Here is a 533432-nt window from a genome sequence, read left to right as displayed (position 1 = left end):
TACTTTCCATTTAGCATAAAGCATATTTACTCAGGGTTTAGTAGGAGAAAAAGCAGTTTGAACTGGTTCAGTTAGGCCAGGAGCAAAACGACTTTGAAATTATAATACATAAGGCTAAATTCTTCTTGCAAAGTTGGCGCAAAAAGCGAGCCAGCAAACCCTCCAGCAGAATGATTTAGGCCCTGCTGGGTAACATTACACACAAATGTCATTGACTATTTCACAGAGTCTATTTAACATTTATCGGGGCTAGTCTGTAGTGTGTGTAGTGTGCACAATAAAGCCCAACTAAAAGACCTGAACTAACATTTATTAATGTGGTGTAATGTGAAGAAAAGAAAAAAAAACAACTATAAATGTCTATAAACCCAATTTTGAGGCAGTCTGTAAAGTAATACAGGCATCAGTGTGACTGAGCACATCAGTTCAGTGTAGGAGACATAAAGTACAGCTTCTAATAGACTGTAACTCATAATTTAAACAGACATATGATCTGTCTCAGCTATCGGATTATTAAGACAAACAAGGTTGCATCGGGCAATCTGTTGCTGTCACAGCTGGGACACCACAATAACCTGGAACCTCTCATTTCTTGCTCAGATATGGAACAGACACATATCATTTTGCAATAATGACCTACATAGACCTTCTCTTTGTGTGGAGAATACAAATGGAAAGCTTGACAGAAAATGAAATCAGAATTGGCAAGAACATTGTATGAGTCACTTTCACTAAAGCCATGATGAACCATATTCCTAGTTTTATCAAGTGTAACCCCCCCAAACAGGGCTTCTAAACATGTGCAATCAGTAAAATATGCATCTTTAGAAACATGTTGTACTGCAGGAAACTACTACAACAAAAGCAATTTTTTAAGCAAATTCTATCTCGGGATATCGTTTGTTAATGTCAAGCTTGAGCGATAAGACCAAGGCTGCATATTGCATCAGTGCTCATTATCTCTTCCCGTGTTACTACATTTTTCACTGGCATGTAAACACATTCCCACTAATGTATGTACTGTATGCTTAACCCTTGTGTTGTCTTGTGGTCGACCATGCACTTGTTGTCTTTCTGGGTCAAAATTAACACTTTTTTGACTGTTTAAAAAAAATATTTTGGACACATTTTCTGACGTTTCTGACACTTTTTCAATGTTTTTGTCACTTTTTTGTCGTTTGATACTATTTTTCACTAACACCAACTTATTACCAATAGTTGTACACGTATTTTTGGAATTCATGGTCAATAAATCTCATTTATAGGAGATTATACCTAATTTTGAAATGATGAATGATTTTGACTAATATTAGAGGAACGTATGTTGATGGAGAATCACAGACGTGTGTCAAAATTTAGTCAGGTATTGAAACCATTTCAATTCTTTCAAATGTTATACATTCTTTTCAAATGCTATAAAACTGAATACCCAAAATTCAATGAAAGTAGTAATCGAGTACTTGCAATTGTACTTAATTTTTGGAGTAATGAGGACAACATGAGGGTTAACATTTAAAATGTGTTAGGTGTGAATGAAAATGAGGCAAGTTTGAAAATTAAAGAAGCAGCAACTGCACACACATTTCCATGCAACCATATTTACTTTTTGTGATATTACTATTCAAGTTTCTAAACATCACGATAACCGTAAACGTGTATCCCATCACCCCTCAGTTTAATAGTACAGTATGTATATATCAGAAACTTACGCCTGAGGATGTTTCTCTGCTCCAGCTCCTCTGTGGTGGGTCTTTGGCTCAGGCGCCTGAAAAGAGAAAACTGTTTTCACATACTTTTCTACGAAGAGCAGATAATATTTGATTTAAACATCACACTGACTTTAGAAAAGGGAAAAACTTTCTTTTACACCCTTTTCTTGTTGTTAATTCAAAGGCTGTGTGCCACCAGCCTTTCCACCTTATCTGGTAGAAAAGGCCAAACTAAACTTCAGCACAGATTTTTACTGTGCATCATTTGTACTAGTACACCGCCCACAACTACACCAAAAAATAATTAACAGTCTCTGTTATTACCCCACAGCTCCGCCAAATCTAATATGAAAATTCACACCCAGCTACATTTTCACAGCATGTTGAGCGTGTGTGAATTTGATAGTGTACCTGACTAGTTTGGAGCCTATTTTCTGGCGAAGCTCATTTCTCTCCGTCTCGGAGCTCCGCGGCAGAATGTTTTTCTCTTCCAGCTCTCTCTTGCTGGGTCGATTCCCCAGCTTGATGTTTAGGGTGTCTCGTCGGCGGATCTTAATGGCCAGAGCGCCTGGAACAGAGACGTAACAGGGAGAACTAGTCACAGGCTTCTTAGGGCCTTGAAACAACCTGCATGGACAATTAGGATGCAACCACAGTAATGGCAGCATGTTTACGTCCACTGACAATCCAGATTAGCCTATAGCTAAAAATGTCAGCCGTTTAGGGGATTCTAAAGCCGGCATTCTTAGCATTTACTATCATGACATCCTTAAAGTCACTATGGTCTGTTCTTAACGTTTCAATGCTTAACTGAACCCTAAATGATACTTAAGAACACTGGTCGGCCAGATTTATACCACAAACTGCAGGTGCACATGACTGTGAATTGTTGGAATGCACAAATTGTGTGAAAGTACAAGAGGAACCTAATGAACAAGTGACTCAGTGTACTCTGAAGAGCATGCATCACTGTGTCAAATGTAAACAAAAACCTAGAGCTGCTCGTTATTTCCAGTTTTTAGCCAGCGTTTACAAAATAAATTAATGCCATGTACAAACAGTCATGAGGAGCTTCTCTAAACTGCGAGTTCTGCAGGTGACATTGGCGTTTTTCTGTGGATCTCCATTATTGTGTGATGTGTTACAAAACTAATGCCATACTGGTTGTGTACTCATCTTCCTCCTCGTCTTCCTCCTCGTCGCGGTACAGGATTGGTCCGTCAGAGTCAGAGTCGCTAGTTTGGCTGTCTCTCGGCCTATCAGGGATCACCGTCACCATGGCCTGCTCCATGTTCACACTGAGGCCATGTGGCCTTTCAGCGTGGCCGTCTGCAGACCTGCAGGAAAAAACAACAAGACAGTGTGAACACACATATTTGTTGAAATAGGACAAATCCTGAGATCTGTGTTATTGCATACAATTATTTAAAATGAGAGATTTATTGTCAATCATCATTTCAGCACTTGTGTGACTACAGTAAGACTACTGTGTAGATATGTAATATACTGTGTAGATATGTATATACAAATATATTAGGGGTGGGAATCACCAGAGGCCTTACGATACAATATCATCACGATACTTATGTCACGATACGATATTATTGCGATTTTAAACATATTGCAATATTCTGCGATATATTGCAATTCATTACCTTTTTTCCAACTTCAAATTTTTCCCAATTTCAAATTATGTCCCCAAAAGGAAACTTTGTCAACATCTGTTTTATCTAAAAAGATACATTACTCTGTTTGTTCATCTCTCTTCAATTGTATTGCTGCAAAATGGGATTGTCAAGCAGACAAACTGAACAACTCATGTCCTTACTACATTTTTACCTCCGGCTGTTCTCCACAGCAGGCTCTGTTTCTCCTTTCTTCTTTTCTTCTTCTCCTCCATCCCCTCCCGTTCTCCCCTGTTTCTCCCCATGTGAGCTGCTGTCCGTCCCTCCCTCTGAGAAGGAAGTGTCCTCTGTAGCAGTGTTGATATGGGGAGGCAGGACAGCCGGTTCAGGAGCCATGCCCTTGTGGGTGTCCTCACTCGCAGTAGAGGCACTGGGATCAGATTTAGACTCTAGATCAGGTTGAGAAGCAGCCTGAGTTCCATCTGTCTCATTGCCTGAGGCTTTAGATGAGGCTGGCTTGATGTCTGAGGAAAGGGGCGAGGATTTTAACTCCCCAGGCTGGCATGGAGTCTCTGCAGGGGCCTTTTGGGGTACGTGGGAAGAGATGGGAGTGTTTGATTTCCGGTTGCTCCTTGCATCAGTCCCCTCAGTTTGTGCTGCAGAGTCCTTAGATGCACGAGAATGAGGGATGGAGGTGGGGGTGTTTTTTGTTGTTAATCCTGTCTTCTTTGGATGGGAGGATTTGGCTGAGGTGAAGCAGGAGCAGGAGAAAGAGGGAAGGGAAAAATTAGACTTTTTCTTTCCTCCAGGTACTCTAGTTTCCTCCCACAGAAGAAATGCAGGTAACGTTAACAAAAACTCTCAATTGTCTGCAGTAAAGTCCAGCTCAGATCACATTAATTTTCTTCTTTCAAAATATATACACTGTTAATAATCTTTTTTATTAATAAGAAAGGTAGGGAAAAGAAGGTGTTTGAGGAAATATCAGAAATGCTCCTTTTTGTCTCAGCTGTCTGAAGGGGCGTGTCTGTGTGTGTGATTGACAGCAGCTTGCAGGCTTAGCTCCGGTGGGGGAACAAGAGAAAAAGTTGATAAACTGCAGCAAACAAGTAATGGGCAGACAGCATGTTGTTTAAAGTATAATTGAAGAGTAAGGACCACACCAACATCTAATCATGAAGCTAAAAAATATAAGTTTCTCTTTTAGTTTCTGATTTTAACACAAACGAGAACACCGCGCATATTTACGGAGCAGATGTGTATGCTGTAGCAGGGAAAAAAACTAACTTTAATTTATGTATGTCCATAGGGCTGCAACTAATGATTGTTTTAATTACTTAATCCATTATCATAGAATATTTTTCAAATTAATCTTTTGATTGTTTAGGCTATGAAATGCCAAATAATTGGAAATATTCTTGAAAATAATAAAAAAAAATATTCACATTGACAATTTTCCGTCATTGACTAATCAATTGATATGCTAATCATTTTGGCTCTAATCTACAGTATATGTATTCAAAAATTAGTAAGAAACTAAGCAGAAAAAAGCAGTACAAAACCGCTCTATTAAAACTTGGTGGCAGCCATTATATTCCAGTATTAAAATAACCATTTCTAATGACATCATTAAAACTGTAACAAATATAGTATATCTAAGGTAATACTGACTGAAGTATTCCTATAAAAAAGTCTGTGGAGGGTCTTTGTGTACTGGTGAAAGCAGCCTGAGGAAAGGAATGTACTTAAAATACTATTCAAACACTAATGAAACAACTTTTGGCCCACTTCCCCAATAATGAAAACAAAAATGCACAGAGCCCTTCAGGAAAGACTCCATGATCATCACATGCAATATACTGGCTGTGGTCTCTGTGCTGCTTAGTTCCAACATGCTGTAAGTTACGGAAGTACACACACAAACACTGGATGAAGGGTGATGATCATGCCCTAGGATCATGCCATCAATCAAAACCACATGAGCTTGTCGGAGCTCATTTTATGAGGGCCATGCTACACTGATCTCAGACACACACACACACACACACACACACACACACACACACACACACACACACACACACACACACACACACACACACACACACACACACACACACACACACACACACACACACACACACACACACACACACACACACACACACACACACACACACACACACACTGGGCGTTTACAAATACATTTTACTTCTGCTTTTCTAATCAGGAAAAGACACTATCAAGAGGGAGAGTCAGGGGAATACTATTTTGTATCCACTTGACAGAAGCCTAACTTGACAGATAGATAGATAGATAAGACAGATAAGTTAGATAGATAAAATAGATTAGATAGATTAGATAGATAGATAAGATAGAGAACATAGATAAGTTAGATAGATAAAATAGATTAGATAGATAGATAAGATAGATAAGATAAATAGATAAGATAGATTAGATATACAAGATAGATAGATAGATAGATAGATAAGACAGATAAGATGGATAAGATGGATAGATAAAATAGATTAGATAGATACTTTATTGATCCCCAAGGGGAAATTCAAGATTGTACATGGCGCTGTGATGTACAGGTGCAGACAGCTTTATAGTGAATCTTCACTCCCTTCAAACATTCAGATATACAAGCATATTTTCCATGCAGAGAGGCACGCAGGCAAGAACACTGACAGGCAAACTGACTTCATTCCCAACTAGCTGAACTTACCAATCCCCCGACTAGTGTTGTTAGTGCTCCGCGGGTTAGCTTTAGCTTGAGTGGATGGGACTGTCTTGCCTGTGGTTTTAGCAGTCTTTTTATTCCCAGAAGCTGCGTCTTTGTGCTTGGTTGTGGCTGAAGTGCCACCCAAAGGTTTGGAAGAGGCGGGAAGAGTGGCACTTTGCTGTTTTTTAGCTTGAACGTCTCGAGGTCGCACCTGTTTTGCCCGGGCGAGGGATTTAGTATCGCACCTCTCTGAGCAGATAAGTGGAAGCAGGAAGGTTAAAATAGGGATTGAAAGCGAGATAAAAGACACACTTCTGTGCAAACAGATGCACAAATGGACTTGCAGACGAGCAACGAAAGAGATACTGAAAGATAAGAGGTGAGTTGGACAGAGCTGTTGATAATGAGAGGCAATGTTTGATCGGTTAGTCTTGGGTATCTTTTATTTGGGATTGTATCAAATTAATAATGTATAAGGCTTGGGATATGACAGGAAAAAAAAACACCCATTAATCTTCCCCATCCTCCACTGTGAAGGCATGTGTGTTCAGTTACTGTATTCACAGTGCTGTTGCCTGTGCCTTTCTGATTATTGACAAATTAACAAACAAATGGCTCTGAGTTCAATGCTAACATGGTTGAGATAAGAACAGCACAACACTTAAGCAGCATCAGACAGAAGAACAGTAGCCGATCTCCCGAGGGAGAGGGAGGCATTAGGAGATGGCTACTGCTCTGTTCAGACTGTGAATGCTTTCTACAGGCTGATATAATGGGAATATCTATTTGAACACATTAGACCCTGCCAGAGATCCCACAGAGGATTTAATGTCAGCCAGAAAACTGCTGCGGATACAAATGTATTCCATTGACACAGTTATACCAATTTGTATACAGAATATCTCCATGTTCCAGAAAAAAAAAAAAAAAAAAAAAAATCTATGAACTTGGAGCATATAACCCGGTTTTATGCTTGAGGCGTAAAATATTTTCATGAATATTCTTGGTAAAACTGGAGAGAAAGGGCCTCTTTGTAACTCTTTTTTTTCTCATCCTCTGATTTTGCCACTTGTTTTTTCCTTCTCTGTAGTTACGCCAATTTCTTCATTCACCAAACATTGTGGCAATATCCATATCTCTGTGGTGGCTTTCACATTGTATATAATTTATGCTTAATCCAAAGTGTTGTCCTTGGGATAAATGTGCCTGTATTCACACAGTAACAATTAGCCACTTCTAATTTTGAAAATGAAAGTTTGTCAAATTCAAAAACAAGACAAACCCCTGGATAAAGTAATTTCTCATTGACGTTCATAACATACCAGTGACAAACTATTATTCCAGGTCTAATAGCGCATTCAAACACATTTGTATTCGAAACTCGGATTTTCCGAGGTCAAAGTCGGAAACATGCCCCCTGACCTCAGATTTCCGAGCTCGGAACTCGGACAACCTCGCAGTAGCCCAAGTTCAAAATCCACTGAAAACTGTATAAAACTGTAATACTGTAAAGTTATAAGCACATCGGTCTTATTTGTCTCACTAAATCAGTCGTTCGCACAGGCATGTTCAACTTCTATCTGTGGACATGTTACGCTGTTTGTATGCACAAAAAACGGCGTAATGCGTTGTTATCAACTGGTATTGCTAACAATAGCTAACCGGGCTAGAGCCAATGAAAACAATGAAAATCCGACTTTTAAATAGAACGCATTCAACTCGGGTGTGACGTCATTCCCAGCTCTGGCTTCCGAGTTCCGAGGTAAATGGAACGCGTTCTATATCTATGTGGAATGCACTATAAAGCCTCAACAAGTACAGAGATCCAAAAGTTAAGGACACCAAGAAGTAGGGTTGGGCATCGTTTGGATTTTAACGATTCTGATTCCAATTCCGATTCTTCCTTTCGATTCCGGTTCTTATCGATTCTCGATTCCGATTCTTTATGGGGTTGAAACAGGTCACATGCTTATTTCACAAGTAAGAGGAAAGTTTTATTTGGATTCAATGGTGGTTTGCAGTTTTACCGGGCTTTTTCCAACGTAAAATAAAGCCACACTAGAGCGCCGCTTACTGTGCTCCATGGCTGCAACACAAGAAGCGCCTGGCCGCTACGGAAATCAAAACTTGCGCATGTTAAATTTGGAATCCATGATCAGAATTGTAACCAAATGCCCAACCCTCCCAAGAAGCCAGAGATTACAGGTCACAGAATGACAAAAGCTCATGTTAGACACAGTAACTCATCCAGAAGTTACCTGTTTTGTCCTCAGTGTGGACGGGCCCGGTGGCCTGTTCCTCCAGCGCGGTTTCTGGAGACTCAATGTCAACTTTGACCTCCTCTGATGTCACACTAGACGTGGCGTGGCCATTCAGATTTTCACTGCTGATCGTTTCATCTAGAAGAGATAAAAACAGTTAAGAGCATAACTGAAATCCTCTGCTTTTTTCTTTTAAAGAGATGTTCAGTTGCTCGAAAGCAGATAAAAGCAGAGGTCAAACCTTCGAGATCTGCATTTACTGGCAACAGGCAAACATAATCACATTGAACAAAGCTGGAGTTCAAGTGTAAAGGACAGTGAAAAACAGGCAGAAAAACGGATTTAAAATGTTTAGGGCTGTGTAATTACAGCTCCATCACGGTCAAAATCACGTCACGTCAATTCATTTTGAATGCTTTATGGCAGCATGATTTTGCTGTTTTTCATTCCCAAAATAATAATAATGTCTGATATTTCGCATTTGACAATAACTGTGGCGTGTGTTGATTCGGCAGCCAGTAGCTCCCTCACAGTTTGCTTCAGGTTTTACAGAGTTTGTTCATTGAATCCTTTGTTCTATTTTATTGCCTATTTTATTGTTTCATTCTATTCTAATTTAAATATTTCAATATTTGTTATACATTTTCAGTGTGTCTAATGTGGCGAGAGCTGCAACTGCATTTCACTGTGCAATCCTGTATTGTACATTGACAATAAAGCTGAACCTTGAACCTTGGATAAGTGTAAATGAATAAATGAATAAAGAAACATGAGAATGAATGATCAGACAAACCTTGGTCAGGGATGAGAACTCCTTTCTTGATGAGCTCCTCCCTCGTTTGTCTGGTGGAGATTTTTCTCTCAAGAACTGGAAGGTTAACAAAATCAAGGCCTTTTATCTAGTCTTTTAGCTACAGTAATCAATTCACACAGAATTCTACAAAAAGCATTGCTCAACAGCTACTATCCTCTTCTTATTGCTAAATTGTCATTTCATGTGACAGCAGCACCGCATATCGAGTCATAAATGAGGAACTAAGCCAGGAAACTAAGCCAGTTTTTCTATAAAACCTCTTGAAAATAGGATCATACGGAATCAATCTGTCTTGCACACAGCTGAGACAGAATGAGCATGCTCAGAGTTGATGTCACAATTAGAGCTAAAATAATTGATTATTAGTGAATTAATCAATTAGTCGATCAAACAAATAATCTGCAACTATTTAGATAAACATTTTCAGATTTCAACTTCTCAAATGTGAGAATTTTGTGCTTTTCTTCGTCATATGTGCCATTGAACTGAATATATTTGTGTTTTAGACAGATTGGATACAACAAGAAATCTGAAGAAACCACCACCCTCTGGGAAATAAAATGGGCATCTTTTACCGTTTTTGACATTTGCTTGATTTTCAGAAAAGAATAATAATGCCGCGTTCTATTTACCTCGGAACTCGGAAGCCGAAGCTGGGAATGACGTCACACCCGAGTTGAATGCGTTCTATTTAAAAGTCGGATTTTCATTGTTTTCATTGGCTCTAGCCCGGTTAGCTGTTGTTAGCAACCAGTTGATAACAACGCATTACGCTGTTTTTGTGCATACAAACAGCGTAACATGTCCACAGATAGAAGTTGAACATGCCTGTGTGAACGACTGATTTAGTGACACAAATAAGTCGGAAGTGCTTATAACTTTACAGTACGTTACTGCAGCTTTTACAACTGTTGATACAGGGGGCAGCCATGTTGGATTTTGAACTTGAGCTACTGCGAGGTTGTACGAGTTCCGAGCTCGTAAATACGAGGCCAGGGGGCGTGTTTCCGACTTTGACCTCGTAAAAAACGAGTTCCGAGGTAAATAGAACACGGCATTAGATGCAGCCCTACACAGCAAGCTTAGATTGGTTTTGTACACTCCATAAAGACAAATAAGATTGAACAATGTTACATTTAGATTTCAATGTCCATGTTTGTTTTCATTTCAAAATACATGGTTTAAAGTGCTCATATAATGCTTTTTGGCTTTTCCCCTTTCCTTTATTGTGTTATATATCTTTTTTGTACATGTTATAGGTTTACAAAGTGAAAAAGCCCAAAGTCCACCCCAAAGGGACTTACCATCTCCAACAGAAATCACTGTTCACAAACTGCTCCAAACAGCTCTATTGTAGTCCAGCCTTTACTTCTGTGACGAACGTGCGTCACTTTGTAACACAAGTGACGCACATATGTTATAATTCTCGTCTAGCTGCTAGCATGGCACTTCCTCATACTCTGCAACTGACAAGCTAGCAGTACTTACTGCACATGTGCGACTCCCAACAAAGATGGTACAGAAGGGAGATGTCTCACTCTGTAGCTAAAACAGAGAGCTCAACACACAGGGTGAAAAGAGGAGCTGCAGCAATGTGCAGTACAACAAATATATGGTGTTTTCTGAAAATTAAACCACATAAACCTATTCTGGTACAACCTCTAAATACAATTATGAACCTGAAAATGAGCACAATATGAGCACTTTAAATAATAGAGTTTAAACATTTCATTAAAGGCTACACCTGGAAGCCATGAAGAAAAAGAACGTCTGCTTTTTGTATGTACTTCTGTCCATTTTTATTTCCCAGCCAACAGTTCAAGAATGAATCAGTGAGAGCTACAAACAAACTGATCACACTAAATGTTCAGCAGAAATCCAAAAATGCAAGCCATGATGTTGTTGACTGAGGAGCCATCATTTGTTCATACGTCATTAAAATATGCACACAAATGCAATCTCACACACACACACACACAGTCCTACCTTTGGAAAGATCCTGGAACTTGTCGCTGGTCTTCTTTTTCCTCCACTTCCAGGGTTTGAACAGTTTTCCTAGTGATGACAGCTTTCCTCGCGGCTGTCGTGATGCAGGGGCATTCTGGGTATTGCCGGCACTGTCGACCACCACGTCACAGCTGGCCAGTGATGATGATTTCTCCAACCCATCAACTGCAAGACACACATGCAAAAACATAACATAAGCAACGACTGCAGTTCCCTATATGCACCAGATGAAGGTCTTGTGATACATGGAGATAATACACATCATATCATATAAATAAACAACATAATGTATTCTTGACTTAAATGTGTTTGGGAACACTAGGTCCAGATTAATATTAAGCAAACAAAGCCTTCTTTTCACTCGCTCTGCAAATACCTGACTAGTTTCATTATTATCCCGGTTATTACATGAACTATGGGAAAAATCACAGGGTAACTCATGATACACTAATATCAGGATATCTTGCCCACATTGCTATTCAGGTCCCAATGCTTCTTTTATGTACTACACGAGTTAATTTAGCCTACAGGATTCAAGATATTTAACAAGATAGGAAACAACAGGAAAAAAAAGCTACACAGAATCCTGACTTTTGTCTAATAGTTATTGCTTTTGTCTTGCTAAATACTGGAAATAATTATCTCTGTATGGCCCTTAAAATGAATAAACTATTTGAAAGGACCCCTTCTGGTTGAACTGCTCAATGCTCATAAATATATATATATATATATATATATATATATATATATATATATATATATATATATATATATATATATATATATATATATATATATATATTTTTGATTTAAAGGATTATGGTAAGCGAAAGAAAAAGACTGGGAACTATGGTCATGGACTATATCGCCCTAAATTACTGCATTAATCACTTGTTCAATGGCTAAATACTGCAGGAATATTATTTCTAACTCTTAGCAGCTAAGCAGCTGTGTGTTCTTGTATATATATATATATATATATATATATATATATATATATATATATATATATATATATGTGTGTGTCTTGGCTAGATCCCTGTCCTTCCACAACTCCTCCTCTTCCTGTTGAAAGATTAGAAGTCCTGTGAACTCCCTGGAAGACTGCAGATACTGTGTGTGTGTGTGTGTGTGTGTGTGTGTGTGTGTGTGTGTGTGTGTGTGTGTGTGTGTGTGTGTGTGTGTGCGTGCGTGCGTGCGTGCGTGCGTGCGTGCATCTTACAGAGGAAAGAGAGGTGGTGTGTGATTCTTCAGACCAAAGGAGAGGAAGGTTTTTGTTTTTCCAGCTACATAACAGCCACTGCTGAATCCCCCAAGCCTCCTGACTGTAGGGAGCCCAACAGGCTTTAACAGTTTATAATCTCTGCATAAACATTTGAAGTACTTTTTCCTTCAATTTCAAAATTTGTGCCCTGAAATTACTAAATTAATTTCCTTCCTAAAGGTATGTCAAGTTATTGTAGCTGCTAGGAACTGAAGTTTGTGTCACTGGCTTGTCTGATCAGTTAGGTGTTGACAGCAGGTTAGCAACTGTGTTTCAGTGTACAGGTGCCCTCAAATGACTGAATTAAAAGAGTACTCCACTGATTTAGCAATACACTCCTATAACATATTTGGAATGCAGCAGAATCATAATTAGTCTTTTATCGTCTTTTTCCTTGTTAAAACATCCATGGTGTTATGCTAGTAGAGGCTAATGTAGCCTCAAGCTACAAGCCTCAAGCAGAGGAGCGTCCTACAGAGGTTAAATAGTTGTACTCCTGATACCTGCAGGGCTTTATACTGCAATAGTCATCCTAGAAATGCAGGATTTAAAAATGGGATGTCTCTTTTTGCACAAACCTATGGGATTTGTTGGCTGTCATCTTTATTTCTACTGATCAATCTAACAAAACATACTTGCCCCTACCATACTGCACTGACTGGCTTCTTATGTCTGATGTATTTGTGTTGTTCACGTGTGTGTGTTCACGTTAATGTTCAAGATTTAATTTGGCAGTTTTAACAAGTACTGTACATTTAATTACATACAAATTAAATAGATATTCCTATTACAACAATATCTACAACACTGTCAAGGATGTGGTGTGTGTTTGTGTGTGTGTGTGTAATTATCTTTGTGAATGTAGTGTCTTTGAAATGCTGACCTGCCCTCATCTCTTCTACAAACACACAGACACAATATTTGACTGAATCATTTCTTTGCTGTAGCTGCTGATGGTGGGTAAAGATGTGACTGTTAAATATCAGCAAAACAACTGATCTCAGCTCATGTCCATCTCAATAACTACTTACAGAAACATAATAAAGGTTGGCTGAAAAGGCAAGAGTGCAATGTTTTCTATTCAAAAGGCTTAAGCAGCAACATAGTCAGCAGAAGAACAGCTGACAACACACTCAGCAAAGTTGGCCAGACTATCCAGATGTTCAGCACATTTAAAAGGGAATTATTAGTTAGGTAGCCGTTGCCCAACAGCACCAAAGCCAGTTTTCAAAAGGCAAATAAAAAGAAAGCAGTTGAACACATCTGATGGAGCTAATCCGTAGCCTAGCCTTCAGCTCAATTGAAAACAATCAATACCCTGTTGATTGGTTGGTTCTCACCAGCACCGACGGACTGTTGATGCCAATACTAGATGTTGTTCGGCAATCTGGTGCTTAATAAGCTTTACTGAGGGACATGAGCTGAAAGTGATGAGTAAACACAAACTGCCTCTGCTCTGACTGCTGTTTACTAGAGATGGCAGATCAACATATCGTTTCAGTAAGATCATCCTATATATCACATGTAAACATAAGCTTTAAAGCATTTGGTGGTCTTCGTGCGAGCCATGTTATCAAGAAACAGATGTTTCATCAGCCTAAATTATAAAGTGGGGCTCGAATAATGAAAATAAATAGAATGCATTTACTGCAGCATATTCCTTTTGTCAAAATGCATGCTGTAAAATCATTAAGCCATGCAGGTATGATTGATATCTAAAGGATTTAGCTCACATTATGACCCTGACTGTTGAGGGATGTAGCAAAAGAACATTTACATACACAACAATACAATTAAAAGCACAAAAACCAAGAGCGAAGACATGGAAAAGTGCAGTGCAGAGCCCAGTGCTTTCCCCTGACACCAATTTAATTCTCTCTCTCCCGTACACAGATCTACATCCACACACACACACACTCATTTCCTGTTCCTGTGTTGTTATCAAATCGCAACAATAGGTGCATTTCAGCAGCTGCTTTGTGCAGCTTAATGATGGGAAAATCAGTAACAGCGATTATTATCACCATTAGCCCAACTATTAAAACCTCTAGTGGGAACCAAATAGGGACAATGGACGTCTATTACTTGCAGAGCAGGGAAGGAAAAAAGAAAGAAAGAGAAATGAAAGAGAAACAGTGTAGAGGAGTACAAGAAAGATTATAAAATAGGAAGAGAGAGATAAAGATAGTGAACTAAGTCTTTGGAAAATTACAGGTGGTTTCCAGAAAGTAATCATCAATGGACTTCTGCTTCTTGTCTTTCTGAACAAATCCTTTTATTGGCTATTATAACTGTGTAAATAAGACAGTTGACATTTTTGAGGTCCTTTGCTATTTCTATTTTTTAGACACACATTTATCAAACAGGAATAAATAGGTATGCTACTTTAAGAAAAAGGGAAGATTTGAGACTGATGCGTGACCGGTAGATTGATGGGTCAACAAAACATTACAAAACATTAGACTTTAACACAAGAGGCTGCAGTCCCGTTTCCAACTGACAGTCAACACTTTTTTTTTTTTTTTAAGTATGACCACGATGGTTCCCTAACCATGATGTGTTAATTATTGTAACCATGACGACAAAGGTCCCCTAACCTTAAGGAAGACCTTATTTAAACCCAAACCAACCATGATCTTGACTTGACTCTAACCAATTAACTTTTGCACCTAAACCTTAATCACAGCAACCCCAGTGCCCCTACACACCCCACAACCTATACAGAAATCAACGGTCAGCAACAAAAGAAAGTGACAGCATGAACCACCATCAGTAAACGGATAGCTAAAGAATACAATATAGCTTAACTTCAAAGCCTGAGAAAAACACATGTACGTTACAATATGTCAAATGAAATTAGACTGCACGTCCTCATCGATCGGGAAACAAAAAAGATGAAATGAGGGCAATTCAGGGCTTCAGTTAATCAATTTGCTGATTATCCAACAATAAGTATAATGCAAACCTGGGTTAATTATAAAATTGATTCATCACATAAGTTATGATATCAGTCTAGTGTCTTTAGAGAAGTGGGTGTGGTTAGCTGATGGACATGGCCAGTGCTGGCATGACACATGAGGGGTGTGTGTTTGTGGAGTCTGATTTAACCCGGCCAGCTACAGGTGTGTGGAGATTCATGAAGGAGGTTGATTCAGACAGGAGCAGCACGCGGCAGGCGGACAGCTGCAAACCACACGCTTACACACGAAGAACAACAAAGACTGAAAGACTTTTCTTGCTTCTTGTTTTCCACATCACGACTTTTTTGAAAATACACATTTTAAAACCTGAGGGAACTTGCAAAAATTGCAGAAACTTGCAAAAACTGTGGTTTGATGAAAAAGAGAGAAAAAAAAAGTGATTCCACCAACACCCTGCTTTTCGATGATGTTCACGTCGTGTAATTACGTCACTTCATAATGTCACTTCATAATGTCACTTCATAATGTCACTTCATAACGTCACTTCATAACGTTCCCATGGCAACAGGGGGAAATGGCTGCTCTTGTGTGAAGTAAACAACTTTCCGCTAAGATATATGACTTTTTTGCAACGAAAATGCGGGGATTATGAAATCATGCAAGCCCCGCATATTTTGCGCGGAAATCGGCGATTTATGCGTCGAAAGTGCGGCAAATTTGAAAAAATGTGGCCCCTGCATAAATATGCAGACTTTGGCTGATTATGCATTAAATTATGCAATCGCATAATCGCGTTTTTCTGGAGGGACTGTCTTAGGTAGGGAAGTATACTCTCATCCAGGCAAGCACAGGTCTCATTCTCACGTTAAATGTATTACGCAGGGAGAGGAGACCAATACCATTAATGTTACGAGCTAGGTTAGCCTAGCTGTGTTCCTTTGTTCTACGAGCCCAGGTTAGCTTAGCCTTGTAACACATACAAGAACTGCAAACAGCAATCCTGGATTTCAGACAAGACAAATCCATCCAAGAAAAGCTAAATAATACTGACTACAGCTTTTTAATCACAGGAGTGTGACTTCAATCCACTTCAGGTTAACTCAGAGATAGTATATAACAACTGCTGGTTTGACTCAATTCCACGCTGCATTTCACACAGAGGCATTTTATTTTGAAACGGATGACTCGTGATGTCATGCTAGGAGGGTGAGTCAGGATTTGGATATATAGCAGCTGTGGAAATGAGTGGGATAATCAAAAACACAACTTGAGACATGACAGACATTTCAATGAAGTAATCACACACAATTTATTTAGTGAACTGTTTAGCCCCAGTTAAATAATGGTTACAAAAAATAGATGTAATGTTAGGGTTAAAGTGTCGATGTATTGTGACAAAGCCAGCATGTTCTTTTTTTTAGACGTTACAGCAGGAACATGTGTTAAGGAGGAGGGGAAAGGGAGAGGCTTCCTTCCTTCACTGCAAGTCACCCGCGAGGGAAGAACCATACGTCACGGACAGAGGAAGAGGGATGTAGGGGGAGAGAGAGGCAAAGAGAGACAAAAGAGAGAAAAGGTGGAGAAAGAAGAGGAGAGGTAGAAACTGAGGTAAAAGAAAATGTGGGAAAGAGGAGGGCAGAAACACAGAAAGAAAGAAGAAGAAAATAAGGCAAAAAGAGGTGTGGGATGAGAGCGGAGGGAGGGGCGACACTGGGCATTAGCTGATGTTTTAACACTTGGGTCATTTCTTCCAAATCTTTCTCCAAAGCAGGCCAGAGAAACACAGTAGTTTAACTCATGATACTCACAGGACCTACTGCAGCAAGGTGGATTACGTCAGGAGTAACAGACCGAAAAGAAAGCTGACAGGAAACTGCAGCTTTACAGTTTTAACGCACAGTCATAACTCATTAAGGCTCAGAGTATATCAGTTTTATCTTAATGATCTCTCAGTAAGACCCTGACAGAATTACTTCCCTTTCCTGCTCTTAAAAATGTAGATTCAGCACTTATAGTACAACACAGCATCATAATGCAATCCATAATGCAGCCACGCAGAGCATATAGATCATTATTATAACCTTAGGTTCCTATGCATGTTGGCTTAAGTGTTAACAGTCTGGGTTTTACTTGAAATGCTGACAGTGTCATAAAAGAGCTCAGTTTTGTTTTCATCCGGAGCCCTTCGTCCCTTCCTGTGCCTCACTGCCTTAAAGCGTTCCTATAAAAAATGTGAACAAATGTGAAATGTTTACTTTATGGCTCATGGGCACATAAAGCGCAAAAAGCCTATGATACGTCAATACTTTAGTGTTATTTAGTAGCTAGTAGGCTACCTTCAGTTTCAGACTGGACTGCTTTTTGACAACTAGTACAGTTTTTTTTGGAAACAACTCAAATGCATCAATGTTAAATGTTGTCTTAACACAAAGCATCAGTCCAACAACTTTAAAATGTTTTGATATTTAAAGTTAATTTCTTGGAAACATCAGCAGACAAGGAAAATCTCACCACAGGTCCAATTAAATCACATGACACAACCTTCCTCTGCAGGTGGAGTCACGAATATGACAAGTGGGTAACTACAGTAATAGGCTATAGTGTTCATCTTTCTGAGACCTGGAGAATCTAACCCAAGCACTATTGAAGATGACACTTTCTTTTTGTTTTCTTCATTTATTCAACACTCTCCATAATGTATTGGTTGCAGTGTTTCAAATTGTTGTGATGGATATTGAACAATTGCTGGTTTACTATCGCGTCAGGTGGTAAATTGCAGCGCTCGACAGTGAGAATTAAACCTGCGTGAGGGTCACAGACACTGAGATTAAGAATGATGTGTACATGGCAGGAATGTCCAACTAGAGATTTATAAAACTGTGACAACTTGACCTGAATTGATGATTCTAGAGTTGAAATAATTAGTGTTATTCATCCATTAGTCAGATCAATCAACAGAAAAACAATGTAATGTCAGGATTTTATGCTTTTCTCTCTCTCATGTGATTATGTAATGTCTTTGTGTTTTGGACATTTGGTCGGACAAAATAAGACATTTGAAAACATCACCTTGGGCTGCCCAAAACTGATTTTTCTCTATTTTCTGACATTTTACAGGCCAAACAATTAATCAATAATTTAAAACTTTAATCTGTAGAATAGTAGGCTAATCAATAACAAAAAATAATTGTTAGCTGGAGCCCTAGATTCATCTTTTCTGTAATTTTTCAAGCAAAAATGCCCAAAATTAAGTGGTTACAGCCCTATCAATCGCTGGCAAGAGCTGCTTTTGTCTAATTTATATAATTGTAAACTAAATATTTAAGGTTTTGAAGTGTTGGTGGACAAAAAAAAAAAAGACAATTTGATAACAGCATCTTGGGCTGTAACTGTCAAACCTAAACTATAAGTGATGACATTTTCTTTACAAAAATAAGCAGCCCCACTTGATGACTTTGACATGATGTTGTCGTGGTTCATAGGGTCCTGCATGTGAATGAAAGTCCACCTAGATTGCATTGAGCTGGACAAGCTTCAGATTCTCCTCTGGGCAATCAAAGGTGAAAACTAAGCGGTTCATCTTGACTCATGTCAAACTGGTTGCTAAATACATACTCTCATAAACTAAACAGTGCACTTCATTACCCAGCAGAAACATGCAACTCTTTGGTTACGCAACACATAGCCTGCTTTAACACTGGCAATTTCACCAGTTTTACAACAGTTGGGTAACACAACCAGCGATAGGATTTAGAAACAAATAGGATGCAAGAGTACAATTATTAATTAATATAACATCTAAGTTAGCTAACTTCCTATTAGCATGAAACCGTTTCGCGCTTTGTTTGTGTTGAGCTGTGAGGAAGTTTCGATCCATTATCCGACAGAAATGTTAAAAGAAACAAAGCAGAAGTGAGCAGACATCCTTAATAAAAAATAGCGAATGTGTGTGAGACAAGAGGGAGGCACGTACACACACATGTACACACAGTCACTCACCGCTCGCAGGCTGTGATACGGCAGACACGGCAGTCTGACCCATATTCAGATCCTCCGGGCCGGACCGAGCCAACCCAAAGAACCACCCGAGATCACGGTCTTCTATCGCCGCTTAAATCCCCTCCACAGCCGCCGAGTTGGTTCATTTCAAAAAAAGAGTTTCAGACCGTGATGGCTGAGTCGCTGGAAACTTCACTGACTGAGTGAGTCGCTACTACGTCGTTACTTCCCCTCCCACCTCCTCGTCCTGTGAGCAGCTGAAGAATGCCTCTCATTCCTCGGCGCAGATTAGAGGCGCTGCTGGGGTCACAGGGTGAAGAGGTCTGACACCTTCAGCCACTAGTTAACACTGGTCTAGACACAGTGATGGAGAAAATATTTTAATATTTTAGCCTACTTAAGTAAAACTACCAATACAACAATGGAAAAGTAGGCTACTCCACTACAAGTAAAAGTCATGCATTCAAAATGTAGCCTACTTAAAGTATCAAAAGTAAAAGTAGCCTACTCCACTAGTAAACGTCCTGCATTTAAATTCAGCAATGGAAAGTAACTAAGTACGTTTACTCAAGTAATGTAGCCTACTAAGTAGCCTACAACTTTGAGGTAGCCTATACTTTACTTGAGTATTTCCATTTTCCTCGACTTTATACTTCTACTCCATTACATTTCAGAGGGAAATATTGGAGGTACTTTACTTTTTACTCCACTTAATTCATTTGACTACTACTAGCCTATTTTACAGATTACGATTTGACATCATGTTAAATCATATGATGATCTTATTAAATATAACCATTTGGCTCGTGAGCCCTTCGCAAAAGCTGTCTGGATGGGGTCCTTTGCCACGTTTCAGATGTCTGTAAGTGATTTCCCCTCTAAACTTCTCAGATGGTTTCATTTAAACAGTTTGAGGCCCAAAGATCTCCAATTAGCAATTATTTAACAAAAAGACAAAGATTGGAGAATATTCAAAATAATACAAACAGAACAGATTTGGGTTTTTTCTTCTTTCCTCTTTTGTGAATCATCTCATCACCCCTCCAAATGTATCCGGTAACCTTTAAGAGGGGGCCGACCCCTGGGTTGGAATCCACTGGACTAAATAACCTAAATGTATATAAAGTAGTTACTTTATCTAGTTTATAGGCTACTGTACACCTCAATCAGCTACAACAGTAAAATGCTGCTTACACATGGATGTATCAGTATTTACAATTTTAAAATCTATTGTCATTTTAATATAAAGAACTGAAAAGAAAGAAAGAGGAACTTCTATAGTTTTGGTTATAGTGTCACTTACTGTTGGTAAAAATATATCAGTCACTGGGGACATTTTACAGAACAAGTACTTTTACTTTGACTTTACAGTAAGTGCATGCTGTTGATAATACTTAGAAGGGAAGGCGGGATGATGTTTGTTAATGTAAAAAGAAAATTAATTCATTATGGTTTCAATTAATCCTTTGGTCGATAAACTTTCAGTATAAGGTGGAAAAATGCCTATCACAACTTCCTAAAGCCCAAGATGATGCCATCAAATTGCCTGTTTTGTTCTAACACCACTCCAAATAACCTCAAAAACTCAAATGAACAATAAAAGCAGCTCATCCTCGATATGTCTTATGAAGAAGAAGAAGATTAGTGTCAGTGTGTCTCACTGTTGGTTGATAGACATTGCACCAAGACAAATAAAACGTGTGTGGCTTTAAAATGAAACATTTAAAGACATTTGTGGGATCAGGCTTGGGAATCGACAAACCCCAGTGTGGCACAATAAAATAAAATCCCAGTTAATGATGAATTAATTAATTTAGGGTTTGCACAGTGTCTGTGGCTCCAGAGGAGGGTCAGTATAGTATACGTTCTACCAAAAAAGGCGTTTCATTTTGGAAAAAAGGAGATGACAGTGAACCCTGAATCTAGCTTTGAGTGGGTCAAATGGGAGCAAAGGCAGAAATGTGTCAAGGTTTGTGAGCATGGCCTTTAAATCCTTTGATGGTAAGAAGGAAATAATGTCTGTTTAATGTTGGACTTATGAGCTCTCACCACTCAGTGACAACTGTGGCAAACCAAGCCAAACACTCCTGCACCAGACTCTCAATATGGGAGCCAACTAGAGTGTGTGTGTGTGTGTGTGTGTGTGTGTGTGTGTGTGTGTGTGTGTGTGTGTGTGTGTGTGTGTGTGTGTGTGTTTGTGTGAGAGATCCACCATCACTGTCAACAAAGTGTCAGTTGAGGCCTTTCAGAACCCAGCTTGACAGACGTGGGTGGCCAGACTGCAGTCAGCGCACAAACACCCACGCCCCAGTCACAGAAACACAAACACACATAGCGTGACATCACAGGCGTAATTTACTTAAATTGATTTATTTGAATTAATCAAAACTGGCCAGTTCAACCCACCTCAAAAACCTATTATAATTTCCTTTACATAAACAAAGACATTTGCACTATAACTTAATGCAGAAAAGGCACAAATTGTTGCAGAAAAATTCACCACAATGCAGAAAATTCAGTGTTTGATGACCAAAATTTCAATTTTGCTCAAAAGTGGAGATCTCAACCCCACCCCCCTCCCCCCATGTTGAACATCTGCAAGTGGAATTATTTTCCATTAAGGACAATACTGCCATCTAGTGTTAACAGCACAACTCAAATGACTCAAGATGATTTGTCATTATGTATCTCTTAATAATTCTTATTGTAAAACCTTTGTTTCTGCTTCTCCTTGTCACTGCTGTACACCCCTTCTTTTCTCCCCTATAAGTCATCAAAGCATAATAAGCCACAAACAGTAACATAAGCATGTATAATCACATAAGAGAGGACAGTCTTGCTATGGATTGCTTTAATAGGAAAAATGAAGCCCGCAGCGAACTCTAAACAAAACAAATTTGGCAAATTCACACGGGAAAAAATGGTGCGATCAAAACAAAGCAGCCATTTGGGCACACTGAGGTTGCACAGCCTCATTCATCATTTGTTAATACAGCCACTTGACTCATATGCAATCAATATATATGATTGGCTGCATCTTTTTTACATTTGCACTTTAAGTGTGGCTGATTTAAATCTTCTGATTCCAAATGGACTCACATGATCATTAAACATAAATATCTTGAGTATATGAAGCATGGTGTTTGACTGCAGTTTGAGAGCCTTTGCAGAGACTCCAAATCCACTTCTGTTTGTAGTATACAATAATGCAAGCGTTATACACATTCACACCTGGGAGCTGCCATGACGGCCGCAGTCTGTCGTTAGTGAATAAGATGGAAGTGGATAATTGAGACAGGAAGGAAGTCAGGACAGGAGGATGGAAGTACTTAGTAAAGTTAATAGAGAAAACTCTGACTGTGTTAGTATTGACTGAGAGGTAATGCCATTAACTTGATGTATCAGCAACATGTACTGAATTTGTTGGAGGCTGCACATGTTAAAGGTGTTACATTCTCAGGATGAGTCAGCTCATGATCTGTCTTCAATATAATATCGGTGAGTGATGATAATCAATGGTTAATTGATGATTGAGTTTGATGCAGTCCAAGTTCAATGCTTTGATGTGTTTCATTGATGTACACAGTTTCATGTCAGCTTATGTAGTGGGTTTCAGCATGTGTTTTACATATTTTTATAACTGTGATGTCCTTATTAAAATATTTTTTTTTTAAATCTCCCTTCAGAGCCACAGAGGACATTATACAACTGTTTTAGCAGGCTCAATACTACTTCCCATGAAAAGTAAACTGATTTTCATGTGTAATTTGATGTTGTTTATAAGGGAACTTTTCAATAACATTTTAGTTGCATCTCCTTTTTTTGTGCTCATATTTTTGTCTGTTTTAAATTCTTATATTACTTTCAGCACTGTCCAAGTTTTCTTCAATTTGTTCCTTTAAATTTAGAAAACTACAAATAGTGGTAGTGTTGAAAGTCATTTTATAGATAGATTAAACTTTCTAACAGACTCAGTATTCCATCTATTTACTTGTATTCACTTTAAAGGAGAATTCCGGTCGATTTCAACCCGTAGCTCTGTTGTTTGTAAATCAGGAGTACTGTCAGTAGTGAGAAAAACGAAAACAAACGGTGCCGCCTACACTGAGTTATCCTCCTGCTAGATTTTGCACCCAACAGTCTTAAACAAGGCTTAAACAGGGCAAGTTTTAAACGGGTTTTTAGCCTCTAAACGTGTTCGAAATGCCATTACTAGTGCTTAGCCATGTGCAGTTATTCCTTACGAGGGAACACAGCGAATTTGACGGCAGTAGATGTGACAGAAAGGCATAAAAGTTGTGTTAATCCTTACCTCTGTTTATGTACTGCTTTCCGGTCAAGTCCTCAACAATCGAGTGCCGATCTCATTCAATCCAATAATCCAAAATGTATTTTTTCCACAAAAAAACGATTTGCCGAGGTCCTGTCCATAGTAATAAGCATGTATCAACAGGCTGTAACCTGACACCGCAGTGAAGCAGAGCTGACCTGCAGTTCAAGAGTTCAGGAGATTATTTGCATAGGTAACCTAGCAACGGTGGAGCCTGCCTGTCGGCAGAAGCAGCTGACAGACGGAGCTTGCAGTTAGATCAGGACTAATATGAGAAAATGGTTCGAGTTTGTGCCTTTCCAAAATTACGGCAACCAAATGAAGAGATATTTGAGCTTGAGCTTTCACCGTCTACAACCTCCGCAGCCGGGAGATTTTACGGTTATGGCTGGTTGCACTTCAGCTCCCTTGATAACATTAGCTACATGAGAGAGATTACCGTGTTTGTAGCAAACATTGACTTCACCGAAAAGAGCGCCAAGTCCCGGTATCTGAAGGAAAATGACATTCCTAAAGCGAAAAGACCAGCTGCAGACAAATTGGAGGTAACGTCTTTATGATTTATACTTTCCAAGGCTATTGTAATTCTCACTTTTTTTTCTGTGAAAAAATGTTTCACGGTGTTGGTGAATTCTTGAGAAAAAAAAAAAAACACTAAATGTTGTAACTCCCGTTACTGAGACCCGTGTATGATATTACCGACATGTAATTAGTAATGAGTTATATTACTGCGTTACAGCAGAAATGTATATATAACTGTAATTGCCTTACACCCAACACTGATTATGATAGATGCATCCTCAAAGTTACTGTTTTGGCCATTGAGTCTGACTACAATGCTCTTTCTCCTTCTTACTTATTTAGGGGACACCATCCAGTGACATAGAGACAGAATTAGCTGCAGTGCCACAGTCAACTCCCAAGAAGGCGTCCAGCTGGTCATCCAGCCAGTTTCAAAATAGTTATTTCAAGTCCACAGAAGAAAAAACCCTTACTCCGTCATGGACAGAGAAGAAGGCGACTGCTTTGTAACATAGCCCCAGTTCCTCTGCTGGATAAGAGTGAACTGGTTGCTCAAGCCAGGTCACATTATAAGAGCATGTTCTAGGCCTAGGAAAAGAGTACTGAACTATTTTTTCTTTGTACACTTCAGACTATGCTGCAGCATGATTATGTATAATGGGGGGAGGGGTGGGGAGCTTTGGTTATTTCACTAAAGAAGTGAGGCATTTATTTATAATAAATAATAATACATTTCATTTATAGAGGGCTTTTCATCATACTCAAAGACACTTTACAGTAAAAAACAGCACATTAAAAACAGATAAGCAATAAAACCAACACATACAACAAGCATATTTAGAAGCAATTAAAAACAATAAAAACAGTAACTATCAGGTGAGAAATGTAAGATTATTGTATGTGGAAAGCTAATCTGAAGAGGTGTGTTTTGATTAGTGTTTTGAATGTGTATACAATTAAAAACAAATGTACCTAAGCTAGACAGTCACAAAAGCCTGTTGTACTCACTCATTAGACAGCTGGCCATCAGGTCTGTCCGGTTAGATCATCCTTATAGATCAGATGGGGAAACCTCTGTATGGGCGAAACAATGTCCGTTGACCCGTCCAGACCAGGCTGGATCCTTACAGCACAGGCTTTCTTCCTCGGTGGTCATTGCGATACAGTATCCACACAAGCACCACCATGTACCCGCATCAAGTGCAACCAGCCATAACGGTAAAATCTCCCGGCTGCGGAGGTTGTAGACGGTGAAAGCTCAAGCTCAAATATCTCTTCATTTGGTTGCCGTAATTTTGGAAAGGCATAAACTCGAAGCATTTTCTCATATTAGTCCTGATCTAACTCCAAGCTCCGTCTGTCAGCTCTGTGAGCTCCTCCCTGCTTCTGCCGACAGGCAGGCTCCGCCGTTGCTAGGTTACCTATGCAAATGAGCTCCTGAACTCTTGAACTGCAGGTCAGCTCTGCTTCACTGCGGTGTCAGGTTACAGCCTGTTGATACATGCTCATTACTATGGACAGGACCTCGGCAAATCGTTTTTTTGTGGAAAAAATACATTTTGGATTATTGGATTGTATGAGATCGGCACTCGATTGTTGAGGACTTGACCGGAAAGCAGTACATAAACAGAGGTAAGGATTAACACAACTTTTATGCCTTTCTGTCACATCTACTGCTGTCAAATTTGCTGTGTTCCCTCGTAAGGAATAACTGCACATGGCTAAGCACTAGTAGTTGGGTGCAAAATCTAGCAGGAGGATAACTCTGTGTAGGCGGCACCGTTTGTTTTCGTTTTTCTCGCTACTGACTGTACTCCTGATTTACAAACAACAGAGCTACGGGTTGAAATCGACCGGAATTCTCCTTTAAGATATTGACCTGATGACCAAAAGTTTGAGAGAGAGAGAGAGAGAGAGAGAGAGAGAGAGAGAGAGAGAGAGAATCCTCTGTGGCAAGTACTGATCAAACAAGTGCAGGAAAAAGCTCCCTCTGGATTGCGTTTAGATCAATCTGATGCTTTTACTGTAAATCTGTGCAAGAATACAGTATCCAAAATGGAGATCTTTGGGGATATACTCAAAGTCAAGAGGACGGACTTCTAGGATTTCTATATCAAAATGACACTTTTCAGGAACTGAGTCCTGTTTGTCCTCACACTAAATAACTGAGAGATCAACTGAGGCAGGCTGACCTTTCCATTGACAGAAACCGGAAAAGGGAAGACAGGAGAGGGTAAGGAGGAGGAGAAGGGCCAGAAGAAAGGAAAGGAGTCATCAAATATTAAGTAGTAGCCTCAGCGGAACAAGGGGGTAATAATTGTTTAAGTGCTACTTTTCAGAGACTTACTCCCCTCCCCTTGATTTATTTATTAAACTCAGTTACTGCCAGGGTACAGTCTCATAATATTGTCATGCCAAAGGACAGGGAATCTATCTGTGTGTCATTCGAGCTGATTTGCTAAAATGATTTTGTGCATTCAGTCATTGCCTAAAAAAAGAAAATGTTGTTGCCTGTCACAAATCCAAACTGCGTTTAAGGGTTACACCAGTGTCGTTTCCATGTTATGGAATATGCTAACCTTTTCAAGGGTCAGGGACCGGACATCTCTGCACCATTCTGTCTGTACCAGACTGTCATAACAGTCAAGTGTGACTCAGCAAGGACCAGGCTCTGTTATACTGTACAAGCAAACCAAGCTGAGCTGAGAGGGACTACTTCTTCATGCTTGAATGGTCCCAGTAAACCCCAGTAAAGTTAAATCTAATCATACAGTAGCACTGTGAAGATTCATTTGTCCAAATCATAGTCTGTCAAATACATATGATTTGCAAAATGGGTCAAAATGGCTTTTGTAGGATTGTTAATGAACTGTAAAATACACTGACCATACTTTCTATCTTCAGAATGTATAAGGATTCTCTGTCATTTGATGTTGCTCCACAATTAAGTATTAACCTTTTTTATTATATAAAAAAGGTTAATACTTCAGTATACTGAAAACGTATATTCTCAATCAGCTTTTAGTTTCCATCCATAATCTGCAACAGAAAATGTAAATTAATGATAATTTCCATACATTACTGTAATGCAAATATTAAGAGTTGGGTAGATCGAGATACATAGTTTGTGGCTCTAATTTTCCAGTTGGGTGTCAATAAACCATTGCAGAAAAGAATGTGCAACAAGATAAAGTAATTAAAACACTTTTTAATTTTTGCAGTGTAGCCACCAAATATAAATCACTGACTGAAATATAACTCTCATCTGTGTCCAGAAATTGAAATGCCTGTGGCTGTGGCTGCTGATAATCAGCTAAAACCGTGACTTAATATTAATGTATATATATATAATGTGTATATATATATAGTTCCTGCACATGATCCAACTCCACACAGTGAAAGGAAGCCTATATACAGTACCTAAAACCAACCAATATTCAATCATTCCTCCTCACAAACATGACTTTGACCCCTCTCTCCACCTTCATAACCCATACATCCCTATTAAAAGGGTATTTACTTTATAATATTAACTGTGCAGTCTTGTATTGCAATGATACAGTAGTGGTTACTGTCATTTCTCTTCCTCTTCACATATGCCAGCCAGCTTGTCTGAAACCTGATCTCCTGTTTGTTGTATTCTGTTTGGCACAACCCATAAGCCGCCAGCATTGCTAAAATGTTGCCTGTATAAATCAATAGTTGACATCCTGCCAGACAAGCAGCCAGAGAGCTTGAGATGCAGCGAGCTCCAGAGAGACAAACAGAGAAACAGAGAAAAAGCAGGAGGAAAGATTGATACTGTAGTTTGGGGTCTTTTATAATAACCACAGAATAAAGGCCACAGCAGAGGGAAACAGTCACTATGTTTCATAAAGAAAACACAAGCCATGGCTACCCTCTAGAAGTGTGTGATTTGAGGCCATAAGAGGACAGCAAATGGGGAGCGTAAACAAACAGCAGCAAGTATTTATCTCTACACCTTCATATTCTAACTATATAAGGCCATATCAGATTTACTGGAGTAAAATCACAAAAACAGCTGTCCAAAGCATGTCAGTCATGTTTGCCCATGACATGGTTTGTTTTAAAGTAGACTGCCACTGGCTGATGATGGTTGCTTTGGCCAACATCCAGCTAGCTTTTATTGACTGAGGTCTGTTACCAGAGGGTGGCTCAAGAGGTCTGGGGCAGCACTGCAACCTAACTTTTCTTGGTTTTATAGTCTTTGGTTTTGACACATTCATCCTATGTTTACAACAGCTGTTGGGAGGGGCTTTATTAGATAGTGGATAGACAGGAAAGTGGGGAGAGAGAGAGGGGATGACACGCAACAAATTTGCAACGGATTTGAACCCGGGCCGCTGCAAAGGACTCAGCCTACATGGGGCGCACGCTCTACTGGGTGAGCTAGAGGCCACCCCCAATAGCTGTACAACTCTAAACAAGAACCAGCAATGGAAAAGGCAATCTTATTAATGTAATAATCCTATGTGCAGATTCACCAACCAAGATGAAATACATTTAAGACTAAGATGATCATCTCTAGCCGTTAAGCCATTCAGTAAATAAAGATTATATGAGAAAAAACAATTGAGTTAGACAGACCTACCTATCGAACAAGTAGATCCTTCTGCCAAGCTAGAAGTATGTTGTTTTATCAGGGCACCTGTGTAATTTAAGTGTGGGAGAGAGAGATAGCATTTGTCTGAAGTTCCAAAGAGGGTAACTTCAGTCGCCCTAGAGGTGGATGTGCAGAGAATTAAAGAGCTTCTATTAGACTGTACTCGTGAAAAATGTGTCTCCAGTTTGTGCAGGCTACAATGGCAAATCACGTTGGCCACATGCAAATACGCACATTGTGTCGTCTCACCTTACATTGTCTCTAGAGCGCACACTCACACAAAACATCGTAGACACACACACACACACAAAACACACACACACACTTGCATCACATACAGTTTACAGATGCTGCTTTGCCTTGCAAAAGGCTGTTTCTCAAATTCACAACAACGATAATTTGTGTACCAATTGCGACCACATCTCCATCAACACAGACAAACACACCCACAAACGAGTGCGGATTAAAATGGATTTATTGCTGTAAAGCTTACCTGAGACAACAAGAGAGAAAAAACAACTGGAGTCTAAACATCATCTCTGCCCTACATTTCTGGCTTTCTTTATGAACACATGGCAACAGGGCTTTTTTCCTATTAAACACTGTGATATGTTATGACAACCTCTGCAAACAGTAATTAAACTATATTAGATAACATAGGCCCGATATAGTCTGCCTGCCTCCTTCAGCTGAGTGTGACACTAACCGATGCACCAGCGTATCATTGTCATTTATTCAAGATAGCTACCAGTCGAGCCCACCTGAAATAATTGGCCTTCTCTTTCCTCTGTAGAAATATTAACAAAAAATGCCATTGTGTTGTCTTAGTCTTTGTCTTTACTGTCAGTCAAATAATTGATTTCAAATTAATACTGTTGGTTTATAAAGCACTGAACGGTTTAGGGACAAAACACATTTCTGATCTTCTGCTACATTATGAACCAACCAGACCTCTCAAATCGTCTGGGACAGGTTTGCTTTCTGTCCCCAGAGTTAGAACTAAACGGGAAGCAGCGTTCACTTTTTATGCACCACATATCTGGAACAACCTCCCAGAAAACTGCAGGTCCCGCCGCAAATCTCAGTTCTTTTAAATCAAGGCTGAAGACTTTTCTGTTTGACTCTGCCTTTTATTAAATCAAGTAATTGTTCATTTCTTATACTGCATTGTAACATTTATTCTTGTTGTTTTATACCTGTCTTATTCTATTTTAGCTTGTTTTTGTTTTCTATATTCTTTAGTGTCTTTTATTGTTTTTAATTATCCTTTAATGTTTACGTAAAGCACTTTAAATTGCCCTGTTGCTGAAATGTGCTATATAAATAAAGTTGCCTTGTCTTGCCTTAGTCATATAAGAAACTATAATGCAACTGTGTGCAGACTTACAAAACCAGTAATTGCTTTTGAAGTTACACGCACAATCACCATTGCCTCATAAGCATTGCCAAAGTGTCATGAGCAGAACTAGTTAAGTGAAGATATAGCCAACCGTAATGTTATTAAGTTTTCTACTTATGCATTAGCATCTTATTAATATTGCACAGTGTTGTTGCTTGTGTCTTTAAAGTAGTTCCTGTACATAATGCATGACTGTGTGTTGTTGTCATTGATATATGGAACATGTTTATTTTAGATTTATGAAATGAGGCAAAAGAGTATGAGGAAAGCCTGCTCTGCATTTCTCTGTCAGATACAGTGACAGCCAAATGATCTCTGACAACAATGGTCAGATGCTCTTACAAATAAGCTTATGTTGTAATAGTCAAAGTACACGTACACGTTTAAATGCGCTATGACCCCCTTTTTAATTTGTTCAGATGAGTGGTCTTTACAAAGCTAACATCAAACTAAACACTGTAAGCAGGCTGATTTATAAAGGCTGAGGAATTACAACCTGTGTGTACAATTTACATGTAAAGCAATCACCGGCTAACAGGGGACAAATAAATAAGGACAGTGAAGAGAAGAAGAGCAAGTGGTGGAAATAATCTCTTTCTGTGTCCACCGTGCCTTCTGTTACAATAACACAGACACAGAAAGTCAATGAGACCCATGCACATAGAAAGAGAAAGACACAGCTAATTATATGAGAAGAAAACTCACCGTCATGTTCCATGACTTGACCCAGGGAATATTATCAGCAGTGTGAATTGATCCTTGCCTCTTCCCGACACACCACCTCTCTGCCGCCCTCCCTCCCCCTACTGACTCCCCCTCCTCCCCTCCTCCCTTTCTCACTGTCTCCCTTCTTCTCCCCTCCCTTTCTCTTTCCCTCGCTGTCTACTTCCTCTCTCTCCACTGTCTGCTCCTTACTCGCCCCTCCTCCCTCCGGCCTCCCCTTGCTTCAATAAAGAGCATTAAAAGTTAATGTTTGTTTCCATCTGAGTTTGTCGTTCCCCCCTTCCAATCTGTGTCTCCTCCTGCATTTACTGTGTCTCCATCTCCCTGCCTGTCAAGTTTTTATTCCTTCCTCTGGCTGCTGTCTGGCTCCAGCTCACCCATTTTTTTTCACTCTCCCTCCTGTGTTGAGGTCCCACAGTGACGTAGGGAATAAGGAGAGGAGGGGAGAAAGAGAAAATGAAAATAGAAGGGAGATGCATCAAATAAGCAGGTAGTGTGCTGTACAGGGGCGATTCCAAGATTTTTTAAGTGGGGTGGCACAGGGGGGGACCAATAATCAGTCGGGGGGGAGGCCTGATGGGGCATTTTATCAGAATACAGCAGAGAAACAAGTCTGCTTGGAAACATAGGAAATATTGGATAGGATAGTTTTCATTTTCAACTTAAATTGTATATCCAATAAATAATACACATTTTCTATAGGCTCAGTCTGCCACTTTTTGAAAAAAACAATCCCAGTGCTGGTTCTATGGTATTAGAATTTTGGATAGTCATTATGGTAACATTAATTGGTCATGTGACAAGGGATGGGAAAATTGGCAGAACAGGCAGCCAAGTGACAGTACTCTGATCCAATGGAAATCATAATTGTCAGATTGACAGCAGTCTAGCCCAATGGATTGAGGGGGAGAGCCATATTTTAGTGGGGGGGGGCTGCCACCCCATGCCCCCCTTCTAACCCCGCCCCTGGTGCTATATGTTTACTGGTCTTCATCTAAATATTTATTGATTTATTATTTATAGATAAAGATTACCTCAAATTATCAACAGGATAGTAAAGTGTTATTTAAAGTAAAGTTGATATAGTAAAGTTATATTTTAATTGAATCGTTTATTCTATAAAAAAATGTCCCAGAGCTCAAGGTGAATTCTTCAAATTGCATGTTTTACCCAATCAAAGGTCAACAACCAAAAATATTCAATTTACAATTATTTAAAACAGCAAAAAAAGTAACCTTAGTAACTTATATGTCTATTTGAGATGCTGGAAGCAGAACAATAATCTATAATATATCAAAATGGTTAGTGAATAACTTTCTGACCAACTGATTCAGCCTTAACTTGTGTTTTCATACTGAAATATGGAAGTTTTACAAAGAATTTAAAATCAGAAGTTAAAACTCAACTTAAATTTCAATCATCACAATAATACATCAGTTTTTTTTCCTTTCATTAAAGGTCCTGGAAACTATTTAAAGACTAATCAGCTTCTTACTATGAGTGATGACATTTTACATACAAACAAACAAAACTAACTAGTTTGGTTATTTCACATTTGAGATTTCTGCATTATCATCTAGGTTGTGGATTCTAGTTTAAAGTGGGCTATAGGCTGCTTTGAAGAAGCAGGTTTGTTAACCTTAATTGTTTCTTAATAACACAATATTAACTATTAAGTAGAAAAAATTAAGATTTGAAGTTTTTCAGGGGCTTTAAATCCGACTGCTGAATGGAGAACACATCTGAGGACCATGGTGACCACAGTGACTGTGCTGTGATAAAAACAATGAAGATATTAAACTCATGGATCATAAAACACAGCATAAGTAATAATCACAATGCTAAATAATTAATAAAAAAAACTCTGAGATAGACAGGAGAGATAGAAAGAAATCAATGAGATAGAGAGCGCAAGAAGGCACAGAGGAAGACAGATGGTCATTTTCTTTCTGTTTATCTGCCTCAAGTGTTGCGAAGAGCCACTCAACATCTTAAATAAATCTGTATCCCAGCGACTCGTTGATGCTGGATGCCGCAGTTCGCTCCATAGCACCAGATTGCTATTTTAGTATGTAAAATAAATGTAAAAATAAATAAATAAAAGATTTTTTTTTTTTGATAGGACTAAAGTTCCACCTGTGAAAAGAATACATGGAGCAGGACATTATAAAATTCACTGATGGGCTGAAAACATGTATGTATGTATGCCAATGTAAACACAAGTGAACTGGACGGAGAACAGACATAATGTCCACACAACCATTACATTATTGGTTTATCAGTGTTTTAAGCTGCCAATGTCTCCTTCCTTCCTGGAAGGCACTAGGATTAGGCAATGGTTATGGTTAGGGTTAAGGTTAGGTGCCTTGAAGTCAATGGTGGCAATGCTGCCTTGAAGTCGATTAGGCAATGGTTATGGTTATGGTTATGGTTATGGTTAGGGTTAAGGTTAGGGTTGAGGTTAGGGTTAGGTGCCTTGAAGTCAACGGTCACAGCACTGCCTGGAAGAAGACGTTGGGAGCTTAAAACACCATCAAGCACATTATTGACTGCATATCAGCTACAATCATGCCATATGGTTTTGTGCTCCTTTCCTCTCCTATCTATTTTATTGTAGTTTTCCTGTTTTATTCCTTCTAATTTCCTTTTCCTCCCTTTTAGCTTACCCTCTTTTATTCAGTTTTTCCTATTATCTAATGTGTAAAAAAATCTTAAACTTTAGAATATTATGTTTTTTGTTTTTGTCCACAATGTCTCTCTGTTTCACTGGCTTTTTTTTTAATTAACCCAGCATATCTTTATTACATTTCCATCACGCACATACACTTACTGTATACACAGCATTATTTGAAGCTGTGCAGCACAATGACATCCTGTTCAAGGCGTTTGAACAAATATTAATAGAGTTAAAGGCTTAGCTAGTAACCACACAGAGTTACTGATAGACAGAGAGGGGAGAGAAACGGAGAAAGTGATACTTTAACTATCAATGCAGTCCAATGAAATGGCTCACAACAAGCAAGAAGAAAAACAACTGGCTCATCAACTCCAACAACACCCCCCCCGCCCCAGGCTAACCCTCTTTTCTCACCGTTAAATGTGTTAAATTGCGTTAAATCAAATTTTACCTGTTGTTTGCCTTCCAGTATAATCATGTAGTGTAATGTATTTAAAATGAGATCAACAATAAGGCCAACAAGTCCTCCAAATTAGCCGACAAAATCAGTTTGTAACTGCCCTTCAGAACAAGACATAGAAGCATCAGTTGCCCTGTGGCCTCCAAAACCGTTACACATCACTGTTCAAAACAAAATATGTTTTATGAGCCAACACCACTCTCGTTAAAGTTTGGTTTGGTTTAGGCACCAACACAACTCGGTTAGGGTTAGGGAAACATCATGGTTTGCGTTAAAGTTGTGTTTTTGTTAAGGTTAGGGAACCTTTGTCGTCATGGTTGAAATAATGATATTATAATAATAATAATATACAGTATAATATTAGCATGCTAACATGCTAAACCAAGATGTGTTACATAATAAACATTATAGGTCTGCTAAACATCAATACAGTAGAATTGTAACTCTGAGCATATTCTCATGCTGATGTTAGCATTTAGTTCAAAGCACCTCTGTGCCCGAGTTCAGAGCCAGTAGCATGGCTGGAGACTCCTGGAGTTGCCTAGATGCCTATTGGAATCCATTGTAAACTTATTTTTTGCTAAAAATGAATTTAAACATGTTTTTGAATCTTTGACAAACCAAATTAGTTATATTGAAATTCCGTGCACAGGTCTGCTTATCTCCAGCTTTTACAAACTGGGCCATCTGCAAAAAATATTTGAGATTTTACTTCAGAAGCAACAGCTGAAGGCTGTGACAATGTGTGAACACAATTATAGCTACATACGTAGGGTCTTTAATTACTGAGGAACTTATGTTGAACGTATGTCGGTGGCAGTTACAGCAGCTACAACAGTGGCGGAGGATAGGCTGTGTGTGGGCAGTGAGGGGCTGCTCTCTGCACTCTAGAACATTTTAACAAGTAGTTATTGCAGACTAAAAGGGTCTGTAATCAATGTTATTTCGAGGAGAGTACCCACAAGGAGCATATAGTGTACCAGCAAGCTGACACTCCTCTGTTGTCCTCTTGTTCTCTTCAGCCTATCAGCTGTCCTCTCCTCCTCCTTAATCTGCCTGTCCCTGCATTCCTTTTTGCCCCCTCTCTCCCATCATCCCTGTTTTCATCATTTTACCTTGTCCCCACCAAACTGTCCTCTCCTCTTTTTCTCCCTTACTGTTCTCTTTTGTCTTAATAGATCACTTCTTCACCTTCCTTTCCATTTTTTCTCCTCTCTTTTTCAACCTCTTTTCTCTTCTTCCCTTTCACCCCTTTCTTCTCTTCTTTCTTCTTGTCTCTGCCTGTGTAATTACATGAGCGATATAGCGCCCATCCGGAGGATACTATTTACAACAAATAACAAAATAGCATCTCAGCCTACAAATGATCCCAAATTGATTTCTTCACAAATACATACACAAATGCACTTGTGCAAGTGCACGATTTCACATGCAGAGCTGCAATAACGTACCATATTCTTATACACATTACAATAGTGATAGAAAATAGCATTAGCATCACTAAGTTAACACATATGTGGCTATTCAAATTTTATGTTCTTTTTTTAAATGCTTAAGAACGTTCAATTTACAAAATACATCTCATCACACGGTCATTCAGTAGCTGTTCTCGAGTTTTCGATCATATCACACGATCTTCCTCAGCAGATGGTGCCATTGTAGTGAGATTGTTTTTGTCAACTGTTGCTTTGCAAAGGTCAAAAAATTGGGCTTGAAATCTAAATAAATTATTTGATTTGATTTGATAAGGTTTGAGGGGAGATATCCTCCTCTACACACTTTTGTGTCAAAAAACTGCTGATATATTGGTGATAATCACTGCACCAAAAGAATGAAGAGGACAAAAAGAAAGATTAAATGATTCAAGCTGGGATGGTTTGTTGATGCTTATCAAACAGTTCTGAGAGTTCACTTTTACCGAAACTGGCCTACATATATTTGTTTATGCTTCCTGTTCTCAAGTCTGTGGGTTGCATTTTCTTTTTGGTCTCGTGTTTTCTTAGAATTAGTTTTTTTTAAACTAAATGGACATGAAAAAGACACCCCTCCCTTTACTTATATATACTTTTTGGTAATTATCCCCACAGGGGCATTTTTCCCATGGGCAAGATCATCAGCAGGGTCAACTACACTGCTTTAAGTAAAAGGTCCCATGACATGGTGCTCTTTGGATGCTTTTATATAGACCTTAGTGGTCCCCTAATACTGTATCTGAAGTCTCTTTCCCTTAATTCAGTCTTGGTGCAGAATTACAGCCACTAGAGCCAGTCCCACAATGAGCTTTCCTTAGTATGTGCCATTTCTGTGTCTGTAGCTATTGAGGAGGAGAGAGGGGGGGGGGCAAGGTGGAGGGTGGGGGTGTGGCCTTGACCAACTGCCACTTTGCTCGTTTGAAAGCCATGATGTCTCTCTCTAATGGGTGGGCCAAATTCTCTGGGCGGGCAAAGCAGAGAAAGGGGAGGTAACCTTGCTCCTTATGACCTCATAAGGAGAAGATTCCAGATCGGCCCATCTGAGCTTTCATTTTCTCAAAAGCTGAGCAGGATACCCAGGGCTCGGTTTACACCTATCACCATTTCTAGCCACTGGGGGACCATAGGCAGGCTGGGGGAACTCATTTTAATGTTAAAAAACCTCATAAAGTGACATTTTCATGCCATGGGACCTTTTTAAAAAAAAAAAAAAAAAAAAAAAAAAAGTACTGTATTTCATTTGCTTTTTTTCCCCCAAGAGAAATACAGTTTAGAATAGATCCTCATGTCAGATTGTATCTACATTTCAGATCATTTCAGACATGTAGCTAAATGAACCCAGCATGCTCTCCCTCTGTCCTTTAACCTGTGGGATGGATGGGAAAAATGTAATGTCACCATATGTGTGAGGTGCAATTTTCAGGATCTCTGTAAAAAAAAAGGTAAATTAGCACCCCCTGTTGCTTGATTTACAAACAGTTCATTTTACTGTACATTAAAACAAAGTAATTTAGTGAATTTAGTTCCACTGTCAAATCTAACATTGTGTTCAATCCATAGCACATCACATATATTATATATTTATTAGTTATGATATATGCTATATATTTAAACAGATTTTTCAAAATCCAAACTGACATGAGACATAAACAACTTTGGACAACTCCTTTCCTGTAATTACAACTTAACCAGTCACAGAACACTGTGGCTGAAGACGAACAGAATAACTGCAACTTTTAATATAAGTATCACTGTAATGTCACAAGAAATGAATAAGACTGCAAAGAAAGTCCGCCCTCATGGAACATAGCAGTAGGCTATATTAATAAACTTCATGCCTGCAGTACATAGTGTAGGCGTCGGGCAGAGAGCACCGCTGCAGACAGAGTTCGAGGCTATAAAACACTGAAGCTGGGCTGATAGGAAGTGGTTCTAACCACTGAAACAATATTTCTATGTCAGGCCTCAGCAAAACTGTGAGACTGACATTTAAATAAGACGCTGAGGATGCATGGTTAACACGGTGGCCAGTCTTATAATGCCTGTGAAAAGGTTGCATTGTTTTACAACTTTTTGACACTTTTAACCTACAGAAAAAAAGTCAAAGTTTAAACTATGATTCATACACATTGATGCAAACGGAGTACAAATATGGCACTGGATTATTGATTGCATACTAAGTGTATTAGTATTTAAAGCAGGTTTTGAACTTTTCAATACTGTGGATTTGTTTGAAATGTTGTTTGTACTTCTTGCCAGGATATCCACAAACCAGTCGCTGGAAATTTCAGCTACTGGTGTATTCAACCTAAAATCACTACACCTTGACTACCCACATGTGATCTCCATCCATCCCATTGTATGACTTCTCTGGTTGCACCAGCAATGATGTTGGTGTGTCATAGTGACAGAGTAAATATTTATGCAATTAAGTATTGCTTTTTTATATTAAAAAGAATTAACTCTACTGATAATCTGTATTGTACACGAATCAATCATGAAAAAAGTAGGAGACAACCCTTTACAGACACTGGAAATACAGTAAGGAAATAGAAAGACATTTTGTGTTTTAACCTAATTGTGGCATCCAGAGAAAAATGTGAAAGAATGAGAGGGGGGGGAAGTTTCTCTGTGCAGGAAGTGATCTGCTGCTTTTAATAGTCATATAGAGATTCTGTTTAGATAGGAGCCATAAGGCTATAGGGCCTATAACTTGCTACAAGAATAAGAGCCATTTTATAGTGGCAAAGACAGACAGAAGCAGTTGAGTTCTGATGTCTTAGGAATTTAATTTAAATGAATCAAACAGCACCATATGGTAACATTAAGTAAAAAGTTAACAGTGTAGTTCAGTTTTGGTAGTTTAGTTTAGTTTTAGTTTAACCTACCTGAGCGGGCTCCCCGGAGTCTGAACAGCATTCTGGAGCGAAATCCGGAGGTGTCACTGTGGGAGCGGAACCTGGGATAAGGCCACGGCAGAGAAAAATGCTTCATCTCCGGGTGGCTGTCCCCCTCCTCCTCTTCCATGGTCGCCTCCTCTGTCAGCCCGCAGGATGTCAAGAACAATTCAAGAAAAACCTTAACCTCAATAACATCAGCAGCAGTGAGCCTACCACCCACCCCTCCTCCTCAATTCACTCAAACTTTTCTCCTGCAGCAAGACAAACCGCTGTGTTTGTTAACGCCCATCGCCTCTGAAAAACAGGTGCTTAGGCTATATAATGTGAAATCTGAAATGTGATCTGACTACAAAGTGAAGACTTGTGAAAGGTAATGGTGGCTGCACGTCCATTATTTGACTGACTGCTTAACCAGTTCTTAAATCAAAGTTTGAGTGGATCAGTCTAAAATGACACATTGGCTATATGGTTAACCGGCTGTATGAATTTGCATCATTGCCCATTGCTGCCATTTTTGTTTTGCTTGCATGAAAAATCAATATCTTAAAATGTAGCATGTAGCTTATATGTAGCATGTAGCCTAAGCCATCTGTTGCTCTTTTTTTTTAAATTATTATTATTAATGTCAAGGCATTATCTTCAGTAGCCTATGTGAAATACTCAGCTAGTCTTGCATTGCCAGACCTATCTCCACAGCGCTGTGGCGCAACAAAGTAAAACATTTAGGCCTATTGAAGCATCTGCAGGGCGCCAATATTCTCTGTCGAAACAGATACAGAAGAACAGCATCATCGATCATAGACTGTCTATAGACAAAATAAGGTGCGTTTGCTTGAAGGAGGAGGTCATTTTTAAAGTGGATTACTAACATTGACAATAGACAGACCAAACGTTAGATGTCACTAAATCACCACTCCGGTAGAGACCACTGACTGTAAAAAAAAGAAAAAAAAAAAAAAGGTAGAGACATTCTGCTCTGTTGACACCCGATGCTTGTCTCATACTTTACACCTAGGTGGTAAAAAAAAATAAGAGCACTCACTCAGATCGCCTTTCCCGGCACCAGAACTTTTTGATGTTTGAATGGGGCAGATTGCAAATTAAACAGATGTTAATATTAGTGATCCCCTTTTTACATAAAAATATAAATATGAAATAGAAGAAGCAATAAAATCCAATGTGAAGAGGTGTGTCCTCTATGTCCAGTGTAGTAATACATTTTGGTAATAAAGTTGAGTCCCTGGGTCAGATTACATGGACGTTACTGAATAAACTGCCATTATTTTCTATTTATATATTGTGTAAAATAAACAAATTACACATTAGTAATGAAAATAAGTGTGCTACATGAAACTACTTCAGAATAATTGTTCAATCATAATTTACAATGCTACACTGGCAAGTCAGCATTTACGTATTGAAACAAAATCATTGTTTTTTTGTGTTATTTTAACATTAATACATTGATGATCATTAAATAAGTGCTCACAAAAGTGCTTATCACAGATATAAGCCACAAAGTGCTTTATAGGGCATAACACAAAATACAAGACAAAAATCATAGAACATGTACAAAACACACAAAATGTACTAAAAGTACAAAACTATAAACACAATACATAATGAGAACACAATATAGAATTAAAATGACACAATACTACATAAATACAAATGCCTGTCTAAAGGTAGTCTTTATGTGATTAGCACTTATACTTTCATATAAAAAAAAATGTTTTAATTGTACTACTGGCAAGCTCCCGTCTGGTAGAAGCAGGGTAGGAGCTACAGAACACTGTTAGTCAAAACAACCAGACACAAGAACAGTTTATTCCTACAGACTGTATGAACTCTTAACCCCAGTCAATGGTGTCAGGATCAATCCCTGGGCAATAACCCTGTAACACCAACTATCCACCTTTCAGTAAACATAATTTAAACATATAAAAATCTGTCAAATATACAGTCAAAATGTCGTACCTTATAAGCAAGCTAATAATAATTATTTATTCATCCCAGCACGACTTTTGCATTGCCCTAATCCTATTGTTTATAATCCTCATTGAGCTGTTTGTTTACATTAGTACATGTGCTCTATATGTGTGTAGCTTATGCATACACATACATTATGTGTAGTCAATGTTTATGTTTACCTTGGTTAGCTTTGTTGTGCTTGTTTTTAGCTGTATTTGTGTCTAATGTATGTATGTACTTTGAGATCAACAAAAAGCCCGAGTTAAATACATTCCTTACTTTGCCATTAAAGCTGATTCTGATTCTGATTCTGAGGCTGGTGTTCCCTGTGAGGTGGTAAACTACTACCATCCACATTTTGTTTGTCCTTTTAACCACAGAGTGATCATCTTCATTATATACAATCTACGTTCCACACTCACTAGCAGCAGCAGCAGCAGCAGCAGGAGCAGGAGCCCTGTCTGTACTGGATCAGTGGAGATGGGCTGAGGCAAAGAGGACAGACCCAGCAACACCGAGACCAACGGCCGTTGAGAGTAGCAGTTACAGAAGGGAACCCGGGTAAGCTGACCCGTAACGTTTACCAAAATTAGTTACCAATAATTATCGTAGCTTTGTTGTTTCATACAGCTAAAGTTGCCGGTTATATTTTTTACAGGACTGGCTAAGACGTTAGCTAGCTAACTTAGGTTATCGTGTGTAGTTATGATAAAACTTGCCATAACGTCAGATATTACTAACCCAGCTTTGTCTTGTTGGTAGCAGGTTCAACAAAACAGGAGTGGCAGTATTTAGCTAGGTGGTAAATTAATATAATGTTAGATGTTTTGTGATTCGTTTTACAAGTTTGTGGTGTGAAATAGTTAGCAGGCTAACCTCAGCCATATCTCCCACTTCACTTCAGGCCAGAGTCGCTGATGTTGTCAGCGTGTTGTGGTAATCTGACGTTAGCTGTAACGTTAGCTACGTTAGATAGCTATTGTCATTACAACGCTAAATGCTATTTTAACGTTGCGTGGAATTTGGTAGCTAGCTCGTTGGTTAACGATAAGTCGTTTGTTTTAGTAACTCAAGTAACCTACGCTAGTTATCATTACCTAGTAGGGCCATGGATGTATTAGCTAGCTAGAAAGAACGAGTAGGGCTGGGTACCGAACTTCGATACTTTTAGCTAGTCACGACCGAATTGTCTCTATAATATCGATTATCAAAAAATGCCTTGTCATTGACTACCACATTTTTTAATAGTAGTAAGGTTAAATCATCAGCGTTTGTGAGCCAATAAGCATGCAGCATGCTTGTACCAAGTTTTAATAACGCTTGTGATTGGCCGTCTAATGTTACATGTTGAAGGGGCATGCAGGAAAAACATTGGCTTATGTGGGTGGTGTTGTATTTTGAGAGGCTTGACCAACGAATCTCTATAATTTAAGAGTATTACAAGCATGGATGTATTATATTAACGATTACAAGCTGCGGCAATGGTAGGATATACCAGGTATACATTTCCTGCCTCCAAAATGGGCGTGTCCTCGTTTGGAAGTGTAATGAACGTCATGTGGATGGATGAAAAGTTGGATTTGCATAATTTATTAATATTTTTTTTGCTAACATTAGATATTTACACAGCTAAAAGAAGCATTACGGAAATTAGTTTTGTTAGGGAGTTTGCAAACATTAGTTGACATAAGCTTATCTGTGTTGTCGGATCATGAGACAGTTTGTTCCTGAGACAGAAACGGATCTCAAACACAGTTAATCTGCTGATTTTTCCATCTGGAAAATGCCATTTAATTGTCAAAATTAGGGATGCACCCAACCCAGAGTTCTGGTTCGGGTTCGGCCGAACTTTGGGCTTTTTGACGGGGTTTGGGTTCTGCCGAACCTTTAGAGCTTTTTTCCACAAAACCGAACTCTACCAAAGAGAAGTAACAAGAGGCGAAACTCAATAGAACGTTCCATTGCAACAAACGCACCCATGACCTAGCAGCAGCTCCACCATCTTGGACTGAACGCAACAAAACATTCTATTGAGTTTCGCCTCTTGTTATTTCTATACTCTTTGACTCTAGTTGACGTAATGACGCTGCCGTTCATTACGGGAAGATGTTTACGTAGGTGGACCGTTCAATGCAGCTGTGAGAAAGTGAAAATGGAACAGAAATAGTGTTGTTTGGCAGTACTTTCAGTCAAAAGAAGGCCATTCAAGTTGAGCTACTTGTTCAATTTGCAATGCCGATTTTTCTCATGGTGGCAAGGGCCCTAAACAACACACAACATGGCCGCTGTTAAAACATTTGGTATGACACATCCAAAAGAATACGAATACGAGAATACAAATACGAGTTGAGAATACAAATACGAGTCGTGAATGAAGGGATCTACAGACAGCAGCAAGAATGCAGAATGCAGCAACTTCAGGTACGGCAAAGGAAGGACAGTCATAGCTAAAAGCTTGTGTTAACCAGATGTTGTTTAAACCTGTTTTACAGTTCTTTTTATAGATTGCTTCTGACTGGCTAGTAGTCCTTACCTAGCTACTGCGCATGTGTGACTCCCAACAAAGATGGAACAGAAGTGAGATGCCTCACTCTGTAGCTAAAACAGAGAGCTCAACACACAGGATGGAAAGAGGAGCTGCAGCAATATGCGGTACAACAAAAATATGGTGTTTTTGGAAAATTAAACAATGTAAACCTATTCTGATATAACTTCTAGATACAATTATGAACCTGAAAATGAGCATAATGTGAGCACTTTTAAGTCTCCAAATTGCCTCTGGTCCACTTGCATTTGTTCCTCAATTCTTTTTCTCATAGAGGTTTTCTTTTATTGGTCATATGCATAACTACGACTGTAGTGCACAATGACATTAGTTCTGCGCAACATCTTGATTAGTGATTGGTACGTAGGCATGAAAACAACACAAGCTTTCTTCTCCACAGGTATTCACAGCTGTTGTGTGGCTTTCGATGACACAGCAGTACTCGAAAAATCATGAAAAGAAAATATTGACCCTCTTGGGTTATCCAGTTGGTCCGTACTGTTGTTTTATGACTTGTTCTGTGTGACCAGTTGGCTGCCATATGACGTGGACAAAGCCTTCCTACAAATGCAAAGATTGAGTTTACTGTGGGAATGTTTTGACCTAGAAAGAAGTCAATAATATCATGCCGCCTTTGTCCTTTTTCAGAGTTGGACCTTTAAATTTGCTTGTCTTTGCTGTTGATGTATTTGAAGTATTCTGTGTTTGAATATTTAAACATCATATCCTGGCTTCAGAAACCCAGATATGCTACCAAAACCCCTCTCGAGTATAGAACCTGGGATACTATGTGTATTTGTCCTTAGCACAATGAATGGGTTAAACAACTTTGAAATTAGCCCACCAGTTTTACTTGTCATTTAATTAAAACCAGTTACAAGTAGTAGGCTATTGGTTAGTCTCTACGATTAACTATCAGTAGTAGTAGTTGCCTGTTCACCTTGTTGGGAAGTTGTTGCATTATCTCTTAACATCTCGTCTGCATCACTGCAGTGCATGAGCATGTATGCAGTTGAACTTTTGCACCTCATTTACAGGATCACTAAACTCAACAGAGATGCCTCTCACTCTCACATAACAATCACTATTTGTGTAGTGTTCAGATAGTCGCTGCTCAACAATGTGGCTCCTTTCTCGTGCCTGTGATGACTCGGCTAGATGCAAGGCTAACCGAGATGCTCTCAGCTCAGAGTCCATGCACAACAACCAGGCCTTTTGTCCCCTGCTTTGCCCCCATCCACCCACACAGTGCTCATAATGTCCTGGAGAAAGAGCGTCTTTATCTTTGCTTTCCAAAGACTCATCTCAATCACATATTTTAGTCTCAGTCCAAAAAGACAGCAGCTTAAACAGGCTAATGCGACAATATGCCTTCAGTAATGCTGCACCCACCCACACAGGGTTTCACGTTGACATGCGTGCGTTCATAGTCATACTCGTTGGACTAAGTGGCTGTACTGTAATCATTTACTTTTTTGTTGATTTTCAGAGAGCTGTAGGTTTCTGGGATGTGTCAGACTTCAGCGGGTTGAATATTGCACCATCTCTCCCGCGCAGCTCCTGAGGGTGTTTGTGTCGTTTCTTTGTGTCGAACATGACTGAGCTCAGTGGTGTATATATATATATTTTTTTTTTTTTTGACCATGCTCAAGTGGGTGCTCAGCTGTGGAGGGAGGGTTTAAAAGGGGCTGGCCAGAGGCTTGCCAAATCGGATGAGAGAACAGTTGGGAGAAGACGGGAGAGGACTGCAAAAGAAGAGGGAGAAAGAGAGCAAGCTAGGGTGGCTGAAGAAGAGAGAGTGACAGTGTGTAGTGAGTGTAACAAGAGGAAAAAAGAGGGACTTGGAGAGAGTGGGTGAGGCTGATATAAAAGGATAAAGGCGGGGTTGTGGTTTGTGTCACATGATCCCCTGGCAGGCTGTAGCCTAGTGAGCTCCAGGTGGCAGAGAGACCAGAGATACAGAGAGAAAAAGAAAGCAGGAGTGGGTCACGCTATCAAGGCTCACCACAAAGACAACTGAAATTCTACATTTGCTCCCTCCCTCCTCCCACTTTTCACCTTTCCACTCTTTTCTTTCTGTCCTTCAGCAATTATTCCTGATCCCGCTTGCCCCCTCTCCTCTCCTCTCCCGGCCCCAGCAGGCCAGGGAATGTCCCGGCAGCAAGATGCCTTATGTGGACCGACAGAACCGCATCTGTGGCTTCCTGGACATAGAGGAGTTCGAAAGTAGTGGCAAGTTCCTGCGTCGCTACTTCATACTGGACACGCAGCAGGGAAGCTTGGTGTGGTTCATGGACAACCCACAGGTAATTACAGAGGGCTGTGTTAGCTTAGCTTTAAGCATCATTTTCGGGAACAAATCCTTTAGGTACTGTAACTGCACAGACTAATGTTTAATTTGTTTTTTTAAATAAAATTGGACACTTTACAGACAGCTGCATGCCAGCTAACGTTAGTTAGTAAACAGTGTGGATGATCATCTCTCATGCAACTGCAGGCCACTTCTAGCTAAGCTGTCGTCATTCATTATGAACACAAAACTAAGTACGGGCTAAATGGAAAAAGGATGGAAGAACCTTATTACGTAATTATAGCTGACGGCAATTAGGCACATATTACAGACACAGGAGTAGGGCAGGGCTAATGGTGTGTTTGTGTTTTAGCTATCGGCTGACATTTGTATAAATCGGTTAGAATGAACTCTGGTTAAACTCTAAACCTTGCATTAGTTGTTAGTTTTTCTTCTAGTCATCTAGATGAATCCATGTATCCACTGATATTTGGAACAGTGGTCATGATTTTCTGCTCTATGACCCTCAGGGTTATTACAGTGTAACTCCTCTTGGTTTGTCATGCTGGTTTGAAAATGCTGTATTTTTAAGTGCACTGTTACATGAAGTATTCATAAATCACGTAGTGCAGGAGGAATTTTAAATAATTCAGTAAGTCTCTTTCTTTTTATAGATTGAAAAAGCTTAAATTTTAATGATGTTAAATCTGGATCCCGTAGTTTCAGAAGCCCAGCAGGAAACTGAAATAAACGATCATGGAGTGCATTCAAAGTATACTGTACTCACTCTGTAAAATTAACTTGCACTGCAGAACTTGACTTCATTCTCCCACCACATTATGTTCTGTCATAATCCACAGCTACCTGTCTTAAAACATTGGTGAATGATCATTTTTAGCTTTCACTTTTTGCATACATTGTTCTTTTTACCATCTTCCTACAGAACCTGCCTGTTGGTACAGACTGTGTTGGCTCCCTCAAGCTCACCTACATCTCTAAAGTAAAAATAAATATTACCACTGAATCATATTTGGAACTAACACGATGTGATTATGCATAAATGGAACCCATTTACAGTACTTGGTTGAATTGGTAAACTAACAATTGTGAGGTTTGTTCTCCTTTAGGTCAGCGATGCCACTAAGCTGAGGCCTAAGGCAGAATTCTGCTTCGGTAAGAAAACACCGTTAATCACAGTCTTGCTGTCAGTTTTTAATGTCTCCGCATTAAAAATACTAATTTGATAGTTTATTGTAGGTGTCAAAAAATATAGACCTATTTAGAAAGAAATCGGTGATTTTCCACTTTTTACAGCTTAAATCCTTTTTTCTGTACTGGCATGGTGTAGCTTATGTGTGTTGGACATTATTATTGACAGTATAAATCAAAATAAATGGTAACCCAACTTGTCAAATCAACTTGCATGCAGTACTTTGCAAACCTCAACAGTATGGTCTGATTAATCAGCCGAGTACACTTAATACAATCAAAGGGAGGAATGTTCGCTGTCCTTCTCTGCCCTCTAAACTTGGTCACTGCTCTCCATATACTTTCTCCACCATGGACCAGGCAGCCTTGTTTAACATTGTCTGTTTAGCCAACACACCAAGATGCAGGAGGCCACAGCAGTTGATTGTCTGAGTTTGTGTTGATCCGGTTGAACTATTTCATGATTGTTTGTGCCTTTTTTTTTTTTTTGATTTCTTAACCCTAACCCGAGGTGGTTGCGTTGGCACCTGAGACGTTTTCTTGGATCATGTTTTTTAAAATTTCATAAATTCAGCGACTCAGCAAATAGACGTTTCTCCCAAGAGTCCTGTCTTCAGAATTGCATGAAGAAAGCATGTTGAATACATTCCCCACGCCACAAAACATTTTAAAATCTTCATTGTTTACATCAGCTTGTGGTCTTTTTCTGTTATACTGGTGCTGTGTGCATTTCTAGATTTGAAGGTACATTACAGCCAACTAATGTTGATACACATGCTCTGCAAAATTCAGAATCGTAGGGGTCGTACCCAAATTAAGACCTCAGAAAGGTGTGAGGAGAGGGAGTTTCGGAAAGCTTTTCAACCAACCAAGTTGATCCCTTATCCTACTAGTGAATCTTTTACAACAAAGATATTGTTTTATCTTGACATTTATCCTTGTCTCTTTAACCTGTGTGGAATGAAACATGTTGCATACATATGAACCATCATCAGGTTATTTAGCAGTAAACTTCCATTCCCTGTTATTGTTTACTAGCCCCTGTCCTCCTCTTCCATCTGTTTCCAGAGCAGGAAATACTAGTGTGCTGACCACCATGACTGTGAGTGTGTCTGGCTGTGTTTGCGCACCAGTTGCCTTGTTGAGGTTTTGACAGGATGCCGGCATCCTAATCGGAACCTGATTCAGAGATGTATAAAGTTATTTTTAAACTGCCGTTTGTGCGCCACATGTTTTTCTAATATCTATGAATCCTGCTGCTCCCCCTCTTCCTGCATCTAGAAACTGGAAACATGGGATGATGAAGTATTTAGAAATGTTGGACGTCACATTTACAGATCTTTTTACAGTAAGAAAGTAGAGACTAGGGATCGGTATCATTAGGATTTTATTGATACTACTACTCTTATTGAGTAGCCAGCAGCTAAGTTGACAAGAATTTGTCAAATTTTAAGATAAGTGGCAAACAAATCTAAACTGTTACACTTCATTCAGAGAGCTTTTGTCTTAGCTTGTTTAAAACTATTTGCTATTAGCTGAGCTAGTGCGCTGTGCTTGTGTAAAACATGTGTGTCTTATCCACCGCTTGATGAGAGACTGTGTACAGAGCAGATTGATTACATGACTGGAACGTTATGTACAGTTTTTAACTTAAGCGAGGCTATAAACTTACGACTATGCTAATTTAGCTAACTTTAGCTATCAGCGATAACGGCACCTTTTTACTTGCGGAGCGCTTGTCTGCCTGTCTGTTCACATGAGGAGCACACCCTGTACTGGGCCAGAGTCTCTGTGTGTGTATTGAGTACAACCCCGCCCCTCGCACAACGAGAAAGGTTTGTGATGCTGCCATTAATTGCTCGATAGCCTAATTACAAGCTGTGGAAATCCCACTCCCTAATTGCTCAAGTTCCGATAGCAGAACCAATAACTCCAGACCTTTTAAAAATACGGTTTTTACTAATTTAGAACCGGTTCCTGTTTAGACCTGGGTTTTGGGGGGCATTCCTAGTAGAGACTTGGTTAATGACTGGTGTGGGTCTGTACCTTGTGTGGGTTTGTGAGAGACAACATGAGTGCATGTGAACTTTGGTGCTTGGCTGCATTTCTCAGCAGCACACATTGTTTTATAATGTGTAACTATGAGTCAGATCTGATACCCCTCCTCCTGGATTTATCTACCCAGTGCCCAAGAGACCATTACACTTTTCCCACTACCAAGCCGTTTACTGCTCCCAAACATACAGTGGACACATTTGAAGGTTAAATGAGACCAGACAGAGATTTATTTAGAGGGAAGTGGGAAGAGGGAAAGAGAGAGTGAGGTCTTGCATGTGTCTTAAGACCTGGACCAAACACAGAGAACAAGTAAGAATGATCCTCATTGTGCCACAGTTTGACTCCCAGTGCCTTTTTAGAACTCTCCCCCACCAGATTTACCAGTCCAGCTTTAATGTAATTCATTCCCATAATGCTGAAAGGAACTAGAGGAGACACAAGGGTGGTTTGAGCTGCAGAATTGAAGGATTTATGGCAGAGAGAGAGAATGAGAGACTTGAGTTCTTTCAGATCCTAAATCCTGATCCATAGATAATCAGTATTTATATTTTGGGTATATATAGACCCAAAAATGTCTTTGCGATTGAAAATGGGGTTTTCTAATGTTCACATGGGTGTGAAAATGTGCAAGAAGATTTGATGGTTGGTAGCCAGGGGCTTTTTTTTTTTTTTCCGTCATGGTAAGAAATGGGTAGGACGGTAGTGGCAGACTGAGGCAGCTGGGTCATCATCCACATGGAGAGGGAATGCTGCTGGTAGTGCGTAGGAGAGTCCCTTGGCTCTGTTTTTCACTTCCAGAGAAATCTGTTGCAGTGGATCTGTTCTAGTCTAGTGGATCTGACACTCCATTACATTTTCTGTACAAGAAAGGCCATAAGCGCAATTAGTCAACCCCCACTTCATAGTATTTCTTGGTACATGTAATGCTTATTTGCATGTGATTCATTAAAAAAAAAAAACGCATAATGAATCAGCTGGTGTAGTCTAGAGAATGAAGTCTGAATATACTTTTACTATTTTATTGTTTCCACTGCTTTTTTATGATCGGTTAGTCATCAATGCTGGGATGAGGAAGTTCTTCCTGCAGGCCAACGATCAGCAGGACCTCGTAGACTGGGTCGATGCTCTCAATAAAGCCACCAAGATCACTGTAAGTCAAACACACACACACACACACGCACACAGTGTGAAATGAATGAGTGGACTGTCAAAAAACTTGTTGCGTTGGGATAAAGGACAATTTCCATTGTTCTCCAAGATGTGTTGAAGACTTGTCAACTTCTGCATACATAGAGGTTACAAACTGTATTTTAACTATAGAGAAAAAGAGTATATTCAACCCTACAGCTAATTTCCACAAAACCCCTATTTCTGTTTACAATTTGTGTGTTTAAGTAAAAATGTCAAACTTCTCAACTTTGATCTGCGTGTCTTCTTAAGGTGCCAAAGTTGTGTGATGGACACCAGAATGCAGAGAATCAGAAGGCTTTACCGGATCTAATAGGGCCCAAGAAACAAGTCTCCTATAAGACTGAGATCATTGGAGGAGTGCCCATCGTCACTCAGACCCAAGTAAACATGACACGAATGCATGCACATAAAGCACACGCAAAAATGTATTTGATTCAAAGATTCCGAAGCCTTTCAAATGAAACACAACAGTGACAAACTGTAGGCAGAACACTTCATACTGATTTTACTTTAATACTGTCTTTAATGAAAGTAAGCAAAATCTATATTATTTTGAAAAACACAACTTTAGCTACAAATACACTTTTGATTTGTAACTTAATTCCCACAGTCCTTCTTTTATATTGTCACACAACGTTTTTAGCTGAAATGATTGCAACTATTTTGATAACCGATGAGTCATTTATCAAGCAAAAATTCACCAAAGTTGCTGGTTTCAGCTTCACAAATATTATAATTTGCTGCTTTACTACTTTATCATTTTAAAGTGAATATTGGTTTGGGACTGTTTGGAAAAATTAAGCAATTTAAAAACATCACCTTGGTCTCTGAGAAATTGTGATGACATTATTCCCAACTTTGATTAGCCCTCGGGCTATGCAAAAATCGGTGTCTGTTTTTTTTCTTTTAAATGTTGGTACTTGCAATTACAACATTTTGCGTCCTTTACCCTAAAGCACGATGGGGGTGATGGTGCAGACAGAGCGGAGCGGGAGGCCATGCATCGCTCTCACAGCCAGCTGCCGTACTTCCTGGGCAGGCCGACTCAGGAGCACGCCGCCATCAAGTCAGGCTACTGCGTCAAGCAAGGAGCTGTGGTGGGTACCTCTCGCTCTGTTGGGTTGAGTTGGTTTCACTTAGACTTCTGGTACTGTTGAGAGAAGTTCATCAACACAATTGGAATTGTGACTCTTACAACACCTTTCAAATGAGGCATGTGGTGGTGACCTGCATCACTGGCTGCATACAGTGCAACAACACACTTTCTGAAATGCACTGCATTTAGCAAGCCTCCCCGTCGAACCTGGGCCCGCTGCGTCGAGGAGTAAACCTCTATATATGGGTGCCTGCTCTACCAGCTGAGCTATCCGGGCGCCCGAATGTAAAGTCTTTTGACTTGTGGAATGTCAGATGATGAGATTTTAGCTTGGTTGTGATAAAAAGTTGCCTACAGAAATGCTGGTTTGTACAATTCTGTACCTAATAAATGCCTAAAGTATAATTATCTTCCCCCTCCATATATATAGACATTGTAAAAATGTGTAGAGGGATAAGTACAATTAAAACTGCTGTCATTATTGTTGCAATTTGGCATTGTGGCATATTTAACAACTTGTTTGCCTTGCAATTATACAAAAGATCTGAACATCTTTTCCCTTTTCTTTCCCAGATGAGGAACTGGAAACGGCGATATTTCCTACTGGAAGAAAACTCAATGAGTTACTTCAAGTCAGATTTGGTAATTAACTTTGATTTAGTTATGTGAAGCCTTTAAGGTATGTTTTTATTGATATATGTTGATTAAATTCACCCCCACAGTCTGAGGCAGAGTAACCGCAAATACACAGTCCCGAGTTCTAACATGTTTTATCTGCAGTCTGTGGAATTCAATGCTTCACAAGTCCTACCTTGCATTGTCCCATTCCCCCCCACCACCGGCCTTTCTTACTCTCACACACGCACACACACGCACACACACACACACACACACACACACACACACACACACACACACACACACACACACACACACACACAGACTGTCCTTGGGATAATGCTGCACGTCCCATACCCTGTCCTTGTCCGGGTCTGCCCTTATTTGACAGCTCTATCTGTCTATTTGGCTATCAACAAGCCCCAAGGACACAAACTCTGTCTGCTGTATCAAATGGCCGGGTCGGGAAAGTTACAACTATCAGGGTTTTTAGTTTGCAGTCTGCTACTTTTAAGAAAGTTCACTCTCTGTTGTCCCTATAATACAGAAAAATCACGCAAGACAGCCTCGCTTTTAGACGACCTATTTAAAAATAGCATTTATAATACACATGCAAATGGTAATATTTATCCTGTGTATTTCAATTGTTGATCTTTGTCTTCTTTTAAATAGTATGAACCTTTATTTTCTTGCCTTTTAGGAGAAAGAGCCCCTGAGAATGATCCCGCTGAAGGAAGTTCACAAAGTCCAGGAGTGCAAACAGAGGTATTTAACATGTCCCAGCATTTTTGCATTGTGCAAAAAAAATGTCTTTTGTCCAGTAGGATAAAGATATAGATGAGGTTTTTATGATCTGACTTGTTTTCCACTTTTGTTGTAGTGACATCATGATGAGAGATAATCTGTTTGAAGTCGTCACCACTTCAAGGACGTTTTACATACAGGTAGGATGTTTTCTGTAGTCAAAAAGAATGTACGCTTGCTTGCTTGTCACCATGTCTACCAACAGTCTGTATACCGTCTCACTCCCTTCTTTGTCACTCACTGTCCTCTTCTTTTATGTTTCCACTAGGCGGACAGCCCAGAGGAGATGCACAGCTGGATCAAGGCTGTCTCAGGGGCCATTGTGGCCCAGCGGGGGCCTGGGAGGTCTGCTGCCACAGTATGTATCTACACTACAGCACACTACACTACAGCACCTCTTACTCTCACCATAGTATGGATTCAAGTCATTAGAAGTGGACTTGAATCTGACTGGAGTCTGAAATCTGATTGAAATTTAGAGACCTCGAATATACCTGGGGACAAGGGAAATGACTTCAGACTCGACTTGCATGTGCAGAATGTCACAAGACTTATTTGTGTTGTTTCACTCGTGATTTATTGATTATGGTTCGCCGTTTCTTGCTCTCACAAGATCTCATACAACAGCAAGCTACAGAGATGCAGAGAAAATCCTTTTTGACTTCATCTCAAACAGATGAAGAGTAGCAGAAATGGTAGTTTGGCATTATGTTTCAGATGACTTGCCCCATGAACTTTATTATTGTATTTTAAATATATTAAGCCCAGCTGTTTTTAGTTGTGGTTGTATCATACGAAAACAAGATTGATGAACCTAAATTCTAGGACTGTCCTCGACTAAAGATATTCTTAGTCAACTAACACTTATAGGATTTTGTCGACTAATCGATTAGTTGATTTAATTGACAGAGCTGTGCGCTTTGAGAGGTGGTTAAGACTAGAAAAGCACAATATAAATGTAGTTAATTAACCATCTGTAAAACTGAGTTTCTCCACAATTAATCCTGCAAAAACACCACTTTAAATCTTGTGTTTACCATAAATGTGTTCAGAAGTTTCCTGAAATAAATAATTAAGCATGAATAAGCATAAAAAATGACTAATCGACTAAAGAAATCTTAGTCGACTAAGACCAAAACGACCGATTAGTCGACTAATCGACTAAGAGGTGGCAGCCCTACTAAATTCTGCTCTGTCTAGTCCACACCAGTAGTTTCAAACTCCCAGTATTTACACTGTAATTTGGCACAGCCTGTTTCCTCATCCCTCCTCATCACCACCCAACCGCAAAATATAGATTTTAGTTTTTTTTGGCCATGCTGTGATATTAGATAATCAACAGTCGACAGGAAATGAAGGGGAGAGAGATAACGAGCCCTAGCTGAACGCAAACTGGGGACGTTGCGTTTTATATTTAGCGCCTTAACCCCTGAACCACCCTATGCTATCTTTTTTAACTAAAGTAGGTCATCTGAACGTTAGATACTCACTCAGATCACCAAATCTGTCTGAGAACATTACCTGAGTTTTAGAAACCCATTAATTAATCAGCAGCCTACATAGAGCCTAGCGTAGAGACAGGCAGCCAGACTTGAGCAGGTGACAAGAGAGAAGTAAACCAGTTCCGTAGTCCTGACGGCAGAGGAGAGAGTGTCCTCGGTCGCAGTTGGTCCCTTCTGGTTAGACTGGAATTATTCTCAATACCTCTGCGCTGTCTGATTCTCTACACTTCCATGTTTCGTCCCTCCTGTGTCCTTCTCTCTCTTGCTTGTATCTCACCCCCCTTTTCCTCTCCTCCTCTCTCTCTACCTTCTCTTTTTTCCATGTCTTTGTCACATTCTCTCCACCTCCTCCTCTCCCTGTGGGCAGACAGCCCATCTGCTCTAATACTGCTTTGCACTGTGTTGTTGCAGATGCGGCAGGCCAGACGGCTGTCGAACCCCTGTATACAGAGGTATACGTCTCGAATCGGGGAGTGCAGCAGCACGTATGTCAGCTCGTCTAAATCCCCCCTTTTAAACTATAAGTTCACCTTTTTTTAATACTGTTTTCCACTCACTGGCTGGCCCTCTGTGGTAGACATTATAAGAGCAGATCAGATCTGACGTCCCATCTGATGCTCCTTTTTTTTCCAGGAGCCAACCACAACCTCAGTATGACTGTGATAACCCAACAAGCTTTCCTCCCTTCACGCCCTCGCTGCTTCTCTCATCCACCTCTCGTTCTCCTCTGCTTTCCTTTGCTTTTTGCCGCCCTGTCACTTTAAGCTCAGCTTTAAAGTTTGAGCCCATTTTATTCAGTGCGGTCAGACAGTTCCCAGTTCAAAAAAAATCTTGTTTCAAAAAAATGTTACGACTTGAAGTGTGCTTGATTTAGCTTCTCTAGCATGTGATGACTGTCGCCACGAGCATGGCAACTGAAATCAAGACCACCTTAAGTCATTCAAATACTAATAAGTAAGATTTTTGTAAAATGACTCCGACAACAGCTGCAATATGACCATCTAATTATCGGAAAGACCTGCGGTCACTGCCTGCCTCCCTTCCTCCCTTATAACTTTACTTGCACAGCTTCTACCTGTCCTCGCCATTATTGATGATGCTTCTTCAGTGTAAAAAAATACATAAATAGAAATATACATCATTTCATGCACAAACATACACTTGTCTCTGCATGACCTAGCTGACCAGCTAAGCTATGAATACCTTGAGCCTATTTCTATCTCTGTCTTTATTACTGGGTACATGTGTCTTTCACACCTTGTGTTTCTCTTCCCTTCATGCATCTCTGCAGTCTGCTGCAGCTGTGTACCTGTCTTAGATGTGTGACATCCTGCTTGTCTCTCCTCCTCCCTCCTGTTCGCTGCCTGTATGTTTTTTCTCTTTCTCATACACACGATGATACTTGTGTCCATGTTGACTTCCTATACCTTCTGTGTGCTAAATGTTTTAAACAGCTTTAAAATGAGGACTTGTGAATGCTGAATCCACATGTCCATAGTTACAAACTTTTCATAGTGGTGTGTTGATTCATATGTGAATATTTGGGTTTGTACAGGGGCAAGGGGCTCATGGGATGTCTTCAGTATGGTATATTATCAGATTTTCTGTTTAACTGCCCCTAATTTTCAGCATGAGCTTGATTTTGGACCTTTTGAATTCAGCATACAGTAAAGCATCTCTCAACACGTGTGCGGCTCTCTGCTCTTGCCAGGAAACGGATTCTTAAATCTTGTGATGCTTAAGAGATACTTTGTGGACTTACTGACCAGGATGTTCACAAGCCTGTAACGTTACAGGGTATGACTGTGGTGCTGTGGGAGAAACTGTGTGTCAAAATACATCTTAAAGTTGACACAGATATTTGTATTGGATTCTTGATGCTTCATAGTTGGGATGTTTCTCTAACCAGCTGTTCAGTTGCTACCCCTTTTTGCTTTCACTACCTCTGCTTTGTTTTTTCTATCTTCCCATGCTTCTGTTTTGTGTTTCAGAGATTGAAATTTGACAATGAAAAGCTGTGAAATAATGAGCAACAACCATCACTGCTCCCTAAGGCACCCTGCTCCTCCACTGTAACCTGTCACACTACCAAATCTAAAACCTGCTGACACTACTACCACGTCTCTTCTACTTCTTCTACTACTACTACTGCTACTTCTGCTACTGTTACTACTGCTACTACTTCTACTACTGCTACTACCACCATCTCCCGTTTCTAGCAATGCTACATTCTTCAGCACCTACAACCTCCAGTACCAACTCTGCTAAGGCTGCATCAGGCTCCACATGCTGGTGCTAATTCCAAGTCTGTAACTCACTTGTGGTCTCCTCCAATAAACCGCAGGATATCAGGATTTCACGTTGCTTACTAACAACCTCTCTGTTTTTTTTTCTTGCTTTCTGTTTCCTCCTGCTGTTTCTGCTGCAGGAACACGGCGCCCGTTCCGCTTTCTACCGCAGCCCCGCGGGTCCCCCCGTCCCTCGCTCGCCCATATCTGCCATGCCACCTTGCTACCCAGAGTGGGGGGCTGCTGTCACGTGCGGCACACGCTCGCAGCCTGGCATGGGACAGCGAGCACTTCATGAGCCTGCTGCCACGGCCCAGTCACAGCCACACGCCAGCACGCCTGTCCCTGCAGGAGACGCGCCTGGCAAAGTGACCTGCGAACCACCCGTGACCAACCTTACTAACTCTGAGGAGTCACCGTGGCGACGGCGGAGCAGCTTTGAGCTCCACATGCCTGAACCACCCCTGGACCCGGATGACGCTGACCTGCCAGTGAGCCAGGTCTGAGTTGTTAAACTGCACATTCAAACTCGCTTTTCTGGTTGGATGTTGAGAGAGAGAGAGAGAGAGAGGAAACCATGCGCAACAGGTGTTGGGGCGAAAAAAATAAATAAAAAATAAAAAAGGGTGGGCATTGGTATTCAAACCAAAGCTGTAGACGGATGAAAACGTACTACGTCACAAACTCATGTTTTTGAGCTCCTCCGTCAGTGCCGTCAGTGTGCTAAAGAAACAACTTGGGTGGCCACTGAACAGCGCTCACGTGCCAAAGACGCCCCAGTCTTCTCTCACACCCCCTCTGCCTGCCTGCTGTCGCATTCACAATGGTGTATTTATTTACTAAGAGTTGATGTTGTCAAACAAAACTACACATTTTAGTTAACTAAAAATGATGATTAGAATTCAATGACAGAGCTTCATTTTAACCAGTAAAGGCACAATGATATGACGGAGGATTTTTGTAAAAACCACTTTGTGCCAAGAAAATAAGGGAGCTTTCAAGGTTGCAAACTATTTCCTCTCGTCTGAAAAGTGTGTTCAAACCGAGGACTGGCTTTTCTTCACCTCTCTAATCTACTAGTTTCAACTGTGCGGTCCAATCATACCCTCAGTATTCATACACCCTGGATTTGTCTACTATTGTTGGCCAGCGATATAGCTAGGGGTCAAGCCTAGTCTTAGATCAAATCCTTGAATGATCCTCTAATTCAGAGATTCTGGACTGGTCTACGACTAGATGCAAAAAAATCTATAGATTTGTATATCATTCATTGTATATGATAATGCAAGACCAATTGTATCACAGCCACAGTTAGTCAACTATTTTTTTTTTTATACAGTTGCCAAGTCTTTGACTGAAATTTCTCTTTTAATTTTTTCAATATACGGTAGGGATAAAATAAATGAGATTTTAGTTGACTGTAATTGACCACGAGCTGAAATAGCTTACCTGTAAATCTACGGTGAATAGTTTTTACAGTTAATCACAGGTAAATAATGGTATGAAAGTGAGAGTCCTTTGCAAAAGAAGAACAAATGTCTACGCTATCACAGTACACACATTGCTTCACAGCCTAAATCAGCCTTTTTTCCCAAACTACATTTCAGCATTCTAGACTTTATGGACTCCCGTTTGTGACACTGGGTGACGTGGGAACTAAACAAGAAGTACAGGGAGTACAATTGTATACATTTTGTAATTCATAGTAATAAAAACTTCAGCAATAGGGCTGGGTCAGTTAAATAAGCTTCATGTCCTGACAGACTGGGTAATAACCGGACCAGAGTTAACTAAACCTGCAGTTCATTGTTTGAAGATGAGTATACTGTATGAACACCATGCAAACATTTTGAATCATGGGTTTAACAGAAAAAAACAAACATTCAAGCTCAGACACTTCCTTTGCATGTTAACATTTGATTGATTCCTCCGATAGTTTTTCTGTTTTTAGATTTTCTACGGCCTCTCTGTGTATTGTGTATTTGCAGAATAGAGCTGTGTGCAGCGGATTTATTTTTTATATGCTTTTTAGATGTTTCCTGATATTATTCCGTACCTGTGTTGCCAACCCAGCAGCAGGCAGCTGCCTCATGGTTTTATTTCAAAATGTCTCACTGTAGTCCTGCTAAATAATACACACTAATCTTTTCTTTTTTAAGTGCCTGCTTCATTTAAGCCCAACCAAGTCGAGCTGTATTACCCCTTTTCAGTCTGGTGTAATTGGTTTGAATTGTCTCTATTTATTATGTGGATGACTTGAAACAAATAAACACTGAAAATGTGCACAGGTTTCCTTCATTATTGTGCTCCTCCTTGTGAAAAATTAGTCTGTGAGAGTAAAGTGAGAGCTTTGCAGTGACGCTAGAAAGAAAGATTCTCTACTCATCAAGGCACCCTCTGCCCTCTTGTGGTGAGAGAAAAAAAACTTCACTCTGGTTCAACTTCCATTAACAGGCTATGGACTCAATGAAAACGAAGTGCTGTACAAGTCATGTGTTATGTATTCATCAACGATAGAATTATTTAGTTATCAAAGTGGAAATGAATTCCATTAGTACAAAACACCATCTACAAGAATGGAAGATAAACCTAAAATAAAATACATGAGAAGCATTAGTTTTACTGGAAGCATGCAAACAAATTAGTGTAGGCTGGACACACCAAGCTGGTAAGCAAATAAAATAGACTGTGTTTCTGCTGTACTCAGCCTCTTATTTCTATTTATTGTCCATATTTTACCACCCAACACATTTGTGTGTGTGTGTGTGTGTGTGTGTGTGTGTGTGTGTGTGTGTGTGTGTGTGTGTGTGTGTGTGTGTGTAATGTGATTACAAAAACAAACATTACAATGATGGCTAACTGGCATCACTATCAGTAGGAAATATCTATTTTTTTCAGCATATAAACAGTGATGAAAGACATATTAGATCCTTTATTCAAATTAAAGCAACAATACCATACTGGGAATGAGCTACATTGAAAGTCTAGCAAAATGTATTTGAAGTGTCAAAAGTATTCATAATGCTAAAAAATAGCCCCTGCAAATACTATTATATATATATCATAGTATTGGATTATTATTACTGAGTTCATCCTATTATTGTAGGTAAAATGTTATTCTGCACTAGTAACTGAAGCCAAGTTGCAATAAGTACAATACTTCCCTCTAAATTGTAGTGGGGTCAAAGTATAAAGTAAGTAGTACGAAATGGAAATAAGGTAAAGAACAAGTATACTTACAATTTTTATAATTATATTTATGTAGTTACATTCTACCACTGCACATACAATAAGCATTTCCTCATGTATGTCTGGGTATCCTTCATAAGCTCTTAATGAGGTGCTAGGGTTACACTTTACTTGAAGTTTTCTACATAAGAGTGACATGACTCTGTCATGAACGTGTCATAAAACATAAACAAGTCATAAATGTTTATGACATAACTCTTTTTTAGTAAGTGTCATTTGTTTTGTCATGACAAGTTAGGGTTAGGGTTAGGGTTCATGTGTCATGACAGTGTCATGTGAGTGTCATGTATTCATGACAGTCATGTCACGTCACGCTTATGTAGTAAAGTGTTACCGGTGTTAGTTACATAATGTAGCTTCTGGCTTAGTGTGTAGATGGATTTACAGAGTGAGGTCATGGAGCAACAGTGAATATGCAAAGCCTAACCCTAACACTTTTAATCAGTCAGATAACCAGCTGTGAATTATTCTAGGCTTCAGTCTATGTTTGTGCAGTGTATTGTGGATACTGCATGTGTAGGTGATAAGGATGATGTCAAATGGTTCATAGTAAGAGGAAAAAAACAACACGTAGGCCATAGCTGGCTGGTGTCTTGAGGTAGGAAGTAGTGTATAATGCAAGTTCTCCTGACTCCATCTTCACATAGTACATCTCAGCTCCTTATTGGAGGATGCGAGACTTTGGTGTGGCTGCAGACATGGAAATTAAGCCCCATTTGGACTCTCTAGGGCCTCACAGTCAGAGACGTCATTGCAGACTGGAATGGAGAGATCACACAGACCTCAATGAAGTCCATCCTTGGTTAAACTCACTGGCCTTGGTTGGAGGAATGCATGGGTGTTCCTTATAGATGAGGTTGTTTTCATCTGCGGATTTTCCCACCATTTCTCGCCTACGTCCTCGTGCTCCACGAGTGTTGCCACATAATGGGTCTGATGATGCTGTAAGGTCTTATTACTGCTGCATGAGTTTCATTCATTTTTAGATCAGTCAACGGTGTGCGCCGTTATGCATCTAAATGACATGGTGCCCTCATTTAACTAAAAACAATTAGTCTACCTTGAGTTCTGGGTTACAAGTCTAAATTGTGCACTCTCACTGTTTCCTGTGCTGCACAAGGCGGTCCAGTCTTTGAGAACATATATAACTGCCCTCCATCCCTTTATGCCCCTCTCTAATTGCCTTTTGGATACAGAGGCTTGTTTTACCCAGAGCTCCGGCACACCGCAGGGGCTTCTTCCCTCAACCCTCTTTTTCAACCATTCCCAAGCAGCGGTTTTGAGATGTGCTCCCCTGCATCCAGCCACACCAATTAAACCAAGAGCCATTAATACAACCCTGTTCCCTTAATCAATCACATTATATTGAGTTGTTTTATGACACTGATTCATTGCCCGAACGTTAACTGGATTCTTTTACAACTCACCGCAGACATACAGAGATTTCTTGTTCACCACCACTAAAATTTGGTCCCTTGGTACTTGAAATGTGTGTTATTTCAACAAACAATCAACGTAAAGGTTATTTGATGTTTTTTTCCAGAGAGATGTAGTGTTAGATTGAGTGTGTGGCACAAATGGTTATTGTAAGAAATCTTTAGATTACTCTTTGATTGATGATACACTTGAACTCGGATGCAAAAAAAAATATTATTTGGATGTCCCCATCGGATGTTGTTCATTTCCCTGTTAGCTAAGTGCTTATAACCCATCGAGCTGGGATACGACCATACGCGATGTTCTCTTGCAATTTTCCAATCAGACCACATGTGGCTGTTTATAAAGTGCTGCATTAAGTCCACAAATCCCACAATCCACCCAACTTTTTTTCCACCACTGATTATCCTAATTAGCCATACGGCTTGTTTGGATGCCAGTGACTAATTCTTAAAGGGAGTAGTAAAGAAAAAAGCAGGAAATAGGCCCACTGGATGAGTTCTGCGCAACATATTAAACATCTGGGTTGTGCTGCCTGGCTCCTTTCACTACTTGGTTTTTTATTTGTTTGTAAATAACTAAATCACGGTCAATGCCAATATCAGCGCCTAGACAGAAATGTCCTAAAGCTTTTCTCTGAGGTGGCCTTGACCTTTCCAATCCCCCTTGGAGGGAAGCAACAGAAAGGAGAAGTTACACACAACTTGGTTACCTTTTTGCAATGCTGTTACTTTAAATATTTACAGTTTAGTGTATCTTAGTGTTAGCTCTTAGATACATACACATCTACATACTACATCAATTCCCACGCAGGCTTTTTTTCTGCTCTTTCCTCTGTTTTTATTTTATCCTCCCGTTTCTTGAGATACGTCAATAACGCAGCACTTCCGTTCAATACGTCACGAAACGCACCAATCACCAAGCTTGTTGTGATTGTCTAGAAAGTGAGTTGCGTCTTTGATGCGGTGCCAGCAAAAAACGTAAACTCGCGTAATTGGTTGCGCAGTGGAGTTTCTGTTAAATGCCTCTCCCGCTGAAGTGACTCCCCCCTCATTACTACTGAGCTCTCTCATCCCATTACACTGCAAGCAGAGAGCGAGCATTTTGAACTCTTTTAAACTTTCTATTTAACTTTTAAAACGTATTTTAGTTTAGTTTGAGAAACATGTTTTGGTCACTCCTGTGCGTAATCGTAGCGTTTGCGTCTGCGGACACCCAAATTTCTAGCCGGTATGTTATCGGATGTCCTGCTCGGTGTGACAAGTCGATGTGTCCTCGGCTACCAGCGGACTGCCAGGCGGGACAAAGCCTCGACGCCTGCCACTGCTGCCCGGTGTGCGCGTCCGGCGAGGGCGAAGCTTGCGGGGGCATGGGGAAGCTAGGGGACCCGGTGTGCGGAGAGGGGCTGGAGTGCTCGGTTCCTGGCGGCGTGGCATACACTATCACGGTGAGGAGGAGAAGCAAGAGTGGGACTTGCGTGTGCAAAGCCACCGACCCGGTTTGTGGAAGCGATGGGGTGTCCTACCGGAACATCTGCGAGCTGAAGAAGGTCAGCCGCCGGGCGCAGAAGCTGCAGCAGCCACCTGTTCTTTTCATTCAGCGGGGAGCCTGCGGGAAAGGTAACACTCAGGTTGTTTTTGTATTTGGAGTATTTCATGCTGAGTTAAACTATTGTGAAACAAACACCTTACTTTAAGATGCCAGTCACAGCGCGTCCAGATTGGCTAAAGCAAATCTGTACATTTTTCTTTATTGTGTGTCATTTTACCTTCACTCTTCACAACATCACCCCTCAAATTACTGGACATCTGTGGTTTGAACTTCACACAGATGTTAGAGCATACAGTTGCGTTCAGTGTGGCACACAATCCCCATGTGTCTAGGATAACAAGAGCCACCATTCAACTGTGTTTCTCTCTTGTTTCTGCATTACAATTAGACTCGATTACTTTTTACCCGGTTGAATGAAGTCATGAGCTTTCTCCTGATATAAAGAGTAGTCATGCGACTATAATTCGTTTGATTGTTATACCATACTGTTCATGCCACTGCAGTCTGCATTAGCTGAGCAGAAAGGAATTTTCAAAGCCTGATAAGTAGGATAGGTAGGCAGTTATTAAACAGTACTGAAGTTATACATTTGTAATAACTGGTATAAGTTAGTGTTTTAGTATGGACATGAACTTTTTAGTGTCATGTGAAAAGTATTTCACCCTAATCAGTGGAGCCCAATAATAAACAGACATCTTTCTTCACGTTTGCTGCTCTATGAGACAGCTCAACTGAGAAAGCACATTCTGAACAATTTAATCAGTGAGTCATTTATCATCGTTAATGCTACATGTGTGTGATATATCTTAAAACATCACATGACATATTCAGGAATGAATAAAACACTTGCACACATGTGAGGTTACAGGTGGTAAAGACATTGTAACAGTTTTTGGTGTGTGTGTGTGTGTGTATCTTACATATGACCATCCAAAGTGTGCACCACATCTGCAGTTGAAAACTTCTGAATGAAGTGCTTCAACACCTGTTGCCTCAAAGACCTATAACTTACCTCAAAGCTTGGAACCTTACATTCCCCCCCCACCCCCCCTCCAGAACCCCCCCACCCCCCCATCTCCTTCCACTCTGTTCTTTTTCTCTCTCAATGTCTCTTTCCCTCTCTGTCTGTTGTCACTCATAAATCACACTTAACAGTCACATGAAGGAATGCCTGGCGCTGATTCAAAGCCATAATTCTTCCTCTGTTGAAGACAGTTTAAAACAGGCAGGAGACACGAGGAAAACACAAAATTAGCAACCCATATTTTTGGGAAAGGTTCACATGTACATCAAAAACTGTCTGGGCATGGTGGTAGGGCAGACTGTTTAGCCAACATTTGTTTGTCAGTCATGTAATCAACTTAAATAGTTAAATCATGCCCAGGAACTTAACCATGTCTGGAACAGAGCAAGACTGTGGTGAGTCCTATTGATTTTCCAAGGCACCCAGTGAAAATTTCCATAGCTGCAATAAAACAAGTCACATCCAAGCTTTTGGTGAATAATGCTGTCCGCCTAGCATCTCTCCTCCTGTTTTAAATTAACTTGTGGATGTGATCAAGGCTGTAGAATTATAGTATTGCAGGACAAAAAGAGAATCATCCCCCTCTGAGCGCCTTTACCTACCGTGCAACTTGGCCCCATGTTAAAAAAAACATATGCAAGTATAATTTGCATGATGTCATTTGGTGTCTGGACTATAAAGTCGATGATTATGCAAGTTGTTCGCTTTGGCATAGAAAATCAGTTCACATATTTTTGCGACCTCTGGGTCGTATTTGTTTAAAATTTCCCAATTTTCTTCTGTTTTTATGGCATTTTAAGCCTTTTATTGATAGTGATAATGGAGAGACTGACAGGAAAAATGTTGAGAGATAGAAAGGGATGACTTGCAACTTACATGGTGTGCATCTACTAGACTACCAGGACACCCCAAATTATCCATTAGTGACACAGAACTGCATACAGGGGCCACTGAAACAATCTAAAAGTGTGTTAAAAGGTGGAGCTAGATGAATAAAGGTGTGAGCAAGCAGATAATGCCTGCAGAACTTTCTTAATAATGTCTTCAGATTTTAATCCAACTGTAAACCCAGTGCAGTGTGTAGCTGCTGAGTGTTACTGCTGTAGCTGATGTTGCAGAATGTACTCTATGACTCCGGCTAGTGACATGTGCTGAATATGCACATTCTTCCTCAGCTTGTCTCAGCCACTCATAATATTAAAAGATAATATTTGTGCATGTGTCTTTTCCTTTTTTATGTTGTTCTATCTCTGCTCCTGTATGTCAGTCAGTCTGTTTTCCTTATCTATCTCTTCCTGTTCATGATGCCTGTAATTCTCATTATTCAACTCATTATTTCTTTATTTCTCTTTCCACTCTACCATCTTCGCTACAGCCGCTTTATTAGGAATCATTCACTCTTATGTTCTTGTGTAGCTCATCTAATTCTGACCACATGTTTGTATATTCCCTGATGTGACTTCTGAAGCACACCATACCATCTGCACTGTCTGCCAGTATTGTCACTGTTGGACTGTAATAAATCTGACAAAATGTTGCATTGAGTGTTGCATTAACGCTAGCGCGTTAAGCGCTATAATCCCTGAGCTTCTGAATCTTTATATCAAAATATAAAGTTTGAAGTTATTAAATTAATATATGTTAAACTCCAGGGTTTTGTGTGGACATTTATAATTTGACAGTACGTCTGTGTATCTCTTTGATCCTCACACATCATTTTCTAACAAGAAAATGTGAAATAGTTTGGATTGGGTTCTAAACTTACTGTTCATATGCTGCTAAAACTGTCCTGACTTACTCAGATATGTGTGTTTTTCTGGTTGTATTTTGTGCTGACACCCTTGGGTGAAGTCCCTTGTTTCCCTTATTATTATTAAGTTATTTGAGTTCAATTTAATTAAAATGAGACAAATTGAAACTTAGAAATGGAAAAATGAGGTTAGTTGGAGTTACTCACACAGTTGCACAGTGGGTCACCTCAAAATGTTGCCAATGTGTCATTGTCATTGTAATAATAGCAGCAAAGTTCAACTGTATATTTCTTAACTGCAGAAAAGCAGAGGCTGATCAAAACTAAATGGCTCAAAATGTTACACTTTAGTGCCCTAACATCCACATCTGTTGAGTCTTAAAGATGTGTAGCCAACGAGTCAGTGACTTACTGGAAATGATTTGATATAGTAGTACACATTATAACTAAGTGAGTGTGGTTGCCATGATGTTCAAAGCTTTACATTTTTTACCAAAAGAAAGATTTTCTTCCTTTTCACACATTTAGCATATGGCTGGTTCTGGTAGGCCTCGGTTTGCCCAACAGTAGAGAACCAGTGTGTGTGTAAGTGAGTGTCAGTGCATGAAGAGGAGCTTATCTTACTGTATTCACATCTAGTTTTTGTCTAGTCTAGTGGATCAGAAAAAAACTGCTTCCGCCTGCAGGCGCGAATAAAACAGTGGGTTTTATGTATGGGAAAAATTGAAAAAGAAAAGAAGCTGACATCTTAAACAGGGAACCGTGTGGTGAAGGTCAATGTGTAGAAAGGGGAAGGGAATGGCTACATGGGGTGAGTCAGTGAATTTGGCAGTCCTCATACATAAAGTGCCAGACTGTGTGTGTGTGTGTGTGTGTGTGTGTGCGTGCGTGCGTGAGAGAGAAATGGCAAGAAAAGAAGAGCGCCTTTATATGAATTTTCTTTTTTTAAATGTTGTGTTTGAATGGTTTCCCGTCATTGAATGCTTACTTTGACTCTAGAAATAATCCTTTATACATCTGATTATTTTTAACTGATGCTAATAAAATATTCTAATAAAGTTAGGATCTAACCTTAATATGTCTTCCATATGGGTGGATTTTCCCTTTATTTGACTAAAACTGACTTAAATTACTGCAGAGTAGGAATTTAATTATCTTCCATACAAGTCTTGAATATGTTTTTCATCTTTCCCCTTTATCACCTCTGTGCCATGGTATAGTGTCCTTAAAATATACTCACCATCACACATCATCAGTCAATATCTACTGCTCTGCCTCCTAGTAGAGCGGGTGATGACATCACAAGGATTTGTTTTTAGCCTCTATAAGGGATTGATCTGCTTTCCTTTACATGTCTTTCTTGTGGCGACCCTCAGTGCTCAATTCTGAATTTTGAATCTGAATTCAAAAGATTACTCAAGAAAAGTAAAGTATTATCAGCAAGCAGCCCTCAATGTTTTTATTGACTTGTGAAGCGCTTAGTGACCTTTGCTTTACTGAAACATTTTAAGCTTTCTTACTTAATATCCAAACTTAAACTTAAAAGCCACAATAGCTTAAATATATAATTTTTGCATACAGTGGGAAAGCCAATTATCTGTTTACTAATTGATGGTACCTGCGACCTTCTAGAGTCGGCTTCTGGCAACAATTTAGTATTGATAAATGTTACAAAAGCAACATGTGGATTAGACACTAATCAGAAAGCTCTACATTCTGACTTTCTCTCCACACTTCAGCAACATTCAGAACTTCATAGATAAGGATCAATTAGCAGTTTTTTGGCCTATAAGGAGATACCTGCTCTCTAGTCAACTTAATTCTACAACATTAAAGCCTTTCTAAGCTCAATTCAGCAGTAAAATAATCTCCCACAGTGTATAAATCAGGCAACAATGGCTTGGCCAGACTCTTTACTGTAATGTAACTGAACTGTGCACAACATCTGATTCATGATTTCCCAACTCTAACAACTCCCCACCCTTGGGCCTTTTATTCTACTATCATCAAATGGCATTGCATTTATAGCAGTGTGTCTCTGGAAGTAAATTTTCCCATGTGTGTTAAGAGGCAGCACTCACTGTAACATGGTGAAGTGGAAAAGAGAGCCTGCATGGACGCTCCAGAAACAACACAGGTTCTGGACACTGGGCCTGCTATCTCTAACTATAATCCTATCAGAGCTGACCACCAACCTCCCCAGGTGTGAAGCTATAGCATTGGAAAAATGACTTAAATCTTTCCATTGCTTCTCTTTTTGACTGTGGGGAGAAACTTATGTGACATTTATCAGATTTAATGTTGGATTTGTAGCTTTAAATTCAACAGGGAAAATATATGTGGAGGTTTGGAGAACCTGTCTTTTCTTTTGCTAGCGGCATGGCTCCAGGGATATCAGTCCACCCCTTCAGACTAACTATTAGATGGATTGTAATGAATTTCTGTACAGACATTCATGTTCCCCAGATGATGAAACCTACTGACTTTGGGGATCCCCTAACTTTTTATCTAGTGCCACCATGAGGTTAACCATGCCATTTTGGGCTTTTAGTGAAATGTCTTGACAACTATTAGCTGAAATTTGGTACAGATATCCAGAGGATGAAACGAATGAACCAAAACCAAATAACAGCAGAAGTCCCCCCCCTCCCACTGCGGGTTGACAAATGTTTTCATACTGTATAATTTAGTTGCATTCAGTACGGCAAGACGGTGCTCATTCCATGCTTGTGTTAGCTTAAATGCGCCTCAAGTGGAAAGTCTCATTCTTTTTTCTTAACCCTTCGCTGCAATCAATGTTATTGCAGGGCTTATGGGGGCCTTTGAATTTTACCAGTTCCACTAGGAACGATTCTCTAGGAGAATGTAATGACTGAAAATTGTCCTTGTGATGGTTTGAGGTACGTAGCAATAGCATTAAAGGATGTAAAGCACACAGGGAAAGGTCTAGGGAGTCTTGATTCATAGCTTTGGTTAAACTGTCTTCTGGGTAGACCTTAATTACCAGGTAAATCAGTCAACATTTCCTGACTTGCCCAACACTGTATAGATGGTGGGATGGGTGAGTCAGTGAATTTGGCAGTCCTCATACATAAAGTGCCAGACAGTGTGAGTATGTGTGTGTGTGTGTGTGTGTGTGTGTGTGTGTGTGTGTGTGTGTGTGTGTGTGTGTGTGTGTGTGTGTGTGTGTGTGTGTGTGTGTATTAGAGTAGTATTATATTTGTGAGGACCAGTTTAGTCTTGACAAAGGATCTGTTGATGGTTTAAGACTTAAAGTAATTGTATACAATCAATCATGGGAAGATAAAGGTAACGGTCAAGGTAAATCATTTATAAAGTATTTATTTGGGAGGTTTACAGCCAGGGTTACGGGTTTGTAAATCAGTGTGTGTCAGACCTGCCTAGACAGTCTCATCCACAGATGAACTGTCATCTTTTCATTTCCCCTCTGTGTTATGATAAAGGGCAGTTTTATTTGTTGGTTTTCTATTCTCACACAGCTATTACATCATTCAGTATTTCAGTACATCTTTTGTTTGCTTTTACTCATCTGACATCCTGGCTTGTGTGTGTGTGTGTGTGTGTGTGTGTGTGTGTGTGTGTGTGTGTGTGTGTGTGTGTGTGTGTGTGTGTGTGTGTGTGTGCGTGTGTGTGTGTGTGCGCTGTATTTCCAGCTCAGGACAACCCAGACAGCCCAAGACACAAATACAACTTCATTGCCGACGTGGTGGAGAGAATTGCTCCGTCTGTGGTTCACATTGAACTTTACCGCAAGTAAGAGCCGTGCACCTGTGTGCGTCTGTGTGTGCGTGTGTGTGGGACAGACTGAAGCACACTACAATTTACACCCCACCTGTGTACTAGACCACACCAGTTGGTAGTACACCTTACCCTCCACTTCTCTTTCAACATATTTTCTTTTCGTCTCACCAGCTTTCAATGCTCTTTTATCTCTGCTTCTTATTCTTCTTTGACACCTTGATTCTTCTGTCTGTGTTGCCTCCATCGCATCTGTCACTGTGGCTTGTAAAGTGGTTATTTGAATGTCTGCTGCTCTCTGATTTCCACGTCTCCATCTTTCCCTCACTCAGATCTGTCTCTTTTCTTTCTTATCTCCTCTGCTGTTGCTGCCTCAGTTTGACTTGAAAGCAGTTTTTCATTAAGGATGTGCTGTATATTGATGCAGCTGTGTGTTTGTTTCCTATTCTGTTTTTAGGTATGCCTAATATTGCCAGCTTACAGATACCTTCCTGCCTACTGTTAATATATTGTTTTATTAGGTGTGCAGACACTCAAATACTTTGAACTTGGTTTGCTTTCAACTTATTAAGTCTTATACTGCTGTCACATCATTCATGGTTTTGCTGTCTCCTCAGTTTGTTTTTCTAGAATAAGATACCGGTTGAAAGAGTGAAGTGAATGAAAAATACTCTAATCCCCTCCTCCTCCTCCCTCCCACCATCCTCTCTTCTCCCCCATAGGATGACCTATTCCAAGCGGGAAGTGGCGGTGGCCAGTGGCTCTGGCTTTGTTGTGGCAGAAGATGGCCAGATTGTGACCAATGCCCACGTTGTGGCCAATAAGCACCGGGTGAAAGTGGAGCTGAAGAGCGGTGGCTTCTATGATGCCAAAATCAAAGACGTGGACGAGAAATCGGACATCGCCCTCATCAAGATCGATGCACCGGTCAGTTAAAGTGCCAGACAGTCAAGAGGCCAGCAAAGTAAAAAATATATATAGTACAGTGGTTATTAGAGACAGCTAGAAAGTTGAAATGTTGATAAAACTAAGTGCTTGAACATGTTTTCTGCTCGCTTTTATTGCCAAAGCCAGGTCTCCTTTAAAGGAAAAGTTTGACATTTCTTGCAGAGAAATGAAAAGATCAATACTCGGGTGTGTCTGTTCTCTTCTTTCATTTCTCCCTCTGTTTCGTTTTTAGCTCTTGACCCAAAGAATTACATTTACTCATGTCTAGTCACAACCACCATAGCACATCAATACAAAACCATGCTTTTGACCGCTGACTGTTTTGTAATTAAACTTTTGGGAAATTTGAAGTCTGGGGGATTGAAGACTAGCATGAAAGTGTTCTAAATCTAGGAGATTATTCAGCGTGCAAGTGAAGTAAAGTGAGAATGCAGGTGCAGCCAAATAGGTCTTTAAAAGACAGCTGGCTGGCAGTCGGTCCAGATCCTGTTAGTGTTCAGACAAACTCTTCTCAGGAGCAACTTGCAGAGATAATCACGAACCCGTGGTCAGTTTAAAGCCCATGTTGATATTTAAAGAAAAAAAGTTAAATATCTTTCTACACTTTGCTGCACAGGACATATGTCTGTATTATATAATGTCTACTGGACTAGAGGTTTTCCACGTTACCTGTTAATCACCGTCAACAGTCATGTGAAGGAATGCGTGTCGGAGATCCCGGGCCTATTGACTGGGAGTCATAGCAGAGCAGAGTGCATTATGGAGCTCACTCTCATGGCTGGGTGACGCAGCTGAATAGATGTCCATGACAGCAACACAAGGTGTATTACAAAGACCTCCAATTTTGAAAAGAGATTGAAACATTCAGGTTTTTGTTCGGCCAACAATGTGAGCGAAGAGTGCAGAAAAGAGCAGTGACAGACGCTTTGTTTTTGTTCATCCTTTAATAAAAGCTGTTCTGTCTGTAGATGACAGGCTGGTCTTTAAACGGGGGGATTTGTTTGCATCTCATATTCAGTGGGTACAGCCTCTGCAGACTGCTGCAGATTCAGGAATGACTGATGCTTTATGTTGTAGAAGCATGACAAATAACGTATCATCTTAGTTAACAATAATGCATGCTTCATCATTGCAGAAGTCTTTGTTTATTGTTTTATTGTTTATTATAGTGCATGCAGAAATATTTTCCAGTCTTTCCAGTCGCCTAAAATGTATTGGTTGCATTCCACTGCATGACACTATGACTTAACTGGTTGGTAAACAACAGGTGATTGTAATAAAGCATGTTAATTGTAAACAAATGACAGCCAGATATATCCAGGGTGTCATACTGGTAGAAAACACATTCACCATCATGAGTATACTTGTTTTGTTAAAGAGTGTAAGTCATTGTGTGACATTGAAGCGGATCATCCAGGCCATGAGTCAGTGATGAAGCCCCAGAAGACACGTGGGCCTTCTGGAAAGGACACATGATTTAGATGGAACTGGCATTTCTGCTAATGAGGGGGAGTTGGCGTGTGTATGTGTGTGTGTATATGTGCGTGTGTGCGTGTGCGTGCGTGCGTGCGTGTGGGACTAGCGAAAGTTGATACAAGGCGAAATTAGAGGATGAGTGAGTTATAATGAGAGGGTCTGAGGGCAAGTAAACTTGTCATTTTGGATTACATTTAAAATGGTATGTATAGTCATCCAAACCTATAGCTACTGTGTGTTTAATTTCAGTACCGTAGTAATAATGTAAATTCCAGCTTTAGAATATATTCTTCCATTTTGGAAGAAGGACAGTTCACTGAAGGTATAGATAATGGAGTACTGTCAAAGCAAGTCTCAGATAAAATCTGGAGTAATTGAGGGCAAGTCCAAGTCAAATTAACTTAAAATGACAGTTGACAAAGCAATCTTCACTCAAGGTCCACCTACTTGCTTGTTTCAGTGCTTTCGACTGTATCCCGCAGTCTTCTTGAGGGAAGACGAAGTCCTGAAAGTGCTCAGAGCAATAAAGAATTTGAACATCTACACTTAATGACAACTAAGCAAACCTCATCTGCAGGTGAAGGCTGTGTGATCTGGTCAAAAGCTCCAAAGATAAGCGAGTAAGTGGACCTTGAAGATTAATTTGTTTTTGCTACTAAACCTGAAGTAACAGTGAATGCAACACTGTGGATCCACAGAGAATGAAAGACGAATAGAAGCTGTAGAGTTGATAGCACTATAACAATATGACGCTCATCAGGATTTAAAATGAAGTCCGCCTACACATTTTTTTCGTCTTTAGTTTAAACAGTTTTTTGAGAAATCTCTGTGTCCTCAAGCATGAATTGGGCTGTTTTGTAGCAGTTTTGTGTCAGTTTATAAATTCATATCCTGACTGCAGAATATATCTCTCTAATCTTCCATCATCCTCTCCCTCATTCCCGCTTGCATTCGCTCTCTGCTCCTTACTCCATTCATCTTAGTGTTCTCTTTGTTCAATTAAAGCTAAATGTCAACATCAGCACTCCAGAAGCCGCCACAAATAATCAATAAACAATTGTACCAGTTTACGAGTGAGAAAGTTTAAAGTTAGGTTTTCCCTGAGTGTAAAGACTCTTCTTTCTCTTCCCTTTCTACATGAAATGGGAGTTTATTGGTAGCAAGATCCAGGCTGTACTGGGGCTGTGGTCCACCCCTCAGCTCTGGGGAATACATTAGTCCGTCTACGGCAGCTGGAACTTCAGAGGGGAAGGGAAGGGGGAAAAGTGCTGTACTCACTTGTTCCTGTGTAGAGAGTGTGGGGGGAAAGAGAAAGCAAGAGGGAGCGATGTGGTCAAGGCCTGGAAAATGGATCCATATGTCTGGAGGACAATGTGAGCTAATAGGCTTAACTGTGCATTGTGTGATGTGGCAACAGCACAATATTGATATAACTCATTGGGCTTCAGCTTTTTAAAGGCCTCTCATTAATCTCAAAAAGACTTGGACATGGTCACATTCACTTGGAAGTGCTTGCAATGATTTGGACGCGTTCAGATTTACCTGCTTTCACTCTGACTTGAAAGCTTGCTGACTTGGATGGAAATTTCATTAACCTTGGGTTTAAGTGCTTTGGACTGCAAATGCAGCTGAATGCAGTGCACACATTGATCCGTGGCTTTGTTCACACTGCAGCTCAAAAGTTCTTTTACATATAGGCACGGCCAGGCCTGTCAAGCTTTGGATTTTTTGATAATTGTGAACTGAATAAATGCCATGCTAGAATGAAAAGCTTCCTATTCCAATTTTCAACACCAGAGGTAGAGTAATGACAAGTTTCCTCAAAAAGAATTACATCCCACTGACTGAAACTGTTGGATGTAACCTAACTATAAATACATTAGCCATTAACTAATCCCTTATGCTAAAATCAGCTTTACAAAATGTTGCAGTGCAGCGGGGAAAACTGGTCTCATGTTTCCCTTGTTTGGACCTTGCTATTATTGGAATATGTTTGTGTGTGTGTGTGTGTGTGTGTGTGTGTGTGTGTGTGTGTGTGTGTGTGTGTGTGTGTGTGTGTGTTGTGTGTGTGTGTGTGTGTGTGTGTGTGTGTGTGTTTATGATCAGAGAGGAAAGAGAAGGAATATGCCTTTGTGTAGCCATGTGTTCCTGCATTTATCTGTTTATCAGCAACATTGGGTAAATGTTTCCCCAGGAAGTAAGATATGTCTACATTTCCCTAGATGAACAATACTGAGAGACAAACAATCAATCAATTATTCAAATGTATGTGTGTGTGTGTGTTTCTGTGTGCACATGGATGGTTTTGCAAACCTGCTGGACAGGCAGCAGCCTTGCCCAAAACATTTTGGTGTTACCGGTCGATGCCGTCACTTTAGATGTGTATGAGGCATGATAGAGAAGTTTCAAATGAAATACGGCTAGTCAGATGGTTGATAACCCACAGTATATTTGAGACATTTACTGACTATCAATGAATGTTATTAGAGACTAGGCTATGATGCGGGCACAAAACCTCTTAAAGGCGATTATGGGCAAAGATTATATTATCGGACCCTGCTTTAAGGGTTAGTTTACGCAAAATTATGAAAAAGCACATTTTCAAATTTGCTCCTACTGGCACATAGTCAAGCAGATATTAGTTTTATTTGGCCAGGTTTTGTAATCCTCCTCTAAAATCCAATGCACTTGAGGTAAATGGAGTTTTGTTTGTGTTCTTCACATTATTAACATTTAGAAGAAAAAAAAAGATTCAGCAGCAACATGTCTTTCCCGAAATAAGTTTACTCTGCATAATCCACAGATCTGACTGGGAAACTTTGTTTTCAGTGTATTACTTTCTACTGTAGACATTCTCCCTATGTAAACTCGTGTCAGTGTGTTCTCCTCATTATCCAGAGTAAAAAGCGATGTTGCTTTTGAATTTTTAAAACATTTTTAATACTGTGGGCACCATGGACAAAATTCCATTAAACTCCGCTATACTATGAAAGGCAGATATCTCTAAACCTGGACACATTTGAACTTGAACCAGTAGAAAATATGTTTTCTTGTAATTTCTTGTAAAGAATAAAAGTTGTGCATTTTATTATCAAGTAGCTCATTTATTACAGGCGTCATACTCCACCATTTGGGTGTAGGCTTAGTGCATCACATACAGGCAGGGCTATCCCTCTGGTTTTTAAACTGGGATCCAGGGTCCCTCTGAGTAGCTTAAGCAGATTCCAGTTTGCTCCCCCAACCATAAACAGAATAGACTAGACTACAATATAATTGCCCTAGACACATAAAACCTACAGGAATTACAATTACCAATCACTCTTGCCCACTATTGTCTGCAGTGAAACGTCCATCTATTATCAAAATCTCTTCTCCCGTTCAAGGTCACTGCAGGAACGTATCCTGATATAAATGAAAATACAAGTATGACCTAATACTTTAGGTAAAAGAGAATTGTTGGTCATATACTTTAGGCAGTCTTCCTGGAGCAAATGAAGACCTCATCTCCTCTCATCACTGTGAATTGTGCAGTTCAAAGTTTTTGTGGTGTCTAGCCAGAGTCGAGACGCCCTCAAGTCCTCTGAGCTCTCATGCAAAACTACACAGAGTGGAACATACACACGGAACTCAAAGACATATGTTTGCTCTTACTCAGACTAAAAACCTTCCCAACAACATATGGAAACCATAGTGGTTTCCATACTGGTGTCAGCAAGGAAGTGGTTTAGCCATGTTGATGTTACCTACAGTGCAAGGAATTGCCCAGTGGAGCAAAGAGTTTATGTGCTGGCTATGGCTTTGTGTGTAAAAATCATGGTCACAACATTCACCTAGTACATATCTTTTTTCTGTCTAGCAAACATGCACAAACATGCATACAACACACATAAATGAGTCACATACACACCATACAAGCACACACACACACACACACACACACACACACACACACACACACACACACACACACACACACACACACACACACACACACACACACACACACTTGGTGTCCCCTCTCAAATCAGTCTGAACTTCTGATCCTCTGACTTGATGTTACGTATGAGCGTGCTGAATCCTGCCCCATTTTGATCGGAATCAGCACAGCCCTGAGGGCACACGTTCAGACATCAGCAGTAAAACCCTATACCTTAGTGTACTTATGAATGTTGCAGGGTGGAACTTATGAAAGTATGCTCTTTGCTTTGAAGTCACCTGTATGAAATGAACAGGAAAGTGTGAAGTGAGCTCAAATAGCCTGCAGTTTGGGTCACGCACTGACCCAACCGAAGCAGCTTCCTAGTCTAAATGTGTGTATTTTTAAGTGGTCTGGCTGTATATCTAAGCATTGCCAGGTGTGTGGGTTTTAATTTACAGACTTGAGTTTGTGAGGGTTCATGCCCTGGCAATCTCCTCCCTCTCTCTGTGTGTCTGTGTGTGTGTGTGTGTGTGTGTGTGTGTGTGTGTGTCTGTATACGTACACATGTGCCTCAGAAACTATAAAGCAGCAGTCCATCCAATCTTGACTGGAGTTAAAGTTTGCACCTGGTCCACGAGTCATAAAACAGTAGTTAGTGTAATGGCTTCTAAATGAGCCTCCAAACGACCAAAGCTGTAACATTAAACAATGACACATCTCTATAGCAACTCTGCTGCTATTTTCAAAGCGATCTGTTTGCTTGGCTGCCAGCTTATCTGTCTCACTGTCCCTTCGCCATGGTGTCCCCAATAACTTAAATGTGACAAAACCTGTCTGTGCTGAATTAAAACTCAGCTCAGCGACAAAAGATGGAAAAAAAACTATTTCCTTGGTTTAGTCCTCCCTCCTTTTAATCTGATGCCCCACTTCTCTGTTATCTAAACACTCGAGAACATGGAAAAACATGGTTTCCCTTGTGAAAGCTTACATTTTGAGAAAGTAGATGCTGTCCCTCGTAGACGTTTTCAAAAACTATGCAGCACGTTTGGTTTATAATTTTTCTGAGATATTCCTGAACTGATGATGCTCTTCTGGGTCCATAACCAAAATATTTATTTGGTCATAAACTGGTTTCTGCCAATGCGCGCTACATGCATCACATAATATCAAACAAACTTTGACTCATTCGCCTCACATTCTCAGACTGTTTTCCCGTGGTTTGTGGTGTTTGTTGTTCCCCTCTTTCACCTTGCCTCTTTCATTTTAACCCTTGTGTTGCCTTCCCGTCAACCTTGAAAAAAGCACTTATTTTTTTGACGTTTTTGACGTCGACGTTTGCTTTTTCCAACGTTTTTAATTGTAAAATTTTTCTTCTACACATGTTCAGCGCTTATTTCTACGTCCCATATGTTCTGATATGAAACAAAAATTGAAAACGGGTCAATTTGACCCGAAGTCAACACAAGGGTTAAGTGTGGCTATAGCATCTTTGGGTGAAGTACGAGTGCAATCGTAACCTTCATCCGAAAATAGCAAAGTGAGTCACTTGGGTGGTCAAGGAGAGGCGGACTCACATGGCGAGATGATTTTCCACAACCCATTCCAGATTGCTGACTAGTCACAATTAGTAAGTGATATGTAAGCTAGGGGTCTTCCAAAAGGTTTGTCAGTCTGCATGTTGAGTGTTTGTTCTCCCTCCTCACCTAGGCGCTGTTTGGTTGTCAGCGCACCGATGCATTTTGCACTCTTTGAACATGGTTTTTCTGAATGCATTGTGATTTTGTGTGGGTTTGTGAGAATTCTGCGGTTATTACTGTAAACTCTTTCAGGACACCATAGGAATGACTGCAGTCAAGCTTAAAACAAAGCTTCTCCTCAAAGTTGACATTTTGGAGATGTATGGTTTTCACCTGATAGCAACAGTCGCTATGGCACCACCAGTATCACTAACTGTTATCATAATCATGGTGGCCGGTTGGGGGGTCGACTCCTGAATGTCTTGGCAGTGACTCACATTCACCTGATGTCCCTCTCTCAGCTGTGTATGTTTCTCTTGCTTGGGGGATTATACTGTGTCAGGTGTCTGTGTGTGTGCACCTGCCAAATGCACGTTTTCTGGTTTACGTACACACTTGCCTGTGTGTGTGTGTGTGTGTGTGTGTGTGTGTGTGCCATGTTTACCTTTAACATCCCCACATTGTTCCAACAAACCACACAAGAATCAGGAAGACGGCTTCAAACCTTTGTGTGTTTTATATCTGTGTGTGTGTGTTAGGTAAGGTGGAAAGTAGGGTTGAAAGGTTCTCTTCCTCAGTTACTGGCTATCAATATCTTTGTCGTTTTCTATTAATAACTTCACCATAAGGGTCGGGATAGTTTACAGCAAAGTAGCCTATAATACGCTGGTGACTGAATCAAAAGTGTTAAATGTTTTTCTACAATCCAAGTTTCTATTTTAATTTACACTAGTTTATGAATCAGGTGTCTGCTGTCAGTTTATTTCTTTTTCATCCACAGACTTCTATAAACACAGAGCAAATGTATTCATGCGTTGGCAGCGAGGGGTTATGTTTTATGACTGATGATAATATGATTTGTGATTTGCCTGCTATGTCTGAGTGTTTGACTGGGTGTGCATAATTCTCATCTCATCCTTTTGTTTGTGTGTGCCAACTTGTGTTGCTGTCTGTTACCTTGCAGCCTCCTGTGGCTCCTATTTATAACCCTGAGTAAACAAAACGGATAGATAGGAGGAGCACTCAGGACAGGTCCTTTAGTCTAAGATAGTGCTCGCCTGCCGTCAGGGTGCACAGACTCAACGTGATGTGGTAGCGCGTGGGTTTGGACTGTGGACTTCCCAGAAAAAAGAGATGATTTCACTGCATTAGATAAATATATCCTGTCTGTCTGTAGAGGCCAGCTCTCAGTAGCCTGGTTTCCAGTGCCCAGTGTAACAGGGCTAACCAGAGCTTGAATTATTCCTTATTTACCATATATCAGTACATTTTCCAGCATCTGTGGCCTGTTGGCACACACTCACTATTAGAAATTACACATTACACTTTATTTATTTTTTAAGATCATTTATTTGGCTTTTTGGCCTTTATTAGATAGGACAGCTGAGGAAACGAAAGGGGGGAAAGATGGGGGGATGACATGAGCAAAGGGCCACGGGTTGGATTCGAACCCGGGCCACTGCAATAAGGACTGAGCCTCAGTATATGGGGCGCACGCTTAACCAGGTGAGCTACCTGGGTGCCCCGGCTGAGTTACACTTTCAGTTATACAAAGAAGCTTTTGATTTTGATTATTAGCATTTTGGGTTGAGTTGTTTGGCGTCACTTCTTACTACGGTGGAAAAGGAGTAATTGTTTTTGTGTGGGAGCATTGCCATGCAGCATTGAGTGGGTTGTGTTTAGAAGACTGTTAGTGGTTTTGCTGTTATTATTTTCCTGCTGTCCACTCATAAAACACATGATCATGAGAAGTCCTAAAAGCCTAGTAGAGTAATTGCAGTTAAAGCAATGCTGAGTTTGTGATTTTCTTTTAGAGCTGTACTCATTAAAAAAGTTGAAAATACCTTTGAAAATGCCTTTTTTGATGCCAGTATATCAGTCACCAAAACATATTAATAGTATATGAATTTCCTATTAAACAGGTTAACAATCTCACAAAACATGCTTTTTTCACATCCAGAATGTAGCCAAATGAAGCCCATTCGTTGTTCCACATCTGATCTCATTGTTCTCAACCCTTCAACTAACAGGCCAAGTTAGAGATGTACATAGATAAGATAGATAAAATAAGATAGATTTTTATTTTCCCAAGGGAAATTTGTCTTGGACGAACGAAGAGTATCTGCTGTTTAGAGAATTAAACACAACATAGTGCATAAATACATACATTCATACAGTGTTGGGAAAGTTCACTTTCTACATGAACTAGTTCAAAGTTCAGTTCACAAACTTTAAAATGAACTAGTTCAATTCATAGTTCATACTTTAAATTTTGAACTAAGTTCACAGTACCAAAAATGAACTAGTTCATAGTTCTTTTTTTCCATATGTTGCTGCGAGCTATTATTTTTAAAAATTATTGCCACAGCCCATATAGAACCACAGACAGCAATTATTTTATCAGTTTTAACACTGAAACTATGCGTCAGATTTCATCTTCATATCCAATCAGTTCAATGTGCCGTTTCAGGTTCGCTGTGGATGTGACTGAAGTGCGGATTTTCTTTTTGAAAGCTGGCGGGCAAAATTTGCAGAGAAATGGCCTTTAATTAAGGCCTGTTTACGGTGTGTTTTAGCTGGGTTTTTGCCTGGAATACTATAGAAACTATAGAAATCTAGCACCTTATTGAATGAAGTTAAACTGAGAAAGCGTGCCGTTCACAGACACCAGAATGAACAAGTTCATAGTAACGTTCATGAGGCAGCAATACAGTACGTTCAGTTCACGTTCGCCCAAAATATGAACGAGTTCATGAACGCGTACATACATAGTTACATGGCATCTTCTAACCGTATACATACACATATAGTTCCCAGTATGTATATGGTTAGAAGATGGCTGTGTCTCATGTGACCTTGTTATTTGTAGACGCTGTGACTATACAAATCACAACATGTAAATAGGAAAATGTTGGCGTTATTTTGTCACTTATTGGGAGTAGTAGGCTAGATTGAGCCGGCTACCTCCAGGATCTGTGCTAAGCAAGGCTAGTGGTGGGGGCGTCAGACAGTTACGACATGCACGGAAATTAGAAGGATATGTATGGATTTATCTAACTCTGGGGGAGACGGTGAATAAGCTAAAGTCCCAATAAGTCGGCGTGTTCCTTTAATTTAATTTTTTTTCACTTTATGACTACTGGTCAACATGACCGTTAGTTCTATCCTGCAAAGCCTCACAAATTGTTCTTTATTCTCAGTTACTTTTCCACTAATGTAAACCCTTTGTGTTTCTCATTTGCAGACCAAGCTTCCTGTATTGTTGCTGGGCCGTTCATCAGACCTGAGACCAGGGGAGTTTGTGGTTGCTATCGGCAGCCCGTTTTCCCTCCAGAACACAGTTACTACGGGAATCGTCAGCACCACTCAGCGAGGGGGCAGAGAGCTGGGCCTTCGCAACTCCGACATGGAGTACATACAGACTGATGCCATCATAAATGTATGTGAATAAAGATGCATGCATATGCTATCTTTCTCTTACAAACACAAATAATAAGTGACATATCTTTTTGGTTCACAGTACGGCAACTCTGGAGGACCTCTAGTAAATCTGGTAAGCCATTTTATATTTCTATGGCAGACCCATTTTTACATTACCATGACATGTTAAAAACCATAAAATACTTTGCAGTTGTTTGTTACCAGACACTAAGTTGAGGTCTGCTGTTTTAGGATGGCGAGGTGATTGGGATCAACACGTTGAAAGTGACGGCTGGCATCTCCTTTGCCATACCCTCAGACAAAATTCGAGAGTTCCTGGCAGAGTCCTACGACAGGCAGTCCAGAGGTATGAGCTCTCACTGACACAACTTATTACGTTTTCATTTTATTGCTTCTATTCAATCACCAAGACAAACTGTAAGAGGCACATTTTGAAATTGGCTGCAAGAGTTGTACCAAGATCCAATGTGCACATACAGTAAAGGAGCATATAATTCATCATGCCATATGGTTGTTATTTTTCATCTCTGTGTGCTCTCTTGAGATATATTGATTACATTTCTAGCTTTATGAATCTGTGCCCAGCATTACCTAATAGGATTATGACATTTCAAATAAACCACTAAGAAGAAAATGCCAGTACATGTCAGGTTGTAATTATATTTTATTGCTTTTCACCCTTTACCTCACATAGGGCCGTATCTTGCACGCAGTTGACTTTGTACACCGACGCATGTATAATTTCTATTTTGCACCTGACGCACAGCAGACTTTTCCCTCCACAGATGCACGTCGGTAAGTTAGGGAATGAATTTGCGCTCCTGGGGGCGGTTCAGGGATAAGAGGAGTCGTGTTCAGGCGCAAACGTTCCCTGGTGCTATTTTACAGTTTCAGAAAACAATTCCACCACAGATCAGGAAAAACCTGGTCTAAAGTCAGTGGCATCACGGACAGCTCCCGCTGGCGTGCGCCAGGCAAATCCGCCGTCATAATAGCAATCAACCATGGAACAAGCGCGTCTGCTGTTAAAGGGAATGTGAGATGATGCTCTGATTGGTTTATTGCACGTTACGCCCAAACCACACCTAGCTACTTCAGACCAACCCATTTTAGATTTGCGTCGGGTGCAAGAAGCATTTATCCCGCCGGTATAATAGCAACAGCGCCCGAGATCCGCCCACAAAGCTACTTTTCAGATCATTAAAATAGGGCCCATAGTGTTTTTGAACAATTCAATTCAATTTTCAATTCAATTCAATTCACTTCAATTCAATTCAATTCAATTCAATTCAATTCAATTCAATTCAATTCGATTTTATTCAATTTTATTTTATTTTATTTCTAGTATCAAATCATAACAAGAGTTATCTCGAGACACTTTACAGATAAGGACTAGGTCTAGACCACTCTATAATTTACAAAGACCCAACAATTCCAGTAATTCCCCCAAGAGCAAGCATTTAGTGCGACAGTGGCAAGGAAAAACTCCCTTTTAGGCAGAAACCTCGGGTGGTGAGGAAAACCTCGGACAGACCCAGGCTCTTGGTAGGCGGTGTCTGATGGTGCCGGTTGGAGGTATGATGCAGCAATTATTCATATTAAAGATAATGGAACTATGACTAGAAATAGTAATTGTAGTATTTCATGGCGTAGCAGGGCACTGCAGGGCGTAGCAGGGCACTACAAGGCATAGCAGGGTGTAGCAGGGCATAGCAGGGCACCTAGCAGGACCACGGCGACAGCTGCAACCATGATTTAGGTGCCACCCTAATCCAGGGAAAACTGCGGGGCAAGAAAACATAAGGGCTACTAATAAACTCCCCAGCACACACGTGTATTTTATATGTGACTGCCAACATGGGTTTCTTGATTTGATTTGTCTATATGATGAAATAACCAGGCTGCTAAAACACATGGAAGATGGGGTATGTAGATGTGCACATGTGCACACTGTCCTGCAAGATATGTCAAACGATCTGTGATCCACTGTCTGCTTTAGAGTAATATTTCTTAGCTCACATACAGACGAAAATACCCTGGAGGATTTTTATTTGTTGGAGTTCAAAACAAACACCCTAATAAAAACTAAGAACCTAGACTGTTGCAGGTGAGAGGATGAATGATTGTATCTGTATTGTGTTGTTGTCTATCTCTAGGGAGAGCAGCTACTAAGAAGAAGTATATTGGTGTGAGGATGATGACTCTCACTCCAACGTAAGTTGCCAGTGAAATAGTACAACCTTCATTATACTGAGACAATGGGAAATGATAGCTTTGATAGCTAAACTCTCTGTCCCCTTTTCTACCTCTAGGCTGGCCAAAGAGCTGAAGACTCGACTCCGTGACTTCCCTGACATCACCTCTGGAGCTTATGTTATGGAGGTCATTGCAAAGACGCCAGCTGCAACGTAAGGCAGATATTTAGCCTATATGGCTCCATAAGAGTGGGCTCAATTCAAACTAACTTGCTTATAACATCATGGTTTTCTTTTTTTTGTATTTCACTTACGTTGAATATTTATTATTTTATTGAATCTGCCAAGGGACTACAGGCTTAAAATAGCAATTGTGCTATGGTACAATGCATCTCTCCTTGTTCTTATACAAGGTTAAAGTTAACTTGTGCATTGTCCCTGTTTGAAATAACATATACAAATAACAAATTTCTCAGTTATGGGAAGTTGTCTTTGGCACTTTATTCTACGCATGTGCACTTCACTCTCATCACTCTCCATGCAGCTCCTGCTCCCCTCTGGCAATGCAAATAGACAGTATATTTTATTTCTCTCTTCAAACTGTGTGCACGTAGACACACACATACACACACACACACACACACACACAGACAGACCGACAGACAGACACACACACATACACACACACACACACACACACACTAAGCCTCCTACACAACTGTCTTAGTAGAACTTAAATTCATGGCTCACTCTGGCTTGCCTGGAGTGCTTGGCCCTCTAAAAAATATCCCCCTCCTCCCACAATCGCAGCCCACTCCAATCAGCCACCTCCACAACTCCAGCAGAGTGGGGCTAGAGAGACGCTGAGGTCAGCCATTTCCTTCAAACCTCATGCAGGGAGGTTACTAGCTGCACTGTGGTTTCCCTGCGCCTGCTCACCCAGCCCCCTTCACAGTGGTGTCCCCTACAGGGCCTTGTCAGAGTTTACTCATTGCTTGAATCACCCTGCTTTTTGCACAAGAACATTTCTGTGGTTCCTGTGTTATATTCTAGCCTGCTGTTTTGTGTTGCTTAATGGCCTTTGGAAATCTTTACCCTGCTGTAGAGTACTATCCATTTTCTCTGTTGGAGGTGTAAAAGCAAGCTGAGCGTAATGAGGGGAATACTGAGCTGCAGTTGTTTTTATCGATGCTGTTGCAAGTGAAGGTGTGGTGGTCTGTGTTGACATGTGGCTGTGATTAAGCAGCTGTGTTGAGAGTCCGCTTTTGATATCACTGCTGGTTACTGCCTTAGTCTGCGTGTGATTTTAGGTTTACTAGTTGTTGTTTTTTTTCATTATGGCTGTATGTTTGGCCAACATGTTTTAATTTGCTTAGCGCGCTAACCTGTGCTATCATTCCCATCATGATTGTTCCATCGTTAAAATTCTTACAACAGATGTTATGTTGATTCAGATTGTGCTCACGGACCTTGGCCAAACTACAAGTTCGATATGTTTGTACAAAACACTAGAGACACATTAGGATAACTTGAGTTTAACTTATGTGATCTTTTACATCTGTAGGCCATTACATTAATCTACTGTTTTAATTGTTTCTACTAAAATCTTAAAACAAAATTATAGTTGCATGTTATGCAAAGAGAGGGAAAAATAGTCATAAAACCAACAGAATTTATCGTTAAAGGATAAGGTTGTTGTTGGGTATTTGTTTTTATTATTGTCAACAAATGAAAAGACCAAAACCAATAATGTGTTAGTCATCTCTCAATACGCTCAGCTGCAAGCCCATTGGTTCCCACTGAAGATGAAAATCTTTAAAGGTCCCATGGCATGAAAATTTCACTTTATGAGAATTTTAACATGAATATGAGTTCCCCCAGCCTGCCTGTGGTCCCCCAGTAGCTAGAAATGGCGATAGGTGTAAACCGAGCCCTGGGTATCCTGCTCAGCCTTTGAGAAAATGAAAGCTCAGATGGGCCAATCTGGAATCTTTCTCCTTATGAGGTCATAAGGAGCAAGGTTACCTCCCCTTTCTCTGCTTTGCCCGCCCAGAGAATTTGGCCCACCCATGAGAAAGAGAGAGACATCATGGCTTTCAAACGAGCAAAGTGGCAGTTGGTCAAGGCCACACAGCCCCCCCTCTCCTCCTCAATAGCATTTAAAGCTACAGACACAGACATGGCACATCCTAAGGAAAGCTCATTGTGGGACTGGCTCTAGTGGCTGTAATTCTGCACCAAAGCTGAATTTCGGGAAAGAGACTTCAGATACAGTATTAGGGGACCACTAAGGCCTATATAAAAGCATCCAAAAAGCAGCATGTCATGGGACCTTTTAAAATGGTTCATGAATAATTTAAAACAGCTGGGCACTGTATTTTTTTTTTACCAAACATTACTTAAACAGAAGTACCTGGACAGAGTATGTGGCATTGTCTCAAACTAAACTACAGTGCCCATGTCAACAAGTGCAACGGTTAGGCTCATTGATGTGTTTTTAATAATGTTTTGACAACAACGCAAGAATAAGAACAGAGAAATGCCATATGTCAGCCTTTACACACACAAATAACACTTTATAGTTATAGTTTTAGGACCAATTTATAGATGGTTTGGTTTATCATGGAATTTGAAAATATAACATATCACCAAACTTAAACTTTACATTCTTCATAATAGTCTTTGTATACTAAGGCCACATGCAGAACAGCATTAACCTTTTGTTGTTGTTTTTGTGGCATCTTTGCATTTATTACATAGTACACAGGGTAGAGCTGACAGGAAATGAGGGTAGATGAGTGATGGGTGATGACATACAACAGACGAACTTAAACTGGTGATGTCGAGATCAGATGGTCAACATCTTAAACCAGCAGGATGCCCTCATCACTGGCCTTCCAGTTCCATACACCTCCTTAATGGCTAAAACTGTGCCAGAATATCACATCGCTTTACTAACAAAATCAGAAAACAAAAAAGCTGTTATTTGTTGCACAACATGTACTAGCCATTTATGAGGCCATCAATCACTCAACTCTTCTTCTTTTTCTCTCCCACAGTGCTGGACTCAAAGAGCACGACGTCATCATCTCGATCAACGGCCAGAGGATCTTATCAGCGAATGACGTCAGTGCTGCCATCAAGCGGGAGGGCACTTTGAAAGTAGTTGTGCGCCGTGGAAATGAAGACGCTATCCTCACAGTTGTTCCCATGGAGATTGACCCTTGACCCTCCACAAATCACACCACAGGAGCTGGAGCTAGGTTTTACTTATTACCAGTGGACCTTATATTTAAGAGGGGCTTCTACTGACACACCCTCTCCCTGTGGCCGAAGGCCAGTGGCGCCACACATCCAGGAAAATTCTGGCTTTGCCTTGAAAGGATTGGCTTTACAGATGCTCTAAAATGAGCACTTTGTTCTCCATGTGTGTTTCACTTTTAGTCTTCAATGCTTTGATCAACGCTACTACTGTTTGGTCACAAACATAAGTAGTTGATTATTGGCATATTGTTTTTATCTGCTTTCTCTTGTTTTGTGCCTTTTTTTAATATGGACTTCTGCTCAATCAGGTCTTCCACTGCAATTTTAGCAATTTAGAGACTCACTGGGCAAATCTGATTAATATAATTGTTGTTTTCTAACTCCTTTTTCAAAGTACTGTAGAATGTTTTTGTTGATTATGTAATGTGTACTGAGAAGAAAATAAAGGGTTTACCTTCTTTTGTTTTGACACTCACCATGTTGGCTTTCTCATTTTCTTTCCATCTCTCTTTCACTCAATTTCACACACATTTAAATACACTCACATTTTGAGATGGACTGCACCCAGGCTGACATTACAATATTTTCTTTGTGTGTGTGCAGAGTTTGCTCAAAGGGGACATAAAACCAATTGGGATCTGGTTTAAATTTGATTTTATTGCCTTCATATGGGCTTGATAGCAGCGTGGTGTGATTTTTTTGGGCCAGAGGTCTGCTGGCTAACCTCAGAGACAGGAGTGTGAGCCAAACAGAGATCCGACCCACGATGCAGTGACCACAGATGTGAGGCGCTCGCATGAATACATTTAATGTTTTGGTAGAGATTTTTGTTTACCACATACATTTTGGATGAAGATGATCAAGTAGATCTCATGAGAACTACAGAAACCAACACACACTACAAACAGCTTCAAGATTCACAAGGTCGCCGACCGAAAACTTTCACTAAATGTGAAAGCTGCAGTGGAAATGAAAAACGCAAATGAAAGATCTGCTATGCTGCACTGTCTACAACTATATTAAATAGAACTTAAACAGCTTTACAAGACAGAGTGACATATTTTGTGATTCAGCAGTGCAGCTACCCAGTTTTTACATATGCATTTCAGACCACGCCTCTAATAACCAGTAGATGTTTGTGCTTCACACCCCATTTTCCATTCCCATACACCACATGGAAGCTATTTTACAGATGCCTTCCCATGACGTTAAGCAGCCCACAGGCATGCATCATAACCACACAATATTTTCAGGATGAACTGGTAATTCAAAAATATTTTGACTTGATCACATACTGAGCACCCAATTGATAGATGTACATTACCGGTCAAAGGCCAAAGGTGCATTTTTTAAAAACAAACTAGCAAAAAAAAGTACAAAGACAGAAGCGTGACAGCGAGTGTTGCTGCCATCTCATGGTTCTGTGTCAGTGTTGCAGTCTCTCTTCTTAATTTAATCCATCCGCCTATGTTGCAAATATTCCAGGCAGATGTTTCACACAATTGAAGTTCTATGTTTTTAATTTCACTTGGCAGTGGCACCGATTCCTGACTCATTTATTCCGAGACTGCAACACTTTCAGAGAGATTACAGTATATGCAGCACTGGATTTAGCTGTAAAGTTTGCCTGTTGGATTACGTAATTCCAGCCAAACTGCCAAGAGCTCAAAACCATCAGTCACCCAGGGCATGGCTTTATTACTTCACCAACTCTGAGCCTTGAGGTAGAATGACAGTCTCTCCGTAAGCCCAAATACATGCAGATGCCAAAAAATGTTAACACTGACTGAAAATTGTGTGTTTTTCATACTCTTATCTTGGTCCAAATGTTTCATAATGACGATGAAACCTTTAGTCATTTGGTTCATTTTGATCTAAGAGAGGAATATGTTGATGGATTTGCCACTTTACCGTTGATATTATGGCATGATATACAGTATAGAGAACAACTGTGACCCCATGATACGATTAAAAATATATAGGGCTATACAGTAGTAGGTGTTCTTTTCTTTTCTTTGGGTGAGATGGAGAATTTCAAATGCCCCCCATGGGATATTAGTATGATTCTTTCTCTGAACCGAGACCAGTCATTTCCATAGAGCTGACCCCATATCGCATCTCTTTAAGGACTTTCATGCTTTGAAAGAGATGTCTGTCTAGGCTGAGTAATTTGGGACCACTTTGCCCTGCAGACCTGAGCTGTTTATAACACACTATTCATTTATTTGACACCATCTGCGCCCCAGACCAGTGCCAGTGTTTGTGATCTATATGCTTTCTGTTTCCAGCATGCTGCAGGTGTTTGAACATTCAGTCCAGTAAGCACAATGATCAAATTTGGCTGTATAGAATTGTTTTTCTATTGATTCTATAAGATATGCTTTATTTTATTTTATTGATTGATTATATTAAAGTAGTAGCCTATGCTTAAAATATATTTTAAATGTTCTATTGTGTTTTTGATAGGGCAATCAATAAACAGAATCACTTAGTGATGCGATTAAAGTGACTTGAGCATGAAATAGCTTGAGTAACCCAAAGTAGTTTTTTTTTTCCCTTTTCCAGACCAATTCAACCATTTGGCGTTTAAAGGTTTGATTCACTTAAATTACTGAAAAAAACAACAACAGTGTATTTTCTCCTTTTACAGTCTATGATTTTCAGATAGTAAGTCTAGTGGTATCTAGCCATGCTCAGTTCTGCTCAGTTTAAATTGCCTATGGTTTTGAGATATCAGTATCAGCCTACTCCCAATACAATGGAGGTTAATAGAAATGTGAGCACACAAGATCACATAAAAAATGAATATATAAAATGGAATTATATGCCCTGGTTACATGTGAATAGAATGACTAAGTAAATATTAAGAAATATGCCTATAAATCCAAAATGTAGGTCCCTTATATTTTAAACCGTGCATAGTTTAAAGAATATTAAAATCATTTTAAACTAAAGGATTTCCATGAATTATCTGGAAATTGCTTAATTTAGATAATCTGATTCCATCATTGTACCGTTTCTCCTTGGCACGTCTTCAAGTTTAAATCAACTAATGTGGACCTCCAGCGCCCCCTATCATTTATTATGGTTTCACTTTTTAACCAATCAGAGTCAAGTTTGCTGACAGCGTCTCAAAGCACAAGAGAACCTGCCTGCCGCTGATTGGCCATTTCCCTTCTTGCGGCGCACTACCGAGGGGTCTTGCCAAGGAACGAAGAGGGAGGGGATATTTTAATGGCCGTCAGTAGCACTACCAAATGCAAAAAGTCCGGATTATCCACTATATTTAGACAATACTAGCTACGGGTGCGTTTTGCCCGCTTTTCTTTGGTAACGAACATTGCTCTTGGGGGTTGGAGATGTGTTTCTAGTGTTGTTTCTACTGCAGTAAACGGACTTTACCCGCTTGATTCGTGCGCGAGTGGGAAATCAGGCCCAACCGGCTGGCTAAAACACAAGCGGACGTTTAGCTAGTCGCCGGAGTTGAAAGGTAACAGTGTTTGTTGCTATTCTTTTGTACTCACAACGATGTTTAAACCTTAATATCTGTATTGAAATGTGTAAGTGAAAGGACTTGATCATATTTAAAACACAACATTTTACACATTTAATGCAGAAGTGTGAAATGTAAACAGGGGACTAACGTTAGCATAGTTTAGCAGTGCCGAAGCTAATGGCTAACTTTATAGCAACTTTACAAGCAGAGCAGGCCTAGCTAGAGTTAACAGACGTACGTTATATTTACTGCCCTGTCACTGTGACATTAGGTAATGCAATTAATTCAAAGTTTTACTAAAGTTAATCCATTTGATAATCGTATTGCACATGCAATCGATAATGTTATTATGCTGCATTCACGTGCTCCTCGGATGGTCCCTTTTCCCAATTTGGAAAGTCGTTCTTTCGAGTTCGGTGTGTTATTTGTTGTTTTATTGCTCAGAGCGATCAAACAATAACGTTAGCGGTTTACATGATATATTTCACTTTGAATCTTTATAATAGGGATCTTGTCCCAGACTTGTTGCTGCACCAGTACATTCCCTAAAACCACTAAAATATTGATTTAACGTTACCAGACTTGTTATCATGGTTAATGCTTATAAATAACACACACTAGGCCACTCTACGTGGACAGCAACTCACGGTTACAACCTGATACTATATTACAAATATGTGATGTGAACAAACGTAGCTATGTGCAATATGTGAAGTGTCTTAACCATTCCCAACATTTATGTTGCTGCGTACTATGACGCCAACTCGGAAAGTCGTGTATAAGACAATTCTCCCTGGTTGTTTCGTAATTGTAGACTCATAGATGTACAGAATAAAGATTGATTTAAAAAAAAAAAAAAAAAAAAAGTGTTTGAGACATTTCGCCGACTTTCTGAGTTGTTCCGATTTCAGGGAGCATTCACGTAAATTCTCCCAGTCTGGAACTATTTTTTTTCGATAATTTATTTCGACACCACTTGAATGCAGCTTTCTATGCAAGCTTTGCATTTTGAGCTAGCGAGCTATCGTTAGTCATTTAACTTGGTGTTCTATCAACCAGAACAAGCCAAGGTAATTAATCCAACCTTGCCAGTGTGATCGTGAATGAATGCTTGTTCTTAAACGTTGTACAATGCTGCGTGTTTTATTTTCTCTGCTTCTGTTCACAGGGAATATGTAACATAAAGCAACCGACATGACATCCAGATTTGGTAAAACATACAACCGCAAGGGAGGGGAGGCCAATTCGAAATTTGATGAGGTCTTCAACAATAAAAAGCCAACACTGACCACCAAATGGGGGGAGACCACTTACAAGGCTCAGTTGGGGGGCAAGAGGCCTATTTTAAAACCTGAAGTTTCTGAGCTTTCCAAGAGGCCCAGGCTTGAGGACAGTGACAGCGACAGTGATGGAGACCCATTTGGGTTTGACAGCGATGATGAGTCCAAGACTGTAACCTCTCACGTGTCCCAGTCGAAAGTCAATGAAGGGGCTGTTACAAAGTCGACCGCAGTGCAGGGAGGTGGGACAGCCACTGTTGTTACTTCCGCACAGGGCTCTGCAAGCTCAACAGCCACGTTCACAAGTAAGTAATCAATAACATATAAACTAGACTAATATACCCAACATTGCCCCTGATTGTCTTGATAGTTAATTTACTATCTGTAGCCGACCTGTCATGCCATTATTTATCTCCACCTGTTTGATAGTGTCTGCTGTCCATTTTGTGGCAATGTCTGTGTTTTCATATAACCATTTGTAATTGTCTTCTCCATTCACAGCCAAGCAAACATCTGAAGAGAGGGTTGTTAAAAACAACCAGACCTGGTACAAAAGTACATCAGATAGCAACCAGAAACCTGCATGCAAGGCACCTTTGTCAGACACAGTGTCTTCTAATGATCAGAACCTCTCAGCGCCAAAGAGGCCCATCTCCTCTCCGAATATAGTCACCTCCCTTAAACTTTTCACTGATGCACCAGGTGGTAGCAGAGACTTCCAAACCTCTTCCTGTTATGATGAACTGCCTTTAGAAGAAATGAAAGGTGCTGAGCTGGAGCCTGCCTCAGAGCCTCCACCAGAACAAGTGGACAACATCCCCCCTTCCCCATTTACCCTAAGAGCCTCAAACTGCAAGAAATACCAGCGACCCACCAGACAAAACAAAACATCCTCTGAACCAGCGGAAAACGACAGCAACAAACCCACTGAAGCAGCGAGTGCCCAAGATAAACCCAACAGTGTCCTTTCTGCTAGCGCAAGTAGTACGGCTGCCAATGCTAAAACGGCAGCCAAGCCTGTAGGCAGGGGCGGCGGGAGGGTACGGGACTACACTGTTCTGCACCCTTCCTGTCTGTCGGTGTGCAATGTCACCATCCAGGACTCAATTGAGCGAGGCATTGATGAACTGGTCACGCCAGCTGTCCCTGCTGACCTTGGAGATGCAGGCCAGATGAAGAAGAAGTCAGACGCTCCTCCCCCCAAACCTACCAGGTAAGTCATTTAAATTTCTGTGTGTCTTAAAGGTCCTTAGTGGTCAAAATTCAGCCTTGGTGCAGAATTACAGCCACTAGAGCCAGTCCCACAATGAGCTTCCTTAGTATGTGCCATATCTGTGTCTGTAGCTATTGAGGAGGAGAGGGGAGGGGGGCAACGTGGAGGGTGGGGGTGTGGCCTTGACCAACTGCCACTTTGCTCGTTTGAAAGCCATGATGTCTCTCTCTCATGGGTGGGCCAAATTCTCTGGGCGGGCAAAGCAGAGAAAGGGAAGGTAACCTTGCTCCTTGTGACCTAATAAGTAGCAAGATTCCAGATTGGCCCATCTGAGCTTTCATTTTCTCAAAGGCTGAGCAGGATACCCAGGGCTCGGTTTACACCTATCGCCATTTCTAGCCACTGGGGGACCATAGACAGGCTGGGAGAACGCATATTAATGTTGAAAAACCTCATAAAGGGAAATTTTCATGCCATGGGACCTTTAACAATCTCCGTTGTGAAGAACATTACTAAAAAAAGTTGTCTTCAAAGTTGGTATCTTTTACCACATCAAGATGTTGGGTCTGGGAACTCCCCATTGGCAGGGCTCAATCTGAGGGGCGGGATAAACGGTTGTCTTTCAAATTCCCTCTGCACTCATAGCCAACCAGAGCAACGCTAGTTGATAGATTAAACTTTTGCCGTATCCGGTCGGCAAAACGCCGAACACATTTTCGTTTTTTAAGAATGACTTCAGTGCTTAACTCCAAGTCTTCCAGAGTGGAACCGTCGCAACTCTGCCGTCCTTATATCAAGCCCGCCCACCAACTCTATACACGATGTGATTGGCCTGACCAGAATTTGATTTTTCCAGCTCGCAAGCCAACGGAGAGTTGCTAGATTGACCCTGGCTGCAAATTACATTTGCTGCTACTAGGGTGTGTCTAGATTTCTAGGCTAGGTATCTTTCTTAATTTTGGAGATATCGACAAAAACATCCCAATTTTCTTAGTTTAATTAAATTAATTAGTTATTTAAGTAATGTTGTGATATTTATCAGCTTCCATAAATAAAAGGATTTTGTAGTATTACATTTTATAGTACCTTGCATACAAAGTAAAATGAGTTAGCCACTAATAATGAACATCACTTTTGTATTGTACTTCATTGTCACGCAAGTCTGAAAGCTGTACACAATGTTTTTGTTAGGTGGATCAGTTTGAAATATTACAGGGAAGGAGTAGACCTATTCCAGATTGGATATAGCACAGAGAGAAAATTGGTCAACAATAGTGATTCATTAGTTAAGTCCTATGGCTAATACCTAAGTCTAAAACAAAACTCAGAATTGCAGAGGATAGCAAAAAGATACTCTGTACATCTAGATTTTAATATTGATGTCATTGCATACAATGTCACATTACCCACCATGACTGAATTGACTTAAATTATATTAAGTAGAAAACAATTATTTTCAATTTAACTGTCTATGTCAGCTCTTTGGAGACACTGCCATTAGTGTATGTGGGCTATTGTTATAGTATGCATCATGTTTAAGTGGTTTCTGAATGGTTACATTGTGGTGTCTTCGCTATAAACAGTTGTCCAACTTTAAGACGTTTTCTCTTCATTGAGTTGTACTTTGTATTGTTGTTCATAGTTGTTTTCTTTTTGTTCAGCTTCAATGGGTGCTTTTTAATTTTTTGTTTTGCTTTGTCCTGCTCCAGTTTCCCTCTCTTTCCCACATCCTCAGTAAAAAGCAATACAAACAAACATGAAACAAATCCTCTCACTGTATCGTCACAGGTTTAGACCCACCCAGACAAAGACCAAGAAAACCAAGACTGAGACCAAACTAGAGTTTTTTGGCTTTGAGGACAAAGAGGACCAGGGGGGTGAGGAGGGTCCAGAAGGTGGCATGGCAGGCAAGAGTAGCTACAAGATCAAGTACTTTGGCTTTGACGACCTGAGCGAGAGTGACAGCGATGAGGAGAGCTCTCAGACCAAAGAGAAAAAGGCCAAGAAGGCGGCTGCAGCCTTAGCTGCTCTGAGCTCCGGTGTGGACAGCCCTCATACAAGTGACTCTCAGGACAGCCAGGCCAGCAGCAATACAGGTGAGCTGATTCTTAATTTATAGATATATTGCTCTGGTTTATTGGCATTTCTTTAAAACAGTCACAATTGTCTTGGGCAACGCTAAGCGCCGGACGGAGCCACAGTGCCGCTGCAAAATAGCCTCGGGAGAGGAACTTGTTTAGGTGGAACATGTGTACGTTTTAGAGGTTGTTTTAATCGTGCACCAGAAAACTCAGATTGGACAGTTAGTCTAGCTAGCTGTCTGGACGTAATGAAATTACAACACAAATGCAGCCCAAGGTAACGGACATTCGGCAGAATTTCCGGCGGCACCTGAGCAATCCCGGAAGTGGAACGTCGTGAATATAGACTACTTTTAATTAACCTCTGTGCAGTTTTGGTGATCTCGTGATTAAGATATTTGTAGCCTGACGAGGAGCTTCTAAAACATGAACTTTTCCCCCAAAACTTAAATCAAAATAATTGATAAAGCATCAGTCCCTTCATACTTTGATGCTCGTTTCTCGCCATCAACAATCTGGTTTATCCAACAGATGCTTTTGACTTCTCTGATGACTCCAGTCCTGGCGTCGCTGAGGGGCAGAAAGGACGCTCAGGGAAGCCAGGTGACAAATCCAAGGACATTGGCAGTGGACTCAAAAAGATCTTCAGTGGACCCAAAAAGGTATATGAGCATGTTTAGAAATATCTGTCTTTCTCTGCCTGCTTTTAATCAAAAGTAACTTTGTCATCTAACCGGCCTTCATGACTTACCTCCTGGCCAGGGTTGATCTTTGGGTCTGACACTGCTTGGCTTTGGACAGGCATTTCTTTTAATGCTATAGATGTTTAAATTACATTTACATAGCAGAATACCCAGCTTGTCTAAAATAGACTGAGATAATATGAGAGAGGAGAGCATTAGAGAAAAATTTAGCAAGGGGGCGGGAAATAAGCTAAACTGAAACCTAAATTTATTTGGTTGTCGTTTTATCTAATCTTTATCTAATTTTATGAGTTCAGCTGTAATGTGTGCTAGAACTAGAGTTGCAGACTCGAGGCTCTGAATGGAGATGCCCAGCGATTAACTTGTGACAGCAGTCTCGCATGAATGGGTTAATTGTGTGTTCAGTAGCACACAACGTATGTGGTCTTCCAGTGCGAAGGGGGTTTGAATATTACCTCTTTGATCAGGCTCATCTGCTATATCAGAATAAACCAGCTTTGATTTGTGATATTTTCTGTAATGCCCATATTTGCTCTGCTTATCTAGATCATGTTTTGCCGTAGCTTTGGGTTATTTGTGGTCTGTCTTCCTAATTCTTTGTGTTTACTGCTTCTACATCATCGACAAAAATCTATTCTCAGTGTTGTCTTTGCAATATATAATTGAGTCGCACAATCTGTCATTTTTAGGGAATGTTTTCGGACTGTTGTGCTCCATTCAGAGGCTGCTGTTGTCTCAATCCATTGTCCTGATTGCAGCATGCAGTGTTTGTGTTGAGTTGTGCTAATTCACAATGACGTCTTAAGCTTTGGGCTGGAATGGTTAATTAACATGAAAGTGTTTCCACATCATCTTTGTTCATGTATGGGTGGCAGTGCTTATGGTCCACTAACATAATGGTAACATAAAGGTGTTATGCTTTGTCTGTTTAGATAACTAACCAATTCTTAAATTCTTACTGGTTTCCAGTCCCCTGCTAAAGCTGTGTACAACGCTCGCCACTGGAATCAACCGGAGCCTGAAGAGATCCCTGTGCCTCCACTTTCTCGATCTCAAACTGCTCCGGTAAGAAATCGCTCTCTTGACTGGTTATTGCTATTGAGTTTAGCTATTATTTTACAGTGTGTGAAAAGGGTAAGTTTGTGATGTTTAAAGTTCTCATTTGAAATGATTAAATTAATTCATTTTGACACAAATTACAAAAAAATAATATTACAGGGTATTATTTTAAACAAATATGAATAACTAATACCATTTATTTACAGAATTTCCCATTCCTTACTGTCCACAACCCAGGATATTGTTTATTGGTCTCTTAGTAGTCAACAGTTAATTGCTCTAATCAGTCTTTCTGTTCACATAGTTATTTTCCCAGACGAGTGAACCTGGGTTTATTTGTATATTCTGTGTTAAATTTCCCCCGTGGAAATACACGTTTGTTCAGAGACAGTCTAAGCTGGCAACTGTGATTTATTTGAAGTAGTTTTTAACTAAGCACTACCTCATCTGACATCTGTTAACAACACTTATTAAAGACTTGTGTGCTTAACAGACTATTCGGCTATGGTAAATCTTGCGGACATGTCGTTAAACAGATTTTGTTACTTTGGTATGAGCCCCATTTCTCCGCCTCTTTTCTTCCTCAGGCTGTTTTATCGTGCAGCAGCAAGGACAGCAACTCTCATAAAGATGATGGCTTGTTCAAAGCCCCTCCACCGCCGCCCAAAGTCATTAAGTCAGAGACTCTCCCCACGCGACTCAACCAGGATATTGTCACTGCGCTCAAATGCAGAAAGGAGCACAAGGAGGTGAGTCCGGAGCACACTGAGCAGTGCCTTTTGCAGCATAATGCTTATTTGTGTTCAGTTTTTACTACATTTGTAGCATGTAGCTAAGAATTTAATCTCTCTTGTTATGGAAAAGCTCAAGCAGCACAACTCATTTCACATACTTAAAGAATATTTGGGAGACCTTGATAAATTACACAGAAGCATTTAATAGACACTCAATTGAGGAGAAATTAGGATCACACAGTACAATTTGGGTGCCATCCCATCTTCTGACGTTCCTGTCTTCCTGTAGGTGCATTTAAGCTCATGCTGAAAGCGTGAAGTTTAGCTAAGCCTTTTAAGGTAAACAAAGATATTGCAGGCGCCGTAAAGATAGATGCTTAACCCAAAGTCATAGTTGAGCCTATCTCTCTCTGGGAAGTATGCTACAGTGTGTCAGGCCCCTTTACCCTGTTTTCACCGAAATCTAAAAGTCCTGAAACAAAACATTCCGTTATCATGCAGCTGCCTACGTTCCCTGAATCTGCGTGGACACAAACCTATTTATACATTATACATAGCTTGGTTATTAGAGACTGACCTTATACTCTCGTGCCCTGACCTGTGACCGATAAATGACTTGATCTTGTCTAAGCTTTGTAGATTGGAGGTAGCTACGAGGACTGTAGCTGTTTAATTTAAACTGCCCTACAGTGCACACACACACAGCATGACTGTTAATACTGGTAAACATATGGGGCCCTATTTTAACGATCTAAGCGCACGGTATGAAGCGCATGGCGTAGTTGCGTTTAGGGCGTGTCCAAATCCACTTTTGCTAGTTTGATGGCGGATAAAAGGGTCAGTGTGCCGGGCACATGGTTCAAAAGTGTTATACTTTGTGGCTTAATTAATCATAGTTGTGTTTTGGGCGTAACATGCAATAATCCAATCAGTGTCATCTCCCATTTTCTATAAATGCTAGGCGCATTTGTACCTTGGCGCATTGCTATTATGATGGCGGATTTGCTGAGCAGGAAGGAGAGAAGAAACTGATCTGCGAGAAGTGAAAGCGTGCGAGCAGATCATAGCATAATACTATTTCACATTGTAATATTTTCATTTTTAATCTTTTGCATGTTTGTGTGCTGCTGCACATCCCTGTGTGTGCGCCTAGGCTTGCGCTGTTGACGAGTCTAGGCACATTTTAATAATGCGCTGTTAAAATAACAATGAAATGCTGCGCTATTGACTTTAGGCCAGGTTTTTGTTGGTCAGTGGCGCGATCACTTCCCGCTGCCCCTAAGATAGCAATACGTCAAGAATTCACAGTCCTAAAATAGCAAAGACACTTGCGTCGGGTTTTGCGCTGCTCTGCGCCGGGTGAAAGATAGGGCCCATAGAGTCAACTGCTGAACAGCCCCGACTCCACAGGCTGAGCTATTATTGATGATGGGTATTAGCACAGTCAGCTATTGCTGGTAATGGAACCAATAGTGGGGACTTTAACAATGAGAGCAATTCTCTCACTGTGTTTGTGCAAACTTTGATTGTGACTCTGGACAGATGCACTCCTCCCCAATACCTGTCATTAACCCCATTCCCCTTCCACCAGCTGTACACGGTGGTGCAGCATGTGAAGCACTTCAATGACGTAGTGGAGTTTGGAGAGAATCAAGAGTTCACAGATGATTTTGAGTACTTGGAGACAGGGCTGAAGAGCAGTCAGCCACTCAACACAAGATGCCTTAGGTAAGTGGAATAAACACTTAGTGCTGCCCTTTCTTTGCAGTTCTACAGAGGAGCACTTAGATGCTCCGACATATTTATTTTGTAGTGGCATTCTGATGGTACTGATTTGTATGGGTACCAAGTACCTCACACAAGTTGATTGAATGGTACAAGCTCCTGTCACCTAATGTTTGTTCATATCACCTAGTGTTAGCCTAGCCTATTCATAAAGCAATTACAGGAACAGCTGCTTTAGTTGATCAAAGCTTTTGAAATTTGATTCTTAAATAAAACAAAACTGATAAATATTCTAACCAAGAGCATCCGGAGGAAGAGATACAAATTAAATATGTTTAAAGAGACCACAGAAAATGTAAAGTGTTTTTTTTTATTTATTTTTTTACTCAAATGTCTTGTTCACGTGCAATATACCGTGTTTTTGCACTTCTTAATGACGAATCATCCACTACATTCATCCACCCTTTCTCTATTTTAACGGGGTTTTTTTAAATTATTTTTTTATAAATTAACACAAAAATAATTAGCCCTATAGAGGTAGTATGTCTACCTATATTTAGCTTTGCTCTCTGCCCTCTTCTGTTTATGCGTCTCACTTTTATTTCCACCATGTTGGGGTAATATGCTGAGATTGAGATTAAGCTTGTTTTTCTGTAGTCTTGATAGATCACATGGCTACATTTGGCATACCTGCAAACTTGTCGCTTTTCGGCGAAAATCGCCGTTTTGAATGGGAAATTCTCATCCATGTGAATCGTGTAGATCCGAAGAGTTTTTATTTTTTGGGGGGGGTCCAAGACCCGAGACCGGTGCTAATTAAGCCCGTGCTTTAACGACCGTTACCTACCGGGCCGAACAGCAACTCTGGTATCTGTGCCTTATTTAAATTCCACTTAAATGCCTGCGCTTCTCTCTAATGCTCCAGAAACGGACGTTCGAGGAAATTGAAACATTGCTGCATGGTAACGTTAGCCTACCGTTAGCTAGCAGCTTGAGTAAACACGGTTAAAATGCTGACGGCTAAACGGTGAAGTGTGTCTGTATTTCACTGGAGAGGATTCCAACAACAGTCTATAGCTGCCGTTGTCTGAAAAACACAGATGTTGCGTTCACTTGAAATTCGCCTCGCCAGCCTTGTGCTGCATTCGAAGTTGTTGTAAAATGATGTCACCTTTTTCAGCCCTTCTGAATTTGCAGGTATGATTTGTTGTGAAAACAAAATCCACTCAGGAAAGACCACCTTGATTGTGTTTCTATTCCTGTCTCACTGCAGTATAATCAGCCTGGCCACACGGTGTGCCATGCCTGGTTTCAGGATGCACCTGCGGGCCAGAGGGAAAGTGGCACAGGTCTTCAAAATGCTCAGTGATGCTCCACAACACCCGGTCAGTAAAACTCTTTTTCTGTCACCTGCTTTTTCAATTTCACATTGTAATCTCTCTCAAAACATTTTTTTTTCTTTAACTAGTGACAAATGGTAATATGTTTTGCCACTTTTAAATAATAGTTGTTTACTTAGTAATTTGTAAATATATTCTCTTAAGTTTCAGTTCCAAAGTTTATAATCATTGTGTTTTTATGGGAGTTTGAACCATGAACCTTAGCTGGTGCTGGTGTCAGGGTTAGACGAGAAATAGACTGACTCATCTGATTCAACAAGTACAAATCATTTTATTTCCGAAACTAATGCAGATTTTAATGTAGTTATTTTTCTTTTTGTTGTATCTTAAAAATGCACAAGTCATTGTTTCATATATACACTGTATACTCCATTCTTCAATGTATAGCATAGCCAGATGTTTTTTTCTGACAAGACATGCATTGTTAGTTTGTACAGTCAACATTGTTGCTAAATTGTCTCAAGCCTTAGTAACAAGCAATGGCAGTGTGATCTGCATGTTACAGAGCAGCAGCTTTACACTATACAAATGTTACATTTAAACTGAAGAGTGAATTTTGTTTTAGTATCTTGATCAACACCTCTGCGATATTTGCTAATGAAGAGGGTGTTCAGTGTTGAATGTCTACATGCTGCAGCTATTTAAAATTCATAACTTATTAAATTCAAATAAAATCATTGAGGTTTTCTGTACAGTTTTAGTTATCCTTGAAGTGTAACCTTTTTTAGTGTGCAGTATTTCTGCATACTTAAGACTTTTCTCTGTTGCAGCGACACAAACACAAGTGTTTGAAGCTAAGTTTCCTAATTTAGAGAATGCTGTACTGATAGTGGACAGGTATTGAGAATTTTCCAGCTGGTCCAGGGTGTTCAAATATAGACATATACGTATGTTTGCTCTACACCACTTTTGTAATAGCCTTTCTCTACCATTCTATCAGAACCTTGGTCTGTGCACGGCGTCTCTGATGTACATTCTGAGTCGGGATCGTCTTAACATGGATCTGGACAGAGCCTGTCTTGAGCTTATGATCAAGCTGCTAGAACTGGACCAGGACTACTCTGCTCACCAGGATCAGCTCACTGCAAAGGAGGTGGAAAAAGTCAAGGAGAAGATCAGGAAGCTGTGCGAGACCGTGCACAACAAGCACCTCGACTTGGAAAACATCACGGTGGGTTGTGTGTTATCATATAGCGTAGTTATCAATAAATGTGCTCATGTCCTCATTACACTGTCAAATGTTTAGTTTTCCCAGTAGGAAAAATGTTTCATGCCAAATTAAAGTATATGCGGGATATTTCAGATTTGACATGTTTTTTTTTCTGTGTAGACGGGCCACCTTGCCATGGAGACATTGCTCTCTCTAACCTCCAAGAGAGCCGGGGATTGGTTCAAAGAAGAACTGCGACTACTGGGCGGTTTGGACCATATTGTAGACAAAGGTAGGCGTGTAGGATGCATTGTACGTAGGTGAGCACTTGTACTTGTGTATACAATTTGCTTTCCAAGTTCAAGTTTCACAGCTGTTGACTTTCATGTGTTTGTCAGGATGTGTAATGTGCCTTTTGTGTTTTGTGGTACCCCAGTTAAAGAGTGTGTGCAGAACCTGAGCCAAGAGGATGACAAGGAGAACCTTGTAGCGTCTTTATGGGGGGCTGAGAGGTGTCTGAGAGTACTTGAAAGTGTAAGTACTGCTCTGTTAAGTTGCGTTTCCTTTTTTACCAAAGTCATACAAGAGTGACACTCAAGGACAAGAGTAATTGAGTACTGTAAGGTGGATGGCAACAGTTTCTTATCAACTCTTTCACATGAAATGATTGATGAATGATCAAAGGTCCGAACCAAACAAAGTTGTTTCCCCTCATTTTCTGTTTGTCTCTTTTTCAAGCCGTTCAATGTAGTTTTCCCCTCCTATTGATTTTATTTCTTTCATCTTCGGCCAACAGGTGACAGTGCAGAACCCAGAAAACCAGGGTTACTTGATTGCCTACAAAGACTCACAACTCATTGTCTCCTCTGCCAGGTGAGCACCCGATACAGCTTGGAGCTATTATTGACTGGACACAGACACATGCTGAGACACTGACTAAAATACCATCAGTTTACCTTTGTACTTTTGTCTCTGTTTCACATTGTCCTCGGAGGTGTTATGGCTCTTTTTAATAAAAACATGTTCACCTTTATTGAAGTAAAGGAATAAGTATTAAAGCTCAAACCTTACAGTAATAGACAATTGCATAACTATCTCCCTGATTACTGTAATTGTTAGCATGTGAGCCAATAAAGATTTATCAGCAAATTTGGATCTGACAAAAAATGGGTCTTTATTTCTGTATTGGTGGACCCACAATTCCATTTAGGGTTGTCCATATAAAGGGAATCTGAGTTTTAAAAATCATCTGTTTATGTTCATCTCTTCCTTCTCTGTCCTTCACCCTTATGCTTGTTTTCTTCAAAATGGGCCTAATTTCTGCCAATTAACTTGGTTCTTCCTTTCAACAGAGCTTTGCGGTACTGCGAGGATATGATTCAGCGATACAGCAGGGCGTTAAACAACAGCTCTCTGTCATTGTCGGGTGCAGCGCTGCCCCACTGCAGCTTCAGTAACGTGGGCAAGGCTGTGGAGGACTGCATGAGGGCCATCATAGGAGTGCTGCTCAACCTTACCCACGACAATGGTATTCTCACTTACTACTTTATATTTTGTCAGGCTTCAGTTGCTTAGTAGGATATTGACTAGTTTTGAGCTGTGGTTAATAATTTATTATTTTTATCTGCAGAGTGGGGAAGCACTAAGACAGGTGAGCAGGAACAGCTGACCGTAACTGCTCTGAATTGCGTTCTCCGAGTTCCACGCTACATCCCCCACGAGCAGCGCTTTGACGTGCGAGTACTGGTAAGGCGCTCTTGAACCAAACAACGCCACATAATTGTTAAAAAGATATTCTACCAACCCGTGTTTGCTCTATGTACGTCTGTGCCCGTATGGCCGCGTGTCTTATAAGTGTATTTTGCTGTGTATACCAGGGTCTGGGTCTGCTAATTAACCTTGTGGAGTATAGCTCCAGAAACCGCCACTGTCTGGTGGACATGGAGTACACCATCGATGACACCTGTCTGGAAGACAGCCTGATGCAGCCTGCTGACCAAACCCAATCTGACACAGCGGCAGCGTCGGCACCGCCAAGCACAGCTGAGACTCAGGGAGACGGAGCTGTCAGACCCAAGGCCTCTGGTGCTTTGGCTGCACTGGTGCAGGTAGGAGTTGTGCCAGGACTCATTAATACATATTTTAACAGCCATTGTGTTTCTTTTTGTCTGGGCTACAGGGTTTTTCTTCATCATTTCTTTTGAAGTAAGGATGTGCGCAGAAACAGTGATGAGCAGTCTTGAGGAATAATCAATGTATTTACTGTTCAAAGACAACTTTGTATTGTATGAACAGGTGAGACAGTGTTTCACATGTTTTCTCAGGGAGACAGTTGAGAGTTGAAACATTACTCTGATACTGTAATAAATATGGATGATACTATATTGCTGTGTCATTGTTTCAAAATTCCCCTCTGTGCTACATGCCCTACTACACAACCATAAGCTGTACTGTTGACTGCATTTTAAATAAAGTCTGAAGTTGCATACATTTTACAGCCTAAACACTGTAATAAGCAAATCGATGCACACTCATTTGTGGATTTGAAATCCAAGATAAAAATGTTTTGCTTCATTGATATTGCCTTAACCAGCTCCCTTCCCAACTGACGAGTTAGGTTTTCTAAAAAGGGACCTTTGAGATCAAAGTAGTGATTTACTTTAAAATTACATTTCACTGTCAAGTACGTTTTTGGCATTCCTAGTTGCTTTCTGACATAGCCTTGAAAAAATGCACGCTTAACTGCTATCCCTTTATTCCCTTTTTAAATTAGTAAATAGTTACTTGGCTCCAATTTAAAAAGTTTGTGTTTGGAGTTCACACTGTTTGTTTGTTTATTTCTCTCTACATCGCAGCTCTTCCTGGAGAGGGAGCGCGCTGCCATCCTGGCTGAGGCTAAGACTGACGATCTCATCAGTGAGGCGCCCAAGCCGGCACTGGACCAAAGCGGAGAGTGGCAGGAGACATCGGGAGAGATCCAGTGGGTGGCAGCCGAAACCAACGACAGCCAAACTGAAAAGAAAGAGGAGGAGAAGAAAGAGGAGGAGGATGAAGAGTTGGATCTAAATAAAGGTAGACATTTTGTGTCTGAAGTTGTGCGTGTGTGAGAGGAGCTGTTTTTAGCTGCAGCTAAAATCATAATCTAGATACATGTGGTTAATGTTGCAGTAATGATTACTATATGGCCTTAACCTTTTTTGCTTCTCAACTAATTAAGGAGAAAGAATTTGGAGACAGCAGGGTGGGGTTTCTTTCTCTTCCACCAAACTGCATTATACAGTATATATCCACTAGAGCTGAAGTGATTAGTTGACTAATCAATTAGTGATGATTGGAAATTCAATTATCAAAAGTTCCAGTTTCTCAACAGGCTTTTTTTTCCCAATCATTTTCTGATGTTGTAAAGACCAAATGATGAATCGAGAAGGTAATCGGCAGATTATTCTATTATGAAAATAATCATTAGTTGCAGCCCTAATGCCCACGGTATTTCTCTGCAATTTAGCTGTTTTATGTTGTATAGGAAACATAAAAATGAATCACTCCATTGCAACCAGTGAATGCACACCATTAGTGTGTTCACAGTATACACCTCATATACTGCATAGCTATGTTGTTCATATGGTTGAATCACAAGTTGTGAAATGCAATCCAGTGCTTTACCTTTTTGCTGTTCCATTGAATGTGGCCACCAATAATCACAGTAAAACAATTACGACTTAATGGCACTATTAGTGACTTCCCCCTGAATGTTTTAGCCGCATTACCTGTTGGGTAACTGAGCAGTGAATTACAGCCACAAAGTCCTTCTCACAGGGATGTTTCCAGCCAACCTACTCTCACCATGAGAGTTGAAACCCTCTTCTCCAAAAGAATAGGTATCTGTAATTGCGCATCTTTTTCTTTCTCCCTTGTGTTTGCTGTAGCTCTGCAGCATGCAGGCAAGCATATGGAGGACAGTATTGTTGCCTCGTACACTGCTCTGCTACTGGGCTGCCTCTGCCAGGGAAGCCAGGTGAGAATATCAGACGTGTATATATGATTTTTAAGATTATTTTTCCTCGTCAAACATATTCGTGTCTTTGCTCACCTACCTTTCTGTCCCTCTCAGACAAATGCAACTACTGTAAGAGAGCATCTCCCTAAAGGGGATTTCTCCATCATGACAGAAATGCTGAAGAAGTTCTTGAGTTTCATGAACCTCACTGTGAGTATGACTGCCAAGACGGACTTTCTGACCTCAGCAGTCCTATACATTAGAATGAAATCATAGTGTAGTGCTATAGTGACAAGTTCATTCGATTTCCAAACCAAAAAATAAGCCATCATTTTCACGCTGACATCAGAGGTACTTCTTGTAAGCACCCACAAATGTTGATGCAATCCTAGCTCCAGGCATATTATATTGAAGTTACCAAAGTCCCTTTTAATTGGACTCACTGTGGCCTGGATCAAATAAACATTTTTGAGGGCCAGTAATTCCACATTTCCTTTTTAGTTAAGAATATAATTGCAGGGTTTGAGCTTGTTTTTCTCTGCACCTTCATTCAGCTCCTTTCTGAGTAAACCCTAGACTTTAGATGAAAATGGAAGCTTTTATTTCTGTTTATTTCATTGACGCAGAGATTGAGGAATGCATAATGTCTGTAATTCCTGTAAAACCAATATATGAAAAGGCTATCTAACTTTTGGCTCATTTCAAATATCTCAATAGCTGCTTATCCAGTCTAAAAGCACTTGCCCAGCATCTAGTGGCACTTAGCTTTCATAGAGCTTTTGTGGCGGTAATGTGCCATTATAATACGAAATGTGACCAATAAATTGTTATCGATTAAAAATGATTAGTGTGTATCCAAGCAGCATAATTCAAGTAGTAATACGAAGGATCATTTAAAAATAAGTTGAGCATTAATATTAAGCTGAACAGTTAAACAGTCACAGATGTGCATTTTCCAGCAGCTTTGAAAGTGACACATTCTGTCAGAGCTGAAGACTGGAAACATCTGTTTCATAAATATTGCCTTTTCAAGTGAACAGAAGCTCAAACATCCTCCAAAGACCCTCACTGTGCCTCAAGACCCCACAAGTACAGTAGTACACATTAGCAAACTCACACTCTTCTTATTGTTTTTTCTTATTCTGTCTCTGCACACAGTGTGCGATGGGCACCACAGGACAGAAGTCCATCTCACGGGTCATTGACTACCTGGAGCACTGTTAACAGACAGCCAGACGGGGAACTCTCAGTCTGCACGTTTAAAAGGATCCCAGAATATACTGGTGCCCCCTACCCAACAGGAGCCACACAAGGTCATTGGAGACTCGGCAGCATTGCTTTGACTTCACCAGATCACCAAATGCTGTGATCACTCTGAATTGTTACAGATAAACCCCCCTCTCTGGAGCACAGCCTGAACCAAAGCCCTGCTAGCTGACAGACATGCAGATTTCTTCCGTTCCACTCAACTTAACGCCACATTCAAAGTCAGAAGATTCATCCTCGGGTTACTGGGAATCAGCCAGGGGCTAGGCTAAAGTTTAAAAACACTGTAATGTTTGGAATGTCAGACTTGAAGACGGACTCAAAGAAGACCTCTTCTTAAAATGTCCCAAAAGTCACAGGCCACTGAGGTGAAGTCTCCTGTCCCACTGCCTGCTCTCGATTCCTGGTAGCTTAGCTGGAGTGTGAACCTCTGAATCAAATTTTATGGATCATTGCATTTTAATCTTTACTCATCCACATCAAATCAATGGGTGAAATCCTTGATTAGCATGAAAAACAATCAGTTTCATGGATGTTAGAATGATGTCTCTACGTGTAAACTGGTGTGGAATGATTTTGTATGCATACTTTCATTTACCTAAATTGTTGTAGTTGGTTTGAATGTTTAAGGGAAGGAGAGTGTTTTTTTTTTTTTTTTTTTAATCTTTGATTTTTATGGTCTCATTCTGCAATCTGTGCGAGTTTTCTTATGTTTTTAGATTTTTCTTTTTTCCTTGAGGGCATTTTTTTCCCCACACTAATTGAATGAAATACTTTGAAAGAAATCAGGACTGTGTGACATACCGACTTTGATAGCATGTCCTTTATTTGACTTATAATGGCACTTGGAAATGACACGCTATTGTGAATTTTAGATTTTCCTTCTCACCCATTATCATTTTGGTCATATTTTATACTTTATACTTTTTAGCTTATTTAAAGTCCAATTAATTCAAGAGTATGTAATTACAGTATGCATTGAAACTCACAGGTATAACAGATGTGATGAATTACTCATAAAATTGATGGTTGTGCTTCCTTTTTGAATTTGTAATGAAGTTTTTTTTTTTTTTTTTTTTTTTTTTTTTTTTAAATGTATTTAATTTAATGCTTTCTCCTTCTTTGTAAATGCCTAGTGAGATGCCATTTGTGTCTCAAGTTCCACACCATGATTCATTAAAATGTATCCCATGTGACACAGCTCAGTGGTTGGACATGATTACATGTATGTTACAGAATTTGCTTAATATGGTTTCGGCTTGAACGTGCAAAATTTCAACAACTTGCATTTAATAAAATAAGAAATGCTTTTTATTCTCATGTTAATTGGCATGGGGTAATTTCCTGATGGTTTCTGTATGTCCAGCCACTTGTAGCTTCATGTTTTTACTCTCATGGTGTCATGATGTGTATGCATTAGACAACCTTCATTAAGCTCCCATTAATTTATTCTTTTATGGTGTCATTTTACCTGTAATGATGATGCAGATGATCCTTCAAAACTCTTGTCTTGTACTGCTCACATGTACTTATCACTGATTTGAATGACAGCCATACCTGTATAAGCAGATTAGTTTTATCTGGTTTGTAGGGCTGCAGTTAACATGGTTGAAACTGTGTTTACTGTTAATTACTTTGCAAAACTCTGGTCTGAATGGAATTTTAGAATGTAAATACTCCTGTATATAGTGGTTAATGGACATTTAAAAATGAGTAGACTACTTTTTTCCCTGAAGCTGATATTTTTATTTTATACAATATTTCTGAGTTGTCATTTGAAAAAAACAAATTGCAGGAAGAGGAAAAAAGAATATTTGTACCCGTTTCAAGGACATTGTCTTTGGTTACATGTAAAAAGTTGTATCTCAAAAAGAAAAAAAAAAAACAGTTGCTACTTTCAGTACACTCCCCTATGTGTTTTCTTCCTTGAACTGTTTGAACAACCGGAATCCTTTCTTTACATGCATGCGTGCAAGCAATCCCTGTTTCTTTCTCATCCCTGACAAAGTGGCTGGGATGGAGCGCGAGTCCACAGCCAGGGATGGTGTACACATTCAGCAGTGAGTTTGTGGACACGGCCCCTCAACTTAACTGACTGCTGCATAATGGAAACAAAAGATTCTTGTTGCAGTTGCTAGCTGAGAGACAAACTTACAAATAGCTCGGGGAGCCTGGGTCATGTAGTGAAATGCTATCTGGCAACACTGATTCCACACAGGCGACAGCTGTGTTAACTGCAATACAACAAGCGGGGGACAAATGCAGGCTTTAAATCTGAAAAGCCAGGAATTGTTGGGTAACACGTTTGTTGAACGGTGCACCAATGACATGTAATTATGCCTGGTCGCACCACATGCATGTATATGATTAGACTGAGGTGTTTGTGCAGTTATTAAGATCACAGGAACCTCTGCCTTTCATCTGCCTCTACACATTATACGTGATGGTTCTTCAGTTGTAGGAAGACAAAGGCAGAGCGGTAGCAAGGAGGTGGATGAGGGTAAACACTCGGAGGAAAAACAGCGCTTCCTATAGGTTTACAAGATTGTCCTCCACTGAGAGAATACGAGTGAGGGCAGTGGGGAGAATGAGGAGAAAAAAGGATGCAGAACACCAGATTAACGTTTCCCACCTGCCAATCAAAAGAGCTTGGTTAAGCTGCACAGCCTTAAGGGGAGAACTACAACTAAATGATGCGGCTTCCCCAGCATCCATCCTTTCATCTCCCTCCGTCTCTCGACATGTTTTTCTCTAGCTCGACTTTTTTTTTTTTTTTTTTTTTTTTTTCCAGCCTTTCCTCTCCCCTGAGCACATGCTGCTTTACTTTTTCATAACCCGTTTTCTTGTTTCTATGGTTTTTATTGCAAGATTTACTGCAGCAAAAATTATCTTTCTTACTCTTTGCAACTCCTTTTTGATGTCCTCTCTCATCTTTCCTTTGTTGTGTGAAGTTTGAATGGGTGATGAGTCTACAGGTGTAAATATGCCTTTTCATCTCTGCCTTTTCCTCTGAAGGCAGAATGATACAAGTCCTCAATGCATCACTAGGTGGTGTGAGTACTCAACCTCTGACCGCAGTGCCTGAACAGCTGAAGTGGAGTGCACAAACCCACATATATTTTTGTGTACTAGCACGCACACACAAGTATCTTCTCATCAGTGGTGTTGCTTACTGATTTCCCCTCAAGCTGTAAGAACTCTGCTGTCTTTGGAGAGATAAACGGCCTCGCAGTCCCACTCGTGCACACCCTGCAGAGTGGTGAAACATTTACGAAGAGCCTCAAGAGCTATTTTGCTGACCATCGATACCCTTATTCAGTAAATTTAAACCAAGCTGTCAAACAGCGAAAACATTTTTCCGCCTGTGCACCAACACATGAAACGCAGACTGGAATGTGCAGAAGCATTCGTCTCTCAAATCTGCAGAAGTTTGAGTGCTTTTGATGATAGTTATGTGGCTGAAGATTAAAAAAAAAAAATCCTTCAATCTGCTTTTTTGCTTTTAGAAAAGTTCTATTTATATCTAATGTGTATAATATGTGATTCTTCAAGGTTAGCTCTTTTAAAAGATTAACTGGAACAGAGAAAAGCTATTTTTTAAACAGTACTGGATAAGGTAAATAAAGTATAAGGCTGGCAATATATATATATATATATATATATATTAAAATCCCATAAAAAGGCCTAACCCAACAGTGTGCGTCTTTCTCAGTACTTTCAGACTTCCCCAGTCTGTTGCTCTAAAGCTGCGTTCACGTTGGATGGATGGGAAAGGTTCCCATGGTAACGACTTGCCTCACAGAACCACTCAGTACAGTTTTGTGACTGCAGCGTTGGTCATGTGAGAGTTAAAAATAGTGTACATTAATAATTTAACGCTATATCCACTAAAGTTTGGTTTAATCACATTGAACAAGACACGTTGGCTGATGCAAGGTGTCTGCTTGGTTTTCATGCACTTCCATATAAGTGCGTTCCAAGTTGGATATTGGAACTTTCCCAGTCAGAGTAACAATTTTGAAGTTGACGTGAATGCTGTTTACAATTCTGAAGCTTACGATAACTCAGATATGGCACAAACGCAGCATAATCCCCAAGCCCAGTGGTCTCTACTCTTAAAAGCTACTCACAAATTATTTTTAAATTAATTTCCTAAACAACCTGGGCTTTTGAAAATGTTATTCAAACAGCATAACTGCACTTGTTGCGGGCTATTTTATGTTGCAGATTTGGTGCAATAGCGAGTACTTATCGCAACAGAAGGGTAAATGTGGGCTCTACTCAAGCTACAGTGCATATGTTCAACGTAATGAAGGGACATGTCAGCCAGTGCCACAGTGTGGCTAATTGGTGGTGGTCATGGTTGGTTTTCATGGAATTTTTGACAATAAGAAAAATATAGAAAATCACTTCAGTATATTAAAAAGTACTCACACAGACTATCTTCTTACAGTGTTATATTATTACCTTATTGGATTATTAATACTGACCCCTAATAGCTGTCAAATAAATGTGTGTAGTGGAGTAGAAAGTGCAATAGTTACCTCTGAAATGTACTGTAGCCAGGTAGTGTATAAAATAGCATTACTTATCTCTGAAGTGTACTTAAAGGTCCTATGGCATGAACATTTCACTATATGAGTTTTTTTTAACATTAAAATGAGTTCCCCCAGCCTGCCTATGGTCCCCCAGTGGCTAGAAATGGTGATAGGTGTAAACCGAGCCCTGGGTATCCTGCTCTACCTTTGAGAAAATGAAAGCTCAGATGGGCCAATCTGGAATCTTGCTACTTATGAGGTCATAAGGAGCAAGGTTACCTCCCCTTCCTCCGCCCATGAGAAAGAGAGAGACATCATGGCAGTTGGTCAAGGCCACACCCGAACCCTAGCATTTAAAGCTACAGACACAGAAATGGCACGTCCTAAGGAAAGCTCATTGTGGGACTGGCTCTAGTGGCTGTAATTCTGCCCCAAGGCTGAATTTGGGAAAGAGACTTCAGATACAGTATTAGGGGACCACTAAGGTCTATATAAAAGCATCCAAAAAGCAGCATGTAATGGGACCATTAACAACAGTGCTTGAGTAATTGTACTTTACTATTATTGTTCATTTCCCCCACTGCTGTTAAAACCAAGAGCAACTCTTTTCCCTCTAACTCCTGCTCTTCAATTTGTATGTTAAGACAGATTAAGTCAGAAGGTAAACAGTGAGGCTGAACTGAGCGTATTATCTTGAAACTGCAAGAGAACCTAGAGCCAACCCCGAGCCAACACACTGTCAACTGAATGAAGAACTTTGCACTTGACCACACTGCAGAGCGGTGATGGACTTGGGATTCACTGATTTGTGTACGTCTTGGATTATTTTGCTTTTCCTACAAAGGATTTATTCAAACAAACAGTTTGTGTCCACCAGTGCTGCCCTATTCGGCTGCCACAGCACACCGTGCTATGCAGCCTAAATAGATGTTTTCACTGGTGTTTTGTTTATTCACACACGTAAACATTTCCAGGTATACGCACAGTGATTCAGGCGTATGAAAAAACACACAGGCCTGCAAAGACCTCGCAATGAAAACAGCAAACAAAGGCACAACAGTAAGTACATGTGCGCCCCTTCAAACACAGTGCCACTAATGCATTTACATCGTAACAAAACTAAGCCAGTGCACATCCCTCTCTGCTTATACATGTGCAGGTAGCTCCTCTTGTGTAATCTCACGCCTTGAATCATTGAGTGGCAGGACAGAAAGACTAAGCAGCCAATCTGTATTCCTGGGTGTGCGTGACCTGCACTCTAACGGATGGTCTCTGTCCACAGGCGAGCCAGATGAGGAGTAGAGCACAGTGGTAGTATTACTACTCCACACTGCCTCTGACTTTTGCTATTCTCCACCTCCAGGCTCAGTCTGCCTTCGTTCTGTCTGTGGCAGCAGGGTGGGGGCTGATGAGTGTTGTGTGGGGTCGTCAGGGTTGATGTTTGTGTGCGCGGGTTTCTGTTTGTGTGCGCGTGTTTCTGTCCACCTGTGTGAATGCATTAAAGCTGGAAGCTGTTTTTGTGTGTGTGTGTGTGTGTGTGTGTGTGTGTGTGTGTGTGTGTGTGTGTGTGTGTGTGTGTGACTCCTGACTTTAGCTTAAGGCAGGCTCATTTGAGACAGACATCATTGCCAACTCTTTCAGTTGATCTCACAAACATATTCTGTATATATTCACAAGAAATTCCCACAACATACCCAAACACCCTCAGAATACACATCAACAAATCAGCAGCTGAATAATAACCTATTTCTGATTTGCTCTAGTGTTTTGAATATTCTTTTTTTTCCCCCTTCTTTTTTTTTTTAACACAACTGAATCGGAGGCTGGTTGCCGTGTGAAAGCAGGCTAAGTGTGTGGGTTGGGTAAGAGTGTTATGAGGAGCTCAGGGACACTTGCTCATTCACAGCATCTGTGCCTGTGCGTTGGTCCTTACAGTCTATGGTTGGTCCTGATAGCTTAAAATCAAGATAATTATGCAGCAGAGGGAATAACTCAATAGCAATGAATGAGACATGTAAAGATGTATCCTGCTGTGAAAAACATAAATGTTCAATGCTGCAAAACTGAAGCCAACCCAATGATGCCTGCAGAACGTTTGCCTGTACTTAATTTTTTGGCATTTTGTTATAGCACAATCGTGGAGCCTAAGAAAGAGGTGGATGACATGCAGCAAAGGTCCCTGGTAGTTGAAATTTGAATCAGGCAGTTTCATTATGTCTTTTCTTAGAGATCATTATTTTCACAGTTGTTGAGGTCCCTAGCCCTCCATGGTGCCCGCCTGTACTTATAATATTTCCTGCCACTTTTAACAACTGAAATACACATTTATTTTCACAGTAGATAGTAGATAATAGGGTTCAGCACAGTTCCAGGTTCTCTTCAGTGGAAGCTTCTTTTTGTCTACTGGAGCTATCATTTTTTTAAAGGGACACTTCAGTGATTAGTATTGAAATTCTATGAAGTTGAGGGACTTAAAGGAGACATGTTTTTAAAAAAGAGGAGTAAAAATCGATGCACTAGAGGCCAAGATATCCTGACCTTGAGTCCCTATGTATCAAGCCCTAAAAGACTGGATACTACACTTGCAACCAATAGTGCAAGCACAGATGACTCATGTGAGGTCCAAACATTTCTCAGACTTGACATAGCTCCTCAAGAGGAGTTAGGATTTATTTGCGTCAGACGTCTACAAGCTTGTTAGCTTATGTTAAAAATGTTAAAAAATAAGTTCACAAGCTGACAGTTAACATGTTTGTATCTTAGTTGCAAGCGCAGGAGAAAGAAGTTCACAAACTCAGTAGCTTAGTTTGCAACAGTACAATATGGTTCACAAGCTTGTTAGCTTGGTCGCTAATGGGACAGTAAATCTGCTTTCACATAGGAACTCCGGACAATGTTTGGTGAATCAGGTCCCGACATACAGTAGTCCGGAGTTGCCCTTTCACATATGTAGCACATAACAGGAGATTCTCGGCCTTTACAGACAGAAGTTCCCAAATTTCGTTGTCTCTGCAGTTAGACATTTTCGCTGCTATCTTTGTGTAAACCCCCATTCTTCTTCACCCTCGAATGTTTCTCTTCGTCTGGTTTTGTGCGAGCCAATAGAAACGTCATCAACACGCCCACTCGCTTGTGGTGAATACTCTGCGCAATGAGCAGCTCTATTCACACATGGGCTCAATCGGAGATTACACAGCACTAGGATTAGGCAATGTTTAGGGTTTGGGTTAAGGTTGTTGGGTTAATGTATATATATATATATATATATATATATATATATATATATATATATATATACTATATATATACTACTATAGATATATTACTGTAGATTCCTTTCTGTTTTGTAAATATCTTTTTTCCTACCATGAAACTACATACTGTCACATACTGAGTGTCAGTGTTCACATATTAGAGTTTACAGTTAGAGAGCTAACCTAAGGATAAAAAGCTGTTGGGTGCAGCGCAAGCTAATTTCCAGGGTGTCAGTAAACATGTCGTGAAGGCTCTCAGTCATTTCAGCTATCTAGGAGAATGTTTTTTGTGAGATAGTGTACCTAATGGCAGAGCAATACATAGATGGAACAACTGTTGTTTTTCCTGCTGGTTCAAAGAACATACATGAGTCTAAATGCAGGTATCTAAACACGTAGCCTGTGTACTGTTAACTAATGAAGTTGTAATTGTAAGTGACACCAGATCCATCTGCATGTCTCTCCTCCACTTTACTCTGTCATGGTTTTTCCTCTCCCTTATATATGTCTTTCTCACTTGGCCTGGCTGTTTTTTGTTTGTTTTTTGTTGCTTGAGATCTAAGTGATTAACTGCCAGTGTGAAGCATTTGAGGGCATGCCAGCCCAACTAGCAAAGACCCCTGTGGCTTCAGAAAAGCAAACCAGATCATCAGCAGCACAAGCCTCTAAACGGAGTTTGAAGACCTCCTTTTTTCCGATCTAATGGTCCCTGTGATACTTCCCCTGAGGCTGGCGTTCAGTAAAACATTCAGTGCAGCATTGAGAGATGACAAGTCAAAAAGGGCTTTTGATACTGAAGCTGCATTTGTGTGGGCAAATTTTTGGTGGTTATCAGTGGCAACATCTCCTAGAAATCCTACCCCTTACACCCAGATACTTTACCAACACAGAGAAGAAGGCAGCTCACTACAGGTGCACATAAGTAGAAAATAAATGTGTCAGTGTCTGTGTCAGGCAATGCTGCTCCAATTGGCAATTTTCTTTTGTGTGTAGGAAGTAAATCAAAACTGAAAGACTCAGTCTTTGTATTATCTTGCATAATTCAATCTCTGACTAATTTGGAAGGAATTAATATTAATCCTTTCCAGTGTCAGGGTGCCCTTAAAGGCTCTAGCGTCTGGTGGATTACAGGGAGACACACGCTGGGAAGAACATGCTATTATCCTCTTCAAGTAAAACATTCAGCATCACAGGAAAGATGTCTAAAAGGTGCTTTGCGATGTTTGATTTGAAAGCCCTTGAGTGTCCTGGCTCTTTGGGTGGGAGGTGTAATAAAGTAGCTTCACACGTTCCTCCAAATCCAGAGAATTGTTAGGTTATATGTATAACTGTTTCACAACAGCAGCCATAAGTGTGAGTTGCCACATAACAGGGAAACATGTATACATGGGCTGTGAAATGAAGGCTACAGATTTTGTTTTGTTACACTACACTCCTGGGATAATTTATTTAGCACTTTACACTGCATCTGCAGAGGGAATACGATTTCCTGGAAGATTTGCTTAAACCTTTCAATGTAAAATGTGTAAAGGAAATAAGAGGGAGCCATTATCACAAGCCTAGTGGCTAATTTCTTATTTTTTTTTTTTTTTTTTTACTTTCTATTAAGATCAGTTGAAACTTTTTAGGTAACACTTTACTTTAACCCCGCTATTTAGCATTTCTGAGCAGTCGATAAACATTTAATACATTGTTAATGATACGCTATGATCTAATTGTAAACAGATATAAGGACAGTTCAAAGTGTTTATTAATGTTTTTGTCAGCAATTGTAACTTCTTCGTAACTTGTGTATAAACAGTTAATGAATCGTTGATAACAGTATAACAGATGTAATCATGTTTATGATTGATTACACACAAACAAATCCTTACAGTGTGTTATAAAGCATTTATTAACTGTTTATATATGTACAAGTATTTAACAGAAGTTTATCATGAATATGTTTAAAACTCATACAGACATGTTGCGCTTGAGGGTTAGTTTTTTTACCTTGGAAAAAGTAGTTTTAAAAAACATGTTTTATTTCCATTTAGTAGAGTTCTCCCCAGAGCTTTTAGCAGCATCTCTTGACCTCAACAGTTGTGATAAAAATATTCATAAATAGTGTTTATAAATGTTAAATAGGTGGAGTTAAAATAAAGTCAGGTTTGGTAAATACCTGCATCAAAGAATGAATTAATGGTAAATGCAGCATTGCATTGAATGAATAGCTGTGAAATTGCAACCCAGTCTCACGGCAGTTCGTGAAATTTAATCTATTGATTTGTGTACACGGACACGTTTATCTCGGGGTTTTTTCGTAGTGGTCAGCACATTATTTAAACTAATGTATTTCAATGGTAGGCATCTTTCGTGATCACAGCATGACTACGGTAGTGAGTAGTATGAAATGCCGAAAATCCGTGCAGGGAGGTTGGATGAGGTGGTGGATGGGTCAAACAACACAGGACTTTCACCCCGGAGACCGGGGATCGTGTCCCAGCGTGGGACCTTAACTTTCCCCGTTGTTCTTTTCCTAAATCCAACCATCCCGTTGTTGTTGCGCGTCCCCGAGAGACCGCGGATCGTGTCCCAGCATGTGATGTGTCCTTTCCCCGTTCTTCTTTTCCTAAACCCAACCTCCGTATAGACTCTTCCCATTACGTGCTGACCACCATGAAAAAAACAACATAAACGCGTCCGTGTACACGAATCAATAGGTTAAAAATAATATGACCATTTCACAAACTGCCGTGAGACCGTGTTGGAAATTGTTAACATTATGGAAAGTGGAAATATAGGTAAACCTATTCCTTGTTGGTGGAGGACAGCAATACTCCTGAGATGAATCTTGTCGGCTACAAAGGTAGAGGAACAAGGAAGAGGGGAAAATAAGGGTAAAAAAGAACTTTGAAACTTTTAGTTGAGAAATAAAATATAAACCCTTTAGCCCCAGAGGGTGAGGAAAAGTTTGTGGTTATGCTTTGAACAAAGGAAAACATCGATCGGGGATTATGTTGTCTCCTCTGTCGCTAAGTGAAATATGTTTTGCATTTTATTTTGCCTGAATGGGTTTGCTGCTGGACCGCTTAGGATTTTCTTAACACTCTAAACTGAACTAACCTGCAGAGAGATTTTACTCAGAGAAACTTTTTATTTCAGGACCTTGGATTTCCCTTTAAGCTGATGACACTTGCACACAAGCAGTTAATTCCCTGTGAGAGTGTTAACAGTTTAGAGCAGGCAAACTTTCTGGCCAGTATCTCCCAAGTGTGGTATTTTGCTTATAGTCTTACTAGCTTCATGACAACACAAGAACTTATTCAGAGTATTTGTAACCCCACTCCTTATCACTCCATTTAAAGTCCTGCAAACAAAATGTATGTCTTTGCAGGCGTCATCAAAATCCAAATGTGTTCTAGTTGTATAAAACGAAATCCAGGGAGAAGGTACAGTGTTTCTTTTTTTTTTTTTTAAATAGCTCTGTTGTTATGCTCATTGTACAACACATACACACGTAAAATATTGGTGTGTTTGCCTGAGCCTGAATGGAGTGAAAAGATGATTAACACCCTATAGGCATGTTATCCTCCTCAGTTCAGCTTTGTTACCTTCTGTATCTTCAGGTAACTCATTTTCCAGTCTTCGCTGCATGGTCAAGAGCACATTATGAGAATATTTAAAACTCAAACTGGAGAGCACTTCCCTGCCATCACAAGTAAAGCACAGATCCATTATAAAAAATAACTCTAACTATAACTGTCTATTGTATGACCTTGGGCAGCTGTAATTCAAATTTGTAAACATGGCTGACTTCTCTCAGGGCTATCAAAAATTTAAGATTATAATCTGTGATGGAAAATTGACAACAAACAGAGTTTAAATTGTAATTTCCCCACTGGGGGATCAATAAAAAGTATTTAAAAAAAAAATCTTCTCAACTCATACAATTATTGTATAGATTTATGCTTTAACACATCATTATTTATATTTTTAAGCCATGGTGGTGTCCAAATTTTAAACAGCAAAACATGCCCATATATAGTGAAAAAAAACATTGACATTAATATTGAACTTGTTAAGCACAAACACAGTTCATGAGCAGGAAATAAAACAAATGGCACAAAATGTGTACTTAGAGGAAAATCTTCGTAATGGTGTTAAAACAAAACTATTGGCCATGTGTTTGTAGTTCTAAGTCCATTTGTAGTGTGTTTTAACTTGATTTTGAAAGACATTTTGTTTGCAACTAGTAGTGCTGACAAAAATGCATTTTCAGTCATCTAAAGCAACATCAGTGTATGGCTTCAGTTTAAAAAATAAAAACACAATTTCCTTGTTAGACTCAACAGTTTGCACCAACAATCATGCAGGGAGAAATCTATCACAACCACACACTGTGTATAATGGATCATAACAGAAGCAGAGATGCCAGTTTCTCCTCCAGCAGCATCTGTAACAGACCATGATGCAATTGAAAAGACATGCATTGTTTGAGTACAAGTCTCCCTTTTTTTATTGAAAAAAAAAAAAAAAACTGTCACTCTCTTGGTCTCATTACTGTACCTATCTGTCTCTCTCCACTTTGTAACCCACAGCTAAATTCAACAATTTTATACATTTTATGGAAGTCAATGTCTGAAGTGGAAATGTAGGCAAGAATTTTTCAGGGAATATGAGGAAAATTCATCCTAGAATATACTGAGCACCACAGATCTGTGGCATGTGGTACTCTCTGCGCACTGTCATCCTCTGCAGTGGGGAGATAATTGAAATAATGTTCACATTATAATGGAGGAGCTCTTGTGGATGGTTGAGGAGCAGGCTGTCATTTTTTTATGTGCAAAAATTCAAACGTGATTTGTTTTTGCAGTTTGTCGACTGTACTGAACACACTTTATTGGCATCATAAGTATGTTATCAAAAATAATGAGCAACTCTAACTGTGGTAAATGTGCTGGTTGCTGTGTTCTTTTCATACTCCACCATGCAGATAAATATATATTAACCAATAACAGACACCAACTTTTAAAAACATCCAGGGTTGGACTTGTCTGTGGATATTTGAACTACATAGTACAGTGTGTTATGACTTTGAGCTAAATGCTCACACTCACCATGACATGCTGATGTTAGGCAGATATAATGTTGTTGCCATCTTTGTTAGGCATATTAGCATGCTAACATTTGCTGATTATCACTAAACTTACAGCTGAGGATGATGGAAATGTCAGTAGTTTTGTAGGTACTTTGGTCATGAATAGAAGTATTGCACAAATTGAAATTTTGACTTGATGATGGCCTTATATGAACCGCTATTTCAGTTCCTTTTGAGGGGGGCATGGATGTCTAAACCAAATTTAATGGCAATCCTTTCAATACTTGTTCTGTCAAGACATTTGACTCAAATCCATAAATGTGAACCTCATAGCGAAAAGTTTGGGATCCAGAGTCATTAGGGTACATGACTGTTTGTACAAAATGTCATGGCAATCCATCCCAACAGTTGATATATTTCAGTCTGGACCAAAGTTGTGGAGTTACTGGTGACATCCCTAGAGGCATGCTGCTAGTGTGGCTTAAAATGGGCTTTTTCAAGTGACCTTTATGCCTGTGGGCCTGTATGTCATCATGAGCTAATAAAGGATCATATTAAATAAAGATGGCCTGGTCAACTCAATACAAGAAAATATATCACAATGTATTTATAATGCAATGCAACAGGCAAAGAAACAAGTGTGAAAAACTGACAAATGCTGAGGGCTGAAACACATTTGTTTTTGGTTGCTGCCGTGCAGTTTAAAAGTATGGATGAACAATCAACTGCAGCTGTGTCATATACTAAGGTCTTTTTTCAAACTGCAATGCACACATGCTAATTTCTAATAGAGTTACAGACTTTCTGTGCATTATATCTTAAATTCACTTTATAGTTTTCTTTAACAAATGTATGTAAAAAGCCTGGAACACTGGAGGTGATCAGTGATTAGGAGAGTTTTCTATTCACCTTATAGCAAGAAATGAACATGAAAAACATTAACTTGCTCTGCTCCACTGTTGCATTACTCCATAGAGACAACAGCTCCGGGGATCTTGAACCTTAGCAATGAACGCTTTGAATGATATAATCATTTAGGTCTGAGCCATAAGACCTCAAGGGTGACAAAAGAATGACAAGTGAGTCTACTTAACATCCCAAACACATCTCGTAAAAAAATCTAAATCTAGAAGGGCACTCAGAGAGCACAGAACAGAGATGGGGACTAGAGTTTGAGATTCAGACTTGAGTTGCACTTAAGTCACACACACAGTGACTTCAGACTTGACTTGAAACGTGTCCTCAAAAGACAAGCATTGGCCATCTAATGTTAGCTTGCTTCTTGCTATAGCCATGACCTACGGGAGGTTAACTCAGACTGTTGTTATTTTATGAAAAGATGAATGAGTGTTTATTTTGTTTGGACCTTTGATTGCCAAACTTGTCGTAGTAGATTTATGCAATCATTTATGTCCCGCTGGCTGCAGTGCTTTTAATTCCTTTTAATAGCTATGCAGTGTTCTAAGCAGCCTGGATGGAACGCAGCAACACTCATTATAACTATAACCACGAGAGACTTGAGACTTGACTTGGACTCTATCTCAGAGACTTGAAACTTGACTTGGTCTCTAGCTCAGAGACTTGTGAGTATCTCTGGCACAGCCCTTCGCCATTGCCAAATGTCCTATCTCAAAAAATAATTGTGTTTCTGCCCTGTGTTTTGAAATCGCTCCAATGTTTAATGGGTTCTTCCTTGGCCCATGCTACAACCTTCCACCAAGTTTCATTAAAATAAGGCCAGTAGTGTTTCCTTAAAAGGATACTTTGACAACCAGCTTTGTATCATAACAATGTGGCTGGTACTGGGTGTGGAAATTAACTACTAACTAGATTGTTTGTTACCAGCCGGCCGCTGTATTGATTCTGTGACGTGCTCGCACTACGTCACCCACCAGCTGGAGCATTTATTGGTCCAAAGTGCTTTTTTGGGTGGCAGTAGCTCAGTCCGTAGGGAGTTGGGCTGGGAACCGGAGGGTCGCTGGTGCAAGTCCACGTACGGATCAAAGTAAGGAGCGTGGATTGGTAACTGGAGAGTCGCCAGTTCACCTCCTAGGTACTGCCAAGGAGCTCTTGAGAAGGCACCGTACGTCCCCAATTGCTCAGGGTGCTGGTCCAGCATTAGCAGCCCACTCACTCTGACATCTCTCGATTTGTGCATGAATAGGTTCTGAGTGTGTGTATGTCTATTTCAGGCATGTTTGTAGTGATTTCTAACAAACACTGGGGATCAGTTCTGGTAGGTGTAGATGTTTTTACATTTTGAGCAAAGGGGAATACCAAAACTTCTTTTCTCTGTTTTCTCTGACAATGTAGCACTAATTTTAAAATGTTTGCACCATTATAATGTATAAACAGCCCAGTTTTGTGAAAAGCCCATTTTTCCAGCTGTAAATTTCTTTTTTAATCTTGCTGATAAACAAGCAAACCAAACCTAAAACATAACCTCCTTGGCGAAGGTAAAATCTTTGCTTTTGGTGAAACATTTATGTGAAAGGAAACTCTAATATGTACTCTTCCTTTCACACAATGAATATCAATCATGAGTAGGTCTTATCTGCTTGTAAGGGTAAACCTATCCATTTTCAGAGTGTTTCCATCAATGATCAACACAGGGCAACATGGTCATTGCTAACACTTTGCCGTACCTTTTATAAGAGTCGAGATGAGTCGGCCAGGCATGAAAACATTATTAAACTGAGGTTGACAGTGTTAAAGTGTTTTTGTTGTTCTTATCCATGCGTGACTAAAAACATTTGCATGGTAAATCCAGAACAACAATGTGGGCCTCCCTTGCTCTCGCTAAGCTCCTGCTTGTATTAAAAAAGCCTGGTAGAATTTGCAAAGTTCACTTAGAGTTTCTACATCTCTGCTCTGATTATTCACACTTGTCCAGGCAGAGCTACACCTGAACCCCAAAAAATCCCAATCTGTCAGCATGTCTTGTTTCCCCTACATATTCCTCTGACTGACCCTTCTGACCTGTTCTTCACAAGTATGGTTTATGAAAAGTTGTCTGAGTGTTCTTCAAAGTGTAAAGCCTCTATGTTCTTACGGTCACATGTATTTGGACAGAAAGAAATAATGTGTTAAAGATTGTTATACCCTCCTGCCCTCCTTTCAACCTGCACACACACACACACACACACACACACACACACACACACACACACACACACACACACACACACACACACACACACACACACACACACACACACACACACTGTCTTATGCACTATTACACACACACACACACACACACACACACACACACTGTCTTATGCACTATTAATGCTCTCATCTCTTTTAATTACCCTCTCCATCAGAGCCTCAGCTCAGCAATCAGCCAGGGGAACACGTGTCTCAGGGGATCACCGGCCCTGCCTCCTGCTGGGATGCTGCACTTAATTCCTGGCCTGCCGTACTGCTCGGTTGTTGGTTCGCAGTGATGATGACTGCGCATAGTGCATAGACTCACACTGTGACAGCGATAATGACAGCAATGCTGTTGAACAATGAATGGCGTTGCGAGCCCTGCAAATCAGATATTGAACATTCTGTTGTTGTGTGAAGGACCAAACCGATTTGGATTTTAAATCTGCGGGTAACACCTGGGGAGGATATGCATTAGTCCTCTGGTTTGGTGCAGCAGTCGATTCATTAGCTTTTAGAACGAGACAGAAACAGAATGTACTCTGCACTGCGTGAAATCACTACTCAAACAGGTAATTTCATTAATGTAATAGTAAGTATCTTTAAATATGCAATGCTTTTCGAGGTGTTCAAAACACTTGGCATGTTTCACTTTCATACAAAAGCAATGTGGACGCCAGCCTTAATCAATAGATCCCCATGCTTTCTTAAAGACATTTTTCTTTAAAGCTGTTTTTCAGGATCCAATAAAGAGCTGCCTTACATATACTGTAACAAAAAAGTAGTTTTGAGGAACTGCAAGCAGTTTGAAGTGTATAATTTTTGCCACAATATACCATTTAAACCAAGCAGCAACCTCCGGTGGTAAAAATGAATCTGATGCGGAAGTGCCATAAGTTGCAGTTCATTGAGTGGCCACTTGAGGCTGGCTCCAAAAGGGAGTCAATCCCCTAGAACCCCATGTTAAAATGCCCAACTTTACAGCAGAAATAAACATATTTACATCTTGGTAAATAAAGCGGTTTTGGTCTCTACAGTACAAAAGTACCTTTCACTTGCATTGTTTCTGGTAAAGGATGCTTGTATTCCAAAGCGAGACTGAACAGAGCAGGTTAGACCTAGCCTAGACCGGCAGGGGGAGGGTGTATATTTGCAGACACGGCACTCCTTCTCTTCTCTGCTTCTTTTCATAGTCGTTAGACTCATCTACCATATAATCAAAGTAGAGGGAGACAGGCCAGTACAGCCCAATCCGGTTAGGGAGAGTTCTTGCCCGACTTGGGCTCCTCTCCTTAACCTGTCTCTCTTAATTATGCTGTTATAGTTTTAGACTGCCGGGGGACTTCCTTTGACACACTGAGCTTCTCTCTCCTCTCTCTTTCCATCTGTGTGCTTCCATGTTCCAGAAATGCTTGTTACTAACCTAGCTCTGAGGAGCTTATTCCCCGGAGTCCATATGTATTCTTTTCGCCCAGCATGTTTCCTTGGATTAGGGTGGCCTCTAAATCATGGTTGCAGCCTGTCGCTGTGTTCCTGCTGCGCAACCTGCTATACCCTGTTACACCTGCTACGCTCTGCAGTGCCCTGCTACGTCCTGCTGCGTCCTACTACACCCTGCTACGTCCCGCAGTGCTCTACTACGTCCTGCTGCGTCCTACTACGCCCTGCTACGTCCCGCAGTGCTCTGCTACGTCCTGCTGCGTCCTACTACGCCCTGCTACGTCCCACAGTGCTCTGCTACGTCCTGTGACGCCATGCTATACCTTGCTACATCCTGTGACACCCTGCAGTGCACTGCTATGCCTTGAACTACTACAACTACTATTTCTAGTCACTGATCCATTATCTTTATTGTGACTATTATTGCCACTGTTCATCACACCGCCAACCGGCACCGTCAGACACTGCCTACCAAGAGCCTGGGTCTGTCCGAGGTTTCTTCCTGAGAGGGAGTTTTTCCTCGCCACTGTTGCACTGAATGCTTGCTCTTGGGGAATTACTGGAATTGTTGGGTCTTTGTAAATTATAGAGTGTGGTCTAGACCTACTCTATCTGTAAAGTGTCTTGAGATAACTCTTGTTATGAATTGATACTATAAATAAAATTTAATTGAAGTTTATTTGGTTGAAATTCAAGCAAAGTTCTACATCAGGCAGACAAATCCAAAAAGAGAGCAGGCAGTTAAACAAGAACAGAAGTTGGACTGCTATGGCTACAGTAGCACAATAGACAATCTGGTAACGGTCCATTGTGTCTGAGCAGTAGCCATAAATTGTTAGCCTTGTGAGACCGTCCTGATCTCGCGAGCTCCAGTTTTCCACTCGCAGATCAGTCTGGCATCTTGAGATAGAGAAAATTTGGAGCCGTTAGCCAAACAACCGGGCCAATCAGCGTTGGTTTTGAGGTGGGTTAGGTGGTGATAGACAGATGGTTTATCCAATCAGCTAACCAGTATTATCAGACAGCGGTAGCCCTAATTCTGTTAGCCGCTCGCTAATGCTTTTTTTCTCTTGGATCCTTCTTTTGGAATATGGACCGGGAACCTGAAATGGTGACTTTTATTCCTAAATTCTCGTTACACAAACGGCAAATATCCTTTACCGACATGTTGCTTGCATGCTGAGCTAACAAACTATGCTTTGCCTGCAGCAGCAGGGGCGGGCTTGTGGTTGTATTTTCATACGCTTCGTGGATCTGATTGGTTGATATGGCCGGTCTATCACCAACATAGGTGATAGACAGATGGTTTATCCAATCAGCTAACCAGTATTTCCGCCCCTTCCCAAAAGTTCTCCAATGGAAAGTTCCCAGATGGATATGCCGAGCAAATGCGAAGCAATCCATCTGGCGGAGTCAGGTTAATAAATTGTAGCTAATAGCCATCTTCACCTTTTCCTCTGCGTTTACTCTGATGTTTACATTTGAAAACCTTGACAGGCCGGGCTAGCAGAGTCAGCAAGAGACAAGACAAGCAACTTGTAGTCAATAGATGGCTGCAGAGATGGTCTTGCTAGCTTGAGGTCATTTTCTCCACCAAACAAATGAGGATTAAATTTGTGAATTGGTGACTTTAAAATTACCAATAGTCGTATGATCAATATCTGTATATATATATCAATAATAAGGTACTTGAAAACAAACACTTCAGTTAATGAACCAATTTTTCATCCTAAATCTTCTGACCATTTTCTAAATTAATCACTCCTAATTAGCTCTGAATCAGCTGCTTAGTGGCACACAAGGAATAATCAATCATGACTTCCTTATTGCGCACAAATCATTTTAAAATTATTTTCATGCTGTCTCAAATGAAGCAATGCATCATGTTTAGTTTTTAAATCATGATTTTATGGTTATCTCACTATTACTAAACATCTCTGTATCCCCCAGAAGTGTATCATCAAACTGACTAATTAGTTCCTCATTAGTTTTTCTTTGTCTTGACTGCTCAGGATTTAGTTTACTCTATTTTTTATTGTGTTACCAAACCTCTCTTGCAGAGTTCAGTACTAACAGGCTCCCTATCAAGATGGATTGTTGGATTTGTCTGTGTGATTGTTATTTTTGGCTGCATGCCTTTTCTTCACGTTTACAATTTAATTTTAAACCTCACATTCATTTTCTCTCTCTCCCTATCTGTCTCCTTCTGTTTTATTGCTGAACTGTCACTCAGTATGCTGATCACACCAATGCTCAGTCTGGGCCTCACCTGAAGCCATTCCGCACTATAAGACCAAAAAAAAGTGTTCAACCTCACAGGGCCTTCGAAATACATGAAATATGTAAAAATCCAATTACTATCAGTGATGAAAAGAAACTCGAGCTTTAATGTTTAGGGTTCAGAAGCAGTGATAATAATTTCCACCCTGTGGTAAACTGAGATTTGATTGAGAAGAGACAGAACCCTCCTCCCCCTCCGACTCACTTAATGTTGAAGTGGAGAATCAGGGTTTAGGGGGGACATGCAGTGATCTTCGTCAAGTTTTCGCTTCAGCCTCTTTGACAGTGATATTTTTGTCAACCCATTTTCCACCAATCAGGACGCTGCATACTAAAACCATGTTTCCATAATCATAATAATAATATACAGTGTTGGTCATCTTACTTTAAAAAAGTAATTAGTTACAGTTAAAAATTACTTCTCCCAAAAAGTAATTCAGTTAGTAACTCACATTGTAAAAGTAATTAGTTACTCAGCAAAGTAACGGTGATGTTATTTTTTATTTTTTATGTTCTATCACGCTATTACGTTTTATAACATCTTCAAATATGTTTATATTAACTGATTGAAGAATAAAAACACTATACACAGTATTTTAGAACATTTGGTATTTAGGATAGCTCTGAATGACTCAGACTCCACAGTGGACAGGGGTAGCATGTTTTCAACAACATACCTTGCAATCATTGTGTTCAGCTCGGCCTTGGTCACCTGTTGCTGACCCGAAAAATTGAGCGTTGCTTGTTTTAACAGAGTGGCTCTGTCTCCTTCGCTGGAGCTCCTGCTAGCTGCGTTTGGGCTCGGGGTTGGGTTAGCAGCAGCAACCAGTGTCGCGTTAGCATGTGTTGATGTGAGGGGCTTCATAAGATTCGAGTTGCTTGAGGCAGACGTGGATAAAGTCTTTTTTCCTGGGCATAGCGTGCATGTTACATAAACATTCTTGTCTTTAATTTCAATGAGGGAGAAGTAGTGCCGGTACTTCCAGTTCGAGAAAGCTACCTTTGAATTTCCCTGGCTATCGCCATTGTCGCTGTCTTGTGTTTAGTGGTAGTCAGAGCATGCAGTGAGACAGCGTGAGCAGGGCATCCGCCCACCCAATCAATCATCATCGCATTTGCACCTCGCGCTTCCTTCAACCAAATTGTAGTAACGCGGCACTTTACATTCTCAGTAACGATAACGGCGTTGCAACGATGGGAAAAGTAATTAATTAGATTACTCCGTTACTGAAAAAATAACGCCGTTAGTAACGCCGTTATACTTAAACGCCGTTACTCCCAACACTGATAATATACAATAATAATAATTAAAAGGTCCTGATTATGAGAAATAAATGTTATCAAATGTTGCTATGGAATAAAACTACAGATTCCCTGGATATTACATTTTGATGTGATGTTATAATTAAACTTAATGTTGACATGGCACACTAATAAACAAGAAATGTTGAAAAGGGCACTTCATATCAAAAAGGTTGCCGACCCCTGTCCTAGAGGATGGCAAAAAAATTTAAATGCTAATAGTTACAGAAAATCTTGCAATGGCTATAAACAAGTGAGTTGTATACTTTATTTCAAATAACTTACAAGACAAAAGGCTTCATGGATGAGCAATGTTTGTAAACATTCCCAATTTCAAAAGCTGGATAAAGCTGACACCATAATCATTGGGGGCAAAAAATAGTTGAATCCACTGGTTAGTGGTGATCTTCTGACAGGGTAAAATGGAACACAAACACACACACACACACACACACACACACACACACACACACACACACACACACACACACACACACACACACACACAGGTGTTTTCATTTACTCTGGCTGATTAGATCTATGCTCAAGTTAAGTAATAACACCTGTGAGGTTGTAATATGGATGTGTGATGCTACATTTACACGTGGCCGGCTATTTTCATAAACGGACATTTCAACCTGTCCGTTGTCAGAAAAGTGTTCGTTTATATGTACTAGGGCTGCAACAACGAATCGATAAAATCAATAAAATTCGATTACTAAAACAGTTGGCAACGAATTTAATTATCGATTCGTTGTGTCGCGCATCTATTACGCCACCTAGTCGCGGAGATAAAAAAAATAATTCAGTTGAGCGTGGAGGAAAAGAAAAAAGAGCAGAGCGGGGGTAGAGGAAATACGGAGAGAGACCGGAGACATAACGTTGTTCTGAAACACTCGGCGGAGGCAGAGAAATCAGTACGACCCAAGTCATCCAAGGTGTGGGAGCATTTCACACTAAATAAATCAAAAACATGTTAATTGCAAGATAAGCAAAAGCAACACGGCATGGCACGGGCGAACCACAGTGATGAGTCAGCACCTAAAACGTAAACATGTTGGAGTCCTTGATGAGGAGGAAGGGAGTTCAACAGCAGGGTAAAGTCACTACACTATCCTCCTTCAGTTCCGTTCTGAAGTGAGGAACGTACCGTCGCTCCAGTAGCTCTTCTGGTGCTGCTGTTTACTCGTTATCCAGCAGACTAGCATGACAAGCTAGCGTTAGCTCGTTAATAAGCGTAATAAAGCAGGGGTGGTATAGTTTGCAAGACTAAAGACACGGTTTTATTCACTCGCCTTTTGTGGCCCACATTTTTCAATCTGTTGTCATGTATATATTATGTGCTTTGTCCCATATCAGTTATTGTTGACAAATATATTAGTGTGTGGCGTATAAATGAACTTAACTTGCACTTACTACAATGATGGTAATACTGCTGGCACTGAACAGATGGCTTGCATGTAAAAACCATTCTCTGCAGTTCATTGACAATTTTAAGATTTTCTGGGGCTGCAGACATCTTTTTAAAGCAGATGGACTCTTCCTTAACAAGCCAGGAGTAAAGCTGTTCACCTCTAGCCTACTTTACTTTCTGCGCCACACATCTGCTCCCTTTGCCATGGACACGAGACAAGATGAACCAAAACAAGAGGAAGACACAACAAAGTGTGGCAGTGATCCACTACAGCCCCCACCTGAGCAAAGATTTGACCATGGGAGACCAAAGAGCGGAGATGAGAAATCTCAACCCCCCATCTCACCCGTCCAACACTCCTCAAACCCCTTTGACAACCACGAAAGCTTTGAGGACCTCTTTAAGGATACGTCGCTCTCCCCTCTTTCCCCCATCCCCATATTGGAGTTCACTGACCAGATGAAGCAGCTGGTAAATGCTGGAACCAAGTATGCCCCCCTTCCTTCTCCCATCGTAAAACGCCAGGCACCTATCCCTCCTCAAGGACGGCAGTTAACTCCTTCTCCCCAAACGGATAAGGATGCTTATGTGCAAAATGCAGCAAGCATTAACTGATATGGGCCGGGTCCAGGCTGCACGCCTAGTAGCACTCATGACTCTTTCCAAGACAAGCCTGGGCCCTGCTTATTAGATTCTTCCACAATTTATGTTGTGATAGGTAATCGAAAAAGAATGGTAAATAAGCACGTAACTGCAAACTTTGCAAATTTAGCATCCATTCCTCGTCAGCCACAGTCTATCCCAAAAAATGAAAACACACTAACACTAGCACTACTAAACGTTAGGTCTTTGGCGGGAAAATCATTTTTAATCAATGATTTTATTATTAAGCACAATCTTGATTTTATGTTTTTAACTGAAACCTGGTTGGACCATAATAACAGTGCTGCTGTTCTCATTGAGTCAGCCCCCCCTAACTTCAGTTTTATGAGTGAGAATAGAGTGAATAAGAAAGGAGGTGGAGTCGCCATTTTGTTTAATGACTCATTCCGATGTACGCAATTATCTTATGGAAATTTTGCTTCTTTTGAATATGTGGCTCTTCAGCTAAGATCCTCCCCTCAAGCTATACTTCTAAATATCTATAGGCCACCTAAATGCTGTGCAAACTTCTTTGACGATTTTAATGAACTGCTGTCTATAATCTGTATTAACTTTGACCGTGTAATTATTGCTGGTGATTTTAACATTCATGTTGACAACCCCCAGGACCGAGGGACCAAAGAACTGTGTTGTGTTTTTGAGAGCTATGGACTGACTCAGCATGTTACACAGCCCACGCACAATAAGGGGCACACACTGGACTTGATTATCTCAAAGGGTCTAAACATTTCCAAGGTTGTGGTGACTGATGTTGCTCTCTCTGATCATTCCTGTGTTTTCTTTAACGGCACTATCTCTGTGCCAAAAAGTGTTCAAACAAAGTTAATCAGAAAACGGTATATCACTGAAAACACCAGTGAATCATTCATTCAGCGTTTCTCCTCTACACCCGCCCTCACTGGGGCCTCAGTGACTGAGCTTGTAGATAATTTCAACTGTAAAATTACGAATGTTATTGATGCTATTGCTCCCACTAAGGTCAAAGCTGTCTCTGGTAAGAAAAGATCTCCATGGAGAAATTTTATAGTTGTGAGAGCAGAAAAAAGAGAGTGTCGAAAAGCTGAACGCAGTTGGCGAAAATCTAATCTCCAGATCCATTATAACACTTATAAAGACAGACTTTGCATTTATAATCTGGAACTAAGAAATGCAAGGCGGTCCTTTTTCTCTGACATTATCGCCAGAAACAATAATAATTCACGTGCTTTGTTTGCTACTGTTGATAGATTAACAAACCCTCCAGTACCAGTAGCATCTGAACTGTTGTCTACCAAGGCTTGCAATGACTTTGCCTCCTTCTTCACAGACAAAATTCAGAAAATTAGACAAACAGTCAGTGCTTCCATATCAAGTACAGGATATGTGTTGTCACAGTGTGCACGCAAAACAAATTCCAACATGACACAATTTCATACGATCAACCTTTAAAACCTGGAGGACATTATACAACATCTGAAAACCTCTTCCTGTTGCCTTGATATTCTACTAACGGGTGTTTTCAAAAATGTTTCGAATTGTTTGGCTTCTGATCTTCTACAGATTGTAAACACGTCTCTGCTCTCAGGTATCTTCCCACAGGCCCTGAAAACTGCTGTCAGGTTTTCGACCACACCACAGCACCGAGACGGCTCTTGTTAAAGTCTTTAATGACATCCACTTAAACACAGATAGTGGCAAAATTTCAGTCTTAGTATTACTTGATCTCAGTGCTGCATTTGATACGGTAGACCATGACATATTGCTTGACCGATTGGAAAACTGGGTTGGTCTTTCTGGCTCAGTACTAAAGTGGTTTGAATCCTATTTAAAGAATAGGGACTACTTTGTATCTATAGGTAATTATGAGCATACAAATATGACGTGCGGAGTTCCCCAAGGCTCAGTTCTGGGGCCTCTTCTGTTCAACATCTACATGCTTCCACTGGCTCGGATTATGGAAAACAACAAAATAAGTTACCATAGTTATGCGGATGACACACAAATTTACATAAGCTTATCGCCAGGGAACTATAGCCCAATACAACAATTAAATAAGTGCATTCAACAGATTAATGATTGGATGTGCCAGAACTTTCTTAAATTAAATGAAGAAAAAACGGAGGTGGTTGTTTTTGGAGCAAAAGAGGAACGATTGAAAGTCAGCGCTCAGCTTCAAACGACAATGTTAAAAAAAACATACAAAGCCAGAAATCTGGGTGTAGTCATGGACTCAGACCTGAATTTTAAAAGCCACATTAACATAATTAAAAAATCAGCCTATTATCACCTTCAAAATATTTCAAGGGTTAAAAGACTTATATCTCAGCAGGATCTGGAAAAACTTGTCCATGCTTTTATCTTCAGTAGACTTGACTACTGCAACGGTGTCTTTACAGGTCTCCCTAAAAAAAAAATCAATCAGACAGCTGCAGCTGATTCAAAACGCTGCTGCTCAAGTCCTCACTAAAACCAAGAAAGTGGATCACATCACTCCAGTACTGAAGTCTCTACACTGGCTTCCAGTGCCTCAAAGAATTGATTTCAAAATACTTTTACTGGTTTATAAATCACTAAACGGTTTAGGGCCAAAATACATTACTGATCTGCTACTACATTATGACCCAACCAGACCTCTCAGGTCGTCTGGGACAGGTCTACTTGTTGTCCCCAGAGTCAGAACTAAACAGGGGGAAGCAGCGTTCAGTTTTTATGCTCCACATATCTGGAACAAACTCCCAGAAAACTGTAGGTCCGTTGCAACTCTCAGTTCTTTTAAATCCAGGCTGAAGACATATCTTTTTAATGTTGCCTTTCTTTAAATAACCTATTTTTAACTGCTCTTTCTTTAAAATTCTTATACTGAACTGTACATTTTATTCTTGTCTTTTAATGATCTTAAATTGTTGTTAATTGTTTTAATGCTTTGAAATTGTTTTTAATTGTTTTCTAACTGTTTTTAATGTTTCACGTAAAGCACTTTGAATTGCCTTGTTGCTGAAATGTGCTATACAAATAAAGCTGCCTTGCCTTGCCTAATAATTTAATGAATAAGTGTGTGTGTGTGTCTGTCTGTATCTGCTATTTGGGTTACTTACCTTTACACAACTATTAACTAAAACAACAAGTATGTATGTATTGAGTTGATGTAAATTAATGCTTTTTTGTTTTTTTATCCGATTCATCGATTAATTGAAAAAATAATCGACAGATTAATCGATATTAAAATAATCGTTAGTTGCAGCCCTAATATGTACCCATGTATATATGCCGTCAATGCAGTCAGGAGCATGCCAAACCTGTAGGTGGCGGTGTAACGAGAAGCTCAAGCCCACGTTAGCCAATCAGAATCCCGACAATAGCAACAACAGCAACCAATCACGTCCTCTTTCTCTCTCTCGGCTGCCTAAACCTCCATTTGTCTCAGTTTACTTGCAAACGTGCAAACGAAATTTTCCAAAATCTCCACTTTGGCCGGAGTTTTTAGAAATAATCGTTTTCTGTGATAAAAACGAGGTTTTCATGTAAATGAGAGGCCAAACCGCAGGAAAATATCTGCGTCTTCCCTTCCTGTAAACGGGGCCTAAGAGATGTTAAGTATGGTATGTCTCTTTATCTTATTTTATTTATCCTTGACAAGCTTTAATCTAAAAAGGGACACTGTATCTTAGGCAATATCTGGCCAAGTGAAATAGAGCGCAGGACTCTCTGTGTTTCTTTTTGAAGGTGTTTCATGCTCTCTCTACCATTCAGAGTGCGTCTGTTGAACAGAGATTCATACTGTCAAAATGTCGCACATCTTTATCTGTCACTGCAGCTTAACTGTCTTGACTAAACTCACATTGCAGTGCTGTTCTCAATGGAGTATTTCCTGAAATATTGGTTGTGATTTGGTTGGCTCTGTGATTCTTGCTTACCTCCCAACATCCCTGTGAACCCACCCACCAATACTCCCATGCATCATTTGCAAGTATCATTTGGAGAAGGCCTACGCTGCCTATGTGATTTGCAAATAAGTACAAAGAGAGAAATTCTGTTGAAACAATCTGATTTCAGCTTCATATTTAAAATGGATTTTTAGCCATGGGTGACAGGAGAGAGGATACAGTATGTTTCTTGGGAACTGTTGTTATGTTGCTTCTAATATTCAACGCACATCAGGGGCTAGCTAAGATGTAGAAGCAGGCAGCCATATCCTCTTCTAAAACGTCTGTTTGTTTTACTTCTCATTCCAAGGCTTTGCCCCTCCACTCTCACGCTCAGATCCCGAGCTCCCAAAGTGAAAGCGGCACAGCAATCTCTGGGCTCATTGACTGTGGGGCCTGAGGGGCTTTGTGGTAAAAGTCTAGGCACGTATTAGCTCTGCAGTGCTGGCTGCCCCAGACTGGTCCCTGGCCACATAACCACAATCTCATGCCTACTCAAAGGGCCTCTGTGTTGGAATGTGTCGACACGGAGCCTGGCCCCTCTGGAACATCATCCATGGGATATGCAGAGCTGGCAGGTTGACGGACAGGTATGTAGGCACAAGGTGGCTGGAAGGCCCACTGCCTTCTCGGATCAAGTTTAAGAGGCCTGGGTGTTGTTTTTTTATTCCCCTCCATCGTTCCCTCAATCCAGTCTCATTGTTGGTCTTTTTATGTGCAAATTTCTCTATCCAATCTCTTTTTGTGTAAATCTCAATCCATGTGCAAATTTCCATATACTTATGTTTTCTTTCTGTGTGTCTGCCCTACTCTCCTCACCGCTGTTTCTCCTTTGCTGCATGCTATTCCTATGATTGTCTCTAGTTGCTGTTGCATTATAATTAATTGATAAGTCCCCAGTCTTCCTGTCATCTTCCACAGTTTTTTCCTTCCGTCTTTCCCCCTCTTTCCACCTCTTTCCTGTTATTTGCTTCCTCTCTCTTCATTCCCCAATCAGCCCTCTCCTCCACACTTCCTCCAATATCTTCACTCTCATCCCGTCTTCCACTTGCACACTTGTGCCTGTTTCCTTACCTAATTAGAAATCCCCTGTAGGCTTTTAGTCACAAAGCAGAATATTTACTGTGAGCAGTTCAGCCAGAGGTTTCTTGGTCATGTAAGGGGACAGGGAGAGTGATCAGCCTGAAGATTTAGGCTTAACATCAATAATTCATTACTAAGTAACAGTGTGATTTATATTACCCTTCTTACTAATAAAGTACTGTAATGTAATATAGTTTACTTTTTGGATATCGTGTTAAAGTACTGAGCAAAAGCGGCTGGCCTTACGTATAGAATTTCCTAATTTAATGGTCGATTCATTGCACACTGAATATTGTTTCCATACAAAACATAATATGTACATGCAGGCTTGAACTGTTACCTAGCAACAGCTGTTGTAAGTGGGTGAAGACAGATGAGTGCTGGGAGGACAAGCGCTGGAGTTGGCAAATTTAAGAATGGCTGAGGATATTGGGTGCTCCCAAATGTGGAGATACAGTCATTATTTTGAATTGACTTCCTAGAGATGCAGTCATTTTAGCTGGAAGTTGTACAATGTAATATATTTCCAAGTCTGGAAGTCTTTTGGTAGTTATTAGCGGTTAACTTTATTATAATGTGTGCTTCATTGAAATATCTGAGTTTGAGTGCGTTTTTGTTCAAAGGTAGTGATATATAAATATGATTTATACTTCAGATTTTCTACTGACTTGAAATGATTTATGTCCTTCAGGTATTTTCATTGAAATGTAAGTCTGCAAATTGCTGTTGTCTCTGAGCATGTACACATTGTGAGCATAACTTTTATTCTATTTTCACTTCTCATCCATGTTGGCTTCAATTGTGTTCAGAGTGAAATCACATTTATTAGTGAAAGGAGATACAAGTTGAAGTATTTTTTATTAGTAGTGTACCAATAGATTACTACCTTCCACTGTTTTTCCCAATGTAAGGCAAGGTCATGTCTTTATACAGAACATTTTCCTGGTTAAATAAAGGTAAAATAAAAAAAAGAACATTTTATACATAGTGGCAGTTCAAAGTGCTTTACAAACTGCATAATAGAATAAATGAAACAATTAAAACATGGATTGTCAAGGTATGAAAACCCGACTCATCTTGGTGTAAGTCAGTTAAGGATCACTGAGCAATGCAAATCATCAACAAGTTGTTGATTGTTGAAACCTTTATATTGATTATGTACATTTTTTTAAATGATTACATATCACAAAAGTAAAACATACATGCTAACTGTACTGGTGAGAATGCAGCAAATAACCATTATTGCAAATTGTTCCAGCTGGCCTGGTAACCCAATAGTTCCCCTGTCCACATTCCTCATTACTCGCAGTGTTTAATCAGATGAGTGGCAGGTGACAGAGGTTAAGCACAGAAAATTGGATTGACACAAATGGAAAGAAACACTCTTCCCGAAGGGATCAGAGTGTGTCATGATTGCAGAGTGATGCAATTAAAGGATTCCCAGCAGAGGACTTAACTTCTGTGCTGGAGGCACTTAACAGGAACTGCTTCAGGAGCAGCACCTCGAAGGGAATGGCAGATTAGAAGCAGCTCAGCTTTTCATGTCATAGGTGTCTTGCAGCATGCCTGTCATACCTGAAAATAGACCGTCGTTATAAGGATTGGAAAAGCATGAAGAAGTCAAGTCATTTTATTTGTATAGCACATTTAAATGAACAACAGTTGACCCAAAGTGATTTACAGGTGGAGCAGGGAAGGCAGAAATGGTATGCCTTAAAGATACATAATCAAGTGTGCAAGGTTCCATGAATATAGTTAGGCAAAGGTAAAGTCATGTAATGTAACATAGAATAAAACAACAATGGAACAAAATTTCCAAATACAAAAAGATAAGAAAAAGTTGAGTTCAGTTCATTGCTCTGAATCTTTAAAAAAAATAAAAAATAAAAAAAGGAATCAAAGGGAGTTAAAAGCAAGAGAGTAAAAACGTGTCTTCAGATTTGATTTAAAACCGGCAATTGTATTACAGGATTTGATATGGGGTGGGAGGGAATTCCAGAGTTTGGAGGCTACTACAGAAAAGGCTCGGCCCCCTCTAGGGCGGAGATTCTGAAGCAGTGTTTGTATTTATTTGGCAGTTGAATTCAAATAACAATGTCCGCGCAGCATTGCTTACAGCACCTTTTAAGGTCAGTGTGTGCTTGATATGAATGAATATTGAAATAGTTCGTACTTGGTGCTGTCAAACTATTTGTAAGAATAAGAAGCATTTATATTTGTACCAAATGACTGCACTCAAAGGCGGGCAAAAATCTTGCTGTGATAGAGCGGGCCTATCATCGTACAAGTGTGGATAATGGTGCGCACTTTAGGGCAATCTCTTCCTGAAAGCATTGATGGTGTACACACGAAGAGTGACCGAAGTAACTGTGTCTGAATTATGAAAAAAGAGAGAGATGTTCAAATGCTGCTTCCCTGCTTAATTTCACACATGGGGCCTCATTTATAAACGGGGCGTACGCACAAAAGAAGACATACGCCGCTGTCTACGTAAGAATTGGGATTTATAAAAGGAAACTTGACAGGAAAATGTGAGGTGCTCCACGGACACTCTGACCCAGGTGTACGCACAGAAACGGGTGAAATAAGAAACGGCGACACCGACGACAGATGGATGAAACACGTGAAACTGTGTGAATCTGAGACCATTGTGTAAAACAAATCGAAATTCCCTTTATTGATGATATGAAGAATTCACAAAGCCATTCTTACAATTAATATCCTATAAAAACACCTGTTTGATCCATCTGCGGTGAAAAATAGACAAAATAAAACATGATACTATCATGAATTCAAACAAATATTTATACAAAGAAAACTCAAATGTTCTGTAATTATATTGGCATTTTATGGAGTTTATTCTCATGAATAATACGATAAACAGGACAAATAGACTGATGCTGTTTTTCAATGACTCCGCCTGGCGGAGCACATCGTTTTAATATGGTCATCATATAGCCTACACAGTATCATAGTGTTTATACAGTGTTTATTTGTATGGCTTTAGATCTTTGGCTTTAGTTTTTATTGTAGGTCTAACGCATCTTTTAACCATTGTGAAAGGTGCAATAGAACGTTTTTATTGATTACGTGCTCCTTGCGCAGAACTATTTGTCATTTACAATTGGATTCATTCCGACACCATTAGCTTTTAAGATACAATCCAATGAATGTGTAAAGGCATGTCATGCGTAATGACGCACAATGGCTGGCTTTGCACTGTTGGGAGATGTGACAAATGGAGACCTACAGCAAGAAGACTTGCTGGCAAACGAGGAAGAGAGGCCTCAGAGACGGTTCCGACTGCCTCGAGCTGTCCTGTTGGATCTCTGTGCTGTTTTGGACCCAGCGTTACAGAGGAGCACTCGGAGAAACCACGCCGTACCTGTCCCACTTCAAGAGGGGTCAGCTCTGGTGTCCCGTGGAAAAAACACTTTCTCGGGGTAGCGCTAGGCGTTTTGTTGCATCAACTTTAATACCGGACCATTTCTTTTTAATTTGGGCCATGGTCTGACCTCTGAGGCTGTGGCATTAACTGTGTCTGCAACATGTTGTCACTCTACAGCTTTTTTGGCTTCCGTAATGCCTCTTTTCCACCTCAAGAACTACAATTTCACATTGAGTGAAAGTCCTTTGTTTTGTTGTCCTCTGTGCGCATAATGTCAGTATGGGTGAATATTAATTTGGGGCATTTCACTGACTATTTAAAGTGATGGTTCGGAGTAATTTCACCCTAGGGTCCTTTGCACCATGACCTCGAGCCAAACACCCCCCCAGAAGCTTTTTTCACCTGGGTCTAACATTGGGAGAGTTAGCGTAGAGTAGCGTTATCAGCTGAATAGCTTATTAGCCGAGGGGCTAATGGACCCACGTTTGTATCTCGTAAATGACCCCACTAATACTGCCCGAAATGATACCAAACTTCTACACTAGTACAAATAGGTTATGCACTCATAAAACGATGGATTGGAAAGTTTGTAAGTACACCAGAAGTTTATGAACACTTGCCTGCTCTCTTCTGCTAGCTGCTGCTGCTACCTGCAGTTAGACGAGTGCTTAGGGCCGTCTACAAATTACTACACCGAAAAGAGATACAACAAAAATATGTATTAATTTAATGATTAAATAAGGTAATGTCTCCAAACTTATTTCAGTTATTACTTGTCTCCTGCTAGTTATACTACAGCTCTTAATTAAAAAAAAAGTTAAATTATAATTTAAAATATTTTTGTTGTATCTCTTTTCGGTGTTGTAATTTGTAGACGGCCCTAAGCACTCGTCTTACTGCCGGCAGCAGCAGCAACAGCAGAGAGCAGAAGAGAGCAGGCAAGTGTTCATAAACTTCTGGTATACTTACAAACTTTCCAATCCATCGTTTTATGAGTACATAACCTATATGTACTACTGTAGAAGTTTGGTATCATTTCGGGCATTATTAGTGGGGTCATTTACGAGATACAAAAGTGGGTCCATTAGCCCCTGCGCTAAGCTATTCAGCTGATAACGCTACTCTACGCTAACTCTCCCAATGTTAGACCCAGGTGAAAAAAGCTTCTCGGGGGGTGTTTGGCTCGAGGTCATGGTGCAAAGGACCCTAGGGTGAAATTACTCCGAACCATCACTTTAAGGGCAATTATGGGTGTGACATAAAGCCGCCAAACCTGTGTCACATTTGGAGTCGATTGTGATTTATAAAGGGAAACCGGCGTAGGACGTGCGTGCGCACGGTTTTATAAATCTGAATATTTCTGTGCGTACTTGCATCCTATGTTTCGTCCGTACGCCACTTCTGACGCGAATTCGCCGCACAGTTTTATGAACGAGGCCCCTGGCCAATCACTGCATGAAGTGGCCTGTCTGGTTTAGAAAGTTGATTTCTTGTATAGGGTATTGAAAACATCACTATGTGATTTATTCTGGCTATATGGTCAACACCCTTCCTTTCACATCTCTATTCAGAGCATGGCTTTGTGTTTGATGTATAGTAGTATATAGATCTTTATAGTTTTCCCCATGTCAATACTCACGCCTCTTTCACAAAGCACTTAGATTTTCAATTTGTCATCTCAATGTAAAAGCTTCTGTGCTGACAAAAAGGAGAAAAAAAGGAGAAATGAAAAGTATAATTTATAAAAACATCCATTCAGTTTTCTATACAGTTTTTATTACATATTTTCTATAGGGTTTACTTCTCAACACAATGAGCTCTGCTGTTTTGTACATTCATGTGTGGTAATGCTGTGGACATTTGCACAACACATGCATGCCTGTAACATTGGTTTAGAATACAGATTTTCTTTATAGAAAGGCAGCCAAAGCTGAAGGATAGTAGTAGGTGTATCATGTCAGATTTATACCTTGTCTATCATGGATGGGAGGGTGTTTTCATGCTGTTCACCCAACACCACAGCAGACTATCTCGTGAATAATGCAGTACCTTAGGTGGAAAATACAGCCTTGGGCCTTTTTATTTCCCTTGCAATATGATTCTTCAGAGAACTTGTATTTAGGACAGTTTGTAGTGGATTGTGAGTAATACTACAAATTAGAGTATTCCAGTGTGCCTTGTTAGGTGTTCTTTTTGAATTACACAAATCATTTTTACATGCAGTACTGACTAGTAATAGCCTACACTTAAGTGCTAAATACAAGCTGAAACATAGGTTTAAAGTTAAGTCAAGGCACGAAAAGTCTTTACTACTGTGTAAAAGGCATCTGCCCTAAAATAGTTCAATCACAAGTCTCACAATGAGAGACTGGATTCAAATCAAAAGATCTTGAAGTCCTCTCATATTTTGTGTACTGGCCAAGTCTATCTGAGTCTGCATCTAAAAAAAATAAAAAGATGTTTTTTTTCCTCCTTTTTTTCCTCCTCTTCTGATGCAGTGAAGAACACGCCTTCAGCGCTTCCTCAGAATTCAGAAGAGATTTCCGCTGAGTAGCTCGACCTCACAGCCTAATCACCAGATCTAAACTCTATCAGAGCTCTAGGCCGCACCAAGATGCATAAAACCCCCTCCTGTCCTTGCCTCCTACAGCCCCACATGCCAGCACACAATTAATTCATAGTGCTGGAATCCTTGGATGGTCCCAATAGTACAACTCTCATCCCTTGCTCTCATTTTCTGTCCATATTTGCATAATATCAGTTTAGTTTGTAGTGGCCTATTGGGGAACACAGTCTGCAAGTTTGCATAAATATAAGGAAAATAAAGCACATGCATTCTTCAAGTGATGTATACAGTCAAAGCCCCAAAATGACACATTCTGTGTAGACTTTCACTGAACTTGATATAAGGGAAGTTTTTGTATGTGGAACTATTTCTAACAGAGAGTTGCTATTAGAGGCCTGTCTCAGTTAGTAGAATCATGTGTGTGTAGAAGTAGGGTGTTGATGAATGTAATCACAGATAGGCAAACTGGCTGTGGGCTGAGTAGGTGAGTGAGTAAGTGACAAAAGCTCTCTGCTTTTTCCTGGATGAGTAATCATACAGTCCTGCCACACTCCGCTGGCTGCTTCTGAGGAGCACAAAAAAAGGATGGAGTCACAGTCAAGAGGAACAGAGACATAGACAGACAGACAGGGAGAGAGAGATGAAGAGAAATAGAGCGAGAATGATGAGATGGGATGAAACAGTGCAACAGCGCAGAGGAGAAGATTAGGTGAGGGCCAAACTAAATCTAGAAAGCAATCTTCCCGGCAGGCATTTACAGTGGAGCCAGAATCTGTATTACCAAAGCTTGTACGAATGAGTACTGATAGAATCATAGTACATTGCATGACTAAATCGGCAGCTCGGTTCAAATGTCATTAATACCAATAGAAGACAGATAAGAGGAAGTGGGACAAATATGCTTGATTCTCTCCATTTGTTTTATCCTTTTCAAACCAGAACTTGAGGATCTGTGATCCAAGTGGAGGTGTACATGGTGTGTGTGTGTGTGGGGATCATGATGAAACTGATCCCCCTTGGGACCCTTTCTGCAGACGGAGTAATCAAACCATCTCCGCGTGACTGATGAGTGCTCCTGTGCACAGAGCATATACTTACATAGCAATGGGATGTGTTTCTGCGGTCACGTGTTGTCTCACCCACCTCCACAGGGAGGTCAGGGATCAAGACTGGCTTTCAGAGGATCATCACTTGAGCTTGAAGAAATTCAGTTTCTTGCTCACACTTTTTTATATTCTCTACTCACTAAGTCAGTGGTTTCCAACCTTTTTTCGACCCCCACAGCACTGTCAGATGAGCTCAATTTACCCCTTCCTTCACATCACCTCACATGTTCCACTAATTAATAGACTCATTTGTTGTTATTGTTGGTCTACTGACAGCTAGTCTTGCTTTGCCAGACCCTCCTTCAAAGCGCGCTGAAGGAGGGTCTGGCTACTCCACATAGCATTCAGGGATGGGAGTAAAACGTGCTCTGGTTTAAAGGCATTTCTTTTAAACCAATCAGAATCATCATGGGCGGTGCCAACCTCCGCACATTGCCGCTGCAATATAGTCGTGCGAGAGAAAACTCCAATTGGACATTCTAGCTAGCTGTCTCGATTTACCATGCAGAGATCTGAGGAGCAGTCAACAATAGTCCACATAAATCCACCGGATTTAAAATTCTGACACAGGGAAAGCGGAAGGAAACGGAAAATGCATGCACTCGGCGGAATTTCCTGCAGCAAAGGAGCAATCACGCAAGTTGAACGCGAAGGCTATAGACTAACCAAGGGGGTAAGCTTCGCTTCAGAACTCGAACCTCCTATGGCGCCATTTTGTTGCTACAAAGAGATCACCTCCCGTTAGCATTCCACTGACTAGCATTCATTTTGACGTCACTTGACAGCGAATAACTTTACATCTGAAGCGTTTAAAGACTCTATTTGTCCATTGTTTATTTCTAAAGAAACACGACTATGTATAAAAGGCTCCATTACCTTGTACCTCACGTTATGGCTCGGTAGCAGACGTTTTTGTAAAAATAGGCTAACAATTGTGTCACATAGTAGGGGAATTACCGTATAGTACAGGAGAAGGTCGCAGGCAGTTTTGACTTACATGAGCTGTTTAGGTTTAATTACTAATGTTAGCTATCATTTTAGTTAGCAATAATTAGCCTGTGCCCATGTTATCTCCTTACATATACCTACGCTCTCCGTCTCTGCAAGATTGGGAATGATTGAGATTTCTCTTGGCACAGCTACCAGAAGACTTACAACTTTCAGACAGGTTGCTCACGTCACATTTACGTTGTCTCTCTCAGTTGGAGGCTGCGCAGTAACGCTCAGCGCTCACCGGAAAAGTGCTTCTAATATCCTTCACTGGTCTCTGTCCAGAGCAACGGGATCTGTTGGTCCATTCTTATATACTGTCTATGAGACTAACTGACAACTGACTCTGGACGTTGGGAGGTGTGGTATATGAATCATCTATCTATCTATCTATCTATCTATCTATCTATCTATCTATCTATCTATCTATCCATCTATCTATCTATCTATCTATCTATCTATCTATCTATATATCTATCTATCTATCTATAATTGCAGGAACATCTGTCTGTCTGTCTGTCTGGGTGTTAAGCTTATATCTCTCATACCGTTAGACCGATGGATTTCAATCCTGACAGGTGTCTTGCTATGGGCACAATTAAGTGCAGTGCCAAGTTTGACGTTGTTTGGATAAGAAATGCAAAATATATCGTTAAATATATAGGTAAAAGAAGCACACATTGGCTTTTGCCGCTCTAGCCGGTGGCCACTCCCCCCTCTCACACTGAGTGAGCAGGAGCAGAGAGAGAGAGAGAGAGAGAGAGAGAGAGAGAGAGCAGCGGAGCTTTGGCAGCAAAAATGTGTGCAAAGTAGCACTACTTTGGACTGTCTTTGACTTTGAATAAACAAATGACAATTCCCGAATTTAAGGACGTTTCAGAATCCCACACATGCAAAGCACAACCAGCTACAACAAGTGCAGACAGAGGGTGATGTCACTTATAGGCAGGCTATCTATCTTATAAAGCGAGACGTATCTGTGTGTGTCCCTGTTTGGAGGGGACGGTAACCTGCACATCAACGTCTCTGACTCTTTTCCTGCTATTGTATTAAATTGCTGTGAGCTGGCAGAACATAACGTAGCCTAATCTCAAGGAAATGATTCCTTCAGAGCGCTGTGCAATGCAAGACAATCTCAAAGCTGAACCGGGCAGATAGCCTACATCAGATTTCATCAGTCTCTCCCTGGGTCAGGTTAATTAAGTCACCAACATACCCCCCGCAAATCAAATCCCCTACTTCACCGTTAACCATCAAGCCACTAAACCTGTATGGAAATAAACACCTCTGCTAAAATGTTCCATTTCTTAATGATCCGACAAGAGACATCTCTCTCTCTCTCTTTCTCTCTCTCTCTCTCTCTCTCGCACATACACACACACACACACACACACACACACACACACTCCGGTTCTGGTGGTTGATCGCAGATATGTGCTGATTAGCTCTCATAACGGGCCAGGTGGGTAGCGCACTGCCATGAGTCCATGACTCTAATGTCTGATTACTCCACATTTTAATTGTGATATTTTGTGATTATTCTGATTCTGCAATGTTCTCTGTCAGGTATAGAAGCACAATGTCTTCCTCCATAGGCGCCGATTTATGTTTTCCTCTGTGGGTGCTCACGGGCGCATGCGACTACGCAAGTAGTCAAAATTTTTTTGCATTTCAGAACCTTAGGAAATGGACAGTGGCCGATACAAACACACTATTAACTCGATAATAAAGCCGTAAAGTTTCAACTCAGGACAGCGCCACTTCTCACAAATACAGATAGGATTGGAGATGAGAAGTTTAACTGACCACCAACTACCGCTGACATGACGGAGCACCACGACCGGCAGCTCGCGGTACACTGTATCCAGCGAACAGTAACCGATTCTGGGGTAACTACCACCAACTACCGCTGACATGACGGATCACCACGACCGGCAGCTTGCGGTGCACTGTATCCAGCGAACAGTAACCGATTCTGGGGTAACTACCACCAACTACCGCTGACATGACGGATCACCACGACCGGCAGCTTGCGGTGCACTGTATCCAGCGAACAGTAACCGATTCTGGGGTAACTACCACCAACTACCGCTGACATGACGGATCACCACGACCGGCAGCTTGCGGTGCACTGTATCCAGCGAACAGTAACCGATTCTGGGGTATCAACCGCGATCAGCTTCGTGGGAAATTAAGAACTCTCTGCACTGGTGGTGGATGTCATTGATGCACTTGCATCATTAGCTTTGCTTTTTTAAAAACAAATCTGTTCATTTAATTCTCACTCTGATTACCTAATGCACATGCACACACTGTGGGGGGGGGTGGAGGCGTTTTCATCAAAGAGACGCTGTGATTGGTGGACAGGATATGGACTGACAGCGACATAACCAATCAAATTATGACAGACGCTCCACTTAGCACCAATTGCAATGTTTAATTTTAAATAAATGTAGCCTACTGGCAGTCTGGCACACGTGGGTGCTCAGTGGGTGCTCGGTATTTTCCGTGGGTGCTCGAACTCTGGAGCACCCATGGTATCGGTAGCTATTTCTTCCTCTGATGTAGACATAGCCTACACTAAGTCAATAGATAGTAGGCTATACAGTGGAGTTGCATATTAAGTGGTTCAGGGTCCTTCTGTAAGTCATTTTGGGGTACACTTTGGTTTTGATAAATTCTACAAGCAACACCACAAGCCAAGCAATCAGCCCGTTTTCAACGGGCACAGCACTAGTAATTTCTAATTTTACAAATTAGCCGAGCTACTCCACAATCTTTCCAGCCCCCCACCTGGCAACTGCAGACACTCTCCCTGGGTTAGTACCTCTGGTTGGGAATCACTGCACTAGATCAACCTATGACCTACTGCCTCTCATTATTTGCAGGTGTGTCATTAAAAACATTTTTGCAGTTATTTGACCTCAAAGTTGAATGAGTATTTACAACTTTCCCACTGAGCTGCTAATTAGCTTCTTCATCCCCTTATTGAAAATGGACTCCCACATCCTAATCAAACATCTGTAGCAGCTTCCTAATGCAGTTATGGAAAGATCAGATGGATGCTTTGCTTGCATATTCTAATTATGTAAATAAGAACAGCATGGTGGTGCATTTCAATATGAGAATTTCCTGTGCTAATTCAATTACACACGTGTCTGCAACAAAAATACTGATGATTAAATGAATTAAAAACAGTTATAAACTATTACATTTGAAGACATCTCATTTTTTTTAAATGTTTTATGCATTAAAACAACTTGGATGTTTACATTTTGCTTATCAAAGAAGATCAACTATATATTTTTCAGATAGAATATGTACAAATCAGAACATTTCTACATGTCTTTTACCTACAGCATTGTAAGCTGTTGTTATTTTTATGTGCCTGTAATGCTAGTACTTGGTAAGGATTCACGTGATGGAATTAGACATGCAGGAGTGTGCTACTGACAAATTAAACTTGAGTAAACAAGTCATATACTTTCAGGGTTGCAAATTTTGAAAAGAATATTCCAAAGCTTTCAATTTTAGTTTAAGTTATGCAGCAAACTACTGCTTGTAAATCTGCTTTGTGGAATCTTTTGAAATGTCAAATCAAAAACAAAAATGGAGTTGTGCAGGAGATCAGAGGGTAGAAACTTATGCGAGACGACTCACCATGAATACAAGTGAAAATATGAAGTAACAAAGCTTATCAACACATAAAAGTACGACTGTGGGAGACAAACATGTCAAGAATGAAGAAATACAGAAGACATGAAGCTCATTAAAATACAACTCCAGATATTTTGCTTGCTTTTTTGTGTGTATATTTGTAAGAAATAACACAATTACATACTGACAAATAAAAAATATATAGTGTTTTATGTTGGTCCAGTGAGGTGATGCATTGTTTTTAGCCAAGCTACAGCATGGCTCTGTGGATGGCAATGTCAGTCTGTCAGCTGGTCCACTGCTTTGGTCCAGACTGAAAATAGCAACAACATTTTGATGGATTGCCATTAAATTTCGTTCATAAATGCTTTTTGCCCATTACTTAAAGTTTATGGTCATATTCCTGCAAAACTATTGACATTCCCATCAGCCTCTGCTGTACTTTGTGTTACGCTAAAAGATGGTGAACATAGTGAATATTATACCTGCTAAACATCAGCATGTTAACATGCTGATTAGCATGTAGCTCACTACGTCCTCACAGAGCCTTTTAGTCTTGTTACAAAATAAATATAAGTTAAAAAAAAAGAGGGCCTTCAAAACGTCTTACCATGTACACCTTACATTGTGCAATACCACCACCGCACCAACTGATAACTCTGACACACTCTCCCTGAGTTGCTGTATTGCACCCTGCTGAGCATCAGACATGATCCCAACAAACACACACACACACACACACACACACACACACACACACACACACACACACACACACACACACACACACACACACACACACACACACACACACACACACTTTGCAAAACCTTCACTGTTTTATTCAGTAAAGATCTTTGTCCCCTGGCACCTTTTTTGTCAAATCCTCTTGTCGTGCTCTTGCTTTTGAAGATCTCATTTCTGACCCGGAGTGATGATGATGTTAATAATAACCCGGTGTAGTGTTATCATAACCCTGAATAGAATACTTGAGGCCACAGACTCCCTTTTCTCCTGTCCAATTTCTGTGGTGTTTTTGAAGCAATTTGCTATGGGGACTCTGCACTAGAGAAGACAGGCGACAAAATGGACATAATGACTGGCCTAAGGGGAAAGACAGAGACAAAGAGCACCAAAACTGTTAGACATTTTTAACCTCATCAACAGCGAGGCCACATCTAAGGGCAATGAGGTGACTTGAGACTGATTAAAAGATAAAGGTTACTAAGTCTTTAGTCGCATGTGGCACTTATCTGTGGAGACGAAACCCAGAGAAAATATGGCTTAATTGAGATAAGAGGAGCACTTTGATGCAGATGGTGGAAGGGAAATGATTGTCATTCATTTGATTATAGTCCGTTTATTATTGTGCTGTTAATCTGCTCTTGATGTTGCACATTCCAGCCTATTCGGTAAATCTAGATCACATATACATATAACTAAATCCTCATGTACAGGCAACTGCTTTCAAGTAATAAGTTGCTATTGGAAATTCTTTGCTGTGCAAACATAAAGAGGATGATTACTAATATGTCTCTCTACTATCATACTTGAGGTCAAATGAAGCTAAAGGTAGAGAAGGTGAACTCACTAAATGGCTAATTACATTTCACTTTGGCCTGCAAGTGATCTTTTTGACACATACACCCACACACCATACAGTAGTACATGAAAGAAGGTGAAGTACTCACGCATTAACTGACTTAACATTAACACACACACTAACTAAATATGAATAACTCAATGTGTGGGTACATCAGGTGAATGTGTCATTTACTTACTTACATACATTCAGATACACTGAGAGTACGGATGCAATAGTGCAAATAGTTTTTATATTTTTCTTAGTTACAGAGTTTATTTCTGTTTCCCCTGATGGCACCTAGAAGAACACTTTTTCAAAAGCCAAAAGGAATAGCCGTTATTGTTCTCACTGTGATTTCAACACATTTCTGTGAGATTTCATTTCCGTTTAGTCTTGTCTTTATAGTCATTTAACAATTTATACATCCATGTGATATCCCTGCAGCATGTATATCCTGATACCCCATGTTCTCCTGAAAGAAATTATGTATTTAACTTGATTGTGTATAACAGGGTTGAGGTTATAAAAGTATTATTACACAAGGCGAACAAAAGATGGAAAAAAAATGGTTAAGACCACTGAGTGTTAACAATTGTTTGGTAGATAAAAGATGGAAAAACATGTTAAATCCTGACCACTAGTGGGGCAAAAAATGTAAAATCCGGCCCGATGGTGGAACCGAAAGAAAGGGCAAAGTGTTACCTGAATAAAAGGGTTTATTAACGGTACTGTGGTTGTTATAGGACATCACAGACACAATCATTACAGATCAAATGTCTGGAAATTCATCCATCCATCCATCCATCCATCTTCGTCCGCTTATCCGGTGTCGGGTCGCGGGGGGAGCAGCTCCAGCAGGGGACCCCAAACTTCCCTTTCCCGAGCAACATTAACCAGCTCCGACTGGGGATCCCGAGTTCCCCCAGGCCAGGTTGGAGATATAATCCCTCCACCTAGTCCTGGGTCTTCCCCGAGGCCTCCTCCCAGCTGGACGTGCCTGGAACACCTCCCTAGGGAGGCGCCCAGGGGGCATCCTTACCAGATGCCCGAACCACCTCAACTGGCTCCTTTCGACGCAAAGGAGCAGCGGCTCTACTCCGAGCTCCTCACGGATGACTGAGCTTCTCACCCTATCTCTAAGGGAGACGCCAGCCACCCTCCTGAGGAAACCCATTTCGCCGCTTGTACCCTGGATCTCGTTCTTTCGGTCATGACCCAGCCTTCATGACCATAGGTGAGGGTAGGAACGAAAACTGACCGGTAGATCGAGAGCTTTGCCTTCTGGCTCAGCTCTCTTTTTCGTCACAACGGTGCGATAGATTGAATGCAATACCGCACCCGCTGCGCCCGATTCTCCGACCAATCTCCCGCCCATTGTCCCTCACTCATGAACAAAACCCCAAGGTACTTGAACTCCTTCACTTGGGGTAAGGACTCATTCCCTACCTGGAGAAGGCATTCCATCGGTTTTCTGCTGAGAACCATGGCCTCCGATTTAGAGGTGCTGATCCTCATCCCAACCGCTTCACACTCGGTTGCGAACCGATCCAGTGAGTGCTGAAGGTCGCAGGCCGATGATGCCATCAGGACCACATCATCTGCAAAGAGCAGCGATGAGATCCCCAGCCCACCAAACTGCAACCCCTCCCCACCCCGACTACACCTCGATATCCTGTCCATAAATATTACAAACAGGATTGGTGACAAAGCGCAGCCCTGGCGGAGGCCAACCCTCACCTGAAACGAGTCCGACTTACTACCGAGAACCCGGACACAGCTCTCACTTTGGTCATACAGAGATTGGATGGCCCTGAGTAGAGACCCCTCACCCCATACTCCCGCAGCACCTCCCACAGTATCTCCCGGGGACCCGGTCATACGCCTTCTCCAAATCCACAAAACACATGTAGACCGGTTGGGCATACTCCCAGGCTCCCTCCAGGATCCTTGCGAGAGTGAAGAGCTGGTCTGTTGTTCCACGACCAGGACGGAATCCGCATTGTTCCTCCTCAACCCGAGGTTCGACTATATCGGCCGAACCCTCCTTTCCAGCACCTTGGAGTAGACTTTACCAGGGAGGCTGAGAAGTGTGATACCCCTATAATTGGCACACACCCTCTGGTCCCCCCTTTTTAAAAAGGGGAACCACCACCCCAGTCTGCCACTCCTTTGGCACCGTCCCAGACTTCCGCAATGTTGAAGAGGCGTGTCAACCAGGACAGCCCCTCCACACCCAGAGCCTTGAGCATTTCTGGACGGATCTCATCAATCCCGGGGCTTTGCCACTGTGTAGTTGTTTGACTACATCAGTGACTTCCGCCTGGGAAATCGACGACAATCCCCGTTATCCTCCAGCTCTGCCTCTAACATAGAGGGCGTATTAGTCGGATTCAGGAGTTCCTCAAAGTGCTCCTTCCACCGCCCTATTACCTCCTCAGTGGAGGTCAACAGTGTCCCATCCTTACTGTACACAGCTTGGATGGTTCCCCTTCCCCCTCCTGAGGTGGCGAACAGTTTTCCAGAAGCACTTTGGTGCCGACCGAAAGTCCTTCTCCATGTCTTCTCCAAACTTCTCCCACACCCGCTGCTTTGCCTCTTTCACGGCAGAGGCTGCAGCCCTTCGGGCCCTTCGGTGCCCTGCAACTGCCTCCGGAGTCCTCCGAGATAACATATCCCGGAAGGACTCCTTCTTCAGTCGGACGGCTTCCCTGACCACTGGTGTCCACCACGGTGTTCGTGGGTTACCGCCCCTTGAGGCACCTAAGATCCTAAGACCACAGCTCCTCGCCGCAGCTTCAGCAATGGAAACTTTGAACATTGTCCACTCGGGTTCAATGCCCCAGCCTCCACAGGGATGCCGAAAAAGCTCCGCCGGAGGTGTGAGTTGAAAGTCTGTCGGACAGGGGCCTCCTCCAGACGTTCCCAATTTACCCGCACTACACGTTTGGGCTTACCAGGTCTGTCCAGAGTCTTCCCCACCCCTGACCCAACTCACCACCAGATGGTGATCGGTTGACAGCTCTGCCCCTCTCTTCACCCGAGTGTCCAAAACATACGGCCTCAGATCAGATGAAACGATTATGAAATCGATCATTGACCTTCGGCCTAGGGTGCTCTGGTACCAGGTACACTTATGAGCATCCCTATGTTCGAACATGGTGTTTGTTATAGACAATCCATGACTAGCACAGAAGTCCAACAACAAACAACCACTCTGGTTTAGATCAGGGAGGCCGTTCCTCCCAATCACGCCTCCAGGTGTCTCCATCATTGCCCACGTGCGTTGAAGTCCCCCAGCAGAACAATGGAGTCCCCCACTGGAGCCCCATGCAGGACTCCAGTCAAGGTCTCCAAGAAGGCCGAATACTCCGAACTCCTGTTTGGTGCATATGCACAAACAACAGTCAGAGTTTTCCCCCACAACCCGCAGGCGTGGGGAGGGAGGCGACCCTCTCGTCCACCGGGGTAAACTCCAACACAGCGGCGCCAGCCGGGGCTTGTGAGTATCCCCACACCCGCCCGGCGCCTCACACCCTGGGCAACTCCGGAGAAGAAAAGAGTCCAACCCCTATCCAGGAGTATGGTTCCAGAACCGAGACTGTGCGTAGAGGTAAGCCCCACCAGATCTAACCGGTAGCGCTCCACCTCCCGCACCAGTTCCGGCTCCTTCCCCCACAGAGAGGTGACGTTCCACGTCCCCAGAGCCAGCGTCTGCCGCCCGGGTCTGGTCCGTCGAGGCCCCTGACCTTCACTGCCACCCATGTGGCATCGCACCCGACCCCAACGGTTCCTCCCACAGGTGGTGGGCCCATGGGCTGGAGAGATGGGAGCCACGTAGCTTGTTCGGGCTGTGCCCGGCCGGGCTCCTTGGCAAACCCGGCCACCAGGCGCTCGCCGACGAGTCTGGAAATTAATGCATACATTTTCTGAGAGTCACAAACATCCTGATCTAACTCTGTGTAGTATCAGAACTTGATCCGAAGGTCTAATAATAATTTTAAAAAAACTAAGTTTTTTTTTTATATATAGCTTCATGGTTTTCATGCCATTTATGTGTACGGGTAGCCAGCTGGAAGTCAGCCAGCTCGGCCAGAGAAGGACGAATCATAAGACACAGAGTTCCCAAAGTCAGACTTTGAATCCTACAGATGGGTAACCTGACTCCGCCAGATGGATTGCTTCGCATTTGCTCGGCATATCCATCTGGGAACTTTCCGTTGGAGAACTTTTGGGAAGGGGCAGAAATACTGGTTAGCTGATTGGATGAACCATCTGTCTATCACCTATGTTGGTGATAGACGGGCCAAATCAACCAATCAGATCCACGAAGTGTATGAAAATACAACTACAAGCCCGCCCCTGCTGCTGCAGGCAAAGCATAGCTCGTTAGCTCAGCATGCAAGCAACATGTCGGTTAAGGAGATTTGCCGTTTGTGTAACGAGAATTTAGGAATAAAAGACACCATTTCAGGTTCACGGACCATATTCCAAAAGAAGGATCCAAGAGAAAAAATTGGCCCGGTCGTTTGGCTAACGGCTCCAAATTTTCTCTGCCTCAAGATGCCAGACTGATCTGCGAGTGGAAAACTGGAGCTCGCGAGATCAGGACGGTCTCACGAGGCTAACAGATGGGAGCTTTAACAATTTAAAGAAACATCCACCTGCAGAGGGGGGCGGATTTCTATACCGCAAGCCACACTTTCCAATAACCTCGTTTATGTCGCCCTGAAAGACTATAGTATAAAGTCAGTGGCAATTTATACTCCAAGGCTGCTGTTTGCATTTATGTCACCAAATGGACTAACTGGCGATTGAACAATGTGGCACAGCATAGAATGGCATAGCTAATGGGTCCTCATTGTTGGACAAAATGGTAAATTGAAGGTTATTGTCTCTGGCTCCTTTCTTTAGTTATAGCAGTAATAAATATCAGCTCAGCAGATATATAACATGAGCAAGAGTGGCTCAATAACTGGCTGGCCTCTGGGGAGGCATTGTCTCAGCCAGGTCTTGCTTTAGGCTTTATATCAGGTATAGGTAAAGGAAAACATATGCATAGTCTGGCACCCATCATTACACTCCCCTACCCTGCGTGGCAGTGTGCATCTGGTGGAGATGGATGGTGGTCTCAGGAATATACTAGTGCTCCGATTAAGGATCAATGATTCCAATAAACGCATTTAAACTCTAAATTGCTCTAAATTTTAGAGTATTGCACTTTGACAAATTAGCAAATACCCTTTTCAGCACCAGTGTTTTTTTGCCGCCTGGGTACCCTGCTAAAATGTATTTTAACGCACAATTGAGTGGATACTGGTACAAACTGATCAATACTGGATTCCAGAGGTAGATACAGATATTTCACAGTCTTAGAAATTACACTACTACTTATATACTACTTATTTGCAACATAGTGAACATATCTGCCTAGTTGCACAATGTGCATGACAATGTATTTCATTTGTTTTTTCTACAAAAAAACAACTTTGTATATCCATGTTTAGGCACTGGCAGCATTCTATAAAGATTAGGGAAAGATCGTGGTTTTGGTTTAAAATTAAAAAAAAGTCAACAGTGACTTAAAGCACAAGGCAGGACATGTTTATTAACATTTAACCAAAAGCACGACCTTTCCCTAATTGTTTCCCTAAGTGTCTATAATATTTTTATAATACCAATGTATTAAATGACAAAGTGAAAACAATGTGACAGTTTCAAAGGGGTCACTTGTAATGATGAATACAGAGCATCCCCCAAATCTGTAGCTTCCCTTTGCTTTATGGAGCTTTATAGTGAGTTTCAGCTCAAGTTATTTTCTTTTTTCACTCTTGCCGCTCTTACTGTGTCGCTGCAGCATGCAGCTATTTTCAGGGCCACCGACATTCAATTTAGTTTGAAATGAGATATTAAAAGTCCTTTTTATATTTTACAGGTTACAGTCAGGGTCATCCTGAACAGGATGGCATTGAAGATTTCAGCAAACCTCTGAAAGACATAACATGAGGACATTTTATGTTTCAATGTATTTTGATACGATTTTCCCTTTTAATTTTCTTACGTGCAGTACAGTAACTTTAAAATCTCATCCTCTAAGAGAGATGTGACCATTGGCTAGCAACTTGCCAACAAACCTTTACATCTTTACAGCCAGCTTTCCTTCTCATATGAAATAGTCTTAGATAAGTCAGAAGGTTCACTGTTACAGGAAAGAGTGACACACACTGAGTCTCTGCTGTGTTGGTTGCGCTCTTTATAAAGAACTTTACTGGATCATCGCCTTTTCTAAGCCATATCTCAAAAGATGTAGCTTTTCCAGCTCTAACATTTCATTTTGCTACACAGTAGAACTGTGAAGTGTTTTGCATGGTGTTGCAGACATGATGTATTAATAGACGACTCTCAGTGATCTATCAATAGTACCCTGACAGTCAGTTGTTGGCTTGGTTATTTTTAAACTTGTTTTCAAACAGAAAAGTGGAGCAGAGATATTTGGTGTGCTTAGATGTGTAGAAGTTCAAACTGAAAATAGATCTGGATATAAGGAAAACACACACACACACACACACACACACACACACACACACACACACACACACACACACACACACACACACACACACTTACCTCTTACCTAACTGCTTTCCCCACTTACATACTTGGTATGTGTATGAGCATTTCTTTATGTACGTAAATGTGAAATCAATAAAGTTGCTGCTTGATCTGTTCACTGGTCACACACATGTGCTTGAAACTCACGTTAATGTAGCTCAATATTTTTTTTTCTTTTGAAAACTAATTTTATATTTAAAAAAGATGGACAGGTCAATAATACAATGACCCTCATGTAACGTACGACACAGAGTTCACTCTCAATTAAATACTTTTTATTGTAGGCTACACATCAAGCCTGGCAGAAAATCAATAGGATATTATTCCATATGTGGTGCAGCTGGGTAATAATCTAAAATATTTAAGTGTGCATTTATACTATTGCGAGGCAGTCTGCAGAACGTAGCTCACTCACTATAATGTTTACATGACCTAAGTGCTGTCCTGTAGCTGAGCTAAAAGATATTTAATAAGCTTGCAGGATCTGGCTCTCCTAATGGCTTTTCTTTTTCCCCATCATATGGTCATCACTCAGGTTAGCAAGAACAGATACACACCTTAAAACACACTGTGTCCATCTGGTCTGAATATAAATTAGGCCCAGTTAGTAACACTAAGTGTTGCTGTAATTGATTCTAATGTTCTCAGATTATACTAGCCCTGTTCGAATACATGCTTTAGTAATTTGGTGCGCTCTCTTTTCTTTGTCATGGTGGAGGTTGTCGTGGAGACTGGTTGCGACAGTTTAACCATCCAATAGACCCCATTAGAGAGAAAGATTGGAGGTTAAAACAGCCTGGGCTTGACATATCTGCACATGGCAGAAATGTTGTTTTCCCAAATTGAGAAATTTAATTCATGAACATTTCATTCCTATTTTATTTAGAAGCCACCCTTTTTTCCTATAAGGCATGTCATATTGTGCAGGACGAAAACACAACCTGCTGGGAATTGATTAAATCTTTATACAAATGCCACCACTATAACTGGATGAAATGCAGGTTCAAATTTCTGCTGCACTGCAAAATAGATATATTAAAGATTAAAATATAGAAAACAAGTCAGTTTAATCTAATAATTTATGAAGGCTGGAGGTGTGGTTGGCCGCTGGTCTTAGCAGCAGTTATAGCAGGGGTCACCAACACGGTGCCTGCGCGCACCAGGTAGCCCCCAAGGACCACATGAGTAGCCCTCAGGCCTGTTCTAAAAATGAAAATTAGATATTGATATTATCTGTTTCCCACCTTGTTAAGTCATTGTTGATAATTATTATGAGAAATCATTAACATGATCAGTGTCTTCACATAGATGAGTATCATTAATCATTAATAATAATATATAACTAAAGGCAAACTGAGCAAATTTGTTATTTCAGAAGAGTGTATCAAACTGGTAGCCCTTTGTATGACTAAATACCCATGAAGTAGCTCTCAGTTTTAAAAAGGTTGGTGACCCCTGAGTTATAGTAATCGTATATAAATATGGCTTTATGTTAATGGGGCCGTAACTGGCAATCAGGGAGATTTATGAAATTACTACGTTTATATCTCAAACATAACAGTTTTTTTTGGCCACTTGGGGGCCTTGGAAACAAATTTACACAACATTGACATATTATCACCTTTTTACATTGATACAAATTGTGTAACTTGTTAGCAAACAGTTGCTTATTTACATAGCAGTTACAGAGCTAATTTACATATTTATTTGGAGCTGTGTTTCTGGCCACCTGCCCGATGTAAGTCCAATATTCACTTTCTTCAGCTCTATTTTTGGTCTCTATCAACTCCTGAGGGACATTTTTAACTCTTTAGCTTCTAATTGCTCAATTTGGTTCACAAGCTAGTCCATGACTTTGTCTTTTCCACCAAAAACTGCTGCTTGCTGCGGCCAAAAACAACGCTATAAGTGTTTGTGGGATTGGCTCAAACTCATTGATTGAAAATATCAATCTTTGGCTTCACCGACAATGCTTGGATCAATTAAAGGAGGCTTGGAGCAGGTGGGTACTCATCACGTGTCATCACTAAAGAAGAAGAGTGCAGCATGAGCATGGGGTAAGTGTGGTGGAGTAGACAAGTGCTCCTCATATTAAACCTGCTAACAGACATGTCAAACTGTTATTTATTAATTTCCCTGCATCATTTGGCCAATCTTATCTTCTTACACTGCCCCTCTGCAGTTTGTTCTCAGTTCTCTCCCAGTTGGCCTCTTTTCCTCTAACTTTTTTCAATTTCAATTCCTCCATTGCCCTGGAAGCATTCTTTTTGTTATATATTAAAGAGATTGAAAAACAGCGAACCATTTTTAATTAAAAATAGTGTCCTTTGATGTCCTTTTGTGCCACAGCTGGTTCACATCCTTGCGCCTAAGATGCCTGCAGAGCCTCCATAAGCTCCTGAGACCACACTACACCACATGTCCACCACACTAATGGGAGAAAAAAATGAAAAAGCAATTTATATCTCAAAATGGCCTGTACATTCTGCTGTATCTTGTATGAATTAAAAAACAAATCTTGACACCCACGTTGAGACTAAAGTACCCCAAAAAAAAAAATCAGTAATGTACCAATCAATAATGATGTGGAAGAATCACATAACTATGTGCAAAGTGTTTCTAATCTACAAAATAAATATTCTCAGCTCAGCAGTTCCACACAGCTCTGCGTAGCCTTTTAGTCTATTTTGGATCATTATTTTGGTTTTCTGGCCCGCAGTTCCACTCTCATCAGCATCATCACTTTTCAACAAAAAGACTCCAAAAACTTACTGAACACTACCTCTCCCAATCATTTATTTCACGTGTAAATACTGTATGTTGAAAACAGCTACATGAGTGAAATGCTAAGAATGTCTGCACAAATATAGCTTATCTCTTGTGGTAGTGTTGTGTGCATGGTTTCTCCGACAGATGAAGACCTAACCCATCGTGTATTTGATCTGAGGATAGACTTTGTAGCATATAAAGCCCCGGGCAACACTTTTAAGAAGAACAGTTCTCTCGCTTTTTTTTCTTACACGTGTGTGTGTGTGTGTGTGTGTGTGTGTGTATACTGTATATTCTTCTTTTCCCATGATGGACATTTCTTCAAAGGCTCAAAGTATATTACACAGTCTTTGATCGCATTTTGATCTGCCTCATGAACATGAGATGAAGGAACACATACATTTCACTTTATTTGCTGTAATTGCAGAACATCAACCAGTCAACAGGAGACAAAAATAAGTTATTTTATACTTCCGCGTCTTGACAGCCTATATTTTGATTAATGTTTAAGGATGTAAAAAGTTATCCGACTTCACCTATTTAAACTATAAGGCATCGTAGAATGTTTGATTTTTGTATTAATAATCTGTAATGAAGCAAATGCAGTGCTAAAATTGCATGTGAAACCTCTAATCTGGTTAAGCTCCCATCAGTCATGAACTAGTCTATATCCTGACGTTCAACTTCCGGGATTGCTCCCGTGCAGCAGGAAATTCCACCGGATGTGTGGATTTTCCGTTTCCTTCCGCTTTCTTTGGGTTGGAATTTTAAATTTGGTGGATTTATGAGGACTATTATTGACTGCTTCTCAGATCGCTGCATGGTAAATTGACACAGCTAGCTAGACTATCTGTCCAATCTGAGTTTTCTCTCGCACGACTATTTTGCATCGGCTCTGTGCCGTTTAGCGCCGCCCATGAAGATTCTGATTGGTTTAAATAAATGCCAATAAACTAGAGCATGTTTTCCTCCCATCCCCGAATGGTATTTGAAGTAGCCAGACCCTCCTTCAGCGCGCTTTGAAGGAGGGTCTGGCAAAGCGAGACTAGTCATGAACTGACTAGTTAATTTGTTCCATGAACTGACTAGTTATTTGTTCCCTTTGCAGTAAAGACCTGACATGATTGCTAGGGCAATGCAAACCTAACAAACACCACATATCTTGGTGTGTAATTAAGTCTCTTCCCTGTAGTGATGACTAGATAGACAGAAGAGAGGTGTGAAATCTCCTGACCGTGTGGGTGGGGACTAGTATTTTCACACTTACATTACATTATAAATTGATACACTTGTTGATAATTCATGTGCAGTTGTATAAGGGTTTATGCCAATATTAAAACTAGGTAACCAACTAGCCCATAGGGTAGGTACTGTAATATGCTATTGCAGGAAATGCCTCAGTGTCCTTCAAGGATGATTAAAAAAAAATATCCAAGACCAACACCTGCCTTCACCGATGCCTCTCCCTGCGGTCGGCCCTGGCAAATGTAATGAAGTACATTAGTATTCACATACACATGTTATGACTCTTCATGCATGTATACTGTATGTAGATACATATGCAGTGGTGCAGTGACCATTATAGTTACACATATCAGCATTAAATGATGGACCATTAATTATGTATATAATGAAATGATGAATTAGTTTAGTTTAGTTTAGTTTGAGGGGTGGCTGTGGCTCAGTGGTAGAGCGGTTGCCTGCCAATCGGAAGGTTGGTGGCTCGATCCTTGGCCTTGCAGTCCCATGTCGAAGTGTTCTTGGAACCCCAAGTTGCACCCGATGCTGTGCATCGGAGTGTAAATGTGTGTGAATGAGTATCTGATGAGCAGGTGGCACCTTGTACGGCAGCCTCGTCCACAGTGTATGAATGTGTGTGAATGGTTCCTGTACAAAGTTAAGAGTGCTCTGAGTAGTCGTTGAGACTAGAAAAGCACTATATAAGAACAGTCCATTTACATTTGTTAGAGAGGATTAATCTAATTGTGTAAACAAACAATCAATCAACACCAGATAAGAATGTCAATATGATTTGGAAAAAGTTAAAATTCTCACTTTTTCCACAATATCTGTGCATGACAGCTATGGTATTTAAGGTATGTGAAAGACCATGAATATGTCAAATAAGGATGGATTAGGCCACTAAAACACTGGTTGAGGTTAGAGAAAACATGTGACTGTGCAGCTCTGTGACAAGACTCCAGCATGAAAGGCTGAAGGTTCATGTAATACTTGGAAAATACCACATTTGGTCTGACCACGTGTTTATAAGTGTCCGAACACCAACTGCCTGAGATGCAATAACTGTTTAAATATGGTGATAATGGTGTGATAATGAATTTTCAGAAAGTCTGTTATGGATGGCTTTTTTAGTGTTGCACTCATTTGTATCACAGAAAGTGACAAAAAAAGAGAGCTTGAGAGAAAAGATAGAACCCAGTTTACTGGCTTTCTTCTGCACACCCGTCCAATCACTGTATGAAGTGGGCATACATGTAGGATTGTCAGTTTTGGCAAGTTACAGAAATGGCTACTAGTTTGAAAATAGAAAAATCTGGGGGGTGGAGTTAGAAGGAAGTGAGCTGACTAGACCTCTGTAGCCTGCTCCTCATCTCTGCTTAGGGCCTGAGGCTACGTTAGCCACTATAAGCATCACACATGTTAAAGAAGCGAGCTTGTGACCGGTAGGTCGTCGATTCAATCCCCAGACCGACAGGATAAAATCTGGGTGGGGAAAGTGAAAGAGCAGCGCTTGCCCCTCCCTCATTACCACCACTGAGGTACCCTTGGGCATCCCCTTAACCCCAACCGCTCCGGTGGAGCTGCTCAGTGGCCAGCAGATCAGACTGTGGTTGTACAGGGCAGCTTCCAGGTATGAATGTGTAACTGTGTGTGGTCAGGCTGTTCCTGCAAAAGAGAGGTTGCCTCTCCTGAACCTTTCCTGAATAAATAAAGGTTAATAAAATTAAAAAAATAAAACACACCCAAACATCCAACTAAACTGTAGGTAGTGGAGTTGCATTGTGGGTAATGTAGGCACCAGGTTTTGATGATGAAAAAGAAAGCATGGAATAAAAAAAGATGATATATCTGGTTGTACTGCAATACTTTTTTTTATAACTGTCCATTGTGAGTCTAAAAGGAGTGCAAAGCTACATCAGTGGAGTACCCTTTTAAGGGAAGATTAGTTCTCCTAGCCAAACCCTCCTTGCTGCTCAGATTCTTTGAAAGCTGCCTCAAAGAGCAGAACTGTTTCTACCACTAACTGTGGAAACAATTTACTATAAATAGTCAAGTCCTTGATGTGTGTCTGATTGAAACAGCGTCTTCACTCCAAAATTCTTCGTCCATCTTCAGAGCTACAGAGCTACACCAGTTTTCACTCTTTGTTTCCACTATCTCTGGTCCCAGAACTTTGTCTTTCTTCTCATTTTTAGGCTTCAGGGTTCCAGTCTCTTTGTTGTCTGCTGGTATAACTGTACTCCTATACTTGACTTGCTCCAGCCCTATCAGCAGGTTTAGATAATATATAGATTCTGCAAACAGCGGCCAATGAGCACACGGCTCCTCTTCTGCTGCAAGTAAGCTGTTCTAACATGGGTGTTGACATGGTGGCCTTCATGAATGTGTGACTACTCAACATTTTCAGTCTTGATTCACTGACCAAGGATTGTTTATCTATATATATATATATATATATATATATATATATATATATATATATATATCTTCTTTTTTTTAAACAAACATGTCCACACACAGTCACACACATCTGCGAACAGATACTGCACACAACCACTAGAGCCAAGAGAGGTTCTCTGTTGGTGGCATCCAGGCAGGTTACAGTGCAAGTCTGTCAGCTCAGACTGAGCCCAGGGTGCAGTGCTGCACAGCGGAGATAGCATGCTCAAACGCACGCATGCACGCACACGCACACACACACACACACACACACACACACACACACACACACACACACACACACACACACACACACACACACACACACAGTTGGTACTACAAGTTTGGACAGTTTTGCCTGTATTTGTGTCCATAACAGGAAAATTCTCTAAAAATGTAAAAACAGATTAAAATCACTAAAGTGTGGCATCTGGCGACTGTTTCTGGAGGGACTTGAAGCAGGCACTTATAGTGATTATTAGGGCTGCACATGTACAATAGTGTCGTCGCACATGTACAGTAGTATCGTCGCACAATAGTACCGTCTTTCACGTGCAATGTTAACGCTACAAATTTTTTGCTGCTTGATAGAAAAGAAAACTTTCACTTTCTACTTTTATATGATTGTTACCGGCCGACCTTTCCACCTTAAGTCAGGTGGCCATGTGGGCAACGTGTGTATGTGACGTAACGTTTGGCTGACGTGGCTGGTTATGGGAAGTGTGTAGAAAAGTACTGTAAGTGTAAAGACACAGTGATGCACATGCTTTTTCATGGGTAGTGAAACTACAGTAGTCCGCTGCAAAGACGAAATAAATTACTGTTCGATTGCTAAACGACAGTGGTCACAACTGGAGTCAAATGTGCAAAACTCTAACTCCAGTCTGCACAGCAGCAGTTCATGTGGACCAAAATCTAGTTTGTTTCTCATTGCTTGAACACAGTTTTCAAAAATCTATACACTTATCCCATGACTTTAACAACAACGTGCAAAACACTGTGGATTTACAGCACTTTGTTCAAATGCTAACACACTGCTGTCAAAACTGTTAACCACACATTCAAAACAGAATAGATTTCAGTCTGGTGCCTATCAAACACTGCTGATTGCAATTTTAGCTGAAAGCCTAAGTAGGTGTCTTATTTTAGACTAGTTAGTGAACATGTATACGGTATTTATATAGAGAAAGATCAGAAAGCCTTTTTTTGTATATAAACACCAAATAAGAATGAAACAATTATACACTGTACTGTTTGAGAGAAACAGGTAAAAGAGCAAATATACCAATATGTCCAGATAAGATGTCTGAGGTTATATACACGGCTATAAAAAAAAGTGAAAAACACATATATATATATATATATATATACAGGCCAAGTGGTTGTCAAACCTTTTTCTGTCATACTGCTCTTTGGAAGCAGAAAAAAACAATTATGCCCCTCCAACCACTATAAACCTGTTTAGTTTTATGAGCCACTAACAATGTTTGGGGAAATTAGCAACAAAACGTGTCAAATTAAATTGTCTGTTTTTCCTTTTCTTTAGTTCTACTCTACCCATTTTTCACCTTGGTCGTGCCCTTCCCTGTAATGCAATGTCAATAATGGGGCATATGTTTCCACTCCCACAGGATGTGTGTTGCTCTCAGCCCCAAGTCCATTCATGGGGTACAGTAAATAGTGCATTTTGGCATTGGGGGCGTTTTAAACCATGGATTGAATATTGCCCAGAGGAATAATCTATATCAGGCTTTGAGTGCACAGGCAATACTTGTTAGAAATATCAATTTATTGTTGTTTATTGTTGGCTCTTCATAGGATTTTTTGAAAATAAGAAAAATGTTGTTGACTATGTGCACTTATCTCGTTTATTGTTTTCTGTGTATTATTTCAAATTGTATTTTATGTAATTTCTAAACTGTATTTTTAATGTATTTATTATCTAGCCCTCCTTCCCTTTCCCTAAGTGGCTATGCCACTTGTCAGGCCGCCATTGTAAATAAGAACCTGTTCTTAATGACTTAGGCGAAATAAAAATAAATAAATAAAAAATGTAGTGTTGTGTAGCACCGCTGATGACTAGCCTGCAAATACCTCATCATTTACCCACTGCAGGGATCCATTTGTATTGCTTTTATGTGGTATATCAAGGTTACATTTGTTGTGAGAAAAAGCTTAGCTTGGCTGTGAAAATGTCACCCCAGTGAAAGTCAGATTTCATTTCTCCCCTATGATTCAATGACAGGTTTCTTGATGCACTCAGTTCATAGTCTTTAATCTTCTCTCCCAAGTCACACATCAAGCCTCTGATGGTGAAAGTGAAATGAAAACACCATAAATTTAATTCACTCACTGCTGCATGTCTGACATTCAAGCAAGCATGTCATGAACTCCAAAGGTTCAGTTGAATCCCTGTTCTCTGCAAAGACCTTTAGAAATGGAGGCTCTAAGGGGACAAACTGTAGCTTGTCAGCCCCTACGACCTCTGTTGCTTCTTCTCTCCCAGTATTAAGCTTGTACTGTATTTCCAGCATGTTCAAAGGTTGTTTTCCATCACTTAAGCTAGTAGACATGGCTTTTGTGGATGTGTTTTCAGAATGCAAAGTGAGGTATGTAAGTCCTAAGGAGATGTTTTCCTCTCAACTTAACAGACTTCTGTCATATTTACTCTTGCATGACCTCTCTTCTTGCTGCCTGTGTAGAATCCACCGAGCTCTCGTTTACCATGCCTTCCTGAATAGCAGCTTTGGTCAAAATGTGAATAAGCGATTGATGCGTAGCCATTGACTCAGAGGTGAGCGACCACCCTCCTCTCCTCTCACCTCAGTGAGTCATGTTGCATTAACCTCGTCGCTGTTATGTGCCTTTATTCTATCGACTTAAATTCCCCACCCTCATGTATTTTTAGGCCCTCAGCAATTCATCACGGTGCACAGCAAACACAGCTCCACATATGGTAAAACTGATGCTCATTAAGGTTGACATAATCTTTTTTTTACTCCCTTCTCCTTGGTTTTAACTCAGCTTAATTGATCTTGATGTAAGGTATTTGTTTGTGGTCAGTTTACTTGAAAAATATTAAATAATCCCAATTATACCTTATCGGAATATCTAGAAGCAGATATGTGACAGACTGTGGTAAAGATACTTCTGCAATATCAACTATATATATATTTTTTAATTGAACCTTTATTTAACCAGGAGTAAAAGACTCAGTGAGATTAAAAATCTCTTTTTCAAAAGTGTCCTGGCCAAGATAGGCAAGAGCACAAATAACAAAATTGCAGACATAAAACAAATATATAACAATTTAAAATGACTACCCATTCTCACTCCCAACTCGTAAAATACTGATGCTTGGTCAGTGGCTCTCAGCGTCGGACACTGACGCAAAAATCACCCTTTGGCGTCTGTATGGAACGCACCGGGCATAGCAGCAGCTTGACCACAGCGCTGTAAGATGACGTAGTATTAAGAGCGACAACGGCAGCGAGTACTATGAAAGACCGAAAATCGGTAGATCCTAAATTGGATCTGCTAGAGTGGTTGACGTAGTTAGGTTTAGGCATGGGGAGTGGGGATTGGTTAGGGTTAGGGTAAGAATACCAGGGTACTAAACGTACATTTTGTAACTCCACCCACGATCTTTTCCTAAACATAACTGTCCCGTTCTTGTGCCACACGTGAGTTAAACGTACGTCCTGACCCAGAGCGTCGCCAAGTGACGCCAAGAGTCCTGACAAAGTGCGCCTAAATATGACGCTAAAGGACACTTTTTGCGTCAATAACAAACGCCAAAGGCACCTGACCAAGTGTTGCTTTTTGACGAAATAGGAGTGAGAATGTGTTGTTCTTGACGCGCGATTAACGCATTCTGTGATTTGGGGCTCTGGCCGCTCCATAGTTTGGGAAATCAGGAAATGATGCAGCAGTATGTTGTGGATGGCTAGCAGAAACAAAGCTCCTTGAGCAGAAATGGACAAAGAAAAGGCTCTTTTGAATGGAAAGTTCTGTTTCAAAGCCCTTCCAGATGGTTCTCCCGACAAAACTAAAGTCACTTGCATGTACTGTCTCCACTTAATGTGAATTGAGTTACCACCGGAGTATGTTGAGTCTTAAATTACACTTGCTGGTCAAGCATATGACAGATGCAGAGAACCCTCCTGCCCCTTGCCAAAGGCAGGCCACGTTGGATAGTTTGCAACAGAGACATAAGAAGTATAAGAAGTACAAATAAGCAAGAAGTACAAGTTTAAAGTGGGACACTACATGTACTACACTGTGTTAGTATTACCAAGTAATGTTACATTCAGGTCAACATGCCCATCTGTTGTTGCCTCATGGGCTTGAGCTTGCCATATTAAGCTTTCACCATATCTTTTTGAGCATTCAGTCAGTTGAGGTTATTCTGGAAAATATTCTAGAGAGTTTTTGTCATTGTTTTGGATTGTTGCAATAATAATAAACATTTGCATAAAGTAAGCATATTTGTCCTCTCCAATGTTGATAAGAGCATTGAAAACTTGAAAAAACCTTTCAAAGAACATTTAGAACAGATGAAAAATCTGTTACTATGGAAAATCATGCGATTAATTGCAATTAAATATTTTAATTGATTGACAGCCCTAATACATAATTGAACAAATGTACAGAAAACAACTATAAAGTGAAGTTTGTTGGTTGCAGAAAAGTTTGCAAGTGTAATTATACACTGATTAACAGCGGGTAATGTGCTAGTAGTAGTGTATTTATACCTATGCATAAGATATGTGTGTGTGTGTGTGTGTGTGTGTGTGTGTGTGTTCACATATATGAGTGCAGACGGGCATGGTAATAAGGACATGGACATTCTGTACTGTTAATTGTGTATGTATTCATGAATTTGTCTGTGAGTGTGTGTGTGTGTGTGTGTGTGTGTGTGTGTGTGCGCATCTGCATGATAGGTTGAAGGAAGCGGAACAATTACTAGCCCTCTACGTAACCTCTGAAGCCATGAAATTGTATTTTATGACCACATATCAGGGGCTGTGAGGGTTGGTGGTGTGTTGTGGTCTGTAGTCTTCTACAGAAAGTCAGTGTATAGTAGCTGTCTCCTCTGTCTCCAGCAATGGGTTTTGCAGAATATGTATGAGTTCTTTCATAATCTGTCGTGTCCTTTGGCAGGAAGGCGAGGCCGTGCTTATCTCCTCCACGTTCTGTCTGCTGCCCACAAGACACCTGGTACCTAATTTGTAACTGCCAGGATGGCCTTGACAAGGGAAGTCAGATTTGAAAAGAATGTAGCGTCGTCATCATCATATGTAATCATATGGTCTGACAGCATTCCTATAGGTTTTCCTTTTTCTAATTAGCCAGAAAGAGCAAAATCTCCATCTGGAAAATTACAAATGCAACATACATTGTATCTTTCTGCAGTAATGAGGCTTATAATAATGTAGTATTTGTCTAGTCTTGTCTATGTAAATGCTGAAACCGTGAATTTTAAATGTCCGTAAAACTTGTAATCTCCTTAGTGAGCTCCCCTCCCATCAATATAAAACTTCAGAAGGATCTCAGGGTCACTCTCTCAAGCAGCAGAATGACCTCCTGAACATTGTAATTTCTTAAGGTTTATGAAGTATGGAATATCACATTTAATGATTTAATGTATCTAAATAAACAGAGATCATAAAATGCCAAACTGGCTTGTAAATGGTTATTGGCCAGCAAAGAGGGTGTTGTAAAGAAAGCATCTGTCATGGTTTATGTGTTGCAACTTTGCATCATGGTGTCACAAAGTAGTGATGCTTATTATTAATAAGGGAGGCTGTATTTAAAAAAAAAAAAATAAATCACATTTAAAGGCCTCCCTAATTGGTCTTGCATCGTTTTCTTACACATGTTGCAGTAGACATTCTGAGCATAATAGACTTTTCTGTTAAGGGCTGGTCTGTTAGACACCTGCCCTCGGAGTCTTTCTTCTATTGTCCCGTCATTCATGAGCTCTAAAAACACCAAACACGCTCGGCTGCACTGAAGGATCTCTTCTAAAGGAAAATTCAATGAGCTTTGTCTCGTTTGTCACTTCTTCTCCCTCCTCCTTACACTCACCACCTCCTCCTTCTTCCCCCCTCCCTATTTACCTCGCTCTCGACAAATGGAGTGATGATTTGGAAAGTATTTTGAGCCTCAAAATCGGCTTAGTGACCAGCTCTTTGATGGATATTCCAGTTCTGATTGCCTGACCACAGTGCCATATAAGGAACCTCCCTTACCTCTGAGAGACTGATGCTGAGATCAGGCTATCTGGCTACAGTAGGGGATCAGCGATTACTAGATAATGAAACTCTCATGCAGACGATCATGCAGACATGCATGTCCACCAGAAAGCACAGGCTGCCAGAACATTACATACTCGCACTCACACACAACTGTTCCATGACTTAGCAGCTTTTCTCTCTCAATTGCCAGGTCTGGAGGTGGTAATGGTGTTCTGCTTCTGCTGGAAGGGAGAGTGGAATAGTGAGAGTAATTTCGCCGCTGGCTTATCAAACACCTCCACAGTCAATCTCTGACTCTCACCAGTGTCATTGCTGCATGGAGAAACTCTTTTCTATATGTGTCCTCTTGATCGTCTTTCTAATGGGCTAGTGGACCGCGTGTGTCGTGGCCAATATTCTACAGAACACCTGTTATACATAGTGATCTTGAAAGGGCTGTTTTGCTTTAAAAGGAACTCTTAGAAACATCTTTTTCCACCTAGTACTGGATTTATGCATTTTCAATATGTGTCCTGTAAGCGAAACTTTTTTGGAATTTTTGTCACAGAGGAAATACTGTTCTACTGGTGCACTCATTGCACGGTCCACAGTGTATAAATCAATGCCTAAAATGTCACTGATTTGAGATGATGGCACAAAGGGGGATCCTTTATATTAGATTTTATTTTAGATTGATGGGCTTGAAACTGATCTCATCTCACACAAATTTAAATCTAGAAGATTTTGTAAGATCTCTTTTGGCTTACTTCACACTGCTGTATTAAAGCCAGAGATGTTACACAGGGCTTTTCTCTTGATTAAATACTTTTACACTTTTATGCAGGTTCAAATATGCAAAATGTCAGAAGTTAGTGGACATGCTAATTGCTTTAGCGCCATTCATTTGGCAAGCTTGCCTCAGCCACCTCACAGTAACGTAGCAGAGTGCCTGTTAGCTGTCTGAACACAGAACATGATGTCTTTTGAAAAGTCAGCTCATTTGCATTCTATCTCAGGGGGATTTTCAACAAAGAAAAATAATGAAGCACGGTATATCATAACAAAGAGCACTGGTTGAGAACAAACACACTCCAACTCACATACCAGCAACCACACACACACACACACACACACACACACACACACACACACAAAACCACCCCATGCCACACCTACACTACATCCACACAACAAATCGAACAATTGCAGAAAATGAACTGGCAGTCTTGTTAGTTATTTGCACCTCTTCAAACTATCTTCTTTTCTTGTAAGACTTAACAACTCCACTCGCAGCAGAGTAGTGACTGGCAGGAATTGGTCCTTTATATTTGCTGTTATGGTGGCGCAGTTGGTATTTTTCTTTGTCTTCAAAAATCAGACAAATAACCACAATCAGACTTCGATCTAGCTCTATCATCTGTCATTCAGTGCACTGATGCACACCAGCTGTTAAAGAAATCAATCCAGGGTGCGAATTGACTTCAATCATTTTTGTATCTTAACAAGATTATTCATACTTTAAAAAAACTAATTTACTTGAATATTCAAAATAGTAGAATATTTGTGTTTCTAGGCTTTACCTGCTTATTTTGGGGTCTTTGTAGGCAATTTTTCACCTGCTTATACTTTGAGAACAGACAGACAGTGAGTTGCAGACCAGCTTCAATGTAAGTCCATCAAAATACCAAACGTTTTTTAGGCCATCTTGCTTTCATTGGGGTGTTTTGTCTGGTCGTACATCTTCCAAAGCTCATGTTTAATGGGATTTGAAAGACATTCATTTTATGTGCTGTTCAGTTTTCATTGTTTAGTAATCTTTCCCCACTGAGGAGCTGGTGGTTATCATGTTTCAACTGCAAAATGAAAAATTACTGAAATTGGAGTCAGAAGGTCTCCCCATGCAACAGTAATAAGCAACGCATCTACATGCAGCTGTCATCGAACCACGTTTATCCCTCAGTGTACCAATTAAACAGAACAAGGGGTTTATATCTGCACATTCAAGATTCTGCCAGCGATCCACCTCTTTGTATTATCGGCCTCAGCTGACTAGTTGTGATTTGACCGCCAGGAGATGATTGCTGTCTGGAGAGTGTGTGTGAGCTGTGAAACTGTCAGGGTTCAGACTGGTGCCTTCTTACACAAGCACGCACGCACGCACACACACACACACACACACACACACACACACACACACACACACACACACACACACACACACACACACACACACACACACACACACACACACACACACACAAACAACCCTGTACTTCTTTACTTTTGAGGACCCTCATTGATATAATGCATTCCCTAGCACCTTACCCTAACCAAAACCATCACAACTAAATGCCTAACCCCTACCCTTACCTTACCTTAACTGAACGTAATTTCAACCTGAACCTTAAAACCAAGTCTAAACCCTGAAACAGGCCATTGAAGTTCTGTCCAAAGGTGAGGACCAGCCAAAACGTCCTCACTTTCCAAAAATGTCCTCACTCTCAAGGTCGGTAGAAGTATACATACACACACACGCACACACACACACACACACACACACAAGCAAAATAGGATACAGCTGGGATTCCATCACTTCTAGAGAATATACATTGGAAGTGAACACTGGAAGTGCACTAGAGCACTGAAACACGACGATGGCTCAGTACTGTACTGGTTAAACTCTATTATCCTCTCTGTCTCTCCCACATCCACACACACACACACACACACACACACACACACACACACACACACACACACACACACACAGCTTTCTTCAAACTAACTAAATAATGAAATAACATTGCTGGCTGAAATATTTTGCACACAAATCCTTACTGCATAGATCAGGATATTTGTTTTTTTTCTTCTATATCTACATTTTATATGCATTTTTATCTATGGCCTAATGATTACATTGTGTGTCCAGGTTACATTGAAATATAAAGAATAAGCATATTTTAAATCAGTTTTCTCCAGAAGCCTTACAGTTAGGCTAATTTGGCCATTTTACAGCAAAATCATTTATGCGATTGATTACAGTATGTGCCACCGTTTGGCTTAAACTGAACGCTCAGATCACACCAAAGTATTTATTAAGAATGGTGATCAAACAGTTGTCACAGTACTCCAGTTAAACCACGCTTTAAACAAAATTTAATTGACAACACAGAAGCCTTTTAGAATCAAATATTCCCCTGGGCAAAAGCATAAATGAAAAATTCACAAGCCTACACACACACACACACACACACACACACATAGACATAGACATACACACACACACACACACACACACACACACACACACACACACACACACACACACACACACACACACACACACACACACACACACACACACACACACTCACACACACACACACACACACACACCCTTTTTTATTTCCCTTAACCATATATACACAATTTCCCTGTCACAGTCATTGTGAATAAATGCTGTTATCATCTGTCAGAAAATGCAAGTTGCCTGCAGCTAAAGTAGACATGGAGATAAAATAAAATATCCTCCCACAAAAAGCCTGGGGCAGGCCAAAAAAACAAGACACCCGCTGTCACACACAATGTTTAAATCTGTTTTATTACACCCCGTCTGGTACAAATATCAATGTACTGTATGCTATTTACACCCCTGTGCATTTACAGTACCTTTGCATATATTTACACACAGTTATACTACTATATACCACTCATGTATTACACCTTTTTGGAATATTATCGTTGCAGTGTCCAGTATTTGCACACTTCAGAGAGATGCTGATACATACACGTGGGTCGCGATATTTTTTAATTAATTGGCTCGCCCTGACATTCTTACCCTAACCATAACCAATCCCACTCCTCTTGCCTAAACCTAACCAACCCAACCAGAGCAGACAAATTGTACAAGCCATTCAGGGATGAGTCCGCTAATGAATATTCATGAGTCTTCCCCTACCACCCTGCAAAAAAAGAATTATCAAATCCAAAAATCAATATCACTTCACCAGGGAATCAAACTCCCAACTCCCAGACCTAAGCCCAGTGTTCTAACCACTCACCTATCAGTTCTTACAGAATGTTGTACCAACTGTTTACCACTTGGTGTCTTCAAGCCTCGGTTGCTAGGTAATCATACTGTATACAAAAAATATGTACTAACTAACAAACTAACGGTTGTATGCTTTCACTGAAGACAGAAAGCGCAACTGTAGTATCCATTTTCCGCTAGAAATTCAATTGTTATAAACTTTAGAGACAAAACTTTCCTAATATGCCAGTTTCTGCTGTCAAGGAAGATGAACGTCCGCCACGATTTCGGTGCGCGCGAGCAACGTGTTTTTGTTGTTACGTCACAGGGTGTGAATAGCTCAGCTGTGTGGCTGAGGCTATTCGTACCGGGGGTGCAAATAGACACTCTGTAAAGTATTTATATCATATTTAACATGTTCTTTACAATTTCCTATAAGTATATTTACACACCACAAGGTAAAGACATTTTTCCTATGTATATATTGAACATAAAAAAGAAATAAATAATGTAAGTAGCCAAATAAATAGATTTTATAGTCAAAACCGTATTTTTGTTGTTGTTTCATTTGGAGGACTTTCTGCGGTCAAGATATCTCAGCTTCTGCTGCTTCAATTTTGACTATAAATGTTTTGATCAATGTTTGCAACTTTCCCCAACTTTTCTTAAACTTAATTGCTGCAATGCCCCTTTAAACCATCATGGCCAAAATGGTTCTGTCTCATTCACTGATGCGCATGTTCAGAGAGCACAGAAGATAATTGTATGCAAATGAAAGAAAGGAGTGCTGCACCTCTCTCCTTTGAGGGAGCCGTTGCTCCTATCTGCAGGGGAGCCTCTTTTATTCTGAATGACAGCTGCACCAAGTAATGCACATTTATCGGACCATTCATGACTTTGTCATTACTGTTAAGTCTTAGCAGCGTGTATTTAAAATGATCTAAGGCCTCCCTCAGCGGGATAATATCCTACTCCAATCATGTTTGTGTCACTGAATGGATCGCTTGGCACCTCGTCATCAAATGCGATGAACAGTTAACGTAATAGGCCCGCAACACTAGACTATATCATCTGCCAATTAATTAATCCAATAGAGCCTGGCTAGGCCTATTAAATCCCATTCTAATTAATCAGATGTCACCAGGATACTCTGTCACTTACCCCAAATTTGAAGGATAATTACCCAAATGAAAGAGAGTAATATAACTGCAGAGATGTTTTTTTAAATATATCCTTTTAAATAAGGAAATGAGGCATATTCCTGCATATCTTCAGTATGGAAGTGACAGATTTACGAGGGTGTTAATAAATCTTGGTTGTGTGTGGTAACTGGCTGCAGAGGGACATTTCTGCAAAGTAACTCTGGTAACTATCATGATGGGCTTCAGAAGTCATGGAGTGGGAATACATTTGGAGCCACTAAGAGGAAATCCAATTTGGTTTCATATCATTAACGCTTATTGTGTTATATTTTGCCATAAGGCCCAAGGCTTTTACTTCTCAAAATTAGGCTTTGGGGCCAAAGGGGAGAGAAGAACCCTGTAGAGTTAAAAGAAGACCAGGAACTGAGCTGAATACTAAGACTTGTGTCATCTCTACCTCTTACGCACAGCATGAGTTAGAGAGAAAGATCTCTCTCCCAAACACACATGTGGATGTGGCAGTGAGAGGACAAGAAAGAAAAAGTGTGATATTGGGACAGCATAAGAGAGAGAGGAAAATAGCAGAGAGAGACAGACTCTTTGCTAGTTCACTTAGCAGGGCCAACTTTTCAGAGCGCTGAAACCCATCCATGACTTCATTATAAATAGATTAAAAACTGCTTGTTGCTGTCTTTCAGGCTTCTCTCTCTCCTACTGGACTGTAATATCTGTGTAATAATTGATGTTTTGTGTAATAATGTATTTGTTGTACACAATGATAATGACCACAAGCACTGGCTTTCACCTATGGAGCTTTTCTCCAAAATCTCACCACTACTAGCAACCTGATCTCACAGAATTCTGTGAAATGAACACAGCCCCTTAACTCAAAATCTGTGGCAGTTTCACGGAATCGCAAAACATTCAGTGATAGGCCCACGGAAGAATTCTGTGGAATGAACACGGATCGCCGAAAATTCCGTGATGGGCCCACGGAAGAATTCCGTTAAATAAACACGGCCCCTTAATAAGGAAAAGGTCATGGGTGGGCTTACGGTTCCGTGACACGTGAGAAGAACGGGACGGAAAAGGAGAGAGCGACTTTAGGAAACTTGAAATCCGGGACACGAACCCCAGTGTCCTGGGTGAAAGTCCTGTGTTTGACCATCCACCACCCCAATCAACCTCCTTACGCGGAATTTCGGTCTTACATACTACTCGCTACCGTAGTCGCTCTTAATATTACGTCATCTTCTCATTGACTTTACATTGCCATTTTTTTTCGTGGTGGCCACACAGATTTTTCACACATTCTGTGCCACCACCACGTACTGCGCTGTTAACAATTTGTGATCATTTCATGGAATTCTGTGCAACCAGGCTGACTTTAGTTAACTGCAGTACATTGAATGGTGGGTTTACATAGCAATATTTTATATTGGCTATACTAAATGGTTGCTAGACTACCGCCTGCTGCTGTTTTTTTGTACAGCGCCCTTTAGATTCTTTTGTTTTGCATAATAGCCACAGATATGGAGAATGTTCATAAGCGTTTGTCTGCTAACATGATTGTTCTGTGCTTTCAAGCTACAAAATGTGGACAAATGGAATAATAGATGTTTGCCAATAAGTAGCAGAGCTTTTTAAATTTCAGACAGGGCTTTTCTGTGTCTCACCGCTGTGTGTGTGTTCTCCTTTAGTTAGTTTTCCTTAAACCTACATTGTGTACTTTTTTTAGTTGATTCTTAGCAAAAAAAACCTTTGTTCTATCACAAAGATGTACTCATTCATGTGTAATTACTTCCACCAACTAATCAAAGTATTCTCGTAAGCGTAGAATCGGACATTCAGAATCATTCAGAATACATAGGAGCGACTCGCTCGAATGACGGCAGCCATGTAGCGCCTCCATCTTTAAAATACATTAGCCAAAGAGGGACATACCTCCGCATTTCGCCCTCTTACACCTATTGGCACCGTGATGAATGCCAGGGGTAGATTACTCGCCAGGGAAGCGAAAAAGAGAATTAAAATGACAACACAACAGGCAAAGCAACAAGACCAAAGTTAATATTGGAGTGGCTGGAACAGCTGCGTGTAATCGATGGAGAGAGCATTCGGGTTCAGCCACCGTAGGAGGAAGGGCTAGAAAGTAATATTCAGTTGGTTGTCATATGCAATTTCACCGCTAGGTGGGAGAAATTCTTACACAATGTAGCTTTAAATACAGAATATAATAATGAATCAGATTGCTCTTAAAGACAAAAAAATAAAAATAAAATCTGAGGATGTTGTTGTGCTCATTTGAAAAGTGTACCTCTTTGCAGATATATTTGTAAGTGTGTTTCTACTAAGTGGCCCCCCTCATCCACTAATGACTGTCTTGCAGGCACAGCTGGAATACAATATAGCTGACACAGCATTGCTCAGGGCAACCAAAACAAATGGCTGAACAGTCACTATTAGGCGTATAAATTGTAAACATCTCTGCAGTCAGAATTAGTGCTGGATAATAAGGAGGCTGCGTTGGCTCAAACAACAAGTTCTTATTTTGAAATAAATTCATAGGCAGATTTTCCACATGAATACCATTATTTAAACACACAGAAACATTTTGATTCTTGGACCTTCTGGTGCTTTTGGTTTGTTAATATGGTGAAACATTTCTGCAGACAGACAAAGAGATAGAATGACTGACAGACAGGCAGATAGGCAAACTTACTGTGTATTTACAGTACGGTGTCACCACAGATTAGTGTTAACAATGAATTGTGGACGGCAAAAACAGAAACACCGACCACACTGGTTATATGTGCTCTTCCTCTTTTATTTTTAATAGGAGTAACCACAATCCACTCGCAGTTGGACACCAACATGACGCTAAGGCACATGGTTAGAGAAGAGGGGGGAAAAACAAAGAGCAGAAGAGCTGTTTTTTTTTTTTTTCCACTTGTCATTAGCAGGCTCAAACAATAAATCCAGCAAGAACAACCCCTCCATTTTTCAAACCACAATTGATCATACAACCAGTCTATTCTGTAGGCTATTCAGTGCATATGTTTTGTTTTAAAAATTCTTTTTCCACATGTGTTCTTTGTGGGAATAGAATAGAGTGAGACATGAATATAAACTGTACTGTATGAGCATCTTGTTAAAGCTAGGTGTGGTTCTGATAAAAAAGGGTCTTTCCGAGACTAACATAAATTATGGGTCACATCTAAAACATGTCTTTTGTCTGTTTTGTGTCATATTATAACAAGCCTGCAATAAATGAGCAAGACCATGTTTGAAGGTTGCATACTTGATTTAGACTGAATCCACTGGTATATTTTTCCAAATAATAATTTATATATTTATTACCTAGTACATATTTCATTAGGTTCAGCACTGTATAATGTTGAAATATATAATGATGTGGGTAGTCAACAATTCACTCATTGAAATGCAGAGTCTGTAAAGGAGGTTGTGCTTATTCTCCCATAACATGATTAATCTATAATGTTACCTCAGGCTGTGTATTTGGAAGAGAGGGTCTTGCTTATTCACCTCTAGTACTGCAGACCCATATTGCTATTCCCTGCACAGTTCGGCTTGACATGAATGGATTTTTCAACTTGTCTGAGATTTAATCCTCCTCCAAATTTGTGCATGGGCTTCATCCAGTACCACCATAGAATGGACAGGGCCAACTTCATGGTGAAAGACTTTTCAGTGAACTTGTGATATTAAAGTGTCATATTTTACTAGCTCTTACAAACTACTTTTTGAATATGCTAACTTACTTCTATCTATTATCTTTATCTATTGTTTCTATCGTTGCAGAATGCTGGTGCTGCTCTCAATGCATCCCTCACTGGTAATACTTTTAGTGACATTGACATACTGTATGTAAGCCACAGCTGCTGCAGTAACTAGTCTAATTATGTTGACTAAATTAATTTGACTTCTGGCTCTGTCCAGTTCTCTCCATAAACCACAAATATGTTAGGCTTAAAGCTAACGAAGTGATTAAACTCAGATTTATTGCACATCACTAGGTATCAAATCATGGCTCCATGTGCAAGGATAAAAGCAAACACAATAAACACAGTTAGTAATTACCCATTACTGTGTAAGAATGAATGTTTTTGAATAAAGACTGTTAAATAGATTGCTCCTCTTGGACTCAAAAGCAGTTTCAGTGAGTATACAATAGCACTAATAGTACTACTAATCAATGATGACAGAGACCAGCTACTCAGGAGCAAGGCATGTGTACTTCACTGTGAAAAGCAATCACAGGCAGCAGTGTGCAATGTCCCAAGCCATGCATAAGAAAATAATTTCAGAGATGGGAGTCCTCTGAAGGAACTGAGGACCCAGAAGTCAAAGACACTATTCTGTGGAAACAATTAATCATGCTAAGACTTGTGCTTTAGGCTTTTGATTAGAGAAGTGTATTATTTCGGAAAGAGGAAAAATTATCACAGAAGAATAGCAAGAGGCCATTGTGTATCAGTGGTACTTATCTATTCATGGTTGACAGGTTGTTGTTGTTTTTTGCTTTGATACCTCTGCACGTGACAGCTCCTCTTTATCTAAATTCAATTTTTGGCCTTGTTCCAAAAAAGAGGAGAACAAAATCTGTCTTTCTGTTTCACTTCATTGCTCATAGCCATAAACATTAATGACTCAGGTTTGTGTGACAATGAAATTCCACCTTCATCGCTGAGAGCAGGCGTGACCTACCCGCCAATGTCTCGGTGACTGTTTGCAACACTTTTGAGACTAACTTCTGTTGACACCCATGGAGATGCACATGTACGCTCCATAACTGGAGCTGAAGCAGCAAAACACTGACAGATGCCAACCATTTTTATAATTTGTAAATAATCATTTAGGGACATTTTTGCACTAAGAACAGAGCCAGTATGAATCTCCTTCATAATGATCCAAAAAATTGGTGATTATTCATTGGGTGGCCTACTTTCAATGAAAAGGTATTCCCTCTATCGTATTAAATCTGCTTACTAATACATAGAACTCGCCTACTTATGGTGCGCTATTCATTCAAATATCTGATAAATACCTTTCTATATGCAGAGAATAAATATTAGAGGACGTATATTATTTTCAACATCTCTCTGATACATGGTAGTGGCTAACATAGGATAAGATAGCAAGACTTACCACTTACACTTGCATATCCTCACTATATGGAGCCTCAGCTTGTTCCATCACAGCTCACATGTGAACCAGAAACAATCACGTGATGCTATATGTATTTCACATGCAAGATAAATGTTATTGGACAGCTTCATTGCAGTTTATAGGTGGTAGTCAGATGAAACCCATTTGTATTATTCTTATGCAGATTTTGCACAAGTTTCACAACATGTATTACACAGAAGAGGAGAGAGATAGAGAAATAGCAGATTTGCATCACATACAAAGAATGAAGCCTTTTCAAGAGCTGTGTGAATTGCCATTTAAGTACCCAGTTAAAATGAAGAATTGTATGATGAAATCTCAACAACATATTGCTTAATAGATAAATGAAATTACATGATTTATTCCCCTGCTGGGATGTGATGAATTGTTAATGGAATTGTGGATGCCTGTCATCTTAAAATCCGAATCTCAAGATTCATGTTTCTGTTTTGATTCCCTTGGAATGATTCTAGATTGAGCTACTGTGTCATGGGAACAGTAATTGCGATCAAAGGGCAATAATTCCTACGTTCCTTTCCTTTTTTTGTCAAATCTATTGCTCCATATAAACTCACACGTGGCACTGATATGTGAGTTAGCATTATATTCAGACATAAATACTGTTATGTTGCACTTTACGGGCACTTTGTTCTCAAAAGCAATGTGTTTTAGATTGCACTTTCATCTTCCCCTTAATCCTATTTTTTTTATCAATCTAAATCACAGAAGTTCCATGAATCGTTATGAAAAATGTAAACGTTTTGCGCAAACACAGCTGCAGTATCAACATATGGCCAGCAGGGTTAGTGTGTGATTTTTCAACAACGTTGGAGGCATGGATGTTTATTTCTCTGCTGCAATGAAAACAAGATGATTACCATGATACATGTGAGACTTTGACGTGAGAGTGATGTGGATTTATTTAGTTTTGTCTATGAAAGAAAGAAAAAATGGGCTGCAGTGTGGGTAAAATATTATTCTCCCAGTTATGGTTTGCTTCCAATATTGAAATCAGTCCTTGGAAAGAAAGAAAAATCAACAAATAAACAAGCATTGAGTTATGTAGTAGACTGTGAGATCGCGGACTCGCTCTGCTCTACAGGTGCCTTTTTTCTTGGACTAGTGCGGATTAGTGAGGGAGCTGTCCTCTGCTGGTGGTGCTGAAAGTTTATGCTCTGCGCATCTGACAGACGTAACCAAACAATTAAAAGATATTTCCGTTTTTATTGCAGTCACGAAAAATATCCTTTAATTGTAAGATTATGCCTATCAAGAAACTCCGTCTCTTGCACGACTTCTTCCTCTTCTTCACAGCTCTGCACACGCCTGGCATTGCTCAAACATAACTGGGACCCAGTAATAATTACTGGCACCCTGTAGTCTAAATCACACACAACAAACTATCCTTAAAATGAGCCCCAATGCCCTAATCCCGCGATAAATAAACAACAATAAGGGCGTCAATTTTGCTAAAGCAACAATCAATTAATCGAACAAGTCATGCAGCTATAACACAACATTGGGCTATTTGTTCCTCTGTAAAATGCTCCTCCGGTAACTCAATGTCAGCTGTGCCCCGGTTCAGTCAGGCGTTGTGGCTTCCGTCACGTTTGTCCCTCATCGATCAGCCCTCGCCGAGGAACATGGTTTGTAAATCCTTTTCTCTGCCACATCAGCTGCGCTCCGTCGCCACTGAAGTACTACGCTGACGATGTGCCTCAGCGGCTCTGTGCCATCATATCATCCCAGGAAAACGGCAACTTCTCCAAAAGTAAACTGTTTACCGCCGTCGACTTTTCATCTCTCGAGCCAATCTATGTTTGGTTTTGCGCGTGAGCTTTGTCACGCACTTGTCTTTCTTTTCAGTATATAGGCTGATAGACTTTTTGTTACCTCCAATCATGTGTTTAAATAGGATATGTGCTCTCCAAGCGTCTTTCTCCGGCTAGTCCAAATCCTTTCTACCCAGCTTGTCGGGACAGCAGCTGAGTCGTGAAGTCTCTGCAGTCACGTGATCGAGACCGAACTGAAGTGTGTGTGTGTGTGTGTGTGTGTGTGTGTGTGTGTGTGTGTGTGTGTGTGTGTGTGTGTGTGTGTGTGTGTGTGTGTGTGTGTGTGTGTGTGTGTGTGTGTGTGTGGGTGTGTGTTTTAGTAGCATAGTGTGTATGTGAGCGTATCTCCGTGTGTAGTTAGAGGGGTGTCCCTCCTCCGCATTTTTTGCTGCTTGCCACGCTTTAGACGCTGGAGCGCAGGGAGAGAGGCGAGAGTGAGAGAGGTAACGCCGGTCTCTCTCATTGGGCTACCTTCAGTCATACCTCGGGTCCCCGTCGGTTCTTCCTCGTCTTTTTGATCCCACCTTCCTGCGGTCTGCTTGTTTTTGTTGGTTAAAAAAAAAGAGGAAAAAACTGATCATTTCTGTAGGGTTTCATGCGGGTCTGGTCTGCCAGGAGGAGAACCGCGGTTCTGTTTTGCACTGGGTTTTGATCATCTTTTTCTTTGGGTGCTCCATTTGGACAGTACAGGACAGCCGAGCAGAGCTTGGATGAGCCGCTTCGCTGAAATCCCGAGATGGAGTTGCTGCTGATCTGCCTTTCCCTGTGGATATTGCAGTGCAATTCGGCCAAAGCGGACTCCATCATACATATCGGTAAGTGTCCAATAAAACAACACGCTGTTTGGTTATACAGGTGTAAAGACAAAGCGTGCGGGGATAAAGCTCAGCCAGTGCATACTGTGTTGATCGCAGGATTTTGGTGAGAGGGCGGGATAAATAGTCAATTCAGCTTGTATTCTGTGTTTAAGCAAGACTTTGACTTACATGCGAGTTGAAAAGTTGGTGTTTTGTAAGTGGCCATGACCTTTACTGCCCCAGTAATTTTCTTGTTATGTATTATAGTTATTTAGTTTAGCCTATTTCTGCAGGCATTTCTTACACTTTTCGATGGCAAATAAACGCATTAAATTAATGCTGGCTTCAGATCTAAACCTCACCACTGTCGGCCTCTAAATTGCAATTTTGTATTCAAAACACGGAATACAGTAAGAAGGCCTACCGTCGAAGCTTTGACGAAATTAATGTCTAATAGCCAAATGGCTGAGGCTTTTTTAGACCAAGCTACCTCTTGTCTGTACCCGACAAGCCTCAACTTTCGCCGGAACGTGACTGCAATGTCAATAACAAGACAGAGGGAATGTCAGTTGAGTTTCGTTTTAGAGATGCAAAACGCATAGAGCCTCCTTGTTCTCAAACTTAAAACCAGAACTGCCTTTTTTTTCAGAAATGGAGGAATGCTTTAAACTCATCATGATATTCAAATTATTCTGTTTGTCCCTAAACATTGCATTGCATTTCACAGTTTTAAAATACATACATGATCCACACGCACAAACACACAAACACACACACACACACACACACACACACACACACACACACACACACACACACACACACACACACACACACACACACACACACACACACACACACACACACACACACACACACACACACACACACACACACACACATTGAGTAATTGCTTGGTTTGTGTCCCCTTTTCATGCACACAGCTACGTAGCCACTTATAATATCTGTCTGTAATCTCAGATAAAAATATCAATGTCACTGTGAGCAAATTCGTCTCGGTGCCCCTCCGCTGCTGCTGTAGCTGCTGCTGCTGGTGTTCACAGTTTACTGCAACAGTCTGGCAAGCAGCAGGTGCTCAGTCACTGGCTTAATACTGAGGTGGGACTCCATCCAGATAATATTGGCTGATGCCTCGCATAACGTTAGGGTACCCCAATTATACTTTTCATTTCCTGAAACCTTTTTTGTGATATAATATGTGCGTCTCCCAATAGCAGCTGATGCCATAAACAGATGAAGAAAGAGGGAGAAAGAGGGGAGGGGGAGAGACAGAGAGACAGTTAAGCTTCAGCATGCCTCCCACACTATGCCTATAATGCTTATTGGCTAGAGCGCCATCGATCTAGGAGACACGACAGCCATTTATTTTCTAATTCTGGCTACTTTATGCATGAAAGTAGTTTTTGTGATGTGGCTGTGTCGCTCTCCATGGTGCTGAAATCTTGAGACGCACATATTGCACAACTTCAAGGCGAAATAAACCACAAGAAGATATATTTCACTTGCAGTTATAAAAGTATGCATCCCTTTGACCTGTTTTGGACAATAACATTAAAAGCTTCTATCTAGTATGTAATATAGCGATGGTCCATTAATGAAGGTACAAGTCATTTACTACTTCCTCCACCTTCAACTCTACTTCACCTCTTTGCGTTTTCTCTCCACATAACCTGTGATTATTTAATTCAACAGGTGCCATATTCGAGGAAAATGCTGGCAGAGATGACGAGATTTTCCAACTTGCCATCTCAGATCTGAGTCTGAACGATGACATTCTGCAGAGCGAGAAAATCACCCACTCTGTGAAACTTATCGAGCCAAACAACCCTTTCCAGGCTGTGCAGGAAGGTAAGCGCTATTCCCCCAATCGCAATACATTTCCCCTGCTATTTGATTTGATTACTTGGGCCTGCATGGCACGTCAAAAAGGCAGTCTCCTTTGCTCAGTCGCTTTTAGTTATGAGCAGGCAAGAAGTCTGATTGTAAAAGTCTTGACTGCCTTGATCTTGCACGTTTTTTGGGCCATGAGCGGATGTTGTTCATTTCACATCAGTCAGTGTGGTCGCTCGGGTATATTGATGATTATCCATGTACCTCTGTGAGTACAATGCAAGGGCTCTGTGTGTGTGTGTGTGTGTGTGTGTGTGTGTGTGTGTGTGTGTGTGTGCCATCTGCAAAGTGCTGTGCCACTGTACTAAAGCAAGGTGTCTTCTGTGGTTGAAAAGCTAGGTGGAAGCATTGAGTTAGAGCACAGCAGCTAAGGATATGTTACGTGAAACACAAATCATTTGATCAGATGATCAAATATAATTCCAGCACCAATACTCACTTCTGTAATTGCAGGAGAGAAAATATATATCTAGTTTTTATGTCTCCTTTGAAGGATGAGCACTGCAATCTTGTTCATGCACATGTATCACCCTTCAGCCTTTTTCCTTGAAATGTCTGAAATGCCTCATTTGGATTCCGCATGAGTGCTTAGAATGTACACACCTCCACAAACCAGACAGGAAATTAGCAATGAAATTATTTTAGTCAAGGTCATCTCTCTCAGCCATTGAAAGGTGCTGCCATACAGTTCACTGCAAAATGTGATTACAAATTCTTCCTTAATCATTAAGACTTTAATAGGTTCATAGGGACCTTCAAATTATGTTTATGTTCCCTGCACTTAGTTACCAGCCTGTACTTTTCCCCCACAAAGTTGCACAAAGGCCTTGATGAGTCATTCATAGTGCCCCTGCCAGGCACAGAAAGATGATATGTCATTCCTTTTAAAGGAAAAAGCACTTTATAAATCCCTCAATAGTGAAGTTGCATTATTTTTGCTATAATTATCCCATGTCATTTAGCTGTGGTCTTCAATGACATCACATATACAGTATCTAGTATTATAATTCACATTACTTTTGTAAACTTAAATCCTGTGGGCTCACATGAAGCAAAGTGGCATTCAGGCTCTTTAAATAAACCTGAAGTATACAGAGGAGATAATCCAGGTTACTGCTGCAGAGATAAAATAAAAAAAGATGGCTAGTTTACCAGTCGATGTTGCGTGGGATACAAAAGTATAGTAATTAAACGACTTTCCAGCAAAAAAAATATTTTTTAAACAAATCAAGTGTTTACAACTAGACTTGGTGGAGAATATACACACTGAACTCATATTAATGATCTTAAAGTTGTTTTATTGACAATTATAATTACATTACATTGTGTTATAACACAATGACATGCCTGTACAGAAGCCTAAGGACATACAGACGTTGTTAATGGTGCTGTACAAAACATTAAAGATGTGAATAGAATTTGTAACTGCAGAGCTTTTTATTGCTCATTGAAAAGTATTCAGAGCTTACTTCCTCTGCTTGAATTGCCTTTCGTTAGCCTTGATTGGGTATCATTTAACATGATTAATTACTGTTTACGGTTAGGCTCCTGATTATCAAATATTCACAGAAGTGGGTGATTAGGGGGCATTCAATTTCTGGTGAGAGTTTAATAATGTGCAGTCATTGACGTGAGAATCAATGGGTGGCCCCGGACTCTTGCACTAGACACAAGGCAGGGTTGTGAGTGTTGAGTGACAACTGGGATAAGTTGACCTTTTGTTTTGCTCTTTTGTTCACTGCCATCCCACGGTGACAGGAGCTTGGCAAATAGGGAGGGGTGGGTGGATGTAAACAGGGAGTGAACGTGTGTGTGTGTCTGTGGGGGAGGGGAGGGGGGGGTGGATGGAGAAGATAGTGGCTGTAGAAAAAAAAGAAAGGCATGGAAATTATGGGTGAGAAGAGCAATGAGGATCTAAAATACCCGTGAGTACCAGTAGAAAGAGGAGAATTATGATCAAGACCTGAATAAACATGAGTGGGCAAAACGAGAGCATGAGGAGAGTTAAGATAGGAGTGAGGTGATGAGGAAAATTTGCCAGCCAAGTGAGAGCAGTAGTTGCAGCGTCATGTTTGTCCTTTGGCTTTCTTTGTCCTTGCACTGGTTGAACATATATTAACGGGGATGTCACTCCGAACACCATGCACACAGAAACACTCAACTATTCAGTTCTTCCCATGCTCTTATCGTTTAAAGATGACAGCTCAAGGCTAGATATACTGCTTGACCACACAACTGGCAGATACTGTCCTATTTTTAGGCTGGAGCAACTGGAGAGGATGAATAGGGTGATTTTAACACCGGGAGCAAAAACTCAGAAGAATATCTATCTATTTTGGTAATAGCTTATCTGATCACAAGGTTTCATCAGCTTGCAATACTGTCACAGAAAAAAAAACATGTGGTTAGTGGAAGAGCCCCACCCCATATTTATTACATTTCCCCTCAGTTCTTGTACTTTATAGAGATTAAGATAAGGCACTGGCAAGGATGATAACAAATAGTCAAAGTCATGTTTTTTAAAATTATACACATTTGTCTCTGGAAGGAATGGTTGTGATGACTCCCATAATGTGGCTATGCACAATTTAACTGCATGTACTGCCATTCTGATCAATTTTAATGTTAATGCCTCACTTATCTCGTAACAGCCAGTCATCACTCGGGAGAGCCAGTCTGGATCTTACAGGGACGAGAGCATCAGCAAAGTCTGTAATAACCTGAGAAAGTTGAAGTTCAGAGCATGACCACAGCCTATTAAGGTACCAGTGTCACACTTGGACAATACAAAGCTCAATGTCTCAAGAGTATAATATGTCTGATGAATGGCATCTCTGAGTCAGGCTGTGACAATGGTTTAAAGAAACGGAATGCACATTTGAACTAGTTTTTTCACACATTTCGAGATGTGTCACCCCAGATTTTCTTCCCACCTTGATTTAAAAGTAGAGGTTTGTCCTCTATAGGTCAGATAAGTATGCATAAGAAACAAAGCTTTTATAACCATTTCTGTCTTGCATTTTATTCAAAGGAAGTGGCAGAAGGGGGCAGCAAAGCTGACAACCTTGTTGTGTGATTATGCAAATCCAAACCTATGCATATTTCAAGAAAAGTTTACATTTGGATTTTGTTTTGCTGTTTTTACACAGAGGATGTGAGCACGTCTTTTTTCACATAGATCATTAGTTCCCAAATTAGGGTATGTGTATCCCCAGGGGTACGCAAAGTGACATAGGGGGTACGCAAAAAAGAAAAATTCATATAAGACTGCGGGGTTGGGTGGTACATAGCTGAAGGTTGAAAGTCTAAAGTGGGGACTGTAAAATGTTTGTGAAACACTGACATAGATTACCAAATAAGGTAAGACTTCCCATATTGCACTAGCACTGAATCATTTCATCTCTCAGAGCAGGTGGAGGGAAAGGATTGTAACGGGATGGGGTTCAACTATATTGTTGTGCAACATTTGGGATTTTTTCTGGCATCAAAGCATTTAGGAGATAGACAAAATAATGAAAATACCTCGTATAAAGGTACACTGATGCACCATAAGCAACTAACAAAGAGCCACAAAGTCAAATCGGCATTCGAGCTGCAGGTGCTTGGTCAAAATAACAGCAGGTCTTAACAAGAGTCTGCAACCATGTTAGCAGCTCTGTTAGGAAAAAAAACTAAAACTAATCAAAATTGATATGCTGGACATACATTATATATGCTTTTTACAAATTTGTGATATTCAATCCATTGTGGTCCACCTTTGTAGCAGTAATTTTAGGAGGTATTAACATAGTTTTGTCAAACCCCTGCAGGTTCCCAGTTCATTTTAAAAACATACATTTAGAACAAAGCAGGTAAAAAACATAGCCATCTGGACACAGTTAGGGGAAGTAGTTTCCTGCTGCTAGTTTCCTGCAGTCATTTGTTGAGTATTCTGTCCCACTGAATCCTCTTCACACACCACACCACCATTGACCCTCCGTTTTAATCTAACCCCTGCCAAGGTAATATCAAGGAGGATTTTATTCTTTGCTCTGTCTGTCCCTGTAAGTCAATAGATGTTTAAGATAACTTGCAGTGCACTTCTTTTTTTCTCTTTTTCCTCAACAAAAAAAAATTGAAATAATGGTTCCTTTGAAAGTGTTGGCATGGGTAATGTAATATCTTCCATCTGATTGTCTGCTTGACAACTCATCATTTGCCGTGCTCTAAACGTGATGGAATGCTGCCATTTCACTATCATTGTCCTGGTGATTTTAATAATGCTGCATAAATCTTGTTAATGGATTTTTGTTTTTTTTATGTCTTTTTACCAGCTCTACACAGAGAGAGGGGTGGGGGGTGGGGGGGTGATCAGGTCATTTTACCAGCCACTGTTAATTACCCAGTGGTTATTTTAATTCGTCATAAGCTCCCCAATGGGCTATATAAAGGCCTGCTGGTACCCTAATCAGCTAAGTGATGTTGCGGCAGAAGTATACCTTTTACCATTTAGTTCCTCACAGTGTAAGCCCCACTACTCAGCATCCTGTCAGCTTAACCTTTGTTGGTTGCACACTGTTGGTCTAGTTTGTGGTAAAGAAAACGTTTAATTGTTGTTTAGAAGAACAACTATTAGAAACGCTGAGTATTAGGCCTAGTCTTTTTAGCCATTCCATAATAATAATAATAATAATAATAATAATGCAGTAATTCCAGACTAGACAGGCTACTTCTGCTGTTGCCACAGGGTAACTGGAAAGATTAGCTCAGACAGTTTAAAAAATATGATTTGGTTATAAATACATCCACACATTTGCATTTAAGAAGTAAATAAACACATAATAGACTTACAAACTGGTGTAGCTGATCTTCATTATATTTATTGTCAGATTAACCAAATATCTACCATCTACGATAGGCTGACTCTACAGGGCACGCCTCCCCCTAGAGCCCACCCAGTCGAAACTGATTAGGTAGCATATAAGCAGAACATTTATTTTATATGAAAAGTAATGCAAAAATTGTTGAACACCAGTGGATAAGGATTTGTCCGGATTTCGGTTGAACGAACGCTGAGACACACAAACAAACACACTTGAAAATGGATGTCCTGCCTCCTGATAGCCTGAAAAGTTGTGTCTTGAACTTGTGCCATCCTGCTTGGTTTAAGCTTCTGATAACACAGTGAGAGATGCCCACATTGCTGCTGGGCTTGTGTGGACTGTTCTTGCATTTGTTGTGAAAAAGTGCAACGAGGAATGTGTGATTAACAGTATATCACAGGGCTTGCATGTGTTGGTATTGTATTTGTGCAAAGTGCCATGTTTTTATGTGTTGTGGATATTATTGCAGTGCTGTATGTTAAATGTTGTGATTGTTTGGTCCCCTGCTGATTGCTTACTCTACATTACTGTTATAGTTGATTGTTGCGCTGTCTGCTTCCTTACAAATCATCTTATCTCCTGGAAGAGACTTCCAAGGCAAAATTCTACTTCTTTGTCACACTGCACCTGTTATGTAAAGGACAGTGCAGTTCTGTGGATTACAAACTTATACTTGTCCCTCTATACCTGTGCCATTCACACCATACAGTGTGGATAACACAGGGGAGGCCCAATGTAACCTGTAGTCCGCTGTGGGCTGACACACGCACAAAAGAATATGTATTCATCCAGCTTTTTTTTTAGAATAGCCAGAGTCAGCGATGTCTGGCAACTGCTGCAGAGAGGGAGAGAGACGAATGAAGGAGGGGAGACAGAGGGAGGTCATGGCTGTTAAATGCTGGATCTGCTTAGTATAGGCCTACAGGTTTTGTCCTCTGTGCTGCACAGGAACAGCCGGTCAGTATTACTCTCCTGCAGTGGGATATCTCTCTGTCACATAGTCTCAATATCTTGAACAGATGTCTCATTTGGCAGTTCTCAAAGTACTCTTGAAAGGAGCACAGAGACATTTCTAAGTATCCAATTATAAAAATTGAAAAAAACATGAAGACTTTGAAAGATTCTGGCTTTTGAGTCAGAAGGCTTGGTCTGCTGATTAACTTCGAGAAAAACGTCAATTCACTTAAATGCCACGTCTGATCTGTATTCAAAGGAATCATCGGCAGCGTGCTAAATGTCACCATGAGCAGGGATTTTAGTAATCTTCTAATTTAAGTAAACAGGGCCAGTGTTGTGTTGAAGCACGGAGACAATTTTTTTCCAAATACAATATAAATAAATAAAGAGAGTGAGAACAATGCACTGCTTTGCTCGCTGTAATATTTCAGCAGATTATTTGCAGGTATTTTAAGAAAGTTATGTTTGATTTAAACAGAATTAGTGTACTGAGCAAATTAGAAAGTGGCAGTCATGCTGGGCCTTTGTGCGTTTATGTATTCATCTCACTCTCCATGCTGCCAGCAGACAGCTGAGGGCTGATTTCAAAGTATTCTCATCGCTTTTCACACTGGCATGTTTGATTGAGGATGTTCTGGGGGTCATTGTGTATAAGGCTGACTAATGGCTTCTGGGTGGTATGATGGTTGTCTGTCTCTGAAGGACAAATGCAGGAAAAACACATTTGAAAAGTGGATACATTTTGAATACAAATCTTGATTAATGTGCAACAGTTTGTTCCTCCTGTGGTGTGCATACATTCCCTAAATTTGGCATCAGAGAATATTATTTGGGTCATTTAGCACTGTCAGACAATGACATCAAACTAGCAGGCGACCAAATTCATCCTGGCCTGTTCCTGTAATTGTTGTTTGAAAGACATTTACCACCTGTATTGATTTTACAATATGACAGCAGCATCTGATGTACGAGGAATGGCTTAAAGTTCAAAAAATGTATGGCTATCAGAACACCTGCTTGCATGCCATACATAACTCTGCCTGTTACACATACACATGACCCCACAACATATGCTTTCCCTTTCACAGGTCTCTCAGCCCCATGTCTTATTCATGTTTCTGTCTTCTCTGGTGTGACAGATTTATAACGAGCTGTACAGAACACTGTGACAGATGTTAGTGCATTGCCACGACCACCAAACAGCCCCCAACCACTGCTGAGGATTGGCCATCAATACTACTCTACCTGGTAGAGCGAGAGAGACTGAGTGAGAGAGAGAGAGAGAGAGAGAGAGAGAGAGAGAGAGAGAGAGAGAGAGAGAGAGAGAGAGAGAGAGACAGAGACAGCGGATGCACAAAGGAGTCCTGTCCAATCAGATTGATGCTGATGAGCCCTCCGGCCTCTGTCCGTTCCGTTGTAATACATCGCAGTCCCACATGATACAATCATAATTTCTCTTTGAACACACTGTTATGCTTGGACTTTATTGAGCTGCTGAGATGACAGCGACTGGGAGGGTGGCAGAGGTAGAGTGGGTGTATGAATGGTCGGGGAGGATTTGCTTGTTTGTGCATCGTGATATGAATATATGCCTTTATGTGTGTATGCTATGATGTATTGTGGTGGTTTTAAAGACACAGGTTTGCGTTTTTGGATGTTTTTGAAAAATGGTGTTGGTTTGGTGGGAGGTAGTGTGTGGTGATAATAGTCCGGGAATGGCAGGTTGTAACCCCCCCCCCTCCACTTACTTCTGATGCTGACTAGCTCAAAGGAAAGTGTGCATAATTTACTACCCACCACCTGCACCATTGGCGGCAAGAAGACTTCATTCCAGGAAGGAAGACAAGGAGCAGAAAATCAGCCCCCAAGAAAATCCTTTTAGGGATTCAGCCAAAGAAATGCTGCGCAGCTATCTCTGACTTCACACTCTTTTCAGACAGACGGAGGAGGAAGATGCAGGGGGTGAGTTGTGGGGTGGAATTGGAGTCTTAGTGAGGGTAAAAGGGTGAAGCAGAATGAACTGGTGAGCAAGCGTGATGTTGAGGGAGAAAGCAGGATGATGGAGATGGCAGAAGGTAGAGGGAAAGATAATGCAGGGGAAAAAAGAAGCAAAGGCTGTGAAATTTGGGGCCTTATGGAAGACAAGAGGGGCGAAGTCATTCGAAACTGCAGACTCGGCTCACTAGCCTCATTGATGAAGAGATGCTAAAATGTATTTGGGAGCCATTGGTTGCATTACTGCCCACAGACACGGATACCGATTGGGACCATCTGTCACAAGACTCCCTCCAAATTCTTACTCGCTGAGTCTCTGACTCTCTGTCTCTCTCTCACTGCCATGGGCCTCTACAATGCCCAGGCAACATGGATTTTATCCAAAGATGAGGCTAAGCTAGTGCATAAGCCCTCTCTGAGTGAAATCAAAACCCAGCTTAAACCTCATGAGTGAAAGCCTAAAAGAGTGTAGAGGGCGAAACATGCAGGCATCACTGAAAACTGGGTCAAATATGCATCCTAAGATGTAATTCAAACAGTTTGGCTAAGGAGTAAGTATGTTACTCTATTCTACATTGAAAATCATCACAAGCCATTGCAATATAACTCTGCTTTTTTGAACTCATAATTAATAAACATAATGATATATTATTTGACTCACTCGTTTATCTGCTCATTCATCTTGTGTTTTCCCTCTTACTGTAACAGTACATGATCCATAACAGCTGTTACTCTCTTTTACATGGGATGTTTAACCTGTTATTGCCTGTAAATGCAATTTATTGGAATAGTGAGAAAATACACACCAGAGCCCAGACAGATTGTCTAAGCTGAAGCTAACGAGATAAGTCTCAGATAAATAATTATTTCGAAAAAATACATATACATATTTTAGTATTACAGTTGTAGGCCATGGTTTGTCATGTTATCTATCTATTACATTACCATTCTGTTGTACTAACCTATTACAAGTATGTGAGTTATCCTTAGGTCCTATCAAAGCTAGGTGTTATTGTTAGGTTTTAATCATCACTAGAACAAGCTTATGAAATCCCACGCCACAGAATTAATTGAATCTGTCTTTTTCCTTTAATTATCTTAATGTAAAGAGCAATTCATCAGATGGCTTTATTCCGCAGAAAACAAAACACACCAACGTGACCAGCTCATGTGTGTCCCTCCAACTGATGACAGGCATTTTTCTCTACAGAAGTGGTTCCTAAAATCATGGCACCCTTTCATAATGATTTTTGCACAGAGTGTAAATACATATCCTAAACTTTAAAGTAAAAATCATACCATGAAAATGTACAGTATATATTGCAAATTACTTTGGTCTGATGTCCATTGTGATGGCCACCCCTGCTATCAGCTCAAGCCACAAAGGCACTCCACAGTGCTTTGACATTTTAGCTCTGAGCTAGGAGCACAACCCAGACTCTTGTCATCAGTTAAACGTGTGTTCAATTTCATGGCAATCCATCCAATATTTCTTGATACATTTCACTAAAGAGCACACATATGAACCTCATAATGGCACTAAAGGGAATGTCATTGGATCATCAAAGTCAGAAGGATACACCATCTGGGAACCATGAATGTCTGTACAAAGTTTTGCGCCAATCTGTCAGGTATATGTTGAGATATTTCACTGGATAATTGAAATATTCGACCTGATTGGGATGCTTGATGAAAGGTTGGAGGATCACCAAAGTAATTAGGATTTGCATCAACAGTATCTGTTCTATATTTCATGGTAAATCATCTGGTAGTTATTGAGCTATTTTAGTCTGGGGAACTGATGAACCAACATTGTCATTCTCTAGTGTGGCTAAAGATATATAGATAACAAATAAATCAAAGAAAGCTATGTACAATATGTCCCCGTTAATTAGTGCGTAGTAAGAAAATTGCAAATTCATGTATAAAACCACTTTTGTTTTTACATGCCGAGACATATTTAACCCATTTGTGCAAATGTTAATGTTGTGAATATTTTCCAAAATCCAACCTTTGTCTCAAAGAGATCTATTAGCCACCTTCATGCAGGGTAGAGTCATGGTATTATTGAAGCAGTATTCCGTCCACTGTATATGCATCCTGTTGTACAAGCTGTCATCAGCATTACTGTTATCTTATTTGCTGTGTCTGTACAGGTCTAATGCCTTCACATTTAGAGGGTAAACTGTGTTGTGAAAATAATATAGGGTGCTGGATCTTTTCTTCACTTTGTCAGTTGATTTTTTTTGGTAGTTGTTTTATTAGGTTGAACCAGACTTTTGATTTGGGAAGGAAAATGTGCTCACAGTGACAACGGTTTGACTATCTGAACTTTTTTTTCACAACATAGAAGAGGTTTCAAGCAGGCACTAATGCTTCTGACTGGGCCATTTACCTTTAACCTCAGCTGGATAAAGGTTTTACATGATAAGGAGGAGCACTTCACTCAGAGAAAGAGTTGACGAAGAGAGTAGCATTAATGTGCTGTTTGCCTCGTTAAGCCTTTTCAAACCCAAGGCAATGTGGATGATTCATTATTTCACTTGAAAAAGACAGCAGGTTCATCATCTTGCATTATCATGTCATCCTGAGACATACAGTCATTTTGTTTGCCTTAAACAACATGTTTGCAAAGGATTTTGCTGCCACAGTTTTCTGCTGTCACTTCAATCACTGCATGTTTATTTTTCCCGCAAAGAAATGAGAAGCACATTAGAACTGTGTAAATAATTAGAGTATGCACGTCATAGCATTTACTGTGTGTGTAATTGAGTGTGTTTTACCTGTCATGTTTGGTACATTTTTGTGTACTTTGCCTTGAATGTTGACATATTTGTGTGTTATTGTGGGCAGGGGTGTCGGACTGGGGGATAAATTGGACTAAGTATACAGGGCCCTCATATGAGACGGGGGCACACAAAAATGCTGGAATGAATAGCTGTGGATGCGGGGAGGGGTGCATAGAGGATGCCTATGTACAGGGTCCAGAATTTTGTGCCATCTCCCTGATTATGGGGCTCAAAATCACACCCCCAAATGTTTAGAAGTCCAGATAGACGTGCACAGAGTTATAGTGATGCTTGTTTGCAACTTTAGGGGCTCCGTAAACAACACTGGTCCCCTTAAGTAGTACTTACAGGACAGGAACTACAGTCCCCTGCTTGAAAGTCCTGTGTTTTGCGGTCGATTCACCATACCCCATCCCCACACCCTCCCTATGTGGATTTTCATGGTCTTATACTAGGTGCTCCGGTCATAGGTAGTACGGCCACTAGCTTTTGCTGCCTTATGAATGGTTCATTAGAACAGCCTGAGCAATGTGACTGGCTGAGAGAGACTATTTAATCACCACATCCTCCGATCTACTGTATATTCTACTTCACATACATGAACAAAAGCCGATGCCCACACAGTCTATGTGCCCAAGACCTACCGCTTTGCACTTGCGCTTGCAAGGTTAAAATAGGGCCCATGGTCTTGTTTGGAACCAGATATTGGTTTAATTTGCCTTTGATAGTTTAACAATGGTAGATTTTATGACAAAACCAGTTGTTGTAACTCACTGACTCTTATGGCAAAGTTACACCACCATGTTGTCATACCAGTTGTGTCCTCAGAGGGCTGGTCCCGCTAGACTTATAAATAACTGACCCCATGCTGGCCTAAGATAACTATATGATAGATACAATGCCGAGCAAAGAGCCTTCTTAAGTGTGTTCACAGATGGGGGTCAGTCATCAGAAACGGGTAACTTACTGTGATCGTCTAGCCAGGGTTAGCCATGTCCTCCAGATAACTGCATACATTTAATAATTAAGCTCAGGATGTAAAGGGACGTGACGAGTTGCTTTAAAAATTATAAGCATATGCCTAGAATCCCACATAAGGGAATTGCATAATGCATTTTCTCATCCATTATATGCCTCCCATGTATATATTGGACACAGTGTCCCGATTCTCTGTATGGTTCTTGAAAAAGAGTGATTTACCAAGCAAAAAACCTGCAGGTCTAGTCTCTAATGCCATGAGGAGGAGAATTTAGCTTAATTTTATCTAAAAAACATAAGCCTTTAAACAACCAGATGGGATCGTATCATCAGTTCAAACAGCAGATTTTTTCATTGCAATTATTCACAGTCAGTTTGCAGAGAGATAAGGGAAAGGAGCACAAGAACATTTTTCACACTGGAAAAAGCAAAACCCACCTACTAACTTCCAAACGATGAGGTGCTTGGCCCTTAGGTATGGTGCACTTAGTAACAAACCTCCATCCAGATAGAAATTGGACCCCCCCTCCCGCCCCAGGCTAAAATAACTCTGGCTCTAGTGAATTTTAGCAACTTAAAGCCCTAGTTTTTATTGCCTTCACCACTGGCACAGCAACAAACTGAGTCCTGGGCAACAACAGAAAAAAAGTTTAATCAAATGCTCAGAAGAACTACATTTTCATGAGGTCAAACACAAGACATATGACAAAAACTTTTAGTATATACTGAGTCTCCAGCACAACAACAGTATCACATTCAGGAAAAAAAGATGCCTTAAAAGCAGTATGAAAATATACAAAACAGATGAGTAGGAAGACAAAAGAAGCAGATCGCCTCAAGGGGAGTAGGAAAGGAAAAGTGGTGGAGGAGGAGGTGGCAGCAGCGATTCAGATCATCTTTATCTTTCCCTTTTCTCTTGGACAGCAGGAGAATGTCTATCAAGACAAAGTCATCTTTTCTGGCAGTGCTAGCTTCCTCCTAGCAACGCCCGGGCAGGCCGTGCAACCAGGAAGAGAGGCTAAGAAAATGAGGCTTCTCCCCATTGAATAGTTGTCCCTCACTGAATCACCCCACGCCCACTCACTGCCATAACACAGCCTCCTTTTAACAGCACAAAAATGGAAGCTCATGGACACAGTCGCATTCATTCCGGCACAAACAGTGTGTGTGCTTTTGTGACAAGCTTGTATGTGGTTTGTGGGAGAGTTTGTTTGTTATTCCTGCATTGGCAGCATGTTAATTAATTGCAATTCATCAAAAACCACATCAACAAGATGTCAAGATAGCATTATGCTGTATGGTCATGATGCACTGTACTGTCGTCTTAATAAGGCATGTTTCTTATATCAGATTGCACTTCCATTGAAATCCACAGATTGGACTGAGCAATCTAATGCCTTGATCCAATGCATCGGTTGATATGGCAACTGCTCCCTTCTTGAGAGAACAAATTGTCCCCGTCCACCTGTTGATGACAGAAAAAAAAAGACTGTGAGACATATGAATGGAAATCTGTTGTGTTTTCAGGCAAGATAAAAATCAAGGCAGGAGTGCAAGGGAGGCATTATCATTACCACATCCGTCATAGGCATAATTATACTCTACCTCTCGATAACTGAATAACCACATGATAAAAATCAGTCACTTGAAGGGGGATGTTTGGAGTTTCTTTTCTTTTTTTTTTTTTTAAATGCCAATGCCGACTCACAAGGGAATTCATATTCTATTTGTCATAATGATTGCGTACTAACTAGTGCCCTCTTTTCCTTTAAATTAGCCACTCTCATTTCACAAATGCTTGTTATAATGCAATCCTGTGTAGTGTATAAAACAGAGATGGTAGCAGAGGTTAGTGACAGGAATATTCAGCTTTGTTCTGTGTCATGATGAAAAAGAAAGAGAGTGAGCAGTAATGACCCTCTCTCTTTTCAAAGCCCAGAGGAGAGAAATTACATCAGCCTGAAACTCAGAGTCACTGCATGGTTGTGGTTACTGGGATTTCCTTTGTTTTTGTTGCTTCTTCCAGACTGAGTGGGGATGGAATGGTTGCAGTGTTTTTTTGGGGTCAATATTTCTAGGGCTGGCTGCTTTTTTTATTTGTCATTAATTTAGTAGAATGTGTGCGAAATATCTCCTGAGACCACACATCTGTTTTAGTTTTCTGGTTAGTTAAGTGGAATAAAGTGCTTGAGCTGAATTTGTTTTTAATACTGGTGTGCTTTTCTGAATTTGATCTGAACAATATTAATGTGATTTAACCAGGATCACAGTCGACCTCAACCCCAATAGCCACAAATTCAACACATTATCCATGTTTAATAGTTCTCAGGGCAGATTGTGGTAGTTAATTGTTTGGCTCTGTTTGCTTTACCTTCAGAGAACATTGAGACAAGCTGCTCTTGCTGCTTGCTGGTTTACAGTAAGAACATTTGGAGGGGATTTTTTTTTTAGCTTGAAAATTCCTGTCTGGCATCAAGTCCATTTGTTAAGGGGCTAATAGCAGCTTTTGTTATGAGCCAGATCCAGATTGTGCTGCTGTTGGTGTTTTAATGTGTTTGCAAATATTAATGCATGTGTATGGCTGTGTGTGTGTGTGTGTGTGTGTGTGTGTGTGTGTGTGTGTGTGCATGTATGCCTTTGCAGAGGCTCAGTGTCATCCCCCTCAGTGACGAATGGGTGCACAGCTTTTAGGATTTTGCCTTAAACAGTATAAATCTGTGATTATGTGTTCCTTTATTGGAGTGTGAGGTCTGAATAGGTAAGGCTCTTGCAATGTGTCATCAATAATCTCGGTAGTCCTGTAATGCCTTTCAATCCTCAATGTTCAGTGCTGTCAATGCCATTTTAGCTTCTGCTATCCCTCTAAACTAACCTATACCATAGCTTTCTTATACAACATAGCCTATCACAGCTTCTTTTATTGCCTCTTAATGTCACCCTTTTGCAGTATTTCTGACTGTATGTGCAGTATGAATAGAGTTGATCCCTCTGCTGTGTTGCCGTAGTGGAAGAGGTTTTAAAAACTTTGTAGAAGCTGCTCTCAGCAGAAATGGATTACACCTGGCACTGGTTTTTGGTTAGGATCAATGTTGGGCTTGATATAGGGAGAACAAGATCAGGGTTGGTGGATTGTTACTTGCCCAAGGACCTCGAATTTAAGAGGGGTGTTATTAGGTTTTTAAATATAAAGGGGCCACAATAAATGTGGTGCTGGGAGTAATATAGCTCAATAAATAATATAGAATGTGCAATGTTTGCTTTGGATACAGGTCACAATTATATATAAACGTCTATGCTTTGTTTTTCAATTTTGGAGAACATTAATTTCCTTTCTGGCTGGACAATCATTTATTTTAACCTTTAATAGTTTTATCATGCTATTACAGGTGATCTTGTATGTATGATATTTTCATGTTATCATTCCACAAATTTCTGTGGTATATAATCATACAGTTGTAATCGTTGAATTTTATTCCTCGCCCCATGCTAACGGCCAATAACATATTTAGCTACTTCATTGATTCTGTTGCTACCAACTATTAAGCGATTAACCATCTGAAAAGCTCTGAGGCTTATCAGTACAGCCATAGGAACCTCTAAATTAAACAACTAAATATACCTTGTTTGTGACTGCCCTCCAGAACGACAAATGCGTTTTGTGACTGGACTCTACCAGCAGGATGTGATTTGTGGGTGGTCAGGTTGGTTTGGCTTTATCAACTTTGGCCATGATGACTCTTTAAGGCCATTTTATAGTCGTGCTTAAAATCAATGGCGTAGCCCCGCAGACGCCCGCAAACCCCTCTGTGTTTACGCCCGGACCCTACGCCGTAGCCTGACGCGCACCTCTCCAAAAATGTAACTACGTCGCAGCGACGCGCGTTGCACGTCGCGGCCATGGCTTGATAGCGTTGCATTTCCCCTGGCTCTTATTCCTGGTTCTCCTTCTCCATAAACAACATGAAATCAAGGAGACTTTTCCTGCTACAAATTTCCCACCATGGTCAGAAAACACAGGGGAGACACTTTGTTACTCTCACTATGACTCTAGAGTCGCTACTTTCTCCAAAGCTAATCGCCGTCACTCTCTCACTTCTCCCTCGCTCTATCACCCACTCCCCACACACACATGCCGGCTCGACGCACACACCAGTTCACAAGTAAAAACATCAGGCCACTGAATTAGAAAGAGACGACAGGTAAAGATGGCGCCGCTGTGTGTGTCTTGCCGCTTACCTGTGCTGGAATTGTTATTGATTTGCCTGTTTTTACTAATTGTCACTGGAAATGTGTAACCGCTGCTGGTGTATGACCGCCTGACTTTTAAGTATCCGTAATTCTGTGGAAAAAGTGCCAATCTATGGCTCAGATGGACAGTCAACCACGCCGCCGCCTTTCCTGGCATCCATACCGGCCTATCTACGGCATCAGCCCGGCCTTCGGCTCCGCAACAATCGCTGCAGGAGACGCGGAAAGAGAGGCGGAGTTTGTGTAAGGCTCAGAGCTTACCTGGCATCACCCTACACACGCAATCCGGGCCATCCGTGAGTCGGGTTTTACGCGGAGTTCATCGACTGCAATCCACGGCGTTCTCTGGTACACAGTTACCGATGGCTCCAGTTGACGATCCCGCCGTTGGAGCAGGAAGCGCTCCAGGTGAGGCTGCGTTCATGGGAATCTCCGCCCGCTCGGTCGTGTTTCCCAACAGACTAAGCGGCGCTCAATTCGCATGGCGCTGATCAACACCAGATCACTCACAAACAAGACTTTTATCATCAATTACTTTTTTACGACCAATGCTCTGGACTTTCTTCTGTTGACGGAAACCTGGCTGAAACCAGATGATGACAGCGCCTTCTCGGAGCTCCTCCCACATCATCTTGGACACAACCTGGACACCCCTCATTATTTCTTATGGGCTTTCAGTTTCACTAAGTGAAACTGAAAGCGCCGCTGCATCACGCCGCTGCATCACCTCCTCTTCAGCTGGAGAGTTTGCTTCGGCATTCGGGGCTCACAGTTCTGTGTCATGAATGGTCTGGTATCTCCCTCTTATCCAGATAACATTCTCTCTGTGTTCCACTCCACGTGCACTGAAATTTTAGACTCTATTGCCCCTGTTTGGACTAAATCTATTAAACCTAAGGCGGAGCCTTGGCTAAATGACTCCACAAGGGCCCTTAAGCAACACTGCAGACAAGTTGAACGAAGGTGGAAGAAGGACAATTTGCAAGTATCACTGGGTTTATTAAGAGACAGTGTAGCCCCATACCAGAAGGTTGTGAAGGTGGTGAAGATGCAACATCTCTCTTTTGTCATAGCTAGCAGTTGCCATGAACCTAGAGTGTTATTTAATGCTATTAACTCTGTTGTGAATCCATGCACCTCTGATCCGGTTTCAACTAGTACCTGTGAGAAGTTTCTATTTTATTTTATTGACAAAGTAGCATCTGTCAGGCAATACGCCAGTGTTAATTTTAATGTGTTTGTACCTGCTGTTCCTATGCATTCTGCTGTCTTTGAGGAATTTCAGCCAGTTTCTCTGACATTGCTTTCTGAGATAGTGCAACACATAAAACCTACCCACTGTCCGTTAGACATTGTTCCCGCCACGATAGTGAAGGAGGTTTTTAATGACACCATTGGGTCGAATCTACTCACTTTTTTATATTCTTGTCTTAGTTCAGGTTCTGTCCCAGTTGCCGTTAAACATGCTGTGGTCAGGCCCCTACTTAAGAAGCCTAATCTTGACCCTACAGTGTTGTCCAATTTTAGACCAGTCTCTCATCTGCCTTTTCTGTCAAAGGTTTTGGAAAAAGTTGTTTTTATACAGTTACAAGCCTTTTTGCAACTGAACTGAAAATTTCCATCTGGTTTCAGATCACGTCACAGCACTGAGTCTGCACTGCTTAGAGTGCACAATGATATTGCCCTGTCTGTAGATGCCAGGAATCCTACTGTTTTTATGTTGTTGGACCTCACAGCAGTGTTTGATACGGTAGACCATGCAGTCCTCCTCTCTCGCCTTGATCAGTGCGTAGGCATCCGAGGCTCGGTACTTCAATGGTTTAGCTCCTATTTGGCGAATAGGAGCTTCTCTGTCATGATTGGTGACTGCTCCTCGTCAGCTGCTCCTCTCTCTTGTGGGGTACCGCAGGGTTCAATTCTTGGCCCAATCCTGTTTTCTTTATATATGTTGCCGTTAGGGACTATTATAGGAAAGCATAACCTGTCTTTTCACTGTTATGCAGATGATATACAAATTTATTTGCCTATGAAACCAAATGACAGTGTCGCACTACACTCCCTGCTTAGTTGTATTAATGATATTAAGCTGTGGCTGTCACAAAACTTTCTTAACTTGAACGAAGATAAAACGGAGTGTATCCTCTTCAGTACTTCAGCCACGACAAACGGTCCATCTTTGAGTTTGGGAGCACTGGCTTCATACTTTAAGCCAGCTGTCAGAAATTTGGGGGTTACTTTTGAATGCAACATGAAATTTGACAAGCAAATCAGCAATGTTGTTAGAATGAGCTTTTTCCAGCTCCGTCTCCTGGCTAAAGTTAAGCCATTCCTTAACAGGCATGATCTAGAAAAGGCGATCCATGCTTTTATTAGTTCAAGGTTGGGTTACTCTCTATGTTGGTTTGAATCAAACCTCCATCTCACGCCTTCAACTTGTGCAAAATGCTGCTGTTCAGTTTTTAACAAATACAGCTAAACATGCACACATCACTCCCGTTCTTTACACCCTACATTGGCTTCCTGTGCGTTTTAGAATAGATTTTAAGATTTTATTGTTTGTTTTTAAGGCCCTTAATAGCCTGGCCCTGGAGTACTTATCCGAGATTTTAACCCTGTGTGAGCACAGCCGGTCTTTGCGGTCTTCTAACCAACTGGTTTTAGAAGTCCCAAGGTCAAGGTACAATTGATGGGGTGATCAGGCTTTTGCGGTTGCTGCCCCGAGACTCTGGAACAAGTTACCCCCTGATATTCGCACAATTACAGATGTTGCTCTTTTCAGGTCTAAACTCAAAACCTACCTGTTTAGAATGGCTTTTAATACGCAGTAGTGGTGTAACAATTTCCTCTTCCTGTTTCTTTGTAACATTTTATGATTTTACTGTTTTCTACGTTTCATTCTTCTTATTGCAAGATATGTTGTTCTATTCTTATTCCTGATGTGAAGCACTTTGGATACCTGCTGGTTGTTGTAAAGCGCTATACAAATACAATTTTTTTTTGACTGACTTACGTAGGCTATGGCGAGAGCTCTGCGTGGAGCCTCCGTACAACTGTAAAACGGCCTTTAGCCCTAAGAAAGTAGTTAAACCTTGACAACAAAGGTCCCCTATCCTTGATTAAGTAGTTATTTTAACCCAAACCATGATTTTTCCCTTCTCCTAACCAAGTCATCAACTAAACCAAACCTTAACCATAGCAGTGTCAGGACTTTATACACTGTTCTGGAAGGCCATAGTCACACAATCATAAGTATAGGTAATACATTATATGCATTTATTTCCACTGGTACTGATTGTTGTCATGGTTAACTTGAACGTGAATACATGATCAATATATGTAATGCTGCTCTTTTTGATGGGAGAACAGAGTTATTGGAAATCTTTGTTAATATTGTGATAATGAATTCAACCTAGTCTTAATTTCCATTCATAGTTTGTTCAACAGGTGCTCTTTTTAATAAACTCCTGCTTAACAGTGTTGACCGTTAGATATTCATTCATGCTGCTGGACAGCAAAGCTAAAAAATAAATATATATATATTCATATATTTTATACCATAGCACAAAGCTACCTTATATTTCTTTTGGGGGATGATAATAATGACCCAACAGTTGCCTAAGATTTCTGGTTTACAAAAATCTTCGTGCTAAAAGTCATATCAGCAGGCGTTGCAGAGTGAAAGAGATCCACTTTCATCTTCTTTCTTTGCCTGAGGATTTCATTTTATGAGCTCACTTCTTGAACCTTGAGGCTCCCACTGACTCTCTAATGATGTGTGCATTTGCTCTTTGTAGACAGAGAGTAGGTTAAAGCGTAGGTCTTTATGCACAGACGGCCATTGGAGCCTGTAGAGGAGTTGATGCCTACAGGGAGTTCTGCTCATCTTTCCCTGTAGCATTCTCATCAGGATGGTGGTGTCAATGCTGGCCTCATTTTGGACTCATCACAGGCTCACAGTGTAACGATCTTGTGATTAAGTATGCTCAGCAGTGTTGGAACAACAGGATTTGACCGTGCTGTCTGAATTGATAATTCCCTTGTTTAATTCCCTGTAGGGCTCCAGCTTCTAAATGACCTCACCCCCCTCCCCTTAAAGCTATAATGAACAAAGGAAGGGGTGTCTTTCTATCCACTCAGCAGAAATCACTGGACTCCAGAGTTCAGGCCACACAATTAATAAAGAACCTTTGAAGTTCCCTTTTATTACATATGGGATATTTTAAGATGAGATTATAGCCTTCCATGAATATTAATTTACAGTACATGCCAGGCACAGTTCACATTGTCAACACATTCACATTGGACAGCAGACTGCTTTTTATGATACCATTAATATTACTGTGAGAGTAATAAATGAAACTTTTTTTTGTTTTATGCAGGAAAAAATGTTTGTGGTCATGCTTGTCTCATTCTATAACTGTATTTGAATGGAAGGTTAGAACAAAGTACTTGTTATGAGGAATTCTTGTTACAAAAAGAATCTCTGGAAAAAATCTATATATTTTTTTTTAATACCCACTTGCTTGCATAACATACCTGTTTGATTAGATTTGTTGTCTTGTCTGAATTGAAGTTGATTCTAACGTAAATAATGGTTCCTTCACACACAGTGATGCAGCTTAGCTTCTTATTTGCCATCCAGTCAGTGGAGATAGAGGGCCCTATCTTGCACCCAGCGCAATTGACTTTGTACACCAACGCATGTATCATTCCTATTTTGCACCCGACGCACAGTGGACTTTTCCCTCCACAGACTCACGTCGGTAAATTAGGGAATGAAGTTGCGCTCCCGGGGGCAAAATTATGAATCCCACTATGGCCACGCCAAGACCTGCACTACAAAGCAGCCTTGTTGGTTAAGGTTAAGGTTAGGGGATTGGTCAGGGGACAGGACCTGTACATGTAAACATGGACGCTTGGCCAATAGTAGTGTGTGAATGCTATTGAAGGGCGGGTCTTGGCATGACCATAGTGGGAAACAAAATTTTGCCTCCCCGGGGGCGGTCCAGCGAAAAGAGGAGGTGTTTTCCAGCGCAAACGTTCCCTAAAGCTATTTTGCAATTTCAGAAAACAATTCCGCCACAGACCAGGAAAAACCTGGTCTAAAGTCAGTGGCACGTTATTCAGAAGCTATTTTAGGGGCACATGCTTGGCCGTAAAACACATATGCACATACACTTTGCTTCTCTCATCTTCACCAGCAGTTCCCTTTTTTGCAAACCATACATAAATACAAGGAAAAATATGACCTCGTTTTACACAACATTTCCATGAATCACGGATGTGTTGATGACATAAATGAGGAAATATTAGAGAACTTCATGTGCCGATTAGCCTCGTGAGACCGTCCTGATCTCGCGAGCTCCAGTTTTCCACTCGCAGATCAGTCTGGCACCATGCATTCATAACCTTTTGATTCAGTGAAAGTGAGCCCAAAACATCGGAAAGTATATTTTTGTGACATTTCTTTATTTAAATTTTGTCAAAAAGAAAAATTAATAGCAAATGTCGGTCTCCTCGGCTGTGAACCGCTCCTGGCGTGCGCCCATGGATATATTAAGAGCGTGTGCCTAGCAAATCCGCCATTATAATAGCAATCCGCCATGGAACAAGCACGCCTGCTTTTAAAGGGAATGTGAGATAATGCTCTGATTGGTTTATTGCACGTTACGCCCAAACCACACCTATGAGTAATGTAGCTACTTCAGACCAACCCATTTTAGATTTGCGTCGGGCGCAAGAGTCATTTATTCCGCCAGTATAATAGCAACAACACCCAAGATCCGACCACAAAGCTACTTGTGTTTAGCGTTTGATACTTGCGTTTCAGATCGTTAAAATAGGGCCCAGATCCTCTTTGGCACCACACATGCTTTATTACGACAGTATATAACCTGATGAGTGTGACCTTTCTTTCACAAGTGGTAATTGTGCCAAAAAAAGGATGACTTTTCCCTTCATCAATGGGAAAGTGGATTAGTTGCCTGGCAGCACCTCTTGATTTTCACATGTATAGCAGAAAGTTAGTAAAAGCAGTCTACTGAGGCTCCAACTTATTTGCAGTTCTCCTTCTCCTTTGCTGAATACTGTTGACCCTGCATAGAAGAGAGAAAAAGTGCCGTTACACTTTTCTTGTTGTTGATGCATGCTTATTTTTGCATTGTCTTCTCCTTTGCTCATATTTAGCCTCGAGAGGAAATCTCATTATAGACTCAATGTTAAGATCCAGGTCCACTTGTTTTCTCATTACTTTTTTATATATCTCTCTGTTACTCTGTCTAATGGTGTGCAAAGTTTCTGTTTTTTCTCATCATGTACCTCCCTACTCATATGGATTAGTTCTGGGATCGATTTCCCTAAGGATTATAACGTGGCACGTGACAACAATTTTGCATTCAGTTAATGTAAAAACAATGGAGATATTAATCAAATCAAGTCTTATTTTTCTTACTTCTATTTAAATCCCCCCTCAAGGAGCTTTACAATCTTAACAATCACACCCTCTCTTTAGACTCTCGATTCATCGTCGGGCGCAAGAGTTATTTATTCCGCCGGTATAATAGCAACAACACCCAAGATCCGACCACAAAGCTACTTGTGTTTAGCGTTTGATACTTGCGTTTCAGATATTTAAAATAGTGCCCAGAACCTCTTTGGCACCACACATGCTTTGTTACGACAGTATATAACCTGATGAGTGTGACCTTTCTATCACAAGTGGTAATTGTGCCAAAAAAAGGATGACTTTTCCCTTCATCAATGGGAAAGTGGATTAGTTGCCTGGCAGCACCTCTTGCTTTTCACATGTATAGCAGAAAGTTAGTAAAAGCAGTCTACTGAGGCTCCAACTTATTTGCAGTTCTCCTTCTCCTTTGCTGAATACTGTTGACCCTGCATAGAAGAGAGAAAAAGTGCCGTTACACTTTTCTTGTTGTTGATGCATGCTTATTTTTGCATTGTCTTCTCCTTTGCTCATATTTAGCCTCAAGAGGAAATCTCATTATAGACTCAATGTTAAGATCCAGGTCCACTTGTTTTCTCATTACTTTTTTATATATCTCTCTGTTACTCTGTCTAATGGTGTGCTCTGTTTCTGTTTTTTCTCATCATGTACCTCCCTACTCATATGGATTAGTTCTGGGGTCGATTTCCCTAAGGATTATAACGTGGCACGTGACAACAATTTTGCATTCAATTAATGTAAAAACAATGGAGATATTAATCGAATCAAGTCTTATTTTTCTTACTTCTATTTAAATCCCCCCTCAAGGGGCTTTACAATCTTAACAATCACACCCTCTCTTTAGACTCTCGATTCATCGATAATTAAAATAATTGCAGCCGTAGTACAGAGTTGATATTTGTCTATGACCTCGTCACCCCCCGTAACAGTGCATCGATTTCCCTAAGGGGTTGTGGGTAATGCTAAAGCCTGTCAGAGGTACCTGGACTCAAGCTCTGCCCATATCACATAGATCACAAATTGAGTTGATACTAATTAATTCCACCCTGTTATAATTTGTGCTTAAACTGCCTCTGATTCATGTGATGCTGGCAGTTTTCTCTCTGTCTGGTGCAGATATGCAGCCTGTGTAAATACCTAAACCCCTCTCTGCTTACGATGGAGAATAAAGTATTGGTGTTGTGCCATAAGCTTTTCTGATGTGATTAGGCGTTCATTAAGTGATATATATATATATATATATATATACACTCACAATTGCACGGTTTATTTCCTGCAAATCTGTTCAGTTTACCACTCCCAGTTTATGTTGGGCACATGCATCAACTTAAAAAAACATATGCTTTTACACACTTGTACATGCTTTTTTAAGTTCTATACACATTGTTCAGGGTTTCATAAAGCTCTTTCACATTGTTTCACCCTCCGACTCAGCCTCTCTCATGTAGTCATTATTGTGTTGTTTGAAGCTGAGCTAATATTTGCTCAGGGTTATTAACCTCATTGTAACATTCATGAGATCTCAACCTTGCTTTGTGTGTCCCAGTTTGCAGCACTTTAACTGATTTTGAAGGCATAAAATCACACAGAATAAAAAGAAAGCATTTGCACAGAAAACAAAACTTAAAAAACAAACATTAACACTAAGATCCAGATTTATTCTAAGTGTTTTTTTATATTTGGAAATTGGTAGTGAAATCATCTGATCTAGGTCGCATAGAGGTTAAAACAATCTGATTGTTCTTGAGTAAATCCAGCCAAAGGGTAAAACCGTGTCCTTTAGGGTGGGGAATGGGTTGTGATTTATGTACAGATCATGCAGCCATTTGGTATGGGCTATTATCCTGCATATGATTATCATTATTCTCTTTTGCCTGTTAATCATGGCAATCTCCCAGGGTATGTTGGCAAGGTGATCACATTTAATCTGGCTGTGTAAAGACCACTCCACAGAGGTTGTTTTATCACTTAGGAGAGGAGGCTAGCATTATCCAAATGAAAAACAAGCTGGAGAATGGGCTGATTTGTCACAGGTTGATTAGACCTACAAGGAGACCTAAAGGAGCTCTTCAAAGGTGAGACACAGAGGGGCCCTGAGAAAAAAAACACCACTGTTTATTTTCACATTTAAGCAGCCAACACTGAAATTTCCCACCCACTTATGGCTTTATTTCCATTGTGACACCATAGAAGAACAGCATGCAATCTCTGTTATTGCAATATGCATCTTTGCTTTTATTCTGTACTGTCTGTATTATTTTCTCACCATTACCCAATGCATTCATTTACTTACTTACTTACTTACTTACTTACTTACTATACTTTTTTATAGATGCTCTTGATGAAGAGCTTAAAGGCAGCAGACAGAACGTTATACAATAAACAGAACAGCGGGTGTCAGGCGTCGACACTGGAAACAAAAGGCGCAGAACAAATGACGAACAAGAGCATAGGAAACATCCATTCTTACTTACTTATTTATGAATTGTTTAGCGCTGTCAATGTTGTTCATGCAGTTTTTCTTAGACACCGTGTTGTGAAATTAAACTATTATGGCACAGATTTGTATGCATTTTTTTTTATAGAAACAAGATTTCCTATGTTTTATAATGGATGTGGGGGAATTTGACAGTGTATGACTCACTGCTGATGTTTATATGTTTGTGTGTGTGTGTGTGTGTGTTCTCAGATTAGTTCACCTCGAAAGATGAGAGCATGATCGCACACTAAAACAGCACAAATTACAAGGTTCCATATTGCATAATAAGGCATCTCTGGCTTCTTTTCCCCAGCAGCCAGACGCTTACAATCCAGTAAATACAACATGTTTAAAAGGGTCATTTATGTACATGTTGTCCCTGGAGCAATCACAAGATCAACCTCACTAATTACTCCTGGCCCTTCTCCCACATCATTAGCCAATAGGTAGTGGAGGAGAAGTTGTGAAAGTGGCTCACTGGAGGCTGAGGAGTGGCATAGTGAGTGAGGAAGCCATTCTTCTTCATCTAGAGGTCCCTGCTTTATGCCCGCATGTTGGCAAACATCTGCATCTCTTCTTCTAAAGCATCCTTGAACCAGGTGCCATGTTTCTGCAAGTTCTACAAACACAATATCAGGTAGTATAGGCAAACAAACACTCTAACTTGAAGTATTCAAAGATCTTTTTTCACGTAACTGGTTACTCAGGCATTTGGCTGTCAGTCTGTTTAACATGATAAGGCGCGTACTGTGAAACCCTCTTGACTTCTGTGGCTAATACAAACATGATCCTTGCAATTTAAACACTAGAGCAGAAATCTTCAACGGGGGGGTCCAGGACTCCTAGGGGGTCCTCAGAATTAATACAGGGGGGCCGCCAAATTATCATAATTTTTTTTTAAAGGTCCCAAGACGTGGTGCTCTTTGGATGCTTTTATATAGACCTTAGTGGTCCCCTAATACTGTATTTGAAGTCTCTTTCCCACTTTTCAGCCTTGGTGCAGAATTACAGCCACTAGAGCCAGTCCCACAACAAGCTTTCCTTAGTATGTGCCATTTCTGTGTCTGTAGCTATTGAGGAGGAGGGAGGGGGGGGTGGCCTTGACCAACTGCCACTTTGCTCGTTTGAAAGCCATCTCTCATGGTTGGACCAAATTCTCTGGGCGGGCAAAGCAGAGAAAGAGGAGGTAACCTTAAGGAGCAAGATTCCAGATCGGCCCATCTGAGCTTTCATTTTCTCAAAGGCAGAGCAGGATACTCAGGGCTCGGTTTACACCTATCGCCATTTCTAGCCAATGGGGGACCATAGGCAGACTGGGGGAATGCATATTAATGTAAAAAAAACCTCATAAAGTGAAATTTTCATGCCATGGGACCAAAGTTTCCAAGAAAATTAAAATACCTTAATATGAATCCCCCATATTATTTGCAATATTATTTAATCCTATATCCTATAATCCTAATATTATTTAATCAGTTAATCCTAAGGATTCACTGTGCCACATGTGTTTACATTAAAACATGATTTATAGAATCATGCCAACAATTATTATTTTAATAGCTTAATATCTTATGCACTAAATAGGTATGAAAAAAGGCTTTAGGCCGCCCTACACGTTATTGTAGGCCCAGTTTAATATGGAACTTAATTTTATACAACATAAGTAATACTGGGTCCCTGATCTGTCTCTCTTTTACTTTTATGAGTCCTTGGCTTAAAAAACCTTGAAGACCCCTGCACTAGAATATTTCAGCAGTCAACTCATGTAAAGAAGATTATAACGTGGCATGTGACAACAATTTTACATTCAATTAATGTAAAAACAATGGAGATATTAATCAAATCAAGTCCTATTTTTCTTACTTCTATTTAAAGGAACTTTACAATCTTAACAATCACACCCTCTCTTTAGACTCTTGATTAATCGATAATTAAAATTAAATTATTGTTTGCAGCCGTAGTACAGAGTTGATGTTTGGCTATGACCTCGTCACCCCACGTAACCATGCATCGACCTCTGCAGAGAATAGGGAGGGATGATAGTAATTCCCCCCCAGGGAACTGGACTCAGAGAATACAGGTCGATGCTGGGGTGGATGTGGGAGCTTATGAAACTCTGCAGCATCTCCAGTAGTGCTTTCAGATGAGCAGTGCAGCAGCAAGCAATGCAGAGATAAAGAATAAGCAAAGCACTGAGCATTCAAAAAGAGTACACGTTTATAAAGAGTGCGTTGGATATACGGTATGTTGCAGTGAGTAGAGCATGTGTAATTATAATATTAGATGCAAGTTGTCTGCCTGCCCCACCTCATATAGGCTTGGCACCATGTATATTAACTAGAAACACACCAATAATTTGTTTTATTTAAACTCAACTAAATGATCTGACTACTTCTTCCACCACTGGTGTTTATTATCACGTCTTCTTGTTCATCATTTATTATTGGAATAATATTAGCATTTATCATTGCAAAAGACTTGTAGTGCCTAGAAGAAAAGAAAGCAACATTTGAGCAGTTAATAAATGCAGAGATGAAGGTATAATCGCATGAAGGCATGATCACACAGTCAAACAAACAAAATGAGTGCAGTGAACAGTGGAAAGATCATGGAACATAATTCTCATTGTGTTTCAAGCAGTGAGGAAGGCAGGGCTGTGATCCCTGGTGTGATGGGCACTCAAGCAAGTTTTAGTGTGCAGTGGGCTGGTGGTATGTGGTAAGAGAGGGAGGTGACCTGAGGGTCAGGAAAAAATATGTTTCACTCATTTGCTATGCCCCGATTCCTCCTCACTGTTTTCATCTCACTCCACATGTTTTATTTAATTTTTTTGCAGTTTGCTAGTCAGTAGGTGTTCTTTCCAGCGTTAATTCTGCTATTGAGCTCCCTCTACCTATCCACAGAAGCTTTTCTTCCTATTGAGAGGATGTGGGCTTCTATTTGTGATTCAGGGTTAGTTGTTCAGATAACAGCTAACAATTTTCGTTTTTACATTTTACTGTAAATATACTCTTTACAAAGAAAATGACATAGTTCATTGTTGCTTGGAGTAGTGGTTGCACACCCGTCCGTAGAGCCTCCATAGACATGGTTTAGGCTGCGAAGGGCTGCTGCTGGATGGTGAACACGTACCTGGGCCCCAGAGGCTTTATTCAAATAACATCTTAAAGCTAAAAGTAGATCCTAACTGGTGGAGTTAAGAGAAACTCCTTAAAAAAAATGTCAGTCCTAATTTTAAGACTCTAAATTCTTGGTCTAATTGTAATTTACAAAGCTTTTTAGTGCTAAACTTAGCTCCTGAGTCTGCTCATAATCAATCACTTCATGCCAGTAATATGCCTCACAGCAACAGCATTTTGGAAAAATGCAACTATAATGAATTTTTAAAAACATATTTGGATGATGGGTCACGGGTGAGTTAATCAGGATTAAATTGACTCACCAACAAATCAAAATAATCCAATAACACCAGAGGTGACGATTTGCACAAATCTCTGCTACTGTGACTCCGGAAATATCCAGTTTGCAGTGCTGATGAACTTGGAATATCTCAGCCGTCTATCAGAATTATTCATCAAACCAAAATGTGATCCAGATCCCAGTTGGTTTGACACATCATTACTGTAAGTGTACATGAAATAATCACCAATGTAGGATAATTTAATACATAAATAGGCTATATAAAGATATCCTGACCATCCCCAAAATACCCAGTAAAATTACAATTACCTTATCAATGGATAAAGGAAAAAATATCACAATATCAAGATGGTGTTGCCAGATACAATCCACTTCATTCAATATTTGTATACAATTTGTATACAATTTGTGACATTGTTTAAAAAAACAAAAACAAATCAATCTATCTTTAATCTACCTAATCAGGTCTAAAAATTAAATTCAAGACCTCCACTCCTGTATGTTGAACTAAATCTTTTCACATTTACTGACAACATCTGGTCACCTGTCCACCAATCACTGTAGACATTCTGTAGTTATTTAATTCATTCATCACACATGATTGATACCATGATGGCACCAGGATGTTGTCAACTATCTAGTAATGTGGTTATACCATATAAACTGTGATTTCACAAAAACTAGAGAGGTTTATGCCTAGGTGGCTGGTGGATTAGAGGCCTTAAAGAGATTAGAGCTAGTAGCACAGGGACAACAGCTACGTGGCAATGAGTCAGAGCCATAAGCCTCTGCTCTCCTGTGATTAGCCCAGTTTCTCTTTTCCACTTTCTCTGCAGACCTTCCAAAACACCAGCCCATGAGCTCCACTCGTGTTTCTCTCTTTCTCTCTGCTCATCCCTGAGAGTGGTCTAAGAGTGAGAGATACAAAAGGTTGCTGGTTAGACAGTGCGAGTTGTTTTGGCACCATTTAGTCTGAAAAAAGTTACTCGAACGGATTTTTAGAACTTAAATGGGATCGAAAGACGTGTTGGTAGATGTAGGCTGGAGGTGATCTGACTCCATTTACTGAAGCTGTGGTTCTAACTATCGATTGGTGGTTGGAGAGTGATGGTCCATGTCGAGTGCAGTCTCAGTCTTCCACGGGTCTGCAACAAAGTCAAAGAGAAGCTAGGCTCTTCAGTTTTGTCTGTTGACTTTCAGAGAATAAAACTAGAGGGATGGGTTGTCATTTGCTCTTTCTCTCTCACACACATATACATCATGCATGAATACACATTTACACATAATCCATGTACATATAATCACCTTATCTTTGCACAATTAATATGTTTACTGTATGAACCTTAGCTGAAGGGGCATCTAGTTGAATGTTTATATTCAACTTAGAGAGAACATGAGCAGGTGAAAGGAGACCGTCTACCATCTTTCCACTGATAGCTAATTGTCAGGCTGTGGCTAAATCTACGTTAGAGGTCATGCACTCATTAGTCTACAGAGATTTTATTGTTGTATTTATGTAAATATGTGTGGTGTTTTATCTGCTAACAGTAAAGAATAGTGTGTGTGTGTGTGTGTGTGTGTGTGTGTGTGTGTGTGTGTGTGTGTGAGCTTGCTGCCCATGGCTCATCCCTCTCTCTATCTATGTATTGATCACATTGCTGCAGAAGACCCTTAATCAAATGACTGGATTTATTGGGATTAACCTGTTGACAGCCTATTACAGAAGTACACAGGCAGGAATGTAGACACACACACACACACACACACACACACACACACACACACACACACACACACACACGTTCAAGTGCAAGTTCCAGTGCACACATAGAGACAGACATACTGCTGGCATGCAAGTAAAGCAAAACAGAGTCCTGCACATGTTCTGTATGCACACTTCAAGTTGGACTATCCACATAGAAATAGACAGGTGCAATAGTTGCAGCGGCATTAGGTTCCTTTTATACATTTTGATTTAAAAGATTACACTTCACAATATTTTTCTCTTTTGAGGGGTTACTGCCAGATGAGCCGTCATAGAGACAAAAATACTTGCTGTGAGTGGTGGAGAAACATGGCACACTACACATGAGCTCGCCGGCTTTCTCAAGAAGAGAAGGCAAAACATTCTGACACATTAGTCTTTTTGTCATCTTGGATGCTGCGTCAATTGTCCTATATCATGATATACTACACAGGATAAAACAAACGCGCTCCATTTCTTATTTCCTTTCCAAACGATGTCTTTCAGTTTGGGCCATTATCGGGCTGGTATCATGTAGTCTGCTCCTGGCATGAATATGAGAGGTTCATAATATTGGCCTACTGGATAAGTTTCAGTTTCCTTTTAGCTCCCTCTCTCTCTGGCTTTTGAGTTTTTTACATGTCACAGTAGAAAAAAAGCACACAAATATTAGTCAATCACAAGACAGCAAATAAGCAAATTATCCAAATTGTCAAACTATTCCTTTAATTGGTAGTAGGAAAATTACCCTGCCCTGACAGGTGCAACAAAGCTGGCAGGAGAGTGAAAGAGCTGTCAATCAATCACAGTCCATTATGAGGGGCTGTACCAACCCAGTCTCACGTCAGTTCGTGATGGCATTATGAAATTAAATCTATTAGAACGTGATACCATTACGTTATTGTGAAGATTTACGTGTTGGGGAGTATTTTTCTACTCAAAGTGCTTAGCATAAAACACAATTTTTTCATTATTTGTATTTTTATTGTATAAATTCTCACATACAACGTGCAGCAATTTGTTTTATTTTTTTACGTGCAGCAATCCGCTGAGTGGTAATTACTACGTCACTTCCGGAGTCTTCAGCTGATGTCATTTAGCAACAGAAGGAGCTACACACATAAGACCAGACCTCAGCTATCATGTAGATATGGTCTCCAAAGTTTTTCCACTGTAAGCACTGTCAAATATGGTAATAAGCTATTTTCACCAATTTAATGATTCTATTTTTAAAATCTGATGACACCAGTGTGTTCCCCATCCCAAAAAAAACCCAGGGTTTATCCAAAATTCTACACTACCAACTTCTACTTATGAGAAATATACCAATATATTTAAAAACTACAACTCGCAATATAGACGCGGTCCAGAATCTGTTACAAAGCTTGAGCACTTGTAGTTCTTCCGGAGTGGGTGGGAGGACGTGTTCGGCTCCTCTGCCGTGAGTGGGCTTCATTCCGTTTCAGATTGATGCCACCCGCCGGCCGGCCGAGAACACAATACATGAGACAAATACATGAAACTGTATTTTATTATTGATGCTATCTTTATCTTTATTAACTCCTCAAATACAACGTTAGACAAAAACATAAATATTACGAATATTATGTATTTGTATCTTTTCTATCTGCCGAGCGGTAATTACGACGTCACTTCCGGAGTCTTCAGCTGATTTTTTTTAAACGTTATTACGATGCATAACTTTTACTGGAACAAAACTGAGCAACGTGTTGTTGCTGGTGACAAAACTACTGATTATATATATTTATTACATGGCTTGCTTATATTCTAATGCTACAATGCGGTCTGTTATTTTCTTGATAACAGACCGTTGCTAAGCGTTGCCATGGACGCAGTTCTGTTCCCTCCGGTGAGAGCTATCAATAAATCCGCTGGAAGAAGATTGGCGTCGGGGTCCTGATCACCCAGTCGTTGTTGTATTCGCTATAACAACGCTCTACATTATCCCTTACGTACATTGAAGCGATACTGCCATTAAAGGCAAGCAAAAATATCATCCAAAGCAATCCAGCTTCCCTGGCCGAAATAGACCGAAATAATAACATTAAAAGAAATACATATAAACCGTGATAAGATCTGGTGAATAAATGTTGATTAAAACAGCGATTATTGGGCTAAAAATACCAATAATATCAAAGCCGTATCCAGCTTCTCTGCTGCAGCCGAGTGGCAGAAAGTTTCGTGCTGTGATTACCTAAGATGCTTCTCATTGAAATACATTAGTATAAAAAACGTGACCCCAACACGTAAATCTTCACAATAACGTAATGGTATCACGTTCTAATAGATTTAATTTCGTAATGCCATCACAAACTGACGTGAGACTGGGTTGGGTGTACACACCCACACAGTCCTGAGAAGAGGATCAACACAGATGTAACACTTCTGCTCTAACGTCTGATGTTTCAACATGTGATGTTAGCGGAAACAACATGAACAACACATCAGAGAAATGGATCCATAACATTTTTTTATCATGTTTTTTTTTTTTTTTTGCCAGTGTCTCAGACTGAAGCTAGGTTCTTTTTTCTATATGAGTTGGGTTCATAGTGTTCCATAGGTGACTTATTAAATACTTAACATGACCGAAAACCTTTTGGGCTACATTCTTTATTATTGTCCCTGCAGGAAACAGTGCAAACATGGGATTAGAAAATGCTTCCATGCAGAGTGAGAGAGGCAAAAACACTTTCACTCTCTCTCTCTCACATACACAAACTGCATTACACACACACAGGAGGTTGTAGTTTATTTTTATACTATGTCCCAAATGTCAGAGAGTGGATGATGATGGTCATCATACTTATGAAATAGTCGTCATTTTCTTGTTATTGTCTACATTGCTTTTATCTATTTTCTGTTCAACAGTAAGCATATATATATATATATATATATATATATATATATATATATATATATATATATATATATATATATATTTAAGTGTTTTAAGTTGTTCTTGAATATTACATATATTCATGTGGTACTACAGGGTTTTGCTGCAAATTGTTTAGTTGTATGTTTATTGTTTTGTATTGTATTGTTTATGCCCATCACTTTGCATTTACAATCATTCCTTTTGTCTGAATAAAATGCCATCCATGGACAAATGACCTGAAACAGACAAAAACAATGCATCACTTAATAGGTGCTCCAGCATTAATGTTATTGGCCACTCCAGTGGAGAAACAAACAAGCTTCCCTTCCTCCTTACTTCCTTCATTACTTTTTTACCTCTTCCTTTCTTAACCCCTTCATTCCTTCCTTTCTCTACTTATTTACTTCCTTCCTTACCTTCCTCTCTTCCTTACTTAACTCCATACTTCCTCACCTCCTTCTGAAGTACTTATGAAATACTTCCTTCCACCCTTCATCACCTCCTTCCTTCCTTTCTTAACCTCTTCCTTCCTGACTCTGTCTTTCCTTACCTTCTTAACCTTAACTTCCTAACTTTTTTCCTTTTTTCCCTACTTACCTTACTTCCTCCTTCTCTTCCTTACCTCGTCATCATTCCTTCATGATTTACTTGTTTGTCTCCTTTCATCCTTATCTACTTACCTACTTCCTTCCTTAACCCCTTCCATCCTTCCATCCCTCCCTCTTTCTTTCACTACGACGTTCCTTCCTTCCTCTGCCTGGCTTGGAGTCAAGCCTTTTGGTACTGCATCATCCACTGTCAGTGTGGGTGGGGGGCTGAGATCAATCACTGTGCCTCTAATGCAGTGTTTTAGCATACAAAGAGTGCTTTGAGGTTGATATGGTCCACAGGGAAATCACGTGATGCACTATTTATACTGAAGGTACCTGTAGCTGGCATTCTCACTCTGCCACAATTTTATGTAACCTATCTCTTCTGATTCATTTCATGGTCAGTATAGTATTATTTTTTATCAGACATTATGCACTCAACTCAGCCTGCGAAATAAAAGTCAGCCTTTTGAATCTCTTTATTTTTTTATCTGTCAATGGCCTATGGCTCTGAAGCAGCAGCGGGCAGCCCTTTAAAAATGCTGTAAGTCAACCTGTCTTGTGTTTATTTCTGAAGTCTCCCTGAATTTCCTGCATATGACATATATATCTTACGACTGACCTTTCTCAACATTGCCAGTGAATCAGATCATAACATCTCAAATCTCTGGCTCCTTCACGCTGATAAATGACTTCCCTAAAATTAAATCGTCATCCTCCTCAACACCCCTGTGTTTCCTGCGTATGAGTCCGTCAAAAACAAAATGAATGGGACATGCCCTATTGTTCCTCAGTGAATCCCAAGTAATAAGGCAGTCTAACCAGGAGAAATGAATACTGTTCTCTTGTCGAGGAACAACATTATCTTGTTGTTTTCACTCATGATTGAATTGAGAGATTTAGTATATTTGGTGTTCACATCTTATACATGCCAGGTTCACATATCTAACCAGCCAATTATACAGAGAGTTGGATAGAAGCCTGTCTATTCTCTATAGATTTCCTGTTGCGGTGTGGGGCTTGGATTGATCACATCCAGCAGTTACTTGGAAATGGAAGCTGCAACAGGGATGCTGACAGGCAGATAGCATTTAATACGCAAACACACTACAAATCCCCATCAGTGCATGCACAAAGGCACTCATAATTTACAATGCTTGCCAATGAGGTATACACTTCTTACCTTTTTTTACTTTACTCAAAGGTTGAGTTTCTATGACAGAACTTTGTAGGTTGTGTATTGATGTCGACCTCCTATTGCCAAAGGCATACTAATTAGAAACCTACAGTTTTATGCTCCACCCATTAGCAAACAAACCATTAATTCCAGCTGCCCTTCAGGCATCGCTTTAAATGACAGCCCCAACCATGTCACGCTCTGCAGGCATCTACAACATGACTTGTGTTTAGAGAAGATATGTCTTTATGACTAACATATGTGCACTGGCCCATTGATTGTATACAGTACATGTGTGGGCTGCATGTGTGCTGATAATCCTAATTGTTTTGCAATAATGCAGTTATGCACAAGGTGAAACGCAGGGCATGCAGATCATTTTTAAACCACTGCCTCACAAGCACGTCATCAAGCCCCTATACTCTCATTTCCATATTGGAATTGTACAGTTTTTCTCAATTGCTTAGGCACATTTTCTGGAACAGTTCTCAAAACAGTGAGCGCAATTTCCTGTTCAGTGTGTACTGCATACCACTTAATTGTTCTGCAAAGGGCCATCACTCACTCAAAACATTGAACTACTGTGTCAAAAGTAAATTAATGTCTCAACCAGTTCATCACTGTCACTGAAATTAAATATCTTTGTTTAAGTCAAACATTCAAAAGTCTAAGGAACAGTGTGATTAAAGTCTCTTTAATCGCACAAATAAATTTGACTATTTATTTTGACATGTACTTACAATCCGTAACACAATACAAACTCGAAAGAGAAATCTTGAAATGTCTATATTCACAGGTTTCTCAATTACAGTGTGCACCTCTTACATATAAGTATACACATTACAGTGACAGTAATGTACTTCAAAATTGAAAGCTAATATAACAGTAAAGACAAGTGTCTTAACACAATAAATTCAATTATTGAAGAAATGTTCCCGTATGGCCACAATGTCGAGTTAGGGTTAGGGTTCATGTGTCATGACAGTGTTCATGACAGTGTCATATCACTCTTATGTAGATACCTTCAAGTAAAGTGTAGTTTTTTTTGTTCTTTTTCATGACACTAGCAGATTACTAGAACATGATTGATTTTGAATTTTGAAGACTCACTCATCAGAGCTTCTTTATTTGAAGATATTTCTATTTCTATTTAAATACCATATAAAAGTAATGTCTGCATGTCTTCCCTCTTCCCTTTTCATATCTAGCTGTCCTATCCATTAAAGGCGGAAATGAGCAAAAAAATAATCTTGAAAACAAATGTACAATGGACAAATGTCATTTGACGATTGTGCCACAACAACTTATGTGAAGGAATGTGGATGATTATGGAGAATGCCTGTCTAGGAAGACATCAGCAAAATAAGCTGTTAATTAAAGAATTTTTTCATTTACGTGAAAATCGACATCTCCATCAATACCCAACCGTGATTCCTGAAACCATGGCATAATCACCAGCGGGAGTACATCTACTACAGCTTAATATTCCTCATTTTATCAGAGCTCAATTTAGCATTTGTGGCATTTAGTAAAGGTTGATAATTCATCATCAGCATTGTTTACTGGGGTGTTTGTGTGTGTTCGGTGTTTCGTGATTTGACAATTACAAGTTTGTTCACAAAGTTAAGGCTTACCTGCACACACATTCTGTTTTAAGGTGGCTTTGCATGCAAAATTGTTACCACCTAGTTTGGCAGTGTATTCGTCTAGACGTGTTTCCTCTTTGAAGCCAGCTCCGTGCCTTGTTATCCATCCCTTAGCCCAACATGGCTTCTCCCTGTATCAGCCTGCATCTGATGAAAGGGCTACATAGCTCAACCCAGAGCTCCCTTAGAGACACACAAAGAGATGTAGAGAGGATTCAGAGGGAGATGTTTAATCACCTTCTCTTTTATTTAGTGCAGTGCTGAGTCCAGATGTGAAGTGTCACATCTACATTAGGAGGATGGGGAAAAAATAAATAAAAAAAGAGACAGTTTTAAATAATGTGAAATAAAAAAAAAGTAATCAAACAACTCAAATATTCCATTAAGTGAATACAGAGACTGACTCCTCAAGAAAGATGGGGTTTATAAGATCTTAGATCTGAATTGGACAAGAAATAGGCATTCTGAAAAAACATTGTTAATGGTGTGTAGAGTGAAAGATTTTGCTTAAACTTAGCAATATGCAAATAAGGGTTTAAAGTCTATTGAAAGAAAAGTTTGGAATTGTTGATCAGATGTACCTGATTTGGCTCCATGAAATCAACCATTTCTGCTTTTCTGTTCTAGACTAGGTCTAGTAATTTGATACTTTGACTTCAAGATCAATAAAGCCAATCGACAAAAAGGAGAGGTTTTAATGACAGAGGCAAACTAATCAGTAATAAACACATCTTACGGTTCAACAGGCCCTCTTTAGTCAGTCTGAGGTGACAATTGTCTTCAAATAATGCAGTTTTTGAGATGGACTGCTTTACTTCCCGCTAGTTGTAGTTGAGACTAAAACCAAGGATATTACTTGTGTGGTGGTGAGAGCCTGCAGCAAAAATATTTAAAATATTTTGACATGTAAAGATGCTATTCTTGGCTACCAACCATATCATGTGAGAGCATTGCTCCACTCCTTTTTTATTTTTGAGATATTTTTGAAAGAAAGATGTTGATCAGAAAATACACAGCAATTCAATTTCTTTTTCTGGAAGAAAAAAGGAATGAATTGTGAGGATTATCCTTACAGGTTTTTGTTCCTCGGATATACGCAGCTCTGGTTCAAGGTGGTCTTGAGCTCTGTTGGTTGGGCCAGCAACACTGATTTACTGGGCAGCAAGAACTGGGCGTTTGGCATCTGCCTTTGTGTTTCATTGACCTATGCCTGTAATTACAGTGTGAAAATATCAGCTGTCCTCTAACGTAAATGTTGTCCCGGAGTGAGCAAAGTTTAATCGAAACAGAATCCCTTGCCTGATCTGACTCGGAGGTTATGAATGCTGATGGAAATGATGGGCTGGATGGGGAATATATCCACTTCTTTTAATCCTCCCAAACTAAGAAAAAGATACACACTTTCTGCAGATTGTAACTAAACCAAGACATAAAGGAAAATCCAAAGAATATAATGTCATTCCCACACTTAGCTAGGACTAGGATGTCACTCTACAAAGAAGCTTCTGCGCATATTTGTGAAATGTACGCTACAGTGTGGATGGGATGTGTTGACAGTCTAAATAAAAGCTCTCCCTGCTGCAACATTTGGCCAAGATTTCAAAGTGAGATGTGGAACACAAATTGCTTGCCAAAAGTGCATATGAAAGCTCAATGTAATACATAAAAAAGTAGTCATGTCAAAATGTAAAATTATAGAGACTTTCAACATGTATAAATGTCTCACTTTGAGATATTTGTTATTGACATCCTCTCAGAATATGAAATGGCAACGGTATTAAGTACATTCTGTATCACTGCAGGACCTTTTCCCATTGCACAATTACCAGGATTATGCTCCGATGTTTCATCTCAGAGTAGTCATCCAACAAATAAATGCCTCGGTTTCTTGACATTGGACAGCCCACAACTCAGCACAGAACAAACAAGCCTTCTGTTGTAAAAGGCTTTCATTTAACAGCTGAGGTTAAGCCAACGCTCTCTCCTCCTGTATATGTAGACTATATGAATACCATCCAATGACGTTCCTGCATGCTGTAAATAGATGTAAGGGTGAGTAGTTGTGTGGTGACTGGAAACATTCACCACCTACATGCTGTACAGTAACTTACAATTGTTCTCGACATTGGCTTTCAGGAAAGTGGATGCCAAAGCAAGACAATATGTTTCATGGTTTGACCATTATTTTTTTATAAAGTTTTTATCACAAGCTACAGTACAGCAAGGGATCCCAGTGATATAAATATACCTTTGTATCTGTTAAGTCCACTCTCTTTCCATTTTCTTTAAGTGCGACACATTTTTTTATTACTTAGCCGTCTGTCTTTTTCTGTTTAGTTTGTTCACTGATATTGTTTTGTAGATTTTCTCATGCATATCAATGAAATCGCCATTTGAAATGTTGGATCGATAGAGTGTCCGTCATTGTTTGAATATGCCTAAACAAATGTCACCTATCTTAGTGTGCATCCATGCGCAAAGAGCATCGGGGCTTAGTCATGGAATAGTTAGAGCTCCAAATTCTCCTCCTGTCCTTTCTGTGTGAATTTGTGTAAGCACGCTCTGACTTATCTTGGTTGTGAGCTGACATGGTAGGGGATGGGAATCAAAGTACAATAAATCTCCCCAACAAGGAAATAACTCCTTCCACTATCTCAAAAAGCACCATTCATCCCTGGATGCTCCACTGAATACACTGACATGCTTCCACTAATATAACTACAGGACATCTGATGCACTCAGGGAAGAAGGTGCTGAATGTAAAATGAGAAAAATATCAGCCTCTGTACATGAGCCATCACAGGAACTGACAGACTTAAATACAGAAGCATTAGTTATAGCCACAGCCATGCTCAATGTTTGATGGAAATCTTCATCCCTCACAAAGCAATATGCTTATTGATAATGCTCCATCATGCTTCAGTGGCTCCCACTGAAACACCCAATTACTTCTTCACATTGGCTCCATGGCATCTTAAACATTGCATTTCCTCCAACATGTTATGATGTGTGCAAAAATATTGGCAGTTGATTTTACTGTGCATAGATGTTGGTAATATCAACTATTCTGTGTACAGAAATGCATGGCAGAGGAAGGGGGGAATGACATCAGGCGCCACTGACTCAATCTGTTAAATCTCCACACCCAAACCTCCCTTTCATTATCTGTTCATCCTTTCATCTCTCTCTTTCTTTTTCTGCCTCTCTCCCTCCATCACTCCCATATCAGTCTCTCCCTGCCTCTTTACTTCCAGGGAAGCGTGGCCTCACCTGGGGGCTATGATAACACAAGGCAGCGTGTCATAAATGGCTGTAGAGTGAGGAGGGAAATCAGCAATGGTCAAGCAGTTAGCTAGAGAAAATGCAGCTGTGTGTGTCGGCTGCCACAGGGGCCAGTGAAGGTCTTATTGGCTGATTTCACTCAAGCTTGACCTTTCTCATGAGGGAGCAGGAAAACCGTAGCGTCTTCTAACCGACTAACATGGCTAAATCCCAAGATCGACAAACACCACACTGAGAAGTAGAAAATCTGTTGCATAAAAACAGTTTCATGCTGGGCAGGCTCAGGCACATTGAGTCCTCCCAGATATTGTATGTATCTGTTGCTTATACAAACACTGTGTGCAAGATATTAGGGAGATCTAGAAGTTGCAGCTCTTTGCACTAGTGGACAGGAACTTTACACCCGTGCTATCTGTAAGCCCCTCAAAGTCATTTCTGATTGATTTGCCTCAGTTATAAATTTATATATCACTTGTATATTTTCAGTGTTGGAGTAACATGTTACAAAATTAGTGGAAATTCATTTTATTAGGAATAACCCCTTGAGATGTAGCATCTCGTTTTCAAGGGGGTCCTTAATAAAGTAAAAGCAATGACAGTAATGTAGCCTATTGCTTTTTGCTGTAACAGTAATATAACACATTAATAATAACATTTCAGTAATATTATACCCGTTACAATCTCATAAACACGAGTTACAATGCGTTTTAACATGAAATGATGTGCTGTTTTTTTTAAGAATTCACCAACACCACCAAACATTTCGGCACAAGAGAAAAGTGATCTGTAAGTTAAAGAGTACCGTTATTTCCTGTTGCTGGAATTCAATGGTTGAGATGAGTGCTGAGACTGAATATATATAATATACCTTATTTAATACTTATTTAAAAATATAGTTTCTTCTATCTTCCCTCTGAGTCCTCCTTGTGTCTTGCTCTCCAAACCTCCAAAAATCCTTTTGAGGTCTTGTGACAAAGGCCATAGGTAGTAGTGTACATGAGAGTGTTTCAGTAGTGTAAATGATCACTGTCACTGATGGCCGCCCATACAGATGTGTCTGCACCTTGTGCTGCCTCTGCTGAATTTGAATCCACTCATATCTTTGCATTAATATGATCTGCAATCAACGCTCTCCTTTTGATGTTGCATTTGAGCGTAGCTGTACAGTATGTCACTTAAATGATCAGGGCAGTTGTTTCTTCTAAAGAAGACAAAATAAGTTGGCTTACACATAAGTAATAGTGCATTTCTTGCACGTTCACACACACATTTAGGCTATCTGCATTACACATTTGCATATAAGTATAAAAGTATGAGTGCAAATACACAGACACACATTTCCGAACACACTATAGTGCATTCATATTGTATAAGGCATCTGAGTAACTACAAGAGTAGCACGTGTAGGATATTTGCTGTAGAGGAAAAACTCAGTGATGTTATGTAAAATGACGATGAGACTAGATGATGACAGAAAAATAAAGAGAAAGAGAGAAAAGAGAACCAGTGAGACATGAGAAATATGGGATTTAATTCCTCTCCCAAGACTCAGCCTCTGCTTAATGCAGTTTGCTGAACCATCCCTCACCTCTGAATTGTCTATTAGAGGAGGATCAATGTGTGTGCCTGTTGTGCATGTGGCTTTATGTAGAGATATTTTGTTGAATATGTGTAATGGGGCCTTATTTTAAAAACTTATTGTAGGAAAGTTAATTTGGATATGCATCGCTGTGGCCGGTCCTCATCTTTTTTTTTTTTTTTTTTTTTTTTTTTTTTTTTTTTCTTTTCTTTTCTTTTCTTTTTTTCTTTTCTTTTCTTTTCCTTTCCTTTCTCTTTTCTTTTCTTTTCTTTCCTTTTCTTTTCTTTTCTTTTCTTTTCTTTTTTTCTTTTCTTTTCTTCTCTTCTCTTGTCTTCTCTAATCTTCTCTCTGCTTTCTGTCACAGCTTTGGCTCCTGCTGAAGACAGATAACAGAAACTGGAGGTTTATATTTGCTTTATTGAGCGTTAGATTCACAAGTGTGTATTCAGTGCTGATGGATGTTCCTTATGAGCCGTGCCCAATGAGAGTGTGAAGGAGTGTCTGTGTGCATGTGTGTCTATACAAGAGTTTGTGTGTATGGTAATGTGTGTAGGTTGCTTAAAGTGATCTGCATGGAGTGTAGAAAGCTGTATAATAAAGGCAACTGGGAATGTGATAGTGTTTGCTATACATTGGCAAATGTGTTCACACAGTACACAAATACGTGACAGAAGACTGGCCTGACTGCCATGGTTGTGTAACATGAAGATAACAATAACACCATGCAACAAAACTGAAATTACTCTTTTATCCCATTTTCACTAAAGTGTCCCACTGCTTGTCATTTTCATTTCATTTCAGCTCAGTTTTCTGAGGTTAGATAATCTTCCATCTCATTTTCCTTGCAGCATGATATTAGCACACTATGCCTTTTACCAGATATTCCTCCTTTAATTTCTGATTTTACTCTCCCCATCTGGGAGCTGCATCTTTTTTCATAAGCATCAAATGTCTTCAAATATATTCACTATGCCATTCCTCTCCATCACCAAAATGAGGCCTTAATTAAACCATCTATTCCGCTTTGAGTTTAATGTGAAAGCGTCTCTTACCACTGTGGCTGATCTGACATTAAAGTAAGTCAAGTGCACTCGGCCATACCACACCTCATGACTGCCATCTGCTTAGACAGGCCTGCTTGTTATAGTAGCTCTCCAGGGAGGGTACCCTCGCTCTGTTTGGCACTGGTCCTTAGTGTATGTGTAAGGACCTATATGGTAATAAAATATGCAGCTGTATTTGATAAGCTTTACACTATGTGTGTATATATGTATGTGTATATGTATATTTACACTTGTTTACATATAAACTTGTATCTGTACACAGTAGTCAATGTTTATATTTACCATTTTCTGCTTTGTTGTCCTTGTTTTTAGCTGTATGTCTATTGTGTCTAAGGTGTATGTACTTTGAGAGCAACAAAAAGCCAGAGTAAAATTCCCTGGGTTTACACTTATTGGCTATTAATGCTGATTCTGATAACATCACAAGTCCACTGGGAAGTCGGTTGGGGGCTACACATGCACATTCATGTAGCTCCTAGGAAGAGCTAAATATACATAAAAAGGAGTCATAAAGACCAGTGGTGGAAGAAATACCCATATCCTTTACTGTTAAGGTACATGTACAACATGAACATGTACAAATACCATCCGTCTTTGTCCGCTTATCCGGTATCGGGTCGTGGGGGGAGCAGCTCCAGCAGGGGACCCCAAACTTCCCTTTCCCGAGCAACATTAGCCAGCTCCGACTGGGGGATCCCGAGGCGTTCCCAGGCCAGGTTGGAGATATAATCCCTCCACCTAGTCCTGGGTCTTCCCCGAGGCCTCCTCCCAGCTGGACGTGCCTGGAACACCTCCCTAGGGAGGCGCCCAGGGGGCATCCTTACCAGATGCCCGAACCACCTCAACTGGCTCCTTTCGACGCGAAGGAGCAGCGGCTCTACTCCGAGCTCCTCACGGATGACTGAGCTTCTCACCCTATCTCTAAGGGAGACGCCAGCCACCCTCCTGAGGAAACCCATTTCAGCCGCTTGTACCCTGGATCTCGTTCTTTTGGTCATGACCCAGCCTTCATGACCATAGGTGAGGGTAGGAACGAAAACTGACCGGTAGATCGAGAGCTTTGCCTTCTGGCTCAGATCTCTTTTCGTCACAACGGTGCGATAGATTGAATGTAATACCGCACCCGCTGCACCGATTCTCCGACCAATCTCCCGCTCCATTGTCCCCTCACTCGCGAACAAAACCCCAAGGCACTTGAACTCCTTCACTTGGGGTAAGGACTCATTCCCTACCTGGAGTAGGCACTCCATCGGTTTCCTGCTGAGAACCATGGCCTTTATGGATTTAGAGGTGCTGATCCTCATCCCAACTGCTTCACTCTCGGCTGCGATGATGCCATCAGGACCACATCATCTGCAAAGAGCAGCGATGAGATCCCCAGCCCACCAAACCGCAACCCCTCCCCACCCCGACTACGCCTCAATATCCTGTCCATAAATGTTACAAACAGGGTTGGTGACAAAGCGCAGCCCTGGCGGAGGCCAACCCTCACCTGAAACGAGTCCGACTTACTGCCGAGAACCCGGACACAGCTCTCACTTTGGTCGTACAGAGATTGGATGGCCCTGAGAAGAGACCCCCTCACCCCGTACTCCCGCAACACCTCCCACAGTATCTCCCGGGGGACCCGGTCATACAACTTTTCCAGATCCACAAAACACATGTAGACTGGTTGGGCATACTCCCGGGCTCCCTCCAGGATCCTTGCGAGAGTGAAGAGCTGGTCCGTTGTTCCACGACCAGGACGGAATCCGCATTGTTCCTCTTCAACCCGAGGTTCGACTATCAGCCGAACCCTCCTTTCCAGCACCTTGGAGTAGACTTTACCAGGGAGGCTGAGAAGTGTGATACCCCTGTAATTGGCACACACCCCGGTCTGCCACTCCTTTGGCACTGTCCCAGACTTCCACGCAATGTTGAAGAGGCGTGTCAACCAGGACAGCCCCTCCACACCCAGAGCCTTGAACATTTCTGGACGGATCTCATCAATCCCAGGGGCTTTGCCACTGTGGAGTTGTTTGACTACATCAGTGACTTCCACCTGGGAAATTGACAATGATCCCCCATCATCCTCCAGCTCTGCCTCTAACATAGAGGGCGTATTAGTCGGATTAAGGAGTTCCTCAAAGTGCTCCTTCCACCGCCCTATTACCTCCTCAGTTGAGGTCAACAGTGTCCCATCCTTACTGTACACAGCTTTGATGGTTCCCCGCTTCCCCCGCCTGAGGTGGCAAACAGTTTTCCAGAAGCACCTTGGTGCCGACCGAAAGTCCTTCTCCATGTCTTCTCCAAACTTCTCCCACACCCGCTGCTTTGCCTCTTTCACGGCAAAGGCTGCAGCCCTTCGGGCCCTTCGGTACCCTGCAACCTCCTCCGGAGTCCTCTGGGATAACATATCCCGGAAAGACTCCTTCTTCAGTCGGACGGCTTCCCTGACCACCGGTGTCCACCACGGTGTTCGTGTGTTACCGCCCCTTGAGGCACCTAAGACCCTAAGACCACAGCTCCTCGCCGCAGCTTCAGCAAGGGAAACTTTGAACATTGTCCACTCGGGTTCAATGCCCCCAGCCTCCACATGGATGCACGAAAAGCTCCGCCGGAGGTGTGAGTTGAAAGTCTGTTGGACAGGGGCCTCCTCCAGACGTTCCCAATTTACCCGCTTGGGCTTACCAGGTCTGTCCAGAGTCTTCCCCCACCCCCTGACCCAACTCACCACCAGATGGTGATCAGTTGACAGCTCCGCCCCTCTCTTCACCCGAGTGTCCAAAACATACGGCCTCAGATTAGATGAAACGATTATAAAATCGATCATTGACCTTCGGCCTAGGGTGGTACAACGTACACTTATGAGCATCCCTATGTTCGAACATGGTGTTTGTTATAGACAATCCATGACTAGCACAGAAGTCCAACAACAAACAACCACTCTGGTTTAGATCAGGGAGGCCGTTCCTCCCAATCACGCCTCTCCATGTGTCTCCATCATTGCCCACATTGCTCATTCACATTGTAAATTCTATGATTCAATGTACTATATATTCATTCATTGTTGGAATGAGTATATATTGTCTTAGTCATATTGGGGAATTGCCAGCAGAACAATGGAGTCCCCCACTGGAGCCCCATGCAGGACTCCAGTCAAGGTCTCCAAGAAGGCCAAAAGCAGTGAGAATATTCTAAATATAGCATACACTTAAACTGATATTGATTTTTCTTCACGGGGGCATATGTAGGTGGCTAAAATGCAATAAACTGCTGCCCCCATCCAAAGTAGTACATTGCTAGTACCTCATACAACCCCACTTCAAAAAATCCTTTAGAAGATGCTAATCCCTTTAAGATGCTAGTTTTTACATACAGTTAGTTTAGCCCAGTTTGCCCCCTCCAAGGAGTCACAAGATATTTCTGGTGTGAGATGATTAATGGGGTATTAAAGAAGAAAAGTAATCATTTTATCACACACATTTGTATTAATGTTTTGGATTATTCTGTAATCTTTGTTTTTTTGTTTTTTACTAAATATTACATAATTGTACCTCTTTGTGTCTCAAACTGTTATTTACATTAAAACATCTGAGCAGTTTTGAAGGGAAATCTGTCTTTGGAGGAACTACTAACAACTCAATATAGATACTTGATGAAGATATCTGAATTCATAGACACTGCTTTATTGTAAAGGGTTGAAAACTAAAATGGTTTTAATCTTTAACAATATGGTACAACAATTTCCCTGCATTATCCCATGATTTTTAATGTAAAATCGTAATCTAATAAGTAGTAGCTATAGCTCTAAAATAAATGGTAGGGGAGTAAAAAGTACAATATTTATGTCTGAAATGTTGTAAAAGACGAACAAATAAATACTAAGTTTCTCCAATTTATACTCACAGTATTTGAGTAAATGTACTTGCAGTCAGTTTTCACCACTGCGTAGAAACCATTTTAGTAAATTCAGTGACCAACATTAACCTCGGATAAGATATGATGAATAGATAGTGACACACAAAAGAAGTTGTTCCATGCTCTCATTGGCACTGCTGGCAAAATGTCCTAAGCCATAACTTTAGCCCCATCCATATTTAATTAGCAGTCCCTTTTGTGCTTTTAGGCCTTTGTTAGATGTGTGAGGCACTAAACTCCGAGGGTGCTGCTCACTGCCAGTCAGTTTGGATGAGCCTGTGCAGCCATGAAGGGATGGAGATAAACACTGCACTGTGGGAAACAACAAAAGAGCACACAAATACTTCTTGTTTGGAGCTGACATACACTTTGTGTCAGTCCTGTATTCTGTGTCACCACGAATTGTATATCTAGAATTGTTCCCCTTTAAATTGCTTTTTGAGTTTGTGTGTGTGTTTGTGTACTTTGTTGCATTTGTGTGTTTGGAGGTTTTCTGTGTGTAACTGTGCAGTAATGTTGGTAAGAAGAGAGAGAAACAGGAAGACAAAGGATCAAAAGATGTAGAGGCCACTGTAATCCAACTTTGTGGATCTGTCTTCTGTCTGGTAATTTTCTCAGGGCTAATCTATTATTAATTATTTTGACACAGATGCTTAGATCTCAAAGGACCACGCAGAAACACATCTTTACTTCCCCCTCCGTCTTTCATTTATCTATTGCTTACATGCACGCATAGACACATACTCTACATTAACATATGCACACACACATGCACGCACACACACACGTGCGCACACACACACACACACACACACGCACACTCACTCACTCAAAAGCATAAACAGTAAACCCCAGTGTGTTGTAGCCTCCTGCTTTCAACTTTTAAACCCCTTAATTTCCTCCTCATCTCAGCTTCTTTACAAATGACAGTCATATTGTGTTGATTTTATAGAAAGGTCAAAGGTCACCTTATGCTGATAACACTGCTGCTGTTTCTATTGCAGTTTTTTTTTTTTTTTTTTTTGCTTAGGCACTATTTTGAAGGGACCGTTTTTTCAGAACACTACACACAATTAGAACAACCACACACCCAATCAGCAGAACACCTCAGACCCTTTGGAAAATGAAACACTCTTGCAAAAACTATACACTAATTTATAAAAAACATATCTTGTTACCATATGAAACACACACGTTCCATATGACTTAATTCTGTTTGAATCAGTTACACACTGCTGTTGCTAACCTAAAACACGTTTGGCAATACTACTTATTAGTGATTAGAGTACTGTAAATGAAGTACACAGAGAAAGTGCAAATACACAGTAAGTTCACCAAACACTACACAAGACCAATGCTTAAACTTAAAGTAGTTCAGGGCTTTAAAACTTGCAACATGTGTTTAGAAAACAGTGCATGCACAGACATGTTTTGTGTTACTAAAATATGGTACGATAAGCTTACAGAATATTTATATAGGACGTAACACATACATAGTGAGATACAATTACCATATAGTGAAAGTTCAACAACTAAAAGTGTTTTAGCATGAAATCACGAAGGCCAGCACCCGCATCAGAAGAAAACTGCTGCAAACCAGCTTTCACTTACTACGCATGATGTTGCCATGGTTACACAGCAGGGACGGGCCACCCCCTTGCGCTGTCTAAATGTTTTTTTTTTGCGTTAAGTGCCACCTTTTGTGTCCTAATCTTTAAAGTATAAATAAAAAAATAAAAGCAAAGCGGAGCAGTTTCCTGCCTACACCAGGTTTTTGAGCTACGAAGCATCAGAGGTTGGAACTGTAACAAAGCGACATTTGGCCATGGCAGTGCCCTTTTCCCGCTTTCCATGGGATAGGCTCTCCAAATTATGCAAACCACTTCATGTCCGTCCAAGCCGGGTTTAAGTGGGCAGAGGTGGAGTTTGTCATTATAACACACACAGTCGTTGGCCTGTAGACTAATCTAACCTGATAAACGGAATATAATATAATTCCCTTTTCTTAGCCAAGTGTAGGCAAGTAATTACTCTCTTTACAGTTTTTATTTTTTTGCCCAAAGTGCATACAATCCCCCCCCCCCCCTCGACACGCATGCACGCACACACACAAACACACACACACACACACACACACACACACACACACACACAAACACATATTCTTTATTCTAAAAATGATACCTTTGGTTTACATATGTTTGTGGTTTTGTTTTCTTGTTTCATGCTACTGTATACAACACCGTGCTATTCTTACAAACGTAATGTTTTGCCTAATCAATATTTTCTGTTTTCAAAAGTGTTTGCCATTTGATGCAAATGCTTCATTTTGAGATTGTTTATGTTATTTTGAATGCAGTGTTTCATTTTGAAGGAGATGTGAGGCATTTAGCATTTTGTGTGTGCAGTTTTGGGAATTGTGTGTAGAGTTTTGAAAGAAGGAGACATAGTTTTGAAAACGTGTTTAAGCAGTTGGAAAAAACTGTAATAATTCATAACACTCAAAACATTTTTATCTTACAAACACTGCATCTACACTGAAATGTTGCACACTATTATTGAGAATTAGCCATACATGCTTACCAGAAACATTTATATTTTTGTTGATTTCTACTGGTACATTTTTCACCAGCACACACACACACACACACACACACACACACACACACACACACACACACACACACACACACACACACACACACACACACACACACACACGTGTAAAAGCCTCTTCCTTACATGACTGATTGGAAAATGTGATGCAAATAATTGAGTTTTGCTTTACTGACTATGTGAGAAAAAATTATATTTTTTTTAATGTAGTACTGCTCTAAAATAGAATGGACTTCATGCTGCCTTAACTATATAGACAAAATATTCAATATTCAACTCATTGCACACCTAAATGTGTTGTGCATGAGGAGGTGGAATTCACTAAATAAGTAAATGAGTACATTTGAAGATACATCAGATACATTTACTTATTGTTGGATCCAGAAGGTGTATGCTCAGGTAAATCAAGTGAAGTAATTTATTTAAAGTAAAATCTTAAATTTACATCAAATGGCTTTACAATCCATAAAACATAAAACACACTCTACTCTTAGTGCTTAGCCCTCACTGCATATAAGGAAAGACGCCCACCAATGGATCTGAATGTTGAACTTAAGCTTTACTCATCTAAATTATGTTACTCTGTGATAAAGTGCAATATATCGCTAGCTTATGGCTGGCACATGGGCAACCCACACCTCATTATTTTTAATTAGCCTAACCTTGTCCATTACCACCAGATTTACAGAGTCTGCATGTGTTTCAGCCTCCGCTTGCGCTGCCGATGAGATTTAGCAATATCAGCCCAAAAAGCCTGAATGTGAGCTGCTTTGGCAACGTGTACTCTGAAGTTCAGAGAAATGAAAGTTTGAAAAACCTTGTGAAGTTGTGTTTTGGCAGTGAAACAAATGAACAACCCGTTATATGGGTGGGTCTGTCCCCCGTGTGATCTACCCACTAACCACAGGTTGCCTGCATCTGTTGCTGCCTCAAAGCTGTGCTATTCACTCTTGGAGTGTTTGTTTGTCATTCCTCCAGAGGTGCAACCGGAGTCTGATTTTAGTGCTTTTATTACCCCAAACTGTATGAGAATCCCTGATTGATGTGTGAATGTGAGTGTTTGGTTTGATTGGCATTAAGCTTCCTTCACCACAGAAGCTCTCCTCTGGTCCAGTTGGGTCTGACGGGTGCTGATTGGGTTCAAGTACACCTTGACTGCAGATTCCATTTGAAGATTGCTTTCATCCCCGCTTGAAACACAAGCACAGATAAGAAACATACCTTTTTTCTCTGGGGCTTTGAAAGCTCCCTCTCACATAGACACAAATGCATGTACACAGGACAACTTTTCAAGTTACCTACTTCCCTTCTTTCTTGTGCCTTCTGTCACACACACACACACACACACACACACACACACACACACACACACACACACACACACACACACACACACACACACACACACACACACACACACACACACACACACACCCAGAAAGAAAATACCACAAATAGTATTGCTCCAAGGCAATTCCCTTCAAAAGACAAAAAGATGTTGAGAACGATTGGTCCTGAAACCTCTTTAACTCCCTAGTCGTCCACCACTCCTCCATGCCATCTTATCTTCCTCATACAGCATGCTAATCAAAAGAGGTTGCGCCCTGCTATCTCTCGATGGGATCAGCAGCTTTGTCTAAGTCCTTGCCATGAATGTCTTAAAAGCAGCACCTTTTAAATTAGCACAGGTGTTGTGTTGGCTTTAAATCATATGTAACACACATCAAAAGATAAACGAAACTGCCAACAAAGTGAAATAACAAATAATTTTTAAGGTGTGGGAATGGTGACTATTATGCCAAACAGGCAACTTCCTCTCCAGCTTTAATCTCAATTAACAAGGTGCATCTGTTAAGGGTGTTCAGTAAGCTTATTTGAGACTACATTGCAGTAGAAATCACATTTTATAAGCATATATGTTTCATAAAGGAGGTTTAGAAAAGCAGGGCTCTGTGTGAAAAGCCTGTCTTGAATGTTTTTAACAATCTAAACCAGAAGCAGTTTCATAAAGCAAATTCAGAGCTATTGTAATCTGACTAAATCAGTTAGGTTTAAGAAACGCATTGGCATGACTTTACAAAACTATCAAGATGCTAAGAGAAATTTGCAATGTTCACAAATTCTGCGCAGTACATTTTAAACAAGCAGAGTAATGTGAATTTTCTTTGTCGTAAGTGCTGAAAATGAACATGATTACAATGCAACATGACATTAAATAAAGATTATCAAAGAGCAGCCCATCCAGCTGATATATTTTAGATCAAGATATACTGTAAGTCAATTAACATTTTCTGGAGTCTACACTACACAATCTTCATCAGTTGGATTACAATATGCTACTTTGCATGTACAAGTAACATCACAGCCTCTATGGTGAAGATGCTACATCCTTCAGCCCCTTTTCATAATTTCAATAGAGGGATTTTTGGTTGTATGTTAATTTCATTGTATTTGGATAACATGTTAAATAAGCCGTGGGTCAATGTTGTTTATTATTTCACGTAAAGTACTTAAGTAGCCTAAAGCAAATATTTTACCAGTGTTGTCTGGAGAGTTACCTGTAAGTTTTCATAGGTATAAACTGTATGATAATTAGGCGAGCCTTATTTACCGTAAACCTGCTGTATGACTCAGAAACTGAGCCTTAGTTACAAAAGTGAGCCTGGCTCAACTGGTTATCTTGTTTTAGATTTCAAAAAATCCTGAGTGTGTAAAATAAAGGGAACAGTTGATATTTGTCTTGTAGTGAAGCCCAAAGTAGCATACTGTATTTATCACTTGCGATCACATTGTACAACCATACAAATGTTCCTCCACTTTAATATCTATATGCCGACTTCTTTTAACATCATGCCTGGCATGCAACACTGCTGTCTTTTGATGAAGCGCTCTTCCCTCTCTTTGAGTAGACTGTACTACACAACTTTACACCCTCTACAACTTTAAAATCCTGCAAAGTACTGAGAGTAGATGCTCGTCAAAGGGAATCGGACTACTTATGATACTCCTGGGATTTGTGGATGAGCATAGCGCAAGCTGTTGGCAGGCGCTGGAGCACAGTGTGCACATCACATAGCAATATTAATACAATCTGAAGTTCTTTCAGGCAACCCTCACCATTTCCCTCCACTCAATACTCAAAGCAATGGAAATGTCCACAGGTGTGTGAGCGGTGATGGTGGGTAACACACCAGTTTGATGGAGGAGCAACGTCTAAAGACTTGCATTTACCACTGTTTGAGGGGATTTGAAAGCAGCCTGCATCTGCACTTTCACAAGAGCAGAATGTAGTGTTGTATGAGTTTGTGATAATGCAGGCTTTTTGCGGGTTTACAGGAAGAGAAACCTGATAATGGATGAGATGTAGGGAGCGGCAAGTGGAGGGATGTGCTGACTATGTTTCAGAACATCTGTCACATCAGGAATCAGATATACAAGATGAATATATTTCATATCATCCTCCAACATTTTCTCCTCTCTCTGTGTGTATTTATATCTTGTCTCTCCATTTTCTATGTTTCCCTTGCTTCTATTGTACATGTTAATATGCATACCTTGTTTTTTTCTTATTGTCTCATTGTATTTTCTCAGTCCATGACTTTCTATGGCTTGGATTTCTCTACCACCCTCTAACTCTTGTTTTTGTGTGTCTCCATTTCTCTTGCTGCCTTCATAACCAGTTATTTATACCTCTAACTTTTTCACTCCCTTTCCCGCCTATTTTATCTTCCCTTTCTCTTTTTAATAGCCCCCTGGAAGTCAACTACCACTTATGGCTATCGCTCTCCATTTCTCCCTCTAGCTTTCTTATTTCTTTTTCTTTTGTTCTCCGCCCATGCCCTATCCTTTCATCGATAAGGATTTATACTACTGCTGGGAGCAGGCAGGAAAAGGACAGACGAGATACCCGTGAGAGGGAGGAAGAGAGAGGAGAAATCAGAGTGACCATTAGATGAAGTGCAAGAATGTGAAAATTAATAGTAAACCAGAGAGAGCTCCTCAGGCTGGACTAATTGAATTCCCCTCTCCACTCTGAGTCGGGTTAGCTGCAGCAGTCACAAGGAAATAGTGAGCATAGCAAGAGAGCAAGTTAGAGAAGGGCCAAGAGATTGGATAACAAACATAAGAGAGAGAAAGAGAGAGAGAGATTGCTCCTCTGGCCAGACTAATTGAATTCCAATTCCCCCTCTGAGATTGGTTAGCAGCAGCAGGCAGGCAGACAGGCTGCCCCCAGCGTGGATCAGCTCTATCCAACCAATCACACTAATACAGTGTTTATGCCCAATCCACCACAGCCCGGTCAATAGCGTATTCTCCAGTGCAAGGCCAAGAGGGAGTATACTGGGTCCAGAGCCAACTTAAAAAAAAAATTATACATAATTGAAAAGGCCCAGCTGGAACTACAGTCCTACTTACAAATCATCTCAATTTGAAAACAATGTGCGGATTGAGTGGCAAGTTTATTCATTTTTGTGTAAGACTATTTAAATCTCAAGCAGTGGTTAAGTGATGCAGTGTAAATCACAGCACAAAGGTGGAATCTGTTTATCAAGGTCAAAATCAGTCTGCTTTCTCTCTGGAGGCAGTGGCCAATAGGAATTCAATTTGTGGAAAACCCACTCTTAACCAGTTTACTTCATCCTTAAAGGATGAGTCTGGTGATATTCTGTTTCTTATTGTCAACAAATCCCATGAAAAGGCCTATTGTGAAATAAGTGAATTGTACCAATAATTTTTACACGTGTAGCCAAAGCCTATAGCTTATTCCTTAGTGCCATAGACTTCCATCTTTGTCCGGAAACCATTAAAATCATATCAATGTGCCACACTGTTGCACTGGCAACCTTTCCTTCACAACAGGGAACATGGGCACTGTAATTTATTTTGTGTCAATCCACCGTCGTGCTGCCATAAATACTTACTAGCTCACCAAATGTGTCTTCATTTGGGACTGAAATTGTACCCATCAAGTGCTTTACCCCTGTTAAAGTAACATTTGCTGAAAACTACGACAGTAAGAGTCAATGGGCTCAGGACAGACAGGGTTGGGAAGTGGGAACGTATTTAAAGACAACTTACATATTGGGGGTTTTGCTCTTTCATGGAATGTGTTAACAGTAAGTAAAATATTGAAAGCCAGCTTTTAACTACTAGCAATTTACTCATCACAAATCTTGCACATGTTCAGAGTAAAGAGATCACTTTCTGTGTATAAGGGGAGGTTTGCCTGTGGAGTATGTGCAAGTTTGCATGCACATGTGTTTGCTTCTCCATAATTGCACATTTGTATTTGTGAGTTTGTGTCTGTGCCTTGGCTGTCTGTGAGCCTCCAGCTGTGTCGAAAAGGAAGGGGGTGTCTCTCTCTATGTTCATTTTTCGGCTCTTTCCCACAGTCTCCTCTATCTCCCTAGCTGCTCTACGTCACTGCCCAGCACCAAACAGGCTTTATGAATATTTAACCAGTCCTCAAGCTTCTCTGCTTTTTTTCATGCTCCCTCTTTTATTCCCTTGCTTTATTTCTCATCCTTTGTCATACCTTTTTGTCGCTGCTACACACATTTCTCTGTCTCCCCCTGAAAGTCTTGTAAGTCATTCCTTCCTCCCTCTCTCTATCTCCCACTGCCTGTCTCTCTCTATCTCTGTTTTAGCACATCACTCGCTCTTCCCTACAGTGGGGGAGGAAGCTACTGCTACACACCCTACCCCTTAATGCCCAATCGTTGTTTCTTATTTAATCTGTTCCGCTTTATTGAATTTAATTATTTCCAAATGATTAACTCAGAGTTCAGAGGGAGGGAGGGGGGCAGAGGGACATATGTTGTGAGATGGGGTGGAAGGGCCACTGGATGAAAGATAGTGGGGATTGTGGCTTTTTGTTTTGGAGCCAGCCAGAGTAAATAGCCTGGTATGCACAATCATCAGTCTTTGATTCCATTACTGCAGCATGGCTGCAAACGCATTCCGCACTCTCAGCCGCCAGCTCTCCTCACCCTCAAACTCATCAAACTCAATTCTAATATGTGTGTGTGTGTGTGTTTGTGTGTGTGTGGTTATGAGAGACAGAAAAAGAGAATTTGCATTTTCTTGAAATATCATGCTATGTGTCTGAATAGCTACAGGTACCAAGTTAGCTATTTTTCAGGGTGTCAGTGTATGTGTTTGTTTATGTGTTTCTGTGTGACAGGTGTAAAGGAACAGCAGGTACTGTTTACTTTCACATTGCCGTACCTCAAAAAAAAAAGGTATTCATTACAGTGCCAGAAGGCACTGAAAGCATAGCTATACTGATGTCCAATAGGCTGTCAGCTATTTATATGAACATTTTACTGGTGGAGAAAAGAAAAGCTAGAATGATGAGATTTTACAATGCTGCAGTCTCACTCCAATCACTGTGGAAATACTGATATAGACTTGCATCAAGCATACACAAAAGATAGAAATGGAGATGCATAAATACACGCACATGCTTATACACACTCATGCAGAGCAATACACACACCAGTAGTTCTTCCACATACCTTTCTCTGAAATTACAATTCTAGGCCATTGTATTATTTACAATAAGAACACTATACTGTCTGTTAAAACGGCGTCCTTCTTCACATTACTTACAAAAAGTTTTGAAAGGATGGATTATTGCTTAATCTTGGCTAGATTTTTCAGTCAGTGCCCTATACGCATACTTGTGAGTGATTGGTGACTAGTAGTATTCTGGTAACACATCAGGAAGGAAACCAAAATCTTACTAAGGGATAAATAATGAAAAAATCCAGAGTAAGCTTCAACTGATTATTATATATATATTTTCAATCATTTAATTAATTAATCGGCAAATTGTTTCATCTTTAATCTGATTAATAAATTGCTGAAAATTAATCAAATTACTCAGAATCAAGATTTTTAAATAGGATTTATAATTGTTAATGGTTTTTTATATTATAGGATTATTTTTATTGTATCTACTAAATGATAATAATCAATTTGAGTGAGAACTGCTAGAAGTGTGTAATGATTGACTCAAAGATATTTATGTACTGACATGCTTTCAAACTGTGTCAATGCATATATTATTATTATCATTATTATTATTATGATTATTATTATTATTATTATTATATAGATTGCATCTAGCTAAACTTATTTCATTTGCGATTTATTTCTTTTATTGGATTTCTTTTAATTGTAATTCACCGCCCAGCAGCACGCAAAGTGACGTAAATCGAACCCTCCCTTAAAGGTCCCATGGCATGAAAATTTCACTTCATGAGGTTTTTTAACATTAAAGGTCCAATATGTAATATTTGTACTGTAATAAATCCAAAAATGACACCAATGCCTCATCAGATATTAAGGAAACATGTTAAACTGAAATACTATCTTTTCTGACAACAATGCTAATGTCAGTATTTTTTCTTTTTGAAATTTACATTCCGTGACGGAATTTATGTTTACGTTTTGGTCTGTGTGTTGTTATCAACGGCCCAGTTTGACAGCCAGGCCGGGTTGCCAGATATACCTGTAAAAACGTAAACCCAGCGCGCTACAGCTGTAAACAAACGAACAGGATCAACGGAGATAGATTCTACATGACATAAAAAAAGAAAACAGCATGTTTCTAACAGTTGCGTGACCAGACACGTAACAACCCCCTGGTAAATATTGGAGATGTATTTGAAAGATGGAGACAGCTTAGATCCCAAAAGGACGCAGAGTTGGCTTATTTTTTCCTGAAGAAGTAAGCATTAGCTTCAGGCTAATTTATCACAGCTACTAGGGACGGGCATTTTTTGTCATTTCAACATTTGTGTACTCACATTGAATTATATAGCTAGAGTAACCAAGTTGGTTACTCGCAAAAACAATTGAGACAGCCAGTAAAGTGATCCCGACTGGTCCTGGCTAATGCCGCCATGCTAACCCTGCTAACTGTTAACGTTACCGGGAGGACCAGGCAAGCAGCCCATGGCTGTTTACAGAGTGTATCTTCTTCAGCGGCTGCAGCCGACAACGGTGAGTTATTTTAAACCACGAGAGGGGGGCTGTAAATCGGAAAGAGAGGACTGTGAGTTTTCAGTGTGTTTAGCGATTGTTGCTGTAATTCTAAGCCAATGAAGTGTGTTCCGTCGGCAAGGTAGTGGTATTTTTAGCGTTTCGTATTGTAATTATAAGCCGAGGAAGTGTGCCTGACTGGCGTGTGGAGAGGACAGTGAGGTTGTTGTGTTTTTAGCGGTTCATACTAATTTTTAAGTCATTTTAAGCCGAAAAAGTGTGTCTGTCAGTTGGTTACAGAGCTCAGCGTGAGCACGGGCTTTTATGACTGTCAATATAGCCAGCATCTACCATTAGCTACTCCGCTGTGCTGTGGAGTAATGTCTGGCTATGTGAGACTAGCATCTACCGTTAGCTACTCCGCTGTGCTGTGGAGTAACGTCTGGCTATGTGAGAAAAGCGTCTAGCAACATTGTTGTGAATGCTGCGGTCTCAGCCTGGTAACCCCCGTGAACTTCGAGTCTGGGCAGGAGTATTTTGAATTGGTAGTGCAGTAACAATTTTAACTGCTAGCTGCCAGTATTACACACAATATTACATATTGCACCTTTAATATGAGTTCCCCCAGCCTGCCTATGGTCCCCTAGCGGCTAGACATGGCAATAGGTGTAAACTGAGGTCATAAGGAGCAAGGTTACCTCCCGTTTCTCTGCTTTGCCCTCCCAGAGAATTTGGCCTGCCCATTAGAAAGAGAGACATCATGGCTTTCAAACGAACAAAGTGGCAGTTGGTCAAGGCCACACCCCCAACATCCACCTTGCCCCCCTTCTCTCCTCCTCAATAGCTACAGACACAGAAATGGCACATACTAAGGAAAGCTCATTGTGGGACTGGCTTTAGTGGCTGTAATTCTGCACCAAGGCTGAATTATGGGAAAGAGACTTCAGATACAGTATTAGGGGACCACAAACGCCTATATAAAAGCATCCAAAGAGCACATGTCATGGGAACTTTATCGGAATTACGGGTCCGGTCCAGCAGGTGTTTGTAAATAAAGTTTTCTACAAAGGAGGGCCTAATACGCAGTGGCCATTGGAAATGGAAAAAAAAATTGAAATTCGGAACAAGATGTCTCCCACCTCAGAAGATACTTTGTTGTTGTTTCTACATGGTCGCCAGCAACGGGAAGGGAAGATGGGCGAGAGGATCCGCCAACGGTAACTTGAGCTAGCAAACTTTGCCGTTGATTGTATTTGTTTAAATGTGATGTGCTATGGTGTTCCTACCATAATTTATTTATTGCAGGCCATGGTTAGTTATGTATTAAATGGCATAAATTCATGCTGCTGATAATTGTTAGGCTAACGTTAGCTAGCTACATGTGGAAAATAACGCTGGTTGTATTACAGTAGTAACGTTAGCAAATAGAAACCATTAAACATTTCTAGTACAGGCTCAGCATAAACTGCTAACAAGTCCCACTCTATGGCTATAACTTTTTAGGTGCGTTAAAACAAGAAATAACATGCTTTTTTAATTTTATTAAAAACTTTTATTGATATAAAATGTGTGTGTATATAAACTCAAGCGGTGTTGGTGGATGTTTACACGAGTGGCAGGTGTCCAACGGGTGCAGCTAATTTTGTTAATGAGAGAAATGGTCGTTTTAAGCTTGCTTGCCAGGATAGTGTAAAGTTGGAGGGAGTTGTCACTTTTAAATTTGATAAGATAATAGAGGGAAGTGGGTAATTATGATTGGGCAGGAGGCAACAGTGTGAAAGAAAGAGGACAAGGATTTGACTTGCAGTCTTTCAGCTAAAATGGTTTCTCCGTTGATGAGGGACAGTAGTCAGATTATGTTATTGAGGTGAAATAATTAGGATGGACAGAGACAACTGATAGCTCTCATTTTAAATATCTGTTTCACAATATAAATGCCATATTTTAAGATACATATGCATGTAATATTTCACATCACAGTATTTATCCTGTATGCCTGCTTGTGTAGCTAAATAGGTAGCCTAATTCTCTGTAGGAACCCATATCACATTGTTGTGAGAGCACAAGGTCTGCTATAGGTGAATCCTACTGCAGATGGGGCTTCACTGTGAAGGTTTGTTTACACTAACCAGTTAAGAGCATTTACTTTAGTTTGGATTGTTTGGTCAGGTGGGAAAAAAATAGACCCAGGTCACACTTTATTATATACTGTCTATGGCTATTACATGGCTATGCTGCCGCCTGCTGATAGGGGCAGTAATTACAATACTTTCACGGCGCCGTAAAGTGTAGACTCAATCAGATGTCCGTGATCTGCGACGACAGTAGCCTACAGTAACTTTTGCCTTTACCAGAGCAACAGTATTAATTTAATACACCATCATTACTGAGATTAAACTGCATTCTCCGTTATATTTGCACGGAATAACGCATTCATTAAACAGAAACATAACTCTTACAGCGCACATAAACAGATGCGCAATATTAGCTCACACATAAAATAGCACCCTCGTGAATTAGGATACTGTTACTAACTCATAAATCCTGCATAACATCGTCCGTACCTACAGGACATCAGACTTATTTATTGATGCACAGCAGTGTCCATTAGTCCAGTGAGGGGAGAAAGGAAAGTATGATAGTTTTCCACGCTTTCCAACGCCTTTTCTCTCTCAAATACCGCATGCTTAATTGCGTTAATAGTCCAGGGCTGCTACTGACAGGGAGAGAGAGAGAGAATGTATCACTACAGCCAATCCAGTCTACTCAAAGATATGGTCTTTTTCACAAATATGTTGCAGTAAGGGGAAAAAATGTATCTTCCACTTAAGGGGCCCTATCTTGACTTGCACCCTGTGCAGCACAGTGCAAAGCCTGACGCAAGTGTCAATTTCCCGTCCAGCGCCCGCGACTAGGATTAGCGAGTGTTTGACAGGGTCGGGGGCGTGGCATCACGATGGTGGCTCTCATATCATCGTCCATCATGATGGCTGGCCACCATCACCCCAACCCTAGCTGCAGCCCTAAACAGGTCATTATAATTCGTATTTAAAGGGGTGATAGAATGCAAAACTGATTTTACTTTGTCATAATTGAATAATGACAGTTTAGTGGGTAACTAGGACATACATAGAACCTCTAAATCCCATTGACACCTCTTTCCTCTGCAAATCTCACTATTTGAAACTGCCTCTGAAAACGGGCAAATCTCAACGAGCCCCATAGTTGACGTCAACTATTGCGGCTCCTCCTCATTTGTCACGCCCCAACATTTGCATAGGCTACACAACTGACCTGAGATCAGTTAGTCTTCTGAATCTAGGTTGTGCAGATCTCAGAAATTGCATACATTGTTCATCTGCTATTTTACAATTAAATTCACTTCTGAGACTTTTTTATGCAAGAAATCAGCTATTGTTGAGCTGAATCCTAGGAATGAGCCTCAAAGAACTACACTTCCCAGAGTGCATAAGCAGCAGCAAACCTGCTGGTCAGTGAAATGTTTTACTTTATCACATGGTGTTTAAAATGCTGCTTAGTATGTTTTGAGGTATGATTAACTGCTATGTAAATTGGTTAAGGAACACATTGCAGCATTGACTTAATTGATTCTGTGGTATATGCTTGTCATAAAATAATGTTTCAGTTTGAGAAAGTAAAAGTATAAGATACAAAAGTATAGTAAAAAGGTAAAAATATTATAATTCTGTTAAACATTAAATCTTTGTTAATGAATTTGGAAGTTCATGAAATTATCTTTTCTTTAGTTCATGTAACAGTCTTAAGTGGATAATTTAAATTGTTTAATTAAATGTTTAAACTAATTAAAGTTCATTGAATGTTTAATATGTTTAACTAAAATGTTAACATTCTGTTCTGTGTCTTTAAAGGTTTACAACCTGATTCACTGAACAGACCAATCAACTGACAAAGCAAAATAAAAGTGATTGAGTTGGAAATTTGAGTTGTCCCTGTGTCCTTTGGATGGTGAACAAGAGTAGGACTTGACAGCTATGTAGAGGTCAAATATGGGCCGTTTTAGGAAAATTGATGTCTAATTGCAAATTTTGTCCGACTGTGTGTCGGAGTTCAGAGGCTGGTGCTGCCTGTGTTGCTGCCTTGCCGCCTGGCCTGCCTTCCTTCACAGACCCTGGCCTGCTGTGAGGTAGATGGAGCTCAGCCACGGCTGGCAACCCACAGCACTCCATACCCGCGCAAAGTCACCGTTTTGGGCTAATGGACTACAAAACGCCGCTGCTCTGACAGAGCTCCAGGGTCTCCAACTCCCATCTTCCTGCTAGCTAAATGCCCAGTGTATGTGAGTGAAAGCGCGATCAGCGAGCTTGTTACGCCAGCATTCTCTTACCACAGGTTCCAGTTACTCTTTTAATGTATGTAATTATGTGTTGAGTTATTTAAACAAACAATTGGGGAAATAAACGCTGCTTGTCCGTGAGTCTCATTGATAGAGCCTGCGGCTGGATGGAGCTCTATCAATGAGAGCTAGCTAGCCTCCTCTTAGAATTCCTCTGGAATTCACAAAAATTCATTAACTTGAAATCGGACACCGTTGTTAGCTTTATAAGACATTTAGTTAGATGTTGTATAGCTAAGTGGCGTGACGGGTGTAACGTGGTAAGAGATTGCTGGTGTAACAAGCTCGCTGACCGCTCTCTCACACACGGGCCATTTAGCTAGCAGGAAGAGGCCCTGGAGCTTTGTCAGGGCATCGGCGTTTGGTAGCTAGTCCATTGCCCAAACGGTGACTTTGTGCGGGTATGAGGTGCTGTGGGCTGCCAGCCGTGACGGAGCTCCAAGTACCTCACAGCAGGCCGCGGTCTACGGAGGAAGGTAGGCAGGCCGGGCGGCGAGGCAGCTCAACTCCGACACGGTTTTACCAAATTTGCAATTAGCCATTAATTTTCGTAAAATGGCCCATATTTGAGCTTTATATAGTTGATTTCTCGCATAAAAGAGTCTCAGAAGTGAATTTGGTAATGAAACATTGCAATGTCTGGAATATGAGATTGTTGCTTCTCTGTGTGTGTATTGGGGATTTGCTCAATCAATCGGCGCGCGTCTCTACGTGTGTGTGTACGAGGAGAAGGCTCAACCAAGCAGTGTGCAGCTCATCTAAATATTCATGAGCATACCATATTTGGGTAGAAAAACTCTTGTTATAAATAGGGCCAAAACACAGGGATGCATAAGGGCCAATAAAATGGGGTATGTTACATACCCCATTAGGAGACCATAAAGAACAGTGTGAAATACCTAATATAATCATTCTATCACCCCTTTAACTGTTTCCCATGTTTGAACAAAAAGTGACGGCCCTACACATACAAAAACATGAATTATCCTTGGCTGGTTGTGCATGAAAACATTTTAACCACAAACATGCTTTGTTGTGTTGTGGCTTAAACCTTAATTAAGTTTGTCTGGAGTGTAAGGAGTGCGATACAGATTGAAAAATGATTTATTACTGCTAAGGTGATGGTCTAATGTTGAAAGCCACATCTTGCTACTCTATTACTGTTCTTGTACATACATTTTGTAGATCAAATGAACTGATTTTGCTCGTAATAACTCTGTTGTTAAATTGTTTTTTTTGTCAGCAAACATTGATTTCATCTTCAACTGTAAGACAAGGTAGATATTTGTGTAAATTATGACATATTAGAGACCTTGTGAAAACCAGTAAATTTCCCTCCTTAGGATGATAACCCATAGTGAAGGCTCAGTGCCTCACCAAAACCCTTTCCATAATAGATTGTTATTGAGCTGAAGATCATTTTTCACCTGGAATGACACAGTAGGGATTTCTCAAAATGTCAACAGCTCAGTGTGATTGCTCAGTGTGACACGGCTATCTCATTTCATAAGAAACCTTGCCAGGGTAGAGATGTGCTATCCAAAGGAATCTAACTAAGAGTCCCTTTCAAACTGGGAAGCTTTAGGGAATGATGAGTCATGATAGTGCTTAATCAAATGGGAACACATTGATTAACATGTTTTGCTGTAAATCTAAAAGCACTGCTAAATGGTACAGCCACTTAAGGCCTCTGTGTTTGAGGATATCCACCAGCAAGCCTGTAGTGAACTTAAAGACCCCTCAGGACTCTGTGCACCTCGTTTTAATGCAGTTTCTGTCCAGACCACCACTGCTTTTAATCTCTGTGCTTGATCAAAAATAAAATTCAGAAACATGTAGTTAATCACCAGGGCGGGTCCAGTGTGCATTTCTCTCACCAAGCCTGCTTATTGACTCAGCCAACATCAACAATCAGCCTATTAAGCTTTTAATCTAAAACACAATTACCACCTATGACTCAATGGTTACAGGCAATGTTTTATGTTACTCCATGGGAACGGCGGCTTGAGCCCTAATTTGCACACTCTGTTAGCCAGTTAAGCCTATAAAATAAAATGCACAAAACATTATTTTTGCAATTATTTATTTGTAAATGTATACGACAGTCACTCATCCACATTTCTGTTATGATTATGCAATAAGATAGCCAACACAATCATTAACATTAATAGATAATAAACATAACACAATCCATTGCTAGTGAACAATGAAATACAATACATCTGTAGTTTGCATCCCAACAGTTTTAGTTTGAACACTTATTTATAATTACTGTGATATAATCATTAATAGTTACCAAACAAATATAAATGATTGTTTCTAACTGTTGTTTTGAATGGATTGGGGTGGCATTGGGCTAACAGAACAACAAAACATCAATCTTAAAAGAGACGGTGCCCGCCATAATAGTGTGCCATCATTCCATGGCATTTTTTATCTCACTTCAGTGGGTCCCTAGTCTTGTTGGTATCTGCGCAGGGCAGATGGGAAGTTAGTCCCACAGGTAGCACCTGCCTGATCCCTGCTTCCCCCTCATGCCACCACAGATGCATTTTTCTTTATCTTTTAAAAAAAAAACGGCCAATACCACGCCGGTCTCTTCATTTTTGTATACATAATTAAACCTCATCATAGTATAGTAACTCTTCCAACATGTTGCACTGGGGACAAAGAGAAAAGCAATATGGTTGGCAGAATGCATTGGCCCTATTAATCTGAGGAGTTCTCTTGACACAGAACTGTGGAAAATATTTTGTCCTTTTAAAGTATAACAATGTGTTTGTATGCATGTGACGCATTTTCACATAATGCATATGCAATATGCCAGGACCATAAATGAATACATTAAAATTGACATTGCATTAGAAAAATGCAATGATGGTTATTTCCACAGTGAATTAAATAACTGTTTTAGCAACATAATGGAAATGTGAAAAGGTCCCATACCTATTTATAGTTACTGACTGCCTCATTTGAATGGGGTTTAACAAGGTTTCCAATATGTTTTATCTTAAGCAAATTAAATATGCTGTCTTTTATGCAGACTACAATTATGCAGTTCATTTTCTATATCTTTTTAAACAGCCATTTTCTTTCTGACACTACATTGTTTGTGGCGAAAAAAAAAACCTTATTAATATCCCTTTGCCCAGTATTTATCTCATACATACCTTTCACCCCTGATTTAATTACCTTTTTTTTTTAATCTATTTAGCTAGTTGACTGACCATTTTGTTAAAGCAATAAAAAGGCAAAACATTCATTGCAAAGCCACTTTCAGACTGCTGCATAAAGTTGTCCAAATTAGTTTTTCTTTGGCACGTTCGTGCGACCGGTAATACAAGAACACAGCTGTCCGCGGACATGGAACGTATGTCCGAGCCTGTTTTCACCGCATCAATTAGTTTACGTAGCTGCGAGGTTGCCAGCTGTGTGTCTGCTATCTCAGTTCTTATCGATGTAGTGGCATGTGTCACATAGCTGTTCGTAGTGAGTGCTGTTCAGCAGTCATCTGTAAGAGCCACGAACCCAGCAAAAAAAGCAGCTTACTTTTGCACTAGAAACTTACTAGCAGTTAAGAAATAGATTGTATAGCCTATTTTTCTTTTTCCCAAGCATTCAAACTCCTCACATTTTGACAAAATTTGCCGTTTTGAAACCAAAATAGGTCACCTACGTGATTTGTGCAGATCTGATGAGAAAACATTTTGGGACAGATAACAGCAGATATCTTGTAAAATAACATTAAAATACAATTAGGCCTATATAAAGAAATGTCCTGATTCCTTTTACCTGGCTCCACACGCTAACATCTGGCTTTTCCGGCATTACAAAGAAATCTGTGACCCGTCAGAATGTGTTACTGTAGCGCTGCCTACCTGCCGGAGATCATTCTTTAACTGCGAGGGAAAAATTGAACCCCGGCAGAGGCCTTACTAAAAACTATATAAAAATTCCGTTCTTTTCACTGTTAGTCTCGTTTGCTGTTACAGGTCATTTTAGATCATTGTATGAAAAATGACAGAGCTTCTAAAAAGTTACATATAGTCACTTTAACTGATCGTATGAATCAGTCAAAATTCTTATGGCCGATTAATGGTTAAACGGTAATTGTTAACATCTCTAGAGATGACAATTGGTAGATTTATAATAATGAAAAATGTGTTGAATCAAACTTTGACTGTAACCAATTACAGTTATTTAAAGTCCTTACCTCCGCAGACTGAAGTAAGTGAGCAAGCGCATAAGTGGCATGTAAATGATAGCCTTTTCAAAGTACTTTAATGCCCTGTGGTTCTGAACAGTCTGTTGAAGCAGGAGTAATAGTTTCCGTCAAAGCAATCTGATGGTGCACACAGTGGAAACTATTTTACCTGCATGTTTCCAAATGGCACAATCTGACAAAGTGACATCAATAAATTGCTAATTAAAAACAATCTTTACAGTGTTTCCTTCACTAAGATTGTTGTAGGGTGTAGAGCTGCAGGTGTTACAGCTCAACATGAGCAAAGTTCTTCCGACAGCCAAATAAACATGCAAAGGAACATAACCCTAACAAAAGTTGTTTATTTGTATAGGGCTTTGTGGGTTAAAACCTCAATTGATTTGAAAGGAAACTTACATTTTAGAGCGCAAAATTAAAATGTTGAATAAAAATGATACCCAGGTATAGTTAATAGATAAATAGATGGATATTGAACATTCTCTTTAAAACAGCAGAACTATCAAGAGTACATCTGCTGCATCTCTGTTCTGTTCTGTATAAAACATGTTTTTATACATGATCAAACAGGTAGACGAGAAATAAAAAAGACTCTAGAAATGAAAGAAAAGCTGTCCTTTGTTTACAATGATCTGATATATTGTCCTTTTAGTAAATAAAAAGCCTTGTCTGATAATACAAACAAATTATCTGACCTAGCGGTTTCATTTACTCTACAAAATAGGTATTTACATTCAAAAGCAGTCTGAATTCATCAAAGATAGCATAGATGGCCATTGCTGACTTGGATTTTTAGTAATGAATGTCGTAATCTTTCACTAGAAGAGGTAGCATGCAGTTGTTTCGTATCGTTTAGCCTATGTGCTTGTACGTACCTTTTTTGAACAGAGAAAGTCAGTGGTTACAATCAAAGCACTATAATTTAGACTCCATGCCAAAAAATTACTTCTGACTTAATCCCAACCCAAATTGAGCTTCACAAATGTATAGCCTAAAGTCAAATGTAACACATGTAGTACTCTTTGAAAGGCTATTGCTGGGGATTGCATTGCAATAGTTGTTTTTATGTCTGCAACTTAGTCATGTGCCTATAATTTGATTTTTAAGGGTTGCTGTGACAAAGGACTATTGCTGAAATGAATCATTACTCAACATTAATTACTGACACACCACATTCTACAAGTATAATTATATTTGCCCTCTGTCAATACTAAAATTTCTCCTAAATATGGAAAACACTGGCTGTTGTCTGTTGTAGATGAATATGTGAAGACTTATTTGAAGCCACTGTTTCTGAAACATAAGCATTACAATGAAGGTTCATAAGGTAAAAGCCATTTTGGCAGAATCCTTTTTGCCCATAATGTGTCAGTGAGTTACAGTTTAGCCCCGGCTGTCGCTTTGAGCCCTAATGAAGGAGGAGTCATGGTGTTCGTACAGCCACACCTATGTGTGTGGGTGTATGGGTGTTGTGTGGGTGTTTTATTTGCATGAATACACCAATAATTGTGCTGAATTCCATGCAAATGTGTACAGTCTAAGTGTGCTTGTGTGTGTTTGGCAGTGGGTTTCACCATGTGCCAACAAGCCTGGCCTGAGAAAGCTAACAGACGGCTTAGATTTTCAGTGCGGGTCAGTGGCTGAAAGTAAGGGCTGAGAGGACCTGCTGGGTAGACAGACTGTCAGCCACATCAAGTAGACAAATGGCGCTGTCCAGGTCCTGGGGGCATCCAACCAGGTCAAGGGTCATTAGCAGCACATAGGTGCACGTGACAGTCAGTTGCTCCAATGCAGATGCAGCCCTTGTCAATATGTTTGCATTTATTTAGCTACAAGGGCAGCAACTAACGATTATTTTCATTATTTATTAATCTGACAATTATTTTCGCTGTTATCATTTGGTCTTTAAAATATCAGAAAAGAAGTAAAAACTGACGATCACAATTTCCTAAAGCCCAAATTGCTGGTTCAACAAAAAAAAAAAAATATTTACTTTACCATTGCATGAAACAGAGAAAACCGCCAATCCAATGAGAAGCTGGAATATTTGGCATTTCTGCTTGAAAAATGCAAAAATTATTAAACAATAAAAAATGCCAACATCGACTAATTTACTAATGTCTAATTGTTGCTTTTCTAGAAGCTACCGTTCCATTTTTTAAATATTTAACTTTACAATTGACTGCTGTTAGGAAGGGATATTTTAGACTTTAGATGTTTTGTGGGAGAAAGTTATTTGGTCATTTTATAAAACAAAAAGATACAGCATAATAACTAATCTTCATTCCTTTTACTAGACACTTGAGGTAATCCACAGCCAAGAGTGGCTCCATTATTTCGTACAGCCATTAGTGTGAAATATAAAAGTAAGACAATATAATAGAAAGAGAATCTGTTATATATTCAAGTGATGCAAATTATACTTTAGCCTCTGTCATAATCTAGGCATTGCCTTGTGTATGGACATAACACATAGACTGTAATGTCCTGAAAGACATTAACAGTAATGACCTTATTCATTTGACACCATTACATTTACCCAGCCCAGAGGCTCAGTGGTGCTCTCTCTTTTTTCAGAGTCTCCCTGTCTCCCACCCTTTCACCCTCTCTGTGTCTCTCTGTCATTTTCTCTCCAGAGCTGCTATTTAGCTCACAGTTTGATTCACAGTCGCTTATCATGCATACATCATCCCTGCAAGACAGCTTTTCATCAAGTGGAACACACTGACGAGCATAAACGCACACAAATGTACAACAATAGTGCAAACACATTTATCTTTAAACACCTTTTGAGATTTGAGGACGGTTGCGCAAGTACTGCAGTAAATTAGTACAAAACTGTGTAGAACTAATTAGCGACTGTTTTGCTGAGGGAGATTGCGAGAGAGAGAGAGAGAGAGCATGAGGGATGAGATCTGTTTAACAGATGATCTATACGCAGGGTGCTTTGCAGTGATATCCCCCACTGAGAGAAATTATTGCTGTAAACAGAGGCTCGCATCTCATAAATGCATCTGCATTCATTTGACTTGACGGCGGACCTCATGGTTCCATCTTTGGCAGTAGGTGATATATCTCTCAACAAGAATACCATTGACTGCCAATAATAACTCCGGTTATTGGTCAAATTTGTGGAAAAGTTGCGGTGATTGGTCAAAATTGCGAGTCAGACCAAATTCACGGTGATTGGTTGAATTCACGTGAATTGTTGCGATCACGAAATCCTGGAGGGACTGCTATGTGTTATGTCAAATACAGCTTGTGATTTAAATAGAATATCGTTTTTCACTCCTGCTAAAGCATCGGTTACCTTTTCAGAACAATATTTCAACTCATATTAAATTACTATTATTAATTTTAGCTGTATTTATTTGAAAAATTAAAAGGATGAAATGTGTACAAAAGGCTTTTATTTGGTCTCTCTCCAAAATAAGTATAGTATTATCTTGAGTGAGCCATCATTCCTTGTCCCCGACCTTGGAACTCACTATAAGCTGCACACTGTGTTAAACTGTGCTGTTGCATTCAGATACAGCATGCTGCTTGTTTCTTTTACTTTTCTGTTCTAGTTGACCTCATAGAGATATTGCTGTCTTCCTTGAAATCATCTAAGAGATGCAGTCCTAATGTAAGAAATCATGATGTACCAGAAGTTACTATTTTGGTTATTTAGTTTAAAACAGTACACCACTTTTTGTAACATAATACAGTACATTATTTATCACCAAACTAAGCAGTGAGACAAGACGGTCTAATGTATTATGACAGGAGGGCATTGAGAGAACATGATGTGTTTTACTAGACCAAACCTGACCCTAACAAGATGTTACAGTTTGAATGCTTTTTAAAATGTTTGACTTATCTCTTGCAGAGAGCAGACAGTATGATAAGATAGGCTTTCTGCTCTCTGCTTATTGCAATTGAACACATCACAAATATTACTAAAGGCATTTAACACACAGCTGGGTTCGACTGACTTCCTAAGATTGGAATATACATTACAGTTTTTTATGATTGCTCTGACAATTTTTTCAATACTTTTAACAACTTTTCTAAACTCTTAACACAGCACAACATCTGTCTGTGTAGGCTATACAATTAATACATTTCTTGTTGCTTTGACACAAATTGCATACAGTTAACACAAATTGAAAATGCACAAACATCTTTTACAAACAAGCTCAACCAAGACCAAAACAATGGCTATGTACTGCCAAATTCACAAATGCTTTCACACTGTAAGTCAGAACAGATAACATCATGTTCTAAACTTAACTTATAGGCTAAAGTGAAAGTGAACAGCTGTTCACAAATAAACACATATGTCCCCTGCATTTTACAGTTTTTTATGATCGCTATGACACTTTTTTCAATACTTTTAACAACTTTCCTAAACTCTTAACACAGTTAGCACAACATCCGTCTGTGTAGGCTATACAATTAACACATTTCTTGTTGCTTTGACACAAAATGCATACAGTTATATCAGTTACTATCTTTACTGCCAAATTTACAAATGCTTTCACATTGTATGTCAGAACAGATAACATCATGTTCTCAACTGCTAAAGTCAAAGTGAACAGCTGATCATATTGTAAATTGAAACACAAATATATCCCCTGCATTTTATACATGCATTTATTGAGAAACAGCTGATTGAAGTTATGCAAATAGATCAATCACAGCTGATTCCCTTCTAGGAAACACACTCACACTCTATTTGAACAATATACTGTAGATTAACACAGAAAATAAGAAAAATGCCTTCACGAGGGAGAGGAAGAGGAGTACCAGGACAATTCTGTCTCTGTCTCCTTTATTTCATAAACCATACATTCTATAAAGCTACTCTGAGATGGGTCAATCATTTTTTGTATTGAATCTCTGCAGAAAAAGAAACAAATTGGAGGCCGGGTTGGAACAGTGGGTAGAGCAGGCGCACATATACTTGAAGGTTTATGCCTCAATGCAGAGGTCCAGCGTTCAAATCCGACTTGTGACGATTTACTGCATGTCTTCCCCCTCTCTCTCTCCACTTTCTCAACTAGCTGTCCTGTCAAATAAAGGTGGAAAAACCCAAAAAATAATCTTTAAAAAAAATGTACTAAACAAAACAAAAATGTAGAGAGGCTTCAACAGAAACTGCAGTGCAAAACAAAATATATGATCAATACAATCACTTGTGTCTGTTATATATGGGCAGACCTGACTGACACATATAAAATAATGCCATTTCTGTAATTCCATGGGATGTTAGTGTTTTGTATGATATTGTGCTATGATTGACTAAATGTTCCTGTTGGGAAAGAACATGTGTTAGTGTTTTGGAAGAATTATTTGATTTTGAGACATGATTGCATTGTTTTGGTAAACATAGTGTATTGTGTTAGTGAATTATTGTATTTTGAAAATCAGTGTTGGAGTTTGGTTTACAATGTGTGATTTTGAGCATGAAATTAACTGTTTTGCCAATTGTGTGTTGTAGATGTGTTGGTGCCTTAAGAGTTTAGGAACGTAAACTCGTAACAAATTGTAATAGTACAATACTTACGTTCAACATTAAACAGCATAAAGGCCCAGACTTAAATCACATGTTTAGATCAGTGAAATATGGATGCATGTATGTAATAGCATATAATGCACAATCATTCTTTGTTGTATTTGTAATTCATGACTCAGACTGCATTAGCTTTTTCAGTAAAGCTTGTGTATTTTAAGCTTCTGCACAAATGCGTCCCTGTGCCGCTGTGTAGCTGATATGGTATACCATGCTGTTTCTGAACAGCAAAAAACAAACATCAAAACAGATTACTGACAATGTCATAATTGCCTATGTCATCCCAAAAATTAGGCTAGCTCATTCCTTTTGTCACAAAGTATGAGCTACATTTTTCAACAAGTGCTAATAGGAGGATCATGATCTAACTGAATGACAGTGCGATCCTCAGGGGGACATTTATTCATATTTACTACACAGTACAAGAGTGTATGGTTTCTAGGGTTGCAAAGGGGCAAATCTTCCGGTAAATTTTCTGAGAAAAGTTTAGCTGGGGAATTTTGGAAACATTCCAATTTGGAAACTTTCATGGGAATTAACGGGAATAAACTGGAAACTTTCATGGGAATTAATGGAAATTATGGGAATTTGGATGGGATGTAGTCCTTGGGCTCAAATGCAGTACTGCCTTCAATCAGCTGTAGAATGTTGGATTCTAGAAATGCAGACTGATCTCATAAAGTGGCGTATGTATGACATGCCAATTCGTATGCCATTTTGGCGTGTTATCAAGATGCATAATCGCTTTTTAGCATGTTTTTCAACGCTGTTCGGCCGCCATTGACCTACATTACGTGTGAATTTTCGCCGTAGCGAGTAGTATGAAAGGACGTAAGTCCGCAGAAGGAGGTTGGCTGGGGTGGTGGATGGGTAAAACAGGACTTTCACCCAGGAGAGCTGGGTTCGCGTCCCACATGTGATGTTTTTCAGCCGTTTTTTTTTTTAAGCCTTCCCCAATGTTTCTTTCCTAAACCCAACTGTTTCTTGTTTTCCTAAGCGTGTGACGTTGGTCACCGTCGTGTTTTTGTTGTTTTTTTGTGTTACTAAAACCTTTCCCAATGTTCTTTTCCTAAATCCAACCATATTTTTTTTTTTTTTTTTTTTTTTTTTTTAACAAGCGTCTGACGTTGTTTTCACGATAGTATGGCACGTTCTCACGATAACACGCAACATGGCGATGCCATGTGGTGTGTATGTTTACATCCGCTGTATACAGCGTAGACATACATGAATAGCTCAAAATGCATACAGATAACACGCCATTTGGGTTTAGAAAAGTGGCGTCTCATAAATAAATATGAAATTAAAATGAATGCATTTTAAATGTCCACATTCTAAGTTACATTTAACATTCATCTGAAGAATTCATTAAACCTCTTATCTAGCTGATGATGGACAAAGCAAATCTCAGACTAGTAGTACATTATAAGGTAGCTTGTAGCTATAATCTTAAATTCCATTATACAATTTTATTATGAATTGTAAATTGCATTTTTTTAACAAGTTTTTATCTTTGAAACAGCATGTTATCCTAGTCACAGACCCACACTCACAAATGAAACAAAAAAAGTGCACACAACTTTCTCAGTGAAACTTCAACAAGTTTCAGAAGAACCAACTACATAAAGTACTCTGACAATCAGCAAGATTGTTAAAAATGACACCCTTGTCTGAGCACACAGATGCTGAGAACCAACTTTTCCACAGAGGTTCATTCCAACTCCGTATGCTGAACATGAACATATGCACAAGGAACAAAACGGGTCCTTCTTTCTATCTTTACCCTATCTACAAACAGCTGTTCAGCAGAAGCAGTGGCACTTGGAGCCAAGTCACAACTATTAGGTCAAATTTTCTTAAAATAAAAAATACTAGAAGGAGAAAAACTAATACTACTGTTAAAAAAACGTAAATTGTGAAGAATAACTTTAGAACTTCAGTGACAATGACTCACAGACTACAGCAGAAACCTAGATAAGCGTGTATTTATTTTTCCATCACCATGCCTCAGTGATGTATTTTTGCCACAAGCTACTTTTGTCTCTGCAAGTTTGCTTCAGATAACATAGGTCATGGGCTCCCATTGTTTTACAAAATCTATCATAAACAGTTTGCAGAGGCATTGCCTTGACTAACCTAATAATATTAACATTTAAAATTGGACAATTATAGCTTGCAGTTAGCATATAACAAACAAAATCCACTATGCTTGAATTGAATATGAGGAGATAATTGTCTCCATGTACAATTTGCCTACCACTCCATATTGAGTTTTGTTTTGCAGCTTGACTGCTGCCAGAGGACCAATCATTCTGTGCTCTAATAGAAAAAGTTGACTTTCTCACATTTAAAAGTGGTAATTAGCTGCAAATTACAATCACGTCAGGAGATATAATCATAGCTGTCAACTCTTAGTGTGTTATTGCATTGTAATTGTAATGAATAGGTAATTGGGTTTAAAGACTGGAATATGAATAGTGTAGCATTAAATTAGATTAAAACTATTTCAGGTGTGACTGCTGAGCTTTCTTTGTTCATACAGGATATTCAAAGTGCATGCAAGGGTAAGTGAGGTGATAAAATGTTTAGGGGTAGCTAATTCTACATGATTGTAAATCAATTTGTTTACAACAATAAATAAAATGAAATAAATACACTATAGCCTACACATATATTACATACACAATAGATACAATATAGGTTAGAGCTTCTGTTGTCACAGTGCCCAGTACAGTGTAGCCTGGGAGTAAAACAAAATACCCAGTTTGGATGTATGTGGCTGTGTTTATGCACATTTACTGTGTATGTGCATCGGTATTTTGTGTGTATTGGTGTGTATGTGATTATGTTCATATGCATGTGGATGTATGCGTTTTTATTTTTTTTGTATTATATTTATTTTTGTTTTTATTATGTGCAGGCAGCTCCACGTGTCTGTTTGAGATTAATCTAATGGTGGGGAATTCAATCAGATCCTGCTGTTGAATCCACCCTGCGAAGATCCATCAGCAAAGCAGGGGACATTTACACAGCAGCAGTGATGAGGGAACATTCTTTACAGCACAGACAAAGGGGAGGAGGAACATGCTGGCACTCTGGACTTATTTCAGAAGCTTCCATTTGTGCAGGCGTGGCGCTGCGAGCTGGGAGAGCAGGAAAATGACGAAGTTAACAAAAACAGTGAAAGTCAAAGCAAATCCATGTGAAATAATGCATGTCATTTATTCATAATGTTCCCTAGTTTTGGTCATGCTTTGGTCCTGGCAAATGAAATGGGCCTCCCTTGTGCAGTCATGTGGCATTTTCTCCCTTTATCTCTGGTGCTTTCTTTTGCTTCATCTTCTGCTCTCCCATCTGTTGGAAATGGATAGTCCGGTAAAGAAAAAGAAAACAGTTCAAGTAGACGCAGTCATGAGAGCCGTGCTTTTCACTCTTCACAAAGCTCAGTTGATGATAGTATTTTTAGCGCAGAATATTATGGAATAAACCTTCATATTCTCTCAAATACGTCTGATCTCTGCAATCGATTAAGATTGCTCAAAATAATATCTCAGTCAACCAACAGAACCCCCTCTATGCATAATATCCAATCCTTGTGTGCTCACGATCGACTACATTTTGAACAAAGATGAGGAGAAAAAGTAATGAAGATGTATTGTTTAAAGGAACACGCCGACTCATTGGGAATTTAGCTTATTCACCGTAACCCCCAGAGTAAGACAAGTCGATACATACCCTTCTCATCTCCGTGTGTGCTGTAACGCTGTCTGACGGTTCCAGCATTAGCTTAGCCCAGCACAGATCCTGCAGGTAACTGATTCCAACTAGCCTACTGCTCCGAATTGTGACAAAATAACGCCAACATGTTCCTATTTACATGTTGTGATTTGTATAGTCACAGCGTGTACAAAAAACAACGTAACATGAGACACAGCCATCTTCTAACTGTAAACAAACCGGGAACTATATTCTCAGGCGGAAGAATATAGTACTTGGGCGGAGTGATATGCTCGCAGCAAGCCTGTTTGAGAATATAGTTTCCGGTTTGTTTACTGTTAGAAGACGGCTGTGTCTCATGTTACGTTGTTTTTTGTACACGCTGAGGAACATGTTGGCGTTATTTTGTCACTTATTCGGAGCAGTAGGATTGCTGGAACCATTCACCTGCATGTTTTGTGCTGGCCTGATGCCGCTGGAGCCGTCAGACAGCAGAAGGATATGTATTGACTTGTCTAACTCTGGGGGTTATGGAGAATAAGCTAAATTCCCAATAAGTCGGCGTGTTCCTTTAATTTGTGTGTACAGTTTAGATTAGAGCTGATGTTATTTTTGCCCAACTACGGCACGTCGTTCACATTCAAACATTGGAACATGTTATTTCAAGTCTGTAACAAATTGTTTCTTGGCAATATTATTCTCTAAAGATACTCAATTTATCAGGTAGAATTGTATACTGTACCATTTTAGGAAGTCCACAAGATTACATCTTTTTAAGAAGGTCTCCTTATTGCACCAAGCTTGTAAGTGAGACCACTGCACTGTATTAAATATTGTTTCTATTTTTATTTTCTTTAAAACTTAATAACTAAATTGATTTTAATGGAGTACAATACCTTTACCTAGGTGCAAGTTTACAATGTACTTGACATTTGAACGTTAAACTGCTAAAAGCTCATGCAACAGGAAAATGTAATTTATAAAAGGAACCATTTTACTTTTACAAATTACCCACATATTTTGTTGATGTATTGTTTTTTGTATTCTTCCTCCTGTGTGTGTTCTCATAACTGGTATTCATTTTTGAGGACATGTTTTACATAAAGTTCTAGGCATCGGTACCAAATACCAGTTAAGTCATTATTATTCATCACTCTGCTTCACAGCCCTTTACCTCCTCGTTATTTTTTTCTTTGCTTCTTAAGATACACAACACTCCTTCAGTTTCTTCTTGCATTAGTAATATAGCGATCTTTGGTCAGGTCCCAGCCACTGATAATTAGCTTGCTTGTCAAGTGGATGCAACTAGATGAACAAGCGGCTCTCTCCAAATGAAATGGAAGTGTAGCCATGGATATAGCTCTATGAAATTAACATCTCAGCCAATCAGTCAGCCCTTTTTTTCTGTGACTACTGGAGTCAGCTGGGCTTTACCACTGAGAGATAGCCCGCCGGGGGCCATGCTAGCCGGAATACAAGAGCCACAATTAAATCCCTGTGTCACTGCCATTATTGATGCTAATCTATTCATCTATCTGGAGAACTTCCGGCCTTGTCTTGTTGAGCTGTGGACACTGCTTTGATCAGGCTGAGATACTGAGGGCTCTGCACATGAAGGCAGCATATGTTAAAAGCATTTGCAAAAGGATATTGCCGTTGGTTATGAAGGATACACACTGGGTAGGCATATCCAAACAGTTGTAGAAATATAATAGATTGAGCTTTTGATAGCATTTTATTTTAGTGCAACACACTTTGAAACATTTTAGGATACATTACATTATTTTCTTTCTACTTTGCACTTGCATGTATTTTCCCAAAAAAATAGTATGAATTCCAAGACAATTTTAGAGATGGAACAAAATCTAAAGATGCAGTAAAACCATCCAGTGCCTTGAGTGGAATCCAGTTTGTGGTTATGTAAATGTATCCTTCCTATGCTACAGGATTATTCAAATGAGGTTGGTTCTGCTACTTTTGTCTAAGCTATTGTACAAGTCAGGGAGAAAATGTGTTGAATTAAGTGTGGGAATCTTGAAGCTACTTAGCAGGCAGTATCACACCATTCACTGTCAACCAATATGTGGGAATCAAGTACAAGTGAGCTGAAAGGTGGAAAGAGGTGAAAGGAGACTCTATGAAACAATGAGTAGCACCTGGGTCCCTGTTATGTCCCCAAATGTACAGCCCAGGGGAAAAGGGGACCAACAACAAAAATAACAAAGAAAGAAAGAAAACCGAACAACCCGTACCGTTAAACTATTTATTTAAACGTAAAGCCCACTGATAACACAAAACAACCACCCTAAAAGAAAGACAGTGAAAAACAACCGGTCGAACAAAACAAGACTCAAATCCAACTAATAACGCAACTAATAAAGCTATCCCTCCGCTGTGGGAGCGATGACAAATCAAAGAGCACTACACAGCACTGGATGATGTAGGTACAACACAGCTCGACACAGCTTGACCACCTGGCCCACCGGCCTCGCGTCTGCTCCTCCTTGCAGCTTTATATCAGTACTCTTGATTACTGAAGCGCTGCAGGTGTGCATGACCTGTCTGGTGAAGGGGGCGGTACCTGGATCAGGATACAAGAGAGCAGAGGGAAAACACACATGTAATGTATATTACTGTATACATAGCTCCTCTTTTTCTTTTAGTAGGTGGTGAACTCTGATGAAGAAAGCTCAAGCAGAGAAAGACTGAGAAAGGCAAAGAGACAGACATAGGGAAGATGATGGGGAGTAGGTAGCACTTGTCTCATTACGCTTCCCTCACCTTTCTCCACATCCCTTATGAATACTCAACAGGGCTCCAGACTGCGACCACATTTTTTGAGACAGTGCAAGTATTTGTTACAACTACTCGCACATGTGCGATCTGCACATTTGATGACATTTCTTTTTAAATTTCATGTTGAAAAACTAGGAGGGATCTGGCAGAGTTGGCCAATGTGTGTGAGAGGGGGAGGGTCTGTGAGCGATTAGTCAACTGTGTGGGCAGGGGCGTAGCAAGCTTTTCAAAAGTGAGGGGGATGGATGTGATTTGTTTAACAATAAAAATGATGATACAATGACAGAGGGGTACAAAATGTATAACATACAACATATAAAAAGCTTCCCATTTAAATGAGTGATACTAGAAAAGTATAAAAACACGAAAAATAAGTTCGCGTTTAAAGTCTGTGTAGAGAGAACGGTTTGTTTGTTAACATGGGCAAACGGAGCATAATCTAATTACTATAGGTAATAGGTAATTTGCATAAATAGCACAACAGATCTAAACATTGGGTATAGCCAGCTGAAAGTGTCTTGTTGACATAAAACAGTAAAAGACTTAATGTAAAGGTCTGAATGGAACCCATAGGCTACCCATGAGCATTAATACATAGAGGCAGGAAGAAGTGCTTTAAACCAGCATTTATTAATTAGCCTATTATTGCAGAGATGGGGTTTGGGGCTGGGTCCGTGGGACTGTTTCTGGGGGTTCACTTTTTTATTTTACCTACCTTTTGTCTTCTGCATTCTCCTTACCCTTGTTCTTCCCTCAGACTCATCCCCCAGAAACAGTCCCACTGACTCAGCCCCAAACCCCATCTCTGCAATAATAATACTGGTTTAATACACTCAATAATCAATACTGGTTTAAAGCACTTCTTCCTGCCTCTATGTATTAATGCTCATGGGTAGCCTAAATGGGTTCCATTCAGACCTTTACATTAAGTCTTTTACTGTTATATGTCAACAAGACATTTTCACCTGGCTATACCCAATGTTTAGATCTGTTGTGCTATTTATGCAAATTACCACATACGTAATTATATTATGATCCGTTTATTATGAATGCTATAATGTAGCTAATGTTACAGAACGTTATACTTCTTACATGGGAAACTACTCGTACATATTAGCTTTCATTTAACGTTGCTAGTGAAGTTAAAAAGGTGCAGTTACCATCCATACTGAATACAGGCTCAGTGACCACCAACTGGGTCAGACAGAGATGCACTTCCTCCTCCACTAGGAAAAACTATCTTCACTAAGAGATTTACACCTTGGAAAAATAGCCCAAAAAATAAAACTTCCCAAAGTTAACACCAGAAGAGAAGCTGGTAGTTCTCCTAGGAGAGGGGACAGCAGCTCTACTGACAGCTAAACATGGATCTGCCTGCCACAGCCTGAGGGACTCAAAACCACTTAGGATCCCAAAATTACAGATTTGTTTAGTATTGTATAATTATATTAGAATAGTATATATGTGACACCTACATATTTAATATATGACATGTATTGTAGGCTATGAATTTCTGTAAACTGCTGAGAGAGAGAGAGAGAGTCTGATTACCTCCACTGTCTGAAAACTCCTGTTTTCTGAACGACAGTTGACACATCAACGTACTATGTGAAGGCATTTCATCGTCTGCTGTCTCAGTGTGTAATCCCCTGTGTCTTCTTACTAATAACAACTGTTTTTGTCTTCTCTGAGGTGATTTTCGACCATTTTCGACGCACTTCTTTTGACATTCTGAACTACCGCAGAAATGTCAGAGCACGTCACGTGACCATTCTAAGCGAATCACGTTGTCAGAAATTGGCATCAGCCAATGAGATTGCGCTTTTAGAATCAAATCCCCCTTTTACTTTCACGATTGGTTGCTGATGAAAAGGAAATTGCCATATTTGGATCCGACAGCATTGTAGAGGAGAGAGCTTTCCAACGGTATATGCATTGGGTATATGAGATGACAGGGTGCAGACAGCGATCGCGGAGCAGCGGGATGATTAAAACCGCTGCGAAGTACACACCGTTGCCATGAAAAACAGAGCGTTGCTATCGCTTCACACAGCCTACGACGTAGCTACGGCGGCAGTTCGACGCGAGGCGTTTGTGCAAAACTGCGGAAAAACTGCAGAAAAAGTGTGGGTGTTGAACCCTCTCACCGGGAAAAGTGTGGGTGTTAAAACACCCACATCCCCCACGGGTGCGACGCCCCTGTGCGTGGGTAATGTCCTCTACACTCGTGTGTCACGCTCCTGTGACGTCACACTCATTGTCTGTAAAGGTCTACCATGACGAAAAATGAACATGCTGTCGCACGGGGGCTGTCATTAGCATGTTACTGTGAAAATCATGATGTTGTAGTCCATAATCCATTTATGAGCGGTGATCCGCAGCAGAAGTGTGTTTGTTTGCTAAAGGCCGTACATTGGCAAGGAAAATGCTGCATAATGATAGCCGATTAGGAGTTAGCCTTAGCCTAACATTAGCCCTCCTCTCTTCCCCCCCACTTTGTTTATGGTTTCCACCCCTGTCTGCGACCACTTCCAGTCGGCGGCAGTGGCCGACTGAAAACACAAAACTGCAGAATTCTGCAGAATTACTATATTATAGTGAATATTTATTTTAAGTTCTGATAACTTATACTGTCATATTTTGTGCAAAATTGTGTTCATTGCCTTTTAAAAATGTTGTGCAACTTTTTTTTTTTTTTTTACTGCATCTTTAGAATCTAATTATTACACTATTGCACTAAGAACCGAAAACACAAACTAAAACCTGACCTTTCTGGCTTTCCTTGATGCAAAATCATCAATGATGTCATTGTATGAAATCTGCTCCCCTATTGAATGATTGATACTGACTGAAAGGCCAGTGAGCCGTTCCTGGGACATGGTTGACCTCAGCTCCTCTCTGCTTGAGCCACAGTGACTGGCAGAATCCTGAGAGCAGTCCGAAAGTTGGGGTAGATCTCGGCTAGATCCTTATCATCCCCCGTTCCCCCCCTTGTCTGGGCCGTTCCATTTGGTAGACCAAGCAACATAGGCGCCAATTTGGGTGCTCACGGGCGCACGCCCTTTAAAAAAAGAAAAGTTGTCAAAAAATGTTTGCATTTCAGACGGCTGACACAAACACACACGCCTATCAACTTGATAATACAGGCTATCTTTCAACTCAGGATAATTTTAATAGCCTTCGTGAAATGACTACACAGCATAGCCACAGTGGGTTATGGTGGCTCTGGACAGCTCACAAAGGCTCTACCTGTCTAGGGAAACACCACTCCTCTCCCAGGTGAGACAGGCGTTGAGTAGCAGTCATGCCATGCTTTTATTAGAGAACCTTTTTTGATCAAGGATTTCCAAGTAAAGGAAGAGAAGAGGGGGTTGTGGCGTAGCCATCATTAGCCAAATAAATCTGTTAAAAAAAAAGGAGGAAAATGGAACAAGGTTTTACAGCAAATTGGTGGTGCTAATACAGTCAGATATTGGTGCAGCATTTCCATTGGCATTGTTGAACTCTTTAATGGACAATTTAATTGTTCAGCTTCCTGCAGTAGACTGATGTCATATACAAGTATTCAGTTGTCAGTTTTACACAACATAAGTCAGTCAATACAATGGCCTTGCAATAAATTCTACCTTCATGAAGGTTGTAATGGGAAGAAGCAGTGACGGAACTACGCCGCCCTAATATCAACTGGTCCTCAGTGGACAGCTTAAGGCAGCTACACACCGGGCCGATAATTGGCCATTGGACAGTCAGGCGAGGTTGGTGACTCGAGTCTGTTCGGTGTGTTCCGTGCCGTCGTCCGTCCGAGGGGCTGTCGGCCTTCATTTTGGCCGACCTGGCGTGTTCAGTCGGAGACAGGGCAGTTGGGACTCACCCGGAAATGGAATGAGCGTGACTAGAGTCTCTCAAAATCTTTTAAACTGGCCTTTGTTGATCTGAAATGAAGACAGATTCAGCAACTGCATGGCCTATTTCTCGCTTAAAATGTTTTCAGAAACATGTTTCAGTGAACCATTTTAGTACAATATGAGATCGTATTCTGAACAAGCCGCCATGACAGTCTGGCTTTGAATTTATGGAGAAAACAAACCCACGTGACGTGTTCGTCCAATCAGCTGCCGGTTTTAATTTTTTGGGCAACAATACAGATTAGCGCCGCCTGCTGTTATGGAGACGTATTACGTCTCGTCTCTTCGGTGCGTTCTGTGGCACTTTTCTGTGGCACTTCTCGGGGAGACTGATCAGTCGGACTGGCTTTTCTGCCGATGGTTGGCCATCTTGTTGGTGTGTAACTGCCTTTAAAGTACCTTGGTGTCCACGTCACCGATAGTCTGAGCTGGGTGCTGCATACTGACTCAGTGGTGTAAAAGGCAAGGCAGAGACTGTTTCCCCTCAGACGCCTGGGGACATTCTTAATATCCCATCATCGAACATCATCGCCTGTTACGGAAACGGCAGCAAACAGGACCGCAGGGCCCTGCAAGTTTAAACCAAGCGCTGCAAGAATAAGGCTAGGAAGAAGGTACCGGATACATCAAGCCAGCACTGAGAGGCACAGGAGGAGCTTCTACCCTAAGGCCACTAGGATCCTACTGTAAATGAGGATAATAAAAATACTAAAAGCTCTCCCTCTGTGAGCTAGCTAAAAGTCACACATTTTCAGAGAATGAGGCGATAGTGTATTCTCATACAAAGGCATGAGCGATTTTCATCTCTTGTAATGCGGTCTCTGGTTTACTGTCTACTTTTCAGTATCTCTCGCTATAGTGGTCATAATGGCTCATTCTTTGTAAATCTTTGAAAGTGTCTAACAAGTAAGACCTGAGATAAACCTAGTGATAACGTATAAAGCTATAATGAGTTTGATTATGAGTTTTACAATTGCTCCTGATACAGTATGTCCTTATTTTGATAAGTTCATGTTTTTGCACACACAAAACAAAGCTCATGGAACTAGGAGAGATGCCGCTGTCAACACCATCAATGGGAGGCATGTGGTCCTTTGACATGATACTGAGCAGTCCTGCAGTATTTATCATTTACATTGAAAGGGTCACCTTTTGCAACTCATTTCTAGGAGGCAGCAAACAATAACAGGTCATTTACAGTTTTCGCCAACTTTGCATCTGCTCTGAATCCTACTATGCATGATGTTATAATTACCTCTGATGTTATGATTTCATCTAGGGCTAGATGCATAAAACTGTGTAGATTCAGAACTAAACAAATGCATGCTAATTATTCTCGTCAAATTTCTAAAGGCATGCATATACATTGTTCTGTTCATAAATCTCAATCATCGTGGAACTGGATGCACAAGCCTGATTTCCACTCTCACAGATTGTCACAAATGGATGTAGAACATCACCAATTTGCATGCCGAGAATTTGGCCTGCTCCACCACTCAGAGTGAAAAGAAGAGCAATAAAGTGCAAGTTTACAGATTGTGTCACATTCACGTGATTCCAAACCGCTAAACCATCAGTATGAAGGTAGCAATAGGAGTAGTAGGAGAATGATGTTAGCAGTAACGCTATAGCTGTTGTGAACGTATCAGTGCAGTGTGTGTACAGTTTTTCTGTCTGTGAATAAATGCTACAACTCCTCAGGACCCAAGCAGAGTTCCCGTGTCTTGCTTGTTATCTGCTGGTTAAAGTGAAGGGGGTTAGCCACGGAGCTAGTGACATCTTCAGCACAGGCTCTCTAACTTAAGGTGGGCTGATCTTTTAATGTGGTGTAGTGGAAGTTTCCTTTGCAGCAGGGGGAAGAGTTTTCAGAGTTTAGTAAATTGAAACAAATGAGACAGACTGAGACTAAAACCAAATTGGGTTTTTGTATTTTAATAAAAAAGATATATTTGCAAATAGGATCAACATGATTTCACAAAAGGCCGCAGCCCAGTGTGGAGTCAGTTTCTCAAATGAGTGAACAGAAATACCAGGCTTTTATGCATCTTCAGAGTGACAGCACATACGCACTTGGCTTAGTATGACGCTACAATGTTGACAGGCAATCTGATACACATGAAGACAATCAGAGAAATACAAGAGACATCTTGGAGACATCTCACCTCCTCCTCCCTGTACGACTGTCATCCCCCCCAGTTACATCTTAACTGGCATGGGAAAACTAGAGATAGTTTTAGGGTGACCTTGTACCTTTATCGGTTCAGGCTAACTGTGCTCACATAATGTTCCGTACTGGGTGTCTCACAAAGTTAGAATCAAAATCTGCATGTGGGAAATGAGATAAACTCTTTCAGCATTTGTGAGAGAAGTAAAGTACGAATTAAACATAAAAATATAAGGAATTGTGCTTAAATGTAATTTTCCCATTACAGTGGACCAGCTATTCTTATTTTAGTTACAAGCTGCTCCTTGTTTGAAAGTTTAAAGTTTTGCTTTATAGATCTCTCCATCGCTGCAATCGACAACCACTAAGCTTTATGCAAATAATTGCACAATGAGGTTCCAATATGCAAATGAGCTCCTAAGTACTCCTAAAAACTAGGGGTGCACGATTCAGAAAATGTCACGATTTGATTCAATTATATTTTTAAGCTCAAAATTCGATTGAAAATCAATTTTCAATTCAAAAAACAATTCTCGATTTAAACAAAAAAACGATTCACAGTATGTAAATGTAGTTATTTTTCCCATGTGATTGCAGTAGACATACAATTTAAAAAAAGAAAAAATTATATATATATATTTTATAAAAAAATATGAATCGATTTTTGGAATTCAATGAATCGTTTTTGAATCGGTAGAGTTTGAATCGCGATACGAATGTGAATCAATTTCTTTTTTTTTTTGGAACACTCCTACAAAAAACCCTAATCTGGCCCTTGGCTGAGATTCAGTCACAATGGTGAGCTGCATCCAGACAAGTCAGAATAATTTTTGTTTTTGTTGATGCATTATAGCTCTCTGTCTTAGACATCCAAAAATAGAAATGCTTTTCCTTTTTAAGTGATTTAAATTAATGACCATTGAATGTCAAAACCACATAATGCTGCATAATTTCCTCTTATCCTTCCTCTGCGGTCTTGTTTTTTTAAGAGTATAAAACTGCATTTCATTGCTGAGGCATGCTCACTGACATGCATGTGTATGTTTGCATTTGAGTTTATATGCATGCCAAGGTCAGTCTGACTCCCCCTTGTGCAGAGGGGTTCATCTGTAATGCTACATCACGGGTGGCACTCAACCAACAAGGTCCAAAGTCATGACTCTCACTTTGATTGCTAAATGCCCTGAAGATGTTTCAACATTAGCTGTTGAATGTATTAATTTAGTCAACAAATCAATGGGCAACGGCAGCAATGCATTCATGTGTGAAGAATTCTTCTTTCTTTCTTTTTTTAGAGACTGTGTATGATGTTTACAGAATGTGAGTTGAGACTAGCAGATGACTGCTTACTTTTTTATGCTGTTATCACTGTGACATTTACATAAGCTGTTTTTTTTTTTTAGACAGACAGCTGTGCTGCCATTATGCAGACATATCAATGTAGCTCTTAATGGTTGTGGCACAGATTGTGATTACTCCATCTTCTCCAAAATGTGTCATTTGTCACAATACACAGATGTGGCTTAATTTCACCTAAATTATAAAGAACAACCGCATCATGTTTATTCAACGAAAAACAAAGAAAGGTGAAGAGACAAAAATTAAGTGCAGAGATTCTCCTGAAACCTGAAGACAATGCCATCATTGCTTGTTGAACGAGAGCTTAGCAGGCTTTGTCAAGCGACAGCAATCACAGCAGTTGTCGGAAAAATACTTATTTTGCACGAAAGAGCACTTCTTTACACATTTGATGAGATATAATACTCAACAATAAAGCTGCGGTGCTTAAACAGGTCAACACAGTATTTTTATATGGAAGCAGTTTCCTTACTTTAAACGTGTCAACCGCATTATAAATGGAATCAAACAAAAAGCACAAAAGCGCCGCAATTGTGTCCTTGCTCTAGAATGATATGGACAAATAGTGAAAAGCATGACAGACCAGCAAGTAGTTAAGTACTATTTACTTTCCTGGGTGCCGAGTTATTTATTTATTTTTTTTAACTGCTGTTAGATGTCAATCGCTGGCCTACAGAGCTGTGAGTCTGGAGATCTCATGGCATATTCCCAGGAATGCTGCTGCTGGTAGCCACATGAATTCCAACATATCTCTGTGTGGCAGCTTCTGTAAAATTTGCAACATGCAGCTTCTTCAGCTTCATTACATCATGCACTCTACCTTCCTAGGTGTCATGATGAGACAGAGATACGGGCAAGTTGCTAGCGGCCAAAACTAGACTTGTGGGGAGCTGTCATTTTTAAGTTTTCTTGGATAACTGCAGGCAGTGAATAGTCAAACTAATTGTCAGGTAGGTGATTTACTGTAAGTTGCCTTCTTTGAATAGATCACGTGAGCAGCGGAGTGTTATAAAGAAGATGGAGGGAATATTACCATAAATTAGAATCATTCCCTTTTTGTTTTTTTTCCCATACATGCTCAGACTTTACACTAGTGTCCTGAATTACTCTCGGTTTGTGGCCAGCTGTGTCCCAACATAATTGTAGGATTTCAACATGGGCTATGTCACAGCCTGGCAGTCAGCCAGACTGGAAGAAATCTGTTCCTTTATTTCCCTTGTTCATTTGCTTGTTCATGCCCTTTTCCCCTCTGTGCTGGGCTAATCTGGCCTGACAGAGTGGGTGTAACATTACATAAACCCTAGAGCCATTCTGCTGCTTGCTAATTAACTCTGCTCATCAGCAATTGCTGTATGAAGAGCTGTATTTATAAAGCACTAATACAGTAAGCCAATGGGAATCCGTCATGATCAAGACAGGGAGAGAGAAGACTTACACCGAGCGACATTGCTGGTTACTTCAGTCATACTTGGATATATTGTAACTAAAAACTGCCAAGCAGTTTTTGCTTCTATTTACCTGTACACTTGATTTACCTATTATTGTGAATGGCATTGAAGCACTAGAGTAAATGCACCATTTTAAATGTAATTTTGGTATTCCAATGTCGTCCTCTTTGTACTGTGTTGTCTCTCTTTGGCTGTCAAGCTTCAAACAGCTGTGGATTTTTCAGCACAGAGCTCTACCTCTTTCCAGAGGGGTTTGAGTAGGTGGATTATGAGAGCAGGAAAACAAACTTCAAAACAGCCCTCTCTGTCACACTGCTCACACAGACTGTTCCTTCACACTGTAACTCCCGCTGTTTAGAATCCATTTACAGTACAAAATAACAACAACACATTCAACCTCATGGCACTGCAGTGAGGAGCTGTTTAAATGACTGATGAGTAATTGTTGTCCACTAACATCTTTTGTTAAAGAGAACAATCACAGCAAGATAAGTAGATATAACCTTGAGCAGCATTTAAGATCCACATAATGATTAGTGGGAGGATTGTGGATGTGAAAGTTTGGTGTAATCTGTTTCCTCTAAAGGACTTGCATGTGTTTTGGTAGGACCAGTTAGCTCAGTGGATGTACCACTTACAGCAAGTAAGCCCTGGGTTTCTATCTTAGCCTCGGTCCATTTGGTCCAAAGTAACCATGCCCCCATTAGGTTTAAATTACTTTTCTTCCTTCCTCCCTTTTCTTCTTTTTTTTAAGTCCACAGACAAAAGACCCTTAATTACCCAAAGATGTGAATGTGTTTGTCTGTCAGTACATTACACTGTGATTAGCCAGATTAAGCCAGGTAAACTACATGTATTATGCTTACTCCAAATTCTTAATTCAACTATAATTACTCAATTGAGGGCTTTAACTAAAAGTTGGGAAATGTAATCAAAGTACTGCCTTGAAGCTGTTATAACCGAATCATTGGTTACCATTTGAACATACTGTCTGTATGTGTCTGTCTGGGGTGTTTTTCTCCCTTTTGCCCAAAATGCCTGCTATGCTTGATGAGCTGACTCACAGTGATGACAACGGCATCATTAAACAACACATTGCAACACAGCCACAATCCATTCAGAACAGACAACAGTGAACATGTGCTTGTATTGGCTGAGTCAGCACAGTGACTGCAGTGAGTGTTGGCTGCTGTCCTAGTGCTTCAGCTGAGGTTGCTCCTCAGGTAAAAAGTGGTTAAAGCTGCCATGCCTGTGTCTACATCTCTTTGGAAACACTCGGGGAGAGTGTGACTCAAACGGCCTCAACCTGACCTGCACAGACAGTTACCTCCAGGCTAAATCCTCTCAATCTAACATAAGCACATTCTTAGGCATTTCTTTCTCTGGTAAACATCTGTACTTGTTCATAGATTTCATGTCCAATTTTCATGCTATGAGTTTTACAGTTTAATGTGTCATTCAGGATAGAGAAAGGATAACAGCTATTAATATTGTGTTATTTCATGCTTTGCTGTTTTTTAATAAAAGAAAAATACATAAAAACAGTTGCAGACAGATGACCAATGCTTAACGAAATCACCCATGCATTAACCAGTTAAGTAATTCAGTGTGTCACAAGTTTTGAATAAAGTACTGAATAAATAACAGTGGACTGGAGGATACTTTCTCTATAGTGAGTCCGCCAGTTTTTATCAAGAAATGAAGAGTAGAGTTCTTGAGTGTTTTGCCTGGAATATGGAACAGCTCTGTGAAAGTTAGGTCTCTAGTATGGCAGTGGTAGTTTAACATTTATTGGCATCTCAAAGGGCTGTTGGCACACAGCAGCGGTATTAGTAAGTTGGCAACATAAGAGGTGAGGCAGCTTTAAAATATTGAGCTTTGAAATTTAAAATGTTGACTATATGTTCTGTCACATTTATTTCCTCCAGCTCTTGGCTGCATGCATCCAGGTAATTTGGTTCAATACCATTTCCTCCTGTCATGACCAGTAAGAGAGGCCGATTGAGATAAGAGTGAATAAGAGACTTTAAATGAAGGTAAAAAAATAGCACTATCGTCAGAGAAATAAAGTATGTTCATGGGACCATACTTCTTAGTAAAGAGTTAGTGTAGAGTTAGACAATATTGTTAATTTTAAAAATTGACATACGTATGGGGTTTATGTTAATGTTCCTGAGTGTGTGCTGGCAGGAAGAAACATCTCGTAACTTTGGTATTGTGCCCTTTTGAAAAGTGCATTTCAAGCGGATTCGATCATTTAAAAAGGCTGAGTTGTCTTGTAACTGCATTTTGTCAAATTGTTGAACAGGTTAAATGCATACCCATTTATTGCCTTAACTCTGACAATGGAAAATGCACCATTTGAAAACTGCTGCTGTGTTACATTTAATGAAGCTCAGCGTCCAATCTCCAGAGACTTGTACATTTACATGTTTGTCTGTACAATAAATATGTTCATAATTGCAAGGAAGTCTTTCCTGATTGAATTATAATTATCACATTTTATTATGGTTTTAAGTAGCCATATTTAGGCCTACTATTTCTTCACATAAGTTCAATCATAATTTCATTAAGCCAATAATGTAGGTAGGGCAAAGCCCACATAACCCCCATATCATCATTATGATAATGTGATTGAGCTCTAAAGTATAATCACAGTAACAAAAAGTAGTTCTATCATAATCTCTATTAAACTGGTGTTAATTGTTAATTAACTTGTTGTTAATGTTTGGTCTTGCACATGCGCAGTACCTAGGTAAGCACTGCTAGCTAATCTGAAGCAGAGTATGAGGCCGTGCCAAGCTAGCAGCTAGGCGAACATTATAACATGTTTTACAAAGTGACGCACGTTCGTCACAGAAGCAAAAGCTGGACTACAACAGAGCTGTTTGGAGCAGTTTGTGAACAGTGTTTTCTGTTGTAGATGGTAAGTGCCTGGACTTTGGGCTTTTTCACTTTGTAAACCTATAGGATGCACAAAAAAGACATATAACAAAATAAAGGAAAGGGGGAAAAGGCAAAAAGCATAATATGAGCACTTTAAACTAAATGAGCATAATCTGGGCAACCTGCATTGGACCACGTATGAAAGTGGCCCAAATCAGAACTGGAAAAGATTGGATGCCGTGTGACTTAGGCTGAAAAATCAAATATGAGCAAAAAAAAAACGGATTTGGGTCACTTTGGCATGCAGTCTGAACGTAGCCTAATTGTGCACACGTACTGTAGGCTTAGGCTATATGTACCCAATGGTGTCAGCTTTGTGCTAGGGAAGTATAGATAGCCTAGATGATTTGTAAATACTTATTTTCTAGAGAAAAGACCAAGGCTTTCTCCAACTTTGCATTAAATAAACTGCTGGATGCAACAAGTCCAGGCACATAGAGTGCACAAACCGCAATTTCTTTTACATTTGTGTGACAGGTCAAGCTCCAACACTGTGTATATGCATGTATTTATACAGAATTCCTACTATTTCTACTTTAGTATAATAATTAGTTATTGTTTTGAGACATTCTGAAGACACTTTTACCCAAGCAATGTCAGAACCTGGCAGTTAAAATGGCATTTTTTTGCTAGGCTTATCTGGCAACTAGTGATGTGAAGTGAAGTAATGCTGTAGTGCATTGTGATTGGAGTTTCCTTATGATTGTCTTGACTTGATGATTGTGTCTCCTGAATGTCTGCAAGACTGTATGGTGTATGAGTCACACTGCAGGCCAGGATAGGCAAACATTGACCAAAGCCCGACTACTGCTTACAGAATTCTATATGTCCCTTTTTGAACGATGTCCATAAAGTCCTTTAATAAATAATTGTAACCTTACACTCCAGACCCTTGTGAATATTTCTGACTTTGCAACATCAGAGCAGAGGGACAAAGGAAAGAATAAGTTTAATAAATGAGTTACTTGGAGATTTAACTGGAAACTCAGCACTTTAACCTTATACTTTTGAATATATATATATATATATATATATATATATATATATATAAACACCCCAATTTTTGTAGCTTTTTATTTAAATTTTAGCAGTCCAACTCCAATGAATAGCTTGAAATGGTACAAAGGTTACCCAAAACTGAAAAATAATGTACATTTCAGTATTTTACAACAAGGCCTTTTTCAGGGAACAAGAAATGGGTAAACAATGTAAAGCTGTTCTGCAGCAATGGAGGTTGTTCAAGCTTTGAAAGTTGGTGCTACCAATTCTCACAGGTGTTCCAAAGTGTCTGTCCTTTGTATAAAAGTACTGTTGGAACACACTGTGGTACCATACCCTCGTGAGCATTATTTGAACAGTATTGTACTGCAGAAAGTAGTGTATTGCTATAAAAATGAAAGAGAGACAGACCATCATAACACTTAAGAATGTTGGTCTTTCCTACAGAGAAATTGCGAAGAAAGTCAATGTGTCAGTGAGTACAGTATTCTTCAAAATGCACTTAAAAACTGGGGGAAACTCTGACAGGAAGAGGTCTGGCAGACCCAAAGCCACAACAGAATCAGAAGACAAGTTTCTGAGAGTCAACAGCTTGCGTGATAGGCGGCTCACAGGACAACAGCTTCAAGCACAGCTTAATAGTGGTCGTAATAAGCAAGTCTCAGTTTCAACTGTAAAGAGAAGACTTCGAGCTGCAGGTTTGATAGGTCGAGTTGCAGCAAGAAAGCAATTGCTAAGACGTCAGAATAAGAAAAAGAGGCTTGCCTGGGCCAAGAAACATCGTCAATGGACTACTGAAGACTGGAAGAAGGTGCTATGGACTGATGAATCAAAATTTTAAATCTTCGGTTCATCACGCAGGATTTTTGTACACCATTGAGTAGGCAAAAGGATGGTTCCTCAGTGTGTGACATCAACTGTCAAACATGGAGGAGGAAGCGTGATGGTCTGGGGCTGTTTTGCTGGATCCAGGGTCAGTGATTTGCACAGAGTGAAAGGCACCCTGAACCAAAACGGCTACCACAGCATTTTGCAGCGCCATGCAGTACCCTCTGGTATGCGCCTAGTTGGTCAGGGGTTCATCCTACAGCAAGATAATAACCCAAAACATAAGTCCAAGCTATGCCAGAACTACCTTTAGCAAAAAAGAACAAGATGGTAAGCTTAAAAACATGGAGTGGCCAGCACAGTCGCCAGACTTAAACCCCATTGAGCTGGTTTGGAATGAACTGGACAGAAAAGTGAAAGCAAAGCAACCTACAAGTGCCACACATTTATGGGAACTTCTGCAACAGAGTTGGGAAGAACGTTCTGAAGATTATTTGATTTCCATTGTAGAAAGAATGCCAGGAGTGTGTTCAACAGTTATATCTGCCAATTGGGCTACTTTGATGAGTCAAACATTTAGAATACATTTACATTTTTCTTTTTTAACTTAAATTGTTCATTTGTTCTATTCTTTCAATTCAGAGTACAAGAAGACATTGAACTGCATGAATTTCAATAAAAACCTGGAAAAATTGGGGTGTTCTAAAACTTTTGACCAGTAGTGTATAATAGTTTTATTTTAATTAAATTCAATAACTTTATTCACACCCAGTGGGTAATTAAAAACCAAATCTGGAGTACAGATCCAAGTCAACAGAGCCTAATACTTACAGACTGTACTGTATTACACATCAGTCTGCCATGGTTCTGTTTTACCCTTTTCTACCACCCCTCAACAAAGTCTCGTCCAAACAAAGCTTTTTCCCTTCACAAGTATCCTGTCACATCACCCTGCTGGTATCCCCACCAACTCTGGCTCATCAGCATCCTATCCATGTCCAGCTCATCATGTACTTGTTTCCACCCTCTGATATGATACATGACCATCCTCTTGTGGCTTGAATTAGTGAAGCTTTGGAGCGGATTTTGTGGCTTTGATGCTGTGTAGAATTTAGAGAAAGGGAAGGAATGAGTTTTCTTTTCTGCTCTTTATCTATGGTGTTGTACTTTGTAGACGGTCTCTAAGCACTCGTCTTGCCGTCTCAACACCAGAACTAAACAGAGCTGAATTAGCACAACTTTCATGCATTTCTTTCACATCTACTGCAGTCAGATTCCCTGTGTTCTCTCTGAAGGAATCACATCACATGGGCAAGCACTTGTAATGACATTTCAAACATGTTAAGAGGCTAAAAGCACATTTAAAACTTGCTTGTTTTCAGCCTTCTGGGTCCTAACGCTAGCAGCAGGATAACAAGGTGACAACACCGATTGTTTTTTTGTTTTTCTTGCTTCTGATAGCACTCCAAATTTACAAACAGCAGAGCTACGTGTTGAAATCTTTAATCTTTAAGCCAGAGAGATAAAGGTTTTTGCAGTAATGACCACACTCACAGAAGTTGAGAGTCTCAGAGCAGTCATAGATTACAAACAGACTGAAATGCTGACCGGCACTAGCCTAGAAATCTAGACGCACCCTAGCGGCAGCAAATGTAATTTGCAGCCAGGGTCAGTCTAGCAACTCTCCGTTGGCTTGCGAGCTGAAAAAAAAAAAACTCTGGCCGGGCCAATCACATTGTGTATTGAGTCGGTGGGCGGGCTTATGGCTGCTGCTGCTGGGAACAGCGGTCTTTCGAATCGGCTTTGGCCGCAACTCTGTAAGGCTTGAAGTTAAGCTTTTCTTTGAGAAAAGCACAAAGAACAGCACTGAAGTCATTCTTAACAAAGGAAGATGCGTTCAGAGTTTTGCCTAGCGGATATGGCAAAAGTTTAATCTATCAACTAGCTCTGCTACCTTCTTTGTTGGTTCCCAGACCCAACATCTTGATGTGGGTCTGGCTTGTCAGGCTAGACCGGCACTAGGAACTACATACAACCAGCTCCTTGTAGACACTTCACACTCACGTGCAAACACAGAAGCTCAACATTACTTGCACATAATTGCATACTAATTGTGATTAATCAGGTATGCATTTAGGTGTGTGTGTGTGTGTGTGTGTGTGTGTGTGTGTGTGTGTGTGTGCGCTAGACAGCAAATAGGAAAGGTTGCAGTCAAGGTGTTTGTAAGGGACTGAGGGGAAGGCTAAAAGGGGTTGGTTCAGGGGCTCACAGGGCCTAATTGAGCACCACAATGACAGGTAAGTGAGGAGAGAACAGAGCAAGGAGCGTTTACTCTCAGGCCACCCATTTTAAAAGCGGTCAGATGATCAGATGTGCTGATAAAAGCAAACACAATAGTCTGGTCCAAATAGGCAGAGGATCTTATCACCACTAAGGAGAGAAGGGAGACAGAGAGGGGGGCTTTCCAACAGTGTACACAATAAAACCACCCAACCGAACAAATATACAGTACCCATTAATACTGTATCTCCAAAGAAGGCAATATTTTTTCATGTTTCCACTGATGCTAATATGAAAGGGCTATGAGTACAACTGATCCAACTGAGAATCAGTACCACACTGTGCAGTTCCCTGCAGCTTTTAGCTGCATTCAAAAAACACTTAGCCATCAAGCTCACCCAACCCCACTTTGGTCAAAAATAAAAATGTTGGTCTATCTGCCAACTGAAAAACTTTACCGGCGAACATATTTTTCACCCAGCCATATAACTGCATAACATACAATGTCATTGTCGCGTGACTGTCATAAAAAAGATGATCCCTCCCCGCCCCTTATCTGTGAAGTGCCACTTCTCGGTAAATTTCCTTTTATCGTACTTCCACCATGCTCTTCATTTTTCATTTTAGCTTGATCTACTCCGACAATGTGCCGCCTCTGTGGTACCCGACCAGTACCAGTGGTAACATAAATGAGTGATTGGGGAATATAATCTGACGCTGTTGGTTGAACAAACCTGTCTCTGCCTTCCCTTTTCCTTCTGGTTTGAAGTATTTTGTGCCACTTATTTGTTGTACTACCACTGACGATGAGGCAAAAGACAGAGGAGTATACCTTTTTAATTATTTCCTGCACAAAATAATGCACTTTAATTGCACTTTGAATGAAAGGATTTGTTAATTTACTGGTATTCTTTTGGGTAAGGCACAGTAAAACAGCAAACGGGTCATACAGTACCAGCTGAGACTGCCAGATTTATTGTAATGTGTGCCTCATTCCCAATTAATTCTGTGACTGAAGACATATACCTACCTTTCATGTATTAAACAGGTGCACTATAATGGAAATGCCATAACCTGCCATCTTTAGAAACGTGCAGTAATCAGTGGTAGAACCCCTCTCAGATTTATGCATATTCATTTGAGGAATGATCATGCAAAAATGGTACAATATAAATTTCCACTGTGCTTTAAAGTGCGGTACAGAAATTTGTCCCTGTGTGTGCAGCTAATGCAGTCAAAAATGCTCTCCACAGAGTTCAGTATGTTAGAGCTGAGTCAACATATTGACCTATCAGGGTATTTCTACTAATCTTCCAACTCTCCATTTTTTTCATTGCTCAAGCTCAGGCTGCCAGACCAGGCTACAGTACCTGTTAAAGCAGATAGTCCACATATAAACTCAAGTAATTCCCTTTGTGACATAATCAGTTTGTTAATCTTTTTAATCCTTGATTGTGTACAAGGCATGGAGAAAACTGAGTGGGAGGAATTGCTGAAGGGAGAGATTATTAACCAAATAAAGTATTTGTAGTCACAGTGTAATTTATTTTGTTCAAGGTTTGACACACATAGTTTAAATATTATATATATATATATATATATATATATATATATATATATATATATATATATATATAAAACCCTGTAAATCTGTCTTATCTTTCTGTAAGTACATTTTCTGAGACAATAAGCCCCAAGCATTTTGGACACTGGAGTGCTTAGGTTTCAGATTTCTTCTCGGATATCTCCACCATCTGTCATAGTAGAATTTATGCTGAATAAAAGTTGTTTCATCGTGGGCAGACACCGCTTAGTCAATGTCTACATGGCTTGGTCTTTTACTGAACAAATATGCAATATTTAATGTGGATCTTTTGCATGGCAAAATAATCTTTAAATATTCATGTGGCCTCTCTGCATGAGGAAGTCGAGTGGCAAGTACAAGACAGACTTGTGCAAAAATCACATGGAAGACTTGCTCTTATTTTAGCTGAATTCATAAATGAGAATCACATCAATAGCTTTGGAAAGTCCTGGCACTGAGTTTATAGGTTAAATGAGAGTTTGTACAAAAATTGTCTGGCAGTATGAGATTACGCTATGGATTTTAACGAATTCTAACTATGTGCCAATGCCAATTATAGTCAAGGGCTGGGACTAGCATGTGCCATTTTGGCCCACATCAGTACAGACTCTATGATTAATGACTGTTCAAAAATGGACGTGGGAATAATGACATTGATAGATGTCACTTTGCCAATGACGCTTTTAACTGCCTCCTAAATGGATTTGGTACAGTGCTTGACTAACTGTGTGTCTCCGTTTTCTCTCCCTGTTTCTCTTCACCATATCTCTCTTTCTCTCCATTGCCCATCTGTTTCTTTTTCACTCTTGCTTCTGAATTAATGCTGCCAATCCTCTACACTAGGTAAGACAAGTTTGAAAGTTTTCTACACATACACTCTCACTCAGTGTGAAACTACAGTGCATGTGTGCTAAAAGAAACATCACCAGTATGGCAGTACTACAGCAGAAGAAGACATCACTGTATATGCTGTTGGATCTTTGCCTTCCGCTGGCCTGAAAAAATTAGCTCTGGTGTCTTCCCTGCTAATATGGCTTTGAAAGCTGAATGGAATCATGTTGGCCCACTTTGTCATAATCCCACACTATACCACAATACTGGGGGGGGCTCAAGTCTTTGCCTATATGTGCACATAATTACATTTTTTGAATGCCTAAAAAGCAGTGTGTTGGTTGCCTCTCTGTTTATAATGAGATGCACAGCCTTGGGAGCAAGAGGGGATTGGAAAACAGATGTCTCTGTACATTATAGAGGTTTGAAACATCCCATCATGAGTGAAAGTTGGCTGGCTGCCTTGGGTATACCCCCTGTGGTAAAGCATGCAACTGCCTATCTGCCATGTGGTTCAGTAAAAACAAAATGAGTAAGCAAAAAAAAACAAAATTGGGTCCATGGGAGATCGGATCTAATACCTGTAGACTCTTTGCGCTAGCTAGCTTGTCAAGAAGTTGATGCTCCTCACTTGAGTCAACAGCAGCAGCCCACTCCACTGGGAACAGAGTTTGAGCCTATATTAAGAGGGCAATGGCATTCATGTTACTCCTCACTATGGATTAAGGGCTCATTAAATGAGCTGTGTTCTCTCAATTGAGATGGGAAAGCTAGAGGGACTCCCAAGTCTTGCTTAAGCTAACAAGTATTTAGAGAGAGTGGGAAAGAAGACAATGAGGTGAGTGATGGGGATGGGCAGTGAAACGTGACAATATGGAGGGTAGAAGAATCTGAGAAGGATTAGATAAAATGTATTTACTGTGGGGGGTTATTGACCAGGGAGGGAAACATGGATTGTGGGAGCTGAGCATTTGGAGTATGCATTAATCGAATATAAAAAATGTTAGAGAAAGCCTGAAATAGGAAGGGATAGATCATGGCAAGAGCGCAGAGCGAGACAGTGAGGCGGAGGGAGGTTTGGGGGGCAGATAGAGAGATAGGAGCTAGTGGAGTGTGACGACTGTGGATTTCTCTATCAGTATTCTGTCTCTGTGACTGAGCTCCAGGGGCTTAAAGCAGCCATGTTCTCCGTTCTTCTCGATCTCTCTTATGCAGTACATACACATGCATATACATCAGACATGGGGGACTCGAGTCACATGACTTGACTCGAGTTAGACTCGAGTCGCAAATTTTAGGACTTGAGACTTGCTTGACAAACATTCATAAAAGACTCGACTTGACTTTGACTTGATATTCATGACTTGGGACTTGACTTAGACTTGAGTCAAATGACTTTTAATGACTTGACTTTCTACGTCCTGTAACGCCCTTCTGTGCCCTGCTATGACATGAACCACTACAACTACCATTGTAGTCACTGTTCCATTATCCTTATTATGACTATTATTGCCACTGTTCATCACACCCCCAACCAGCCCCGTCAGACACCCCCTACCAAGAGTCTGGGTCTGCCGAGGTTTCTTCCTAAAAGGGAGTTTTTCCTCGCCACTGTCGCAACAGCCACTGCTAATGCTTGCTCTTGGGGAATCACTGGAATTGTTGGGTCTTCGTAAATTATAGAGTGTGGTCTAGACCTACTCTATCTGTAAAGTGTCTCGAGATAACTCTTGTTATGATTTGATACTATAAATAAAATTGAATTGAATTGTTTCTGTCCCATAAAAATGAGGCATGTTTGAAGAATATTATTTGACTTAGAAACCATTATAATTGAATTTATGATTTGATGCCATGTTTGAGGCATACTAAACAAATATGTATGTTGATTTATTGTTGGCCTAATATCAGTTTTAGGCTGTGCTTTTTCATCTGTATAAATTTAAACTGTTCAGATGTATGTGGCTTGGATGCAATGTCTTTTGAATATTGAGTAGGAAAAAAATGGAAATAAAACTCCAGCAGTTCATAACCACTGTCTTTAGCTTGTTCGTCACAAAAAATGACTTGGACTTGCTTGAGACTTGAAGGTTAAGACTTGAGACTAGCTTGTGACTTGCCCATGTGTGACTTACTCCCATCTCTGATATAGGCTACATATACAAGTATGCACACAAACGCTTCATACACTCTTAGCATATGCACACCCACAAACGCAAACGGAAAACACACTTCCTCCTTCTCTTTGCATATCTTTCTTTTACTTTAGAAGAGCCAGACCAACATTTAATACATTCTGTAACTACTTTCTTTTCTCCTTTGTATTTAAACCTAGAACTGCACTTTGATGAAATTCAATAGTTTTAGAATTATGCCAAAGCAAGGCTGCTAGCCTAGAGAGAAATTCAAGGTTTATTGAAGAAAACCTGCTCCCGACCAGGTTAGGTTCACTCTGAGGTTACCTCTCTTTCTGAAACGGGCTGGAGTTACCCCTCTTAGAGTGTGGATACCCAACCTGAGCCCGATGGGACCCGACAGTACCCCATGGGCCGGGTTCGGACAGATATTTAGAAATGATGTTCGGGTCGGGCTCAGTCACATCAACGCGATAAGGCATTTGTTGTAAAATGGTGCTGCTGCTCCTTTTAAGAGAGCTCAGTGCGTGTGCGTGTGCGTGTGTGTGTGTGTGTGTGTGTGTGTGTGTGTGTGTGTGTGGAAAGTGGGCAGAAGAGAGATAGAGAAAGAGGAAGCAGACGTGTAGATGCGACCGGAGCAGAGTTGGTGGAATAAGTTTAAGTTTTGTTCACAGTGTGTGCGGTGTCCGAAATAAACCCCAGACTGAAAGCCAAGTTCAGTCATTTGCTCACCAGAAATGGGATTTTAACCCCGACGTTATTCATTTTATAATGTCGACCCTGGAGGTAACGAGTCTCCCCTGGTTTTCTGACCACGGTCGGAAACTAAGCAATCAGGAAAGGCTAACACATTGAACATTTTAAATTTAAACAGCTTATTAACGTGCGCTTGTTGCCCCGTGTGCGCTGATGGGCTCATCTGTTGACATTTCCAAATGCCTTCCTACAGTTGCTTAATAAAAGTGGGCTTTCCACACACTAATGCGTCATTAGTGTGAGAAAAAATTAGATTTTAACTGTGTTGGGCTTGGACATAAATATCTTAATGCCTATCGGGCTCGGGTCGGGTTACTAAAAATGCGGCCCGATCAGCACTTTAATAACTCTAGTCAATAACCTACCAATACGTTCCCTCTGTCGAAGCAGATCCAAGGGGGAATGAAGCAGAAGAAAAGTATTTAGAGGGAGCCTCTTTATCAAAGAGTCATGCCATGCGTGTAATTGACCTCTCTCTCTCTCTCTCTCTCTCTCTCTCTCTCTCTCTCTCTCTCTCTCTCTCTCTCTCTCTCTCTCCTTTGTTTCTCTAGCTGTTGCTTTATTTCTCACTTTATATTTCTTCTTGTCACAGTTAGGCATAATGAAAACACCTGATTCCACTTAGTAAACCTCAATGTAATTAAAAAGAATTGCACATTAAACTTAGTGTTTGCAAAGTCAGATGAATTTGTTTGTTGAGATTTTATAGAAATTGAATTGGCCATTAAAATATGTATCTCATTTTATTTTACACCACAGTTCTTACTAAATAATGCAACGGCATAACGAAGGTAATTTCTATATAAGTTCTATTACACACTTCATCAGTTTAATTCTTAATTTGTACATGGCATGTGCAATACATGATTTCATTTCCACTCGTAAGATGACATCAGATTTCACCTCTTGCCAGGGTACATTGTGGAGACAGCAGCATATTTCCCAGAGAGTTTTCATGTTTGCCTTTGTGGAGGACATACTGTATGATTGCTGAGCCTGCAGCCTTTGCTGGCCTTATTGCGGTGCTTCGGTCATAGGAGTCATAGGTCTGTCCACTTATTTTGCCCTGCTCTGGGTTTGGGCCAAGTCTAACTGCAGTTCCTCGCTGTGACAGCCACCGTGGCAGAGGTTGTCACATACTTTAATGATTCATTTTTCACTCAGAATCCTCCCCTCATGAGACAAAGCCAAACTGTTTTCACAGGTCAGAGGAGAGAGTGAAAGCACGTAATGGATTCCCGCTTCATCACTAAATGGCCTCCCTCTATTATGGACAACACAAATAGAGTGAGAAATAGAAGTGGATAAAGAAAAAAAAACTGTCATTGGCATTAGAGAAGTGGATTATCTTGTGTGGTGTAGGTTGCTTTTAAGTCAGAGAATATGGTTATTTTTAATTAAAAAATCTTTTATCATTTATCTCATCATTTGCTTAGATATTCTGTTCCCATGATCTTACAAGCTCCCATATAATTTTGTTTATTATATTTTTATTTTTATTTTCTTCCTACAATATTTAGGATATTTTTATATACTGACATAGAGGAAATACATATATTTAAACTACTGACCATGCAGACTGCATTCCTTGCTGCAGTGGTAGCTTGCTTGTAAATATTTATGGTGCCTATTTTGTCAGTATCACGCGTCCTGGGTGAATGAGTCACGGAGAAATGGGCGCTGCGGCTGCACCTCACCCACTGGATGAGTTAAGAAAGTGTGTAGTAGTGTAGTTTAGAAAGTGTTAATGGTTTAATGAGGGTCTGGCAGCTAGCTACTGTCTCTGTTTGTGTACATACATGAATTTGTGTATGTGTGTTTTCTTGATTACCCAAGCCGCCACTGAGTAGTCCAAGGTGATGGTTTGTGAAGCAGCTGACCACCGGCCTTCTCTACCCGCCTCATTTGCAGAGAGCCATGATCTCATGATTTAAAAAGCAGGACAGTCCATTAGCACAGCGTGATGAGGCCCTGTCACCGCCAGGCTGGCTGGAACCAACTGACTGCTAAACATGGAGATGCACATACAGTATTAAGTGTGTGTGTACAAAAAGGACAGAGACCATTTTCACTTTTCTGTAGCTACTCATTATTCTTGTGGTGTTACATAACACTTTACTGGTTCTAGCACATATTACAATTTGGATGATGATTAAGAAATGGATGACAATGGCAAGTTGGGGTCCTTGCCACCCTGGCACACACAAGATGCATGGTGACCATTATTCTGGCATGCAGCCTGTTATCCCCTCTGCTTTGGTGGGTATCTTGGTAATAGTGGTATACAATTTGCTTATAATGTATGCAAGTTGCCCTCCTTGTGACTTACTTCCTCTGGGCTTCAAATGATACTAAATTTATGTTGGCAGAAGCTTGGGGAGAGTTTGGTTTGGCGGAGGAAGTACATTTGTGTGTTTGTTTTGAATCTCATGTCCATCTGCAGTCTGTTTTGTCTGTAAATTGGTGGTTTTAAGCATATTCTTTTGGTAATTGCTGTTTGTGTTGTCATCACATTGTCAGTGCCTTTGTCAGTGTTGACATCCAAGTGCTCTTTTTTTGTATCTCAAACTAAATCACCACGTTAATAATACATGTTGCCGACTGAGCCAAGTAAGTTGCCAGATGTCAGTGTGATGCCACAAACATGGAGAACATCTTTCAAGGGCCACAGGTGCTAAACTGACAGCCCACTGGCTGTTTTCACTTAACTAAGTTTTTGTTTCACATGCAGAATTCTGCTGTGAATCTACTAAACCACAAATTATAATACTATAATAACAATAAGGGACAATAAGGTGGCTTTCTCTCTGATGTGCAGTATGTGCCTGACATGTAGACTTTAGCAATGAAAAAAAGAAAGAAAGCAGTACTCACTCAGCATCCCCTCCAATCCACGTTTCTCAAGAATAGTGCATTACTTGTCTGACTATATTAAAATGTCTTCATTAAATGTGTGCAGGTTAGCTCCAGCAGTTTAATTTGGATCACATTTCTTTGTATGAGCTGCTTGTTGAGAAAGCCTTTTTGGAGATTTTCAGTATCACTTTAACCTTAATTGCACACAGCTCACTTTGTTCTGACCTTTTTTAATCCAGACTTATTTAAATTTGTTACATTGTGTTTTCTATGTCCCCAGAGGCTTTTTTCTCTTGTGTAATGAATAGCATGAACAAATGCTGGTGGGAACCTCTATAATTTGAAAAACCATCAGTCTGAAACAATCAGTTCAATCAATCAATCAACAGAGATTTTTGTTAACTGTTAACTGCAAAAAAATAACTGCAACATTATATCTACAGTATGTACTTATTTTCTTTTGCCACCGAGTCTCACAATAACAAATCAAACAATTCAATGTATTGATGGCAAAAGCAACAGAGATTAACATTTTTCAGACTTCAAGATTCAATTTTCTTTTTCCTCTTAAACGGTTTGAATTGTTCTTTGCCACTTTGCCCATTCCCAAATTATAAAACACGTAGGAGAACAGCCTATCCCCAAATGCATCGGACAGAATTAAGGAATAAGGAAAACAACTTGGACTGACCACTAGTTTATCACCAAGCATTTTTTGGGTTGTTGTGTATGTGGGGATGATTTACTGGCATGTGCAGTAGCATCTCTCTCTCTCTCTCTCTCTCTCTCTCTCTCTCTCTCTTTAAATTTAGTTATTGCTTTTACCCTTAACTGGAGTAGGCTGCTTAACAGAGGTCAGTTTGAAAAGTGATTCCACTTTGCTGCCACTTTGGTGTGAAAATATTTGCTATTTCTGACTGTATGAGTCAACAACACAACTATGTGTCAGTGGGGAATTATTAGTATTGAAGTTTTAAGTTATTTTGCACTAGCCTTGCTGTAATTTGGGGTGAAGCCATGTCTCACTTTTTCAACTCTGAACCTTTATACGAAAAAGTAAACTGCATAATTTTTATAGGATTGGAGAAGTAAGAAAATTGAACAGCAGGTGGTACTCTTTGGTCAAATCCCCTGAGAGGTCATTCTGTCTGCATGTTTACTAGAATGATTAAAGGATTGAGAGTAGGCCTGGGCGATAAAACAATCTTGAAACGGGATGGCGATAAAATTCAGGTCGATAACGATGATAAGCTTTGGACATATTTACACGATAACACAACTGCTAGACAACTGCTCCTCTCAAGCAGAAGACATTGTTGATAAAAAGGGTTACACAACGTCAGTTGTATGGAAATTTTTGGATTTCACAAAAGCGAGGAGCCGGTCTGCTGTTGGTGTCAACCAGGTAGGGATCAGTGTTGGGAGTAACGCGTTACAAAAGTAACGCAGTTACAGTAATGTATTCCTTTTTGCTGTAACGCAGTAATATAATTTTATATAATATAGCATTTTAACTAGGGCTGTCAAATGATTAATTTTTTTTTAATCGCAATTAACCGCTGAATTTCTATAGTTAATGTTTTATCACATGATTAAAATTCTATTAAAAAAATGAACGCGTTATCCTCGGCCCTTAATCACAACGTGATTAACGCGTTAATGCTGACAATCCTAATTTTAATGCAACATTTGTGGTGTTTTGTTTTTTTAAGAATTCACCAACAACGCAAAACATTTCTTCACAGAAAAAAAAAAACTGTGAGTATTATTTCCTGTTGCTGTATTCGATGGTTGAGATGACTGCAGAGACATATACATTTGCGAGAGGGAGATTTTTTTCAGGAGTAATTACGCTGCGTTGAAGCGATCTGTCCCCTCACTGTTGGTGGTCAGAGCCAGAACCAGAGATGGTACGGACAACATCCGTGTATCAACAGGTGACGGTACGTCAGCGCGGACAGCAGTGTGTCCGAGCTGCTGACAGATATAAACATGTCGGGAATTAATGTTTAGGCTTGCTACACGTAAATATCATTGCATTTTATCAGCCGTGGAAAGTAACTATGCCGTACTTCAATACAACTTTAAGGTACTTTTAATTGAGTATTTTCATTTTCTCCTACTTGCCTATTGTATGTTTTACTTCTCTATTTTTATAGCTTTAGTTACTTTGCATATTCATATTAATTATACAAAATATTATAAATAATCTATGATGTATTAAAGTGGATAAAGAGGAGACTTTATTGATCCGGTGGTGAAATTCACAAGCTACCTGCTTGTCAAACTTCCGCTGTTATTTTGGTGAAAGTAACTCCAAAGTAATGCAAAAGTAGTGTAAAGCATTACAATTCAGAGACAGTAACATTGTAATATAACTAATTACTCTCAAATGACAGTAACTAGTAATCTATAATGTATTACAATTTGGGAGTAACTTGCCCAACACTGGTAGGGATACGCAACAAATCTTTTCCATCACCTGAACAGGTACCATCCCAGTGACCACACCAGTATGAAAATGCGGACTCATGCTGGCCCGAGTCCACACACAGCCTGCAAGTTTGGTCCAAAGTAGTAGTTTGTCTGCTGTTAACAGCGCTAGCATTAGCTGTGTTGTAGCTGCTGTACCAAAACAACGATTAATCGTGTTGTCTTTTGCCCCATATGAAAAACATTAAAAAAGAAAGACACTTGTTTACACATGCACTTGTTTACTTTGTTTGGTCTAGTGCTACTTCTACCAACATTTGAGATGCTTTCTTGGCAGGAGTTTTTTTACATTTAATATGTTGACTGAAGATGTGACTTTGCCATCTGTAGTGATCCTGAGTATAAACCTGCATATCAAGAATTCTTGCCTCTGTCTTAATGCGCTGAATAGCTTAACTTTGCCTTGTCTTTCACACTGTGCAATGAACACTGACCTGTGTTGGCAAGGTGCTATGGTTTTACTCACTGCTTCTGGTGGGCAGCCCTCCACACAGGTTTTTTTCACAAACAAGGCTGACACTGGCTCAACACGCCGCCATTCATCTTTGCTAATTAAGTCAGACAACACGTTAGTCACAGTTATGCTGACTATCAATCACACAGGAAGACCATGAAACTGGGGGGCGGATGGAGAGGCAAATGATGAATGTTCCTTCCTGAGTGTCTCTTGGTTGGTCATACTGTTTTACCTTTATCAACATGCTGTTTTGTGTGCAGTTAGGCATTGTATGTTTTAGTGCTGTGAGAAATATGGCCATATTATAAAATAGTTAGCACACTTGGTTTTCCTCTGATTCAGAGGACTTGGATGTTTAAGCAGGTGTACACATCCACACAACTGTTTATCTTCAGGTACATTTAATCACATTTTTCAGGATAATATTTGTGCTTAAACACTGACACTGAAAATTATTCAAGTTGCTCTTATCAAGTTTTATTGAACAAACCAATGTACATATTATGGGATTTACAGCTCCTTCTTCATTGAGCAAAGGTTCAGTGAACACACACATTTTATTGATTATACATTTAATTAACAATCTTATTATTAACTGAAAATTGTCACCTCTTTTCTGGGTGAAAGTATCCTCCATACAGTAACAAACGAAAGAGGCCACTGTCTTTTAGTCCTTTTTCATTTTTATCTCAAAGCCGTACACAGTGCACAGAGTAAGAATCTGTCAGACAAAATAAAGGACACATTCATCTGTGTTCAAAGTGGTAAAGTACCCAAGGTTGGCTGTTATAATGAGGAAATAAAACTTCTAAAGGCCACATCGCCTTCTTCAAATAACCACAGTAAAAAGGCTATTGAAAGAATGCTCTTTTTATTTGTTGTTGCTGTGGACGTTGTTTTCATTTCTTATCTTTTTAGCTTTGCAAAATGGTGTCGTTGATATGATCCCTCTTCTGTGATACCTGTCCTGCATTTGTCAAAGTGTTCTCTAGGCCTGCACGATTCAGGGAAAAATATGAATCACGATTCTTTTAGCTGAGAATTGATATCACGATTCTCTGCCAAGTTTTCTTTTCTCACGAAGTTTAATGTTTATTGCACACATGAACCATGACAAAACAAAACAAATTGGCAGTACCAAACAGATTTTTCTTTGGCACCTATAGCACATGCGCATCACTACAAGCCTGTAAACATAGAGGCTTCAATGAATAAAGAAAATAAAGTACATACTGGCCACTTCAGTAGGCTTATTTTTTTATTGTTTCAACATTGATAAAAAGGTGTATTCAATTTGACTTGGGTTGGTCCAGTGGGTGAACTACATTGAATTTAATAATAATCTTCTTAAAGTTCAGTCGCAGCCCATTTTGCTGAATTCACACCCCTTTTGTTTTGTTTCTTTTTTTAAATCCTTCCGAAACTCAACTCCTCTTAAACTACACTAACTTCTCTGTGATTACATCTGCAGCCCTGTCTCCAATAAATTTCACTAACAGTATATACAACAGTATGCTGTGCAACATTTATTGCAGCATTCAGGGCCAATGCAGAAAGTAGTGTGCATTCATGCTGTGTAGTGTGAATTCATAGTGTACAGGGCAACTAAAACTATGGTTGTTTAGGTCTGAGTGGTAGATGCTTTAAAAGTTTGCCTTGAACTCTTGCTCTCCAGGTGTATGCTCCATCTCGTTTTAGTCAGTTTTATTATTTAAATAATTTAACCATTAACATGATTTTTTCTTAATTGTTTTCAAATATCAGTTGACTCTCTATTATTTATTTTAATGACGTGAATCCAGGTAAAGTCATTGTCACTGGTAATTGGCAACTCTATGGCAACATTTGAGGCTATAGTTTGTGGTGATGTTTTTTCTCCCCTTTGTCAACATAGAGGTGTGATGTTTAGTCTGTTTGCCCAGTAAACACAGTCTCAAAGTACAGTACAGCCCTAATGGCTCAGTTGGCTCAAAGCCTCAACAGTGTGGAGGAGCACAGCTCTGATGTGAAGGCACCAAAGTTATGCATTTTCCATAAAACATTACAGACGAGCCTCAGGTGCGTTTCTCTCTCAACTACTGCATAAACGCTCATCACAACAGTTGTGCTTCTTCCAGCATGATAGTGAAAGAACCTGCAAAGAGAATACCTGCCAAGAGTTGATGCATCCTTTGGAGCACTTGAATTGCACAAGAATGCTGCAGTATGGACACACACACACACACACACACACACACACACACACACACACACACACACACACACACACACACACACACACACACACTCAATCAATCAGGCAGGCAGACAGTGTTTGGACTTATAGCATTCATCTGAAGTAGTCTGAAGATTTCATGATGTTTGTACACCAAATAATTATCCTCCTTTTAATGATGATGCTGTAGTTTGTACTGCAACTTTAATAACTTTGTAAATATTACAGTACAAGGTTCTGTTCTTGTTATGATTTGCTTTTAAATAATTATCAGATTTAACACCTACATACTTTTTAACTTAAGTACTGAAAATTTTAGTCCTATCATCATTCATGGTGTATATCACATCTGCAGGAGATGTGTTCATCTTTGTGTATCATTGATAGGTTGTCTAAGTAGTTGGGGTGAGAATCATGGTGTGTTTCTGTGTTATCTTCAGGACAACGAACGGGAAAGGACACTGATAAGGTGTTGTTTTTTTAATACATAGGCGAATTTATGAATATTTTGAAACATGTTATGTCTGTGTATGTTTCTTGGCAGAGGCGTTTGTCCACAATAAACAGTTTATTGTCATTGAAATATTTTCAGTGACTCAAAGTCGCCTACATCAAATGTCAGTTGTTAACAACACGTCACCAACTGGGAAACTCTTTTAGCAAAATCTAGCCAGAGTTTCCCCACCTCTGATTCCTCATAAAGTGACGTTAATGATGACGTTTTCACTGGGAAATATGTTTTTTTGATGCCCATGAACGCCCGGTCACAGGGTTCCTCACAATATTATACATGGCTCACGATAACGATAATATCACGATAAAGCAATTTGGAGATAATCAAAATTGCTAGACAATCCTATAATGATACATCACGATATAGGTCTAACTATGAATACAAAATGCCTATGAAAAGGTTAAGTGCAGGTTTTTATTCACCACAAGTCCAAACTGAAAACGGCACAGTTCTGCAGCACAAGTATTTTTAGTCTGTAAATTAAAATTACAGAACTATAGAACAACTATGGGTCAATACTTTTTTAAATTTCCTTAAAACTGCTATCCGCCATCCCATTGAAAACCTCTTCCTCTTCGACTAACTCACACTTAAGTTCAAGTTTCCCTCTTTCATGTGTTGAGTGCCACCTTGAGGAGCCATGAAGGCTGAAGCAGTGATGCTGGGAGCAGAGAAATCTACTTAGAGCACCTTATTTTATTAATTAAAATATTGATATTTGGCACCAGCGTATCGATTCTCGTATCCCACGAAGGACAATGATATTTTGCTGTATCTATACTTTGTCCTAATCATACTAAAGAGTTACATTGTTAGAACATGGCAGGTAAGCTGCATGGAGTTTCATAGTTTAAAGATTTCACAGTGTACTTCTGTAGAAAGAAGGGATAATTACTAATGTCTAATGGTGCTTAAAGAGAGCCATCATCGTGAGTCACAGAAAGGGGGCATACAGGAAGTCAAGTGTCTTTCATTCTTTGGTGCCCAGTTCTTGCTTTCATTTTTATGTCACTGCCTTTCCTTCCATCTGAGCAGCGATCAATCTTGCTCAATCAGCTCAAGGACAAAATGTAATGGGGTCAGAAAGTAATAATATAAACAGAGATAAAAGACATGAAACTGCAATGAAACAACAAGACAATGACATGAGGCTGTTCCCCTGTGTAAGTGGGATCAGCATGATACCACGTCATGGACTGATGTCTCCTTGTTGAGTGGACCCTTACTAATGTTGCGTCATCTCTCAAATCTGACCCCACGCTGTCTGATATTTTCACTCTCTTCACATCTCCTCAGTGGGTCAGCAGGGGCAGGTCACATCACAATAGGTTGGACAGGTCCGTACCATCCATCAAAGCTAAAGTGCCTATTAGAGGCCCTTAATATTTTACTAATTAAGATTGCTGAGTGCTCAACCATCTTTCGCTCCAGCTAAAGTGGGCTAGATTCACCATAAAGTGTTAAGTGACATTGATTGACCTACTGTAGTGTACCCTCTATAATGGGTTTCAGGAGATTTGCCCTTTGCCTGCCCTACTGTGGTTCAGGAAATACATAGTAGTCTACTGAATATGTAATTGATGTAGTTGTTTTTTTTTCTTTTCTTTCTGGAATCCTCCTTCCATTTGACTCTGACCTTTGCCCTCACAGTACAGCAAGGATGGATGGTGTCCTCTGCTGGGCACTTCCAAAGCAGAATTTATATTTCGATCATACATCGGGTTATTGATGTTGAATGACCTCAATTAATACAAACTCACTGTTTCACTCTGGGGTTGTTAAGTTTGAATTCAACCAGCTCTGTGTTTGCGTCACAGTCCAGTCTCGTCTGTGGTGAGTAAGCACTTTTTAATGCCGAGGCCTCCCTTGGAAAGAGTAGAAATGTGATCACCCATTGAAAGCACTAAGCCAGCTTGGCTCAGCTAAGCATGACATTTCTTTCAGAGGATCTACTGTACATTTCACACACCATCCATTTTTTTGCACCCAAATCCTCTGCTTAGTTTTCCCCTCTCAGCCTTGACACAAATGAACAAGCCAAAATACTGCAGATCACCAGCCATGGGTGGAGTCATCTGGGGCAGTTGACAAACAAAATGCATAATTAGGAGTGAGTATATAGTCATGTTGTATAACAAAGAGTTATTTCAGTGTCCGGCCTCCTTGGTGTTTGATTTCTACTGCTGAGGTGGGCTGAATGTCACATGTCAGTTAGAAAAATGTGTGTCTAACTCCTGCTGATGACTCATTGCTTGCAGCAGAGTACAGCCTTATAAATGTTTAATTATTAAGAAGATTTAAAAGTCTGGCTGCTGCAAACGATTGCTGACACACGATTCAGCAATTATGATGCTCGCCCGTAGAATATTTGATTTATAGTAATGATTGCTGATGTCTATCAGATATAATACTTTTTTTAACTGTTTGTTCTGAATCAAAATATTACACACAACAAGGCCAGGAAAGTAGCTCACTGCCACACAATGCACTGTAGTTCTTCATTTTGTTTCCAGACAGACAGAAATCAGCAAATGACTGTGTGGCAAAACTATTGGCTTGTTAGCATAAATTAATTAGTAGCACAATTTAATTCGGCTGTAGTTTTTGAAAATATTATTCCTTAAATGCACAGTCCATTTTCCCATACATGGCTAATCATTAAGTTTGTACATACAAGGCTAATGTCGTGCTGCAGTGAAGGTAATACAAATGTATGATTTCTAAAATGGCCTATTTGCAAAAAAGTCTCCAAATATGTAACAATAATTGTTTTTCTTTTTATAGGAGACACTAGAAAACATTTTAATGGGCTATTTAGCTGTGGATGAATAAATAGGTCTATCCCTGGCAACCCCAGCTGCAGAACCAATGGATTTATTTTGTCTGCGAGCACAGTTCAGTTTTAGAGGAATCATATCAATGATATACCGTAAGTCTGTCAGCATATTTGTGCAGGAGAAAAATGCAAATCATTATTTCTCTCAATTAAAAAAATAGGGATATGAATCACGTTTGATGTGTGCATCACTAATTTTCTAAGCACTGGAGACTAATTTAAACAGAGTCATTGGAAGGAGCGGATGTCTGTTGTAATTGCTAGACCTCTGATTCCCGTCTAATTATTGGGTCTTTGTAATTGGAAATACAGATAACCACTAGGCTCCCGTTTCCTTATTTGCCTGGATTACTGTGTGTAGAAAGGTGCAGGGGGTTAAGAGAAATAAGAACAGAGTAATGACAGAGAGAGTGGAGATCAGATTGGCTACCAGCTTCCAGCTCCTCGCGCATTTTTAGGTGGAGTTGGAAATGAAAAGGAGTCCTTGTGTCCCACATTCCACTGCTGATGAAAGAAAGAAATAGATTGGGAGACCCACAGTGAGAGTGAGATGAAAAAAATATTAAGATGGAGGCTCACATTAGAGGATAGGGCTGAATGATTAATTGCATTTGCAATTAGGGCAGTGTGGTGGCCCAATGGTTACCACTGTGGCCTCACAGCAAGAAGGTTCTGGGTTTGAATACAGACCTTTCTGTGTGGAGTTTGTATGTTCTCCCCATGTTTGCGTGGGTTTCTTCCAGGTGCTCCAGTTTTCCGCACCATCAAAAAACATATACTAGGTTCTCCAGTCAGTGCCCTTGATCAAAGCACTGGCTCAGATCTAGAGTTGGTCCCCGGGCGCTGTAAATGGCTGCCCACTGCTCCCATGAGGGATGGGTTAAATGCAGAGAATGAATTTTGCTACATGTATGTGTATGTGACAATAAAGTACCTTTACCTTTTAAATCGCGATATATTAAAATTTGATTTTCTAACCGCAAAGGTTACACTCTGGTCATGTGACATGCGAGAGTAAAGCAGTCTGCAGAGGGGCAACACTACTAACCTGAATCTAAAAAAAAACACCACAAAGCCATGTAGGATAGTTGCCTCGCTAAAAAGCCAAACACATTGTGTCAAGTATGCAAAATACCACCCGACAGGGATCCATGACCACGTAACTCCGACTCTCCACTGGGCACGTCTGTGCTGCGTTCTGGCTGCGCAGCGGTTTTGTTCCGTCCTCCGCCACGTGCAATACTACATCGGGCGCTCCTCAGAAAAGGAGCATCCTGCTGCCTGACTCCTAGGTTATATTGACTCTACAAGTACTTTACAGAACAATCGCGTGTCTATTAAGCAAGTATCTACCTTCTACTCCAAGCTGTCCTGCAATTAAACTCCATGCCTTCTCTTTTCTGGTGTTGTCCTAATAAAAAAAAAAGATGTGTGATGTGGTGTTGTAAAGGAGACAAAAACAATATTTGGGGGGGTGTTTTGGTAAATTGACTGGATAGTCTTGCAGTTTCACTGCCTGCCTGGCTGTCCGAACGGCCCGTGGCTTGTGTGAAAATAAACCTGCCGCGTATACAGTATTTGGCGGAGCAGAGACCCGCTTCACGCAGTGGCGCAGCTGTCAATCATACATTGACTTGATTAGCCGTGATTGCTCGCCGGGCACGTCACACGAGCGAACGCAGTGCAGACACACCTGGTGGAAATTAGGGGTAAGTGTAACTCCAAGTGAACAAACTTCAGAACAGAACGACGAAATCACTCAAGCAGTTTCAGAGTTTTTTGCGGATGATATGATGCAGCTCAGTACGGTGACCAAGACTGGGCTCACAGCTTTGATAAATACTCTGGATAAGCGATACAACATGTCCTCCTGCACATATTTTAACCAGGTCGCCATACACAAAAAAATTTAAACCGAGTTGCAGTGAAGCTGAAAAAAATTGTTTTTCCGCTGCTACAACTGACGCTGGCTGTGCCATACTCATTGTGCACATATACATATTTAAAGACTGTCTAGTAAAGTTCACAGACAGTGTTTAAAAAGTGCATTTCTGTAGTCTTTAGTTTGTGTGTTTTGTTACGGACTTTCATAGTAATGCTTACAGCGGGCTTATTTGTCAGTGCTTTATGTTGTCATGGCAATTATCTGGACATTCAACAAATCAGCCACTGTGATTGAAGTAGTTTATAAATAAATGTCATTCATATAAATTCATGCATTACTTAATTTCATCAATATAATAACATACAGGCTTGGCCTACAGGAAAGAACAGTTTGTTTAATTTATCTAATTGTGTTGGTCACACTAGACAATGATTTATTGTTTGTCTTTGTTGAATTATAAAGCAGATAAATAGCGTAAAAAAATAATCACATTTTAAATTGCAATATTGGTTGAAGAAATCACAATTAGATTGTTTGCCTAAATCATTCAGCCCTACTAGAGGACCATGAGAATGTGAGGCTACTCTGAAACAATGCTACAGTGACAGAAATGAAAAGAATACAAGATAAAAGCCAGGAGTTTTATTGCTTCACAGTCTACATTACAGTAGTTCAGACCCCACTTGACCTATTCACTGAACAAGAAAAAAATATTTTCTAATCATACTATTAGTTCCTGGAATATAGTTTGTAAACACTAATCCTTTTTAGCAGTACAAAAATGGATGCAAATGAAAATACACTTTTGCTATTTTCAATAACTGTAATCCTGCCGGTGAAGGGCTACCTTGGGATAATACCGTGTCTGACATTTGACAGTCTATTAAAGGTTTTCTTTTTATTGTGTTATGTTGAAATTTCTATTGAAGTGGCAGAAATACCCAAGTTGGAACTGCATAACAAAACAGTGCAATCCCTGTTAAATCCTGTTCAGATTAAACCCCACTAAGTGCACCAGTCCAATCAGCCTGTCTAGGTTTTAGTGTTCCTCAAATATTTCCTGAACAGCTCTGATTCGAGTGTTTGAAAGAAGGTGAAACCACTGTGATCTTTTATTATAGCACATTCTTGTTTTGACCATCCAAAGCCATGGATATCTTTCTTTCTGGAATGATTTCTTTATCTAACTAAAACCAGATTTCTCTAGTTATTAATTTATTATGACAGATCACCAAGCTAGTCAAAACATTCGTCTCACCTATGTGTTGACAATAGATATAGACTAGCAATCACTCCTGGAGGCGACATACATGAATACATTAGACGTTCCTTAATGTTCTTGCTACTATCTCTCCTCAAGGGCATTATTCAAATGAATTCATCAAGAGATGAGAGTAACGGGTGACAGATAAAACATGTGTCCGCTCAACAAGAAATGCAGTATGATTCAACATGTGTGTGTGTCTGTGTGTATGTGTGTGTGTGTGTGTGTGTGTGTGTGTGTGTGTGTGTGTGTGTGTGTGTGTGTGTGTGTGTGTGTGTGTGTCTCAGTGAAAAATAGGAGGAATTCAATTATGGATGTGCATTTATGTGTGAAGGGATTTAGAGGTGAGGCTTTCTTAAGGTGTTTCAGTGGTGGCAGGAGGCTTAAAAATTCAGCACTAAGTTTGCCTGAAACATTAAATGATAAGAGAATTAAAAGAAAATGGCACACATTCACAAATTCATGCACACACCACACACAGCGTTGTCTTCTCTGTATAAATCTTGTTCCAAACACCATCTTTATAGGCCCTGTAATCTCATTGCAAAACATTATCCAATTCAACCTCCGGACATCTTATTCATTTTTAATTCATTTTCTTTGTTCATCTATTTTACTGCAGCAGTGTAATACTCTGATAAAAGGCTTTAGGTAAATTCTTTCGTATTCTAAGTGTTATTTTCCTCACTGCTGAGAAGTTCAGACTCATTTGTGAGGGGGGATTTAATGGTATAGGCTGATAGTAGCTGTCCTTTAACATGGCATCCTTTTCATTGATTGGAGAAAGGCGGTGGCAGTTTCCTTGTTGCTAATAGCCTGCTGATGTGTCTAATCGGGGACTGGGTGACCTTTACAGGAGACACCCTACCTCCTTCCCCCCTAAACAGCCAGCAGCCCCCCTCCCGGTCAAGGACTATTAATCCAGTGAGGTAGCATGCAATCACCACGCCATGTGCCATTTTATCTGTCATCTGCAATGGAAAGTGACAGGTAATGTGGCACAAATAATTCTCTCCTACTCAATTTAAGACACATCGTTTTAATAAAACATACAGACCTATTATTAGACCAAAAACACGAAAGTATCGTAAATACACCATAATCTTGTACATTCTCATCCTTCTACCGACACATACCCACAGACAAGAGAAAGTGAGACATGCAGGATTCATAAAACTTTGGAGAATCACAAAACTTTGTGCAAAAAAGTTAAGAAATCAATTTTAATCTTTTACTAAATCAGTATCACATTATGAATACAGCTCCTGCCTGCAGGTCATCTGAATCTGTATGCAGGGTGTGTCATTGTGTGATCTGATCAGACTGTAATTGTACTGAAATAAAATCACCTTAACTCATTCTACTTGACTTGGAGTTTTCTTACACCTGAGAGAATATCCACAATGACTTAGTCCAGAGGTAAAACTGCCTAATGAAAGAGAGTGAATGACTTTCCAACCTTGAGTCTTTCTGCATGCAGACATAAGTGAGTGTCCATGATCCTGCTTGAAAAAAGGCAAATGGCCTATTGAGTCTACCTTACCAAACTGTGGACATTCTCATGCTCATTTCAGCTTCAGGAACGGTTTGCTTTAATGCTTTAATTAACTCAACTTTGATAACTTGGACATTATTATTAGAATGTAGCACTTCAATTAGAGCAGGTTCTGCACTTTTAAAGATCCAATTTCCAACAGCACACGCCAGAGTTCGTAGGAACAGCATCAGCCGGCGGGGTGTTAGTCTGGATCGACAACACCCCGATAATTAATTCATTTCCAGCATAATAGGCAAAACATCCCCGCCGGGTGTCCCTCGCCTTGCAAAACTCTGTTTGTTTTTCGGGAAACAACCACAAACTTCGAGCTAGCATGGTACACGCTGAAAATGTAAACATTTTATAGAAAGTTTGGATCGTGCAACAAGGCAGTCTTGCGTGGTTCTTTTGGGGAATAACTGTACAGAGAATATGTTTAACGTTACAGCATTTACTATCCTACTGGGACATTTTGTGGCAGGATTGCTGTGGATGAAGTATCGTTACACAGGGCGATACACTGGTAAGAGCAAACTACGTTTAACCATGTATCCAGCTAATTTAAGTAGCTCACATTACTGTATTGTGTGAACAGTTAACTTAAGCCAGCGTCCCTGTGTCCAGAGCTTAGCGCCACCGAAGACAATTGTGATTGGTTTGAAGAAATGCAAACAATCCAGAGCGTTTTTTTTCTCCTATCCAGAAATGTAAGTGTGAAGGAGCCAGACCTTACTCCGCAGTGCTGTGGAGATAGGTCTGGCAATGTGAGACTAGCCGGGGGGTTACACACATCGTGATGGTGTATTGTCATGGACACTTCTTGTTAACATCAATGGAAAAAACTTTTAAACCTTTTGTTATTGTTGTTACTTACAGTATGTTCACTTTCACTGAGATGTTTTTGTGTCTGTTTATCTGACTTTTGTGTGCCAAATAACCTTATGTGTCAACAAAGTTTGTTTTTACAGTACTTGTTGGTTATTTGAAATGGCTGCTGCCTCCAGCTGCAAAGGCACTTCATGTGTGAACCTCAAGCTCCCTGAAAGAATAACACTGACTTTAAATTAAGCCTTGCTCTGTTTGCGTTCTTCTGGAGTTAAGAGCGTCTACCGCATCCACACAATCCCTCTGCTTCCACACTGTGTCCGTCATTGTTTCTTTATAGTTGCAGCCATATCTCTGCACTTGCACCCATACACACACACGTACAAATTTACATATACACACATATTACTGGGCCCTGTCACCATTTTCCTTGCCTGAATGGCTGTGTAATTGAGTTTTGGGGATGCAACCTGGCACTTCCTCCTTGTGTGCAGGCTCCCCCTCATTACAGAAGCCTAATTGGGATTAGTGCAGCATTTTGTTTTGGCATTGTTAACGAGGCCTGTGGTCAATGCCAATATCAGGCTTGTTCCTCTCCCAAACTCCAGGACAAGGATCCATTTGTGTGTTCATGTGTATGTGCATGCTTCTGGCTTGTGTTGTTGTGGTATACATGTCTTTACCAATTTTAACTCTATATTAGATACCAAAGTAGGCCAGGGAAGCCACTGTGTGAATGGCATCATAATTAAAAAAATCTTTACAAACAAAACATGATAGTGTTTCAACTTATGAGTTCTGCTATGCCTTTTAAAAATGTGTATTTTGTACGGTTGTTTCTGGAAACAGCGGTGAGCTTTTTTCTCTATTGTGCATAATGGCAAAGGTGCAAGCAGTTAATACCTTATAACCACCACAAGATAATAGCTATCCTTTAAACAGAGATGGATGACGGAATTAAAAAATAGACTGAGACTAGACATGTGGCTTAAGGGGATGTGCTGTGTGTTTCACACAGCTCATTTAACCCCTTAACTAAATTGATCACACAAAAATGAGATGCCATCTGAACATGGCTGAGGTGGGGGTGTGCTCACTTAATTACCCCACTATACCCTGTAGCTCTTCTCTTGATTCTTTTTCTCTTTGATTAGCTTTTAATCAATAGCATAGAGATCTATGTTTACATGAAGGCACGCACTAAAGAAAGCGTATCTTCATACACAAAGACAATACTGTAGAGTCTTCCTAATGAGCTTGTCTCCAATGCATCCCCTGGGCGACAGTCTTTTTTCCTGTTATTTTAGGAGAACATGAGTTCATTTTATCAATCCCATTTATCCAGCCATCAGTGAATTACAGTTGTGTGGATCTCGCTGCTGCCAATCCATCAGAGAAAAGGTAAACATTTTTTTTTCTTCTGTTGCCCGTGTCTGTCCGCCTCCCTGTGTGTGGATGAATGGATGGGTGCAGCAGGTGGAGCTTGTTTTGGCATGACCAAGATCCATCACTACAGAAGGATTGCTGCCTTCCAACTAACACTACACAAACAGTTGACATAAATCTTTCTAAAAAAAAAAAGTTTATTCACTGTCAAAATAAATCTAATCTCTACATGTTTGAGATCATTTATTTTACTCAACAATATAAATTATCCTTCAAAGTTCAATGACAGTTAATGCAGAAAGGATGAATATGACTGAGGGATCTGCTGTAGAATTTGCAAGATCTTGAGGAATCAAAGATATTTGCATACCTACAAACTGCAGACTGTGCACGCAAATACTCAAACAAGCAAACCAAGCAAACACGGCACTTCTCAGATACGGTATGTGTCCTCTTAGCCATAACACACACACACACACACACACACACACACACACACACACACACACACTGGTTTAAAGCAAGTAGATTAGATTTTGTGTCAGGCTGAAAAACATGTTAAGATAATCTAGCAGGACAGTCAACAGCTCTGTCAATAACTCCTTGTCACTTAAAACCACTTGAAATTGATAATTTATTGAATTTGAAAATGAAGACAGAGATCAATGGTTGTTAGCTGTTTGAGGGTTTGACGATGATCAATTTGTGAAATAATTTAAATGAATTAGACACTTCTTTTTTTGAGAGATGTGAAAATGAGGGAAAACGCAAAGATTAAGAGCAAGGCTATTCTCTTCAGTATTGTATCCACACTGGTCCTTTTGATGAGGCTTTGTGTTTGGTTGTTATCAGTTCTGGCTTGTACAGTTTTAATCCTTGCCCAAAAAGACAGGGATTTCTTTTGTCTTTCTCCTTTTTATTTCTGAAAATGACACACTGATAGCTTACCTTTTTCTGCATCCCTACAACTTGTCAGCCTGAGCCAAGTGAGGTTTTTAAGGCTTCCTGATAAGAGAATGAAAAACTTTGAACCTGCTCATTACTGAAGAATCTCACCAACCAGGGCAGGCATCAAAGAATGCTCCAAATTGACTCCTTAATACCTCTGAATCTACACCAGCACGTCTCCCTGCCGTACTTTAGTTCATCCAAATTATTTACCTTACCTAACTAGAACTCCCTCTGCAGATGTCTTGGGCGTCACAGTGGCTCAGTGGTTAGCACTGCTGAGTACTAGGTTTGATCCCCGGTCCGGCCTTTCTGTGTGGAGTTTCCATGTTCGCGTGAGTTTCCTCTGGGTGCTCTAGTTTCTCCCACCACCAAAAAACGTGTTAGGTTAGTGCTCTTGTCAGTGCTCCAAGACCAAAAGGCACTGGCAAAAAGACGGGAGTGGTTGCCCGCTGCTTTATATATAAATACTGTTTTTAATGTAAAGGTCTTCAAAATAAATTTGTGAGCCAGATCCTCTGCAAACAAAATTCATGTTTGCCTTGTGGTGTTCTGTATTTCTTGTTAACAGCGAGGTTTTATAACAGCACCTCATTGATTCTGTTTGTTGTTTGCAGATTTGCTTCCTCATTAAACATTGCCTTTGCTATTGCATTCATGTCCACATAAGCATTCTGTTTTCCAAGTTGACTTACACTACATGCTCCCTCTTCTATTGTCTTTGGAGTCTGTTCATGTTGTAAAATATGTCAAAGCATCTCAAGGTTAATAACCCCTCCAAGTATTGTTCACAGAAGAAATATTTTTTTCTTAGCATAGCGAGAGTGAACCCTGCCGGGAGCATGATTCGGAAAATCCACTGGTGTTGTTTACAGCAAGTTTGAGCACTTCTCTGATCAACTGAAAAACTATTTACAGCACACTTACTCTTAAATGAGCTCTAAAATAACTGAACTTGTCACCAAGAAGACAATGTAGCATGACAGTTGCCAGTTGGTGTATTGCTTGTTGTTGCAAAGCACATGGTTAAACATTTTGCTGGTTAAGGACATATTTCAAAGCTCCTGTATGCACATGTTATTTTTCAGCATCTCAGCAGGCAAATGCAAGGCTTTAATTGATTCCTACATAATTAGTCACACATGAGAGTCACACAGAGACTATCAAATGTTTGACAATGTTGCAATAGAAACATTTGGGTTATGGAGCTAAAAGAGTCTCAATAAAGATAAATGCACACACTACATTCACACATGCACACACAGGATTCATACATGCACACACAGGATACACAAATGCGCACAAAATTCACAAATACACACAAAAAATTTAAAAAGCACAGAAGTTTCACAAATGCACAGAAAATTCACAAATGCACAGAAAATTCATAAATGCACAGAAAATTCATAAATGCACACACAATTCAGAAATGCAAACAAAATTTACAAATGCACACAAGATTCACAAATGCACAGGACAAGATTCACAAATGTATTTCTGATGCACACACAAATAAATCTTGATTTATAAACTGCTTGCGGTCTGTTAACTTCCCTGCATTTGTGTGTGAATTTTGAGACTCCCCTGACGTGGCTCGACTCACACACAAATGCCTTTTTTTAAACAGATCTGCAACCAATCAGATGGCTGCCTTATTTTAGCCAATCACAAGAACGCACCCCACGTGGGGGATTGTTTACTCATAAGCCAATCACGAACGCGTTCGCACAGCGCTACGTGCCTGTGGTGCGGGCTAGCGCTGTCACGGTGGAGTTCAGTCAGTTGGTTGAGCCCTCAATATGGCTTCTGGCAACGACAGGGGAGCGGTAAGTATAACTTAACGTGTTTAGTTAGTTATCTCCTTGTTATGAGATGTTGTTTAATTGTTAATGTTAACCGGTTTAATTGTGCAACTATCATCATAAGCTAGCGAGCTGAGCTAGCGAGCTACGCTAGCGCGTCTGCATGCTAATAGGGTCAGGCTAGTATCTTTCCATAAAGGTGAAATTTTTATGAATTAAGTGACTGTTTGACAGGGTCTGTCGCCCCAAGCCGAGGTAGCAGCTCGGGCTTTTGTGCGGTTATTGGCCCGGGAGCTGCGTTGTATGTGAAACCGGCATAAGATGAAGCTGAAGTTGGCCTCCAATTCACAGCTTGTGATTCTGTATTTAAGGGGAAAGCTAAGAAAACATTTACAGACAGCAAGTAAATAAAATTTAAATATCTATTTTTCTCTATCCTTTAGGAATCACTGAAGCGTGAAATCCTTCAGAGATTGCATGACCGACTGCTACACATCTTGGAGAGGCAGCCTCTCGACATGGAAGGGTTACATTTTGTTTGCCATCAGAATTTAGTTTTATTAAGTGCTCTGGATGACGCAGTGAATGTAGGAGAAGAATTACTGTCTGCACTTACAAATTTGAGTACTGTTATCCAACAGGAGATGGAGAATGAGCAGACATTTATAACACTGGATTTGCAGAAGGGCTTTAGTGGGCGTCCACGATTGACAACGTCAGTAGAGACCCTCACACATCTTCTAGAACTTGGGCTGCCATCAAAATGCATCGCTAGACTCCTTGGTGTGTCGAGAGCTACACTTTTTAGGCGGATGGCTGAAAATAATCTATCTATATCTGCCTCATACAGTGGCTGCAGTGACGATGAATTGGACTCATTGATCACAGGAATTAAGAGCACAATGCCAGATGCTGGGTGCAGAGTAGTCAAAGGTGCTCTACTTGCACAGGGACACAGAGTGCAATGGGACAGAGTGTATGCATCCATGCATCGCGTGGACAGTGTAGGTGTACTTTCCAGGATGACTCGTCTGAGATGTGTGGTGAGGAGGACGTACACAGTTCCTTACCCAAAGTACATGGTGCACATTGACACCAATCACAAGCTCATCAGGTATGTCTGTACACTATCTGTATCTGTTTAGTTCGTTTTTGTTTCTAGTTGTGTATCTGGCATTGTGTATATTGTATCACATCAACCAGAGTAATAGATCACAGAGTTATGTAGTGTGTTTTGGACTTACTACTTGTCTGATTTATTTTAATCTAGGTACAACTTTGTTATCTTTGGGGGAATAGATGGCTATTCAAGAAAGGTAAGAATTCCTTTCAAGGAAAAAGAACTGCAAAATGTTACTGACTGACCCCGTTTTAAGCATGGAAGATTTTTTTTTATTCTCATACGTTTTTAGTTTATTTTCTGTACAAACAGGTGGTGTTCCTTAGAAACAAATATATTTGACTTCAATTGTTTTCTGTCATCCAGCAGTGTAGCCTACCCCTAGGGTCATTCCATACCAACTCAGGAACCTCCTAATTCATAATTTGAAAAATTCATAATTTGAAAAAGTCAGAATTAGCCGGTCTTTGCAAATACGTGTAGGAAATGTCCTTATGGTCTCTTGGATGTTCATGACAAATGTAAAAATAAACAACTGGTTAGCCTTGGCATACACAGCATATTCCTAAGTCCTGTAGATTTTAATAGCCTTTTCACTTGAATGGTTTCAGAAAAGTCAATTACATGAACTTGACTTTGCAAAGTCGTATTGAACCTATTACGTATTATTCTGTTAACTTTGAGGGTGTACTTTTAACCTTTAACAATTTTCCTGTCAAGTTTACATCTGTTCCATTCAGCAGTTTTATCAGTGCTGAACTCTATTATGAACTGAACTAAAATTAACTGTTTTGATGATTTCTCATGTCATGAGATCCCATTATAAATTGAATGAGTCAATAGTTCTTACTGTTCCACCTGTCATTTAAGCATTGTTTTACCCCTTCAGAACTTTGTCAGCTGACTTATTTTACAGGGGAAAATAAATTCTTGACAGTATTGATGTATTATTCTATTTGTTATTGTATATGTAGATGATGTACCTCAAGGTAGCAGACAACAACCGATCTGATACACACCTGGCATTCTTCAATGAAGCTGTGAATGAGCATGGGTTTCCTCTGAGGTAGTGATGTTATTTAATTGTAATTATTATTTTTATTGCGTAAATTTGAGGCTACCCTCGAAACGGCTCCATCAGATGGAAAAAAAAAACACTCAAATATAGATAGCAGATATAGTAGTGCTTTGCAGTTGGTTAAAAGTAGCATAGTCTGAACACATGCTTGGACCTACAAGTGGACATAATCAGCATCACTAAATTGCATCTGAAACTTGTATAAGCTCATTAACTTGTATAAGCTCATTAGCACATCTATGTACTAACTATGTATGTGTTAAAGATGACATTACAGAATTCTCAATGGTCTTACTCTTTCACATGACATGGGCTACTTTTTAAATTGTTGTCTCTAACATGAATCAACTACAGTATGTTGTAACCTCACACATAGGCCTCCATGACAGTATTTTTCTTTCTTAAATAAGTTATCAGAAAAGCTACAACAATTGTCAATTGTTCCATAATCTAACTTGTACAATGGATATAGAAAAAGTTGAGAATCAAAAACAAATCAGCTGACCTTCAAAGTTGAGTGTTTTTAACTATTTTGAAATGTTTGCTACATTGGACAATTTAAGGAAAGCTACACTAAATAATAAACATAATTCAGAACATTCATTCAAAATTCTCCCCTTTTAAAACTACTGGTTTAAGAAATAAAAATGTTATTGTGTTATTTACTTAATATAAAGAGTAACAAACCAAAGCCCTTTAGTGAAAACTCAGAGTAAGTTAAGCCAGAGATGAGGGAAACTCTGGGTTTTCAGTTTCAGAGACCGAGATCACATAAACCTTAGGGGTTTCTCTCCTCCTGCAGAGCCTGAAGCAGTTGTCCGATATTTCCTTTTTTTGTCTATTTTTTTTTTTTTTTTTTAAAAACAAAGCTGCCCTAATTCTTTATAACACTGACTCTGTGGACATTAAGGCAGCTGTCAGGTCAACAGTTGCACTGAGACGCTTACTGTGAGCTACATTACTGCAGCAGCCTAATCACTGTTAAACTAATCTCTATAAAACTAATCAATGAACAGTAATCTTTCATATTGTAGATGCACTGATTCGAACATTCTTATCATAGTTATCATGTTGGATATGATACATGTGACATTTCTGAGTGAGGCTGGCAGTGGTGCAGCAGAAACAAATAAAAGTAATTTAAAAGTGAGATTTTCATTCTTAGCTGCATAGCCTGAATGTGTTGACAGCATTTCATAAAATACAAAATTTTATCAATTTAAAATAGAACTTTACAGTCAGTTTGAACCTAGACACCTCTTCCACTGAAAAAAAAATCATTAATAGGCTAACCTTCTGGGGCGGACTGTTACTTTACAATCTGTCTATGAGTAGGCTAAACTATGTCTAATGTGTTTGATTAGTATTTTTATGTTCAATTATTGCCACCTGCATTTTGTCCCTTCATATTACAAATTAATAAACAGGCCTTTAGCCTTTTTAAAATAAATGTAATGGGCTCTAGGAAAATTCCAGCTCTTTATCATTCATTAAGGAAAGTCCAGTCTTGTAAATGATGAATGAGCAACGCTGTATTAAAAACTACTAATGTTAACGTATTGATCCTCCACTCCTGCATTTTAACGTGAATAGCCTATCATGGTCCGCGTTGGCACACATTCATTTTTTTCCCACTCCACCCGATTTAAAATGGAGGCTCTGCCTTTCTTTATTTACCCATTGCCATGGTGAATCGTAGTATCGGGGCTCCAGTGATGATGTTTTTTTTTTTTATCCCCACACACGCGTTTTCATCAGGTTCAACATACTAAGACTTGACTGAACTAATTCTGATCAGCTGTTCTGGAACTTGGAGTTTCACATATCACTCAGTTTTTTAAGCCTGCTTTCTGAAACGGGGCCCAGTAATCTTGCTTATTTACCAGTTTAAGAAAGAAACAATTGAAGTTACTTATATTTCTCATTATACTTTGTGAGCAGCTACAGATCAATTATACTACATACAGTACATAGACCTGTCAGACAATATTGTATTACTAAATTATGCAAAAATGCAGGGAAATTTAAAGGATTCACGTATTATTTGTTGGCACTTCTGCATAATTGTGTCCTTGATGAGATCTAAAATTCATGTTTTATTTTCAGAGTGAGAGGAGATCACGGAGGAGAAAATGTGGGGATAGCGGAATTAATGTTCTCAGTTCGTGGAACTGACATTAACAGCTTCATTGCGGGGAAAAGCGTACACAATCAGCGGTGAGTTAAACTTAATTTTGGAAGCCTAAAGGTATTATTTATTAAGATGCCTACCATAAGCAATTGTAAGAACAGACAATATCCTCACCAAAAAAATCTACTGGCCATGATCGCAAATATAAAAAATAAAAAACTTTTAGAATTTAATTTATAGTATTAACTCCCATGTCAGTTGATTTCTATTAAAATGTATACAATAATCAATTTGAAACATGGCCATTTATTCAGTGGCTGGGGAAAAGTTAAGTTATTCAAAGGATCTTAAAGGACACATTATGAAAAATGTATTTTCCACTTTTTTTTTTTTTTCTTTGATACAGGATTGAGCGCCTCTGGCGTGATTTGTTCATGAGTGTTACAGGAGTGTATTACAATATCCTGCACTCTCTTGAGGACGAACACCTTCTTGACATCAGCAATGTCCTACACATATTCTGCTGCCACTATGTTTTCCTACCGCGCATTCAGGCAAGCCTAGATGTCTTCAGTGATGCGTGGGACAACCATCCCATCAGGACTGAGCAGAACCTGACACCAAATCAGTTGTGGCAGGTGGGCCAGGCCCTTAACCCCGTGCAGATCCTGATTCTGAGGTAAATAATGCTTAGTAATGTTGAGCCTAAATCAAAAAAGACAAATGCCAAAAAATGCAAGCAAGAATAGGATTGTTTGTGTGCACCTCTAGTGAAGTGACAAGAATCTGAGCATAGCCAGAGCCCTGTTTCAGAAAGCAGGCTTAACAAACTGAGCTTATCCCTGAGCTCTGAGTTCATGTTGTGTTTAAAGAAATTATGTAAAACCGACGATCAGCAGATAATGGAAAAACTCACGCCTATCCAACATAACTACCATATAAATGTTCCAATCAGTGCAACTACCATAAAGAAAGATTCGTTCATTGGTTTTATACAGATTAGTTTAGTGATTAGGCTACTACAGTAGGCCTAATTTTGCTGTTTCAGTGCAACTGTTGCCAACCTGACAGCTGCCTTAATGTCCACATAGTCAATGTTATAAAGGACAGTGTAGCCTAACGATTTTATTCTGTGCTGAAGAGAAATCCACGTTGTCCGGAGATTCTCTGTTATCGATGACATGTTACCGCTTTATTAATCATGAAGCGGTCATGCTCAAGATCATGTTAGGGTAAAAAAAAAAACTAACCGGGATTCCAATGTTTCTAAAGACGTATATGCGTTCAGATATGTGCTTTGATAGCGACATTATGAATGAGGAAAACTGCGTTTGTTCACAGCGTAAGTTGCGAGGGTTACTGATCTAGAGTTTATCTGATCTTGCTCTCTGAAACTGAAAACCCAGTTTCCCCTCATCTCAGGCTGAACACTGTTTTCACTAAACCCGCTTTCTGAAACAGGGCTCAGGTCTTTTTTTGGTCTTGAATATGTAATTACCTTCACATTTTAACAGTGATTCATTTTTCTATATGGTCTGAAATGATTACCTGTTTTTGTAGTGATATGGGCACAAGTGTAAATTTGTTCAATAACATTTAATATGCCTAATTTTTATACACACGTCTTTGTCAGGGAATACCCATCCCAGAGATTCAATGGGAGGAGAGTGGCTACACAAATGAGCCTCATTCCGGGGTCAATATCCCTGAACTGGACAGTCCTCTTTTGGATCTGGAAATGATGGCACTGCGAGACAACATGGATCCATTGCAGCAATCTGACTGTTTCGGGGCAGATATATACATCAACACTGTCCAATACGTTGAGAACTTAATTGAGGCAAGATAAGAGCTAGGGCTGCCACCTCTTAGTCGATTAGTCATTTTTTATGCTTATTCATGCTTTTTTTCATTACTTATTTCCAAGAAACTTCTGAGCACATTTATGGTAAACAAAAGATTCAAAGTGGTGCTTTTGCAGGATTAATTGTGGAGAAACTCCATTTTACAGATGTTTAATTAACTACATTTATATTGTGCTTTTCTAGTCTTAACCACCTCTCAAAGCGCACAGCTCTGTCAATTAAATCAACTAATCGATTAGTTGACAAAATCGTATGTTAGTCGTCTAAGAATTTCTTTAGTCGAGGACAGCCCTAATAAGAGCATGTGGCTCTCTTGGCACTTTCAGTGGCCTCCTGTGACTTGGACCAAAATTTCATGGAGCGTTGATTTAATAGTATGAAATGTATTTTTTTTACTTGCACTTTGCATGCTATGTGAATAAGACATGTTAATAAATAACTAATTTACGGTTTTAAAAATTCCTGTATTTTTTAACATTTGTCCCTGTAACGGTGGTGAAAACATTTTTGGAATTTGTCCAATATTGATTGAGAAGGCAATTTAAATGGCTACATGAACCAGGGCATAAAGAATAAGACCATACAAATGCTTGTTTAACACCTTTAATGTTGTTCAAGGAACATAAAATACTTGTGTAAATTTATCAAATGTAGCAGTACAGTTGTATTTACAACACATCACTGTAAAGGGATAACAAATTTAGACAAATTTGCTTTACAAAACCAACAGTGTTAGGTGTACACACGGTAATTTAGAACATTACTGTAAAAGGGCAACAGTAATATTTGAGAAACTGGTATCTACCTCAACATCTGAATGTATTAAACATGTACTAGCTGTATAAACTGTTCAATAATTACAACTAAATGTATATGGAAGTCTGAGCTTAATGAACTAGAGAGGCCAAGAAAGCTGCCACAGCTCTCAAAGAGATCTTTAAATGATCCAAGCTCATTGCACTGCAGAGGACATCACAAAAGAACACTAGCAGCTAGATTAAGAACATGAAAATCACTAAAAAGAACTTTAGAAAAAAAAACACAGGCTAAAGCCAATCACCAAACCAACTCAAAAGTATTTGACAGGTGAAGGTGGTGCCTGACAAGTAGAATATTCAAACTTTAGAACGTTAATGGTGCATAAATTAGCAGGAATTGCCCTTTTAAGTGACTCCATTTCAAAAGAGTGACTGAGTACAAGAAGTTGATGACATTTATACCTACACAAGTCCAAAGCCAGAACTTATGGAACTGAGGGCCATCATCAAGTCCTGGTGAAAAATCTTGTAGGTCTGGTAGTGGCTGGGGAGCTTCAACTTGAAGAAGCAGGTGAGAGCCACTGGATAAGTTGAGGTTACAACCTCAACATTGAGTTTTGTTGTTGGCAGTTCCCACCCCACCCAAAACTTCATCAGGTGACGCAGCACATCTGGTGGCGCTATGGATGAGAAAATTGTACACTTCCAAATATCAGTGCTGAACTTACTTTACAAAAGTAAAATCCTTGTAGTCTCTTCCTCTCCTAGTTTAGAACATCAAAAGGATTACTTTAAATGCTGCTGTAAATACTGTGGAATGTAAACAAAGTATGACGTTTAATTTACCAATTTTATGTGCATTTGTTTCTTTTCATCTCAGTGTGAGCTGGGCTTTACTGTTTCTGTCAAACATTCACATCTTCTATCCCTGTGCTGTTGTAAAGCACACAGCAGACAAAGGAGGAGGGACAGAAACATGACCATTTGACAATAAAACAGTAAACTAGCTCACACGGAGATAAAATGAAACACAAATGTACATAAAACGTGGTAAATATGAAGAACCACTTTATTATTGTAGCAACTGGGATTGTTATGAGGAAACAATTGTGTGAATTAAGAGGAGAATGAAAAATAAGGAAATAAAGACCATTTACAGTATTACCTTCCTCTATGAATTTTCTCAAAAATCCAGTGACAAGACTGATTTTCTCCAATGGAACAGTGTCGTCCTCATCCTCGTCGCTGTCAAAGTTAGGTTGTGGCCAGGTAATGTTCTGGATCACGGTCTACAAGGGATCAAATATAAACCTATCATGTCAGGAAACTTTTAATAAATGTTGCAAAGTGATCTCAAAATTGTAGTGATCTTTTTATGAATGAACAATCTATTTCTGTCACATAAGTAACAACTTTAACATGACTAAAATAAACCTTTCATTTTAGATGTCTGAGCTACAGAGCGCTGGAGGGGAGTAAAAAGTGTTTTGCAGTGAAAAAGTAGCTGCTTGCTCTCAATGGCTGGATGTGGATGTCGAGTTGGCCAACTTCTCCAGATATTTCTCATGCTAGATATCTGGCTGGTGTTGGCGATGTGTCGGGGTGCCATTTTGATGAGTCGTTGAGTAGTTCACACATAGCTGCCAAACGCCGATCGATCACTGACGATCGACAAGCTGCAAATTGGGCTAAAAATTGTGTAGTGTGAACTAGGCTTTACCTGTGGGTTAAGCTCCTCACTTGACTCCCTTGGGAAAATGAAGGGGTGGACATCTGGCCTATCAGAAAGAAGTGGCCAGATTCCTGTTTGTTTAAGGCCTTTCCGTATTTGTTTAATTGGCTGTTTAACACGGTGAAGTACCTGCAGACAGAATTGACAGGACAGAAGGTAACATTTACACAGAGGCACTATTTTATAGGAAAGAGACTGTAGGCACAGATGTAACATGAGTTACATGGCCAACCTCCAATATAAATACTAACAAGGTAATTTATAAAATAATTACTGCATGTGAAAGCAGTTCCTGGAACAGCCAGACACGATTGGTGGAGGTTGGAAATGGAAGATCCCAGGACAGGCAAAGATCAGTCACTTTGGTGTTTTCTTCTGCAGTAAGTTCACCATTCTTCAGCTAAAGCAGGTACACATTCACAAAAGGCAATCACCAGGCAATCCACAAAAAGGCAAAGTGTACAATAAAAATAAATAACATCTGGAGTAAATAACAGACATGAAAAGCTTTGGAAATCACAAAATGTCTCAGCACAGCCACGTGTGTGACATGAACAAAAATGTAGTAATTCATATAAATGCAATGCGTAACCAAGTTACTCACCAAACCAATTGTTTCACGATGGTCAATATCAGGACAGTCCTCCAGTGTCAGAGCTGCTGCTGCAGTGTCAATGCTCTCACCAGTCAATAGGGTCACCACAGGCAAACTGAGTCCAGAGAAGCTGAACCCACCATGCAGGAAAGAATGACCCATCATACGACCTGCCATCTCAAATAGGTTGCTTTCCCGCAGGATAACAGCTGCAGAGGGAACCCGATGGTCTTTTTCCCCTCAAAAGGGTTGTAGAAGCAGCAGAGCCTTAATATATAAAAAAAAAAAAAAAGTCAAGAAACATTGAGAATTAGGTTTAAAAACATGCTTGATCACAGTTAGACCCAAATCTGTCTTTGGAGGTTCATTTAGATTAAGTTAGAACATATTGTTTATTTAAAGTAGAGTTTACATGTCAATACTATTCCCTCATTTGATGACATTACACACACATATACAAACCTAAATTTATTCTGAAGCCAGTTTTCAATTTCTGCATGGCCATTGACAAAACATGTCTGTTGACACCATCACCCACTGCTGCATCTCCTTGGGGGAACATATTTGAGGTGAAAAGGACAATGACCAGATTATGTCAAGTAAACAGAGCATGGCTATTGTGCTAAAAGTTTCTACAACAATAAATACAGGGGGGTTAAGGGCCATGGACTCAATTCAATTCAGAGAATAACTACCTATAATGGAAAAAGAAGTTACATGCTTCATTAATACCTCTCAGCCTGCACTTGAATGGAGCTGCCCAGTTCACATTATTCTGCTTATAGAATGAAATGAATGCACTGTCCTGTTCTTCTTCTGCGTCAAACATGTCGAGTGATAGAGAGAGGCGTGGACTTTCAGAGTAACAGTTCAGTAAATCTTCTCTGAACAACTGGCATGCTTTTTGTGGGTCGACTTCAGTGGCCCAGGTTGAAGCTGTAATTTACCACAAAAAAAAGTTGTTGATGCAAAGTTGATATTGGTATATCTAATATCAACTTATTGCCAAAGCAAGAATAAATTTGTTTCAGCAGTGAAATTTTGAAATCCCTGCAGGTTAATGTAATATATCATGGGCAAGTACTTGAAATCAATATTCCTTTTTTAAAATCACTTGACAAAAGTTATTTTGACATCATTTTCAACAATGCAACACTAAAGCAGTAATTGTGCATAAATTACCTGCTGACGATTGTTGAACTGACGATTGTGGAACTGAGGGTCCTGGCAATTCTTCTCCCATTGGGGGACTGGCTGCTACGCTGGGTTGAGCACAGTTCATTCTTAGAACAGATCAAATAAATTATAATAAAAAAACATTGCTTGGAAGAATGGGAAACAGCCAAATCATGAGTGGTGATTATTTTAATCATTTACCATCTAGTTGGTCAGTGGTGCCAAATGTTCATATTAAAATGAAGACATGGAGTTAATATAGAAAACTAGGTTAACTAAATGTGATACAGAATTAATATGAATAAAAGAATTTGGTAATTGGGGTGCATCATTTTAATGACCAGTTATGTTTCAATATCACCACAGACATTAGGTAGGGACAAAGGTGTTGTCACTATTAGCAAGCTAACATTCCCTCAGAGGCAGCCAAAAACCAGTAGCTCCAGAAACACTTCAACACGTCATGTTTGTTTTTTTCCCCCCCATTTATGCAGAAAGGTGTTTCTCTGATAATTCTTAACGTGATACTCTAATGAAATGACACTCTTTACACATGTCATTCCTCATACTTAGAACATGTCATTATATTCTGATAATGTCTGACTATCAGTTACCTGAATCTATCAGACATCAACTTCCTACCTGTCACCACATGTGCTTGCATGAGATGGGAGAACATCAGCTGGGTATGATGCAAGACAGATTGGGCAGACCTGCAAAAAAAAAAAAAAGTCAATACTTTTCATACATGAAATTATTATAAGAATAGTGTCATGTTTTCTGCATCTTACAACCATGTTATATTCACAAGCGACAGGAAATATGCTATGATCAAAAATCAGATAAACAAAAAAAAAATTCTATTTGAGATGGGTTATGCCCAATCTATTTATATATCTGCAAGCATTACATTATTCTGTACTAAAACCTCTGCTTACTTACTTTATATGTTATGAATAAAAAAATAATGCTTTGTTACTAAATTCCAAAGCAACAGAAAAGACAACATCTATTACCGCCAAGGATTCATCCATGCCTATGGTAGATGTGACTGGCTGCTCAAGAACTGAACAATCTTCATCAAGACATGTCCCAGATTCACTCTCCTAAATAAATTAAAAAAAAGATATATAGATAGATAGATAGATAGATAGATAGATAGATATATATATATAATAAACAAATACTTAATACTTTGAAACAGTCATTTGAACAAACTAAAAGAGAAATGAGAGACATGTTGTAATAGAGCTTACAGTCAATGTGCCATTGCATTCCTCCACATGCAACGGCAACAGCTGCAAAGGCATTTGACTGCCACATGTAATGCATTTTGACTGTGGCATCTTGGCGAACTCTACTGAATCATATGAAAGTGGTTCAGTAGAAAGCTTCTCCTGTAGTGGAACTACAAATACTATGTTTTTCCCATTGTTAGATGCGGATTTAAGAAGCCTTGTGGAGTAACCCTCAGCGTCAGTTGGAATTGTGGACAGCTTACACGTCCGCTACCACCTATTTTAAAATGGAAAGTAGTAAGAGTTCTTTAAAACCTTGCAGTCTCACAATCATTAATATTAAAAGTTATATTTTGTCAGGCAAACAAGTCATAGTACTGCCCTATACAACTTGAATAGTGGTGTGAATAGTAATTCATCGCCAGACATCACATGACATATCTGAGGTTTTGAATTTGAAAAAATTTTAACTATAATTTTCTTAATTGGACATTTAGAAAAATTCTACCTGTAGACTTGAAAAACATCCAACCTCCTTGTAAGGTCTTCAGTTTAGGAAATTCCTCCTCAAGTAGAGCTACAATCTTTAAAAAAATGAAAGGATTCACTATTCTGCAAATGATTAACATTTTTAATCATTTGCCATTTTACAATATTATATACTATATGATTACCTCATCGTGTTTCAAGTGGTCTGGTATACTTAGCATCCTCTTCCCAAGGCCAGCATGGGCAAGTTCTAGCTCTTCTGAGGCCTTTGGTGTGAACTGACTGGGTTCCGAAAGGACATACATATGAAAGTCTGTCCTTTTCACAATGCAAGGGGCAGGGGTCGAGAATCGTCGTTTTCCTCTTGGCTGATCAGTATTAAACATACTCGGGAACTGCCTGATGTGGGAAAGACAAAAAGATTTGTAGGGAAACCAGATATTTTTTGTTTCATTTACCTACTTTTCAAAAATTTAAATAATGTCTCAATAAAAGTATAAAATACACTAACGCTATTCATTACTGTTCCAGACACCAATATTAAATGTGTCAGAAGAATATTACTCACTGTCAGTAAAGTGAACATGTGTCACTTAATAGACAATACATGACGCTTTATCTATGTACCAAAAACTTTGGTGGACTGATTAATCTTTTCTTAAGCATCAAATGTCCATTTTTATGTGAATTTCTGCTTTAGCAACATTCTTCACCTAAAAATTCATGCCAGTTAAGCTAATTGAAATGAAAAGTTTGGGACAAGCCCAGCACCTGCATGGAACAACCCCCCGCCCCAACCCAGAATAAAATTAGTTTTGGAGTTCAGATTCCCAACCCTACCAGACAAAGGGCAATAAGAACAGTTAGATGGGGTACTATGGCACCTCTTTATACTTTACTAGCAAATGTAGAAATAAGTTAAATGGATCACCTTCTCATAGCCTGTCTCACCCTAGCATCGTTAACCGGCAGAGGAGCACTGCCTCCAGCCCTGACTGCTGTACTCTCTCTCGGTGCGTTTGGGGCCGAGGACAGCTCCCGGGCCAATAATTGCACAAAAGCCCGAGCTGCTACCTCGGCTTGGGGCGACAGACCCTGTCAAACAGTCACTTAATTCATAAAAATTTCACCTTTATGGAAAGATACTAGCCTGACCCTATTAGCATGCAGACGCGCTAGCGTAGCTCGCTAGCTCAGCTCGCTAGCTTATGATGATAGTTGCACAATTAAACCGGTTAACATTAACAATTAAACAACATCTCATAACAAGGAGATAACTAACTAAACACGTTAAGTTATACTTACCGCTCCCCTGTCGTTGCCAGAAGCCATATTGAGGGCTCAACCAACTGACTGAACTCCACCGTGACCGCGCTAGCCCGCACCACAGGCACGTAGCGCTGTGCAAACGCGTTCGTGATTGGCTTATGAGTAAACAATCCCCCACGTGGGGGGCGTTCTTGTGATTGGCTAAAATAAGGCAGTGTGAATCTTGTCCTGTGCATTTGTGAATCTTGTGTGCATTTGTAAATTTTGTTTGCATTTCTGAATTGTGTGTGCATTTATGAATTTTCTGTGCATTTATGAATTTTCTGTGCATTTGTGAATTTTCTGTGCATTTGTGAAACTTCTGTGCTTTTTAAATTTTTTGTGTGTATTTGTGAATTTTGTGCGCATTTGTGTATCCTGTGTGTGCATGTATGAATCCTGTGTGTGCATGTGTGAATGTAGTGTGTGCATTTATCTTTATTGAGACTCTTTTAGCTCCATAGAGCTGAATAAATTGATTGCTAGGTATACTGTAGGCCAATCACTTTTATTTCATTGGGCCTAATGTGGTAAAAAAACACTGTTTAATCACTGAGACAGTTGTTATTTTGTTATAAGTATTAAAAGGGACTTTTGTACTACAGCTTGATTTGAAGGCCTGTTGCCCTGTTGATTACAATAAATAGGTCTAATAATTATGTTTATTGTGTTTGCCTGTTCAGTACTGTTCATATTTACATTTAAAAAGCAGACATAAAAGTAACTTAAAAGTTAATTTCCCTAGTAACTAATTACTTTGGTATACAGTAATTGGTAAAATAATTCAATTACTTTTAAAAGAAGTAACTAGTAACTGTAACTAATTACTAATTTTCAGTAACTTGCCCAACACTGAACAACACATTGCTATTTTTTTCAAAATTTGTGTCCGTAAAGATTTTAAACAAACAAGGTATAATTAGTGATTGGTTGGTGGAATTATTTTTTACCTTTGGACAGAGCCAGGCTGTCCCCCTTGCTTTCAGTCTTTATGCTTAGCTAAGCTAACTGTCTCCTGGCTGTAGCTTCATATTTAATGGACAGATATGAGTGGTATTTATCTCATCTCAACTCAACTCTCAGCTGGAAAATGAATATGCATATCCCAAAAGATAGAACTATTACTTTTAGCTTTAATCTACATTAAGTGTGATATATATATATATATATGCCCCCTGTAAATGGCATACGCTTCAGTATATCCTACTGATACTGTAATTGTATGGCACATTCTCTGTTTTAGTTCATTAAAGTTTTTTTTGGGGCCAGGACCCATTAGAAAATGATGACCATAAGAAACTACAGTAGATTGATGTTCCTTCTGCCAGTGCAGTATTCAAGAGCTCATTAGGTTTCCCTGGGCCTGCCAGCAGAGTCTTGAAGCATTTGTTTTGACCTAGCAAATTAAAATGTCTGTTCTTATCAATGCCCTCGGGGCTAGAGGGAAGGAGAGAGAGAGATGTCTCTGCCTGTCCTTGTCAGGTCACCAGTCTGTCTTCCATCGCTCGAGTAACCGCAAACCTGCTGTCAGACTAAAGAGCACTTACCCTCGGTGTGTGTTTGTAAGTGGGTGTGCACCAGTGTTTGTGTGTGTGTGTGTGTGTGTGTGTGTGTGTGTTGTGTGAGAGTTAAAGACGAGGGGGGACAACATTTTTATGTGCAAATAGAAGCTTGGCATTTCCTATGACTGTCATATAATTTATAATTTCAAATTCTCCGCCTTTACCTGAGAAACGAAGGACAACACATTCACGTTAGGGAAGTCACTCCCTTGCCCCAGGACATACCCCCCTATTTCTCTGGCATGAGACTGTACAGGTTGGGACTTGAATCTGGAGAGGTGACTTCTATGTACTGTACAGTTTCAAATAGTATGGCTGACACTATGTTATTTTTAGATTTAGGCCTATTCCTGTTTTTGCCCACTTGCATACACTTTCACTGCCAGTAAACTGGCTGTCTTGTCTTCCCCCTAACATTTTGTGTGTTTGTGTGTGTTCTGTTCGTTTGGGGCGGCAGCAGGGCTCCTAATGAGAATGTATGGCTCTTGGTGCAGACTGCCATAGGCTGCCGTACTGCAGAAATGCATGCAGTTTCACTCACAGTTCTCTCTCTCTCTCTCTCTCTCTCTCTCTCTCTCTCTCTCTCTCTCTCTCTCTCTCTCTCTCTCTCTCTCTCTACTGAGTGTCTCCTTTTTCTTCTCTCACTCTAGGCTTTTTCTGTCAATTCCTTTTTCTACTGAGTTGTAATCTTTGTTTCTTCCACCTTGGCTTGGCACAGACACACACACGAGTGCCATGCTCCTGTTGTGAGCATGTTCCTTGGTAGTGTGTACAAGTGGGTGGAGAAGGTCTAGAGGGTCGGTCAAAAGTATATCACACATGCTACATATTATTAGGCCGGCTGCTGCTGTCAGCATAACCACTGCACTGCTCAGGAAAGCAAGATTCATAGATCATTTATTGTTCCTTTACGTCCATCTTTTTTTTCACATCATTCATCTCATTTAATCTTTTCCTTAACCCACCAGCCACCTGTTGCACAAGGAGCTCTCCCTTGCTACTTCAGTCTCATTTCCACTTTCTTATTTTTTATCTTTATGCTCTGTCAATCCAAACCTGTCTGCTTGCTCCTCAGCATCATCCTCTAACTAGCTTCCTGGTGTGGTGTTATTGCTCTCCCTCTGATCCTTGCTCTCTTACTCTCTTTCTTTCTTTGTGCATCTCCCAGGATCGATTTAACAAAATGCCGAGCTCTGCTATTAGCCTACAGGGAAGGCCATTTGACAGATCCAGTTCCTGGCAGCATAAGCCAGCAAACACAATGGGGTGAGGGATGAAGTTAGATAGTCACTGACAGCTAACAAATAGGCCTGTGGGACCCAACAGGATAAGATAACAAAGTTCTTAACACATTAAATGCCTGATCTCTTCACTGATAGTGGATCAACCAAAGTGTCAGTGAATGAAATAGATATGAGCCTGATAAAGGCAGCGGATGTGTGGAATGAAATGAAGACCAGATGTGCATGGAATATTTCCTGACGGCACATATCAAAAATAATTTTTTTGGACATACAGTATATTTAGACATTACTTTTTTTATCATGCTGGCATCCAACAAAATATCTGATTCTGAGCCATCCAGAAAAAAGCCTAGAGGTAGGTAAGGAAGTGAAATATGAGGAAAGAAGCTGTAAAATGAAACCTGAGGCAACAGATAAGAGAATTTGGAATAATCATAAATGTAATTCCCATAAGCCCTCAGTGTTAGAAAATCAGAAAAGATGACACTTGAAAAACACAAGAAGCAGATACAGGATGAAAAAAAAATACTTTTGTCTGTACTTTAATACATTTTGAGGTACTTGTGGATGATACTGTGCCTACGCCAATGTTTCAGTAAAGCACAAATAGTGTTCTACTGTATCAAGTGTTTGCTTCTGACCAAAAAATAACTGTTGCTTGTTTGTATTTCACTTTTTATCGAGAAGAGCATTTCATTTTTATTTCCAATATATTATATGGGCTAAACAAACAGCAGTGATAAAAAGAAAATTCGGTTTTAAATACATGATAGGCCAGGGCAGATTTAATATAGCAGTAATTAGGATCATTTTTGCTGCTAAATGTCCTAGACAGCAGTCTATAATAAAATTAGGTGTCAGTCTCCAGAGCTGGCTTTCACTCTTTATCCTTTAAAACAGTCCCTCCCAAAGGGAGCTTTAATTTCCACTTATCAGTCATGATTGAGAGATAAACCAACAGGTGCTCAGCAAGAAAGACTCTAGATGGAAGTGAGAAGTTTGAGTGAGATTGCTGACAGGTACTGTCGAGTCAATCATTCTCGATCCGTCATAGAGCCCAGATCTTACTCAGTGTGTCATCAGTTGGTTGCTAGTCTGGATCAACGGAAATACATTTCCATATATATATAATTGCCTGATATCCTTCACCTTTCGCTCTCTGTGTGTTGAAGTTTTGTAGAAAATTTGGACTGAGCAACAAGGTAGGCATGCTTGGTTCTTTCAGTGAATGGTTGTAAAGATTTACAAGGAATATGTTTACGGCATTTACTATCTAACTGGGAGAAGATTGCTATTGCTTAATAGCTCACATTACTGTATTGTGTGAACAGTTAACTTCATTTAATATTGTATATGGCGTTTTCTTTTTCAGGTTGCAAATGTTCCGCCAAAACAAGTGTCTTCCCGAGACAATTTTGCAGAGCCACCGTTGCTGCGTCCAGAGCAAAGATTGTGATTGGTTTAAAGAAATGCAAACAACCCCGGGCATTTTTTTCTTCTAACCCAGAATGTATGAGTGGTGTACTCCACAGCGCTGTGGATATAGGTCTGGCAATGTGAAACTAGATGGTTGCTAACCCACTCTGCCTGTTGATAATGTGCCAAAAAAAAAATGAAACATGTATTTAGGATTTGTACTCAAGTCTCTTGAGAGCTTAGTGATACAATGCATAACCTGTATAGTATATCATTGGTGCATTGAGGTTATTATGTGGAAAAGAAAGCATTTACTTTTTCCATCAAAGGGTTAAATAGGAGAGAGACAGGATCCTTGTCAAAGTCGGCACACTACCTGTGTGAGGTTCTTAGTAGAGCATGAGTGTGGGATTAGCCAATTAGCATCACAGGGCCCTATTAATACATTGCTAGAGGCTTGTATATTTAATAAAGAGAACAGACAAGTAGGCAAAGGAGAACAAGCAGGAGGGGAGGGCATCTGCTTATTATCTGTTAGATGGACTGAAACATGAGGTTCTTTGTGGGCATGGTCCAGATGATCTTTTCACCTTGTTGATCTGAATTCTTTAGTGGAACCTATTAAATAGCAAGATGAACTTAAAGCGAAAATTGTATTTTCTATGAAACCACATGCGCTTTTACATTCAAATGTAATATACAGTATGAAGGGGTATGGCAAAGCAAGATAAAACAATTGTGGATTAAATGTTCGTTTCAGTATCAAATATTAATGTTGGAAAATTCAACATGATTCTTTTTCATTAAAACATTGACCCAAGCTGGTCTTTTCAGATGTACTTGAAGCTCCATATTTAGCCGACAGACATGAGTAGTATTAATCTTCTCATGTAATTCTGGGCAAGAAAAATAATAAATGATATCTCAAAAATGTCAAACTGTTCCTTAATGTAGTTTTTCTTCATTTTATCATATGTCTGCAGAGTCTTTAATAACAAAAAAATATATTCTTGGCAGTCAGCTCCCATGAGAATGGACTAGTGCAACTGATCTTGAGCTGCTTGGTTCACTCTGCACCTCCTCTCACTTTGACCTCAGGGCTCAACAACTACAAAGCCAGTGGGAAATTGAGTGCTCGCCTGCTTGTAGCACTCATTAGAGAGAGAGAGAGCGAGAGAGAGAGAGAGAGAGAGAGAGAGAGCGAGAGAGAGAGCGAGCGAGAGAGAGAGCGAGCGAGAGAGAGAGAGAGAGATCCAATGAGCAAAAAGGACTTGGAGATGAGGTCAAGGATTGGAGAATAAACTACAGTCAGAGAGAGCATAAGAGAGATGGTGTAACCAGTAGAGCTATTGGGGGGAGTATAGTTTGGTAGCCTCTGTGCAATTCAGGGGTGAAGTTGCAACATTGTTGCATTTTTCGTTTGGTTTGTGTTTGCACTGCACTTTGTCAAGTGCACTAAACATTGTAAAAAAATGTCACACAGTTGAAACGGTCTGTCTATTGGACAGAATATCCGAGTAAACCTGCTGACACTTCTGGTCTCAGAAATAATGGAACAACACTAAATGTATAACGTCTAGGGTTTTCTGGTTTTGCTGTGTTTCTAATATTTTAGGAAAAGACAAATAATATGAGCAACTGACAAGACAGTGAGTGAAGGAGAGGCCGAGTACTGATGAGAGAGAAATTATGATGTTGTCACAGACGACGAGCGATGTATGGTCATAATATGTTATGGATTTGAAAGGTATCATCCCTTAAATCATATATAAATCCATAAATTGTGTGCAAGGTTTAAATTGCAGGTTAGTAAATGCATGTTTTTTGGTTCACTTCCTATATTTGGGTTGGATTGCATTCTAAAGTAAACCTAACTCTAATGCACTTGGAAGCGGACCAGAGCTTTCACACCACCCCAAAACATCCGGACTATCCGACGAAACACTCCAGGGTTTGGTTAAAATGGACCAAATTGCTCAGGTGTTAAAGCAACCTAAGAGAGGGCCAGTGAGAAATTTAGAGAGGGAATAAAAGGTGACGAGCAAAAACACCTGTCCAGTTGAAGTTAAATAAATTAGTGTTTAGGCCTGAATGGGCACAAAACTAAGATAAAAAAATAAATTCAATCCAATATCTTCTGATATTCTCATGTTTACTGTATTTTGATTAAAATCCAATCAACTTTTTAATGCTTTTTTATTTTAGGTTTTTTCAAAATGTTACGTTTAAAAGATGTCAAATTTGATATTGGCCTACCGTTTTTTTATTCAGTGTTTCATATCTACACATGTAAAAGAAGGTGTTTCAAATGGGTTGGTCAGCTCCTAGGTATGTTGTATGATTGGGCCTTGGGAAATGGAGAATGGAGAATTCCTAGGGATTGTTATTTATTCACAGCTACTCATCTTCTACTTATTTAGATTTAGAAAGTCTCTCTGGTACTGTGTGCAAATATTTAATTATATGCAGGCAGAGAATTGTGAGGCAGACTAGGGACCTTGATTCATTTTCCGTTAGACCTTGAATACTGCAATGATCCCATTGTACTGGCAGGTGATACAACGCCTATATAAGAGACAGCAAATGTAGCAGTAGATATCATTTAGCTGTGAAAGATGTATTCGTTTTCCAGGATAAGTATGTTACATAGCTAACAAGATGATGAATCTCCTACACTACGTTGTGGGTAGAAACTATTGAACCACGGGAAATGCATGCAGTAGAGAGATCAAATCCCAACAGGAGGGAAAGGAATGGACACCAGAGAGAAGAAAGGGAAGATGCAGACAGACAAAAGGAAAGGGGTTTGAAACATCACAAATGGAACATTTTAGGATCTGAGATACAGAGACAAGATGGCAGGAGTCCTCAAGCAGATGGCAGCTAAGGTCCGCTGGGTCATTCAGAGCGGTGATCACTGGAGCGCAGTGCAGAAGACAGTGATTCAGCAGTAAGCCACCTGTGACTCGTACCAAAAAAAGAACACATTTGAACAGTATTGCAAACATAACTGATACATACAGTATTAGTTATTGAAATTCACAATCACATCTACAATATTACAATTCAGTGGCTTGATAACCCCGGACATCAGGGACGTCACTAGGATTGAAAGACGGGGCTTAGTCCCCAGGGTATACGTAACTTGCGCTTGCAAATTGTTTGCACTCGCAAACTTTTGTTACTGTATTAGAACTACACTAATGTCAACAACCAGTAAAGAAGCCAAGATGTTAAGTAAAAAACGACGTAATCTCTTCTTCCAGTTCTCCTCTGTTGAACAAAAATGTCTAAATAAATATGACATAGCAGTACAATAAAAAGAATAAAATAATAAATAGGCATTGTTGCATACTTTATCATGTAAGCTAATAATTATTATTACTATTTAAAGTGGCTACTTTCTGAATTTAATAATCTGATAGCGGAAGGAAGAAAACATTTGGAGTAACAATTACTACATGTATGTATGTATGCATATATGTATGTATGATTATTTTCATTTTATTATATTTCCATTTGTGGGTACAGTATGTGCTCATGTATAGCCTAGCCTACATTTAGGCAAGGTAACATCTACATATTTATTACATGTATTACAGCCAATGAATGCAGAAAGTTAAGTTGGTCAGAATATAGCATATATAATAAATATCATGAACTATTTTAGTTTAGGCTATGCCTGGTGCCTAGACCTGCCAACAAATGCCTATTGTTAGAAGAAAACAAAACTCCCCAGATTTCCATAGACCTGTAGACCACTACTGACCTCAATCACGCTGGCTCCCTCAGAATCAGCTGCTTCTATTTCTCTCTCTCTCTCCTAAAATATCTTCCAATATCCATCTGGTCAATGAATTGAAGGATATACTAGTACAATAGCATTAAAGGTGCTGTAGGATTGTGAAGATCCAGGACTTAGCCAAAAAATTTGAACATCGACAACTTCTCAGTGCCTCCCCCCTTTCCGCTAAAGCCCATAATGGTCTCCTAAGCCCCTCCCCCCACAAGGGAGAATTAATGCGTGTGCATGAGCAGTGATTGACACAAAATTAGACCCCCCCCCCCCGGCCCTGACTACTTGAGCCCTACTCGAACATAGGGTCAGTTTCAGCAAATATGACAGAAAGTTAGTTTTTTTAAGTCTTACCTACTACATCTTTAACATTTACAACATTTAGTTTTCACTGACAACATTCAATGGGGACTGACATTGTTTTGAAACACTATAGAGAGAGGCTATATTAATGGCAAGGAATAGAGATCTGTGGATAGCTAGCTAGGTTAGCAATTTCTTGAATTTTGCTTGTTCACGCTAGCTAGACTAATGTTTTCCATAGCCAACTAAAATATCCCCTTTCCCTTACTTTAAACATACAATATGTAATTTTCTGCCACTAGGTGTCTCTCAATCAAATCAATGGATGTAAACACGGACTTTTGATGACGTTGTGTATTATAGGAGTTGTATGGAGTTATGGGAGTTGTAGTTTAACACAATTGCCGATTAACATGGACAGTTTTATCCATGTTACGTTTAGTAATGTTTATACATGTCATTCTGATAAAATAGCAGCAGTTTCCCATGCATAAGTCTAAATCAAATTATTTTATTAATATAAATTGTATTATTTTAAAATTATTATTTGAGGGTGGGGGGTGGGGGGTAACCTTTTAGGGTAGCTTCAGCCCCCCTAAAATAGGCCTAACAACATCCATGCTGGACATTTTAATATTACTCATAATGAGATATGAAGATTTAAAGGGGAGGTAGAATGCCGAACCATCCTAGTCATAGTTGAATAACGACAGTTTGGTGGGTAAATAGGAAATACTGTAGATAGAACCTCAAAATCCCATTGACACCTCTTTCCTCTGCAAATCTCACAATTTGAAACTGCCTCTGAAAACGGGCGAATCTGAACAAAGCTAAAAGTTGACGTCAACTTCTCAATTCCTCCTTATTTTAGGTCAGTTAGTCTTCTGAATAGGTCAGGCCGAGCTCAGAAATTGTTCATCTGCTGTTTTACCACTAAAATCACTTCTGAGACTTCAAATCAACTATGTAGAGGTCAAATATGGGCCGTTTTACGAAAACTGATGGCTAAACCGGCCAGCTGTGAGGTAGATGGAGCTCCGTAACGGCTGGCAGCCCACGGTGCTCGATACCCGCGCAAAGTCACCATTTCCGGGTTAGTGGACTACCAAACGCCGCTGCCCTGACAGAGCTCCAGGGCCTGCAGCTCCCCTCTTCCTGCTAAATGGCCGTTCTGTGTAAGTGAGGGCGTGGTCAGCGAGCTTGTTACGTCCGCAATCTCTCACAGGTTCCAGTTAATCTTACAATGGATATGTGTATTGAGTTATTTAAACAAATGATCAGGGAGTCGAGCGAGTGAGCTGGATGGAGCTCTATCAATGAGAGCTAGCTAGCTAGCTTGCCCCCTCCTAACAAGACCTCTAAAATTCACAAAATGCATTAAATTGAAATAGCTTTGTTAACACCTTAGGGAGCTGTGATATACATGTCGTGATGAAATTCAAACTGTAAATATACGATACTTATGCCAAAAGTGTAGCAACGATCTTTTCCCATAGGATTAAATGGGACACATAGCCTAGCTAGCAGGTCCTCCTAAGGAGACCCCTAAAATTCACAAAAATGCATTAAATTGAAATAGAACACAATTGTTAGCTTTGTTAAGACATTAGGGAGCTGTTATATAAGTGGCGTGACGAAATTCAAACAGTAAATATACTCTATTTATGCCAAAAGTGTAGCTAACTAGCCGCGATCTGTACACATAGGATTGAAGGGACACTAGCAGCTAACAAAACCCCTAATGTTCACAAAAATGCATTAAATTGAAATCGGACACAGTTGTTAGCTTTATAAGACCTTGGGGTAGCTGATATATAAGTGCTGTGATGAAATTCAAATTGTAAATATACTCTAGTTATGCCGAAAGTGTAGCTAACTAGCCGCGATATGTACACATAGGATTGAAGGGATACTAGCAGCTAACGAAACGGTGACTTTCACTGGTAATGGAGGTTGCCGCTTTCTCGTCAGACTGTGTGGAGCTTTTAAAGTCCCACACGTCTTACCAAATTTGCAATTAGCCATAAATTTTCGTAAAATGGCCCATATTTGAGCTTTATATAGTTGATTTCTCGCATTAAAAAAGTCTCAGAAGTGAATTTAATAACAAAATAGTAGACAAACAATGTATAACTTTGCAGTGTCTGAAATATGAGACCTGCTTTCTCGTCTCCAATGTGTTTCTATGTGGTTCGCTCAAACCAATCAGCGTGCAGCTCATCTAAATATTCATGAGCATACAATATTTGGAAGAAAATCTCTTACGTTACAAATAGGGCCATATTCACAGGATCCATAAAATAGCATTCAGGCAATCTTCAGCCCAACCAATGTTACATACCATATTAGGAGACCTTAAGGAACAGTGTGAAATACCCTATATAATCATTCTATCACCCCTTTAACACATCTTGGAATTAAGGCCAAATTATAGAGGGTGCACAATTTAAATAGTTCTGAATTTTGATCACTGAAATACAAGATTTACCATGAGACCAAGCACGTCACTTCACTAAAGTGCTACAACATATGTTAAGAAAATCTGAGATTAATGTGAGATTATAAAATCCAGTGAAAAATGATTGTAAATACCCTGTCTAATCATAGCTATAGTTGGGTTCTGACCTTTAACCAGTGAGCCTGTCTAATAGGGTAAAAGCCACCAGAAACACCATTTGTGACATTTTTGCCATTAGACACAACACCCTCTGTCTCACAGGGCAAAAGTGAAAACACCCTGTGGGCTATTAAATAAATCTAATTGCTGAAGGAGGCAGTGGGGCGAAAGGTCTATGGAAGAATGGCTGGTTTGTGATTCTAATCAAAGTAGAAACGTTGTGGCTGAGGAGACAAGAGAGCATCCTCGCAGGACCGGGTATTAGCTCACCCCGTACTGACACTTCAAATTGATGTTATCAACATGGTAATAGACCAACTTTTGCAATCTCATTTCATGCTATATGGGGGATGACAGTTTACTTAAGGACTACATAAAGTAGATCATATTTCCACTAGAATCTCTGTCTGCTCATGTTTACCTCAGTAGCTACAGCAGATGGTCTGGCCTGTGTGTCTTTCATAACACCTGTTGTACTGGTACACTGAAAGATATGTGGCACTGTGTCCCTTAGAGCAGTACTTGGAAATACATTAGCACATTAGGGTTAATCTAGGATTAGACGAAATTTTGATACCCTTGAAGATTTTTTGTTGTAGCAGCAACATGACAAGAATTAAGAGACTGGGACAAACCCGGCAAAAGCACACTGACAGAATACATAATTTAAAAAAAAACAATGTTGCATTGTTAAATTATAAACAGCAGAATGGAGATATGTGCTGGATATTCTTCTCTGTTCAAAGAATCATGATAGAAATGGACGACTGCATTTATAACATTGCGATATGGACTATGAGCAGGTGTCAAAGAATGTTGTCCCTTATGTGCAGAGGGAATATAAAACCCTTTGAAGCAAATTATCAATGATTGACGGTATGAATTACTATGCATTAAAATAACAGTGCTACAGAAAAAGTATCTCAGAACCTTGTTGCATCTACCTGTGTACTGCCATTTACTGCTATGGGAATAATGTCACATCTGCTGCAAAAATAACATCCTGTCACAAAAATCCAATCTGCATCAATTTTGTCTAGTGTGTCTATTGCTGTGGTGTCTACTCAAATATGCTTAGTCATAATGCTTATAGTTTTAGTCATTACTTAAATTGACTATTCTTATAATGTAAGAAGTGCAACATCGAACAATTCCAAATTTACATAATTGACCTGTGCAGCCCCTGCTAATATCTAACAACACACACACAGACACACACACACACACACACACACACACACACACACACACACACACACACACACACACACACACACACACACACACACACACTAAAGCATACAAATATGGCCAACATCTTGAAAATTTCTGTTACCAGGGAAACGGTTGTGAAGTGGTTGCCAGGGAGCACCCACATGTTAGAGACTGACAGTATGCACAGCCAGGTAAATTTGAAGAGTATGTTTTTTGAAGGCCATCTAACCCAAAATAGTAAAATGCAATAAGTGTAAGCAGGCTTTTACCTTTAGAGAATACGTCAGCGTCAGCCCCTACAGGAGGGCAAAGCTCTCTTTCATTTCATGCATGAGGAGCCCCTCCGCATTTCTTTTTTGTTTCTCTGCTCACAACTCATCTCCCAAGAGAGGAAATTAATAAAAACTAGAGTGCAGAACACAACAGAACAAAGAAGGGCGATTAGGAAATTGGATCCTAATTCAAGAAATGATTAATGCTTTTTAGGATTTGAGACAATAAGAACTAAGGAATTAAACAAAAGGTAGCATGGACTTTATCTGGTGTCTTGAGTTTAAGTAGTTTTGGTGCCTGCTAAACGCGTCCAATTTCATCATGGCACTAAATGGTTTAGTAAAAATTATGTAAAAAAATAAATATTTACAGTAAATGACAATATGTTGGCACTTATTGGGCCTTTTGGCAAACGTATCATCGGTCAGATATAGACCAAATAATTAAATAAATATCTGCAGGATAGACAGATTTAAAGAAGTGTTTATTACACGTGGGAGTTGTTAAGGTATTAACAAATGTTTTCCTATGTTTAAGCGTGGCAGTCCTTTGACTTGCATGCACATATGCAAAGGTATGTTTTGACACATGCCTCCTCCAGTAGATATTTAATTAACTCAGGAATGTGTGTTGTTGGCAGCACGATGCACAGTGTGTCACCTTGGCATTTATCTACAGATACTCATTCCAAACTTTAAAATCCCGCTGCTTGTTGGGTGTTTTTCTTTTTTTGTTGGGAAGGAGTGTGGTGCCTTAATGGACTTGATAATGGGGATCTGTCTTGTGACAGCCATTACCGCCTGAGTTTATTGTGCACTCTCAAGGTACTATGTTGACATTTTCAGCTTGGCACATCCAAAGGCTTGGCTCGTCACGCATGCTGCTCCTATGTGCACAGCCTTCCAAGGATAATGAGCTAATTTGTTCTTCCACAGGACAGTGCTAATGTTAAGCAGAGAGCAGATCGTGAGGGAAAAGTTAGTTGTTCTAGTGATACATTTTCAATCTTCAGACAAATCTTTGTTCAGTTAGTAGGACTCATTAGGCTATATAGTAAGACAAGGTAATATGTGCAAGATGAAAGTAAAATCATAACAGCCTTTTACCACATTTATCATAAACTGAGATGCAAACCTACTGGTTATTTTAACTGTTTTCATACCATGTGACGGAAATATTTGTGCTTTATTTTATAAAACCACAGATTTATGAATATTTTCATCTTAAAAATAGAATCTAGTTGTTGGCAAGTTCAATAAAGGCATTCCTAATTACAGTGTGCACTTTGATGGATGAGCTGCTGGCTGTTCTCATTAAAAGATTATTTTTTGTACAACCAATGCATGCGAATTTCACATAACAAAAGCTTATTGAAACCTGAAAGATTCTTGGGCTCTAAATTAGAAATACTATTAACAAGAAATGGATACAGATCGTTTTTTTGTCGCATGAAATCATACAATTCCAGTAAAATGTAATCCCATCTGCTCCTTCAACTTGTGCATGATTCATCATAACACAGAATGTGGCCGACAGATCGGACTGGCAAGTTGATCGCCTATCCTGATTAGCGACTCATCTCAGCCACATGATGTAGCGTTTTTTGGCATGGGCGGAGCAGGCAGCCGCCCGGGGTGGCATTTTTTCATGACACATGGGGGGTGGCACGAGCACTTAAAAAAAAAAAATCCACTGTGTAGCGAAGCAGTTTTCTATTATCGATAATTTCACTGTGTGGAGAATTGGCAAATTGGCGCCCCTGCAGCTGCAGGCGCCCCTGCTTGCTGAGAAGGTGCCGTGCACAAAAGCTGTGTGAGAAGGGGGAGAGGGGCGTGTGGGACAGTTCACCTCTGGGTCTCTGGAACGGTCCGGACAAGGGGGGGAACCATGAGCCTCCTTGAGCTTATCACTTTTATGCATGATAAGGATCTATCGTAGATCTACCCCAACTTTTGGACTGCTCTCAGGATTGCACTTAGCCTACTCTGCCAGTCTAAAGTTGATCAAGTCATACCTGAGGTCAACCATGTCCCAGGAACGGTTCACTGGCCTTGCCGTCATCAGTATCGATCACTCATTACGGAAGCAGGTAGGGCCAGAAATATATATATATATATATATATATATATATATATATGTATATGTATATGTATATATGTATATATATATATATATATATATATATATAAATATATATATATATATATATATATATATATTTTTTTATATATATTATATATATATTATATATATATATATATATATATATATATATATATATATATATATATTACAACTTAAGTGAAAGAGAAAATTATATTTCTCAATAGCACAAATGCAATTTTCAAAACATTTGAAAAACACACTTAAGAGAATCCAGTTATTTAACTATTGTAATTACAACAGGAAACACACTTTTTAAGGTGCACAATCTCCACCTCCAACATTGCCAAAAGACAATGAACACAATTCTGCACAAAATATGACAGTATAAGTTATCAGAACTTAAAGGGGTGATAGAATGATTGTATAGGGTATTTTACACTGTTCCTTAAGGTCTCCTAATGGGGTATGTAACATTGGTTGGGCTGAAAATTGCCCGAATGCTATTTTATTAGGCCCTTAACTACCCTGTGAATATGGCTCTATTTGGAACAAGAGCTTTTCTTCCAAATATGGTATGCTCATGAATATTCAGAATGAGCTACACGCTGATTGGTTTGAGCAAACTACATAGAAACACATACATGGGAGACTCGACAGCAGGTCTCATTGCAAAGTTATACATTGTTTGTCGGGCTATTACGTTATTAAATTCACTTCTGAGACTTTTTTAAGTGAGAAATCAACTATATAAAGCTCAAATATGGGACGTTTTACAAAAATGTATGGCTTATTGCAAATTTGGTAAGACTGTCGGAGTTCAGCTGCCGGTGCTGCCTGTGTTGCCTCGCTGCCCGACCTGCCTTCCTCCACAGACCCCGGCCTGCAGCTCCCCTCTTCCTGCTAGCTAAATGGCCCGTGTGTGAGAGTGATAGCACGGTCAGCGAGCTTGTTACACCAGCAATCTCTTACAACAGTTCCAGTTAATCTTGGCTGGCTGTCAGCATAACTAGCTATATTTACAGTTTGAATTTTGTCACGCCACTTATACAACATATCTCTAAAGGTCTTCTAAAGCTAACAACGGTGTCCGATTTCAAGTTAATGAATTTGTGTGAACAGTGGGGGTTTCGTTAGCTATGACTGTCCCTTCAACCCTAGCTATGTGTAGCTAGCTACAAATCATGGATAGTTAGCTTCATTTTTGGCGTAATTTCCGTATATTTACAGTTTGAATTTCATCAAACCACTTATACAAGATCTCCCTAAATGTCTTATAAAGTTAACAACGGTGTCCCATTTCAAGTTAATGAATATTTGTGAATTTCAGAGGAATTCTAGGAGGAGCTAGCTCTCATTGATAGAGCTACATCCAGCCGCAGGCTCTATCAATGAGACTCAGGGACAAGCGGCGTTTATTTCCCCAATCGTTTGTTTAAATAACTCAACACATTATAATTACACACATTAAAAGATTAACTGGAACCTGTGGTAACAGATTGCTGGCGTAACAAGCTCGCTGACCGTGCTCTCACTCACACACACCGGGCATTTAGCTAGCAGGAAGAGGGGAGCTGCAGGCCCTGGAGCTCTGTCAGAGCACCAGCGTTTAGTAGTCCATTATCCTAAAACCGGTGACTTTGCGCGGGTATGGAGTGCTGTGGGCTGCCAGTCGTAACGGAGCTCAGAGCAGGCCGGGTGTGTAAAGGAAGGCAGGTCGGGTGGCGAGGCAGCAACACAGGCAACACTGGCGCTGAACTCCGACACACAGTCGGACAAAATTTGCAATTAGCCATCCATTTTCGTAAAACGGCCCATATTTGAGCCTTACATAGTTGATTTCTCGCATAAAAAAGTTTCAGAAGTGAATTTTGTAATGGAATAGCAGAGATCTGCGCGACCTAGCTAGATTCTGAAGACTACCTGATCTCAGGTCAGTTGTGTAGCCTATGTAAATGTTGGGGCGTGACTGTTCTCTTAATACACCCATGGGCTGAAAAAAGGTTCCGGTTTTTGGGAGGTTGACGTCAACTTCCAGCTTTGTTGGGATTCGCCCGTTTTCAGTGGCAGTTTCAAAATATGAAATTTTCATAGTAAAGGGGTGTCAGTGGGACTTTGAGCTTCTATGTATGTCCTATTTACCCACCGAACTGTCGTTATTCAACTATGACAGAGTAAAATCGGTTTAGCATTCTATCACCCCTTTAAATAAATATACACTATATATAGTATATGTGTGTGTTTAGTTTTTTTGGGGAAGGGGCGCTCGAAGGGGGTCTTGCCCAGGGTGTAATTCAATATAGAACCGCCACTGGCCACATGCCATCACCGTCCAATGTCAACCACATAAACCACAACTAATATTGGTAAAATAGACAATTTAGCAATATTTTTGCACAACTGGCAGAGAGGCGACTTGAGAGGTCTGCACTTTCTAGAATGTTCATACCATTCCTTCCAGAGTAAAGGAGAGAGAAATGTTGCATATTCTGCCTTAATAAATTGGTCATTGCACAATTCACTTAAATCATTCCTACTGACTTATATAAGCCAACCCCCCTAAGAGAAAAATGTTGCTTAGATTGGTGAACAGCTTACATTAAGTCTTCCATCTGCTTCACTGCTGTTTGTTTACTTTTGCCCACACCATTACCCTCATCTAAATACCTTACTAGTGTTAATTGTAATTGCATTAATGTCCACCTCTTCTAAAACCTGGAGACTGTAGAGGTTACAGCACTTACTGAGATAAAGAAGATAAAGATCGATTGAGCAGATTAATGTTGTAAAGACTGAAAGAGCTGGAAAAACACTAGTAATTTGAATAATAAAAATCCTTGATTCAAATCCTTTGTCTCCATCATTTGCAGGACTTAATCAACAGACATCTACATTTGCATGCTTGTATCTAAAGCACCTTGCAGTAATTTGGTTATCTGCATTTGTAGCACTATAAGTCCTTCAAGGAAGTTTCTTACTCTCCATTAGCAGTGCCAAAAGCTAAATTACACAGGTCCTTGTGTCTTTTAACTGCTTGATATTGCATTGACGTATTGCTTATCTCAGCAGAACATCACTTCAGAAGAAGGCTATTCCTTACTATGAGTCAGGGCTCAGTTAATAATGGTAGTGGTGGATTTTGATGAGTAACTCTGCAAAGCAGGTGAACACCTATCTGCCATCAGGCTTGCATATAAACACATGTCCGGCTTCGTTCAAGCTGTGGGAACAGGTGGCTGTGTTCCTGTAAGCCAACATGAGCCTCAGTGGAGTTGGTCAGTGTTTGTAGAAGTATGGCCAACATACTGTAGTGGCTACAGTCTCATACTGTGGATCACTAATGCTAGCCTCACGTACGCCATGGAAATGATTAATAAAATATCATTGCAGTGGAGGATAGCAATGGAGCTTTCTAAGTTGCTGAGACTATTTATTTACAGTGAAGTGACTAAAGCCTAAATCTAGGCTCAAGTGAAAAAATGTCATCCAATATGTCAACATAACATAAATGGTGCAAAGGAAAATCTTGAATGTCACACACTTTACTGTCAAAACATTACTTGAATTAAATGCATTTTTATAGTGTTCCTTATCTGCCTAAAAAGCAAGTATGTGCCTGGTCGCTGTTGTTTTATATCGGTGTTTGTAGTACTATATGGCTTTATGTTATGTCTCTTGGCCATTTCTTTGTTCCATGGCACTTTTTCCACTTAAGTACAAGCTTCATTTAACCCTCCATCGTGTAGTAGCTGTCTTTCCACTTTGAACTAACAACTAGCTGTGGTACTGTACTACTTTGCCAGTGGTGGCCTCTTCTTCTTGACATCTTAGGACCAAAGACTCACTTCTTCCCACATCTTAATGTAGCATCTGATAATGGTGCACTATTATTATCGTTTCATTCGCTGCAGCAGACAGATTGAGTCGACTTATAAAGTGAACTCGAGGTTGCCTAAAGAATGTAAAACTTGTATCTGTGAGATGTCGGGGAAGGACTATAAATCACTCAGGCAAGAGATTATAGTCCTGAGCCCTCAACCACCTCTTTACAATGTTATCACTAAATGTTAGCTCTGCTAGGGAAATTAAATAATAAGGTGCTCAGACTGACGACATTACAATTTATCTTTGGGTCTGATTTTCCAACTCGTTGTCACCCCCAACTTGTAAAGTACCGACGCTTGGTCATTGGCTGTCAGTGTCAGATACGACGCAATACGCATCCCTCAGCGTGTTTATGGAACTCACCGGGCAGAGCAGCAGCTCCGCGGCGCGTGAAGATGACGTAGTATTAAGAGCGACAACGGTAGCGAGTAGTGTTAAAGCACGAAATTCTGCGTGGGTAGGTTGGTTGGGGTGATGGACGGGTCAAACAACATAGGACTTTCACGCCGGAGACCGGGGTTCGTGTCCTGCGTGTCACAGCAACATGCATTTTATAACCCCACCTACGATCTTTTCCTAAACCCAACTGTCCCGTTCTTAGTTTCCTAAACCCAACTGTCCCATTATTGTCCCGCGTGTCACGTAAACGCACCTTTTATAAGCCCACCCACGATCTTTCCCTAAACCTAACTGCGTCAAAAGTGATGACAATAGTCCCGACTCAGTGCTTTTAGATCTGACGCTAAAGGAGACTTTTAGCGTCAATAACAATGTCAAAGGCACCTGACCAAGCATCTGTATTTTAAGCGATGGGAGTGAGAATGTGTTGGATTTTCATAGAAGAGGCATACGCTTGCTTTTTGGTTACTTGTTATGCAGCCATTGGCTTTGCAATTTATTTGTTGACTTGTTGTTGAATCATTGATTTGAAAAAAGAATTACTTGTTGAAGCAACAACCTTATTAAAGATGATTAAAACAATGTTATTTAATCCTCAAACCTTGTGTTCTCATATTATACTGCTGTAGCACAGGAAGAGGAAGAAAGCATCACTGAATGAATTTATGGTAATTTATTTTTTATCTTGCATGTTTGAGGTATTGCTCGAGATGCAGATGGGCTGTGAAAGACAAGGGCAGATTGTGATAAGCAACATGAAGGGTGAGATGAAGAGGACAAGTGAGAGAAAAACACAGAGGGATCAGATGAGAAAGAAAAAAAAGACTAGAAAACTATAGACAAAGAAAGATATATCAGAGCAAATGACACACTACCAAGAGAAGAGCGTGAGATGTTTCCTAATGTGTCTAATTCCAGCAGACAAGCCAACACCCAGCCTGTCCTAACAGTGAATGAGTCATGATTACCCCCTAACAATGCTAGCCAATCTTTCAACACCATCCAATTCAATCATCACAAAACCCAAACATGTTTGCCATATAACAACTAGGCTCCCACATTCACATGTTTCAACATTCAGCACACACAGTGCTGCCAATGATTGTCCCAACAGGCATTGCTGCATGTTAATTGTAAGAAGGCTAATTGTACTAGCAAAAATAGAAAAACAAACGTACACACATCATTGTGTAAGGACTGTTATGCACATTAGACTGACCATATTCACCCTGCCCTGGAAGGGGCAGTGGTTGTGCTAAAATTATGAGAAAAAAGTGACAGAGAGTCGCAAGCACTCTGAAAAAGAAAGGAAGGATTGGGGAGATAATAAGGAAACAGAACGGTGGGGATTAATTGAAATGGCTTAATTATCAATGCAATTTCAGAGTGGCATTTGTCTTCTTGTTTTAACAGGGACATCAACATGTTAGAATTTAAATCATATATTTTATGGTACAAGCTGAGACTCCCTACCCATGTTTGCTTTGTGAAGCACACTACCAATCACTACTAATTTTTGAACAGTTGAAACTGATGCCACAAGACGTGGTAGCTAGTTGTATCACATTTTGGTGGTGTTGTTTATATCATTGTCTGGTGGCATCAGTTTAAGTGTCAGTATAGCAGTCAATGACTCTGAGAACTACGCACTGGGTGTGTCTCCCCAGTCTAACAGTTATGCTTTGTTTACCGAATGTATACGGAGTGGATTATTTCTGTTGCATTAGGTCAAGCTCTTCTCCCAGGCTGCAGAGATTTAGACTGCAGGCCTTTTTCTGTCATATCCCTCGGGTACCAGCAATCAAAAAATATCCTTAAGCATAAATTTCCCAGGGCACAACAGATATCGTCTTCTCCAGCTCCAATGTCAGAAAAAATAAGAACCAGCTTTTATAAGCATATTAAACATATGGACCAGGCAAAAAGACATTAAAGCACAACAGAACAAACTTGGCCTCATTGTCAGTCCACAAATCATTTTGATGTTCAACATTCCAGCAATTGCGATTCAATATTTAAATTGATTGACACCTCTACTCAGTATACATTTTTTCCTTAGATTTTACACAGATCAACGCAGCAGCCAGTTCCTTTGTGAGCTACCAAAGCTTGTTTGTGCATGGTGCAGGTCAAAGTATACATGTATACAAGTATAAATGTCTGTAATTATTTTGTTTACATTTTTTACATCTGAATTGAGAGTTTGCGTTATTACGGTACATTATGTGAGAAGTTTCTTTAAAATTGGTCATGAAGACTCATGTTCATGTGATTCATAATAATAACATGATTAATTGTAGCATGTTTTAAAATAGGAACAATGACACGAGCTGAGTCTCACATTTGTACTGCAACATTGCCACATCACAGTGAATTATTCACAAGTTAGTGGAGCCATCTCAGCCATTAAAGTGCTTACGTCAACAATAAGTGGCTTTGCAGCAGTCATAAGATATGCTAGTCAAGTGCCATTGATTTTTAGAGTTATTGCTCCATGAGAAAAGTTTATTTGATTTTGGAGATTGAGAATAGAAATGTATGCGTTAGTTCAATAAAAATTGGTTGTGTTGAGTCACTTCAGCACATTCTTTTTCTGGTTTGGCATCTGCAATTTACAGGGGTGTACAGAATGAGAACTACTGCAATCCAACCATTTCTCTCTTTTTTTCAAGAATATCTTAGGGTTTTCTTTCCTTTATTAGACAGAGAGCAGTAGAGAGTAGAAAGGATATGACGGGAGTGAGTTGCCATGCAACAAGTCCCCAGCTGGACTCAAACCAAGGACGATGCAAGACCATGGTCCGCATTATTAAACTCTTAGGCAACAGATGCCCCTGTAATGTTATTTCAATATAAAATGCTTTTGTGAAGCTTTTTACAGTTCCAAAATTATCGCCCCCCCCACACACACACACTCCCTCATTAAATATGATAATAACTGATTAAAGGCAAACTGGGTAGATGAAAATATCCAGTGGCATTAAGCAGACGTTTAGTAAAATGGTCACACCACAGCAGTCTGATGGCAGTAAACCGTTTCAGCTTCCATAATCACTGCTCCTTCTGGTAGATTGATAACACGTTGCAACTGATTTCCACACATGGTGCTTAGGGGCATTACGAGGCGGTATTGAAGTGCATGCACTACGTCATCAAGGGGGGATCATTCCAACAAGGACCGAGCAGAGACCCAGCAGGGATCAGCCACGGATCAGCTTGTGCCCTGTCACGGCCCAGCCTGCAATTTTAGATGGTCATACTGTAGGTTAAATATTTGTTCAGACTGTGTCAGAGAGGTACCAATCTCTTTGAGATTTTAACCTCAATGTGACTTTTACCTGGTCAAATATATATATATATAGATATAGATATATATATGATTTCAGAGGCTGTAGGTTGTAGTGGTTATATTAAATTCTATTATATTGTGAGGTGTTCTTGTCCACCCCTGTGGACAAAACAGAATGGAACATTTAAGCTTCACAGACGTAATATTTATTGCAGGGCTGTTGCATTAGTGGTGCTGTACTGTACAGGTCCTGTTGTGATTGTATTCCCTGCATATAAACTATCTACTGCACTGTGTCTATTTCTGCTATTCTACTTGTCAGTTGTCTGGAGGGTATAATGTACAGCAGTGAAACACTCCTTCACAGTTCAGATGACAGGCAGTCTTAGTGTCAATCGTATTGATGGGAATATGTACCCCTATCTAAGTCTGACAGCAGGAGTGCAGGCATGGGGAAAGGGCCATGGACGGGATTGAGTGAGTGAATGAGAGAGAGCGATGGGGAGTCGATTCATTCTTACTGGAGGTGCAATGTTGCTGTGGACTTAAATGTTGAACTAAGCTGTGGTCCAGCTGCCATATAATACTGATCACTCCCATTTCTCCCTTCTGTTTGGCGAAGAGCTATTATGTTGTGGGAAGCTGCCAAAAGCAGAGCGGAAGGGCCCATTCATTATGAGGAAATGACACAACAACCAGTCTCCTCTTAGTTGAGTGTGATATGGATCATTTAAAGCTCTTATGAATCTTCCACCAGCTAAAGCATAAAAAAACTGTTCTTTGTGCTAGTGGTCCCTGCTGAATGCTTAAAAACCACCAATGACCAATTTAGTGGTCGGGTATCTTAATATCAGCACTTTATCTTGAAATCAGTCATTTGTGCTGAAAGAAACAAATATGATCCAACGTCAATACATTGAAGCACACAGAGGTATGGATGTACTGTAAATGTATGGTAGATCTTAATTTTCTTTTCAGTTTTTTTCTTGGTTCAAAGTTTAGATCAAATTCAATAGTGTAGTCAATATTCAAGTTGCAATAGTTTCTTTGTGGAATCAATGATTGTTTTTCCTCGAACCTAAACTCTTTTGTGATCAAATTCTAATTTAGCCATTATGAGGTTAAACATCTTACTCATCTCATGATTTCATATTAAGAGGGAATATAGGTGCTCATCCTAAAAAAAATAAGGAGCATTATAATATGGTCAAAGCGTTTTCAAATGGCATCTGAATGGTACAAAACATTTCATTCTGAATCACGCATTACAAGCTGTCTCAATTAGATCAGAGTAACACCATTGTCACTGCAGGGTAGAGTGGTGTTGACAACATCGCAGCATTTATCTCAGTGGTGACTCCTTTGAATCCTAGGATTGTGCTCTGAGTCACAGCAAACTAAATGAGACTGTCTTATCTAGACTGTGAAATCACTGAGACAGTCCCAAATGATGCAATATTCACTACATCAGCGGTGTGGTGGTTTGTTTCCTCCCTTCATATTACATTGGTAAAATCAGGGCAAGACACTGATGACATCATGTTTTCATGGGCAAACAGATTGTGTGGCACAAAGTTGTAATGTCTACTTTCAGTATGGTGTCTCAATGCTAATTTTTACTCTCCCGAGACTATCTGTGCATAGCTGAAATGGTCTGATGAGGCAAGGACTTCTGCAGAAAAATACTGTTTTGTTGCCCTAATTTGCTTGGCAGATGTCCTTTTACAGTTTCAATTATCAGTGTAGGAACATTATACAATTGCTTACAATCTCCGGGGCCCTTCCCTGATTTGATCTCTGAATTTGCTGAAAGTTAAGCAAAAATACATGATCTCATTGTAATGTTAATTGCATCAGGGTCTTAAACAATATGCAGGGATGGTTAGGTTTGTTTAATAATCCATCCACCTCTACTCAGTTCTTCATCCTTCAAACAATCATGCCATTACTATGAAGAAAATGAGTGCTTCTCCACAATAGGTTTGATAGATTATTAATACATCTCCTTTTTCCAAACAAAGCAGCTGTTGTTTGCATCTCATAGCTAATACTTTAAGGTGTATAAGACTGCTTACATTAAATGTCATATAGCTAGCAAGAAATGAGTGATGGCCCCTGTGCACTTCAGGGGGAACATTTAATAGTCATTATTCCACCATTATCATCCTTGCCAATGACTGTGAAATGCTCCTTCCTCCTGTCAGTGGGCTGTCTGCTGTATAATGGGACCTGGGTGTCCATTATGAAGCCACAATGACCACTGACACACTCTAGCCACAGCCTGATAAAAGTTGCTAAGGGATATGTTTCTATATTGCCCACTGGTTTTGAGTTTCATTCTTAGCAAATGGTGGAACAAGTGAAATAAATTATGGATGTGGTAATGCAGTACACTGTTTTGAACACAGTCTCTTTTGATTAAAGTAATTGTCACAATCTGATCTTGATATATTTTAGGGCTGCAACTAATGATTGTAATATTTATGAGTCATTCTGTTATTTGGTAATTTCTCCAAATAATTTTTATTCGTATTAGACAAATCTTTACATTTGAGAAGCCTAAGCCAGAGCATGTTTGCCATTTTACGATTATCAAAATTGTTGCTGATTCATTTTCTGGTTATTGACTAATGAATGAATCAACTAGCCTAATTGTTTTAACTCTCAAATCATCCATGCAGCATTGTTAAACTGGAGTCCAGGAACTCTCATGAACAGACTGTCTCTGTTTTCAGTGTACACAGTTTATTGTTACCAGCTGACATGTTTAGACACTGTATCAATGTTGAAGCGTGCCTTAGATTTGTATTACTGTCAATCACATTACTTCCTGCAGAACAGAGTATTAGCATTTCATGTTGCACAAAGGAATATTTGCCAAGTGCCCTGGTGCGCATGCTGACATCCATGTAAGTCTCTCTTTGTGTCTCACACACACACGCACACACACACACACACACACACACACACACACACACACACACACACACACACACACTCTTCTTGCTCTGAATAAGTATTTCTTGCACTTTCCTTCCTTTCATGCAAAATGTTACAAATAATTCCTCTATTTCGTTTGCACTCTCATCCTTGTTATACCCCAACTAAAGTACAGTGTATCTACCTTAGGTGTCTGACATTCCTACATCCTGCTTCTCCTCAGCATGTTATTTAGTTGCCCCTGGACTCATGATTTACAGAGCTTTAATGTACTCCTGTGCTTGCAGTCAGCAGATGAAATTGTCATTTGTCACATTAATAGTCCTCCCCCTTTCTGCCACACATTCACACACACACACACACACACACACACACACACACACACACACACACACACACACACACACACAGCCCAGTATGGCTCCATTCAGAGAACACTCCCTCTTATCATCCTTCCCTCTCTCCCCCTCCTTACCCCTCCTCCTCAGGCCTCTTGCCTCATCCCTAAAGCCTTTTCTCCAAAACCACCCTATTTTTTCTTAACCACTTGCTCTACGCCTTCCTCTTGTATAATGGTGGATTTGACTTGATGGAATCTTACCTGCATTTGTTTATGATATGTTCGTAATGTGCAGTCCTTGTTGTGCTTCTCAAAACACTCAATATCAAGGGTTTGTATGATATCATCATGAACTGCAGCGCTGTTGCTTTGTGCTACATTTTGCAGATACTGTAGGTAGATTTTATAATTAGGTGGTATTATGAAAAGCAGTGAGAGAACATCAAATTGCTGTTTTGCACAATATGCTCAGCTGTTTATGCTGAAATTATAAGAGCCCTGCTGTGTGAGTAATGGTGACTTGAATTTTAAGCAGCATTTTGCAGTAGCCTGTCCTGTGTCACATGCAAAATTAGACAATCCCTGTAGCAGATGATTATGCAGCTCATAGCAGAGATAGAGCCTAAAATTAAATGCAAATTCAATATTCTTCATTAAAACTGTTTTGCATTTGTTTCACATCACTTTTAGCTAATTGCCTATTTCTGTGTTTTGTATCTTTTAACCTAAGAGACGATGCAAACACTCTATGAAAATGTGAATTTCCCCTTGGGATGAATAAAGGCATATCTTATTCTTCTTCCTAAACACGTTTTTTTTTTATAATTATTTTTATTATTTCCATCAAGAAGCAATATATATATATATATATATCATACTGTGTAATTTCACACTCCAAACAGGATACATTTTCTACCGGTATCAGTATTCTTCTACTCCACATGTTTGACACACAAACCCAAACACACCCATTTTAACACAAATCCCCACCCCCCCCACACACACACACACACACACACACACACACATCCACTTGGTTTCCAGCTCTCAGTCACCAACGCTTTACAATGCTTCATTTATGTCCTGCCACACCTTGTTGAATTGTTGCCTTTTGTTCCGGTCTTCAAACATTGATTAAATAGTATTTCATTAGTCCTTTCCATTGTTGTAACAATGGGGCCTCTGTATCCTTCCAATACAGTCAAATTATTTTTTTATATACCAAGGAGGCGAAAAGAACCATCCATCCAATTGGGTATTTTAGCTTGTCAGTATTTTGGAAGATGCTGCTCAAAACTGTGAAATCAATTTTAATTTTATAGGTCTTGGTCATCCATTTTTGGATCTCTAACCAACTCGTACAGACCTTCTCACATTCCCAGAAAGCATGTATAATTGTCTCCTTATGTGTGCCACATTTTATACAAACAGGGGAGATAGAGGCATCAAATTTATTTATTTTTGATTCAGTGTAGTATATCCTTGTCATGAGCTTATATTGTATGAGACGCAGATTCTCATTGGTGGTAATGGTGTTGGTTATATTTAGGCAATCTTTCCAGATTATATCAGAGTTATTTATTTGAAGTTCTTTGTTCCAATCCTCATATATTTTTTGGAGAGAATAATTATCTGTCTGTGCTTCTTTAAGGTGTTTGTACACTTTCCCTATTAATTTCTTGTTTTCTCCTGAGTTTAGAAATAGCCTCTGAGTAGCTGAGGGTTCTGTAGTCCTATTATAGTTTAGATCAAAGTTATCTGTGATCCAGCTCTTTAACTGAAGATATCTAAAAAAATCCTTATTAGTTAAATTGAATTATATTACCAATTGTTCAAATGGTTTTATACTGATATGAGAAATAATATCTCCAATAGTTGTTATTCCTTTGTCATTCCATGATCTTTATGGTGTATTTACTCCACAAGAAGGGTAGGTCTAGAGGATATCAAGGGTCAACATTTATGAATGTGTATTTTTCCTCGAAGAAACATGAGAATAATCTAACCATGGTTTCAACTGAGAAAGTAATATTACTTTAGAATAAGTCTTGTATCTTGTAAAAATTGCCTGATTTGATGCACAGTTAGTACTTGAAGATTTGAAAACCAACTGTATTAAAAAGTAACTTAAAAGTTAAAACTTTTAAAACTTAAAAGTAAGTTTATATATTATAAATTGCCATATATATATATATATATATATATATATATATATATATATATATATATATATATATATATATATTTATATATATATATATATATATATATATATATATATATATATATATATATATATATAATATATATTCACCTTTTACTATATATACAGTACAGGCCAAAAGTTTGGACACACCTTCTCATTCAATATGTTTTCTTTATTTTCATGACTATTTACATTGTAGATTCTCACTGAAGGCATCAAAACTATGAATGAACACATATGGAATTATGTACTTAACAAAAAAGTGTGAAATAAATGAAAACATGTCTTATATTTTAGATTCCTCAAAGTAGCCACCCTTTGCTTTTTTTGATAACTCTGCAAACCCTTGGTGTTCTCTCAATGAGCTTCATGAGGTAGTCACCTGAAATGGTTTTAACTTCACAGGTGTGCCTTGTTAGGGTTAATTAGTGGGTGGCTACTTTAAAGAATCTAAAATATAAGACATGTTTTCAGTTATTTCACACTTTTTTGTTAAGTATATAATTCCATATGTGTTCATTCATAGTTTTGATGCCTTCAGTGAGAATCTACAATGTAAATAGTCATGAAAATAAAAACGAAACGCATTGAATGAGAAGGTGTGTCCAAACTTTTGGCCTGTACTGTGTATATATATATATATATATATATATATATATATATATATATATACATTGCCATTTGGGAAAAATGAATAATCTTTTTAGGTCTTTAGTCATTGATCAACTGTCAGATAATTTAAAAAGCAAATAACGAGTGCCTAATATGTCAAATCACTGCAACTTAAGATAAGATAACTTACACTTAAGTCTACCTGTTCTCAATAAATATTTACCACCACTTAGATCAGGGGTGTCAAACTCAACTTCACTAAGGGCCACACTGGAAAATAAGAATCACATCAAGGGCCAGACATATTTAGTTTATTGATATGCTTTTATTTAAATCAAAAATGTCAAATATCTTTGACTGTATTATTGCATGTGTCATATAGTCTTCTCACTTACAGTTTGGTCGACATAAAGTCCTAAATAAGTTGGGAAAAAGTTCCTCAGCCATCATAGAAAAAAAAGAGCCCAAAAATGTCAGAAAAAGTGACAAAAACTAGGTGGGCCAAAATGTATTGTAAACCTAAATTGACATGCGGGCCGGATCATAATCTTTGAGGGGGCGGATTTGGCCCGCGGGCCTTGATTTGACACATGTGACTTAGATGAAACAGCTTTTCTTGTCAATTTCAGACATATTAATAATATCGAAGATGGCATTTTCATCTTTAAAGATATTTAGCATTTTCTTCCAGCAGACATGCTGGCCTGCCCTAAGAGGATCTAAAACAGATTGTGCCCAAATTACATGTGTAAATAAAAATGTAGGGACGTTAAGACGAACCACAGACATTACAAGCATATATCTGCAGTCTGAATGAATGTGCTGGTTTCTAGATTTTTAACCATGTGTACATGAAAGAGAGACAAAGAATGTGTAGGACAATATTTATCAGAAACTCATGGGAGGCATAATTTTGCATCTAACCCAACATCTAGCTCCCTGATTCATCTGCTGTTTTTGAGTGACTGTTGACTTAACCAAGCATTTTCACTTTAATCAGCTGTCTCGATTTTGTCTGGGGACAGGGATTAGAGGATGCCCCCCCCCCACTGACTCTCTCATCTACACATTATAATACAACCTCAGTACCAACCCCCTCCTTTCTGTGAACTGTTCTCCACTTCAGAGGCTCATATGTAATCCTAAGTAGGATGCACAAAGAGCCATTTTGAATTCTTAAGACCAATTGAGCACACTTTTTTGAAAAATGTACAGTACAACACTCTTAAAACCTGAACGATTTTTGAAAAACGTTGTTGGCATTTATTACAGTTTAATTTAACTTAAAATGCATTTCTAACCATGGTTTACCTTATTCCTTCTCTTCTTCTCTTTTCCCGACCTCATCTTTTCTCCATATATCTGCTTTTTCTTTCTTCCTCCTCTATTCCTTTTAAATACTTCTGCGTTCTTCATCCTTATTTCCTTTCTCCAAATCCTTGTCTCCGCCCCTCTTCCTTTACTCCTTTCGCTTCATCCACCTTCCCTTCTTTTATTCTTTCTTCTGTCCAGCATGTGAGCTGATGAACCAGGGGATCCTCGCTCTGGTCACATCCACAGGCTGCGCAGCCGCAAGTGCCCTGCAGTCTCTGACAGATGCAATGCACATTCCCCACCTCTTCATCCAGAGAAATGGGGATGGTGCACCCCGCACTGCCTGCCAGCTCAACCCCAGCCCAGACGGAGAGAGCTACACCTTGGCTGCCCGTCCACCTGTTCGAATCAACGACGTCCTGCTCACCCTCGTCTCAGAACTACACTGGCAGAAGTTCATCATCTTTTATGAGAGCGACTATGGTGAGTTGGGACGAATGAGAGCAGTTGATGGCCAAATGTATCTCATAAACATGACATTTGTCGTGTCTTTCATTTAAATGTTAATGCTCCAAAAGCATCACCAGTGTCAGGGGTATATTGGGCTGAAGTAAAGCTGTTTTAACACTAGGAATTCTTATGCAGAAAAGAATACACAGAGTAGGAACTAAGATGAAAGAACATCACCACTTCCACGCATTCACACGCACATAAACACACACACACACTGTACATGCACACTGCCAAAAAATAAATCAAAGTTCAGTAGAAATTGTTGGGAAAAACAAGATCTCATTGCCGCATTCACCATTAGCATCCTCGCTAAGAGACAAGTCTAAGCCTAATTGGCTCATTTGTGGCACCAGAGAATGACGGGTGTGTCCCAACAGTACTCAATATATTCTCAGATGTTCTCCATTTCTGTTTCATTATTCTCTCCATGACGCCCCTGTGGACCGGACATTTCCTGACCCACATTTGGCAAAAGGCAAAGGACTGTGGATCGTGGAGTGATTGGCAAGACAGTAGGGTAGAAAGATGAGGAGAATACATGTATATTGCTGCATTGGTATTTCTCAGATGATGCTTTGCCACTGCTGGCTAATTTTTTTTACTACTTGTGAGAGTGCAATCTAGAGGAGAGCGTAAATCTGTTTTATTTACAGAGGAGTTGATGAAGTGTATCGTAAAGCAAGCCCTCAAGGGAATACAGACACCCACTAAAACCATTAATATTTCCACCCCACATGTTGGACCCTACTGCCAGTCGCAGTGCTCCATGTGAATGTATGTGACATGCTGTTTCACATTTAAGGAGCTATGTCCTTGGATTTCTTTCTGACATTGGCACTCTTTGTAGAGAGTGCACTCTCAGCATTGAGTTGGATCAATTCAAATACCACCGTGGAAGAGCATCTGTTTGTCTATCTATCTATCTTGTCTGTCTGACTAGCTGTCTCGCTATCTGTGTATCCATCTGTCTTTCTTTTTTACTAGCTCTCAGTTTGACTAGCTAGCTAGCTGTTTGGCTGTCTGTCTTGCTTTCTATCTAGCAATCCATCCATCCATCCATCCATCTATCTGCATTTTAAAGAATTTGTTAATCAATTTTTTCCCCTTCTGCAATACAGTTCCATTCATTGAATTACTGTATATCCTATCAGGAACTCTTTAGGTATAAAATCTCACCCCAGCACACTGTACTATAGCCTTGCAAGTCCTGTGAGAGGGAACCTATGTCTAACGCATGAAGGCTCTGTTTAACGAGGCACTGTTGGTAAGAAATATTGGATAGGAATACTAGTTCTAACGAAAAAGCCTACAAAGTCGGCACCGTAGACATTTGTGCTTGTGTTAAACTGTTTAAATCTGCCTTCGTTAAATTAAGGAATGTAGGAGCTTATTAGGATCCTCATCACAGAACAGTCAAAATACCCATGGTGCCTGCCTTGAAGCACTATCACAGTGACCCACACCACTGTCTAGAGACAAGAGTGTTGTCTATAAATCTGTGTTGGCACTTAGTATTTAAAGAGATAGTGAATGTTGAATTTAAACTTAAGACATATGAGCAGGGAGAAACAGCTGCAGCAGTTCACTCAGTTTAATTCAGATTATGTATTTTTGTTTGGTAATGAGTAATTTAACATCTAACAACATGAGGCTATGATAAATGTGTTCTGTATTTCTCAAACTTGAGTTGCATTGTCTTTACTTTGCTAAATATGTTTATATTGTGTGACATTGTTCAATTCTAGTGCTCTTACAATACATGAATCAATGCAAAACAATATTTTAGTTTTTATTAATGTTTTCATTAATGTTATTCTACAAAGCCCTGTTTTTATTCAACAAAAGAAGCAACAGTTCTGAAATCTAGATGCTGTCCAAACACAAGCAAGTTAAGCAATCATACTGTCCAATAACCTTTCCTAAACAAAATAGTTTAAAATTGTTAAAATTTCAATTGAAATGATTAACTGATCAACGCATAAGTAAAACAGATCACATATCTGACATTTAGATAGCTTTTGGTATTTGACAGGTTTTGAGATGGTTTAATTGACATATTTTGGTCAATACTGAAAACGTACTGAGGTTCAATAACGGGCATGGCAGACACACATTGGTGCTGCCCAGGGACGTCCCTAGGACTGAAAGACAGGGGGGGCTTAGCCCCCAGGGTATTTGTAACTTGCGTTTGCAAAATCTTTGCACTCACATCTTTTGTTAATGTATTAGAGCTACACTTATGTTAACAACCATTCAAGAAACCAAGATGTTAACAAGTAAAAAGTGACAGTCATATCCTCTTCTTCCATTTCTACTCGGTTCCTTCTGTCTTATCCTTTAAGATAAAACAAAACCCTGATGCTAAGTTAATGACTTCAAAATGCAAATTGGTCACATGAAACAACATCCAAAATGTCCAAAAACTGACAAACAGAGGCCAGACAGTTAATAAGTTGGTAAAGTTAAACAAATATGACAAATAACAGTACAATAAAAAGAAATAAATAGGCATAATAGGCATCACTGCATACTTTATCATGTATGATATTAATAGGGATCCTATTTAAAGTGGCTACTGTCTAAATACAATAACCTGATGGCGGAAGGAATAAAAGATTTGGAGTAATGATTACTATACTGTATGTACTGTATGTAGGATTGCTTTCTTTTTATTTTCACATGTTTATCTGTGGGCATGTGCTCATCTTTAGCCTAGCCTACATTTAGGCAACATCTATTTATTTAATTTATCACAGCCAATGAATGCAGAAAGTTAAATTGGTTAGAATATAGCTAGCATATATAATAAATATAATTAAATAATTTAGTTTAGGCTATGCATAGTACCTAGACCTGCCAACAAATGCTTATTGTTAGAAGAAAACAAAATAATCCTTAGAGCTAGAGACCACTACTGACCTTAACACGCCGGCTCCCTCAGAATCAAATACTCTGCCAATCTCCTGCTTCTCTCTCTCTCTCTGCTGAAATATCTTCCAATATCCATCTCATCTGCTCAATGAATTGAAGGATACACCAGTACAATAGCATTAACAGGGACCCTATGACATTTAGCGAGTTCAGACCAAAGAGTAGCGACGAGACGAGATGAATCCCCCAGTTACTTGCAACGCTCTGGTCTGCAACACTCTGAAAGCTGCCAGTTCACACCAATGCAACGAGACGGTGTGGTGCATCATCTTGATAGCACAACGACTCTTTGTACTTCTGTCTAACTTCTGACTTTTCGGCTATTTTTTTTTTAGCTGGATGTATATCATTTGTTGCGTCTGAATATGAATGAGGATACGGTTATTGATACATCAAATTGTTATTGTTGTTCTTATTATTATTTAGGGGGGCTTAGGAACATTTTGGGGTAGCTTCAGCCCCCCTAAAATAGGCCTAACGACGTCCCTGGTGCTGCCGGTTGTTCTGGCTGATAAGACAACTTTTCGGTTTTAGTTTTGTTGGAGAATATCCTGTGAATATGCTGAGGTAGCCCAAGTCTGTACACCTAAAAGAACCATAAAGGTGTTGCGCCTTTATACGTAACAGGAGAGTCAGGGAATTGTCAGTCAAGTACAGTGTATACACATTCACATTGTCCCGAGGAGAGGTCTAATCAAATGAAATAAAAACTCTTCTGGGAATGCACTTAACCATTGGTGTGGAGCTTAAGTGTGAATTGTAGACCTGAATATGGAATTCTTAAGAAACAGGGTTAAAAATAGTCATTATTTAGTATAGTTAGTATAAGATTACATACAACACTAGACATTAAAATAATATAAGTATGTATTTTTTATTTATAATGATATGGATTATTGCATTGCTAACTGTTCAGAAAAAAAACTTTAATCTTTATACCGACTGTACTTCTCCCACCACCTTTTCCATCATAGCTAAACCTTCATGAGCACAGATTTTAGGTTTTAAACATCACATCACTTTCAACTCATGCTGTCAGATCAGTGATAATCAAAGAGCGGAAAGGAGATGATGTAACTTAAACAGCACAGGAGCTCAGGTCAGGTTCTCAGTGTGATCTTGTCAAAGCCGTTCTGTCTTGCATGAAAAGGGCAGGAAGTACAACATTGTGACATGCCCTTCTCTAGGAAAGTTGCTTTCATGATTTGTCACATTATGGAGCCATCTCCAATGGTTTTAACAGAATGTTTTGTTTAGGTTTGTCACACATGCCTAGATTTTAATTATGTTCATCATGTGAATGTATTAGCCTACTTGTAGAGTTTTGATTATTATGTTGTCTTTCTTGATTGTTTGATGTCAGAAAGTGGAAAAATGTCCCTCAAGATTTCCTAACCAACGGTGCAAAATGTAAATATAGTATTTTTACAATCATATACTGTAGGCCTAAGAGAAGCAGGAAAAACAGTTAATTTCAGTTTTGCATAAACATTTTTTTTTTCTGTTGATTAATTGACTACTTGATTCAGCTCAGGTTGCATAAAAAAAGAAATACCAAAAGAACTGAGTTGCGTGCCTGCCATACTGTATATGAGTCAATGCAAGTGATTTTAACACAATCAACACATCATGATAAATTAAGCTGCTTTGTAGCACAAGTTCTACTGAAAATACTGTAATATCAAAATCTATCAAACTCCCCTCTCAAGTTTGAGAACATTCAATTGCATGCAAATCTATTGTTTTATCCCAGTAGTAAAAAGCAGTAAGTCTATATAGGAAACATAAACCAAGAACGGTAAACTTGTTGTTACATTCCCTGTAATATATAATTTGTGTGCCGATATGGCTGTGTTATGTATATTTAGGCATAACAAAAGTGTGGCTGCAAGGTACATTGAGATGGTTTATCAAGTGCTGTGATGCTTTTATCATATTTGTCTACACATTCAACATGTGAGAATAAAACAAACGACACTGGCTGATGCACTGAAAGTCAGACAGTGAGATATTATTTACCCATTAAATAACAGTTACATTCATATTTTGGACTGGAATCCTGTCTGCACTGCCAAGGCATGTTTTTCCCCTCAGCCGTAATCAGATTTGCTGATTTACTTTGACTATGACAAGACACTGTGCTGATCTATGATCATCAGAGCGCTCAGTCTGTCTATCTCCATCTAGTGTAATGGATCATATAACTGCCTGTAGAAAAAGAGATTTCAGAGATCGGAAAATACATCTCATTCAATTATTTTTTAAATCTAATATTTAAAACTCATACCAACATTAAATTCTGTCAGAATGAACAAGTTGAAAAAGGACATTTCATTTACACATTCATTAGATACATGATTGTGATACCAAGGCCCTCTTAACATGTAAAGTAGGAGTGAGCTGATAGATTTCTGGATGTAGAGTGATAAGCCTGTGTTTTGCTAGGCTGCTGTGTCATCAATTTGCTGATGGTGCGTTAGTCTATAAAAAGAGTTGCTAGAAAAGATAGAGTACCTTCTTGCACATAGCCCCAGGCATTACACTGTAGCACTACGTACAAAGAATTGTCCAAAACCTCATTATCTACTGTATATTACACGTATCTAGACAATTATTATTATATTCTTTAAAAAAAGAATCCTTTATTTGTTGATGATAAGAGCAACACCAGGCTCTGCATCATAAACAGCTGGCTTCCTTGACCTCAGGGACAAAGTGTGTGTAATGAAGTGTGTCAGGGAAGCTGATTCCTTCCAGTCTCCAACAATGCATCAGTTGCATAAAAGGCACATTATGTAAACAACGTCAAGGCTTCACCTCTTCTGTTTTGTCATTGTACATTTTCAACACATAATCTGATTCTCTGTTGTGACAAAGCGTGTTCCATAATGTCTTTCACAAGCAACCGAAATAACCTTATTCTTGTGCCGTAGGAAGCCAACTTTGTATTACCACAAAACATCCTTATGTGTTTTTTTCTTTTGTGCCTTCAGGCAGATGAGAGAGAACAAAATGATATGATAATCCTATAACAGCCCATAGCTTAACAAAAAGCCCTTTATGCCTTCTACGTTTCAGCTTTTTCTTTTTTGTTAGGTTGTGTTTGTTCTTTCTTCCCTTTTTACTTTTTAACCAATACAGTTTTCACTTCCTTCAAACAGTCCTGTTGCAGATTTCAGCCATGCTCTTTGACAGCGCTGACGTGTACACTAATGCCTCAGCTTTTTTTTTTAAAAAGACAAAATAGACCCATTGCATGTCAAGGCCAGAAAAGTTCATCCCTCCCACTGAAAAACTAACTTCATGACAGCAAACTCTTGCCATCAAGGACCCTTTGTGCATTGTGGGCATTCTTTCCAAACTGACCGTAGTGCCCAGATATCAAACCAAAGTTTCATACACAAACAGCTGCTGGCTGTTGTCTTTTCGCTGCATTTAAATTACATTGACTGAATTCGCAGATGTGGGTTGAGTTCCTGGTGAATCAAAATATCTGTTTTTATTCCATTTAATTTTACATTTAACCATGACCAGATACAACTCAGGTTCATGCTCTTCTCCCCGCTTGTTCTTTAAACCAACCATGCCTTCAAATAGACACCTTTCAGCACAATAGCCGCAAATTAACCTTGGTCCCCTGTCAGCCAATATGAAACCCACTGCCAGAAATTTGGAAGCGGTATTTGACTCAAATTTAACATTTCATCCTCACATCAAAAAAAGTCGTCCTGCTCTGTTTCCTTCAATTAAGAACCATCTCCAGAATCAAATCCATGCTCTCACGCTCTGACCTGGAAAAAGTCATTCATGCATTTAACTTCTCCAGACTTGACTACTGTAACTCCCTCCTTTCTGGCATCAACTATAGGTCACTCTCTCACCTCCAACTGGTTCAGAACGCAGCAGCTATGAATTTTTACTTTTTTTTCCCTTTTTATTGTCTCATTTTGTTGTTCCTTTTGATCTGTATCTTGTATGCTTATTTTGTCTTGACATTACCTGTTTGTTTTTTTGGCACCACTCTTTAGCTGTTATTGTACTGACCTATTTTACCTCGCTTTTCTGTCAAAGCACTTTGTAAACTTTGTTTTTAAAGGTGCTATATAAATAAAGTTATTATTATTATTATTATTATTATTATTATTATTATTATTATTATTATTATTATTATAGTGAGTAAGCAAGTTTAAACATGTGAGTTTTGAGGTGGGATTTGAATTACAGTATATCATGGTGTCATACTGACAAATGTGGGGTGCAAGAATTTCCAGAGCTTGGGAGCAGTGCAGCTGAAAGCCGTAACACCCATGGTGCTGAGGTGTGCAGTGGGGGTAGTTAGGAGACCAGCAGAGGAGGAGTGCAGAGAGCGGGAGGGAATGTAATCCTGGAGGAGGTCAGAGATGTAGGTTGGGGCTAAGTGGTGGAGGGCTTTGAAACTGAGCAAAAAGGTTTTTGTAATCAATCCGGTATTGAACAGGGAGCCAGTGTAGCTTGATGAGAATGGGGGTGATGTGGTCGGTGATGATTCTGGCATCAGATTTTTTGGATGATTTGAAGCCTGGTAAGCAGTTTGGTAGGAATGCCAGAAAGAAACATTACAGTAGTCAATTCGGGATGTGACGAAGGCATGGACCAAGACTTTGTGTGACAGTGCTGGATTGAGACAAAATTGCTTTTCTAATAGTGCTAACAGATGATTTAAAATGATGATCTAGGTGGTGCCTGGGTAGCTCACCTGGTAGAGCATGCGCCCCATGTACAGAGTCTCAGTCCTCGATTCTTTATCAATCCCTTTGCTGCATGTTGTTCTCCCTCTCTTTCCCCCTTCATGTCTAAGCTGTCCTATCAATAAAGGCCTAAAATGCCAAAAAAAAAAAAAAAGAATCTTTAAATGATTCTCTAGGGATGGCAATGTCAGCCTGTAGGTCAGTCAGTACAACCTCACAGAGCTGTGGCTTGAAGGTTTGCAATATATTATCTGTATGCCTTTGTAAATGCCATTAAAGGTGTGCTTACACGGTTCTCACAACTGTGTGTATGTAAACGGAAGCCAGCTATTGATTCTGTGTGTGAGGGTGGACAGTGGGTAGACTACCTGCAAACAATAGCTTCTGTTAAATTGCCTTTTTATTTTATTATAACGAGGAGAGCATAAAAAGCAGCTGAGGCACGATTATTGGAATTCTTAAAGATGGGTTGATTTTCTTGAACATCAGTAGGCTCCTTGGCAGGTCTGTCTAAGTTAACCTGCGCTTAGTAATGACTGTGGAGCAGCTACATCTGTCTCTGCCCGCCCTGTGGTGACTGGCTCTCTGTTAGGAGAAGAGAATTAGGCTGGGATTAAGTGTGAGATTGATTAAAATGCTCTTGGACCCATGTTGGTGGTGGTTCCTAATGTAGGAAGTGTATTTTTAACACAGGCAGAACAAACGCAAAAGGAAATCTCATGCAGAGTTTGTAGCAAGTTTGTAATACATAATGTTAGTTAGTGACAGAGCTGACAAAATGAAGCAGTGAAGACATTTATGTGTTAAGGTATATTCTTTCACTTCTTATTGTGTTACTTTATTTCATCAAAATGAGTGCTACATTGAGGCCATAAATTCTGTAACACTGCCAACTGACTTGTCAGGTAACGTCACACAGACTGAACGCACAGGTGACCTTTAATTAATTGGCTTTCATAAGAATAGAGAGGAGAGGATCAACGAGAACGTAAAATAAAAAAGGAAAGATGTGTAAAGGAAGAGAAACTGTAAAAATAAGGAGACTATATTTAGCTATACTATGCAGAATAGTATTTATATAATAGGTTTAATCCTTAATAGTTTTACACCTGATAGCTGTTTGTATTAAATAATAAATAAAGTTTTGCAAAAGCAGAGAGACTATACTCATTTGCAAAGATTTACCTCAATAAAAACACCAGATGAGGTAAGTGACCGTCACTTACCTCATATATATATATATATATATATATATATATAAATAAAAGAGTGAACTGTTTATTCAGTACATGCAATCCAGTACTATGGTCATTTTTAGTGTAGTGGTCATTTTGTATTGGACTGTATTATATTGTAAGATCTTGCTTATGTTTTGTCCACCTCCATTTACATACATGTCTCACTTTTTCTATAGACATGAATGAGAGATAACTTGATGTCAGGGGAACTGTATTGTAGGTGTTTTTTTCTTTGTTTTTCTTTAGAAATTTTAACTCTGCCCTGACTCTGGGGGCCAGTATGAATGTCCAGTCTGGACCACAACTACAGGCTATTCAATCAATGGTGTTTGGCATGGTGTAAGAACATCTGATTTCCTCCTCTTCCTTTTCTCCTCTGCAAGGTGTTGGGTTTGTTTGTCTTCATAGCTCATAACACATAATGTATGTATACAAATGGACAGACAAAGAAAGACTGTGTACAGTATGCTCTCATATCCTCATCTACCCCCACACCTGATAGCTGTTTGTATTAAATCTCATTTGGAAAAGTTCACCTGGAATCCATTGAGAAAATGTTAATCACAGTTGAATTGAAAATTGTAGGAAGTAGTAAATATACAGATGTTGTGTGTGAGTGTGTGTGTGTATATATACACATGGACAGACAAAGAAAGACTGTGTACAGTATGCTCTCATATCCTCATCTACCCCCACACCTGATAGCTGTTTGTATTAAATCTCATTTGGAAAAGTTCACCTGGAATCCATTGAGAAAATGTTAATCACAGTTGAATTGAAAATTGTAGGAAGTAGTAAATATACAGATGTTGTGTGTGAGTGTGTGTGTGTATATATACACACACACACACACATATATATATATATATATATATATATATATATATATATATATATCCTCATATATACATTATTGATTGATTACCAGTTGGAAATAAAGGAATATGTCCAGCATGCTCACACAGAAAGGCACTTAACCTTGTTGTGTAAGGGTAAATTAATTGGTAAGCCCTCATTTGCATAGTTTTTTGTTGATGCTCAACAATTTTTGGTGAGAAAAAGTAGAAAATTTGTCAGGCTAATTTTCTGAAATGAACAGACAATTTTTTAACTCTAACCTGACCTCATGAAAAAAAAAAAATATTGATGTAGTGATTTTTCTGTTTTTGATTATTCCTGCATTATTTCCCATTTTTATTATTATATTGTTATCTTCCAAATTGTTGTGTTCTGGTCTGCACTGGACTGTCTCTCTTCTAATTACAAAGCATCACAAAGACATGTCAGCCAAACTTAGTAACAAAATAGAGGAATTCATTTTATTCTATACTACATTCTATGTGCATATCTTTGAGACCATTCACCAGGCCTGGACTGAGATAATGAGTCCAGGACTGTTACTCCAGCCGCTCTGCACATTCAGACCCGACTGCTTATATTGAAACCATTTTGTTGACCGTGCTTTACTTAAGTTTTTATAGTGTTTGACTGACAAAAGAAAAAGTGATGGAATGTATTCATGCCTACCAAAAGTACAAAAGTAAACAGCTGCTTTCTCAAACTCGCCAGATGAATAGACCACAGTTAAATGACAATCATAGATGTGGACGTCACGTGTACAAACAATGCATACAAGTTTTGATTTCAACAGGCTTAACAGAAACCCCTGTACATGTTTGAAAAATCAATGTCCCCTCTCCATAAAGCAGAAAAACACAAATCATTTTCTGTGTAGTTTTGCAAAAGCAGAGAGACTATACTCATTTGCAAAGATTTACCTCAATAAAAACACCAGATGAGGTAAGTGACCGTCACTTACCTCATATATATATATATATATATTTTATAAATAAAAGAGTGAACTGTTTATTCAGTACATGCAATCCAGTACTATGGTCATTTTTAGTGTAGTGGTCATTTTGTATTGGACTGCATTATATTGTAAGATCTTGCTTATGTTTTGTCCACCTCCATTTACATACATGTCTCACTTTTTCTATAGACATGAATGAGAGATAACTTAATGTCAGGGGAACTGTATTGTAGGTGTTTTTTTCTTTGTTTTTCTTTAGAAATTTTAACTCTGCCCTGACTCTGGGGGCCAGTATGAATGTCCAGTCTGGACCACAACTACAGGCTATTCAATCAATGGTGTTTGGCATGGTGTAAGAACATCTGATTTCCTCCTCTTCCTTTTCTCCTCTGCAAGGTGTTGGGTTTGTTTGTCTTCATAGCTCATAACACATAATGTATGTATACAAATGGACAGACAAAGAAAGACTGTGTACAGTATGCTCTCATATCCTCATCTACCCCCAACATGCCCTGTCCTGTAATCACAGATAAGAATAACCTAAATATGATTAGAAGACAACATGTTATTTAGTTTACATACACTGATTATTGATTAAATGGGTAATTTGCGCTCTCCACTTTATTCCTACATTACTTCCAGAATATGTCATGTCATTTGTTTATGGCTCATCATTTGTGTTATTTAAATATGTTGGCTACAAAAAATGGGTAATACAAATAACGTTAAAAATCAATAATACAAGAATCTAACTGAAAATGATATTTCGTAAAGACAATTTGCAGCACAAATTCTCATTGGTTCAATTATTAATTTCTGTTACTTAAGTCAAGTCAAGTCAATTTATTCATAGGGCACATTTAAAACCAACCTAGACTGAACAAAGTGCTTTACAAAGTTATATTATGTTATAAAAACAAAGGAAGACAATACAAATATAGACACAATGAACATCATACAAACAACGCACTTCTATACAAATGTTCCTAAACTAAATCATGAGCCAAAGAATAAAAATGTGTTTTAAGACGAATGAATGAATGGAAAACTTAATCCAGAGTCTTGGGGCCACAACGGAGAAGGCACGATCACCCTTTGTTTTTATCCGAGACTGTGAAATAGCTAAAAGGAACTGATTAGACAATCCTAGGTTCCTGGCGGAGTGATGTAGGGTAAGGAGATCAGCAATATATAAAGGGGCCAAATCCATGTAATACCTTAAAAACAAGTAACATTACCTTAAAATCAATTCTATATTTGTCTGGTAACCAGTGAAGAGAAGCTGATATTGGGGAAATATGATCCCTCCTTCTGGTACCAGTCAACAATCTAGCAGCCACATTCTGGACAAGCTGCAGGCGTGATAAAGATGATTGGCAACTCCCAGAATCCAAGGAATTGCAGTAATCAATACGAGACAAAATAAGAGCATGAATCCTTACGACAAAGAAAGGATTTTAGTTTAGCAATAGTCCTGAGATGAAAAAAGCTACATTTGACAACAGAACTAATTTGCTTGTCAAATTTGAATGCTGGGTCAAAGATGAAACCTAGATTTCTGGCAAAACGGCACACACTTGAGGCTAAAGTCCCCAAATTTTTCGAAAGTTCGTCAACTGAATTTCGGGGGCCAAACAACGTGACTTTTGTTTTACTCTTACTTATTAAGTTGGAGAAAGTTGTTAGCCATCCAGCACTTAATGTCTTTCAGGCAGTGAAAAAGGGACTTTAAAGAGTTGGTATCACCTGTTTTTAGAGGCAGGTACAGCTGTGTGTCATCAGCATAACAGTGATAAGATATTTTTTGAAGTTTGTGAAGAATCAAGCCCAATGGGAGCATGTACAAAGAGAATAAAATTGGCCCTAAAATCGAACCTTGAGGTACACCACATATAATTGCTGTCGAAGAGGAGGAGATATTTCCAATTTCAACAGAAAAGCTTCTATTTTTTTAAATAAGAATTGAACCACTGTAGAGCAACAGCCTGGATCCCTACCCTATGCTGAAGGTGATCCAACAAGATGGCATGATCAACAGTGTCAAAGGCAGCACTAAGGTCCAGCAAGAGTAAAATAGCACAATTTCTTCCGTCACAAACAGCAACAAATCATTTAGCAATTTAAGAAGTGCTGTTTCTGTGCTATGGTGTACTCAAGGTCAAGGGTCAAGGTTTTTTAATTAGAGGCTGAACCACAGTATGTTTAACGCTAGATGGGACTCTGCCATTCATAAAAGAGCTATTTATTATAGACAAGAGGCTGGGACTGATAATATCAAATACCTCTTTCAAAAGACAAGAGGGCACAATATCTTAAGATGAATAGGTAGGTTTCAAGTGTGATACAATATCCATCAATGCTGACAGGGCCACAGGCACAAAACATTTCAGAGAAGCCGGGGCATAGGATTGATTTAGAAGGGTCATGATCAGTAGGTGAAATACAAGATCTGATAGTGTCAACCTTGTTGATAAAAAAGCTCAACATTTGCTCTGTGATTTCAAACGTACCATCAGGGAGTGCAATAGCACGATTTAGTGCAGTATTGCACTAAACAAAATTTTAGGGCTATTTGCATTTTTAGCTATGATCAGAAAAATGCTTTACTTTAGATGCACGAGTCTCACTGTTAAGCTAAGGTTGGGCTTTGACTTTGGGTCGCTTCAGTTTAAAAGGGTTAACAATATCAAAAGAACAAGCTATGAAAGCATCAGAAAATTGCCTAGCAGTGAACGGGTTCAGTGCTCAGATGTAGCGATCTGGCAAACAAGGTTTAGGTAATGGATTAGAAAGTGATGCATTCAAAATCACAGGTTTATGGTCAGATAGACTAGCAACATCTAGCTCAATATTTAAAACAGGAAAACCTAATGATAAAACAAGATCCAGTGTATGACCATGTTTGTGTGTGGGACCAGTTACAGACTGAGTCAGATTGAATGAGTCCACAAGTTCTAGAAACTGGCTAACTAAAGGCTTTGATGGACAACAGACATGGATATTAAAATCAGGATAGAAACTCAAAAATTCACTGATAAAGTCCTTATTGTGCTTAGGGGGTCTATACACCAGTGCACAAATCAGTGGGCAGGACAAATCAACCTTAAATGCTTGCACCTCAAAACTAGTCTGTTTATCAACTGGCAATTGATTTTTGAAGATTGTTGCTAAACCCCAACCCCTGCCACTGGATCAGGGAGAACTAAAAAAGTCACAATCACCAGGGGAGAAATCAGTGAAAGGGCTTAGATCACCAACATGTCAGTCAAGTTTCCATGACAAATAAAAAGTCTAGATCATATGATAGAAAGAAGTCATTTAAAATGAATGTTTTGTTCAAAAGTGACAATGCGAATTTGTTAGGGATTGTATCCACAGCCCTCGCTGATCCTTTTCAATCATTTGAACAGTCAAGGCAACAGAGATTACCATAGTTGACTCCTCGTCTTCTGTGGCCAGGAGAGTGATGATACTTAGAGAGCCTGTGGTGCATAATCAGCAGATAATTTCTCTTTTCCCCCATTTTTTTTGTCACTTTGGTTATGGGAAGCATTTTCTAAGCTTTGCTTTTCACCATGAGGTCCTCCTTTGGTGTTTATTCCATACACACTTCAAACATTTTGATGCATGTGGCTGCAAAATCCAAGTGAAAATGAGTTTAAACTGATTTTACATTTTGCAAATCTTGGTTTTGTTTGTGTGGAAATGGGCAAAAACAGAAAAAATTAGCCTGACTTCACTGTTAGTATTAAGTGTACATATTAAATGATGTTATTGCAAATGTCTTACACTGAACTCCTGTTTGGCAGGTGCTTCGAGCCACAAAAATCAAGAATGTATGTAATATCCATTACATAATCTATCATTTATCATTTTATTCAGATAGTTACAGTAATATAGTCATACTTGCCTAAAAATACTATGTTAACTTTGTTATACTGTAACGAGGTGCAGTCAGTAAAAAGAGGGTGCATTCAAACTGAAGCAGTTGCGCAACACACTCAGCGCCTGATCCATTTCAGATTTGCAAAAAAATCAATATTGCATATAATTAAAGAATGTTATTGTTGCAAGAAAAAAACAGTGATTGCTTTAACAGACTCATCTCAATTTTGAGTTAACAGGCTGGTAGCATAGTCATTTCTTAGGCTTTTCCGCTTGGATTGCAACGCAGCTTGACAGCTCAGTTAAAACCTCTGAGCCCTTTGATCATGATATGCTCATTTCTGCATCGCTCCAATCCAAGAGGGAGTCCCACTTTAGTTACAACTCGAGTAAGATGGAGCTGAAAAGGATGTTAGAGCAACTTCATGGGGTATTTCTCAGTCTCCCTCAATTTATCTTTTCCTGACATTTTTAAAACAGATACGGTTAAAGCAAAAGATAGGTAAGGGATAGAGAGATATCAAGAGTTCTAAGTAAGTTGAGCAAGAGAGCACGATGCTGATACATGAGGGGCAGAGAAGGTTTAAGTTTTGATATCTAAAACTTTCAGAAGCAGATTTGTGTTCAGAAATGACGCTCTGGTAAACATGTCCAGAAATCAGACCTTTAATTCCACGTTAATCCTCTTTTCTGCAGCCCTGTCCATGGCTGACACGGTTGCCCCGTGGAAAAGCCTGCTACGGGTTTGGATCGCTGGCTTTGAAGTCCGATGTTTCTATCGGGTTCCTAGAGTAGTTATCACATGGTAGCTTTCCCTCAACACTTCATGGGATTAAAAAAATTGTTTGTTTGTTGTTGCAATATTTTTCTTCTATGTTTTTCAGCCAACTGCAACATTACAGTATGTTACTACTAAATCTAGTTTTTGTCTTTTTTGATCAGTTTTCTAGATCCAATTTGAATGGCATTGTTTTTCAAGGATTTACTGTAGTAAGCCTCTACTAGGTAGATTTATGATGATGTTGTTGTTGTTTATTTGTGTGGTTATTGAGTCATCACAAATGTATAGAGGGTCCCTTTTATACCCTTTGGGTTTTGTTTAACAGAGATAACATAATAAATATGAAAATTCAATTAAATTCAATTTTATTTATAGTATCAAATCATAACAGAGTTATCTCGAGACACTTTACAGATAGAGTAGGTCTAGACCACACTATAAATTCCAAAACCCCAATAATTACAGTAATTCCCTCAAGAGCAAGCATTAGCAGTGGCTGTTGCAACAGTGGCAAGGAAAAACTCTTTACTCTATATCACCATATGTCATTGCAGCTGAAGATTGTATATAGAAAATATTGTAGGCAAGGCAAGGCAAGGCAAGGCAAGGCAGCTTTATTTATATAGCACATTTCAGCAACAGGGCAATTCAAAGTGCTTTACATAAAACATTAAAGAGCAGTTAGAAAACAATTAAAAAACAATAATAAACAAATTAAAAACATTAAAAGACAAGAATAAAATTGATAGTGCAGTATAAGAATAAAAGTTACAGGGCAGTATAAGAAATTAAAGTTAATAAAATAGATTATTTAAAGAAAAGCAACATCAAAAAGATAGGTCTTTAGCTTAGATTTAAAAGAACTGAGAGTTGCAGCGGCCCTACAGGTTTCTGGGAGTTTGTTCCAAAGATGTGGAGCATAAAAACTGAACGCTGCTTCCCCCTGTTTAGTTCTGACTCTGGGGACAACAAGTAGACCTGTCCCAGACGACCTGAGAGGTCTGGGTGGGTCATAATGTAGTAGCAGATCAGAAATGTATTTTGGCCCTAAACCGTTTAGTGATTTATAAACCAGTCAAAGTATTTTGAAATCAATTCTTTGAGGCACTGGAAGCCAGTGTAGAGACTTCAGTACTGGAGTGATGTGATCCACTTTCTTGGTTTTAGTGAAGACTCGAGCAGCAGCGTTCTGAATCAGCTGCAGCTGTCTGATTGATTTTTTAGGGAGACCTGTAAAGACACCGTTACAATGGTCAAGTCTACTGAAGATAAAAGCATGGACAAGTTTTTCCAGATCCTGCTGAGACATAAGCCCTTTAACCCTTGATATATTTTTAAGGTGATAATAGGCTGATTTTTTTATTATGTTAATGTGGCTTTTAAAATTTAGGTCTGAGTCCATGACTACACCAAGATTTCTTGCTTTGTCTGTTGTTTTTAACATTGTCGTTTGAAGCTGAGCGCTGACTTTCAATCGTTCCTCTTTTGCTCCAAAAACAACCACCTCCGTTTTTTCTTCATTTAATTTAAGAAAGTTCTGGCACATCCAATCATTAATCTGTTCAATGCACATATTTAATTATTGTATTGGGCTATAGTTCCCTGGCGATAAGGTTATGTAAATTTGTGTGTCATCCGCATAACTATGGTAACTTATTTTGTTGTTTTCCATAATCTGAGCCAGTGGAAGCATGTAGATGTTGAACAGAAGAGGCCCCAGAACTGAGCCTTGGGGAACTCCGCACGTCATATTTGTATGCTCAGATGTATAATTACCTATAGATACAAAGTAGTCCCTATTCTTTAAATAGGATTCAAACCACTTTAATACTGAGCCAGAAAGACCAACCCAGTTTTCCAATCGGTCAAGCAATATGTCATGGTCTACCGTATCAAATGCAGCACTGAGATCAAGTAATACTAAGACTAAAATTTTGCCACTATCTGTGTTTAAGTGGATGTCATTAAAGACTTTAACAAGAGCCGTCTCGGTGCTGTGGTGTGGTCGAAAACCTTCCTGGAAGGCATCAAAACTGTTGTTTAGCGATAAGAAAAGGTTGAGTTGTTGAAAAAACACTTTTTCTATGATTTTACTTAGAAATGGAAGGTTTGATATTGGCCTATAGTTGCTCATTAGTGTCGTGTCTAGATTGTTCTTTTTTAGGAGTGGCTTGATGACTGCAGTTTTCAGGGCCTGTGGGAAGATACCTGAGAGCAGAGATGTGTTTACAATCTGTAGAAGATCAGAAGCCAAACAATTCTAAACATTTTTGAAAACACCCGTTGGTAGAATATCAAGGCAACAGGAGGAGGTTTTCAGATGTTGTATAATGTCCTCCAGGTTTTTAAGGTTGATCGTATGAAATTGTGTCATGTTGGAATTTGTTTTGCGTGCACACTGTGACAACACATATCCTGTACTTGATATGGAAGCACTGACTGTTTGTCTAATTTTCTGAATTTTGTCTGTGAAGGAGGCAAAGTCATTGCAAGCCTTGACTATTGTAGTCAAAATGAATTGCAATAGTACAGTCGTGGCAAAGGATCGAAGGTTGAGCTTTTGCCCATTATATTGTGTGTGTGTGTGTGTGTGTGTGTGTGTGTGGGGGTTCAAAGAGTGCTGCAGTAAAAGTCTGGCCACGCTTCAAAAATGATAAATGATTTAATTTCATGTTTTGTTCGGCACTATGAACATTTTTATTCTGTATTTTTGTTTCCCCAAAAACTAAATTGCAATATAACAATGGCAGGAAAAATCGAACATTGCATCTAATCCTTTATGATTTGCTTCATATAGTACTTAGTCATGTCGCTGTCTCACTTTCCCCCGAGGTATAGACCTAGAAACGGGGGCGATGTACCAATATGTTGCTTCACTGCTCAGACCAGGTCAAAGGCTTTGTTATTAGCCTAATTTCCAGTTTTTGTCCTGAGCATCTAAAAACTATGTGCCATATCATCTCAAATAACAACCACACACCCCTACAGTATGATATTGTAGGTTTATGTGTGTGTTTGTGTGTGTGTGTGTTGCGTGTTTATGCAGCTATACAGTATTGTATAGTTTGCTTTTCTATCCCTCTGTGTATTGTCTATTTTGAGCAATACTAAAGCACTAGAGCACGCGACACATCAAACTTCCAGAGACGCAACAGGGAAAATCCCATCCATCCATCCATCCATCCACCCCCCCCCCCAACCACACACACACACACACACATTGTGGATGCAGAAAGAGGTCTGGCCTTAGCGATTTGGCCTAACCTCTCTTTAACAATGCGGCATGACTTGGCACATGCTGGGCTGCTGCTCCCCCTGTGACTGCTGGGATTGCTGTGCTTATTGTGAGTCCTCTGCTGTACATCACCTTTGATTTGAGTGTGCATCACAGGCTTCTTTTAAGTGGTTTCCTGTATAGTGAACACACACACACACACACAAACACATACACACACTTAGATCTCTGGGGACAGCAACACCTGCCTGCAGTTTCATAGCCTGTAAACCCCACCAAACAGAAAGACAGGAGTACTTGTTGTGTTTTGTCACGCTTTAGATCTGAATGAAACCTGCCTTGAAGCCCCTGGAACGAAGCCTGAAAATATACAGCGCATGTCCAGGTGTTCCAGGAATAAAGTATTGTATAACATAGCACCTGCCTAAAGTGTTATTATTTTTCTGTTTCTGTCTGTCTGTGTCTTGTCTCCCCCCATCACTCATTCTGTGTCATTCTTTCTCCTTTAGATATTCGAGGTTTGCAAACCTTTATGGACCAGGCGTCTCGGCTGGGTCTGGATGTGTCCTTGCAGAGGGTGGACCGGAATGTCAGCCGAGTCTTTACTGACCTCTTCAACACGATGCGCACTGAGGAGCTCAACCGGTACCGGGACACCCTGCGACGGGCCGTGTTGCTCATGAGTCCTCGCGGTGCACAGGTGTTCATCCACCAGGTAGGCTGCATTGCTGAGACTTTTCTAAATCAAGGGATCAGCAACACACTCAGAGAGACAGTGAAAGCAGAAAACATTTGCCTGGCACCCCTAATCTGACAGCTGATCAAACATTTTATTGCCTCAATTGTTGTGAATGAAACATATGACCGACTCTTTGAGTCACAGGAGATTAATTACCTATTATCTACCTTTTTGTTGGAAATGTGTCACTGAGACCACACTAGTGACCCTTCCCTTGTTAAAACTGATGAAACAAGATGCAACTGCATATCTCAACCATGTGTAGTTCTGACCCAAGGCAGATGGCAGACATCAGATTAAGTTTGTTTTGCCTTCAATGTGTTTGCCAGAAGAAAAACACAGGTGCCAATATGCTGCATCAATTGTTAGAAATATAACTCTGAGCAGCAGAAACAGTATTTCTACAGTAAAACGTTTATTCAGGCTTCACTGCATTGCCAGTGAACGGAGTTTGTTTACTGTACAGATCAGCAGCACTATATATAACCCCAGGCAAAGTTTAAACAAAGTCAACTGTGTGTAGCCACAGACGATTTGCATCTTTCTTAGCTCATACTATCCTAACATGGAAGTTGTCCTCGAATTTACTCCTTCCACATCATGTTTGCTAATTATAGAAGTTGGAATCAGGGGAACACATCCAACTCCAACTGTAGCACACATCTTTTTCCTCTTTCATCTCACCTTGCTAAGTTCAAAGGACATTCCTTAATCAGCTGTCCTCTCCTCAAAAGTTCATACAAAATGAACTGCTGTGTCCATGACCTAAATTCCAGTAAACTAAAAATAATTAGGTTAGATGTTATGATTACAAAGAACATGTTGCTATACTGTATGTTCTCCTCACTAAGAGCAGACAGAAGTGGGAGTTTTCCTTTAATCATCTGTAGGGTTTTTACTCATTATAAACACTCAGTCAAACCATGTTGAATCATGTTGCACTGTAGTGCTTTGGCATGATTACTGACTTGCGTGGCATTTAGCAGTGTTGGAGACAGTAAAAACTAATGCAACATTAAAGCCACTTGAGTGGTTTGTTCTGCCCAGCAAATGCGTCACAGTCTGATACTTAATCTTCTGCCCGTCTGGCAAGGACAGTGAGACACTGATAAAACATTGAAGATTTTCAAACTCAAATGAAAAATATGGGCCTCAAATATAGGGCAGTCAACAGGGTTTTTTTAAAATATGGCTGTGAATAAAATGTACACCCCCCTATTTAACTGTAAGCTCTTGACTATGTCTTGTCTATGCAATATCTACTCTTTTTATTAACTGTTTGCATTTTTAACCAGAAGGCAAATTCATGGCCTCAGAAATCCATTTAAGATACTTGGTTAGCTTTCTTGGCGTCATGTACAGTAAGCAACATATTTGCTACTTAACTCCTGTCAAAGAAAATTGTCATTCAAATAGGTCAAGACAACAGAATCAGCAGACCAAGGAGGTTGATTTTAGAATTAACAGTGCAAAGCAAACGTGAGCTCCACAGATGCAGAAAATTAAAAGATTGTGCATCCTATGATGTAAAGTAAGTTAATTGTCCATTTAGAGATAATAGACATTCTTATTTTAGCCTATATTTTGCATATTCTTCAAACCGCTTTTATACTACTGCTTAAAAAATAATCTAGTGTTGTATATCAAGCCCAATGTTTAATTTTTTTGGTTTATTTTCATTTCATTTTCTTGTTCCAGGACACTGAGAAGGTATTTTCTCCTGGTGGAGAACCTTACACTTCCTTTAATGTCGCTTGCCATGAAAGAGAGACTTAACCTAAGCTCTGAGTTATGATATGTAACTATAAGTATACTTATCCATCTTAGTGAAGATGAGTTAGTGCTAACAGTGTATATAAAAGGAACTAAAAAGTAATGATGATATATTAAAATGCTTTACAAAAGGAAATTACATTTATGTCCAGTATTTGGCTTTTTATTAAATTTAACGATCACTGGAAGATATGAGAAAATCCTTCTGAGACACGTGACAGTACCGAGCTGTATGTACTGTATTCCTGTCCATAACGCATTTTCTTAAAGCCTCAGAAACACATAACATACCTATGCAGTATACATGTGATCTTCTGCGCTAACTCTTTTAATCTTTCTAAGTATTGTCAGCAAATACAGTAGAAAAAAGCCTCAACTAATACAATACATTGGAATACAAGTGAGTAAACCTCACTTGTATTCCAATTAACATCTTCTAAATGCTTCAACCACTTGTAGACAAATAAATCAGTGCACAGGTTGTGAATACACATGGCATACTGCTTTGTTCTTTTTCTATACTCCAATTAATTCTGTTTGATTATACTGAACATACCCAGAAACACACACACAAACTACGGTGGACATCTTTTCTTTATTTTTTAATCTTGCCAAGTATATTCTTTATCATTCCTTATACAATTAACATGAGGCATCTTGGGGACTAGGAAAGAAGCACATCTTCACGTTCAGCACAGCTCCCAAATCCTCCTGTGAATATGTTAATATATTAGAAGTGGTGGAGATTTGTTAATTCATCAAAGCTTCATTAATAGCTTGGTATCTGTTGTCACGGAGCGTATCCACTCCCCACCAGAGATACTGGGGGAGAAAATGTAAACATGCCAATATCAGAATAGAGAATAATGATGATGCCTTGGAGGGTTAAGTACTCTTGAAGTGTTTCAGCACAAGACAAGAAAAGTAAAGTTGCCATGGTGACTAGAAGTTGACAGAATGCTGGATCAAAAATTCATCACAGGCGACAAATCTGTTTTGTTTTTAATGTCAATGTTGGTAATTAGTAGGATTAATGGTATTAGTGGTCCTGACGATTTGCGCAAGGTGTGACAAAATTAATTAACGCAGTATTAAGAATTGTTAGTGAAACTATGTGAAGTTGATCAGCTGTTGTAGGGCAGCAGTGCTGTTTAACACAGAGACCCCCTCTACTCTGAATTTGTCATCTGTGTGTTTCAGCTCCATTATTTTTATTTTCCATTATGTACACTTGTTCATTTTCTATACCTATTTACATGCATGGGTTACTGAACAGGCCTACATACTGTAGAGACACAAATAATAATAATAATACATTTTATTTATATAGCGCTTTTCATGGTACTCAAAGACACTTTACAGTAAAAACCAGCACATATATCACATTAAAAACAGATAAGCAATAAAACTAATACATAAAACAAGCATATTAGAAGCAATTAAAAACAATAAAACCAGTAACTATCAGGTGAGAAATGTAAGACTATTGTATGTGGAAAGATAATCTGAAGAGGCGTATTTTGATTAGTGTTTTGAATGTGTCCAGGTCAGTACAGTCACAGATGTGTATGGGTAGGGAGCTCCAGAGGGAGGGGGCTGCAATGTTGAAAGCTCTGTCACCCCAGGTACGGTGTGTGGTCCTGAGTGGTGGGGAGAGGAGGTTTGCTTCAGAGGAGCGGAGGTTACAGGGGGGGTTGTGGCGGTGGAGCAGGTCTGTGAGGTAGGAAGGAGCCTGGTTATGGAGGGCTTTGTGGGTGAGGAGGAGGGCTTTAAACTGGATGTGTTGGGAAACAGGGAGCCAGTGGAGGTTCTGAAGGACAGGAGTGATGTGATCACGGGAAAAGGTGTGGGTGAGGAGACGGGCAGCAGAATTTTGGATATATTGGAGTTTATTTAAGGCTTTTGCAGGTGAACCATAGAGGAGGCTGTTGCAGTAGTCCCTTCCGGAAGTGATGAAGGCGTGAATCAAAGTTTCGGCAGCAGAGAAGGTGAGTGATGGTTAAGTGAGGTGAAAGAAGGCAGTTCTGGTTATTTGGTTGATGTGGTTTTCAAAAGTGCGGTTGCTGTCGAAGATGACTCCCAGGTTACGGATGTGTGGGGATGGAGACAGGGTGGAGTTGTTGACAGTGAGGCCGAAGTTATGGCCGTTCTTTGTGAGGAATTTCTGGCCGATGAGCATTAAGTCAGATTTATTGTAGTTGAGTTGGAGGAAGTTGGTTTGAATCCAGGTTTGAATATCGGTGAGGCAGTTGGTCAGGGAGGAGGATATAGCTGTGGTGATGGATTTGGTAGAGATGTAGATCTGGACATCATCGGCGTAGCAGTGGAAGTGAAGACCATGTTTGCGTATGATATTTCCGAGTGGCAGGATGTAAAGCAGGGGTGTCAAACTCAATTTCACTAAGGGCCACAATGGAAAAAGAGAATCACACCAAGAGCCAGACATGTAGAGTTTATTGACGTGCTTTGTTACAGCGTGTCACTTTTTTAAACATTTCCTCATTTTTTGTTGAGTTTGTTCCGACTTTTTTGTGGCTTTTTCAGACATTTATCACCTTTTTGTAATTTTGTTGCTTTTTCCGACTTTTTTGTACGCTTTTTGTTGCATTTTTGTTGACATGAAGCCCTACAAAAGTCATCAAAAGAGTTCCTTAGCCATCATAGAATTTAGCAAATCAAGCAAAACTATGATAATTTTTTTTTTTATTAACTTTCTTTATTGGGAGCAAATTCACAGGCAACAGCATAACAGTTCCATGCAACAGACAGGGCTTCCATACTTTCATTTTTCCCCCTCCTGATCTTTATATCCCTCCCACAATCCCACCCCACCTGAGAGATAACAATTCTCAAGGTAAATCCAAAATTGACATGTGAATAGTATAATATACATAAAACAAAACAGATACATAAATAAATAAGGAAAATACTGAAATAAATAGATGAAATAAAGATGTACAAAAATAAATAAATTTAACAGTCGTCACTGTCAGGCAGAGATGCTAAAGATTCAATACAATTTAAGAGAGGTCTCCAAGTTATTTCAAATGCGTTTAAGGAGCCATTGAGGGAAAACCTGAGTTTTTCAAGTCTAATGGACAGGAACATCTCTTTCACCCTTCTACTATGAAATGGAGGTTGAGGGTGTTTCCAGTTAAGGAGTATGAGACGCCTGGCCAGCAGGGTGGCAAAGGCAAGAACGGTCTGCATGACTTTGGAAGAAAAAGGCTGTAAAGGGGCACCAAACAAAGCCAAGAGAGGCTCAGGAGAGATAACAGTGTTATATGCTGTGCTAAGAGTTTTGAAGATTTCCGACCAGAATGTGGCAAGCCTGGGACAGAACCAAAACATATGGGAATGGTCAGCTGGGGAATGCTTACACCTATTACAGGAGTCCAATACATTTGGGTAAATCCGAGACAGCCTCAAATTAGTATAATGAACTTTGTGTACCACCTTACACTGTAAGAGGCTGTGTCTTGCACAGATTGAAGAGGAATGAACTAGCCGTAGGACTTGTTTCCAATAATCATCAGGTAGAGTGATTCCAAGTTCTTGCTCCCAAGAGTCCTTGGGACCGGATGCTGGGGTGTCAATAGTTGAATTGATAAGGCTGTAAATGGTCGAAATTAGCCGCTTTTGTTCCGGAACAAGAGCCAATAATGAATCAACCAGAGATTCTGGGGGTCGACTAGGGAATTTGGGGTTCTGACTTCGAACAAAATGCCTAATCTGAAAAAAACGAAATAGGTGAGATTTAGGCAATCAAATTTCTTTGAAAGTTCGGGAAAGGACATAAAAGTTCCTTGGCTGTAAAGGTCCTTAAATTTAGTTATCCCTTTGTCAGACCAAGTCTGAAAAGTCAAATCAGTGCAAGAGGGCAGGAATAGATGATGGTTTACAATGGGGGAGAGGTCTGAGGATCTATGGAGGCCTAGGCTTTTCCTAATTTGAATCCAGATTTTAACAGAGTGAGCCACCACCGGGTTCATAGTAAAGTTGGAGGCAGCCAAAGGGATTTGGGAGCAAACCAGGGAATGAAGAGAGAGTGTAGAGGATCCAAATTCCATATCCACCCATGCAGGCCGCTCCTCATCTGCTGAGTTGTAAATCCAGTATAGTAGTTTATGAACATTACAGGACCAGTAATAATGTAAGAAATTGGGCAATGCTAAACCACCAAGAGCCCTTGGGAGCTGTAGCACTGATTTTCTGATGCGCGGATTTTTATTGCCCCAAAGGAAGGAGCTTATTAATTGATCAAGCGATCTAAAAAATGACTTTTTAATAAGGATGGGGATATGTGAAAAAAAGTATAGAAACTTGGGTAAAACAACCATTTTTACTAAATTAACACGACCTACTTGGGACAGTGGGAGACCAGACCACCTACCGAAGTTTAATTTACACCTCTCAAGGAGAGGAGAGAAATTTTTGGAGAAGAGTCGATTAATTGGATTAGTCACATACACCCCCAAGTATTTAAATCCATCTGTAGCATATTTGAAAGGGAAAAAAAACAGGGGTATATTTTTGGCCAGAGAGTTGATGGGAAAAAGTTCGCTCTTGAGGAGGTTAAGTTTATAGCCTGAATAAGATCCAAATTTGTCACAGATACTTAGAACCACTGGGAGAGAGGCAGCAGGATTAGACATGTATAAAAGGAGGTCGTTGGCATATAACGATAATTTATGCATTTTCCCTGCTCTAGTGATTCCCTCAAACCCGCCCTCCTGATGCAACCAGATGGCTATATCGATAGCTATAGCAAACAAGAGGGGGGAAAGAGGGCAACCCTGTCTAGTTCCACGATGAAGGGGAAATGGGGCAGATTGGAGTCCATTTGTATGGACTGAGGCGACTGTGCTGGTGTAAAGCAATTTTATCCAGGTTATAAATTCTGGATTGAAACCAAATTTCTGCAGAACAAAAAAAAGGAAGCTCCTTCTCTGCATCTAATGAGATTATCACTTCCGGAATGTTCGAACTAGTAGAGCTAATGATATTTAAGAGCCTCCTTGTGTTATGAAATGAGTGCCTTCCAAGCATGAAACCCGTCAGTTGTTATTATACTTGGTAGGACGCGTGGAAGACTTTGGGCTAGGATCTTTGACAGGATCTTTAGGTCAACATTTAAAAGGGAGATGGGCCTAAAGCTACCACACAAGAGAGGGTCTTTGTCACTCTTAAGCAGGAGAGAAATGGAGGCCTCCGACAGGGTGGGAGGCAGATGACCCTCAGCAAAGGATTCATTGTACATTCTCTGTAGGGCCGGAGCAATAGTGTCGGAGAATAGCTTAAAAAACTCAGCAATGAACCCATCCGGGCCTGGACTTTTACCATTCTGAAGTGACATAACCGCCTCCTGCACTTCCTTGATAGAGATCTGGTTTCCCAGCTCCCTACACACATCCACATTTATTTTAGGGAAGACGATCTTATCTAGAGGGTTATCAATGAAATACATCCCCTATCCAGGGTCGCTTGATACGGTTAACCTCTGAGGAGCAGAGGTGAGTTTCCTGTAGAAAGAAAATATCACCCCTGAGTTGCTTTAAATGAGTCATTACCTTGTTACGTTTAATAGACTGGTTGGCGCCCTTCAGATTCCAGGAGATAAAGCGAAGATTCTTACCCCGAGTTGTCATGTCATAAAGAAACAATGAGCTGAAACTCTGCCAGGCCTGACGTGACTCCTGAGCCAAGGAAAAAGGGGAAAAAACAAAACAACAAAAAACAAAACATATAACAGAAACAACATATGCATATAAAAAATGGACCTCAAGGCATCCCTCCACCCATTCCCTTATAAAAAACAAACACATATCTTCAATCCCAACAGGATAACACTTTCTGCTTCCATAAACTTCTCTTGTTCAAGAGGTCATCCGGGTGACATCATATGATTACAGGAAAGCAACATTAGTCTTAAAATGTAACTAAGGTAAACAGGCCATCTGTAAGTTTGCCTCAATATATACCTCAAGTAAAAAAAATAAAAAAAAATTAAAAAAAAACATCCCACTTAATAAACCCAACTGCAGGACAGCACATAGTACAGATCAATAAAAACAAACAAAAAGATAGTGAGGTTGAAAAAATAAATAAATGATTAAATAAAGTACCTAATAAGGCAATGCCTAATATAAGATAGATATGAGTGTATCAGAGGCACAACAGCCAAACCGAGGTCTCACTGAAACCAACTTAAGTATACCATTATACTCAGAACAAAGTAAAGACTGTAATGAAAACCACAAATGGTACCCACATTGTACAATCAGAAGTAAACAAGGTCTCCAAAGCGGAATATAACAAGTCTATGTACATCGCTCCTGGTGCATAAGAAGAGTAAACATAGCCACACGCCTACCGGTTTCCACGGTCATCATGATGCCCGCCGAGGACGTCCGCAAAACGTAATTCTTCAGGCAGCATACAGTGGCAGGAGTAAGCGAGCTCATCCAAACCGTCGAGGCGGGGGAGTCCAGGTGTGGGTGACAGCGGTGGGCATTATACAATGCCCTATTCTTTATTCATCACTCGCTCGTTATAAAATGCTTGCACGTCTTCCGGAGTCTCAAAGGTGAATGTTTCACCCTCATACGAAACTTGCAGGCGGGCAGGGAAGAGAAGCCTGAACTTCACTCCTTTCTGGTATAGGGCTTGCTTGATTTTGTTGAAACCGGCTCGTTTCTTTGCAGTGTTGGCGCAGACGTCTGGATACACCTGCAGCGTTGTCGCGATGCTTAAGCTCATGCTGTCTGGCCCAGCGAAGCACCTTCTCCCTCTTCTGAAAGCGATGAAAGCATATCGCAAAGGGCCTGGGTATACCTCCCAGTCCAGGATTAGGGGCTAGAGAGCGATGTGCCCTCTCGAGCTCCGGGGTGGGATTCTTCATCAACAGCTCAGAGATGAACGGAATGTTAATTATCCGGAGGTTAACTCTACGGGACCTGTTTTCAAGATCGTCAAGGCGGTCTTGAAGAGACTTATTCTGAGCTTGCAGTGTCTTCACTGCTTTTTCGGTGATTGTTATGCGCTCAAAGTTGTCCCCCGCCAGGGATTCTGCAGCGGCGAGGCGGCCATTAAAGTGACTCACTGTCTCGCGGAGCGTGTCCACAGAAGTCTGCAGTGGTCCAATTAACGCAGACATGTCCTTCAGAAGCGATGCTCGTTGCTTCTCCAGTTCGGAAACCAACTGGCTCGTTGATAAAATGTCCGGCGAGTCTTTGACGGGGTCAGGTATGCTGCTGTCGTCCGAGCTCGCGGCCGCCATTTTAGCAAGTTTGCTAGCTACATTAGCCGACACTCCGCGAGTAACTGGGAAGTTCTGAGTGTTACTCGCTCGCGATTTAGAACCACTCATTTCGCGACTTAGTTGGAGCTATAACTGTTATCTGCCACTTCTCCGATTCAATTGTGATGTTTACAGGGATATATTAACAGTTCAACCGGGGACTATCTCCTACATCGTCACCACCGGAAGTGTGCTAATTTTTTTTAACAACAACCTGTTTCACAGCCTGAATATATATACAGATATGCAATCACCCCCCACACCCCGTCCCTCGCCTTCGCCGCTTTGTACCCCCAGTCAGGCGGGCGGGTCTGTGACCAGCGCTTTGCATGGCTGCAGGACCAGATGGCTGCTTGCCTGTGCTGGATTACCTCCACCACAACACTCCCCTACCCCATTGCGTGTTATGTGTTCTCTTGTACTGGTTATGTGCTTATGTTGCTTAGGTGTTCCCAGACTGTACCCCTATCAGGGGCATAATCTGGGAGTTGCCTTTTTCTCCTCCTCTTTCCTCATGTCGTCCTGTATTTTCTTAATACCTTGTCTTCCTGTCCTGTCTACCCCATTGTCATATTGTATGTTTGTATATGTATGGCCAGGTTGATGTGGTTGTACCTTGTAAAGCGCTTTGTGATTTTTATCTGTGAAATGCGCTCTATAAATAAACTTTACTTACTTACTTACTTACTTACTAATATGAAAACTCTCTGCTTCTGGGGGGATTTATGAGTCTCAGAGTCGGTAAATCTGTCATATAATTGCAGTTTAAAAAAACACTTTCCTGTGTTTTGGTTTGGCGCACAACTAGGTGGGCCAAAATTTATTGTGAACCCAAATTGATATACGGGCCGTATCTAAATCTGCAAGGGGTTGGATTTGGCCCCCGGGCCTTGAATTTGACACATGTGATGTAAAGGATGAAAAGGAGAAGACCAAGCACCAAACCTTGGGGGACGCCTTGTGACAGAGGAGCAATGGAGGAGGTGCAGTTATTGATGTGAACTGATGTCTGTTGGTGAGATGGGAACAGAACCAGGAGAGTGCCGTGCCACTGATGTTGCAGTAGGTTTCCAGTCGGGACAGGAGGATGGAGTGGTTGATGGTGTCGAAGGCTGCATTGATGTCAAGCATGATAAGAATGGTGAGGTGGCCAGAGTCAGAGGAGAGGAGGAGGTCATTGGTGACTTTGAGGAGGGCTGTTTCAGTGCTGTGTTGTGAGCGGAATCCAGATTGAAATGGTTCAAACAGGTTATTGGAGGAGAGGTGGGTTTTAATTTGGGCAGCGAAAACATGTTCCAGGATTTTTTATAGGAAGGGGAGGTTGGATATGGGTCGGAAGTTGGACATGGTATCTGGGTTTAGGCCAGGTTTCTTGAGGATGGGGGTGACTGATGCAAGCTTGAGTGTTGTGGGGACTGATCAGGAACTGAGAGAGGAATTAATTATTGTAGTGATGAGCGGGGCGATGGATGGTAGACAGGTCTTAATGAAAGCTGATGGTATGGGATCAAGGCTGCAGGTGGAGCTGTTCATACCTGTGGTGAAATGTGAAAGCTCCACAGGGGACAGCAGAGAGAAATGAGAGAGTGATTGAGAAGGTGGAGGCAGGTGTGGTGGTTGAAGGATCAGGGGAGGTGGTCAAGTTGTTGTAAATGGTGTTGATTTTGGATTGACAAAAATTAGAGAAAAGAGTTGCATTTGTCCACTGTGAAGGTTGTAGAAATGTTGTCAGGGGTTTAAGAAGTTTGTTTATTGTAGAGAAGAGAGTCTTGGGGTGCATGAGTTGTGAGTGGTAGTAGGACCGGGCAGTGTTTACGGCATTTTTGTATTGGTGAAGGTAGTCTGTATATGCATGGAGGTGAACTGTTTTATTGTGGAGTCTTTCCAGCTGATGTTTGTGGAACTTCATTTGGTGAAGTTCAGGAGTGTACCAGGGGGCTGAGTGTGTGAACAAGACAGTTTTAGTAATGATGGGAGCCAGTAGGTCAAGACAGGAGGACAGAGTGTTGTTGTAGTAGTCCACAAGATGGGTTGGATCATCAGACACTGAGGGGGGGAGGCAGATATTGAATTGGAGAAAGAAGCTGAGAGAGCAGATGAATTTATGCATTTGAGGTTCCTGAATGAGATTTTGCACTTGTCTGTTGGGATAGGAATGGGGATGTTGATGTCCGTGATGATTGCAAGATAGTCTCAGGTATGGAGGTTGATGCTGGAGAGATGATTTACTGTGACCAGTGGAGCAGACCAGGTCGAGGTCTCGAGGATATAACCATGAGTGTGGGTGGGGAAGTTAACATGTTGTGAGAAGTTGAAGCAGTTTAACAGTTCCAGAAATTCAGTGGCAGATTTGCAGTTGATGTTGTCGATGTGGAAGTTAAAATCTTCAAGGATGAGGACAGAGGGTAATATAGCACAGAGGTGGGTCAGGAAATGCGAAAAATCTGAGAGAAAGGAGGGGTTTGGCTTGGGGGGAGCGGTAGATAACGGAAGTGACGAGAGGACTGGGACCAGAGAGTTTGAAGGTGAGATGTTCAAAAGACAGGACGGCTCGGATAGAGATGGTTATTTTAATGTCCTTTCTGTGAACAGTGGCAACGCCACCTGCCCGTCCCTCAGTGCGTGGTTTGTCTGTGTGGGTGAATCCTGTTGGTGTGATCTGGTTGAGTGCGAAGTAGTCCAGGGGTTTGTGCCAGGTTTCAGTGATGCAGAGGAAGTCCAGTTTGTTGTGAGTGATGAATTCATTCAGGATGAGAGTTTTATTGCTTAGCGATCGAGTGTTGAGCAGGGCTATTTTCAGATGATGTTGTTTTGGAAATAGTTGGGATGACTGGGGAAGGGGACAGAGCAAAGAGATGCAAAATGACCACAAAGAGTTGCAAAACACAAAGAGATGCACATCTGCTGCAAAGACATGCAAATTAATCTAAAAGAGGTTCAAAAATACTACAGAGAGATGCAAAACAACAACATGGAGACGCAAAACAACTACAAAGAGAAGCAAAAAAACTACAGTGAGATGCAAAACGACAACAAAGATGCAAAATGACCACTAATAGATGCAAAACAACTATAAAGAGAGATATAATTACCACAAACAGAAGCAAAATTACCACAAAGAGACACAAAAGGACCACAAAAAGACACAAAGTGACTACAAAGAGACACAAAATGACTACAAAGATACAAAAAATGACTTCAAATGACACAGCCATGTCTCTTACCGTCTGGGTATCTTGTTCCTATGTAGCGGGGTGGGTCGTCTGTCTGTGCCCAGGGCCCCATTTTCTCAAATGTGTCCATGCCTACTTATCCCTCCACAAGGTCAAGTGGGGGTGAGGGAAAAATGTCCCAATATGCATTGGGCAGATGAAAGAGAGGCATCGTTGTCAGGTGGACAGTTCATAAAAGAACTAATATTTTCAACTATATTCATACATTTATATTCTTTAATTTCAAGTTCACCTGACTAACATTAAGCATTAGCAAAAGTCATCCTAAATCAGACATTTTATTCTGTTCTATTCTATTCTGATAATGCTCTACTTCCCTTACTAACATATTCTGCCGCAAGCGGGTTGTCACTTCTCCAGTCTACTCTAAGGCCACAGTCATTTCTTATATTTTGAACAAGATGTATATGTCATTGACAGTGTTTGCAGTTTTATACTGAAATTCTGGCCTCTTGTTTCTCCCGTCCAGACAGTTGCCATGTCGTCTCTCTTTCACTTTGGCAATAAGATGATGTAGCGTCTTCTGTCAGCTTCAGTGCCGCCTCTTTCCTGACACCCAACTACTCTCTGTTCCCTTCATGAGAGGAGAACTTCACATGAGTCACGCAAGCCTTTTAGAGGGCCATAAAGTGGAATTTTAAGCTTTCAACTGTCCTGTCCCATTTCTATGTCCTTGGGTTGTATTAGTGAGCATTTGCTAAATCACTTACAAAAAAAACGATGCACATTTAGATACAAAAACTTGACACATTTTATGAGGTACCAAAGTCACTCTCCAATTAATTGTCAACGGTGCAGCTCCAAGCTATATATCTTAAAGACACCCAAATTAGATTTTTGGCTCTCTGGGTTCTGACTTTGGAAGATAGTCATTCATTTTCATCAACACTGATTAAAATGCTTTAAGCAATTGAAATACCTGTACTGAATCTAAATTGTGAAAATGAATAGTATGCCTTAATAGCAAGACTAATACATTGAACATTTAGAGTGTATTATTATTATTATTATTATTATTATAAATATGAGGAAGTGTGCAAGCAAGCTTTTCCAGGTTACAGTTATGCATTCGGTCTCATAGGTCTGTGAGTTTTGGTCTGTAAGCTTTTGTAATGTATCACAAGTTGAATGTTTCCTTATTTTTTATTCTTTTGCATTTCTTCTCTCTATACTTGTGGGACAGTATAGCCTCCTAAAGGTGATGTGAGAGGAAACAGAATGGGTGGTGTCAGTTGGCATGCCAGCTCTGCAGGCCAGTTGATGGATGGAGCAGAGAGGCTGGGTGAGGGTTGCCTCCTGTGCAGCAGCTACACCAAGCTACGAGAGTGACAAGCACTGCTGTCTGCTGCCAGGTAACGTGAGAGGGAGAAAGAGATGCTGCACAGGGTGGTGGGAGGGTAAAGAGAGGGAGACAGGAAGAGCACAAATACGATGGGATACAAAGGCAGGGAGAGAAATAAAGGACGGGAGGAGATGGATGTCAGGAGGAAAGGTCAGAGAACGGCAAGGGATATGAGAGCTCCTCCAACATAAAGCACTTCTGTGTGAAACAGTAATGGGTAATATCTAATGGAAGAGATGGCAGTGAAGAGAGACAACAGAGAGGAGTGCTGAGAAACTGGAACTGAGTGTGGTATCTGACAGACGGTCCATATTTAAGAAGAAAGGACTTTAAAACCAGTGGAATGACTGCTTTTGTGCGAAGAGCTAATTAAAGAATGGGTTTAGACGGCTAAAAGCCTTTTAATCAGTACGCTGTGAATTTAAGTATGAATGCAACCACATGTGGAAAAAACTGTAATAGTTCAAATTTATTCATCTAGAAGGAAGTATGTTTGCTTTAAAAAATAAAATAAAAACAATACTTGACTGTACAAGATAATCTGATGACATTTTAAAATACTGACATATTGCACAGAAAAATAAATTAAAATATTAGTTTTTTCTAATTAAGACTTTTTTTATTTAAATAATGGACTCTGACACTTGCAAGCCTGTCTTATTGCAGTATGCCCTGCTAATCTTTAAGTTATGTCTATGCAGGAATGAAACATTGTCAGAACGGGTGACTCAACTGTGGCACATTGGGGATACACTGCATTATACACTCCCTGTTTATGAAAGTAAATATTATTATTATTCAACTTTGTCATATCCTGAATTTGGCACTATATTATAAAAAATGACTTGTTTTCTTCTGTATATTTTATTTTACATCCTGAATAAAAGTCCCCAGTTGTGTTAGCAGGGCTTCATGTGAACTGCCAAAGGATTCAAGACATAGATGACCATCAACTGCTAGACTGGTAGTAGTGGATTAGTGGTGCCTTTTTCTAAATTGTAGGTGCTCTTGAGTATTTTCCTTTTTCCTTAATCTGCCACTTTATCAACCATATCTGCCAACTAAAACATCTTGTTCAACATCCAAGTATTTATTTTGAAGGGAAGGAGGAAATATAAATGTTATCACTAAGCAAATACTGTATACCAGAGCTGTTTGGTTACTCTTACAAGGTCAGCTATTTAGTAGAACTGTGGCATAAAACCTACTTGTACTAGCTTATTCTGTTCCAAAATAACATTAGAGAGTTCAACAAATCTGTCTTGATGATTACAATTATTTATTTCAGTATATATTTCCTTTCATCTTTCTGTTAGGGGGTTAGGGTTAGATAAAGTCAACCAACAGCAAAACGGTGACTTGGCTTCAGTGGTTAGAGTACCTAAGTACAATTGCACAAGTAATGCACTTAGGTACTTAGTTTTGAGGTACTTTTACTTTACCTGAGTATTTCACTGTTGTGCTACTTCATACCTCTAATTCAGTACATTTCAGAGGAAACTATTGTATTTTGTATTCCACTACATTTACTGGCAAGTGAACTTGTGTGAACTAGATACTTTACAGATTACATGACAAAGAAATGTATTTTATAAAATAATACAGTGCTGTAGATTAAACTATCCAACAATGTATAAAGTAGTTCAAATGTTACAGCTCCACAAGCTGTAATAAAAGGCTGATTATGTGTTTAAGCATCAGTAATAATATTCCAATAATATACCATATATTATAACATTGAAAGGGACCATTCTGCCCTACAAATACTTTCACTTTAAGTGCATTGTGCTCTTAGTACTTTTACTTTAAGACTTTTACTTTTTTACAGAGCGGTAGGGCTACTTTGACCTGGGTTAAAGATATGAGTACTTCATCCCCCACTGCTTTACACTACCTGCTACCACTAGCAAAAACACAGAAGGGCTTTCAGAACATACCGTAATTCCTCAAATAAAAACTGGTAGTCAATTAAAAGCCAGGCCTCCGATAGTGGCCGGGAGCGTGGTCAACACGGACAAATAAAGGCCGGGGAAAAATTAGTGTGGATAATCTCCTAAGTGCCTTTCATATACTATTAAGTAAAAATAAAATTCAAGTTCATCGTAATGTACATTTCTACCAATTTAATTTAACAGATTCAACAATATATTCATGTTTTTTCCACACTTTGTTTTTCTGGATTATGGTTGTCCTACCGGTATTTTAGTCAATGCGGCTCTATGTGTTACTCAGCGTAGTTTGTAGAAACGTACAGGTGCCAATAGATGGCAGTAGCTACATTAGATGTAACACGGGTCTCAATTAGTCCTAGCAGAGAATGACAGGCTCTGGTGCTAGTGATGGACTTTTCGACAACAAAACGAAAAGAGTTTTAAAGTATGCGGAGGAAAACTCGGGTGAAAAAGCTGCGAGACATTTCAACATTGACCCCAGGAGATTCCGATACTGGAAAAAACAGAAGGATGAGCTGACAAGATTAGCCGACAAGAGCAGAGCTGGAGGTGGGAGGAAAAAAGTTAGCCTGGAGCTAGAAACAAATAGCTACCGTCTATAACGTTAATCAGATACTGGTGTGCTGCAAACCAGCAATGTGTTTTACAAAACTACTGTATGCTCTTATTGTAATCTACCAGCAATATCGTAGTACCTATATTTGAAATACATATCCGGTACATTTACAGGGTTCAAAATGACACAATGGTGGTGTTTGATTAATTCTGACCCAAATTGCTTTGTCGTCCTTCTGGCTGTTGTTGTATATGGTGATATTTTTGCAAATGTTTCTTAAAAAATGAATGATTTCTCTCCACTGGAATGCTATGGCTTTTCATTTAACCATTTGTCCCGGATGCTGTGTACCGAAACATTACATCTACCGCCGGATACTGCGTTGCGCAACTCTGAACCTCCTGCTGGCTGCTGCGTGGCGCAGCATTTGGTATTCGTCATAACCCATCTGTTTTTGAGAATCTTTTGAAAAATGTGTTTGTATGTTAGTGCTAAGGGAGCATGTTTTAATAAAACCTGTGATTCTTACCTTGACAATGTATTTTATTTCATGCTACAGAGGCTTAGATATTAAGATTTTGGTAGACGTTGACAATTCTTAATATTTTTTCAGAAAACTTTCAGGAGATAAGGATATTTATCCCAGAATAACACAGTTTTTTATAGCCGTTTTTAGCAGGCGTTTTCGGAGTAAATGGGTTAAAACAGTTTATTTAAAACAATTATACTTATCAAACAGATGGAATTAGAAATAAAGGCCTGCCTCTAACAAATGCCTGCTTCAAATAAAAGCCTGGTACCTTCTGCAGTTCAGGTAAATAAAGGCCCTGGTTTTTATCTGAGGAATTGCGGTACCTATCTGTAAATGAATTTGACTGCGTGGCAGACGAGGTTGTGGTGTGGGAAACAGATTCACTTGTCAAGACTTGAGACCATGGAATGCTGATTAAAGGTGGACCGTTGTGACACTTGAGTGTGAGATGAAGTAAACACATTTGCCCTAGCTTGTAATTGTGTTTTGATGCCAAGGACTCTTCCGTCCTATTGTCACAAACGCTTGTGGACGGTGATTTAAAAGCGGTCTGAGTTGACATGCTATTATGGGGTGCTCTGGAAAAAGACATTGATGATGGCTTGGCTTGCTTGGGGAATTCAGTGCTGTTGACATGACAGCTTGTGGAGGCACAACACACACATTCAAGCATGTGTAAAAGTCTCAGACACTCTTTTGAACATGATAGCCATAGATGCCTTTTGACAGTAAGCTCTCACTTTGTAACATTTCTCTGTCCTTCACAATTGTTTTGTCAAAGTCAGAGTGTCACAGGTTGAAAACACCATGGAAAAATAGTTTTTTAAGATTGCGTCCACTTTATTAGTTGAAGAGTGGATATACCATTTTTCTAAATGTTTCAAAATTAAGCCGCAAAAGGTGAATTTGCTCAGTCTCTATCTGCCATGTTTTTAATTCAAATGTTTCTCTTGTCTGCAGCACTTATCAAACTGTGAAAAGGTCTAAAACATTTTCCCACCTACAGCACCTTTTAGTAGTAAGTGCAAATATCCCATGTGTCTGTGGACTGTCTGTGGACTGTCTTCATATCCTGTGCCCAACTTCCAACTACCATTTTTAAAACATTGCTCCAGTTTTTGACAGCATTTCTTAGATTTACGAATGAAGCACAACTTGCTAAGATATATAAACAAAAAACAATCACAATCATTCATTCTTGTAGCTGTACTAATTCTGTTTTGTTTTTCTAACTTTTTTTTTTTTTAAATATCCCTGCATGCAGCACAGTTGTATCTTGGCACCTGGACTTCCCCTCTCAGACGGAATAAAGCTGGCCATGACCTGGAAGTGTTTATCCCAGCATGACTCATTAACCTGACACAGGGAGCATGGTGTTGGTGCAGGGGAGCGTAGTGCTGGCACAAACATCCTTTGCATTCATGAACACACACAGAAGGATGCCCAAACATGTGCACACCTTCACTGCGTCACCCCACATTCCTTCCCCAGATCCATCACTGCCAGTTCTGTCTACACCCCCTCCTTTAGTGCTAATGAGTTAGGCCGGGTGTAATTACAAAGCTCCAAAAGTACTTCTTTGCCTGATTTTTTTTAAACGCCATAAAAAACACACCTGCCACCACCCAGAAGATTTGTTCAGACTCACATAGAATAGGAATGAAGGCTAGTGTGTGATACAGGTTGAGTGGCATATTTTGGAATGGGAGGCTAGGAGAGTTTATAGAGGTGATAAACAACGCAACACATTAGGGATGGCCAGTACCTAGCAGGGGGAGTGCAAAGTTTTGAACAGAGGACACCGTGTGAGAGGCTATACAGTGTCAAGATTAACTGTACTGTATAAACAGACAATGGGTGCGGTCTGGGAATTTAATCATGTTTATTGTTTACTGATTGCATTATTCTTTAGACAAAAATCCACTTTAGTTGATGGGAGATTTTTAATTCAAACATGTTTTAGATTTAATTATGCTACAGCTTCAATATGATAATTGCCATAAAATGGGACATTTCCTTTAAAAAAAAACTGCATTTGTGCACCTTTTTATGAATTACAATATTATTATACAGTTCTCACATAATGGAATTTGCATGTAATTGTTATTCTTCACATTTATATATATATATATATATATATATATATATATATATATATATATATATATATATATATATTTAATTCATAAGCTGCAATATGTTTTATTTGTCAAAAGGCTAACCAAGGACAGTGAATAAAGTTTAGCTTTAGCCAGTAACTGTAAATGCAATGCTGTGTCAAATTCCACTGCCCATGTTAAAGCTGCACTTCCTTTTGTCTATTGTTTTAGTACCTCCACATTTCCAGATTTTGTTTTACATAAAAGCTCTATATTTTCTCTATATTGGGCCAAGTGTTATTACTGTGGCATGCCCCTTTTATTAAAAACAAGAGTCTTTATACACCATCAACCTGCATGTTGAACTTGAAGTTGGCACAGATCAACTAAAGTGAATTAATCTATGTCAAAAACATATGCACATACAATATGCACAAATTAGGGCACTGGTTACTGGGATGGAGTCATCAGAGCGCTGTATCCTCAATGATCATCTGTTGATGGCCAGAGGTTAAGAGGTGTGTGGAGTTTATCTCGCTTAGCGTGCGCTGGTGTTGCTCCCTCCTGGCTTAACTCCCCCACCTCTGGACCCCTGTCCCCCTCTGACCTCACTGCAGCTCCTCTATTCCATTTTACTTCCAATAACAGCGTGACAAATTGAGCCTGCCAGAAAACAATCTATCATTGTCCTAGATATCATCCTCCTCTGCCTTCTGTTCCCTCCTCTTCTCTATCTTTTTGTATTGCTTTACCCTTCCGTCCCTGTTACAGGACATTCCCTTTTTTTTTCGTGTTTTTCCCATCTTAATGGTTTCATGTTTTTCTGTACATGGGCACTTTATTTCTCCCCCCCCCCCCCATAACCAAAGATAACAAATCATCTCCCATTTGTCTCCTCTCTTATTGCACTGCACTTGTCTATGTCTCCATTTCTTTTCCTCTGTCCATTGTCTCCTTATCCTCTCGTTTTGTTCTATGATATTCTCTCTATTTGTTCTGTCATCCCTCTGCTTGCGTTACAGATGGATACATTATGTTATAGCTTCATACACTCCTAAGTTGTCTTTATTCCCCTGCAGTCATTTAGGAACTTGGAGACACTATAATGTGTACAGTACAAACAAAAATAGAACCAAATATAAGTAGCAGATATGTTGCTAGTGTGTCATTTTGTAGCCCTTGTGCACTTTAACAAACACTTTTCAATACCATCCCTGGCTTGAAGCAAAACAATTTAGTTGGTGTGACTAAATTCAGCCACTCCATTTTTCTCCATGATAAGCCAAGTGTTATTGGAGCATGGAGTAACTGTAGCGCACACAGAGAAAACATTAATTGCTTTGCATGATGAATGAACGCTACAATTTGACAGGCAAATAATACATGGCTCGCTCTCTGTCCATGATCAATTAATAGTCCGTCCTAGGAGCTGGTGAAAAACTCAGCAACGTTCAGTGTCCTAAGTTTCAAATATTCAGAATGTCTTTGCATATGCATACAATATGTTGCCTCCAACAGCACAGCACTTTGTAACAAAGTAGTTTACTCCAACACAATCTAAATGAAACCACGTATTTAGGTACATATTTCGTGGGAGGGCAGAATAATCAAGAGAAATGGTTATATATCCAAACTCTTGTATTCAAATTGAAACCGGGGCAGTTGGCAAGCTCTTTACTTGATGGATTGTTATTTCTTACGCAAGTATAAATCATCTAATAAAGTTAAAGTTTTTCATAAATAATTTGCCTTTTCATAAGTAATGCTGGAGAATTAAAACTGCGTTGTATTTCAGGTGATGGCTTGTACCTTCACATTAATCAATGTCTGGAGGACTTTTTAAAATGTGGTAAAGGGCCTTCAGCCCCCAACCGCTCAGGCTGCTGGTCCAACATTGGCAGCCCGCTCACTCTGACATTTCTCTGTTTGCATGAATAGGTCCTGAGTGTGTATTTCAGGCCTGTGTGTAGTGATTTCTAACAGAGTGTAAATTGTAAATTTCCCCCACTGGGGATCAATAAAAAGTATACAATTTAAATGTATTAAAAATATAAAGGGTGAATAATTTGAATATTTTTTTAATGATGATGAAAGTGATTATAAAAGTGAGTATTATGATGATGATAAGGAAACAACAGTATTGGCACCACTGCCCCACAGCTGATGGCTTCATCAGCTAGCCTCAGTGATTGCTCTAACCTTGTCCTTTATGGTTCTACTCAGTAAGAAAAGGAAATGTTTAATACAGCCGGCTGTATAAAACAAAACCCCTTCTCAGTTTATGTATTTCAGTGGCAGCACCTTAAACAAAGTCTTGTCTTGACAGAGGGTGATAAACTCTTGATTGATGTTCGTGATTATGAGTCATGCTTAGCATTATTGAAACAGTAAACCTCTTGGGCAATTTTTATTTCTTCAGGAGGGAAACCGGTTAATCTCGTAAAAGGCTCCCGGTGAAGTCGATCTCATTTATCTGCTGACCTCTAGAGTTGTACATAAGTGTCAGAAGTCCTTTAAATAGCAGTGTTGTTCTCTCAGAGCCTGTTGTTCTCTTTTTGTTTCTGTAAATCAGCCAACAGTAGGATTGGAGTACACACAAAAAATCTGCTTAAAATGTGTTAAGTGCACACTTTGTGTTTAATTTGTAGGGGCGAATTGTGACATTTCTAAGTTTTTACAAAACATTTGTGTAGTTCATATTCTTGTTAAATTGGAACAGTAAAAAAAACAAGTCACTTTGTCTGTATAAATTAATAGCTTTATCACTCTGCATATTTGTCTCCCTGCAGCATTATGTGAGATGCAATTATACCAAAACTCTACAATATTGTCGGAAGGTTCTGTCTCTGTAAGAATTGTTGCTGTGGGCTCAGGATTATTGCCCAATTCCCAAGTGGCAAACTCAAAATACAGTAAGAGTTATAAGAGTAATTGCAAAGCCAACCAATTGGAAAACAAGTACTGTATTGGTACCCAGCACACATCGTATCATTGTCCAAAAGCTCTTGAGAAAATGTTCAATTAAAGTACAGCTCCACTGGAAAGAATATAAATATAAACTCCAGTTCAGGTGTCCTCCCTTTTCTACCCTGTTTTACTTGCTTGCTTATTCCTGTCCTTATTTTGCTTGTACACAAATATGTATGAGTGAGTGTTCAACATGTGCACATGCATATTCATATGTTCCTTTGATGTGTCCTTTGCAGGTCTGGGTTAACACCCACACGTAAAAGATATAACCATCAATGTTGGGGTAGTTACTCAAAAAAAGCATTAGATTACACATTACTATTTACTTTAAAGTGCTCATATTATGCTTTTTGGCTTTTCCCCTTTCCTTTCTTGTGTTATATCTTTTTTGTGCACGTTATAGGTTTACAATGTGAAAAAGCCCAAAGTCCACCCCAAAGGGACTTACCATCTCCAACAGAAAAGACTGTTTACAAACTGCTCCAAACAGCTCTATTGTAGTCCAGCCTTTACTTCTGTGATGAACATGTGTCACTTTGTAACACACGTTATAATGCTCGCCTAGCTGCTAGCATGGCACGCCCTCATACTCTGCAACTGACAAGATAGCAGTACTTACTGCTTACGACTCCCAACAAAGATGGTACAGAAGTGAGATGCCTCACTCGGAGAGCTCAACACACAGGGTAAAAAGAGGAGCTGCACCAATGTGCAGTACAACAAAAATATGTTTTTTACTGAAAATTAAACCACATAAACCAATTCTGATACAACCTCTAAATTCAATTATGAACCTGAAAATGAGCATAATATGAGCACTTAAAAAAAGTAATGCCTTACTTTACTACATTACATTACTACATTGTATCGTATTGTACTAGTTACATTACTTTTTGATTACTCCGTAACATCACCTGAGATGCACCATAACTTACTTGCCAAATAACAATATAAAGTTAAACCTCATGTATGCCCAGAACAACACAAACCCTCATTATAATGAGGACATACACAGTATCTCTCTTTTATGCTCTTTAATACCATAACATTTGTCAAGAAGTACTGGTGCCATCTGCTCTTCATAACCTGCATTTTGCCCAGTTTGTTTCGGAAAGACAGCAATTCCACTGTCGAAACAGGCAACATATCCTCCAATATGTATGCTGCAACAAGCCCACTTATCTCCACTTTGTTTACCTGCTCTTGAAAATCAAGTCTTGGATGCTTGGCTGGTGTCGGAAATATGCTCTTTTTATCCACGTCTTAGGGTCCGGGGGTCTTAAGCAACTAGCATAGGTTAGATGTTGTGTTTGTGGCGGTGGAGAGGTGTTTTTGACCTGGGCACAATTTACACTTTACAATCAAGATTTTGTCCTTTCGTGCAACTCATTTGAAGTAATGGGCATACCTCCACCCCTCAAAAGACGTCTTAAGTGGTGGCTCTGACATTTTTGTTTCGTCTACTTGGACGAGTGTTATGGTGTTATGCCAACACGCAAGAAAACAGATGTTTGACATGTAATTCTCTCCTTGCGTTATGCAGATAGTTGAAGAACCGGTAACTCGATAAATATTTGATAGTAACTGTAATGTGATTACTGGCTTATCAACAGTAATGCATTACATTACTGTGTTACAGACAAATGTAATCTGATCTCGTTACCCCCAACACTGATACCATATACGGTATTTATGCATAACTACTGTATGTAAAGATATGCAGTCTGCATTTTATCAATGAGGAACTATATGTTCAGTTTAGAAAGGGGAGATTTTCTAAAAAAAATATACCAGCACCATGAATTATTTTATGTAGGTATTTTTCAGTATCTTTCTCACTTATCAGTCCGTTTATGTCTTTGGGATATTACCTGAACAGCTTGATATTACCACTTTTACAAGTAAACAAGAAACTGTTCCTACTTAGTCTTACATAGAACAATGTTCACTGTGTGTAGTTTCCAGTAACACATCATTTGATTGACTATTACATTCTAAAAGCTTACAAAGGTATATAGATTCCCACATATCAATAACCATGGGTGTTATGGATTTAGTCACAATCATTTAATGAGGCTATTATTTGCATAATAGGTCATCAACACCTTCTCAGAAACCTGCTGTTCTGAGAAGAGTTTTTCCCAACAAGCCTGTGGGAGTTTCAAACGGCTGTCAGGGCTTCTGCATTAGCATTAGCAGATTTATTTTGCATTTGGAGCATTGAATGAAATCCTTAACCGATTCTGATGTAAAAAACCCAAAGAGCACTCAGAAGAGAATCACTGTAAATGCTAATGTGTAAGTGAGCACAGGGGACATATTTTGAACTTGGATTTCACACTCTGCCAAGAATGTTGCTTGATGTTATTGTGCCAACACTTACCCGTATTTAATTTAAGCGTCATTTTAGAGATAAAATATTTCAGCATTGTCATGCCAACAAGCCTTAAGTCAAATTAAAATTTGGGCCATGTTAGAAATGTATTTCATGAATCTGTGAATCCATGTTTTTTTGCCTTTGCTTCCATTCATCTGCCCTTCTAAACTCATGTTTACATTTCTCCAAAGGGCATCCCGACAGCTATTACTGAAGCATTCTTACTTTTCTTGATCCTCGTGTTGCACATCTCCTGATAACTATTTTTGCATGCGCACACACACACACACACACACACATATATACACACACTCACACACACACACATACACACACGCAAGCAAGCATACAGGCACACACATTAACATAACACATTAACATAACATGACAGGGTTTTTGAGGTGCTACGTTCAGCCATGGGCATTGTGACTGTGTCTGTGTTTTTACCCAAAGCAGATAAAGAAACGTAAGAGTTCCAAGGTCTCCCAGACTTTCCAAAAAATAGACATTTGCTGTCTCGTTACAGTAATAATCAGGACAATTATTATCCTAAAACTACACAGACTGGGTGACATTTAAGAACTGTAGAATAAAAGTAAAGGTTTTCCTGCCATTTCTCCTTTCCAGAAGACTTACCATGTACCTGCTGCATTCAGCTGAAAACTTCAATGCATTACATTATAAAGAATTTGACAAGTATGAATTCAGCCTGACATGCCCTTTTTTCTCTGTCTGTCTTTGATTGTCTTTTCTTCTATTCATTTTAGTCTTTTTATCTATTCCTCTCATTTTCTTGGTGGTGCAATTATCGAGCTAATGAGTAAACTTGAATCTAATTGACCTATTCGTTGCTTAGTCTCCTGTACTGCGTCCCACACACAGAGTGGGTCATAAAAGCAGCTAGAATTGGACAATGGAGTTCATCTAGGTTCATGTCCAAATGAAAACTCTGAGTGATACCTTAGTATATCTTTTCTCCAGGTGACCTATATTTTCTAATGACCTTTATTCACCTAACAGTCTCTTTCCCTAAAATTGTGCAAATCATTCATCATTTAATTTACCTTACAACCTACACTGGCTCAGACACCGTCCTATTATTGAGACAATAAACTTCTTCTGTTGTTCTTATGTAACCCAGATCTGAAAACTTTAGATAAAGTATGAAAAGAGGAAATAGTAGCTTCGTTTGTTGTATGCATTTAGTCTAATTATTTCCACCCTATTAAAGTGGATGTGATTTCAAAGCCTTTGAAAATAATTTAAGTTTTATTTAAACATCTTAAGCTGCACTCAATTGCAGCTGATCACTCAAGAGGTTTACATTGATATTATTTTCATATTGTTCAATATGCGTTTGTCACATGAACGGTATAAATGTGCTGAAAAAACATGTTGACCAAAAAAAAACGTTAATTGAATAAAGACTGCATTTAGGGAATGGGGTGAAGCATCATCTGAGCGTTAAACAGAATACGATGCAAACATTGGGGGTTATTGTAGTACGGCAAGGCTTCAGGGTGTGTGGCAGGGGGGATAGATGGATGAAGATGAGGTAGTCTACTGTCCAGGATGCCCTGTAGAATCTCCTCCAGATCCTCCTTTCAAGCAGGCCTTTTCAGCCCTCTATTCAAAAAGCTGTAATTGCATCATTTTTCAAGCCCCTTGCCTGTGTCTGACTGTGAGGCTGGCCCCATTAATCAAACTAATGGAGAAGTAAGTGATTTCAAAATATAGGCTTTGATCATGCACCCTATATCCTCTCCAACAACTCCGCCTTCTTCTGAGCTTTGGGAGACCCTCTCCTCCCAATCTCCCATATCCTTCTTTTCTCACAGCCCTCCTTGTGTACTTCACTAAATACTGTATGGAAAGGGCTGTGTGATTAAAAATGTACTTTCATATTATGTCTCCTTAGTCTTCTGTTAATGTACGTGAGTCCTTTGCTTTTGCACATTCTGGCAGTGCTGTGGCTCGCTGGCTTGATCAGAGTTGATTTCCAGTGTATAGCACCAAACTACCTATATGAAGTTCTAGAAAATGGTCACTCTAAAATCCTTGTGGCCTATTAACAGTTAGTATGTCCCAAAGAATTGCATTTCAGACACATTTATTGATCTTGATGAGACAGATTAAATTAAAGTGCTCCTCAGGTGTATAGAAAAGCTTGTGCCAGCTATAAAGCAGCAGATCCATTACTCGAGGCCACTATCAGAGCATGCTGGCAAATTAGATTCCTTCCAAGCAAGGGGTAATCTACTGTTCAGGGATAAACTCTTTGTATTTTTGATACCACCAGTGGTCTTGGGGGAATACAAAAAATAAACATTTACAAATGCTTTATTTACTGCACATTTGACTAATTCATTCAGACTTAGCTCTAATTGCCCCAGAGTGTTGTTTACTGGGATCTATTGTCTACAAAGCCTCTATAAAAGTATTCATTGCCCAGATCAAGTATCATACATGCCAGTATGCATGCTCTCCTAAGCATAACATTGTTGTAAACACAATGTTGATTAAGCAAACATTAACAAAAATATTTATATATATATCTCAAACAATATCTCTCTCAACAATATTTCTCAACATTGTTCAGAGATGTAGTTGGCAAACTGCTATCACCGCCGCCTCCTCCTCTCCTTTTCTCTTGCAGCCTTCCTGGCTATCAGTGTTGTTTGGAATTAGCATTATGTCAAAACTTAAACTTTCACACTCCCACTCTTGAGAACACCTCTTTTTCCCATGGTGTTCTGCGAAAGCATCTCTCACCCTGTGCTGAAATAATTAGAATGAGATCCACGTTCATCTCTGGCCCAGCTAACCTCCCACAGTTACCTTTCTTTTCTTATTTCTTTTTCTATTTGCCTGCCCACTTATCTTCTTTACGTGTGCCTAATCAGGAAGAGTTTGGTGCATAGAGCCTGTCTACTTACCCCGACCTTATAATACTTACAGACACAAAGACGTGCTTGATTGTTCAAGAAGAGAGAAACCACATCAATACAGACCCATTGGGCACATTGCAGTGATTTATAAAAGAACTAAAGTGATATTTTTTTTTGGAGAAAACAAAGCATTAACCTACCTGATGTACCTGTTTGTCATTTGTTATGGCCTCTGCTCCTGTATCATCATCTTTTCCTTTTAGTCTCAGCCTGTGTTATCAGGCTTCTCACTTCAAAAATATCACTGTTTACTTCCCTGAAGATCAGAGGCAGTGGGAGCTCGCAATTTTATATTGGAAGAAGTTCTGTCCCAAGCCCAAATGTTTTAACACACCTTTTATTCAGTGGACATTTTTATTTGAGCATGAATGGTCTTTTTCAGGAGCCTGCCTTGATTCTTGCTCACATACTTCTACTGTTAAACAGCGAGCTGCCCAGCACACCTGTAGTCTAATACCATCAACCACTGAGCACTATTGTAAGTGCCTCACTGACTGTCCCTCAATAATGGTTATTGAGGAAGGATTAGTTATTAAAGGAGGATGGAGTGGTAAAATCCAGAACACATTGGACAGCCATACCTGTTATTTTCAACACCCCAGTGGCAGTAAGGTGCATATCTGCACTGGTGAACACCATTAGTCTTATTTTCAAGTGTTGATGTTCCAGAAAAGCAGCAATTCTTTCAAACTCCTTGTCCTTCACTTGGCACATACCAACCTCTTTTTCTCCTGGCAGGTGATATAACCTCTTGTTCTGTGGTCTTGTCTGTCACACTGGATGAGGAAATACTCATTGTTTATAATAAACGTGTGCTTTTGACCCACAGTCGACATTATAAAGGTAATATTAAAAGCTAAACTGGCTCTTGAGTTGAGGAACCCACATTCAACTCATTCAGTGTTTCTACTAATATGCGATGTGACTGTGTTAATGCACTACATCTTTTATACATGATGTACTGTACTTATGTCTACATTCATGCATGCAAACATACTGAATATACATTTTCATACTTTACAATCTATTATTGAATATGTTACAGATAAACCTTTACAGTGGGACACAAATATCTACACTCAGCTGAGTTGAACCCCCTTTTATTTTCAATGAGTATTAAAAGCTGTGTCTGTCATAGATATGTTTCGCAGCGGGTAATAATAACATGTTTCTATCAATACCGTCCATATATATATAATTTTCAGTTTTCAGACTCAGACCGCTCACACATGGTGTTTAGAGAACTGATCTTTTATGATGAAAGTAAAGATTTTGCTTTCTCCTTAGCTTTGCAAACTGTAATTAAACCTGGTTAAATCCTGAAATGAACTCTGTATTTAAACCTAGTTTGGATGTAATGAAAATAATACAATTACAGCCTCAGTATGCTCCTCAGAATGTTTAAATCAGGCCTCCAAAGAGGCAGTGCATGATAATGTGAAATTACAGTAATAACCTTTTAACACCAACAGAATCTAGTGACAGTTTTTTTTTTTTTTTTTTTCAATTTTTTTCAGGAATATTATTATTCAATGCTTTTACTACTTTGTATATCTTAAATATTTGCACACCAGCTGGACCCTCAAAAAGCTGTTTTGTTTTCAGAAGCATTTCTTTGTACTTTGGAAGAAATTGCAGTACTTCTGGCCCACTCCATTTCCCTGAGGCAGGTCATTGCACTTAGGTAGACAGACCACCAAGCATAAGAAAGAGTTTAAATTAAAAGAAGGAAAAAGTAGTGAAAAAACTATTAGTGATGTTGATGATGTGCTGTAGGATCATGCCTGACACTGTTCCTCTCATCATATCCCAACTAAGTTGTTTTGGTAGCTTAAACCACCTTTTATTTAAGGTTTTTCAGGTTTCTCAACTCAACATTGTTTTCACTCTCCTTCCCTGACAGCAGCACTGTGAGTAGTTACGTTGAAGCAGTATCAGTGAGTGATCGTGTACCCTCGAGCAGAGATTACAGCAGTGTGTCTGTAGTTGTCTGTGAATGTGTGTTTGGGTGTTCTTACGTGGCAGGCAGTGCCTCCTTATAGGCCATGTGAGAAACAAGTACACTAAAGAGCCTGACAGGCTTCCAGAGCCATGGGTGTCATTCTAGGACACTGACATGGGTGTGATGTAAGGACACTGCAGTGAGTTGTCTTCAGCGAGAGGGCTGTATAACTCTACAAGGACCTGTCTGCAACCGTCTTAGCATGTTTTCAAGGCCGTCTATTTTTGGCTCTACAAAAATAATAGGTCTCAGCTTCCCATTATGTCAGCTTTTATGTAGAACAAAACAGCTTCTAATTACTCAAGACCCACTGCACAAAACTGTGTCAAGAAGTTTGAATAAAACAATGGAGAGATTTCCATTTGTGCCAGTTTTGTGAAACGCTACATATCCTGCCCTGAATGCAACATTGACTAAATGGACAGCTTAATTAATTATTTATATGTTTCCAAATAAAAATCACTTACCTACCTTGTGTTTTTGGTGGTGTGAAGTTTTGTGTGAAAGGAAAGTTCTGTGATCTATTATTCTAAGCTAATGGCCTTGGAATAGTACAAAGTGCTTTTATGGAAAACAATTATTGTATTTCACTCAGCTTAAAATACTCGACTAATGTTAGCATTGTTGGCGTTTATTATTCAGTTGCATTTAAATAGCATCCTTTTTGCTTATCTATTGTCTTTACTTGCATCCAGTCCCATGAGTTGCATATTTTAATGTTTATAGGATATTGCATGTCAACTTCAATTTGTGTGTTGCAACGTGCAGGTCTTGCTCAGGCGTCCTTGTTCCAGGTTATCTGCCAGCTCGTGCCATAAACTAATGGTGTCTCACTCTTCAGCTTTGATCACTCTTGACCAATATCACCAAAGAGCATCAAAGAGCTGCTTCAGTTCAGTGTGAAAGTAAAAAATTAAACAAAACAAAAAGATCTTAGGGAGATCGGGAACAATCTCAGTCACGTTTGCATGTTTCCAAAAATGCAATCCTAATGCAGCACACAATTATGGTTTGTTCTCTGGAACATTAATGTTCTGTGTAATATTGTCCTCTCCTTTTACGTTGTGTTAAAATATGATTGTTAATATAACGCTACATTTGTGTTAGTGTTGTGTAAATAAAAATAAGCTTGTGTCTTTTTTACAGTACATTGACAATATATATATATATATATATATATATATATATATATATATATATATATATATATATTTGTCCTTGTGTTGTAGCTGTAGTCACAGATGAACAAAAATAACTTTTGGTGTGGTAATCAGTTTCTTCTCTGTTAATTATCCTGGTTTATTACATTCATCAGCTGTGCAATAAAAATTCAATTGCAAATATCATCAAAGATCCACAACATAAATTTCTACCCTGGTGCAGGGGGTTTAGTTTATGCTCAGTGCTTCCCCAAGGACACCGTGCAGAAATGCAAAGTAATTTCTCTTCCGCTAAGATGTATTGTTCAAGAAGTGTTCTTTGGTGTCTTGTTAAAATGCTAACTAAGTTTGAATTTTCCTACAAACTGTTTTTGTTCAAAGCAAAGCTTGCTCACAATGTCACACACTTGCTTGCTTGCTTTGCTTCTTAAAAATATATAATGATTTTTGTCTGGGCTGTCAAAAGTGCAGCTATATGTGGAAGCCTAGCTGAAAAGATCTGATCATGAGAACGTTGAATATTTTGGAGATGCATATGCCAGGGCTTAAGATTCCTATCCACAAAACAGTGTAACTATGGACTTAAACCTAATCAATCAATCAACCTGACTGTATAGGTACTTTGGCACTAATCATAGTGTTTACATTTAAGCCAAGCAAATCCCATTTGTATTCTCTGTGACAACAGCATGATAAGTGAGGAGCAAGATCTTTTCAGAGTGCATTGTAATGGTGCTGTAGTGTTAATGACTAGTGTTTTGATGTTCCTTTTCAAAAAGGAGGAATTATTTTGGCTGCATTATGCAAAAAGAAAGAAAAATTTAATAATAAAAGCAATCACAATTAGGCTAATGAAATGTAGGCGAAGAAGCTTTGAATACTATACGTATTTTTATGGAAACATTTTTATTCAGTAGCATCAGAGGGATATGACTGGCTAGTTCAACTTTATTTATCTACATACCTTCTCATTACAAGACTGTCTCAAGGTACTTGTTGGTGTGGTGGTGGGCTAAATTCATACTCAGGCAATGTCCATTTGTCCGTTTGAAAAATAGCAACTGTTCCAAAACCCTTGCCCTGAAGGCTCCTACTCTTAACTGAATGCCTGCACTCAGGAGGCTCTTCAGCCTGCTATGGTATTCATAAAATGTCACACCTTGTTTTAATCCTGTTAGTGATTCTCGGAAATCCCCCTCACAACATTACAGCTCAAAAAATGTGACAAAGTCAACAGAGGGAATATGTCACAGGGACCGTTAAAGAGTAGCCAACACATACTTTTACTGAAGATTCTAAAAATACAGATATAACAGAAGAATGGTTCATGGTACTAAGACAGAACATAAGTGCTTATTTGATATTGATACCCCTCAACCAGCTTCAACCAATCTTTTTCAACACTTTTCATCATTCATGTGACAACCAAATGTATCCCAAGATAACAGCACATGTGAGGTATTAACTTAAATTACAGTTTTTCACGATGGCTATGACACTTTTTTCAATACTTTTAACAACTTTCCTAAACTCTTAACACAGTTAGCACAACATCCGTCTGTGTAGGCTATACAATTAACACATTTCTTCTTGCTTTGACACAAAATGCATTCAGTTAACACAAATTTAAAATGCTTGAACTTCTTTTACACACAAGCTCCACCAAGACCAAAACAATGGATCTTCACTGCCAAATTTACAAATGCTTTCACACTGTATGTCAGAACAGATAACATCATGTTCTAAACCTAACTTATAGGCTAAAGTCAAAGTGAACAGCTGATCATATTGTAAATTGAAACACAAATATATTCCCTGCATTTTATATATGCATTTATTGAGAAACAGCTGATTGAAGTTATGCAAATAGATCGATCACAGCTGATTCCCTTCTAGGAAACACACACATGTGTTGAGGTTCTTCCAATCCCATCATCATATGGTAGTACAGTAAAAAATGACCTATTTGAACAATATACTGTAGATGAACACAGAAAATAAGAACAATGCCTTCACGAGGGAGAGGAAGAGGAGGACCAGGACAATTCTGTCTCTGTCTCCTTTTTTTCACAAACCGTACTTTCTATAAAGCTACTCTGAGATGGGTCATTCATTTTTTGTATTGAATCTCTGCAGCAAAAGAAAGAAAATGGTGGCCGGGTTGGCTCAGTGGGTAGAGCATGCACACATATACTTGGAGGTTTATGTCTTGACGCAGATATCCAGGGTTCAAATCCGACTTGTGACTATTTCCTGCATGTCTTCCCCCTTTCTCTCTCTGCCCTTTCTCAACTAGCTGTCCTGTTGAATAAAGGCAGAAAACCCCAAAAAATAATCTTTAAAAAAATTTGCTAAACCCAACAAAACAAAAATGTAGAGGCTTCAACAGAAACTGCAGTCCAAAACACAATCTATGATCAATACAGTCACTTTTGTCTGTTGTATAAGGGCAGACCTGATACATAAAATAATGTAGTTTCTGTTATTCCATGGGATGTTAGTGTTTTTTATGACATTGTGCTATGATTGACTAAATGTTCCTGTTGGGAGAGAACATGTGTTAGTGTTTTGGAAGAATTATTTGATTTTGAGACATGATTACATTGTTTTGGTTAACACAGTCTATTGTGTTAGTGAATTATTGTATTTTGAAAATCGGTGTTGGAGTTTAGTTTACAATGTGTGATTTTGAGCATGAAATTAACTGTTTTGCCAATCGTGTGTTGTAGGTGTGTTGGTGCGTTAAGAGTTTAGGAAAGTTGTTAAAAGTATTGAAAAAAGTGTCATAGCAATTGTGAAAAACTGTAAGTAAGTGTAAGTTAATTCAAATTTGACAGAACTGTTTTAAATGAATTATACTGATAGTTAAATATTGCAAGTTAGTGCATTAATATTTACCTTTTGTACATATTTATATACATAAAAAAAACATTGTATTGTAGCCCTGGGCACAGTCCTAAGGTTCCTAATTTAGTCCATATATCAAGGCTAATGTGCCAACTGGTGAGTCTCCTAGTGGGGACATTAGCTATTCCACTCATGGCTATAGTGTAAGCCTGTGGGAAGCTAACTACATGCAGGGAGGAACTAGCGGCCTCAGTACCATGGCAGATGGGAGTCTTGATTTGTTTTTAATGTGACACGCGTGTGCCATCTTCTTGGGAGGGCCACCTGGTCTTGAATACTGACAGTGGAAGGTCAGAAGAGATTTGATCGGATGCTGGATTTTTTGAGCATCAGTCATTAGTTGATAGTAAGATTTATGAATAAGGGTCCCATTTGAACTATTTTCTTTACAGAGCACATAGAACAGGCCACAGAACTGACTAGCATTAATAAAGGTTTTCCAATCCCTTAATGATATAACATTATGACTTTTGAAGCTTTTCATAGATAATTTATCTTTGCGTTAGACTCTAAGTGTCTTCATCTGCTCTTCATGTTTTGTTCCTTATTAATTCCTCTGTAGACAACACTTGTGATAGAATTCATTTTTGACAAAATTATTGTGTATAATCAAGGAACTATGCTGTCATGAATAGCTGTGATTGTGTCGCTAACCTTCTCACGCTAAATTGCGGGTTATGTTTGGTTCTAATAAATTATGGATGCTAATTGTCACAGAAAAAAAAGATGGCGTTGATGAACCCAGGCTCTTAAATAACCCATGCATGTATGTACCCATACATGGTATGTCTGTACCAGTCTAAAAGGGGCAGGGCAGTTGGCACCTTGTGTTCAATGCTGTGTCGATAGAGCAGACAAAGTGGTCTGAAGGTGTGTTTCCACAGCAACAGTGGCAAGGCTGGGTTCAGAGGGACTATTGTGAATGTTTTATGGCAGACCTCATTACTCCCTCCTGGCTTCTTTGTGAGAACCTTACACCAAAAGAAAACACAAAAAGGTGGGACAGCTTCAAAAATCTTTTCATTGTCCACCCTGTTCAAATAATACCAAAATACTAACTCTGAAAGGCCCCCATTTCAAACCAACAGGGGCCCTTTGTTGCTATGCACCAAGAGCTGACCTTAAAACTATGGTGCAGGGCCTCAAACAGGGACACATCTGTTGTCATTGAAGTCTCACTGAGTAGGTGGGACAAAGAGGGAGGGGGGTAAGCAAAGCCACCTCTGCATTCTGAGAGCAGTTCACTGACTTGAAAATGTAACAATCAGTGCATCAATTCAATTCAATTCAATTTTATTTATGGTATCAAATCATAACAAGAGTTATCTCAAGACACTTTACAGATAGAGTAGGTCTAGACCACACTATAATATACAAATACCCAACAATTCTGCGACAGTAGTGAGGAAAAACTCCCTTTTAGGCAGAAACCTCGGGTGGTGAGGAAAATTTCCTTTTAGGGAGAAACCTCGGACAGACCCAGGCTCTTGGTAGGCGGAGTCTGGCGGTGCCGGTTGGGGTGGTGGGGGGGGGGGGGATGTACTCACTATAATATATACAATATTAGGGTTTGTATCTTTCCCTCTCGAATGATAACTAGATACGCAATCTACAGTCAGATACCCTAATCCCTAACCCAAACATGATACAGATGAATTTGTAATGTTACAATACACTGTGATTCAAAACCAATTGGATTAAGCCACAAAGTTTAATTTTTTTAAACTTTTTTAAATGGTAAAGGTGTGACTAAAATGAATCAATTATATCCTCAATTGCAATGCCCCAGAAAATTCTGTCTTCTGCCACACAAATAATAATACACTTTTCAGACTGAGCATTGTTTACCTCATTTTCTGGGTCAGTGTCATCCCTTTGAATCTAGTATTTTCAATAATGCTGTGTGGCTTCAGGGACCAGGAGGAGTTGGCGCCAGTTAGAATTAGCATTACTGCAGCTGGCGCTTTCCTCTTGTTGACTGTCAATAGCGATGTTTGAAGAGACTGCAAATTCAATGTAAAGAGTCCAAGCAGGGTTATAAATGATAGGCTGACTTTTCTTTTCTTTTCTAATATAGTAATATAATGCTTTTTTCCACATGGTGAAACTGAAGACTCTTATTTTGAAGACACATTGAATTTAGATAATTATCTAAACTGTAAGCTGAAGGGTGGGGATTCGCTTCACTTGCAAGATCTGTACACTGTGATCAAATGAGAAAGCTGTTAATTACAACGTTTTCATTTATTCTTGTTGGTGCTAGACTCATCCTACATTTGCGGGAGCTAGTCCAGCCCAAGTGAAAATGTCACTGTTGGAATACATACAGTAGTTGTGATGTAAAAGTTCCTGTAGCTCATATTGGAAGCAAACAGCTAATTAACACAATTCAAGTAGGCTACAATTTGGATTAATTTGTAGTCTCACTGCAGCTTTATTTTCTCTTATTTAGCCTACCCTCATTGATATAAATGGAATGGACAAAATAATAGAAACACCTGTCTGTGTAACATTTCTCTAAAACAGTTTTATCAAAAACATCATGAAGGTAGGATTTTATGCAGGAGTTGGTTTAATAGAGTAAACACGTTTTGTGTATCTATTAAACTAGAGTGTACAATCCAAACTGGCTTTGCTTTTAAACATTCCAAACATGTTTTGTACTGTAACAAATAATTGTATTGGATGAGTTTACACTTAGCACTCATCTTTTCACATTCATGAGATTCCTCCTCAGTCGTCTGAGCCTTGGCCAAACCTCCCCCCACCTATTTCCACATCCTTCTAGCCGCAATTCCTCTCAATCTTTCTTCGGCTGTCACGGTTTTAAATTGGAGTTGGCATTCTCTGGCTGCCTTTGTAGCATTGCTACTGTATAAGAACATGCCTGGGGTTCTTTGCCTCTCTGATTAGAGATCTTACTGTCGCCAGGCTTTGGCTGTATCAACCGTATAGAATATTCCTCAGATGTCACTCCAGGCTCTTGTCTATGCCTCCGTCTCCAAAACCACATTGCTCTTTAGAGTTTCACTGTTACATCATCTACTGAAGTGAATGAAAAGACAGAAAACACACAAAGCCAAAATTACTCTGCCTAAATGTCGATAACATTTAAGGTCTCAAATGGATTTTTAGACTTTGGTGTGATCAATTTTAAGCAATGGGGAAAACCCTTAGTTTAACTGAAATAGGACAACGTGTGATTAGGAAAGGGCTGATAAGGCAAAAATAATTTAGTAATTGTACTGAGACATATGTTTTGTTTTTTTCATTTTAATAGGTGCAAGTTTGGAATCCTAATAAGCAACTCCCTTAAGTATTGTAAGCACAGCATGTTTTGGGCTATTTCTAAGATCTCAACGTCCACCCGCTTTTCAATTAAAATCAAATTTTGTATGAATGAATCTGAACTATTGGCCACTCACAGTTAGAATTGAAACAAAACCAGTTTCAATTTAGTGTTGATGTTAGGGGAAATGGCAACAATTACTAACAATGAATGACAAAACAGTGATCAGCTAGCACAGCTTTCAGTCTGATATAGTAGCTCTCAAACACTTCAGTATGTCAGCACAATTATTAATTTGTCAAATCCATACAGCACCACACAGACATTCAGCTTGACAAGAGTTCTTTTCTAGAGTGTCTAAAGTTTGCAAGTGTTCAGTTGTACTGTGAACTGCAACTGAACCTCTCAAGTGGTGGGTTTTTTTGTGCCTAGGGCTTCAACAAAGCATTTCAGCTGGTACACATTAACTAACAGGGCTCTAGACTAACTTTTCCACTGGAAGCAGGTGCTACCAACCTTCTCAGTTTGTCGCACCAGCACATGATTTGGTCGCACCTTTTTTTGTTACAGCATGGTATTAATCAGTGACCTTGCATGCTGATGAATAGTTGTCTTCATTTGCATTACAGTTTTTCACAATCGCTATGACAATTTTTTCAATACTTTTAACAACTTTCCTCTTAACACACCAACACACCTACAACACACGATTGGCAAAACAGTTAATTTCATGCTCAAAATCACACATTGTAAACTAAACTCCAACACTGATTTTCAAAATACAATAATTCACTAACACAATACACTATGTTTACCAAAACAATGCAATCATGTCTCAAAATCAAATAATTCTTCCAAAACACTAACACATGTTGTCTCCCAACAGGAACATTTAGTCAATCATAGCACAATATCATACAAAACACTAACATCCCATGGAATTACAGAAACTGCATTATTTTATACGTGTTAGTCAGGTCTGCCCTTATACAACAGACACAAGTGATTGTATTGATCATAAATTGTGTTTTGCACTGTAGTTTCTGTTGAAGCCTCTCTACATTTTTGTTTTGTTTAGTAAATTTTTTTTGAAGATTATTTTTTGGGCTTTTCCGCCTTTATTTGACAGGACAGCTAGTTGAGAAAGGGGAGAGAGAGAGGGGGAAGACATGCAGGAAATCGTCACAAGTCGGATTTGAACTCTGGACCTCTGCGTCAAGGCATAAACCTCCAAGTATATGTGCGCCTGCTCTACCCGCTCACCAATTTGTTTCTTTTGCTGCAGAGATTCAATACAAAAAATGATTGATCCATCTCAGAGTAGCTTAGAATGTACGGTTTATGAAAAAAAGGAGACAGAGACAGAATTGTCCTGGTACTCCTCTTCCTCTCCCTCGTGAAGGCATTTTTCTTATTTTCTGTGTTCATCTACAGTATATTGTTGTAAATAGGTCCTCTTTTACTGTACTACCATAAGATCATGTGATTGAAAGAACCTTAACACCTGAGTGTGTTTCTTAGAAGGGAATCAGCTGTGATTGATCTATAACTTCAATCAGCTGTTTCTCAATAAATGCATGTATAAAATGCAGGGAATATATTTGTGTTTCAATTTACAATATGATCAGCTGTTCACTTTGACTTTAGCCTATAAGTTAGGTTTAGAACATGATGTTATCTGTTCTGACATACAGTGTGAAAGCATTTGTAAATTTGGCAGTTCCATTGTTTTGGTTTTGGTGGAGCTTGTGTGTAAAAGAAGTTCAAGCATTTTAAATGTGTGTTAATTGTATGCATTTTGTGTCAAAGCAACAAGAAATGTGTTAATTGTATAGCCTACACAGACGGATGTTGTGCTAACTGTGTTAAGAGTTTAGGAAAGTTGTTAAAAGTATTGAAAAAAGTGTTATAGTGATCGTAAAAAACTATGTTTTGCATTGATGTAAATATTGACAGAGATTTGATATTTGATATTTGCAAAATATTTTATTCTGAATTTTATCTGACTATTACTCTAACTGCTAAAAAGAAGTCGGGAGGGGCTTAGCGTTTTGGGTCATGCATCGGTCCCTGCAGGTTCAGTGTTTCTTACTGTCCTTGTACAACTTCAACATTTCAAGCTTAAAATGTATTAACCTGGTAACAAGTTTAGAGTAGCCAGCAATGGACGGCCACATTGCCTACAATACACATTCGGCATAGCTTTCCACTTGTACAGCAACCACGGGTACTGTGTTAGCCTTTGTGGTTTAAAGTGGTACTTTTTCTTCTGGTGGCTGTGGCTCAGGCGGTAGAGTGGTTATCTACCAATCAGTGATTCGATCCCTGGCCCTGTCGAAGTGTCCTTGGGCATTGAACGCTGAATTGCTCCCGATGCTGATGTTTATCAGATAAGCAAAACCTTGTCTGGCAGCCTGGCGCCAGTGTATGAATGTGTGTGTGAATGGTGAATAGTGCCTGTAGTATAAAAGCGCTTTTCTTAGTTGTTAAGACTAGAAAAGCGCTATATAAATGCAGTCAATTTACACTTTCATCATCAGTGGCGTCTGAGTTGAAACCTCCTCCTCTCTCTCTCTCTTCACTTTGCTTATTAAAATAATCAGCTGTGGACTGCTTCATTTTTGGAACACGGTAATAGGATTTTTTGTAAGGTTCTACACCACTATGTACATGTGCATCACGAGCTGTGCACAGACACAAAGTGCTGGTGAGGGCACCAATTATAACGGTCACCTTGCACCTGCATATGTGACCACACTACTGTACTTTATTGTTTTTTACCATGCAACAATGAATGAAGTTTAAGGACTCTTAAGACTCTTAGACTCTCGTCTCTCTTGAATGTCAAGGTTTTTCTTCAAGGCAGAGAAAAGAGATCTCATTGTCAGATTTTTTTCAGGACTGGAGAGAGATAATGATTTTAATTAATGGATTACTCGCACATGAAAGGAACCCCTGAGTTATAATTTGCTATTAAAGGTTTACGTTGTTTTGCTGATAAAAGATTGTGACAAGTTATGTTTCTTGTCAAAGCAAACAGTCCTACTGTCTTATTCAGGGATGATTCAAGTGCTAATGCAATTAACCATGTGAACAAATTTACAATCTACAACTGAAATAATAAAACTCAAACATAGAAATAAAATCTTTCTATATATGTATATTTATTTAGAAAATCTTCGAGTTTACCTAAAAACACACTCACACATGTACCCTCCACACACACAGTTCCCTTTCATCTACAGTATCTGCTTCTGCTCTTTCTTTTTGTTCACCTTTTGCCTAAAGTGGTCCCTACGGCTCTACATTGAGCATTGTAGCCTTCATTTTTCTCAGAATCTTGCTTTGTTCCATGCCTGCAAACAAATGCACACAGACACGCACACACACACACACACACACACACACACACACACACACACACACACACACACACACACGCCCTCCAGTGTTATGTTGTGCCTTAAGGTTGTGTGACACAATAGTGAAATATTTCCTTTCTTCTCTGCCTTTATCACATTTAAAATGTCACTCGTAGCATGATAAATGCTTATATTACATGAATAACAATATTAACTACAATACCAACATTGTGAATGTATATAATTATTGAGACAATCCTTGATGGCAGGACAGAACAATCTTTTTTTTTATCTTTACCCATGTAGTTAAGTAAGCAGAGTGGACAATAGTTGGTCTTTTACTACATAAATCTTCAGTCCTGCATCTCTCTGGTATTGCATATCATCCATTGCTAATGTTGGCCTACACATCTGAATTTCAGGGCAATTTATGAAGGCATATAGCCCCACGCTTTAATTTTAAGTACGAGACGTGGTATTTCAACCATGGAGGTAAATATTGCTCTTGCACCGGTATGGTTCTCTTGCAGTTTGATGAGCTCAGTCTGGGAATGAGAGGAGCATTAAAATCAAATCATGACTCTTCCAAGGTTAGAAGATCGATTGGCAGCTTTTGGTGCTGTGCTCTGCACCAGCTATTATTGATGAGCATGGTGTTGTTGAGTAAAAATCTCAGCATGTTTCCGCCAGTTATATGTTGAGAAATCAGTCTTCATTGCTTTGTGTGAAAGGGATTCATTTGGACACTAATGATAGCAATTTGCAGGAGGGGGCATGCATTGAGACGTTAAGCATGACAGATGTCAAATGTGTGCAGTCTCATGACAGGTGGTTTATGGTAATTCCACGGTGGGTTATTTTCACCTGCACGGAAAGGTTTCCGGTCACTTACGTGCACTTCAGTAAACGGATTACAGTACAATTTCTGAAACCTGATTTCTAAATGTCATGTAAACACGGTTTCTGTAAATGGGGTAAAGAAAACTGATTTTCTCCTGGAAAAGGCAGATTTATTTGCTGTGTATATGTGTAACTTGGTTTACACATTACAGACCTGACAAAAGACTTTAGATAAGGAGAGTATCGGCGTGAAAGCAGAGGGATGGGATGAAGGGAGAGACTATTACACATAGTCCATGTCAATATAAGGTTTCCATCTTGAACATTTGAAAATTCAAACAGTAGAAACACAGTAGGGATTTCTGGCACAACTTCACCTACTTAAGGTACATGGAGAAGAGAAAAATATGAACAGGTCAAAGGTGGAGTGCGAGTGCACAGATTTTCTTCACAGTGAGCGATTCTTTGAATTTTAAGAGGTCGAAACTCCAACACTTAGTATAAAGAGCAACTTCATTGTCATACCTCATTGTTGGATGATCCTGATGAAGGCTGAAGGCCACAAGCAGAAAATGCATTAGTCTGACAAAGGTGGTCTTGATAATAGAAGTGTTGCTGGAGTTTTGACCTTAAAATCTCACTACAAACCTTACCTTTTTAGTAGGTGTTTATATATTGATGTATTTTTATATTAGTACTGTATTTCTTCAGCTAGCTAGACTGTCCGTCGAATCTGAGTTTTCTGTTTCACGACTAAAACAACCTCTGAACCTACACGTTCCACCAAAACAAGTTCCTTCCCAAGGTTATTTTGCAGAGGCACCGTTGCTCCGTCCGACGCTTACCGCCACCCAAGACAATTGTAATTGATTTAAAGAAATGCCAATAAACAATTGCACGTTTTTTCTCCCATCCCAGAATGTTGTGTGAACTAGCCAGACCCTCCTCCACAGCGCTGTGGAGTAACGTTTGGCAATGCGAGACTAACTCTCTAGTGCCACAGAATCTGACAGGTTACAGATTTATATCCAACAGTGGCACCAATTTCTGCAGGCTTCACATTTTTTGTTACTTTCAAAATCTCTGAAGTGAGTATTGCTAATGAAGTAAGTCCCATAGCAGTGGGCATAATATGTGCATTTGTACTTCAGGCTTCATTTTCAAATTCAATGTAAAAATATTCAGCTTGTATTTAGCTGGTGTGCTCAACATGGCATAATTTATCATGGCTGGTGTGTCCAATATCCTCCAGGCAGTGTGATATTGATGCATGATGTTATTTCCTTCCCTGACCCATCGGACCAGCACTCTTTCTGTGATCCAAGATGTCTTGATTTACAAATTAAGCTCCAGATAGACCCGGGGGGTGACTGACATGATCTATTGTAAGATCTGTATATGTACACAAGGTTCTGAAAATGTCCTTCTTTCTTTGTCCGTCCTCTCTCTTTCTCTTTTTATTTATCACTACAGGCTGTGGAAACCAACCTGGCATCCAAGGACAGTCACTGGGTCTATGCCAATGAGGTAAGGCCAAACACACTCGCACCTGAGTGAATTTAGACCTTAGTGTGAGTTTGCCTCTGTCAACACAGTCTCATATGCTGCCAAGGCATACACACACACATGAAAACCTACAACACTGTCACTGTGTACACTTTCATATTCATGTACAGTAAATTAGCTGCACACCTTTTGTTTTCATTTTATCTTGGATGCCTGAGCGACTGGGCCTTTATGTGATATTGTATAATTGGCCTCCATTTAATTGTTGACGTTAGTGTGTCTTTTCCCCTCTGTCTCAGTGCTCAGTATGTCTGACATTGACCTGAATGGTCTTCTAAAGTGGCTGTAACAGCACAAAATTTAGATGCACTTACAGAGCAATACAAGACAGAGCAGGGGACTTTGTCTTTAGCTTAAGTGCCTCAGCGCTGCATTTCCCTTAATTCAAAATGATTTGGAGATAAGGGGGGATTAGGATTGGCTTTATACTAAAAGCAGTGTGAAAGAAATACTTTAGATAAATGTTTTTCCCCATGATTAACCTGGAATATATGCATTGCGGTGCCTAATAGGATGTCCATGTGTTAATGAAATATCACCTCTTCACTCATATAAACATGTGCTCAACATCCAAGACCCATGTTGATCCATAATCCATGGAGCATATTGTGTGTATGATGCCCAGATAGCCATGTTGTCTAAGCAACAATCAATTTTCACAAACTGCAGTCATCTGTGGTAAATTTACTCTTTACACAAAAATGTATAACATATATTGGTCACTAGACTTTAACCAACAAGTATGAAATAGTTGCTTTATCACAAGTGCATCATTTCAGTGTATTTCAGTAGCTCAAATATTGATTTACAAAATGTAATGGGGCTAAATGTGTTGAAAACCATCTGGTATGTAAACGCCTAAATTACCTCATTTTAGACTATAATGAGCTTTTATAGAATAACTACCTGATATGTTTCAAATGATGGCCACTGTGCATTTCAGCACACACATAACTGAAATATTGATTTACAACAGCTAATGAGATTTCTTGAGATTTCTTTCAAACTGTATCTGTGTCTCGCAGCTTACATCCAATTGTTTTGTTGATATGTCTCCAAAAAAGACCTAAGTAGTCTCAGTCGATAGGATCAGGACTGTAATTCTTACAGTAATTTGAAACAGTATTCACATACAAATTCATGCATGTCTTTTTCAGTCAATTACCACACACTTCCACTAAGACATTAGCTTAAATTGCATCTGACTCTGGAAAGTATGAACTAATGGCATGTTAATTTCTATGGCACTGCCTTAATGGTTGATGTGATGTGGCTTACTGTAGAGTTATCTCTCCCTAGTACACATTTTAAGGGGAAGAATGTGCATGGTTGTATCTGTGAACAATGAAATATATCCCCATTTTATTTTCTTGCTCTTTTTTTCCCTGTTTTCTTTTCTATTTCCTGTAAATGTTGATTATACTGTTCTCTTCTTCTTTCTTTCCCTACTTTCAATCCCTTCCCCACAATATATTGACAATCACCTTGAAATGATAATAACACAGACTTGTTGAAAAATCTAACAAGAAAATTCAATTACTACTCATGCCGATCTATTTATTTCCCAGCCGTTGGCGTCCAGAGCTCCTCTCACGTACATATAAAAGAAAAAACATGAACTCTGAGCACCTTAGTAGTCCACCTTTCTTTTAGATTTTAATGTTCTCCTTGAGCCTTTTAAATTCCTAAACCTTGATCAACAAGAGTCACCATGTAAATTGAATCCAGGCATGTATCGAACAGCAAATGATTTATCCACAAATCTTGCTTATCTCTAAAGGGAAAGGGGAAGGCGATTTAAAGGAAGGTACAAAGCTAATCTGTTTCTATTAGCCTGTGATTTAATTTCTGAGCAGCCTCCCACATAGCTGATAGCACAACGAGTGTGCACAAGGTTTTTTAATTCATCGACATACGTGAGGGCCGGCAAGCACAGTGATTATCAGAATGAGATTCTCAGATTTGTAGTATGTCTCTATTTTATTATCTTTTCTGGGTATTTTTACAAACTGCAACAACTATGAATCACTCTCCTTTTGTATCAGGTGAACTCTGTACTCTCTTACTAAACAGCTATAATATACTAGATACTGTTTCCTGCACTCGTGGAAATCCTGTTAGCCTGATCAGATGCAGTCCGGGTGTATTACAAAATCCTGCAGGGAAATAACAGCTTTCCATGTTACCACTGTATGCACCGACAGTCCCTGCTGACAGTTGCTCCTATTCAGTTGCCTGGTCGTGACTGAGTTGTGACATTCATTTTAACCAGGTGAACTTGAAGCACACTGTCACTCGCCTGCCCACCCCATCAGCTCCCCAGTCTCCTGCCAGCCTTTACACCCCATACAGCCAGTGAGGTCTCACATTTCATTCAACCTCACGACAAGCAGTTATGCTAATATGCCACCAGTGGCATCATATGGCACAATGAATGTAGCTGTCAAGCTAGAAATGTGATAAGAGCACAGAGTGAGATGGATGGAGAGTGAAAATGATGATGATGAGTGAGTATAATCACAAGTCAGAAAACAATAAGGTGTAACAGACTAGGAGATAAACAAAAAGGAATAAAACTAATACTGATAAGGCAGTCATTTAATTCAGGAATGTCATAAGCTTTACAGTAGAAAGACAATATCTTATACAGTAACTTAAAGATTTAAAGTTACAGTAATAGGTTAAAGGCTGTTGATCACACATGGATGTCCTTAATAAATGTAGCATGACACTTGTATAAAGTAGAGACTGAAATATCCTGACCTTTAGTCCCTAGTATAGGTCAAACTCCAAGTTTAAAACGATGAACTTTTCTCTCAACAAACTTGTCTTCAGTAGTTTAAGACTGACACTAATGCATTTTCAAACCAAAGGAGTGGGCTTGAATGGCACACTGTTCATGAGCCCTCAGGGAATGAAACTTATTCAACACAAAAATGACCAATATAATGTTTAAGAAAAAAGAAAAAAAGCTTTTATATTTAGTTTAAAAAGTGCAGCAGGACTTGATGTGAGCAGCAGGGCACGGGGATGACAGGCAGGCGTGCATCTTCCTAAACCACCCACCAAACCAGGGTGCTGCAGCTGCTAGCACACAGAAGGTTGTCTGCTTCTGACACTGTCTAGTGAACTCAGATGGATTGCACATTATGGGAGAATTTGTTGTTGTTTTCTTCCCTTCAAAGGCGGGACGGTGACACCTCAGAATGTTTGATGGATGAGGTGGCTGTGCCTGCTGTGACAGACAGAGTCGAGGAGGACAGTCATGATATGACTGATGTCTTTGGTAACTGCTCGTCAAGCAACTGAGATGGAAACCCTTTTCTTCTGACACAATCTCCACCACATCAGACTGTGGGACAGGAAGGTGGATTACTGAAGAGGCCACTTACGAGAAAAATAAAATATAAAAATAAATATTATATTTTCCAGTTATCTTATTGATTACTCAAAGTAATCCCCCCACCTCTAGGCTGAAACGTAGGTTCCATCATAGCAATACAACCCTCATCACTAACTCATGTATATATATATATATATATATATATATATATATATATATATATATATATATATACGTTGCACAGTACTCATGGACAATGAGCTATGTAATGGGATGACTATTACACATTTGCACTGTAATGTAAAAATTTGTGAATGAATTAATGTAATTATTTACATGCTATTTCACCTTATGTCGAGATTTGAGATATCCTGCAATAATGAATCAACCAATCTAATCTTAAGTGTTAACACATTCGCAGTCTATCTTCTTAGGTCAAATGTTATGTTATGTTGATGCGGATCACACAGTGCAGTGCAATTTTGCATAAAAGTATGTTGTATTTCCACCTGCTCAGACTACATGTTATTGCAAATGGTTCTTTGTTTCAATTTCATTTAAAGTCCTTCCCTTTCAGGCAATCATGAACTGTGAGCACCCAGACTATTGCTAAATATTTTTCTATTTAAAGCGCACATGGGTAGCTCACCTGATAGAGCGTGCACCCATATATAGAGGTTCACTCCTCGACGCAGCACCCGCAGGTTTGACTCCGACCTGCGGCCCTTTGCTGCATGTCATTACCCCTCTCTCTCCCCTTTCAAGTCTAAGCTGTCCTACACAAATAAAGGCCTAAAATGCCCATGAAATAATCTTAAGAAAAAAAACAGTAGTAGAGTTATATGCATGAAGGTACATATTATTAACTGAATGCAACGGTTTTAATTCAATGATAAATTATCAGAAACAGGCAGTAATAATCCAACACATTTTATCAAACTACGAAAATAACCTCACGTCTTTGCAAAGAGACAGGAACTCCATCTCCTAGTACTGCATTCCTCCGACTATTGAAATGTGTTCATTCCTATCCAGCCTCTTTACATCCACATCTGTTCACCAATGCTGCAAAGATTTTGTGGTCCCACCCCCATTTGTGTAGATGCCCGCAGGTTGCTATAGTGTTTGCTTTTTTTTCTCAAAAGCCTTTCAAGAAATTCTAAGGCCATGGACTTATGGTGTGCTGTGGTTGACAGTGATGCACTCACCATAGGATAGCATGGATATTCAATAGGAAATAACTGCTTTGATCTGCTGGGAAGGTGACATAGTGCCGCAAAACCAGCTGTATGGACTTTCTTTATTTAATATGTAATCTTAGTCTGATTTAACTTGCAAAGTGTTGTTCATACAAGACAAAATGAAATATAATTGTCATAATGCTTTAAAGAAACTGTAACAAGGTTTATGTGCAGTTATCTGGCTCTCTACTGTAGATCTGGTTTATTGTGGTTTATGTTAAGAAACTTTTCAAATACAATGAAAGTAATTTTTTTAAGTCCCCATACATGTGCTAAATACTAAATGCAAATTGGTGGTGGCTGTACTTAATATTTTAATACAGAATATAACAGCAGTGTTTCTTACATGGTTTTCCACATGAATGATGTGTTTGCCCTCACCCTGTGAAAAACAAGTAAATATGATATAAAAATTAAAAAAACAGCACTTATTGAATAGGACATGGCATTGATGTAATTGTGAAATCCTTTAATTTTACATAATTGTTATTATCATGTCTATTGTTTGATGAAAGAAGGCAGCTGCAATTGAATATGAACGTTAATATATTGAAAATCAGTAGCACAACTCAGCAAAGGCTTGTGCCTTGCATTATTTTATGTTTGTGATGTTTAATTGTTTTTATCCATTGCAAAAGGACAATAGGACACCAATTATTCGGTTCTTATAACTGAATAATAAAATAATGTTGTGGTTATTTTCTGCCTCACTAATTACCTTTCTCTCAACAATACACTGAAAGCACATATAAAAAGACACGTATGTGTTTTATAGGCAAATACAGCTTGAATTAATGTCATAAGCACTGTGCTATGCTCTCCTTCTCTGAGTCTTCCCTGACATTACTTCTCAATTTAGTTGCCTGCAGCTTCAAGAAGCACCTTAACTTCTAATTAAATCGCTGTCATGATTACCAGTCTTTTTTTTTCTTCTCATGAGTGATTAATGACAGTGACTGAGCAGCACAAAGATAATCTGTCATCTGAACTTGATTTGTGATTGTATTTTGGTCGTCGGCCGTCATCAAAGTATACTCTTTCAGAAATTTGAGTGGGTTACCTCCAAGGTGCTTAACACCTGAACTGATTGTTTGAAAACTGTACATTTTTAAAGCACTTTATGATGTTAAATGCTTGTGTCCAGACAGTTCTGAGTAATATTGTGATTTGACTTACTATTATAATCACATACAGTACACCATTTAGTTTCTACTGCTTTCAAAATCTATGGGATGATCATTGTAGTCAGAGGCCTTGATGTATCATTCCTGTATTCTTTATATAGTATTGATCCTTTTTGTGTGCATTTTGTACACGTGGAATATATCACATTGCCTGCACTTTCTTCTTAAACAGAGGTAAAAAGGCCAGTCAGTGGCCGGGTCAGTTTATGACACAAACCTGTGATGGTGACAGAACACTTGGACTGGGTGGAACTGGAAGTTATTAGCTTGGACGTTAGGGTTCGACTCTGTGAACCATGTAGCATGATTTATCTGATTAATGTGTCACGGCAACTCATGAATATTCATAATTTTCACCTGAGTGAGAAAAAGGCTCAGAGGATAAACTAAATGAGCTAGAATCACCTGAGGAGTGTTTTACTCACGCTGTACACAGATGAAAGATCTGGGAACTCTGATTTTGGAAGAAAGAATCCATATAAATCAATTCAGTTTGCTCACCATTAAGTGGTTTTGCATTGAAAATATACACATGTATATGACATGAGAAAAAGGCAGAGGGGTTTAAAGTTTACCCTCTATTTTTGAAAGATAATGTGAGAAAGGCAAGGTTGACTGCCAGCTAAAATAAGGTAAACATACAAAGAAAGACAATGTGAGAAGCCAGGAGAAATGAACAGCGAGGGAGGACAGAGACCAGCAGTAACAACAGAGGTCGATGCAAAGAGGAGAAAACAAAACGTTGGATTAGGAAAACGGATAGGAAGCATGGATTCAGGCATGTGTGGTTAAGGATGATATTAACTGAGAGCTGCTTGAGTTTCGACCCAACAGTAACCTCACAGCTTTATTGTTAGATAGTACTGTATTCGAACCCAACGTTTCCCAAGAGACTCACTGTCTGCCTCAGCATTGACCATTGTCCTGCTCTGGAGACTAGCAGGCTGCTCAGTGCCTTGTGAATATTGATCTGACCCTTCACAGTGTAGATCTCCACTGACCTCCACACGTCATGCATCCCGCCAAGAGGGCCATGGGTCACATGCACTATTATTATAAAGGACATACTTGCAATGTTCATTGATTTGTTAATCTGTGTTTACACTGCAAGCCTTAGTTCTTGATTCAGAAATATTGCTCTTATCCAATGTTTTTGTTTGGTAATTATGACTTTTTGTGGAGCAACAACAGAGGTGTGTGTAGTTATAGAGTCGGAGCCAGGAGTGCAGAATTGTGACAAATGGAAATCTAGAGTAGGGCTGATGGTTTTGGGTAAAAAAAATCTAATTGCAATTTTCCTGCCAAAGATTGCGATTAAGATTTGATTTGCAACTTTTGTATTAACTACATATTGCACCTTCTACAATCATGTTAAATAAAGTAATAAAAAATAAATGCAAAATCTACTGAAAGTAGGACATTGTATATGTAACATTATTCCAGAATTCATCTTATGAAAAAAACAGTGAATATAATAATTAAAAGAGGAATAAAAAATGTTATATCAAATATTAAACCAAACATTCAACTGAATATTTCACATACGATTAATTGCGGTCTTCCTGATTAGCTAATCGCATTCTTTCACATCGCAATTACGATTTGAAAACAATTAATCATTCAGCCCTAATCTAGAGTGGCGTAAAATCGCATGAATTCCCTGAATGACTGTTCAGAAAAAATCAGCCCTGTATCTGATGTAGGACCACATATGAAATTGACCCAAATCAGAATTGAAAAGCTCAGATTTCATGTGATTCGTGCTGGCCACACTCTTATGAAAAGTCTGAGAAGTCTGATTTGAGGCACTTTTGCCTGCAGTCTGAACGTAGCCTAATGTGAATAAGAAAATAAGAGACTTTGTTAGATGATACATTCTATCTTAAAATTTTACATTTGAAAATAGTAATTGATTAAAATTTTACCGTCTGTCTTTTGGCCTAAAGCATGGACTCAGTTGTTCAAAGGTATTAATAAACCACTGTTTGGACAGAAATGATATGTGAAATAGGCTTTGGTTGATCATTGTTAAAATTCAAAATGCTTTATGTTCTACAAATAGCAACAAAGAATGAAATGAAATCCTCACTTTACCTCACTTTGTCTCGTATCTAATTGCTCTGTAGCCCTCCATTGTGTCATCTGATATTTTAATTGCTCAAGAAGTAGGCACAGCCAATGCAAACCCCTCTGAGGTTCTATTTCTTATCCAAATTTCCACTTGTTCAACAGCTTTTCGAAAACTGAAAATTAATGGTTTGTGTCATGACTCCCCACTGTTCAAAAAATAAAATAAAAAGAGCCACCATACTTGACCTAAGATTAAAGGGAAAGATTTGTTAAACTAAACTTCTGCTGTTTTCTTCCATTTCAGGAGGTGAGTGATGCAGACATCATGGAGCTGGTTCACAGCTCTCTGGGGCGGATGACCATCATTCGTCAGGTCTTCCCATTGTGGAGAGACACCAACGTTCGCTGTATGAGAAACAATCATCGCATCTCCTCCCTGCTCTGTGACCCGCAGGAAGGCTATCTGCAGTCCCTAGAGGTAAACACTGCTTAAAGATTTACTCTTGAAGCTTGAAGATCACATAGGTCCGCCATAGCTGCACAGAAAATCGTAAGAATTATTTTCAATAGACTGGATATAGATGAGTATTAAATATATCGATGGATACATGTGGCAAATATTTCTCATTCAAGTAACTACAGTAATTTATAAGGAAAAAACGCTGAAAATGCCTCTTATAATCTTTAAAATATGGATAGATATCTAAAACGAATTACTGGCTAAATTCCCAGGCCAAATTACACCAAAAACTGTTGACAGATTTTTGAGATACTCAAACAAGTGCCCTGCCCACATGGACTTACGATGAGACACTAAAACACTAAAAAAATATTTGCAGTGGTAAAATATTTTTTTCTGATACAAACATAACTTATAACATATTTCACATTACATTTCTAACTTCGAACTTCATCTTTTCAGGCTCTACAATTAAAATCTGCCCCAAAAAGGTTCCCTTCCCAAAGTTTTTTTTTTTAAATAATCATTTAACCAGAAGAACACATCAGAATCAAGAGTGTTGTACTAATTTTTTAAATTCATTTTAAAAATGGTGATACCAAAATTCCAACTTTCGAGTTTCAAATGGTCACCCACTGTAGGCTTGAAAGGTAGCTGTAAAAGGTTGGTAATGTCTGTGGTCAGTTTGAATTAAGTTGATTACGATGAATTCCAATGGTGGCAAGTTTTCAAATCAGGAAAAGTATGAAAACCTCCAAAGGAAATTCTCAGACCACTCCAAATTATCCACTGTCTGTGCAAATGCTCAATTTGTTCCAAACTGTCACAGATTCACCAACAGAGAAGAGTCTGAGATTTGAGGATGGTGAATGCACAACATGGAAGCAGTATGATGGATGAGGCTGTGTTGTGTATTTGACTAGTGGCAAGGTTTTGTTTGTTATTTTATCCCTTTTGCTGCAGTATTTATAGTACAGCAATGTTGTGTTTTAGCAACAACCAGCATGTTTCACACACTTTCTCCAGCAGCCAACAGGGATACACTTGTTATGAGCCAGAGTGGCAGAACCATAAAACAAGCACGAAGTGGTCTTTTTTCCCCATTCTGTGTACAGCACATGTGCTGTAAGGACTTATGATCATGATTCCTGCTTGATCACGCCTTTTTCACAGTTGTGGTGTGTAGTGATGTAGGACAATTTAGACAAGCATCTGCCAAGTACCACATGAATGCAAATATTAACTGATTATGTATGCAACTGAACATAGATTAAACTCCCTAGATAAGGTAATTATGAGGGACATGAATGGCCATGAATATAAATGACTTGAGCTCAATATGATTGGGGAATAAGTGGCAGAACAGAGTAAAATATAGTTTAGAAGTAAATAAAATCGTGTTTTTCCATTAACGTGCAAATCTTCTTAAAACTGAATATATTCCAATTGTAGAAAGCCCAAAAACAACTTATTATTTGTTAATAAACTACTGCGATATCACAAGTTTAACAAAGGCTTCCATCATGGAAAGTACTTTAAAAGAGATTATGCTATCTATGATTTGTATTAAGGATTTGTCAACCAAGAAGCCAACCTCTGGTAAATTCTCTATGAAAATGAGAGTCAATAAATAAAGGTACAGTATGCCCTTCAGCACCATCACAGCTTTATCTAACACAATCTCATTCCTTTCTTTGGGTCTTCGTAATAACCTTGCTCACCCTGCCACTTTACATTACATGTCAGGAGTAACTATGGGTTAAGCGTCTTGCTCAGGGACACATTGGTTGATGTATCGCAGTGTGAATTGAACCCAGATCTCCCACACCAAAGGCATGTGTCATATCCACTGTGCCAACACCACCATACTTTAACTACCTACCTACTTTACTTTCATTACTTTCTATAGTAAGTTATGGTCACCTCCTTAGACTTCTTTCGCTCAATCCATCTGGAGTGCAATGGCTGTGTTCCCTGTAGCTCTATTGAAATGTTCATTTGCCTTTTCTTTTTTTTTTCATACTCTGGACAGATGGCAAAACCATGTGGTGTGTGCACACACAGTCCTCAATAATTCACACAAAAGAGGGTTAAATATCGGGTAATGGCAGTTTAGGCATTTATCAGAATAGTTAACACTTCGGAGACCGCAGTGCTTTTCCTGTACTAATCCTTTTCACAAGCAGTCAGCTGTTGTGTATGCTCAAATATCCAGAGCTACTATGTTGCATTAGATCAGGACTGAGTGACCTTTAGGAAAGTGAACTTGACTTGTGTGATGTCTTACTACTGAGAGGATTGGACTGAAGTCTAAATGCGTCATGAACTGAATGCCTGGAGTGGCAGCACGTATTGCTTCCATGGGTCTTCTGCTGTGGGAGAATTTGACTTTGACCCAGAGGACCTATCAAATCCACTGTCACACCAAGACAGGAAGGGTAGACATGATTCCTGACAGGGTGTACTGCAGTCGGAGGAAGACAGTTGGACTGATGGCAGAATAATTGATCATGAAATTATTTTTCTTTGGCCCCTCTCTTGATTTCAGTTCACATCTTTACCTCTTCTTGATCATGCATATCATTTAACCTGCTGCAGGGAGTGCAATCCCATGATTGCAGCAAATTAAACCTCAGTGTTTCAGCAGAAAGTTTCCAGCATATGGACAGTCAGAGCGTAGTTGCTGCTGACTTCACTGTGCCATCCTTCAACATTGTTCTCATGAAGAAAGAAACTAGGTCTTCATCAACACCAAACAACAGATCAAATAAAAAACTGATCACCAGTTTTTACAATGCTTTCCATTCTCTCTCCAAGCAAGGAGACAAGCTTTTATTCCCTACTGAGGTTTTCTTATTTTACCATCAATCCTCACAGGACTAGACTGAAAGACAAGTGTCTTTGTGTCTGCTTCACTCACAAGGGTTCACCATGAGGCTGTGTGATATTTCTTGGAGCTCAAAAAAACTTATTTGTTTTCTTTGTTGTATCCAGAGTTTGCGTTCTGTTATCTGTTGCACAGCACAAACAACAACAACAAAATCCAAGAATGCATTTATTGATATGGCTTGTTTTTTTTACTCCAACAGGTGTCCAATCTCTACCTGTATGACAGTGTGTTGATGCTAGCCAACGCCTTCTACAGGAAACTGGAGGACAGGAAGTGGCACAGTATGGCCAGCCTTAACTGCATGAGAAAGTCCACGAAGCCATGGAATGGAGGATGGTCTATGTTGGATACCATCCAAAAGGTTTTTTTGCTTAACAAAGCTGCTGCTATGCATTTGCTATTTTGTAAGAAAATGCTTATTATCTATTCATCGCAGATAGGACTCAATATAATCAATTTCAATCTGATAATGAAATTTGTCATTGTTACATGTCATGCTGCTTAAACTCAAGTGTGACAGTAAGATGACCAAGTGGGGTACACAGAACCACAAAGACGGTGTGCTCTCGTCATATTGTTTGATTGATTGATTGCCGTTACAGTTGTTGTCATAAAAAGGTGATTGTACCCAAAACACCCTTTGTCTGAAATTATCTAAATTATTTTTAATAACCTCATACTGTACCTACAAGCCTGGTTGATTAAGTGTACGTTTAAAAGGATAATTTGCATAAATCATATGGTATAATTGAAAAAGTGTCACAGTTAAAATCTCCCCCCATACATTGCATGCTTTATACATACTCAAAGAAAGTATAAGTAGTAGTTAATTATATATATATATACAGTACAGGCCAAAAGTTTGGACACACCTTCTCATTCAAATGCGTTTCCTTTTTATTTTCATGACTATTTACATTGTAGATTCTAATTGAGGGCATCAAAACTATGAATGAACACATATGGAATTATGTACTTAACAAAAAAGTGTGAAATAACTGAAAACATGTCTTATATTTTAGATTCTTCAAAGTAGCCACCCTTTGCTTTTTTATTAATAAGGGGAAAAATTCCACTAATTAACCCTGACAAAGCACACCTGTGAAGTGAAAACCATTTCAGGTGACTACCTCATGAAGCTCATTGAGAGAACACCAAGGGTCAAAAAAAGCAAAGCGTGTCTACTTTGAGAAATCTAAAATATAAGACATGTTTTCAGTTATTTCACACTTTTTTGTTAAGTACATAATTCCATATGTGTCCATTCATAGTTTTGATGCCTTCAGTGAGAATCTACAATGTAAATAGTTATGAAAATAAATAAACACATTGAATGAGAAGGTGTGTCCAAACTTTTGGCCTATACTGTATATACACTACCGGTCAAAAGTTTGGGGTCACTTAGAAATTTCCATTCCACTCCATTCCAGACACAATACCTGCTGAGATCAGTTGTATTGTTTTTTTTAACCAGGGCAGCAGTTTTCAGATTACATTATTTGCTTACATAATTGCAAAAGGGTTCTCGACTGTTGTAGACAGAAGTGGCTGAAGAAACACTTGAAATTCATGTTTTTTGGTCTAAACGTCATACCCAAATTAAAAGTGGTACAGCTCCCATATACTTTGACACTCAGGGGTGTGCCTGATATCATTGGAAAGGTGATTGATGTGGGTTTGTTTGTGTATTTGAGAAGTGTTGTATTTTGTAGTTTTTTGGCTTTTTTATTTGCACTTTTCAAATAGAAATAAAAAAATGCACAGACATATTTGTAGAAAAGAATTCATATAAAATCCATTTTTGAGTCTTTTAGCTTCTGAATTTTTTTCTGTAGTAAGCTGAGACGTGGCTAATGCTGTGTTGTCTGTCACCTGTCAGATGTGTTTACAGCAGTGTATTTTAATAATTTTACAGATTTATAACTTGGACAGAAATAAAAAATCTCCATTCTAGCCTCTGTAACTCTGTGTCAGTAAGGCCTAGAATCGCCCTGACACTTGTAACAAAAACTTGAGAATGTTTCCTTTCCAATGATATCAGGCACACCCCTGAGTGTCAAAGTATATGGGAGCTGTACCACTTTTAATTTGAGTATGACGTTTAGACCAAAAAACATGAATTTCAAGCATTTCTTCAGCCACTTCTGTCTACAACAGTTGAGAACCCTTTAGCAATTATGTAAGCACATAATGTAATCTGAAAACTGCTGTTCTGATTAAAAAAACAATGCAACTGATCTCAGCTGGTATTCTGTCTGGAATGGAGTGGAATGGAAATTTCTAAGTGACCCCAAACTTTTGACCGGTAGTGTATATATATATATATATATATATATATATATATATATATAATGTACAAATGACTTTAGTGCTTGTATTAATTAATGTTTGCAGGCTATTGTTCTTTGCCTAGACCTAAACCTACAGAACAGAAACAAATAAAACTAGAAGGGCACTCGGAGAGTGCAGCCTTCCGCCAAGGCCATGCCCTATCTTGCAATGTTAACGAAAGTGAAAAAAGGTTTCTTCCTTGGCCCATGCTAAACCTTTCTACCAAATTTATTTTTCCGTAATCCTGCTGACAAACAAACGAACAGACCGAACCGAAAACATAACCTCCTTGCTGGAAAACACCGCCATCACTGCTACTGCTCTTGTGTTGTGACATCTCCCACAGTAACTATTTTCTACTTGTTATTGCTACAGGGAAGGATCAGTGGCCTGACAGGAATGATGGACTTCCGCGCTGAAGGCTCTAATTCCCACGTGCAATTTGAGATTCTTGGAACTAGCTACAGTGAGACATTTGGGAAAGATGTGAAACGGGTCAGTCCAGAATATTTTATATGTATATTTTGTCTACCTGTCTGTGAAGGACACCTCATGGGACACTTACTAAGTATTTACTGTATATCTTGATGCTCTTTCAGAAAATCAAAACGTGTGGCAAGTAGGTTAATATGAAAATTATGAATACTTTCCCAATCTCTTTTTTACTGTTGTAGCTTTAGATTTAGCAACAATTGTCAATTTTTTATCTCCTGTCAGTACGTCAGAAAAAAAACGTGTAGCTGTGCTACTTGTAGCCTAATGTATTCCACAGCAGGGTGCACCACATTTCTCATTTCTGTGCCATGTCCCAGTTATATGCTGTATGCATTATGCCACAGACCATTTGATTAGAACTTCTGTACAGAACTTCATTTCAAAAGCTATTGTTGGTAGCGATTTTGCAGGGAATTACAGTACATAATTGTCTCTTCTGTAGGTATTGATGAAACAGCAGGTACTGTGAAACCTCTGATCAAAATATAGCTTTTCTTAGACATTGTCTCAATGTGACCACTTATGTGGGAGGAGAGAGCCAAGAGTGAAATTAAACTATTTCTCATTTTCTCAAAGCCCCCCTGCAAACCTCTTAAGTGTTGGCCCTTTATTCCAGTCCTTAAAACTGGTGTCCTGCAGTTTTAGTTCCTCTCTAACAGTTTATTATCCAGTACGTGTGGCTGATTTACTACCTGGGAGGTACAAAGACCTGCAGGACACCTATTCTTGAGGATCAGAATTGAGTACCACTTCCAATAGAAATTCTGGGGGTCCATTGGAGTGCCTGAAAGTAACAAATACTGGATAGAAAGGATTCCAACTGTCTATTGTTTATAAATGTGCTTTTTTCATAGGCCACTGGTTCTCAATCTTAATCCCCAGGATCCAAAGCCTTGCTGTTTGTTTGTTTATTTATTTTTTACTTTCTGGGATGTCAGGTGAATCAGCTGTACTCTGATCCCTGAGAACCCCGGTCGTAGGGCTTAACATTTGACAGTGAGGTGTCAGGTATCAGGGTGCCCTCTACTGGAGCTCCTGAATTAACCAGATCAGTCTGTTATCATCTTCCTTTTAACCACACCAACTATCCTGGCCTGACCTGAGAATTGGAAAAATGTGTGGAGAAATGTGTGCTTCTGCTGTTCTTTACTCACAAAATCAAAGCATAACACTTCCTCTTCACCTTTGACTATTGTTAAAGTATGTTTGATCTGCTGTTGCTTGTTGAGCATAGACATTTAAAAAAATAATGAGCAGGCTTTATGAACTGGCCATGAAGTATTTTCTGAGAAACGTGTCTGATCTTTGAGTGTTGCAGAGCTGAAGTGAGAGATTGAGAGCATTCATTATTTGTGCACTCCTCTCTTAGCTGTAATTTGTTTGTCGCTGTGGATGTCCTGATTCAGTCAGGGACTTCTTGCGGAATGAAGAGGAATTGAGTTTCTTGGCAATCTATGTAGAGCAGGACTGACCAGAAGCAGTAATGAAGATTTAATCACCACTCAGCCTAACTGAAATCATGGAGCCAATTCATCATAATGTGGCCATTAGCATTAGCAAGGAAGAGACACACTGCATGCAGTGTTTATACACACACACACACACACACACACACACACACACACACACACACACACACACACAGGAACAAACATACACTTTCATGTCCTACGGCAGAGTCACACATTCAGTCACAGCGAGACAAACAATGGAGCCCCAAAGCACATTAACACACAAACATGTATTGTACACACTGTTTTGCATCTCAGACACTAAGAGCATGCAGGCAGGCAAACAGACAACAGAGGCCAGGGAGCACAATAACATGTGGGCGCTTGTATCTCAAAATCATTAGAGGCAGAAGGGGACAGCAAGGCCAGATAATGGGATGCCAAATGCATTCAGTGCTGTTGTTCATTAGCTGGCATGTCTATCTGTGCCTGCCCCACTACTTGGCAGAACCATTTACTGTGAGAAAACAGACAAATTAATGTGCCTCTCCTATCTGTTTCTCTATAATAGGATGTTATAGTATATAGTATGTTATAGTGTCAGTCTGTACATTCAACATGTGTCTTGCCTCGTGCTTGTGTCTTGCCACGCCATTACATGGTTTCCTCTGCAATGTACTATAATGTCATGTTGTCGGTCTATGTGTTTTTTTTTCTTCTTTTCGAGTGTAGTGTAACGGTGATCCCCCCGACCCACATCCACCCCACAGCGCCATCCTCATTTTGTCTCTCTCTCTTCCCTCTTTTTATGTTTTATCTCATTTCATCTCGCATACTCTCCTCCCTTCTTCTGTTCTTCACAAACCCTTTCTCCCCCGTTTTCAGTCCTGGTTTCCTCCTTCTCCATCATCGTTTATCTGCATTCAGTCCATTTTCTCCCCAGCCTGATGGCTCTTAGATGAGGCGTCTTTCTGGTTAGACACTGTAATGAAGACTGAAATACTATTTCCTGGATGGCTACTGTGATTTTTCTCCACCATCCAGTGCTGCAGCAGAGTGATCGATGCAGTTGTTGTTGTTTTGGTTTCCCAGTTTGCTCTTATTGATGTGTCAGCTCATCTCTAACCAGATATTGCTAATGACTTCCAGCTTACACAAAGCTCTTCATAGAGAAAAGTCAATTAATTTGAATGTAATTGTTCCTTATATCCAAGCATCTTGCATGCATCATGCAGTAGTTATCTTTCTAATGTGTCCACAGTAGCAGCGCTGGCATTATTGTATTATTCAAAATCACATTTTTGGTGACATTTGTACTATTCTATAGAAAAAAATATAAGTAAAAATATCATCCTAATGCTGTATGTCTGCCTGATGTTGTGTAGTCTCTGAAAAAGGGCAGCTCAAAATTCTCCTCATTCAATTTTCTGGTCGCAGTGCCTAAAAATAATTCTTTTTTTTTATAAAGGTGTAATATAGGGTATAGCTAAATAGCCTAACTTGCGCTGGAAATAATATATAGCTGGCTGCCTGAGGCATGTGACTGTGCCATTAGGCTTAGTAGCAATAGTAGTAGTAGTAATAGAGGAAGTGAAAAAAAGCCTCAGGTTTAAAAGTTAAAAGAAATTCTTTCTGTTGTTTTGGCTCAGTCAGTGTCATTACATGCATCTAGCCATTTTCTCCCAGGTAGCCAAAATTGCTTTGTCATCAGCAGCCTAAATCTGGCACGTCTGGTAGCTCGATCCTGAACCAGATTTATAAAAATAACAAACCAGATTCAGTGCTAAATATCCATCCGATCCTGGTTGCTAACACTGGCCCAAAGCTAGCCCAAGTAGTGCTAACTGGAGCTGATTCTTACCCTAAATAAACCCAAGTCCATACCCCCAAAATCTAGACCAAATCTGAGTTCCATGTGTTCTGTTGCATTTTGCAAACTGCAGTCCTTAATAGCTGATGTATTCATCCTGGCAGTTCATACTGGCTCATGGAGCTGAAATGGCATTAAATTGTCTCTAAAGGGTGCTTCTCTCTTATCAACAATAGCTCTGCAGGGGGTTGATAGGGTTGTTGATCCAATGATTCATTTGCCAGGCACTGAGATTTCTAGCTTTTAGGAACTTACATTCTGTCTCCTGCAGTTTTTTGAAACCTCCCTTAGCTGCTGGGATTTTCCCCCGCAGGAAGATAAAGAGCAGCACTATGAAGCAGTAGCTAGTATTTCACTAGCCAAATATTATCATTACTCTATTTTACAAATTTGCACCATTGTATAGTAATGGCATATATCCATATCCAATTTAGCAGTGTGTAAAACAGTATTAGACTGATCGAGTTATTTTGCCACAGATGATTAAATGACAGCATTTTGCAATGTTGAAATGTAATTGTGTGCAAATTGCCTTTTATCACAGCCTGCATTAATAGGAAAGCATTGAAGTGGCAGTACCCACTTCTGGTTGTTCTACTGCCACACTGGCAAAAGTAAATCCTCTTGAGAGTCTCAAGTAATTGGGTGAAAAGTGGATACTTTCCCACATGCCTGAATTTATTCTCGCTCATGTGCTCCAATACATCATACATTTTTTTTTTACCAACCTTATCATCATCCAGTTCACTTAAAATGCATATCATCACCTATACTCCCAGCTCTTTGTTGCCCCCAATTTCATGAGGTGAAGTTTAAAATAATTTTCGGTTCATTAGTGGATAAGTTGAGTTGAAACCAAAATCAGTAATTCACTTTTTATGATAACTGGTCATATGTTCACTTTTAGACTGTAACACTTTTTTTTTTTAAACCTACAGCTATGGCTTCTTATGTCTTTCTTTATGTCTTGCATGCAGTCTTTTTTTAAGCAATCTGATAATGAATGCTGAAATAGTTATGATAGAGGATAACTTTGCCTGCTATATACTGCACTGACCCAACTACTGATGCAGATACTTTCTTTTCTCCATGATAACATTTAAAAGCAATGTATGGGGAACTTGTTCAGTAAGTAAATGCTGGAATGAAGGAAAACAGGAAATTCAGGAAAAATCCACATTTGTGGATGGGGAAAACGTCAATAAAACTACCTTAAATAATAACTTCCGTAAATAATAACCCAATGGGTCAATAAGAAGCTCTGTAGCGTGATAGGCTTGTCAATATGTAAGCACCTGGCGAACTGAACAAGCAGGGGAAAAGAAGAAGCAGAATAGCAGCAACCAGCTCAAACTGTGGTTTGTTTTCATATTGATGCAGTTGAAATGGTTCCATGAAAGAGAACAGAGGGCTTTCTATAAGATCTTTAGGAGATGTAATTCAGACAGATGTTGCACTATGAATTCAGGGCAATTTGACTTCCATCCCTTTGTCGTTTTCAAGTGGTCATTGGCATTTGCTCAGCCCCATTAGAGATGATTATTTTACGGTATTGAGCATCTATTGTAGGATAAAAAAATAAAGCATATAGTTATAGGAGGAAAGAACTGAATGTTTTGATCCACTTACAGTAGGTACACTCTTGGTGACTGATTGCTATGCACATTTATAGGAAAATCTTAAATCCTCAATGAGCTGACACTTCAAAGAAAGAAGCAGGGAAAAAGCTAGAAAGCCCTTTTTTTGAAGAGATTTGGCATCAAGTCACAAAAATCTTTTTTTCTTTAATCGTATCTTTAAGCATATTTCTATACAATACATCCATTCTCAGTAGAAATATGCATCCTGTTTCAGTGTCATGTCCTTCAAACTCTGGTAATCAAAGATCACAGTGTCCAGTGAAGGGTTACTCGTTTATATGCAGGTGGTTTGCCTGCTGTATGTATTGTTTGTGACCTTCCCAGTGGCGTGCTAGTGTGCAAAGCTCTGTGAAGTAGAAGTGTTCCTCTTTAGTGTTCTTCAGTTTACAGAGCAGAGATTGCTCTGTGTTTTTCAATGAGGACGAAGTTGCTCATGGAGAAAATAGTCCCCTGTGAAGCCAGCAACACAGACTGACATTTCGCCCCTACACACACACACACACACACACACACACGCACACGCACACGCACACGCACACGCACACGCACACGCACACGCGCACACACACACACACACACACACACACACACACCAACATACACAGATGAACAAGGAGACAAGTTATTACAATCAGAGTACGTACCTACAGAATTGTACTCATTATGCCAGATGTCATATCAACACAGTTTTTGAGCAAAGGGCAGGTCAGATTTTAGTAACACAAAAGGATGTAAATACATAATGCGTAACTTTATATTGTGTTAACACAAAAGGATGTAAATACATAATGCGTAACTTTATATTGTGTTAACACAAAAGGATGTAAATACATAATGCCTAACTTTATATTGTGTTTACAATAAACTGCTCCATGACAATCTGATCTCCATATCATTGACATGCACACAGTGCTTAGATAAAGACCCTTAGAAGGAACATTTTATGAGTGACATCCTGACTGTGGAGACCACACAAGATGGGAGATTCTAAACATGATTTACTAGCAGATTGCAGTAAAGTTATACATAGCAGTGTAGCTCTTAAGACAGGCTATTTGGAAGAGCACATGATCTGCAGATGGTTTGTGAAGAACAAAAGATTTAACTTAATAAAGTGAATCCTATTCCATTCACAGTTGAAAGCCTTTGTTGATGCCTTGTGTAGCTGTAGTAATTGCTGTTTCCTCTTGATTGTATAATTCTTTGTCTTTGCAAATGGTGACAGAGATTTATGTTTGCTCATTTAGTTTTCTCATCAATCTCCATTGGTAGCCAAATGGAACATTACAAGAATACAAAATTGTGTTTTTAAAAACAATGTGCTCAGTTTTTTTTGGCTTTTCCAGGCTCTAACCCAGTCAAGTAAAAGAGCAAAGGAGCCTTGACATTTCATGAAGCAAGAGTTCAGGACTTGTGATGAAATCTTAAATTTAAAAAACTAGTGCAGTGCCCGTTGAAAATGTGCCTGTTTGGAACGGGGCGATTGCTTGGCCTGTGGTATTGCTGCTTGTAGAATTCATCAAAACCAAACTGTACCCCAAAATTACATACAGAAGGACCCTAAACCACTTCATATGCAACTTCCCTGTATATCCTACTACTAACTTACTGATTTACCTGGCAGAGAGCGTTGCAGATTCAGAATGTAATCACAAAATATCACAATGAAAATGTGGCCGGGTTGGCTCAGTGGGTAGAGCAAGCGCACATATAATTAGAGGTTTATGCCTCAACGCAGTAGTCCAGGGTTCGAATCTGACCTGTGACAATTTCTTGCATGTCCTCCCCCTCTCTCTCCCCTTTCTCACCTAGCTGTCCTGTCAAATAAAGGCAGAAAAGAAAATGTGGAGTAATTAGACATTGGCCTCATGGACTCATGGCAGTGCGCTACCCACCTGGCCCTTTATTTGAGTTAAACAGCACATATCTGCGTTCATCAACCACCAGAACCTGTGTGTGTGTGTGTGCACGCGTGTGCGCACAGAGAGACGGTGTTGTCTCCTGTCGTATGATCGTTAACAAATTTAACATTTCAGCAGAGGTGAATTTCCATACAGGTTTAGTGGCGTCACGGTTAACGGTGAAGTAGGGGATTTGATTTGCGGGGGTATTTTGGCGACGGTAACGTTATTAGTTAGCAGTAGACTTAATTAACCCAGGTTGAGTCTGATGAAAAGTGCTGTTTCTGCCCAGTTCAGGCATTTTCTCGCATTGCACAGCGCTGTGAAGGAATAATCTGAAGCACCTTTTTTCACCAGTCGCAATGACGTGTATTTCACATTTTAGCTGCCAAAGCTCCGTTGTTTTCTTCGACCCTCTCTGTCTCTGGTGCTGCGCTCTGCTCAGTCAGTGTGTAGTGCGTGAGGGGGAGTGGCCAGCGGCTAGGGCAAAAGTCAATGTGTGCTTCTTTTACCGATATATATTTAACGATATCTTTTGCATTTCTAACCCAAAAAACAACGTCAAACTTGGCAGTGCACTTACTCGTACCCGTAGCAAGACACCTGTCAAGTTTGAAATCCATCGGACTAACGGTTCGAGAGATATGCGCATAACACACAGACAGACAGACAGACAGACAGACAGACAGACAGACGTTCCTGCAATTTATAATACTGTAGCTATCTCCACTCCTGTTTAAGGTTTTGATCTCTGGTCACTTTTTCCACTTATTGCATGAAAAGCCCAGATCTTTCTTCTCAAGGGCCCAATAGTCTTTCAGCATCTTATAAACCTTCCCTCACTGATGAAAGTGAGTTATATAAACTGCCTATTAAGATTCAGCTGGATGCAATTTATCAAAATGAGATGTGAGAAGTGTGCAGTTTCTCCTAGTCTGAATTTGAGATTATGTGATAGTTTGGCAGCAATAACATCTATAGTAAGTGCTTAACATAATGTATACTTTAGTAAGTGGGTATATAGTGGTAATATTATTAACTGAATTTAATTTGTTTTAAGCAGGTAGCAAGTAACAAAATGTAATTCCTGTTAATAGGAAGACCACAGTGATCTAAACTGAAAAGCTAGAAGAAACATTTTAAATTGAGTAATTTAACAAAAAACTAAAACATATTATTTGCATAATTTTTAAAGCTTACTGCTTTTTAATAAGGTCTCTCTGTTATTGTGGAGTACAGTGTGTTTCTGTGGAAAAGGTATCTGGATGATGGGGCAAGTGTGCTGCAGACTGAGGTGTGCTGTGGCCACAACAGCCTGTTGTTTGGCCCGGAGCCACCATTCTTGTCCTGTCAGCTCAAATCTCATTGACCACTCCAAATGTTGTGTCAGATCCTTGAGAATTCTTGTCTTGCTTGCAGCACTGATTACGAATTTAACAAACATAAGCTTTACAACTTGAGACATAGCTCAAAACGTTGACAGGGTAGAATGAGAGTTTTAAAGATGAGGTGTAGTTTATATTCAAGAAACAAACCCAAACTGATGTGTAATCTTTCTGAAATTGTTATCTGTTTCGTTGTTATTCTGCAATTTTCACATGATGAGCATGACGTCTACTTAAAGTCCTCCTTATTTGTCCTTCTTCTCCTTCCTTTTATCATCATTTCCACCTCCATGTGTATGATTACTGATAAAGTATACTGTAGATTACTTACAAATGACAATTGACAAGTGACAATATATTGCAGAATTCAGTTCTGGAGCTTGAATATAGGGTCCTAATAGCATACTAATGGCCGACTCTTTTTGTCTTGGTAACCAGCTCAGATTTATACATAGACATTGGCTACTCAGTGTTAAATGTCACTATGTCACATGACCTCGAGCCAAACACCCACCCAGAAGTTTTTTTCACCTGGGTCTAACATTGGGCGAGTTAGCGTAGAGTAGCGTTAGCCGCTAAATAGCTTAGCGCAGGTGCTAATGGACCCACGTTTGTATCTCTTAAATGACCCCACTAATAATGCCCGAAATGATACCAAAGGTCTACACTAGTATATATAGGTTATGCACTCATAAAACGATGGATTGGAAAGTTTGTAAGTACACCAGAAATTTATGTAAATAACACTTGCCTGCTGGCTTCTGCTCTCTGCTGTTGTTGTTGCTGCTGTGAGACGAGTGCTTAGGGACGTCTACAAATTACAACACTGAAAAGAGATATTTTTTAATTTAACTTATTTTTTAAAGTAAGTGCTGTAATATAACTAGCAGGAGACAAGTAATAATTGAGGTAAGTTTGGAGACATTACCTTATTTAATCATTAAATTAATAAATATTTTTGTTGTATCTCTTTTCAGTGTAGTAATTGGTAGACAGCCCTAAGCACTCGTCTAACTGCAGGTAGCAGCAGCAGCAGCAACAGAGAGCAGAAGAGAGCAGGCAAGTGTTCATAAACTTCTGGTGTACTTAAAAACTTTCCAATCCATCGTTTTATGAGTGCATAACCTATTTTTACTAGTGTAGACCTTTGGTATCATTTCGGGCATTATTAGTGGGGTAACTTACGAGATACAAATGTGGGTCCATTAGCCCCTGCGCTAAGCTATTCAGCGGCTAACGCTACTCTACGCTAACTCGCCCAATGTTAGACCCAGGTTAAAAAAGCTTCTGGGGGGGTGTTTGACTCGAGGTCATGGTGCAAAGGACCCTAGGGTAAATTACTCCGAACCATCACTTTAATAAGGTGTATGTCACCTTTGTCTCTCAGAGACCTGCTCCATTTTTATCTATTTTTCTCATCTATCTGATTTTTCTTTTTCCCCATTAGCTGGCATCTTGGGACTCCACTCGTGGTTTAAATGGTAGCCTAAAGGAGAATCGGATAGAGAGCGGTATGCAGGGAGTGACGCTGAAGATTGTAACATTACTGGTAAGTTGTGGGAGTACACTGAATCTAACAACTCTGACAACTTGATGAACTGTAGCAGTTGCCATGGCGCCATGTGTTACAGGTCAACTGTTGCTGCGGAAAATATTTTATTAAGATGAAGTTTAACTTAGATCACCTTAGAAACTCTTAATAAAGGTGTCACTCCAAAGTTCTTAAGATGACTGAATGTGTCCTTGCTTCGGTCGCCAATCTGGCCCCGAGAAGATTATGGTGCATCTTGATAAATGACATGCCTTCTGTGATTACGTACACATACTTTACTCTTTTCCAAACTTCCGAGGATAAATCGTGGGCTTAGAGACAAAATCCTCACACATTCACATTCCTAAGGATTATCATTGTGAGTAAAACAACAACAATATTCATTGAAACAGGAAGAGCCTTTTGTGATGGTGGCAGAGAATATTCTGGGTCAACCCAAGAGATACAAGGGTTTCTCCATTGATGTCCTGGATGCCCTGGCCAAGATCCTGGGCTTCAAATATGACATCTACCAAGTCGGAGATGGGAAGTACGGCTCAGAACTCCCTAATGGATCCTGGAATGGCATGATTGGAGAACTCATTGGCAAGGTTGGTGTTTTCTTTTTATCTCTATTAATCAATGTCCAGATTTCCGTCCAAATCATTATTTGGGCATTTTTTTCTGGGAGTCCGGCAATATTGTCTTGTTCTAATATGGGATCCAAATTATATTACTCAGTAAAGTGGGAAAGATTGGACAAACATTGCACAGGCCAACAGCCGCTACATGCACATCAGTTTTTTCCAGTGGTTGACATCACCAATTGATTGAACTGGGTCTGATTTCTGCCTTTTAAAAAGGAACACTGATAATGTTTGAGACCTTGACAAATGCTTTTATGGGTCATAATGATAATGGGATTTAATTCCCATTGATACAGATAGAAGTGTTTTTCATTGCATAGTGGCTAAATAAATTAAATAAATCTCAGATTTATGTACTGTAACTTGACGAGAAAGCTACAGTGTTTACTCCATAAAGGCTATTAAATTCTTGTTTCAGATTTCAGACATTTTATTACTGTAAGGTACACTCAACCATATCTTTCAACATAAAATATCAAGATAATGCAGACTGGAAATAATATGGACTTAAATCCAAGATTAGCAAGAAAGGCACTCTAGGGTTAAAATCTTTATGAAGGCCTAATGATCTCCCTGGTTATTAGCTTCAAAGTCAAGAATGTACTGGGCAGATGAAAAAATTATGATGAACGATCATTGTGTCAGAGAAAAATTGTCTGTCGGAGTAGACAGAGACAGATACTTGCATTTTAAAATTGAAAATGTGGACTGATGGTGGTTGTTAAAGAAAAGTATTAGTGTTAACAAAACCATTAAGTTTCTTCTTTTAGGGAATGAAAATGTGCACAACAAATTTTCTTTCCAATTTGGCCATTACCTTCACAGATATCAGAAACAGTGGCGTGATGTAGATCTAGAGAAAAAGAGAGAATAAAGTGCATCACCTGTTAGAAGTGTGATGGAAGCTCATTTGAAAACTGAAGTTTGCATGATGGAGACACAAGAGCAAAGGTCCCAGGGTCACCAAAGTTTCTTTCTCTTGGGAGTATTTGAAGTCGGCCACAAGTTTTAAAATTTTTGCCACAAACAAACCAACCTAACCTCCTCAATGAGGAGAAAACATGGATGAATTAATGGAGGTCAAATGTGCTAAATTTGCTCCCAATGTTTAACAACGTACAAACGATTTTTTAAACATATTCTGTTGTTTTAAAAAGACATATTAGAAAGTGACTAAAACTGACTCTTCATCCACAGCGAGCTGACTTGGCCGTATCAGCCATCACCATCACCCCGGAGCGTGAGAGTGTGGTGGATTTCAGCAAGCGCTACTTGGACTATTCAGTGGGAATCCTGATGCGCAAGTCAGAGGAAAAGATCAACATTTTCTCTTTGCTAGCACCGTTTGACCTGGCAGTGTGGGCGTGCATTGCTGCAGCAATCCCTGTGGTGGGAATCATGATCTTCCTGCTCAGGCGCATCCAAGCAGTGCGTTGCCAGAGCAATGCAGGAGGCCATCCGCCGCCTTCAGTCTCCACTTCGCTTCAGAGTGCCATCTGGATTGTCTACGGTGCTTTTGTGCAACAAGGTGGGTGATATAATTTGAGTCTGGCCTCCACAACATGCAAGGACTGCGGTTATAAATCTAGTATTTGAGATATATTGAAGGGCCAAGACTCAGACAGGTTTTTATTCTACCAAGTCGTACATCAACCTCTTACTAGTAAACACTTCTCTGTTTGAAGGTGTGTTAACTGCTAAAGTAAGTGTCATTGTTAAATCAATGAAAAACCAGCCTGCTAGTGACAGTGATACACCATCAAGCACCAGCCATGCAGTTCTTAAATGTTCAAACCTAAATCTAAGCAGAAAAAAAACACCAAAAACTACTTCGAGTGATTAAGGACAGAAGATTAAAATTTAAAGGAGTCTAATTAATGAAAATGCACATGTGGTTGTCAGTATACAGCCAATGCTGATTCAGTAGTGAGTCAGTTTGAGGCACAACGCCCACCCTAGCATTTTCTAAAGGTGCCCTCGTCAAGGAGAACATCCCCTCTTTAGGTCTGGTGTTGATCCAGGTATGTCCGGTTTGGATAAATGACTACTTCAGCAACTGATGTTAAAGCCTGAACAATATCTATCAAAGTCTGGCACACTGCCTATTAGCCTTTTTTAACCCACCCACTATATTTCAAGAAAAACTACATTACATGTCTCTTCTCTGCTTCCACTTTTTTTTCTCTTCGTTTCTGGCTTGCATTCAAACGTTGCCACTTTTTGTTTCAGTCAAGTGGATTGCATTTTTTTTCTGGGGATGATGCTTTGATATGGATCTGACTGCTGATGCATAGTGGGCCTTTTTGAGAGAGCGTAAACTTGGCAACCGTATGATTTCATAATGATATGCCAACACTTGGCTGGGTTTTGCTTTATGTTCATGAGGATTAAACTATCCAACCACAGACACACTGTCTTTTTCAAACAGGGACTGCCCTTCTTTTGTTCCATAGAGGGTCAGGGAGAGGTAGGAAATAATCTGAAACTGTCTCGGGTGGCCGATTAGCTCAGTTGGTAGAGTGGGTGCATATGTGCAGAGGTTTGTTCCTCGACGCAGAGGTTCTGGGGTTCAAGTCAGACCTGTGACGGTTTTCCTGCGTGTCTTCCCCCTCTCTCTCTCTCTCCTCTTTCATATCTCAGCTTTCCTATCAAATAATGGCAGAAATGCCCCCCCCCCCAAAAAAAAAGAAAGAAACTGTCAGAGAACTCATGAAAATAACACTTTGTCATTGTGATCAGAGTTAAATCAATTTGTTTCAAAGATGAAAGAGCCTGCACCACAGTGGACGGTTGCAGTAGTGTAAGATCCATTAGAAGTTTCAAGATGCACATTTCACATTCAATGACCTTAAGAAATCAGTCAAAGCCATATTTAATAAAAATGACTGATGCCGGAGTGCTATGCATCTGACAAGGCCGTCCGTTTTCCCCCCCAAACTGTCCTAAGGGCACAGCTGTGTTGATTGTGACACTTTCAGACAAATATGTTTTCATTACATTTCACACTCCTGAATCTCTCAGATGACATTTCTATGGCTTTACTCTTCAAAATTAAAATGTGTGCTGACATTTTTCTCATGCACCTCTAAAGCTGTTGGATATTTTGAGAGAAAGAGTCGGTACGACAGAGAAAAAGTGAAAATAGAAAAGCTAATGTGACGAACCTGTCTTTTTTCTCAAAGAAAACGAGGAAGGGCAAAGGATTAAAGACATGAAGGAAATAACAAAAGACAGGGAGAAGAATGAATATGATTATGATGAATATGGTTTTGAATAGACTAAGCTATTGGGAAAATAAGTGATGAAAATGTACAGTAATTACATTAAATCATCAGATGCATATAGTTGACTGCTCCAGTGTTACATGCAAATATGAGAATTATCTCAGAAGTGAGAAAACCTTAAAGCAGCTTTAACACAAAATGGTGGTTTGCAGTGCACATATGTTTCTGGTAGAGTAGGGATCAGAGAGTGATGCTGTACAGTACATAGTGAAGATGATGATGATGATGTGTGCTTCTGGGTGCAGTTTTTATACCCACGTGTTTATACCTGCTCCTTCACAGGCAGTGACTCCATCCTGGGATCGGTGGCTCTGCGTATTGTCATGGGCAGCTGGTGGCTCTTCACCCTCATCGTCTGTTCGTCCTACACAGCAAACCTGGCTGCTTACCTCACCGTGTCACGCATGGATAATGCTGTCCGGTAAGGCATAATACCTTCATGTTTACATTGTTTAAATTGAGTCAAATGCACTTGCTTATCTTATTATGGAACCTTAAAACAACAGGGAATTTAACTTTTTTTAAATTATTGATTTATTTATACTGTATATGTTTTCCATGTACACATGCACTGTATACACCTACAGTAATGGTTTATGGAGGGATGACTGAAGTCCTATTTTGTGGTATTTTATCTTAAATGTCAAAAGCACAGAAATGAACTTGCAGTGTGTAATTTCTTTCTCTGTTATTATGCTCACAGTGGGAATACTACATTATGTAAACATGTTTTTTGGCCCAAATACTGATCCAAGTGCATTAATACCTCCCTTTAAAGAAAAAGGTGTTTGGTCAAAGGAGGTATTCCAGTACAATGCTTCACAATTCCCTGCAGTTGAAATTTCTAATGGACAATCCAAAGGCCTGTAACAGTCAAAACATGTCACAGAGAGCGTGAGGAGCCTGGCCATGTAAAGATTGGCGTTTGCGCATGCAATTTACTTGTCAAAACTCAGCATGTTTAGGTTAGGGTCATATGTTAGAGATCTAGATATTTTACCTCAGAAACTTGATTGATTCAATTCAATTTCAGTTTTATTTGTAAGGGACAATGTGCAATTAAAACATAAATGTAACCATTTGATGCATTGCACCAGAGTTAGCCTTAGGCTAATTTACATCTACAGTCCCACAATTTACATCTGCAGTCCTACTTGCAGTCCCCATTGACTGTTGTTTTTAACATCAAGTTCAGCTGATGTGGGCCGTCTCCTGGAGGAAAAACATATGGACACTGTTTTTTGTTTTTTTTACATTAAGTGTCAAACGGGCTTTTGCTTCTAAGTGCTTTGACAATATGTATCTGACACATTTAAAAAATAACAGCTGTAGCTTTCTTAATTTGACACACCTTTTATTCAAACATGTAAAAACAAAATGCTACTCCTGAAATTGACGTGAAGCAATCCTCTGAGTGGAGGGTGAAGACGTCACACTCTGTTGGAACTACAGTGCTACAGTCATGCTTCTTTTATCTCGTAAACCATTTTTTTGCTGAGTACAGACACCTGCTACAAGAGCACATAAACCTGACAACAGCTAGACAGCTTTATTTTGGCATGTCATCAAGTTACTTAATTAGCAGCAGCTGATATGACCTGCAGCCTGTGGCGGTGAAAGCGACGGTCAGGCCAGCTAAAGGTGATGAGCTGCTTCCTGAATGTTTTGCACACTGAGCTTTGAGAAAGAGAGAGGAGAAATAACAGATTTGGTCCTATGGGAGCTCAGCAAATTTTGCAAGCCCAGGTGCCAAAACAGAGTCAATCACCAGTGCAAACAAATCCTTTTTCACATTCACGCACTTTGATTTTCACTGTCATATGAAGGGCTCACAGTGTAGAGCCCAGGTGTCATTAAGTAAAGCAGTGCTGCAACATTAGCAGGCTGAGGTGGACAGCACACAGTAGAGTTCAGTTAAGAAAGGATTGGATTTGTATTGGCTTTATTTTATCCCACACCGAGCCATTTACATATGCATGGATCAGCCCTCGATTAAAAATTGTGTGTCAATTTAAATATATGTGTATTCTCAATCACTGAAGTAACTGACCCACTGAAATATACTTTATGGGACAAGGACTGTCAAGGACAAATTTTAAAACCGTACAACCTTGAACACTTGGTAATTATTGGGTTGAGGGGGGGTAAAATGTGAGCATTATACTTTTGCGTGTATTACTTTGGGAACTTGTAACTTCTAATGTTAATGCTCAATAACACATTTAATTTTATATATTAAATATATTTAATTATTGCTATTTAATCACTTTCTGCATCAGCCTTGAATGCATTCGTTTACATCTTTTGAGCTATTTTGTTTAGCTGCACTTGGTGTTTGGTCTGTCTTCTATTCTGTAATTTTTGACCTGCTGTCTAACAACTAGACTGTCTTCAGTCCAAATGCTATTTATCAGTAAATCCAATTTGATATGCTGTCTATCCCCAAAGAATGGGCAGAGAGGCATTTAATTGCATTGGGTTTGTCTTCTGTTGAACAAATAGCCACATGTGGACAGATGAGGAGAGGCAGCGAATGCTAAGCAGCACAAAGCTCACCTGTGAAGAGAGAGCTCATAGACTGTGTGGGATTCACCTTTTGGCTAATCTAAATTCATTGTGCAGAAAATCTGAACAGATTTAAGGTAATAAAACTTGAGCCGTACACTACAACCACATTTGTTTGCACACAAACTTGTACGTGTAGCTTTCTTTATTGCGAGAAGAGCAAATCAATGCAATTCCAAAATGTGTTAATAGGTTTCTTCAACCGCAGCATTTCAAACTAAAGCAGGAGAGAGCTTTCTTTAGTACTCCATTGCTTTCCTGACATGCATAAGACACTTCTTAAATTGCCCAGCATCAGGTCAACTTTCCATTAACATAATCTTTGTGACTGAATACTCTGCTAAATGTATGTAAAATGTAAAACTAGCTGTGACCACATCGAAAAACAATTTGTGACCCTGCTTTAATTTGTCCAAGTTAAGACAGAAACAAACAAACAGAAATCTAATGGACATATTAAGGATCAGGTTGATTAACATTTTTTGGATCTGAGGATTTGTTTTCTAAGAACTGAAAACTAAATTGTAATGCCTGGAGTCATATCAGAGCAGCAAAATGTGGGAAAGTGATTAATTCTTTTTATTACAAAGACAGAAGAAATAACACCTCAGATCTAACCTCGAGAATGGGGGTTATTTGACTTCATGAAAAAATTAGCCACTCTTTTCAAACTTGCTTCTTGTTCTCTACCCGACCCTCCATGATTGATTTCCTATTATGAAATGAAGGTTCAGCTAACAACAAAATACAGTTGTAATTTGCAACAAAAGCACAGGGTGGAAAACTCTGGATTAGCCCTTAATTTAACCCCATCAAAGACGCACCTAAAGGTCAGAAACTAGAATTCCCCTCCTTTGAAGGCGGTGACTGCTTTTGCAACATTTTGGAACCAGTGGAGGCCAGATAGTGCAGGACATTTACATAGGACATTTTATGTTTATGAGGGACCATTGCTGCTTTTCCCATTGTCATGGGGAGCGTACTGGGGAAGTTACCATTATGCATGGTAACTTGCACTGTAGTAACCTGGTTACTGTAAATTCATGTATACATGCAGAAAGTCAGTTATCAGATTTCTCCCTTTTTCCCCTGACCTAAAATGCCTGTATCATAGAAATAGTCAAATGTTGCTGCAGATTAGTTTTTGTCTGACTGGGGAGGAATCAGTTTAAATAAGAGCATGCATCACTCTGTAATTATCTCTCCTTTTATCTAGCCGCTCAGCTGTTACTTTCCCTGTCCACAGTCTTCTGTCACGCACATGCGTACTAAAAAAAGCAGATTAGAAAACCAGTTTCCCATTTACATGGTAGAGAAATCAATTGTCTCTAGGGGAAATCTACCTGGGGAAATCTGGTTTCCATAATCCCCTACTAAATTACAATAACCAGGTTTGTCAAATACTGGAGAAGGCAGAGTATAAGCACGTTACTTAATTGTATGAAAATAAACAGACTGTATCTTGGCTTGGAAAAGGAAAGGAATTAATGTCACAATGCCCACAAAACCAGTGGTCTCATTTATAAAACTGTGCGTAGGATCCTTACAAAAAGTGTACATATGCCCAAAAGCCAAAAATGGCGTACGGTACGCCAAAAAAAAAAAATCAGATTTATTTAGATTTATTTTTAAATCACAGATTACCCACAAGGGTGTGTACGTGAATCAGCCTCTTATTCCGCCCTGTCCACGCCCATTTTTAACCATAAATAGTCAATGCAAAGCCCCTCATGAATGCTGATAAGTAGGTTAATGACCCTGGCAGTTGTTCTTTCGTTACGCTGAATCATGATGACTGCCGGAGAAAAAGCAAAAACCTTCTCAGACATTCAGGAATTGCTGCAAAATGATTTATAATTTCGGCCTGTTCTTGAACAGTGTAGGGAAAAATAATCTATAAACAACCTATATTAATAATACCGTCCAAAACGGCAAGCATTACGGCACTCAGGGACAGCTTCAATATACCAGACCTATGTACATGATAAGATTTAACAGAACTATATATTATATCCAAACAAGCCTTAGTGATAAAGTTGAAGATTATGTATATATAAATATATAAAACACTTAGCTGCCTGCCATTTACCGCTGGAAACAGCCTGTTGCCCCCAGAGTGGCGAGGACCTGTATTTGGATCGGGATGGACCAGGATGGCACGGTTCTGGCACGTTGCCCTCTCTACTTGACCCAGTTCAGTACATAGATCCAAGAGCGCAACTTTAGGGAATTTAAATCGGCGCATTAGCCAGTCATCGTCATGGTCCCCGAAGCCTCTTTCTCTCCTGTTTCTTCCATTCCATCTACTCCTTGCCAGCAGTGCCATCATGCAGCATTACGCACGGGGGTCACCGCAGCATTTATATGTTTACAACTAGGGATGCACTGATCCGACTTTTTCAACCCCGATACCGATACCAGGGCTTTGTGTATCTGTCGATACCCAATACCGATCTGATACCGTTGCTGAATTAATAATAAACTGTATACCTTCCACCTTATACCTTCCTTCCACCATGTGGAAGAGACTAAAGGCACCAGACTTTCCTAACTAAGACAAAATAACATAGATTTAATGTATTGAATTCTTATTTATTTGTTATTTAAAAAACAATTGTGCATTCAAATTGAAAATATAATGTAATTAAACTTCTTAAAATAAATTTCAATAAATAACAATAATGGGCCTTTATATAAGTTTATAATGGCTTATTCTACTGTCAGGAGTACATAAAATATCACAAAAACATGTTAATGTCATCATGTTTACTAAAAGCTTTGATTACCAAAGGGATTGGCTCCACAACATTATACAATAACTTTATATGAAGGAGAATCCATGAAACAGTTACAGAAGCTAAACTATTTTTATTGTGCAACCTGCAAAGTAGTAAAATAAACTCAAATCGAATGAATATCCTATACATACAAACAACTTTAACATTGTTTCCCTTTCAAAACTAAATAGTTGTAAGCTAGTTGTATAAACACTACCTTGGCCACAGGTAAGTTAGGTTGTTGTAGTGGTCGACTGAACGTAGCTCCGCTGTCAGCCTCCTTTGCTGTTTGAATAATGTTAGTAGATTGGCGGAGGTATTTCAGCGAGGCAAGACATCTTAAATCCAGTGTTTTAATTAGGGGTGGGCGATACTGGGAATTTTGGTATCAATCCGATACCAAGTAAATACAGGGCTAGTATCGCCGATACCAATACCAATACCGATACTTTTTACTTGTAACGTCACGATCATTGAATAATTTTGTGACAAAGTGACAAAGATTTTAGGCAAATCTAAATGTTTTTATTTACTAACTAGAACAATTTAAAACAATGTAACGGTATAAAAATAATAAATTAATATAACAAAATATAAATATAACAATGTAATGCAAATTGGTGGTGTTACCACAGTGGCGAATTACTTTTTTGCACACATCACATGTGGCACTGTCCGTATCAGCTGGAGTGAATAAACTCCAAACAGCGCTTCTCTTTCTTTCCGCCATCATCACAAGCTTCTCTCACTGTTCTGACTATCCGCTCTCCGCCTCCGGCAGAGCAGGGAGGGGGAGGGGGCAGAGAGAGAGAGAGAGAGAGAGAGAGGCGCTGTTTGCACACTGCACACAGACTTGGAAAGACTGTGCTCGCATGAACTCGGAGAGAAACTGCAACAAAAGTGTCGATCTCATCACGACAGTATCGATCCGATACCAATACTCATCTTGGTATCAATACTATCGATATTTAGATTGATACGCCCAGCCCTAATTTAATCATTGCTCTGAACCCGTCTTTCTCAACGGTCTGTAGCGGGACTGTAGGTTGATTGCGTTCATAATGTTGCTCCGCTGCAAGCTTGAAGTGACATGTCTTTAACGTTAGCACAGTAACGTTAGCACAGTAACGTTAGCACAGCTGAGTAACGTTAGAGCGACGGGCAACAACAGTGGCTAAATTATGTCAGATTTTTTAGAAACAAAAAACTTCGGAACAACTGACGGCTCCTCTCTTGAGCACACGTTCTGGTGCATCTCCGGTCTTTCTTCATCCTCTAGCTAACTTTCTTCTGGGTTCTTCAGCTTAACAGATTGATACGCTACCTGGCTAGCTAGGCTAGCAGCTATAATGTTACCCAGCATGCCATTGGGTGGTGTACATTTATAAATGTAAAATTATTATTGTTAGAAACTGTTTAAGTCACAAATTGTTATATGCTATGGTGTTTTATCCTTTTAAAAAGAGTTAGTTGTGGGTTATTAATTGTTGTCTTATAAAGTTACTACCATGAGTGAGAAGAGTATGCAGTTAACAGGGGTCAAAAAAAATTTCCAATCCTCGATCCAGCTATTTTGTCAATATCGGGGCCGATATCCAATCCTAATATCGGATTGGTGCACCCCTATTTACAACAATTTGTGATTGTTAACACCTTGCCAAAATCACAGCATCAACTAGTGGTAGGCCTATCCCCCACTCCAAGATACAATTTGAAGACGAAAGTCTAATAGGCAAACACACTTTTCTTCATGCAGGTTTAGTCATGAACAGTATTAAAGTTTCGGACCGATAACAAGGACATTAAGGGTAACGATTGCGACAGCCCGAAGAAGCAACGTGGCAACTCCCTCTCCATCCCATGGGCCCACCACCTGTGGGAGGAACCGCTGGGGTCGGGTGCGCTGCTACACGGGTGGCAGTGAAGGTCAGGGGCCTCGACGGACCAGACCCGGGCAGCAGACGCTGGCTCTGGGCACATGGAACGTCACCTCTCTGTGGGGGAAGGAGCCGGGAACTGGTGCGGGAGGTGGAGCGCTACCGGTTAGATCTGGTGGGGCTTACCTCTACGCACAGTCTCGGTTCTGGAACCATACTCCTGGATAGGGGTTGGACTCTTTTCTTCTCCGGAGTTGCCCAGGGTGTGAGGCGCCGGGCGGGTGTGGGGATACTCACAAGCCCCCGGCTGAGCGCCGCTACGTTGGAATTTACCCCGGTGGACGAGAGGGTCGCCTCCCTACGCCTGCGGGTTGTGGGTGGGAAAACTCTGACTGTTGTTTGTGCATATGCACCAAACAGGAGTTCAGAGTATTCGGCCTTCATGGAGACCTTGACTGGAGTCCTGCATGGGGCTCCAGTGGGGGACTCCATTGTTCTGCTGGGGGACTTCAACGCGCACGTGGGCAATGATGCAGACACATGGAGAGGCGTGATTGGGAGGAACGGCCTCCCTGATCTAAGCCAGAGTGGTTGTTTGTTGTTGGACTTCTGTGCTAGTCATGGATTGTCTATAACAAACACCATGTTCAAACATAGGGATGCTCATAAGTGTACTTGGTACCAGAGCACCCTAGGCCAAAGGTCAATGATCGATTTTATAATCGTTTCATCTGATCTGAGGCCGTATGTTTTGGGTGAAGAGAGGGGCGGAGCTGTCAACTGATCACCATCTGGTGGTGAGTTGGGTCAGGGGGTGGGGGAAGACTCTGGACAGACCTGGTAAGCCCAAACGGGTAGTGCGGAGGAGGCCTGGAGGAGGCCCCTGTCCGACAGACTTTCAACTCCGGCGGAGCTTTTTGTGCATCCCTGTGGAGGCTGGGGGCATTGAACCCGGGTGGCCAATGTTCAAAGTTTCCATTGCTGAAGCTGCTGCGAGGAGCTGTGGTCTTAGGGTCTTAGGTGCCTCAAGGGGCGGTAACCCACGAACACCGTGGTGGACACCGTTGGTCAGGGAAGCCGTCCAACTGAAGAAGGAGTCTTTCCGGGATATGTTATCCCAGAGGACTCCGGAGGAAGTTGCAGGGTACCGAAGGGCCCGAAGGGCTGCAGCCTCTGCCGTGAAAGAGGCAAAGCAGCGGGTGTGGGAGAAGTTTGGAGAAGAAATGGAAAAGGACTTTCGGTCGGCACCAAGGTGCTTTTGGAAAACTGTTCACCACCTCAGGAGGGGGAAGTGGGGAACCATCCAAGCTGTGTACAGTAAGGATGGGACACTGTTGACCTCAACTGAGGAGGTAATAGGGCGGTGGAAGGAGCACTTTGAGGAACTCCTGAATCCGACTAATACGCCCTCTATGTTAGAGGCAGAGCTGGAGGATGATGGGGGATCATTGTCAATTTCCCAGGTGGAAGTCACTGATGTAGTCAAACAACTCCACAGTGGCAAAGCCCCTGGGATTGATGAGATCCGTCCAGAAATGCTCAAGGCTCTGGGTGTGGAGGGGCTGTCCTGGTTGACATGCCTCTTCAACATTGCGTGGAAGTCTGGGACAGTGCCAAAGGAGTGGTAGTCCGGGGTGGTGGTTCCCCTTTTTAAAAAGGGGGACCAGAGGGTGTGTGCCAATTACAGGGGTATCACACTTCTCAGCCTCCCTGGTAAAGTCTACTCAAAGGTGCTGGAAAGGAGGGTTCGGCCGATAGTCAAACCTCAGATTGAAGAGGAACAATGCGGATTCCGTCCTGGTCGTGGAACAACGGACCAGCTCTTCACTCTAGCAAGGATCCTGGAGGGAGCCTGGGAGTATGCCCAACCGGTCTACATGTGTTTTGTGGATCTGGAAAAGGCGTATGACCGGGTCCCCCGGGAGATACTGTGGGAGGTGCTGCGGGAGTATGGGGTGAGGGGGTCTCTTCTCAGGGCCATCCAATCTCTGTACGACCAAAGTGAGAGCTGTGTCCGGGTTCTCGGCAGTAAGTTTCAGGTGATGGTTGGCCTCCGCCAGGGCTGCGCTTTGTCACCAATCCTGTTTGTAACATTTATGGACAGGATATCGAGGCGTAGTCGGGGTGGGGAGGGGTTGCGGTTCGGTGGGCTGGGGATCTCATCGCTGCTCTTTGCAGATGATGTGGGCCTGATGGCATCATCGGCCTGCGACCTTCAGCACTCACTGGCTCGGTTCGCAGCCGAGAGCGAAGCGGTTGGGATGAGGATCAGCACCTCTAAATCTGAGGCCATGGTTCTCAGCAGGAAACCGATGGAGTGCCTACTCCAGGTAGGGAATGAGTCCTTACCCCAAGTGAAGGAGTTCAAGTACCTTGGGGTTTTGTTCACGAGTGAGGGGACAATGGAGCAGGAGATTGGTCGGAGAATCGGCGCAGCGGGTGCGGTATTACATTCAATTTATCGCACCGTTGTGACGAAAAGAGAGCTGAGCCAGAAGGCAAAGCTCTCGATCTACCGGTCAGTTTTCGTTCCTACCCTCACCTATGGGCATGAAGGCTGGGTCATGACCGAAAGAACAAAATCCAGGGTACAAGCGGCCGAAATGGGTTTCCTCAGGAGGGTGGCTGGAGTCTCCCTTAGAGATAGGGTGAGAAGCTCAGTCATCCGTGAGGAGCTCGGAGTAGAGCCGCTGCTCCTTCGTGTCGAAAGGAGCCAGTTGAGGTGGTTCGGGCATCTGGTAAGGATGCCCCCTGGGCGCCTCCCTAGGGAAGTGTTCCAGGCACGTCCAGCTGGGAGGAAGCCTCGGGGAAGACCCAGGACTAGGTGGAGGGATTATATCTCCAACCTGGCCTGGGAATGCATCGGGATCCCCCAGTCGGAGCTGGTTAATGTTGCTCGGGAAAGGGAAGTTTGGGGTCCCCTGCTGGAGCTGCTCCCCCCGCGACCCGATACCGGATAAGCAGACGAAAATGGATGGATGGATGGATTGCGCAAGAGCTTAACAGCTGTATTTCCAGACTTTGACATTTGTTGATATATGCACAGTTTTAAAGACAGATATTTAGTTATTTACACTGTATTCTGCAGCTATCTAATGGTAGAGTATTTGATGCTATCCTGTATTCCCTGCAGTCAGGCCATCTCCTCCTCCTGCGCTCTGTAGCGGACAATGTGACGGTGAGACAGCGCCGATTAAATATTAAAAACAAATTTAAATTTTATTTAAGATTTGAGTTGGATTTTACAAGGTGTTTATGGAACTGGTATCATTCAGTACAAGCGCAAATAACACTGCTGGATTTAATCTTCATGATAACGTGGATGATATGGAGTGAAGAAATGTGCGTGAGACATCAATTACGTATAAATATTAAGAGTAATCGTTATTCCCACATTTACTTTCTGCAGTCTGATTTCAGTTCACCACTTCACCATCTGCATCGCCAATTCCCATTGTCTGCAAAATGTGCGTACGCATGGGTCAGAGTTTGCGTGGAAGACTGTACATTCTTCCGTCAAGTTTGTTTTCTATAAATCACATCCTTTTCTGGGGAAGTGGTGTACGCACATTTTCAGCCCCGTTTTGTGCATACGCCATGTTTATAAATGAGACCCCAGGTCCTTGCTGCCTTGGAGCCATTGTGGTCGAGGTGGAAAGGCTGTGCTGAACCCAAATTAAAGTATGCGAGCAAAAAAACTAATAATTATGATTGCTTTATTACAATAGGCAGTTTTTTTATCTCCCTCTCCAGATGCACTGTACCTGGAGGGTTCCCTCACTGCTCAGTTTTAGGCTCCATCATTTTCCCTCTTAGCAAGATAGTCTATAATCCATCTCTTTTAATGCAGATGATAACCTAGGTTTTAATTAAACCATTAAACCAAACTATGAAGTACCTCACAGAAGAGGTGAATATCTCCAAAAATCTGAAATTTCTTTCCTGCTTTGGAAATGTTTTTCAGAAAAGCATGAGCAGTTTGTACTCCAACATCAACCCAATTTCCAAAACCTTGGATTCTGACAGTTATGACTTGAATCTTAAAAACCATATAGAATGAGGGTGCGGTTCAGCTCCTTTCATTTTTAAAAACTTGTTTTACTAGTTTACTGCCTGCAGTATGTGCAGTAGTACATGTAGTATAGTTTGTATGTGAACATGCTTCCCACTGAGTGTGTGCTTATGTGAGATTGCCTGTGCCTCTTTCTCAATGAGTGTGTGCATTATACATTACTGTAAGTTGGTGTACCAGAAACAATTAACAATTTGGTGTGAAGATAGTACGGTTACCTAAATGGATACTTTGTCGATTTTAATCCAGCTCTGTTTCATCTTTGTGTAGGTAGTGGGTTTATATGAACAGTGTTTGGCTTCCTTCTGTGGCGCCCGTGAACCGAGGATCGGAGGTCTACCAGATGACGTAACACATGGATTTCAGCAGACCTCCATGAGGCGTTTCGCATTCCCCGGCGGATCTTAGCAGACCTCTGCTGCTCTGCACCGCAGGGAGCTTAGTGCACTGGTGCCACAGAGGGAAGCCAAACACTGTTCATCTAAACAAACTACCCACAATGCCATGACACAGAATTGGATTTAAATCAGCAAAAATCTCTTTAAACCAGAATTTGCATATTATACATTTTCTTTAAACTCTACATGGCTTTTTCCCCTTTTGTTTGCTCTTTCTGTAAACAAGCCTTTACAAAATGCCTACGCCTCGGGACACAGAGGTGAAAAAGTGTTTGCTTTTCTTCCACACTACAATGTCAAACTATTATATGTTCCTCTCTTGAGTAAGTGTGAGAGGGAGTCAGATTAGTTTCTTAACTTTGTTTTCCATCAGGATATCACATGGATTAATACTAATTAGTGGTACTCTTTGGTGCTCTTTTTTATGTTGCTTTAATTGTTATTGCTGTGGACAATTTTACATTTATACTGTACAGCTAAATACAACCACTTTGTGCCTTTGATTCCAACAAGAACACCTGAGAGGAAATTTGTGACATGCACATAGAAGAATGTTCTTTACAAGCGTGTGTCTCTTTAGCTGTGTATGGCAGAAAGGAAGACATTGTGTGTGTGTGTGTGTGTGTGTGTGTGGGGGGGTATTGTGCTTATTTCAGTATTTGTTCAGACATTAGAGTTAATGAACAGAGGGCTGGATTGGACCTCTCTGTATTGATCACAATGTTGCACTGCTTTAAGAAAGAAAAGGCAAATAAGGAAATGGGCGACAGATGTCCTCAGTTCATATACAGTATCTACTTAAAACATTGTTGCCAGATATCACTGGTTAGTGGTTTCATTTGACTGGCTCTTTGATTTTTAAAATGTACCATCTGTCTATTTTTTATTACAATACAGGGGCTTTCACCAGCTGGTGGATCTAAATATGTATGTTTATGTAAATTCAATATGTGTAGGTGCTTTAACATTAAAGTAAGCTGTTAGACAAAAGTAAAGCAGACTATTTTTACTCAGTGCAGTAAAGCTTGCAATTTAATCTGACAGAATAAACTGGAGACCATGCAATATCTAATCAGTTGTTTCTTTCTCACTCACTCCCCCCCTCCGCCAATAACCACTGCTACACCATACAGGCTTCTAATTAAATGGTTGAATTAGTCCAACATCATTATCTTGAGATAAGCTATTTGATTCTCTCACTTTTTAGGGAATTGGTGAGAAGACAGTCTTCGTTATATAAATATGCTGATGCTACTCTAATATGTTGATTTTCTAAAGAAATGTAGCAAATACACAGACCAGCATGTCAAACATATCCACCTAATACCAGTCAAGGAAGTAGGTAATCTTCTGGAAAAATACCATTCAAATTACATTGGAAGCAAACTCGTCAAATACAAACAGCATTGACATTTAGCAAATAAGATGCTGTATAAAATTGGCAATCATCTCAAGATGTAAAATACAGCTGCAGCAAGGGGCCTCATTTCGTATTGCCCACATAGCATCTGCATAATAAGCATTTGAATTAGGAGAGACTAGTTTTCAGATATTAAGTATTGTTCGTGAAAAGTAGATAAGAGTTGGGTGCAGACTCAATTAGAGGCTAATGCACAATTGGGGACGAAACCCATAATCAGTCAGCAACTTAATCTCCCAACCTGGTCATCATTACTCTGAAGCTGGTTCGAGTCCTGGTGCTGATGGCTGGGGAAAGCATCCACATCAGAATAGCAAACCGCACACTACAGGTGGAGCCAAGTTGGTTGATAAAGAACACTCGTATTAGTGATTTGCTTCCAATGTGCATAAGAGAGGGACGTGGTAGTTTTAGGCATACTCATTGGATGGAGTAAACCAGGAGGGAGTTAAAATGTTTTTTGGGGTTATTCTGTATACCAAAGTATAGAAGCCAAAAGGCTTACATGGACTAATGAATGAAGGAGGAGTGTTAGTACCAGCGGGAATTGTTGTCTACCACAGTGTCTTTTCTGATACTGGCACAAGTCAGAACTGTTCAAACCCTGTCATAAATTCCCTAGATTAGTGAAAGACATTCCCATCTGGATGATTAACCTATAAACGGTTTCTCAGCCATCCTGGTTGTTAGTAATTAAGTATGAAAATAATAAAGCCTAAATTTGTTACAAAATGCACCCAAGTGTAATTTATATCAGCAGAAGTTGGTAATGTAACAGTATAAGCGTTTGTACATATGTACATATTTTCACACTTGTGTTTAATAAATCATTGTTTTCTTGCATAATATGGAGAAAAATAAGGCATGGTTTAGATTTCACAAGATGATATATTGTAAGTAGTAACAGCTTTGTTGCCAGCAAACGTGTACAACAGCTTGTGCAGGTGGAAAAATAATGGCACACCGCACAAGACAGTAACACTATTTATCTTAAAGAAAATGTTTGTTAAATTAAAAACACAGTGGCACTGTGATGCAAATATTAATGGCGTTTTTCCATTACATGGTACCTACTCGACTCGCCTCGACTCTACTCGACTCTACTCGCCTCGACTCGCTGTGCGTCCGTTTTCCATTGCAGATTTTAGTATTGCCTCAGAGTGGCTGGTCGTCATAGCGACTGCCGTGGGCGTGGCTTAGTAGCTTGCTTTTCCCATTGACATATCCCCGACGCATTTCCTGGTTCTCCGTCTCCGTAAACAACATGATATCAAAGAGATAGTTAACGTTTACTTCTCCAGATTTCCCACCGTGGTCACATATATATGACTCTAGAGTCGCTACTCGCTTTGTTTCTCTCACATATATATGACTCTAGAGTCGCTACTCGCTTTGTTTCTCTTACATATATATGACTCTAGAGTCGCTACTACTCTTGGAGATAATCGCCGTCACTCTCTCACTTCTCCCTCGCTCACTAGCTCCCCACACACACACATACGGCGACTCGACACACACACATCACAAATGCACACACCAGCGCACCAGTATAACCATCAGGCCACTTGTATGCTACGGAGAAAGCTCTGCGTGGAGCCTCCGGCAGCAAAAAAACACAGCTGGCTAAACTATTTAAAAATGCCGTCTCTCGCTAGCAATGCAGTGATCAGTGACGCTTCTTTCCGACCAATCAGCAGCCTGCAGGGTTTCACGTCACCTTCTCGGCTCGCCTCAGCTCGCTTGGAACCTCGACTGAGCAAGTACTAAAAAAAGTACCTGTTAGCAGGTACCAGGTACTTTTTTTCGTAATGGAAAACCAAAAAAGGCGAGTAGAGTCGAGGCGAGGCGAGTAGGTACCATGTAATGGAAAAGCGCCATAAAACACTAGATTGGAACTTGATGGGCTCTCAAGTTCAAGAAAAATAGCTGATAAAATTATTGTAAATAAATTATAAAATATTGTAAAAAGTTCTTTATATCAGGCCTATATTTTACTAATGACTGGTTAATAAACGCAAAAAATGTTGATTAATCATTAAAACTCAATCTCTACTATTATGTATCCAAGTATGGCTGGTTAGCCCTTTAATACCTTCTCTAGATGAATTCACACTGTGTTTTTGATAAATAACTCTACAACAGTCATATTTCTTGCAGTTATTAAGTTCTCTACATGACGCAAACTGAAATGTTCTCCCATAAAGGCATGTTTCTGTTTGAATTTTGTTTATTATTTCCTGTTTTACCAATCACAATCTTCTATCAAATCTAGTAAACCAATTTGATATTTGTGACCGTGACTGTAGGTCGTTCCAGGACCTGTCCAAGCAGGTGGACCTGGTTTACGGGACAGTGAGGGACTCGGCCGTGTACGACTATTTCCAGGCTAAAGGGACCAACCCTCTGGAGCAGGACAGCACATTCGCTGAGCTCTGGAAGACCATCAACAAGAACAACGCCTTTGAGAACTCTGTCTCCAGCCCATCAGAGGGAATCAAGAAGGTGCGTAATTGTTTTGGTATTCTTGAATGTAATTATTGCCAGATCACTTTTAGCTCATGTTACTGTTGTTGGACTTCTGCTGGCATCTTTGCATACTTTATATTGTATATGAAAAGTGAGATTTAATCAAATCAGTTGTTTCTGAAGAGTTAACTCTTTTTTTATTGTTTTCGTTTTGAAAAAATATACATTGCTATTATTTGACATGAAACAGGCAGGCAAAGAAGAGGTTGCTTTGTCCTCCAGAAACTGTAAAAACTTTTAAATATTTATCTAAAAATATAATATGATTATATCTCTATAAGCTCAGAGAGAAATGAACACTTTGAAACATAACACAATGTAGCTTTTTACTGTCACACTACCAGGTAGGAACAAAAAATGTGAGTAATAATCACCATCCCTGATTCACGGGGGCATGTGAGTAAAGTGATATTTAAATCTATTGAATTTTGAGGGTTTTAAATTATTCTCAAAAGCTCTGTGTGCTACTAAATTCATATGTATGCATTCTCTTATTTCTATCTTCCAGAGTCTTAACATATAAACTGCTTTATTACCTGAGCAGCTAATTGCATTCAGTGTAGTCAGGCCAGTTTGAATCGCAGACACATTAACGGAAACCAACTCTTCTTAGTTTTAAATCCCACTCCAAACATATTTGATGAGATGAAGCCATTTTATTCACGGTTGCTGAATTACTACAGTGCTTCTTAAAGCCCACAAACTACTGCATGTGCCTCACTCTGATGGTAATGTGATTTCTCCAGTACGTGTTTATTTATTAAAGCTGAGTGAACTTCAGAGCCCGAGAGTCCTAATGAGGTTTGAGGTGAAAAGGCTGCTGAGCTGCATTTGTTAAGAGCACAGTCTTACTCTAGAAGACGTAGGATGTAGGGACACCACAGGGAAGAAGGCCAGAGAAGTGCATGAAAAAGAAAAAAAGTCCAGAAGGATTTCAGACAGATTTTCTATCTATGGTTGTTCTACATATTCTCCACAGTGTGCGCTTGAGGCTACAGCACATGATCGTATCTCTGAAAATATGCTACACGCAGAGGAATGCTACGCTGGAAAAACAAATACGGATGCAATTATTTTCATCATCTTTGTAAAGAAATCTAATGCTGTGCTATTCAATGATTACACTAATGAGTGGGCAAAATGTTTAGGTTAATTTCTTTGCAAATATTTAGCTCTACTGTTTGCTCTACTCATTGTTTTTTTCCCAGTGAAAAGTCTTCCTGTGCACAACTCTCCCACCAACACAGGGACATTTGGAGTAAAGGTTAAAGGAAAGACCTAACTTGACAAAAAAAAAAATCATAACACGTTTGGTTGTTAATGTCTTTACTCTCTATTTCAACATTTCGGTGCTTAAACCATGATGCAAAAGTTCACAAATTTAACCATGAGATTTAAAATAAGAAGTATTGATTTTTATATAAAAAAATTGAGAAAAATATTTCAACGTTAAGGTAGATGTCGTCAGGATCATGGGGTGTGTCTTGTTTCTATGCGTGTACTGCATCGTTTTTTCTTGTCCGTACGGTACAATCGGTCTGTGATGAGGGAAATACAACTGGAAAAACTCCCGTTAGTGTCACTCTGCTTTAAACACATCAGCCATGTATTTATCTATATCTCTATTGTTGAACTATCCAGGTGAAGCGAGAGTCGTATGCCTTTCTGTGGGACATGGCGGTGGTAGAGTACGCTGCTCTGACTGACGACGACTGCACACTGACCGTAGCAGGAAACGGCATGAGTACCAGAGGCTACGGCATGGCCCTGCAGCATGGCAGTCCTTACAGAGACCTCTTCTCTCAGAAGTACGTATATTATTATTTAGTATTATATATATATTTTTTACATACCAACAGTTACATACCAAATCATTGCTGAGATTTGGAAACAGGGAAAAATCCCTAAAAAAAAAAAAGGTCCAACTGGGCATGAAACACAAGCGGTCAGACAGGTTGTAAATGAGCCGACAGTTTAGCCAGATTATCAAACCACTATATTTGGGTAACCATGAGTGCACACAACTACGGGAAGTACAGTAGGTCAAAGTTGAACCAGAAAGTTGGTTTGACTAACCTGAAGGTTTGTTTACAATGTGTGTGATCGTCTGAATGCTTGTAATTTTTGCCTCGCTGGAGTTATTTTAACAATGTTACCATGTCTCCAGATCTCAGCAATTCTTCGGTGAGTACAATGTTATCATAACAGACGAAACAAATCTAGCCACAGCTATGGAAATAAAAGCCAAGCTGTAATAAACCATATCAATGTTGACTGATGTCTAGATACAACCAGAACATTTCTTATCACAGTTTCTCTTGAAGACACAGACTGAGAAGTACATATTTCATATTTTCAGTCCATTGTTTTTTTTGGTTAATCAGTTGTTTTCCCCCCAGACAAAAGACAGAAATATGCTGCTCCAAACATTTTCAGTGCGGTTTTACAAGATTGATAGTAGTGAATTTTAAATCAGGGCAGTAAACAAAAAATAAATTCAGGACAAACACCATCTGAAATGGGATGATTGATCACCCTGTAAACTACAAACAGTGCCTCGTGAAAGATCTTAAATACATGACTGGCAGGAAAGGAATGGTGAATATTTAAAGTGGTTTCAAGAGTGTAAATGTGTATAAATGTCAAAAGCTTTAAGTCTGAGTGTTCCTTTTTGCTTTGAATGAATGTGCACGCTTGTGCACAAACACACATATGCCAGTCACTGTTGAAGAGGTTGAATAATGACTGTGCAGAAAGCTAACTGTTCCAATGGGACAGATTCAGTGCCTCGCCTCAGTTTGTATTCAGCTGTCATCATTCTCTTCCACAACATCCATCCATTCCTCTCCGTACGCTAACTAATGGCCTGACTAGAGTATTTGATCATCTTTGTTTCTACGCTTATACAATTTGATATGAAACCAACTAATCTTGAAGCTGCGATTGTTTTTCTTTGTCTCGTTTAAATAGCACTGGGCTTTGTGCTCTTGTTAGCATTTGGAAATTGTTTTAACAATGCGTCAGTATCACATCTTATAAACGTCTGCTGTGCTAACTACAGCTACCCACTATGGGGCTTTAGTGAGCTAACAATTAATGCTAATGCAGTACATTAACAGCTAATTGTAATTATAGTCATTCAGAGCAGTTCTACTGATTTACTTATATTCTTTATGAAAATTATATTTAATTTTCCATTATCTACTCCAATGTCTTTGTCATTTGATAAGCCAGCATTTAACATGCCTGAATCCAAGCTATTAGGTGCAGAGTTTCATGTAATAATACCACAGGACATTGGACAAATCCTGCTTGTGTGAAATAACTACTTATTGTTTCTTCTCCACAGGATATTGGAGCTTCAGGAAAAAGGGGACCTTGACATCCTGAAGCAGAAATGGTGGCCGAGGAAAGGCCGCTGTGACCTGCAGAGCCACGCAGATGCCCAGCCGGAGGGACGGGCACTGCGTCTCCACAGCTTTGCTGGTGTATTCTGCATCCTGGCTGCAGGGCTGCTGCTGGCTCTTCTTGTGGCTGCACTGGAGACCTGGTGGAACAGCAACCACTGCCGGAGAGAGCAGCCCAAAGAGGTGACCACTGACATCTCGTCGGGCCAGGGCCCAGTCCCAAGCCTGCTAACCCAGAACCGGGCCATGGTGGCCACCACGGGTCCCCCTGCCCCACCAAGGCCCCGGTCGAGACCCAGACCCCCGGGCCCCCCGGTCCTGCCCAGAGATGCCACTGCCACACTCTACTTTATGGATCCAGCAGGCGCTGACGCCAGCCCCGATTTAGTAGAGCTGCAGTACACCCAGTTATAATAGGTGTGCCCCTGATGATAGTCCAGACATCATATGTGATCAATCTACTCATTCCTTCTCATGTTGGGAGAGAGGTTGGGGTGCTTTGTTAGGGACTTCTGAGGCTTCTCTCTCAAACCCACACACTGTGATTCTCTCATACTGACACATCAAAATATTAATTGCCTGAACAGAATCACAATCTCTGATGCTCATGTGTGAAAAAAACTGCAGCTGAAGTGATAAAAGCAAATATCACGTTGAATTGCAAATTCAAAACCACATACTGAAATTGTACTTCTGAGTCGATATGTGCTTCAGTTGTACAATAGCTCTCTTTAGCTAATCCATTCAAGTCTTAATGCTTTAGAGCTCTGACTTCATCTCGCTGCTGTCAACTGGGCAGCCCCTCTGCATGAGGCGTCCAGACAACTAAGGCTTGACATGGATCCCTAAACTAAAGTGTGAGCAAAAGCAGATAGTAAAGAATCTGAGCCTTGACCTGCCTGTTTGACTTGACAGTCCAACAATCCAACAAAAACCACTGGCTAAGGACAACCATTAAAGACACACAGTAAATCAAACTCCACCCATGCTGGTTTTTGGTGCTACGAGTTTGACTTACTGCTGTTGATTTCTGTCTTTGGGTGCAGCTGCTCTAATAATAACCACATACTGCTGTCATGTGATATTCACAACAGAAAAACCACTTATCATTATTTATATAACATAAAATGTGTTTTTTGAGTATAATCATGATTGTGTGCTCCATTATTATTGTTTGTTGACATGTATTGAAGCGATTTTACACTCAAAATGTATCTTTTGAGCATCAAACACTCTCCCTCTGAAGGCTTGAAATGTGATTGGAAAAAGTGGGTGGGCAGTTTTTACAGCAGAATAAAGTAATAAAAATAGATAGAAATAGAAATTTGTCAAAACACTCTTAATACCCTGTTGTCCATCTGTATTCTCATTGATGCTAAATTATATAAATATATAGATATAAATGATATACAATATACTTAATTGTCCCCGTAGGGAAATTTGTCTTGGACTTAAAGGAATACGCCACCATTTGTTGAAATAGGGTTATTCACCGTCTCCTCTATATTTATATAGGTGGGCAAACGCCTTTTTGTCTCAGAGCGTGCATTGTCTTAGTCCGGCGGCGCTGCCACTAGCTTAGCTTAGCGTAATGAATGGAATCCTTTGTTGCCGTTAGCATGTCTTGAGTAAAAGTGACCCCAACAACAACAAAAACTAAACCTAATTACTTCTTGTGGCCTGTGTATTCAGAAAGCGTAAAAATAGCAATGCAGATTAAGACTAGACGATTTCCTAGGCAGATATTGACTTGGGACTATATTTTGGTACTCTATATCTTCTGCCAGAGGGTAAGACCTCATACTCTGTGTGGAAAATATGAGATGGGTCAGACAATATTCTTTGTGCTTGTCTGGAGAACAGACGTTCATATGTATATTCACCAGAGGGAGTGGTAAAATATAGAAAATAGAATAGAGCAGAAACTGATTACAGAGGATTACTTGGAGACCATTTTTAAAATCAGTTTTGACATTTTATTAATTTTATTTCGAAGATTTGGGTGGAGTTTCACTTAAATTGTTTCAAGCATCATTGGCACTATGACAGCACAAACAAACAGTATGTGGATATTATGACAGCCATTTCAAACAAAACCTAATGCAAACCTGTACACATTAGCCATTTAAAGGGATATTTCAACATTTTGGGAAAATAGCCTTATTTGCTTTCTTGCTGGGCGTCAGATGATTGATACCACTCTCATATCTGATTGGTAAATAACAAGCTACAGCCAGGAGATGGTTAGCCAAGGAAATGCTTCAAATGTCAGTTGAGTACACAAGTTTACATGCACACCAATATTCCACTATTATTCTGAATTTGATACAGGTCATGTAAACAGCATATTCCGGTTGGATATTACGAATAAGGCCTTTTTCCGAATATAGCATTTTTCGATTAAGACGTGAGATATTCCGGTATTATTCGGGTTTTAGAGGCATGTTTTGGACATTCAGAATATGTGTCTCAATCAGGGTTTTTACCGCAGGCTTATGGTCAGCTCTGTGCGTTGCTATGGTTGCTGTACACAAACCAATCAGCCAACAGTTTGCAAGACTGCAGACCCGATAAGAAGGAGAAACACTTTTAAACATTTTCAAAGACTTGGATATCAACAGGTTTGCTACACCAACCTTTTCAAGAACACCAACCTTTTCAAGAAGCTTGCTGAAGAAAAAGAGGGACACTGTGTTCGCACGGTCCAACAAGTCTGCCACCGCTGGTAAACTTTGAAAAAAACCGTATTTTGCACGGCTACATGTAAACAGGAATATTAGTGGAATATTCACTTTTATAAGCCATGTAAACAGCTTAGTCGGAATAATGTCTTTTTTTTTTTAATAAGGGCAAAAAAACGGAATATTATGTGCATGCAAATGTCAGACTCTGAAGAAAATGATCGCACTGGAACAAGGTTTGCCTGAAATCATTCCTCTCAATTGTGGTATAGATCTTCTCTTCCAATTCTCAGAAAGAAAGCGACTAAGAGTATTTCCCAAAATGTCAAACTATTCCTTTTAGAACCTAAGTAGTAATTAATTGCAATTATATGTCAATGTCCGGATTCACATGGGACCGTTTGGTTATGTATCATTGTCTATGATCTTCAGCAGGTGACTAAGGATTACGGTCTGGAAAGAGTTTCTGGTCCATTGACATATAATGACATAACAAGCGCTTCACCGGAAGGGAGGCGGCACATATGGACAGACAGAGAGAGAGACTGGGAGGAGGCCGAGGCTCTTGACACAGGTCAGGAGAGGCCTGACGTACTGTACTGGATGGCCATTGGCTGTGTCAGGGCAAAGGGGTGGGGCATGGGGCCGGGCAGGGGTAGATTGTAGTTGCTTCATCTGTCATCTCACTCCATGGTCTCTCCTGTTATTTAGCGTTTTGTTTGTCTTTAGTGTGGCTCGACTTAATGGGTGCATGATGATAGAATAAAATATTGTCGTGTAGGGCAGGGTGCAGCCAAACAATGTCTGAAAAACAATCATGTGCCTTTATTTGGCTTCTCCCTTCCCTCTCCCATATTTGTGTTACCTCATTAATGTACTGTATGTTTTAGAAAAAATAACATTTTAAACGATTTTTCAATATAATTTAGATTATTTGAACTAAGTGACATTAACTACTTTGTCTTCATTTAGATTTTATTGTCTCACAAAGTCTGATTCATTGGATCTGTGCGTCCATTGGAGCCTGTCATGTTAACAGCAGATGCTCTTCATGCAAGAGTAGCCCACTGCAGATGTGTGGTCACCTAATTGTGGGAAAATGTAAACACTTTTGCATGAAGAGATATCTTCATTTAAGTTCATTTCAGAAGTGGAGAAATTACCTTTTATAAGACCATATTTAAGATTTAAGGTTTTAAGGTAATGTCCCTCTTGATGTTGGCTGCTTGGAAAATTCCAGCATATTAATTTATATATTTGGTTTCCTGAATAAAGCTGAAATTAGCCAGCGTGTTATTTCAGCTGAATAATGAAATAATAAGTAGACTGCATTGCATGTAAACTGGTCAAGATGGGGATGGTAAAAACAATAACATTGTAACCTGTCTTTTTCTGTCTTTGTTCACTCTCTATCCCCGTCCCATTCTTTCCTATAACCTCATAACTCCTTTCACTGCACATTCATTTTCACTTTTATTCTTTATCACGCTCCTCTTTAATTACATTCATGCTCTCCCTTCCATTAAACCCCTTCTATTCTATCCTGACCTCTTTTATTCCACACACGCTCTGCCTTTCTTTCCATCTATCTTTAGGACAAAGAGGTGAACCTGGAACAGGTCCACCATCGTTTGAACAGCCTCCTGGACGAGGACTTGGCCCACAAGCAGCTGCCAGGCCAGTCTATCGAGATCTCTGCCCTGGACATTGGCAGCATGCAGCCCAGCCAGTCCCTGGAGGCCTTGTCCGCTCGGGACTATCCAGCCCATCGGGGGCCACCGCGGCTCTCTGTGACCACCTTCCTCCAGGAGGGTCATCATGGGGCAGGAAGGACACTGGGTGCTGCCGCTGGCAGGACCTTGCCCCTGCCCCTCAGCAGTGCCACCATGCCCTCTATCCGCTGCAAACACAGGGCGCCCAATGGGGGGCTCTTCCGGCAGAGCCCAGTCAAGACACCCATGCCAATGTCCTACCAACCAGTGCCAGGAGGACCCATCCCAGAAGCTAGTGAGCCCAGCCACGGGACATCCATCTGAGCACACCAAACATTCACAGACACTCAAGCTCAAACAGATAGTGGAGAGCTAAACAGAGTGCTAACAGTGTGAAAAGTTATAAATAAAACACTAAAAAGGGTTTTTTATTACCAGTGATGAAGAGTCAGTGGGTAAACGCGTGACAAGACATTAATGTACATATTTGTAAGTACAAAGAGAGAGAGAAGCAACATTAAAAAGTATTTTGAATATTCTCAACAGTTGAGTTTAAAAAACATAAAAGTATTAAAAAAATGACTGTTTGAATGGCTTTGTAAATTTTGTTCTAAATCAATAAAGGTGACAATTCTTTGTGGTTGTTTTCTAAGTGCCAAGTTCAAAGATGTTTTCTTTCAGATCAACATTAACTGAATGTCCTGTGAGAATTTATGCTAAAAAGAAATTTCACACTTCAAAAGACATTGGAAGAATTGATTTGTTTCATATGAAAAAAATAAAAAGTATACTACAAAAAGACAGACGTGTGCTTGAAAACATTTAGAATATCAGTGCCATGATGTCAGTGTGTATCTGTGCCTCTGGCATCGCTGATAAAAAATTGTGTTTAGAGTATAATAGAAGGGAAATTAATGCCTGAAATGTTTTTTTGTTGTTTTTATTAGTTTTTTTAGGTTAGTTGTCAACCAATAAATTATTCGCCAATTATTTTGATAATTGATGAATCAGTTTGTCATTTTTTAATGAAAAAAAATACTCTGATTCCAACTTCTTAAATTTGAATATTTTATAGTTTCTTCACTCCTCTATGACAGTAAACCTTAATATCTTTGAGTTGTGGACAAAAAACATAGGAGGATGTCATCTTGGGCTTTGGGAAACACTGATCGACATTTCTCACCATTTTCTGACATTTTATAGACCAAACTGATTAATAATCGATTAATCGAGAAAATAACCGACAATGAAAATAATCGTTAGTTGATTGATAAGTTGATATTTTAAATATTAGGGGGAAAAACAGTTCAGAGATAGATTTCCAAAACACTGCAATGAAACAACTGTATGATAATCATTTTCTGGACCATGCTTATTGAGGGGAGACATTGTTTACTGTACATGAAAGTGTGGTCTTGCAGCATGAAACAATACCTTGTTGGTATCAGTTTAAAACTGCATGTATTTTTTTGATAAAGACCAAAAATGATGAGCCTTATACACAGTTTTGCCAAGAAAGGATTCATCCGATATTTTATTTGTTGGTCCATATTTATAACAGCCTTGAATGTTTACGAGTTCCACCCAACAACTGGGATTGGGAAAGCAGAATAATGCCAAAAAACAATAATATTCTCCATTTTACCCATTTCTTATCTAATAATTACCAACCAGGTTTGCCCCTAAGAACTTAACTTGTGGTGCACCCTGCACTACTATTAGCCCACATACAGCAAAAGGAAACAAAAAGCTGTTCATTAGGGGATTGAGGATAATTGCTCACATTGGAGCTAACTTTACACCACCACCAGTCCAAGCAGACACACATGGGACCTATATGAACAAACTGGACACCAGGGCTAGCTGTAGCATGAGGGGCCAACATGGACATGGCAGTTGGGAGGGCAACAATTGGCCTAGCAGTTGGCCATGTGTAGCTGGTCAGTTAAATGATGTTTGTGTAGAAGGCAATAATGGGTGTTTGTGGGAATTTAGACTGAAAACTCAAAGTTGGTCTGAACGTGGTCTTAGCGTTGGACAATAAACTTAATTTATTAATAGTCTTCAATAAATAGTCTAAATTCCATATAACTAAACTAAGCATACCTGCAACAGCCAATGGCATCTAACCAAATGTTCACCCAACCATTCAGCTTTAATTCCAGTTCAGAGGTCATAAACTAGTCACTGTAATTCATCCAGACGAACAAAAAAGCCAGCATGAGAAAATCTCATAGTTTGTATAGAATCAATAGTTGTTACACATAAATTTGACATTAGATGGTGATATAAATTAAAGATCGGAACGTGCAGAATTCCATCCAGCCAGTGAGATTTTAAAACAAATCAAACAATACCGTTTGATTAACTGCTTGTCGTCAAACATTTCAAAAACATTGTTTCTTGACGAGACTTCAAATACAGTATTAGGGGACCACTAAGGCCTATATAAAAGCATCCAAAGAGCACCATGTCATGGGACCTTTAAGTTTGAAAGTAGGAGTAAATTTCATGAATTCTGTAGCCTGGGAAAACCCTGACGAACTTCCGGCAAATTTGAGATTTGCTCTGCAAGTCAGTCAGGCCAAGAGCCCATTCAAGCCCATTTCCAATTTTTCCAAATTGAGGCACCAATCACAACCGTTGAGGCAGCCTTTACACGATGACGATAGCAAGCAGCTTTTTGTTTACATTCAACATGATGGCCACTGAAGCGCAGCAACCCATTGATGCCACTGTCGCTGCTACATCACCCGGATCGTTGATCTGATTGGTTGAAGGACTATCAAATTGCGCCCAGAGGCATTTGAGCGGCATCCATTGGTAACGCCCCTTTGCAAATGAGCTGTGAATCAACCTTCCCCAGACACACTCTCAGTTACAACTGAGAAGGGTCTGGTGTCAACCAGGCTATGAATTCTCAGCACTTAAGACAAAATGGCACTTTGAGAAGCTTGATAAATACGGGCCATGGTGTGCTTCAGATAACACTTGACTAATGCTGCAAGTAGATCAAAACAGTAACTGAATGAAGACCCCTGAGGGATCATTTTGCCCTGTTCCATCTACAGTATCATTCATGCGGTACTTTCCATAAAATCATCTCTCAATGCAAATCAAAGCAGCTATTAGGCTAACCGACATAAAACCATGCCAATCTCTAGGTATGGTGAAGGCTGTGTGATGATGTGGGGTTATTTTAATTCCAAAGGCCAAGGGAACTTTATCAGGATGCATAGTATCCTGGATCCACTAAATAACTGGCCTTTAAAAATAAAAATCTGCCTGCCTCTATGGGAATTTAACATAGGGGTGTACTCACTTTTGTTGCCAGCGGTTTAGACATTAATGGCTGTGTGTTGAGTTATTTTGATTATATTTATGCAAGCTGTACACTTAATACTTTACATTGTAGCAAAGTGTCATTTCCTCAGTGTTGTCCCATTAAAAGATATAATGAAATATTTACTAAAATGTGAGGGGTGTACTCACTTTTGTGAGATACTGTATGTCAACCACCAGTCAAGAAACCAATATGTTAAGTCAAAAGTGACAGACATATCCTCTTCTTCCATTTATACTCTGTTCTTTCTGTCTTATCCTTTAAGATAAAAAAAAAACCCTGATGCTAATTTCATGACTTCAAAATGCAAACTGGTCACATGAAACAACATCCAAAATGTCCAAAAACTGACAAACAGAGGCCAGACAGCTAATGAGTTGGTAAGTTAAACAAATATGACAAATCGCAGTACAAGAAAAAGAAAAAAATAGGCATCACTGCATACTTTATCATGTAAGATATTAATACGGATCCTATTTAAAGTGGCTACTGTCTAAATACAATAACCTGATGGCGGAAGGAAAAAAAGATTTGGAGTAATGATTACTGTATATACTGTATGCACTGTATGTAGGATTGCTTTCATTTTATTTTCACATGTGTATCTGTGGGCATGTGCTCATCTTTAGCCTAGCTTACATTTAGGCAACATCTACATATTTATTTAATTTATCATAGCCAATAAATGAAGAAAGTTAAATTGGTTAGAATATAGCTAGCATATATAATAAATATAATGAAATAATTTAGTTTAGGCTATGCATAGTACCGAGACATGCCAACAAATGCTTACTGTTAGAAGAAAACAAAATAATCCTTAGACCTAGAGACCACTACTGACCTCAATCACGCTGGCTCCCTCAGAATCAAATGCTCTGCCAATCTCCTGCTTCTCTCTCTCTCTGCTGAAATATCTTCCAATATCCATCTCATCTGCTCAATGAATTGAAGGATACAACAGTACAATAGCATTAACAGGGACCCTGTGACTTTAGTTTTCAGTGACAACAACATTCTATGGGGACTGATATTGTTTTAGAATATGCCTACTATAGAGATAGGCTATATTATTGGCAATGAATAAAGAGTTGCGATTAGCTTGCTAAGTTAACCATTTCTTGTATTTCCCTCGTTCACTCTAGCTAGACTTTAGTTTTACATATCAAACCAAAATATCCCCTTTCCTTTACCTCATGAAAACGTAACAAAAAGGTAAGCAGGTCATTAAAAACAACTTACAATTTCACTCTGTATCACACTAGGTGTAATCAATCTTCCTTTCACCATTAACGTGTGTATCGGTGTGTGTATGTGTGGGCGGGAGGGTGCATAGCGAGTTCAGACCAAAGAGTAGCAACAAGACGAGATTAATCCCCCAGTTACTTGCAACGCGCCGGTCTGCAATGCTCTGAAAGCTGCCAGTTCACACCAATGCAACGAGACGGTGCGGTGCATCATCTTGATAGCACAACGACTCTCTGTACTTTTGTATAACTTTGGACTTTTGGGCTATTTTTTTGTAGCTATATATATCATTTGTTGCGTCTAAATATCAATGAGGATAAATCGTATTGTTATTGTTGTTATTATTATTTAGGAGGGCTTAGGAACATTTTGGGGTAGCTTCAGCCCCCCTAAAATAGGCCTAATGACGTCCCTGCTCTGAGAACAGTCTTTAACTTAGATTTAAAAATGGTTATAGTTGGTGCTTCCCTTAGATCCAGCGGAAGCTGATTCCAGTAGTGGGCAACATAATGGCTGAAGGCCATTTCACCACTCTTTGAAAGAACTCTGGGCACCACCAACTGACCAGTACCTGCTGATCTGAGAGAGCTACCAGTAGGGCAACCAGACAGTCCCGATTTTGAATTGCTTGTCCAGAGTCCTGACAAAAGCCTGTCGGGACGCTAAAATGTCCCGGTTTACAGCAGGAGCGGCATGAGCCGATTTTACCAGGGCTTCAGCCCCGAATGTTTTGAGTGTAGCCCCGAATGTAACTTTGTCCAGTTTATTATTCCGAGGCGAATAGAATGGGTAGCTACGTGCGGGGTCCGACCATGCTGTATTTGTTGCTATCACCTATAGCAACCGTTTCTACGTGAGGAAAGCTGTGAAAGGTGAAGTTTTCGGAGGAATCATAGCCAAATCAGTCTATACGTTGATGCCATCAACACAAAGTTTAAGAGTGTAATACTAATGATTTTGTTTGAAGTTCCTGTGACATTTCCAGTCCACGGTTCAGACTCAAACACACGCAGCTCTAACAGATTTGTGTGTTGCTTAGTGTCCACTCTCACTGTAAAATGCAGGGCAGCTTCAGGTTTATGGATGCGCTCAGCTGTGGGCATGCTGCGGTAGATGTGTTGCGTTTGTGCTCTGTGTATTTCTGCAGTAGTTTCGGGTTTCCACGTCCGATGTAGAGCAGCGTACAGCCACTTCCCTAGCTAAACTCTTCGTCTCATACAGACACCCAAACAGGGCTCTAAGTCTGTCAGAAGGTCTGAGATCTACCATATCAGCAGAGCAATCACGTAATGCACAGCAGACTTTGGTGGAGGTATAGATTATTTTCTGAAATATAATAATAATAATAATAATACATTTAATTTATAATGCACTTTTCATCAGAGAGCTCAAAGTGCTACAGGTTAGAAATAAAAACGATAAAAAACCAAAAAGATAAGTAGTTTAAAATACAAAGGCATGAACCAGCTTTTTGGCATCTGAGAGGGAGAGAATGGGGCAAAGTTTGGAGATGTTATGGAGGTGGTAGAAGGAGGTGATTTATATGGGCTTCAAAAGTGAGTTGGGAGTCCATTTTTACACCAAGATTTGTGACTGTTGATGAGAGGGGGATGTTGGAGCCAAAAAAGGTGATGCTGGTTATGGATGATGATTTGGTCTGGTGAGGAGTGCCAACCAGGATGGCTTCGGTTTTGGAGCTGTTGAGTTGAAGGAAGTTGTGCTCCATCCATACCTTTATCACCTCCAGACAGGTGGTGAGATTTGATGGGGATGACTGTGACTGTGGGGTTTCAGTTGTGGCATTTACATAGAGCTGTGTGTCATCGGCATAGCAGTGGAATGAAATTTTGTGACGGTTGATGATTTGGCCAAGGGGGGTGAGGTAGAGGATGGGGCCAAGGACTGACCCCTGGGGGACACCGCAAGTAACTGTGTGTGGATTTGATTTGGAGTGGCCCAGGGAGATGTATTCTGTCCGGTTTGTGAGGTATGATTTGAACCAGCTGAGGGCAGTGTCATTTAGTCCAGTGGTGAGGTGTAGCCGGTTTAAAAGAATGCCATGGTCAACAGTATCAAATGCAGCAGAACTCCAGGAGTATGAGGAGAGAGGGAGCGCCAGCATCAGATGATATGAGGAGGTCGTTTGTGACTCTGACGAGGGCAGTCTCTGTGCTGTGGGCAGTGCGGAAGCCTGACTGGAATTTTTCAAAGAGGTTATTATGTTTGAGGTGATCCTGAAGGTGGGTGGCAACTGCTTTCTCAAGTACTTTTGATATGAAAGGGAGATTGGAGATGGGCCTATAGTTGGATAGGACTTCCGGATCAAGAGTGGATTTTTTGAGCAGTGGTCTGATAATGGCTTTTTTTAAGACAGGGGGAACGTGGCCAGTTTGGAGGGAATGGTTGATAGCTGCGGTGATCAGGGGACTTAGGACAGTGATATGGGTTTTTACCAGGGAGGTTGGGAGAGGGTCCAGGGGACAGGTGGAGGATTTCATCTTCCTGATGATGTTTTGCACCTCTTCTGATGAAACCTCAGGAAAGCAGTTTAGGGGTTTGGAGACGGTATATGTTGGGGGAACAGTTTGGGTGGGAGGACCAGAAAGGGCAGAGCGAATATGTGCAATTTTTGATGTGAAGAAATCCAAGAATTTATTGCACTGCTCTTCTGTAGTGGTAGTAAGTGGGGAGGATTGTGGTTTGAGAAGGTGGTTTATAGTGGAGAAAAGCTGCTTGGAATTTCCTGAGCTGTTTCTGATTGCATCAGAGTAAAACTGTGACCTTGCCTCTTTGAGTAACTGTGCATATTTTTGTTGTTGCTCCCGGTAAATTTGTTTGTGGACAGTGAGGCCAGAGGCTCTGAAGCGCCGCTCAAGGACCCGTCCTGCTGCCTTCATCTTACGAAGCCCATCTGTGAACCAGGGTGCTGAGCGGGTGAAGGTGACTGTTCATGTTTTAACAGGGGCATGGAGGTCCAGGAGGCTACTCAGATGACTGTTGTAGTTGTCCACTGCTTCGTCGGCTGATGAAAAGTGTGTGGAAAGATGCTGAAAATCTCCTGCCAAGAGTTCTGGGTTTATGTTTTTTAGGTTTCTGAAACAGATATTTCGCTTAGGCTTGGAGAGGCTGGATGGGGATGGCACATCCATACAAATGGCCTTGTGATCAGACACACCTAGGTCATACACCTACAGGTTGGTGAGAGGGGCAGAGTTTGTAATGACCAGGTCTAATGTATGCCCCTTGGTGTGTGTGGGGACATCAACAAGTTGTTTTAAGTTAAAACAGTCCAGTAGTTGAAGAAATTCAGCTGCAAAACGGCAGGAAGGGGTGTCAACATGGATATTCATATCACCTAAAATTATAACATCGGCGGAGGATGTGCAGAAAGTTGTAAGAAGATTTGACATCTCAGTGATAAATGATGGGTTTGGTTTTGGTGGTCGGTAGATGAGGAGGAACATCACAGGGGAAGGGGACTTACATTTAAATGCAAGGCATTCAAATGAAGACAGTTCAGGTAATGGTTGCAGAGATAGCTCCAGATCGCTGCGATAGATGACTGACAGGCCGCCACCACGCCCTGTGCTGCGAGCTTTCTGTAGGTAGCTATATCCTTGGGGACAGCTCTCATTTAAAAGAAGAAAATGTATTTGGTTGGTGCCAGGTCTCTGTAATGCATATATAATCCAGACATTTATCCAGGATATGGTCATGAATGAGGCAGGATTTGTTTGTAATAGATTGTGAATTTAAGAGTTCAATTTTGCTACTTGATGATGCAACAAGTCTTTGCACTGGCCGTAGCAGGCTGGAGTCCACTCCACGTTTCCCATTTAGCTCACTGAGAGGTGTTGCCATGGAGACGTCCAAACTACTTATCCGGTAGGAGACAGCACTCTGATGACGTATGCGTGGAGCAACAGTTCGTGTTGCTGACCAGAGAGCCGGGATGGTAAGACTTGTCTGTGAGCAGACAAACATTCTGCGGGAACTTCTATGGATGTAGCGTGGACGGCGGACAAGTCCTAGTTGTTTAATCACTGCAGTGCACGGTGGAGTGAAGAAACTGTTGAGATTCATCAGCTGGTTGACGGAGTAACTAAACATAGTGGTGGTGCCCGGCGGTGGCGGTTGTTTTTAGCCGCGTAGCCAGAGATGCTAGCTACAAGGACTTTTCAACTCTGCGTCAACGGCGATGGATGGTTTCAGGCTTCTCAAATGCACTTCATGATGGCATGGACAAGCTGAGTCCAGGCTGTCCAGGAGGAGACCCCTCCGACTGCGGCAGCAGCAGCGACGACAAAATCCAGGGAGTCTCCGAGCAGGTGTTTTGCTAGCGGCAACAGGTAGGCCACCGTTAGACTAGAAAGCTACCTGATAGTTATCCAGAAAAGGTCCGCTGTTTGGTGGTGCGGAAAGTAAACGGTTATTTAAAAAGGTCCACTGGTCGGTGGCACGGATAGTAAAAGGTTATTTAAAAAAGTTTGCTTAAAAACTTGGCGTTATTTTGGCTCGACTGGAGAAGCGGCGAACAGACAGCGCCAGTGTCCTCTCTCCTAAATATAGTGAAATATAGCCATATAGTGACTTTATTCTTGTAATAGCCTATTAAAACTTTATTTTTCTCAAAATATCACCACACCTCCAAATCACAGAGAACACAGATGTACTGTATTTTGAATGTGCACAAAGTTTTGGACATTGCTCAAACACATCTGAAATATTACAGTCCAGAGCTTTATTAATACATTAACAACAAAAGACGCAAAACAGGAGGGAAGAGTAAATGATGCCTAGGCTACATGTGTGCTGACTCAGATATAATTAGAAAAGTCTATCCAAAGGAGAATAAATAGTTGAAAGCAATACAGAATGCCTGAGAGCCTTACTTCAATATATTCCATTATGTTTTTATGTTTGGATTGTAATCTATGTTTCTCTTCACATAAAGATATTTGCAGCATACATTGATTCAGAAAAAGGTAGAAATAGGTGCATACAAATTCACCTGAATGCAGGAAATGAAGTGTTTAATGCTCAAAATTTTCAATAAATCATTTTAGTTATTTTTGTGTTATTGGAATAAATAACACTTCAAAAAATCTTTTTTAGAAAAAATCTCAACATAAATCTCATACTAAACTGAAAAAGGCTGTTGCTGCAATTTGTTAATTTTACCGGAAAAAAACATTTATTATTCAGCCAGGTCTCACGGCAGGTCGTTATATAGTTACGTTATTTTAATCTATTAAGTTGTGGACAGGTTACATAAATGCCTTTTTTTTCGTGTGCCGATTACGAAACTGAAAGCAATGCATTTTAATGGGAAGCATATTTCGTGATCCCAGAACGCCGACAGTAGCGACCTTTGTTCCGCGTGTTGCAGTTCCTTTGTCGGCGTGTCCCGCGTGTGACGGTTCCTTTCCCCATTCTTTTTTTTTCCTAACCACAACGGTCCAGTTATTGTGGCGTTTCATTTCCCCGTTGTGGCGTTTCATTTCCCCGTTGTTGTGTGCCCCTGCGCCTGTCGATCGCGGCCCGCGAGTGGCGGCCAAGGGGGTAAGCTTCGCTTCAGAACTCGAGCCATCATGGCGCCATTTTGTTGCTAACTGGCCATCACCTCCTGTTAGCATTCCGCTGACCGCCATTTTTTTTTTACGTCACTTGACTGCGAATAACTTTACATCTGAAGCGTTTAAAGACTCTATTTGTCCGTTGTTTAGTTCCAAAGAAACACGACAATGTATAAAAGGCTTCATTACCTTGTACCTCACGTTATGGCTCCGTAGCAGACGTTTTTGTAAAAATAAGTTAACGATTGTGTCATAACCAAGTGACTTACTGTCGCATAGTAGAGGAATTACCGTATAGTACAGGAGAAGCTCGCAGGCAGTTTCGACTTACATGAGATGTTTAGGTTTAATTACTAATGTTAACTAGCATGTTAGTGATCAATAATTAGCCTGTGCCCATGTTATCTCCTTACATATACCTACACTCTCCGTATCTGTAAGATTGGGAATGATTGAGATTTCTCTTGGCACAGCTACCAGAAGACTTACAACTTTCAGACACGTTGCTCACGTCACATTCTCTCAGTTGGAGGCTGCGCAGTAAAGCTGGCCATCACCGGAAAAGTGCTTCTAATAGCCTTCACTGGTCTCCGTCCAGAGTAACGGGGTCTATTGGTCCATTATATACTGTCTATGGTGGCGGCCCGCGAGTGGCGCCTCATTTCCCCGTTGTCGTGTCCCCCAGAGCAGAATCGCGTCCTGCGAGTGGCGGCCCGCGAGTGGCGGCCCGTCCCGTTGTTTTGGCCGGCGTGTGGCGCTTCATTTCCCCGTTGTCGCGTCCCCCAGAGCAGGTTCGAAAAGAGTCACCTGTACATGTTCAAAAGTCGTTGCATATACACGAAAAAAACGTAAAAATCGTAACCTGTACACAAATTTATGAATCAAAATAATGTGACTATTACACGACCTGGCGTGAGACCGGGTTGTATTATTAGATGAGGAGCCTACGATCAAAATAATGAAGTTACTGTCTGTGTCTATGTCTGACCTGGTCAGGGGAGGATTGCTGTTGCCTATTTTGTTTCTGTGTACCACGGCCATTGCAGCCACTGACCTACACTGCTGGCTAGGGTGTACACTAACATCTGCCTGCTCGGATACACATGGAGTCACCATCTGCTCATTTTTACCTGAAGGCAAAGAGTTTTGCCAGGTGAAAACAATAAAAGTTCCTGGAGGAGTCACTACTGCTGCATGATCCCTCACTGCAAACACTGCCAACTGTGTTGACTGGTATGGCACCTGGCCAGGTTCATGCAACGGTGGGACAGTGTTTGTATAAGTTTTCAAGTAATAACGAAGGTGGCTTCACTTGACTGCACTGTGCCCCGAAAGTTGAAAACTTCAAAGACTTTAAAATTGCTTCCCTCAAGTTTGTGTGTTTGTGTGTTGATGCACTTCAGCATAGTGGAGTTAGAATATCTGTCTTCGCTCATATGTGTGCTGAGATTGTTGATTTGACCTAGTCACCTTTCCTGTCCGGCGGTCCTGCCTGCCAGTCTTGGACGTGGTGCTGAGCGATGCTGTAAAGTTTCCATGGCTGCGCTCAAAGGAACCACTGACCTTATTCGGAGAGCTGAGCTGAGTCCTGTCAGGGATGTACTTCTTGTTTTTGCCTAACACAAACAGTCCACTGCCACCACTTCATGTCAAGACTTATCATATGACATGGCCTTTTTCACCTCCACATCAGACACAGCACATACAGAAGATCTGCCTCACTTTGCATGCTTTGCAAAAATCCACTTCCATGGAAGAGCTATTGACATTGTTTTCATCTGAAGACATTATTGAAGAGGTCATTTTAAAAGACAAGTCCATTTTCAAACATTGCGTAATGCAGAATAAAATGAATATGTTTAAATGTGGATCATTTACTGTGCATGGAAGAAAATCACCTAATGGACTCATTACTTGTAAAACCAAACTCTCCCATCGGTTTTTCACATAGCACATTATCACAGGAACAGGGTCTTTGTAATCACATAATTCTGCCATACATGACTTGCATGAATAGTCTGTATAATTAGCTTGTGTGGGCAGTGAGGCAATCTGCTGTATAATAACTTATATTCTCCCTGCAGGGATATCACTGACCGTCTGTCCAGACTGCCACTGCAGCTTTATTATCCATTCATTGGGCCATCATACCTTAAACTGCATGTGGGGCATTTGGCTTTCTTGTCCTGAGGGAAGCCCTTTGCCTTTTTGCCTCTTTAAAGTTTGATGACATTAACATGTTTTTTCCAAATTTAGTACCTGGAATAAGAATAGCCTCTCAGCTTTACTTGAACCTAGAATGCATAACATACAAATATGATCTACACAACATGATTCAAGATAACATACACAGGTTATGATTTAATACTATTTGAGTAATTTTAAATTTGATCTCTTACCCTTTCTTCAAGGCAGAGAATCTTTTTTGGAGATGTTTTAAGGTCCATCTGTTACCTACAAAGCCATCTATAGACATTGTAATGAGTTACTATTTAAACTACAGGAATAGCAGATGGGGAGCTTTAATTAGGAAACATAAATTGTCTCAACTACATGTCTTAAAAGGAACAGTTCATCATTTTGGCAAATACCCTTAATTGCTGTCTTAGCTGAGAGGATTTATATCATGTCTGTATGGTACATATGAAGCTACAGCCAGCAGCTGGCTAACTTGGCTTCACATAAAGATGGGAGACAAGGGGAAACAGCTTGGCTGGAAACAAAAGCCGCCTATCAGGACTGCTAAAGCCCACTTATTAACATGCTATATCCCATTTGTTTAATCTATACTAAAAGTTTAAAAGCAACATTTTGCCCCCCCATAAAACTACAAACTATTTCTTGACGACATTTCCCAAAATATTGAAGTTTTTCTTTTTTCCCTGGACAAAATCCAATAGGTTTTCATACTAGCCACATTTGGCAGTTTTATGATTGACATTATTTTAATAAACAGCAGTAAATACAACTTTCTACAACTTTGTATTCTTGAACTTCTCCTAACGTCTGTAATCCAGTGAAATTTAGTGTATGATAAGCAAACAACAATCAAACAACATCAAATAAAAAGCCCAAAAACTCAGAGGTTTAGGCTTCATGCTGTTCGTGAGCCATGTTCATCAAAACTATTTTATGCTGCCTTGATACATTATTGGCAATATATGCTTGTGCTCCACTTTCAACAAATCTTATGAAATGGTGACCCGATAAACACAAAATAGTTCAAGTTTGAGTGAGGATAATGAAGAGTAGTAGTAGGTAGTAGTGCTAAAACAAAACGTAAGAGTCTGCAGCTATGCAAGCAGCTCTGTGAGAATATACAATGACAATACCAACAAGCTAATGTTTAGCAAATATCTTTGCTAAACTGACGTTAGCCTGTTAGCATGCTAATGTCAGCAAATTAGCACTAAACAATGCAATTGTGGCTGCTGTGAATTTAAAAAGTTTGCAGGTATTTGGTCATAAACCAAAGTATTGGGCAAATTAAAATGTTGACCTGATGATGGCGCAAGATGAGTCAGGGGGTCACAGTTCTTAGGGTTCTGCCTCTGGGGACCATGAATGCCTGTACAAAATTGTATGTCTACTCCACCCAATAGTTGTTGAGATATTTCCATCTGGACTACCCATCCCAATACAGTCAGCTGCCCTCACAAGTAAAATAAATGAGTCATGAACTGAAAAAAACTAAAACTAAACACAATAGAATACAACTTCATTGTACAACAAGGTGGGAGAAAAATAGTGTTTATCCTGTACACCTTTGGGACTAAAATAAGCCCAAACCTACAGACTTAAACAATGGTGAGAAGAAAACTGCATTTCATTACTGGCATTATATTAGGAAACACTGTTGCCTAAAAATGTTTGAATATTTCATGAAGCAAACGGGCCTTTGCTGTGGGGGTACAGGTGTTACACTATGTTATTTCATATTGGTAAAGCTGCATAAGTGCTTTACTGTTAAATTATGTATTCTTCACTTACTAAACTATTGGGTGGTCCACCTACAGTAGATGTTTCTTGAATCTGACTGCCTGCATAAAATTATCCAAACTTTAAAAACAATTTCTTTGCATTAGAGTTGTTGAAAGAATGTGAAAAGCATTTTCTCAAATGTGGTACCTAAATGTGGGAGATTGCCCTTTTCTATTGAAGCAAATACATTTGACTTCAGCATAATGTCTGCATTTAAAAGCAACCTCCTGGCCTGGTTTGAAAGCCATTTCACAGTAAAGTAAGAAAAATATTCCCCAAGTGGGAGTAGAGTGAACAGAACTGTGCTTATCTGACAACATGCAAAATGGCTGAATGACACCGTAGTTTCAAATTCCCTGTGTATAATAAATATAGCTGGTTAACTAGAGTCCATGAATCAACTTAAATCAAATAGCATATCTCTGAAGGCTGGTGTTTGTGTGTTTTCAACTGCTGGACAGTAAACTGCAGTTAGCTACAACAGATGTATTGAGAGGAGGGGGTTAAAGGATATTTCTGGCATTATGTTTATCTTTTTATTATTATGAACAAACAATGTAAACTATCCTGCTACCAAATACTGTCTGTATATCCAAATGCTGATGCAGCTCAGTGTTTCCCCTAGGATTTTGGTGACTCAAGAAATAAATGAAACTGCCAATACGACTTCATGACAATACAGTCATACAGTCATTTCCTGTATATTGGTAGTTTAACTTAAAATAAATAATGACACTTTATGATCCATTTATGTGTGAAAAAATATAAACAGAAGACAACAGAACAGAAGTCCTATTTTTCCGCTTGTAGAGCGGATCTCTGCGGAGCACGCACCACTTACACACTGCTCTCTGCCCGGTGTACCTAGTTTCATTGATTATAGGTGTTGGAACATCCGCTCCGCATTCGTTACGTGTGCAAAGTAGCCAGCCGTAAGTTAAAATGAATTAAACTTTTAAGGCGAGGAACGAGAAGCGAATTGCCTGTATGTGTGAAAACAGCTTTAACTCATGCATCTGTTTTTTTTGGAATATATAGCATAATTATAAAATGTTATTTCTGATTGGCTATTGACAAAAGGAGAGAAAGGCAGCGTTACTTTGTGCGATAATTTGTGCTGTCAAACGCGTTATTAATGGCGTTAATGCAAACCCATTTTAACGGCGTGAATTTTTTTATCGCAAGATTAACGTTCTTTTTGGCCTAGCAAACTTTGTAGTTTTTTTCACATACTGTTGCAACAACTAGTAACATTAGAAAAACTACAGCACCACACCAGATCTAGCTAGATCGGAAACAAAACAATAGGCACGCCGCACATACTTGTTTTGGCTTGCGAGCCGGCCAAAGAGTAGTAGGCTAACGTTACGTTTTGAGTGGATGGCGAGCACGAGACGCCGAAATGGATGCCGATAAGATTCTGAATGGTTTTACTTTTAAAAAGTTGCCAAATGGTTCCATTGACAAGACCAAAGTGATCTGTGTGTTGTCGTTGTGAACTGAGCTATCATCACAGCACGTCCAGTCTGAAATACCATTGATGGCCAAGCACACAGCTGATGCGATTTCTCTGCCCCCTCGTCAAAGGCAGGCGACAAAAGCACAAAACAAGCCGATCCACTTTTCCATGTTGATAAGAGCATTAAAATGAGAAAAAAAAAAATAATGGGACAAAAAGAAATCAAGGGACATTTAGAATAGATAAAAATGTCCAATTAATTGTGATTATTTGCAAGTTAACTATGACATTAATGTGATTAATCGCAATTAAATATTTTAATCGTTTGACAGCACTAGCGATAACCTTTAGTTGCTGCCCTATTCTGAAATGACTACTTGGTTAATCTCTGCAGAGTGGCTTCATCTCAGGCAGGGGTCTGTGAGCATGCTTAAGGACGTACGGTAAATGGTAAAGTCACTGCATTTATACAGTATAGCGCTAGAGGTGAGACAAATTCTCGTCCCGCGAGATCTCCAGATATTAAAACATGACAATATTTCTCGTCAAGGTGTAAAGTTGTACCAAGGACCAATTCCTGTTAGCGAATTCTATTTTCCTACTATGGCCACGCCAAGACCCACCCTTCAATAGCATTAACACAGGCGTCCATGCTTACGCAAGGTAACGTAACCTGATTTGTACAGGTCCTATCCCCTGACCAATTGGCTATCCTAACCTTAACCACTCAAGGTCAATGCCTAACCCCAACCAATCCACCTGCTATTGAAGGGCAGGTCTTGGCATGGCCAAAGTAGAAAAAAAAATTGGCTTCCTGTTAAATCAATCAGTGCCAAATTTCGTTACCTAAGAGAGCGCAAGCGCAAGCTTCTCTGTCCTCGCATGTTTCACAGAGAGCTCAGCTCAGCTCTGACAAGCTGCGGTGCAGACGGAGAGAGACTACGTCGCCTCTGCAGCTTGTTAAGTCACAGTGAGTCACGGCAATGCCAGTAAAGCGGTCGCAAATGTGGTTACGGTTTTCAAAACTTTGCGCAGACAGCATTTACTGCAATATAATGACGTGATCACAGTGCAGTTAACGTTACACTTCCAAGACAGACAGGCACAACAGCGTTCTCTAACAAAAGTGTTCACTATGGTGAGAGACTGACAGGCTGGAGGTTCTAGGGCAAGGCAAAGCGACTTTATTCCTCTAGCACATTTCAGCAACAAGGCAAGTCAAAGTGCTTTACATAAAAAATTAAAGAGCAATTAAAAACGGTCATGGAAATAAAAACTAAAATTCTAAAATAGAATGAGATACAAATACAAGAATACAAGTTACAGTGCAGTGTAGGGAATGAATAATTAGTTGATTTATTGTGTGTGGTGTGTAAAATGTTCTAAATAAATAACATGTTCTAAGTAAATTGGATAAATAGGTTTGGAATTATTTATACAACTGAAATATTTTTCAGATTAGTTCTCGTGAACCTAGTCTATATCCACGACGTTCCACTTCCGGGATTGCTCCGTTGCCGACGGAAATTCCTCCGGATGTCCCTCTTTTCGGCCAGATGTCCGTTACCTTTCGCTTTCTTTGTGTTGGAATTTTAAACTCTGGTGGATTTATGAGGACTATGGTTACCTGCTCCTCAGATCTCTGCAGGGTAAATCCAGACAGCTAGCTAGACTATCTGTCCAATCTGAGTTTTCTGTTGCACAACTAAAACAACTTTGGAACGTACACATGTTCCATCAAAACTAGCTCCTTTTTTACAGCAGCAACGTGGCTCCGTCCAGCGCTTAGCGCCACCCATGACAATTGTTACGGGTTTAAAGAAATGCCAATAAACCAGAACACATTTTTCTCCCATCCCGGAATACTGTGTGAACTAGCCAGACCCTCCTCCGTAGCGCTATGGAGGAAGGTCGGGCAAAGCGAGACTACCATGAACCCAATATCGTGTATCGTCTTGTCTTGTGAGCTGAGTGTTTGTCATACCCCTACAGAGTGCCTTTCTACCTTTCCAGATGAAGTGCTTTACAATTTGTGCACAGGGCAACACCATCGGTGTATGAATATGTGTGTAAATAAGAGGCAAATTGTATGAACTGGGGTTTGGTGTCTTGTTCAAGGACACTTTGATATGCAGACTGGAAGATTGAACTGCCAACCTTGAGATTAAAGGGCGACCCACTCTACCTCCCTGAGGGACAGCTGCTTCCCTTGTAAGTTTTGCTGAGCTGTAATGCTTAATAAACATAATAAGGAATGTTACCCAAATGCAGCAGTAATGTGTTGGACAATAATGTAGATCTTTGAAATGGCAGAATAATCTATATCAGACATTGGCTACATTGGAAAAAAACATGTTAATATGATCAATAATTTGTTAATTTTAATAATAAAACAAGGAGATACTAATTGTATCAACTGATAATCAGTTTAATAGAGGCAGCTGGACTTCCAGATTTTCTGTTTAGCTGTCACATTTATGGACATTGTAGTTTATGTGAGCTTAATTGGCAGGTTTTAGCATATGCTTCATATATTCAATTCAATTCAATTGTATTCATAGTATCAAATCATACAATAGACACTTTACAGATAGAGTAGGTCTAGACCACACTCTATAATTTACAAAGCCCCAACAATTACAGTAATTCCCTCAAGGGCAAGCATTAGCAGTGGCTATTGCGACAGTGGCAAGGAAAAACTCCCTTTTAGGAAGAAACCTCGGCAGACCCAGACTCTTGGTAGGCGGTGTCTGATGGGGCCGGTTGGGGGTGTGATGGCGATAATAGTCGCATTAAAGATAGTGGAACAGTGACTTTGAAGGTACTCGTTGTAGTTCATGTCACAGCAGGACATTGCGGGATGAAACGTGGCGCTGCAGAGCATGGGTGGGTGCAGCAGACGCAGCAGGACGCGGCCGGGCGTTTGAAAGGAAGAAACATAAGGACTCCGGGGAGTAAACTCCCCAGAGCTAGGTTAGTAACAAGCAGTTCTGGGACAGGATGCATATAAAAGGAAACAAATTAAATCATTGATGAGAGGCTGTACTGGCCTGCCTCCCTCTACTCACACTATATTATTGATTATATGATCAATAAATCTGATGACTACGAAGAGAAGCAGGTGGGCCGGGTTAGGCGGACGCTGCAACTCCTCACTTCTTAACTATAAGCTTTATCAAAGAGGAGAGTTTTCAGTTTATTCTTAAATGAGGTGATGGTGTCTGCCCCCCTAACCCAGACTGGGAGCTGATTCCACAGGAAAGGAGCCTGGTAGCTGAAGGCTCTTGCTCCCATTCTACTTTTGGAGACTCTAGGAACCACCAGTAACTCTGCATTCTGGGAGCGCAGTGCTCTAGTGGGACAATAAGGTACTAAGAGCTTTTTCTAGATAGGATGGTGCTTGACCATTTAGGGCTTTGTAGGTCAGGAGAAGGACTTTAAAATCAATCCTGAATTTCACAGGAAGCCAATGCAGAGTAGCTAAAACAGGAGAAATATGATCTCTTTTCTTAGTTCTCGTCAGAACACGTGCTGCAGCATTCTGGACAGCTGGAAAGTCTTAAGGGACTATATATATGTATGTATATATTTTACCTTATGTTCAGGTCTATGGATGACAGTGTCACTCAAGTACTACTCATTGCTTTTTCCTGAATCTGTTAAACAGGTCGGTTTCCCACCTGTCTTGTATTAGCTCTTAAGAGAGAGATACAGTGGTAAAGCAACAATACATAAATGTGACGCCTACTGTCCTTGCTCAGGTGTTTACATCCCTAAAATGTTCAGGTTCATCTCACACAACAAACCCCATCTGTTTCTTATTTAGCTAGTGTTAATGTAAAGGAAGAAAAAGACTGCAGGAAAGTAAACATTGACAGGTTAAAAAACATGCTTTACAAATGTTTTATAAGGAAAGAGATACATTCAACACATTTATTAGATCTTAAGGACGCAGACAATGTGTTTTAGTGAGTAACACTGAATGCAAACAAACTTTGTTTACAAAATAATCTCCGCTGGCACCTTTAAGTGAACCTAGCTACCTCAGCAGTCAGTATTAATGCATTTACATGCCAGTAGGACAAAGACTAGCATGTTTCCTATCTGGCAGTATTGTGGCTGTAAAAAGCTTCAACTGCAGGATCAAAATGAGGTCACACTAATGTCACTTAATGTATAATTGGGACTATGAACAAAAAAAAAGAAAAGCCAATCACTTGTTTAAACTGATATTTTCAATACACTGCAGCTACAACAACATAACTAATCATATCTTATTATCATTTTTGTGGTGTACAGTATGGCATGCCAAACAATGTGGCCCTGACAGGTCAGTGCTGCAGGGGCCTCTGATGCCTCGCCCTCTGTACAACATACAGCCATCAGTGACCTGACCATGGCGTATAATGAGATTAATTAGGATGAGATAATGTCTTTGTTGTGAAGCCAAAACAATCCCCGTAGAGCACAAAAAGGTCAATTACCAATGGCCTACGATTACCTCAACAGACACTGCTTGTAATAAAAGTAGCTCTCGGTTTCTGTGGGACAGTCAGTTTTGGCAGCCTTATACTGTTCTGCTTCGTATTTTAGTTCTTTGTGTACCGACTGTTATCTTTTAGCTTGGGTAAATCACAACGCTGTACTATATCCATCCCTTATAATATCCTCATTAAATCATTTATGTCACATGTTTTTCCAGACAACATCAATGGAAGAACTCTCTAGTTGAGCTGCATAGCATCCACCTTACTCCACACTTCAAAATGAATGTGGCACATCCATTTCTCTCCCTTCATGTCGCTGGAAAACAGATTCATATGTATTATGAGGCCCAATGTATCTGAGGTTACCTACCTGAGCACAGCAGTATTAGCTGTGTGATAAACAACCCCTCACTATTTGATAAATAATCCAAGAGAAACACAGACAGAGCTATGAAAGTTTTATGCCCTGTGCCGCAGAGATTCTTTCTCTCGCCGAATACCAGACATAACTCGGGGAGCAGGCAGAATCCCAATATTTCTCTATTTCTTTCCATTTGTTTTCTCCCTCACTATGTCTGTCTCTTCAAATATGTCTGAAATGCCTTTTTCTCTCATGCTAGTTTTGTGTTGAATGTTTGTATTAGGAGATATTTTTTCCCCCAGCAATCTTGGGAATAATCTTCTCTGCTTGCCAACAGGTTGTTGTGCACCCACACTGTATGAGTCTTGATATACTTCTTCCCCTGCAGCCTGCCAGTTAATGACGATGCTATTTCTAAAGCTTGTGTCTCAAGTGCAGAGGAAGCAGCAGAGTTAACTATCCAAACGAAATAGAAACATACACTGTTTTGGAAGATATCTAATAAGCCTGTGATACAGACTGTTGCTTCTTTGGGGGTATTTTCTGGAGCGGCAGCTTGTGTGACCATCTGGTTAAAATAAAAAGAAACAGACCTTAGAGATCTATCACTTTGCTGACATAATATTATTCCTCAAACACATTCTTCCATATACTTACTGGACTGTAACAATCTGTAAATATTATTCATATTCTCTTGTCACATTGAGCCAGTTTTGGTTTCTTATATATTACTTTAGATTATCAGTGTTGAAAATAAGAAGTCAACCAATTTGGATGCAGAGAAACCATCGTATATTACATACATATATATAGTGTATTGATAATTCTCATGAATGCACTGTAAAACCTTGCTCCCTTTGATTTAATCGCTTGACTATTGAGGGTTTATTTTTAGTCACACTAGTGGCACGGCTGTAGGGATTGCAATGTCGGTGACATACAAACATTCATGGTTCCCAAAGGATGAATTCTAATGACTTTGGTGATCCACTGACCTCTTTTCCTCTCGAGCCACCATGAGGTTCATATTTTTCGTTTTTTATTTCAGCAATTATTTAATGGATTGCCATGGAATTTAGTACACATATTCATGTCTCCCTCAGGATGAATTGTAATAATTTTTATCTTAACTTTTTATCTATCAGGTCAAATTTTTAATTTGTCCAACACCTTGGTATAAACCAAAAGCTCTGATAGAAATATCCTTACATAAACATGTTAGCGTTGTCATCGTGAGCATGTTTGCATGCTAATGTTAGCATTAAAAGTATAGTGCGTAGTTTCTGTTGCCCCCATGAGGAATTCTAGGTAATGAAAACAACACTGTCGGCATGTCCACATGATACAGCCTTCGGTGATCGCGCCCCCACCCCTCCTCCACGCAGTTGCTAGCAGCTAAGGAGGACAGGAGGATCAAAATAAACATGATAGACATTGTGGACGGAGTTGTGTGGAGCTAATTAATTAGCTTTGTAACAGCTTTCTAACAACTCATTTGGCAATGGCTTGAATGTAATGTTTATTAAAGTGCTCATATTATGCTTTTGGGCTTTTTCCCCCCTTTCCTTTATTGTGTTATATATTTTGTTTTGTGCATGTAATAGGTTTACAAAGTGAAAGTCCACCCCAAAGTTACTATCTCCAAAAGGAAACACTGTTCACAAACTGCTCCAAACAGCTCTATTGTAGTCCAGCCTTTACTTCCGTGACAATCGTGCATCACTTTGTAACACATGTTATAATGCTCACCTAGCTGTTAGCCTGGCACGCCCTCATACTCTGCTTCTGACTGGGTAGTAGCACTTACCTGGCTACTGTGCATGTGTGACTCCCAACAAAGAGGGATTAGAAGTAGGGCTGAAATGATTCTTCGAATAACTCGAATAATTCGATTACAAAAAAATCCTCGAAGCAAAATTCTTTGCCTCAAAGCTTAGTTAAATCAATGTAATTAAGGTTGTACGGCTCACTGTTTCCGCACAGAGGATTATTATTAGCCCTCAACAAGTTGACGCTTCTGTGGACACAAGACTGACGGCCCAGATTACAAATGAAGGAAGACAAAAATAGCGAGGGTCTAAGAGAAGAGACAGGCAAGAGAAAACGACAGAAAGTTTGGGATCAAGCTGCAAACATGCTGCTACATCACCTCAGTAGAAAACATCCAGTGTACTCATCCATTCCACAGAGCGAACCCGACACAAGGTAACTATATAATAATGGGCACAATGTTGAATGAAAACAGTTATTTTCTTTAAAATGTAAGTATTCAAGTAAAAACAATTCCCGACACAAGGTAGCTAACGTCTGCTGCTCTCGTCCACCGCGCTGTTTTACACAACTAGCCTACAGCATGCTACTCCACTAACAGCTATGTTTTACCAAAAAGCTAAAACTAAAGCTGTCGGTTTGTAGTCTAACTGTTTATTAGGTGGCTTCTAATCTTTAGAAACGTAGCTCTTGCCGGAGACAAACCGGCTCCTCCCCCCAGCATGGCCACTTAATATGCACATGAAGGATGTCATCATGTCTGCATTCTTTATTCTTTCTCCTCACTGTGTATTAGCCTTCTGAACATGTGTCCCCCAGAACAGTATAGTTAAATGGACCTGTTGTAAGCTTTGTACAGTCACATTTACCCTCTGGTTAGTGAACAGCTTTTTTGCATATCCAGTGCAAAGAGCCAGAGGCAAGCGTCTTGGAATTTGGCAATAAAAAACTTTCCTTTTTTTTGTAAACAGCAATAATAAATAATTACTATTGCTGTTTAATGAGTATTTCTTATCCGATTACTTGATTAATCAATGGAATTATCGGTAGAATACTTGATTACTAAAATAATCAATAGCTGCAGCCCTAAACAGAAGTGAGATGCCTCACTCTGTAGCTTAAACAGAGAGCTCAACACACATGATGAAAAGAGGAGCTGCAGCTATGTGCAGTACAACAAAAAATATGGTGTTTTTTGAAAATTTAAACTATGTAAACCTATTGTGATATAACTTCTACATGCATGAAAATTAGCAAAATATGAGCACTTTTATTATCAAAAAGTTACGCACTAAAGCTTTAAGCACAAAGCTGTGCCTCAGAACAGCCTCACGGAGCTGCTAGCATGGCTGTAGACTCTTAGTCTTGTTGGTGTATACTTATATACTATACTTACAATATGTAGCCATAACATTACAATTCTAAAATCACAGTAGCCTAAACCCCAAAACAAAGACGAACGATGGCACTGCATTCATTATTGCACACTGTTGCACAGGTTGTCAGCAAATTTGTGTATTCACTTTAACTAGATAGCTAGTAAATGGCGTGTTTTGAAGAAAGACTTGACTTCAATTTTATTCTAAAATGTCTGCAGATATTTTCAGCATCCTCTGAATTGCTTTTTTATTGCAATAGGGCATTTCAACACCTAACCACAACCTGTCATTGTAAGAGATGGGCCCTGTCAACCACCCAGAGCTAAACCACTATTATCTAGCCAAAATAAGCTCAACCAAAATGTTTGTTTGTGCTTTTTTTAGGGGAGTATTCTTCCAAACAGCAAACCTTAGTAATGTTTAAATGTTATTTCAGCTTGTTAAAATGTGTACTAACTTCCCACCAAATGATCTACATAGACAGGACAGTGTGCGGAAGTCCCAGCCCTACATACATTTCAAGGCTTCAGGTTACATGCATTGCAAAATAGTAAACTCAGATATGCGCTAAGGTGCTGTTTCAGCGGTAACACTCACCATACACCTAAACAAGGCTAGTAAATCTACATTTACTTAATACAAAGTACAAACAAGTTTTCTAGTGGGAGAATAAGTAGAGTACAGAATTTGTGACAAATATGTTTTTTTTTTAATATGAATAAAACATTTTTTAACTGCAATTATTATGATTCCTACATTACTGGAGATACACACTGTGTTAGCCTTTAACTAATTATTACTGCGTTCATTACGGTTTAGAACTGGAAACTTCTTTTTGTGCTGGAACTCAGTTTTGGTCTGTATTTGCTTGCTACACTGGTAGCAGATATTCATATTATGCTCATCTTCAGGTTCAAAATTGTATATATAGGTTATAGGGCTGGGCGATATGGAGAAAATCAAATATCACGGTATTTTTGACCAAATACCTCAATATCGATACTGCAACGATATTGTAGTGTTGACTATTGGTGCTTTCCCAAAATATTTACAATGAGATTTCAGATAAATAATCACCTGTAATGTGGATATAATGACTAAGTGGGTAAAGGTAAATAATAGAACAGTTACAACAGTCTGGTAAGTTCAGAAAATGACATCACTTTACTGTAATCCAGCCTTTAAAACCAGGAAAAGAACACTTATGCCATATTACAATATTACAATATCCAAAATCTAAGACGATATCTAGTCTCATATCACAATATCGATACAATATCGATATATTGCCCAGCTCTAATAGGTTATATCAGAATAGGTTTACATGGTTTAAGTTTCAAAAAACACCATATTTTTGTTGTACTGCACATTGCTGCAACTCCTCTTTTCACCCTGTGTTAAAGGTGCAATATGTAATATTGTGTGTAATACTGGCAGCTAGCGGTTAAAATAGTTACTGCACTACCAATTCAAAATACTGGAGAGTCGTTTCCCCCGCCCCCTCCTGCCCAGACTTGAAGTTCACGGGGGTTGCCAGGCTGAGACCGCAGCATTCACAACAATGTTGCTAGACGCTTTTCTCACATAGCCAGACGTTACTCCACAGCACAGCGGAGTAGCTAACGTTAGATGCTAGTCTCACATAGCCAGACATTACTCCACAGCACAGCGGAGTAGCTAACGTTAGATGCTGGCTATATTGACATATTGTCATAAAAGCCCGTGCTCACGCGGAGCTCTGTAACCAACTGACAGACACACTTTTTCGGCTTAAAATGACAGTATGAACCGCTAAAAACACAACAACCTCACTGTCCTCTCCACACGCCAGTCAGGCACACTTCCTTGGCTTAGAATTACAATACGAAACGCTAAAAATACCACTACCTTGCCGACGGAACACACTTCATTGGCTTAGAATTACGGCAACAATCGCTAAACACACTGCAAACTCACAGTCCTCTCTTTCCGATTTACAGCCCCCCTCTCGTGGTTTAAAATAACTCACCGTTGTCGGCTGCAGCCGCTGAACTACACGCTGTAAACAGCCATGGGCTGCTTGCCTGGTCCTCTGGTAACGTTAGCATGGCGGCGTTAGCCAGGACCAGTCGGGATCACTTTACTGGCTGTCTCAATTGTTTTTGCGAGTAACCAACTCGGGTACTCTAGCTATATAATTCAATGTGAGTACACAAATGTTGAAATGACAAATGCCCGTCCCTAGTAGCTGTGATAAATTAGCCTGAAGCTAATGCTTACTTGTTCAGGAGAAAATAAGCCAACTCTGCGTCCTTTTGGGCTCTAAGCTGTCTCCATCTTTCAAATACATCTCCAATATTTACCAGGGGTTGTTACGTCTCTGGTCACGCAACTGTTAGAAACATGCTGTTTTTTTTTTTTTATGTCATGTAGAATCTATCTCCGTTGATACTGTTCGTTTGTTTGTTGCTTTCATGGCTGTACTACCGTTACAGCTGTAGCGCTGGGTTTACGTTTTACAGGTATATCTGGCAACCCGGCCTGGCTGTCAAACTGGGCCGTTGATAACAACACACAGACCAAAACATAAACATAAATTCCGTCACGGAATGTAAATTTCAAAAAGAAAAAATACTGAAATTAGCATTGTTGTCAGAAAAGATAGTATTTCAGTTTAACATGTTTCCTTAATATCTGATGAGGCATTGGGGTCATTTTTGGATTTATTACAGTACAAATATTACATATTGGACCTTTAAGCTCTCTGTTTTAGCTACAGAGTGAGGCATCGCACTTCTGTTCCATCTTTGTTGGGTGTCGCACATACGCAGTAGCGAGGTTAGGACTACTAGCCAGTCAGAAGCAGAGTATGAGGGCGTGCCACGCTAGCAGCTAGGCGAGCATCACGGAAGTAAAGGCTGGACTACAATAGAGCTGTTTGGAGCAGTTTGTTAACAGTGTTTTCTGTTGGAGATGGTAAGTCCCTTTGGGGTGGACTTTGGGCTTTTTCACTTTGTAAACCCATTACATGCACAAAAAAGATATATAACACAATAACGTAAAGGGAAAAAGTAAAAAAAAGCATAATATGAGCACTTTAAGGTGTAGTCAAATTGGTGAAAATATGTTATTCATTTGCTTCTGTTTTTGTAAGCTGCAGTGCATTGAGCGCAACTGCAAATTAAACAACTTATTTGTCTCGTTTGTTTACGTTTGTTTAAACATTGACAAATAAATTAATTTAAACTGAAATGACTTTTATAATCTATCATTAACAGGCCTGTTTCAACTGAACTGATCACTAAATAATTGGGCTATCAAGAAAAAATGTTAAACATTAAAATGTCATTATTATGTTATTTCATTGGTGTTTCTGCTTGAACAAAAATCCAATTTGTCCTTATAGAAACTAACAGATTTAACTCTTTGGTGGACAAACCAAGGTCAAGATATTAACTTTTTGGAAAATGCAATTACATGCTTTTATTGAGGCAAACTCCTGCTGGTAGAGAGAAAATTGCCAAAACTGGCTGTATTTACTTTTCAAGTCTATTTTTATTCGGCTCTGCAGACAGAATGGGATACTATCTCTGGCCTCTTCTGCTTTCTGTCCATTATCTCCGTTTCCCCATTCTTTTTGTAATGACTATCTTTACTGATTTATGAATTCAGTTGATGAATAGAAATTGAATGATTGAATTATTTCACTAACAAAAAGACTACTACTACTAAATAATATAACAGTAATTTTCCAATTAAAATGCAGATATCCTGCTAGTTTAACAAATGTGTGTCAAAACTCTGGCCACACATAATTATTTAAATATCACATTTCAGAGAAGCATCCAGTCATAAACATACGCAAACAAAAAGTGTAAATGTGCACCTACTATTTTGGATTTATAGTTTAAATATATTAACATTTTTGTGCATGATTTTAGATCTAGAGGAATCCAGAAGGTCACAAAATGTTTGTGTGTGTGTGTTTGATTTGGTTGGACTGACTGTCTAAAAACACAAGTAACATGTTCAAAGTGTGTTCTCTGTTCTCAGATGAGTAGAATATACGTTAAGGGTGGGTGATATGGACAAAAAATATCGTATAAGATATTTTTGCCGATTTTGACGATAACGATAATTAGACGATATCCTTTAAAAATGTGTTTTTGAAAGTCTGATTTACTTAATCACTGATGATAATAATGGGCACAATGTTTAATGAAAACAGTTCTTATTTATTTTCTTTAAAATGTAAGTATTCAAGTAAAAACAAAGACATAAAATACTAATACTAATTGAACTAGTGTAGGAACATTGAACTCTGAGTAAACATTCAGTTGTACATCTCTGCTGTAATGTAAATTGTGCAGCATACAAGCAAGATGAAATCATAATAAACAAAGGCCTCTGTTCTGTAACATATCCTTATTGGAAGCAGTGCTGGAGCTGGGATAGGGCAGTGTCAGGCCAGGTTTTGATAGTCCTTCTACTTGGCTGTATAGTCCTTCTGACTGGGATTTATGCTGGGATCAGGAATAGTTTGATGTGATCTGACTGGCCCAGGTGAGGGAGAGGCGCAGTTCTGTATTGATGTTATGCATGGTCTAGTGTGTTCTTCCCTCTAGTAACACAATCTACATCTACATGCTGGAAAATGCTGGGGGGTACAGACTTTCAGGACGCCTTGTTAAAGGTCCTGTGGCATGAAATCTTCACTTTATGCGTTTTTTTGACATTAATATGAGTACCCCCAGCCTGCCTATGGTCCCCCAGTGGCTAGAAATGGCGATAGGTATAAACTGAGCCCTGGGTATCCTGCTCTGCCTTTGAAAAAGTTAAAGCTCAGCTGGGCCGATCTGGAATATTACTCCTTATGAGGTCATAAGGAGCAAGGTTACCTCCCCTTTCTCTGCTTTGCCTGCCCAGAGAATTTGGCCTGGCCATGAGAAAGAGACATCATGGCTTTCAAACAAGCAAAGTGGCAGTTAGTCAAGGCCACACCCCCACCCTCCACCTTGCCCCCCTTCTCTCCTCCTAAATAGCTACAGACACAGAAATGGCACATCCTAAGGAAAGCTCATTGTGGGACTGGCACTAGTGGCTGTAATTCTGCTGAATTTTGGGAGACACTTCAGATACAGTATTAGGGGACCACTAAGGTCTAAAGCATCCAAAGAGCACCGTGTCATGGGACCTTTAAAGTCTCCTGCTACAATATGTATCCCCTCTTGGTGATCGCGCTGCAGTTTGTTCACTATGGTTAGCAGTAAGCCAAACTTGTGCTAACCTTAGCATCGGGGGCTATGTAGACGGCAGTGTGCTGTTTTTGTGGTAAATAAAATGGCCTGAATATTACCGACAGGGATTCCAGGTCAGGTGAGCAGTGCTGGGCAACAATCCTGCAGTTGGTACTCCATTATGCACAAAAATGCAGTCCTCCGCCTCTGAGTTCTTGTCTCGATCCTGCCGGTAGCTAGCTCGGCCTGCTAGATGCCAACAACAATCCACGGAGCGATGTTATGAGCCGCCTGGAAGGCTCTTGTAACGGCTGTGTTGTATCGTAGTCCTATATTGATAAGCTCAGTGGGGCTGTACTTGTATAAATATACACCGACAGGAGAGCTAGTAGCCGTTGCACAATCGCACTCCGCCATCTTTGGTGACATTAGTGAATGTGTAGCGTTCCAATGTGTGTTTTGAAGTGTTTTTTTCTAATTAATTTAAATACTCGATAATGTCAATTTGCACATCGTTAACACAACAATTACGATATTATCGTAGACGATATACATCGCCCACCTAATATACGGAAGATATATTTTCCAACAACATGAAGACAGACAGAACAAAATGGATGCAACTTTGCTCCCAACTGTGGGTACAGAGATGTCCACATTGTAGCACAAGCAGCGTGACTCGAGGAATGGCAATGTTGTTGACCATCAGTCGATAACATTGTCGGTACCAGTCACAAACCGGTAGTCAACGACTACATCGTTTTAATAACATTGGCAAGGCCCAGGAGGTGAACTGGCATCTCTCTAGCTACCAGTCCACACTCCATACTTTGGTCCATATACAGGGACTTGAACCAGCAACCCTCCGGTTCCTAACCCAACTCCCTATGGATAGAGCTACTGCCACTCTTCTATGGATTGTACTAGAGGGTAGGAACAAACGACCTATGTGTTTGAATGGTTTAGAGGACTTGTTGGAAATCTGGTATAATAACTGTGTTGCTTTCAGCAGTCACTCTTCACTAGGTGTTGACAGTCAGTCAGAAATGTTCAAATCCACACACCATAAATCCCTTAAATCTTAATTGGAATTTGTTCAGAATAAATTATTCTCAATGATTTGTAATTTTGGTATAAGGTCAAATGCTGTCTTGATTTTCTACGCCGACTAATCTGCAAACATCCTGCTGCTCTAAAACCAAATTCACAGACATAATTTACTTAAATACAGAAACAAACGTGTCATATAAACACTCATTTATGCAAAAACAAAGTGTAGTGGATTGTTCTGACCAAAGTATTTGGTGACCAGCTGGTACTGCTGATATTTGCTTAATCCAAAAAAGATCTGATGATCACAGTGTTTCCCGTGCAAAGTTTAGCCTCTTTGCCTTCTGCGGAAAATAAATCTATGCAAATTAGTAAGATATCATCTGTCAACCTCTGGTGATTTTTTTGAGAAGCAATTATTTTTCTGCAGAACAGTGTTGGTGTTTTCACTTATAAACCTGTTGCAGCAAAGTGAAACTGAGGTTGCCCGTTTCATTTCTCTCTCTCTTTACTGTAATCCAGCCTTTAAAACCAGGAAAAGACAACACTTATGCCATATTACGATATTACAATATCCAAAATCTAAGACGATATCTAGTCTCATATCACAATATCGATATTATATCGATATTGTGATATGAGACTAGATATCGTTATATCACATTTTTACACAACTTCAGGCAAACTTGAGAATAGACACGTTTCAAACTTAACAACTATACCTTCATTATAATGGTAACACAAATAAATCACACTTGGCTGTAAAATATTGTACAGATTTGTTTCTGTTTCACTTCAGCTCACCATCTCTGACAGAACCTCTGAGCCTGGACGGTAATCCCACCGCCGCGTGGAGGTTTATGAACCAGCTGCTGTTCAGTGAGAGGCAGCCAACACTGATTGGGCACAGATTAAACAGCCTCAGACATCCACAGCCAAAAGGAGAAAGAGATGCAACAACTGACTAGACATCAGAGGACCAGTGAACATGTTGCACTTGTCATTTCCAGTCTGACTTTTTTCCCCCTAGATGTTTGTCTCATGGCAAAACAGAATATTGTTTTACTGCTGGGTGAGGAATCAATTGAAATGACTTTACTAGTATCAAAAGAATGGCCCTGGATTGTAACACATCTCCATAAAAATAGATTTGTTTTAGAAAAAGGTTTGATGTTGCCTTTTTACTTGCTGAGTACTTATGATGTTCCTGTTTGTTCAGAGGTGAATATATGAGTCAAACTATGAGTCATCCAATATTAACTAATGTTTCTGTTGAAGATATCAAATATTCACAATGTAAGAATCCAGAGCATTCCCCTTCCTGCTTTCATACAGTAACATCTGTTTACTTATCACAAATCATACATTTTCATCACAGTAAATTTACATGTCAGGAATCAGGTTATTGTCAAATTTCTGCAGCAAAACGGTTTCTTAAATGTCATGTAAATGTGAAAATGTAAATACATTCTGGTTAACACAGCTAGTCTTCAGCTGGAGAAATCAGATTTCTTGTAGGCAGGTTTTGCATGACGGACAGGGGGAAAGGATTGTTGTGGCAGCAGTGCACCGGTATGAAAGGAAAATGATTACACACAGTGGTGCGTCCTTGTATCCAAAATAATCAAATCCCAAAAACTCAACATAAATTGACATTTAAGCTAAGGTATAGACAGACTATAGCCCTGCATGAGAAAAAGCAGTCCCCTCATTCATTTCACTGAGGCTAGAGTATTGATGCAGAAGCAGAAGGCTCTGAAAAAAAAGTTGAACCTGGTTTAATAATATATGTGGAGGCAGAGGGGGGACAGCATGCAACCAGGGGCAATGTGATGTGTCTTATCCCTATTTTCAACCGGGCGCGTCTGCGCTGCGTTCTAGAGGCGCCGCGACTCCGGCCATTCAAGTCAATGTTTGATATTCCACGACCCACGCCACGGCGTGTCCTAGAAGCGTGAAGCGGCTCTTCGCTCTGCTAAAGATACACGCCAGGTCTATTTTCACGCAAGCCGTGGGCCGTTCGCACAGCCGGGCAGGAGGTAAAACAGCGAGAGTATCCAGGCAATTTACCAAAAGACACCCCTCAATATCGTATACGTCTCCTTTACATCACCGCGGACAACGAGAGATTCATCTTGGAAGTGGAAAAACATAATACGACATCATGGATCTTTTTTTGTTTTTTAAAAGGACAATGCCAGAAAAGAAGGCATGGAGTTTAATTACAGGAGTGCTCAGAGTAGATGGTACATACTAGCTAACAAACACTTGATAGTTCTGTAAATCTCCAGGTCGGGAAGCAAGACGCTCCGCTTCTGAGAAGTTCCCGGTGTGTTAAGGCACGTGGGGGAGGAAGGAACAAAACTGCTGCGCAGCCGGAACGCAGCACAGACGCACGCCAACAGTGGAAAATCATGGTTAATCACTGGGTTACAAGGACACCAACGTAGTTCTAATGTTTACCTCTTGCTGAAATATAAAAAACACTTGCTGACATGATAACTTTTGTAAAAATTTAGTAAAATGCTTTATTTAGCAATTTTTAAGCCATCAAGTTAACAGATCTATTACACAAACCAACCTTCCTGAATCATATTTTATTGTCTCAACCGTACGTGAAACACCCTTAACACCGATCCTTATAATCATTTTTAATCATAGCTGTTTTCTGTCTGAACCTTATCACGACAAAAACAACATCACTTTGTATCGGAGTGTCAATCGTTCTGATATTTAACTTGCAATTTCATCTGTGGAGAATCAGTATGAAACTGATTTACTAGTTTCCCACAGTATAGGGCCAACTGGGACTTGACAAGTCCAGGGACAATTCAAAACATTTATTACATGAAGTCAAAAGCAGTATTTGTCTGTTAGAGACTGTATCCCTGACGAATTGTGTTTGGGAGAAAGAAGTTCGAGAAATAATTTGTACACACTGGGTAGCGCTGTTAGGCCTTGTAGTGCAAACTGCAGTACGCAGATGCCAGATGAGTAATGGAGTTAGTCAGACGGCCGCGTAGCTTGAATATTAATCTCAAAAGTGTGGCAGATGTGGTCACTCTGTTAAAAGGACGGAACAGAAATTTATTTAAGGGAGTGAGTCAAATGACAAAACAAAAAAAGATACGGACACACCCTCCCCTTATAAAAGTATGTAATCACACACACTCTTCTTCCACTTATAAAATAAACACCACAACTTTCACATGATGTCCTTACTGTTCCAAGTTCAAGTTGCGGGCATTTCAAATTCAGGTTGACCGTTTGGGTGCGTCAGCCTCTCCTCTACAAAGCAGAAAAGAGTAGAAGGGTGTGTGTGTGTGTGTGTGTGTGTGTGTGTGTGTGTGTGTTGTGCGTGCGTGCGTGCGTGTGTGTGTGTGTCGTGCCGTAATCCCAAGTGCCATCAGTTCCATTGCAGCACGCAAGTTGTGCCAGCAGGGCAGAACTAAACTGCTGTAAGCTTCAGTAGCTACTCTGCCAATCGAATTTAAAGTGGATTTAAGGTGAATTATGAGTGTCAAACTGGGATTACCATCCCAAAGTCAGTCTGCTTTTTAAATGCCTGCTCAATAATTGTTAAGTCTGTTTTTAACATTATGTTTTCACAAGTTGGACACAGGGCACTCTATGTTTCTTCCATTTACCTCTTTACATGAAAGCAAGTAAGAAGTTTAAAATGTCAAAATTACATTCTGTCAACCATATACAGTTAATTCTCTATTGATGCATATGATTATTTAATGGCATCTAGAATTCCTTATTTGCATGAAGACAAGAACAAAATGTAACAGGATTTCTGTTATCCTTTAAAGGAAATTTCCATGAAGAAACTGCCTTCCACGGTCTATAAAGTTAAACCTCCAAGTTTTCTCACCCAAAGCCAAGAACACTTGTATTTGATTGATAAAAAATGTTTCAGGTACCCTCATCTGAAAAATGTATCTTTGTAAAACCATTTGACTCTTTAAGCTCTACTCCTTTTATATGAAAAAGACCTCAAACACAGTTATGTTTACAGTACATTCAGTGTTTCTCTTACTGTGATGTGATTTTCTTATGCATGAAACTTCTTTGTTTTGTTTTGGCATGTTTAGGCCTTTATTGTTGATAGGACAGCTTAGACTTGAAATGGGAGAGAGGGGAGAATGACATGCGTAAAGGGCCGCAGGAATCGAACCCGCGGCTGCTGCGTCGAGGACTGAGCCTCTGCATATGGGCGCGCACTGTACCAGGTCAGTTGTCCAGGCGCCCATGTATGAAACATTTTAATTTGCAACTGTTCTGAGTCATTTCTAAAGCAAAAAATGCTAAGGAAAAAAAATATTTGTTTAGGGTTAGTAAATAGGTAATACATTTAATTTGAATTGCTGATTGAAAACTGATGGGAATAATGATTTACTGTAGTCTGGCTATCACCAGACCAAGCTCAATCTTTTATTTTATTTAACATAATTTTTTGGGCTTTTCCGCCTTCAATGAACAGGACAGCCAGGCGAGAAAGGGGAGAGAGAGGGGGAAGACATGCAGGAAATCGCCACAGGTCGGACGCAAACCCTGGACCTCCGCGCCGAGGCACAAACCTCCATGCACATGTGCGCCTGCCCCACCAACCGAGCCAACCGGGCCAGAAGGTCAATCTTTTAAGATTGAACATTAGTCTGGGGAGCCTGTTCTGTATTTTCTCTGCACAAGAGGCATGATCAACGGGCATAGTTCAAATGACTCTGTACGTTGGATAGTCCTTCAACCCATCAGACCAACGATCCGGGTGACGTACTTTGTAGAGCGAGGAAGAACGAAAGCTGGTAGTAGTAGTAGTAAAAATTAAATAAATAAAAAAGCCAGTCGGTAATAAGGCAAAAACATCTTTCTTTTGTAGGAATTGTTCCAGGGTAAGTTTCTGTTCCATTTTCAGAGAAAACTTGCCTTTGAAATCTTTTAAAACCGCAGCGACAGCAGCATCAACGGGTTGCTGCACTTTGGTGGCTGCCATGTTGAATGTAAACAAAAAGCGGCTTGCCTTCGTTTCTCTATCGTCATCATGTTAAATCCACCAATAGTGTGTGAATAAGCCAGTTTGTGATTGGTTCCCGCAAATATGTAACGGAAGCAGGATAGATAAACGTACAGGTTTCCAGCCTGAGCTGCAGGGTGAAATCAAATCGCCGGCAGATCAGGCTGGGATTACCCAGTCTACATTTATGGATTAACCAAAAAGAAAATTGGCAAATTAATCAATTATGATTATTAGTTGGAACCCTGGTATCATTGTGTGCACCTGATCATATATTATATTCCTTGAATATTCACGATTAATACAACTACTTTAAGTCACACTTGCTTACATTTCAGATGAGTAAATCTGATTGTTGACTCCTGACAGCGTAAACCTGACATTTTCAATGATCTCCTGCTTGGCCCAAAAATTGTGATTTGGCATGGCGTTGCGCTCCACTCAATGGATTCACTAATTAAGTAATTGCACACAGTTCATAAAAACCCTGCAGAGAGTTCTGCCACAGCACACTGAAGAGGGCAACCTGCCAAACTGTCTGTGCTTCGGCCGCCCTGTGCTATTTATAAATGTGTTGAAACAGTTTTGAATGCCTCAGCATCTTTGTGAGTTTGGACCTCCCTCTCAATTTCTGTTTCCTCAAGCAGAAAAACGCAAGATGCCAGGTGAGAACGGTGTAGGTCTGTGTCATCCTCCTCATATTTTCGCACACACACACATACCTACTGACCAGTTTGTTCACTGTGAGACTGCTGTCACAGTGCCAACAGCAGAGCAGATGTCCCCTCATATGGACAAAGCCAGAAAGAGGAGACAGCCTAGATCGCATTAGCAAATTACTACATCAGTTCATCAGCATCCACACCATGGAGCAGCCTCGAGCTCTTCCTCCCACTCCCCATCAACAGCTTTCATCTTCGTTTAGGAACCTTTGTCCTAATGCTTCTTTGAAAAAAATAAATAAATAAGCAGGATATAAATCTGAATCCAAGTGACAGGGCCTTTCTGCTTGCATACTGAAAAGTTCCTCAATTATGACAGGTGTCTATTTTTTCCTACTGTACGTGCACTTTGCTCTCTTTGCATATTTGTGCTTCACTTTACGCCTTACAACGGCAAACAAAGCAGACGTTCAATTCTTGATCCTGTGCTAAATGCAAGAATCTGTAGCGCATATGCTCAGAATAATTAATGTTATCGCTCCTTTAAAAGGGGCTGTACTCAAAAATATTGAAGTTGCATTGCCTCCATACAGCTCTCACAGACCATTCCCCAACTCGTCAAAGACCTACGTTTCGTCACAGCCATCGGCGTCTGATACTGACACACAAGGCGTTGACTTGCACTGATGTGCAACATGCTAACCCTAACACACACACACACATGCACGCCAGGACCAGCTACCAAAACAAAGAACACAAGCTCAGATTACAACACACACAGAGGAGTGAGACTTAATTCTCTGCTCAGGATGCCATTACTCCACTATATCTTTACATGCTACATTAAAGTTCTGAATACTGAGTACAGCCCCTTTAACATGTATATTGATTGAACAGATTGAGTTTATGTATTCTTCAGCAGCTGCACACCACACCTGCCTCTGTATATTATCCAACTTGCTATTATCATTTGGGTGAAAAAAATAAATAAATGACATCACATTTTCATATACCCAGTTCAGTATCTGAATGTGAAATTATTTATAAAAGACCAATATACTTATTTTGTCATTAATGGATTAAGATTGTTGCATTTTGGATTAGACTGACATTTCACTTACTTCCAAGAGATATTTGTTACGCCATTACCCCAATGCAGTTTCCTAGTGTGAAATGAGCTGAAAAACTTAAAGTTTACAAAATTCTTAAATAATGCCCTTAACGGCTTAGCACAAATAATCTCACTTTCCAAAAAACATGAAAACAAGCTTAAAAAAATCCAAATATAAACTGAGCTTGTACTGGTGTTTGTTCATGTTCTGGGAGCAGAGAATCAACAGCAAATAGAAGACTTAAGTCAGCGCATTAAGTGGAACAATTCAGTTTTCTGACTATAAGAGGCACTTCTAAGAAAGCATCTATGACAATAACAATGCTTTAAACATGAAGCTTTATGCATGAGCTCGCATGAACTCCCTCTCATACATTTGCCACATTTGTATACCAACATGTAAACAGTTTGCCAATTTACAAGGTAATTAAGAGCTGTCTGTACAAGTCATCAGCTGTTTAAGTCCCTGCTGCATGTCTCTGTCTGTGATTTACTGGAGTTTATGATGGCATACTAAATATTCATCAGGGTGCAAATCAAAACCCACTGGTCCACAATTAATCAGGTCAGCTTAACATGCACAAAAGACGAGTACTGGTATACCAAATATGATTTCAAATTGGACTAATTTCTCTCTCAGATTTCCATTTTGATTCCATTTCCACAGATTATCTTTCTACTCACGAAACAACTGGAAAGGCACCCCAGAGCCATGGACATTGTTTCCATAGAAACCGCTCTCAACAGTAATTTTTCAGTGTCACAAAGTCAAGTCATCAACAATTAGTGAATGTCTAGCTGCTGACCAAAATGAAAAAGGAAGAAATCTGAACAAGTGAGGGGTTACGTCAGGGTGTAAGGCTACTGTAGAGATGTGTAGGAGTCACTGACTATGCTTAAATAAAAGCTTTTAATTATGTCAGATCTCTGAATGACTTGGATGTCACATTTTTTTGCTTAAACTTGTTACCCTTGACTCAACTTGAGCATGCTTGTATTCAGGGGCATATCTAGAGGGGGGCAAGTGGGGGCAGCTGACCCCCCACTGTAGGCTAATTTTTAGTGCATTCTTTCTACTGTTACCTGTGCAATGAGGGATAAATAAGCATGCATGTCTTAATGCCTCTAGATTGCAACACTGTAACTTAAGTTATGGAAAAATAATACAATTTGAGAGATGTTTACATGCAATTATGTTTAGGTTAGTGTTAATGTCACTAAAGTTCCATACTCATCTCATTTTATTTCCATTGTAGTCTAAGCAATTGATTTTATTACTGAATAGTAATTGAGAGAAATTATTTGGCCTTATCTACAGGTGGAGGAGGTGGAGATTTGAGAAACACTATGCAGGGGAGGTCCAGTCCACAATGGGATATTGAATCACATCGACTCTTCAGATCCCAGAGACTTCCAGGGTTTAGAGATTCCTAGTTTTCTTCTGGTTCTGGTCCAAATTCACACTGGTATCAACTACTGACACTACTGTCAACAAAGATTTTTACATCACATGATAATGTGTTATGAAGGTAATTTGGTGTGGGCGACACCCACCCACCGCCACAAGTTGCTTCCTAATCTGTGGAAAACACTGCTTAAGGTCAAAAATATTTATTAGTTACACTGTCATAATGTTGTCATGACAGCAATTCTTATCCATGATATCTTAATGACAAATACAATTGGTACCACTTTAATAAGTTGTCATTACAAAGACATCCTAAACAAATTTAATGTCAACTTGTCATGACCAAGACAACTTCTGGTAATGTCACTTTGATTAATGTCAACTTGTCATAATCAACACAACCCAAACAATGTCAACTTGTCATGAATGACACTTAATGACAGAAGTCATAAACGTTTATGACTTGTTTATGACACATTCATGACACTGTCATGTCATAGTTAGGACAGTGTCATGTCACGATAATGTTGGTACTGTCAAGTAAAGTGTTACCAATAATAGTTGTAGCAGTTCAGGGCGTAGCAGGGTATTGCGGGGCATAGTAGGGCATAGCAGTGAGTTTACATAATGGGGGTTCCCATGTACCGTCTTCCCCTGCCACCCTGCCAAGATCTCTCGCTACCCCTTTGCCAATCCATGTAAAATATTCTAGATCCACCACAGCTTGTATTCATTTTTAGTTTTGTAACCTACAGTACTTACAAAGCAAACTACAGTAAAATCTTTTAATGCTGGTGTGAGGCTTTGTGTGCAAAAAAAAAAAAAAGCCTAATGACATTCGCTCCCTGCTGATTTCTCAGTTACTCTGATCCATGTGAGCTGTGTATCTTCAGTGTCTAATCAAAGCTCCACATTGATTTCTTCTCCCCATCAATGAAGCTGTGGCAGCTCCAATCGTCCTTTCCTACCAATCTGGCAGGAAAATCAACTTGTCTCACGCCATCAAAGAATGTCTTCAAGAAGAAAAAGTTCTCACCTGTGACTGAGACAGGTCTTTATCATTCTGAAAAACAGCCTAAAGAGGTTCTTGAACGGGAACACTCTCTAAGGGAGAACGTTAGGTTATTGTGTACATTTATCCAGGGCTGCCACCAGCTGGAGGGATATCAAAAGGAGACATCCGGACACCCAATGATACCTTTAAAAAAAGAGTGTCAGTGAGTGACAAAACTACTTTGTATTAAAAAAAATAAAATAAAATAAAATAAAAAAAAAGGTATTTCAGTGAAAGACCTGTCGAGTGCTGCTGTTGGTTGAAAACAAAGAATAGTCCACCGATTTAGCATTGCATACTCATGAAAGTCAGACTCCAATAAAAAAAATAAAAAAAATAGGATCAAAATTGATGCAACATACCAAGATATGGTTGGTTTTTTTTCTCTCTTTTCCCCCTGTTCCATTTCAAAACCTGGTGCCTGAATTACCCACAATGCAACTCAAATGCAGACAGTTCGGTCTGAGATGCGGGTGTGTTATGCTAGTAGCGGATAATGTAGCCTCAAACGGCTAGCCTCAAGCAGAGATGAGGAGCGGACCACAGAGGTCTGGTAAGCTCACTTATTTTCACTTATAACTCCAAACCCAAGATTCTTTTCATTTTCAAAGTGATTTTGTCCAGCTCGCTCCAGAGCCACAAAAGGCTTTAAACTTTTTCTTTTTTTTTCACATATAAAGTAGTACTCCCCAAAACCTGTAAACAAACTATGATATGTAAAATTAGTGGAGTTCCCCTTTAAGTATTTTGTTCATGCTGAGGTTGAAAACTCCCATCAAGACCTTTGTGCAACAACAGACACAATATTAGTACACTGTACATAGAAAATCATGGCATGGCATGGTTTAGGATTTCAAAAGAATCTCTAATTAAAATTGTCAGCCACATTGAAACAACTAGGTTTGTCATTACACAAAATATAATTAGAATATAATTACTTTTTGATACATTCAGCATTCAATGTTTTCATAAAGATTGTTCAAGGTTTCAAACAGTTATGACTAATTTCTTTAATTAGTTAAACGTAATTGAATCAACTGTGCAGATTAGGTGCTCTTGATCACCAAATCATTGTTTCATATTGGTTTTAAACATTTTTCCCCATTGAGAAAAAAACTCTTTAAAATGATCATTCATTTTGAAACCTATGGAAATATGCAAAGTATATCCTAAACCATTTATTTCCCTCACACAACCTTTTTATTGTGATCGAGAGCTGGCCATTACCTTTTTGTTTTAATTGGACTTTGAGAAATGCATCTCAGTCATGGGTAACAGCTCTGAGTGGCTTGCTCAGGGGATATTCCAGCGAAAAGGTAGTGAATTTTGGTATTTTGAATACACTGATCATCCAGCACCTGCTGAAGGGAGAAACAGGGTACGAACTACGGGCGAGCTACGGGGAGCTCGGCTCCACTTAATAAGACATGGGCTCCCCTGAAAACGTGATTTGTAAAATTTTGGGGGGGGTCTCTAAAAATATTAACAGGGTGTCATTATTATGTTATTATGTGTAAAACTGCAAAAATATAATTCATTCACGCATGACGGCGATTTAAACCTAATTCACTTCAATAAAGAGAACTATAAGCCTACATGCTATTATTGCCATGAGCATCAAGGCGTGGCGGCGCTGCGGTGCAAATTCAACTCATGTTTAGTAGGCTACATGTTAACTCCAATATTCATAGAAAAAATATAAACGTTGGAGACCATTAATCGGCGTGCAAAGTCCTTGAAATACATTCTGCAGTAAGCATATAGCCATGGCAAAAAGAAAACAAGGCAGTTTAATTGATTTTTGTTTTACTAAGAAATTGTGTAGCGATGACCTGCTGCAAGCCCTGTTAGACACCTCCCGTTGGGGTGACAACGCAAGAAGAAGCTGAAGAAATAATGTCCTCTCTGGCTGAAGATGGTGGTGGTAACAGCTCGTCAGAGGCCGGTCACCATCCTAACCCCTCTTGCTCCTCTCTCCCATTAAACTGGAACAGCCAGCAGTGGAGAGACTGGAAGAGCCCATACATGGCTGTTTGTTAAGGATGAAAGCTTGGGGTGCATCGCTTAAGTCTAATTGAACGGAGGAATTATGGTATTCTTCAGTAGCCTGAGTAACTTTAACCGTTGTTCATGTGAAATCTCAAAGAAAGCCTGATGCTTTGTTTATAGACTATTTGTGGGTGGCTGTTTGACCTATCAATTCCTGTCGATAAAGTATAATAGGGTAAATTCTGTATAGTACACTTGTAGCGGTTATGTATCTTTGTAAGTCGCAAGCGCACCCCTCCTCCCCCCACCGGAAAAAAAAGTGGGCTCCCCCGAAGGCCACGGTATAGTTCGAACACTGGGGAGAAATGTGCATTGTGTGCTCAGAAGAAAGACCGTATTGTATACAGGAACTGTGTCCAACCCAAAACAAGTGTCCTGTCTGCTGTCTGACTACATGGAGTCTTACTTTGTTTTCAGACTATGAGCAATTTACTTAATAGATTTTTTGGACACAAAACATGCCACATTTGCATACAAGAGTATTTCCAATTGAAAACCACAGCAAAAACTTAAAGGTAACAGATGATTATCATGTACCAGTACCTGGGAGTGTACATTGACAATAAACTGGACTGGGATATAAGAACAGTGAAGCCCTCTAAAATAAGGGCCAGAACCTTCACTATATTCTGAGGAAGCTAAGATCCTTCAACATCTGCCGGACAATGCTGAGGATGTTTTATGAGTCCGTGGTTGCCAGTCCTAACCTGTGTGATGTTGTGTGCTAGGGAAGCAGGTGGAGGGTAGCAGACGCCAACAGATTTAAATGACTGATCTGCAAGGCCAGTGAAGTTGCTGGGTGGACTCTCTGGGGCCAGTGTCAGAGAAGAGGATGCTGTCCAAGTTACGTTTCGTCTTGCACAGTGTCTCCCACCCACTCCATGACGTGCTGGTCAAGCACACAAGTACATTCTGTGCACGACTCATTACAGAGATGCACAAAAGAGCGCCACAGGAAGTCATTCCTGCCTGTGGTCGTCACACCTTTCAACTCCTCCCTCAGAGTGTCACTCTGAGTCAATAGACCAGGACTTATTTCACTCCGGTCAGCAATTATAACCCCATAATTCATTTATAATTTTTGTGCAATACTCTACAATTACTCTAGCAATAATACTGCATTTATTCTGTACATTTCATATGTTATTTATTTAAACCATTCTTGCATTTTATCACACTTAATCATAACCCTTTTCAGCATCATTTACATTGTTGTTGTATATTGTAAGATAAATATATTTTGCATATTTCTAATTTGATTATTATATTTCAATTATATAATGGGAGCATCTGTAATGTAACCACTTTTCATCTGGGGATCAATAAAATGAATGATAAAATGTTTCTGATAAAGATTGTCCTTTTTATAATCATTTGCAGTTCTTTTTATACAATGTATACCAATGCTATAAATTATGACATGAAAACAATTGTATTTACTTTTGTAACATACAAAACATAATAATACAATGGGCAAAATAGCTGATTTTAGCTACAGCAGCACAGATGGGGAAAACTATCATTAATTCATTCTAAAGTGCTTAGAACGAGTACATCTGTGAGCACCCAGATCTGTGCACTTGTTCATTTGTTCCTTTTTTGAATAAGCAGTGTTTAGGTTAATTATGGTATGCATAACTGTGCAGAGCCATACACAAACACACGCCACACACAATCTGTAAATGTCAGCTGTTAGGGAAGTGTTATGTTGCAATGTTGGAATTCATCATCATGTAGTTTACAGGCTTTTTATGCCAAATTGGCACAGTTAATACAAGGCCTTTCTTCAAATTTTTTCTGTCTAGAAGACTTAGACTCAGATTTATTTTATGAGGACTCAGATTTATTTTATGAGGACAGTGCACATTAATCAACATTTCTGTAAATATGCCAGTGTTAGCAAGCCAGTACCTAGTATGCATGTCTTCATGGTGGGAGGAAACCATAGGAAACCCACGCAAATTTCACACAGAAATGCCCTGCCCGGACCTGGGATCAAACTCTGCAGTACCAACTGTGAAGCAGCAGCGCTAACCACTGAGCCACCGTGCCGATGAGATTTCACTCATTTTTTAGCACTTTAGATTTTAGCACTTAAAAGAAAGGGACTTGACTGACATGTAAATTTGAAGAATGACATTACCAGTCTGGTTAAAAGCAATGCTTATTGATAGAGATGAGATTAATGCATTGGTCTTGCCAAGTTGTCGCCAAGTTGTCAGACAGATAACTCTGTGCGACAACTTGGAAGCACCCTTCTCTACTAATGCACTACTTGACTTTACTCTTGAAAACTGTGTTAAGCTATGTTCACTACTAAGTTCAGACACTGACACATTAGAATACCAAACAGCCAAACTTTACTGCATTCTCCAGTGAGTAGATTAAGGTAGTTGAGATTACGTCAAGCTACATTTGGCCTATTAATGAGACCTGCAGTATATTAGGTTACTGCCATCAAGGTACTATGAAACAACTTCTTGGTGTCTCTACAGGCAGCTCTATATTTTTCATTAAAAGTAGCTCCTGCACTCAGTAATCAGTCTTTCAGGAACTTTTCTCATGCTTCCAACTTCTTTGCTTGAGTTTGTAGATATTATCTAGTTGTAGACGAGTGACTAATTTGTGGGTGGTAGCAATCTGGCAGCAGTAGGAGAATGATCGGTCTTCTGACAAACAGATATTTCTAATTTTGTATAAATAAATTCACACATACTCACACAAACATGACAAAATATTAGCAAAGACTATTGACATATTAAAGGCTAACCCAAGTCTATACAGAACCATTCCTGTGCTGTGTTGTACTGGTGTAAACTAGAGCCTGGATAACTGACCTGAGCCCGACGGAACCAGACGGGACGGGTCGGGTTCGGACAGATATTTAGAAATGATATTCGGGCTCAGTCACATCAGTGCGATAAGGCTTTTGTTGTAAAATGGTGCTACGGTTCCAAAGTGGGCAGAAGAGAGATAGAGAAAGAGGAAGCAGACGTGTAGATGCGACCAGAGTTGGTGGAATAAGTTTAAGTTTTGTACACAGTGTGTGCAGTGTCCGAAAGAAAGCCCTGACTGAAAGCCAAGTTTATTTATTTGCTCACCAGAAACATGATTTTAACCCTGACGTTATTCATTTTATAACATTGGCCCTGGAGGTAATGAGTCTCCCCTGGTTTTCTTATTAACGTGCACTTATTGCCCCGTGCGCGCTGATGCGCTCATCTGTTGACATTTCCGAATGTTTTCCTACAGTTGCTTAATAAAAGTGGGCTTTCCACACAAACAAACGTGCATGTGTCATTAGTAGCCTATGAGAAAAGATTTGTTATTTTAACTGTGTCGGGCTTGGCTCGGGTTTGGTTACTGCTCTGTTGGCCGGGCAGAAAAATGCGGCCCAATCCGCACTCTAGTGTAAACACAAAAAACATAGTTCCATGGTGATAGTAACAACATATTACAACAAAATCAATACATCAGAGTTGACTGGGGTGATAGATAGAGACCAATATTTCTGTTCTTAACTCATACAATCAACGTGAACTAGTTACAGCTGAAGAAATTTGCCAGACTAAAACTATCACCTCCTAGCTAATACACTAAGTTAAAGTAAGTTAAAGTGAAAATGATTACTTCTTCGTCACATATTTTTTTATAAGTATTTATGATGTCATTATGAGAAGTTATTGCTACACTTTTGTATAGCCTAAATGTAAATTATTGTCCCATCTACAGCACTGAATGTGCTCAAATATTGGTGGCATTATTGTCAGACCAGCTTATTGTTCTTTGCATGTTCCTCATTTGATAAGAAACCAACTGTCCAAAAACCACACACTCATGCTGAATCCTTTTGAATCTGACAAAAAGCAGAGAAGACTGCTCAGCATGATCACATACTGTGATGCAGGAAGTAACTGTCCTCATTGTGCGGACCTTTGACCTCAAACACAAAATGCGTGGGATGTGGTAAGGTGCTTTAGACATGTATTTTGATGTTAAGGTAGGTGGGATCCCCAGGATATCTTTGCAACGATGATGCTGTGAAAATAATACAGCAGATTATTGATTAGATTGTTTGTTTTCTAAAGAATTGTAAATGATTGTTGCTGTTAGATTGGCGTGTCTGTCCCACAGTAGTTTAAGTCAGTGGATGATACCTCTGAACGGTAGTGGGTGTTACAAACTGACGGAAATGCTTTCTGGCAGTTCCAGAAGCAAACACTCAGGCCAACATTTTTAATTTGAGTGTTCATTTGTTTAATTAAAAATACTGTATTCGATAAAAGACAAACTGAACGTACAACCTGCATATACAAAGTTAACTGATGGATTAAGTCTCTCAGGGATGTGATTCAGGCTAGTCTAATAGTTTTCTTTTTACACTGATTAACATCTTTTGTTTAAAAAGAAAAAAAGGTTTATCTGAATACAAACTTGTAATGACACACCATGACACACCTCCCCAGTTGCAAAGCACTTTGCTGAATCAAAGAATTAAAAATTAAAAATCCATGATTTGGTGTTATCTTAAAACATTTTGCAGTCTCATCCTTTTTGGTGACAATTATGACCCATGTCCATTGTGCACTACAGTTTAAGGTAGACCTCATAACTTTTATTTTTTTTTTTTTTTTTAAACTTAACCTTCATTTTTACAGGTAATCTTATTGAGATACAGGTTTTCATTCTCAAGAGAGACCTGTTTGGGACAATACAACAACAATCAGTTGCAGACAGACAGACCTTTCTTCAGATTCTTTGATCAGATTATAATTAATTTCAAGGTTTCTTTTGTAAATTATGAAATCCTTTACATAGAAAAACATGTTTATATTCTTCAACGTCTCAAGAAGCTATCGTTTTGGTATGAGTACCCCGACAAGGGCAACAAAATTATCCAGAAGAGCCCTAGTGGCAACATTTACTATTCAGGAACCAAGAAACGAAATCCTAATAAGATCCATCTGGCAGCTCATATTTCTTGCTGGCTGCGCACTGCTCTGAAAGAAAGTTTGTTTAAAGACAATGTTCCAACTGGAATGAATAAAATGAATTAATAAGGCAGGCAGTTCAAGTCATTATGCGCTTCTCAATATAACCTACTGACTACTAAAATGACAGTGATGTCAGGAACTTTAATCTATTAGGTTGTGACTGTTTTTTTTGGATGTATTCAAGTAAACCTTACAATAGTTTCTGCTTTAGGCTGCATTCACATAGCCTTAGGCGCTCTGGCGATTCGCTGCAGGATTGCACAGCGGTGTGGGAGTGTCACTTAAATGGCTCATTTGCATACTTTAACCCCCCCAATGTAACACAAGAAGACTTCATATTTCAGAACTATTTTTTTCTGTCAGATTGTTTTTATTGATCTCATCATTTCCAAACGCACTTGAAGGTAGCTTCATTTTACAGAGAAAGAAAATAGATGCAGGGACTTTCTAGTGGCAGCAATAGAGGCAGGGCTTTTAACTGTACGGTACTCTCAGACCGCCTGGAAAAACGGATAAGTCTGATCGCCGGTTACATGATTGGCCACCCCCCTGCAGGAGTGCTGTTTTTGCCAGAGCGTCCGATCTAGTCTGAATGAGGCCTTACTTTAGTAACACAATCTGGAAATCTATTAATTAATGCTGTACTCCAACTATATTCCAAAACTGCTTTCTGTATACATTTTGAACTTGCAATCGGCCATGCAGTTGCTGAATCATACTTAATTTTAGCTATACACTACATAGTTTAAGTGGTTGTTCACAAGGGTGGGAGTTGAGAGGCATAGAGTCAGCACTCCATTCAACCTCTAAATACAACACTGCTCGCTGTCATCATCTGAACCACTCCTAAAAATCGGTCTAGCCTCCAGCTGCTGGCCTCAACCGAGTTTGAGTGAATATTTCCCAGACTAATATCTTGTACAGAAAAACTGAATTAAAAACATTTAGGCTGGCTTTGTGACACTATTGATTGAAGTTGTTATTGCTGAATATGTAAAATCGCTCACATTTACACATAATCCACGTAGACCGTCAATCCCAACCAAGCAGCAACACCCTGAACTCTGGGATTCCCCTTAAAGACCGTCAGGATTTTCATATATCGTGTTAATCAGCCCAATAATCCTCGACAGTGCCAAGGGCTTGAGCTGTCCACCTCACGGGTTCGGCTGACAGATGACTTAGAGAGTACTTATATCGCTCAACGGCCATGTGTTTCCTCTCCTGTATTACGGAGTCCAGATTTGAACTTTTTTTAAAGTTTCTTGTCAAGATGGATGTTGCCGGGATTGGCATGTGTGAAGGTGTGCGAGGAGATATGGCAAAGACTGGACAAGTCTACGCCTTCGCTAGAACACATACTTAATCGCTGAGACTGAAGCTTGGGCTTGCATGTTTACAGTATCACCTTGACAGGGTACACAGAAAATGAAAATTCACAATCTCAGAACGACACTTTTTCAGCACAGGTATCTTAAGCATCGGGCATTTAAGACTGGTGTGTGCTGCAAACGAGGAAAGCTTAAGTCACAGCTGACGATTTTGACTGCCAAACTTCATCGCCTCAAGGAGGTAATGTGATGGAGAAGCAATCTCTGATCACAAAGCAGCAGCACCAGGAAGGCACATGTTCACATCGGTGCACATTAAACATTAACAAGTGACACTACTCTTTATTTGTTTGCCACTTTTTTTTTCTTGGTTACTGCACAGGAGTCATAACCTCTGTCTTTGCTTTGTAGCTGTTTTTCCCACTTCCATCTGTTCAGTCATTGCATCTTAGGTTGCTATGATATCCTGCTGTGATAATAGAGAGTATAAATCAATGTTACTTTTTACCGTTTCCATGGTACCAACCCCCTGACAGGTGGCTGCTTTGAAAAGGTAGAGCTTCAAACTGGGAGAAGAAAAAACAATGCCATTTAAATCCAAACAATGCACTGGACAGTCGGTGGCCTGTGAACATAATAATAATAATAATAATAATAATAATAATAATGTCACAAAGTATACATCAAGCCTGTTCTTATTGCAAAGTATAATTTGCCAGTGTGAACAAAATCACAAGGACTTGAAAAGGGTATTCTGGTTGTCTATGGTTTTTAGACAATAAGATGAGCCATTGAAAGCTAAATTGTTGCCTGATTGAAAGTTGTTGCAAATCAATATATCCACACTTTTTTTCTGCCTCTTTTGATTAATTTGAAGTTACTCAGCATTTCAGCATCTTCCAACACAGTTTTTCTTCTACACCCCACAACTTCACAGTTTTGGTTAACTTTTGTTAGCCTCCTTTTCAGATTCTGCAGTCAGCTGATTCAGAGCAGAAAGCTCAGTCTGTACACTAGTTGTCAAGCATCAAACGGCAGGTAGACAAAGTTTGCAACTAGCTGGTGGAACATTTAGCTGTTAAAGAGCTTGATATTATTCCCTTAGGAGCTGGTGGAGACTACAAACAGATAAAAGAAGAATGACTATTGGACATTAGTCAGGTGGCCAGAAACTTGACTCCAAATGAATGATAATGTTGCTCCATAACTGCTGGGTGTGTAAATAAGCAACGGTTTGCTTTCCAACACTACTGTTGAAATAAAACGAGAACAAATTAACTTCGGGATACTAATCAAGGACTTAAAGAGACCTTTGTATTTGTAAAATTGTATACAGTATGTCTTTGAAAAGATGTCTTTAGAAGCTGTATGAACAGTGTCCCTCTAAAGAGATTCAAAGAACAAAACATAAATCTTATTAAGTCTTGTACAGATTGAAATGCCAGTCAACAGGGGAACAAGATGCATTATATATCAGAAAGAAATCTATGAAAGAACAGTGATGAAAAGGAACATTATGAATTCTAAATAATGAGGAATTACCATGTGTGAGGGTAAGGGAATAACTTGGATAACAATAGTCTTATTCAATCTACAGTATTATAACAAAATACAGAAAAGCATGATTCATGTACTATAGGCAGCATGTAACAGGCAAGGCAACATGTCAAATGTATTCTGTCCATGTTTGTCCATTCATTTCATTCACTTTTCTCAAGTTTTTTTCTCATCACTCTCTCAGACTGTAACTCAATATTTTCATGAATTCGTTTGGGGCTCCTTGCAGCATGACAGCACTTTTATTGATGCAGGTCTCAGATGTTCCTGTAATCTGTGGAGTCACGCTCTTAACTTTAGGGGGGGGAGGGAGTCACATCTCTGAGTAACCCCACACATGGGACCACTTTTGTCCTCACTTTCCACACTGACTTGAGTATCTCTCACTCTCAGTCTCTGTTATTTCTCCAGCTTTTCATATTCAGTCCTCTCGATGTTGCTGCCACTTGAGAACACATCAATCATCATCATCATCATCATCATCGTGTTTTCAGTTTCTTGACCAAGTACAACCGTGTTCAGGTGGTCGGTCAGTGCTTGTCCGTCGAGTTGAAGGGGGTCACGGTAGAGACGTGTCAAAATTCGTACTCCTTCTCCGAGTCATAACTCAATCTTTAGATTCAGTGTGGTTTGTACAATGATATTGTTATATCCGATATCCAGCATAGTAATAGCAGCATATTAATGCCCATGGCTTTGGAATGAAATGTTCAGCAACCACATACGGGTGTAATGTTCAGGTGTCCACATACTTTGGGCCCTTTAGTTTATAATAATTCGATCTTCTACTCAACCTGTGGCTCAAGGTCTCACAGGATCATATCTCGTCATTGTAATCCACTGATTGTGGCATTTCCCATCTGGACCTGAAAGGGTTTAACTCATGCTCAGCGCAGATGTCCCTGTACACATGTCCTCACAACTTGAATGTGCGTTCAGTATATGCAGCTGCACCCAGCTCACAGAAGAGGAATTCTCTGTGTACTGTGAGATGCATAATGCAAAGATACCAGCTAACAAAGACGGCAGCATGCAACATCCTGTCAAAGGCTTATTCAATCTCAAAAACACCATCCTGAATGAAACATTTAGCCCCATGAGTACATCGTGGAGTGCTGCTAATCCTCTCAGACAAGAGAATACTGATTTAGATACATGGTTTATGTAGCAGACTCACACTTTTACACATTTCCTTTCTACCCTCACTTTTCCTAAATACCTATTCTGCACATGCCTATATTGTCATAATGATAGAATAACATAAGAATTTCACGGAAATACCCCCTTTTATGGGGAAGAAGTATGCAGATTAACGTTGGCACTGTCCTCGGCAGCCAAACTGATGCATTTGTATAATGGCTGTACAGCACATTGATACATTGAGATTTATTTATCTATAGCTCTATCATAAGTGTAAAATATCCAAAATGAATGCGAAACTAATCACTTTTTGTCTGACAGTAACAGTAATGTCTCGTCAAAGGAGCCCTGTGTGTGCGCTTTATGCATTTGTAATACCATCAGAAATGTTATGTAAGTAAGTGTAGGCAGCTTTATTTATATAGCACATTTCAGCAACAGGGCAATTCAAAGTGCTTTACATAAAACATTAAAGAGCAGTTAGAAAACAATTAAAAAACAATAATAAACAAATTAAAAACATTAAAAGACAAGAATAAAATTGATAGTGCAGTATAAGAATAAAAGTTACAGTGCAGTATAAGAAATTAAAGTTAATAAAATAGATTATTTAAAGAAAAGCAACATCAAAAAGATGGGTCTTTAATTAAGTGTATTTGACAGTCTGATGTAACAGCTGTACAGTTTATCTCATGTACTCTTAAGGTTTAGCTCTTTGAGGATTTCTAGAGAACAAAAAGGTAAGGAGTATGGCGTTTGTGCCAGACACATCCCAGATTCCTCTCTTGGTTCACATTTGCTTCCACTGACATTTACTTAGAACACACCAACAATACTGATTTATCAGAGCAGCCTTCTGCTGTTCTGACTATGTTTGAACACTGGGAAACAAGTTACCTTATAACTCTGATAAGACTCTTTGTTCTGATCTCTTTCATATTGGAGGTAGGCTGGCGAGTATAGCTTTAGATAAACCTCAGTCTCCCAGTTGCCAAGAGGCATTTCCTGTGTGTAGATGTTAAACGATCATGAAGCAGTACACACACGCCCACAGCCATCATGTATATTATGGTATCAACTGTGATTACATTTACCATTTCAAATTCCATTAAATACACCATGGTTTATAATTAGGTTTTCAATTACATAGGCTATGATGACTTAAAGTAACACCTTAACTTTGGATTAGCTTTTGCCCTGAACCATGGTTACACACATCATGCTGAATGAGATTTGCTTCTTCTTGATGAATGAATGATTTAAGAACATTGTTATGAAGACACACAGGGTGTGTGGTCATCTTTACAATTAACCACGTGATGCTCTCAAACTCAATAACTCCATGACACCCTGGGGCAACTTCATACTGAAACAATTTTTTATTTTTTTTAACTATCCAATTACTCTATTATGACACATCAGAAAAGAGTTAAAATGCCCTTCCAAAATGTCCAGCGTCTAATTTCAAATCTTTAAATTGCTTTTTTGTCCGAACAACATTGAAAACCCCCCAAAATATTTACTTCACAATGATATAACATCCTCACATTTGTTAACCTTGAAAAAATGGTTTTGCATTTTTGCTTGATAAATGACTTGAATTAATTTAATCAAAATTGCTGCCAGTTAATTTTCTGTTGATTGACTAATCAATTAATCAAGTCTATCCATTCATTAATCACTTCAGCTCTAACTGTAGTGTGTGTGTCAATTCATTTCCTGTGTAGGGTGGCAAAATAACAATTATTTTTCAGGATCAATTAATCTGCTGATTATTTTCTTCATTAATAGTTTGGTCAAGGAATAGGCAATAAAATGTATAGAGTAAAAACAATGTCCAAAATCATTTCTCAGAGGCCAAGGGGACAACTTCAGAAAACAGTGCAAATTACAAAGATATTAGAATCCCAGTTGATAAAGAAAAGCTGCAAATCTTCATGCTTGAGAAGCTGGAAGCAGAGACTGGTGTTTCTTTTTTTTGAAACAATTGAATTTATCATAGTAGTAGTTACCAGTTAGTTTTCTGTGGATCAAGAAATCTACTAATTGACTAATCACACGTTTAAGTTTGTTTTATATTATATCTGAGTAATTATTTTCCAGATATGACTGTTTCACAATTTCTTTCATCACTGTCACCTCCTTCACAGCAATAAAGCTGGTGCCAGAACTAATTTAGGCCTGTACAGAAATATGTAATATTTTCATGTTTCTCCACAGTAACACACTAAAAGACCTTTAAAGAATTGTCCCTGACAGCTCACTCTGACACACGCGAGCATGACGACTGTAGCATTAATGATTAAAATGAATGAAAAATGGAACAGCGTGGAGGACTAATAAGGGGAATGGATAGGCTGTCTGTAGCATTCTGCTTCGCTACCCAGCGGTCAGCTCAATCAGCTTTCAAAAATGGGGGGGGTGCACACAAAAGCCTCTCTATGGATTGCCAAGCATCACCATGGGGACACTCATTTTCGTTCCCACTTTCTCTTTTTTATCTTTGTTACTACAAATCTTTTTAGCGACCACTTTCATTAACATGGTTTTGTAATTGTGTGTTTTTTCATTTTAACTACAGCTTCAAATACGGTCCCTTTCCACTTGATTTGTTTGTTGCTCAGTGCTTTGATTAGTCTGTGTTCTTCATAAAATACGCTATACCCACAGTATATCTGCCAGCTGCTAGCATTGTTGAGTACAGCATGGTCAATACAACCCGCCTAGTTAAACTTTAAAGATAACAAACACAAAGAAAACAAAGAAAAGAGGACAATGTATATCCCTGCAACGTACAAGCCAAGTAGTATACAGTAGAGCTCTTTAGGATCCTTTGTTATAAAATTTAGATGGATGTTAAATGCTGCTTTTTAAGATTATCTTTTCAGTGAACGATAGAAAATAAAAATCAATTATTGAAACAGATGTGGAGGCACAGATAAATGTATAAATGAAAATACTTTCAGAGAGTATAATCATCCCCATTTGAGTCCACTAAGCAGTAAAGAACAATTCCTTACAAGTTTTGATCATTAAAAAGGTTTATGTTGGTAAGTTTTTTTAAATGCTGAAAGTGCACCAAGTCTTTTGAGACTCTTCAGAAATAAAGAAAACTGTAGACAATTGACTGAGCGAGAGTGAAAAAGACAGCCATGGTTATACAATATCCTAGTATAATGCATAGTTACTCGTTATCACTTAATAGGTATGGTGTTTACTCAGTAACTCAGCTTCATTTGTCTGTATAATGAACCAGTAGCAATACTGCTGAATTAACATTGCATTCAACACAAAACCAAATATCCTGAACTGCATTTGTTACAGCATCAAAGATACAGAAAATGTCTCAGCTGTTTTATCCCTAAGGAAAATATCCACCATCTCAGGAAAGTATCCACCAACTCAGGGGTCTACAGAAGTGCTGCAACATGTGTCCGTCAACATGTGTTGTGTAAAGTCTCAAAAGCCACCACAAATAACTGAATGCCTCATTCTCCCTCTTCAACTGAGGCAAATCATTTGAGAATTTGTGGCAATCATGTATCTAACTGCTGTGGACAATTATTCAACGTTTATCTCTATTAACAGGCATATGCATATGAATGAGGAATCATCAAATGGCTGGTTGGAAATTGCTTTTGAAAATTCCCCATCTAATTGGCTTTGGCGTCTGATGGCTGATAAAACGATCTGTTCAGGTAGATGCCAGTGCCATTGTCAAGAGTCCACAGGTACACAGTAATTTTCCTTGGCAAATATGCAGCTGCTTTGTAGGGGACACCCAGAGGCACTGCACCTCAATGGCCGCCGAAATGGCAGAAGATTACTAAAGAAGGAGGCTGGTCTGACGAGGTTGACAGCTAACACCCTCCATCTCAGATGTGCCTCCCAATCACCCGAGAATATTTGCAGTAGCTGAGGTCAGGGCTGGACTGGCCATCTGGCATACCGGGCATTTTCCCGGTGGGCCGACGCACTTTTGGGCCGAATCGCCGATATAAATAGGCCTTTTTTAAATTTTTTGGCCGGGCAGGCCCATAAAGAATTCACAGCGGCCCATTGGTTAATTTTCTTTATTGGCACTGGCCTGACCCAATCAAATCCAGGAACCCCCTTCCGCACTCCGGGCCGCAAATTTACGAAACCCACCATGGCCACGCCTCCCGGCCCTGCGACACAAGCAGTAATAGTTATGCTGGTTAAGTTTAGCATCCACCGTTAAAATGGACAAACGACCACTAAAGTGCAAGGGAGGTGCAGAGAAATCACAGGAGAAAAAGATAAGAATCTACAGGCGGATTCCTCAAAAATTTCGGACATGTTTGGGGCTGTAGTAGCTGCTTCAACATCAGCATAACCTGAAGCCGAGGAGAGAGAAGAGAGAAACAGCTTCATGACAGGGAAGAAGCCGCGAGGAGGAGGCGACAGGGCCACGGGAGCGAGTGAGGAAAAGATAGTAGGCTAGAGGACGATGTGGTAAGGAGTAGGCAAATTAACAGGGACTCTCAGGAAGGGAGGGAGGCTGTGTGTGTGTGTGTGTGTGTGTGTGTGTGTGTGTGTGTGTGTGTGTGTGTGTGTGTGTGTGTGTGTGTGTGTGTGTGTGTGTGTGTGTGTGTGTGTGTGTGTGTGCGCGCGCGTCACGTCATAACGACAACAAGCAGTTTGTCTGTAACATTAAAGTTAGTGGCTGTCAGGTAACCTAACTGTTTAAGCTTACATTGAAAATGCTAGTGGTTAGCCTGTTGGGTAGCTGAAAAGTCTGTGTGATCTATAAAATCAGTGGTGATACAAGCATCAGTGTTCCTTGAATAGCTTAATTAGCTTCTCTTGTATTGGTGCTCTTTTCCAGGGCATATACTACTCTCAGCTTTATTGTAGCTTTTGAGAAGGGTTATGGTTATGGTTATTGTATTTAGCAGACACTTTTGTCCAAAGCGACAAAATATGAATCTTACAATAGTTAAAATTTAATTTAAAGTTGCTAAGCCAATATTAAGCAAAATAGTAATAATAACAATAATGACAATACAATATCAAATATCAATAAAAATATAAAAATACCATAAATATACAAATCATAATTCCAAGAATTAATTAATTATTTAAGTGTAATATCAACAGATAAATCTTGACACCCCTCTTGAAGGATCCAAAACTATCACATGAACGCTGAACACTAGGCAACTCATATCATAGAATGCACGTATATTTTAAGAGAACTGTCTGCAGGGAATGTGTCTGACCAATCACGGTGGGTGTGGGCCGCCAGGGCTGATTTTTTTTTTTTGTCCCAGTCCAGCCTTGGCTGAGGTGCTAAACAATGTTTTATAGGCAATACCTGTGCAGTCTCGCTGCAATTCGTATTTAAAGAGGTGTTAGGCAGAGAGTACCCAGTGGGGATGCCACCTGTTTGCAGCAGATTCAATTAGATTAGCACATACTGTATTCTCTTTAGAATGATGGGCTGGATTGCACAGAGCATCGTCAGCAAGATAAACATTTGGTTTTTGTAAAGGTTTAGGATTTCTGATCATCAGTTTGTCTACCGGGAAATTGATACAATCTCTCCTGCAGCAAAAAGCCAAATGACCCTTGTGCTGTGCTTGCAGGTGCGTATAGAGAACAAATGTATACTGTCTGACATACAGTGGGAATAGTGTGGTGGCAGACAAAAGAAAAGAAATGATGGGCTTTACTGATGAGTGCCTGATGCCAAGAACATCACGTACACCAGTTTCAGGGGTGTGACAGTCGCTATTCTGAGTCTGGAGGATGAAACACTGGAAGGAATTACTTTTTTCAGATATATACACAGCACGACAGATGCAGTGTGTGAATGAATGCTCAGCCAGCGCCTCACTGTATTGGCATTATGCACGTCATACTATCTTTACCTTTATCAAATCACCTGAAAACAACACCAGGCTGCTACAGTATATACAGACCTCTAAAACATCAGACTGCTTGCTAGTAGCGGACATTTGGCTAGCAGCTTAATCCCTACAAAACACCACAGTGAATTTCAGCCTGCATATAAGTAAAAAAAAAAAAACTATATATTTGAATCGAATGAACGAATATTCGAATCCAGCCCTATCTACTACACACTTTCAAAGGGAGGGATGAGCGGAAGGGTATTCAGCTGGTTGCAATCTGCAATCTCACCGCTAGATGCCACTAAATCCTACATACTGATCTTATAAGTATACAGTTTATCTATAACATTAATAATAATGAATAAAATACAAACAATCAAAGTTAAAAGATATCTTTTGGTATTATTTACTAAGTGATTAACATTACAAAACCCAGCTAATCTGCTTCATCAAGACTGTGAGGGTTGAGTTTATCCATATTTTAAAGTAAAAAATAAAAACATTGTTCAGTATTTTTCAACCCTATTTTCCCATGCATCGGTGTCTAAGTGACTAGTGTGAACAAAATTCTTTGAAATCAGTCCAGTATTGAGCAAGAACGCTGTAACCGGCAGCTGCGAACTGGGCTGCAATGTAATCCTAGAGTGCAAATGTGCATCGTCAATTTCTGTCCACTGAAAGTGCTGTTTTGCCACTGACTGGCTCAGATGGTTATTATACAGTACAGGCCAAAATAAGGGAAAAAATTCCACTAATTAACCCTGACAAAGCATACCTGTGAAGTGAAAACCATTTCAGGTGACTACCTCATGAAGCTCATTGAGAGAACACCAAGGGTTTGCAGCGCTATCAAAAAAAGCAAAGGGTGGCTACTTTGAAGAATCTAAAATATAAGACATGTTTTCAGTTATTTCACACTTTTTTGTTCAGTACATAATTCCATAGGTGTTCATTCATAGTTTTGATGCCTTCAGTGAGAATCTACAATGTAAATAGTCATGAAAATAAAGGAAACGCATTGAATGAGAAGGTGTGTCCAAACTTTTGGCCTGTACTCTAGGTGTCTGACAACATTATGGACAGGATCTCTACACATGGAAGGATGTTTTTGGTAAAATCCTTTTCTGTTTAACCACAACCAGCCCAGAACGAAAATACTGTTTATTTATGGAGTCTAGTGGGTTTGGGGATAGCAATGTCAGAGTTGTTTCATGTGAAAACCAAAAGGATCTTACTCATTAACAAAAAGGTCGACCTCTGTAGGGATCCTTTCCATAATGTTGTGAGAAACTTAAAATTATAATCTGAGCATGTCCGTGGCAAAACGAGCCCTTTTTGTGGACATGAATTAAAAAGGTGTGCAATTGCCCATTAACGTCATGGCAGCTTGTTTCGCCTCTGCTAACTGCAGTGGTCTTGCTGAATACTGTACTAATTTTAAAAATTGGTGTTCCCATCAGTCACATAGAAACAAAAACATATGAATATAGGGTCCAGGCTGAAAAAAAATGTTAATATGCTGTGCTGATGTTGTCGTTAAATTGGCAAAAAAAAAATGTCCAACAAGACCTTGTCTGTGTACATCTGTTACCTTTCATATCTTGTGAGTGTTTATGTAGACAGTGTTAACAAAATTCTTAAAAAAAAAAAAAAAAAAAAGCTGTTAAAAGGGTGGGGGGGAAATGGAAAATAAGTGACAAGGTGTCAATGGAAACACAGTGGAGGACAGCACTAACACCACTAATGACTGTTCCAGTAATAGCTGCAATGTTTGTATGGTATCAAAAAAATAAATAAATAAATGTATGGTCAGCAGTCAGCATTAGTTTATTAAAAGTGCAAAACACCTGTAGGCTTTGCAAAGAACTTCATGAAGATTAAAGTCATTTTAATCTGCAGGGTGAAACTTTGACATTGTTTTGCTTTGCTGCCAATTAAGTAAAGAGGCCACAATCTTACAATTTGTGGAGCACAAGAACTTCCATTTAAAGCTTACAGTATTTATAGCTTACTAAAAAGATTATTTTTTGAAAAATATATTTTCTATCACATGCTATCATTCTAGGCCTAAACCTTGATTTTTCTTCAGAAGAAAATAGCTGTATAGAGTGGATGTTTGAGTTAAACTGGACAGCATATTTTTCTGCAGTTCCGTGGGACTAGTCAGGAGAGAATACAAAATAGACAAACATAGACCTAAAGCACTTTGTCTCAGCCACAGGGGAAAATCTATCCATCACTTTTATTACAACTCTTCATCCCCTTCATGCACTTTTGAATATGAAACAGGCAGCCCATGGGACACTGTGAGAACAAAATACCCTGTCACTGTAAACATGGGCACAATAAAGTAGATACAGTAGAAGTCATTGCAGATGTTCTTCAAATACTTTTTTTTTTAACATATGGGCCATTCTTTTTTGTATCTAGCTTTCTTGAGTTTATCTAATAACTAAATGGTGATGCCTCAATCAGTTAAAGGAATAGTTACAAGACATGTCCAGCACATAACCTTCCAGAAATTTCACATTGAACAAAAAGATAGAACAAGTTAATTATTAAGTTTTATAAATGCTGGTAGCTGGATTTCATTACCTTTGAACAGAGCCAGATTAGCAGTTTCCCATTTTCCAGTTGTTATGCTAAGCTAACCGTCGGCTGACTCCAGCTGCATATTTACTGCACAGATGTGAGAGTGGTATCAATCTTCTCCAGCTCTCTGCAAGTAGGCAACTAAAATCACAACATCCCACAGAGGATTGCTAATCTGTCAGTATAATCTCTGAACTCAGAAAAGTGTAATTTCGGTTTCTATTCTCTTTTGCGTTTTTTCTGTATCTGCCTGTTAGTGTGATTCCATAAACACTGAACAAGCTGTTGTAAACAAAAAGTTGTGTCTTGGCAGACTAGTGTGTTTCTGAGTTGGTTGTGTTACCATGGCAACTGACACTTTTCAAACAAATTGCTTTCAAGCAACCAATTTTCTCACCATGAATCAAGGTGTTTTCTAAAACGTCCTTTCATTTAGAGCAGTGGTTCTCAACCGGTGGGGCCCGCCCCCCCTGGGGGGCGCGAACAAATTTCTCCCATGTTGAAATGCAAGTGGTTGGACTATAACACACAAACAAATCATCCTACTGGTGACTTTTTTGTCAAAAACTAATCTAGCGACTTTTACTGGTGTTATTGGACGGCGGGTGTTGCCGTGAGACCCCCCCCATCCAAAAGCACTCACAGTCACAGGCGGTCAGTCTCTCAGTAGCCTCGCGCACCAGTCCCAGCCTGCAGTCGGACCAGAGAGGAGTCACACACCGCTCCTCACATAAACTCTGATTTAGCTCCTTGCAGACAGAGTGGACGCCTTCACACAAAAACTTGACCTCTGGCATGGTCGCATCAGTCGAGGGAACTGCGACATGTTCCCCAGCCTTGCAGACTTTATCACTGATGCAGGCACGTCACACGACTTGTCTCTATTTCAATAGAGTGAGAACGGGTCAAATTAATTTCCTTGTTTCTGTTATGAAGATGATCGTGTGTGTGACTCTAACATCTCACATTTACCAACAAAACGTACAGCGAAAGACCGCACTAAACATTTCAGACTCTACTGCCAACGTGTGTACATTTTAACATCAATGTACGCTGTAACGTTTTTTCATTATTCACTGAAGCGGGTGCTGTTTCAGTACTGTCTGCTCTCTGCAGCGGGTGGGGCTGACACACACACACACACACACACACACACACACACACACACACACACACACACACACACACACAATGGATGCAGGAAAAAACGTAGATGAGACGACACAATAACCTAAATTGAGGACAGCTATGCTCCTTATTGTAAGTGCAATGATAAGTTAAAGTCCAATAAGTCCTTTATCAAACCGTATGAATGCGTGTGTGTGTGTGTGGCCAGGATAGGACATTAACTAACAATTTAGCTAAAGACCAACAAGCCACTGACAGTGACAGATATGTTCATATTCATATCATATTCAGATTCATTCAATAAATTATTATTTTTTGTCTTAAATCCACCAGCCATTTTCATATTATACCAACATTTGCAGCATCCAGAGCCTTTTTGGTAAGGTTCCTAGGAAATCTCAGCCCAGAGTAATTAATTAATAGTACTAATTATTATTCTCCCCAAAACAAGTTTCCTTTTTATTTTTAAAAAACTATTAAAAAAAATTGTCTTCTGCAACTTTATTGCAACACCCATACAAAAGACACCACAACTTTTATCGCAATTTTTAACAAAAGCTCCCGTGAAATCAGGCATTTTGGGCCGCAACAATCTCAAAAAGGCCGTGAAATCCTGGAGGGACTGCCCTTGTGTGTTTTTTCATGTGTTATGATGCGCATTCACCAGTGTTTTTTTGTTGTTGTGGTAGGCTACTCCTTATTTTGTCATCTCATCTCTTATATGCTGTGTCTCTATGATCCTATCCTGTCCTATTCATGGTAGCCTACTCGTGGACATTGCGGCGTCATCACATGCTGTAGTGGGGGGGGCGCCTTGATAATCCTGCATAGGAGCCCAGTGTTGGCTAGTTACGCCACTGACCTCCTGCCCTCTTTCGTCATTCTGGGCAGCATTGATGCAGGAATACTCTCAACTCTGTGACGTCACCTTGAAGATTCTCCTCCCTTTCGCGTCGGCATATTTGTGTGAGGCAGGATTCTCAGAAAACGAAATACCGCAATCATGCACAAATCGAGGATGATTTGAGGCTATGTTTATCAGACATTTCGCCAAGAAATTGGGAGGGGGGGCCCAACTGCAATGACCCAGCTTTGGGGTGGCCCAGCTTGCAAAAGGTTGAGAACCCCTGATTTAGAGAAACCTTATAAAACTAACCCATAAACACAACCCTGTTTTCCCCTGACATGAGTCCTTTCCAATTTAACAGACCTAAACCAGTATTTCTTTAGTCCTTGTCCTCCTTAGTCCTTTTTCAACTGCTTTATCCCCTCTTAGCATGTCTGGTCTTTCTCCCTCGGTGAGAAGGTTTATCCTTGATTTTTGCCTCTAGTGTAAATGTGCAGTCTGTCCTCTTTCTAGTTCTTCATGCTGCATTTGCATGGTCCTAGTCCAAATTTCCCTTACACAATGATTGACAGACATTTGCACTCCATGATGGATTAACTGTATCGCCATGTGAATTTCCTGTTGCCAAAAACTCATAGAGCGCACATATTGTATCCTCCAGTTTGTAAAGTAGTGATGCCAGGCTCCTTGGCCAAAAGCCGCCTGACATTTGGCTTCACTTTCAAAAACATAACAGAACCAAATAGACTGTAGGATAAACTGGAGCTACAGCCAGCTGTGAGCCTCACCCAGGAGGAGAACAATGTAAAGAGACTGCTAGAGCAAGGCAGGACCTATTGTAAGGATGTTTAGAAACAGAAGGTGCAGAAAGTATGTTGTTTCTCCTCAGCGACTGCACAACCAGATGGTCTAACACCGTCAACGTGGATACCCACTCCCTTCAGTCAAAGAAACACTCTGGGAGTTGGCTATCAAAAAGAACTGACACAGTCTTCTTGCTAGCAAATGGCAAAAAACTAGAAGCTCTCAAAGAGCTCCTGTTTTTTGCAGAGCATATAAAACGCCACAGAGTGACAGAGTGTCCCTGTCCTCCGCAGGCCCTGCTTTGATTCACCTCACCAGCTACCTGTCAGATTTCTGTGGGAGCACAAGATACAGAGACTTAGCTGCATTATCAGAAATGAAAACAGCGATGTGTCAGAAATTCTACCAGTTTCTAAGCAGACAGGAACAGAATATCTTGCAGGTTTCCTTGATCCTACGGTGGCAGTGAAAACACTTGTTAATAAAGGTGTTTGGTTCAAGAAACCCCTGCACAGTACTGTATAGTACTTCATCCTAAGGACCTCAACAGCTCAACAAAGAAAATCTAGACTTGTGAGATACATAGCTGTCCTTCAAATGTCAATAAGAGAAAGAGAAATGACCATTCCAAGTTCTAATAATTATTTGAGACAACTTCTGCTTGTCTGCAGTGGAGTAAATGAATGCTGCATCAATGCATTCTTACAGTTCTGACACTAGGGTTTAACAGTCAGCAACAGCTGTGAGATTTTATAACGAGCATTATTCGCTATTTTCTGGGTTCCTCAGTCTAAAGAAATGACAACTGTCTCTGGAAGAAGTTATCAGCAGCAGCTAGTCATTTAATTAAGCTTATATTCTTACATTAGCTCCATGAGTTGGTTGAAAATGTGTTCTCCTGCTGACTTTCTAATGTTTACATGATTTCATGCTAAAAGACGGAGGCTATTGCTGCATGTCCCAGGCAAAAAGATAACACCCACAGATAATCTATCTAGAAGACACAGAAATAAATAAGTGTCATTATATGTGTAATGCAGTGTAGAGCTAGGTACTCCTGGTATGTAAATATGATGAGGGAAAATGTAAGCTCAGGCTGTTATTACACTCCAACATAACGGTCTACTTATTAGGGATGTAAAAGGGTTAGAAAGGGAAAATTTAAAAGAAAAAACCTCACGGTTATAGTGACCAAAATGATCATGGTTTTCGGTATTATCGCTGTATTTTTATTTCTTGTTCAATATATTCAGAGAGCACTGATTGGCCTACACATGCTGAAATAGTTTCAAAAAGTGCAACAGTGTTTATCATTTTACAAAAATAGAGGCAATAGGCTTGTAAAAACTATTAAAAACTGGCTACTGAAACACTGGCCCAATGTAGGGTGTCCAGTAAGAACTTGAACCAGAGATGTCTGACTTTGAGATCCAGGAAGATTTATTTACAACTCGAACATGAAGTTAACTATGAAGTTGTATTTTACATTACATGTGAAGTTGGATGTGGTTCTGAAATATAGCAAATAATAATGCACATTAATAACAATCTGACTTACTATGAACATTATTTACCAAAACTAAATGTTAGAGCCACCTAGCCTGACAAGCCAGCCCCACATCAAGATGTTGGGTCTGGGAACTCACCATTGGCAGGGCTCAATCCGAGGGGCGGGATAAACTGTTGTCTTTCAAATTCCCTCAGCACGTAATAGGATAGTGCTACAACCAACCGGAGAAACGAAGAAGGTAGCGAAGCTAGTTGATAGATTAAACTTTTGCCGTATCCGGTCGGCAAAACTCCGAACACATCTTCCTTTTTTAAGAATGATTTCTGTGCCGTTCTTTGTTCTTTTCTCAAAGAAAAGCTTAACTCCAAGTCTTCCAGAAGACTGCTGTTCCCAGCAGCAGCCATAAGCCCCGCCCACCGACTCTATACATGATGTGATTGGCCTGACCAGAGTTTGGTTTTTCCAGCTCGCAAGTCAACGGAGAGTGCCTAGACCCCCCTGGCTGCAAATTAAATTTGCTGCCACTAGGGTGCGTCTAGATTTCTAGGCTAATAGCCACCAGCATATAACAAGAAACAATACTAAGAATTTTATTCATTTCTCTGTAATAATTAACATAAATATAACATATTGGTCAGTAACACAAACTGAGAATAAGCCACATCTATAACACACATATCAATAACGGAGCAAACAGTGTAATACACCTTTAATAGCTAAGCACATGGCTCCACAGTGCTAGTCTGTTTACTGGGGATTGCACATTGCTAGCATATTGCCCTAACACAACCTGAATATCAACACATGGCTGCACAAGTAATATTAAACAATCTGCACATTTATCAGCTATGCAATAAGAAACACAGCAATATTATCAAGGCAATAATATCTCTCTCTTTCTCTTCAAATAAATGTCACGTCGTAACACAGGCTAAACTTATCAACATCATAGTGGATCATAGAAATATGAATAAACGTAGCTTTAACGTTTACACAGATAACGAGGCAGTAAAACCCATGACAATTTAGCAAGCTACAGAATAGTTTTAACTTACGATACAATTATAAAGAAAAAAAGTTTTACAGCTGCTGTATACTGTCCCCTTCTCCTGTCTGAGCGCGAGTGATTGGCAGGAGATCAAAGCGATGACTTTCATCAATCATCTCATAATAATGATATTTTAAATGAAAACGCTAATAGTCATCATCAACATTTTTACTGTGGTTTACTGTTACACCGGTAATCGTTACATCCCTACTACTTACCTAACCTTTTCAAACAGTATGTTTTCACTTACAAGAGACAACACTCCAAGAAAAAAAGTCCAATAAAGAGCAGGAAAGGTCCACACAATGAGGACATACTACACAGGGCTTCTTAGCCATAAAGTGTAACCTAGATAGTTAATGGTGTGTGTAATAGGCCTTGAAATAAGATAAGCTTTAATTTCCAGCTTATGTTGGAGTAGAGAAACAGACTTTTTAATTTTTTTTATTTATTTAACCTTTATTTATCCAGGTAAGTTGATTGAGAACAAACTCATTTGCAACGACAACTTGTCACATTCACATAGTTACACATTCATACCTGGAAGCTGCCCAGTACAACCACAGTCTGATCTGATGGCCACTGAGCAGCTCCAAGGGAGCAGTTTGGGTTAAGGGCCTTGCTCAAGGGCACCTCAGTTTATCCTGGCGGTCTGGGGATTCAACCGACAACCTCCCCGTCCCAAGCTGGCTTCTTTACCCTTTAGGCCACCACTGCCCCAATCCATTCCTCACACTTTTGCGATTATGAAGAAACTGTATTAACTCCTTTGCTCTTATGAAGAAGCGGTGTCTTAACCTTATTTGCCCAAACTAAATTTGGGCATCGGGTAACAAATCTTTTCTGCACACAGGAGGTGATGAATTATTATAGCTGACATACAACACGGTCTTCCTTACAACAGGGAGAAAACAATGTGCCAAAAGGAGAAAAATCAGCAACACTGAGCTCATGCTACTCTCGCCTTTACAAACACATACACACAAGAATAAATGACTTCTGGGATTTCAAAGTCCACAAAAGCTAATTCTTGTTCAGTTATCTCTTACAACCATTTAGAGATTGCAATGTGTAAAGCTCGTGTCTGAAACAGCTAGAAATGTGCGTGTCCTACACACTTCACTTGGCATTTGCAGAATCACTGACAGCCAAAGCACTGTTCTCTACAACCATCTCATTACCTCAGTGGTAATTTTAAAGCAATAGTTTAGTTATAATTACCCAGTACTCTTGCAAGGCACATTATCTGAGCCAGTATTAGATGCCTAGCCCCAAGTTAAACTCCCTTGGTTGAGTGATGTTGTAACAACAGCACATTATTTCGAAGGTCTACAGCAAAACTGTCTTTTCTGGGTATCAATAATTTGTCAGGAAACTGTGACTCCCAAATTATTCCTTTGAAGTAGATTGTGAAGCAGTTGCCTTCTGCCTCCCCTGACAATAACCCTCTCCGTCTCCATCTCTTATTGTCTTCCAGTTTCTCGTCCTCCCTCTCGTTCCCCCTCTTCACAGATCATTATGTTAGAATTATTGCTCACTAGTGCTCTGCTCCACATCTGTCCCTCCACTTAAGTTCGGGTGGCCGACAACAGCCGTGTTTGCAGTCCCTGCGGATGTGGCTGAGCTGGGGCAAAGTGGCTTATGGCTTACTTGTGCCCCCACCCCCTCCTACCCATACTCCACTCATTAGAACAAAAAGGAAAAAACACAAGGCAAGCAGAGTTAACTGACAAAGCATTAAATTATTGACAAGAGCAATAATAATTAGAAATAGCTGACTTTCAAATACTGGTAATTAAACCAGAAGGCTGTTATTTGAAGTTAACTATTTCATTAAAACACAAACGGCACAGTCAGAGGCTGAGGAAGAGGAGAGAGGGCAGCCGGGCTGGACCTGCTCTCACACAGGCCACACATCACCCCATCATCAAAGGGTAGGCGTGTGTGCAGGCTGTACTGAGTTGCTCCGATTATTATTGTACGATAGCAGTTCCTTGCTACTGATTAATTAATAGATTATATATTATTAGATTGTTCATTAAAATTTGTTCACTGCTTTACAACTTACACTCTTTGTTTGTGGCACACTTCTTTTAACAACTGCATGCATTTGATTACTAGCTTTTGTTAACATACGATACAACTGCAGCGTATACTGCATTTATGTACTGTATTTATTATCTATATCCCTTTGGCAGCTCATTATTAGTATATTTAATATGCAATGTAATTAAATTCTGTAATAAGCTTGAAAATGCAGTACACATGTAAACGGCAACAAATCTACATGAGAAGATGACAAACAAGTAAACAAGTGCAATTATGGTCGGTCTGCATTATATATATATATATATATATATATATATATATTTCTTTTTTAAAGTTTGTGAAATATTCCAAAAAGTGTTTCTGACTCATGTTTGACAGGCAACAGAGCAAAAGCCAGTTTCTCAAATGAATTACTTTAAAAAAAGTTCTAATATTGAGGAATATTTAATAAATTATTGACCAATTTAATTAGAATTTCATGCACTTTTATTAATTGCACAATTTCAAATCACTTTATGCATTTGTAAGTGGAGCAGAAACCTTTGGGTTCCCGACACTTATGTTGTGTTAGACTGCAGCATGAATAGCTCTGCAAATATTTTGATTTATCATTTGAGTCAATTTAAAAACCAAATGTGGCAAAATCTGATTCTAGCTTTCAAATGTAAGGATTTGCTGCTTTCCGTCACCTTTTATGATAATTTACAGAATATCTTTGGGATGGGTTAGTCAAACTAAACATGCAATCTGAATAAGTCACCGTGGACTCTGGGAAATGGACAGCATTTAATTAAAAAAAAAAAATTAAAAAAATCACATATAGATGAATAGAGAAAATTATCGCCACATTAATCAACAATGAATAATAAAACTGGAACAATAAGTCCTTAGTCCTCTGTAATAGTATACAAAATATTTGAGTATTGGATTGTTGTTGAAAAAACAAGACATTTAACAAAGTCACCGTGGAAACTGGACACTTTTCCCTATTTTCTGACATTTGATTGACAATAATTGCCAACAATTTTGCTGATCAATTAAGTGTTTAACAAATTTTCAAGCAAAGTTGCCAGTTACTAAACCAGTAATTTTGTGAAAATGTGCCTGTTTGGAACAGGCGTTACTTTACTGTGGTATTGCTGCTTATAGAATTCATCAAAACCAAATTGTACCCCAAAATGACTTCCAGAAGGACCCCAAACCACTTATTAGCGGAGGGCCATGAGGCCGCCGCTGCCGTCTATACTTTTCAGCAACGTTTTCTCCCTGAGGAATAAGATGGAGGAACTGCGGCTTAACACAAAGGTCTTTAACGAATATCGGGAGTCATGCTTAATGATTTACACAGAGACCTGGCTCCAGGAGGATTTTCCGGACGCATTGGTGCAGGTACGAGGCTTCTCATGTGTGCGTATGGATAGAAACAGTGAATCAGGGAAGACGAAAGGGGGAGGGATTTGTGTTTTTATTAATGACTCTTGGTGCAATAACTACACAGTTAAAGACAGGGTGTGTACTCCTGATCTCAAACTCATTTGCATTAGTTTTAGACCTTTTTATCTACCTAGAGGCTATGGGAACATCTTTATATGTTCGGTATACATCCCGCCCAGTGGGAATGCATCCAAATCAGCCTCACGAGTAGCAGACTGTGTCCACCAGCAGTTAAAGGACAAGCCTAATTCCCCTATATTTGTGCTTGGTGACTTTAACCATTGTAAACTGGAGCAGGCTCTTCCAGGATTCCAGCAATATGTTAAAGATGGCACACGGAAGAATAGGATACTGGATAAATGCTATGGCAACATTAACGATGCATATGCTGCCAGAATTAAACCCCCCCTTTCAAATTCAGATCATAATACCATCCACTTGATCCCTACCTTTAAGTGTGCCATTAAAACAAATAAACCTGTCTCAAAAACTGTTAGTGTGTGTCAGGATGATAGCAAGGAGACGTTGAGTGGCTGCTTCCTGGCCACAGATTGGGATGTCTTCTATCAGGACAACAATATTGACAATATTGCGGACACGATAACAGGGTACATTCATTTTTGCGTTGATACAGTTGTGCCAAAAAAGACGATCACAATATATCCCAACAACAAAGATTACATCACACCTGAAATTAAACATTTGATCAGGAGGAAAAAGCAAGCATTCCGGAACAATGATTTAATGGAGCTGAGATTTATCCAAAAAGACCTGAGGGGGAAACTTAAGAAGGCTCGTGAGGAACAGAGCACATGAGTTAGGGAAGCCTTTTCAACAAATAATTCAAAAAGACTTTGGGACACTGTGAAAGAAATGACTAACATGAACTCTGGAAAGAAGCAACTGAATGTGTGGAATGATTTGGACAAGGCTAATGATCTCAATATTTTTTATAAACGTTTTGACCTAGATTATGAAACCAATGTGACCTGCTGCAGAGACTTGTCTACCTCGTTACCATGTGACCTAATACAAGACAGAATAATAATTAACCTTAATGCTGTTACCACAGTTTTTAAAAAGTTGAACAGAAATAAGGCCAGCGGGCCCGATGGCATTTCATCTTTTATTCCGAAAACATTTGCGGATGAGCTGACTCCGGCTTGGAGCCCTCTATTTCAACTCTCTGTCAATACATGTACCATCCCTACTATTTGGAAGACATCTGTTCTGATTCTCGTGCCTAAAAAGCCTTGTCCACAGCATAATAATGATTATAGACCAGTTGCGCTAACATCAATAGTTATGAAATCATTAGAACGTATAATGGTCGGTAAATTAAGGAGCGAGGTACAGCATCTTTTGGACCCTTACCAGTTTGCTTATAATAATGGCAGGGGTACTGACGATGCCTTACTCACAACTGTACACTCCATCTTAAAGCACCTTGAAAATCCATCAGCTTATGTTCGATTATTATTTATGGACTTCAGCTCTGCATTTAATTGCATTCTCCCTCAGACACTGTTATGTAAATTACAACAGATGGAGGTGAACCTCTTCATCATTACATGGTATGGTTCTTTTCTGACAGACAGGAAGCAGCAGGTAAAAGTTAACTCTATTCTTTCTGATACTCTGAACATAAGTACAGGTGCCCCTCAAGGCTGTGTAAGCTCTCCTTTACTTTTTATAATATACACAAATGATTGCAGAAACATAAATAGAAATTATACCACATTATAAAATTTTCAGATGATACGGCCATACTTAGTCTACTTACAAAAAAAAAAAGATATTAGTATTTAGGCATACAATTAGACTGTCAGTTACAGTGGTCCCATCAAGTGGAGTATGTTTGCTCTAAGATATGTCAGCGTCTGTATTTTTTAAGACGACTTAGAGTTCATGGAGTGGACAAAGAGATCATGATACTGTTTTACAAGGCAGCCATTGAATCTATTGTTCATTATGGTATTATTATGGCTTGGTTCGGTAACCTGTCCGTTAAACTAAAATCACAGCTACAAAAATTGATAATAAGGGCTAGCAAAATAATTGGCCAAATGCCACCAACTCCTCTTCAGGAGCTTTTTGAGGAGGCGGTGAGGAAACAGGGTCTCAAAGTCATCAACGACCCAAATCATGTCCTGTATAGTGAGTTTGAGCTGATGCCTTCAGGCAGAAGGTACAGGTTACCAAACTGCAAGCTTAACAGGTACAAATTCTCATTTGTGCCGCTTGCAATCAAATTAATGAATAATAACAGATAGAGAGTGTGTGTCTGTGTTTGTGTGTGTGTCTGTTGGCTGCAGTGATTTATGTATGACTACTATTACTATATAAGACTGTGGTACTGAACATTGAGGTTATAGGATGTGCAATGATAGGGTACTGGTGCAAAATTTGCTGTTATATTTGACATGGTATTATGCAATGGGGCATTGTGCAATATAGAAGTTATTCACCACAGCATGAGTTAACGGGAAATGTGCAATAATTATCTAAATATTGGTGCAATTCGAGGGGGAGGCTGTGTTGTTGGGGGGGTGGGGAGGGTGGGGGGGGTTGTTCGTGTGTTATTCGTTGTTTATTGAAGCATGAGGAAATGTATGACTATGTTGTAAGTTGGTTAATTGTATGTTTATTGTGTGTTATGCGTGATGTGTCGCCATCTTGTTCTCTCGAGTGCCCAAGACAAATTTCTCCTATGGGAGACAATAAAGGCTTATCTTATCTTATAATATGCAACTCCCCTGTATAGCCTACTACTGACTTACAGGCTACTTTTACATCAGAGAAAGACCTTGTACTACTGTATTTACCTGACAGAGAACACTGCAGATTCAGAATGTAATCACAAAATATCACAATAAAAATGTGGAATAATCAGACATTAGAGTCATGGACTTATGGCAATGCGCTACCCACCTGTCCCGTTATGAGAGCTAATCAGCACATATCTGCGTTAATCAACCACCAGAACCGGACCTTGTGTGTGTGCATGCAGAGAGAGAGAGAGAGAGAGAGAGAGAGAGAGAGACATCGTCTTGTGTCAGATTGTTAAGGAATATTACATTTCAGCAGAGGTGTTAATTTCCATACAGGTTTAGTGGCTTGACAGTTAACGGTGAAGTAGGGGATTTGCGGGGGTATTTTGGCGACTTAATTAACCCGACCAAACAACGTCAACCTTAGCACTGCACTTACTCGTGCCTGTAGCAAGACACCTGTCAAGTTTGAAATCTGGTTAAAAACGGTTCGAGAGATATGTGCATAACACCCACACAGACAGAAAGACATTCCTGCAATTTATAGATAGATAAGGATGAACACGAACGGAAAACACTATTGAAGACAAAGACTCTGAAAGACTATTCTTGTTTTCCCACAACAACTTTTGTAAATGCACCTTTTTAAACCTAAACTATACAACACAGTGAGCGGGAGTCCTGACGCCGGCGAAGGAGAGGAAACTGGAAAGCGGACACAGAGCAGTGAATGCAGAACAGCAGCCTCCCGACTGCAGGAGAGACCAGACGCCAGCAGGCCCAACTCCGGAGCGTGAATAACATCAGCGGCTGGGTGAGTCAGTTTAACACAGCACAGACCCCTCTAGAAGTAGAAAAGACATACACTCATCCAGGTAAGCTTAGTCTCACTCTCATGTTAAATGCAACACGCAGGGAAAGAGAGAAAGGGGGAGTAGCCTCTAGTAGTTGTTTCTTTGTGTTACGAGCCCAGGTTAGCGTAGCCATGTAATAGTACATATATGTAGGATATACAGTATATTTTGGTTTGTTCAATGCTGTTATTAGGAAAATAAATGCTGTTCTGATTTTTTTATTCAAGGGAACTCTGGAGATGTAGCCTGGTCCTACCAGACTTTTGTACATTTCATTAGTACAGAGAGTCTGGCCACTCTTTGACAAGTGTTAACTTCCTTAAAGGCGGGTACTCTGTTGAAGTTTAAAACTATTGGATCTGCCCAGAGCCACTCTGGATCTGCCATAACCAATCGCTAACATTTGGTCGTGACATCGGCTTAGCATCGCTAGCGTTCGCCTTAGCCAACTCCTTCACCACTAACGGAGCGATCTGGAAAATCTAACTTTTTCCGAACCCCGTGGGGAGGAGGGCCACAACATCATGGCCACCAACAAAACTCAGCAAAGATTGTTGCTGGATATTCAGCAGCATTGCCACAACGGACTGAATGGCTCGCATCTTTCTCCGCCGCCATTACAGAACTAGCGCACAACCTCAACGTCTTCGTTCTCAGTCACTCCCTCTGTTCACTGATTGGACTGCCAAATATTTGGCCAGAGAAAATCCAAGAATATACCACAAACCCAGACTGAGTACTGAAGGAAAATGAAAATTGAGCGGAAGGGCAGAGCCAGGCTACTGGAGAGGGGGAAAGCTAGACCAATCAGAACCTTTTACTTTAAATGAAGCACATTATTTTGTCTTGACTGTTGAATTGTTTAGCTACAGAAGTTTAGTTGATACACTCTTCAATGTACATTTAAGTGTCCCATCCCTTTTTCAGTTGCACTTTGACAAAGAAATTCAAAACAACTACTGAATTACTGGATCGGAAGACATCATTTAATGCACATGCGGCGTCTACATTGCCTCCTTGCCCTTTGTGGGAGTAGATGAGAGTGAAAGTTAGGGAGAAGTCATTCCAAGGCCTGTGCTGATAAATATTTCAGGGAGAGAACTTTGCCTAGTCTCTCTGCATCAGTTCACAGTGCCCCTATTCCTCCCCACACTCGCACTTACAATACAGACACAAACAGAAAAAGAAACAGTCATGAGGACAAGCTGTATTAAAGAGCTGCAGTCGACAGGTAACCTTTTTCTGCTGCCCACTGCTGTTACACCAGCTGCAGCAACTTCACACTCCTGAGCTACAGTTACAGTCAGAGCCGGAGGGAAGACAAAAGGCAGAGTGAAGGGAAAGTGGACAACCAATGAATTCATCCGATGTGTAATGAAGAGACAGTAAGTAATTCAAGACAAAAGAGGAAGGCTTTTGAAATTGACACTGTTAAAAAGAAATTCAGTAGGACAGCTGCTAACTTCTTCAGAGTAAAATAAACTCAAATACACTCCTAGTACAAGGGCTGCAACTATAGTTTTTTTCATTATCGATCATTTTTCTTTAATTATTTGGTCTTTAACATGTCCGAAAACAGAAAAACTGTCCATCATAGGTTCCCAGAGTTCAACATGAAGTCCAAAACACAGATTCCAACTCCGCAAATGTGAATATTTGGTGGTTTCCTTAGTCGTCTGCATTTTGGCCAAAACAATGATGCTGACAGCTGATTAATCTGTTAATCATTTCAGCTCTACAGCTCACAATTACATCAAAACCGAGAAATGCAGCAAATTCTCACATTTTAAGAAGTTGCAGCACATGTCTAGCATGTTTGCTTGATAAACATCACAACGATTAGTCAGTTATTAAAACTGTTGATTATAGTCTGTTGATTGTTTTAGCACTATAATGATGTCAAGTGGAAGTCAACGTAATCACATCATAATTTGTATATAAAAAAAAATGTTTGAAGAAAATGGGAATAATTTCTCTCAACAGAACACAATAGAATTTGTCTCATCTTTTATGAAAGCCAAGACCATTTATGTGGTCATTAAATTGAGAACAAACTACAAAGCAGTTATTAGTCAATTTTTTTCTTAATGAAGAGTGAATCTGAGTTATTATATTTTAAAATAGAGTCAGGTGCTATGGGACTGCTCAAATACTGTACAAATAAGTCACTTGAAATAAGTCTGTTTAATGTCCCGGTTTTTTTTTCTTTCGGCCATTAGTTAATTGTGTTCATTGTGCACATAAATACGTGATGCACAAAATAACAGTAAACGCCACACAAATCAGTCCAAGGTGAGGCCTTTAAATACCCTATTTCGTCTGACCAACTGTCTAAATTCAAAGATATTCAATTTAAAATGATATAAAAAACAGGAAAAGCAGCAAATCATCACATTAAAAGAAGGAGCTAGTGAATGTTTTTGCATTTCTGGTTGGAAAATGACTTTAGCAAATAATCGATGTTCAAAACGGTTGTAGATTAACTAAACGATTTATTAACTAATCGTTTCAACTCAGCACATTTCCACGAGTGACATTTAGTTGATCTCAAGTTCTACTGCCGCTAAACTTACTCAAAAATGTGCAGCCCAGAGCATGACAAAGAAGGGCAGAGAAAAGAAAGATTGAGGCTGAAATGGAGAGACACAGGTGCTGCTGAGTCATTTTGACCCGTATGGCGGAGGTCATATAAACGACTCACTATGGCTGAGTGAGTCCTCTGTCACTCGACATGCAGACGAGGAAGATGTTGAGACCTCTTAAACTGACTTGATAGGGATTTCCTCTGCTGCCTGATGGAGTTGACACTTTTCTACCTCTGTGCCATTTCTGTAAGGGCACTTTACGCCAAGCGTCAGTCTACATCACCCCCAACCTTTCCAATGTGTCCGAGACCATTGTTGGATAATTGACAAAAATGTGGTAGGCCTAGGCCAAGGCCAATGTGACAACTGAGAAAGTCTGCCACAAATCCTGAATAAGCTATCTGGGGTGAAATGGCAAGCAAGAGCAACTGAATATCACAAATTACAGCTATTTCCCTTGAAACCCCACGTTGAATTCTAAATTTCGCAATCATTGAAAAGCAAAAGAACATGCCAATACTCTGATATTCATAGACTATTATAGAAGATATGCATTCAGCTGACAAGTGATTACATTTAGCGAGGGGTTTATGATTTCGGTCTGACACAGCAGAGGACATCCAGCTGGCATCTAAAGCTTGGTCTTATAGCCGTGAGCTTTTCTAAATTCAGAATAATGGAAATCTGAAATTAATCGACAAAACAGGAAAAATATGCCGCCCTCTCTTGCCTTGGACCAAAGAGGTGGCCTGGGTGAGTTGGTCATTTGTACCTTGTAACTCTGGAAAAATGTTTTTCTTTTTGTTGTTGTTGCTGCAATCAATTTTAACTTAACCACAGATAAGCTTTATAACAAGCAGTCACTGTTTGGTCTGAACAGCTTCACAACATGCGATTCACAAACTTCAAAAACAGCTAAATAAACCGTTCATTGATTTTCTTATGCAATTTAAAACTCAATGAATATGTCTTCGTCCTCAGTTTCTAAGCACTGTAAACACATTAGTAACCCTAATGCTAGGTTCACTGTCACAATATTATCCCATCGTAAGAAATATAAATGAGCGATAGTGGACGAGGGGCCAGGCAAGGTCTCTCCTTTTTAAAAAGACAGTTTCATAAACTGTCTGCATGCCTGAAGAAATATATTCAAAAAGTCTTTGTTCAAGAATGTATGAACTCTCAGTGTTCCACTTATTCAGCGCACTGAAGTGCGAGTTATTTTCTGTGCTGGCTCATGCAGGGAGTCATTTGCTTCCTCTCCATCTCGCTGCGTTATGTGTTGGCCTCCAGAGAGGCAGAGTTTCATTACAGCCAAATCCCAGTTTAGCATGTTTGGAATGGCTTAAATCGATCGGTTTGGCCCTGGTAGATCACGATCCAATCCTTTGTGTTGCAGGTAGGAGCTGCAGTGTTTGCCCCTGCCAGGTAATGAAGGTAGCTTTGATAAAGTTTGACCTTGTCGCTTTTCAGAAGCCATCTGTTTGAAACCCCTTTCATTTTGAAAACCTTCTGATTTTGTATCCCTTTATTACTTTATCTCCTCCTCCATGTCTGCAACTCATTAGATATAAAAGTTTTTAGTGCAGACGATTTATGAGTAAATGTCAAATGTGAGTCAGGTACTGCAGCAACCCTATATACAATTCTGTGAGATATTTTGTCCATCAATTACCTTCAGGATACGTGCATTTAAAGCATCAACACTTTGCAAATAAGACCAAAAGCCCAAGCTGGTGCCAGTCACAGACTGATGGCAACATTAATGTAGAGCCCAATAATATGTGATAACAGAATCATGGAAGGAATTGCGAAATTGAGAATTTAAAAACGTTCTAAGACAGATTCCATAGGGCCCTACATTAAGTCAGTGCTAAAAGCTAACTGGATATTTGAAAATATTATGTCCAACCGAGCCGCCCCACTCTAACTGTAGTTTTATAAAACGTCTTAAATTACATTAAAAAAATTATCCCCAGTGGCTTTGGCCTGGTGGGGGCAATTTAGGCCCAGTGGGCCACAAGTGGGGGAAACACTGGGGGAAACACTGAAAAGATAATATACCTTCCCAGCAAAGCTATTCTTCAATCAATACCCTGAGAATCTGTATCATGATTCATGTCTCCTGTCAAACAGCATTCTGATGAAACTGAAAAATGGAAATGTGCTTGACAGATGTGTACTGGCAAGAAAACACTGTGATTGTGTCCGTCCATCACACAACACTTTGTTTCCTGGTCTCACTCAGGAGACTATGGGAACGCTATAGAGTCAGTGTCGGAGTGTGTTAGTGTGTGCCGGGGCTGACACGACAGTGTCCTAAATATTAGACAAGCCCATTATGTGTTGTGAGATAGAAAAGGATTGTGCAATGAAATCTAGCGCTCAGCAGACAGGGAGGGAGGGAAGGGTGTATATCACAAAATGTCTTTGTGCATCACACAAAGGTTTCGGA

At 39.8% G+C, this 533432-nt stretch overlaps 7 protein-coding genes and 1 long non-coding RNA gene across 15 annotated transcripts in view; 5 read left to right on the top strand and 3 right to left on the bottom strand.

Annotated features, from left to right (window-relative positions):
• The window catches only part of phactr2 (phosphatase and actin regulator 2), a 48687-nt gene extending 9826 nt beyond the window's left edge, over nt 1-38861 (bottom strand). Inside the window, exons 1-9 of one of the 4 annotated variants that reach the window (XM_028604310.1) lie at nt 38421-38861; nt 11121-11306; nt 9114-9188; nt 8318-8458; nt 6063-6308; nt 3549-4080; nt 2871-3046; nt 2121-2277; nt 1710-1765 (exon numbers count right to left, since the gene is read on the bottom strand). In XM_028604310.1, coding sequence (XP_028460111.1) covers nt 1710-1765; nt 2121-2277; nt 2871-3046; nt 3549-4080; nt 6063-6308; nt 8318-8458; nt 9114-9188; nt 11121-11306; nt 38421-38559 — 1708 coding nt within the window. In that variant the 5' untranslated portion in view covers nt 38560-38861. Of the gene's footprint in view, nt 1-1709; nt 1766-2120; nt 2278-2870; nt 3047-3548; nt 4081-6062; nt 6309-8317; nt 8459-9113; nt 9189-11120; nt 11307-19325; nt 19612-30905; nt 30959-38420 lie in introns of those variants that run through there. The other 3 variants (XM_028604312.1, XM_028604311.1, XM_028604313.1) reach the window with 3 other exon arrangements.
• On the top strand, nt 38485-58287 carry LOC114572616 (pleckstrin homology domain-containing family A member 1). 5 transcript variants are annotated; one of them, XR_003694786.1, is made up of 14 exons: nt 43151-43524; nt 45036-45254; nt 46182-46238; nt 46366-46411; nt 49558-49655; nt 49946-50077; nt 50653-50793; nt 51366-51434; nt 52111-52175; nt 52291-52354; nt 52483-52572; nt 54128-54201; nt 55708-56021; nt 56145-56221. XR_003694786.1 is itself a non-coding variant. In XM_028604316.1 (13 exons), exons 3-13 carry the CDS (start codon nt 45114-45116, stop codon nt 56508-56510), a joined length of 1269 nt encoding a protein of 422 aa, XP_028460117.1. In that variant the 5' UTR covers nt 38485-38802; nt 40784-40964; nt 45036-45113; the 3' UTR covers nt 56511-58287. The 5 variants fall into 5 exon arrangements, 4 of the variants coding, with proteins under 4 accessions (XP_028460117.1, XP_028460116.1, XP_028460118.1 ...); XM_028604316.1 differs by lacking the exons at nt 43151-43524; nt 54128-54201; nt 55708-56021 and adding exons at nt 38485-38802; nt 40784-40964 and having other exon boundaries at nt 56145-58287; XM_028604315.1 differs by lacking the exon at nt 55708-56021 and having other exon boundaries at nt 43146-43524; nt 56145-56472.
• A 3418-nt stretch (nt 58288-61705) lies between these two features.
• LOC114572130 (serine protease HTRA1A) lies at nt 61706-86228 on the top strand. Its single transcript, XM_028603592.1, has 9 exons — nt 61706-62309; nt 68690-68789; nt 69497-69701; nt 80098-80292; nt 80374-80406; nt 80526-80640; nt 82451-82508; nt 82607-82702; nt 85549-86228. The coding sequence occupies exons 1-9, from the start codon at nt 61856-61858 to the stop codon at nt 85715-85717; spliced, it is 1425 nt and encodes a 474-aa protein (XP_028459393.1). The 5' UTR covers nt 61706-61855; the 3' UTR covers nt 85718-86228.
• A 2712-nt stretch (nt 86229-88940) lies between these two features.
• On the top strand, nt 88941-107763 carry wapla (WAPL cohesin release factor a). The gene is made up of 20 exons (XM_028604011.1): nt 88941-89243; nt 90418-90834; nt 91031-91742; nt 93531-93838; nt 94355-94485; nt 95497-95592; nt 96174-96335; nt 97912-98048; nt 99319-99430; nt 100386-100616; nt 100776-100887; nt 101032-101129; nt 101392-101468; nt 101948-102123; nt 102226-102341; nt 102473-102703; nt 103451-103667; nt 104522-104610; nt 104707-104802; nt 105751-107763. The coding sequence occupies exons 2-20, from the start codon at nt 90444-90446 to the stop codon at nt 105814-105816; spliced, it is 3558 nt and encodes a 1185-aa protein (XP_028459812.1). The 5' UTR covers nt 88941-89243; nt 90418-90443; the 3' UTR covers nt 105817-107763.
• A 70714-nt stretch (nt 107764-178477) lies between these two features.
• grid1a (glutamate receptor, ionotropic, delta 1a) lies at nt 178478-457705 on the top strand. Its single transcript, XM_028603265.1, has 17 exons — nt 178478-178565; nt 179437-179566; nt 181262-181417; nt 344260-344544; nt 363694-363899; nt 406039-406092; nt 414274-414447; nt 417519-417680; nt 420026-420145; nt 429840-429941; nt 430337-430534; nt 431768-432102; nt 434141-434275; nt 449270-449465; nt 451131-451297; nt 452839-453079; nt 457173-457705. Exons 2-17 carry the CDS (start codon nt 179488-179490, stop codon nt 457611-457613), a joined length of 3051 nt encoding a protein of 1016 aa, XP_028459066.1. The 5' UTR covers nt 178478-178565; nt 179437-179487; the 3' UTR covers nt 457614-457705.
• LOC114571944 (uncharacterized) lies at nt 300755-306013 on the top strand. The gene is made up of 6 exons (XM_028603266.1): nt 300755-301081; nt 301501-302171; nt 302328-302373; nt 303152-303243; nt 305362-305472; nt 305941-306013. Exons 1-6 carry the CDS (start codon nt 301055-301057, stop codon nt 305948-305950), a joined length of 957 nt encoding a protein of 318 aa, XP_028459067.1. The 5' UTR covers nt 300755-301054; the 3' UTR covers nt 305951-306013.
• LOC114571946 (uncharacterized) lies at nt 307886-310567 on the bottom strand. The gene is made up of 5 exons (XM_028603267.1): nt 310346-310567; nt 310016-310141; nt 309730-309870; nt 309175-309298; nt 307886-308689 (listed from the first exon to the last, which is right to left on the bottom strand). The coding sequence occupies exons 1-5, from the start codon at nt 310511-310513 to the stop codon at nt 308472-308474; spliced, it is 777 nt and encodes a 258-aa protein (XP_028459068.1). The 5' UTR covers nt 310514-310567; the 3' UTR covers nt 307886-308471.
• LOC114571947 (uncharacterized) lies at nt 313015-314633 on the bottom strand. The gene is made up of 4 exons (XR_003694718.1): nt 314545-314633; nt 313425-313638; nt 313259-313334; nt 313015-313027 (listed from the first exon to the last, which is right to left on the bottom strand). It is a non-coding gene; the product is annotated as an uncharacterized LOC114571947 (long non-coding RNA).
• Nucleotides 457706-533432: the final 75727 nt, after the last annotated feature.

This window comes from Perca flavescens, chromosome 17 (assembly GCF_004354835.1).
Source record: "Perca flavescens isolate YP-PL-M2 chromosome 17, PFLA_1.0, whole genome shotgun sequence".
NCBI classification, from domain to species: domain Eukaryota; kingdom Metazoa; phylum Chordata; class Actinopteri; order Perciformes; family Percidae; genus Perca; species Perca flavescens.
The sequence above is the reverse complement of the archived record's forward strand: the minus strand, read 5'-3'. Positions and strand labels throughout refer to the sequence as shown.

What these genes read in the sequence shown, in the direction of transcription:
- LOC114572616 (XM_028604314.1), top strand. An exon ending in TAAGGCAGAATTCTGCTTCG is followed by an intron (nt 46,412 to 49,557) that starts GTAAGAAAACAC and finishes ATGATCGGTTAG; the next exon opens with TCATCAATGCTGGGATGAGG. An exon ending in GTTACTTCAAGTCAGATTTG is followed by an intron (nt 51,435 to 52,110) that starts GTAATTAACTTT and finishes CTTGCCTTTTAG; the next exon opens with GAGAAAGAGCCCCTGAGAAT.
- grid1a (XM_028603265.1), top strand. Translation starts at nt 179,488, where the DNA reads ATGGAGTTGCTGCTGATCTGCCTTTCCCTGTGGATATTGCAGTGCAAT. An exon ending in GCTATCTGCAGTCCCTAGAG is followed by an intron (nt 414,448 to 417,518) that starts GTAAACACTGCT and finishes TTACTCCAACAG; the next exon opens with GTGTCCAATCTCTACCTGTA. An exon ending in CATCAGAGGGAATCAAGAAG is followed by an intron (nt 449,466 to 451,130) that starts GTGCGTAATTGT and finishes TGAACTATCCAG; the next exon opens with GTGAAGCGAGAGTCGTATGC.
- LOC114571946 (XM_028603267.1), bottom strand. Translation starts at nt 310,513, where the DNA reads ATGGCAGGTCGTATGATGGGTCATTCTTTCCTGCATGGTGGGTTCAGC. An exon ending in ATCGTGAAACAATTGGTTTG is followed by an intron (nt 310,142 to 310,345) that starts GTGAGTAACTTG and finishes TACCTGCTTTAG; the next exon opens with CTGAAGAATGGTGAACTTAC. An exon ending in GTGAGGAGCTTAACCCACAG is followed by an intron (nt 309,299 to 309,729) that starts GTAAAGCCTAGT and finishes GATCCCTTGTAG; the next exon opens with ACCGTGATCCAGAACATTAC.
- wapla (XM_028604011.1), top strand. Translation starts at nt 90,444, where the DNA reads ATGACATCCAGATTTGGTAAAACATACAACCGCAAGGGAGGGGAGGCC. An exon ending in CCAGGCCAGCAGCAATACAG is followed by an intron (nt 93,839 to 94,354) that starts GTGAGCTGATTC and finishes TTTATCCAACAG; the next exon opens with ATGCTTTTGACTTCTCTGAT. An exon ending in GCTTTGACGTGCGAGTACTG is followed by an intron (nt 102,342 to 102,472) that starts GTAAGGCGCTCT and finishes TGTGTATACCAG; the next exon opens with GGTCTGGGTCTGCTAATTAA.
- LOC114571944 (XM_028603266.1), top strand. Translation starts at nt 301,055, where the DNA reads ATGGCTTCTGGCAACGACAGGGGAGCG. An exon ending in CTGGCAACGACAGGGGAGCG is followed by an intron (nt 301,082 to 301,500) that starts GTAAGTATAACT and finishes TCTATCCTTTAG; the next exon opens with GAATCACTGAAGCGTGAAAT. An exon ending in TAGATGGCTATTCAAGAAAG is followed by an intron (nt 302,374 to 303,151) that starts GTAAGAATTCCT and finishes TTGTATATGTAG; the next exon opens with ATGATGTACCTCAAGGTAGC.
- LOC114572130 (XM_028603592.1), top strand. Translation starts at nt 61,856, where the DNA reads ATGTTTTGGTCACTCCTGTGCGTAATCGTAGCGTTTGCGTCTGCGGAC. An exon ending in TCATCAAGATCGATGCACCG is followed by an intron (nt 69,702 to 80,097) that starts GTCAGTTAAAGT and finishes TCTCATTTGCAG; the next exon opens with ACCAAGCTTCCTGTATTGTT. An exon ending in GAGGACCTCTAGTAAATCTG is followed by an intron (nt 80,407 to 80,525) that starts GTAAGCCATTTT and finishes CTGCTGTTTTAG; the next exon opens with GATGGCGAGGTGATTGGGAT.